Here is a 486,066-nt window from a genome sequence, read left to right on the forward strand (position 1 = left end):
TCCTTCGACTTCTCTTATTCCTCATAAAATGAGGGTTATAGGAGCTGGAGTAAGAAGTCCTCCAACTCGACATTATTTCAAAATAATGGCTTGTAGTGTAGACGTTATTTTGGAATAATGTCAGTGTAGACGTACCCTTTAAAGAGTCTAAGCTGCAGGAGCAGATGAACTTAAGCAAAAGAGGCATTTCCTAGCGGAGAAAATCAAAGATGTAAAATTCAAACCAAGAATACAGCTAGCTAGTGGATTGATTTTTGGAACTAGAGTCAGAAACATCTGCATTTTAATCTCAGCTCTGCTTTCTGTGTGGCCTTGAGCAAAGTCAGTTAGCCACTCTGCCACTGCTTCCCCATCTCTGAAATGGGGGTATTTATCTACCTCACTGAGGCATGGTGAGGTTTGTACATTGCTTTGAAAATTAAAAGCACTACAATTGTGGGGACAAACCCAGAGTGGGGTTCAGAGGTTTCCATTAGTTTCACTAAAAGGATTTATTTAGCAATATTATCAAGGAGGCATTTTAAAAGGAATACAGCTGCTCAGAGAGTGCGCTTCAGTGCACATGATTTTTTTTTATAGCCAAATGGTACAGCACATTCTGCGGCTCTTGAGATGATGATAAATAATATTTCCAATATGCTTCAAGGAATGTAGTGACAAAGTTGTGAATTTTCTGTTCAGATAAAAGCTACATGAATGAGCAAGGAAGTATTTCTAAAGTCATTTTATACAAAAGATGAGATTACAGCCACCAGTGGAATTACACTTTGAGCTCAGTTCTGTAGATTTGGAAGATTTAACTGTCTTTGCCAAGGATTTGTATTCAGAGTTCAAGATGCTGAGTAGCTGAATTGGTATCAGAGGTGAAAACCCTAGGGTGGCATCTAGTTTAGGGAGCCCTGGCCTTTTTAATTCAGGGAGTACTAGCCTTTTTGAGTCAGCAGCTCAAAGGAAGGCAGTACCTATGATTTTCTAACCTCCTACTGAATATTCCCTACAGTTCCTTCTCATGAATCCTTCTGGTTACTGAATATCAAACTGCATGGCTGTCTACACACTGGCATGAATTTCCGGAAATGCTTAAAACGGAATACTATTCCATTTTCAGTTTTTCCGGAAAAGGAGCGTCTACATTAGCAGGCTGCTTTTCCGGAAAAGCCCTTTTTCTGGAAAAGCGTCTGTGGCCAAATGTAGACGCGCTTTTCCAGAAAAGACTACTGGGCTGTCTACACTGGCCCTTTTCCGGAACAGTGTTCCGGAATAAGGACTTATGCCCGAGCGGGAGAAGAATAGTTTTTCCGGAATAGTGGCTGATTTTGTACAGTAGAGCGTCGTTGTTTTTCCGGAAATTCAAGGGCCAGTGTAGACAGCTCGCAGCTTATTCCAGAAAAGTGGCTGATTTTCCGGAATAAGTGGCCTAGTATAGACACAGCCCATGTGTTTTCCCATCAGCACACACAGGGCCAACTTACTGACTGCCTATCCTAATACAAGATATGCAACTACATGTTTACTAAATGTGGACATTTACCTCATCTTGGCTAGTTGTCCTACAATTGTTGCAAGGTGAGTAACTGTGTTCGTACAACAACAAATCAGCTCCAGCTGGAAATCAGATGTTTGTGGCAAGTCACAGCACTGCTAAGCTGCTTCCTGTGGTCCTGCTCGCTATAGACAAGGAAATATAACTGAGTGTTAGGTTTTTCTTGATATTGCTTAAAATGAGCTAAATGACAATAATAAAAAAAATCAGTGTCTATGTTTACATAGCTGTCCCTAATGCACTGCGGTTTCTAATAGTTAATAGTGATTTTTCCAGCCAGTCACAACACATTCTCACCTACTAAACTGTCAGCTCCATAATGCAGGTATTTACTGGATTTTGCTGTAAGTAGGTTTTAAAAAAACCGACAGACTGAATGGGTATTAATAGTTCTCCAAACCTTGTTTCCCCTCCCCTCAGCCCCACCCAATGTATCTAATCCAATGCCTGTCTTGGTTTAAGGACAGCTTCATGTATTAGAATTCCCCAGCTAGTACCTTGGGACAAATTTCATACATACATCAGGAGAAAGTTGTTTTTCTTTCTTGTATCTAATATTCCTGCACCCTTATTTTCTGTGACCACTATGTCCCTCCAGAGAATAGGGGAGATGTTTAGTTCTTGACTTGCGTAGTAATGCTGGCTGGCTGGTGTTTTTATTGCAATCCTCTTTGTTTGTATCAATACTTTCTTGTAACGTCAAAGATTTAATATTTTTGAACCAGATTTATGAAGCAAGGAAGAGCATGTATTGTATTTAATGTACTAGGTTTGACTTGTCTTTTTAAAAAAAATAAAAATAAAGGATGCTTATGTTGTGGCTTTGGCATATACTGTTCAAGTCAAGATTTCCCTGCCCGCAGTCCATTTTGGGGAATGCTCCCCAAACCTATTCCATTTCTGTATTTGCTCATTCACACCCAAACGAATATTCTCAGTATAGACCACACATGCCCAGGCCCAGCAATACCTGTTGTATAGCAGAACCACTGAAAAATGTTATATATAAAAAATTACTGAGTGCCTATTTTACAATGTCATAACTGCCACACTGGTGAATAAGATGGTACACATGAAGGCTACGTCTAGACTGGCATGATTTTCCGCAAATGCTTTTAACGGAAAAGTTTTCCGTTAAAAGCATTTGCAGAAAAGAGCGGCTAGATTGGCATGGACGCTTTTCCGCAAAAGCACTTTTTGCAGAAAAGCATCCGTGCCAATTTAGACGCACTTTTGCGCAAGAAAGCCCCGATCGCCATTTTCGCGATTGGGGCTTTTTTGCACAAAACAAATCTGAGCTGTCTACACTGGCCCTTTTGCGCAAAAGCTTTTGCGCAAAAGGACTTTTGCCCGAACAGGAGCAGCATAGTGTTTCCGCAAAAAGCACTGATTTCTTACATGAGATCGTCAGTGTTCTTGCGGAAATTTAAGCGGCCAGTGTAGACAGCTGGCAAGTTTTTCCGCAAAAGCACGTGCTTTTGCGGAAAAATTTGCCAGTCTAGACACAGCCGAAGTGTCATAATTTAACAAAGTCCTCTTAAAAATATCAGGCTATGTTTACACTGGCAGCTTCTTGCACAAGAACTTTTTTGCAGACGAGTTCTTATGCAAAAAAATCTTCCACAAGAGCGCATCCACACTGCCATGTGCTTTGCACAAGAGATGTGTTTTTACGCAAGAGCATCCATGGCAGTGTGGACGCTCTCTTGCGCAAGAAAGGTCTGATGGCCATTTTAACCATAGAGGCTTCTTATGCAAGAAATTCATGTTGCCTGTCTACACTGGCCTCTTCTGGAAGAGCTCTTGTGCAAGAGGGCTTATTCCTCATGAAGAGAGGTATAACTCTTCTGGAAGAAGCCCTGTTTTCCAACGCTGTACTGTAAATTTACTTCTGGAAGAATGCTTGTGCAGTGTAGACAGCCGGCAAGTTTATGCGGAACAACAACTGTTCTTGCGCAAGAAGCTGCCAGTGTAGATGTAGCCCCAGAGTATAGTTAAATCCCATTGCATTATCACAACTCCATCTGCCAGATCCTCAGCTGGTATAAATCAACATAGCTGCAATCCAGGTAATTGCTCTGTACCCACATACACCTGCTAGGGATCTGGCTCCCAGGCATACAAAACATGGTACTGTGCTTTAAAATGCTTATTAATGTTATGCTATAGCATCAAGGAGCCCCAGTCCTGGACCTCACTGTGCTCGGAGCGGTACAAACACAGAACAAATAGATGATCCCTGCCCCAAAGAAAACAATCTAAAAAAACTACTGCACTCCCTCCCTCTTGACCTGTCAGAGACTATGAGGCTACGGCTACACTGGCATGATCTTGTGCAAGAACCCTTTTGTGGAAGAGTTCTTGTGCAAAAACTCTTCCAGAAGAGAGTGTCTACACTGGCATGTGCTTTTGCGCAACCGCATCCGTGCCAGCATTGATGCTGTCTTGCGCAAGAAAGCTCTGATGGCCATTTTAAACATAGGGCTTTCTTGTGCAAGAAATTCATGTTGCCTGTCTACACTGGCCTCTTGCGCAAGAACAGTTGCGCAAGAGGGCTTATTCCTGAGCAGGAGCATCATAGCTCTTGCGCAAGAAGTACTGATTTCACACATTAGAATATCAGTGTACTTGCGCAAGAACTCGCAGCCAGTGTAGACAGGCAGTGTAGTCATGACTTTCCCAATATCACTTTCTAGGTCAGAAGTAGAATCTTGGTCTCTTGAGTCCAATTCCAGTGCTTTTTCCACTAGGCAGCAGTACCAATGTAGACACAGCTTGAGTGTCTAAGGCAGCCAAAATTAGGTTGATTAGTAAACACAAAAGAGATGCAAGAAATAGATCCTGCCTCCCTATCATAGAGCTAATGCAGTTAGCCGTACTGCTGCCTAGTGGAAATAGCACTGGAATTGGACTCAAGGGACCAAGATTCTACTTCTGACCTAGAAAGTGATATTGGGAAAGTCATTTCCCCTCTCTATGCCTCTGTATCCCCGACTTTATAGCAGGGAAAAAGTTACTAACCTCCTTTGTGAGTATGTTGCAATCTGTGGCTAACAAGCACTATGTCTGAGCAAGGTATTACTATCATTTATATAAAGGCATGGTGTCAAACCAGCCTCTGTCCCTGAATAATTTACAGGCACAGCACCCAGACATGGATTTTACAAGCCTGTTTGCAGAATCAAGCCAAATTGTCAGGAGTGGGACATGATTGCACAGACAGGGCTTGAAAGTTTGTTCCAAAAGATGAAGAGCATGTCTGTGATGCCGTGCAATGACAGGCTTGCAGTGCAGGGGAGTAGCACTCATCACAGTAGTGTCTGAGCAGCTCACACCTGCAAGGAACAACACTGAAGCTCAATATCACGAAAACCAAACTACCATGAAGAGCTCATGGACAGCATACAAGGCCACCGACAGGAGAGACAAAGGAGACAGTTGCCTAGGGCCTGGCAATTTAAAAGGGGCTGCGGTGCTGGGCCCTTCACGTTGCCACCAGAGCCACAGCCTCAATTCACCCAGTAGTGGAGACAAGCCTCAGTTACCCTCCCCACTCTGTAAGATGGCGACAAGTGTTTCTTTCTGAGCGGCCAAGATCATTAACAGGTATGAGCTGCTTGGACACTACAGTGATAAGCTTCAGAGAAACACTGAAAAGTAGTTAGCTATGGCTATTGCAACCGGCAGGCGAGTGCCTAGTTAGATACCAAGGCTTTGTTTAGTGATTAGCAGCTGCTTTTCCGGAATAACTTGCCAGCTGTCTACACTGGCTGCTTGCTTTTCCGGAAAAGCACTGACGATCTACTGTAAAATTGTCATTGTTTTTCCGGAAAAACTATGCTGCTCCCGTTCGGGCAAAAGTCCTTTTCCGGAACAGTTTTTCCAGAAAAGGGCCAGTGTAGACAACACAGTAGTCTTTTCCGCAAAAAAGCCCCGATCGTGAAAATGACGATCGGGACTTTTTTCCGGAAAAGCACGTCTACATTGGCCACGGACGCTTTTCCGGAAAAAGTGCTTTTCCGGAAAAGCATCCTGCCAATGTAGACGTGCTTTTTCTGGAAATACTTATAACGGAAAACTGTTCCGTTTTAAGCATTTCCGGAAAAGGGTGCCAGAGTAGACGTAGCCCCAGTGTCTTCCTGAACAGCAAAAGTGATTTAGCCTACCCTACCCCACCTCGTTTAGCTTGCCCCTTAATATTATAGCTACACTGGTGTCAACTGCTCACAAGAGAGCTACACAGTAAGCACGACAAGCACATGAGGGCTAGCATAACTCAGCCAGGGGTTAGGAGTCTGTAACAGGAGTGGATGGATGACATTCTGTGGCCTGCAATGTGCAGGAGGTCTAGATGATCACGTTGGTCCCTACTGACTGTCCTGTGGCTGAGACTGAGCAGACCTGCTTTGATCTCTCACTCAGACTAGAATCTTGCACACATGCCTGTTTGTTAACACTTATCTCACTACTTTAGGAACAGTCCACTCCCAAACATACAAAGGTTGATTGATTCGCTGCAAACCAGTCAGCAGCAGAAGCAGGCTCTGCACTCAAAAAACCTGTAAAAACACAAAAGCAGTCAATGTAAACAATGGCACACACCAAAGCACAGTCACATGTGCCCAGCTATTTCACTGCCAATCAGTCAATGAAACCACCCATTTTCCCTTTTACAATATTGGCCATTCTCATGAGGACACCCTGCTCGCTGTGCCTCACCGCCCAGTCAAGGAGCTCCAGGGCTTCGTTCCACTATGGCCCCTTTAAAGCACTCATCCCAGTGTTAGGATATCTTGGAGCTTCCTGGCATCAATTCAGCAATGGGCCAAATGGAGTCTCGGCCTCTGCCTTAGAGAGAGGGGTAGGAAGTGCTAGGAAGTGGAGAGTCCATGATCTGCTCTGGACTCACAATTACCCTGTTGCAGTACAGTTGTGCCGGAGCAGCAATCTGAGCCAAAAGCCAAAGCAGCGCACTAGGTCCACAGCAGGGCATGCTATTGAAAGGGGATGTGCCCTTGTGCAGGAAACGCAGACCTTATTGACCAAAGGTGCTGTGCGGGTACCAGGGTGAGCCAGTCTAACCTGACACCTGGCAAAGGCGCACTGTACACTAGGGATGTTACAATGAGGTTACTAATCGAGTAGTCGAGAGAATTTTTACCGACTACTTGATTCGTTGATAGTGGAAGACAGCTGGCTCAGTTCCTGCTGTGGCTATGCAATTTAAAAGGCAGTAAGAGCCAGGCACTCTGACCCCAAAGCTCCTACTGTGTTTTAAATTGCAGAGCTGCAGCAGGGTTTGATCCTGGTCCCGGCAGGAGCAAGAACTGAGCAGGGCTGCCTGCCCAGCTGGCAGCAGCCCATGCATGAGAAGTAGACGCAGCAGCACAGGGGCGGGGGTCCAAGTGGCACTGCAGAGAGAATGCTTTGGGGGAACCTGCTCAGCACCAGCTCCTGCTTACCCACCTGCTCTGATATAGAGGCAGCAGGTGGGGGGGGGGGGGATGCGAGTAGTCAACTCGACTACTTGGTAAGCTTAGGCTTGTCGACTAATCGCCTGCTCTTTTACACCCCTACTGTACAGTAACCAAGACCAGATTGCCTGGCAAGTACAATAAGCAAACAAACTCTACTGTCTCACTCATTGGAGACCAAGAGTGTTTATTCTCAGCATTGCAATAGCCAGGACTATTCTGCTCTCTGCACCCCTGAAAGGACCCTTAATGCTGAGTATATCATCTCACTGTGGCCCAGTGCTTCCCCAGAGCTGCTGTTTTATCCACCTGCTGTCTGTAGTTGTATACTTATATTGAAGGCTTTTTGGGCTGGTCCTCTCTTGGTGATACGTCTGTGCTGCAGCCAGCTCAATGGGCCCAGACCTCCCCGTGCTAGTGTCATACACATTAATCTATAATCGGCTTAGCAGCAGTCATGTATTTCAATCCCTGCCCTCTGAGCCCAAACACTGATAAGGGCAAGTTAAATACAATAACCATGAACACACAAGCAACTGTGATCATTACACTCCAGGAAACCCAAATACGACACTGGTGTGGATTTGGCTCCAAAAAGGCTTTGTTTATAAAAATGCGCCTGCTGTCATTTAACTACACTACTGGAAAACCACTCAAAATCTACTTAATTAAATGATGCAGCTTTCACCTGTCAGATTGTGAGTGATTCTCTATCCCCTTATGAGTAAAGAGCTGATTATAAAAACTCTGTATTAAAACACCTTAAGCCTTTTTAATCTACAGATCCTCTTTGGGGTCCCTAAGCCCCTGGCTTCATAAAAGAGAGCCTGTTGCCCTTTCAGGAAAGTCACCTGCTTTGTCTTTTCAGGTCTATGTTTTACGTTCCCCGGAAGAGAAATGAATGTTTCAAACACTTCTCAGGCTCCCGTGCAACACAGAACTCCCAGCACCTTTGAGGGTCCACAGTGGCCTCATCTGGCTCCCAGAAGCATCTACACATCAGTGGCTGTGCTAATGGGCATAGTGGTGTTTTCTGCCTCATTTGTGAACGGTTTGGTCATTGTGGTTTCTATCAGGTACAAGAAACTCAGATCCCCACTCAACTACATTCTGGTGAATCTGGCTGTGGCTGATCTGCTGGTGACTTTCTTCGGAAGCACCATCAGTTTCTCCAACAACATCAATGGCTTCTTTGTGCTCGGCAAAAGGGTGTGCGGGTTAGAAGGCTTCCTGGTCTCTTTAACAGGTAAGGACATTTACAAAAATCAGCTGGCTAATCTCTGTCTTCTGCTAGTGCGACTGTACTTGATCAAAAGCTGGTCTGCGACTATATGAATAACTATGGCTCATTGGCTGTTGTTGGCCATCAAATGTCTCCTCCCTTGCCTCTTCTCAAACCATAAAACAAAGACTGAGCTTTACTCACATTGCTACATTTGGTATCATTCCATATGCTCACTAGCAAGGAATGGGAGAGCAAGTGCTTGCTGACCTGGGGAGTTCAGAACACATTGGCTGAGCTGATCCTCAGGTTTGGCCTTGGGATGCGCTTAAAACAGGAAGGGAAGAAATGGAAAATTGTTATAGCATATGTAACTTATTGTACTAGGCTATGTCATGTCTGTATCACTTATCACTGTCAAAGCTGAAACAAAAAACAGGACTATGTAGCACTTAAAAGACTAACAAGATGGTTTATTAGGTGATGAGCTTTCGTGGGCCAGACCCACTTCCTCAGATCAAAGCTGTCAAAGCTGTTAGGCTGGCCAGCCCTGGGATGACAAGGCAGAATGGTCAGGCTTTCAGTGACATGCCTACAAAAACAAAGAAACGAGTTCTCATTCATTTTGCTGTGAATGATCAGTGGCCATGTGTGCAAGAGGCAGTGAAGGGGGAGGTCCATGGCATTTGCACTGCTCTCATTCCATTCTGCAGATATTTTATATCAAATTTTAAAAATATTTCTATGAGCATCAAGAATATGATGCACCAAATTCAGTGTCATGGGAGAAACACTCCAGGGGAGTGCCTTTCAGACACTACTGCAGCAGGCAGATCAGAGTCCTATACATACTGATGACTGCTAAGGCAGTCTAGCTCACCTCCATGAGATGCCTGAAAGCTGCCTTAGAACATAGGAATGGTATGTCCTAGGAAATACCATGTACTTGAATTTTAGAGAGCCCCAGATTGATTAATAGATAGTTTATTAAATAGAGAGCAGCAGGCTCTTGGTGCAATTGTAAAATAAATAAGAATAATAACACAGAGAAGGTCCTGGAAGACAAGTCCATCAATGGCTTTTAGCCAAAATGGGCAGGGAGGGTGTCACTAGCCTCTGTTTGCCAGAAGCTGGGAATGGGCAACATAGGATGGATGACTAGCTGATGCCCTGCTCTGTTCATTCCCTCTGAAGGATCTGGTATTGGCTACTGTCGGCAGACAGGATACTGGGCTAGATGGACCTTTGGGCTGACTCACTACGGCCGTTCTCAGGTTTATCAATACAGGATGACGGTGAAACTTTTTTCGTTGCTGGTTTTGCCTGCTTGCTTTCAAGTACCTGCAAGATAGCTGCTTGGAATGTAACTCACTCCATGGAGCTGTCTTCACCAGGACAAAACAGGATAGCTGAAGAAAACCTGGCACTGCAGATCTAGCAGTTAAGCACAGAAAGCTGCTAGATAATTAATAGCAAGCAATTTGAAATCATATGCCACACGTACTAATCACTAGTGATCTGTCTCAGGCACTGTGGGGCTTTGGTCCTTGGCGATCCTGGCCTTCGAAAGGTATATTGTCATCTGCAAGCCTATGGGAGATTTCCGATTTCGACACAAACATGCAGTGATGGGCTGTGTGTTCACCTGGATCTGGTCACTCCTCTGGACAGCCCCACCAATGGTAGGCTGGAGCAGCTATGTGCCAGAAGGTATGTGCCATATTCTTAAAAGAAAGCCTTCAAGTCTGCAGCATTAGTGTGGCTGATTTACGCAGTTTTTTTCTTTAGTCCCAGACAGAGTTTTTTTGGTCTGACATATCTGGGGAGAAACCATTATGATTTGTATTTGATTGTGTGGCTGATTTCTCCAAGTGCAATCTCTCCTTGTTTTCTCATTAATTACAGGGTTTGCTCTCACATGTCACTCTTTAAAAGTTAGCTGCTTATTACAATACACTGAGGAACATCTATTGTCTCATTATGCATACGCTTAACACAAGGTCTGATGGCCAGAGGAGCAGCGGAGAGTTGTCACTGATTACAGTCACTGCATCCAGGGTAGCTCAGCAAAATGGCTAAAGCACAGAACAAGCCTATCAAAAATGTGTTTGTCTGGAAGTTTACTTTAATATTATGATTATCATACATTGTGGTTTGTTTGTAAATTAATAACGATGGCACCACCAGTCAGAAATCATCATAGCTGAGACCAGTGCTAGTCATGTGATTTGGCTGGAATTTGGAGAGTTGCTTTAGGAAAACAGGCTCAACTCAGCAAGAAGAGTAGAGAGTATTTGCTGTTTGTGTCTTTTCTACTGATCATGCTTCAGAATTGTCCTAGCATTGTTAAAAATCTCCCTGTTCCAGGTCTGAGAACCTCATGCGGGCCCAACTGGTACACCGGTGGCAGCAACAACAACAGCTACATAATGACTCTGTTTGTTACTTGTTTCATTATTCCTCTCAGTCTGATCCTCTTCTCCTATACAAATCTGCTGGTGACGCTACGAGCTGTAAGTACATAGACATTTCAGTCTAACCGATCACATGCGCTACTGGCAAACTGCAGACACAGGTTTTCAGTGCAATTTTCCATGGCCATTTGTTGGAAACAGCCCTATCCCTTAGGCCACTCCAGAACCCATTCCACCACTTCAAACAGGCAACTAAACAGGAAGGGAGACGAATGTAGCTAACAAGTGTGCCACACACACCCACTTGTCCAGAAACATTTCCCCAGCCTAGACCATTTTATGAGACGTAATTATTTTCTGTGTAATGGGGTGGGTGACAGATTGTCTGTTTCCCTCATATTGCCTGTAGGTTGCCGCGCAACAAAAAGAATCGGAGACGACTCGGCGAGCTGAGAGGGAGGTGACACGAATGGTGATTGCTATGGTGATGGCCTTTCTTATCTGCTGGCTGCCCTATGCCACCTTTGCCATGGTGGTTGCCACAAATAAAGACATCCCCATCCAGCCAACTCTAGCATCCCTGCCTTCATACTTCTCCAAAACAGCCACTGTTTACAACCCAGTTATTTACATCTTCATGAACAAACAGGTGAGAGAATGAAGATGATCAGACAGCAACTGAAAACAAGCCTTCACAGAGCTAGGGGCTTCTAGGAATGAAGTGGAACAGCAGGAATGGGGGACTCCAATATAGTGTAGCATATCTATCCTATTGTGGTACCTGTCAATGCTAGATCCCACTGACTGTATCTTTACAACAAGCCAGGCTAAAGTGTAAAATGAAGATGGAGCTTGATTTTCAACCTGGCCTTAACCAGAGATCCTTTTGCATACTTGAAATTTTGTAGAGGCAACTGACTTATTTTTGGATCATGAATTGCCTGATTGAGTTTGCACAGCAAGCAGACAGATGTTTACCAATCGTCAGCGTCTGCACAGAGCAGGAAGGCACTAAACTAACCCCAACACTATATTTGCATTCACACTGGGCTAGGTACTGTTCACACAGCCTCTACCTGGGAGGTTTACTACATACAATGTAGTGCATATTATAGAACCACAATTAAAAAAACAGGTGCCACCTAATGAAATGAATAGTCAGAAGATTCAATACAAACAAGTGGAAGTATTTTTTCTCACAATGTACAATTCACTTGTGGATCTTGCTGTCATGGGATGTTGTGATGGACAAAAATACATGTGGGATGAAAAAAGAACGAGATAAATTCAAGGACAGTTTTTCATCCAGGGCCAAGAGACACAACCCCATGCTGAAGGCAACCCTGACTGTCCGAAACCAGAAGGGGAAGATGGTGTGAATCTCTCCAGAAAGGCACTGTTCTGTACACTCCCTCTGAAGCTCTTGTACTGGCCATGGTCGGAGACAGGCTACTGGGCTAAATGAGCCATTAGTCTGAGCCAAAATTATCTAGGCTACATCTCATAGGTTATAGGATCTGAGTAAAGCAAAACCCGATGTAGTAGTTTGGCATAAGGGGACCCAGGAGCAGTGTGTTAGCAGCCTGCTTCCTTCTCTTATCTAGTGAATTTTCCTGTAACACATGTGCTTTCCCCACTTAGTTCCGGGACTGCCTGCTGAAAATGATGTGCTGCAATCACAACCCCTCTGGGATGCAGGAAACATCTCCTGCTATGGCTGCTATGGGCATCATGTCGGCCTTGGATGGATCTGGAAATAAGGTGACCCCATCGTAATCAATGCAGGCGGTTCAGTTCCTGCATGGAGGAATGGTCGCTGCTAGCTCCATACATTCATCTCAGTTTCATTTGGCTCAAGGGAAGCAAAGAGGCTGGCTACTTTCTAACGGCTTAAATATATACCAGAAAGTAATAAAAGATTTATTCTGAGAGCTCCCAGCAATCTCCACTGTACCCTGCTCTATGTCACTGCAAACTTAGACAGAAGGTAAAACACATTCCCCTTCAATGGCAGGAAAGCAACCATCTGAGAGTAAACATCAGTGAGAATGGTCCACACTCCCAATGGGAACAGCCCCATACAACCAGCACCTTAACCCCTGGGGAAAGTGCTAAAGTATGATAAGGAGAGACCTTTTACTAGGCCACAGAGCAACTAAACTACTACACCAGCATTAAAGCCCCCAAAAAGCACTTCTTCGGGAGTAATCTCATTAGGAAAAGCACAAGCTTTATTTTGTTTAAATATATATTTCACTGAAAAAAGCAATGCAATGACTGTATGGACACAGTAGGATTTGTGTTGGCTGATCCTTTTATATAACTTTAAGACCTGCTGTCAATCAAAGAACATTTAACACATGTGGTCAAGTACAGATTGTGCTAATAAATATCCAAACATTTAAACAGAAGTGTTTCCATGTCATGCAAAGTCAATTATCACATCAGCAGTTAGCAAAGGGCCCCAACAGACAGCAGGATGTAACTGCCAGTGACCACAACTTTTCATTTCACATGAAAAATGCCACACTCATTGAGACAAAAGACAAGATCAATATGGCAAAAACAAGGGGCCTGAAGCTCAGCTGAGTTGTGTTTTATTTATAGCTCAGGCAATCAGGAAAGGCCTTAGATGCATTGATTTTGCAATAAAGATTAAACAAAACCTGTAAAACACACTAAAGCCACTGGGGCCATAAAGGCTGAGATGACAAAAGAAAAGAACGGTTACTTACCTGTAACTGTTGTTCTTTGAGATGTGTTGCTCATGTCCATTCGAAGTAGGTGTGCGCGCCGCGTGCACCACGTCTTCCGGAGCGTTTTCCCTAGCGGTACCCGTAGCGCTGGTGGGGCACCCCCTGGAGTGGCGCTGCCATGGCGGGGCATAAGTACCCCTGCCGACGCTGCCCTACCTCAGTTCCCTCTTGCCGGATACTCCGACGAAGGGGAGGTAGGGTGGGAGTCGAATGGACATGAGCAACACATCTCGAAGAACAACAGTTACAGGTAAGTAACCGTTCTTTTCTTCTTCGAGTGGTTGCTCATGTCCATTCGAAGTAGGTGACTACCAAGCTAACCACAAGGAGGAGGGGTCGGAAGAGTCATAGCACCACAGTCACAAAGGAAGGTGAACAATAACAGATTTATTTGAACAAAAAAACAGTGACAAGTCACCAACCAGAACAAGATAACCAGATCTATATATTTACAAATTTACACTACAGATTCAAGGACTGCAGAGCCCACCCTTGCATCCTCCTTGGCCTGTTGAGGTAGCGCATAATGTGTTGTAAATGTGTGGAGGGAAGACCAGGTGGCTGCCCTGCAAATTTCTGTGATCAGTACTTGGGCACCAAAGGCTACCGAGGATGCCTGTGCCCTGGTAGAATGTGCCTTCACCCTGGGTGGGGTTTTACCAGCCAGTTGATAACACTTTGCTATACGTTGCACCACCCATCTTGATAACCTTTGCGTAGAAATAGGTGAACCTTTTCCCTTTCCCCCAAATGTAACAAACAACCGTTGGGATTTACGGAAGGGCTTGGTTCGTTCGATATAAAAGGCTAGCACTCGCTTGGCATCCAGGGAGTGTAGAACACGCTCCTTAGGGGATGCATGAGGTTTAGGGAAGAACACCGGTAAATAAATCTCCTTGGATAGGTGAAAAGGAGAAACTACCTTCGGGAGGAAGGCTGGATGAGGCCGTAGCCTCACGTTATCATGTGAAAAAACAAGGTAGGGCGGCTCTATAGTCAGCGCCCTTAACTCTGATACCCTTCTAGCAGACGTAATGGCTACTATGAAAGCAACCTTCAATGAAAGATGCTTCAGTGAGCAGGTAGCCAAAGGTTCGAAAGGAGGGGACATAAGTCTGTGAAGAACCAGGTTGAGGTTCCATTCCGGGTATGGAGCCCTCACCGAGGGGTACAGTTTCTCCAAACCAGTAAGAAACCTTTTAACCACCTGGTTAGAAAAAAGAGAGGCTCCTGCCGTACCGACATGGAAGGCGGAGAGAGATGCCACATAGACTTTAATAGAAGAAGAGGACAGGCCAGAAGAACGGAGTTGAAAGAGATAGTCGAGAATAGCTGGAACAGGGGCCAAGGACGGATGTACTCTTCTCCGGGATGCCCAAGACGAGAAGCGCCGCCACTTGGCAGCGTATGACCGTCAGGTAGAGGGCTTCCTGCTGCTAAGGAGCACCATCTGTACCTATCGGGAACATTCCATTTCTGGTTGATTCAACCACGGATAAACCAGGCCGTCAGGTGAAGAGACCAGAGATCCGGGTGAACCATTAGCGTGGTCCAGAAGTGCTTTGTTCCACGAGCGTCTGGAGAGCCTCCCTGGCGCGCTCCCTGAGCGGGTCCCGGCTGCCCAGAACTGTATGGGCCACCTGGAGGCTATGAGGATGATCGAGGACCTGAAAGTTCTCGCTCTGGTCAATACCCTGGAAATTAGTGGGAATGGGGGAAAAGCATAGAGGACGCCCTTTGGCCACGTGGCCGTTAGGGCATCTCCCTTGGAAAATTTCCCCACCCCCAGCAGGGAGCAGTAGTTCCTGCATTTCGTATTGCGTGCTGAGGCAAACAGGTCTAGGTAGGGATAGCCCCACCTGCGGAAAACTTGGCTGAGGACAGAGTCCTTGAGCGACCACGCGTGGGCTCCAAAGGATCTGCTCAGTGTGTCTGCAAGAAGGTTCTTGCACCCGGGGAGGTACTCCGCCTGAGGCGTGATGTCGTGTGTGACACATAGATGCCATAGAAGCAGGGCCTCCTTGCATAGGGGTGGTGAACGTGCCCCACCCTGCTTGTTGAGGTAGAAAACCGCTGCAGTGTTGTCCATACGTACCAGGATGGAGCGGTGGGAGAGCCTCGGCAGAAATGCTTCGCAGGCCCTCCTCACCACCTGCAGTTCCCGGACGTTGATGTGCAGGGACCGTTCAGAAGGGGACCAGAGGCCCTGAGTTCTGTGGCACCCGAGGTGTGCACCCCATCCTAGGTCGGACGCATCGGTGACCAGAGTCAGCGAGGGGGGAGGGGCGTTGAAGGGAACCCTGCTGCGCACCACGGATTCCTGGGTCCACCAGAGTAGGGAGTCCAGAATGTCCGGGGGCACTGATACTATGGAGTCCCATAGACCCTTGGACTGGCAGAAGGCCTTCGCCAACCATGCCTGCAGAGGTCTCATCCTCATCCTGGCTTGTCGCACTGTGTAAGTTCAAGCCGCCATATGGCCCAGGAGCCTGGAGCAGTCTCGAGGAGTCGTGATGGGGAACTGGATTAGTTCCGAGATCAGCTCCACTATGGAGAGGAACCTGCTGTGGGGCAGGAACACTCTTGCCACCTTCGCATCGAGGAGGGCTCCCACAAATTCTATGCTCTGGGAGGGGGGTCAGGGATGACTTCTCGACATTTATCAAGAGCCCTAACCTTAAGAAGAGAGCTCTTATGAGTGATACGTGAGCTTCTACCTGCTCGTACGAGCGACCTTGGATTAACCAATCGTCGAGATACGGGAACACATGTACCCCTCGATTGTGCAGAAAGGCGGCCACCACAGCCATACATTTTGTGAATACCCTTGGCGCAGTACATAACCCAAAGGGGAGTACCGTAAACTGAAAATGGTAACGGCCCACCATAAACCGGAGGAACCTCCTGTGACCGGGCCTGATAGCCACATGGAAATAGGCGTCCTTTAGACAGAGAGTCGCGTACCAGTCGCCCAGTTGTAGCACCGGGATGACCGAGGCTAAAGTCACCATTCTGAACTTGTGTTTTACCACCGCCTTGTTTAAGAACCGAAGGTCCAGGAAAGGACGGACCCCCTATCACGGTGCATTGTAACAGGGGCTCCAGTTCCTCATAGGTATTTAGGTCCCTAACTCCCAATGAAGTGAAGCACTCAAGGAAATTAGAATGCTTAAAGAGAGATAGTGTAAAGGAAAATCCTTCTCTCCACAGGAGCAGAATTGGACTAGATAGCCAAAGACCTTCTTGTCAGTGCTGACATACATAACACTAATGCTGTTCATACTGCTCCCTGAAAACAAAGGATCTTCTCAAAAGGACTCCAGGAATTTTTTTCCAGAAGCATTAAACAATCCCAAGGAGTCGAAAGAGTGCAGGGCCAGGCAAATATGGACCTCTTAGAAAGGCTAATTAAAGCTACAGATCATACCATATTGCCAGATTTTTAACTAAAATCTAGCAGATAATTGTAGCACTGGTTAAAACACAACTCACCACTGCAAGAGACTTCATAATTGAAAACCACAGCTTGTGAAAGCCCAACTTCAGCAAGGCTTGCAGTAACTTACCTTGGGTTTGCACCATTCTCTGACAAGACTCTGACCATCTCTGGCAAGGTGGCGCGCACAGCCTGAGAGAGAGAAAATCAACAATACTGTGTAAAGGATAAAGATCAGTCCAAAACCAAAGCAGGAGTCCAAACCTAAAACCTCACAATAGCCTACTTCTCAGCAAGAACCCCAAACAGCAGCTTCAATCCCCCAAAGCAAACAGTGTCCATCACAGCCATTTGTACCTGCTTACAAAGGGACCTACCCACCCATTCACAGACCCAGGTAATAGCCATTTATGTTTGTCTGATTTCAGGCACCCAACGTTCATCCAGTCATGGGCAATGGCCATTTGCAAGAAGCTTGAGGGACCTACCCAAGCAGTACTCCATCTGCTAGGCTGTTTGGATCAAGACAGAGCACAGCATGCTCATGTAACCACCACTGGGCAGATCTGAACCTGGGAACCTCTGGAGCTTAGTGTAGAGCCTTTACTGCTTGAGCTAAAAGCCAGCTAACTCTCAGCTTAGGCTGTAGAGGTCTCTTGTTCTTATTTGTTGCTGTGGTCTGAGTACCACTACACGGGACAGTAAACCTCACTAGGGCTATGTCTACACTGCAGAGTTTTTACGCAAAACTGGCTGTTTTTGCACAGAAACTCACAGAGCGTCCACACTACAAGTGCATATTTGCACAAGAAAAAGTACAGTAGATTGTCAGAAGACAGGGCTTTTGCACAAGAGTTATTCCTCTTTCTACGAGGAATAAGCCTTTTTGCGCAAGACCTCTTGTGCAAAAGGGTGTGTGTGGACGGACAACAGGGGTTTCTTGCACAAGAGTGTCCATGGCAGTGTGGATGTGCTCTTGCACAAGAACTTAAGTGTAGATGTAGCCTAGGTGTGTGGGTTACACTCAGACCAGTAGGTTATCTGCAGAGGGCACCTAGGCACTGAAAAAAAAGGCAACAGGGCTAATGCTGAGGAACTCCAGAAGACACAGTGCATTAGAAGGGCATGTTCTCTTGACAGAGCTCTTCCACATGGAGAGGTTTGGCCATCATCACTGCCATCATTTAGCTGTTTCTCTCCAGTCCTCCATCTGGATAGTATCATTCCTGTACGTTGCACTGAAAAAGAAATTGGTCAGATCACTGAATGGCACCTGGCGGGTACTGTGGACACTTGTTCTTTCAGAAGCAAACAAAGAAGTTACTCATCACAGCAGCTACTTTATAAGGGTTGTGACGGACCTGGCGGGGTCCGCACTAGCCGCGGGGGAGAGGCTTCCCCCCCGACCGGGGAAGCGACGGCTGCGGGCGGCGGCAGGGCCGCCCCTGAGCCGCAGGAACCCAGGCTCCGGGCAGCGCGGACGAGCCGCGCCGAGGGAGGCGGGGGCGGGCTCAAGCCGCAGAGCCGCGTCCGGCCAGGGCACCGCATCTCGCCCAGAGGGGCGGGGCCTTGGGTACGCCTCCAGGGAGGCCCGGGGGGGGGGAAGGTGCCGAGGGGGCGGGGTTAACCCCCCTGACTTTAACTGCAGCAGTCCGAGGACGAGCAAAGGGGGAGCAAGGAAGCGTCCACCCTGGCGTCCCGAGGTGCCAAGCCTCCGGGGCCCTGCACCAACAAGAAGGACAGCGTCAGCAGCTGGAGGGCGGCGTTGGGACGGACCCGACGCCTCCACTGGGGTGAGTGACTGGGAACGCGCTCGGCTGGGGGAGTGGAAGGAGCCCGGGGCGGGGCCATTCTGGCGTCCGTGGGCAGACGAGTTTAGGGCACCGGCCCCGTCTGCCGTGGAGGGCCGCCCTTAGGCGCCGCACTCCACTTAGGGCCCCGGGCTGGGACCCGGAGGAGAGGGTGGGCCCTGGTCCCCCACTCCCCATGCCACCCCAACCCTGAAACAACCCCCCCCAAAAACCCCAAAACCCACGCGACGAGGGCATTGCGAGGACAGGGTCGCAACCCCGCCCTGCGGACGTGTGCCCGGTGAGGGCGAGACTAGGGGCAGGGACCCCAAGGCCTGCGTTCGGGCCGAACCCCACCCAGCCCACTGGGCAAGGGGCGGGACGTGGCCACGGGTTCGCTGATCCCCCCCCCCCCCGCCACCTAGGGCAGGGGGGTGATCGCACCCAGCCTTCACGCCACGTATAGACCCAGCTAGGGACTAACAGGGCAGACTCGAAGCGGAGGGTTTGCGGAGCCCCCCCTGCCCTCTGGGGAAAAGGGGCAGGGGAGCGGTGCTCGCACCCGTCACCCCGCTACAAGGGTCCTTGCTAGAAGAAGAGTGAGAGATATTGTAAACTTTGAAAAAACCTCAGGTCAAAAGAAGAATGGTTCAGCAACCTGCCATTTTCAGAAGAAAACCCTTTTTTGCTTGTTAAAAGAAGTCATTATGCTACAAAATGCCTCTCTGATCAGAATAACCACAGGATTCGCCCCATTAGCCCCCTGCTATCAAGTTCTGGACCATTGCTATAGAAGAATACTGCAGTGTGTTGGGACAGGAAAGCCTGCATATTTTTAACTGCTTTATAGACAAAAGTATTCCTAGTAAGCCAAACAATTATTGAGACTGTAAATGGTTTGGGGCAGATACTGTCTTTTACTATGTGCTCAATCTCAGTAGGACCCTGCAGATGCTACTGTCAGACAAATCATAACTTGGCATATCATCATTTTGTTTTAGGTGGCAGTAGAAACACAAAAGAAGCCGACGATTCCCATTCGAGTCAGTTTGCATGTACACCTGGCTCACCATTACTTGATATTAAGTGACAAGAGAGAGCAAGTAACATTGACAATCCCTTGCAAGACGTAATCAGGTAACAGGAGTTATCTTGAATCAATTAATTATTGTGCAATTCAGCCTTAATTCTATGCAGCTCTAACATTCCAAAATGTCCCCAGTCACTTATTTGTCTCTCACCTGATGTTACCCACTTTTGTTTACAGCTGTTGAACTATAATCAATCAAATTAATTAAATCTGAAATCTCACAATTAGCCATAAACTGAGAATGAAATTGGCAAAAAAGTCGCACAGTTAAACGAGACCCACTGGTTTAACAATTGAGTAAACTTCTGAACAGCACTGCAGGTAAAATGAAAGGTTGGAACTAAAATTAATTTAGGGCTGATCTACACGGAAAAATCCAAACCCCCGGACGACGTCATTAAGCCAATCTAACCTGTGGTGCAGCTGGTGCTAGGTTGGCAGAAGAATTCTTCCATTGACCTAGCAACGGTGTCTTGGGGAGTTGGATTAACTACTATGACAGTAGAACACCTCCCATCACTAAAGCACTGCAGCTGTGCTGCTGTGGCATTTAAGCATAGACATAGCCTCAGAGTTACTCAGCATGCAGTTGTGTAGCTACTGCAACCTCCATGGCAATTTAAGATCAGCTAACTTGGCAGTTCCCAACCACCAGTCCGTGGACAGGCAGTGGGCCACGAACCCCTCCCTGCCGGGCCATGGCACACTGCCAGGCTATGCCCTAAGATGCTAATGAGCCTGCCCACGCAGCAGCAGGGTGTGCTGCGGCTGGAGCCGGGGCCACAGTGAGGCTGTCCCTACTGGGGCAGCCTCACCGTAGCCCTAGTTGCAGCTCTGGTGGCTCCTATGCAGCCCAACTGGTGGGGCCGTGTGATGGGTAGCTGCAGCTTTTGGCTGGGGCCAAGTGCCATGTGGAGCCTGGCTGCCACAGTGCTCAGCTAGGATCAAGTGCTGCATGGAACCCTGCTGCCACAATGCTCAGCAGGGACCCGACACACTGTGGGCTCCACGCAGCCCTCCCGACACAAGGAAACACTCTGTGCTTAGCTGGAGGCTGGGAGGCAGCGGCAGGGCTAGATGAGGGAGGTGGGGCAGACATGGGTGGCTCTGGGGGGGGAGTTGACACTGAGGGGCACTGTGACATCTAGGATGGGGAGCTGGCACTGGGGGACTCTGGGGTTGGGGCTAGTAGTGGGGGGGAAGGGCTGGCACTGGGGACAGGGCAAATATTGGGGACTGGGGGCTGGCATGGTGGGGGACATCGGGGGATTGGGTGCAGTGGGGCTCTGGAAACAGTTGATGCAACTGAGGTGTTTGGGGCAGGGGGTCTGGCACTAGGGGACTCTGAGGGTGTGAGGCTGGCACTGGGGGGGTTGGGTGCAGGGGACTCAAGGGTCAGAGGCTGGCTCTGGAGATAGTGGAGGGGTGAGGGGCTCTAGGGATTAGGACTGGCACTAGGGCCTCTGGGGGTTGGGGCCTTTTATACTGGGGACTGGCAAATCCATTCACAAACTTTTGTCAGACCGGTAACACTTTATTTGCATAATGAATATGAAAATATGCAAATAAAATATTACTGGTCTGCCAAAAGTTTGTGAATGGGTTTGCTGGTTCCTGGTATAAAAAAGGTTGGGAACCACTGAACTAACGTACTGTTCTCAGAGGGGATGGTATAAGCTGCTCTCTATAAAAATGACTGGTTTCAGTAGGCCACCAAGTAGTTAATATGAACTTACATCAGGGATGGGCAATAATTTTTGCCCGGGTGCCACTTCAAAAATTTTTGAAGTAGCCCCAGGTCACCCTGGAAGGGGCAGGTCTTAAATAGGAAGGGGCGGGGCTACCCCACCCTTGGACCATGATTGGTCCGGGGGTGGGGGAGCTTCTTTGCCCCCCCCTTCCCACCAGGCACTCATGCCCTGGAAGAGGCTTGGTACTCTCCCCCACCCCTAGGCCAATCAGGGTCTGGGGGCAGGGGAGCACGGGAAGCCTCCTTCTGCTCTGCAAGGAGCATGTGGCACTTTGAAGTGCCGCAGGTTCCGTGCAGAGCCAGGGCAGGGCAAAGGAAGTTTCACGAAGCTCCCCCACCCCCAGGTCCTGAATGGCTTGGGGGAGCATGCGAAGCCCCCTCCACTCTCCCCTCCGCCTTGTGAGCAGCATGTGGCGCTTCAAGTGCCATGTGTTCCTGGCAGGGCAGGAGGAAGCTTCACGTGCTCCCCCGCCAATTAAGGCCTGTGGATAGGGGGAATGCGCAAAGCCTTCTCTGCTCTGCCCCCACCCTGTTACCAGCGCGCAGCGCTTTGAAGCGCCGTGCGCTGCTTGCAGGGCAGGGGCAGAGCAGGGAAGGCTTTGGGCGCTCCCCCACCCCCAACTGGCCTGGGGGCAGGGGAGAAGCAGGGTGTCTGCAGGCTGCAGCCAGCCCCCAGAAGTCCTTTTGCCCACCCCGACTTAGATCATAAGCTCTTTGGAGCAAGGACTGTCTTTTAGTTCTGTTTTGTACAGCTCCTAGCACAGTGTAGCCCTTCTTCATGACTAGGGCTTATAGTGATTATGATAAAGCAAATCATAAATAATAACTACATTAAACAACCCAGAGCAGCAGAACAAGCAACTCAGATGGGATTTTTAAAGAATTAGGCAAGCTCAAAACATGCAATTCAAATTCATACAGTAATAGCCACCTACCAGTGATGTATTCTCTGGATCTGTTGTATTTTGGCTCTGTGGGGAATAAACCATCCGTTACTGAGACTTACACAGGTAACTCGTGTCACTGGAAGAAAAAGAAGTTACTCACATGGTGCAGCAACAATGGCCCTGCAAGATGTGTCCCACTGCGGGTGCTCAGGTTGATCAGAGGTGTGGGGATGCAGACACACCGATAGAGGAGCACCCACTGGGACTACTAGAAGAATGGACACTTCCCAGTGGGCAATGGAAGCCAGTGATGGATTTATAAATAGATCACAACAGAGAGCTAAGTTGATTCCTGCCAGCACAGTTCCACCCCAAGATTCATCTTCACAATGTATCCTTCTTTCCATAAACTGAAACACCTTGATGCTTCTGAAAAACAAAAGCAGAAATGAAGATGGATGGGGATGGTGTCCCTCGCCTCCATTTGTCAGAGGCTGGAAATGGATGAGAGGAGAAGGATCACGTGAGGATTACCTGTTCTGTTCATTCCCTAAGGGGGATCTGGCATCCTCCACTGTTGGCAGACAGGACACTGGGCTCGATGGCCCTCTGGTCTGATGCAGTATGGCAACTCGTATGGTCCGTTTCCCCTTCACCATGGGCCTAGCATTTCTGTAATTTGGAAAACAAATAGCAAAACACATTCACCACGTTGTCCATATATAAAAAATGTTCTTCCTGCGGGATGACAGAATTACATCATCATGTAACTCTGCATCCCACCTGCCTCCCCCCTCCCTCCTTTCCTCCCCCTCCTCTTTCCCCAGTGCTGTGAAGCTGGGGCTGCTGCACCGCCGACTCCCTTCTTCTTGCTCTTCAGTGCTCGGGGGAGGAAGGGGAGAGCTGGGGCTACCACACCGCGGCCTTGCTCCTTCCAGAGGCCAGAGGGAGAGCATAGAGCCTGGCAGGGCCTTGGCCCCGTCCCCCTCCTCCCTGAAGAGGCTGGGAGCAGAGCGTGGGGCCCAGTGAGGCCTCAGCCCTCCTCCCCCCCCCAGCACCTAGGGGTAGAAAGCCTGGGCGGGGCTAGGCTAACCTCGACCTGGCAGCTGGGGGGTAAGAGGAGGCAGGCCAGGGCTGCCTGCCCCAGCTTGGTCTTTCCTGGTGGCCAAGGGGAGAGCCAGGGCTGCCTACCTCCAGAGAGCGGGGTTGGTGAGCGTAGCAAGCAGGGGGCACGGCCCCCTAGTGTCTACTTAAATGACTAATATGTGGTGTCAGTCTAATGTTTTTTTCCTTTCCCACCCATTCATCATGCAGGCCTCTTTGAGGGTAGGTGCAGAGGATGAATCTGTAGTGTTGTCCAGCCAGTATTCGATCATAGCTTACAGAGATCTCACAAGATCACACCTACATCTAATTTAGGGTTTTTTTAAGATTCTTATCATGCTGTTACCTAGAAAAAGCCTGCAGAGCTCAAATAGCTCTCTTACAAGACTGTTCATTTGAGAGTTATTCATTTCCTTCCTGCTTTTAAATTTACTTTTTCCAAACCTATATAAAATTCAAATTACAAACCAAAGAGCACAAAATTCCCATTAAAACAAAGCACAGCCAAGTACAAAACTGCTGTGTAATAGCCTCTAGCAACTGCTAGACTGGTCAGAATTACAGATTCACTCATGCACAGGACATAATGGATAGAGATTTCAATGTCATCACCACCCTCTCCATGGCTGGGGGCTCCCCCTGGAATATATGTACACTGCTCCAAGTTTTGACCCAGTGGATTGCTGTAGAGAATGCTTGTTACCGCTGCAGCACTTTCGTCTCCTGCTGACTTGGGACCCAATATGATCGGTGGCTGTATAAGGCGCTGATGCTGTTAAAGCAGCCAAGCTAAATATATTACAAGTCTAACTTCACTTGAATAGCAACTTGGAGGTGAGTTTTATTACATCTGTCCTGGGCCCCATAGCTAACACCTTTTTTCAGCAAGAAACTGACTGTATCCCTGTCTTCCTTCTGATGCAGCAACATGCAGTGGTACACGAGAGTAAATGTCACAGCAGTAGCATCAACCCCCTACAAAGCCAACTTCACATTAATCATATTTCCGTAAGTCCCACCATTATGTAATCCACACTCACTCACTCACTCATTCACTCACTGAGCTACTCTGTACCACTCCAGAGAGGGTAGGTCACAGTTTGATGAGCCTGTCACAGCCAAGGTTAACAGTGATGGGTCTTTTAGCTCTGGCAGTGGAAGTTCATGTTTTAAGATTCAGAGAGCCCAAGCTTGATTCCTGCTACCAATGACCCACCAAGGAGCACAGTTACAGCTGTGGTCTCCATCCAAGCCTGTATTCAGCTTCTGACACAAGTGTCCTGGCATTAAAGACCTTGGTTAACTTGCTGCTTACATGGGTGTAAGTGAAAGATTGTGGTGAATGGCAATGGTTCACTATGAAGAAAAAGTCACTGGCAAAGTACCTCACGGTCAATACTGGGAGCACTGCTTTCCAGTTAATGAACTGGAAGATACATTCAGACATGGTACAAGTAGATCCCACTCCACATCAATGTTGGAGTAAACAGACACATGTTGAAATCCTCCACTGAAATTAACAGAATTACATTTACATGAATAAGGGGCCAGATTCTGCCCTGGTTTCTATCCCAATGGAACCCAGCTGACATGAGGAAGGTTGAGTGGGCTGTTAATCAGGGCAGAATCTGTACCAACAATACATCAGAAACCCAAAGGGCAACAACACGGGAAGTATTCTTCAGACCTTCAGTGGCAAAATATTTTCAGAACAATTAAAATCCTAGGGAAAGGCAAGTGGATTTAATGAGAGCAAAATCTTCCAGATTTATCATAGAAACTATGTAAAACATTTCTCCCTGTCTCACATCTGATTTTCAGAGGAATCAATTACACTGGCTCTCGAGTGCAGTCACAGTCACAATTAAACTCCTGGTTGTACTGAGGCTCCATCTGGGGATATAGGACAGTGACAACATGATCCCAATGTTCTCCAGTTCTATCCCTGTTAAATGCCAGCATTATATTTGGCTTCCTTTTGAAGATGCACAATCACAAAGTCAAGGAGATGTTTTCTAGTTGTCTGCAGTGGCTCATAAATGTGCGTGCCAAACTCAGAGCAGACTTCAGAAACTAGAGCACTCACTTCAAATTGGTTGTGTGCTCTGTAATTAGACTTCACAAACCAAATATCAAGAATGAAGTCCTCAAGCGCTGCAATGGTGATAACTGGTGTTATGGACACTCTGTTGGGCACTCCATACTCCATTGAGTAATTAACTGTTATCTTGCCACCCAGACATGCCTGCCTTTGTAGCAATGGTCCTTTACACCAAAAAATGACAACAATATTTAGGTTACTCCCAGCCCCAAAGGGCAAGTCACTTACCTCAGTCAATCGTACCTTAGAGGTCTCATCAAAGACAACGCTTGCACCCATTCCTGTAATAACTAAACATTTATTAATTAGGAAGAAGAAAGGAGTTAGTTATAAAGTTAAAGCAGATGTAAGCAGGGGCTGAACTGCTGCTTGTAATCAGCCAGCTAAAAGGAGGGGTGGGTGCGCTCACTACAAGGCTACGTCTAGACTTGCATGATTTTCCGGAAATGCTTTTAACGGAAAAGTTTTCCGTTAAAAGCATTTTCAGAAAAGAGCTTCTAGATTGGCACGGACGCTTTTCCGCAAACGCACTTTTTGCAGAAAAGCGTCCGTGGCCAATCTAGACACGCTTTTGCGCAAAACAAATCTCAGCTGTCTACAGTGGCCCTTTTGCGCAAAAGTTTTGCACAAAAGGGACTTTTGCCCAAACGGGAGCAGCATAGTATTTCCGCAAGAAGCACTGATTTCTTACAGTAGGAAGTCAGTGCTTTTGTGGAAATTCATGTGGCCAGTGTAGACAGCTGGCAAGTTTTTCCGGAAAAGCGGCTGATTTTTCTTCCTACCGTAAGAAATCAGTGCTTCTTGTGGAAATACTATTCTGCTCCCGTTCGGGAAAAAGTCCCTTGTATTTACACATCAAAAGACACTGAGTCTGAGTGTAAGAAAGAAACATTTAATGAAACAGAGAGAGAAGTCATACGGCATTAACTTGGGGAAAACATCACAAACAGGCTGGCTGCGTCTAGTTGGCATGATTTTCCGCAAATGCTTTTAACGGAAAAGAGTGGAAAAGAGTGTCTAGATTGGTGGCTAAAGAGTTGAAATCACTGAGAGCTGAAATCACTTTTTGTGGAAGAGCGTCCATGGCCAATCTAGACGCGCTTTTCCGCAAAAAAGCCCCGATCGCCATTTTCGCGATCGGGGCTTTTTTGCGCAAAACAAATCTGAGCTGTCTACACTGGCCCTTTTGTGCAAAAGTTTTGCACAAAAGGACTTTTGCCCGAACGGGAGCAGCATAGTATTTCTGCAAGAAGCACTGATTTCAGACAGTAGGAAGTCAGTGTTCTTGCGGAAATTCAAGTGGCTAGTGTAGACAACTGGAAAGTTTTTCCGCAAAACCAGCTGCTTTTGCGAAAAATTTGCCAGTCTAGACACAGCCCTGGAGGACCGGAGTCAACAGGAGAGTTATAGGCAGTCAACTGATTAGGTCTTTATATGCTAAATCAATCACTGGTGGATCAATCACTGGAGCAGGGATCCACCCTGTAATGACAACAAGCCCATATATTCTAACATTTGTCTCACACAACTCCTAACTTCATCTGGCGTGATGCCCACCTGTCCATTGGTAGGATTTGGACCTACATCCATCAATTGACAGAGACAACTCTGTACTGCAGATTTATGGTATATATGCCTCCAAAGCATTTTGATACATTTTAGCATACCATTTAATTATTTAACAAATCAAGGAAATAAGAGTAAGACAACCATACCCTCTGTCTTTCTCAATCTTAGCCAAGCTATGTGAGAGGAAGAAGCTACTGAGCCCCAGAACCTGTAATCTTCCTGTATTTTTTTTCTAGATTGCTTGTTGCCTATTATTATGGCTTTTGTAAAGACTCTACAACGGGATGGGGAACCTTTTTTGGCTTGGGGCCCCCGATGATCCATGGAAAAATCAGTCAGGGGGAGGGGTCACACAGAAGTGAAAAGCAAAAAAAAGAATCCTCATTGATGTGTCCCCGACTGAGAAGGAGAATGACACACCCCACGATCTCTTCGCACACCAGAGCCTAGAGGGGCCCAGGCTAGTAGATTACGTGTGCTCCAGATCTAACAATCCCTTAATGACTTGAATGACCAGTCTTTAAGCAGATTTCAAGTATGAAATCCAGGGGTGTGTCTAGAATACATGGCTCCGTCGACGGAGCCATGTAAATTAGTTTATTCAGCATAGTCAAAGAAGAGGGGATTTAAATAATCCCCGCTTCATTAAAAGAAACATGGCCGCCGCATTGTGCCGATGATCAGCTGATCCGGTGCGGTCGACAAAGGCTTCCTGCTACAGAACACAGGTCATAGAGCATCAATTTCTGCACCAAGACTATAATTTCAGTAGCTTCAGGGGGTAGCTATTGTTATCTGTATAGGATAAACTTAAAAAACAACAAAAGGTCTGGTAGCACTTTATAGACCAACAAAACATGTAGGTGGTATCATGAGCTTTCATGGGCTGTGCCACATAAAAAGTGCTACCACATAATTTCAGTGTGAGCTCGAGCATCACTTTTAAAAAGATATCAAAACAAATCTTAAAGACTGCTAATGCATCTTACATGGTTAAAGAGTTGTGGGTTAATCAATCCTTCCCTCTCTTTAGTAGGGATGTCAGGGTGTGAACGACTACACAATTAGCTGATAAGCTTGAGCTTATCAGTAATTCTGTTGACTACATGCATTTCCCCTGTCCCTTGCTGCTTCTGTATAAGAGTCAGCAAGGGTGGGGAGGCTCCCCATGAGCACCAGATCTGCCTGCTCTCTCCACCTCCATGTTGCTACCTCTGATGGAGAGGTAGCAGTGCAGCAGGTGAGGGGGGCAGGCAGGACCCGTTACACGCTTTTAATCCAGTTCTCCATGTGTGCTACTCCGTGGACCTGCCTGCCCCCCTCTGCTGCCTCCTACAGAGGCAGCAGGGGGCAGGCAGGAGCTACTCCCACTCCCAGCTCTGCTGCCTCTGTAAGAGCTAGCAGAGCAAGGGAAGGGCACTGGAGGCTGGTCTGTGGCAGCAACCCCTGTCCACGGGGGGTCCAAGGTCCCCACAAAGGCTGCTCTGGCATCCCACAGAGCAGCCTCTGTCTGCGGCAAGCCTGGGCCTGGCTCAGACAAAGACTTCTCTGCGGCGGCAGCTCCACTGCGTGGGGGGGTCCAAGCTCCCCACAGACAGGGGCTACTGCTGCTGAGCAGCTTCTGTCTGTGGGGAGCTTGGACCCCCCATGGACAGGGGCTGCTGTCATCCCATGCTGCTGCCTCTGTATCAGAGGCAGCAGCACTGGGTGGCAGGCAGGAACTGGTCTGCGCGAGAAGCTGGTTTTTAAACTGGCTCCCCTCACAGACCAGCTCCCACCTGTCACCCTGTGCTGCAGCCTCTGATACAGAGGCAGCAAAAGGGCTCCTTGGGAGTGGGACCAGGAGCACACTGGCCGTAGGCCTCACCTTCGGGGACTACAGAATAGTTGTGTAACTGCTAAAATTTGATGCGGTTACACAACTATTCAATTACACACTATCTAACATTCCTACTCCCTATTTAACTACACCTCTTGCTTTTTTAATACTGTGAGCAATAACTGAGAGAAGCAATGAAACAAAACAGGAAATGGCAGTCACATAAGTGAGAGCAGATTTTGGCCTAATTCTCTTTGAATTTGCCAATAAAGCTCCTGCCATTAGTCAGAAGCCAGGGGATGGATAAAAACATTTGTGTTGCGTTTCCTTTTAGTCTCTCAGTCAGAGCATTGTCAAGAAGCAAACACATGATGGACACACACAGACCCAATCCCAAATAGCTAAGTTACCAGATATTATTTGCTTTTATTGGGTGAAAACATGGAGAAAATAAGGAAATTCAATACTTCAGGCATTTTATAGGCTGAAATAGAAGCTAGAAGCTATAATACTTGCCCTTCAAAGGTAAGATTATCCTGGATTTACAATACCGTGTCTGATAAGATTGTGTTTATCTCTATAGGGTATGAGCCTACTCTTCAAAAAAGGAATGAAACTTGAATAAAAAGGCTGGGGAGATAGAAAAAAGCAGTCAAACATCAAGTGGTGAGATGCATTTCTCAGCCCCAATAATTCTAGGACCCAGTGGTATACACAGCTAGTTCTGCAAGGTTACTGCTAGATTTTGGAGAGGGTAATGGACATACACTACTAGCTCCAATGTATTAGGGGTCATGTGGATTCCAGCTGCATGCATATCTAATAGCCAGTTCTGGTTCACATTCCTTTTTTCCCCCTTTCCTTTCATAATTTCAATTTAATTCAGTGAGACTTTATTGGCATGACAATTTATACATGGAAAAACTTAAAAAACAACAGTCTAGCAGCACCTTAAAGACTAACAAAACAAAAAGTTACAGACTAACTTGGCTACTCCTCTAAAAATTTATACGTGCTGTCAAAGAGTGACACATATATACTGGTATCTATCAGGAGTGGGTTCAACCCACCAATGACAGCAAGGGTGCCATTTATGGGGGGCTAGGACACAGTAGCCGCCCCCAGAGTTTGAACCCCCGTCGACGGAGCCATGTAAATTAGTTTATTCAGCATAGTCAAAGAAGCGGGGATTTAAATAATCCCCACTTCATTAAAATAAACATGGCCGCCGCACTGTGCCGACGATCAGCTGATCCGGCACAGTGTGGCAGCCTAGATGCAACACAGTCGACAAAGGAAGCCTTTGTCGACCACTCCAGTATGCCTTGTGAAACGAGGTTTACCGGAGCAGTCGACAAAAGAAGCCTTTGTCGACAGCACCATGTCTAGACTGCCACGCTGTGCCGGATCAGCTGATCATCGGCACAATGCGGTGGCCATGTTTATTTTAATGAAGCGGGGATTATTTAAATCCCCTCTTCTTTGACTATGCTGAATAAACTAATTTACATGGCTCCGTCGACGGAGCCATGTATTCTAGACACACCCCTGGATTTCATACTTGAAATCTGCTTAAAGACTGGTCATTCAAGTCATTAAGGGATTGTTAGATCTTCATGAAAACATTGCCAGGTACATTAAAGATGTGGGGAGGGGAAGAGTAGCAATGAGTGTTGTGCTGCTGGGATTTGAATTTGGACCAATACTGTTCAACTTTTAAATGTTCTTGTAAAGGAGGTAAATAGGGAGGTGGTAAAAGTTGCTGATATTACAAAATTACTCAAAATAGTTAAGTCCAAACTTGACTGTAAAGCGTTACAAAGGAATCTCACAAAACTGGATGATTGGGCAACACAAGAGCAGATGGAATTCAGTGTTGATAAATGCAAAGTAATGCACCTGGAAAAATGTAATCCCAACTATACAAACAAAAATGATGGGGTTTAAATCAGCTGTTACCACTCAAGAAAGATCTTGGAATCATTGTGAATAGTTCTCTGAAAACATCTGCTCAATGTGCTGTGGCAGTCTAAAAACTAAATATTGGGAATCATTAGGAAAGTAATAGATAATAAGGCAGAAAATATCATATTGCCTCTATATAAAGTTATGGTATGCCCCACATCTTGAATATTCTATGCAGATCTGGTCGCCCCATCTAAAAAAGATATACTGGATTTGAAAAAGGTACAGAAAGGGCAACAGAAACGATTAGGGGAAGGAACAGCTTCCATATTATGATGCCGTCTACATGCACAAGAAAGTTCAAGTAAGATCTCCACCCCATATGCCCACCAAATGAAACATGAAACAGTGCCAAAAACAAACTTCAGGAAGAAGATTTGAAAACCATGATCTGACTGTTGATATTTTCCTGTATGTATCACTCCTGTGAATGAGGAGCAAAAAACTTCATGGTGTTATCTTCATTTCCAAAAAGGAGTTTGCCAAAAGTACAAAGTCTGGGGTAAGGATTATTTGGTGAGTTGGGTACTTGGAGAGGATTTCGGAGAGCTAGGTGTTTTCCTGCTTCACCACAGACTTCCCGTGTGATACTAGCCAAGTCATTTCATCTCTCTGCCCCTTAGTTCCCCACCTGCTCAATGGGTGTGTTTCTAGACTACATGGCTCCGTCGACTGAGCCATGTAGATTAGGGTTGTAGGCAAAGGCAAATGAAGCAGCGATTTAAATAATCACCATTTCATTTAAATTTAAATGGCTGCCACGCTGTGCCGATCTGCTGTTTGGAGGCACAGCGCTGTAGTCTGCATGCTCCGCGGTCGACATCATTTGTTGACCTCCCCAGTATGCCTCGTGGGATGAGGTTTACCGGGGAGGTCGACAAATGCCTTTGATGTTGACCGTGGAGCGTCCAGACCACAGCGCTGTGCCGCCAAACAGCTGATCGGCACAGCGCGGCAGCCATTTAAATATAAATGAAGTGGCGATTATTTAAATTGCTGCTTCATTCCCTTTGCCCAGTAAACAAATCTACATGGCTCCGTTGACAGAGCCATGTAGTCTAGACATACCCTGTGATAACATCTCTGCCCTGCCTCCCAGGGCGACTGTACAGAGAAAGCCACTAAAAAAAGATCCTAAAGGCTCTGAACTCTACTAATAAAAACTGCTATAAAAGAGGTGCATAACTACTAATTATCTTCAGAAATAGCTCAGAACTGAACAGTTAGCCAAATGTATAGTCTAAAACAGAAATACATTTATACAAGGCAGTAAATGGTAGGAAGAAATACACACTGTAGCATGCTAAACTCAGAAGATTTTTATTATTCTTGTTAACATTAAGATAAGTGAACCCATATAACAGCTACAGGCACGTACAGTATTTCACTGTAATCAGGAGAGGGAGAAAGAAACTCATGATGTGCACAAAAAAAATCATGTGCAGCTAAAAAGCTAACACAAAGTGGCACATTTATGCTGAAGTAACCAGCAGCAGCTCTAACCTTCTCAGGGTTACTGAACCAGAGTAGAGCTGTGGAACAGATATTTGATTCTAAAGCAGTTGTGCACCTTTAGAACCTGGTTGGGTGCCCAATTAAATTCATAGGACTTTTTTTTTTTTTTTGGATGGGCGATGGCTCAGTCACAACAGCCACACTAGAAGATAGCCATATCTGTTCTACTGCCTTCGTAGTACCTGGACAGTACTGATTTTTTTCTCAGCTATTCACTTTTGCACAAAGATAAATCCTCTAAATCATTTCAGTCAGTTCAATTTATAAAACAAGAATTCCACAAAATGAGAAGACAAGAAATTATCTTGTCAAATCTAATGAGCAAACAAAGCAATGCTCACATGAGCTGTAACACCACCTTCCATTCCTTGGCACTGAAAAGTTAAGAAGAGCAAGGGCAGCAGCAGCAATATAAAAAGACTCATTTTTGTCAATAACAAAAAACTGCATAATGCAACAGAGCAAGAAGTGCTTTCATTTACGAAAGCGAATGTGCATGCTAGAGAGAAAACAAAGCTGTAGAAAGCTTAATAGGCACAGTTATATTTAGAAAACAATTCAATTTTGCAACATAATTTAGAGTGCTGCCTCTCATTTATAAGTGATTGCTAGCTAAATAAAAATGAACCAAAACTTAATATACCAGATGTACTTGGAGAGCAAACCATTCAGTCTCTTGTATTGATTATTATAATTAAAGGAAGTCTGAGAACTATAAAATGAGTCATTTGGTGAACAGCATTGCACATCACAGGTACCGTATAAGAGGAAGATACCAAACAATTTATTGAAGGTTTATATGTTATCTACTTTGATCACTTAGATGCGCTGCTCTGATCCAGGACAATTACCCTGAAATAAAAAAAGAGATTAAACAAAAAATATTTTCTTGCATATGCAGTTCATAAGCAGTGATGGGAATGGGATTCTAAATCACCCTCAGGGTACGTCTACACAGCAGGGCTAAAGTCGAATTAAGCTATGCAATTTCACCTGCGTCAATTGCGTAGCTTAAGTTGAAATAGTTTAACAACTTGGCTTTAGGTGCTGCCTACACAGCAGGAAGTCAAAGGAAGAACACTTTCTCCGACTTCCCTTACTCCTCGTGAAATGAGGGTTACAGGAGTCGGAGTAAGACGTCCTCCAGCTCAACATTATTTTGAAATAAAGGTTTGTATTGTAGACACACTCTTTCTTATTTTGGAATAACATCAGTTTTTCCGAAAAGACACTGCTGTGACACTGCTGGAACCAAAGGCACACCAAGCACACACAGTAAAAGGAGAATGCACATGTTCTCCAGCACTGTGGAATGAGATTTATTAAAAAGGAGAATGCACATGTTCTCTTGCTCCCGCCCCAGTGTTTTTACAGGCATATCTTTGGCTCAGATCCTCAGAGGTATTTAGGCACTTAGCTCACAATGGGAGTTGAAATCAACGGAATAGGTACCTAAATACCATTGAGGATCTTGGCTTTGGGCAGATATTAATATAAACCCCAAAACTGGTAGGTTGTGATCCAATTTATTTGGCTCACTTGGCCAAACATGAGGTTGAGAGACTTCTTTGTCTTTCAATTGTACTAGCTAATGTACAGTGTGAATTTGGAGCACATAGCTGTGGTGTCACCAGAACAATGGACTTTCTCACAGACAAATACTAAAAGAGGTTTACCTGAATGGAGAAGGCCAAGGCAGTCGCTGCCATAAGCTGGGTTTCTGATCCTCAGGATTTATAACTAGAAAGGAAATAAACCAGTACAGAAGCAATGAGAACATATGCATCCTACCTTTTCAGTACCTCATGAGGAGAGGTTTGTGGGGCTGGGTCATCAACATGTAATAAAACTGAAGAGATTGCTGCTACAGATCCCATTAAGCTGCAATTGTATTCAGAAACCTGCAGCTATCTGTTACTGTGCTTATAAAGGTAGATTGTACTGTATCTTCTCTGCAGAACCATTTGCTGGGGAAAACATTCCTTGCAGCACTGAACAAGTCAGAGCTTATTCTGCTAAATTAACTCTTGCAGGAGAAGCCCCACTGAAATTGTCCGAGAGTCTGTTAGCACATGTGTAAAGTGAAAACTTAGCCCTTTCACTTCCAGATGTGTGTGTTTACATACATTGCCAAGATTTTCAAAACCTAATTTGGGAAACTTTAATTTTTGGGTGCCTACTTTAAAAGCTCAGTAACCACTCAATAAACAGCTGACTTTAAGTCATTTCATGGTAGGCATTCAGAATCACAAGCCACAAGGACTACAATCTTAAGACTGCAATGGTGTGTTTTTTAGAGAGACCGTAGGATTCTAGCATGTTTGTTTATACAGTAACAAATACAAGTGTACCAATTACTGCCCCCATTTTAAATGAATGTCTCTTAATGAGTAAAAAAAGAGAACAGGAGAGTGTTACTGTTGAATCTGACATTACTCACCAGCTGTAAAATTCCTTCCAGAGCACCTATTTCAACTGTTTCCAATGAAGGTCCAGACTCAGAGAGGATTATACTGAAGTGCAATTGCCTAAGCCAGAGTACAGAGATGCTCTCCTCTCACTACCATCCCTAAACGCTTCTCTTATTTATGCTGTTCCTTGTATCCTGGGGGTCACATAGCCTAATGATTATGTGGTTGCTTCTCAACAACCATACTTTGGCTAAAGAGTATTATTAGACACACAGTTTGACTAAGGGAAGCACCACTGGAGTAAAATGCCAATTGTTTGGGGGAGGTGGTTATTTTCAAATTAGCTCGTTTGAATTTTAGAACCGAATTCATTCTTCCCATAATGCCTGATTGGCAGGCCTGTGGTTACCGGAGAAGGACAACAACAATAGCTGCAGTGTCTCAGCTGTCGTGCTCTTACTACATGGTAAATGGTAGCTGCTTCCTCCTAATCTAAAGAACCTAAGGTGTGGGTGGTACAAACCAGTCGGTAGCAGTGGAGTATCACAAGCTCTACTCAGTGGAAGGCCACTACATCATTAAGAGGCATATAAAGCAGAGGAAGTTCCTTTGATCTGATTCCTTTCCCGATGAAGAAAGTATGTCCTCCTCACCAACTCCTCTCGTCCTCCAGCTAGTAGGAGGAGAGAAAGGGGAAGGCTAGCGGATGGATGGCTTGACTTAAAATATGCCTACACTGTGATAAAAACCCCATGGTGGGCAGGCAGGACTGCTCCAGCCTGCCTGCCCTCATTTAAGCAATTAACTAGTTAAATGTAACATTTAACTGGTTAACTGATTAAACGGGATTTTACATCTCTGCTTATAATATGAAGGCCTTACTATGCCTCAGCAAGGTAAATGGGATATGGACACTATGTGATCACAGTTCCCCCAAACCACATTGATAGCTCAGTGTGGGAAGCTGCACTCTTGTAATCAGTGGGAATCAGTAAGAGAACAGTAGCTAACAGTCTTGCTCAGTGCAAGGTATTTATTGCTAATAAACTCATTGCTGCCAGGATAATAAACAAGTCATTGCCAAACATGGTATATCAGAGCTTTACAGATGAAGAAAGACCTTCAGTATTCCCTGCACAGCTTTCGGTCTTTCTGCTTTCTGCCATGGTGCCACCTTCCTCTATTCCATTTTCCATTTCATCATCTCCTTGATCTTTAACGTTTGTTGCCCTTCAATGACAGAGATTTGTGTACCAAGTCATAATTTTATACTTTATTTGAGATAATTTGAATAGAAACAGACCATTAATATATAAGTCCCTGAAATTACTATGCATCTGCTTTTTGCTCTTGTGCTCTGTTGTGCTGAGCCAGGAGATCAGTTGGCAGTGGTGCATTACATTTACAATTAGACTCCAGTTATCCTCCATCCCCCTCTTTTAGGATCAGGATTTATCAGCTGCGTACAACAGCAGAAGGCAGCAGCAGCTAACCACCATATACTATTTCACTTAGGCTGCTTTCAGCAGATGCCTGAAACATTAAGCATTCTATGGCAGCAATGGCTTTGGATCAAGCCCTCTATCTAACATCATTATACCCATCTAAAGCAACCTGACCTGCAGCCCCACCAATTTCCTTCCTTTCATCAGGATATTTGGGCTGTGTGAGGGAAAAGGCATTTTGATGCCAAACAAATCAACATGTATCCATATGGGACTGTATGCGGCCCTTTGACTCCAAAATGGAGTTGTATTGTATGAGTGATTAGTACACTTGGTAAGGGGGAGGGGAGAATCTTCTGAGACATGCTCACAGCTCTCACAGCACATTCTAGGCTCTAGTGGCTGGTGCTAACAAGGGGGGAAAGATTATCTGAGGCATACACCAAGTCTTTTTTATACAGTGCTTCTATGACATTTGCCAATTTCATAATGATTTCCCAAGTAGTACTGACAAATGATTGCCCTTGTGACGGGGGCACTCGCCCCCGCACTAGAGGCTGGCCACACCAGGCAGGCGTCCGCGGGAGCACAGACGCGGCAGGAATCCCAGAGGATAGCCGTAGCGGCGCCACGCAGGCACGTGAGATCCCGGCACATACCTGGCCGGCATTAGGGCCAGGGAGGGACCCAGCCAGGGACATCTCGGGAGGAGGGAGAAGCAATGGAGGCATGGCGCGTGAGGATGCCGGGAGGGAGAGTCAAAAGGGGAAAGGAAGGGAAGGAGAGAGATCAAACGGCACTGGGGCTGGCGCGGTGTTTCCGATTCCCTTGCAGGCCAAGGCAGGGGAAAGAAGCCCGGAGTAGCCCGCTGTGGGGGCCCACCAGGGACGGACACCAGAGCCGAGGCAGGAGAGGAGCCCAGGGTGGGGAGCCCGGGTATGCCGCCCGATCAGGGAGTCTGGCAGCAGCACACTGGCCCGAGGTGGCAGGGGACCTCGCGAGGCAGGAGGCCCTGGATCTGGAGGAAGTGGACTAGGGAACATGGACCGCAGGGATGGCTGAAGGGCAGGACAGAGGCAAGGGGGGAGCCTTCCGGCAAGGAACGGAGGCCGGCTAGCCGTTCCCGGGCCTGAGGCGCAGGAACCCCTTGCTACAGCCCTAATCAGGACTTCTACTTTCCACCTACCAGAGACTATATTAATAACATGGTCCCTTCACTCTGAATCCAAGAGTAAGAGTCCCAAAGCTTGATGGCTCCTATAATGTTCTCAAGGGCATTGCTGCCACCAGAATGACAGTTTACTTTCTAGAGGATTAAGCATAGGCTTATGCAAAAATAAAAGCATAATATACTTATGAAAGAAATGTCCATTATCCCCTAACCTAACAAGGTGTCCCTGAGGTTCTCCTTGGACTTCGTCATCCTCAGGAATTGGTTGGAGAATTCTTTCTAAGAGATCATCAAGAGTAGAATGAGCCCTGTTGAATGACACATTAGAAAGGAGATTGATATACTGGATATTCTGAACAATTTCTTTATGTGAATTACTCAAGATCACCAAAGATGAAAGAACATTTATTTTAAATAGCTAATTTATGTTTCACCATTTGTGTTATTTACTTGTTGTCTCCCATGTCTGGGGAAATAGGCTTGGCAGCTTTATTATAATTTATAGTCAGTTTCACATGAAGCTTCGTATCCACAAGCACAAAATTGCGGGGTTTGGGCTGTAAAGCGTTTATATCCCTCTTAAGGCCCAATGTAAAGAGCTCTTAATTTACATAAGAATCAGGTTCTGAATGTTCATTATCAAACATTACAATGATAGAGTTATATATGGGACAGGAATTATTAAGTCAGGTGCATCCTACAAGATTAAGCAGGTGGTCCCTAGGAGGACATGGATCCCGGGTCAAGTCCCCTGTCCCAGACTCTGCTCCCACACTGTCCCTTCCCACACTTGCTCTGCCATTGCCACATTCCCACTCCACTCATTCCTCCAAGCCCAGCTCCTGCTCCATCCCCACTCCGCCTCCTCTTGCCTCTGCTCTGCCCCCTCCTGCCAGTGTCCTGTAAGCTGATTGCTTTGTTAGCTACCCAGAAGAGAATTCAAATGCCACCCAAATGATTGGCAGAGTGCCCACAGCCGGCAGCTTGTGTTTCTACTGGTGGTGCAGATCCGCACGTGCCTCGGTGCACATAACACAATATATTCTGTATATAGATGGAAAAAATTAGAGGGAACATTGGTCTTCCCCACTCACAGTGGTGGTGGGAGCGCTGAAAGTGGAGTGATGTACACAGCAGCCTGCACTGTTCTGCCACTCTCTCCCAGCCATGTTGCATAGCTTCACCGCAGCGGTGGGAAGTGCTCCACTCCACTTCCCTAAGCAATGCAGGACTCAGGGGGAGCAGGCTGGAGATAGGGCACTCTATTTCCCACCACAGTTGAGTGCAGGATGGCCAACCTCTGCTGGCACCGTGTACCAGCTCCCACCTCCAGGTAATCCCGGTCCAGCCTGGGCCTATGGGCTCCCAATCAATATGGGGAACCGTCCCATCCGCAGGACTATTGGAGTGGCTGCCATAGGCCCTCCCAAAGTGCAGAGCCCGGGGCAGCTGCCCTGAACCATCCTGTGGACAGGATGGCTCTGGGAGTATGCACTTGTCAGAAGTAATGTTCAACATAATGGAGGACAACTTACAACCTGCACACAATCAACTGTAACATAGTAGCATTCTCTGAAATGCTTTTAATTCCAGATGCAGTGCCAGAAAGACTGGCAGAACTGCTAGATTTCAATGAATATATGAAACAATACTGCTGGGAGGAGGAAACCTTTTGGGAAAGGAGGCACTTACACACGAAGGATGCGTTCCACCTAAACAAAAATGAACCAGATTGTTGGCATGTAAAATGTAAGAGGCTGTAGAGATTTTTAAAACTAAGGGCTGTGGGAAAGTCAACAGGTGTGAAAGAGCACAAAATTTGGGTAAAGACATCCAGTAGGGATGAATTTATTAAAAGGGGCACTTTCTACTCTCAGAAAGAGGAGAGGAAGGAAGTTGGTAAAACACAGTTAGGAACATACAAATGTAAAAGAATCCCATTTAAAGACAACACATGAAGGCACGTAACAGAAGACTGATGGAACCCCATGTTCCAGGTATCCCTGAACCTCAGACTGCCAGAAAATGGGATTAGATGGCAGGATTTGATGAGAGTATTGTTCAGAATTATCCTTTTCTGTTCATTCCTTCTGAAGCATCTGACACTTCTCAATTGTCGGAGATAGGATACTGGGATAGAGGGACCAATCATCTGACCCGGTTATGCTATTCTTACGTAACATAATTGAACAAACTCTACTTTAACTCTTTACCAACCAAGATCTAAATTACTTTGGAAACAGCCTTCTTACTCTTCTTTTTTAGTACCTTTCTGTTTCTTCTGCTAGATTCAATATCTCTTTATTCCATAAGCTGTGATCTACCTCTCCCTTATTCTCAAATTCTTCTTCCTCCTCTTTGTCTTCTGGATTAATCTGAGTGAGAACTATTTGCATAAACAGAGTGACTTTTAATACAAAAGACAGAAGTGGTTAAAGAAATTAAAATGCATTTGTACATCCTACTCTGCTTTTGAAGCTTTCATTTGTCAGTTTCTTTAGCATCCTGCCCCAAATCATCTGATTTTCAATTAAATAAATCCATTGTAGATATATTTTTAGAAAGGGCCAGTAGCAAGACACAGATAAGTAGTGAAATCCACCACCTTTCTATATTCACAGGAGCAAACTTATTGCTTTGTGCTAAAATGGAAAATGCACAAGGAAATAAATCTTTAATCTTTTCCCTTGCCCTTCTACATATGGCAGAAAATCAAAAGGAAACCTGTACATGTTGGCTTTGTTGCCCTATTTAGCAGGGTCCAACAATATTTATTTTCCCTAGACTTATCTTAGTAAATTTTGTTCCCTGCAGCATGTGAATTAATTCACAAGCTGCCTTCTGCTAAGCTATGATAAGCAGGAAGCAGCAGGCTGTCACTAGAATGAAATCTGAAATAGCTATACTTTATGCAAATACAAAACCCCATGCTGAATGAACAGCGAGCAACACAGGATACTGCATTCCTCACCACCTAAGAACAAGATACACCTATGTCTGAATACTCACAGTGGCCTCTTTACCTCAGGAAACTATTTTAAATGGATAAAGATCTCACACAACTTGTAGGGAAACACAAACAAGTGCCAGAATCATCCCCGAGTACCTTGTTTGCTTCTATAGAGAATAACTCATGTTTCTGACTTATTTTATCCCGCTTTTCCCCTTTCCCTTTCTAATAACAAATGTAGAGTCCACTCATTAAGGCTATGCCTACACTGCAGCTCCGTCTACATTGGCATGATCTTGCGCAACGTAAGAATTTTTGCGTTAAAGTATTTGCGCAAGAGAGCGTCTACACTGGCATGTGCTTTTGCGCAAAAGATGTGCTTTTGCACAAAAGCATCCATGCCAGTGTAGATGCTCTCTCGTGCAAGAAAGCTCCGATGGCCATTTTAACCATCGGGCTTTCTTGCGCAAGAAATTCATGTTGCCTGTCTACACTGGCCTCTTGCGCAAGAACACTTGCACAAGAGGGCTTATTCCTGAGCGGGAGCGTCATAGTTCTTGTGCAAGAAGCACTGATTTCACACATTAGAACGTCAGTGTTCTTGCACAAGAACTCCCCGCCAGTGTAGACAGGCAGCATGTTTTTGCGCAAAAGTGGGTGCTTTTGCGCAAAATCATGCCAATGTAGACACTGCCTGCAGGTATTTGTTGGCAGACAGTATGCTAATGAAGCACTCATTAGCATTTGTTGCGCTGTCATTTGCATATTCTCTGCCAATGCTTTTTGCGCAAAAACAAGCAGTGTAGATGGATTTGTTTTGCCCAAAAAAACCCTTTTGCCTCAAAAAAGGAGGTATACGGGATCTTGCGCAAAAGGGTTTATTTGCACAAAACGGACCCATCTACACTGCTTGTTTTTGCGCAAAAACCTCTTGCGCAAAAAGCATCGGCAGAGAATATGCAAATGACAGTGCAACAAATGCTAATAAGTGCTTCATTAGCATATTCTCTGCCAACAAATACCTACAGTGTAGACACAGCCTAAATGTTAAGTTTTCTATTCACCTGGTGGCTTGAGCTTCATGTCTGAAACATGACTCCCATCTATTGCAATTCCGGGTTTCAATGGCATGGGAAATTCAGTATTCTGACCTTTGGTCTCTTAAAACAGAACGCGGAACACATGATACTGGAGCTCTATGTGTTTTGTAATCGTGGCCAAATAGCTGCAACTGTCTTGGAGTATGAGATCAGAGAGGTATAAGAAATGTGAAAGGGTAATCTAAATACAAAATAAACTGTCATATCATTAGGATGAACCCTTAGGAGGAGGCACAGTATGCTCCTTACTGATTTCCTCTCAGACTGACAACTGGAGCTCTCCTTTGCTGCAAAACCTGAGACAGCTGTTCATTATCCCTCCGTTCTGGGTTACAGTGCCTACCTCAGATGAAAACTGTAGTGTCATTATACATGTTAGACAAACCAATAGCTATTATTTGAGACATTTATTTTAGAATAAGAACTGCTCGGCTGCAATGTGAAAGTTATTTGTAATTGCAATCTCAATCTCATTGTTATCTATTATTGGCAACTAACCATTCATTGGCATATTGTGCGTATGGGATTTTTTCTCCTCAAAGTCCTTATAGGTGGCATCATGTTGCTTTAAATTTTCTGTTGAAAAAAAGTAGCACTTGTTTCCTTACTGCTTCAGATATTGTTTCAAAATCTATTCCATGCTATTTGGGGCAGTATGTTACTTTTTCAACCCACATGCAGGCTAAATAATATGCAATCTGAAACTGACACAATTTAATTTTACAATTTGCCATATGATCACAAGCTACCTTTTCAGTATCAACCTCCTATTTCCTTGCTTTAGGATATGAGGAAACAAGTATACAAGGTATGTGTATGTGTATATCCCCAAAAGAGCACTCTTTTGGATTTCTGAAGGAAAAACTAACATGACGTAACTAGTAGTCTCCTTTCTCTAGGAAATTTAGATGGAACACATGACCAGAAGCAACATGTAACTTTGAATTTGTTTGTCACCACTAGGGATCTCAACATGTAGTCGAGTATGCGATTAATCAATAAATCTAGCCTATCAGAGGCAGCAGCGTCGGGCGGGGGGGCAGCGGAGTCTGCTGAATGGCAGCCTGTGTCCAGGGTGGGCCAGGTTCACTGCAGACAGAGGCTGCTTCGTGAGATGCTAGCACAGCCTCTGTCCACTGGAAGCTCAGACCCCCCTCAGATAGGGCCTGATTCAGAGGCAGCAGCGCAGGGTGGCAGGGAGCTCCCCGGAAGTGGGGCCGAGAGCACACTGGCTGCTGGCCCTGCCTCTGGGGACTGTTGAATAATTGTGTAACCACTAAAATTTGATGCGGTTCCATGATTATTCAATTAATCACTATTTAACATCCCTAGTCACCATCAGTATCACATGTAAAAAGCAGTGGCTTTTCCATGGTGCTGCTGAACCATGGTAATAAATTGTAAATTAAGATAAATTAGCAAAACCATTTTTTGCCAACCGCTGTAACAATCTATAGCAAACGCCTTTGAGGATGTATCTGCCATTTGTTTGGGAATACAAAAACATTCACCTGCCCCTAGTGTATGAACCTGTGACGGCTGAAAAATTAAGCAGTTACACGTTTATACAAGTAAGCATTTGCTAACATCCCTAGCTTCCAAGCCATCTCTCATCTAGGCCTCAACTGGAGTACTGTGTCCAGTTGGGCACCACATTTCAAGTAAAATGTGGAGAAATTGGAGAAGGTACAGAGAAGAGCAACAAGAATGATTAAAGGTGTAGAGAACATGACCCATGAAGGAAGTCTGAAAGAATTGGGCTTGTTTAGTTTGGAAAGGAGAAGACTGAGAGGGGACATGATAGCGGTTTCCAAGTATCCAAAAGGGTGTCACAAGGAGGAGAGAGAAAAATTGTTCTCCTTGATCCCTGAGGATAGGACAAGAAGCAATTGGCTTACACTGCGGCAAGGGAGGTTTAGGTTGGACATTAAGAAAAACTTCCTCACTGTCAGGGTGGTTAAACACTGGAATAAATTGCCTAAGGGGCTTGGGAATCTCCATCTCTGGAGTTATTTAAGAGCAGGTTAGATAGACATCTATCAGGGATGGTCTAACTCTAGACGGTACTTGGGTCCTGCCATAAGGGCACGGGACTGGACTCGATGACCTCTCAAGGTACCTTCCAGTTCTAGTGTTCTTTGATCCTCTGATTCAATTCAATTATTTGAATGTAAGAAGTGCAGAAGTAAGATGGGAAAGGGGAAGTAACTAATTTTGTACAACCAAGGGAGTATTTGATGTAATACAGAGGGGAAAGAGTGGAAAATTTTGCACTATATTTTCTGTCTGGAGGTATGTGCAAATAGGAGAAGAAATTTAAATCATCTATGCTGATGGGATTTGGCTCTCCTGCTCCAATTAATTTAATGGCAAATAGGCATCCAAATCCTTTCTGCATCTTTGAAGATTTCAACCTTACTTCACATGTGGAGCTGGTTTAAATGTTACAGTATAACAGTGCTCCGCAACTTGACTGCCATCACCGGGCAGAACTACTGGTCACTGTGATGTCTGTGAAACTGCCGAGTCAGAAGCCCCAAAGCCCAATTCATTATAGGAAAGTTGGTGCCAATTATGTAAGTTGTTGACATTTAATTTATTACTCATCTCATAGCAATCGCTGGCTTGAGATCTCCGTATGGTCACCTGTGCATTTTGTAGTAGTGCACCATGTTGGGGAATTCTGATCATCTATAGAAGGAGAACCATGGAAATAAAATGTAACTGAAAAGCCCCACAACATTTTAGTTTTAAGGCTGCTTACCAATTTCATCCAGTAACTCCTGGGCTGGTGGAGGCAACTCATTAATAAAGTAGTCTGATGCCCGGGATAAAGCTGGGCTCGATTCACCTGGAAAAAAAAGCCTAATCAACTAATATTGATGAATAACTACAAGCTCTGATTATAACAACATCTAACAAACCTTCCCTGAGATGGGGTCACTCACATTCTACCAAATACCCTTAAATAATTTCATAAAGCTAGCCATAGAGCTACACTTGCAGTTATATCCCTCAATTTTTTTGATGTAATTTGAAGTCAACACTTATTTACACCTACAATTTAGGTTTATCAGAGTAAGTGTCCAAATTCATAATCAGGAAACCTGGGATGTGAGTATTCTAATAAATTCACTTGCAAATGAAAAACTGCCCACTGTTCTTTCCCCTAAAAATAGACATCTGGGTAAAGGCCAGGTTGGAAACATGCTCCTTACAATAATGCAGCTCTGATATTTCGTTAATAACCTGCTGTACCTTTCCGTGGGTCACTTTGCTGAGTGACAGGAAATGGGTTACGAGATTCTTTCCTGGCCTTTCTCAAAAGTGAAGAAGCACTGAGTGTAGACAAACCACTCTGTAAAAGACCACATAAATGAAGCATAGGAGTATGAACTTTTTTTCTGTGTTCTTCTCCTCTGCTAAACCCAAGATGAGAGGAGGCAATAATCAACTAGCATAAAATTCATCTGTTCTATTCTTTGGTCTGGCCCATAACCTCACAGGCAGATCGTATACTTAGTGTGCAGCACAGAATACAAACAGGAAGACAAGGAGCTTTTGTACAAATCAGTAGCCACCTTTTAAACACTGTGATGGGTCTTCTTAGGGTTTGTCTAGACTATGGGATAAGATCGAATTAAGATACACAACTTCAGCTATGTTAATTGCATAGCTGAAGTCAAAGTAGCTTAACTCAATTTTTGCTGCTGTCCACACTGCAGGAAGTTGAAGGGTGAACACTCTCCCTTCAACTTCCCTTACTCCTTGGCCACGTCTAGACTGGCATGATTTTCCACAATTGCTTTTGTGGAAAAGAGCGTCTAGATTGGCACGGACGCTTTTCCGCAAAACAACTTTTTGCGGACAAGCATTCGTGCCAATCTAGATGCGGTTTTGCGCAAGAAAGCCCCGATAAAGCATTTGCGCTAGAGGGCTTTTGCCCGAATGGGAGCAGCATAGCATTTCTGCAAGAACACTGACAATCTTACATGAGATCGTCAGTGTTCTTGTGGAAATTCAAGTGGCCAGTGTAGACAGCTGGCAAGTTTTTCCGCAAAAGCAACTGCTTTTGCGGAAAAACTTGCCAGTCTAGATGCAGCCCTTGTGTATGTGAGCACAGGCAAACTCATCTATACTATTATAAAAGGAGAGGCATCCATCATGCTGTCTATCACATAGAACATTTGAGAATGCACTGGAAGACTTGAGAAGTTTCTAGAAAATGCCAGAGTTGAAGGGAACCCCGTCCTGTGGCAGCAGCGGGTGCAGTCACAGGTGGCTTGGCAGGCCAGGTTGGGGGGATGTGGCGGGGGCCCCCCCTTCAGGCTGCCATTGGCAGGGGTTTGGGGCCTCTGCAGCAAGTGGCCAGCAGGTGCAGCAGGGAGCTGGTGGTAAAGTTGGTCCTATGCAGACTTGTGCCCGCTAGGGCAGGCAGTTCATGGGCCAGGGCACTGCACCGCTCCTGTGCTCCAGGGACAGCGGTCCGGCAGGAGGGAACAGCAGGGGCAGCAGAGCATGGAAGGGAGCAGCTCCTTGTGGTCCATCAAGCAGCTGCTGCTGCGGTATGATGACTTCTCTGAGCGGCACATTGGGTCCGGGGACAAAGAGAAGTGGGAGATGCTGCGAACAGGGGGGCTGGTGGTAGGTCTCTGCCCATCGCACTCCACTCATCCATCCCTCAGCCCCCTTGAGCCAGTGCAATCCGGGTCTTCCCACACCCTGCCCTCCCCTACACCTGCCCCCCATGCCACCCGCTCACCCACCCCAACTTATCCTCCCTTCTCTGCTGCCCTTCCGCCCAATGCACCACAGCTGTGAGGTGGGGCTTGGCTAGTAATTATAAAAGCTAGTCAGGACTAGATACAAAAATCCTTCAATAATAAACACAAGAAGAAAAGTCTGTAATCACAAACAAGAATGCATTATCAGAATGGAAATAGGGGCTCCTAAGTAGGGAAATTTTATTCCAAAGGGATTTTTCTGGAGAGTAAGTGACAGCAGTATACATTTCTCAGCAGTGCAAGTCAAGGCAGAATTGTTCTGTTAATATGTTTAATGAACTCCAACCATGTGCCCTGCAAATCTAAAGCAGCAGAACTGACTTGATGACAGTTAACCTGTCTGCCTCTGTTCTGGATGAACAAACTGTAATTCAATCTTTAAAGGGCAACCTCCACAATGAATAACAGTAAGAAAGGGTATGTCTACACTACAGCGCTAGTTCGAACTAACTTAGTTCGAATTAGTTAATTCGAACTAAGCTAGTTCGAACTAACGCATCTAGAACTAAAAACTAGTTCGAACTAGCGTTTTGCTAGTTCGAACTAGTAAGTCCACATTGAGTGGACTCTGAACAGGGCTTAAGGATGGCCGGAAGCAGTGCCGGCAGGGCATAAAAGGAGGACTTAGAGCATGGAGATACTGTCTCAGGCTAGCCGAGGGCTGCGCTTAAAGGGTCCCGACCCCCACCCCGGACACACAGTTCTAAGGGGTGCCCCGCTTGCAAAGAAGTTCTGGCTTGGAGTGCCCTGAGTGCCCACACTGGGCACATCACACCACTCGGCCATCAGCCCGGCTGCACTTGCCGCAGGCTGCCATCTGGGGAGAGGGAGTAATTGGGGGGCTGCAGGAGAGCTTCCACCCCCAGAAGCCCGCAGAGCCAGCCCAGTCCTCCCCATCGGGGGCTCGTACCCCATTCCTCCCTCACCTCCTTCCACTTACCCTTCCCTAGCCCCCCTTCTTATTGATGTACAAAATAAAGATAACGTTTCTTCCAACATTGACTCTGTCTTTATTGAAAAAAACTGGGGGAGACTGGGAAAAGGAGGTGGGAGAGGGGAAGAGAAAGGCTGGGAGAGGGGAGGGCAACTAACATGATCAGGGGTTGGGAACAGGTCCCAGATGAAGAAAGGCTACAGAGACTGGGACTGTTCAGCTTAGAAAAGAGGAGACGGAGGGGGGACAGGATAGAGGTCTCTAAAAGCAGGGGTTGGGTGGAGAGGGTGCATTCAGAAAAGTTCTTCCTGAGTTCCCATAAAGAAGGACTAGAGGACACCAAAGGAAAGGAATGGGTAGCAGGCTTCAAACTAGTAAGAGAAAGTTGTTCTTGACAAAGCAAATAGTTAACCTGTGGAACTCCTTGCTGCAGGAGGCTGTGAAGGCTAGAACTAGAACAGAGTTTAAAGGGAAGTGAGATAAAGTGATGGAGGTTGGGTCCATGGAGTCCTATTAGCCAGAGTGTAGGAGTGGTGTCCCTGCCCAAAGTTTGTGGAAGGCTGGAGAGGGATGGCACGAGACAAATGGCTTGGTCATTGTCTTCGGTCCATCCCCTCCAGGGTCCCTAGGGTTGGCCGCTGTTGGCAGACAGGCTACTGGGCTAGATGGACCTTTGGTCTGACCCAGTACGGCCATTGTAAGCTCAGGGCTCAGTGTCGGGGGTCTCAGTGGACCCCCTTGATTTTCATGCACACCTGGTCCTGGGTGGCCAGGCTGGCAGCTCTCCTGCCCTAGACGGCCACTTTCCTGTGCCTAGTGCGGAGATCGTGGACGAGGTCCACGATGTCCGCAGTAGCCCAGGAAGGTGCCCGCCTCTTGCGGTCCAGGGCAAGCTCCCGGGAGCCGCCAGCCTGGTCCCGGCAAGAGGGGGTGGGCTGGGGGGCATCGGGTGGGTGGCTCTGTGCCGTGCCAGGTGCAGGGTCTGCTAGCTGGGTGCTGGCAGGCTTGCACCTGGCACGGGCACCGTAGCCAGCCCGTGCCCCTTTAAGGGGTCCGGGGCCGGGAGGGGGGCATAGAGTTTCCCTGGTGTTGGCCAGAGTGGCCACCAGGGAAACCTGGGGAGGGCTAGCCTCCCACTAGTTCGAACTAAAGGGCTACACAGCCCTTAGTTCGAACTAGCTAGTTCGAACTAGGCGTTAGTCCTCGTAAAATGAGGTTTACCTAGTTCGAACTAAGCGCTCCGCTAGTTCGATTCAAATTCGAACTAGCGGAGCGCTAGTGTAGCACCTATTAAAGTTAGTTCGAACTAACGTCCGTTAGTTCGAACTAACTTTGTAGTGTAGACATACCCAAAGGTATTAAGGTAACTGTTTATATATAATCCTCTTGAATAACAATCAAATTAATGTTCTCAAACCAGAATATTTTCAGCTCCAAAAACATCAGTGGAAAACTCTAAGCTTTTCTTGGAAATCTGGTATCTCTATACAGTGAATAATCACAATACAGTGCAAATTCTGTGACTGTAGCAAAGTAAAAGGACAAATTAAACCCCTCAATATAATGGTTTTCTGAATTTTGTGAACATGCAAACTACCCTTATGCCTAGAAGGATTCAATTTGTAATTTGTTTCTTGAGAAACCATTCTTCTTTAGCTGTGCAGCCCTCCCCAACCCCATTTTAAAGATTCCCTTTCTGTGTAACTTGTAATTTATAAATCTGAAAACTCAAACCTCTTTCTAAGCAGATGTAAATCTCACCTTCACCAAGACAAAGAGGTTTACAAATCAACTGCAAACTCTGATATCTTCTGAGATACCACCTTCTATATGCACACAAATGTTTTGATTGAGAGTTGGGAGTGATCTTAGTACCAAGAATTTCCTGTTTCATTCTTGATCAAACTGCTCAGTGAACCCCAGATCAAGCAATATAAGAGCTAACTTCTAGGAGAACTCAGATTCAGTGTAAAATTTTACTTTCCTCTTTGCACTATGGGTGAGTTGCACTGAGGAATGAAAAATGTCCTGCCTACCAATAAAGATGCCAAAAATTAAGCCAGATAAAAAAAAAACCTTCCTCAATTTTACCATGTCCTTCATAGAATAACAAGCCTGTTCTGGGTTCACGAATTGTTTGAAGACATTATAATACATAATTATATACACCGAAAATTCTTATTAAAATAGAGTGTGACATCCTGAGTCCAATGAAATTAATATAAGTTTTATCATTGACTCCAACAATGCGGAGATATAACCCAGAATGTATACTAACTTATATGGTTCCTTATAAGCATACCTCTTGCAGTTATATTAAGACATTTGGAAAATATGAGAGAGGAGAAAGAGTTTAGGAATTTGCTAGCATAAAGGAAATACAATTTCCTACACTTACAGGCTCAGTCAATCCAGAGGAGTAGGTTTCAGAAGAAAGGAAGGTGGTTTCTGAGTTCTTTCCCTTTTCATGGGCTGTAATGAAGCTACTGGACATTGTTATGGAAGCTTCCTGAGTAGCCCAACAAGAGGTATCCAGGGGAATTTCATGGCAGTCTCCACATTTCTTGATGACTGATGACACCTTTTTCACTGGGAAAAAAGTAAGAGAAAAGCTTCTTTGCTTTTTATTTTGTTGCAACTAAGCTGACATTGCATTTTAATATACATGGAGTGAGATTTTTAAAGAAGTCAGGTATGTAATTGCATGGGTAATTTACTTATGTGAATACAAACCAAACTCTGAACAATCTTTGCTCACAATAGTTGCTCACTACACAGAAATTCAGTGTACACTTACGGATTGTGACTGACATCTCCAATTCCCCTATGACAAAAAGGATGTCCACTCATGAATCTCTAACTACCCAACTGATAGAGACACTGAGAGCATAAGCAAAGAAAAGCAACATGATATTTTAAAAAAATAATATTTAAGTTCAATGATCACAACGTAGTGAAAATCTTGGTTCCTACCCCCAAAGAGTTGAGTAATTCTCCGATCCTTTCCCCTGAGGAGTTACCTGGGCTGAGTGGAGTGCTGACACTAGTTGGTGCATGATCCATTCTGGGGGTTTTACAAATTATATCCTTACAAAAATTCTCTTGCTCACATGAAATACTGGACAAATCCTGAATATCTGTCAATGATCTAGAGGATTGATAGTGAAAGAGATTCGGATGGTTAGAAGATCTGTTTTTAACTGCTTCCTCCTTACACGGTCTGTGTTATTACATCACCCTACTTTCAAGGCTCTAGAATGTTGCTAAGAATTGTTTGATTTTCCTTAGGGAAGTGAGAGATTCCTTGGGAATGGAGGGGAACCTAAGGCCCAGGGGCTCCGGCTTGCCTGGATCCAGGCTCTAAGGCTTGGGACTTCCCTCAACACCCTCTCGTACACTGAACTCCTCATTTTTGGATCCACCCCAGAGCCTAGGAGGCCCCATAAAATCTACTTGCCTGGGCCCCCCAGGCTCTGGTGTGTGAGGGGAATATGGAGAGTGTCTTTCTCCTTCTCAGTTGGGGGCCAAGTCAGTGAGGGTTTTTTTGGGGGGGGGAGGCCCCCAACTGATTCTTCTGTGGCTCAGAAGCCCCTGATCCAAAAAAGGTTCCGCATCCCTGCCTTAGGATAACTGCATGTGGAGTTCTCAGAAGGCTACAAAATACCTAGTCCAAAGATTCAAAAGAGCTTAGAAAGAGAAAATCTATTTTAGCTACCAACCTAGAATTTTTTTTCAAAACCTCTTCCATGCAGCAATTTTATTCTACAAGATGCTCAGAAGGAGATTACCACTCCACAAGAGAATGCTAACAAAACTGACTCCACGGCTCAGGAAAGGATCTCCTGACTTAAACAAGAGACTTCAGGTAGAAAACAGACAAGTTTGGCGCTCTTGATTCTTGCAGCTTTAGTTGTTCTTCAAGTGAATTACTTGGACTAATTAGACACATATACGCAAAAGAGACTTTGGGTGTCTTCTTAAGGGTTTAAATGCTTGTAGGACATGGGCCAAACTGAGGAACCCAGCATCTCCACTAGCTACACTCTGAAGTCTCTCCCCTTATGACTGTAATCTAATAAGCTTTGTTGATCAGAAGGGAAATTTCAGCTGAACCATTGTCTCAGGAATTTATGTGACCTCCATTTATATGTGACTTTTTTTTAAGTTTGTTTTTCAATTTAAAATCAAAGCCCAGAAGTTCATTCTGCCAAGTGCTCCTGTCCTACCAAAATAATAGCCTCCATTATATTAGTTGTTTGCTGTGAGAGGTTTTTAACTGGAAACTAAGGATTTTCTCTCTCAAAAAAGGAAAGTAATTTTGTTTCTGTCTTCAATTTAACTTGCTCCGAGGGAACAGTGATCCCCTAATATTTTAACATCTAAGCACAACATCCAACATTTTATTTCATTAATTTAATTATTCACGAACATAAAAATAATCTGAACTAAGCTAAAGTCAATTGTAGATGTTTGATTTTTTATACCTATCCTCCCTGCTTATCATGATGAAGTATTATCGCTGTAATTCACATGGCATCCTGTTTTTGAATTTCTGGTCTATCACACTTTTTCGTTTCATATAAAAAGAGAACTCTTAGAATGGCAATGATTGATTTGCTGCAGTTTCACTATGAAACAGTGTGTGTCCTTACATATCTTTCTCTTTGAACTCTTTCAGTGTCTCCTTAGGTATAATTTCTTGTGATGCTTCAGCACTGGAAAGAGAAAAAAATTAAGAGTTCATATTCATCAATTCTCTTGGAAAACCATGAAAATAAACTTATAAAAAGAGCATAAAAGAAACTGAAGACATTTAAAAGACTAGTTCTGTGGGGTTAGCATGAAGCTTATAAAGATCAGAACTTTTTAAAGTCTTGACGCATTAGTATAGAGGGTAAGAGAAAAGATGAAGTACACAGCGGATATGAATCTGTACTGTATCTTACACAATCAATGTATACACTACAAATGACAGGCTTTTCAAACCAAACCATTTGAAAATGAAATCAAAACATGTCAAAGACTTTTCATTACTTTTTTTCCTCCACATTTCCTCTGTCTTTTTATATTCTAAACTATTTAGGACTCTTTCTTATTAGGCATATGTACAATACCTTGTGCAGTGGGATCTTGATCTTGGCTGGTGCCACCGTATATTAATTAATACAAACAAATGAGAATACTGGAAACATAAAAACCTGACCTGACAGTTCATCATGGCTGCATGTCTCCAAACACTGAGCTATTAACACCAGAAGGTGATCATAGACAAGTCTACTTCAAATTCTGCCTCATGTCATCCAAGGCAGGAGAACTGAACCTCCACGGAGTGGGGAGGGAAATCATCCCTGTGACCTCTGTACACCACACACTTGTCCCCCGTTTCCCTTCCACAGCAGCTGTGGTGCCACTGGTTATTACATTCACTAGGTACTCCCCATTCCTCCATAAAGGTGCAGGAGTCAGAAAGATTCTTGAGTCACGCTTGAGTAAGGCCTTTCCTCAGCTTAGAATCATAGAATACTAAAACTGGAAGAGACCTCAAGAGATCATCGAGTCCAGTCCCCTGCCCTCACGGCAGGACCAAGCACCACCTAGATCATCCCTGATACATATGTATTCAACCTGCTCTTAAATATCTCCAATGATGGAGATTCCACAATCTCCCTAGGTAATTTATTCCAGTTTTTAACCACCCTGATAGTTTGGAAGTTTTTCCTAATGGCCAACCTAAACCTCCCTTGTTACTATTTAAGCCCACTGCTTCTTGATCTATCATCAGAGGCCAAGGAGAACAACTGTTCTCCCCCCTCCTTCTAACAACCTTTTAGATACTTGAAAACTGCTATCATGTCCCCTCCCAGGCTATGTCTAAACTACATCCCTTTTCTCGAAAAAATGATGTAAATTAGACACTTCGAAATTGCAAATGAAGCTGGGATTTAAATTTCCCATGCTTCATTTGCATAATGGCAACCATGGTTTATTTTGAAACGGGACTTTTTGAAAGAAAAACGGCTGTTTAGATGGGGATCGATCAAAAATAAAACCCTTTTTCAAAAGACCCTATACACCTGAAAAAATGAGGCATATAGGATCTTTCGAAAAAGGGTTTATTTTCGATTGATGCCCATCTAAACAGCTGCTTTTCTTTCGAAAAGCCCCACCACCATTATGCAAATGAAGCACGGGAAATTTAAATCCTGGCTTCATTTGCAATTTCAAAGTGTCTAACTCACATCCTTTTTTCAAGAAAAGGGATGTAGTTTAGATACAGCCCCAGTCTTCTCTTTTCTAAACTAAACAAGCCCAATTCTTTCAGTCTTCCCTCATAGGCCAGGTTTTCTAGACCACTAATCATTTTTGTTGCTCTTCTTTGGACCTTCTCCAATTTCTATACGTCTTTCTTGAAACATGGTGCCCAGAACTGGACACAATACTCCAACTGAGTCCTAATCAGTGCAGAGAAGAGCAGAAGAATGACTTCTTGTGTTTTGCTCATAACACTCCTGTTAATGCATCCCAGAATCATGTTTGGTTGGTTGTTTTTTTTGAAACAGCATCACACTGTTGACTCATATTTAGCTTGTGGTCCACTATAACCCCTAGATCCCTTTCTGCAGTACTCCTTCCTAGACAGTCACTTCCCATTTTGTAAGTGTGAAACTGATGGTTCTTTCCTAAGTAGAGTACTTTGCATTTCCCTGGAGAGGTGAGCATTGAAAGACACAAGCGGATGGGCTGGCTGGAACAGATGGGTACAGGGTGTCAGCATTTCTAGCCCCCGGGGAGGAAGTGCTAGCTGCTTAGCTTTGTGGGCAGAGCCTGAGAGGTGCTGACTAGGTCACTGGCCACGTTTGGGTCTGGCGCTGTGGCTTAAGACTTAATCTTTGTATTCATGCCCATCAGTATGAAAGAAGATATTTGCATATATATTTGCAAGTATATGGAACCACACTTAAGTTGCGGCCCTCGGCATGTGCTGTATCATTGTAGCCCCTGGGGCTTCCAAAGTTGTGTAGCCCTGCACTATTTATACAACTCCTTTTTTATTTTTAGATCATATAAGATCTCCTGGTTGATACAAGGTGGTCTCCTGCCAAACTTTCTATCTTTCCTACTTAGTGGAATAGTTTGCTTTTGGGCCCTTAATAATGTCCCGTTGAAAAACTGCCAATTGTCTTCAGTTGTTTTTCCTCTTAGTCTTGCTTCCCATGGAATCTTACCTACCAGCTCTGTGAGTTTACTAAAATCTGCCTTCCTAAAATCCATTGTCTTCATTTGCTGTTCTCCCTTCTACGATTCCTTAGAAGCATGAACTCTATGATTTCACGATCGCTTTCACCCAAGCTGTCTTCCACTTTCAAATTTTCAACCAGTTCCTGCCTATTTGTAAAAATCAAATAAAAAACAGCCTCCCCGCAATAGCTTTCTCACCCTTCTGAAATAAAAAATTGTCTCCAATGCAGCCCAAGAAATGTGTTGGATAATCTGTGCCATGATGTGTTAGTTTCCCTGCTTGAGTCACTCCAAGAAATAGCCAGCAGTCAGAAATGGTGCACACAGATGGGATACTGGGTATGGATTTACCTCTCTATTCCCCATTTCAGTATGTGTACTACATCTAACATACACAGAATTATTTTTCTTATTTTAATCTTAACTATCTCATTAAGCAAAGATGGGGATAGATAGTATCACAGTCAAAGGTAAAATCTCATCCACCAGGCTTATGAAAGCCCTTTTTATATTTCCTTGCTAGAAAATACATAAATCACCATTTTAAAAAAATACCATGGACATCTTATTTGAGCATTAAGTATTTCAGTAGGATTAATAAAGAGAGAGCATGTTCTGTATAACCTAATTTTTGTTTGAAGTAGTATAATAAGTCTTTCTACCTGGCTACCGGAGTATGGTTGAGTTGATTCACTCCCACTTCATTACTGCCACGGTTTTTTACTGCTGTGTTGCAGAGAAATATTTTCTCTCCTGAATACAAATAGCAAATGTTCCTTTTTATTAGGTTTTGCAAATAAAAAAGTGAAACATTACTTACTGAACAGGAAATTGCAACTTTATTATATTTTCAGTTCTTGTGACTTCTGTTTTTGTTATTCTAAGAGACAAATGCATTTTTAAAGATGCATTTTCATAAATATATCCCAGATGCCAAGCCATTCTGCCAACTGGGATTATGGAAACATTTACAAATCCTCATTGAATAAGGACTGACAAAAATAAACATACAATGATATTCTACTCATTCCAGATATATTATTTCAGGCCCAAAAGGTCTCACACCCAAGGGAAGTGTGAGAATCAGAATATTAGCATAGATATAAAAACTCTAATTCGATTTCCTTGTCTCTTGCTAGCACATTATGCGAAGCTGCTAACTCAATAATAGGTACAAAAGAAATAGGTCACATCAGATTTCTGGCTGCAGTGTTACAAGTGTATGATCAAAACTTCACAACTCCAAGAATTCATTGATCATGGACCCTCAATTCCCATTGAACGTACTGGGAATGGAGACAACCAGGCCTGTATGAGTCCAATTTCAGCTTCTACTGGGGAAACTGATGACTAAATATTAGCAATGCCGACATTTGGCAGTCCTGTGCCACAAAAGTAAGGACATGGAAATATCCACTGCAAGGAGGAAACACAAATAACAAACACGTATTTAATAGTGTTGTAGCTGTGATGGTCCCAGATATGAGAGAGACAGGGCAGGTGAAGTAGTATATTGGTGAAAGAGACAAGCTTTTGAGTTTCATAGAGCCCTTCCTCAGGTCTGAGGTAGGTAACCAGAATGTCTAAGCTAAGCATTACCTGACTCTGTATCACTAGGCACCGGTTTCTGTACACAGGTTTCTTGGGTTACTTCTAACTCATCTTCAGAACTTGAGATCTGAAGAGACAGAATGCATCAAATTAAATTTCTCACAAGAGAGCTATAAAAGGAGAATCCTTGGCCCTGTGCAATGTGCACCCTAATCAGGGTGAGGAGAGGCAAATCGTTCAAGAGCTTCTCATTTTTAGGTCTAGTATTGTACAGCATGCATTGTATCTGACATCCTTCACAAACAATTTAATCCTCTCTAGGAATTGAATAAAAACTGCCTCCCAACATGCAACAGTAAAATGAAAAGTGCTAGCAGGGGAAGATTTAGTTTAAGAGTGGTCAAAAACTTTTCTTAGCCTAACAGCAGAGTTTTTAATTTTAAGGTTACATAAAAGCCTAAATCTCCTTGTAAAAATGAGCCAAGAGAACATGCTTTAAGGAATAAGGCTAGTTCTTTGAGAGGTACAGATTTATCGGAGGGCTTGAGAAAGCAGTGCTTGCCAATAAATATAATGCAATATAGATCACTCTTTTTACATACCAACATAAACAAACCCACAAGTGGTTTTATTTGCCCTTTAGCTTGAGATACATTTTATTCCTGTGCAGACTTTGCTTTTACCTCTTGTTCTGAGTTTCCCTGAGCTGCTGGAGAAAAAAAATAATCCGGATCAGGAGTGAAAAACTCATCTGATATGTCAGGAGAGGAATTGGAGGAACGAGTTAATTCACTTGAATGCTCCTGCGAAAGGTGGTATAAAATGTCATAAAGTTATGATGCTGTCACAACTATGTCCATATTTATAACATATAAGAGTATAATGTATAAGAGTATAATATACTCTTAGTCAAAAACGATAAATAATAACATGTTTTCTATTCTATTGTAATTTCAGACTGAAAACAATGAGTTTCCTTCACTCAGGTGTATAATTTTTATTTTGCTTACATTTCCACCTTTAGGATAACTACAGGCAGTCCCTGAGTTACGCGGATCCGACTTACGTCGGATCTGCAGTTACGAACAGGGCCCTCCCTCTCCCTGGTCTCCAGCAGACCAGGGAGAGGAAGCAAAGCGGCGGAACACGCGGGCAGCGGACAGCCCAGCGGACGTGTCTGGGCTGTCCGCTGCCCGCGTGTTCCGCCGCTTTGCTCCCCTTCCCCCTGGTCTGCAGCAGAGCAAAGCAGAGCAAAGCCACGGAGCCCGAGGGCAGCAGGACAGCCACGGCACGTCTGGGCTGTCCCGCTGCCCCCGTGCTCCGCGGCTTTGCTCCCGACGCCTATGGTACAGCAGCTGGGGCGCTGCCGGTTGGTCCCGTAGCGCCGCTCTGGGCGCTACTGGACCAACCCGGCAGCACCCCAGCTGCTCTGCCGCAGGCGTCCTGATTCAGCCACTGCTGGTCAGTTTCAGCAGCGGCTGAATCAGGACGCCTGGGGCAGAGCAGCTGGGGTGCTGCTGAGTTGGTCCAGTAGCGCCGAGGAGCGGCGGCGCTACTGGACCAACCCAGCAGCACCCCAGCTGCTCTGCCCCAGGCGTCCCCAAGTCAGCCGCTGCTGAAACTGAGCAGTGGCTGACTACAGGAAGCCCCTGCCCCGGGCTTCCTGGAATCAGCCGCTGATCAGTTTCAGCAGCAGCTGACTTGGGGATGCCTGGGGTTCTTAAGTTGAATCTGTACGTAAGTCAGAACTGGCGTCCAGATTCAGCCGCTGCTGAAACTGATCAGTTTCAGCAGCGGCTGAATCTGGACGCCAGTTCCGACTTACATACAGATTCAACTTAAGAACAAACCTACAGTCCCTATCTTGTACGTGACCCGGGGACTGCCTGTATTGCATTTAAATTATTTCTTGGAATTACCCCTTCAGTTATTACAGGACTACTATGATAGTAGCTGGCGTACCACCTTGTGCAGTAGGCTCATCAGATCCCAGAGAAGAAGCGCTGCAGCTATGCTAGGGGAGTACTCAGAAAGTCCTCCCACCAGGACATTAAGGCCTGGTCTAGAATACAGGATTAGGTCAATGTAAAGTGCCTTGCATTGACCTAACTGTGGAAGGGTATGTCTACACTGCCACCCTAGTTCGAACTAGGGTGGTTAATGTAGGCAACCGAAGTTGCAAATGAAGCCCAGGATTTGAATTTCCCGGGCTTCATTTGCATCTTGCCAGGTGCCGCCATTTTTAAATCCCCGCTAGTTCGGACTCCGTGCCCGCAGCTACACGCGGCACGGAGTAGGTAGTTCGGATTAGGCTTCCTATTCCGAACTACCGTTACTCCTCATGGAACGAGGTGTACCGGTAGTTCGGCTTCCTAATCCGAACTACCTACTCCGTGCCGCGTGTAGCCGCGGGCACGGAGTCCGAACTAGCGGGGATTTAAAAATGGCGGCGCCCGGCAAGATGCAAATGAAGCCCGGGAAATTCAAATCCCGGGTTTCATTTGCAACTTCGGTTGCCTACATTAACCACCCTAGTTCGAACTAGGGTGGTAGTGTAGACATACCCGAAGGGTCTTCACTTAAATCTGGCTCCTGCTGATGTAAGTGCCACTCTACCATGATTTAGAAACACCAGCTCCCTGAATGGTGCAGCGACTTGGTCAATGTAATTAGGTTGACACAATGTCAGTGTATACATTGCTTTGCTTAAGTTGACGGTTGGTTACTGGCTTTCAGGAGCTGTCCCACAGTGCATACATTGGCAATATAATGCAAAGGTGGGGAACCTCAAGCGATTTAGTAACTGCAGTGGGTGAATACTGATGTAAATTAGGTCAACATATTTCTGTAGTGTAGACATGGCCCGAGTACCATGAGAAATGGAACTGTCAAAACAGAATGGTGTCTTCTTCCTCCTGAATCAGTCCTGATGCCTAAAGTAGTGTCAGAGAGTGCTGTGCTGCCAGAGGGACTATTTTTCAGACCTCTTATGGGCATTAAAATAGCCAATAACATTTTTGTTGGAATAAGTGTCAAACTCTGGCAACAAATCATAATTACATACAGTTGGCATTAACTAAATTGCCCTGGAGCTTTTATTCAGTTCCTTCATCCAATTGTTCCAATGTGCTGTTAAACCTCCCAGACATGTTGTAAAACAGATCTTGTTTGTGCTGCAAGGCCCATCTCTTTCCCCAAGCATCTGAGGAGGAGGTAAGATGCCTTTGTCGACCACGCCACATCTAGACTGCCGCGCTGTGCCGTTCAACTGATAGTCAGCACAGCGCGGCAGCCATTTTTATTTTAATGAAGCGGGGATTATTTAAATCCCAGCTTCATTGACTATGTCGAGTAAACTACTTTACATAACTCCGTCGACGGAGCCATGTAGTCTAGACGCACCCCTAGGGAACTCATAGCTAAAAAATCAGCTATGATGGTTGCCTTCATTTTTCAGTAATCAACATGGACAAAACAAGTATATAATCATCCTGTCACAAAACTGGCATACATTATTAATACTAATTACATTTCTTGGATTACTGTACGTACACAACAGGTATCCTCGGCTTTTGTTGGACTGATTGAATTCTTAGGAAGGTTTGCTCCATACTCCGCTTGCTCATCTTTTGCTAGGGACTGCCAACTTCTGCCTAATAAATTGAAGCATATCAGAATGGAACATAATTCTTATGCAAAGGATAATGTGGCTTGAATACTTTGTGCAACTGATGGAATATAAATAAGAATAAATTTATGAATGGCAGTAAAGCTACCTGATCTATTGGGAATGGAAAGGTAATGACACCCATGACTAAATCCAGACATGTGAATCTTCACTAAGAATTGTCCTGAAAACATTCTTCAAAATGGAATCCATGTACATGTCACGAATGAGTCATTTAAAAAAATCTCAATTAGCCACAAATTAGTATTGAAGCTAGCACCTGTGTCAATCACGCGCTCTTTTGAAAGTGAAGGTAAAGTCTAGCCACAGCGGATCCTGTGCTCCTCAAAAAATGAGGAGTTACTTTCACTTTTGAAAGGGTCCGTGATTGGCACAGTGCCTGAACGTGAGTATGCAAATTAATCCCGGGATATTTAAATCCTGGGCTCATTTGCACTTTCAAAGTGCTTGATTTGCATCCCTCTACCGACAGAGGGATGCAGTCTGGAGGTAGCCCTAGTGTGACATGAGGGACATGAGTTTACAGTGAGACATATAGCAGGTGGATCAAGCCATGAACCAGATTTCATAAGATTTCAGGGACAGAGCTTTCAAGTGGGAGTCCATAGTCAATTAGATATTGATTCCTATAATTTGTTTGTAAACTTAGTAGTGGCCAGTGGCGTGCGCACATGTGCACGCATGTGTGTGTGCCTGCTAATGTCCCCACACCACATTTAGCAGTAGCTAAATCCACTTACAAGGTGAGGATATAGCTACGGTCAGTGTTCCCTCTAATTTTTTATGTCCATGTGTGAAATGACTTTTGTGATGTGCACCAATACGGAGGTGATAGATCATATAACCTAGTATGGCAAAGGGTTGGGGTGAGAGCTCTAAATGGGGGCTCCAGGCTGGGGTAGGTGGTTTGGGGACAGGAGGGGGTGAGGGCTCTTGAATAGGGCTGGGGATGAGGAGTTTGAGGGGCAAAAGGGAGTTCAAGGCTAGGGGGTGGGGTTGAGGGATCCGGAATACAAGAGGGGGAAGCAGGTTGAGGCAGGAGGTTGGGGTTCAAAAGGGGGTAAGTGCTCTGGGGTATACCTGGGGATGATGGGTTTGAGATGTAAGAGGAGGCTCCAAGTTTGGGGAGGGGCTCAGGTCTAGGGTTTGGAGTGCAGGCCTTGGACTGGAGTTGTGCACTTTGGGGTGGAAGCAGGAAAGAGGGTTTTGAGTGCAGGAGGTGGTTCCAGATTGGGGGAGACTCAGGAGGAGAGGGAGGAGTTGGGCTCGGGCTTACCTGGGAGGCTCTTGGTCAGTGGCACTAAGGCAGGCTGCTGGATGCCTGCCTGTTCTGTGGCACTGCACTGTTTCCCAGAACTGGACTAAAGGTCCTGCTCCTGGGGAAGAGCATGAGGCTCCACAATTGCTCTCACTCGCAATCACCACCCAGTGCTCAGGATTAAGGCAACATGTAGAGACTTGGGGACCCATGCCAAAAAACCAGACATGCTGCACTGAGCACTTCCCCACTGGTCCCAGCACAGAGCTGTGCTAGCTGGGGCCATTGGAGAGGGGCCCCTCTCTCTGGACAGTCACAACTCCGTTCTAGAGACAGGGGAGGAGCACCTCTCCTCCAGCAGCAGCAGCTTTGGGGCTTGGGAAGAAGCATGTAGCTCCGAGCCCCTGAGCCTCTGTGTGAGGCTTAAGAACCCCCGCACTGGCTTAATGGGAAAGTCAAAATAATCTCCGAAAGTCAAATAAGCTCCAATATCCCTGTGCCACCCCATCTGTGGCCATAACAATCTGGCTGGAAAGGCAGGAAGCCCAATTCCATGAGCATTACCTACAAAAGGTCTCAAAACAGACTCCAAGTCACTCTCCTCCGACTCGTCCATCTTCCTGCTCAGATCCCAGGTTTCAGTTCCATCGCCTGCGTGCCGCCTGCCATCCCTTCTCTGCCAGCCAGCACTTTCCTGGCCCCTGAAGGTTACATGTGGAAAGGCTTCCTTCATGCTTTCTGCCTCGCTCTCTGAAGTGCATTCACTCGGTGGATATGGAGGGAGAAGTCCCAGCTGCCCAGACGCCGCTCTTTTAGCCATTTGTTTCACTTCAGCTAGACGCAAAGTACATACTCAAGGTTCACCTTCTCAGAACACTAGGGTCAATCAGCATTCTCCTACAGAACTCACCCACAATGTGGACAGTCAGCTCCTCCCCTCTGTGGCTTCAGGCTGGCTACAGACTGCAGTGTCACAGCCAAAAGTGTTTACTTTACAATCAGACTGGTCAGAAACCAAATTCTGCTTTAATAAAAGCTTAAATCCTGCAGAAACTGAAGGAGAAACTTCTCTACAGACACATTCACCACGGACTATTTTAATGGGTCAAGCTCTAGTAATAGCAACTTTCTGTTACTCATTTTCTACTGCCTTTTAGCTGTTGCAATAACTCACAAGGGAGTAGCAGGGGGGTAGTGCCTGCCAGTGCAGAAACACTTGTGCCCCCCAGGAGCTGCACCAGGTAAGCGCCCCCATCCCTTGACCTCTCCCTCCCTCCCAGACCCTGCACACCCTCCTCCTGCCTAGACCCTGCACCCGCACTCCCAATCCTCTCTCCAGCAGCCCCCTTCTGCACCCTCTCCCATCCAGACCCTGCATCTCCAGCCCACTCCTGCATACCGCCATCCTGCCCAGACCCCCTTACTCCAGCCTTCAACTGTAGCCCTACACTTTTGTCCAAACCACCCACTCCCAGGTAGCTACTGCCCTCCCCATCCCACCCAAACCCTGCATCCCCACCCCATTCCCTGGCAGCCCATCACACATACTGAATCCCTCATTTTTGACCCAATGCCAGCACCTAGGCAAGGTTCATTAAATATTCTAGGTCCGGTCCTGGGGGAGCCCTGAGCCTTGGCTCCCCCCATGGTCTGGAGTGTGAGGGCTGCCATCCCAAGTGAGGTGAGTGTCTTTTTTTTCTGCTTCTTATTTGCTTGTGGCTGATTTTTCTGTGGGCCTTAGGACCCCAACCCAAAAAAGGTTCCCCATGCCTGTTCTAGCAGTTTGACACACCCCTGTATGATTTATCTCCCACACAGAAAGTAGAATTATTGAAGGGTGTAGAGAGAATTGGAGACCCTGGCATGGAAGAAGGAGCAAAGGGGGACACAGAACCTCAAACAGAGGGAAGAGCAGGGAAAGCTGCAGGGAACCCCTGTAGTAGAGGGTGATAGGAGAGTGGCACACAGGATGTAAGATAGTCTAAATGCAGGACAATATGGGGGAATTCTAGGACCTCCCAACATCAGCATTAAGCTTTTTCACGATGGAAAAAAAAATCACTGGAATGTCTAATGTTTTGCAAACATGTTAGTTCAATCAACATTGCTGTTTACTCACTTGCCCATTCTGACTGCACCATCCTTCGCTCCTCCCATCTCCTTGAGTTATAAATTTCAGAAACTGATTTTGGGAAAAACCTACAGGAAATTGTTACAAGATATAACAAACAAATCTAGATTAATAAATATAGAAATGTATTATGTTAGCAGTTCCCCCAGTTTACAAAATACCAAGAGCTTTGGGATGCACAGTCTATACTTTAAAGTTATATAAACATAGCTATGTAGATTAGAATGTGAAAAAATAATATAGGTTTGTTTACAAAAACTGGAGTAGTTGTTTGTGTTGACATAAATAACTTCATATAAGAAGGTGGTGCTCCTACACTCTCAGAAAGACTTATGCTGGGGTAGGCTGTGTCTACACAAAGGGGCCATACCAGCATAAGCTCCTCTGTGTAGATGTAGCCTAAGGCTCACACCATACCACAGAACTAGCACACTGATTTTCCAATGGCCTAGATTTCAAGTGTATGAGTTAGGCCCATTATGGATTAGCATGACACCACCAATGCTTTAGAACCGATACCACAAGGTGCTGAGCATTTCCACAGACACGCCAAAAAAAACTTTGCATTATACCTTTCTCATATAGAATTATAGAATATTATAATCATATAGATTACAGAATTATAATCATATAGAATTATACTCTGTAGATCAATCAGATGATCAGAGGAGAATTGAAGATACTTGACACCTCCATTTTGGACACAAATGTTCCCATTATCAATTCCTTGGCTACCCAACAATTACCTTGTCTCCATTCTAAAGTGCAGTGACTCACATGACTATGTTGCATGTTTTTAACCCATGCCAAATCTTTCCCATTTATTGTCTGGTCATTTATTCCTTAACAAAGGGATTTGGATCACCTTCATTAACAGGGTCACCTTTACTTACACTTTGATTATTTTTTTCCAAAAAAACTAACAGGTTAGTGTAACATGATTTTTCCTAGCTGGTTTAACCTTATGAAGACATTCTAGGAGAGCACATTCCCAGCTCTGCCATTGACTCATTTTGCCATTGACTCTGATGCCTGGAATACCAGGTGCAGAGAGCTAAGAAGAACAAAGTAGAGCCTACTTCACCAGGTCAAAGGAACTGCATAGACTGGAGTACTGCTGCTACTGAAGGGCTGCACAGGTGCTCTGTGCATTGCCACTGGTTTTAGAGGGAAGATTCTATTTTCCACCACCTACATTACAGGATTGATCCAATATCCATGGAAGTCAACAGAAGTACTTCCTTTAAGATTTGGATCAGAATATGCACAGAGACCAGGATTTGGCCCTTACTAACTATACAAACAAAAATATGCACATTAATAAAAAATATACTTATTTAATTGTATTTTAAAGGGGCCAAAACAAACAAACAAAAACAATAACTTTTACCAATGGTGCTAATGGCACTTCAGAAAAATAGAATGGGACTTTAAACATTTTGCTTATGTTATTTGGAATAAAAAAAACTTCACTAAGCTGTGACATTGAAACTAGCTCCTTAATCAATTTTACAGTTTATAGCTAACTCACTTGGCACTGTCCCTTCCAATATACTGAAGTTTCCATAACACGTTATATTTATAAATAGATATTTGTGTGCAGGTTAAAAAAAAGTAATTTAAAAGCTTTTAAAAACATTTTAAGGTGCTGAGATATCATTTATCCCATCGATTCTTACCTGTTTCACCTCTTGGCTGGTGAGCACAGATCGCAGAGGGACAGATATTCTGCATGACAGATTCAGACTCCTTATGAAACTCTCAGGGTATGTCTAGACTACGCTGTTTTTTTGAAAAAACTGCCCTTTTTTCGAAAAAACTTCACCTGTGTCAACATTGCAATTGCGTTCTTTTGAAATTAAATCAAAAGAACACAGGGAGTTTTTCGACATTGGTAAATCTCAAATTACAAGGAAGAATGCCTTTTTCGAAAGAGCTCTTTTTCGAAAGGCATGTGTGGACACAGAACAGGGACATTTTTCAAAAGAAGAGGCAATTGAAAAAAGCACAGGTGCCCTGGTGGCCATTCTGTGACTGACTAGCAATCAGGGCTTTCTTTCAAGAGAGCATCCATGCTTTTTCGATCCGACTTTGAGGTATTGATGCTCTCTTCGAAGGAGCTTCTTTCGAAAGAAGCTTGCAGTCTAGACCTACCCCCATAGTAGATATCTTGTCAGTTCTGTATCTGACAATGAGTCTGTTTCATGGAAGTCTCTTAATTGGATGGATGGCTTTTTGGTAGCTAAGAAAAACTCAGTCCCAGTTTTAATCCTGGAGGTGTCTCCTTTGACAGAACTTTTAGTGGGCAGAATCTGAAGGAATTTATTTCTTTGTAATTACAATTGAAGTAATAAACAGAACTCACCATGTCTCTTCCTTAATTCCACTTCCTCCAGAATTTGAATCGGTTCCTCTATGGTACTGCAAATTGACATTTTTTTCCCATCTTACAGCTACATGTGGATACAACTGCTGAAAAACCAAGCCAACAAACTATGACTCAGCACCTGAATGGAAGTATGTGCTTATTATTTGCTTAGTTTTCTCTAAATGCATACAAAAGACTGCATATCTCACTATTCACTGAGCTCCATTTCTGTGGCACTACTCAACTGAGTAAGGGTGGTAGGTTCAGATCATGGGTCAGGACAAAGAACACTCAAAATCTCCTAACAGGTTTATATATTTAAGGACCTGATTCTGCAAGTGCCTCCTGGAAATTACTGGTGCTAGACAACTCACAGAAATATACATAAAACACAGAATTATAGAACTGTAGGACTGGAAGGGACTTCATGCGGTTTAGTCTAGTCCCCTATACTCAAGGCAGTATTCAGTATTATCTAGATTAGGGATATACACTAAAACCTGCACTATCTGGAACTTAAGTATCCGGAAAATTGTAGAAACTGGCAAATTTTTGATGCTGGGAAAAGCAAAAAAAAAAAAGAAAACTGGTCCTTTAAGTGCTCCTCAGACACGAAGCCTGTACCTGGGGAAGGGGTGAACAGCAGTCGGAAGCAAGCATCTCGGCTCCCCCCACAGCTCCTGGCACCCCGACAGGCCAGCCTCCCCACGGCACTCGTGCTCCCACTCCCTGGCAGGCCACCCACGCCATCTCCATCTCCCACCCGCCCCTCCTCACCAGGCTGCATCCTGTGCCCCCCTGCAGCTCCTGGAACCCCCCGGCAGGCTCCCCCACCCCCAGCAGGCGACCCCCGCCATCTCTGCCTCCCACTTCCCAGCTTCCACCCCCCTCACCAGGCCGCATCCCCCCCCGCGGCTTGTGGCCCCCACAGCAGACCACATCCCAGCCCCCGCATGGCTCCCGTGCTCCCCCTCCCCTGTAGGCCCCGCATGACTCCCGCCCCCCCACCCTCAGATAACCAGAATTTTTAGGTTACTGGCATGCCCTAATCCCCGGGCATGCCGGATTACACAGGTTTTACTGTAAAAGGTTAACAGGTTAACTGCTTAACCTCACCATTCATGGGTGAGGCTTACTGGTTCTGGTTAACTGGTATGGGCTGGAGCAGCTCCCACAGGACCCGATGGATCAGCCCCATCCAGCAGCAGCCCCTGCCAGTCCTGCTCCCAGGGAAGCAGCTGTGCTGCTACAGTGAAGTCTCCTTCCTAGGAGTGGGGCCAGCTGCAGCCTTTGTCTCTCTGGGGAGGCTTCACTACGGGCTTTGCATATAAAGCTTAGCCCAGAGAGCATGTAACCATGTAACTGCTATGATTTTTAACAGTTACATGGTTATATTTTTAACTGCACTTTAACATCCCTAATCTAGACCACTCTTGACAGGTGTTTATCTAACCTATTCTTAGACATCTCCAATGATGAAGATTCCACAACTTCCCTAAGCAATTTATTCCAGTGCTTAACTACCATGACAGTCAAGAAGTTTTTCCTTACAGCCAGAGGTTAAGGAGAACAATTTTTCTCCCTCCACCATGTAACAACTTTTTATGTACTTGAAAACTGTTATGTCTCCTCTCAATCCATTCTTCTCCAAACTAAACAAACCCAATTTTTTCAATTTTCCCTCACAGGTCACGTTTTCTAAACTTTTAATCATATTTGTTGCTCTTCTCTGGGCTCTTAATTTTGTCCACATCTTCCCTGAAATGTGGCCCCAGAACTGGAGATAATACTCCAGTTGAGGCCTAATTATAGAGAACTTTCTGGGTGTCTGGCTGATGAGTCTTGCCCACATGCTCAGGGTTTAGCTGATCGCCATATTTGGGGTCGGGAAGGAATTTTCCTCCAGGGTAGATTGGCAGAGGCCCTGGAGGTTTTTCGCCTTCCTCTGTAGCATGGGGTACAGATCACAGCTAGAGGATCTCTGCATCTTGGGGTCTTCAAAGTATTTGAAGGCTTCAATATCTGAGATATAGGTGAGAGGATTATTCTAGGAGGGGTGGGTGAGATTTTGTGGCCTGCACTGTGCAGGGGGTCAGACTAGATGATCATAATGGTCCCTTCTGACCTTGGAGTCTATGAGTCTATGAGTCTATAATTGGCACTGAGTAAAACAGAAGAATTACTTTTTGTATCTTGCTTATAACATTCCTGCTAATACATCCCAGAACAATATTTGCTCTTTTGCACTAGTGTCACACTGTTGGCTGATATCCCTTCTTCAAACCCATTTTTTAACTAATAATCCAGAACTTTCATAGTAAACATGTTAAATCATTCTTTCAGCATTCAACAACACCTACAATTTCCCATGACACAACATTTCAGATGTCTGCTATCCAAACAATGCCTCTACCTCTCTGTTTACTCTCACAATATTCCTCCTTCCACCTTATGACAAGATGTTTTCTCTACTGTGTCACTGGATTATCTAAACTAAGCTGCAGGGACCTTGTCTGATCACTGTGGCTATGTCTAGACTGCAGGCTTCTTTCGGAAGAAGCTTTTCCAAAAGAGATCTTCTGGAAAAACTTCTTCCGAAACAGTGTGTCCACACAGCAAAAGCGCATCAAAAAAGCGATCTGCTATTTCGAAAGATAGCGTCCACACTGAACGGATGCTATCTCGCATTTAAGCTGTGATTGCTATGGATGGAGTGGCCACCAGGACACCAGTGCTTTTTCCTCTTTCCTCTTCCCTCTTCCTGCGAAAGAACTCTCTCTTCCCCATCCACACATACCTTTTTCCAAAAGAGCTCTTTCGGAAAAAGGCTTCTTCCTCGTAGAATGAGGATTACCAATGTCAGAAAAACCCCTCTGTTCTTTCGATTTTCTTTTGGAAGAATGTAATTGCAGTGTGGACATAATTGAAGTTTTTTCGGAAAAACCGCCATTTTTCTAAAAAACACTCTGTAGTGTAGACATGCCCAGTGGCTGTGAAGCATCATGCATGCCAGAAGGCTATTTAAACAAAAAAGCAAAATCAATGTTCTCTCTAATCTTTACCATCCATGTGTGGATTTTTTTCATCCATGTGTGGAATACATTTTATGTGCACTAAGGCATGTGCAAATGTGTACCACCAATAGAAACAAAAAAACCCAACAAGCTAAATGTGGACATTCTGCTTATCAGTTAGGCAGCATGGGACTCTCTCCTGAATGGCTGCAAAAGTGCATATCTTACAGGAAATGCTAGTGTAAATATAATTAAAGCCTCCCTATGTATTTACACATGGGCATTTTCAGACATTTTCAAAAACAGCCTTTAAAATGTGTATGTTTTAAAGAGATTTTCCACACACCACTGCAAAAATTATCAGCACAAAATTAGAGACTGTTTTTTAAATGTATGACCCAGATGATCTTCCTGCATGTACTATCAATTATAAGACTCCCAACAATGCAAGTCAGGAGAATGTGGCCATAAAGAAAGATTAAATATACGTAAGTGAAACTACAATTTTAATAAAGAAAAAAATGGAACATTACTGCCCTCAGGACTAGACTGATCATTTTCTATTCAATCCACAACATGCATAGTACACAAACATTCAAATATGATACCCAGTGTCTCTTGAAAGAGCATCCAGACCTGTGCTATGCTCCTGGTACACAACATAGGAACATGATGAACACCCACAGGGCCAGTCACACTCCTCTCTACATTACCTGATAATCTGGCGCTACTTGAGCCTCAGTGCTCATTACCATGCTGGAGCTGAAATCACTCTGGCAGTCATCATCTTTATTCTTACGCTTCTCCTCAAAGCACTCAATCATCTGACTCTGAACTGTCCTGGATTCCTTCACAGCTTCTGAGATAGCCTGGAAATGGTCAAGTTCCCAAGCCCTGCACTCCCCAGGCAGTGGCAGGGGTGGTGGTATGTAGTTCCTTGATGGAGGGCCTACTGCCTTCCACAAAAAAGCATTAGCTCCTGAAAAGGGAATCTTGATATTTTTGAGAATATCATCAATTTTATCTAAGTAACTCTCTATGGACTTCTGCTTAGAAACCTGCTTTTCTTGGATTTTCTTAAGCAGCTTGTGTTGGGTTTGAACGGTCTCTAATTTGTCTAATTTCATTCCTGTTCTGTAAAGGGAATCTGTTGCTTGTTGCAATAAGGTCTGAGAAATCTTGAGATTAAGGACACATTTGCTGATGTGCTGCTCAGTTTTGGATGGGCTACGCACGCTTTCCCTTACATCTGCTCCCAACTGGCGCAGCAGGCATGGCTCTGAGGCCTCACTTAGTCTCTCTCCCTCCTCTAGACTGTACTCTGTACCCATTTCGGAAGAGCTGCCTTCCTCACTATAGTTTGGCTGCTCCACTAACTGTATTTTAGGAGGTGGAGGTAGGATCTGGGAGTGAGCCCTGTCTTCATCTACATTTTGCTGTTTTGTTTCATCTTTCAAAGCACGATCTAATCCATCTAGTTCTTCAGGAATATCTTCATGTAATTCTGGATAACATGCATAGATTTCATTGATTTCAAAACTACACAGGCTGTCATCCATATCGCTAACATTGTCGGTCCTTTGGTATTCAGAAGCTATATCTTGGCTGACATCCAGTGTAACTGGCTGAATGCAAGTTATAGTCTCACGATTTATGATGGTTTCTCTTTCAGCAGGAGAAACTGAACACCTTGGTGCAGTAAAGCTGACAGCTGAAAAATTAAAGTTAGTATTAAGCTACTCTTTTAGGCTTCAATTACATATATTGTTTACATATTTAAAATCCCTTTTTGTTATTCAAGTAGTAGCATTTAACCCCTCTGTGTATAAGCACTCCTATTATCATCGCATACTGTCTTCAAAAGTAGATACTGTTTAATGGGGACTGTGAGGCAGGCGAGTAGACTTATGCCTTATTCATTTCAAAATGTGGCACAAGATCTTTATGCTGACCTCGAAGAGGCACATTTCAATAGTTAATTATCATTTTCTTTCCTATGTGTATGTAAAGGACCTTTATTAGAGCTGGACACAAAATATAAATAATTTCTCACAAAAAAATTTCACATTTTTGAAAATAATTTCCTCACAGGCCAGACCAAAAAGCCAAAGATAGGGTATTTTACACTGGAAAGGACTTCCAAAAAGATTCCATTTCAGGAGACCTAAACGGATTTTTTTCAGCTTGCGACCCATCTGGAACACTCTTGTGAACACTTCTCTTGCCATCTCCCAACTTCTCCATTCCAGCTCAATTGTTAGAAAAAAGCCAGAGAGATACATAGCAATCATTTCGATTTTCCCAATGAAAATATCAAAAAAATTCAGCAAACCTTAAATGTTTCCATGGTAAATTTCAATTTTGTACAAAAAGGACATTTTCTGTCAGAAATCATTCCAACAAAAAATTTGCAACCAGCTCTAGCCTGGACCCTGTGAAACCGCTTCAGAAGCAAAAGGAGTCTATGGTGACATTGCATATAGGTGCATATTCTCTGTAGCCCAGGGAGCTCTGAGAGTTGAGATGGCTCCATAATTAAGAGTCTCCGTAACGAATTATTTTCTGCAGAGAGGGAGTGTGGCAACTGCAGCTCTCCACAACCAGTTTTAGAGGGGAATAAGGAAAGAAGAGAAACATATCTTGCCCCAAACATCTATGGGACTTCCTTCCAGCAGCTGTGCTATTTCCATGATTTGGCTTTAACTCAGTGGAGATAAACCTTCCAAATGATAGGTTACACTTTACTAAATCTTGGACAGGCCTATGGCTACCAACAGCGCTAAATTGTTAGAGCACTGAAGGCCACGTCATCTGGATTGGTCCACCTCCATCCTGGCGGGATAAGAGAAAACATCTATGTGAAGGCTCTTGGCATGCTCCCCATTGAAAGAAACATACCAGTCTTTGCTATCGCCTCTCCTTGCAGCTTTAGCGTTTCCCTCTTGTAATTAGATGTGGACAGCAAACAGATGTTTATATCTGAAAATATGTCATGCTTTTGTGCAGTTGAACTTTCATCAGAGTGACCCATTCGAGTTTCAATCAAGTCCTATAACACAAGGAAAGCTGTGAGGGGAAGTGTATTTTACATTCCAATGTCTTCAGCTTTTATTTTAAACTGATTTGCCCAAATAAATAAAACTCAGAGCCAGACTTAAATAACTTGACCTCTAGGAGACAATTAACTCTGATTAACCAAACACAATTTTAAAAGCATAAAGGCTACAATCCTGGGAGTCACCTTTAAGTCATTCTTCAATATATAGCGAATATCCTGGAGACTCATGGAGCGGTCCTTTTGTTTAGGCTCTAGACCTGTCTTTGCAATGTCATAGTATGGTTTAGGAAGCCTGACATCAGTTTCCAAATGTTGCCCAGAAACTATGAGTTCTTTAATACCTGAGCCTTCAAGTCCATTCCAGGGAAGAGTTTCTATAAGACATATAACAAATATTATCTACAACATGATGGCCCTAACCAAAGGGAAAGAGTCAGAGAAAGATAACTGCCCCTGTAAATCAGACCAGCGTTCCATCTAGTCCAGTATGCTGCCTTTGCCAGGAGCCAACACTGGAAGCAAATTTCTTCCTATTCCCTGTCAGAAGTGGTTGGTTAATTTTTTTTTATCCCATCTGCTCTAACTGTGGATGTTCTCATTATCAATATAAAAGTTTAATCCTTTTTAAAATTTTTCTATACTCTTTGCCTCTATGATACTGTGTAGCAATGAGTTCCGCAAGTTAATTGTGTGCTGTGTAACGAAAGATTCTCTTTTATCTGATGTAATTTGTTATCTGACATTTTCATTGACTGTCCTCTTGATTTAGCATTACGAAGAAAGGTAAATAGGAAAAAGGGCCGCTTTTACGTTCTGTAAATCATTGTTCCCTCATCTCCATTACCTCCTCCTCCAGCATCCTCTTTAAAATAAGCAATCCCACGTGTTTCAGTTTCTTTTAGTCTGAAAATTTTTCCAAGATACTGTCATCTCTCCCTCTCTGATCTCTTTTTATTTCTGCTATGTAATTTTCAGATAAGATTACCAGAACTGAACACAGTATTCCAAGTGCATGCACCACAAATCTGCATATCATATTTTTAGTATAATGTTCTATCCCATTCTTTATGGAACCTAACATTTTGTTTCCTTTTTGGACCAAAACAGTGCATGTCCATTTTTCATTAAGGGTATGTCTAGACTCCATGGCTCCGTCAACGGAGCCATGTAGATGAGTTTAACTAGACATAGCAAAATGAATAATCACTGCTTCATTTACCTCGTTTCACCAGGCATACCGGAGAGGTCGACAAAGGCTTCCCTTGTCGACCACGGAGCGTCTAGACTGCCCGCTGTACCGGATCAGCTGATCGTCGGCACAGCGCGGCAACCATTCTGATGTAAATGAAGCAGCGATTATTTAAATCGCCGCTTCATTTTGCTATGTCTAGTAAACTCATCTACATGGCTCCATCGACGGAGCCATGTAGTCTAGACATACCCTAACTTCCCCACGATAATGCTCATATCTTTTTCCTGAGTTATTATACTACGTTTAGATCCCAGCAGCACATACCTTTAATTTCAATTATTCCTTCATTCACTTGTGATTATCAGTCTGGAATTTTATCTGCCATGTTGTTCCCCATTCACTTAGCTAGGTAACAAATTGAAAATTCCTCTCACTCTTTTCCAATCTATACCATCCTATCTAATTTTGTGTCACCTCCAATTTTGTCATCTTACTCCTCCCTCCCCATCATTGATTAATGTTTATAGGACAACCCCATAATGAAATGTTTATACAATGAAACAAACACTGTTAGGCAAAATACCTATTATTACTCTTCTGCCCCTCTAGAAACTTTGCTGAATCCAATGTGTATTTCACTAGTTAAAAAGGGTGCCCCTAGCTTCTCTCCAACTATCAACAGGTTATACAGAAGGTTAGAGGAGCATGAATCTTGCCAATAAGATATATGATGTCTTCTTTTCTTGGAAACTCTCCTTTCCATAAGTAGAAAACCTTGATCATTAAAGGAGGGAATGAGATCATCTAAGTAAAGCACTAACTCTTGGGCTACGTCTACATTGGCATGATTTTGCGCAAAAGCAGTTGCTTTTGCACAAAAACATGTTGCCTGTCTACACTGGCAGGGAGTTCTTGTGCAAGAACACTGATGTTCTAATGTGTGAAATCAGTGCTTCTTGCGCAAGGACTATGATGCTCCTGCTCAGGAATAAGCCCTCTTGCTCAACTGTTCTTGCTAAAATGGTCATCAGCTTTCTTGTGCACGAGAGCGTCTACACTGGCATGAATGCTCTTGCGCAAAAGCACATCTCTTGTGCAAAGGCACATGCCAGTGTATATGCTCTCTTGCGCAAATACTTTAATGCAAGAACTCTTGCGTTAAAGAGTATTTGCACAAGATCATGCCAATGTAGACGTAGCCTTGGTGTATGCAGGGTACTTTATGATAACTCAGGATGTCTATACTGCAATTAGACACGGGGAGCTAACCTATGCCACCTGACTCCAGCCAGTTTAAATGCTGTGTAGACATTTGGCCTCAGGCTGCAGCCTGAGCTCTAGGACCCTCCCTAGAGCTCTAGCACAGGATCCTAGAGTCCCAGCTCTAACCCAAGTGTAGAAGTCTACACTGTGTTAAACAACCACACAGTCCAAGCTCCATGAGTCTGAGTCATCTGTCACATGCCACCCACAGGTGTGTAACTGCAATATATACATACCCTCAGTGACAGAACTCTGAATCTCTTTAACTATACCTGTTAGGGCTTCCTGCATTACTATACAGAAGCTGTAAATGTCTGATTTGACTGTGGTGGCCTTTTCGAGGATCACTTCAGGAGCACACCACCTATACAGCTGGGCTGGGACAGGAACACGTGTGAGATCACTGTGGTCTCCTCCATCCTTGCTGCCAGGAGAGAACACAAAAGAAGGTCAAATTTGGGAAGCCATAACATGTGATGAGTAGCTGGTCTATCCAATGTGGTCAAAGACAAAAGGATTTGATAAATTATGTTAAGACTAGGAACCAAACCAGCCAATGTCAACTGAGTTGAATGTCTGAGGAATTCTGTCAGGATTTTAAGTTAAAAATAGACCAAACACTGCAATACCTCCTCTGGAAGGTCTGACCGTATGGGACCCAGAAATTAATTTCTTTATTTCCATAAATTAATTTATTTGAAATGATCTATGCTATGCACAAAATATAGGCAACCCCTCCCCTAACCAGCTCAAAAGCAGCTCTTTGAAAAAACATTTATAATATTTTATAGAAATAAGCAGCTTGTATTGGCACATTATAGAAGAGACATCTGTTGGTTAAAATGAGATATAGTGGTCTCTTTCAGAACTTTATCCTCAAATAAAGACAAACAAGAGGTTAAAGATCTCCAAACTGTGGGTATTTTTACAACCGAGTCTTTCACTATGGCTAGCATTCATAGCACAGGTGAAAGACTAGCAAGTTGTGCCATCTAGCGTGTCCATATCCATTTGGCAGTGTAATACCAGTACTTCTATATGACTAAAAGTTAACTTCTCTCTACCTTCCACACAATAATTACACCTCATTCTTCTGCATATTAAACTGAGAATCAATGTTCTTTAAAAATCATTGTCCAGAACAACTTGTTATTTCTGATTCTACAGATGTTCGTTTCCCATTAATTTAATATTTCTTCAGGGAACATGGTCAGATATTTTAGGTAGAGACCACTTAAGCAGTGCCACGGGCTATATTTCATGTATACTCAGGAGAAAGAAGTGACTTAAACCACATTTTGATCAGAAAATGTATCTATCATGAATACAAGTAAAGATTTATGTACAACTGAAATAAGTTAATAGGAGTGAAGTGAAAATTGCTCTATTTCTTTCAGTTTATTTCCAAGGGTATGTCTACACTACCCTCCTAATTCGAACTAGGAGGGTAATGTAGGCATACCGCACTTGCAAATGAAGCCCGGGATTTGAATTTCCCAGGCTTTATTTGCAAGAAGCCGTCCGGCAGTTCGAACCCCATGCAGCTCGGCTACACGCGGCACAGAGTAGCTAGTTCGGATTAGGCTTCCTAATCCGAACTAGCTGTACTCCTCGTGGAATTAGCATTTTGCTAATTCGAACTAGCATGTCCACATTAAGTGGACCCTGAACCGGGCTTAAGGATGGCCGGAAGCAGTGCCGGCAGGGCATCAGAGGAGGACTTAGAGCGTGGAGATGCTGTCTCAGGCTAGCCGAGGGCTGTGCTTAAAGGGACCCAACCCCCACCCCGGACAGACAGTTCTCAGGGGTGCCCCGCTTGCAAAGCAGTCCTGGCTTGGATTGCCCGGAGTACCCACAGTGGGCACATCACAGCACTCGGCCATCAGCCCGGCTGCACTTGCCGCAGGCTGCCATCTGGGGAGAGGGGGCAATTGGGAAGCTGCAGGAGAGCTTCCACCCCCAGAAGCCTGCAGAGCCAGCCCAGTCCTCCCCATCGGGGGCACGTACCCCATTCCTCCCTCACCTCCTTCCACTTACCCTTCCCTAGCCCCTCTTCTTGATGTACAAAATAAAGGACAATTGTGTTCAAAAATGGAATCTCTTTATTGAACAAAACTGGGGGAGACTGGGAAAAGGAGGTGGGAGAAGGGAAGAGAGAGGGTGGGAGAGGGGAGGGCAACTACAATGATCAGGGTTTGGAGTTTAAAGGTATAGCTCAAGAATGCCGGGGGGTTATCAGGAAGGCAAAAACGCAAATGGAATTGCGACTGGCTAAGGATGTGAAGGATAACAAGAAAGGTTTCTACAGGCATGTTAACAAGAAGAAGGTGATCAGAGAGGGTGTGCGGTCCCTAACGGATGAAGGAGGTAACCTAGTGACAGATGATGTGGGGAAAGCTGAAGTACTCAATGCTTTCTTTGCCTCTGTATTCACGGACAAGGTCGGCTCCTGGACTTCTGCGCTAAGTGACGCAAGATGGGATGAAGATGGACAGCCCGTGGTGGGTAAAGAACAGGTTAGGAACTATTTAGAAAAGCTAAACGTACATAAATCCATGGGTCCGGACTTAGTGCATCCGAGAGTACTGAGGGAAATGTCATTGTGGAGCCTTTGGCTATTATCTTTGAAAAGTCGTGGAGATCGGGGGAAATCCCGGATGACTGGAAAAAGGCAAATGTAGTGCCCATCTTCAAAAAAGGGAAGAAGGATGATCCAGGGAACTATAGGCCGGTCAGTCTTACCTCGGTTCCTGGAAAAATCATGGAAGGGATCCTTAAGGAATCCATATTGAGGCACTTGGATGAGAGGAAAGTGATTAGGAATAGTCAGCATGGATTCACAAAGGGCAAGTCGTGCCTGACCAATCTGATTAGCTTCTATGATGAGGTAACTGGCTCGGTGGACATGGGAAAGTCAGTGGATGTTATATACCTTGACTTTAGCAAGGCTTTTGATACGGTCTCCCACAATATTCTTGCCAGCAAGTTAAGGGATTGTGGATTGGATAAATGGACGGTAAGATGGATAGAAAGATGGCTAGAAGGCCGGGCCCAGCGGGTAGTGATCAATGGCTCGATGTCAGGATGGCGGTCGGTTTCTAGCGGAGTGCCCCAAGGTTCGGTTCTAGGACCGGTTTTGTTCAATATCTTTATTAATGATCTGGAGGAGGGGATGGATTGCACCCTCAGCAAGTTTGCGGATGACACTAAGCTGCGGGGAGAGGTAGATACGCTTAATGGCAGAGATACGGTACAGAATGACTTAGACAAATTGGAAGATTGGGCCACAAGAAATCTGATGAGGTTCAACAAGGACAAGTGTAGAGTCCTGCACTTGGGACGGAAGAATCCCAAGCATAGTTACAAGCTGGGGACCAACCGGTTAAGTAGTAGTTCTGCAGAAAAGGACCTGGGGGTTACAGTGGATGAGAAGCTAGATGAGAGTCAACAGTGTGCCCTTGTAGCCAAGAAGGCTAATGGCATATTAGGTTGCATTAAGTGGAGCATTGCCAGCAGATCCAGAGATGTCATCATTCCTCTTTATTCGGCTTTGGTGAGGCCGCATCTGGAGTATTGTGTCCAGTTCTGGGCCCCCCATTACAAAAAGGATGTGGACGCATTGGAGAGGGTCCAACGGAGGGCAACCAAAATGATTAGGGGGCTGGAGCATATGACTTATGAGGGGAGGCTGAGAGACTTGGGTCTGTTTAGTCTGCAGAAGCGAAGAGTGAGGGGGGATTTGATAGCAGCCTTCAAATTCCTGAAGGGAGGTTCCAAAGAGGATGGAGGGAGGCTGTTCTTAGTAGTGACAGATGGCAGAACAAGGAGCAATGGTCTCAAGTTGTGATGGGAGAGGTCCAGGTTGGATATTAGGAAAAACTATTTCACTAGGAGGGTGGTGAAGCACTGGAATGGGTTACCTCGGGAAGTAGTGGAGTCTCCATCCCTAGAGGTGTTTAAGTCTCGGCTTGACAAAGCCCTGGCTGGGTTGATTTAGTTGGAATTAGTCCTGCCTAGAGCAGGGGGCTGGACTTGATGACCTTCTGAGGTCTCTTCCAGTTCTATGATTCTATGACTAGATGCAGGTTCCATTTTCTGTTCTGTGTGTCTATTCCAGTACCTTTACACTAGAGTGGAGTAGAAAGCCTTTTCTATTGTTAGCCTCTATTTTCAGGTAGGGATATTAAAAAGCAGTTAATTAGGTAGTCTTGTAACCACTGACAACCTTAGCGGTTACACAGTTACAAGCTGCAGGCTCTGCAGTATATAGCAGTATAAAGCAGGAGCTCCACTCCCTGGCAGCAGGCTGCACTGCAGGCTCTGCAGTATACTGCAGAGCCATAATGCAGAGTGGCAGCCTTCTCCCTAGGAGGTGGCGCGTGCAGAGAGCCAGCTCCCACCTGCAGCCCTGCTGCCCTGTGCTGCTGCCTCTGACACAGAATCAGGAGTGCAGGGTGGCAGCTAGCTCCGTGGGAGCGGGGCTGAAAGCTGCGTGTAACCATTATTGTAACTGATAAGCTCATGCTTATTATTTAACCATTTAAATGTGTATAATATTACATTCCTATTTTCAGGTATTTATAATGAAGCCATGAAAACTGAGATCACCTGAAACTTGTGATACTGGATGAGCTCTGATCATGTATTTAAGCAATGGAGATGTGGAAAACCCTCTCCTTACAGTCAAATCTGCAATGCTGTCAAAGAAAGATTAGGAAGGATCCCTGAGGCCTTATTCATGCATGCAGCTCCACAAGTAATTAGGAGAGCTGCAGGACCAGCCTGACAACAGAATTTCGTCCTCGGTTTGGCCTCACCCATCTGTCTTTCCAAGAAACAATGTAATAATTCTTTACCTTTCTATCATGTACTCCAAGTTGGTTAACTTTGCCTCACCAGCAGAAACAATCTGTACAGCATAAGAGGTGAGGGAACGGTGGATATATCCACGTGACTGCAAAAACCTCAAAGCATCATTAACCTGAAGCAGTAGATGCACAATTGTCTCCATGTGCAATACTGGAAATTCTGAACGCTGAAAAAAAAGCCAGACAATTCAAGCATTCACATTGCCAAGAACTGGAGATTAATGTAACGCAAAAGCTATTGTTAATGTAACATTATAGGTGGAGAAATAAAAAATGAAGGTTTGCTCATGGAGACTATTATATAAGTTCTGTGAAACCAAACAGTATTATGTTAAAAATAGAAAATAATACATACATGCAACATGCCAAAGATAATATAGCAATAGAAAAACAGCTTTTGGAATTTCTCAACTTTGTGTTTTATTTCTCTACCTCAGTGATAATATTTTACATACTTCCCCCTTTTGCGAGGGAAAGTAGGAAAGCAGTCATGAGAAAGGGAAGGGAAAGACTATCAGCATTGACAACAACAGAATGTAAAATAATTGATAAAACCTATTACTCAGTGTTGTAACTCAACTTTAATCTGCCCTTTGCTACATCTAGAATCACAAAGATATGGGTTAAAAGGGACCTCCCAACCCCCTGAGCTGAGGCAGGACAAGTAAACCTGAATCATCCCTGACAGGTATCTGTCCAACCTATACGTGAAATTTTCCAACCATGGGAATTCCAACCCCTTATCTGGAAGTCTATTCTAGAGTTTAACTGTCTTTATAGTTAGAAAGATTTTTCCTAACATCTAACCCAAATCTCGCTTTCTGCAGATTAACCCCTTTACTTTTTAGCCTACTGTGACACTAAACACTCTTGCAATCACACCCTACACATTACTGAAATAATCTGTGTACAAAATATAACTTAGGAGGTATCATTTGAAACCTAATAACTCATTGATCATTAATATTCTTGTGTAATGTATGTAAACAGTATGTATTCAGAGTTACGGATATATGCTAGAATTATGACTAAGTTGTGTTTAAACTAGGCATATCAGGTGGAATTGTGAACTAAGCCTATCCTAAAGAAAATCATGTGTGATTATCTCATCTTCTTACTATCAGTCCATTTGTTCAAGAACTCCTCCTAAATGGTAAGAGCTAGGATGGTCACATTTTATATGCAGCTTCCTCTTATCCTAATTTAAAGCAAAGTCAGGGTTGTGTTGTGTCAGAATAATGAGATGTGTATGAAATTAGGTTGTTCTTGTAAAATGGAAACAGAGGGGTCAGGTAGGAGGGAATTATACAGCAGACCACAGAGGGGCAGCAAGGGGCCAGAGATGGGAACTGGGAAAGCTATAACCCCACTGGGCTGGCAGGGGTGAAGAAAGGAACAGCTATATACAATATATTTCAGAGTCTGTGTGTCCCCGAGCTGGGAGACATGCACCCCTCCCCCAGGTGTGAGCTTCTCATCTGGCCCCAAGCTGTTGCGGTGAGCGAGGGACGGGGTTATCCTCTCTCTCCAGGGCAACCTGCATACTGAATCCCTGATTGTCAGCCCCAACCCAGAACAATTATTTAAATGATGAAAACCAAAACACTTACTTGAGTTAAGGACCCTGTGATGGGGTATGCATAACCTGCACTGTACCAGGAGGGGCTAAAACCCTGAGACAGAGGAAACCCCGCCCCTCCCCCAAGACTGGGCATGCTCCAAATGCTGGAGCAGTATAAAAGGGAATAGCTCAGCTTACTCTGTGTTGGACATGGGAGGAGAAGGACCTCCAGATACAAACCTGAGAGACTTCCTCGAGCTGCCAGTGCTGGAGGAGCCCCAGGGGGTTGCGGTGGAATCAGAGGACCCAGAGACCACATGGAACATCTCCACACCAACACTGGTAGGAAGTGACCCAGAGAGGGTGCTGGAGTGGTATCTCCCACCTGAATGAGCTTGGAGTGTTGCAGTCAGATTCCTCACTGAGTGATGGAGCACTCTGCCACTCCCAGGGCCCTAGATCAGGGCTTGGTGGAGTATGGTGGGCATGGGTCAGCCCTGACCCAAGCTGGTCAGCTCTGGGAGGGGTGCCTCCCCTTCAGGGTCAGTGGGTGGCCACTCCAACCCACTACACCTGGATCAGTCTCTGGGGGGAATTAACACAACAAATAACCAGTCCAGGGTCCCTGCTCTTACTCAGGGCAGGGTGACAAAAGTACGATAACAAAGGCAGCCTGGGTTTGGGGCAGGCCAGCAAATGCGAGGCAGAGGCCCAGCCCTAGCTTAGGGCGCGGCTGCCAGTAAAGCATCTATAAGCCTAGCCCTTGGTCAGGGCAGGATGGGGCAGCCAGCAAACAGTTTAGAAGGCCCAACAGTTAATTAAGGCCCATCTCTGGTTCAGGGTGGGGCCGCAGGTCAACAGTTTGTAAGGCCCAGCAGTTTATCAAGGCCTAGTAATCAAGGGCGGTCTCCTTGCTCAGGAGGGTTGCAGGAAGTTTGCCAGCAATAGTGGAGAGGGAGAAGCTACCACCCAAATGGTGGGGGGGAGGGGGGCCATAGGCCCGCCCACGCCACTGTGCCCTGGCCCAGGACCCTAGGAGCAGCAGCAGGGAGGGGCGCCTCCCCTTCGGGGTCAGTGGGTGGCCACTCCAACCCACTACAGTTCCCCTACTGGAGCTGTTGTCCTAAACAACTGACTGTCACCATTGGGCTGTGCTGCCCTGAACCAAAGGCTGTCTCAATTGACTCTGGACATTCGGCTGTGCTGTCATGAACCAAGGGCTCCCTCTGTTTACTCTACCCTAGATTGGGGTGGACAATAATTTATGACCGGAGGCCACTTCTGAAAGTTTTGAAGTGGCCCTGGGCTGCCCTGGAAGGGGTGGAGCTTTCTTCACCACAACTCCATGTCATCTTCTCACCCTGAATAAACTTCCCATTGAGGCTTGACCCTCAGAAGAATCTATTTAAAAGATTTACTGATCTATAATGAGAGGAGATTTGAACTTCAAGTAATAAGCAATTAATTGAATCAACTGATGCTATATAATACTACTGTATTATAAAAATGCATAGAGTGAGGCCTTTTCTGAAAGCTAATGGCACACTGGTGATTAATAGCATTGTGAAATGTCAGCATCAACACTATATGAGGAACTAAGGATACTTGATTATAATCTTTTTTACAGTCTGGGCCCAAACAGGTTCCCTCTCAGACAGGAGAAGGCAGTTAACTATCTACCAGTCTCCAATTAAATTAACTATGCAGCCTCAGCAGTAGCCGCCCCCCAAAGCAACCCCAGACCTGAGCCTGGGCCAGCTACCACCATGTGGCCCTGGTCACGGGAGCAGCCATGCCACTCACCTTCCAGGTCGAGTAGGAAGGTGAGGGCTGGTGTGCCGCTCTATGAAGCAGGTGGGTGGGTTTAGGACATCATCTACAGGCCCCCTTGAGAGTCTCCTGCTTCCTGTGCACAGTATGGGAGAGAAGGGGGGCACTGATGTCAGGGTGTCCCTCCTCGCCCCACTTCTGTTCCCTATCTCCACACAGAGAAAAGGGGATGGAGGGAGCTCGGCAATGCAAATCTGTCACTCACACATTGTGTGCCTCTGTCATTCTCACAAACACACAGGCTACGTCTAGACTGGCATGACTTTCCGCAAATGCTTTTAACGGAAAAACTTTTTCAAGCATTTGCGGAAAAGAGCGTCTAGATTGGCACGGATGCTTTTGCACAAAACCACTTTTTGCGGAAAAGCGTCTGTGCCAATCTAGATGCACTTTTGCACAAGAAAGCCCCGATCGCCATTTTTGCCATCAGGGCTTTCTTGCGCAAAACAGTTTTTAGCTGTCTACACTGGCCCTCTTGCGCAAAAGCATTTGCGCAAGAGGGCTTTTTCCCGAGCGGGAGCAGCATAGTATTTGCGCAAGAACTCTGACTATCTTACATTAGATAGTCAGTGCTCTTGCACAAATTCAAGCAGCCAGTGTAGACAGCTGGCAAGTTTTTCCACAAAAGTGACTGATTTTGCGGAAAAACTTGCCAGTCTAGATGCAGCGACATTGTCCTTCACTCTCGTCTCCTGACCCAACACACACATGCATGGCTACGTCTACACTGGCAGCTTCTTGCGCAAGAACTCTTTTGCGGAAGAGTTCTTGTGCAAAAACTCTTCCACAAGAGTGTCTACACTGCCATGTGCTTTGCGCAAGAGCATCCATGTCAGTATAGACGTTCTCTTGCGCAAGAAAGCTCTGATGGCTATTTTAACCATAGGGCTTTCTTGCGCAAGAAATTCATGTTGCTTGTCTACACCAGCCTCTTGCGCAAGAACAGTTGTGCAAAAGGTCTTTTTCCTGAGCGGGAACATCAGAGTTTGGCGCAAGAAGCCCTGATTTTATTCAGTAGAATGTCAGTTTACTTGCGCAAGAACATGCGGCCATTGTAGACAGGCAGCAAGTTTTTGTGCAAGAACAGCCGCTTTTGCGCAAGATCGCAACAGTGTAGACACAGCCAAGGGGGGTTGCTGTTACTTCTGTTAATGGTTGCAAAGTTACGTTTGGTTTTTGACTGGTCTGTGTATTTCATCATTTTCATTTTTCTCTTATGCTTAAATTTAATTCTGTTGTAGTGAGTTCTCAAATGCCTAATCTGTCATGGCTGGAATCATTATCCCTGTGGTAACTGCTGCTCCTTGAGTATCTGGCATGTTCCTGCAGCTCCTGAGAGAGGCAGAGCAGGGGGTCTCCACAGCCTGTCTGGACCTGCAGACACTGCTCCTGCAGCTCCCATTGATCAGTAACGGGAAACCGTGGCCAGTACAAGCTGTAGGCTCAGTGCCTGTAGATGAGGGACAGCACATGGCACCATGAAATCATTGCTGTACATGCCAGCTGCCTTCAGGAGTGGTGCGGGGCCAGGGCAGGAGTAAGCCTGCCTCAACCCCACTGCTCCACCACCCAGAAGCCATCTCCGTTAAGTGGTACCAAGCCAGAGGCTGCTTCCTGAACCCCTGTCCCAGCCCTGACCCCCCTTCTACACTCAAACTCCTGTCCCAAACACAAGTCCCCCTCACCCAAACTCCTTCCCAGAGTTTTCACCCTGAAACAACTCCTGTACCCCAACCTCCCACCCTGGGCTAAACCCAGAGCCCTTCCCACACTGTCGGTAGACAGGATACTGGGCTAGATGGACCTTTGGTCTGACCCAGTACAGCCGTTCTTATGTTCACACTCCAAACTCTTTGGTCCAAAACCAGAGCCTGCACCCAACCCTCTACCCCAGCCTGCTGGAAGTGAGTGAGAATGAGGGAGGAAGGGGAATGGAGTGAGCAGGGTGAGGCCTGGGAGAAGGGGTGGAGCAGAGATGGAGCCTTAAAGAAGGGGCGGGAAGGAAGTGGGGCAAGGGTATTTTGGGTTGAGGTAGATCTTACATTGAAAACGTGATCTTGTGGTTAAAAAGGTTGGAGAGCACTGAACTAAATGCAAGATAGTGGCTGAAATTAAGTGAAAAAATAAATGGGTGTATTTAACTAAAATCTCCAGCAAAGGGCATACTGTTTTGCCTCACCAAGAAAATTACTCTGATAATTTTGCTAAGGTAACACCGCAGGTGGAAATAAGACTGGACTGATACATTACTCGGCGCGCCTCTGCAGATGGCCCTGTGTGGCACAGCTTGTAGTGCACAGGTCAGGTAGGGTCCCACTAGCTCCTGCTGTAGGCTGGCACTGGTGGCCCAGCATGCCATAGTAAGCAGCAGGCAGGCAGGTGTGAAGGAGCCATCTGGGAGCATGCTGCAGGATGCGTGCACACTCCCAGCCAGGCTCCGAGGATGTGCCTATTCTGCTGTTCCTCTCTTGCTGGCCGCTGGGCAATGCATGTGCAAGTCCTGGCATGCACTGCTGCCCACAGCTCCTGGGAAGAAACCAGGGGAAGGGAGCGCCAGACCGGAGTCTCCCATGATACTGCCCATTTGCCTGCAGCAGTGCCCCTGCAGAGCTAGTCCACAGCTCCCTTGGCAGCAAACAGGAGCAATGGGGTAAAGATCGGTCAGGTAAGCTAATGCTGGCTCATGCTCTGCATACACACCAGCCCTCTGCCCTGATCTGACCTATATTCCTAGTCACTTTGGGTGGCCAATGGCATCTGCCTCAACTGTCCTATGGATGGGACCCTAGGAGCCAGGTCAGCCCGGGGATTACCTGGTGGGGGCCTGGCATGGGGCAGCAGCAGGGGTCAACCCCCCCCCGCCTACTCACTATGGAGATGGGTGCTGGAGTGAGCCAACAGTCTGTTCCACTCCACCGCCCATCTCCTAGCCTGCTGTGCTCCAGCTCCCAATAACAGAGTGGTTGGCTGGGGGTAGGGCTCTGGAGGCTGCTGTCCACCATACACGGGTATGGTTCCCGTACCAGTGCTGGGCATGGGCAGCCTATTCCTCCGCTTCTACTCTCCTCCCTCACAGGAGCCCAAACCACTCACAACCCGAGCCCCTGACCTCATCACCAGCTCAGGTGCTCAGATGGATGGGCAGTGTGATTGCTGTGCCCCAACCAAACCAAAGATCCCAGGGCCAGGCCAGCCCTGAGCTCCCCTGACTTCACCCCCAATTCCAGGTAAACTGTTGCTGATGTTTCCAAATACAGAAAACACTCTCCTACACATGCACATATCAAACATCCTTTTTGAACAATAATATAGACCTTGGGATGCTTCTACTGAAAGTCAAGCAAAACCACTGCCCCTCTGTTTTCCAAGGTAATAATTCAGACTCCCAAGTCAATTACCACAACATAGGAATCTGGTAATTGGTGAGCAAAGCCCAAGAGTAAAAGCTAAACTGTTATTATACAGTCATACAAGCTTAATACCAAACTACTAACCCTTGAACTCCTACTAATTCTGACACTTCCCTGCATCTGCAATGGGGGCAAGTCACGGTGAATGTCCAAGAAACAAAACTGGATTCATGCCTATCATATTATTTCTCAAAGAGCAGGCTATACTGCCTGTTATGGGAAGGGAGGGTAGGTGCCTATCCCACTCTACTCTCAAACAGTCCACCCACTATGTAGAGTCAAAATTCAACCCTTCCCAGAGCCTGGGTTTATTAAAAGAATGATGAAGACACTAAACCCAGTCTACACTAAGGTATTATATCAAAATAACCATCCTTACGTCAAATTTATAAGTGGAGCTTCCACACTACCAAACCCATTATTTTGAGATCTCTACTGCTTTCCTTGGAGAATAACACTAATTTTTAAATCGTTATTTTGAAATAGCATTAGTGTGGATGCTCCAGTGCCACAGTTTTAAAGTAACTACTCCCCAGAGTAATTCAAACTAATTACTCCCCAATGCTTCCTGGGGCTCAAAGTCGAGGTAGTACATCCACATTAACGGGACCTGTCTCAGACTAATTTCAAGGCTTCCCCGTAGTGGGGACACACGATTTTGATTTTGTAAGACTGGAAGTTAAGTCAAATTTAGTTACTTTGAAATAATTTCCTAGTGTAGATATGCCCTAATGTAGCCTAAACCTTTTCTCCACAACTAAGCACCAAGAAATCCACTCCTGTATTAAATCTCTCCAGTTGCAGAATGAGGTGTACTGAGGGAGTGGCTACTGCTGTGTGATGAGACAAGTCCTTACAATATGTAAGGAGAGTTAGGATTTCTCACATTTCATTTCTAAGTAAAGAATGAGTCTCTCAATTAGATGAATTTAGCAGGGGATGCTGGTATCCAGTAAAATCTCTTACTTACAGGTAATTTTCAGTTTAAAAATAAATAAAAAAAAATAGTTCCATTTACCCTTTCATGTAGAATGCTATATAGCGAACCAAAGTTAACTCTCTCATATACCAAACGAGTTTTTTCCAGATCATTGGACAGACAAACTGCCATCAACTGCAGCAAATGAGGATGACGAAGTTTACTGCAAAGCAGAAAAATCCTAATATCATCACACAATTAAGACATCGTATTAAAAGAGAAATAAATGTCTAGCCTCTTGGATATTGCTATCCATGTAGAATAAGCAAAACAGGCAGTAGGAAAACTGTTCATACAGACACACTGATGTTTTTACTGGTGACACTGTAAGAACGTGCAATTATATTTTCCAGGAGCTGGGCAGGAAAGTACTTCTAGGGATTGGGGGAGGGGAGGAATCCAGACTACTCCACATTTCACCTCCCACTGCACATTTCAGAAAAGATCAAGAAGGGAAAGAACAGTAGAACTCTAACAGCCAATTCCAGAGAAAGGAGTAACAATGATCTCTTATTTCCTGAGCCAATTATTAGCTAGGCCAACGTGACCTGTACTTTCTTGCAGGTACCAGAGATTCCCAAAGACCTGATATATTGCAAGCATTGTATATTCCTTCTTACCTGCTATATTCCTGTTCTGCTATTAAAAGATCAGCTAAACGTCGCTTACTGCAATTCTGATGTGGCTTAAGGCTGAGCTCCTTCACTGTAACTCTGCTGCTGCCCCACATTAAGCTACAAGAGGAGAGGAGACTCTTGTCACTCCATGTGTCCAATAGGTTCTTTGGTAACAGCATCCCTTACAAACAGTAGCAAAGCTTCCCCAGGTTACAAATCTGTCTCTTGCTGTTAGTAACATGCCAGTGTTTCAATAACCCTGGCAACAGGTTCACAGTTTCCTAGACAAGCAATAAATTCCCAGCTTGCCAAAGACTAGCTGCAGCGAGCCAGAGACATGTTTTGGGGAGAGAGGCAGAGGAGTGCAGCTAGACAAATCACATCCCCACTGTCCTAGGCAAAAACTCATGACACTATGAAGCATTCCTCACAGAGGCAATATTAACCCACTGGGAGACAGATTACATATGCTGGGAAGGAATAGCTCACCAACCCAGCTAACCCTCTGAACGCTCCTTTTCTGGCAGAATTGCTGCTGCAGCAGCAAAGGCAAAAAGGGATCTGCTTTGCACTTGCAACTCTCTAGTCAGCTCACTCAGGGTTTGAACAATTGAGTGTACATTCAGGTACACCCTGGAGCCTCAACTCATCCTAAATACAGTTTATGAGCCCCACCAAGAGGCCAATATTAGCCAATACATTTATTATTTTTAAACATTAATAGGACAAAATACGTACAAGTCTGGTTTAATGATTAATGTGGAAGGGAGGAGTGCTTGATAACCTCTCTACATATATAAAAAAGTTTTTCCTAACAGATGACAGAATGTTCCTGCCAGGTGACACAATGATGTCATCGCATCATCAGCGTCAAGAGGCTCTGTCAGTGAAGCAAAAGTGACCAGGAAGAGGGGGGTAGGCGGGTATAGTGAGCAGATGGTGCAGCCCAAGTAATCAGTAAGTATTAAAAGGAGGCAACAGAGACAAACCTCCAGTGGTAGGGAGATGAAATAAACTTAGGACTTTTCCATCCCCAGGTTCTATGATTACTGGGTATTTACGGGTATGTCTACTATGGATTTAAGAGTTTGACCGTTTAACCGATAAGCATCGATTTATCCGTTTCCATGACGGTTAAACTCCTCTGCAGGCTCTGCAGTATCATAGCCCACAGCATGGGGCATCTCTTCATAATCCTTCCCTCCCTAGTCTCACCAAACCAAACATGGTTAACCATGTAACTGCTAGGATTTTTAACAATTACAGTTTTTTTAAAACCTTTTTTACAACCCTAATGTCTACACTGAACTGTAAACCCAGGTCAATGGGACTCAGGGTTATAAACCTGGTATTTGCAAGCCTATACTTGAGTGTCCAGGCTGGATTTTAAACCTGTGTTTACAATTGCTGGACTTAGGTCTCACAAGTCATGCTAAGTAACATGTCCATATTACCCTATGCAGACCTTCTGACTCAGGTCTGTGGTTCGACCTGTGTCAAAATGACAAGGCTCGGACCTAAGTAACAGCAGGACCTGAACTCTGACCCACACTCCTAGCAGAGTCCTAGAATATGGGTCCTGAGTGCTTACTGACACAAGCAGATTCTATTTGTGTGTGGACAGAAGGGGACCTTGGGCTCAAACCTGAGTCAGAGCTCAGGCTTAGTGTGCTATATAACCATACCCTATGGAAAAAGGAAAAAATCCAGACAAGCCATCTGTTCCAGCAGTTTGCTGATGATGTGTATTAAACAACACATGACAACTGTTGAAGAGTCCACTCACTTTGTCATGATCATGTATGGTCCAGTGTGGAAAGAGAATGTTGGCTCATCATCTGCCTGAAACACTTCTTTATCTCCAATGATAGGTAGAGATGCCAGGTACCCAAGCTGTGTACTGCCTGTTAGATAAAACTGAGACAAAACCATACACTGTATAACACGGAGAAATATTCAGCAATTCGTGGGCTCTAGGCCCAGCTCTGCCACAGACCAACTGTGTGATCTTAGAGTGTTGTGAGAATCAGATAGGGTTTGTGAAAAATGTTTTGAAGCTAAAAAACTGTTTGTCTTAGTGCTATATATACACGCATCCACAAGGAAACATTAGCCAAAAACATAAAAAGTGGGACCATCCCAAACGGCCTTTAATTGGCTTAAAGCTTTTTTGTAAAAGGGATGCAAATTAGATGTATCGCAATTGCTAATGAAGCGGGGATTTAAATCTCCCCCACTTCATTAGCATAAAAATGGCTGCCGCTTTTTTTTGGCACGGAGCTTTGCCAGAAAAAAGCGCCAGACTAGACACAGATCTTTCGGAAAATAAAGCCTTTTCCGAAAGACACCTTATCTCTCTTAAAATAAGGGATAAGGAATCTTTCAGAAAAGGCTTTCATTTTCCAAAAGATCCATGTCTAGATTGGCGCTTTTTTCTGGCAAAGCTCCGTGCCGAAAAAAAGCGGCAGCCATTTTTATGCTAATGAAGCGGGAGAGATTTAAATCCCCGCTTCATCAGCAATTGCGATACGTCTAATTTGCATCCCTTTTACGAAAAAGGGATGCAATCTAGACGTAGCCCAACTGAGACCTAATCAGTGCAGAGTAATGGCTTCGCGTATCTTGCTCACAACACTCCTGTTAATGTATCCCAGAATCACATTTGCTTTTTTTGCAACAGTGTCAAGGACTCATATTTAGCTTGTGGTCCAATATGACCCCTATATTCCTTTCTGCGCTCTCCTTCCTAGATAGTCACTTCCCATTCTGTAAGTGTGAAACTGATTGTTCTTTCCTAAGTAGAGTTCTTTGCATTTGTCCTTATTAAATTTTATCCCATTTACCTCAGACCATGTCTCCAGTTTGTCCAGATCATTTTCAATTATGATCCTATCCTCCGAAGTACTTGCAACCCCTCCCAGATTGATAACATCTGCAAACTTAATAAGTGAACTCTCTATGCCATTACCTATCTAACGACTATAGGCAGAGCCCTGCATGGAAACAAAATTAATATCCGCCTCCACAAAAATGATCCACGGATATCTGCGGCTATAAAGTGGACAGCTGCAAATTTGTAGGGTTCTCAACACAAAATTTATATCCATGTCCACAAAAATGAGCCACAGATATCTGTATCCACAACATCTGCAGATGTGGCTAGCTGAAGATATAAAACGTATATAAAGTGGATATCTGTGGATTTGCAAGGCTCTAACTATAGGGTTGGGATTTCCATAATCATTTAGATCAGTCTCCATTTATTTTCCACCATTTAGTGAACAATAAGAAATATCTAGCAGAGCCTGAAAACAATACATGTGAGGCCATGTTTGGATTTAAATAGAAACAATGTGATTCTAATTGTGTTCAACAAATAAAAAGATATCAAACAGTGTGGAGTCCATGGTCTCTAATGTCTTACCTTCCCAAACCCAAAACTGTAGATGTTTCTTAATGAATTCGCTCCACCTTTTAGAAGTTTAGCCAGAGCACTGTCAGCAGTTCTAAATGTCAAAACATAGAAGCATAGCTACATGTAGATTACTAATGAAGGTCATGGTTGTTTGAAAGGTTACATTCCATAGAAAGAAAGAAAGAAAGAAAGAAAGAAAGAAAGAAAGAAAGAAAGAAAGAAAGAAAGAAAGAAAGAAAGAAAGAAAGAAAGAAAGAAAGAAAGAAAGAAAGAAAGAAAGAAAGAAAGAAAGAAAGAAAGAAACTGCAGCAAATCCATTTCAAATTCTTCACTTGATATTTGATTTGGCCTTGGTCAAAAATAATGAGATTGCTACGACTCCCACATTGACACCACCCTCAGCACCCACTAGCACTGAAAGGAATCTCACAAGCATAGCAATGGCAACCCTATAGCATGCTGAAACATGAAGAATTATTTTTTTTAAGTAGACATATTTTACCAACTTGATTTTGACATGCAACTATTGTCTTGTATATGATTTTGTGTAAAGCTGGTGTATAGAAATGCAAATATGAAGACATCTTGAATTCACCTCAAATCTTTCCATGACAGTATTTAACTTAACAGAAAGATATTTCCCATTAGACACATCAGATTTACCAGTAAAAAATGTAAAACTGTTACAGATACATCCTCTAAAGATTGGCAGTGACTTACAGATAAAGAAAATAGATGGATTTAATTGTATGTAGTACCAGATATCTTAACATTAATAAAATACTGATCTGTATCTGATTTATTCAGTGAAACGTTCCCTTTTAAATTAAGAAAAATGTGTAAGTTACTACAAACCATTTGACCCTACTGTAGAAAGAAAAAATTGGTACTAATGACCACATATAAAGATGAGCAATCCTGATAAGTTAGGATGGCTAAAAAGCAGATTTGGTTTTAAAAAAGATATTGTCAAAAAGAAAGACAACAAAAAGTAAAACACATGATAAAGTTTCAGTATACTTAAGTATAAGATGAAACTTCACTATGAAGTTAAGTTCTTACCCTTGAGAAATGCCACCAAACAGAGATGGGGTGCAGACAAGTACTTTTGATGAACCAACCTTCCTAAGTAAATCAGAAGGGAAATTCTGAATTGCAGCTTGCATGTGTGATGCACAACGCCGTATAAATTCTAACATCTGAAAAACATTAAGCATTCAAAAAATACTAGGTTATAAATGTTCCTATTTTAACTTATTAGAGCAGGATCATGAAGGATCTCTGTTTACTGCCCATAAATGATCGAAAGTTATTATGCAGATGTCAATCAAAATTCAGCACATTTACAAAGAAGCTGCATCCACTGTGTACATATATATTTAAAGAAAAATCAATTGTCTGAATATGTAAATAAAATCAAACCTCAAGCCCTGCAGATGACAGCACCAATGTCAATAAGAATTCCCAAAGTAAAAATGATAAAACTACTGGATTCCAGCACAATTAATAATCTACTATATATTTAAGAGAATTTGTGCATCTGTCTGTCAGTGGCTGTGTCTACATTGGCAAGATCTTGCCGCCTGTCTACACTGGCCGTGAGTATGTGCACAAGAACACTGACTCTGTAATGTACAAAATCAGTGGTTCTTGCGCAAATACTCTGATGCTCCCGCTCAGGGATAAGCCCTCTTGCGCAAGTATTCTTGCGCAAGATGGTCAGTGTAGACAGCAACATTAATTTCTTGCACAAGAAAGCCCGATGGTTAAAATGGCCATCGGAGCTTTCTTGCGCAAGAGAGCATCTACACTGGCACGGATGCTTTTGCGCAAAGGCACATGCCAGTATAGACGCTCTCTTGCACAAATACTTTTAACAGAAAAACTTTTCCGTTAAAAGTATTTGCGCAAAATCATGCCAGTGTAGACGCAGCCCTTGTATCTGTCTCCCACGGTAAGTCCGTTTCTTCAAGAACTATTCCTAAACAGTAAGAGGTAAGAGCACCAAATTTGCTATGCAGCTTCCTCTTATAACTTAAAGCAAGATCAGAGTTTGGCTGTGCCAGGAAAATGGGATGTGCCTGGAATGCGACTGTTTCTCATAAAACGCTAAGGGAGGGGTCTGCTAGAGGGACACTTATACTGCAGAATGACCACAGGGAGGTGGGCACACCTGTAAGATAGTGGCAGGCTGGGGTAGGGGCTCTGGATGTTGCTGCCAATGGCCACACCTAAGGCTCCTATGCTGGTGCTGGGCATGATTGGTCCCCCTTCCTGGCTGACCTACATGCCCCAAACCAGAACCCAAAGCACTCACCCCTGGCCATTAGCCCCATTGCTGGACACGAGGGGAGCCTGGGTGGGCCCACCAGCCAGGCACCATAGATCCGCCACTATGATGGCCCCGGGGAGCCACTGCCGACCAGGCACCACAGCCCCTGCAGCTTCAGGTAGCTCAGGGGAGCTGCCACTAACTGTCCACAGCAGCCCTGGGAAACCATGAACCACCCAGGCACCATGGCCCCCACTGCCACGGGTGGCCTCTCAGAGACCCCCCACAAACCTCCCAGCCCCCTGTCCTTACTCCTGCACCCACTCCATCCTCTGCCCTGAGCTCCTACAAGGACCCAAGCAAGTCCAGGTAAATTCTCTAGTAAAGGAACAATCTTTCTTGAATTACTGAGACTAGGTCTCTCAGTAAAATATGCACAATGAAAGACAAATGATCTCATACCAAGACACAATAATTTTGAATCAACAGCTTTCTTATAACATTTTGTTCCAGTAATAAATAAGTAATATTTATTCCAGAATGTTTATAGTTCTGGAACTTCATCCTGCAAACACTTACACACGTATGCTATCACATACATGAGTAGCTGCAGCTCCAATAGAACTATTCATGGAATATGCAAGGGATTGCAAGATCAGGGCCTATTGCTGCAGTTCTCATCTCTGCACATTTTCACATTATAGCTCTGATCTTATAGCCTGCTTGTAAGTACAGGCAGATTTCTGCCACTATGTAGAGTCCCACTGAAATCACTGAGCTTTCATGATTAAGATCTCAGAATATAATCTCAGCCGGAAAGTAACACAAAGCAATTCATTCAACATTATCTTAAAAAACATGTTTCCTGGGTATGGAATTTTTGTTCCCAGACACAATTTCCAAGATCAAACTATGAAGTGTACATATATGTGTACCTGAGCACTACTTTCCTTGCCAGCTGACATAGCCCAGTACTGTGGATTTCTTCCATTTTTATCATGTACTCGCAGATCACCTCCTGCGTCCAACAACTTACTGAGAATCCATTGATTTCCTGAGAATGCTGCAGCATGTACTGGGGTGCTGCCATCATAACAGCGGCTGAGGAATATTAGAACAGAAGCATTTCAAACTACCTTTCTATGTTAGAACAAAAAAACCCAACTACCCTAATCTTGCCAAAGGGGATTAAATGTATGGAGTGAGAATTGTGTGGCCTTTTATTGTCACCCCAGGCACTGGAAAATTGCAGGCAGGAAAATCGCATCCTTTTCTTAATACGCTTTTCTGCACTTTTCGTCTACGTCTACACTGGCATGATTTTCCGGAAATGCTTTTAACAGAAAAGCGTCCGTGGCCAATATAGACACACTTTTCCGCAAAAAAGCCCTGATCGCCATTTTCGCGATCAGGGCTTTTTTGCGGAAAACACTACTCTGCTGTCTACACTGGCCCTTTTCTGGAACAGTTTTCCGGAAAAAGACTTTTGCCCAAACGGGAGCAGCATAGTTTTTCCGAAAAAGCACTGATGATTTTACATTAGATCGTCAGTGCTTTTCCGGAAATTCAAGCGGCCAGTGTAGACAGCTGGCAAGTTTTTCCGGAAAAGCGGCTGATTTTCCGGAATAACTTGCCAGTGTAGACACAGCCCTCCTGTTTTCTGCAGAAAACAAGCTTTGCCTTTTTACTCTCATTGGGAAGGTGCTTCTGAAGCTATGATTAATGTTTAGCATTTTCAAACTTCCAGTTAGGTTTTATGCTATTCTGCTGATCCAGCCTAGTAAAAAAACTGTCTCTTGAGGGACAAACAAAAACATTAGCAAAAGTTGTGAACAGTATTCCCTTCTGCCATTCACTTCAACCAGGCATTTACCTCAAGACCGAGTTGGAAACAGAGCCCTAGTCTACACTTAAAACAGATTGAACTATGTATGTCCCCAGGTATGTTGGTAGTTACACATACCTAACTCTGATCAAGGAGGTGGAGTACCTTCATCGACATAGTGCAGACAGGGGCGACATGTGGGGAGGGGCACAGTGAGTACATGCCCTCCAAAAGTCATGGGCAGGAGGGGCAAAAAGCCCACCAGCAGTTGGCAGGGCCAGAGTGCCCAGGCATCCAACGGCACTAGCGGAGAGGCCTGGCACCCACAGCAGGAATCAGAGCCCCCGCACTCACTGGCAGCGACAGGGGGAAGCAGCACGGAAGTGGAATGACATGGCCAGGGGAGCAGAATGAGCTGTGGCTACGATGCTCCACTTCCTCTGCCACTGAGTGCGGAAGAGAGCTGGATCTCCACCCCAGCTTGGGGAAGGGGTAAGATGGGGGCAAAGCAAGGGTGGGAAAGGGGAGGGATGGGGACAGAGTAGGTGAGAGGCAGGGCCTGAGGTGGAGGCAGGTTGTCTGGGCCCTTCCCTGGGCTGGGACGGGGTCATGTAAAACCCATGTGTCCCCTGAGTGCAGGTACTTCCTACCATTGATATAGGAAACTTCTCCACTAAGGGACTGCAGTGGCAAACCTGCAGCTGTGCCACTGCAGCATCAAGTTCAACAATTCACAACCTTCCCCGAGGTATTTCCTAGGTGGAGTTCTTTGCCTGTTCTCTAAAACACTTTATTTGCTTTCAGTGGAAGGTACCTGAGCCTAGATTTCTACAGGTATTTAGGCTTTTCTCTGCTAAGCACCGCAATATCCAAATCACTTTGACCGTGTCTACATTGCTGCAATGTCACAGCATAGATCACAGGTTTTCAAACTGTGGTTCGGGATCCCAAAGTGGGTCTTAACCCCATTTTAATGGGGTTGCCAAGGCTGGTGTAGACTTGCTGGGGCCCCAGGTCAAAGCCAATGGCTGCACCGTGGTACCCAAGACCAAAGCCAAAGGCAAAGCCCAGCTACCCTGGGCTATGTCTAGACTGCAAGCCTCTTTCGAAAGAGCCTCTTTCGAAAGAGAGCGTCTAGACTGCACGCGGAATTTCGAAAAAGCAAGCCGCTTTTTCGAAAGAAAGCACCCAGTGAGTCTGGATGCTCTCTTTCTAAAAAGCCTGTTTGCTTTCAAGAACGCCTTCTTTCGAAAGAGCACTTTCGAAAGAAGGCGTTCTTATTCGTGGAATTAGGTTTACCACCGTCGAAAGAAAAGCCGCATTCTTTCGATTTAATTTCGAAAGAACGCGGCTGCAGTCTAGACGCAGGTGAAGTTTTTTCGGAAAAAGGCTACTTTTCCCGAAAAAACCCCTGAGTCTGGACACAGCCCTGGAGGCAGGGCTCAGGTTTTGGCTTCAGCCATAGGTGCTGGGACTCAGGTTATAGGTCTCTGGCACAGGATTGAAGGTCTTGGGCTTTGGCCACTCTCACCCAGGATGGTAGGGATTGGGTGGGGTGAAGTTTCAGTTTCTGCTAATGGTTTGTGTAGTAATTTTTGCTGTCAGAAGGAGGCCACAGTACAATGAAGTTTGAGAACTGCTGCAGATGCTTCCTACAAGGATGTAAGGTGTTTGTCTATTACTGTAGGTAATCCACCTGACAGGCAACTTAGTTGACAGGAGACACACCTACACCACGTGAGGTCACTATTGCTATGGCACTATTTTTCACACATCTGAGCATCATATCTCTATGTCAACCTAATGTTTAAGTATAGACTAGGCCATGAGCCATGCAACACTAAGCAGAGCAAAGACTAAATACTTTATAAAAAAAATCAGGGCCCTGGGTTTTTTTCTTTCCCCATCAGCTCTGTAACAAGTACAGTTGGATGAAGGTTATTTCTCTCTTTCATCTGCTCACTGACCGTTACTAAATAAAATCTTGTGTATGACAATAAGTTGATGTTGTAACAAACTTAAGTTTGTTTCAATTTAAGGATGTAATTCTGCCTCTGATACTTAACTGATTTGGGTCTGATCCATACTCCAAGAGCACATCTACTAATTTACCAAGTCCTAGCAATGCAGCAGTAAACAAAGCGGTCTGGCCCAAGGAATTAGTTGTGTCAACACAAATACCTGCAAAGGATAAATAAATAAGTAATCACGCCTCTTCTGACTATACAATCTCAAACACATCCCCTTTATCACGCTTTAATTTCTTCAGACATAAATATATATATATACAGGGCTCGCCAAGTGGCGGCGAGCCCCACTCACAAGCCGCGCAGTTCCGCACGCTGCGCATGCGCTTACCGCTGTGCCAGCTTGTAGTCTACTGGCCACGGGCGAGTAGATTACACTAATTGTCAAGCCCTGTATATATATATATATATATATATATAAGATTTATGTGTCTGTCTGTGAGTATGTCCATCAGTCTGTCTGCGAGTCTGTTTGTTAAGAACTCCTCCTAAATGGTAAGACTAGGACCACCAAATTTGGTATGTAGCTTCCTCTCGTCAGAATTTAAAGCAACATCTGGGATGTGCCTGGAACTCAATTGGAAAGAGAGGGGACTGATTGGAGGGACAGTTATACTGCAGAGTGACCACAGCGGGAAGCTTCACAAGGAAGACAGTGGCCAGCTGGAGCTTACCATCTTCTGGCCACTGGCCCAGGTAAGTGGCCACCCTATCTCAAACCCCTCTGCCCCCGGCCCTTGGCTGCAGCGCTGGACCAGGGGGAAGAAAGTCCCACCAGCTCCACCGCCACACCTCCCCACTTCCTCGGAGCACCGCCAAGGCCAGGCAGCACAGGCCAACCCAAGAAACCACAACCTCCCACACCCCAGCACCACCGGACTGCCCAGCGTGCCCACCCCCTGGCCAGACTGTACAGCCCCCCCTCCCAACCTGAACCAGGACCTGGGAGCACCATCAGGGCTGGCCTGCACAGCCCTCCCACTCCATTCCCTGAACTGAGCCCAGAGAGCACCAGCCTGTGCCACCCTATCCCCCTCGGTCCCCCAGGAGTGCTGGCCTGAGCAGCCCCCTCTTCAGTACCATGGACCAGGACCAGGAAGTGCCAACAGGGCCAGCCTGTGTGTCCTCCCCCATCCAGGGACTGGAGAGTGCCAGTAAGGCAGGCCTGTGCAGCTCCCCCCGTCCTCACAGCTTGGCCCCCAGGGAGAATCTGGTGGGCAGGGTGTGCAGCCCTCCACCCAACCCAGAGAGAAGCCAGAAGGCAGGGTACACAGTCCCCACCATCCAGAGAGAAGCTGTCAGCCATTCCCATTCCTTGCCCTGAACTCCTCCTCAGCCCGTTACCCTAATTCCTGCACCCCATACAACCCTATCCTCTACCCCTAAACTCCCCACATTCCCAAGGCCCTGCCCTGACTCCTGTATCCCCAAAACTGCCAGTCCCCTGCCCTAAAGGAACTGGCCAACCCAGATAAGCCTTTTATGTCACAGTGAAAGGTGCAAGATAAAGAAAGAATGCAGTTCAGCTGGGAAGAGTAGGTGAGAGGAAACATTTCTCCTGGTTTTCCTACGGTGGGGAAAACTGCAGAAGCAGACCTGATCTTGCTACCATTACTGAGCCTAGAAGTCAAGAGACAGTAATTCTGATATACTGTCTGGACATCACATATTGCCCAATGGCTGTGTCTAGACTGGCAAGTTTTTCCGCAAAAGCACCTGCTTTTGCGGAAAAACTTGACAGCTGTCTACACTGGCCGCTTGAATTTCCGCAAGAGCACTGACGATCTCATGTAAGATTGTCAGTGTTCTTGCGGAAATACTATGCTGAGGGGACAATGTCAGCCCTATGGCTACAGCTAGACTGGCATGATTTTCCGCAAATGCTTTTAATGGAAAAGTTTTTCCATTAAAAGCATTTGTGGAAAAGAGCGTCTAGATTGGCACGGACGCTTTTCCGCAAAAGCACTTTTTGCGGAAAAGCGTCCGTGGCCAATCTAGACGTGCTTTTCCGCAAAAAAGCCCTGATTGACATTTTTACGATCAGGGCTTTTTTGCGGAAAACAAATCTGAGCTGTCTACACTAGCGCTTTTGCGCAAAAGTTTTGCGCAAAAGGACTTTTGCCTGAACGGGAGCAGCATAATATTTCCGCAAGAACACTGACAATCATACATGAGATCGTCAGTGCTTTTACGGAAATTCAAGTGGCCAGTGTAGACAGCTGGCAAGTTGTTTCAGAAGAAAAAATAAGGAACATACCAACCAGAGCAGTCCAAGAAAAACCAGAGGTTTCCGCAAACAAACAAACACTGAAATAAAGAAATTTCACTAGCAAACACAAACTATAAGCAGCTCTCTTTAATACATATCTTTTTTTAAACTTTTGATAAGAGCTAACCACTCAGCCTATGTTTTCTCCCTCCAACTTCCCAAAAGGGAAGAAAGAACAGTCATTAATAACAGACAGCAGCTGCATTAAAGCAACACCGCCTACTCAATTCGTGCTCAGAAGAGAACACTTTCACTCCACCTCATAGATAGCAAGACCAACCACTTTCAACTGCACTGCTCTAGTTACAAACTATAGAAATGATCCCTGAAAGTATAGCCTTCACAACACCAACACCCACCCACACACACCCACCCACACACACACAAACTTTCTTATCATGGCGCTTATTCTCATGCAACACCTCGGAAACTATGGAATAGAAATCCTAACGCAAGTGCCCGTCCCATTCAAGCACAGTCCAGCTTCTTTTAGAACTCTGCATGTTAGAAATATGTTCATGTCGATATTTACAAACACACGCCTCCTGATTAGCATGAGCAGCGCCTGGCAGCCAATCAAACTTTCCTGCTTTTACTTCCTGAAACTGCGGCCCCTCTCACAGGCTCCTTATATCACATGACAGTTGCTGGACGCAGAGGATACTGACAGGTCAGGCTTTTTTAGCAATTTCTGCAGCTTGTTTCTCCCGCTTACTCTCCATCTGCTCTGAAAGCTTTTGCATGATGATGGCGGTTTCATGTTACTGGTAGCACTGCACTAAATAAGTGGCTCTCTACTTTACAGTCATCTGTACCCCTTTCTGTTGTCTGATTTATCTTGTATACCACCAAGTTTCACCTAACTTAAAAACTACTTACTTGCAAAATCAGACATAAAATCGAAGTGTCAAAACTCTGCTAGCTCTTACTGAGAAATTGTTTACTTTTTTCTTTTTTACCACCCCCCTCCCCCAAAATAAATCACTTTAAATATAAACATTGTGCTTACACTTCAATATAGAGCACAAGAACAGAAGAATGGCCATACTGGGTCAGACCAAAGGGCCGTCCAGCCCAGTATCCTGTCTGCTGACAGTGGCCAATGCCAGGTACCCCAGAGGGAGTGAATCGAACAGGTAATGATCAAGCAATCTCTTTTCTGCCATCTATCTCCACCCTCTGACAAACAGAGGCTAGGGACACCATTCTTCACCCATCCTGGCTAATAGCCGTTAATGGACTTAACCTCCATGAATTTATCTAGTTCTCTTTTACACCCTGTTATAGTCTTAGCCTTCACAGCCTCCTCAGGCAAGGAGTTCCACAGGCTGACTGTGCGCTGTGTGAAGAACTTCCTTTTATTTGTTTTAAACCTGCTGCCCATTGATTTCATTTGGTGGCCCCTAGTTCTTATATTATGGGAGCAAGTAAACAACTTTTCCTTATTCACTTTCTCCACACCACTCATCAGGGCTGGCTTTAGGAAGTGTGGGGCTCAATTCAAATCGTTTTGGCGCCCCCCCCCCCCAGGATTTTTTGGTGAGAAAAAACAAACAAACAAACACCACACCCAACAAACCACAACCACACAAAAATATCACATCAGAAGTAGATCTGATCAAAATGTATATCAATATAGTTAAACATTTTAAACAAATGCCATCCTTTTTTATGCACAATTTTACATAAAATTAAATCAGTTGCCTTAAGTGTAGGTCAAATATTTTCAATTGCAAACTATCCAATCTTTTCAATAAAGTTTAAACTTTGATTTTTAAAAAGTTACCAGAGAGCATTTCAGTTTTCTGTTACATTGATTTGCTTTTTAAATAGCAAAAAATGGAGTCTTTGTTAAGAAAGTGTCAGTTCTGTGGTCAAATCCCAGTCCTTAGTAATTTCAACACCAATGATTTCACTAGGTAATATGGTACCGCACCACCACTGCCTCCTTTGCATTGCCCTTCAACACACTGCCTGCATGTTGAGTCCAAGGTCAGTCTACACAAGATTTTATCAATGTTTTTTGCTCAAGCGATCACTGAGACAAGACAAGGACTCTCAATTGATTCTAGTCAGCTCTGCCTTTAAACACTGGGGCTGTGTCTAGACTGGACAATTTTTCCGGAAAATCAGCCACTTTTCCGGAAAAACTTGCCAGCTGTCTACACTGGCCGCTTGAATTTCCGCAAAAGCACTGACAATCTCATGTAAGATTGTCAGTGTTCTTGCGGAAATACTATGCTGCTTCCGCTCGGGAAAAAGTCCTTTTGCGCAAAACTTTTGTGCAAAAGGGCCAGTGTAGACAGCTCAGATTTGTTTTCCGCAAAAAAGCCCCGATCGCGAAAATGGCGATCGGGGCTTTTTTGCGGAAAAGCGCCTCTAGATTGGCACGGACGCTTTTCCGCAAAAAGTGCTTTTGCGGAAAAGTGTCCATGCCAATCTAGGCGCTCTGTTCCGAAAATGCTTTTAACGGAAAACTTTTCCATTAAAAGCATTTCCAGAAAATCATGCCAGTCTAGACGTAGCCTATGGCCACGAGGAGTAACGGTAGTTCGGAATAGGAAGCCTAGTCCGAACTACCTAGTCCGCACAGAGTCCGCACTAGCGGACATTTAAAAATGGCGGCGCCCGGCAATATGCAAATGAAGCCCGGGAAATTCAAATCCCGGGCTTCATTTGCAACTCCGGTTGCCTACATTACCACCCTAGTTCGAACTAGGGTGGTAGTGTAGACATATCCTAAAAGAGTATCATAAGGAAGAGGAAGAAAAATTGTTCTGCTTGGCCTCTGAGGTTAGGATGAGAAGCAATGGGCTTAAATTGCAGCAAGGGAGGTTTAGGTTGGACAGTGGGAAAAACTTCCTGCCTGTCAGGGTGGTTAAACACTGGAATAAATTGCCTAGTGATATTGTGGAATCTCCATCACTGGAGATATTTAAGACCAGGTTAGACAGACACCTGTCAGGAATGAGCTAGGGCAACTCAAATTTGGAAGACCCAGGGGCCACACTGATACTTACAGAACATGCTGAGGGTCTCAACTTAAGTGTGGTTGCACATGCAAGCAAATATATACAAATAGCTTCTCTCACACTGACAGGCACGAATACAAAGATTAAGACAAGACTACCCAACACACAGGCCCCATTTAAGTCAGTTCTGCTGATATTAATAAAATGCAATATTTACCTGATTTCTACCCATGGGACAGCACTTTTCATGAGCAATGACAGTCCAAGAATTTAACTACTAAAACACATATAAACCGAAGAGCTGACTACTTTTTTGTTTTGACTCCCACTTGCCGGCCACGTGTTGATCCCCACTTAAACCCAAACTGCACCGTGGGGCGCAAACAAACTGGCTGTGGGCAGCATACCAAGTTATTAATAAATATTTTATAAACCTTTACCTTTTCTCTCTGCTGCCATGTCTCCTCTCCTTGCTCCATCATCTCCCCTGGTGCATGCTGCCCCCCAACTCCTTACCCTCCTCTGCTGTCCTGACTCCTGCCCTTCTCACTGCCCTCAGCCCTCCTGTGACCTGCCCCCCTCCACCAGCCGTTCTCTCCCCCCTGTGCCCACTCCTCCAGTAGCCCCACTCTGATCATGTGAGCTACTCCTCTTCTAATACCTTTCTCTACACACCTGCCCTGCCTCTCTTCTCTGGTGCTGGTCCCTCCCCTGAATGCATCTGCCCTTCAGCGTCACCCCAGAATCCCCTGGCACCTGCACCTTCCCTTAGCCCTGCACCCTCCTGATGCCTTCCCCTTCTCTTACTGCCCCTGCCCTCTTTTTCCCTGATGCCCACCCCTCACCACTCTCTGCCCCGTTCCCCTCTGTGCCCTCACACATGACTTGCTCCATCCCTACCTTTCTCATGCCCACCCCTTCTTTCAAGCCTTCTCCCAGCTCCTCTCCCTCCAACCCCCAATGCCCTTCATCAACACAACTGAAATTTGGAGATAACTGCATTTTTAAGTTTTACAGCACTTTATTATTTTTGTACTTTCTACACCCAAAAATTTCATCATGCATCCAGCTACGATTAAGTTGTTTAAACAAATGTGATGCAATGGTAGAAAAAAAATGTGTTTCTGAAAACTGTAGGTACTAGGGGTACTTATAATTTTTTTTAAAAGAGTACTTTATAAAAAAAGGTTGAGAAACACCGATACAGAGTACAGGCCCTCCTCGCTATACGTTCCAAAAAACGTGGACTTACAACGAAACAACTTAAAGTAAGGATTTTTTTTTCCCATGGCTGACTTGAATTTGCGCAAACCGAGGCATTCTGAACAGAGGTGTCCTATCCACAAGACAGTTCAGGGTGTGGGGGGGGAAATCCTGCTGCCGGCCCCCGGTACCCCTAGTAATCCCCTGGGTCATTTTGCTTGGGGGAGGAGTCTTGAGGGAAGTAGTGCAATGGGGGCGGAGAAGGGGTGGAGTGAAGCAGGGACAGGAAGGGGCAGGGCAGGATTTGGGAAAAAGAGGAATGGGGGCAGAGCAGGGAGGGAGGGGAATTCTCCCCGGGCCCCCACACTCCAGTAAGGATGGCACTGACTCTGAACCATTGCTAGTATGCAGAAGCAACATAGCTACACTAGGTGGCTGTGTCTAGACTGCATCCCTTTTCCGTAAAAGGGATGCAAATTAGACATATAGCAATTGCAAATGAAGCGGGGATTTAAATCTCCCCCGCTTCATTAGCATAAAAATGGCTACCGCTTTTTTCCGGCTCGGAGCTTTGCCGGAAAAAAGCGCCAGTCTAGACGCGGATCTTTCAGAAAATAAAGCCTTTTCCAAAAGATCCCTTATCCCTTATTTAAAGAGGGACGTAGCCAGAGAGAGGAATAACTCCTGCGCAAGAAGCCCTCTGTTCGGACACTTTACTGTAAATTTATTTGTGCAAGAACTCGAGTACAGTGTAGACACTCTGCAAGTTTTTGCGCAAGAACAGCCATTCTTGCACAAGAAGCCTGCAGTGTAGATGTAGCCTGAGGGAAAAGTCTAAACTAATTATAGTAATTTTAGATGGTAATTACTATAATTAGTTTAGACTTTTCCCTCAGGCTACATCTACACTGCAGGCTTCTTGTGCAAGAATGGCTGTTCATGAGCTTTCGTGGGCATAGCCCACTTCTTGCTGTTTTTTTCTGTAACAGACTCACGCGGCTACCCCCTAAAGCTATAGTAATTTTGTTTTTCCTGTCAGGAAATAAGAGCACTGCTTTGACTTTGTCTTCAGCCAAAGACAGTAGAAAAGAAACTGACGGGCTCACACCATGCATGCACTCGACAAACAGCAGGGGCGCAAGACACTGGGTGCACAGGCGCAGCCCGAGGGGCTCTGCTCACCAAAAAGCTCCCATCAGCGGCACACGGATACACCAAGACCCGAATGGACACCACTCGAAGAATCACAGGCACACCACTCGAAGAATCACTCTTCTTCTCCATACTAGGGAAAGGTCCTCCATTCTGCCCCTCATGTCAGGACTGTGTACATGTTCTCATTCCCCCTGGGTACATCTACACAGCAGGGCTATTTCAGGATACCAGAAGTATCCCAAAATACCTATCCCGTGTCTTTTGAATGTGCCAGCTATTTCGAGAGAGATCTTGAAATAGCGGATGTGCTATTTTGGCATCCCTGTAACCCTCATTACACAAGGGTTAAGGGATGTCTCAAAATATTGTGTTCTTTAGAAATTTGGTACTGTGTAGGCACGCCAAATTTCAAAACACGCTATTTCTAAATTCAATCAAAATAAGATATGCAATTTGCGTAGTGCAAACTGAGTCTCTTATTTCAAGTGTAGAGTATTGTGTAGAGGCACCCCGTTATTATTCTTTCCGCCTGAGATCTAAACCATTCAGGCTTTGTCTACACTGGCATAATTTTCCGGAAATGCTTTTAACGGAAAAGTTTTCTGTTAAAAGCATTTTCGGAAAAGCACATCTAGATTGGCAGGATGCTTTTCCGCAAAAACACTTTTTGAGGAAAAGCGTCCGTGGCCAATCTAGACGCGGTTTTCCGCAAAAAAGCCCCGATCGCTATTTTCGCGATCGGGGCTTTTTTGCAGAAAACAGTACTGTGCTGTCTACACTGGCCCTTTTGCGCCAAAAAGACTTTTGCCCAAACGGGAGCAGCATAGTTTTTCCGGAAAAACACTGACGATCTTACATGAGATCGTCAGTGCTTTTCCAGAAATTCAAGCGGCCAGTGTAGACAGCTGGCAAGTTTTTCCGGAAAAGCAGCTGATTTTCCAGAAAAACTTGCCAGTCTAGACACAGCCATTGGCTGTGTCTACACTGGGCCACTTATTCCGGAAAATCAGCCGCTTTTCCGGAGTAAGCTGCGAGCTGTCTACGCTGGCCCTTGAATTTCCGGAAATGCAACGATGCTCTACAAAATCAGCCGCTATTCCGGAAAAACTATTCTGCTCCCGCTCGGGCATAAATCCTTATTCCGGAACACTGTTCCGGAAAAGGGCCAGTGTAGACAGCCCAGTAGACTTTTCCGGAAAAAAAGCCCCGATTGCTAAAATGGCGATCCGGGCTCTTTTCCGGAAAAGCGCATCTATATTGGCCACAGACGCTTTTCCGGAAAAAGAGCTTTTCCGGAAAAGCAGCCTGCCAATGTAGACGCTCCTTTTCCGGAAAAACTGAAAACGGAATAGTATTCCGTTTTAAGCATTTCCGGAAATTCATGCCAGTGTAGACACAGCCAACTATGTCTACACTGCAGGCTTTTTGCACAAAAACTTGCGTTCTCGCGCAAGTAAATTTAGAGTAAGTGTCAGAACAGAGGGCTTCTTGTGCAAGAGTTATTCCTCTCCCCACGAGGAATAAGCCCTCTTGGGCTACGTCTAGACTGCAAGCCTCTTTCGAAAGAGGCTTTTTCGAAAGATACTTTCGAAAAAGCCTCTGTCGAAAAAGTGCGTATAGACTGCAACCAGTACTTTCGAAAAAGCATGCCGCTTTTTCGAAAGAGAGAACCCACGCAGTCTGGATGCTCTCTTTTGAAAGAGCCCTGTTTGCATTTAAGAACGCCTTTTTTCGAAAGAGCACTTTTGAAAAAAGGCATCCTTCCTCGTGAAATGAGGAGTACCGCCATCGAAAGAAAAGCCGCATTCTTTTGATTTAATTTCAAAAGAAAGCAGCTGTAGTCTAGATGCAAGTGAAGTTTTTTCGAAAAAATGCTACTTTTTTCGAAAAAACCCTGCAGTCTAGACACAGCCTTGCGCAGGAGATCTTGTGCAAGAAGGCAGTGTGGACAGGCAAAAGGGGTTTCTTGCGCAAGAAACCCCTATGGCTAAAATGGCCATCAGAGCTTTCTTGAGCGAGAGAGCATCCACACTGCCATGGACCCATCTGTTGCACAAAAGCACAGGGGCTGTCTGGACGAGCTCTTGCGCAAGACCTTTTGCACAAGAACTCTTGCACAAAACAGTTCTTGCACAAAAAGCCTGCAATGTAGATGCAGTCTTAGGTTTAGGCTAATGATGCTTCAAACTTTCTCTAACACTTTAGATTTGGTATAGGGTTCAAGAGGCACAGCTAATCTTGCTACCATTACAGAGTCAACTAGTAGAAGTCAAAACACAGCAATTTTTATGCCCTCTGTGGATTACCGGACATGCTTGGGACAGAAAAACAAATACCGTATATTCCGGCGTACAAGACGACCTCTGAAGTTAAAAAACATCCCCCAAAAATCGGGGGTCGTCTTGTACGCCGGATGCCCCGCCGCCGGAGCCCCTCCGCGGCTTTGAAAGCCTCGGGGGAAGCCGGCGGCGGGGCATCCCAGGCGCGCATGGGCTGCCCGCCCGCCGGAGCCCCTCCGCGGCTTTCAAAGCCTCGGGGGAAGCCGGCGGCGGGGCATCCCAGGGGCGCATGGGCTGCCCGCCCGCCGGAGCCCCTCCGCGGCTTTCAAAGCCTCAGGGGAAGCCGGCGGCGGGGCAGCCCATGCGCGCCTGGGATGCCCCGCCGCCGACTTCCCCCGAGGCTTTCAAAGCCGCGGAGGGGCTCCGGCGGGGGAGCCCAGGCGCTCCTGGCGGCGCTCCAGCAGAGGCGGGGGAGCCCAGGCGCTCCTGGCGGCGCTCCAGCAGAGGCGGGGGAGCGCTCCAGCAGAGGCGGGGGAGCGCTCCAGCAGAGGCGGGGGAGCCCAGGCGCTCCTGGCGGCGCTCCAGCAGAGGCGGGGGAGCCCAGGCGCTCCTGGCGGCGCTCCAGCAGACCAGGGACACCCGGAGCAAGGGAGCAAAGGAGGCGGAGGGGCGCTGGGATATAAGATGAAACCCTATCTTTTAATTAAAAAGATAGGGGGTCGTCTTATACGCCCAGTCGCCCTATACGCTGGAAAATACGGTAAGTACGAAAATACGGTAAGTACTAAAACGGTACAAGTGAAACAATAAATTAAAAAAAAAATTGGGAAAACTGCAGCAACTACCAATAAAATGATTAAAAACTACAATGCAACAATACAACACCACCTTTATAAACAATCACATATAACCCACAAACAAACAGCTATTTTTAAACTTTTCATAAGAGCTAACCACTCAGTCTGTGTTCTCTCCCTCCAACTTCCCAAAAGGGAAGAAGGAACGGTCATCAATAACAGACAGCAGCTACATTAAAGCAACACTGCCTGCTCACTTCGCGCTCAGAAGAGAACACTTTCACTCCTCCTCGTGGTTAGCGAGACCGACCACTTTCAACTGCACTTCTCTAGTTACAAACTATAGAAATGATCCCTGAAAGTATAGTCTTAACAACACATTTCGCGGACACATACCCAGGAGCACGCGCACAAGCTTTCTTATCATGGCGAGTGTTTTCATACACCACCTGGAAAACTACGGAACAGAAATCCTAACGCAAGTGCCCGTCCCATTCAAGCACAGTCCGACTTCTTTTAGAACTCTGCATGTCAGAAATGTGTTCATGTCGCTATTTACAACCACAGCCTCTTGATTAGCATGAGCAGCGCCCGGCAGCCAATCAAACCTGCCCGCTTTTACTTCCTGAAACTGCGGCCCTCTCACAGGCTCCTCTATATCACGTGACAGTTACCAGGCATAAAAGATGCTAACAGATCAGGCCGTACTAGCAGGCTCTGCTGCTGTTTCTCTCAAATTCATCAGCACTAAAAGCTTTTGCAAGGTTGCCTGTTAATTATTGGTAGCACTGTACTGAATCAATCGCTGTCAGCCTTTACAGCAGGAATGGGGAACCTTTTGTGGGTCGGGACTTCACCACATAGTCCCCAAATGATAAGTAATATAAAAGGGAGGTATCTCACTCTGCTCCAGGCGGTCCAGCTTCACAACACACCAGGGCTTTCCGCAAATGCTTTTAACGGAAAAGTTTTTCCGTTAAAAGCATTTGCGGAAAAGAGCATCTAGATTGGCACGGACACTTTCCCGCAAAAGTACCTTTTGCAGAAAAGCGTCCGTGCCAATCTAGATGCAGTTTTGCGCAAGAAAGCCCTGATCGCCATTTTCGCCATCAGGGCTTTTTTGCGCAAAACAGTCCTGAGCTGTCTACACTGGCCCTCTTGCGCAAATACATTTGCACAAGAGGGCTTTTTCCCCGAATGGGAGCATCACAGTATTTGCTGAAGAACACTGACAATATTACATCAGATCGTCAGTGTTCTTGCAGAAATTCAAGCGGCCAGTGTAGACAGCTGACAAGTTTTAAACTTGCCAGTCTAGACGCAGCCCAGGGGAATATTTTGTGGGGATCCCATAGACTCTCGGGTGGGGCCAAAATTGAGGGGTTCAACGTGTAGGGGGTTAGCTGCCGCAGTGGCTGCCGGTCTGATTTTGGGTTGCAAGGTTTGTGCAGGTGAGAATGCAGGCATGGGGTGGAGGTGTGGAGTTTGGTTGGGAGTTAGGGTGCAAGAGTAGGGCATCTGGGCAGGATGTAAGGTACAGGATAGGGATGTTAAATATTGGTTAATTGAATAGTTGAGTAACCTTAATGAATTCTTATTGGTTGGTCGACTATTCTATAGTCCCGTGGTCCCCAACACGGGCGCGTGGCGCTTGGGGCGGGGGGCGCCGGCCCCGGCCGCTTAGAGGAGGGGGAGGGGCGCCGGCCCCGGGCGCACGGAGCTTGGGGGGGAGAGAGCGCCAGCCCCGGGCGCGCGGTGCTTGGGGGGGGCGCCGGCCCCCGGCGCACGGAGCTTGGGAGGGAGGGGGCGCTGGCCCCGGGCGCGCGGAGCTTGGGGGAAAGGGGGCGCCGGTCCCGGGCACTTGGAGGAGGGGGGGGGCGCCGGCCCCGGGCGCAGCTATGGGGGGGGGGGCGTGCGGCTATGGGGGGGCCCTGCCCCCGTCCCCTGGCGCCCGGCGGGCGAACGGCCACGCCCCCTGGTGCCCGGCCACCACCACAGGTTGGGGACCACTGCTATAGTCCCTGGGGGTAGAGCAGGCATCCAGTATGCTCCAGCCCCACTCCCCACTGCCACTCCACTTCTGCCATGCAAGAGCTGGTCCGCAAGGGAAGCCAGTTTAAAAACCAGCTTTCCTTGCAGAGCGGCTGCCTGTTACCCTGTGTTGCTACCTCTGATAAAGGGGCAGCAACGCAGCGTGGCAACAGCCCTTCTCTGGGGGGGGGGGTCTGAGCTCCTGGACCCAGTGTGAACCGAAACTGAGTCAGGCTGCCTGCCTGCCTGGCTCCTAATACACTTTTAAATGCAGAGCCACAGTAAGGGTAGGTGCCAGACCCATCGCAAGCCAGGACTGAGCCAGGCTGCTAGCCAGCCTGCCAAAAAATTTACTGGCAAGGTGGGGGGAGGGAGGCAAATGTGTGTAGTCTATAGCATTAACCTATAAACTTTTGTTTATCAGTTAATTGGTTAATCGATTACATTATTACATCTCTGGTACAGGAATGAGCCAGGAGTGCAGGCTCTGGGTGGCAGGTAGGGTGCAAGAGCAGGCTGGGATGGGAGGGTTTCTGGGCTAGAGAGGGAGTCCAGGAGGAGGCTTGGGGTACAGGGTCCGGGCAGGAGGTAGAGTACAGAATGGGGGGGTCTGGGATGGAGGGTATGGGGATTGGGGGTCTGGGAGTAGTCAAAGGGAATGACAAGGCTGGGGCCTATAAGAAGCACAAGAACAGAGCCTCCCCGTGCTGCTGTTCCTCCAGCAGTAGGGACAGGAACAGGACAAACGGCAGCACATAGGGCCTCCCACCTTTCAGTAGTCTGACCTGTCTTGCTTAGCCCCAAGTTTCATCTCACTTAAAAACTACTTTCTTACAAAATCAGACATAATACAAAAGTGTCGCAATTCTGCTTGTTGTTACTAATTAATTCTTTGTTTGGGGGAGGGAGGGAGTAAGGACATGGATGTGATCAGATAACTAATTAATCAATTACCTGGTAAGCATCATCCTAACCGAGTGATGCTTCCCGGGACTAGCTCCAGGCAGCAGCCTGCAGTAGGTGGAGGGCTACTCCAGTCTCCTGGGTGTTGGTCTCCCATGCCTGCAGGAGACAGAGAGGGCAGGAGCAGGAGGTAAGGCCCCCTGCCTCCCTCCCCTCCTCATGCATTGGGCTGCTGGTTCTGCTGCCAGCCTTCTTCCATGGGTGGGCCAGGAACAGAAACTTATTCCCCCATGCAGGGGGCTGGCAGTGGCAGCCCAGCACAGAGGGAAAGGGTAAGAATGGGATTCTGCATAATTGGTAAAACCCGAGGGTTAACCAGAATTTTACATTCCTAGTCAGGACAGGATGTGGAGGTACAGAAGTCAGGGCAGGGCTTTGGGATGTAGATGGGGTGAGGGCAGGGGCAGTGTCCGAGTTAGGGCAGGGGATGGCAGGCTCAAGATAAGGGGTTATCTGGTAAGAATTAGGCTTACCAGAACGCTTACTGCATACCTGATTGAACGACCAACTGCAGCAGGCTAGACCAACCCTGGCTGAGCTGGGCCAGCCATTTGGGCCAGCAAGACCCAGCCGCACAGGAGCAGCACACAGGGCCATGCCTGCCTCTGCGCCCAGGTCCAACTGCACTAGAGCAGCCCAGGTCGGTGGGACCCCAACCCCAGCCGAGCTTGAGTGGTGCATGTGGGGAGGCCAGCAAGACCATGCCCTGGTTGGCAGGATCCTGACTCTGGCTGCATTGGGCCAGCATGCGGAACACTAGCCATAAAGACTTGGCCCAGGCGAGCGGATGGAAACATGCCCCTGGCTGCCATTGCCTGGCCTGCCAATGGTTAACCAGTTAATTAATATAATTTTAATAATTTAACCAGTTAATTATTTTAAAGGTTATTTACATTGATAATGCCAACCTGAATTCCCAGCCCTGAAAAAAAAAAAAGAGAGAGTAATAGAAAAGAAAAGAAGTAAGGATGGGAAGAAAATGGAAACTTGGGTGAGGGGGTGTTGACATATATTTATGCTATAAAATTATTATGACCTAATTTACATTGGTGTCCAGCCAATGTAGTTATTAAATCACTAGTGTGCACACTTGACTTTTTGCATTAGCAATTGTGTCAACCTAACCATAAGTGTGGGGCATTGTGGGATGGCTCTGGAAAGCCATTAATAGTCAAGGTAGGCAAAGCAGTGACCTAATTGCATGGCGTATAACTCTAGCTACTAAAGGAAAGTGTGTGTTACTAAATTCATGTAGCAGTAGCTAATTTAAATGAAGATACTTCTGCAGCTAGGGCAATGCAAGGCATCTTATATTAGCCTAACTAATGTAAACCAGGTCAGTCTCACATCCCAGGTGGTGTTTGCAATTCAGCCAAAGCTGGCAGCAATAGTAGTATCAGCTGGCTCTTTCTGGCCCAACCCAATTTGGTCACATCTTTCAGGGTTAGAAAGAATAAAGTCTAGAATACCAGGATGGGGTAATGTTCCCTCTAATCTTTTCTTCCCATGTGTGAAATACAGGCAGTCCCCGAGTTACGAACGGGGCCCTCCCTCTCCCTGGTCTCCAGCAGACCAGGGAGAGGAAGCAAAGCGGCGTAACACGTGGGCAGCGGTCAGGGCTGTCAGCTGCCCGCGTGCTCCGCGGCTTTGCTCCGCTTTGCTCCCCGTTCCCCTGGTCTGCAGACCAGGGGGACGGGGAGCAAAGCAGAGCAAAGCCGCAGAGCCTGGGGTTCTTAAGTTGAATCTGTATGTTAGTCAGAACTGGCGTCCAGATTCAGCCGCTGTTGAAACTGATCAGTTTCAGCAGTGGCTGAATCTGGACGCCAGTTCCGACTTACATACAGATTCAACTTAAGAACAAACCTACAGTCCCTATCTTGTACGTAACCCGGGGACTGCCTGTATATGCATCAACACACATACAAATGTTCACCACCAGTAGAAACAAAAAACATAACTATGGGCACTCTGCTAATCAGGTAGGTAGCATCTGAATCTCTTCTGAGCAGCTGCTCAAGCTCACAGCTTGCAGGGACCACTGATTGGAGGGGGAGAAGGGGAAGGGAAGGGAGGAAAGGGATAGCAGTTCATTTATGAAATTTGCTCCAGCTGATATTTTTTCTCCCCAAAGTCTCTTACCTCAAGTACTCCATAAAGCTTATAATGGGTGGAATAGCCTATTTGCTCCTTATTTTCTCCACCAATTAGGCCTAATTTCTAACACACCAAAATAGGCTGTAGTAAGATGCGGGCCTGAAACAAAAGCACATGTTGCACAGGCCTGCTTTGAAGCCTGAGACCTAGTTAACAATGAACAAAACTTGGCTAATATAAAGCAAAGCTAAGCTGTAAGCAAGAGTTAGACCCCTGCTCACAGAACTTGGTGCAAACAGGGATGAGACTGCAAAACGCTAATGGGTGTGTCTAGACTGGCAAGATTTTGAGGAAAAGTGGCCACTTTTGTGCAAAAACTTGCCACCTGTCTACACTGGCCACTTGAATTTGCGCAAGAGCACTGACCTTCTAATGTAAGAATTCAATGCTTTTTGCGCAAATATTTTGACGCTCCTGCTCAGGGATAAGCCCTCTTGCGAAAGAATACTTGAGCAAGAGGGCCAGTGTAGACAGGCACCTTAATTTTTTGCTCAAGAAAGCCCGATGGCTAAAATGGCCATCTGAGCTTTCCTGCGCAAAAGCGCGTCTATACTGGGCACGGATGCTTTTGTTCAAAAGCACTTTTTGCGCAAAAGCATCCGTGCCAATCTAGACGCTCTTTTGCAGAAATACTTTTAACGGAAAAACTTTGTTGCTTCTACTATGCTGCTCCTGTTTGGGCAAAAGTCCTTTTGCGCAAAAGTTTTGCGCAAAAGCGCCAGTGTAGACAGCTCAGATTTCTTTTCCACAAAAAAGTCCTGATTGCAAAAATGGCGATCGAGGTGTTTTTGCGGCTCAGTCTTCTGGTTTTTTTGCAGCTCAGTTTTCTGCAAAAAAGCCCTGAAAAAAAGTCCTGATTGCAAAAATAGCAATCGGGGTTTTTTGTGGAAAAGCGCATCTAGATTGGCAAATGGCAATCCGCAAAAAGTATCATTCCTGTGCCAATATAGATGCTGTTTCAAAACAGAAAACTTTTCTATTAAAAGCATTTTCCAGAAAATCATGCCAGTCTAGACATAGCCAAGCAATACTAACACAACACTGTTTTTAACCTCATAAGAGCTAACCACTCAGTCTGTGTTCTCTCCCTCCAACTTCCCAAAAGGGAAGAAGGAACGGTCATCAATAACAGACAGCAGCTGCATTAAAGCAACACTGCCTGCTCGCTTCGCGCTCAGAAGAGAACACTTTCACTCCTCCTCGTGGTTAGCGAGACCGACCACTTTCAACTGCACTTCTCTAGTTACAAACTATAGAAATGATCCCTGAAAGTATAGTCTTAACAACACATTTCGCGGACACATACCCAGGAGCACGCGCACAAGCTTTCTTATCATGGCGAGTGTTTTCATACACCACCTGGAAAACTACGGAACAGAAATCCTAACGCAAGTGCCCGTCCCATTCAAGCACAGTCCGACTTCTTTTAGAACTCTGCATGTCAGAAATGTGTTCATGTCGCTATTTACAACCACAGCCTCTTGATTAGCATGAGCAGCGCCCGGCAGCCAATCAAACCTGCCCGCTTTTACTTCCTGAAACTGCGGCCCTCTCACAGGCTCCTCTATATCACATGACAGTTACCAGCCACAAGGGACGCTGACAGATCAGACATTTTTACCAATCTCTGCAGCTTCTTTTTCTCAAGTTCATCTGCACTAAAAGCTTTTGCAAAGCTTCCTGTTAGTTATTGGTAGCACTGTACTAAGTCAATCGCTGTCAGCTTTTACAGCAGGGGCGGGGAATTTTTGGGTAGGGGCCCACTGACACTGACTCTCAGGGAAATCATTTGGGACCCACATCTCACCACCTGGGTACCAAGTGATAAGCAGAACAGAGAGGCTGTGTCTACACTGGCATGAATTTCCGGAAATGATTAAAACAGAATAGTTTTTGTTATAAGTATTTCTGGAAAAAGAGCGTCTACATTGGCAGGCTGCTTTTCCGGAAAAGCCCTTTTTCTGGAAAAGCATCTGTGGCCAATGTAGACGCGCTTTTCCAGAAAAGAGCCCTGATCGTCATTTTCGCGATTGGGGCTTTTTTCTGGAAAAGACTATTGGGCTGTCTACGCTGGCCCTTTTCCGGAACAGTGTTCCGGAAAAAGGAGTTATGCCTGAGCGGGAGCAGAATAGTTTTTCCGGAATAGCGGCTGATTTTCCGGAATAAGTGGCCCAGTGTAGACACAGCCAGAGAGAGAGTGAGAGGCAAGTACCCAGCTCATGCAACTCTGAGCACTCCAGCAGCTTGAGGAGGAGAGCACCAAGGTTCAGGGCACCCCTCTTCCCCCCCCCCTCCCATGGTCAGATTAACTCTTCTGGAGGCCCAGGAATGGAAGATTTTGTGGGGGGTCCCATAGACTCTAGGTTGGGCCAAAAATGAGGGAGTCAGTGTGTAGGAGAATGGATGCTAGGGTGGTTGCCATGTTGGTGCTGGGCAGGCGATAGAGTGAAGGAGTGGGGTGCAAGTGTGGGGTCTAAGCAGGAGATAGCATGCAGGAACAAGGTGGGGGTTTGGATTCTGGGCAGAATGTAAAGTGCTGAAGCACAGTGGGGGTGAGGAATCTGGGTGGGATTCCTGGGTAGGAGGTAGTAATGCAGGAATAGGCTAAGGGTTGCTGTGGGAATTTGGATGGGATGTAGAGTGCAGGATTGGGCTGGGGCTGTGGGGTCTGGGCAGGAGGTAGACTGCAGCTGCTGGGTGGGAGTGTGGAGTCTGGGTTGGTGATATGGTGCAGAAGAGGGGTGGGGTCTCTTGGCTGGAGGTAGCATGCAGGAGCATCCCAGGAGTGCAGGATCTTTGTGGGAGGTAGGATGCATGAGTGGGCTGGGGGTGCAGGGTCTGAGTGGAAGGTACTGCAAGAGCAGGCTGTGGGTGGAGCATGTGGGTTGGAAAGATGGCTCAGGAGGGGGCTGAGGGTATGGGATCAGGGCAGGAGGTAAAGTACAGAATGGAGTTGGGGGGGTCTGGGAGAGAGGAGGAAGTGGAGGTTGAGGGTGAGGCCTGAGAGTAGCTAATGGGAATGACACAGGTAGAGCCTGCAAGCAGTGAAAGGACAGAGCTTCCCTGTGATGCTGTTCCTCCAGTTGTGGGGGCAGGAAGGGGGCAAATGGCAATATGCTTCCCACCACCTGCCAGACTAGGGAGGTAAGCGACTAGTTGAGTCACTACTCGACTACTCGGTCTTTCCACCCCTCTGAGACCTCTGTATCAGAGGCAGCAAAGGGGGGGCGGAGTAGGAGCCAGTGCTGGGGAGAGCTGGCTCAAAAGCAGTTTCCCCCCAGCACCATCTCCGCGTGGAAGAGGGGGCAGCGGAGGCAGAGGTGCAGTGGGGGACTGATGCCATCCAGGACTGAGTAGTCCTGCTTCTTGCTGGATCCCAGACCGCTGTGGCTCTGCTATTTAAATGTTGTAAGAGCCAGGAGGCTCTTACTACATTCAAAAAGCAGAGTTGCAGAGGTCTGGGACCTGGCATGAGCCAGGACTACTCGGTCCTGGATGGCATCAGTCCCCCACTGCAGCTCTGCCTTTTAAATGTAGTAAGAGCCTACTGGCTCTTACTACATTTAAAAGGCAGCACCACAGCAATCCTGGAGCCAGTGCGAGCTGGGACTGCTCAATCCCAGCTTGTGCTACCCCCAGGAGCTAATCCCCTTATCGACTACTCACTTAGCTTATTAACCACTACTTACCATCCCTATGACAGACATGTAAAAGGATGCAGTTGGTAGCTTATGTTGATCTATCCTGAAAGGCTTCAGACTCACACTTCTCTGCAGTGGGACAAGAGCTGGCGCTCCCTCGTCATCCCGCTGCCACTGGGCTGGAGGATCCTCATCTCTGCTTTACAGACAACTGTGCCCCTTTCAGGAGTCTGATCTGTCTTGCATGTCTCCAAATTTCACCTCATTTAAAAACTACTTATTTACAAATTCAGACATAAAACAAGTATCAAAATTCTGCTTGCTATTACTGAAAAATTGTTCTTTCTTTTTTTTACCATAAAAAACATTGTGCTCAAATTTCAATGTATACTATATAGAGTGGTATAAAGAAGTCATTGTCTGTATCCAGTTTCATTTGTTAAAACTTTGCTCATGCTTTCTGTGTAGCCTGTTGTAAAACTAGACACATATCTAGATGAATTTGTGTGCCACCTGGAAGACCACTGCATACCTCCAAGGGTGTGTGTACTGCTGGTTGGGAACCACTGCACTAAATCATCCTTATTTTTATAAGTAATGCCTCTTGAACCAAGGCATTCTGAACTGAGCTGTCCTATACATATGATAGTTCAAGGTGCGAGGCTGGAGAACCCTGCTCCCAGTCACAAATGCCCCTGGTATTTCCCCCAGATTGTGTCGCTTGCAGGTGGCAGCTTGGAGAAAGGAGTGCAATGACGGTGGAGAAAGGGACGAAGTGGAGTGGAGCAAGGGTGGAAAGAGGCAGGGTGGGAAAGGGAAAGTGGGGGGAAGAGAAAGAGTGAAACAGGGGTGGGGCCTGAAAAGGAGGGAGGTTGTTTTCCATTTTCCATTGTGGGCCACATATGCAGCTCTCTCTGGCTACGTCTAGACTGGCGTGATTTTCCGCAAATGCTTTTAACGGAAAAGTTTTCCGTTAAAAGCATTTTCGGAACAGAGCGTCTAGATTGGCACAGACACTTTTCCGCAAAAGCACTTTTTGCGGAAAAGCGTCCATGCCAATCTAGACGCGCTTTTCCACAAAAAAGCCCTGATCGACATTTTCGTGATCGGGGCTTTTTTGCGGAAAACAAATCTGAGTTGTCTACACTGGCCCTTTTGCGCAAAAGTTTTGCACAAAAGGACTTTTGCCCGAACAGGAGCAGCATAGTATTTCCGCAAGAACACTGACAATCTTACACAAGATCGTCAGTGTTCTTGCGGAAATTCAAGCGGCTGGTGTAGACAGCTGGCAAGTTTTTCCGCAAAAGCAGCTGATTTTGCGGAAAAACTGGCCAGTCTAGACACAGCCCCAGTGTATAGTTTTGCAAAGTCCACTGTCACAGGCTTTTTTCCCCATGCCTGCTGTGAAATATAAAATTCATAGCAATATAAATATCAGGGAAATAACCCAAATATATTTACATAAAAGCCAGGTAGTCTTCTTAAAACAATAAAAAAAATACACGACACACAAGGAATGGCGCAAAACTCTCAAATTATTTATATAAACCATCCCCCCATGCAGCATAAGAATTAACCTAGATACTCTACTTAATTTATCTTCTACAAAGCAGATTAAGACAAAAGGTTGAAACTGATCTCCTTCACATGTGTCCACTTGCTGGCGGGAGCAGAGAATTTTGATGCTCAATCCTCTTCAGATTATGAAAGAATCCCAGTAGCCTAATGATTTGCTAAAAGCCTACCCCGTAAAAAGAAAAACTGACTACGCTTCCCCAAAACAAGATTTCAAAAACATTTTTAAAAATCTCCTTCTTTTATTTAATATAAAATATTAATGTTAAAATGCGGGGTTTTTTAAACATATTAGCTGCTGAAATTTTCATAGGCAGCAGCTGGGGGAGGCAGTCAACTCACCTGTTTTTCCCCCTCTCACTGCTGCTCTTGCACAAAAAGCAGTGTGGATGGGCAACAGGGGTTTCTTGTGCAAGAAACCACATGGCTAAAATAGCCATCAGCGCTTTCTTGAGCAAGAGAGCGTCCACACTGCCATGGACACTCTTGCACAAAAGCAAATCTCTTGTGCAAAAGCACATGGCAGTGTGGACGCGCTCTTGTGCACGACCTTCTGCGCAAGAACTCTTGTGCAAAACAGTTCGGCTACGTCTACAATGGCATGATATTCCGAAAATGCTTTTAACAGAAAAGTTTTCCGTTAATAGCATTTTCGGAAACGCACATCTAGATTGGCAGGATGCTTTTCTGCAAAAGAACTTTTTGCGGAAAAGCATCTGTGGCCAATCTAGACGCGGTTTTCTGCAAAAAAGCCCCGATTGCCATTTTTGCGATCGGGGCTTTTTTGCAGAAAACAGTACCGTGCTGTCTACACTGGCCCTTTTGCGCAAAAGTCTTTCGGAAAAAGACTTTTGCCCAAATGGGAGCAGCATAGTATTTCCGGAAAAGCACTGACGATCTTACATGAGATCGTCAGTGCTCTTCCTGAAATTCAAGCGGCCAGTGTAAACAGCTGGCAAGTTTTTCCGCAAAAGCAGATGATTTTGCGGAAAAACTTGCCAGTCTAGACACAGCCATTTTGCACAAGAAGCCTGCAGTGTACACATAGCTATTGTGTCTTTTTCATCAATAGATTTCAATGTTCTTCCCCAAAGTGGGTTGTTAGTATCCCAGATGATAGGCCAGGACCTTGGAGCAGAGAGCACAGAACTAGTCACTGGTTTAGTTGAGAGGGAACTCAGACTTCTTCATTCCTAATATAATGTCCTTTGTACAAGACCTCACTGTATCTACAAAAAGGATAACAGGAAATTGAGCACACAAGACTTATTGGACAGGGCTAGGTTTTGAAATGGGAGCATGGGTTGTCAAGGAGTTCATTATGGCAAAAGAGTAGCCTGTGTGGCAGTGGAAGATGCAAGATAAAGAAAGAATGCAGTTCAGCTGGGAGGAGTAAGTGAGATGAAGCATTTTTCCTGGTTCTCCTATGGTGGAAAGCTGGGGCAGCAGACCTGATCCTGCTATCATTACAAAGCCCCGAAGTCAAGAGACAGTAATTCGGATATGCTGCTTGGAAATCACATATTGCCTGATGTAATAGAAATGTAGCCTGATGTGTTTCAGAGGAAAAAAGTAAGCAATATACCAGCAGCTAACTACCAGAGACGTTCAAGAAAAAATGCGGGTTTTAATTAAAAAAAGAGTGAAATAAAAAGACTTCAACTAGCAAACACCATTCAAATAAAAAATTTCCATAAACACAAAGCTGTTTTTAAACTTTTCATAAGAGCTAACCACTCAGTCTGTGTTCTCTCCCTCCAACTTCCCAAAAGGGAAGAAGGAACGGTCATCAATAACAGACAGCAGCTGCATTAAAGCAACACTGCCTGCTCGCTTCGCGCTCAGAAGAGAACACTTTCACTCCTCCTCGTGGTTAGCGAGACCGACCACTTTCAACTGCACTTCTCTAGTTACAAACTATAGAAATGATCCCTGAAAGTATAGTCTTAACAACGCATTTCGCGGACACATACCCAGGAGCACGCGCACAAGCTTTCTTATCATGGCGAGTGTTTTCATACACCACCTGGAAAACTACGGAACAGAAATCCTAACGCAAGTGCCCCTCCCATTCAAGCACAATCCGACTTCTTTTAGAACTCTGCATGTCAGAAATGTGTTCATGTCGCTATTTACAACCACAGCCTCTTGATTAGCATGAGCAGCGCCCGGCAGCCAATCAAACCTGCCCGCTTTTACTTCCTGAAACTGCGGCCCTCTCACAGGCTCTTCTGATTCGCGTGATGTTTCAGGGGCCATTTCGTTGTCAGGCAGAGACTGACGTGGAAAGAGCGCTCTCTTCCGTGCTCTGCGGCTTATTTTCGAGTTCGTCTGCTTTAGACTATTCGCAAGTGTTCCGCGTTAGAGTTATTAGCCTCAACTGTTTAAACGCAGCAAAGCGGAAGCTGAGCAGCGGGACTTGGTTAAAGTGCTTTTCACAGCACAATTCTCCCACGTGGTGTATCCAAAAACAGCAAATCTAATGTTGCAAGTATATATCACCAACATTTTCTCCCTTTGGACAGCAGCACGCATAATTCATAGCAATAAAAATGTAAATAACCATTAGAAAAGCAAATAAAATATTCTTAATATCTAGTTTTTCTTGAAAAAATAATATCATGTCACTACATAGAGCTAACATTGGAATCAAGTATGTTTGCTTCCCTGGAGAGTATTGTGTAAGAATTAATGTGTATTGGAATTACAAGTATTTAACTGCAGCCTTTTGTCTCCCCAAATATAGAAAAAGACAAAGGCTTGAATCTGTTTTGGGAGATTTTTCTAAAACATCCACATCATCTGGCCAACTGATTTCTACACAAGCTTTCAAAATCCAACACCACAAAAAAGAAGAGTATAAATAACCCCCGCACAACGATGCACATAAATTCAAAATATTATGTAGGGTTAGAAACAAAACCAGCTATTCTAAACTTTCCAAACAAAATTTTTAAAACCAATATTTTAAAGCTCTTTCATTCAGTTTATGCAGACAAATCACCCAGTCTGAGCTCTCCCCCACTTCTGCAATGGGAAGAGGCAACGATAGCAGCTACAGACAACAGTTGCATTCAGGTAACTCCACCTACATGCTGACCACTAAGAACACTGTCCAACTTGTCCTCCTGAAAAGCACTTCCAGTTCTGATAGCACTTTTCTAGCTATGAGCTGCCCCTTTCTTCCTTGTCACTCCTCGTCTACCCTGATTAACCTCTTAATCACTCATTTTTTAAAACAAGTGGCCACGAAAGAAGAAGAATATTACCTTTTGCAAACAGAAACTTTTTGCCAACAGATGACCATATTCTTCACATAAGGGAGGGGGAAGGACACTTTATAGTTCTGTACAAGTCAAGCTTATTGCCCACCCTATGGGCTCCTAGCATCCTTCTGTTCCCCCTTCTCCCAAGCTCCCTATGTGCCCTCTCCCATCTTACTCTTTTTACAGACTCCCTTAAATTCTCCCAATCTCATCTCTTACCAGAGGACCTATGTACATGTATTTCCCCCATACCAAGTTCTCCATGTTTCTTCCCACACCAAAGGCTCTATTCATACCCCCCATTCCTACTGCCCCATGGAGGAGCTCTGTATTTCCTCTATTCCCCTATGCCAGGGGTTTTTGTGTACCCTTCATTCCAGGTTCCTCCAATCTCCAAATGACTACGGCAAATAAACCCTTTTCCGAAAGATCCCTTATTCCTGATTTTAAGAGGAATAAGGGATCTTTCGGAAAAGGCTTTATTTTCCGAAAGATCCCATCTAGACTGGCGCTTTTCTCCGGCAAAGCCCCGAGCTGGAAAAAAGCGGCAGCCATGTTTATACAAATGAAGCGGGGGATATTTAAATCCCCCGCTTCATTTGCAATTCCGACTTGTCTCATCTGCATCCGTCTTCCGGAAGAGGGATGCAGTGTAGACACAGCCTAAGAATTCTGTGTAGGGATGTTGCTCCAGCCCCTACCAGTTAACCATTAACATCCCTAGATCTGTGTACCCTCACTTATCCTCTTGCTCCATTAAGGGCCCCATTCTCTCCCCCACTGTAGAAACTGTGTGTATTCCTATTCACTTCTTCTCCCCCATTCCTCCTTCCTTCCAAGCCAACTCTCTCATAGTCAGTTCCCTTACCTGCAGGGGTTCAGTGGGTCCCACAGTTCTCCTTCCCCACTTCCACATTAGGTCTGTACTAAAGGCTGTTCTTGCACAACAACTTGCAGAGCATCTACACTGCACGCGTATTCTTGTGCAAGTACATTTACAATAAAGCATCAGAAAAGAGGACTTCTTGCACAAGAGTTATTCCTCTCCCCTCTTGTGCAAGAAGACAGTGTGGACGGGCAACAGGGGTTTCTTGCGTAAGAAATCCCTATGGCTAAAATGGCCATCAGAGCTTTCTTGCGGAAGAGAGCATCCACGCTGCCATGGACGCTCTTGTGCAAAAGCACATGGCAGTGTGGACGTGCTCTTGTGCAAGATCTTTTGTGAAAGAATTCTTGCACAATACAGTTCTTGAACAAGAAGCCTGCAGTGTAGACGTAGCCTTAAGCAGCTGTTAAATGAAACTATCAATGTTACCTTGCATTTTCTTCTCTCACACTATTAGAAAAACTATTGAAAAATCAGCTCTCCTAACACTGCAGAAGCAATAATTACTTAAATCACTACATCTCTTTTCTAAATGTATACATTAGAAAAAAATTATACACCAACTTCACAAAAACTTTTAATTAAATTTACTTTATACAGATCAGCCAGTCAATATCTGTTCTCTCCCCCATTCCCCAAAGATAAGGAATGATGATCAATAATGTACAACGGCATTAAAACAGTACTAACTGTTTACTTCAAGCACAGGAAAGAATTCTCCCTAATGGGTAGCAAGACAAACCACTTTCAACTACACTTCTATTTATACATTAGAGAAATGATCCCTTAAACTATAGTATTAAATCAACCTCCTGGCTATACACCCAGGCTAAGATGTCTATATTTAGTCATTATTACAATGTGTAATGTAATACATCAACTATCATTATCATCACAGAGACTGACAAACAGTAAGTACACTGTGTCCATGTCTCACTGTGACACCTAACATATGAAAAGCTTTTTTAAATGTCCTTTTTTTAGCTTATGTTACAAATATGTTTTCCTGAATTTTATCAATCACTTCTCCTAATTAACAGAGGAACACCCCTTCCGCCAATCAGATATTTCTTCTATTGCTAATACTCACAGAGGTGGGACTAACAAACTGGCAAGGCAGGAAGGACGCATGACAACAGTTACGCACAAGAAACACGCACTGCAAGAGCAGAAAGGCTGGAGGCTGAGAGCTGACGTGCTTCAGAAGCTATGTAGGCAATAAGCAATCCGCTCCTAAAGCAATGACGTGTGTTCCTTAGTCTCTCCTCCCATTAGGCACTATTACATTGGTTCATCTGCTTATCCCTCGCACTCCAAAATAATTGGCAATAATGGGTCGTATATTATCAACTTGGTTGTTTGCTTTACAAGCCTCTTTTGACACTTAATTTTACTGTTAAAGCAGATCCTACATGTCGCTCCCACTAGTATTAATACAGTTATGTTTTTCAAGTCCACGGAAGAACCCCTTAAGCCACTAAAACTGGTAATGGGATGAATAAACTCCCTCCTGTTCCCTCCCCTATGAAACTCTCTCCCTATTTCAAAATCTGTACACTGTTTGGATATGATACAACTGTAAACATCCAGTATTAGTAACCTCATTTTTCGGACAGAAAATACAGCAGTCATTTTTTTACAAGAGCAAAATAAAAATGGCAAGTAGTAAATCATTGGCAAAATATTTACATTAATATATAGACTATAATCAGGATGCCAAAAATTACAGAGAAATAAACAAGACAGATGTGTTTTTCAGATGGAACCAATGGGATGTAAATGGATATTATACATTTCCTCCTAAAAAGGGACTTCCGCTATTCTTAAAAAATGCTGCTGCAGCAACAGTTTAATTATTACCTGGTTCTATATTCAACTACATTCCTTCCTATTATACTTACCATTTTTCAGATCATATGTTTGGTGGCTATAATATCTAACTAATGCCATCTGCTAGACAGCCAAATACTCTCTGTACTTCAATGAAAAAAATGGAGTACATTTTTCATAGGGCATCCTGCCTCTAATTTTCTAACACAAAGAAAATATTATCCATTGTCAAAAATACAAGAAAGCATGATATTTGCAAACATTTCTCTAAATACAGCTCCTACCTTTTTTCAAGATTTTTTTCACTTTAACATAGTTTCCTTGTTTAACATATTCATGCAGTTGCGCTTCCAAGGAATCACTTTTGATAGTACCAAGCTGGACTGGACAAGGTATGGGGAGAGGGATAGCATGAGCCATCCTGTTTCAAAAAAACAGATTGATAAGTTATACTGAATCCAAGTACTGTAGCAGCTAAAAATGCAACAGTCCAATTGACTTATTCTACCATTACCAGATTTACATTCACTGCAGTTCATCTGATAATAACAAAAAACCAAGAGAGACGGTGGTCTGCCCAAAACGTTTGAATGTACTCATTAGTGACTTTGGCTTATAGCATCATAATGGAAATGGACTGAGTTGTGTGCAGAGAGGCGGGGTTAACAATGAAAGTGAAAGAGGACTTAAGAGGACCCCACTGAAGCAGTAGTCAGACTAGTCCATCAGGGTATGACCTAAAAATCCTGAAAGGTGCACATATGCACAGGATCACAGGGCAAGAACAGAACAGAGCAAGTGAAACAGGCTCCATTCACTCAGCGCCTTCAGCTCATGGCCAGAGCCCCCAATGCCCAGGCACTCAATACCTTCCCCCTGCACCCAGTGCATCCCATATTCAGCACTGCCTTCCCTTTTTATCTCTTACACACTATGTCTCCATTTAGCACCTCCGCCCTACACACATGGGCTGTGTCTGCACTGGGCCACTTATTCCGGAAAATCAACCGCTTTTCCGGAATAAGCTGCGAGCTGTCTACACTGGCCCTTGAATTTCCGGAAAAGCAACAATTCTCTACTGTACAAAATCAGCCGCTATTCCGGAAAAACTATTCTGCCCCCGCTCGGGCATAAGTCCTTCTTCCGGAACACTGTTCTGGAAAAGGGCCAGTGTAGACAGCCCAGTAGTCTTTTCCGGAAAAGCGCGTCTACATTGGCCACAGACGCTTTTCCGGAAAAAGGGCTTTTCCAGAAAAGTAGCCTGCCAATGTAGACGCTCCTTTTCTGGAAAAACTGAAAACAGAATAGTATTCCGTTTTAAGCAGTTCCGGAAATTCATGCCAGTGTAGACACAGCCAAGGTGGGTGTGTAGGGTGGAGGTAGCACCTCACCCTACAACCCCACTTCCCTGCATGCCCCACACTCAGCACACTCACCTCCCTGCATGTCCCGCACTCAGCACCCTCACCCTACACTCCCACCTCCCTGAGTGCCCCACACTCAGAATCCTCACCCCACACCCCCACCTCCCTGCGTGCCCGCACTCAGCACCCTCACCCCACACCCCCACTTCCCTGCGTGCCCGCACTCAGCACCCTCACCCCACACTCCCACTTCCCTGCGTGTCCCGCACTCAGCACCCTCACCCCACACCCGCACCTCCCTGCGTGTCCCGCACTCAGCACCCTCACCCCACACTCCCACTTCCCTGCGTGTCCCGCACTCAGCACCCTCACCCCACACCCGCACCTCCCTGCGTGTCCTGCACTCAGCACCCTCACCCCACACTCCCACTTCCCTGCGTGTCCCGCACTCAGCACCCTCACCCCACACCCGCACCTCCCTGCGTGTCCCGCACTCAGCACCCTCACCCCACACTCCCACTTCCCTGCGTGTCCCGCACTCAGCACCCTCACCCCACACCCCCACTTCCCTGCGTGTCCCGCACTCAGCACCCTCACCCCACACCCCCACCTCCCTGCATGTCCCGCACTCAGCACCCTCACCCCACACCCCCACCGCCCTGCATGTCCCGCACTCAGCACCCTCCCCCCCCAGCACCACCTCCCTGCGTGTCCCGCCACCCCTCCTCCCCCCACACCCTCGTCTCCAACACGTCCCTCGTCCCCACCTGGCAGTCTGTGGCGCAGGGCCCGGGCCAACCGTCGAGGGAGACAAACAGACGACCGTTAGCCGCGAGGGATGGAGGCCCCCAGAGGACACAATTCCTGCGGGCTCGAAGCTCCACGGGTCGAAACTGCCGGAAGGCGGGGTACTGGGGGAGGTGCGGTGGTTGCCAGGGGCCACAACTCCCTGGCATGGCGTGCGAAGCAGGGGCAGCCTGGGCTTCCCCTGCAGTTTGTCCAGACCACTCATCTGCGGAGACTGGGAGCGGTTGGAGGGAGTAGCCAGGCCCCCAAAACTTCTGCCACGTGCCCCTCATGCCTCCAACACGCTGCCACATGCACCCACTACAGACCCCGTACGACAACACGACAGCACCTGCCCGCTGTGGCTGTGATTAGCCGGTCCGTGCACCACTGGCATTGAATGCTTCGCCAAGGGCACCGCAGGCACTTAACAGGATGCCGGGTGGATTGTAAACATATAACACACGCTGCTCCAGGCACAAAATAGGGGGAGGAGACAAGTGGGGTGGGTGGGGCACAGCAGTACATTTTAGCCACATTTCTCCGGCAGCTTCATGATTTCCAAACCGAATCTTTCATTTTTTTTAAATATTAAGCAGAGCCACAAGAAAATCAGCTTGCAGAATCACAGCCTAAATTCCCCGTCGTCCAGCTTACAAATATCATCAGATAATTACTGCCCCCTCCCCCTACAGCCTGCCTACATCAGAATGCAGAGACACACAAATAACTAAGAAGTATGAGCTATACTCATTAATCTCAGTGGAGCGGTTAACTTTGAAGCCTATGATAATTTACACGTTTACATGGCTGATAATTTCAGCATGAACAATAAGCTCAGTTAAGGCTGTGATCGAGACTGCAATATTATTCTGAGCAGAGGACTCTGGTAACATCACTTTTATTTTCCGTTGTACCTTTGATTCCTGTAGATATGTCACCTCAAGTTCCCACTGTGTTATTGGCTGCTCACAATAGTTATGGCAGGGTCAAACTAACATTTCTGCTTTATCAAAATGGAGTTCCCAGCCCCTGTGGGCATCTATAGCATTATACTCAATTAAACACAACCAAATTAAAGTATCTGCAGGCAAATCCCCCATTCCTGGGTTGTCCTTGTCTCCCTCCTAGAAAATGCTGGACTAGAGTGATAAATAATTCACCTGTAAAATTTTGTATTCTGATCACACTTCCTTGTCCTATGGGCATAGAAATTATAATGCGAGCACTAAAGTCTGCTATACCAGCAAAGATTTGTCTCTCTTTTAGCTATATGTGCCCTGCCTCACAATGGAGTTTGGACTAATATTATAAATGCCAGTCTGTCACTCATAAAATCAGCTACACATTTTGTGGCTGATTGAAACATACACCTTTTAGATGGAGACGGGTGCTGTGCCAACATCTAACACCCTGGTGTCCAACTAGTTCTGAAGCAGTAGCAAACTAGCCACACTCAACCTGCCAAACAGCCACATGTGGCTAGTGTGTTGAACACCTAGGGAACATGTAGGTTTCAGTAGAGTAGGTGATTACAGTAATACTTCCAGTCCCAACTATTGTGACATCATGAGTCCACCCACTATAAGAAAGACCTAAAAATAATTATTAAAACAAAAAACAAGTGTGGATGTCTTTTTGTTTCATCATTACTTATACCAGAGCTGCAGAAGTTAAAATGTAGCTCTTTACCTCACCTCTTCTCTGATGCACATCTAGCTACAAAACCAAAATAAACAAAAAAACCCCAAAAACCTAGGTTGTGGAAAAGGGGTTCTAAAGCATCCATCCTGCATACTCTTGAAACACGGACAGGCAGAAAATAACCTGGTGTCAAGGTGATCAGTTTTGGCTCTTTTGGGTTGAAATTCACTTAAGACTTGGAGCTGGGAGAATGAAATGTTGTTATCCATATTGTAGGATTAAATGGTTAAAGACCTGAACTTAATATGACCTGGTTTAGGGTCTACCATAACTTGAACACTAAGCAGAGGGTAGTGAGTCACATCTAACTGAAAGTCACAGAAGAAGGAAACAGGTTTTATTTCTGGTGTGTAGAGTCTATTTTGGAGTCCTCAATTATATCTGACACTTTACATCCAATGAATTGAGTTCAGTAGAACTACTCACTACTACTCATTTAAACATGTGGGAACTATTTGCAGGATTCAGGCCAAAATGATCTATCTAGGGGGATGATCGTCAACGGAGTTTACCACCACACCCTCCCCCACAGTATCTGAGATTATTTTTTACTATGATTGTTACATGTGAGTATTAAATTGTGCCTCAATGCAATAGCGATGATAGTCTGATAGCATACTAGTCCATGGGGCCAGAGATGACGTAAGGTAGCAGGTGAATATCTTTAGGGTCCCAAAAGCACCCACTGCTGTTCCTCTTTCAAGGGTGCCCAACATTTATGACTCCAAGGCTGGCGCACCTGATCTGCGGCCCTCTAACCGCATCCTGGCTGAAGACGCCACTCCGATATTAAGTTGCAGCGATTAGTAGCCTAAGCGCCACATGGCTCGCACCGAGCACCCTCCTGCGGCAGTACAGGCCCCTGCTGCCCCGCCGGAGTCTCCAGCTAGGGGCCGGGTAGCGGGAGCGGATTTAGGGCCGCAGGACAGGCAGTGTTGCCGGGTTGGTGGGAGGGGACTAGCCGGGGCGGGGGCGGAGCCCAGGCCTAGAGCTCTGTGGAGGCCTTGGGCCCGGCTTAGGGACCATGCAGCGGGACGTGGGCAGCTTCCCCTTGGCTCCGGGCCTCAGGGCCAAGCTCATCGGCGCCGGATTCCAGACGGCCGAGGAGCTGCTGGAGATCGGGCCCTGCGAGCTCAGCAAAGGTACCGGACCGGGACCCAGCGCGGGGGGGTCTGGCTCACCGCCCTTCCCCCCACAAGGGCGCCGACCCCACATCTCCCTCCTGCCCGGCGCCGGTGCACCCCGCTGCTCCTGCTTTTGCCCAGGACTGTACACACACTGACTGCCCCTTCCTCCGCACTCTATACAGCTTCCTCTTACGCCCCCTCCAAACCGGGCGTTTGCTCCCCAAGACCCTTCCTTACCAGGGGCGCTGGGATATTTTTTATAGTGGGGGTTCTGAGGGCCAAATTATTAACCCTGAACATAATGGAGATCACTTCAATCCACTCTACTCTGGCACATTATCGTCCTCCTCCATCACCCTTCTTTACAGACCAGGCATCACCCTGAGCCACCCGCATCCACAAACACCCCTCTAGCCAGGGACCTCCACATTCTCTAGTCTTGGGAGCTTCTGTTGGTGACCATAAGCAGGAAATCTCCTTATTGTTCCATCTCACATCCCTGTCTACACAGGAAATTAGGCTAGTACCTTGCTGGTGAGAATGGGGTTTTAACATGAATTAATTAGTTCATGTGTATAAAGCACTTCACTTGAACAGTGCTCAAATACTGTGTTTAGACTCTGGGTTGTGGTTGGACTCCTTGAGAGGAGGGTCATATCTCATCCAGTCTTCATGCAAGTCCCAAACAGTGAAAGGAACATGTTTTTTCTGCATGTAATTATTTTTACCTAGATCTCAGTGAAAAGGATCTGACTCTTTGACAGAGGATCCTGCTTTTGCTGAGAACTAAATGGAAGTGAGAAACTGAGAACAAGAGCTGTAACAGGTTATCCACACATACACTTCTGGGGTTCTAAACCAAGTAAGCAGATGTCAAATTAGGTACAAAGATAAGGATCACAAGAAATTAAAACAGATCTTCCAATTAGCTAAGATAAATATATGAAATAGCTCAGGTAACATGTTATATTTTCTTATATCTCAGATCAAAGTGAAATAAATATTTCTTTAGTTGGTGGTCAGTGTTTTTATATATGTTAATATTTCTGATTCTTTATATATATCTTGCACTGGTCCATGTTTGTGCAGAATTTCACTTGGATTTGAAATTGGTTTTTGGCCCTTGTAAGTACTTTTGTGTTTTCTATTACTTATGACCACTAGGTGTCACTGTCACTTAGTTAAAAGTACTTCATTACCTGTGATTCTGAAGGCATTAACCAGAATATGTGTTCTTCCAGTGAGTAGTAATTTACTATATTAGTCCCTGATGTGAAATGGTGAATTTGTCCTTCCAGGTCTCAACCACATCTATGACACCACTCATTTTTGGCCTCTCATTTAGAGGTGCCTCGATTGGAAGGTACACTCCCACCTGAATCTTGAACAAACCATGTAATTGCTGTTGGATTCACTTCCTTTTGTGTTTTAGTGTCTGTGGATTTTATTAGTAGTGTCATGTTAGTATGATGAACTTTTAGTTGCATAGAAACTAAGTCTCTTTTCTGGCCATGATGGGGGCTTTTAACTTCTGAAAACAAATCTTGTAATTACCAAACGAGAATGGATATTAAAAAAAGCTAGTGTAAAGTGATTGGAAGAAGAAATTTATGGCCTGATTTTTCTGAGGAGCCGAGTACCAGCACCTTTCATTGACTTCTGTGGGATCTGTGAGTCCTCAGTACTTCTGAAAACCAGGCCACCAGTTTTTATGAGTAATCTGTCTCCAAAAATACTGATACTTTTTGGGTAGGTCTTTTTAACTGGTCTAATTACAGAGCCTACAAATAGAGCAGAAACTGTCTATTTTTACAAACAGTCAGTCCCAGTATAAATAGAAAAAACTGTCCTATGCTTTTGTTTTTCAGAAATTGGAATATCTAAAGAGGAAGCACTAGAAACCTTGCAAATTGTAAGAAGAGAATGTCACAGTAATGCAACAAGGACTACTGGTGAACCTGAGACTGTTAAGAAGTGCACAGCACTGGAACTCCTGGAACAAGAACAGGCACGGGGCTTCATCATAACCTTCTGTTCCGCTCTAGATGATATTTTGGGAGGTGGTGTGCAACTAACAAAAATCACGGAGATCTGTGGCGCACCAGGTGTTGGGAAAACTCAGTTATGGTATTTTAGTTTTAAATTATTTCTGTGCAACTTTAGATTTAATAATGAAATGTAACTAGGACCAAAGTCCTTTATTCTTGTTGTCTTGTTGACATGGCTGCAACCCCATATTGCCATGATGCATTACAGAAATATCTATATACTGGTAATATCTCCTGCTCTGTTTATTCCGCACCAGAACTAATGGTCACTTTAGAGCAGGGGTTGGCAAAAGGGCCTCTGCACGCTGGATCCAGCCTGCCAAGTGGGTTGATCTGGCCTGCATACTCCCTGACGCCCTCCCACCCCCAGGCCAATCAGGGCCTGGGGATGAGGGAGTGCACAAAGTCTCCTTCCCCACCGGGGTGCACAGCACTTAGTCAGCTCTAGCAATTGACTCTAAGTGCTGCGTGCCCCTTGCATGGCGGGGACAAGGAGTGAAAGACTTTGCACGGTCTCCTCGTTCTCAGGACAATCAGGGCCCTGAAGGCGGGAGGAGTGCGCAAAGTCTCCTCTCACCTGCTCCTGCCCTGCAAGGGGCACATGGTGCTTAGGGTCAACCACCAGCTGAGCAGGTTGACTGTAAGCACCGCATGCCCCATGTGCAAAGTCTCCTCCTGCCCTGCAAGGGGCACGCGGTGCTTAGTCAGCTGCCAGCTGTTCAGAACAGCTGGCGGTTCTCTTGGTGGGGAGAGGGTGAAATTTCATGCATTTCCCCTTACCCCCAGGCCAGTCAGGGTCTGTGGGTGGGGAAGCATGAAAGTGTCCTGGCCCCTCCCCTTCTGCGGTGGTCCAGGGCCACTTAAAAAATTTCTGAAGTGGCTCCACAACTAAAATTATCACCCACTCCTACTTTAGAGAGAAGTTGGGAGTGGGGGGTTGTAAATAATTACATATTATTTAATTATCATTCTGTCTTTAACTATTTCTTTTGACAGTATGCAGCTGGCAGTAGATGTGCAAATCCCAGAATGTTTTGGAGGGCTTGCCGGAGAAGCAGTGTTCATTGATACAGAGGGAAGCTTTATAGTAGACAGAGTGGCAGACATTGCAACTGCTTGTGTTCAGCACTGCCAGCTTATTGCTGAAACACATCAGGAAGAAGGTATATGTGTTCTTTTCAGTATTGTACAATAACATTCCTGTACTTGTGTATTTGCAAAATAGTTAAAGTTAATTACAACCTGCCTATATTTAAAAGGTTTATGTACAGATTGCTAGGAGGACAAGTTGTCGAGGTGTCCAGGTCCAGCAGTCTTGACATGGAATATTAGGACCACATTGAACAAAGAACTTGTTGATGTTTAACAGTTCTGAGGGGACACCTATATCACATGAGTTAATTAGTACCCACACGTTAAATATCATCTAGTTAATTTTGACTGGTGTCATTTTGGTCAGCTGTCATGAAAGTTACAATACTGAACAAATTTAAGATATTTTTTTAAACTTAATTTCCATTTTTGCAACGGTTTTCTCCCCTGTATGTTTTAGTACATTTGTGTGCATATCCTGAGACAGCTTCTGATACAATTTCTAGAACATGATTGTGCTGCCCACTTTCAAGCCAGATGGAAAGGAAATTTCCTTCCACTCTTAATTGCTGACTTATGATTGACTTCCTTTTTGTGTTTTCTTTTTTACAAACTTTCAAATTATTTTGTTGTTAGGTGCTAGAGACAGGGGTTGGAGGATGATGAGAGTAATAATGTGTCGAACAAAGATTTTTTTTTTCCCCCCCCACAGACTTCCAAAAATCCCTGGAGACTTTCTCCCTTGAAAGCATTCTTTCTCATATCTATTACTTCCGTTGCCATGACTACACAGAGCTGCTAGCACAGGTCTACCTCCTCCCAGACTTCCTTTCGGAGCATTCAAAGGTACGGTTACTGCAGGCTTAGCTGAAAGATGCCTCATGTACTTGCCGATGTATTGAAGACATTGAGAGCTTATTCACTGGTGTGAGAAAAGGTCAATCCCTCTGAGTTTCCAAGCAGACCGTGAGCCTGGGAACTGAGATTCGGCTGCTGCCAAACCTTGAATATAAAAATATGTGTTGCTGCTTTTCTCTCTCCGCCCCTGCTACCAATTTCCTTTTCCTCATCACAGATGCTATATTTTCTGAGCACAACAAGGTGCTCTTTGAAAATGTATCTCTATGTCAAGTTTGCACTTCATCAACATGATGTAATGATGCCAGGATGACACCGTACCAGTTTTCTCCCCCCGAAGGACAGCATTCATCACCAAAAGTACTTGCCAACATCTTGGACAGCCAAAGATGGACTCTTTTCTCTCTCTCAATACAATTTCTGTTGCTAGGAACAACTTGAGCTTGCAGCTTAATGGCAGCAAGGTCAACTGCTGAAAAGTTGCCTAGGTTCTGAGTGCAATAGTACTGTAATGCAGATTTCTTCCACCTCCGTTCAGGACTTTTAAATTCTTCAGGGCAAATCTCTCTCCAACAAGCTGCTCAGTGACTTTGTGTAACAGAATACAAATGAATATTGTTTAGGAACGTTGTCCAGGATACAGGTTGGGTCTACTGGTTCATTTTCCATTTTTGGATGATCTTTTGGTTTTATTTATGCTCAGCATGTATTGCCTCTGGTATTACCCTGGCAAAGAGAGAGCATTAAAGGTGCCCCATTGTGTTGCCTATCAAAGAGAGTACACAGCCTCGTTAGTCAAGTTGCTATGGGTTGCTACTCTGTTCCATCTGTGTAGATTATTGATGCTTGGCTTTGAATTTGATATTCTGATGATTGGGAACCACAAGACTCTCTGTATCAAAAGAGTAGCCATGTTAGTCTGTATTCACAAAAACAATGAAGTGTTCTATGGCACCTTTAAGACCAACAGTTTTATTTGCGTGTAAGTTTTCATGGCAAAAACCTACTTTGTCATATGCATGGACTAGACACTCTGGTGATTCCTTCTGCAGCCTAATATGTGACCTAACAGACAATGACAGTGCCATTTTGTGTTAAAACTGGCCCTATCCCTCTAAGTAGCCTCTGGGCTAAGAGATATAATAACTCCTGAATTGTTTTGTATTAGAAGATTTACCTGATGTTGCTCGGGTCTTAATTAATTTTAAAAAAATAAAATGAAAATGTACATGCTGCATTTAAATCATTGCTCAGGGGTGGGGCTGGGGATGAGGGGTTCAGTGTACTGTCTGCCCCGTGGAGAGAGGACTATCCAAGGTGACAGCTGCAGGAGGGATACATGTCCCCCAGCTGGGGCAGGTCCAGGTTTGACTGCTCCTGTGCTCCCCAGATAGAGTGATGAATTCAGCAAACTGTGCTTTCCCCTCCCTTCCTGACAAAGGGAACAGCCAGCAATATTCCCATAAAAATTGTGGGGTCTGGGGGTGCTTATCCCTTTCCCACCCTCCCAAAAGGGCATGTGGGGGGTGGGTGGCTCAGGGCTGGGGCAGTGCCAGATGGAGGGGGGATTCCCCCCACCCTAGCCAGCATCTTTCACCTGCCTGGAGAGTCTTCTCCCCCCCACCCCCCATATGGTTTTAGGAGAAGCAGTTCCATTCCAGGCACATCCCATTTTCCTGGAACAACCAAACCTTTACCTTAGTTTAAGTTATGATAAGAGGAAGTTTGTAAACTGAATTTGGTGATGCTAGCTCTTACTGTTTAGGAGGAGTTTCTGAATAGAGAGACAGACAAACTCTCACATAATACAGTAGATTACGAATCATGTGGATCCTTTTTTCAGATACTGTTGCCCATAGGTGCTGTCTACACTACAGAGAAAACTATGATTTGTAGTAATAAAAATAATTTCAGCTTGAATAGATAAGCCATGGGCAGGGCAACTATTATCAAGATTAGGTTATTGTCTATTTTGTGTGCCTTAAACCCACAATTCTGCTAATTTTTGTGAAAAATGCAATGGAAAGAAATCTGGTAAGTTGAAAGTGAGTTTTACCCATGAAAGCTCATGCTCCTGTGTATTTGTGAATCTCTAAATTGCCACAGGACTACTTGTCTTTAATTAGGGTATGTCTACACTACCCTCCTATTTCGAAGTAGGAGGGTAATGTAGGCATACCGCACTTGCAAATGAAGCCCGGGATTTGAATTTCCCGGGCTTCATTTGCATAAGCCGGGCGCCGCCATTTTTAAATCCCGGCTGGTTCGAACCCCGTGCCGCGCGGCTACACGCGGCACGAACTAGGTAGTTCGAAGTAGGGTTCCTAGTTTGAACTACCGTTACTCCTTGTGGAATGAGGAGTAATGGTAGTTCGAACTAAGAAGCCTAGTTCGAACTACCTAGTTCGTGCTGCGTGTAGCTGCGCGGCACGGGGTTCGAACCAGCCGGGATTTAAAAATGGCGGCGCCCGGCTTATGCAAATGAAGCCCGGGAAATTCAAATCCCGGGCTTCATTTGCAAGTGCGGTATGCCTACATTACCCTCCTACTTCGAAATAGGAGGGTAGTGTAGACATACCCTTACAGACTAACCCTGCTACCCCTCTGAGACATCATACCTAAGTATCTGTAGATAGGATGATACAATTTCCTTTTTTTAGTCTTATTATTCTATTGTTAAACTGATTTGCTCATTCTTGTAAAGACCAGAGTAAATCTTATAGCTAAATATGATGCACCAGACAGACACCTACATCCTGTAAAAGAGAATCCTAGAGGGAATGAGAGAGAAAGCAAGGCTGTTTCTCTTTAATTCTGATGATTTCAGCTCCACCTACCATTTCAAATTCTTCTTTCCTGTTGGATTCCCAGTACCATTTCCCAAAGTGACATTTGCTGCAGGCTTGTACATTTCAGCCCTAAAGTTATTTTCCAGTGATGTGTTAAATCAATAGTATAGCAACAAGGTTTTCCCATTGTAATTTTCAAGCTCTTGCATTGTGCGGAAATGCAGGAACTTAGAGAATACCATGATTATGCTGTTTATTAACCACTTGAACAATACTAAAACTACCAGGTCTTCCTCCTATACTTGAAGCAGTTTTGGCCATCATAACAACTATTGCAAATGAAGCGGGAATAAATTAAAATCCTCATCTGCTATGAATGGTGATGAGCCTGTACCAATGTTCATGTTCTAGCTTTAGCTAATGAATGCTCCAAAATAAACTGTTCAGCAAAGCAAACATCTACAGGGGAGACAGACACTGAACTCTATAGTGCAGTGCCATGTATATTTTTAAACTTCAGTTAAAATACATATTTCCAACCTTGATCTCTGCTTACCTTGATGAGTTACCTTGACCATGAAGTTCATTCTGTTCTTTTGTGCAGGTTAAATTAAAATAATAGTTCAAGTTGAGAACTTGAGAAGCAATAACCCATGCTTAACTTTCAGTTTCTAGTCTCAACCATTTATTGTATATGAAGTAGATTCTGGCACATTTGAAGTATTCTGTTGGATATCATCACTAGTTTGTAGGATACAAGCTTAACACCTTTTTTTTCCCCCACCCCTCTGCTTTCTATGTTTAGGTCCAATTGGTTATTGTTGATGGAATTGCCTTTCCTTTTCGCCATGACTTCGAGGACCTCTCACTGCGAACGCGGCTTCTGAATGGCCTAGCACAGCAGTTGATCAGCATAGCAAATGCTCATAAATTAGCTGTGAGTTTGGGTGTGAGTGAGTCAAAGGAGATGATGAAATTTTATTGAAGAAGTCCCATGGTATTTCAGTGCATGTTTCTTTCTCATGTTCTCCACTTATAGTGATGTTTCACTTTGCTACAACTGGTCTGCACTGTGCTTGCAAGTGAGAGAACTATTACAGTCTTTCCAAGGGGATTATTCTCTGCTCTGGCTGAACATGGTAGAAAAGAAGCTGTGTGTCTAACCTCCACAGGTTACTGACAAAGCTGACAGCACCCTTTCCATCTGACAGGAACAAAGTGGTGCATATATCTTAGGGCATGTTTACACAGAAGGACAAAAGTCGAATTAAGCTGCGCAACTTCAGCTACGCCAGTTGTGTAGCTGAAGTCGAAATAGCTTAATTCAGCTTTTGGTACTGTCTACCCAGCAGGAAGCTGAAGGAAGAACACTGTTCCTCCAACTTCCCTTACTCCTTGTGAAATGAGGGTTAGAGAAGATGGAATAAGAAGTCCTCCAGCTCGCCATTATTTCAAAATAATGGCTTGCTGTGTAGACATGCTCTTTTTTTATTTTGGAATAAAGTTAGTTATTCTGAATTAATGCTGCTCTGTAGACATGCCTTTATTGAGATGGAGGGAGTGCAGAAGAGGCTTTCGAACCATCAGCATTGTCAAGAGGGAATATGTTCCCATGGCTGCTGTTTCATGTTACCACTTAATGTGAAATGTTTTCACAGAGATTTAATTCTGTCCAGTTGAACTTATCTTTTGTCACTGGTAGCTTCTCTTATTTAAAACATCTCAAAAAAGGAGAGCTAGACCTCAAGGAAGCCTTCAGCTTTCCTCCATGTGTGCGCATGTTTAAATAAACTGGGAATCCGTAAATTGCCTTAGATTGGCATGCTGGTTTAGAAATAACTACCATCTTCATGAAAAGACCACTCCAAGGAACGAATGCCACTTTCTTTGCTGTGGTTTGGGTCAGTGCTCTGGCATCCATGGAAACCCATGGTTTCCTTCCTGTAGATTGTTTCTGCATCATTTACCTCAGTATGGGCGTCTGCAAATGTGCGGGCAGGTAGCCAGCAGATGGCACTCAGGAGCTACAGCTAAGTATAAGATGTTTTTGAAAGCTTACAGCACAGAGAAGCATTGTTCGGGAATTAAAGCTTCTGCAGTCTCAAAATGGTGCTTGTCCACACAGTTTCCAGGTGACTTGATTCCTTGTCATCCAGAATGCTGTCATGCAATTGGCTCTTGTGTATAATGCTAAAAATAAACCCTCCCCCTGTGTTTCCTTAGATAACCACAGGAAGGGAAAGAGCATAACTGCATTCTGCCAGTGTAACACATTTGTGCCTGGTGATGCAGAAAGCAACACACATGAATTATGAAGGGTTTTCCTTCATGTGTAGGCACCAGGGGATACATGTATTATGTGACTATATTTTGTACAGCTTTGTCTCTATCCAGACCACACATTAGTTAGCTTGTGAACTTGAAAGGGAATAGCTTTCACCAGATAGGTCTCTTTCCTTCCATCCAAATGATACATATATATGTTTGTATTGAACAGAGAAGCAGTACAGCACAAATATCCCTTTCTTAAGAAATGATAAATTAGAGTATATCAAATCATCTAATGAATTAACGGGTCAGGCAATGTTTCACAGCTGTAATAAAATGGAACACTGAAAGACTATGGGTTTGGGATAGGTGCTGAGTTTGTTTTTTCAGTAAATTCAAATGAACATTACAATGAAGAATATCTGCAAAATTACCAAATTTAATGTATCAAGTCAGCTATTACCTCCTTTGCTCCTTTTTTACCTCTTTCCTACCACTACCTCCATTCTACCAGGAATCTAATCTAGACTGTCTGTGAGCCGCCTACAAAGATTCATGCTGTAAAAACACTCCCCCACTCTGTCTGTTCTCTTGCGTATTGCTTTGTATTGTACCTACTTGCGCATTTTTAGACTAGAAGCTGCAGGGAATCTGCTAATTGCTGAGCACATGCACACGTACATCACTGTGTACATTTTTGGCACATTGGATGAAGTCTGTCCCTGTGCCAGAGGGCCTGTGCTTGTGAATAATGGAATTTGTGCTAAATGCTATATGGCTGCCCATATACCATAACAGCTTGTATGGTGTTTGTGCATCTAGGATGAGCAGAAGGTTTAGCTTTGGAGTTACAGTCCTGAGTGAGAGCAATCCCCTTCCCTAGCAGTCTGAAAATATTTTTGCAGTTTCACTAATCTTTTCTGGATAGAGATACCATAAATGTTCCCAGACTTTCTTTACTTGTGCAAAAATCCCATTCCAGTTGGTTGGATGAGTAGTAATGAAAGGTTTAGATTATTAATATTGCTTTTCTTGATGCCTACTTGAAAAATCATTTAAAATTTTTTTTTTACATGACAGTTTCTCTGTATTTTTCTTTTTCCTCCCCAAACTCCTCTTTAGGTGGTTTTGACAAATCAAATGACGACAAGGATTGGACAAAGTCAGTCCATGTTGGTACCTGCTTTAGGTAGGTGTTTAGCCTTCAAGTGGAAAATAACATTATCCTTTGAATCCTTGTTTTTTCTATTGGGCATCATGAACAAAAACCTGAAAATGTTGGTTATTATTTCTGTGGCTGCAGGAAAATGCTGAGCATTGGTAGTCAAATTACCTGAATCTGTAACAATTTAGTGCTGGTGGTAGAGATTAGGGATGTGAAGGGCTAGTTGACTAGTAGACAATCAATAAGCAAATGCAGGATAGTTGACTAGTCACTTCCCCCTACCTTGCTGCCGCTATCAAAAAGAGGCAGCGGTGGGGGGGGGGAGAAAGAGGAGGGGGTTCTTCAAGGCAGCAGCACTGCGTGGAGCCTGGGGCCAGACCCTGGGCTCCACGCGGTGCTACCCCTTTGAAAGGCCATGTGCAACCCAGGGCCAGCTGGGGTTTCCCCAGGCTGCATGTGGCATTTCAAAACAGCAGTGTTGCATGGAGTCCTGGATCAGCGGAGGAGTTGCTAAACTTCACAAGCAGAGGCATCCTGTCAACTAATTGAATTTTGCATCGACTATTCAATTAGTCGATATTTAACATCCATAGTAGAGACACCTGAAATACATCAAGCCATGTCATTATTTTCATTACAGACCTCTGCTGTTGCTAGTAAAACTAATTCTAAGGTCATAAATGACCTCTGAGATCTTAGCTCAAAAAAGGATTTTTTACTTTTACAATTTTATTTTGAAAACTATCTGTAACATAATGTGTTAAGTTGCAGATTGGGAATATTACTAATTTGACTTTTTTTCTCCTCCCTCTCCTTTTTTAATTCCAAGTAACGTTATATACTTAAAACCTGAAAATATACTTGTAAGGGCTCCTTAATTTGACTGAATTGCTTCTTGAAGGAGGATGTATAGACTCGGCCTCTATTAAATGGACACAATAGCTAGTTCCCAGTAGGGATGTTACATATAGGTTAATTGAATACTCTATTAACCTATGAATTCTTATCGGTTACTCAACTATTCTATAGTCCCGGGAGTGGGGCCGGCAGCCAGTGTGCTCTGGCCACACTCCCGAGAAGCCCCCTGCCATTCCACAGAGGCAGCAGTGTGGGGTGCCAGGCAGGAGATGGTCTGCAAGGGGAGCCAGTTTATAAACCAGCTCCCCCCACGGACCAGCTGCCTCTCAGAGGCAGCAGCGTGGGGTGACAGCAATCCACGTCCAGGATGGGAGGAACACCGAGGTCCCAGACATGGCGCAAACTGGAACTGAGTTAGGCTGCCTGCCCGCCTGGTTCCTAATACACTTTAAATGCAGAGCCGCAGCAGGGGTAGGTCCTGAACCCGGCATGAGCCAGGACTGAGCAGGGCTACTGGCCAGCCTGTGAAAAAATTTACAGGAGGGATGTGTGCATGTAGTCTATAGCATTAAGCTTTTGCTCATCTGTTAATCAAATACACTATTACATCCCTAGTTTCCAGAATCTGAAACTGTCTTGCAGCGTGTTCCCAAAAAACTTTGCTTTCATTTTCTTCCCCTACAACTGATAGAGAACTTCCCATCCCCACCCCTATACATATATTCAAACACCGTGGCAAAGTAAACTTCGGAAACTAGTAGTTTCCAAAAGTATTTCAGATTTGGTTGCATGTATTGGAACCATTGGATAATATGTCCTTCACCCTGTATAATCATGAAAAGGTGGGGAGATTCTGTATGACACTTCATTTTGATTATCCTATTAGCAGAGTAAAAATTCCCATACAAATTACTCTGGTCTATCCCATACGCAGGACGATCTGTATGGGACTGTGGAACAGTTTGCCTGAAGGATGGAGATTTGGCTTAATTAAGTTTTAAATTTCCTGTCTTTCTTGGTTTATATTGTAACTTAATATTATACTATTTAATATTGTAATTAGAGTAGAAATATTCTCTGGATACTTCACCTTCTGTTAAACAAGTAATGATTGCCTTGATTATTGAGGGGGAAGAAGGAGGGAAAGATGTTCCCAATGAATATTCAGCCCTTGAACCATTTGACACAGATGTAAGATAAAAGAACAAATATAAGGCATCTCTTGGACAACATGGATTTTGAACTACTGTGTATGCAGATAAAGACCTTGGTTTCAGTATCTGACTCTGTCATCTTTACATTGTGTTCTCAGCTGTATTCATTTTTAAGGGAGCATTTCTGGCTACGAAATGAATTAAAGCTAATAGATTTAACTTTGTTTAATAGCCAGTATTTGGAAAATTGCTCTGATTAGATCATAGGGTATGTCTACACTACCCCGCTAGTTCGAACTAGCGGGGTAATGTATGCATACCGCACTTGCTAATGAAGCCCGGGATTTGAATTTCCCGGGCTTCATTAGCATAAGCAGGGAGGGTCCTAGTTCGAGCCCCGTGTAGCCGCGCTACACGGGGTTCGAAGCAGCGGGGATTTAAAAATGGCGGCTCCCCGCTTATGCTAATGAAGCCCGGGAAATTCAAATCCCGGGCTTCATTAGCAAGTGCGGTATGCATACATTACCCCGCTAGTTCGAACTAGCGGGGTAGTGTAGACATACCCATAGGGACAGTGAAGAATGCGGAAGAATTCCATTTAGGTGATATTCCTAAGGTGTCACATGCTGTCTTGTGCACAGTTTTGAAATTGAGATTCTTTTTGTTGTGACCTACCTTCCCCATTGCAAAAGACCTAAACTGTATGTAATTTTGCCCTAAATGTGTGTGCAGCCATGGAGACTTGTTCAGCTAAACTGGACCTTCTGCTTCAGTGAAGGTTTGCCTCCAGCTGGTGAAATATTTAGGTTGAGAAGTCCTCTGCTCAGCCACACTTCAATTTTAAGCAGCTGCAGCTCAGAGGCTGAGGATTCCAAAGTGGTACAAGACTGAGACCAATGTGCATTTACTCTGGAGATCCACCTATTTTAAGTGTTGCATTACAGATTGAAGAGAGTGATTTGAAGGCACTCTAGATCAGTGATTCTCAGCCTTTTCACACTACTGTACATCTTTCAGTACCCTTAATTTCACCTCACTCAAAAACTGCTTGCTTATAAAATCAGATGTAAAAATACAAAAATGTCACGAATGCTACTGCTTAACAAATTGCTTACTTTCTTATTATTACCATATAATTGTAAAATAACTTGATTGGGATCTAAATATTATACTTTCAGTTTATAGTATATAGAACAATATAAACTTATGACGTTTTAGTTTGTTCTGACTTTGCTGGTGCTTATTATGTAGCCTGTTTTGGATGAATTGATGTACTCCCTGGCAAACATCTGTGTACCTCCAGAGGTACACCCCTTGGTTGAGGATCTTTTAGCACAGTTATATTGCTCCCTTTCCCCCTCTGTGTGCAGTAATGAAGATGTGGTGGGGTGGGGCTGGTGACAGGTCAGATACAGACAAATATACTGACTTGACTCAGAAACTATGGAATATGAATAGGGGATGCTTGCATTACTTAACCAGACAACTGCTTTAACACCCAGTCCACCTTCTGACTATACAATGTGTTCAGGAACTTAAAAAGAAAAACACCTGCTAGTGCTATTTATAAATTGAAACACGTTTCAATTTGTGGTCAGATGCGAACAGAAATAATGGGATTACTTCCCTTGAAATGAGTCAATTGCCTCAATTTCTCAAATTTCTAGCATTCTGCTCCTTGAACAAGTAAGAAGAGGAGTCTCAGAATAGAGGATTTAGCATCCTATCCTGAAGAAATGTCATGATCATAATATTCCTTTCTTCTGATCCAGGATTTTGAGATGGAAAAAGCAAAGTTTATGTAGTTTACAAATAGCTGTCTTGACCTTAGATGCTGCAACATAACCATCATACTCTTTTTCCCAAACTATGGGAAAGCTCCTTTTATTCATACTTTCATGCTGTCGCTAATGTCGGTGCTTTTGCTAAGTATATATAAAACGTCTTTTTGAATGTAAAAGTATTGCTTCGATATTAAAATCCAGAGGAGCAGCTTTTATTCCTTAACTCAGTGGCTACGTCTAGATTGGCATGATTTTCCGGAAATGCCTTTAACGGAAAAGGTTTCCGTTAAAAGCATTTTTGGAACAGAGCGTCTAGATTGGCACGGACGCTTTTCCGCAAAAGCACTTTTTGCAGAAAAGCATCCGTGGCCAATCTAGACACGCTTTTGCGCAAAGCAAATCTCAGCTGTCTACACTGGCCCTTTTGCGCAAAAGTTTTGCACAAAAGGGACTTTTGCCCGAACAGGAGCAGCATAGTATTTCCGCAAAAAGCACTGATTTCTTACAGTAGGAAGTCAGTGATTTTGCAGAAATTCAAGCGGCCAGTGTAGACAGCTGGCTATTTTTTTCCGGAAAAGCAGTTGATTTTCTGGAAAAACTGGCCAGTCTAGACACAGCCAGTAAGATGGTAAAGTAATTCAGAAATAAGAATACAAGAATTTCCTGGGGGTATTGAGTCTGATCACTTTTGCGTGTTTAGTTATCTTTGTGGAAGATTGACTTATTTTATTTGCTTTAAATGTATTGATGCTAATTCATTATAGGAGGTAATGAAGCAGCATGTGGGGCGTGTGTGGTGTTTTTGTTTGGGTTTTTTTTGGTCTCTTCTCTCTCTTAGGGGAAAGCTGGGGACATGCTGCTACCATCCGTTTAATATTCCACTGGGACAACAAACAGAGGTAAGTGAAAGTCTAGGCAATAGATTTACAAAGTGTGCTTACTGCATATATTGTATTTGAGAATCTTTTAGGCTGAATCCAGTGAGCAAGTGAGATCTGAGTTTGATTTCAGGTCTTGGTGTCTTATTCTCTGAGCTGGAAGGGCCCAGGAGTGCTACAACAGTTAGGTCAGCCCTTCAGTAAGGTGAGCACCATTCTGACAGACTCCTCCCTCCCCATGTGATCAGAATGCTGCAGTGTTACACTCTGTGTTTGACAGGATGTCATGTAGCATCCAAATGTCACAATCTGGTGACAGCTCATCAGCCTCACGAGCTATTTGGAGACTGGTGAATAAAAAATACTTGGCATTTATCATTCTCTTCATCCATGGACCTTAAAAAGTTTCTCTCTCAGTGTAGACCTGGCCTTAGTGAAAGTTAACTTAAGATACACAACTCCAACTATGTATGTCTACACAGCAGGCAGTTATTTCAAAATAATATCAAAATACTGTCAAGCTGGAGGGCTTCTTACTCCGACTCCTGTAACTTTCAGTATATAAGGAGTAAGGGAAGTCAGAGGAAGAGTGCTCTATTTTGAAATTAGCTACGCAATTGACACAGCTCAATTTGCATAGCTTATTTCAAGTTAAGCCCTGCTGTGTTGACGCATCCGATGTGAATAGCGTAGCTGTAGTTGACATACCTTAAGCCAAATTTCTGCAGTCCCCAGAGCAGGAGGTCAACAGGAGAAACTCTCCCATTGACTTCCCTTACTCCTCGTGACCCTGTGGAGTACCAGAGTTGATGGGGATGCAGATTGTGGTAGATTTAGTAGGTCTTTACAAGACCTGCTAGTTGAACCCTGGAAGATTGATCTCTGGCTCGTTGATCTTTGAGTTAGTGTAGACAAACCCTAAATAAGGAAATGGGGCAGGAACAGTGTTCCTGCACTTTTGAGCTCTTTTTATACTCACATGTAGTGCATGTGAAGTCACACCACGTAGCAGGTGCCATATTATGTGAATGCACTGTAGGAAGAATGATAGTGTGTGACTCCAGGAGGATGAAATCATGCCAGTAGGGGACCAGTGGGAGTATAGTGCCTGTATTTTTTTAAGAAACAGGACAAACTTGGGAGGGGCAAAAGGGAGGGAAGGGAAACGGACTCACAAAAGAAGTTTTGTGTGACTTTGGCAAATCAGTGTGTTCAGCACTTAGCACAGGGGCTCTGAAACTTTACTGCACGGTGATCCCCTTCTGACAATAAAAATTACTACATGACCCCATGAAGGGGTGTGTGAGGAGGGGGGGACAAAAGTCAGAGTATGGGTGGTAGGAATTGGGCTTTTGCCCACAGCAGTAGGGCTCGGGCTTTGGTCCCAGGCCCCAGCAAATTTAATGCCAGCCCTGGTGACCCCATTAAAATGGGTTTGTGACCAACTTTAGGAAAGAGGATGACTCCTACCACTACCTCAGGGAGCAGTTTGACTTTCATCTTCTGTCTTCTGCAATGTGACTCTGATATGCCCCTCCCCCACACACACATTCTTCTTTTTTCCTTCCTTCCTGTACGGTCCTAGCTCACTTCTGTTATGTGTAAGGATGTTGAATTGCAGTTATCTGGCTAATCATCTAGTCAATACAACTTGTATTGACTACACAATTAGTCGATAAGGAGCCGCTCTGCAGAGCTGCAACGGGGGCCCTAGCTCGCACTGGATACAGGAGCCACCTGCGCTGCGGCTCTGTATTTTAAATGTCGTAAGAGCTGCTGGGCTCTTACTATATTTAAAATGCAGAGGTGCAGTGTCCCAGACCAGTGAGAGCCGGGACTGCTTGGTCCCAGCTCACACTGAGTCCAGCAGCAGCCCGTTCGTGGTGGCCAGGGCTGGCCGCGGCCAGGAGCTGCTGCTATAGCAGCCCCTATGCACAGCCAGCCCCGGCCACCATGAACAGGGGCTGCTTGGTGGTAGCAGCCCATCCCTTCCTGCTGGGACCCCCTCAGACAGGGGCTGCTGCTGGAGCAGCCTCTGTCTGCGGCAAGCCTCTGCCCGCAGCGAGTAGAGGCTGCTCCCCTGCAGCCTCTCCTATCTTCTCCCTCCCACTACCTCTAATAGAGGCAGCAGGGGATGGAGGCTGGTTGGAGCGCAGAGATGGTGCTAGGAGGAACCGGTTTTTAAGCCGGCTTCTCCCAGCACCCGCTCCTGTCCCGTCCCCCCGCTGCCTCTCATATAGAGGCAGCAAGGAGAGGGAAGTGAGTAGCTGAGTACTTCACTCGACTACTCACTAACATGCCTAGTTATATGTTCACTTGACTTTGTCTTGCACATAATATGAGTGTGTAGATACAACAGTGGCAGCTTGAAACCTCCCTTCTCTTTAATCCTCTGCAATCAACAAACTAGACAAGCTGGTTGGGATTTTTTTTTTAATTGTGGAGAAAGAGCTGAGAGGTTTTTCTGTATTTGAGAGAAACATGGAGTGATTACACCAGGCTGTTTGTTTTGGAGTTAACATTCCTGATCAGCCAAAAAGCCCTTAGGAAGAGGGAAGTTGCATCAGAATGTGAACTCCAGATGGAACAAAAGTTTTTAATCATATACTCCCTGAAAATAAACTTTTCAGTGACATTGTGAGGCCTGCCTTCCTTCCTGAACCCACTAGAAAGACTGAGCTATATTTAACAGATTAAACAGAAGAGGTCAATATGCATAGAACAGCATTCTTCTTTGTCTTTATATGTTGCATGCATCGCCTTATGGAAAGTGACCTGCAAATCTATTATAGTTTTGCGTGCTGTGGTGTTTACTATTTTAGATATGCTGCAAACTGCAATAAACAAATTCTGTTGTACCTGTAAATGATCCAGATACTGCTAACAATCCACGTAGCTCTGCTGTCTTTGTTTCTATAGCTGTTATTATGTAGCTCACGTGCCTGTTAGTGTCTTCCTGCCTTGTCCATTATTCTTTATTTAAACATGATACCTGCCTCTCTCTCTCCACGCCACCAGCACTGAGAAACTTCAGAGGTTAATTACAGTGGGGCTTGTTGCTGCGAGAACAGATCCCGTTGACTCGGAGGGAGCCAGTAGAACTCCAATAAGTGCCATAAAAACATGACTTATGCTGCTTGAGATTTAGGCTATTTTGTAAAATACAGCCCACCACTTCTAACTGTTCTAAGGAATTCCCTGTATAGTTAATATGAAGTGGCAATCGTCTCAAGCTTTAATTACATGCTCCCTAATAAAATGGCACCTAAGCAGGGGGAGGCAAAACACTAAAAATAATTAACAGGATCCTTGGCAGGGTATCAGTGTGGAAGGTGACAAATGTTGCAAAGCAGAACTTTTTCCTTATCAGTTTTTCAGTGGAGGGTGTAAGCTTAGGGGAGGTATGCATTGCCAGGGCTCATGGGTCAAAATTTTTTGCTGTTCAGATTTTGGGTTTTTTTGGTATTACAGAAGTATGTGGTGGCCCCAGCCAAGATTGGGACTCCGTTGTGCTGGGTACTATATTGAAATACAAAGAGTGTTACTGCTGCAGAAAGCTTATATCTAAATAGAATGACACAGAGTGGGAGGGCAAACAGGCGCAGACGGAGGAAGTAGGAATGAAAAATGTTGATTAATTAATCGAATAGTCGTTGGGATTTCCATCAACTATTTGATTAGTTAAGAATTTCCACATTTTGCTTTTGAAATGTACCAGAGCCCCAGTGGGGGCTCTTGTGCATTTCAAAGTTAGAATGCCGTGTGGAGCCTGGGGCCAGCTCACCCAGGGCTCCACGCTGAGGGCCAGCTTTGAAATATACAACAGCCCCAGCGAGAACTCTTGTACATTTCAAAGTTGGCCGCTGCTGTGCCTCTGCCACTTCCCATGGAGCTGGGGGGAGCTGGCTCTTAAGCAGGCTCTCTCCAGCATCCTTTCCTCTTCTCTCTCCCCCTCCCCTCCATCTCTTTGTGATAGAGGTAGCAAGAGGAGGGGAGGGGGGGGAAGCGACTAGTCAACTAGAGTGTAGACCATCTGATAAGCTTTTGCTTATCAGATAGTCGATTAGTCACTTCCTAGGAGGAAATAGTATGCCCAAGGTCACACAGGTCAGTGGGAAGGCTAGGACAAAACACAGGTCTCCTGTGTCCTAAGCCAGTGCCCTAGCCACTGCATTATATGTATAAACCTGAGAAACGTCTGGGAAAAGCTCCTTGCTTGTTGGAACATACTAGATACAATTAAAGCTGCCTCTTTCATCTGTTTCTCAAGGGCAAATCTATTGCTCAATGGAAAGAAACAGAATTGTACTACATATTTTTCGAAGTGAAACACTTCCCTTATCTACATAGGGCCAACAACATGTACACATAAGAAAGGAAGCAAGGTCTCTGCCCTCAAGTGTACTCAGTCTAAACAAAGTGCTTTGCACCCAGAATTCCCATTGAGAATAGGGATGTGAATGTTTAACTGGTTAACTTCACCCTTAATGTAGGCAGGGGGTTTTCCAATCTGGCTGGAGCAGCCCCTGTCCATGATGGGTCAGAACTGAGCCCACCACAGGTAGGGTGCTCCAGCCTGGTTTAATCGGTTAACTAACTGAGATTTTACATTTCTAAATGAGAATAGTGCTGCAACTCTTGAAAATGCTGCTCTTTTATTTAGAAACTTAAATTGGAGCTGTTGAATGTGATGCTCTTCTGAAAATATAAAATTATTTTATATTACACTTTGAAATCTTAGGAAACCTATCCTGCTAAAAGATTTAGCAATGCTAACAAAATCTGTTTTGTTTGACCAGATTGGCAACACTGTACAAATCACCGAGCCAGAAGGAGTCGACTGTACCTTTCCACATTACAGTTAGTATTCATTTTGGGGTGGAGATTCAGAGTTGGGAGGAGGGGTTTGTCCAAAAGGGAGCTTGCAAGAGTGTGTATACAGTTTTGAGGGCATAGTTTGGTCCTTTAGGACATTGTGTTTGAGACACAAAGCTGAGTGACAAAATACATATTGTAATATTTTGCCTTTATGAAGTATTATTGTAAGATGTACAGATCCAAAATACTATATAGGTACAAAAGTGTAAGTTCTGGTCAGATGAAATGTTATTTGGATAGCTAAATATAGTAATTGTTTGTTACAGGTGCTCATTTTTTTGCAGATTTTTAATGGTGTCCATAATACATCAAGTTTTCATAGTGAACAGAAATCAAAGTTTCTGTTCACTCCATTTATAAATCTTTAAAGAAAAAGGTCACTTAAATCGTATATTTTAAACCTCTAGTCATATTTCCAGGTGCTTTTTTCCCGTCTGATTTATTTTATAAAATAGATCCGTTCTACTTCTTCCCTCCATGCACATCCACACAATCTGAAAATGCAGCTGTCAAATGCATGGTTATCAAAGATTTAGATTATTAAATTTTAGATTATCCAGGTGATGTCCTTTAGGTCTTGTTGAACTTCTTTAGCATAGAATTCAAAAGAGAAAAAATCTGTATCTGTTTCTTCCATTAGTGGTAGCTAGTCATCCTATGTACCCATTCTTAAATATCATCTTAGTAGCTAGACATTCAATGCTGTAAAAACATGATTGAACATATCTGCACCAAGATACAAAAAGCTGGTCATATAGGCCAATGTTTCCCAACCTTTTTTATAAACTGTCAGGGAGACTGCAAGGATTGGGACTAGTTCACACACTTGTCATTGAGAAACACTTACAGAGACTGCCATGCCTGCAAATGGTCAGACAGAAAGGTGTGGTCTGAGGCTGAGGCTAGTAATTAGCTGTTTCACAGGGGTTTTATGGATTTGTTAATTAATGCTGTAAGTGCTATGAATTTCAGCATGAAATTTCATATAACTTTCCCAGATTTAGTCATTTTGTAGTTTACCAATGGAAGATTTGCTTTTCAGAATTTCAGATTGTGTCAATGAATGTTTAATTTCTGTGAAAACAAGCATTCCAGGACTGATGATGAAGTTCCCATTCCACTGGTTTATAAAGTTAACTATCCTTAGTGATTCTATTGTCTGTGGAATAGGGTCAGATTAAAGAATAGCTCACTGGGATGATGTTATCCCTGTCTAAAAGTACTAATATACTTCATCAAGCAATACAAGAATGGTAGCACTTATCTGATAACTGAAAAGCATGAGGCTGAAAGCCCAAGTACTTTCAACAGACACACAAGGTATCAAAGAATGTCATATAGCCATATCACTGCTTACATAACTAGTGGAATGCTTCATCTAGGAGCCTAGTGTGTTAGACTAAAGGAATTCTTGGATTCAGATCAATCTTTGTGCTGAGGGAAAATGGCAGAGAATAGATGAAAGCATTAGTGAACCACTAAACTTTAAGATTCCCCATTTTACAGTTTTGAAGAACACTTGAGATGCTTAAAATAGCAGCTGGACCATACAAATTCTGCCCTTATGTGATCTTTTTCTTTTTTTTTAATTTTTAAAAATAAAAAAAGACTCAGCAACCTGTGTGTGGTGAGACATTTAGAAATACACAAGAGCTATACAGATTAGAGTTCAGTCAAAACCTTTTTACTGGCTTCGTTTCACGGATTGAATTGGCCTTGCAAAAAGGACCCACTGGCATTTTATAAAAGTCATGCACTTGATAGTAATTCTACCTGATTTTTCACATTGCACCATCCTGAAATGTCAACTTTTCAGAAATGCTCTCAGCTTCTCCTTAAGCATTCAAGATCCTGGCAGCAATTTTTCCTCCTGATTAACCCTTTTACCTTTCTAATACCCTGCATTGTAGTCATCATCCTTCCATCAGAGAACAATTGTGAGTGTCCACACAGACTCTTCACTATCTGGAGAGGATGGTGTGAGAGCGCTTTCTGCATAGCATTGTCTGGAGACAGGAAGCTAGAGGGCCAAATCCAGGGCACCCGCTTCATAGTGTACAATATCTCTTTTCCTGACATGCATGTTTCTGAAATGTTCTTTGATACACATACTTAACAAAATTCATTTTCTAGACCTTTATTATGTGTAAACTTTTTTTAATGTGAGAAACACTGAACCATGAGTTAATCCTAAAGAAAATGCTACTGATGCTACTAAATAAATGAATCCTCACTCTAAGATCTCTTTTACGTTCAATATGTCTGTTTTTGATCACTTCCACATTCAGGCTTTGCAGATGAGATACATCTCAGCATACCTCAACTTATAGTTATTGGCTATGAGCGCTCTTATTCTTGTAGTCATGATCTAAGCAATCTGATAAGACAGATTCAGATATGCTTTTCTGGAACAATTTGGTGTCTTGTTGCAGTTTTCAGATTTTTTTTAAAAAAAAGTTTGTCCTGGGGTTTAAAAGTTCCCATTTTTGAGTGCATGTATGATTCTAGTACTGAATCCTTCAGTGCGTATGTCTCACTTGTGAATCAGTTTTGCTTGAGAAAGAATTGAAGGATTTGGCATTCATTAGGCAGTAGAAGTCAATTTACAGAGTAGCAGTGTTCCATAAGCCATAGTGGTGATTACTGACAAAAGCAAAATTAAACCCTCATTCGAGACAGGAAAATATCTTTGAGCTCCCCTCATTTTACTCTTACTTGGCCAGTACATTGAAGAACTTCCTTATAATTCTGATTTTTAGCCTGAATTAGGAACACCATCACTTATTTTAGAGAAGTGATAGAAATGTGGGTCTGGCCCACGAAAGCTCATCATCTAATAAACCATCTTGTTAGTCTTTAAAGTGCTACATTGTCCTGCATTTTGCTTTATTTTAGAGAAGTTGTTTATTGTCTGACCTGAGTTGCATAAGTATCACTCCATTACATTTGAGTTACTCATTTTCACCATTATGAGATCAGTCTGGTCCATTGTTGTTCTTGTTTTTGTTTGTATCTTACAGCCTAATGGCTTCCGGGATGTGCATCCTCCACCTTCAAGCCAGACCCCAGCAGAAATTGAAATTAACCCTCGAAAACGACCACGGCTAGAAGGGGAAAACCAGTGATACAAAGGCTAAACTTCAATAAATGTATTGCACACGAGAGTATTTACATTATAAACATGGGTCCAACATCCAGAGGTGCCTAAGAGACTCTCTTTGACCAAAACTGCTGTCCCAAATTCATTTAATATTAAATCCAATATATACAACATTGTGCATGGCATTGCCATTAAAATTACAACTTGGCTTTGTTAATAAATGTTTTCTACAACCAGGGGCTTCAGCTTCTTTAATTGAAGAATATTACATCTCCTGTTACTTGTTTGTCTGAGCACAAAAGAGAGATGCACTTCTCCGTGGAACAATGGGATCTGATTCAGTACATCTATATCAAATTATCTTGATCATGAATTTGCAGCTGAACTTCAGTAGGGCTCTATGCACTGGTCTGTCCATAACAAACATGCTGCAGGATAAGTCAGTGGAACTAAAGAACCTGTTTAAAGATAAGAATGTGTTAAAAGTGCTGTGCTAAATCACAGCTTTAGTCCTTAACTACTGAGACATTCCTGTTGGAAACTAATCAAAGCTCTCTAACACCAGAAGAATTTGTTACTGGCTGTGGTCAGAGACCACATACAGCGCACAGACATAGGAATTGCTACACTGGATAAGACCCAATTTTGATGAATGGAAACCATTCTGAGGTTTAATCTACGTGGCTGGATCGTCTTCAGCCTTTGTTTTGCCTTTCTTCTAATAAAGGATTTAGTATGATGATCCTAATCGCCTGGCCATGTTTTGTTTGGATCCTAATATAATTTAGAGAAGAAATATGGGTTTCTTAAAAGCCAGCAAAATACAGTACTAGCACGCAAATCTAAATTGAAGGGAAGAACATAAATTTACCCACTGAAAATGCAGCAAAGATCTGTTCTCTTTCCAGAAAATAAGCTGATTGGATGGCTGCACAGCAATTCAAAATATTAATTATTGCAAGAACATGAGTGCATGTTATAAGGTTTAGATACAAATATTTACATTAAAGGGAGCATGTATATATTGCTTGACACCTTTGTAGCACAGAACTTGCTAACATGATTGCTGGGAAAACCTAACCAGCAGCCTAAATATGAGATTCAAGTTGTGGGAGTCAGTAGCTATAATTTTTAATTTAGTAATTCATCCTAAAATTGACTTTGCTTTGAAACAAAATTCAGTGCTGAATGTGAGTCACATAACCTCCTTTATTTAAAATGCTGAAAAAGAGTGGCAGTGATTTCTGAATCATTATAGTGCTTAGATGTAATTTGCATAATAAAACTCAGGGAAAAAATATTCATGTGCCATCATGAGAATCAGGTATTGTGAAAATTAAATATCCATGAATCCAGGAGAGAGCTGTCAAGCAAGCAAGTTGCAGAGGAAGAAAGACGGCGGGGCTTTGTGACTCAAACATTGGAATGCAGGAGACACAGACAAACAAAAGGATTCTACCGCATCTGATGTCAGCAACCAAATGCTTCATTTGGGAATAATAGCTTCCTATGTCTTGCAATGCTAGAGAAGGGGGTGTCTGGCACAGTGCGCGTGCCTGATTAGCCATGTGGAAAACAGCATTGATTAAGGGTCTTATAGCAACATATTAAAAGGTACTGTGGTTATTTGATGTATATGCTGATGGCTGCTACTCTGTAAGGATATTTATGAAAAAAAATTGTCAAATTAATTTACTTTATTCTAGTTTAAAGAATGCATTTTCTCTATCTCCAAGGGGAATATTTAAAGAGCTCTCATGTAATGCTAAATTCAGCTTCTTTTTATTACAATGATGATTACAGTATCACTTGGAGATTCCACCTGAGACCAGGGCTATGTTAGGTATTGTACATAGTATAGCGTGGCCACCAACCTAAAAGTAGATTTTGGAGCCAGTTGCTTCTTCAGCCGCTGCCATGCTGCTCCTGCCCTCTGCCTTGGAGCTGCCCCCTCTGGGAACCTCCTGCTTGCTGTGCAGGATGAGGGAGGGAGAAAGGGGAGCTGCTGATGTCAGGGGGTCCCTCTTCCCCCCACTGCTGTACTCTCTCCACACAGAGAAGGGGATGGAGGGAGCTCGGCAATGCAAATCTGTCACACACACATTGTGTGCCTCTGTCATTCTCACAGACACATACTGTCCTTCCCTCTCATCTCCCGACTCAACACACACATGGGGGGTGGTTGTTACGTCTGTTAATGGTTGTGAAGTGGGTTATTCTTGTTTGACTGGTCTGTGCATTTCATCATTTTCATTTTTCTCTTATGCTTAAATTTAATTCTTTTGAGTAGTGAGTTCTCAAATGCCTAATCTGTCATGGCTGGAGTCATTATCTGTATGGTAACTGCTGCTCCTGGAAGTGGCTGGCATGTCCCTGCAGCCCCTGAAAGAGGCAAAGCAGGGGGTCTCCACATGCTGTCTATGCCTGCAGACACCACTCCTACAGCTGCTATTGATCAATAATGGGGATCTGGACTATGGCCTGTAGAAGCTGTGGGCTCAGTGCCTGTAGATATGGAGAAGCACATGGCACCATGGAGTCATTGCTGTACATGCCAGTTGCTTTCAGGACTAGTGCAGGGCCAGGGTGGGAGTAAGCCTGCCTTAACCCCACAGCTCTACCACCCGGATGTCTTCTCAGGCTATGTCTAGACTGCAGGCTTCTTTCAGAAGAACCTTTTTTCGGAAGAGCTCTTCCAAAAAAAACTTCTTTTGAGAGCATCCATACACAAAAGTGCAATGAAAAAGCGATTGCTTTTTCGAAAGATAGCGTCCATTCAGTGTGACATTCATTCTCGCATTTAAGCTGTGATTATAATGGACAGAGTGGCCCCCCAGGGCACCTGTGCTTTTTCCTCTTTCTCCTTTCAAAAGAACTCCCTCTTCCCTGTCCACACACTCCTTTTTCCAAAAGAGCTCTTTCGCAAAAAGGCTTCTTCCTTGTAGAAAGAGGATTACCAACACTGGAAAAACCTCTGTTCTTTCAATTTACTTTTGGACAAACGCAATTGCAGTGTGGACATAACTCAGGTTTTGTTGGAAAAATGGCCATTTTTCCGATAAGACTCTGTAGTGTAGACCTACCCTCCGTTAAGTGGTCCCAGACAGATCCTGAATCCCTGTCCCAGTCTTGAACCCTGTCCTGCACTCAGCCTCTCCAGCCCCAGACATGAGTTCCCTGCACTCAAACTCCTTCCTAGAACTTGCACCTTGACCCCCCTCCTGGACCCTAGTTACCTGCCCAGAGCCCCCCCCTCCCACAAGCTGAACCTTTTGGCCCAAGACCAGACCCTGCACCCCTACCTGAGCTTGGTGAAAGTGAATGAAGCTATGTCTAGACTACAGTGTTTTGTCAGAAAAACGGCTGTTTTTCTGACACAAGTTGAGTTACGTGCACATTGCAAGAGTGTTATTTCGACAGTAAACTGAAAAAACAGAGGGCTTTTAGTGCGATCGGTAATCCTTATTCTATAAGGAAGAAGCCTTTTTGCGAAGAGCTCTTTCACAGAAAGGTGTGTAGGGATGAGGCAGAAGGAGTTTTGTTGGGGGGGGGGGCGGTGGGGAGGAAAAAGCACAAGTGCCCTAGTGGCCATGCTGTCCATAGCAATCGCTACTTACATGTGAGATAGCGTCCAGGCAGTCTTTTGAAAAAGTGCACCACTTTTTCAATGTGCTTTTTCAGTGTGGACGCTCTCTCGTGCAAGAAGATCTCTTCCGAAAAAAGCTTATTGTGCAAGAAGCCTGTAGTCTAGACATAGCCTGAGGTTCAGGGAGGAAGGGAGATGGAGTGAGCAGGGTGAGGCCTTGGAAAAGGGGTGGAGTAGGGGTGGGGCTTCAGAGAAGGTGCGGGAAGTAAGTGGGGCAAAGGTATTTGGGTTTGAGGTAGATCTTACGTTGCACTTAAATTGAAAAAATGATCTCTTGGTTTAAAAGGTTGGAGACCACTTTAGTATAGTAAGAGAATTTTTCTAAAGAGTTTACCATCTAAATAGGCAAGGCAGACAACTTGTGCAAGAGGAAACAGAAGCACAGAGAGGTAAAGTGATTTGCACACGGTCACACAGCAGATCAACTGCAGAGTTGGGTACAGAAGGCAGGTCTCCTAATTCCTCATGCAGTACAGTACACACTGGACCACATCATCCATATCATTTTTCATCTAATGATCTCTAAGTTACTTACAAATGCTAATTAAGCCTTACAATTCTTACAAAGAGTATCCCACCTTGTATTTAGGTGTGGCACAGAGTACATTTCCATGACATGGAAAAGAAATCTGTGTAAACTTGTCTCATCAACTGAAGTTAGTCCAAAAAAAGATATTACCTCACCCACCTTGTCTTTCTCTAGGTGAGTCGTGGAAGTAAGTATTGAGAGGAAGAAAGATTAAATTGTCAAAGGTCACACAGTCTATCTAGGGTAGCTGGGAACAGAACTCAAGCCTTCTGACTCCCAATCTGTTCCTCTAAGCATTGGATACACTCTGGCTGTGTCTACACTGGCATGAATTTCCGGAACTGCTTAAAACGGAATACTATTCCGTTTTCAGTTTTTCCGGAAAAGGAGCGTCTACATTGGCAGGCTGCTTTTCCGGAAAAGCCCTTTTTCCGGAAAAGCGTCTGTGGCCAATGTAGACGCGCTTTTCCGGAAAAGACTACTGGACTGTCTACACTGGCCCTTTTCCAGAACAGTGTTCCGGAATAAGGACTTATGCCCGAGCGGGAGCAGAAGAGTTTTTCCGGAATAGTGGCTGATTTTGTACAGCAGAGCGTCGTTGCTTTTCCGGAAATTCAAGGGCCAGTGTAGACAGCTCGCAGCTTATTCCGGAAAAGCAGCTGATTTTCCGGAATAAGTGGCCCAGTGTAGACACAGCCTCTGATTTTACAATAATATGAATTTACATTAATACATATTTTTATATTGTTGCTTAAATATCAAAGGAGATCTGTTAAGAAATATTGACATTACCTTTATGCAAGAAAATATAGCTTCTGGTGTCTAACTTCTCAGTGCATATTACATATGGATATTTGTTTTAATTACTGTCAGAATTTTGCACTGTTTAGTTGTCAGATGTAATAATTCAGCGGTGAACATTTCAAATCTGAACACCCTCAAGACAATGTGGTCTTGTGATCAGCGTCCATTGTTTTGGATTGTTTTTGGTAGGTTTCTGGGATTAAACATAATAGTGTATGACTTCCACTGGGGCAGTTACACTGTTATAGCTGTACCAGTGACAATGTTCCGTTATCGGACAGACTCAGAGAGAAAGATCTAATCGCTAAAATAAAATCAGATTATTCTATAATCATTTGCATCAGAAACTTTGCTGGAGTCAGTGGAGCTACTTCAGATTCATGCTTGTGTGAAAAATGTGTCCATTGTCTCAAACCAACTAACTGTTTATAGAAAGATTTTTTTTTTCCTGTGTGTGGCTGGCTGGAATCCTTTGTATATTACTTAAAAGCAGCAGTGTGCTTAAGGGGCAGGAGAGATAAATTTGATCGCACAATGTAACATACGAACTAGCCAAGTTTACGTTTTATTCAGTGCTGGAAACATCAGCTTATTTGGTTTGTCGTTCGAATGCCAGTTGTCTCTAAATTCAGGAATGGTAAACATCAGGCTGAGCTTACTTTTATTTATTTTGGCACTAACACATTCAACTTGCTGATAGTGAAAGGAGCTACTGTTTTACCACAACAAAATTCCAATCTCTACCACAGAGTCTGGCAATAAGAAAACATGGTGACTGTAACATACCTCAACTAGAAGCAGAATGCTGCTTTGAAATTCTTTATTCCAGAAAGAGAAAATTAATTTATTTCCTCCTGACTCTAAGTGTTCTCTGTTTGAAAACAGCTTTTTTCATTAAGCACTGGGAAACCAATTAGCTTCCCAGAAGAATACATTTAAGATGTGTGGGGGAGGGTGGTGGAATAGCTTTGACTATCAATGTGGCTGTGGAGTCAAGGTTCAGATTATGAGACCAAATGTGCTTCTATTTAAGTCAATGGCAAACTCCATTTGGGGCTCATCCTATCCCTACGGAGCTCAACATTTGGAAGATAGATTCCCCCCTCACCTCCCAGCACTAAAATGTGGAAAACAGCTCACTTATTGGTGAATGTAAAGTATTTCTTCCTTGGCAATGGATACTGTAAGTTGGTTTTAATTGGAAGGCTTTGTAAAAAATTGTTTGTAATATTACCCGGAGGTGGTCAGACGTTGAATGCTCATTCTTCAGCTGAATCATCTCACTCCAAAATGCCCTTTTCTCTTGCTCTCATGATATAAGGTGTTGATGCTGCTGCAAAGTGGGTTCTTTTGTGCTGTCTCACTGAGTCAAGTTTCCTCATATTTTTATGGGGCAATAAGAAAGTAGAAATGATGCTGTAGAAACAGATGGTCTAGAATGAGGGCTGATCAATCGAGATAGATGAACTCAACAGGCAGCCAAGTCTGGGAAGAACTTTTTGTTGACAAAGACATCCCTAATGAGAGATTCAAGGTTTTTTTTTTTTTTTTTTTTTTAAACTCTAAACAGCATATGAACATAGTTTCAGAGCAGACTGAAAGATGCTGAAAAAAAGATCCACGTCAGATGAGAGTAGTCATAATAGCAGTTAGTTGACTAGTTTTTAATTTGTCATTATTAACATTTACAAAATTAATTTGTTTTTAGGACTAGGTTCAGAATGAAATGTTTTACAATCTCATTGGTAAATTGTCCATGGCAAAATTCTTCCCTCTTTTCTTCCCAGTTCATCTTTTTGTTTTATTTGGTATGAAATGTGTAAATGGGAATGGGAAATCACAGAGCCAAAATTTTTAATCAGACTGTTTATAGTGTATTCAAGATCATAATTATGTAAAAAGACATGGTACTGTATTATTCTGAACTAATTTAGAAGATTATATTTGTAACTTATTTTATGAGGTAATGAGGGTTGGTATGATCTGTTTTTCCTAAGACAGTGCGGCTTGAGGAAAAGAAATAAAATGGGTACTCATTATACTGCTCTTATGTTAATATTACAAGAGAGCACACATGGGGAATTTTTTTTTCTCTCAGTTAAGAACTAGTATAAGGTTTAGGCATCATTTAAGTCTCACTTATGCTCTGTTGAAAAATTAAGTGGTACGTAGGTCTGGAAATGGCCATCTACCCAGAGTGAATATTACCCACAAATATCTTCACTATTGAGAACCAAACTACAAACTTGTCTTCTGCATGCAATAAATGTGTTAAATACTAGTCTACATAGTCATGTGGAAGTCTATACAAATAGTGATCATTGCTAAGAGCAAAAAATAAACTACTGTCCAAGAAATAGAAATGTTATCACACTGGAAAGATTACTGTACTTTCAACAGGACAATATATCGTCTTACCTCGGGATTGTTTTCCAAGCAAATATTTTATAGCTGATTCTTACCTACTGTTCATTTTAATAAGGCCTAGTTTCTATGATCAGTGAAGTCAGTGGGAGTTTTGCCATTGTCATGAACGGGAACAGAGTGTCAGATTGCAGAAATAATGTAATTTTGTTTCAACCATTAGAAAGCAAGAACATGTTTAAAATATAAAGTTTAATATAATAGTTCATATGAGATAGGAAACTATGCAGAGATGATAAATTGTCTCTTATTAGATCTTAGCACTTCCCATGCAGCTTCTTTGCAATTATGCTATTGAAATCTATTTTAGAATGGTATCTCACATTGCTTGATTTGATGGTTTAAAATTAATTGCTGTTTTAGTAGCAAAGTACCAAAAACATTTGCTCAGTGATTCTCAAATTTTAAAAAAATAACTTCAAACTTTATTGGATAAAAGAACAATTGATTTTACATGCAAATTGTGCCTCTTCTAAAATACTGCATGTCAATACGAGATAACATGAGTTACATTCTTCTATACCACCATAGGCCTTATTTCACATTTGCCTGGTAAAAGATTAGAACACATTACACAGCAGTTTGTATTAATCTCTCCAACACACACACTTATTTTATACATTTCTGTATTTAAAGATAGACTCCTGCCTACTGAGTTTTTCAAAAGCATCTTGGGACCTCACTCCCACTGAACTCAATCTTGAAAATCCCACCAGGTACCTATCTGAATCTTTAGGTGTGGGTGCCTAAACACCTTTAACCATTTGGCCCTTAGTTTTTACCTTAAGATGAAACTGTCTCCTTTGCAGTGGGGTGAATTTCACTCTTAGGCTACGTCTACACTCGCAGCTTCTTGCGCAAGTAATATGCAAATGAGGCTACGTGTGTAATATCGCCGAGCCTCATTTGCATACCTAATGAGCCACCTTTTTTTTCAGAAGAGGCTCTTGTGCAAGAAGAAGCATCTACACTGCCCCTTCTTGCGCAGGAAAAACCCTCTTGCACAATGCCGTTCTTCCTGTCAAGTAATAGGTGTAACGGCATTGCGCACGAGGGTTTTTCTTGCGCAAGAAGGGGCAGTGTAAACGTTCCTTCCTGCGCAAGAGCCTCTTCTGAAAAAAAAATGGTGGCTCATTAGGTATGCAAATGAGGCTTGGCAATATTCCATGCTTAGCTTCATTTGCATATTACTCCCGCAAGAAGCCGCGAATGTAGACATAGCCTTACTGATTATAATATTACTACTATATCACATTTCCCCCATCAAATGACAGGTGCTATAGAAATGAAAAGTATGAAGACAAGGCCTGGCACAGCAATGCTGTCAGTAAACCTTGTTGTTTGCTGATAGCCCAGAGCTCTTCTCCACACATCTCCATTTAGCAGGGGGGAGAGGAAACTGATACTCTTATTAATGACAGATTAGTGAAGTGGATCAGCCTCAGCTGATACAACAAACTGGAGTATACTGAGAGTATGGTCACAGGCTCTGACAGCATCCAGCACACATAACCATTGTGTGGTCAGAAGACAGAGGAGACAGAAACCGTCCCTTTGGCCCAGTACTTATCTGCAACCGCACTTCAGTCACAGTTGATTTTCTGGTACCACAAATATCTTCGCCTTTGCTTAACAGAAAACAGCACAATTACCCTCTCCTACTATAGAACTCTATTCTGTTTGCAACTGGTTTCCAGGTTAGGCCTCCTGAGGTGTGCTGCTTTTCATTTTCTCATTCAAATCTAACTAGGATTATACTTAAAATGCTACAGTAGCACAACTGCAGCTGCACTGCTAAAGTACCTCAGCGTAGCCACTCACTGGAGCAATGAGATGGGTTCTCCCATTACCCTAGTTAATTCACCTCCCCTAAAGCAGTACCTAGGTTGCCAGAAGGATTCTTCTCTGCTGACCTAGTGCCATCTATACTGAGGTTAGGTCATCTTAACTTTGTTGCTCCTGGGTCTGGATTTTTCACACCCCTAAGCAACACAGCTGAGTCAATTTAACTTTGGAGTGTAAACATAACCTTAGTAACATATGGAAAAAAAAAAACCTTTTTCCCACTTCTGCTGTTCAAACAGTAAGTTGAATGTTGTGAATGCCTCTATAGCACCAAACTGGTGCTATATATCCAGAAATATAATCTATGCTATCATGTGCCGAAAGTGTCCATCTGCTATGTACATTGGACAAACGTCTCAGACACTTCGCCAAAGGATTAATGCCCACAAAAGAGATATCAGACAAGATCACAAAGAAAAAACAGTTTCTTGCCATTTTAACCAGAAAGGACACTCTCTCAATGACTTAACCACCTGCATTCTGCTACAAAGACCTTTTACATCTGCACTTGAAAGGGAATCCTCTGAACTGTCATTCATGTTAAAATTCGACACTCTCCAAAGAGGATTGAACAAACACTTGAACTATCTTACCCATTATCAAGATAGCTTCTCCAATTATCACCTCTAATACCATTAACTCACAAACATCCCACTATTCTCCCCACCTCTAATATCATCAATTCACAGACACTTACCTTCCTTCCTTTCCCCCCTCCCCTGCATCCCTCTCCTGTTCTGAAATGTGATTTGTCCTTTTCATATGTGTTCATTTTTTTTAATTGTATCCTTTGGTATATATGGTTGTGACTATTTTCTTCCACTATTTGATCTGAGGAAGTGGGTCTGGCCCACGAAAGCTCATCATCTAATAAACCATCTTGTTAGTCTTTAAAGTGCTACATTGTCCTGCATTTTTCTATAACATCAGCTATAGTGATGCACCAGCCAGCTCTGAAAGCCCAACATCAAGAGCCCACTATCACAGTGAAGGGACAAAAGCTGCAAGCAGTGGACCAATTTACATACCTTGGTAGCACCCTCTCCCACGCAGTGACAATTGACATCGAGGTCAACTGCAGAATCGCCAAGGCAAGCTCTGCATTCGGCAGACTGCTGACCAAAGTGTGGGACCGCCATGGAATAAGCCTTGCTACAAAGCTTAAAGTCTATCGAGCAGTAGTGTTAACTACCCTGATGTATGCCAGTGAGACTTGGACTGTATACAGGAGGCATGCTAGGCAACTGAACCACTTCCACACGATTTGCCTCCGCAGACTTCTGAGGATCCGGTGGCAGGATAAGGTGCCAGACACAGAAGTCCTTTTTAGAGCAGGCCTGCCGTCAGTTCACACTCTGCTGATGAAAGCCCAGACACGCTGGGCTGGCCATGTTGCAAGGATGCCAGACCATCGCATCCCTAAACAGCTCTTCTATGGTGAGCTGTCTCAAAGAAAGCGATCGCACGGGGGACAAAAGAAGAGATACAAAGACATGCTTAAAGCCTCTCTCAAGTCCCTGGAAATCGACACCACCTCCTGGGAGACCCTGGCACAAGACCGATCGACATGGCACATGCTGATCCACCAAGGCTGTCAAACATCTGAAGCCAGAAAGACAACCATAGCACAAGAGAAGCGAGCACTCCGTAAAGCCAGAGTTGCAAACGCTGCAACAGTGGTGCCTGCACATGTCTGCCCGACACGTGGCAGAACATTTTGTGCCCGCATTGGCCTTATCAGCCATCTGCGGACACACCGTGGACAGCCCACAACTCGTTAGATGTCAAGGTCCTCTTCGAACACGATGGACGAACATCAGCAGTGGTAGGGAACCTGCATCCTTTGGGCCACATGCAGCTCACTGGTGTTCTATGTGACCTACAAGACATTTTGTTTACCATTGCCCATGTACAGAGTTGCAGATTTCACTGGTTTCTCTGCACATAGTTTTTTCCTACCAGTACTTCTCAAGTGACAAAGCAAGAGCACATGAAATGAGGTGCATGTTGATTACACACAATATTGACTGTGGAAAAGATGCATTCTCACTGCATCCAATCAAAGCACTGCTATGTTTCAAATGGCACAACTTGCATATTCTAGATATGCAAGTGCAGTTAGCAAATCTACCCTAACTGAGGAGACAGTCTTGGTTATGACAATCTTGCAACCCAATGAGCTAGAGGGCCGTTTATGCAGTCCGTTCACTAGCTTAGATTACTCCTTGCTGCTTTATAGGGTGACAGAATGGATGGTTGGAAATGCTTTGTTCTGGAGTGCAACTAGGTATCTGAGCATCATCTCTGGACCTGAATCCTTAAGAACAAACTTGGCCTGGGGAAAAAGTACAAAGCTATGGACCCAGATCCTTCGGAATGTGCCAATATAGCACTTACTGTGGTATAAACGACAGATTATTGTGTATTTTAGATCTAGGAAGTTCTGGATTCAGTGTTCAGAGAATTGTTATTTGAAAAAAATTGTAGCTGTTGGTTATCTGAGACTGAATCTAAACATTGGAACTTGATGTAGCTTGTAAACAAAGACCTCCTCACTGTACTAACTCAGTTCACTTTGTTGCTGCACTTGTTGGGATCCAGTTAAAATCAGTTAAATGGAGAAGTGATTGGCTTATTTGAGATACAAGACATACTTACATATTCTGTGTCATTCCTTTGAAACATACCTTTTTTATATCACAGTAGTACGTGTGACAGGTTTGGGCAAAAAAATCCCCTTGAGACTGTTACTCGATGTGCTGAAATACCAGTGAGACTGCCTTCCTGTTTTTTGGGACACTCCACCACCCTACCCTGTTTAGAACGACCCTGTGGTTTGCTCCAGTGTTGGCAAAGAGTTGGGGTTGCAGCCCTCAGCAGAGGCATACAAACAATGAGATCAACTCAGCTCTGGGAAGGTTCAAAGGGACTTGACAACAACACCCAGATGAAGCCACAATGGGATCAAAATCCCAGATAAGTCCATTTTACTCTTTGTATAAAGTGTATACAAAGCAAGCTCATAAAATGTTCACCTCCTTTACCAATTGAAATTAGATATGCACAGCTGTTTGCCCAAGGATGGAGTTTAGAGAGAATGGGGGTGACGGGCAGCAGCTGGGTGCACCGGGATGTGGCTTGAGCAGTCAATCAGGCAGGGTCAGGATTTACTGCCAAGGCGTCCTCACAGATCTCTGGCTTCATGGATGATGATAACCAGAAGACTGATTGCATGTGTGCTCCATGGTGTGTGCTGTCAAACTGTGCACTTAGTCTTCACAGCAGACCCCAAAAGAGCCCCCAAAACCCACAAATCAGATTAGGACCGAAGGTGCTCAGTCAGGTTTATTGTTAAGCAAAGTACAGTAATAGTTGTCAGTAGACTCTACTGAACCATTACACATATGTACTCGTAACAATGGAATGACTCAATCAGTGGGAGGTCCCACAGCCCTCTCCACCCTCCCACCCCCGGTCATCCAAAGACTGTCCTCCCAAGACACCACTTTATATACAGATACAAACAAGTTACACATCACTCCTGACAGGTCAGGTTACCACCCTCAGATCCTACTTAAATCCCACCCATCACCCTGTACCTCATGGTTTGATTAGATCATTTCTATCCATCATGCTGTCATTTTAGACTCTTTCCTGAACCTGGGTCTGTATCTGTGGGGAGTGTGTAGCAGGATCCTTTTTAATGACCTGGTGTTACCATGTGCTTTCAACTTATGCCCATAACCAACTACTGTTCAACACCTGGGCATATTACCAATTAGTGTTTTGCAATCATAGCTCTGTTTGTGCCAAGTTCTGTGAGCCGGTGCCTGCCTCTTGCTCACCGCTTAGCTTTGCTTTTTATATTAGCCAAGTGTTGTCCATTGTTAGCTAGGCCTGTACTACCTGGACTTATGTTTTAGGCCTTCATCTTACTACAGCTTGCTTTTCTTCCTGCTTCCCTGACCATCAGGGAGCAAGGGGAAAGAACTTGGATTCCGTGATTTACACCTCTGCCCCCTCCCTTCACCAGCCAGGAGTGAGAGGCCTGCACAGAATCCAAGTACTTTCCCCTCATTCTCTTATCGTCAGGGGAACAGGAAGAAAAACAAGCTGTGTCCCAGTGTTCACTGCTGCTGCCGCCGCCCTCTCTTCCCTCCCCACTCACCCCCGTTCTCTCGAAACTCCACCCTTGTGCTTGCCCCCTCATATCAGTTATTTACACTGGGTTTATTAATAAAGACGTGTATTAAAAGTAGGATTTAAGTGGTCAAAAGAGATAAGAGAACAATGTAGGTTACTAAACAAAACGAACACACAAACTGAGCTTAATACACTAAGATAATTAGTTACAAATCATAATTTTTCACTCTAACTCTTATTTCAGATGAAGTCCTTCTTGATCCAGAGATGTCTTTTCTGACCTGGATCCATCCTCTCGTTACAATTCTTTTGCTACTTGGTGTTTTCATGTATCCTCTTGGGGTGCACTAGTTGTCTGTAAAGCTAAAGACAATCATTGTTTACTTAGAATTTCCCTAGGGTGAGAAGCCTTGTTAGATTCCCCCACACCTCTGTGAAAGTACAAAATTCAAGATCCAGCATCAGGTGACATGCAGGAAGACAGTTCTTTCCCACTTGAGTCTTGCTAGTGGGCCATTAGCTCTGTGTTTGGCTTCTTTATTATTGTTCCTGATGGTCTGGTAAAAGGCTTTTCCCAACATGAAACACGTTGATGATAGATCTACAGTCAATATTCCAAACTTCAACTGCAGAAATGGTAATGCATGCAAATAGAATATACACAATGAGTAGATTACAAGCTTTCCAATATCTTACAATAATAATTGTGCATAAAGTATTTCCATTTATGCATATTCATAAGCATATTTTCATAAATCACAGGGAAGGCACTGTAATGGTTTTGAGACAGTGTCTTTCATGTCATGCTTCCAAACAATTCAGTACAAGGATGGTAGTTTCTTTCAACAGTAATGTAATGCAATATATTATCATGATACAAATGTGTACACAGTACTGTTGTAAACTTAAGTTGGTCCAAACCAACAGCAATAGTTACTTAAAACTAAGAACATTACATTCTATGTGCAAAAGGTCTGATAAAGCCTACTTTGACCCTAGCTCCCGTTGACCATGGACACACAAGTTAATCTTCCAAAATGCCTTCTTGTTTGTTGCAAAAACCTTTTAAAAGATCATGTAAAAAAGTTTGTTTATAAGCTTTTCAGTGATGACACACTATTGGATCACCTCTAAATACTTCTTGATGCTCCCAAGTACGTGTCAATGTACTAAAGTCTCTTTCATGGTTAAAAAGAAGCATTTCATCATGCTCCTCTACACAGTCCAGGTCACTTCCCCAAGGCTTGCTCAAATCCTGCCACAGTGCTCACTTGTAATTCTTCTTTTTATGCAGGAAATCAATTGGGGATTTGACCATGAGGTTAGATGTGGGTAATACTAAAAAATGTTTCCTATGACATGAAATTACATCATTGGATTCCAGATCTTTCTGCTTTGAACATTTGGCTGCAAATACGTGGATAAATATGCTATACACCTCATTAACTCTTTAAGTAGGAATGGTAAGTATCAGATTGAAAACATCATTTTTATTAAACTCCATTTTCCATGCATGCCATGAAAAAACCTAATGTGTTATGTAAAGAATGCCCTGATGGTTAAATAGCATCTCTGCAGAAAGATAAAGAATTTTTTACTAGATACTTTTTCCTCTTGCAGTTATCTTTAAAATGTATGTGCCATTTATTTATTGCATCTACATATTGAGTAATAAAAGCTTGAAAAGTGGACGGTTGATTTTTTGGGAAGTGAGGATAGGCTGCATGCTTTTCTTTCTGTGTAGCTTTTTATATTTGCATTTTAGATTTTGCCTACTCTGTTTTTCCTGGAAGACACTGAACTCCTGGATTCCTAATAAGATTACATCACATGTACAAAGAGTGAAAACTAAACACTTTAGAGGGGCAAGGGATTTTTAGTCAGACTATTTAAAACTTCTTGGGATAGTTTTTCTGATGAATTCTGGCCCTTCTGTGCTACTCTGGAAGAAGAAGAAGAAGAAGAAAAAAAGCAAATGGATCTGACTTATTGAGCACTGCCCCAGCATAGGGAGCTCTCAGTTGCTGGTCACCTGGCATATTCAGTTTCTGAGTGGTTGATACCCTCTCTACCCAAGCATAAGGGGTAGAAAGCTGTCAGGTCAGAGTGTGTCTGGAGTGCACTGTGTTCTGATGATCCCCTTTTGGAATATAATCCTTTGGGCAATTTGTTGTTAAGTTAGTGAACCAAGGCTGTTCTTACCTACTCTGGTGCTGGCTCAGATCCACCTTGAGAACTAGGGAGCCATAAAAAGCTGTGCTTCTTAGCAGAAACTCAACAAAACAGAAGTTTGTCCTTGTTTTTTTCTTTTTAATTTTGGTAATGTCAATTTAAGACATTAGGAAAATTCTGATGAAAAAGTGATAGAAAGCATTTCTCTGTAAATCTCATTATCCCTCCCTTCTTCACGCATGAGCTGAGAAAACTTCTATTTTGTCCAACAAAACTAGCAAGGAGAACATGATATTTTTATATTTTTCAGGCTAAAATAAAGGAGACAAACACATTTTTGGGAATAAGGCCTTTATATAACCTTTTATATAGCACGATGAATTAACAAAAAAAAATCACACTAGTACCTTTGATTTCCTTTGGAGGTAACCTTTAAAGCTCATCTTCTACTTGACAATATACTGTAACCTAAAGTTTTCAGCCCCAAATTGCCTTGATTTGTGTTTTGGGGCACAGGAACCATTCATAACACTGTTGCTCAGCAGTCTGGAGTTCATTAAAGCACTCTAGAATTTCTCTCACAGGGTTGCCGGAAAAAAACCAAAACAATGTAGGAGCCAATCACACAATCAGATTAGTCCTATGCAAGACAGAAAACTGTATTTGGATTCTCCTTTTGGGACAGAAGCAAGATAACAGTGAAGCTACTTTTTGTGATAATTGCACACCCACAGAGTCTTATCGTGAATCAATGGCAGACTCTTGGCTGCCTAACGTAGCCACACCACCCACGATTACCATATGGTCTGTAAGGTAGGTTAATGAGAATGGTTCTTCATCTTCTCCCCTCCCTCCAGAAACAAATGTCACCCTGGCTTAGATCCATAACCTCTTAATTTAATACTAGAAACAAAATAATGCTAACTTGATCTGTAGTACCAAAACCTAACCAAGTATCCCGAGTAATTTAAATTGAATAGCATATAACTTTGTAGTGTCCTTTTCAATTACACAAATGATGGAAAACACATGGGGACTGCCAAGGTAAATCACAGGCAGCTGGCAACTTTAACATAATATGAAACAGAACTGCTATTCTCAAATATTTTAATATGCTGTTAAAGTAGACTAAGAAATGCATTTTTAGGAGTTAAGACAAAATTAATCAAGAGTTAAAATAAATTTGTTTAAACGTTCCTTGGCAAGTCTGAATTGCAGTTTTGTAAAGCCATGTGAAGATTAGACAGCCTATTGAAATATTAATTGTTTTCCTAACAGTACACTGTATTAGTATAATGGTAATTTTTAGAATTGTGTACATTTAATATGACAAGATACATTAATATTGTCAGGGGCCTAATTCATTGGGACCCCTATTATCCTATGATTTACTAGTGGACTATAACCAGTGATCAGTGGCTCACTTGCATCCCATTTTTAGAGACTTATATTATCTTCAGGTCTTAACTCTTTCGCTGATGTTGCAGTCACACATGGACTTAAAAATATCAACTGCAGCTGTGGACTATTTTTATTTTGCTTTTAAACCTGCCTGATAGACTTATAGAAAAGCACTGTAAATTAGAAAGTATGTAAGTGTAATACTGGAAAAAAACCTGAATGTATTTTCAGTATCAGCTACATATATGTATAATTTGTGTATCACTTTAATGATTTTTGGCTGTGAAAGAAAAAAAAAAACAACTGAAATTTTGCTTCTCACACGTGTGACTTTTTACAAAGTTGCCACGTGATCAAGCAGTAAGATTGCCAGAGAAATTATAAAATTAACTTGGGCACTGGAATAATATTCCTCAAAATTTACTACAGTACTTGAGATTCAATAGTAATTGCTAGGGTACTAGTGCTACTGACCTTATTGTAATTAACTAAAAATTGAGAATATTTTTGAAAAATTAGGCCTGTAATTTGTAATTCTCCAAGGTACAGTTGATGTTAAGAGTATCTGTCCTTTCCTTTGCTAAAAGGGCATTTTTATTCTCAGTGACAATTATACCCACTCATTGTGGATGTTTGTAGACCTGATGGCTCTGGACTGCTTTTAGTAGCAATGAACAAATCAACATGCTGCTTTTTCATAAATAAAGGATATTTATTAGACCAGTAGTTTATCAGTGGCCATTTATATTTCACCAACCAGATATAATTTTGAAGAAATTATATTCTATGGAACATCTTTTGACCACCATGAATTCCATTATCCAGTACATCTAATATGGAAGCATAATTCATATACAACTTTAATCTTGAAAATAATATCAGAACTACAGGTCAAATCATATTTCAGAAGATGGGTATATGATTACCTGAAATCACCCATTCCATTCCTGAAACCTGAAATTTGGTGTCTGTTTCCATAAACTACCAGCTTCCTTTATTCCACAGAAAACTGGATATAAAGCTCAATAAAATTAAGTGATCTCTTTCCATTGACTTCAATGGGTTTTAGATCAGGCCCAGAAACTAAGCCCATAAATCAATCTATTAGACCACTTCTGACTCTGCAGTAGTCCATGGCTCCACATGCATCAGTTGAATAACTCCAGGTGAGTTATTTTCTATTGTAATGCCTTTCCAGTGGCTATTAACTTGATATATTCCCACTATGCTAATTAATTTTGACTTGAAAAACTTTGAGACCATACATAGTAAAAACTACTGTATACTCAGATGGATAATTACACTTTTAATTACTGAAAAGTTCACTCTGGATTAGGGATGTTAAAAATCATGTAATTGAATACTCGTGTAACCACATGAAATCTGAGCAGTTACATGACTAGTCAATATTCCTCAGGGCCAGGGGCAGAGCCGGTAACAGCACAGGGTGGCAGGTGGGAGCTGGTCCGTGAGGGGAGACAAGTTTAAAATTTAAACAGCTCCCTGTGCAGACTGGCTGCCTGCCACCCCACGCCACTGCTTCTGTATAAGAGGCAGCAGCACGGGGTGGTGGCAGCCCCTGTCCGCGGGCAGTCTGAGCTCCCAGAACACAGGTTAGTCCACGCAGCAGCCTCTGTCTGTGGGGAGCTCAGACCCCCGTGGACAGGGGCTGCTGCGTGGAACAGCCTCTGTACACAGGGAGCTCAGACCCCCATGGACAGGCTAGCTGTGCACAGAGGCTGCCTCACAGCAGCCATCCTTGCCCCTCCCTCCCACTGTTGCTCTGATAGAGGTAGCAGCCTAGGGGGGAGAGGCAAGGTGGCACTGTGCTGCTGGTGGGAACCAGCTTTTAATCTGGCTCTCCCCAAGCATTGGCTCCTGCCTGCTCCCTTTGGCAGGCAGGTCCACGGAGCCATCTTCCCATGCATATAGGCTCCAGTCTGCACCCCTCAATCTCCACCTCCATCAGAGTGCAGGGGTGGGGCAGGCAGATGCTGTGCTGGTGGGAAGCCTGCTTAAAGACAGCTCATGGGCAGCAAGGGGGGTGAACTGATAAACCCAGGCTATCCATCAGTTATTCATTTACTCAACTACCCACTAACATCCATACTCTGGATTGCATTTTGCTAGATTTACAACAATGTTGGTTTACTGTCTTGATCACCTAGAAGTGAAAGGCGAGTACAACACCCTCTGATTTCCTGGCATATCCACGTCGATGGCCCTATTAAACTGATCACATACTAGAGATGTGTGGTCTAGTTTCTCGTGAAGTTATAAACACACAAAGCAGTGGGATAAACGTGCTCGTCTCCGGGATGTTCGTAACACACCTACCAGTCAGACCGCTCTGATGGAAGGTTGCAACTGGGACACGCTTCATTCTCAGCACGCTCGCTCACCCCGGCACCCATAACACAGGGAGCGGAAAAAACAGGCTGCTCCCAAGAGCCCTCGGGCACAAGCCCCCCTTCGCCCCTTTGTTTTAAGCTGGTTCTTGTCAGGTGGCCTGCTGCTGGGCCCGCGCTGCGCGCACACAGCCCTGCGGCCAAGGCGAGGGACACCCTCTGAGCACTTACCCGCGTCTGCCTCGCGCCTCTCTGCCTGCAGCATGGGGGCCGGGGCGGGGGGGTGCTCGGGCAGCTTGTGCACGAACGAGCATCCGCCCCTCTCTCTGGTGATCTGTCAGGGAGTGTCCGTCGGTCCATCCCTCCGCCTGCGGCTCCGTCTCCCTCTTTTCGTGGGTGGGTGGGGGAGGGACAGAGCAGCTTCAGCCTCGCGCCAAGTCCGCGCGCTTTCATGCCTCGGCCCCTCCCCCTCCCCTGTGACGCGTAGTCTCTCAGCTCCCTGAGGGCCGGTGGGTTTTTTTTTTTTTTTTTTTTCCCGCGCGGCGCACGAGCCTCCACTCCCCCTCCTCCCCTCGCTCCCTGCGCCGCTCCCCGCTGCCCACCCTGCCCCCGCCGCGTGCGCGCCCCCGCGGGGCCGGCTCGGGAGAGCGCGCGCAGGGAGGGAGGTTGGCCGGCCGGTAGGCGGGTAGGGAGCTCTCTGCGGGCGCAGTGCTGATCCGCCGGCAGGCAAGCCGGGAATGCGAAGCGATGGCCGCCGGCGGCTTGGGCAGCAGCGCTGAGGAGAAGACCTACCGCCGCTTCCTGGAGCTCTTCCTGGGCGAGTTCCGCGGGCCCTTCGGGGCCGAGCCGGCCCCCGCGCCCCCCGCCGTCGGGGCAGAAGGGGAAGGGGCAGCGGCCACCCCCGGGGAGGCGGAGGAGAGCGACGCCGGGGACCCCCAGCCTCCCACCCCTCCGCCACCGCTGCCGCCGCTGCCCCGGCCGCTCTCCGAGCACATCATCGAGGAGGAGGTGGAGGGCGAGTGCCTGGACCTCTGCCTGCAGCAGCTCTACAAGTAGTGAGTGCCGGGCTGGGGGACCTCGGGGGCTCTGGAGGGGCAGGGCAGGGCGGGGCAGGGCTGACCGGGAGGGGGGAGGTAGGGCAGACCGATCTGGGGTGGGGGGCAGGGCAGACCAGGCTGAGGGGGGCACGACGGACCGGGCTGGGGAGCTCTGGGGAGGGGCAGGGCGGACTTGAAGGGGCAGGCGTGTGGGCTCTGGAAGAGGCAGTGGGACCAGGGAATAATGGCCATGGCTTGAAGGGGCAGAGGGAGCACTGAGTGGTTAGGGGCCACAAGGGAAGCGTGGGGGACAGGCCACTTTTGGTGTTGAGATGCCTAGGAGAGGTCAGCAGGGAGAGACCCATGGCCGTCTCTTCCTGTTTTATCCCCCCCCCCCATTCCTTTTGTCTCGTTCCCTCCATCGTGCTGGGACAGGGGAGCTAGTTGAAGCCCTGGGCATCCCTCTCTAGAGCAGCTTGGGTCATGTCTTACGTTCTGGTGCCAGAGCAGGAAGGATTCTGCCATTCTGCGTCTGAAACTGACTGTTCCCAGCAGGAGGTTTGTAAATGTGGAATCAACTGCCAAGAAGTTAGTTTCTAATGCAAGAAAAGAAAAAAAGAGGCAATATGAAGAGGCAACATAAGGAGAAGGCTCCCAGTGATGTTGGGGCTATTTGTCCTGTCAGAGAGAGAGAGAGAGGAAAACCATGTACATCGTGGTTTTTGCTGGGCAGGGGCAATTTCCAGATCTGTGCTTTGTAAAGGACTAGAACATAAAGGGAACACATAAGGGACATATTCCCAGTGTGGAAAGGTCTGCGGACTGGAATCTAAAGATCAGTTATTCGTCCTATGTATTGTGTTTGACTGTGTAGGTTTGAAATAGGCATGGTTGTTAATGGTGAGTCTTTCAAAAAGGACCTTGCAAAACTGATGCTATAGGAGGAGACAGATGAACCTGTGAAAATATGCACAGCAGGCTGGGGAGCTTTCTGACATTGAGCTGTTAATTGTAATGAAAGGTGTTACTCCATTGCGGGCACACACACTCACACAGAAAAGCAAGTTTTACAACTACATGATCTGCTTCTCTTAAATTCTGATCTGACTTCTGCATTTGTGGATGACAGGGACAGCAGAACATGGGCCTTCAAGGACAAAGCTTTTCCATTCACACGCCTTTTTAAATATCTTTTTAAAAGCCAGACTTGTGCATGGAGCAAAAGGAAAATAAATCTCAATAGGATGTGAGAAATGGGAACAGATTTATTTGCCTTTTGGTAGAAGTACATGGAGTATAACAAATTATTGTGGGTCCAATTCTGTAAACCTGCACTACACTTGAATTCTTCATTTAAGTCAGTGCTTGAAGAACTGGGCTCTATGGCACAATTTGTGTCTCTCTCTTTTCAGATTAAGCAGGCAAGAGCATAAAAAAAAAACAGTATGAAGGGATCTCTCTGTCATGGAGTGGTCTTCTGCTGCTTTTTCACCTTTGTGCATATCTATGGGTTTTTGAATTAATTGCTTTATAGATTTGGTTTTGTTCCTGGTGACGGCAACACAAAATCTCCTTATAGCTTCCTGTTTCATGAAGCAGAAGGCAGCATCTGCCTCAAAACCAAGGGAATACAGAGATTATGCTATTACAATAGTCCTCTGTCTGAGGAGGTGTTACGCAGAGTTTTAATTGTTAAGCCTCCCATTTTTGCAAATAGAATTTCTGTATTAGATTATGCAATCATAACCATAGACTTACACAACTAGGTGTTTTATACTCAACTATGTAAGCTAGCATTTAAAATAAAATGCAATTTCTGAAAGTCTTGAATGATTTTCAGATGTAGGTGGTACTTTTTTTAGTATCTTAGCAAAAAACCATAGATTCTTTTCAACAAACGAATGTATATAAAACAACAAATCAAAGTGGAATGATTTCCACTTGCAAGCTAAATGCTCAATTCTGCAGTTGCTTACAGAGTTGAGTAGCTATAGTGATTTTAGTAAAGTTACTTGCACAAATGATTAAACTGAACATGAAAATAAAAATGAAGTGGTATCTTTTACTACTGTCTCACTGGCAAGGAAGTAAATGTTGTCAAAGCATGTTTTCTGTGACTATAACTATATAGTAGTTAAATGACTGGCTTGCATAATGTGCAGTCAAGACCCACTACTGTGCAAAATTCAGCAGCTGTTTTTCAGTTATTTCAAGCATCAGGAAATATTTTGTTCTTTTGTTTTATTTTGAGAGGCTATGGATCAGAAATGAGATCATGCCTCCAGTGATGACAAAGTATAGCAATTTTCCTTATAATGTAGCTCAGCCTCAGAAGAGCTCCTGTTTTTTTTTATTTTCTGCTCTTTTCTACCCATGAAATTTGAAGTGTATGATTTCTTTCTAGCAACACCATATCTTTAGAAAATTAGATTAATGCAATATTGATATCTGTACTGTTCATTTTCTGAAGGACGCACATCAAAGTGAATAGTAAAAGATAAGGTACAAGAGAGAAAGAAGCTAATAGTCACTCTTTTGGAGCATGTATTGGAATGGTGGCTTTGAAGCCTTGATTCATTCTAATATTCTGATTGTAACTGCTTGCTGATTGTGTAAAATGTGTATTTTGAAAAGTTACTAAATAGGAGCAAATAAAAAACATGAAAGTTCCAATCCTCCTTTTATTGAAATCAATGGCAATACTAGAGGTGATTTCAGTGGGAGCAGGATCAGACTGTAAGTTTGACCCTTTCTGGAAGTTTTGACTAGAAAAAGTAGTTAAAATTAGATGTAACAATAAATTGTATTTAAGAAAAAAATAACATTCTCTATATTAACACTATTTATTAAAATATCCAAAACACATTTAATAAAGGCATTTTTGCCAAATCACTTGAAAAGCTGTATAAACCATTAACACAGAAAGTATGTAATATAAATATAAATAAATGAATATTAGCGAAGTGGATAGAGAGATGGGATGAGGAGATGAGAATGAGCAACAACGTATTCTAGGGCCTGAGCCTGTGCCAGTTGAAGCCAATTGCAAAGGTCCCATTGACTTCTGTATTCCAGAATCAGACCTCTAAATTTTCTGAGTCAAACTTTAAATATAAATTACTAGTCTGATTCTTGAAGTAGCAAGCAGTAAGTGAAGGATTTGTTTTCAATGCTATCTGTTTAAAAGTCATATGTTATCTATGGAAAGAAGAAATGTTGCCTTTTCTTATTAAAAGTCAAATAATTTTAAAAATCCAGTTGACTTGTCACTATGTGCTTTTGCATTTCTCTTAGCTTGTACAATAATCTTAGTAATCATTTTCACAACTGTTTATATTCTGTTTCATTTTCAAGTTCTTAATGGTGAAATGCTGTATTTTTAAATGTTTATTGGAATTAAAAATACAGAAATAGTTACCTAGTCTCAATTTCTGTAAAAGCAATTTTTTGCTAGGTCAAATTTTTAGACCCAATTTAACTTGAAAATGACAATGACCAAATAGTTATTTCGAGGAACACAGAACATTCCTTGCAATTTGTAGCTTGTAAAGGACAACATGTAAGAATTATCTGCTTACTTTCCTTTACAGAGGATAAATCATAAATGTGGCCAGTGAACATTAAAGGAACACTGTTGGGACAATTTGGACCAGTGGTGGGTGGGCAAGTTGCAACCTGTGCGCCACATGCAGCTCACCAGAATTTTGTATGTGTCCTGTGAGATGTTTTGTTTTGTGGTCCATGTGCAAAAGTTGCCAGATTCTTCTGGTTTCCATCTATATAGGTGTGTTTTCCTACTGGTATTACTAAAGTGACATGCACTTAAAGCAAGGGCACGTGAAGTGTGGTTTGTGCTGATTGAACACAATACTGACTGTGAGAGCTGTGAACTCCTCCTGCATCCAATCAAAGTGCTGCTATGGTTCAAACCTGACACCCTGTAAATTCTAGGTAGCAAAATTATTGTATCCTGCGAGATCATTTTGGTTACAACAATCTTGCGGCCCACTGAGATGAAGGGGCACTCATGTGGCCTGCTCATCATCGCTGGTATAGTCCCAAGTTTAGGACTGAAACACACAAGGTTTTAGAAACCCTAAGTTTAACAGAAATATTTAATTAAGAAAAGAGTGCAATTTATTTGTCCAAAGGTAAATATTCTTAGGCAATATTTGCAACCAAGACATTGCATCATAAAGTTAGTGCTCTAAGAACCAGAAATTCTGTTTGAATTAGCTGTTTTTAATTATTCAGGTTGGACTGAATGAATGTGAACAGTATACAAACAGCATAAACAGTGACCATTTAATAGACATTTTTTTAAAATTCACTTTTAATGATCTTGGGTCTTACTAAGTACACAGTAAAATACTTTTTATGGTTTAATATCTGTTTACATTCAAAACTGTTTTGAAAAAAATTCAAAGCAGTCATTTTGAAAATATACCCCCATGGAAAGGTATGACCTCCAGCTATCTCTCTTATCTCATAAATAAGGCTTCCTCTCTCTTGCTGTTGAGGGCAGATGTTGATTTCTTTTCTGTCTGCTGTGATATTAACCAATATTTCATTATCCTTATATCTATTGTGGTTGGATAGTTACGCACTTGTAGATATTTCAGCATTACATATTTAGAAGTTTGTGGTACACTGTGTCATTTTTCCTGTTGTATATTCTAGGTTCTATTGATGATCTAAAAAGCCTCCACCCATTTGCATTTAAGTGTTTGAATATAGGTAACGTAGCAGGAAGTACAACTATAGAACTTACCCACTGTGTTCAACGGAGAGATTGACATAGAAGGAATACTTTCCTTTTTCGTGTTTGGATTGTTTAATCCTTTGCCTGGCTTTAGAATAGAAATGTTGATGTTGCATGTGCTGACAGTAAATGGATTATGTGGCTATCAGTTACTTCTGTGTTGAGAATTGTCTAATGATTACAAATGAGAGACTGACCATCAAGACCATTTTTTATTTTATTCTGAACTCTAGCACCAATTTGCTTTGTACTTTTAATTGTTACTTAACTTCCCTCAATTTACTCCACTGTTGGATGAATTCACTGGGGATTCGTGGCTGTAATAACTCTTCATTGAAGCCTCTTTCAGGCATAGGAATTAACTTTTAAGGAGAGTTGGGAAAGAAATTGAAACTTCAGCATTCTCACTAATTGTGCCTGCTTCTCTTTTATGAGAGGTTAATTTTATCTCTCAATAAAACTTTGTTCTTAAGTTTGATGATAAATGTTGGGTTTCCCACAACCTTTTAGAAGTGAGCAGAATTTATTTTGAAAATCATTATCATTTGCAAATAGGTCGTATTTACCATACTGATTTTAATTTTCAAAACAATGCTAATGAAGCATGCGCATGTTTGAAACATTGTAGAAAGTTATGTTTATTTTTTCAAAAAGAGGTTAAGAATATTTCTGCTTAACTTTTATGCAGTATTAGCTCATGCAACCTCAAGAGTTTTGGCACCTGTGTGTCAAATCATTTTACTAGAGGGAGACACTGCACAAAATACCCTTCTATTGGCCACATGACACAGAGGCTACAGCACTGTATTTTTTTGATCTTGAAATGTAGGCTGAGTTTCCTTATTAAAACCCAAACTCTCTGAATTTCTTAAATTTATATGGGGGATAGTATTGCCCAATACCAGGGCTACTCAACTTTGGAAGCCCTAGGGAGCACAGTGATACTCACAGCATATGCCCAGAGCCACAACTTAAGTGTGTTTGCATATACATGCAAATATATGCAAATAGCTTATTTCACACTGACGGGCATGAATACAAAGATTACAGTAAGACTATACAACACAGAGGCCCCATTTAAGTCAGTTCTGCTGGTATTAATAAAATGCAATATTTACCCAATTTCTACGCATATGACAGCACTTTTAATGAGCAATGACAGTCCAGGAATTTAACAATTAAAAACTGTATCAACAGAAGACCATTATATTGACTTCTTTTTTGTTTTGGCTCCCACCCATGGGCCGCAAATGGGTCACGGGCTGTATGTGACCCACGGGCCATGCGTTGAGTAGCCCTACCCTATATAATGAGAAATTTTCTAGGTTGCTACCAAAACATCTCCAGATCAAACCTTCCCTCTTTCCTTTTTTAGAAAAGTGAGATTTTTGTAACAAGACTTGTTTTAATTTAATCAAAATAAGATGTATTTTAACAAAAAGGAACACCTGCTCAACATGAGTTAAACACTGGAAAGATAAGCTTTGGCACTTTATATAAAATCAAAGTGAATTAGGAGTAGAAATCCCATTTATTTGCAATGGGCAATGGGATTTGTGCTGCTAAGTGATTTAGGTGCTTCTGATTAATTCACACGTACAAGACAAACCATAATCACTTAGGCTGTGTCTACACTGGGCCACTTATTCCGGAAAAGCAGAGCTGTCTACACTGGCCCCTTGAATTTCCGGAAAAGCAGTGATGATTTACTGTAAGAAATCAGCTGCTTTTCCGGAAAAACTATGCTGCTCCCGCTTGGGCAAAAGTCCTTTTTCCGGAAAACTGTTCCAGAAAAGGGCCAGTGTAGACAGCACAGTAGTCTTTTCCGCAAAAAAGCCCCGATCGCGAAAATGACGATCGGGGCTTTTTTCCGGAAAAGCGCCTTTACATTTGCCACAGACGCTTTTCTGGAAAAGCATCCTGCCAATGTAGACGTTCTTTTTCCGGAAATACTTATAACAGAAAACTGTTCCGTTTTAATCATTTCCGGAAAAAGGTGCCAGTGTAGACACAGCCTTATTGATTTTAAGCCTCTAGTAAAGGATTCTCATGATATAGCATACCTAAGTGTAAACTTTTTGCATCTTATCATGGAAGAATCTTGATATGAAGTATCTGCTAGGTGTCTAACTTCTGTTATTCCAATTTAAGATAATGGGATTTTGAATGTGTACTGTCAGAATAATGTGTACTGTCAGAATAAGCCTATAGAAAGCAGTATATTCTCCTTTCAAGTCTCAAATGACTATCGTTAACATTAATTGGACATACTAGGTGGTAATGTGTGTGCTTGTATCCTAAAGCTGGGGCCCTACCCAATTCATGGCCATGAAAAACAGGTGACAAACTGGTCTCGCTGGTGAAATTGATCTTTTGTGTGCTTTTACCCTACACTGTACAGATTTTACAAGGGAAATCAGTGTTTCTCAAATTGGGGGTCCTGACTCAAAAGGAGTTGTGGGGTGTGTATGTCACGAGGTCATTATGGGATGGATCACTGTATTACATCCTTACTTCTCTGCTGGCTTCAGACCTGGGTGGCCAGAGAGCAGTGGCTGTTGTCTACATGCCCAGCTCTGAAAGTGGCACCCGACCAGTAGCAGCGCAAAAGCAAGGGTGGCAATACCATGCTGTTCTTCTGCCTTGCTGCTGGCAGTGGCTATGCCTTCAGAGTTGGGCTCCTGTCCAGCAGCCACCGCTCTACATCTGCCCAGCTCTGAAGGCAGCACCACTGCCAGCAGCAGCATAAGTAAGGGCTAGTAATATCACAAACCTCCACACAATAATCTTGTGAGTTCCCCCAACTCCTTTTTGAGTCAGGACCCCTATAATTACAACACTGTGAAATTTCAGATTTAAATAGCTGAAATCATGAGATTTATGATGTTTTAAATCTTATGACTATGAAATTGACCAGCATGGACCATGAATTTCATAGGACCTTACCTATAGTTTTTTATTCACCCTTTGTCATATATAATTATAAACCACCTAAAAATCTTCAGCCAATTGAGTGCTCTGGCTAGGTCAAAAGTAAGACTTTCTTTGGACTCCCATCTTTTGAATGATAGAAGACTGAGCCTCATTCACTGTGATCTTTAAAGATCTCTTAGTAAACTTTTGTAAGGATGATATTTTTAACTCATATGTCCAGGCCAAATCCCAAGTAATTGCATTCCTCCTACCTAAGTTTACTCTGTATTTCACTTAGACATAGTACCCTTCCTGCTACTTTGTAGTGTTTCTCTATACTGTTAAAAATAGATATTTTATATCAAACTCATGGAGGATTAATTGTTTATTTAGGTAGCCTTTTTCTTATGAGGATTAATTTAAAAACTTTGAGCTTCTCAGGTGAAAGAATGTATAAAAGTGCATTGTATTATTATGAAATATTATTACTATTAATTAGAAATAGTTCCTCCAAAGGATCTGTGCTTCCAGCTTTGTGCATAAAAACACTTGTTTGTCCAGAATATTTTTATTTTAAAAGTTTTGATTATATTTTCTCTTCAGTGCTGAAGATGTTTCCCCACATAGACATAGAAGTAATAGATCATTCAGTTGTAATTCTGAGAAGTGATTTTATGTAATATTTTCTTGAATCTGCAGCTAAACCTTCTGAGTGCTTTATAATGTATTATTAGGTATTATAAAGACTGTTCTGTTATTGAAGCATGACTGTCTTCTTACTGTTGTTCTGCCAAACTGTTCACATGATTACACCAAAAGCAAAAGCTACAGTGGCTGTCGTATGTAGAAAAATGGTATTGCCAATGTCTTCCTTTATCATTGCTTTTCTAAGTCACTTGTTCTGAGTTATTCTCTGTGTTTTACTTTGTGTTCTTCTCCTTTGTAATATTGTAACTGGGCAGAAAAAAAGTTAAAAATGGGATGATATGGAATTATCTAAAACATCAGATGCTCTTTGAACCATGTTATGCAATACTATCATGATTATATAATGCGAGTGGTTATAAAAATAACGTGTGTCCCAGGACAGTATACATATGGGTTTACAAATCAGTAATGTGTCATGGATTACTAATATATTCCCGATTGTTGCCTTAAACTATAATGTAGTAATCTGCCTCTGGTTATTGTTTAATTGAAATATTACTATCCAAATATTTTAGTGGCTTTATCATTACAAGATATTCAGTGATCATGTAAAATGAATGCAGACCTCAAGCTAATTGTACAAAAATATTTCAGTTATGCTTTTTATACTTTGTTAGGAAGAAAAAATGACACCAGATTCTAATAAGGCATTTTATAGAGAAGTAAACACAAGAGTCATAAATTAGAAATGGCAAGGAAAATAGCCGCCTTGGGGTACTTCAATAATTAATATTGAAGTTGAAGAAGTTAACTAGATTGCAGTATTAGTTCTGTTCATGTTTATACTGAATGGAAAACAGCTTTAGGCAACTAATGACTGACCATCCCAAGGTTTTCAAGCTCTGGCACGGCTCATCGGTTCTGAACTTTGCATGTGATCAGTTGAAAAGCTTCTAGATATCCAGTGGTCCAGCAGGATTGAAAAGCTGGCTGGTGTGCTTCAGCTGCTGTTATCCCTCTGATCCCAGGAAAAGTTTGCTTGAGTCTAGGCAAGTCTGAACTGGGAAACACTTAGGCTTGTCTTTTTATAGCAGATCTTGTTACAGGAAGGGAAGTGTGCTATAGATGGGATACATTAGCGGTCAGCCCTCCACAAATAAAAATAGGAATATTAAGATCCAGTCCCTGTGTAGAATAATCTTTATGGTATTTTTGTTGGCCTTTTTCCTTTAAGGAGCAATCCAATGCATTCATTACCCCAAGTTTGTTGAAAGTTCAATTTCTCTTGCTGTGTAATTTACAGTAAAGACCTGGGACACCTCATCTCATTTGAAAACAGCAGCTTCTTTAGGCTTTGTATTTCCAGAGTGATGTGTCAACCAAAAAGAAAAGCAACATATCAAAGTAAGAGTTGGAATTTTAATACCCACACAGCGCTAGGGCTCTGCTATCTCCTTAGGATAAGATTTTATTACTGAGATATAAACTAACCCCTTAAAAGAGAGTGGTGGGTGACCCTTTAATTATAGGCTATGAATACTATTACACTATGCTGTATAAGTACTCCGCTCCAGTATGGATTTTCTTCTCCTTCAATCCCAACCTGAAGGGATAAATGACCAGAAAGTGATCTAGTCTGGTATTTAGTTAATAGTTATGCTTCTTCCTTTTTCTCTATTGCTCTACAGAGGCAATATTAGGTGATTATTATTAATCCAACCAAGCACATCATATTGGAATGGAACTTCTTGTTACTTTACTCATTGGTTTGGGATCAAAGATCTTTAGTTCTACTTTCCAGTTTTATAATTGGTTAATAATGGTAATATAATTTATTAAAATTCTTTAATTCTCACTTATTTTTTAGAAAGCATAAATTTAACTTTTGGTTTTTAAAACCTTTTAACTCACCAGAAAATTAGGGAGAAATTAGGAACTGATATTCATTCCATTCAAAATTATTTCAAAATGCAACAAATTTTATACAACCTTTTCCCAATTCCAAAACTGTATTCACTTCTTTCCCTTTGATATCTAGAAATATCATCCTTGTCTGTAGCGGGAGCCCATTGTTTCTCTGTTTTTAAAAAGTACTAGTGCAGGGGTGGCCAACCCGAGGCTCACGAGCTGCATGCAGCTTGCGAAGAAAAAAATTGCAGTTCCTAACGGAACTGGGACGGAACCCAGAACTTCTCAGGTCAGACGCTCTCACGGCCTGTGCCGTTCCGCTCACGGCCCCCAGTGCACTACATCATATCCTATGCACACAGCGTCCCAGCCTGCACTTGCTAGCAGCTGGCTGCTGAGCGCAGGCAGCTGCTTCGGCAGCAGTGACAGCAGCTCCGGGACCTGGGCATAAGATTGGAGGGGGAGATGCCTGGCTCTGGAGAAGAGGATCGGGGCGGGGGGGGGGGGGGGGGGGGGACAGTGGTGCACATGGCGTCCCGGAAGCGGCACAGAGGCTCTGACACCGGGACCCGAGAATAAAGTTGAGGGGGGAAGGGGATTGGGTTACAGCAAGGAGGGGAGGTGTCTGGCTCTGAGGAGAGGAGGGGGATTGGGTTGTACATGGCATTCTGGCCAGCTCATGTTCAAAGCCGGTTGCTCAGCACATGTGCCTCAGTGCCCGAGGGAGACACGCGGCTCTAGTGGCGGCTCTTGGACCTGGGAATTAGGTTAGAGCTGGGGGGAGGGGGATTGGGGCGGGGGGTGTGTGCCTGGCTTTGGGGAAGGGGAGGAGAGGGGGATTAGGTTGGGGGGTGTGTGTGTGTGCACGCGCCTGGCTTCGGGGAAGGGGAGGAGAGGTGGATTGGGTTGGGGTGTGTTTATGTGCCTGGCTTTAGGGAAGGGGAGGAGAGGGGGATTAGGTTGGGGTATGTGTGTATGCCTGGCTTTGGGGAAGGAGAGGGGGGGGTTGGGTTAGAGCAGGCTGCTCTTCCCCTCCCCTAAACAGCTGGCACGCTTCCTGAAATGCCGGGTCTGTCACACCACCAGAGACTTTTCCCCCTGCTGCCTGCCTCCACGGGGCGGGGGGGGGGGCGGAGGGAGTGGAAGGGAGGAAGGAAGGAGTAGGAATCTCGGGACTGCATGCCAGCTCCAACTTCTCAGGAAGCATGCGGCTGTTGTGGGGAGCAGAGGAAGAGTGTGTGCTTTCTGAGAAGTTGGAGCTAGCCTGCAGTCCTAGGACTGCTACACACACACACACACCCTGTGCAGGCAGGCAGATGGGGGGAAGGAAGTCCCCAGTGACATGACAGACTGGGCATTTCAGGAAGCGCACCAGCTGTTTAGGGGAGGGGAAGAGCAGCCCGTGTGCTTCCTGAGACCCGGGATCCCCAGGTACTGGCCTCAGCTCTGTCTGTTCCCTCCTCCTCCATGAGTACCCCGCCCCAGCACCCTGTCCGCTCCCCCCACCAGCACAGTTGGGGCTATATTAGTGAGGCGTGAGTGGTTGTTTTTTTGAATCTCACTTGTGTGGCCCCGACTGACTTTTCTGTGGGTCAGTGACCCCTGACTCAAAACAGGTTCCCAGCCTCTCTCATAAATAAAGACAATGCTGAAACATTTTGTGTTTGACACAAATATTTTATTTAAAAATGAAACCTGGCCAACAAGCCCCCAACTGGGGCCAAGCCTCCATCTGGCCGCAGCATCATAACACTCCTGCATCCCCAGACCTCAAACCTGAACCTGTCATACACTGGAACCCCTTGTCTTGAGCCTCTCACATCCCCAAACTCCTGCACCCCCACATCCTCAGTCTTCTGCCACAACACTCCTGCACCATCCACACACTGCAAATCTGTGTCCTGAGCCCATCATATTCCCAGACTCCCTACCCTGAGCCCCGCATGCACCCCAGCCCAAACTTCTGCACCCTCACAGCCACAAGCCTGTGGCTTGCTCAGCACCCCAACCTTCCACCTGACCCCAACACTCTCCAGCCTGGAGCCCCCTTCCTGAGCCAGCATCCTCTTCTCTACTTCCTCCTGTACCCAAATTCCCTCCCAGAGCTTGCACCTCTCACCCCTTCCCAGTGCTTTTTTTTTGGCCAGGTTCTAGAGGACTAAAGTAAAGATGAGAGACCTACTATTGCATTGTGATCTTTCTTGGGCCAGAAGAGAGAAGGAGCAACCTTGTATTCTTCTGTCTCGCCAAATGATGAACATTGGCACAAAGGAAAACCAGTCATTCTCTAATCTTCCCTTAACTCTTCTTCCTACACCCATCCTTTGGATTGTATGTGCTCCATAAAGATAATTCTGTAACTCTGTACCATCTGCAAAGAAGTTCAGATTTTACTCTGTTATTGAACTCCTATGCAACTTCCTTTGAAGTCTGTGGGAGAAGAAAAGGTGTCATTTAGGAGAAAATTTGCCCCAGTTTATACCACCAGGCTGGTTAATTGAAAAGGACAAGTGATCTTGCATTTATTAATCTGAATCTCTTCCTCTTGTTTTAAGCTTTTCTCATTGGTGTTAACCTTTCTTCAATTTTGCCGATTACAAATGACCCAAATGATCACTTAATTGAATATTAGTTTTGGCTATCAGTATGAGCTGTATAGTCCATCACAAAATGAAGAAATTTCAGATCACATGCACTTAAACTTAAATCCTGTAAAACAGACATCCCACATGGATAGCTGTCCTGACATATGTTGCCATTTTTAGTAAAGGAGTCAAATAGAAAACACAGAGAGCAAACAATAAATTGAGTTCTAAATCTGTCTTCTGGGATTAGAATGAAAACTCTTTGCTCTGGATTAAGTATTGATCTCCAATGGATTATTGAATGTCTTAAAATACTTTCCAATAACAATACCCACTTCTGTATTGTGGGGGAGAGGAAGAGTCCAAAGGAAGAATTAGAAGATGCTTTCTAAACAATGGGATACCAGTATTGTAAAGTAGTATGTGTAGACAGAAATAATTTATGATTTTTTTGCATGTGAATTAAATATAATTGAAAATTTAGCACAGAATTCACTTATTTTAATTATAGTCAGATTTATCTGATAAATGGTTTCTTATTAATATTCAAAATAAGAAGATCCAATATCCTTTAAGTGTTTTTGTAGCCATGTTGGTCCCACGATATGGTAGGTCAGATAATGTCTTTCATTGGAGCAATTTCTGTTGGTGGATGCTACAAGCATTTGAGTTAAACAGCTCATCTTCTGGTCACTTACCACTTTGTCTCTCTCAAACGCTGTATGTAAGTTTTTATACAGAGTTTATTTAAGACCTAGTTTTATATAAAATTCATTTGCAACTAAGCTTTATTTATTATCTTAAAAAAATTGATGAAGCAATATACAGTAGAATCTCAAAGTTACAAGCATGTTGGGAATTGCAGTTGTTTGTAACTCTGAAATGTTTGTAATTCTGAACAAAGTATGGTTGTTCTTTCAAAAGTTTACAACTGAACATTGACTTCATAAAGCCTTGAAACTTTACTATGCAGAAGAAACATGCTGCTTTCCATTTTTTAGTAGTTTGTTTAACAAAATAGTGTATTGTATTTGTTTGGTTAAAATTATTTTTTGTCTGCTGCTGCCCAATTGTGTATTTTGGTTCCTCTTCGAATGATGTCCCTGTAGATGCTCCACTGTTGGTGTTAGGCTTGTCCTAGCACTGCAGATCAGAGATTTTTCCAGCAGTATCTGGTCAGGCTACGCATGCATGGCAGGGAAGAGCGTGGCATTTGCACCTTTGGAGTTCACACGTGTGGCCCAACTCCCCTCAGTTTTCTTCGTACTGCCCTCGGTCGCAGACAAAGTCCAATCCTCTCCTCCTCCTTGCGTACTTATAGATAAGAATTCAGTTCTCAGTTAGTTGTTCCTGTTGTTCTTTACTTCTACTTGTTAAAAAACCACAAATGCCTCATGCAGGTGAAGCAAAAAAAAAAAAAAAAAAAAAAAAAAAAAAAAAAACGACAAACAGTCTAACCAAATGCCTGACTCTACTGGGTTTAAAAATTGTGACAAATGTCGCAACCCTATGACCGCCTCAGATGGCCACAGGTCATGTATTCATTGCTTGGGCGAGGCACAAGTTCCACAGAAATGTGTGCATTGTTGTAGCTTCATGGCCAGGGCCCAAAAAGACAGAGAGCTTAGATTCAGGATGCTGCTGTTTGATAAAGCTCTGGAGCCTCAAACAGTTCAGGAGGGGAGTACTCAGCAGGAGAACCCTTCTACCCCCCGAGGGAAGGAAACGGGCAGGTTCAACTTCATCTAAGCCGCCCATGAAAAAGAAAATATCACCAGCACATTCCCTACCTCCCAGAATCAGCATGGAGGATAAGCCAGGCACCTCCAGTACCGAGCACCCCCATGCCACATCAGTTGCGGAACCCAAATCGCGAACTCCACAGTCCCTAGCACTGACACCAGCGGCACCGAAGATGTCAGACGCCCGGGAACTGGACTAGACATTGGCACCACTCTCACCACAGATTTTAGGCAAAACACCAGCATGGACAAAGACCCAGATGAAATCTACAAGGGTATGTCTACACTACCACCCTAGTTCGAACTAGGGTGGTTAATGTAGTCAATCGAAGTTGCAAATGAAGCCCGGGATTTAAATATCCCGGGCTTCATTTGCATCTTGCCGGGCGCCACCATTTTTAAATCCCCAGTAGTTCGGACTCCGTGCCCGCGGCTACACGCGGCACGGAGTAGGTAGTTCAGATTAGGCTTTCTAATTCGAACTACCGTTACACCTCGGAAAGCCTAATTCAAACTACCTACTCCGTGCCGCGTGTAGCCGAGGGCATGGAGTCCGAACTACCGGGGATTTAAAAATGGCGGCGCCCGGCAAGATGCAAATGAAGCCCAGGATATTTAAATCCCGGGCTTCATTTGCAACTTGGATTGACTACATTAACCACCCTAATTTGAACTAGGGTGGTAGTGTAGACATACCCCCAGACACTTGCCTCGCTCTCGCAGCCCAGAACTGGTGCTCTCTCCTTCGGGAGCATGCTCATTGGCACCACAGGTGCATTTCTCTACTTGCTACCGCTCCGCTGTCAAGCACAGTCATGACTTGCCAGTGTTGATGTTGAGACCATGTTCGAGATCACTGCACGATGTCTCCCACAGACAGTCTTCTTGGTCTTCATCAACTGCCTCGAAGTCTTCCCATTCACCAAGATTACCGGTCTTTTCGCACTAGAGTGAATATGACAACGATTGCAGGAGTGCGTTCTCCTCCCAAATGTCCTCCCCAGTCAAAACAACTGCACCCCATGAGGGGCACTGACCACAGTATTCTCATATCCCTCCCTCTTTCCCCCGTGGTATCCAGACTGGTCTTACTACCCTCATTACCTGTCATCATGGTCTCTATGTAGGCACTGGGCATTGTCCAGAACACCACATCGTAGGAGATGTTACACACCCACCCAGAGGCAGAGAGACTTCTCATACTCCAGACAACAGCAGAGACCCTTTGAACAAACTTGTTCCATGGCAAGAAACCAGCACTGAGGGCCCCCAATAACTGAGCATCCAACCAGCAGTGTTCCAGGCAGCAGGTTTGAGGTCTTGGTTGAGGGTCTGCATGACCGCTCCATTTCACCAGTGCCTCATGATCATGCAACTTTCCATTATCGTCTGCACCTTTTTTACAACCAATGGGCAGCAGTCACTATGGACCACTGGGTCCTAGAGATCATAAAACACAGATATTCCATTCCCCGTATATCAGTTCCCCCAACCTCACCACCCTCCCTGTTTCTCTTCAGGGACCCCTGTCATGAATCACTTATATGTCAAGAGCTGGATCATTTTCTATACATAGGTGCCATAGAGAGGGTGCCTGAACAATATCGGTGCAGGAATTTTACTCAATTTTGTTTCTCACTGAGAAGATAACTGGGGGTTAGAGATCCATCCTCAATCTGCATTGTTTAAACAAGTACCTCCGCAAACAACAGTTCAAGATCATCACGCTCATGTTCATCATTCTGGCACTAGACAAAGGAGATTGGTTTGCAGCCCTCAACCTGCAAGACACTTATTTCCATGTAGCCACACACCCAGATCATAGGCGCTTCCTCTGTTTTATGGTTGCCTCGGAACACTTTCAGTATCAAGTCCTGCCTTTCAGACTTTTTTCTGCCCCCAGAGTCTTCTCAAAGACACTGGCCATTGTGGCAGCACATCTACATTGCAAGGGTATCATGATTTTTCCTTACCTCAATGACTGTCTTGTATGAGGTCCATCTCAACAAGTGACACAGGACATGATCCTTTTTACCAAGAGGCTTTTTGAATCTTTCAGCCTCATCATAAATGAACAAAAGTCCACCCTATATCTCATGCAATCTGTAGAGTTCATAGGAGCATATCTCCCCAGTCAATGCTTATTGACTTCATAGCCTTATTGCAATCATAAAGTCCAGCCCTATTGTGACAGTATTAACTTGTCTTCAATTCACGGGTCATATGGCTGCCACAATATATGTCATTTGTTATGCATGTTTGTACTTTTGCTGCCTCTAGCACTGGCTGTCCTCAGTTTACATCCTGTCCAAGCACCACCTATACAAGCAGGTGACTGTCCCTATGAAGGTTCACACCTCTTTACAGTGGTGGACCAGTCCAAAGAACCGCCTTGCGGGTGTTCCATTCCAACAGATGCAACTCTCTACACAAATCACCACAGATGCTTCCCTCCTCAGGTGGGGTGCACACATTCAGCATCACTGTGGTCAGGGCAGATGGTCAGCTCTCAAATCCCAGTGGCATATTAACCTCCTAGAGCTCCACACGGTGAGCAATGATTGCAGACATTTCTTCCAGCACATTCGCGGCTCATCAACTGTCAAGGTAGTGCCCACTCTCCATCCCTCTGTGCGGAGGCTGTACACCTATGGAATTGGTGTATCCACAACAATATCAATCTTGTTGCATCATATCTCCTGAGGGCCAACAACACAACTGCAGATGCTCTAAGCCATCATTTCACAACAGACCATGAATGGGAAATTCATACATGTGTCCTGCATGCCCTGTTTCATCTCTGGGGATTTCCAGTGGTACATCTTTTTGCAACATACCAGAATGCCAAGTGTCCCCAATATTATTCCAGGATGGGGACAGGGACAGGTTCCCTGGGAGATGCCCTCCTTATCAAATGGGAGGCTTGCCTCTATTACACATTCTCACTGTAGGGTAAACTGAGGCAGCCCTAAATGTGCTAGTAGGCCTCTAAACAGCATAACTCCATTCTAGGATTAAGGCCTGGGAACACCACAGTCAGGATAAGAGCTGCAGACAGTGGAATGACCTTGGGCACTATAGCAACCACATTCTAAGACACTCGGACAGGACTCCAGTTAGTAACCTAACACATTTGGCTTAAGATAACATTCATACATTTGCTTAACTGTCTTGCTTCTTGCTTCACTCCTAGATAATGAGCCTGAGAACCCAGTGCTGCACCAACTCAAGGCCATACCCGCCTGCTATAAGAAACATCATCATCATCAATGCAGACTAAATGTTATTACTGTTTTGCTGACATGTTTAAACAATAACCATCTATATGTATTAATTAATAAGTTGTTACTTTGCAATGGGCGGAGATATTATGTAATCTTTAGTGGTTCTATTGGCTTATGTGCTCATTTCGTCTTGAAGCTAAACCTATCAAATCATTTTTCCTCCGTCCACCTGCTGACTATATAACCTATTGTATAGTGTTAATTAACCAGTGTTCACCAGGGTAACCCCTGCGTGTCACTCGATCAGCTGGTGTAATAAATCCTCCGCTTGTTTTCACCTGCATCCAGAGGGTCCTGGCTTATTTCCAACAAATTGGGGACTCGTCCGGGATCCAGGCTTGTGAGCTGATCGGGAGCTGGAGACTGAAACCCAAGAGAGGTGAGTATATTTAATTTACCACCTCATTAGGTCTAGGGGTTGACGTCTCTGGTTTCCTTCAGAGACATCCTGGTTCCGTTCCCATTTGAGGCATGAGATACCTGGATGAGGGTGAACCAAGTATATGAGGCAGGCCTGAAAGAGGGAGGGACGAGCACAAGAGAGTTGTGTACTGTTAGAATGAAGGGGCTCGTTACGGAGAGACTGGATAAATCACCAGGGAATGATTGAGCCGTACGTTAAGCTCGGGATCGGCCGAGTACGCAAGGCGGCAGGCAGCACGAACTGGTGACCCACTCTCTCATTGCACGTAACATTATAAGACCTGGCGGACGCCCCCCAGCAGGTACTTAACGTACAAACTCTCGCATAGTGCAAATCCCTGCCGGCAATTGTGAAGGTACTAAGAGGTGCTACAAGGAGCAAAGACCGTACGGTATAAGCCACACACGGAATCTCGGAAGTAAAGGCTGATCCCTAAGAGTGCGTCTGAAAGACGTAGCTAAAGAGGGACAGTTAAGCCGTGTGTGGAATCCCCGAGGAGGTACCAGAAAAGCAGGGAAGAAAACCGCGCGCAACCTCCGTAAGCCCCAGCCGGTTCGAGAGCAAAGTGCCCGAGCCCAGAACTGGAGGATAAGCCCCAGCCAGATCGGGAGCCAAATTACTAGAGTTTGGGCTGGTGGAGAAGGAACCCAGCGCCTGTCCGGAGGGACTGGGAAGGTTTGAGAGTGAGCTAGAAAGTGTGATCCGCTGAACTTCTGCGTTCTCCGGACCGCGTGTTTGTATGTCATACCTTAGCATTGGTTGCTAAGGAATAGGATTGCTAGCAACCAATGACTGAGTACACTAATCCGTGGGTTGTTCTAGACAACTACTGGGATTTGGAGCAACCCCAGGGATTGCTCCTCTTCCTGTTAAGGGTAATCCTATTCCTCCTTCTGATAGTGTGTTGGAAACCACGATTCTAATCACTCATTCGAATGAATGTTAATTGATGAATGAGGAGTGAATGCTACTGACTAGGTCTGAGTTAAGCCCCAGCAATCTTTTCTTTCAGTGTAAGTGTGCGTGAACAAACAAAAAAATTCCTTTTATAATCAGAGTCGCCAGGAAGACTATGTCCTAGTCATCCTTATAACCCCTGCCTGGGCCAGCCACACTTGGTTTCCCTATCTTTATCGGGTGTCTCATTGACCTCCTTACCCGCTTCTGAGTGATCAAGACCTCCTCTCTGAATGCGGGCAAGCTTCTTCACGCCCAGCCAGAAATGCTACACCTGATGGAGTGGTTTCTTTCTGGCTCTCAGAGATGGAGAAGAGATGTTCACAACAAGTGAGAAATATCCTGATTCAGAGTAAAAGATAGAGTGTTTGAACACTTCAACATCGGTGTTCAACTAGCTGCCATTCCCCTTCGTAAATTCCTGGATTACATCATGCATCTGTAAGATCAAGGTCTATCACTCTCCTTTCTCAGAGTACATCTTGCACTGGCAGCTTTCCACCCTCCAAATGATGGGTTTTTGCTATTTGCACATCCTATCACTAAGAGGTTTCTTAGAGGGCTCCATAACCGTAACCCTCCACACAGACCTTTAGCCCCCACGTGGGATCTGGACCTTGTGCTCAACATACTAACTAGACCACTGTTTGAGCCCTTGGCCACATACTCACTCTCCCTGTTAGCAGCACTCTCCCTGTTAGCAGCAAAGATGGTGTTTTTAATAATCGCAGTCACATTGGCGAGATGAGTTAGTGAAATTGCTGCTCTCACGGCATCACCACCTTCCACTGTTAAGGTAACAAAATTTGGTAGGGCCATGGTGTCCAACACGCTAGCCGCTAGCCACATGTGACTATTTGGCCAGTTGGGTGTGGCTAGTTGGCTTGAACAATGTGGTTATTTGGCTGGTTGAGTGTGGTTAGTTCGCTATAGCAGTAGCCACGGAGATTATAGTGGCTAACTATAGTCAGCTATAGATCTGGGTGCTGGGAAAGGCTCTTGTAGCCTTTTTATTTATTTGGGGACCTGAAGGCTTGACCTAGCAACCTCTTCATTGCAAAATTCCTCTACGTTTTTTGAAATGTGGTTCTCTTTCAGAATGTAATACACAGTTCAGAACATGCAGGTGACAATTCTCCCCTCCCCCCAGAAACAAACCCATTTTCCCTTGTCAAAGGGGGCAAGTTGGAATATGGGGCATTGGTAGCAACAATTCTCTTAAATTTAAAAAAAAAAATCCCCTTCCTAGAATGGGTAGTTTTTGTAACTAAATATTTACTCCATTGTGCACTTGAAATTACTTCTTGTTTCTCTTATTTTCAGTATCCTATCTAAGTTGAAGTTGGACAAATACATTTGGAAGAAAGTTAGCCACTAGGATTCTCAAATGTTAAGAGGTTTGCTTTGAATGCCAAAATTTTCCATTGGTCAGTTTGTTTGAAAATCAAAGAATTCCTATCAGAGGTAGATGTGACAGAAGAACATCTGTTGAGAATGCACAGAAAGGAAGGTGAATGTGTTAAGGAAGCATTCATAGCATATGGCACCCATAGTGTTCACAAATACAGTGAAACCCCAAAAGTACCAATAAATGGCAGAGGTTCCAAACTCTGAAGAGCCACAGAGCCTCAAAAAGGAGATTGCCTGTTTTTTCCTTTCTCTCCTACCTTAATGGAGTGGATGCCTATTTGACAGTATAATGAACATATGAAATGTGTAGACACTTAAGGAAGCTTACCTTTTCTAATTGTTTCATGGTAGGCTCCTTCCACTCGCTGTAGGCATCAAATGTTGGTTCTGTCCTATTGTGGCTACTATGTCTTTGATCTGTTGCTAGGCTGAGGCAAGATCTCTGGATTTCCAGGTCACCATATTACTTTTCAGTCATATGTAGCTCTGATATTTACCTATCCCCATTATCCCCCTGTTGATGCACTGTCAGGGTGTCATTTCAGTGAGGCATTCACATTGCACTGGAAGCTGCTGGGGAACAGAGAGAAACAGATTACAACCATTCATTTTTCCCATCCTACAAGTGTGTATCTTTTTTCCCCAACAGCATCCACACTGGGAAAAGTTTGTGCCTGCTGCACTGCCTAGGTAACCAAAATCAAGAGTTGTTGAATACTTTCTGGAAGGAATTTCCAATGGATGGATTAAACCAGAAATAAAAAACTTCAGTAGATTATGAAGAACATAATTTAGAACTGTTCATTACGATTATTTTAGAACAGTATCTCTCAGCCTTTCTAGAATACTGTATCCCTTTCAGGAGTTTGATTTGTCTTGCATAGCCCCAACTTTCATCTCACTTAAACTGCTTGCTTACAAAATCAGACATAAATACAAAAGAGTCACAGCACACTATTATTGAAAAATTGCTTATTTTTACTATATAATTAAACTCAATTAGACTAAATATTGTACTTGCATTTTAGTGTATAGTATATAGAGCAGTATAAACAATCATTGTATGAAATTTTAGTTTGTACTGTCTTCACTATTGCTTTCTGTGTAGTCTTTTGTAAAATTAGGCAAACATCTAGGTGAGTTGACATACCCCCTAGAAGACCTCTGCATACCTCCAGGAGTATGCTTTCTGTTAGTTGAGAACCACTGTTTTAGGACCCTTACTGGCCTCAGTCAAAGAATATAGTCCTTATACTTGGAGGAGAACAACAGCTTTGGCAGATTACCCTCTGGCACGGATAACATGAACAGAACGTCCCAAATGCCTTGCCAGCAATAAGAGCAAACACAAGGCTGTCAGTGGTATAAACAGGAGTGCTATTTTGTTATGTCTGTGTCCAGGTAGCACATAGATAAGATCATTGTCCAAAAGAGTTTAAATTAGTTGTTACCTGGATATGCAGATTGAAACCTGTTTTCTAAAAGATTCCTATTAAAATGGGAATACAAACCTGAATTTTATAGGCTGGAGAGCATGGAAACAAGGCTTGTTAAAATTAGGTAATTACCAGCAAGGTCACTTAGGGGAAATAATAATTTGACGTATATATGTGCATGTAAATATATACACCTTATCTACCCAGTAGCACAGATGAAAAAAATGTGTGAGAGTTTTTCTGATGCTTTCATGATACATTGTGTAGTTCAAGGCAGGGTCTTGTAGTATGAGAATTTAAGCATGGAAAGGCCTAGAATTGAGGAATTGATTCCTAAACACAGTAGACACAAAGAAATTGATGAAAACTATTAGAGAAATATTCTTCTTTAGAATTGTAAAATTGTTCTCATTAAGGCAGTCAAGAAGCAGGAAAGGATAGAAAAACAATAAGACAAGTTGTTTTACCAGAAACGGTGTAGTCATTTCAGACTTAGGAAAATACACCTACCTAAACTGACTATTAAAATATGCAGCTGGGCTCTCAAGCGTAACTCACAACTTGAATCAACACTTATTTTTCTTTAAATTTCCCATAGCTCCACTAATGAAAATAATAATGTATGGTGTCTGCTAGTGTTTTAATTACTATATCATGTAATGTGATTTAGAGCTGATATAGGCAATGTGATAAAAAAGTGATTGCAGAGGTCTGTCTAAATTAGCTCTTCCATTATTGATGCCACCAGCATAACTCTGAGTCTTGGTACGTTTAAAAAAATGCAAGTGTAGATAAGGCCACATAGGTTGTATTCTGCATTCTTTGCACACTCAACTAAGTCATGGGTGAGTAAGGAATACAAATTCTAGAAATTTAATATTATACATAAATCTATTACTTGCCAGTCAAGGAATAAACTGCCATGTTCTGTGACGCAAACTTCTGGGCTTCAGCAGTACATTAATTCATTACAATACTTTTGTTTCCATTTTCAATACTAGAGAAAGCAGAATAGCTGGCTTTACTTTTCTGTCCTGTGAATAAGGAAGACTGAGTAAAACAGGGTAGCAGACCTGAGTACATTTAACATCAAATTAAGAATGACTTAAGAAAAAAAGATCCAGAAGACCATCCAGGAATAAAATGCATCAACATGCAGTTTAAACAACTATATAGTTAGAGAAACTTAGCGACGCAGATAATAAATATAGGGCCAGTTACTCCCTGGTATCAAAGACCTCACTAAATTATGAAGAAATGGAGAAAAGTGGTAAAAGATGAGCATGAGCAAGTTAGAAAAAAAGATGGTTTAGAATATCAAGACATGAATGTAATCCTCAGTAAATGGAAAGCTGACTGTTTATGTTGATTTTGAGAGTGAATTTTTTTTGGCTAATGAATAAATTAAGAAACTAGGAACAGTCAAATTCATTTCTGTTTTGTGGGAAGACAGAAATAAGTTTAGTAGATTTTTGTAAAGTCCTTGTTAGGTTTACAGTTGTGCAGAAATAGAATTCAAATTGTAACTCAGATGACTTTTGTTGGCTTGAATAGCCTTTTAATAATTTTACTGCTCAGGTTATGTGAACTTTCAATAACAGATTAAAAAAAGCAAAGTGTAAACAGTGTCTTTATAGTGGCAAAAAGTCTCAGAGAGGAAGCCAAAACAATGAGCAATCCTTTGGCACTTTAGGACTAACAAATCTATTAGTCCATGAGCTTTTGTGGGCAAAACCCAATTCATTAGATGAATTGAAGTAGAAATTACAGAATCTAGGGTTGATGTCGTTGAACTTGTAAATGAACTCCAGTTCATCTGTGATTTCACTCCCCCCCCCCCCCCCCCCCCCATCATCAGGTTGCCTTAGAATTATGCATTTTTAAAAAAATAAAATAAATTTTGTGTTCATCTTCTAGTTTTTTTACCCTGCTGGGTGTACTATGATCAGATTTTCTAGCTTTAATCCTCAAAGATGTGAACTAGAACCTTACTTTCTTTAAATGAAGAGAGAGAATTTAAAGTATTCACTTGTTTCCGGGAAAGGGGCTCTAAGTAAAACATCAGATATAGCTGGAATCATAACAAATAATGAAAGCTGGCAACAGAGTGAAATCTTTGAAGTAGGGTTTCTAGGTAGATTTCTGTTAAGTAAAGCCAGGTGTGACAAGCTTCACTTAAAAGTACAGTAAGCTTCCGATAATCCGGCATATTAGGTCCCAGGGGGTGCCGGATTATCAGAAGGGGGGGCTATGACGGGTCTGGGGTGGGGTGGGGGGATGCTACCCCAGATCCCCTCATAGCCCCCCCTTCCGATAGTCCAGCTCTGCCCCAGGAGTCCCTGATTCAGCTGCTGCTGGTCAGTTTCAGCAGCGGCTGAATCAGGGATGCCTGCAGCAGAGCAGCTGGAGTGCTGCTGGGTTGCGAGACAGCTATAGCCAGGATTACTAGTAGAGACAGAGTGATCTTGGCTGCAACTAGGGAGGGAATACAAAAATATTGGTCAAGCTTCAGTATTTGAAAATGCTGCTCAGCTGCACTTTATGTTGTGAGAGAAACATTCAGAGCACAAACAAATTGGACTCTGAAGCTTAAAAGATGTTACTTTTTTGAACACCCGGATTCATAACACCCATTTTATGTGTGAGACATAATTCCCTCCCACTTAAACTCTTACATAAAGAGCTGAATCAGCTTTAATTATGGCACACGTAAGTTTAAAGTGTTAACTGAAGAACGAAAAGGAAGAGACAACTTATTTTTTCATACTAAAGCAGAAAAAAAAAACCACAAGGAAAAGCTTGCTCCAGGGTTCAATTGATCTCGATTGCCCAAAATGCAACAGGAACCTGATCAAGACTAGTAGGTTCAATCAGCATCCTACTCAGATATTTAAAAGCAGACCATTAGAGATGAAGTTACTAGGTTACAGACTAGAAGAGCAAGTCCTCTAGTAATTCATTTTGTATACTAGTAATTTGTATTTTGTATACTAGTAATCCTGGCTATAGCTGAGCTGTCTTAGTTTCCTGTAGGGTTGCCAGGTGTCCAGTATTGACCTGGACAGTCCAGTATTTTCACCTCCTGTCCAGTAAAAACAAAAAAAAAATCAGAAAATATCAGACACCTAAAATGTCTGGTATTTTCTGATTTTTTTTTTTCCCTGTCAAGAAGCGAAAATACCAGACACCTGCAACACTACCACACTCAGCAACCGGGCCCAGGACCCCTCCTGGACCCTCCCTTAACCCCCACCCCAACCCCCGCTCCTCCTCACTTACTTGATTCTGCAGGGGAGCTCTCTTCTCGCACAAAGTAAGAAAACAAAACGGCCACCAGCCCAAAAAAAAACCCCAAAGGCCTTAACGGGGCCATGCTGTTTTTTTATTTTATTTTATTTTATTTGCTTCATAACTGTTGGGGTCCTTTTTTTTTTTTCTCAACAACTTTGGTCTCCCACCTTTTCTTTTCCTCAACAGTGGTTTTTTTGGGGGTGGGGGAAGTGTTTGGTATTTTTGGTTAAACCATCTGGCAACCCTATTTCCTGGGGTGATCCAAATCACCATATATCTTTTGATGGACTTGAACTCTTCTCTGAGTCCACCAAGGATACATACTTTGAAAAATTCCAGGGCCACTCTCAGGTCTCTCAGCATATATGTGCCTGTGAACAAAAGAAAATTTCAGATCACAAATAGTAGAGAGTGCTTATCCAGTTCAATTCTATACTTACCATAAGCCTTCTGAACCAACAAGAATAATCTGAAATTCCAAAATCTGGGAACACCTACCACAGTTGCTTCCACAACCCTTGCTGTCCTTTTCATTCTGCTATCAATTTTGAAGTTTTGGTTAAGGGTCCAGAACATTCCCACTTCATGAGTCTTCAGCTGTATCATGACACCCCTTCTATCCTATTGAACACTGATCTGCAGAGGAGCATATGATGTCATGTTGGACAAGTGAGTTTTTAAGGTCACAACATCAGGTTATTCTGTTCACTTCACCTCCATCCTCCATGCCTTCTATGTGAGTCTTTTAGGGACTCATCTCTTGATAATTTGCTGCTACAGGAAGGCTTATTTATGCCTAGGGCCATAGAAATGGTTGTATCCAGCGCAATGTTACATCTCAGACTCCTAAACATCTTTGTGTTACATCACAGATGTTCAGTATGGTGACTCTCTGAAGTATAACTCCATCATTAGATTACAGCAGGGGTGGGCAAAAGGGCCTTCATGGGCAGAATCCAGCCCGCCACGTGGATGGATCCGGCCCACGGAGGCCCTTCTGCTTCCTCACCCCCTGGCCAATTAGAGTCTGGGGGCAGGGGAGTGCCTGAAGCCTTCTTCGCTGTGCCCCCATCCTGCAAGCAGCGCACAGCTGCTTAATTGGCCTGGGGGCGGGGGAGCACGCAAAGCCTCTTCCAGGGCATGGGTGCCTAGTGAGAAGGGGGGCAAAGGGGCCCCCCAGACCAATCATAGTCTGCGGGTGGGTAGCCCTGCCCCTTCCTGTTTAGGTCCCATCCCTTCCTGGGTGGCCTGGAGCTACTTCAAAAAATTTTGAAGTGGCCCCCAGCATAAATTATTGCCCATCCCTGGATTACAGGGTTTGTGGCCCTTAACCTTCAGAACACGCATTGTCACATTGCAGTTTATACTGTCACAAGACATTTCCATGTTTTACAGTTGACTAGGACCACTTCTACTATCATATTCTCCTATCTTGACATTTGGCTGTCAAAGGCCAGTCACACTATGAAGTTCTCTCTACTGTACAAATAGTGACTCCACTTAGAAATGTCTACTTTTATCCCAGGACAGTAAGCAGAGTTCATAGAGGCTTCTCTGATTGACATGACAGCCAGAGCTTACTTTGCCGTGGACAAGTTTACAACTCTAACAAATCTAATTTCTAAGGTCCAAATAAGCCCCCAGATTTTGGCAAGAAGTTATCTTCAACTGCTACAACATATGGCAGCTTGAAGTTTCATAATGCAGCAAGCCATGTCACATCTTTGCTGCTTCCAGGGATGGTTCAGAACAGTCTATATTCCAAACAGCCTAGACAAGCTAGTGTCTGTCCCTTTCTGGGGACTGGACTCATTCAGTTGTTAGAAGGACCCTTCCGAAGTAGGGATGTAAAAGGTTAACTGGCGGAGGCTGGAGCAGCTCCCTGCTCACTGTGGACAGGGGTCTGCTCCAGCCCTGGGGGGCCTGTTGCAGACAGGGGCTACTCTGGCCATCCTGAGCTTCCTCTGTCAGTGGCAGGCGTGAGGGGCCACAGTCAGGGAACCACTCCAGCCTGTCTCTGACGGGACTAGGGGGGTTGCTCCAGCCCAACTTAATTGGTTAACCAGTTAAGCTTCACGTTTAGCCAGTTAACCAAATAAACGGGATTTTACATCCTTTTTCCAAAGTCCATGAGGAATCCCATTCACCCAGCCTCCTCTTACCTTCATTGTAACATTGGATGCATTCTTCCTTGGATGGGGAACATGCCTAGGGACATATACTATTTAAGGTAAAATGTTCTGCCCAAGAGTGCCACCTTCACATTAATCTCCTGAAACTGAGAGCAGTCAGGAATGCCTGCATTGATCTCCTTCCATTATCAAGGGCCAATCCAACAAGGTCATGACAAATAACATAGTCCAATAAATTCTACATCAGTCGTCAGGGCACAGCATTCCCTTTGTACTGAAACAATAAAGCTGTGCAATTGGTGTGTAACCAATCAGGTACTAATCTCAGCCTCCTACTTTCCAGGTATACAAAATGAAGGCTGATGATCTCAGAAGACAGTTGAGTTGGACTTGGGGATTCTCAAAGGTATCTTTCTGATCTGGGGGTTTCCAGAATTTAATTACTTTGTCACCATTGTCAACAGGAAACACAAAATATTCTGTATAGGAGAACTGCCTCCTCTTTCTCTAGGAGAGGCATTCCTCAGTTTGCAGACAAAGGGCCTTCTCTGTGTATATCTTCTGATGCCATTGGTCAACACTGAGGATTAAGATCAAACAAGATAGATCCAGAATCATTTTAGTGGTACTGACATGGATGAGATGAATTTGGTACCTATATCTGGTCTCACTTGCTTCTGGCCATTCCCACTCCAAATTGACTCTTTATTCCCACCTGATCATTCTTCCACTCAGAGCATGGTTCCTCATTGATTCTCACAGAAAGAAATTTCATGATTGACAGAAATACAATCGACAGTTTTAAACAGCAGGAGGATATGTACACACAACACACACTTTCAAAAATGAAGAGATTCTGTTACTGGCATGTTTCGTGTCAGTTTCTACTTGTTCACTCTTTCCACTCATCTATTTCTTCATTAACTATCGGAATTAAAAAAGTCAGTTTTTTTCATTAGTTCCATCATGGCCCACTTGGCAGCTGCCACAGCTTTTTCACCTGCAGGGAGATTCTCCTCAGCTTGTGATGACAAGATTCATCAAGAAGTTGGTTAATTTTATCCCATAGATTAAACAGTCCACCTCATGTGAGAGTTAAATCTAGCCCTTAATTGTTTTATGAAGCCTCCCTTTGAATCACTGGCAACCTGTTGTTTCCTTGTCCCTCTTGGTGGCCGTTACCTCTGCTTGTAGAGTCAGAGAAATGGTGGCTTTAATGGCAGATGTTTTAGAAAACAAAAAAAAACCCTTTATAGTATTTTTCAGGAGAAAGTGTTCAGTTTAACCAACCGGTGAATTTCTACCCAACGTATCCTCTGAACTCCATATTAACCAGACTATTCTGCGTTCAGGTTTTTTTTCTTGATGCCTCATCGGGCCAGGGAGAAAGTGACCCTCCATACTCTGGATGTCAGAAGGATGTTAGCCTTCTGTCTGAACATAATGAATACATTTTGAAAGTCTCAGGCAGTTTCATTTGTGGAAAAATCCAAAGGATCCATTGTTTCCACTCAGACTCTTAAGGTGGAGCTGTCTTGTATTATCTCTTGTTACGATGTTGTCTGTATCCAGCCTCCTCCTAGAGCACTCATCCATTCTGCAGGTTCACAGTCAAACCCTATGGTATTATTGCAAAATATTCCATTTACTGAAATTGCACAGCTGCAACTTGGAACTTACTACATATCTTCTCCAAACATTGTGTCTTGGTTCACTCTTCTAGAACAGGTACTGTGGTTGGCAATGCAGTTCTGTTTTTGTTGTTACAATTGACTCCAAAACCCCTTCCTTTTTTGGCAAATACAGCTTCGAAGTAACCTGGAGCAGAGGACTCATAGAAATACTAGAAAACTACTTGTGCAGGATATGGAGTTCTTTGAGATGTATGTTTTCAGATTGTGGGTGCTCCCCTTACTTCTCTGCTTCTTCAGATTTTAATTTTGCATGACTCTGGGGTAGATAAGGAATCTAGGGCAGTTTGCTCATGCAGCTTTATAGATCCTTGGCACTGAGCACATGGATATATGGAATGCATGTGCGGGGTGAACAAGCATTGATATGGAAAATAAAAGGTGCATAAGGCACATGTGCATCTGAAGTGGAGCACTCATAGGGACATACATCTCAAAGAATTCCAGTTACTGCACAAGGTGAGCAATCTCTTCTTTGATTCAAGCCTTATTGATCACTATTAAGTATGAAAATTACAAATTGTCAAGTCAATCTAAAGAGACAGTTGCTGTGGACTGTGCTCATGTTCTGTTAGTGGACCTGATAGCCAGATTAGATCAGGATTCAAAACTGCAACAGAGGGGCTGGCTCCCAAAAGCTTAATGTGACAGCTAATAAGGGAATTATTTTTCAAAGCAGCTGTCTGCAAAGAAGGGAAATTGGAAACAGTGCGGGGGTGGATACAGACAGTCATGACAGGATTGTAGGAATCTGGGATTCCTGACTGCATACATCTTTAGAGACCACCCACTGAGCTTTGGAAGATGGTAATGTAATAAGCTATAATAACATAGAGGCTCTTAATGAAATTTGAGAGCAGTTTTATCTGAGATCTTCATTACAAATAGAACACAAGCAAAAGGATTATTGTATTAACAAATGATATCAGAAGTGGGCAGAAGGGACCTCAAAGATGGGCCTGCTAACTATGTGGTATCCTACTAGTTCAGGCTAAGTAAATGATCAAGTCCTGCTGTGGAATTTGACTTCATGATTTTCTGGCTCAAAGGTAGATAGTAGTCTGAGCCCCTTTCATACTGAATGCGACCTCTCCATTCAACCCTCCCAATAACCACATTATAAAGATCTAAACTCCTTGGCTACGTCTACACTGGCCCCTTTTCCGGAAGGGGCATGTTAATTTCAGAAGCCGTAATAGGGAAATCCGCGGGGGATTTAAATATCCCCCGTGGCATTTAAATAAAAATGTCCACCGCTTTTTTCCGGCTTTTAAAAAAGCCGAAAAAGAGCGTCTACACTGGCCCCGATCCTCCGGAAAAAAAGCCCTTTTCCGGAGGATCTTATTCCTACTCATTCCCATCCTAGGGTCTACACATCCTGTCCTCAACCCAGCAAGGGTATGGCTAGACTGCAGGAGTTTTTCAGGATTCTGGAGATATCCCAGAAAAACTCTTCTGCATCCAGGGATGCATTTGTTCTTCCGCTTTTTTTAGTGGAAGAGTAAACATGATCTTTTGGTCACCCCTATATTCCTCTTTCCACGAGGAATAAGGGGGCTTCCAAAAGAAGGGGTCTTTCTGACATTTGGTCCAGTCTAGACAGGCCAAATATTTGAAAAACCTCTTCCTACAGAAGAATTGGGGAACAAAAAAAAAGCAGCAGTATAAGGATTGGGGATAGCAAGTGATGGAGAGGAGGAGAATGGAGAGGGTGGGGCTTCAAGGAAGAGGCAGGGTGGTAGATCTTGGCTTGGTCTGTCATTTAAAAAGTGATCTTGGGTGTAAAAAGGTTGGAGACCACTGGAGTTGGGAGAGCACCAGAAGGGTGAAAGTCAGGACTGGCAGCTGCTGGAGGAGGAGGGAAAAATAGGGGGAAAGGGTTGGAGAGGAAGGGGCTTGTGCTGAGGGGAGGGGGGCAAGTCAGGAGAAGAAAGGGGAAGGCGACAAGGGACAGGGTGGAGGAGAGAGACAAATGCCAGGGGGCCAAGTAGAGACAATGAGGAAAAGAGCAGGAGGAGAGGGGTCAGTGGGGGGGGGGGGGGGGAGAACACAGGATAATGCTGGGAGAAGAGAGGGGAAGGACTTGGGAGGCTAGAGGGGAGAAGGGGAGGTGCTGGGAGAAGGCTTGAAAGAAGGAGTGGGCATGATTAAGGAGGGGATGGAGCAAGGCATGTGTGAGGGTACAGAGGGGCATGAGAGGAACAGGGGCAGAGGGTGGTGAGGGGGTGGGTGTCAGGTTCACACCCCAGTGCACCTCAGTGCCCCCTGACTGTCTTCATATAGCCCATCTCAGGGCAGAATACAGTCTGTATGGGTTGCTCATCATAAGCATTTGGGCTTATCTCCGCGGCCCCGCTTACCTAAGCCAGGCTGTAACCTGTCTCCAAGCCCGGGCCTTTCCTCCAGCCCCTCACCAGGGTAGCCTTAGCTGGCCTTCTAGCTGGCTAGCCCCAGCGGGTCTCCCTCCTGGGAGCTCCTGCTTCCTCCACAGCCAGCCCCTCACTGGCCTCTCTCCTGAGCAACCTGGGCTTCTCTATATATACATGCCAGCTGTGCTCATACTCGCCCTAATGGGTCCAGCTGGCATCTCCCAGCCACTCGTGCAGTCCTGGATCTTTGCCAGCTGGGCTTTTCCCCGCCCTAATGGGTTCAGCTGGCTTCTACCAGCCACTCCTGCAGTCCTGGGTCTTTGCCAGCTGGGCCCTCTCTAGCCCTAACTAGCTCCCGCTGGTCTCCTTTCTGCTAGCTAATAACTTGGGTGCCACAGTGGCACATCCAAACAAGCCACAAACTCAGTACTGGTGCACAACACAAAATTTATTCTGCTCATGAGAGGAAACTCTTAAGAGGGAACGCTTTCCCTAGCATCTCCGCCCCAGAGTTAATGTCACACACATTGGGGTAATGCAATTGCAGGATAGTTGGATGAGGGGGGGTTTGGTGGAGGCCAAACTAATCCCTATTGGGAGGAGGATGGTGGGAAAAGTCCTTGGGGGGGGGGGGGGGGTCACATGACACCTTTTACTTCTGGTCATGTGTCCATATTGCACCGAGAGTGTTACCTCCAGAGGCGTGGCTAATGGGGTGGAAGAGTACATTAAAAAAAAATTCTTTGGGTGCCTACCCTAATGAAATGTGCTGCGCATGCCTATGAACCAGTGCTTCCAGAGAGTCTATTTTCTGAAACAAACACTAAGCCATCTGCTTAGTAAGCATACATAGGTCTCAAATACTGCTGCTTGAAATAGACAATTGGCTCAATGCAATAGGATGTGTGTTGGGCCACATGTAAAATCCCCACACATAAGACTTCCTAGCTTGTAGTAAGAGCACCTAACTACTTTTTTGCCTTGATGAACGCATTTTATATCTGAGTATTGTAAGATCAGACCAATTCTCAATTTTCTAGTAGCAGCAGTTCCATTTTGTTGCAAGTGTACCCAGGGGCAGATGACCATTTTGCAGGGCCCAGGGCAGCACAATTTTGCGGGGCCCCCCTTTGCCATGGCGCATGCGCGGTGGTGCCACGGCACATGCGTGGGGCTTCTTGAAGCGTGGGACCCGGGGTGGCCACCCCACTCACCCTTCCCTATATCCGCCCCTGGGTGTACCTTAGAGATACATTTGTTTGCAGAGAAATGTTAGGGTATGTCTACACTACCCCCCTAGTTCGAACTAGGGGGGTAATGTAGTCATTCGGAATTGCAAATGAAGCCCGGGATTTGAATTTCCCGGGCTTCATTTGCATGATGCCGGCCGGACTAGCTAGTTTGGATTAGGCTTCCTATTCCGAACTAGCTGTACACCTCGTTCCGAACTAGCTAGTCCGTGCCGCGTGTAGCCACGCGGTATGGGGTCCGAACTAACCGGCATTTAAAAATGGCGCCGGCCGGCATCATGCAAATGAAGCCCGGGAAATTCAAATCCCGGGCTTCATTTGCAACTCCGAATGACTATATTACCCCCCTAGTTCGAACTAGGGGGGTAGTGTAGACATACCCTTAGGGATTAGTGCTTATTTGTAAACCAAGTTAACATGAAAAAAAAAAAACTATTTGCAGTGCACTATATAACCTGATTTCCTTGGCACAAAGCCACAGACAGATTTTCATCTTAATGCTCACCAGATTAAGCATCTAGATCTCAGAATGCTTTTCTAACAACTTCCAATTCCCATTGCCCATAACTTCTTTTGGATCTAGAGTATAATGCATAGTGTGTATATTTCAGCCAGGTGAGTCAGGAAAATATTTTTTTGTCTTTTGCTTTAATTGGGAACATATGGCATATAAGAGGTCCACAGCATATGACTAATACAGGCAGTCCCCGGGTTACGTACAAGACAGGGACTGTAGGTTTGTTCTTAAGTTGAATTTGTATGTAAGTCGGAACTGGTACATATTGTAGGGGAAACTCTAGCCAAACATTTCTCCAGAGCTCAGTTTTATTCTCCCACACCTCACTTCCCTCAGTCCTTTATTCTCAAGCTGAGGTGTTTGCTGAGAAAAGCCACTCCGCATCTCCCTGGTCTGCTGGGGGGGGGGGGGGGGGGTGCTAGCTTCACTTCTCCCTGGTCTGCTGGGGGGAAGCAGCTAGTGCGGGGTTGCCTCACCCCGTTTGTAAGTAGGGATCCGATGTAAGTCGGATCCATGTAACCCGGGGACTGCCTGTAGTTGCATTGTAAAAGAATTCATGTCAGAGACTGTGGCTCTAACAATATTTATCAAAGAGTACATACTACTTATCTTTCTCTAGCACAGGATTCCAGCCACATATAACTGTCAATGTATGCCTTATCTATAATCCTTCAAAGTCTGGAATTCTTGATAGAATGCCATCTCGCTTGGCTTACATATTATCAGAAAGGGACAAGCTTCTAATAGCAGTACCAAAAAAGGCCTGTGTAGTTATTCAACCATCCAGTGTCCTGCTTCTAATAATGATAATTATGTAAGCTGGAGCTGTCTTCATATATTTGGTAATGTGAGATAATAGAAATTGCTATGTGAGCATCTGAACTAACTTCATGTGAAATATGTTACTGCTTTATCAAAGATTTATCTTGAATCATTTTGATGAAAAAATGTTAGTGCTTTATTCATGATTAGAGTTATGTACTGGGTTTTTTTTATTTTTTTTTTAAATTTTGTTGGTAGCTTTTACTACCAGGCTCAGTACAGTAATACTTTACCATGTTCAATCTATTTACCCAATTTCCTCCAAAGTTCTTAAACTGTTTACTAAAAAGCTATTTTTCCTTACAAAATGTCAGTGTAACAGTGTTTGGATTTATAAAATAGGCACATTTATACTTTATTTGAAACAAGCATTATTATTGCATAAGGTTTTGGGTTGTCAGTAACAGGAGCTTAAGATTTATTATGCCTGTGGCTAAATATTAATCTGCACAAAGGTGTTGCTTATTTTCTTATTTCAAAATGTCTTTGAATAATTGCAGATCCTAATAGATGAAAGAATGGTTCTACTAGAGGGATCAGTGGGCCTGATTTATTGAATCAACAAATAAGAACAGTTGGAGTGCATGTACAAGACACACATCTTTCTGATAAGCAGTCAAGCATTGCTCTGCTGTTAGGTTTCAGTAAAAGAATGCATGTTTTTGAAAGGTTGAACAGATCATTTGAATACATTATTTGTCCTTGATCTTTATCATTCAAAGTGTCCACTCAGCTACTTCACCACTTTGTATTTCACTCCTATCCAAGAGTTACAGATGAAAAGGGCATTTAACGTGGCTCATTATATGTAAAGTGTGTCTACTCTAGGTTTCTTTGCTTTCAGTCTTAACTTGCTGATTTAAGAAAATTCATGGCTATGTGATTAAAAAAAAATGTGAACATAGCTCAAATTTAATTTTCCTGAAATTAACAAATCTCACATTGTTCTTGATCTCATGTGTCTTAGAAGGGTCACTCTCAGTTCTGAAGTTTGATATATAGGAGGTTAACAAGAACCCATTCTAAGCTGTGGTACACACTGACAACAGGCCATTGCACCAAGGAGTAGCTGTTGGTAGAGAGGGTTTAGCGGGGAAACAATAGTTTCACAACACTCTCCCAGCAGAAATTCCCCATTGTAATGCTCTATAAAATACACATAAAAAGAGCTGAATGTTAATAAGAACATAAGATCGGCCATTCTGGGTCAGATCAAAGGTCCATCTAGCCAAGTATCCTGTCTTCCGACAGTGGCCAGTGTCAGGTGCCCCAGAGGGAATGAACAGAGCAGGTAAATATCAAGTGTAGCCCATTCCCAGCTTCTGTCAAACAGAGTAGAGACACCATTTCTATCCATCCTGCTTAATAGCCATTGATATCCTCCATGAATGTATCTAGTTCTTTTCTGAACCCTATTAAAGTTCTGCTTTTCTCAAAATCCTCTGCCAAGGAATTCAACAGATTGACTGTGTGGTATGAAGAAATACCTACCCCGTTTTGTTTGTTTTATATCTGCCACCTATTAATTTCATTTAGTGACCCTTAGTTCTTGTGTTATGGGAAGGAGTAAATAATGTTTCCTTATTTACTTTCTCCACAGTGGTCATGATTTTATAGACCTCTATCATATCCCCCCCTTAGTTTCCTCTTAGCTAAGCTGAAAAGTCCCAGTTTTATGAATCTCTCCTCATATGGCAGCCGTTCCAAATCCCTAATAATTTTTTGATGGAAGCTTGCAAGGCCAGGCAGCTACCAGTCAATTGGGAATCAATTTAGAGTGGGGAAATCTACAGTGGGTGCTGGTGTGATCCAAGTAGCTAAGGCAATCCATACCTTTTTGCGATGAGGGGTAGTGACTCTGGGGAAACATGGAGGACATAGTGGAGGGCTTTGTCAAGCTGGGGTTCCCTAACTGTGATGGGTCAATAGATGAAATGCACATCCCCATTTTGGCACTCAACCACATTGTAAAAGAGTACACAAATTGCAAGGCTCAATGGTGTTGCAAGGGCTGGTGAATCACAAGGGAATGGTTAGGAAAGGTGCACGATGTGCACATCTTTAGGAACTCCTGCCTGTTCTGCAAGCTATAAGATGGAACTTTTTGCTCCAACTGGAAAATTAATATCAATGACATTGAAATGCCAAGAGGGATTCTTGGAGATCCAGTCTGACCTTTGCTCCTGTGGCTTATGAAGCTATAAATGGGAAGCCTGGACTACAGCAAGGAACAGTTCAATTACAGGCTGTGCAAGTGAAGAATGGTGGTAGAATATGCTCATGGGTGTTTAAAGGGAAGATTCCACAGTCTGCTAACTAGGTTAGACCTCAACAAAAGCAACATTCCCATTGTGGTAGCACTCTGCTGTGTGCCCCATAATATTTGTTAGAGCAAGAGGGAAATGTATGTGCATGGCCAGTGTTGAGATTTATGCATGTTGCTCTCAACCCTTCATAGTATGCAAAATGTCTCATGGGTCACACATAGATGAACCCCAATGTGGCCCTTAGGATGCAGGTTGCCCACCACTGGCGTACGCTATTAAGATAGCCTCTATCCTAAGGGAAGAGCAATTTACTTTTTAATCCTCTGGTGCAGAGTAAATGTAACCTTGTAAGGCCTCGCCACACTATGGTCTGGCAGGGGTCCGCTATCTAGAATTTTGGAAATCTGTCAGACACAGAGCCATTGGAAGGCCTTCGAAGTCAGGGAGTCCTCATCATGTGAGCTGTTTGATCGCATCTTGAGCCCCATTGCGTCTTACTGTTCAGTAGCACAAAACTGAGACTGAATCTGGATTAAAATAGGTCATTTAGTGCCCCAAATGTCACTTTTTGCTTTTACCTACCAGCGTACATGTCCCAAAATTGTTAATTGAATAAACAAATGTTCTATAGATGCTTTCACTATCAAATGTTACCAGTTTATTTACATGGAAAAAATACATCAATGACAGATTATATTAACATTTAGTTCCACATAATGTACTTTACCATGATGCATATTTTGAATCAATAAATGTTTTGTGATGTATTACAGCCTTTCACTATAATTTATAACAATGCAATGAATAATGTTTTAACTTTATACTCTGTAAAAATTATCATGTTTATTTCAGTAACTTCACTACTTTTTTGATGATTCATCATAGTGTTTTAATAGAAACGTCACTTTTAAATTAATTATTTATTCGTAAGAATGGAAAGACTTGGTGTATTTGACAAGCATTGCAAAGGGCATTGCAGTGAAAAATGTCAGAATAATTTGTTCCTCTCATCATGTACAGAAGTTCTGAAGTCAGAGGTAAATGTTTTGACATTAAATTCTACTGAACCTCTTTAATCACAGTAAATCTTCTTAGATCAGATTAGTGTCTGCTGGGTATCGGTTTGTCTGACTTTAGGCCTCTTTTATAATAATTTGACACTGTTTACATTGCACAATAGAACAAGGAACAATGCTAGTGCAAATGGCAGCCTCCTGATTTGTCAGATATGGCTTTCTTGCTGTTCACCATCCTCCACCTAGTATTTAAATAATCATTCATAATTCTTTCTGTGGGCGATGATTCCTAACCCAGATATGGCACTATCAACTTGGAGCAACTTATAAATTGAAATTGGAGACTGACTAATACAAGTGCATGACAGCAAAATTGGATTAAGGTTTTTTTCAGTTTGGTGCAGATCACCTTTTGGGAATGGGCAAGGGTTAAAATAACTCGTATACATTAAATTTAGTTTTCACCTGTGATGTAGTGGGATATGACTGTATCAAAATGTGATGTCTCATTTGAATATCTGTATTTATGCATATTAAAATAAACAATATTTGATACACTTTGTATAAGCTGCTACTACATTTGAGCAAATTTCTTTTGGAGGTACTTTGTAGGAGTCTGTCATCACTTTGAAACTACTAAACAAAATATATTATTGAAATTTCTTTTTATTTAATTGAGCTCTTCAGATATCTCTGATTACTTATAATCATTCAATTTTCTGAAACCATGTCACAACAGGTTCAGTATTGGACTCAAATTCCTGAACTCTAAACTTGGCCCCAATAGAGTCCTATGATCTTTGTCAGGTAATTTAATTGCTTTGTGATTTGGTTTTCTCATAGGAATAATATTAGCCAACTTCAGAAGAGTATTGTAAGAATTTATTAGTTGGTGCATAAAGTACTGTGGAAGTGGAAAAAGCAATACAAGTTGCTATGTACAAATAGTATTATTTGAGAATATAACTGCAACACAACGCAGTGGGGAGAGTTGCAATCTGCAGTTTAGAGAACTGAAACAGGCACTCCCATACATATAGCCCCATTTGTCAACATGAGCAGTTTAAATTTACAAGTGGGGACAAGGGCCTTTGTTAGAAAAATATTGAAAAATGGTTGAATTTGAGATTTATATTTAGAAAATGCATGAGCATAAAACACCCTGTTTAATTTTGTTTATTTTATTGGTTCACTTGTACAATCTTCATTTCAGTATTAAATGTTTATTACTGAAATCCAGGAAAGGATTTACCAAATCCTAATTAAAAAACATAGGAAAAAACATTTCCCCTCTGTTTTAAATTTTTTTGGATTGATTGATACCTTCCCTTTAAAAAGTTGGATCTGTAGGGGGATAGCTAAACCTCACAGTTGCAGCACCACTGCTTGCGAGGATGAAAATAGCATTTTTCTTTGTGCTAGTATTTTATCTCGTTACTCCTACCACTTTGTCAACAATGTAGGCCTTCATATCATTAAACCATGTATTTTCTCTTAAAAAAAGAAAAGAAAAGAAAAGAAAACATTGAGAATTTTTATTTAATTTTCTTATGAAGACAGTGGGACCACTCCCTTTGCTACTAAGCACGGTGCTTTATTCAACTTTAACAGAAAGTGTGTGTGTGTGTGTGTGTGTGTGTGTGTGTGTGTGTGTGTGTGTGTGTGTGTGTGTGTGTGTGTATACACAGTTGTATTTTAAACTGAAGTGGTGAAAAAACATAATTGTTTTTAAGTATAGAAGAGTGCACATGAATTTTAAATAACTGGCCTGAATTATCCTTCCCACTGTGGCGCTTTCACTTTCACAAAGATAAGCCTGCAGCAGTGTTCTCTTGAACTAAAGATGCCTGTATTCTGTGATCTCTCCATGGAAACGCAGTCATCAGCCATGGAAAACAATTCAATTCAGAAAGATTGAGTTTCCATTCCAACTAGTCCCTAAAAATACCTCTTAGTAGATTTAGTTCAGAATCGCATGTGCTGATGGCTCGTTAACTATGGAAAGACTGCAGGATATCTTGAATAATTTTCAGTAGAAAGTTAGGGACATTGTGAGGCCTTAGGGTCCATGGAAAATTTTGAGATGATTGCCAAAGCAATTATGTAGATGAATTGGCCACTCTCTAAGTGGACAGAAACCATGGGATTGTCTTCCTTGTATCCTGCGAATGCTGTGCAGAAACAAAATGTTTTCCCATTGAAGTACAAACATTTAATCAATACTTCAATATAACACCATCTCAAAGAATGAGTCATTAGTTTGCTACTGCACTTCCAGCTGATTGCCATTTCAGAATTCTGAATAGTGGTTTTCCTGGCCTAACAGTACGGGCACTGAATCCTGCTACTGCTGAACTATTCACATTTTTTTTCTTCCATCCTCTTCCATATCTTGGGCTCAGAAGGTACTATTAAGAGTCACTTCTAGTTAATATTATGGCTTCTCTGTAGCTTTGGAATGGCCAATATTAGTACCCTTATTCTTGCATGCTTTTATGTTCTCTTTGCCCTTCTGCATTTTAAGCCTTTCCTTCACATGGGCATGTCACATGCTTCCTGAAATTGTTTTAATCTTTCTTTCACACTCTGAGTGGACTTGAATCTACCCATATGTTTACATAATATATAATGTAATTTCTGCTCTCAATTTGTGTAAATCTGGAGTAACTTTTTAATTTCAGTGGAATTATGGATTTACTGGAGTAACACAGTAAGGTTATGGCCCTGTGCTGGTCATAGAAGGCTTTCAGATCTCTCTCCTTTGATTTTCAGGATCTCAAAACATTAAGGTATTAGACCAATGATTTTTTTAAGGACCTCTAAATTATTGAGGTACTAAAATAATTGTATGGGTTGAAAATAATCCAGTCCTCTTATCTAACTATTAAATATACTGCTTCTCTGTAAAGTCATAGTTTGAAAGCAAAATTGGGTCGATAAATAGCATTGTTTCCCCAAAATAATATATCAGACTCTAGGTTTGTAAGATCTCCATCTTGAGCAGACAAATGGCCTGCATGGAACACGATACATAAAAATCATAGAGATATAGGATTAGAAGAGACTTCAATAGCTTATATAATCCAGTCCCGAGCACTGAGGGAGAACTAAGTATCTCTACATCCCTGATTAGTGTTTATCTAACAGTTCTTAAAAACCTCCAATGATGGAGATTCTACAGTCTTCCTAAGTAATTTTTTCCAGTTCTTTACTAGTTTTGCAGTTAGAAAGTTTTTCTTAAGTTGCAGCAAAGGAAATGTAGATTAGACATTAAGTCCAATACTTCTTGTCCTGTCTTCAATGGTAAGGACAACAATTTATCACCCAAGGATGTTAAATTTTGTGATTATCTGACTAATTGTGAAGTCAATACAATTTGCATTGACCACATGATTAGTTGATAAGGACCGCTCTGCAGATCTGCAGCAGGGGTAGCTCCCAGAGCCGCTTTGAGCCAGGACTGAGCAGTCCCAGCTTGTCCTGGCTCTGGGACCACCCGTGCTACAGCTCTGCATTTTAAATGTAGCATGAGCCACCAGGCTCTTACTACATTTAAAACGCAGAGGTGCAGCATCCCAGAGCAGCATGAGCTGGGACTGCTTGGTTCCAGCTTGCGCTGAGTCCAGCAGCCCCTGTTAGCAGTGGTACATATAGGTACTAATGACATAGGGAAGGAGAGGAGAGAGGTCCTGGAGGCTAAATGTAAGCTGCTAGGCAAGAGACTTAAATACAGGACCTCAGTGGTAGCGGTCTCTGAAATGCTTCCAGTTCCATGTGCAGTGCCAAGTATACAGGCAAAGCTGCAGAGTCTTATGCCTGGTTGAGATAGTAGTGCAGGCAGGAGAGATTTAGATTTATTAAGAACTGGGGAAAATTGTGGATAAGGGGGAGCCTATACAGGAAGGATGGGCTCCACCTAAACCAAAATGGAATCAGATTGTTGGCACTGAATATTAAAAACTTTGTAGAAGCAGTTTTTAAACTAAGGGCTGGGGGAGAGCCAGTAGGTGCAGAGGAGTACATGGATCAGACAGAGACATCCCTTAGGGAGGGTCTATTAATAGAGATTCTCTATTTCCATGGTGTGCAACCAGTTCTGAATTATAGCCACTATAGTGGCTACTGCTATACACTCAACCAGCCAAATAGCCACATGTGGCTAGTGGCTAGCATCTTGGACATCAAGGCTCTATTTCTGAGTGAAGAGGAGAGGATGGAAGATGAAAAAATATGGGTAAGATCTAATAAGAAACAGTCAAAGAAAGAACTCCATTGAATCACATAATGGAATGGCAGACAGATAAATAGTGACATGTTTTTAAAGTGCTTATATACAAATGCTAGAAGTCTAAATAATAAGATGGAGGAACTGGAGTATCTTGTATTGAATGAGGATATTGATATAATAGATCACAGAAACTTGGTGGAATAAGGATTGTCAGGGCTATTCCCCACTCTGGCATTCCGAATACAGAAGGTGAGGGCCCCCAGGAGAGCTTAAAAACCTTGCCTCTACAGGCACTGGTTACAAAAAACTTTCCCCCAGAATCACAATACACAGATTTTGGGGAATTGCTGCCATCATCAAGTGCTTTTTTATCCCTAAAACCCAGGGATTAACACGTGAAATCACCCTCAGGGGTACCCCAAGCTATTTTGCCCCAAAAGAGCTTGAAAAAAAAAGAGAAAAACAAACTGCAGTCTTTGGTAATCGACCCCTCAGTCAGAGGCATGCAGATACACACAGACTGACAGACCTTCCAGGACACAAGAGTCAAATCATCACCTTAAAGTGATTTTTTATTACAAAACAAAAGATAAACTTGATAAAACATACTTGATTGCTAGATGTTACAGAGCAACTAAGGAAAACAAATTAAAACATGGAGAAAAGTCTCTGGGCAAAATGCAAGGTAGTAAATGGGGAGGGAAGACATAGATTCACACAGAGCAGTTCAAATCAAACCACAAAATAAAGAAAAATTACCCTGAATGCAACTGGATTAACTTTTCCCAACTTCCAATTTTCTCTTTGTTCAGTCCACTTCCATGTCCCAAATTCCTTGGGGTATGTCTACACTGCCACCCTAGTTCGAACTAGGGTGGCTAATGTAGGCATTTGAACTTGCAAATTAAGTTTAAATATCCCGGGCTTCATTTGCATGTTCTCGGGTGCTGCCATTTTTAAATGCCCCGTAGTTCGAACTACCTGCCCACGGCTACACGCGGCATGGACTAGGTAGTTCGAATTAAAGCTCTTAATTCGGACTACTGTTAAACCTCCTTGCAGGAGGAATAATGGTCGTTCGAATTAGGAGCTCTAATTTGAACTACCTAGTCCGTGCCGCATGTCGCCGTGGGCAAGTAGTTTGAACTACAGGGCATTTAAAAATGACGGTGCCCAGGAACATGCAAATGAAGCCCGAGATATTTAAATCCCAGGCTTCATTTGCAAATTCGAATGCCTACATTAGCCACCCTAGTTCGAACTAGGGTGTCAGTGTAGATATACCCGTAGAGACATAGTAGTCCTGCCTGGGTTTAAATCATTCTGTGTCTCAACTCCTGGTTTATCACTCCCACACAAAGAAAGTAGGCAGGGAACCTTTATCCAAATCAAATTTCAACCCTCTAGCTCAACTGGTTCACCCGGCCCCCTGGGCCAACACCTTTGCTAGAATTTAACCCCTTAGTCACCAGGTGCTGATCAGCCCTCCTCCTGTCCATCACAAGGATAATCAATGGAACATTGTAATTCCAGGGTATAAAATACATTGGCAGGACAGAACAGGTTGTGCTGGGGGGGGGGGGGGGGGGCAGTTACACTGTTTATGAAAGAAAACATAAAATCAAATTAAGTAAACATCTTAAAAGAACCAAAATGTTCCATAGACTCTTAGACGAGAGCGGAAGAATCAATTCTTATATCTTGCTTACAGCACTCTTGTTAACGCATGCAAGAGTGATGATTGCATTTTTTTTTTTTTGCAACAGTATCAGATTATTGATTCTGTTTAGCTTATGGTCCACTATGACCCTTAGCTCCATTTCTGCATTACTCCTTCATGGACAGTCACTTCCCATTTTGTATGTGTGAAACTGATAGTTCCTCCCTAAGTGGAGTACTTTGCCTTTGTCCATATTGAATTTCATCCTATTTACCTCAGATCATTTTTCCAGTTTGTCCAAATCATTTTGAATTATAATCCTAACCTCCCTCCCAGTTTGGTATCGTCTGCAAACTTAATAAGCGTACTCCCTATGACATCATCTAAATTGTTGATGAAGATATTGAACAGAACCAATCCTAAAATTGACCCCTGTGGAATCCCACTTGTTATACCCTTCCAGCATGACTGTGAACCATTGATTACTACTCTTTGAGAACGGTTATCCAACCAGCTATGCACCCACCTGATAGTAGCTCTATCTAGGTTATATTTCCCTAGTTTTTCTATAAGAAGATCATGCAAGAGTATATCAAATACTTTACTAAAGTCTAGGTATACCACATATTGTGCTTTCCCATTATCCACAAGGCTTGTTATCCTATCAAAGAAAGCTATCAGGTTAGTTTTACGTGATTTGTTCTTTACAAATCCATGCTGACTATTATTATCACCTTATCTTCCAGATGTTTGCAGATGGATTCTTTATTTGCTTCATTATCATTCCTGGCACAGAGGGTAAGCCAGGAGTGGGCAATAATTTTTAATGGGGGGCCACTCCAAGATTTTGACAAGTGGTCAAGGGCAACACTTCTATGGAAAGAGGTTTGCAGTCTGGGACGCAGGTTGGTGCAGAAGAGAGCTTGGGGTAGAGGACGGGGGTGCAAGAGGTGGTGAGGGGTCTGAGATGAAGTTTGGGTGAAGAAGGGAGATGTGATCTGGGCCAGGGGGTTAGGGTGCATGGTCCAGGAGGGGGTAGGGATGCAGGAGAGGATTCTGGCCTGGGAGAGGGAGTGCATAGGGTTTGGGTCGTGACCTGGGGCAGGGGAATGGGATCCAGAGTCTGGGAGGGAGTTGTGACCTGGGAGAAGGGGGAAAAGGGATATAGAGGGTTTGAGTAGTGGTCTGAAGTAGGTAGTCAGAGGAGAGAAAGAGGTTTGGGTGCCAGAAGCAGGCTCTGGCTGAGAGGCACTTACCTAGGCAGTTCCCAGCCAGCAGCACTGCAGAAACCTGAGGCAGACTGACTGCTGCTGGCTGCTCCGGGCGTGGTGGGGAGAGGGAAGGAGAAGGCTTCCCACACTGCCTCTGCCCCCAGCAAAATTTCTCAGCTCCCATTGGCCAGAAATTGGCTAATGGGAGCTGAGAGATTTTGCTAGGAGGGGCAGGGGCGGCATGTGCAAATTCCTCCCTCTCTCCCTAGCTGTCCAGAGTGGAGAGCAGCTGGCAGCTATGGGCTGGATCCGGTGGCTTAGTGGACCAGATCTGGCCTGCTGGCAGCCTCTTGCAACGGGGTTAAGATGACTACTCTGCAGTTTCCTAGATTGTCCTTATTTCTCTTTTTATAGATGTTTTGGAACAAATGGGTAAACTAAACAATAGTAACTCACCGGGACCAGGTGGCATTCATCTGAAAGAACTCTAATGTGGAATTGCAGAACAACTAACTGTGGTTTGTAATCTATCCTTTAAATCATCTTCTGTACCAAATGACTGGAGGATAGTTAATGTGATGCCAGTTTTTAAAAAGGGCTGCAGAGGTGATCCAGGGAATGATAGGCCTGTAAGCCTGATTTCAGTACCGGGCAAACGGATTGAAGTTATAATAAGGGGAGCTATGCCTCATCAATCTACTACAATTCTTTGAGACGGCCAACAAGCATGTGGACAAGGGATGGCTAAACTATACGTAAATTTCCACAAAACCTTTTACAAGGTCCCTCACCAAAGATTCTCAAACAAAGTAAGATACTATTGGACAATGGATCCTCTAATGGATTGGTAACAAAGGACAGGATACAAAGGGTAGGTATAAATAGTCAGTTTTCAGAATGGAGAGAGATAACTAGTGGTGTCCCCCAGAGGTCCGTATTGGGACCACTCCTGTTCAATGTGTCAGAATTTGCAGATGGTACAATTCTGCTCAAGATTGTGCAAAGTTGGGATGTAAAAGGTTAAACAGTTACCTGATAAGCATTGACCTTATTGGCATACTTACCTGGAAACTAGTTAACTGGAGGGCTGGGCTGGTGGGAGCAGTCCCCTGTCCCACAGTAGCCAGGCCAGCAGTACCTCAGTCCCGGCAGGCCCAGCAGGGCCGGAGAAACCCCCAGGCTGTGGTATGGCAGGGCGGGCTGTGCAGGCGCAATACCCCCACTTGCGGTAGGCTGGCTGACAGGTCCCCAGCCCCTAATGGTTAACCAGTTAAATGATTAAATTATCATTTAATTAGTTCATTTTTTTACTGGGTATTTACATTCCTATTCCCAAGCAGACTGTGAAGGGCTGCATAGGGATCTCATAAAACAAGGTGCCTGGGCAACAGAATGGCAGATGAATTATGTTGATAAATGCAAAGTATTGTATATTGGAAAACAGAATCTCAACTACACATATAAAGTGATGGGGAATAAATTAGCTGTTAGCACACAAAAGAGAGCTCTTGGAGTCATTGTGGATAGTTCTCTGAAAACATCCACTCTATGTGCAGTAGCAGTCAAAAAAGCAAACAGAATGTTAGGAGTCATTATAAAAGGGTTAGAGAATAAGACAGATATATTATAGCAGGGACAGGGAACCTAAGGAGTGGGGGCAGGATGCAACCCTTGGCTTGCCTGGATACAGACCCCAAGGCTCAGGCCATGGGTCTGGAGCACACAAAATCTACTAGCCTTGGGTCCCCTAGGCTCTTGTGTGCGAAGGGACTGTGTAGATTGTCTTTCTGCTACTCAGTCAGGGTCCACATCAATGAGGGTTTGTTTGGGTGTTTTTGCTTCTCACTTGTTTGTGGCTCCCGACTGATTTTTCAGTGGGTCAGCGGCCCCTTACCCAGAAAAGGTTCCCTACCCCGTCTTTTTGCCTTTATATAAATCCATGGTACACCCACGTCTTGAAAACTGCATGCAGATGTGGTTGCCTCATCTCAAAAATGGTATCTTGGCGTTGGAAAAAGTTCAAAAAAGGGTAACAAAAATGACGGGGTATGGAATGACTGCTATAAGAGGAGAGAGTAATAAGACTGGGATTTTCCATCAAAAGAGATGACTAAGGGGATATGATAGAGGCCTATAAGATCATGACTGGTGTGGAAGAAGTCAAGAAAGAAGAGTTATTTACTCTTTTCCATAACACAAGAACTAGGAGTCACCAAATGAAATTAATAGGTAGCAGGGTTTAAAACAAACAAAAGGGAATATTTCTTCTCACAACACAGAGTCAACCTGTGGAACTCCTTGCCAGAGGATGTTATGAAGTTGAAGACTAACAGGGTTCAAAAAAGAGCTGGATAAATTCATTCAGCAATTGAAGTGGGTCTTTGCCCATGAAAGCTTATGCTCCAATACATCTGTTAGTCTATGATGCCACGGGACTCTTTGTCGCTTTTGCAGATCCAAACTAACACGGCTACCCCTCTGATTTTTGGAAGACAGAATACTGAGCTAGATGGATCTTTAAAGTGTGACCCGGTATGGCTGTTCTTATGTACATTACATTTGCAGGTTTAAAACAAACAAAAGGAAGTTTTTCTTCATTCAGCGCACAGTCAACCTGTGAAACTCCTTGCCAGAGGATGTGGTGAAGGCTAGAACTTTAACAGAGTTCAAAAAAGAGCTAGATTGATTTATGGAAGTTAGGTCCATCAATAGCTATTTGCCAGGACGGGTAGGAATGGTGTCCCTAGCCTCTGTTTCTCTAGAAGTGAGTAACAGGGGAGGGATCATGTGAGGATTACCTGTTGAGATCCCTCCCTCTGGGGCATCTGGTATTGGCCACTGTTGGCAGACAGGATACTGGGCTATATGGACCTTTATTCTGACCCAGTATGGACGTTCTTATGTTCTTACACATTCCCTTACACATTCTTATACATTCCAGAATATGTTTTTTAATAATATTACATTGTTGACTCATATTTACTTTGTGATCCACTGTAACTCTCAGATCTTTTTCTGCAGTACTCCTTCCTTGGCAGTAATTTCCCATTTTTTATTTATGCAATTGGTTATTCCTTTAGCAGAGTGCAAAGGGAGTTTTCAGCCACCTTTATATATAATACTTAGCTTCCACTTTTATAGTTTAGCCTCACTGCAAGAATGTGTCTGCATTGGAACTGGAGATTTAATTTCCACGTTGGGTAAACATGTGTGTGCTATTTCTGATCAAGCTAGCATACTACAAATAGAAAGGTGGATGTAGTTACAGGTTGAACCTCTCTAATCTGGCACTCTCTGGTCTGGCAATATTCACGGTCCAGCATAAATTTTAGATGGCTGGATGTCCACTTCTCATGGGTGTGGCAAAGTCTCTCGCAGTCCCATAAAGTTTGTTTACAGCCACCAGTCCTGTTTCTCAGTGTTCTATGCTTTTATTTAGCTCTAATTTACCCCTAAATATCTTCTAAGGGCCCAGTGAGGAGTGGAAGGGTTGGTAATGCTGCTAGACAATGCTGACCTCCCATAATGTGAGAAGTGGGACAGGTTAGTTGCCATGAGAGAGGGTTTCAGATAGGATCAATGTGCACACTCAGATGGCTAGCTCTCTAGCTTTAGTGTGCATATGCCTTAATATCTGTCCCTAGTTTTACATATGAGAGAGACCAAAATACATATTCAGGTTGTCCTGAATATAGAATATAATGTGTCTATCACTAATCTGTTCAAGGACAATGACAATGACAATAACCTTAAATATTTTCACCTACTTTTCTGCATTTTCCTGTAAGGTTTGCAGGTTTTGCAGATTATTGGCAGATTATTTTTAATGGTTTTGCTATAATTTGCCTGAATTTCAAGACCAACAATTACTTTTAACTAGGGATACTAAATATCGATTAATTGAATAGTTGATTAACCTCATGAATTCTTATTGGTTACTCAACTATTCTATAGTCCCTGGAGGTGGGGCTGGGTATCCAGTGCTCTCCAGCCCCACTCCTGAGGAGACCCCTGCCATCTGTGCTGCTGCCTCTCTATCAAAGGCAGCAGGGTAGGGTGCTAGGAGGGAGCTGTTCTGTGAGGGGAGCCAGTTTAAAAACCAGCTCCCCTTGAGGACCGGCTGTCTGCCACCTCATGCTGCTGCCTCTGATACAGAGATAGCAGCACAGGGTGGCAGCAGCCCTCACCCAAGGGTAGAGGGGTCTGAGCTCCCGGAGCCAGAACTGAACTGAGCTGAGCTGTCCACCCGCCTGGCTCCTAATACATTTTAAATGCAGAGCCACAGTGGGAGTAGATCCCAGACCCGGAGCAAGCCGGGACTGAGCCACGCTGCTGGTCAGCTTGCCAAAAAATGTATGGGAGGAAAGGGGTGGGGGGAAGAGTGCATGTAGTCTATAGATAAACTTATACTCTTTTGCTTATTGGTTAATCAACTATACTATTACATCCCTACTTTTAACAGACAGAATCATATTTATGCTTCAAGTTTCTTTGGTGTGAAATATTTACTTATTTCATGACCTTTTCCATTCATTGTAGTTCTTACATAGCAATTTCCCTGGAAATAGATCATAGAAAAGAAAAGAACCTAAGTTGCTATGACAGAGTATACATTACTTGTCCCAGATCTTTTATCAATATGGCATCTTGATCCAAGAGGCCTGAACAAAGTTCCTCCTCTGTACAGTGATTTTAGCTGGTGATTACTACAGTGAACAACTGAGATTCCTTCCTGTCAAACTACAGAATCAGAATTAACAGGATTGGGAACTAGGACAAAGACTTTCCTCAGTGAATGCCAAGTGTTTTGTGACCACTTTCTGAAATGCCTGCGGCATTATTATTAGGTTATATTTAGAGTCCTTAGGGAAACGGTAGATTGCCAGTCGGTTGCTCTAGTCATGTCACCTTTGCTATTTGAATCCCTGCACTGGCTTATGATGTTCTTTGTGGTCAAATTCACTTCCTTGTCCACATTTTCTCCTCTCCTATGCTCTGCCAACTTGCTACAGTTTGACATTCTTCTGTTCCATTCTTGAGCCTGCTCAGCTGCTGCCTCTTCTCTGTGGAACATCCTTTCTGGTCCTATGTGAAGAGCAGCCTTGCTCTTCTTCTTCAATTCCCTCCTTGATTCATTTGTTTCCAGCAGCCTTCTAATCCTGATTCATTCGTGCCATCTCTTGACTGACTTTGCTCCTACAAACTAAATATTAGCCCATGAAAATAATTTCAGTGGTAATAAAAGAAACCAACAAATTTTGCTTGTTCCTTGCTGTGCTATGTCTCTTTAATTTGTAAAGCACAATGCACTCCTATGTAGTTAAAGAGGTTGTAAAATAATTAATAATGAATATGGCAAATGCTGAGTTTTCCTATGCCTTTAGATCTCATTGCACTTAGGATAAGTGGTGCAGCCATTGTTTCTGAACTCTTTCAATAATTATTCTTGGCATTCCTGTAGTGCCATTTATCCAAGCATCTCCAAGCTCTTCTGGTATCAGTCTTATTAACCAACTCTATGAGGTACAAAAGTTTTATTATTTCTGTTTTACTAGTGGGGAAGCTGAGGCTTATATGTTAATTAAGTTGCACAGAGTCAACCAGGAAGCCTGTACTTAGAGCCAGGAACAGAATTTAGATCTCCTAATTCCCATTTCTGGCCCATAACTACAAGACTAGCCTCCTTTTATTGTTTGTGTTTGCTATATTTTAGTATGCTAAATAGAGTTCATATGCTTAGTTCTGCTAATCTAAAAATAATGTTTTTCAGTTGTATTGGAAGTTTTGGAAGCTAAAAAGGAGATGGAGGCATGTGACTAAGTTCCTTGTCTCAAACACCTTCCAGTTTGTATTAGCAGGGCCGCACAGTCTGCGCATGCTTGGCGAGCCCTGGCTATTCAGAAAGGGAGGCCTAGATAAAAGAATTGCCATATGTCTAGGTTGCATGTTTCTGGATCTGGTCCAAAAATCATTACCATCTGATGGCTCATTCTTTTATGGGATAAGAGTTAGCATTTTCAGTTTTGTTGCCACTGTACATGTGTCCATATAATGAAATTACTGTGATGGGTCATGATCCTGCAATTGGATCCATGTTGGGGGTTCCTTTTACACATTTATATAGCTTTTCTCTTCAGTGGAGTTAGAAGGATCTGCTCATAGAGATCCAAACTACCCACTAAGGAATACCAAAAAACCCTGAAAGAATGGCTCATGAAGCTCCCTTATGCTACTCAGGAACACGTTTACACTAACACCCCTCCTAATCCCCAACCAGGAACTTTCTATCTGCTACCCAAAATACACATCTGGAAATCTTGGATGGCCCATCATCTCAAGCATTGGCACACTTACCACAGGGTTATTTGGCTGTATCGACTCCCTCCTCAGACTCTATGCTACCAGAACTCCCAGCTACTTCCACGACACCACTGACTTCCTGAGGAAACTTCAAAACATCAGTAATCTACCTGAAAATACCATCCTGGCCACTATGGATGTAGAAGCCCTTTACACCAACATTTCACATGAAGACAGATTACAAGCCATCAGGAACACCATCCCCAATAACCACTGCACACCTGATTATAGAGCTCTGCGACTTTGTCCTCACCCACAACTACTTCCAATTAAGAGACAATTTCTATCTCCAGGTCAGCGGCACAGCCATGGGCACCTGTATGGCACCACAATATGGCAACATCTTTATGGCTGACCTTGAACAATGTTTCCTCAGCTCTCGCCCCCTAACATCCCTACTTTACTTACACTACATCGATGACATCTTCATCATATGGACGCATGGAAAAGAGACTCTTGAAGAATTTCACAAGGATTTCAACAACTTCCACTCCACCATCAAACTCAGCCTGGACCAGTCCACACGAGAAATCCAGTTCCTGGACACTGCAGTACAATTAAATAATGGACAAATTTCCACCACCCTATCCCAGAAACCCACCGACCGCTGCACTTAACCTTCATGCCTCCAGACACATTTCTCAATCTATTGTATACAGCCAAGCCATAAGATACAACCGGATTGTTCCAATCCTACAGACAGAGACAATCACCTACAGGATCTTTATAGAGCATTCCTAAAAATAAAATACCCACCTGGAGAAGTGAAAAAACAGATTGACACAGCCAAAAAAGTACCCAGACATGAACTACTTCAAGATAGACCCAAAAGGGAGAATAACAGAATTCCACTGGTTATCACCTACAGTCCACAACTCAAACCCCTCCAACGCATTATACACAATCTGCAACCCATCTTGGAAAATGATCCTTTGCTCTGAGGCCTTTGCGGAAAAGCCCATTCTCGCTTACAGACAACCCCCAACCTGAAACAAATTCGTTCTGGTAACCATGCTACACAACCACATCATAAACATCCAGGAACCCAGCCCTGCAATCAGCCATGGTGCCAGCTCTGCCCACATATCTATGCAAGCAAATTCATTACTGGAGCCAACAACATAAGCTACCAAATCAGAGGATCATTCAACTGCACATCCAGCCGTTTGATCTATGCCATCAAATGCCAGCAATGCTCCACTGCTATATATATTGGACAAACTGGATAGTCCTGTCAGGGACTTTAACCCGGACAGCCTCCGTTCGTTGTCTGACCGCAAAGAGACAGGCAACACCAGCAAGATCCAATCACAAGCTCTTTATTGAATAGTGCACACTACAATAGAGAGCAGCCCGTCTCCAAAGTGAACCAGCCACGATTTCATTAACAGGTAGGCTTATATAGACAGTTCCGTCGCGTCATAGACTATTTGCCCAAGCAACCACCCCCCCTTTATCAGTTAGAAACTTTTAATATCCATGCACACCTGGCCAACTATACATCATGGCCTTAAGCAATTCATAATGCATCAGCAATTTCTTATCAGCCCAAAAGACAGGTACTGGGCAACAATGAGACAGTTTGTTATGGCCAAAGGAGAACATAAACAGGGAGTTTGGAACAAACAGGGGGAGAGCAGAAACAGGGAGTCTCCTTATCAGTTCTCAAAACAAACTGTTCCTCATCACAGCAGGTACAAAAATGCAGCTTCTTACTTATCTCATTTTGCAACTTGAGCAAGTGTGTAGGGTGCGTCCCTGCTTGAACCTATCTCCAGTTCTGCCCAGGGACTACCCAGAAACCTTCGTTACATTTGCTTTAGCATAACTGCACTAGGCCTATTTTTCTAGGGCCTAACAGTCCCTACGGCAGTGTTTCTTAAACTGTGTTCTGCGGCACACTGGTGTGCCACGGAGAACAACAGAAATAAAAATGGCCACCCTTAAAGGGGCAGGCAACTTTGTTTTTTTGCTCAATAACTTCTCCCAACCCTTTCTTTCCCTCGATAACTTTCTCTCCGACCCTTCCTTCCCCCCCCCCCCGACCTTTTTTTTTCCATCAACAAAAAATTCTTGGTGTTCCTCATAAAAAAAAATTATTGTTTGGTGTTCCTCAGTCTTAAAAAGTTTCAGAAACACTGCCTACGGGAAAGAATCAATGGACACAAATCAGATATATGTAAAGGGAACATACAGAAACCTGTTGGAGAGCACTTCAATCTACCTAATAACTCTTTAAAAGATCTCCAGGTGGCTGTTTTATCACAAACCAATTCTACAAGTCAAGTACACAGAGAGGTGTTGGAATTACTATTCATCCATAAGTTCAATTCTCATGCTAATGATCTCAATCGAGATAAGGGATGGCTGGTGTCGTACCTCGGTGTTCTCGTACCTCGGTACCTTCGGTGGTCTGGACTGTCAGTGTCAGCGTCGTCTGGTCAGGGTTGTCCTGGTGCGCTCCTGACAGGACCTCTACTCCGTTGTTAAACTTTCGGCTGCGTGCGTAACAATTGGTACTCCCTTTATCTAGAGTGTTAGACCCCGTGCACTTGGGTCAACACAAGAGATCTCTGAGAGGCCCCGGAAACGACAGATGCAGGCAAGGTTTGAAATCAATCGAGCAGGTTTATTGTCAAATGCGAAACTCTACCAGTTGGTAACAGAGATCAGTACAATGTTACACCACTGGGCAATATGGCCCGTGTTGACAAGGTACCAACACCGGGCAGGCCTATTGCCATATATCATATATTAACAGCAGTTAATCAAAGTTAAGCTACTGTGCATTCTGTAAATTTAGGCAATGACACCTGCCGTTCAGGCGCCTAGTGCGCCCCCCCCCCAAGGTCGGCCGGAGAGCACCCTCTGCGGTGTCCTTTTATAGACAGGTACAAACAACTTACATCATTTCTTTATGCACCAGGTTACCACCCTCTGTTGCCTAGTTACCACCCCTCACCTTATGGAAGGGGGGCTTACTTACTATCCTTCATGCTGTCAATTTCGACCTGGTCCTGAACCTAGGTCGGTATGTGCATTAGTTTTTAGGGAGTTTTTGTACCAAGACATTTCTTATTAAGATGTTCCATTACTCCCCTTTGGCTTACAGTCTGTACCCAGTGCCTCCCTGTGTCCTTCCATGCTCGACCTAACTTACACAATCGCACAGTTATCAATAGGGCCTCTTTCTTGGCTCCTGTTACTGAACCAAAGTCTTGCTCACTAGATTGCAGGCCTGTTGCTGTTTTCATGTTACAGGCCTCTATTTAGGCCTGCTGACTCCATGTTACTGACCCTCAACTTACTACAGCAAGTTCTCCCTACTTGTTTTTCCCTTTGATATTTTCATATCCTATTCTCCTTGTTTCCCTCCCCACCTCCTCTTTTGTTCCCCTCCTTCCCCTATCTCCCTTCTCCCCTATTTATTTTGGGTCTGTACATCCTAAACTCAAAACTCCGGTTATCTGAAGAAATGGGCTGTGCCTACGAAAGCTCGTGATACCATCTATATGTTTTGTTAGTCTATAAAGTGCTACCAGACCATTTGTTTTTTTTTAAATTTATTAGTATTAGGACAGTTAGACATTTCTCTTTTTGGTTAGCAGTCGAGAGGCAAAATAGACCATTGAGTCTGAATTCACATCTCATTCCCTTGGATAGGAAGTGTAGAGAAAACTTACACTGTTGTTATTCATGCTGTACCCTTTGAATAAGTTAAATACTTAATTCTCCAGGACTGTCAATCCAAGACCTATCACAAGCACTAAAATTAAGGAAGAAAAATTGAAATATTTTAGAAATGTGAGTGCATACATTCTAATCGGTATAATTACTCTCTGACAATTTGAAATCAGTTTTTAATGTACACTGTTCAGTAAAATAATAATTACCATAGCAACACATGCAACCTCTGAAACAAAGTTCATTATTTCAAAAAGCTAGAAACATAAAGCCTGAACTCTTGGCACAGCTCGGAGCAATTAGTGTTTCTTCACCTTCTTTCAAATCATTATCTTTGTAAGATGCAAACAGAAGTCATAAGGTAAACAGCAATCAAGTGTTGCTCTTGCAGTTCCTGTTTAGTTAGGGTTGGATTAGCAATTTGTATATCTTGTGCTGAATTTTTGGAAGTTATACTGTAGTACTGATATAACCCAATTACAGTTGAGATAGGTGAGTGTTATGGGAATTTCCTTAATTCGCCTTAACTCCTACCCTTATTATTAGTACAGGTTGGACCTCCATGGGCTGGAACCCTTGGGACCTGACTGGTCCCGGATGAGGGATTTTGCCAGACCAAGTGAGGTCATTTCTGGCCACTCTGTCGCTGGTTCCCCTCCCTGCAGCTGGGATGAATGCTGGGCTTCCCAGGTCCCCTGCTCGGAGCCCAGCTGAACTTCATGCCAGGCTTCCTAGCTCTCCACCTCCCCGGCAGCCCAGCTGAGCCATGTGCTGGGCTTCCAGGCTCTCTCCCCTCCTCCCCAGCAGCACAGAAGCTCTCCCCGCTCCCCCAGCAGCTCAGCTCAGTCATGTGCCAGGCTTCCCAGCTCCAGGACCCTCCCAGAAGCCCAGCTGGACTGCGCACTGGACTCCGCCCTCCCCCCGTTCTCCCTCCACAGTGCGCTGTGACTCTCTGATGCTGGAACATCCATGATCTGGACCAGAGTGTCCTGGTTTACAGAGGTACAACCTGTATTAGCATAATGCCTAGGGAGCACTGGTCATGGATCAGGATCCCATTGTATTATGTCCTGCTGCTCTCTGGGGTAATGAGGTAACTCATAATTGCCTTCTCTTCACATAAAGAACTCTTTTCTGTGCCTGCTCTGGATCAGCACCCTGAAACTACCGACCTCTGGCAACACATCACTGCTTTTCATGCCTCAATAGTTTTTGCTTTCTTAGTTCAGGTTATCAAAAGCTGCAAGCCAGCCCTCAAGTCCTCCAAATGTTCCCTGAAATGTGCATCTCTTTATCCCCTGAACACTGACAAAATTACCAGGCCTACTTTTCTCAAATGTGCATTACAGATCAGCTTGTCAGATTCAATTTAGGATCATGACTTTGCTTAACACCACAGCACTTAGATATATTTGGAGTGAAAATAAGAATAAGTTTATTAACAAATAATAGAGATTCAGATGATAGTCTATACGACTATTGGAAACAAAATGGTTACATATGAAACAAAGTCATAGCACTATTTCTAGAGACTAAACTTAAAACTAACAAATTACTCTACTGTTCCCTCCAGAATTTTTTTACCATGTCTGCTCAAGACTATTCTCACTGTCTGGTTATTTCCTATGTAAAGAATGACAGGGTGTCGTCTCTGTTCCCTAAATGTACCAGAACAAACCTTTGTGCTTTTCCAGGTAGGATTCCCTGGGTGTTCATTTCTTCCTGTTACATGTCTCTCTCTGAAACTTTCACAACTTCATTAACATTTGTCTTAGACTGGCCAGAGGAGACCTATTGTGAACTATACAATACATAATTTACATGCTAAGAGCGAGATTGATGTGTTTTTCTTTCAAATGAGAAATGTTTGTTTCTTTGGTAGTGGCCAGTCCCTAGACAGAGATTTTAAGAACATAATTTCAATATATATATATATGTAACTCCTTATACAACATCCATATCTGCATTTTGCAATGATATTGATGACCATTGTGATGGTAGCTTTTGCTTGAAACTTCATATGACACACTTTGAACTAGAATGTGCTTAGCAGACCTGGAGGATCACTGCAGCCCTCTGCATGCTTTGCCAGTAGGCATTAAGAGGTTCTTGCATCTCAGTGTTGTACGAACATGGAACAATAAGACAGTCCCTGCCCTAGAGCCTATAATCTAAGTATAAAACAGAGATAGCAGATGGAGACAGACAGATGGGTATGCAATAAGATAGCATTGATCAACATGACAGGTAGTGGCCTCAACACATCAGTAGTCTAGCCATTGTCAAGGTTTTTTCTAGGTGCCACAGAAAAAGAGTTTTTAAGGAGGTTTTGAAGAAGGATAATGTGTTAATTTTGTGTATGTTTATGGTGATTGAGTATGAGAGACATGCTTGGTAAGAGCACAAAGGTGCTTTTAAAAATTTAATAAGAGTGTGATCGAGGCTGACATCAAGGGCTTATTTGGAGGCAGGAGTCAATATTTCAATAGTAAATGAGAGATAAGTAGTTGGGGATAAAATGGATTGGAGATTTCAGAACGTTATTGGAGGAGAGGAATTGAAATGATTCTCAACAGCCATATTCAGTGAGTTTGGAGATGAAAGGCAAAAGGGAGCAGATGGAGTAGTAATTGGAGAGACATGTGGGGTCAAAGGTGGGAGTCCTCTGTACTCAATATTCTTGTCAAAGGGTTGCTGGCCCTCTTAAGGGGACCCTATGCCCTAATATCTATAATGAGCTAATTTAAGTGTGTGTGGGGGGGAACTCACTTGGATGGTTAAATGAATAACAAGCACCTAGGCCTTATAAAACACCCACAAGAGTCAGTTGTATGAAGGTACTTACAGAGATGGAAGCTCTCTAAGACTGTGTCTAGACTACAAAGTTCTATTGGAAAAAGATATGCAAAGTGCGAACTGCAATTTGCATATCTTTGTCTGCTTTTCTTCCGAAAGAGGCTTTTCCGACAATTGGCCCATCTGGAGTGGGCCAAATGTCGGGGAAAAAAAGCCTCTTTTGGAACATCCCTTCTTCCTCCTAGAACAAGATTTATAGGGGTGCCGAAAAAACGTATCTGCTTTTCCGAATTTTTTTTGCGGAAAAGCAGATGCGTTCCTTGGATGCAGCAGATGTCCCAGAAAAACACTGTAGTCTAGACATACTCTAAGAGAGAGAGGTTCCCAGGGACCACTGATTCCAAGAAGGGCAACATCTCAGTCCAAGGGCAGACACTTGAAATAAATTTTATTTGTACTGAATAAAGTGGAACCCCAGTAAAAGAATTGTCTGAAACTCTTTTGGACTGTGTGGAGTTCTTAAAGGGCCCTGAAAGAAGAGAAACTGAAGCAGGGAGTGCCTGCAATGCCACATTAGATCAACAGAGGACACTGCAGAGCAAATAAACCCTATAGCACCTGTATTACCTTATTTTTATGTTTGTGTGTGATTTATATTTGATACATTGTATCCAACAAGTTTGTAGCTATTTAGAGAGAGTAATTAAAGTTGTATTTGGGTTTTAAATAATATCTGCCTAGACTGCAGAGTTTTCTAGGAAAAAAATACGCAAATTGTGAACAGCAACTTGTGTATCTTTTTCCGCCCTTTTTTTTTTCAGAAGAGGCTTTTCCGAAATTTGGCCTGTCTACACAGGGCCAAATTTCAGAAAAACCTCCTCTTTCAAAACATCCCTTAGTCCTCTCACCGAGAGGAATACAGGGATGCCGAAAGAATGCGCACGCTTTTTTGGAAACTGTTCTGAAAAATTGGACGTGTTCCTTGGATGTGGCAGAGCCGGTATCCTGGAAAAACTCTGCAGTTCTAGACATAGCCTGTGTGAATGGAATGATATTTTCATCTTAATAGCTGTTGGCATAGCATGTGCACAGTGCAAATGCATATGTGATGGGGAGAATAATAAGTCAAAAACAAAATTTTGCCTCGTTTCTTCAATCTGTTGATGCCCTGAATTTCTAAGGGTCTGAAATTATTGCTTCTCTGCCAGAGTGACATAGCCAGTTTTCTAAAGTGTACAACATGTTCTTGATTTTTATGTTTAGGTTATTTTAGCACAGTGAATTTCAAACTTTTTTCCTGGATGTTTTTAGGGGACAATATTTTCAGTGGCTGATGTCAGACCATTAATCGATTACAGGGGCAGCAATGAAATTCTTTTTGGAAAAAGTCCATTGCAGACATACATATGCATACATTACCATGGATAAAAGCAAGTGCATGTTTTCGTTTGCAGCTTAAATGGCTTCTTTATTCATTTTCCTTTTTTCTTTGCCTTTCCTTTGAATGTTTCCATAACAACAGGAAGAACCATTGCAAATTACGTTGGTATTTTTCAGTAAAATATTCTGCTTGGTTCCTCTACGTTTTATATTGGTTTGAAAAGGGTACAAATTGGATCAAATCTGAAGAATGGTGTTCTCTCTTTTCACATAGGAAATGCTGGTAAAATATTGGTATATCAATAATTGTTTCTGACTTCATACAACCAAACCAAATTTTTCTAGAGGTTTATCTATAATCTTCACATTTCTCACACTTTATTTCTCTCTTATTCTGTGCTTGCATATAACACCAACCCAGTCTTCAATAAGAGAACACTGGGCAGAGCCTGACAGCACTGCTTTGGGCTCTGGCCAGAGATAATCAATTGGGAATGACACGATGTACTCAGAGAGGACTTCCTGCACACTAAGCCACATTCTTGAGAATGTGATTGACCAAGCACTAGAAAACATGACATGCTTTAGATGATGCACATGTCTATCAGTGCTTTTTGGTGAAAAGAACGTCGTTTAACTTTTACCAAAGTTGTGTGTGTGCAGATGTAAATTTTATTTTTCCCCTGATTTATCTCTAGAGATAATTGTTAGGAAGAAAAAAATGGAGAAAAAATATCTAAGGAGAAATTTCAGAGGTTCAACTGCTGTTCAGAGCTATTTTCTGTTGCACTTGCTTTTATAATTTAATCCTTAGATATGCAAAAAATAATTTTAGCTAAGAATGGTCAAACTGGGATAGATGACAGGTTCATCTAACCCAGTATTCTGTCACCCATTCTCAGCTTCTGACCAACAGAGCTAGGGGCACCATTCCTGTCCGTCCAAGTTAATAGCCATTGATAGACAAATCCTCCATGAATTTTATCTAGTTCTTTTTTGAACCCTGTTAAAGTCCTGGTCTTCACAGCATCCTTTGGCAAGAAGTTCCACAGGTTGACTGTGCATTGTATGAAAAAATGCCTCCTTTTGTTTGTTTTAAACCTGCTACAATTTTTTTTCACTGGGTGACCTCTTGTTCTTGTATTATGGGAAAGAGTAAATAGCTCTCTTTATTCACTTTTTCCATACCAATCATGATTTTATAGACTTCCATTATATCCTCCCTTAGTCATCTCTTTTCTAAGCTGAAAATTCCCAGTCTTATTAATCTCTCCTCATATGGCAACCATTCCATAGCCTTAATCATCATCATTATTATTATTATTATTATTATCCTTTTCTGTACTTTTTTCAATGCCAATATATCTTTTTTGAGATTAGGTGATCACACCTGCATGCATGATTTTGTATAGAGGCAATAAGATATTCCCTGTCTTATTCTCTATCCCTTTCTTAATGATTCCTAACATCCTGTTTGCTTTTTTGACAGCTGCTGCACAATGAGTGGTTGTTTTCAGAGAACTATCCACAATGACTCCAAGATCTTTCTTTTGAGTGATAACAGCTAATTTAGTCTCCGTTATTTTATATGTATAGTTGGAATTCTGTTTTCCAATATGCATTACTTTGTATTTATTGTCATTAAAATTCATCTGCCATTGTGTTGCCTAGTCACCTAGTTTTGTGTGATCCTTTTGAAGCTCTTCGCAGTCTGCTTTAGACTTTACAATCTTGAGCAGTTTTGTATCATCTGTAAATTTTGCCACCTCACTGTCTGACCCTTTCTCCAGATTATTTATAAGTATAAGGAGGAAGGAGAAAATTTGTTCCTCTTGGTTACTGAGGACAGGACAAGGAGTAATGGGCTTAAAGTGCAGCAGGGGAGGTTTAGATTGGACATTAGGAAAAAATTCCTAACTGTCAGGGTGGTCAAATATTGGAATAAATTGCCAAGGGAGGTGGTGGAATCTCCCTCTCTGGAGATATTTAAGAACAGGTTAGATAGACATCTGTCAGGGATGGTGTAGACGGAGCTTGATCCTGCCTTGAGGGCGGGGGGCTGGACTCGATGACCTCTTGAGGTCCCTTCCAGTCCTATTTTTCTATGATTCTATGATTCTATGAATAGGATTGACCCCAGTATGGAACCCTATGGGAAACAATTAGTTACTTCTCTCCAGTCTGAAAATTGACCATTTATTCCTTCCTACCCTTTGTTTATCTTTCCTACCTTGTGGGAAGCTATTTGTTTGTTTTTAAGAATCATTGAATAATTGACTAACAGGCAATATAATCATGACAATCCCTGAGTTGAGAGTCTTTTTAAGAATAAAAATGGTGATATAAAAGTTAGAAGGATACTCCATAATTAGGTTAATCTGGTCTTTTATGAATCAGTTTTGTTAAATGTGTCTTTTTAAAGGCTCAAGTGGACATTGTCTTATGCATATTTTGAAGTTTGATAACCTTTGAGTGAGCAGGGTAGTATTTGTTATGTTGGAAAAGTCCTTTTCCACAGTATGTGTTTATCATGCTGAGCTTTGAGTTAGGGTCAGAAGGAAATGTGCTGTCTATTCAGTGTTGACATAAATACCATATTTGCAGTCCCAAATCTTTTTATACAGAAACTACAAAAGCAGAAAGCTGACAAATATCTAACTCAGAATATGAAAAAAGATGCTTAAACATTTATATTGGTTTGTCAAAAACAAATCATGTCAAACCAACTTAATTTCCATCTTCTGACCTAGTGGATATGCGGGGGTAGGAGACAGGAGATGTGATATACCTCAATTTTAGTTTGGCTTTTGACAAATTCCACATAACTTTGTTACAAATGAACTAGGGAAATGTGGGCTTGATTAAATTATTATAATATGGATGCACAACTGGTTGAAAGACCCTATCAATGCTTTGCTGTCAAACTAGTAGGGCAAATCCAGTGTGATCCTGCCGAGATCAGCCCTTCTTGAACCAACTATTCAATTTTTTCCTTAAAATCTTGGAAAATGGATTGCTTATAAAATTTGCAGATGACACCAAGCTGTAAGGGGTTTAAGACTGAAAATGACCTTGACAAATTGGATAATTGGTCTCAATTCAAAAGAGGAAATTCAATAAAGACAAATTCAAAGTACTTCACTTAAGAAGGAAAAATCAAATGCACAACTACAAAATGGTGCTAGTACTGCTGAAAAGAATCTGCGGAGTTATAGTGGACTACAAATTGAACAGGACTTGTCAAGGCAGTGCATCTGTAAAAAAGATTGATAGGATTCTGGAGTGTATTAAAAGCAGTATTGTATGAAAAATATAGGAAGAAATTGTCTCCCTCTACTTGGCACTGGCAGGGCCTTAGCTGGGATTCCCATTATATGCACCATAATTTAGGATAGTTGTGGACAATTTGGAAAGAGTTCAAAGGAGAACAAAAATGATAAGGTTTGGAAAACCTAACTTGTGAGAAAAGATTAATAAAACTAGGCATGTTGAGTGTTGGGAGAGGAAACTGAGGGATGACCTGATAAGTCTTTCAGTATGTTAAGTACTGTTATAAAGAGGGTGGTGATCAATTGTTCTCCAAGTCCACTGATGGTAAGATAAGAAATAATAGACTTAATCTGCAGCAAGAGAAATTTAGGTTAGATATTAGGAAAAAACTTTGTAACCATAAGGACACTTAAGATCTGGAATAGACTTCCAAAAGAGGTCTTGAAATCTTCATCAATGTAAGTTTTTAATAAAAACGAGTTGGACAAATAGCTTTCAGGGATGGTGTAAGTTTACTTGCTCCTGCCACAGCAAACTGTCTGGATTTGATGATTTTTTGAGGTTCTTTCCATCCCTACTTTTCTGATTATAGACTCATAGACTTTAAGGTCAGAAGGGACCATTATGATCATCTAGTCTGACCCCCTGCACAATACAGGCTACAGAATCTCACCCACCCCCTCCTAAAATAATCCTCTCACCTATATCTCAGATACTGAAGCCTTCAAATAGTTTGAAGACCCCAAGATGCAGAGAATCCTCCAGCTGTGATCTGTACCCCATGCTACAGAGGAAGGCGAAAAACCTCCAGGGCCTCTGCCAATCTACCCTGGAGGAAAATTCCTTCCCGACCCCAAATATGGCAATCAGCTAAACCCTGAGCATGTGGGCAAGACTCACCAGCCAGACACCCAGAAAGTTCTCTATAGTAACTCCTATCATCCCTCCATTGACCTATTTACCACTGATAATGAATGGTCAATTAGTTACCAAGATCATGTTATCTCATCAAACCATCCCCTTCATAAACCCATCTAGTTTAATCTTGAAGCCAGATAGATCTTTTGCCCCCACTACTTCCCTTGTAAGGCCGTTCCAGAACCTCACTCCTCTAATGGTTAGAAACCTTCGTCTAATCTCAAGTCTAAACTTCCTACTAGCCAGCTTATATCCATTTGTTCTTGTGTCCACATTGGTATTAAGCTTAAATAATTCCTCTCCCTCCCTGGTATTTATACCTCTAATATATTTAAAGAGAGCAATCATGTCCCCCCACAGCCTTCTTTTGGTTAAGGTAAACAAGCCAAGCTCCTTGAGTCTCCTTTCATAAGACAGGTTTTCCATTCCTCTGATCATCCTAGTGGCCCTTCTTTGTACTTGTTCCAGTTTGAATTCATCCTTCTTAAACATGGGAGACCAGAACTGCACACAGTATTCCAAATGGGGTCTCACCAATGCCTTGTATAATGGCACTAACACCTCCTTATCCCTACTGGAAATACCTTGCCTAATACATCCCAAGACCGTATTAGCCTTTTTCATGGCCATGTCACAATGGCGGCTTATAGTCATCCTATAATCAACCAGGACTCCGAGGTCCTTCTCCTCCTCCGTTACTTCCAACTGATGTGTCCCCAGCTTGTAACTAAAATTCTTGTTATTAATCCCTAAATGCATAACCTTACACTTCTCACTATTAAATTTCATCCTATTGCTATCACTCCAATTTTCAAGGTCATCCAGATCTTCCTGTATGATATCCCGATCCTTTTCTGAATTGGCAATACCTCCCAACTTTGTGTCATCCACAAATTTTATCAGGACACTTCCACTTTTGGTCCCAAGGTCAGCAATAAAAAGATTAAATAAAATTGGCCCCAAAACTGATCCCTGAGGAACTCCACTAGTAACCTTCCTCCAACCTGACAGTTCACCTTTCAGTATGACCTGCTGTAGTCTCCCCTTTAACCAGTTGCTTATCCACCTCTCAACTTTCATATTAATCCCTATCTTTTCCAATTTAACCAATAATTCCCCATGTGGTTCTGTATCAAGTGCCTTACTAAAGTCGAGGTAGATTAGATCCACTGCATTTCCTTTATCTAAAAAATCTGTTACTTTCTCAGAAAAGGAGATCAGATTGGTTTGGCACGATCTACCTTTTGTAAAACCATGTTGTAATTTGTCCCAATTGCCATTAGCCTCAATGTCTGTAACTACTTTCTCCTTCAGAATTTTTCCCAAGATCTTGCATACTACAGATGTCAAACTAACAGGCCTATAGTTACCCGGGTCACCCCTCTTCCCCTTCTTAAAAAAAAGGAACCACATTAGCAATTCTCCAATCAAATGGTATAACCCCTGAGTTTAGAGATTTATTAAAAAATTTTGCTAATGAATTTGCAATTTCATGTGCCAATTCCTTTAATATTCTTGGATGAAGATTATCTGGCCCCCCCAATTTACTCCAATTAAGCTGTTCAAGTTTGGCTTTTACCTTGGATATGGTAATATCTACCTCCATGTCCTTAGTCCCATTTGTTATGTTACCATTATCCCTAAGCTCTTCATTAGCCTCATTAAAGACTGAAGCAAAGTATTTATTTAGATATTGAGCCATTCCTAGATTATCCTTAACCTCCACTCCACTCCACTCCATCCTTAGTAATTAGCAGTCCTACTACTTCTTTTTTTGTTTTTTTTTCCTATTTATATGACTATAAAACCTTTTACTATTGGTTTTAATTCCCTTTGCAAGGTCCAACTCTACCTGATTTTTAGCCTCTCTCACTTTGTCCCTACATGCTCTAACCTCAATAAGCTAGCTTTCTTTACTGATCCCTCCCATCTTCCACTCCTTAAATGCTTTCTGCTTTTTCTTAATCACCTCTCTGAGATGCTTGCTCATCCAGCTTGGTCTAACACACCTGCCTATAATTCTCTATCTACCCCATATTGTCTGCAATAAGTGCCACATCTTTTTAAAAAATGTGTAAGTATAGACTAAATTTCAGGTTAAAAAAACAGTTGGAAAGTCTTCCAAAACTAATTGGTACCAAAAGGCAAAAATGATCCTAAGTATTTGTGTATGGACCCTGCTTTCTTATTTTTAAATATATTTCTTTGACTTGAATGAAGTTAATGACATGTAAAAATATTAAAGGATTTGCACCTGCAAAACCTGTTTATCTCAGTGGGTGAACATTCAAATGTTAGAATTGTTCAAGTATATGTACAGATATTTTCACCTGCAAAATGCAGTTGTATGTCTTTGAATGTTGTGCTCATTCAAGTGGAGGCTGGTTGAAAATTTACTCTTGGACAAAATTGTAGACAATTACCACATTAGTCTTTTATCACCTTACTCAAATTTAGTCATTTTGGAAATTTAGCTACATGGATGAGGAGGTGTTTTACAACCTCCATGAAAGTTTGCTCCAAAGTCTCCTTCATGTGCAACCCTCATCCATTGTCTGCTCTGACTCATTTTGCTTGTTGTAGCCATAAACCAGGTTATTGAATTGCAATAACATCAAAGGCTTCTTGTTTACATGTAGTGGTACTTTGCAAAGTATTTCATTAGATGACTTTTGTAATTTAATTTGGTATTGAAATGCTTCCCTTCTTGCACTTCCTACAATGTTGGAGTACAGCTATTGTTTGAATTACCAGATCAGTTTTACTCAGGCTTCCCCAATATACCTTACCACTGATCATTTCTCTTTTCCCCCATTTGATTTGCCACTTTCTCTAGCTTCATTAAGTATGGCTAAAATGAGAATTAAGTACATGAGAAGGAGGTCACACAATTCTTCATGGGCTTGAACATTACTTCTCCTATTATCTCTGAGATCAAGACAGATCTTAGTAAGTAAAGTGATTTCCTTTCCAACCTCTGAGTGTATTAGCTGGTTTAATGTGGAAATCATTCTTAACCTGTTTAATTTGCTTGAAGATTATGTATTTTCCATACCACCCCGACTTTTTTACTTGCCTTACTGTAATTAAATAGGTTTTCCAAATACTGTACTTCACAGTATAAGGCCTGCATTCTTTGGCATCTAATTTGGTTTCCCATAACGTAGCCCTCTATAATCCCTAGTTTTATTGGTAACCTTTCAGTTTTGCCTTCATATAGGTCTCAGACCAGAAATGTTCTACCTTGTCCTGGATGCATTCCATAACAGTTCTAAACTCCAGTGTTTTGATTTACTAATTAATGCCATTAATATAAATTATAGAGCACTTTTAATCTTCCAAAAATGGAGAGGTGCTTAGTAAACAAATAATTTCTCAGTGGGACATCCTGATATTTTTCTGAGGTTTGTGTCAGAACAATGGGTTGTTACAGAGCTAAGATATAAACATCACTGAGACAGCCTCCTGTGCCCTATGAGAATTTGCTTGTGAATATGAATATATATAATTTGAAGATGATTTTAAAAATATCTCATGTAAGCTACCAATTTTAATGTTACAATCTGCTGGATCTGTTTATCCTATTTTTGTGCATGTATCATTCTTGTATATGAAATTAGAAATATGAAATGTGAATCTTTTTATAGTTTTAAATGTGCTAATGAGAGCCATTACTGGTGCCCCCTCTCCTTACCCTTTGAATCCTAATGGGTTGATGATCAGCTCAGAAACCTGTAAACAGCTGATTTGTCCTGTAAGTCTAAATGGATCATATCACTTAGTACTGGAATAATTTTTGAACCTGGTATTTTTCGATGGGAAGAGGTGATACCAAACAAAATATTCCCGCCCAGGGGAAAGTTCATTTAAGCAATGGGAAGCTATCAGTCTTCAGCCTGCCTTTTAAAGTGCTTGACCCACTCCAAGAGGATATTTAAAGAACTCTTAAAGATTGGAGACCCAATTCAGAGTAAAAAACAGCTCTGATTTGAAGATTATAACTGAAATAAGAACAGCTGTTTAGGATAAGAATGTGCATGAAACAAGTTTTGGTGATCCAGAACTAGCTATGCATTTTCTATTCATTATAATTTAATAATTTACTTTGATCTGTCTGTTTTCACTTGCAATAATTTAAATTTTACTTTTTGAACTTAATAAAAACACTTTTTTTATCATCAGGCCCAAAGTAAATAATTGTTAGGGGGGAGGGGGGAGGGAGCAACCTATGTCCATATTTCTCTTTAATTGATAAAGGGAGCTTTACCTTATAAACTTCCCCTATGTAAAAGTGGTCCCTTCTGGGGCTTAGGTTCCTGGGTGCTGTGTCCTAGAACTGCAGCCTCCTAGAGCTGAAGTGGTTCATTGTGTGCATTGCTGTACAGGGGGGCAGTAATCTGAACACTGTGCCTTGCCTGTGGGAGACCAGAGAATCTGGCCCAGCAAGACAGAGTGATGGGGAGCCACAGAGAGCAGGAAGGCAGACATCAGTGATATGATCAGCCCACTGGGGAATAATCCCAAGGGGTCTTTGGTGATCGCACCCTGTCACGATCACTGCAATTTCAAGATATTTTGATTTGATTATTTTGTACCTCTCTGCATCTTCATAGAATACTAGAATGGAAGGGATCTTGAGAGGTCATCAAGTCCAGTCCTTTGCCCTCGTGGAAGGACCAAACACCATCCAGATCGGGGCAGGCAAAAATTTTTGAAGGGCTCATGCTTGTCTTATGGCTCCCAGGCATCATGTTAGTGGGGGATGGGAGCTGCAAACCCTTTCAGTTCCTGCTATTTAAAGGGCTTGCTGCTCCCAGCGTCGCTGCTAGCATGGTGCCTGGGAACTGGGATGCTAGAGCCCTTTCAGCTGCTTCTATTTACCTTTTACCTAACAGCCACAGGGAAGACGCGAGTCCTTTAAATAGAAGCAGTTGAAAGGTTTCACAAGTTCCTTGCTCCCAGGCAACGGACTGGTGTGGGGCCAGGAGCTGCAAGCCCTTTGAATAGAAGCAGTTAAAAGGGCTCATAACTCCCAGCGCCACTAGCGTGTTGGCAGGGAGCTGGGATGTGCGAGCCCATGTAACAGCTTCTATTTAAAAGGCTCATACTTTCCCTGTGGCTGCTAGGCAACATGTTGTCTGACGGGTGTGGGCAAGGCGCAAGCACTTTAAATAGAAGCAGTTAAAAGGGCTTGTGTGTCTCCAGCTCCCAGTTAGTGTGCTAAGAGGTGGAGCCTGGTCTGGAACTGCCACACAGGCTGGAGAGGCTTTTGCCCACCGCTGGTCTAGAGCATCCATGATATCTGTCTAACCTGCTCTTAAATATCTCCAATAATGGAGATTCCACAACTGCCCTAGGCAATTATTCCTGTATTTAACCACCCAGACAGGAAGTTTTTCCTAATGTCCATCCTAAATCTCCCTTGCTACAATTTAAGCCCATTGCTTCTTGTCCTATCATCAGAGGTCAAGGAGAACAATTTTTCTCCCTCCTATTTTTGAGTAATATATTTGGGGTAATCTTGTTTAACTGCTTAAAAATAGACACATTTGCTTTCTTCCAGTCTTCTGTATCTTCCCCTGTGCTCCACAACTCATTGAAAATCAGTATTAACAGTTCAGTGAACTCCTCATCCAGCTTCTTTAAAACTCTGATTTTAAAATATCTGACTTTAGTAGCTTCTCTTTAACCTCCTCCAATGATACTAGTGGAATAAATAAAGTAGTATTACCATGAGGTGAGATGATATAATCAGTTTTGAAAAAGTACTGATCAGAAATATTTCTGCCTTTGTTCTGCATTATTGATAATTCTATCATTTCCATCTAGTAATAAACTAATACTGTATAATCAAGATTTGTTTTGTTCCTAATATTTTTAATTCTTTTATTGTCCTTAACTCCATTGCCCACAGATGTCATCTTGTGTCTCTTGGCTTTCCTTGTAGATTTTTTGCAATTTCTAATATCTGTTTTATACAGGCAGTCCCCGGGTTACGCGGACCTCCCCCCTCCCCCCCTACCGCAGACCAGGCTTTTCTCGTGGACGCCTGTGGTAGAGCAGCTGGGGCGCTGCCAGTTGGTCCCGCAGCACCGCTCCTCAGCGCTACTGGACCAACCCGGCAGCACCCCGGCTGCTCTGCCCCAGACGTCCTGATTCAGCCGCTGCTGGTCAGTTTCAGCAGCGGCTGAATCAGGACGCCTGGGGCAGAGCAGCTGGGGTGCTGCTGGGTTGGTTCAGTAGCGCCGAGGAGTGGCGCTACTGGACCAACCCAGCAGCATCCCAGCTGCTCTGCCCCAGGTGTCCCCAAGTCAGCCGCTACTGAAACCGACCAGCGGCTGACTACAGGAAGCCCGAGGCAGAGTTGCTCTGCCCCGGGCTTCCTGGAATCAGCCGCTGATCAGTTTCAGCAGCAGCTGACTTGGGGACACCTGGGGTAAAGCAGCTGGGGTGCTGCCGGGTTGGTCCCCGCAGCGCCAAGGTGCGGCGCTGCGGGGACCTACTCGGCAGCGCCCCAGCTGCTCTGTCCCAGGCGTCCAGATTCAGCTGCTGTTGAAACTGATCTGCGGCTGATCCAGGAAGCCCGGGTCAGAGAAACTCTGCCTCGGGCTTCCTGTAGTCAGCCGCTGGTCAGTTTCAGCAGCGGCTGAATCTGGACACCAGTTCCGACTTAAGTACAAATTCAACTTAAGAAAAAACCTATAGTCCCTATCTTGTACGTAACCCGGGGACTGCCTGTATTCATTTCTATCAAACTTTTGGAAGCATTTGTTGTTTCCTTCTACAGTGAAATATGCCTGGACATCTTGGGAAACTTGTTCAGACTTACATTGTTGTAATTACTGGATTTTAGATTCTTGAGCTGCAATGTGACCTTTACTTTTAGGGATGATGTCATGTAGGCAGACTATGTGTTGCATACTACTGTGTACTGGACAACCTGAATGCCATTAAAAATTGGGCACAAACAGCAAGATGAAAGGGTTGGCAAGCAACCAGACACCAGACTGTATCACAGAAGCTTATTGATAAAATGTAGGGAGAGGCCTACGGTAGCAGGTGTATAAACATAGATGGTGGGTGGAGCCCCCTTTGGGGAGGCTAGCTTCTATCAATGCCCACTCACAGATGGAGTCCTGAGTGCCCCTAATCCCCTGTGGCTGGAGCCCTGAGAGCCTCCCTGACTTGCCTGGAGGAGTCCTGGGCTAGTCACAGCCATGCTGTGCCTCTCTTTCCCTTCCCAACCTTCCTCAGACCCCAAGTTGCCAGGGAAAAGTTGTGGTGTCTCTTCCTCAAGCAGAGCCTGAGCTTTTGATATACCCCATACAGGCTAAAGGTAAGATATAAAAGAGTAGTTGATTAGTCAACTACCTGATAAGCCTAGGCTTATTGGGTAGTCAAGTTGACTACTTGCATCCCCTCTCCCCTTTGTTGTACCTGTATCAGACGCAGCAAGTGGGAGGAAGCAGGAGCTAGCTTAAAAACTAGTTCCCCCCAGCACTGTCTTCGTGGTGCAGGGTGGGCAGGGGAGGCAGAGGCACAGAGGTGCTGCGACTCTGCCTTTTAAATGCAGTAAGAGCCGGGTGGCCATCCAGCTCTTACTACATTTAAAAGGCAGAGCAGCAGCAGTCTGGACCCAGTGTGAGCCAAGACTGCTTCAGGGCAACCGAGGAGATGGCATGTGCTCCTCAGCTGCCCTAGAACCTGTCTGGGGCACAATTAAGTAAAAACTTCCCCTTGCCAAACTTGCAATCAGGCAGCTGGCAGCAACAGCATCAGGGGATGTGAAACCTTCCTTTGGTCCATTATAACTATTACTCATGTGTAAAAGTCCAATTTAGCACTATGGTACTAATGTTTATAAAGCATTTTTCATGTGGGAAGGGATATAAATACTAAGTATTTATTATTATGGTACTAGCATCATGGCTGAACTCCTTCTGTAAATAATAGTTATTAATAAACCTAGAACTGGATCTACTCTTGCATTCTTATTTGTATATTTTCAGAACTAAATTCTCATATTCATTTGTCATTTTGGAAATTTTGGTGAAAATCAATATTTAGTTTTGTAAACAAAAATTAATTATGGAAACAAGAGAAAAATACATAGCAAATGGACTCTACTTTTATGGAACATCCCACAGTTATCTCTTACATTAATAATCAACAGGTGCAATTTTCTTAGTATCTGAATTCCATTCATTGAGGTTTTTCAATGTATATTACATTTTAACATGTTATGGTACCAGAACCAAATAATTGGGGGAAAAATAATTGACTGATTTTGCCCTTTGTATTGTTAGCTGTAATCTAAAACTGTAGGCGTCTGTGTGACTATGAATTGTCCTATGTTAAAACACTGGCAATTTACCTGTCTCTGCATGACATTAGTAATTATTGATCACCAGACACACAGTGAACGATTTTATGCTCTTTTAGAAGTAGTGTGGGCGTTGGATGCATTTACTGTAATTATGTATTTACCGCTAACACCAGAACCTGGAAAAGAAGACCCTATTCTCAATGTTTTTTCCCCTCTTTGAATGTGAAAGATCACAGATTATCCTCCATGTAGTACAGTGGTTCTCAAACTTATTTTCCATTGTGAGCCCCTAAAAATTTTAAATGGAGGCGTGGACCGCTTTGGAAATGTTAGACATAATCTAAAGGTCCATGAACTACAGGATAAAAACCACTGTTTTATGGTAATGACAACAGTAGCAGCTCTACCTAGAGCTTTAGTTGGTCTCAGAGGTCGCAATCTTTGAAAGTGCCTATTTTATATACAGCTCTTGGAATTAAACCAAAATGTGTTTCTCCCATAATTCTATGTCTGCTATGCAAGGACCTAGGTCTATTCAGATTGTAGCTCTGTTCTTGTTATTGAAAGTGAATTATATCAGTTACAAGGAGTGTGACTAATAGAGGTGTCAGTATCTTGTCATGCAAGCTTTAGCCAGGAAGTAAGACCTGACAGATAGGAGAAGGCAGAGGTGGTCTTTTTCTGACTAATGGAAAAATGAAGACTTGATATTCAAACTTTTCCCCTAGAGAATGCCACTACAAGTTAATCATTAATTGGTTGTGTTGCTTCCCATGCTTCAGCATTCCTATTAGGTGAGACAGATTTTGGCTGTCCATGGACCATTTTGCTGTTGTGAGTTATCACAACGTAACACTGGTCATGTCCTCAAAGCCTTTGCAGATTCATATTTGCTGTTCAATGGGAAACAAATGGAGTTTGGTATTTGGCATATTCAAAAATTTACCTCCTTACTCTTGTTTCACTACTGACAGCATTATCTGCTGGTGTAAGCAAAGTGATGATAGTAGGGAACTCTTGAGTTCTAAGTCATGGCCACTGATGAATGCTTTGGCCTTTTGGTTGAGTCTCTTAAGCTCTCTCTGATTCAGGAGATTTCTTCACAGTGGATGTTGCCTGTCCTGTTTGGAGTAATTTCTTTACCTGCTGCTGTAAATTTGCTATTTAGGCAAAACTAATACAGACCGTGTCACTTTCAGCTGTCATCACCCTCTGCTGCCTTGGATCCATTTCCCCTAATCTCTTTATAAATTAGGCAAATTCAATAATCATTCCCATCTACCTCACAGGGGTTCAGTGAGAATAAATTAGTAAGCACTTGTTAAGTGCCTGGAAAATGAAGTATTTTTCTCTTTGTCTAAACCTGTTCTTAATGTTAATTTGTACAGTGACGATAAAACCAGCCAGATCTTGGTATACATCCCATTTCGGTTGAGTATTATTATGATTGGAGAATTGTGTTATTTTTTATCACCCATGAAAATGCACATTCTTTTTCACTTAAGCACATATAAAACCCCCATGGTATTTTAAGAGGCTTAAATATTTGGGTAATGTCGTGGTCAGTATAGTGATATGTACAATTCAAGCATAGTCATTTTCTTTCTCCTTTTTCTCTTGTATATTTGGTGTTTGCCATTACCATTTAGTGTGGAGTACCAGCTGCTTTGTGCTGACTGAAAACTTTATTTATAGTGAATATGTTGAGCTCCTGGGAATGAGGATATCTCCCCATTATCTTGCCCCAGTCTCAGGACATTGCATATTTCTCATTCTCTTAGGGTACGTCTAGACCACAGGCTTTTGTCGACAGTATCTGTCGACAAAGCCTCTGTCGACAAAGAGCGTCTAGACTACATCCAGTTCTATTGACAAAGCAAGGCGTTTTGTCAACATGAGAGTGTAGATGCAAAGGACAGTGTAGATGCAATAATACCTTCTGACGACAGAACTCTGTTGACAAAAGGCGTTATTCCTCATAGAATGAGGTTTACCACCGTTGGCAAAACTGCCGAGTTCTGTCGACGTTATGTCGACAGAACTCGGCGGTAGTGTAGACGCAGGTATAGTTTTGTCGGCAAAACCCTGTAGTCTAGACACACTCTTATTGAACAGGAAGCAGTATCATTATTCCCATAGCTCTCTCCACAAATATCACACAGTAGTTCAGGACATATTCCTTATTCTTTCAGACACTGAGTCCGAATCCTTCTGTGCATGTTGAGCTGTCATAGCAGTTTCAGGCAGGTGAGGTGGAGGAGATCCCTCATGTTGGGGCTTGCATACAGGGACCTCTGGCTTTTCAGGGGGTGGCAGATTAATTTGAACTGACACTTACTTTCAGGGTGAAAGGTGCCATGGAAATACAAAATATTGTGACTTTTAATATCCATTTTAAAGTATTATAATTTATTGCAAAATCAAATAAACAAAATAACCTTACACTTTTAACTTACAATAGGCACATCTTGTTTAAATTTAAAACTGTTTAAGCCAAATAAATTTCCTGTGGTAAAATAATGTTCAAAAGAGAGATGGTGTGCAAATGTGTGCCATTTAGAGAATGCCAATTATTCTGGGGAAGTCTGATGACCTGTGTTCAGGAGTTCAGACTGTATTATGATGGTTATGCTTTCTGGCCTTAGAATTTATGAATCTACAAAAAAACCCATTGAATTCAGAAATGAATAAAAAACCTTAATATATTACCTGCCATCAGGAAATTCACTGTAGCCTTGACCTGATTGGTCCAGCAATTGCTTACGGTAGGAGACGATCTCATGTACAATCCTGCTAATCAGGTACTAGAAACTGTTGTGCAAATTTCTGTTACTTTTGAGAGTCTAGTATACTGCCAAATAATGGCATGTAAGCTAATTATTTTTGACTGCTGTTGGACCCTGTGGGGAGAGTAAAGTAGTTTTCCAAGTAAAGGAAAATGGAATGAGCTATAAAATTTTAAATTCATTTAGTCTTCTCTGTTGAATTCCAGTGACTTTTTAGCTGCCTGACAGATTTTGCTTTATAGAAATTCTCGGTTGTCTGCTTCATAACATTATTCTATATTAATTTTAAAGCAAGAGGACCTGCAGTTTTTACATTATCTACTCAGATGAAAGATCTCACGATTTAAAAGGCATGTAGTGCCATTGTAGTTTGGTGCAAACTATGGAAAAAGAATGCAAGATTTTCTCATCACTCTCAGATTGCTGCTCTTCATGCCATACTGCAGCATGTTGCATGTTTTCAAACCAGAGATTATGGCACTTTTTAAGTCTAATTGCCTCTGATATTTCTGTCATTATATTAAAAGCTTATTCAGAGGAAATTAAAAATACTTTGTCTCCTTTTATGAGGGAAATTCAGACAGACAAATCCAGCTGTTGCTTTTAAAAATAGCTACAGATGTCCCCAGCAATAAAGGGTTTTCACATGTTGTTATAGCAACTGAAATTCAGTATAATTTTGAGATTAATGATAGTGTATGTTTTTCATTGAGTATGCATTTAAGTACACTATGATATCATAAGGAATATATTTTGATTAGGGAAGTACTTGCAGATATTGTGAAGAACTGATGCGTGGATCATGTAACTCTGACTTTTGTACATCTCTTGGTACGATGCATCTGCTTTTCTACAATTTTTTTTTTAAAACAAACCTTCGTATAGTGTATTTTTAGATTTTGCAGAGAAATGGATGTGAAGATACTGAGCTTGTGGAGGTGTGAAGCGGGAACTAGTAGATGCTGCTTTGTTTCTAATAGCTTGAAGTGTAATTTTAAAGCTGTAGTGTTCCTTCTCCTCCATGTAATTCTTTTATTAATCAAATATGTATTTGATGGCTACAAAGGGAGCACCATCTTTGTTTTGGAGCTGCTTCTGGATTGAGGATGCTCTGTGCTGTGTTCTGTGTATGCACTCTGGACTTTTATCCTCAGTGTGTAGAAACTTGACATATACGAAAAAAAATTTTTGGTATTTTCCTGATTATCAGCTCAGTCATTACTCATTTCTTGCAGGCAAAACTACCACCGAGTTCAAATAGAGTTCTGCGTAACAACACCAAGACTTGACACCAGCTGATTTAGCTCTGCACAAGTGATTTTTGTTTATTGCTAATAAATAAGTTGGAGTTGCTTAGTTTGCCTCTGGCATCCATTTGTTGAATTGTCCTAAAGGGCTGTATCACATCCTCCATAGCAGAGTGAGACCTTTGTACTGCATCAGGTTCAGTGCACTCCTGGAAATAGGGAAGCAGCATTTGTGCTTTTCCTTCCTCTTTCCCTCTTGCAAAGGGATGTGGTGTTTCCTGGTAATTCCTGCTGGTAGGGTTACCAGATACTTTCACAAAAAATACCGAACATGCTGGGAAAAAAATTGGTTGAGGGGAAAAAAAAGGACCAAAGTTGTTGAGCAAAAAAACCAAAAACAACCTCACACACACAAAAAAAGGAGTCACTGCGCCTTTAAATCTCCCCACCCCTCCGCCCCTGCTAGATGCGTCGGGGAAGAATGTCCCAAGAGGTCTTCCATCTGAGAAAAACAGAAAATACCGGACATTTTGTGTGTGGTATTTTCTGGTTTTTTTACCAGACAAAGGCTGCAAATACCGGACTGTCCGGGCCAATTCTGGACAGAGGCCACAAATACTGGACTGTATGGGCCAGTACTGGACATCTGGCAGTCCTACCTGCTGGAGATGACATGTGGTTGTTAAAAACCTTTGGGGAGCCTATTCACATAAGATTTCCCTTCTAGTCCTGCAGTTTAAGAGATTTTAGTAGCTCAGATGTATAAGCAACTTAATATCTGGATGAATATCTAAACCGAATTTCAACTATATAGCAACTTTTATTTAAAGAATAATATGCACAAGTGACTTTTCACAATAGTTTCTCCAGATTAGTAAAGAAGTAGATCCTCCCTCTCTAGAAGACTGAAGGAATTCTTATGTAAAAACTGAGTTTAGTCATTTTGAGAGGAATAAAACCATAATGCAGAATTTTTCTTGCATAGAAAATGGCCACACCTTTAGATTATTAGAATAGTTTTTTTCTTCAGTGGTCATGACAACATTTTTATTTTGGGAAAGTATCTGCAGTATTTTATATGAAATAATATCCAAATCATTTGAATGAACCAAACAGGATATGTTATCAGTTAATTATTTTGAATTATAAATTGTGTGCATGCCTGATTTATATATGTACACATGATTTGGGTTTTTTTTTTGTATTGTGGATCTAATGAGACACTGATAAGTCATCACTCCATCCACTCTATTATTGTTAGATCCCTTTTCCCCAATTTATGTCTATCTTGTCTATTTCCATTGTATGCTGTTGGGGGCAGGGTCCATCTTTTACTCAAGACAGTGTTTTTCAAAATGGGGCACTTGAGCTTCTAAGTGCTATTAGAATATAAATAATGATAATTAAATGCAGGATCCTTTAGTGCATTTCACATAATTTATGCTGAGTCCATCCAAAGGCAGCTAGAGCAAAAGGTATCCTGCAATTGAGTTTTAGGGTCATGTTTGGCAACTCCTGTTTTTTACATTCTGGCAGTTGCACTGTTGTTCCCACCTTCTTCCAAATTGTGCTTTCCCATTGCTGTCTCCTCATCCAGTTTCTGTGTCCAGTTTCTGTGTCGTCAGGATGGTCTTGGCAAGTCATTTCAGTGCTCCATTTCCAATCTGTAAAATAGGAAGGATAACTGCTTTTGTAATGTATTTTGGAATCTACTGATTAAAAATGCTATATAAATTTGCATGTCTCCAAACACACAAAGCATGAAATCTTATATTCAAGAGAAATTAAAGACCCTTACACCTTATGTTTTCTCCCTTAGCATGTGAAATTAACATTTACTAGTGATGAACAGTAAAGTCTGACTTATTTATCTTCAGTGTGTGTATTTGTATGTATATATATGAAAAATATCTTAAGGGAATCAGATTCAAGCTGCAAAATGTGGATCCACAGATTCACGGGTGTTTAACCTTTTCGATTTCAACCTCTTTTTAATATTATTAGTTATTATTTCTGTCAGGACAGTAAAAGTTTGGTATTTCTGAAGAGTTTTATGGTAATTTCTTAATTGGGTTTATGATATTCAGAGAATATACTAATCATAAGAAGCATTAAGATTGTTTTGATTTAGTACAATAGTCTTTAACCAATGTTCCCAGAAAACAGTGCTGGTTGATGTCTCCTTGTTACACGTCCATGAGTTCTTTCAATTATGAAAGCACTAGATGAGGAAGAAGACAATGGAAAAATGGAAAATGAATAATTGATTGTCCAGACCTAAAAATGTCAGCCTGGGAAATGCAGATGATTTAAACAAAGCACTGTCCTTCAAGGGAAGGGGAGAGAATTGGTTTTGCATGCAGAGTCCTTTTAAGTAAGAGTCATTAGGATAACCATTTCTGTCATAGCAGTTTGACTCCTTCCGGGTAACATGAAAAAATAAAGATGCAGTGTCTTTGATTCAAGTCACCAAAAACATTGGCTTGTACAATGATGAAAAATAAAATGCAAGATATAATCTGCCCACTGAAGAAGAAGGATCCAATTTGATTGCCTTGGTGCTGTTTTTCACATATAATAAATGGTTAAAAATAAAGAGCCAATGGCAGAATGAGATATATTGGCATGATTTCTCATTACATGAACAAGTTTCTGTATTATTAAACATTTTTTCATGAAAATTGGGATGGGGACTACATAATTCAAACATAAGTTTAATCAGATTTGGTAGATTACATATAGATATATACATAGATACAGCTATACACCTAGATATATAGATATAAATAAATCATATACTAAGCATAGTAATATTATGAAAATAACAAATAAAAAAGCAAAAGTAGTATAATGAAAACAGCCAAATGAAATTATCTTAGAATCAAATGATATTCTGTATTTATCTTTATGGAATGTCTCAATAATATAGATTAGAGATTGTGAAAGCTTATAGAAGCTCAGTCCATCCTTGCTGCCAATGTAACTATATTTTTTTCATATAGTACATTACCCAGTGTTTTCTCTGGCTTTTAAGATTTTGCATTGAGTCACTTAAACTTTATAAATAGTGTGAATTTTCCTCTTCAAAGTTCCAGAGTTTCCCAAAACGTTTTTTAAAGGAAAAACAGCTAATAATGATTTGCCCCTGCCTACTACTTTTCCATCTGTAGATCTCAAAGTATTCAGTAAAGGCAGGCAAGCATTATTCATTATAACTGGGGGTATGTCTACACTACAAAGTTAATTCGAACTAACAGACGTTAGTTCAAATTAACTTTAATAGGCGCTACACAGGCAAACCGCTAGTTTGAACTTAATTCGAACTAGCAGAGTGCTTAATTCGAACTAAGTACACCTCATTCTACGAGGACTAATGCCTAGTTTGAATTAAGTAGTTCGAATTAAGGGCTGTGTAGCCACTTAATTCGAACTAGTGGGAGGCTAGCCTTCCCCAGCTTGCCCTGGTGGCCACTCTGGGCACCACCAGGGAAACTCTTCTGCCCCCCTCCCGGCCCCGGAGCCCTTAAAGGTGGCTACGGTGCCCGTGCCAGGTGCAAGCCTGCCAGCACCCAGCCAGCAGATCCTGCACCTGGCACGGCACGAGCCAGCCACCCGCTGCCACCCAGCCCTCCGCCTCTTCCCAGGACCAGGCTGGCGGCTCCCAGGAGCCTGCCCGGGGCCTCAAGAGGCAGGCGCCCGCCTGGTCTAGTGCGGAGATCGTGGACCTCATCCACGACCTCCGCACTAGGCACAGGAAAGTGGCCATCAGGGCAGGATAGCTGCCAGCCTGGTCACCCAGGAGTAGGTTTGCATGAAAATCAAGGTGGTCCAGTGAGACCCCTGACCCTGAGCCCTGAGCTAAGAACATAAAAACATAAGAACGGCCGTACTGGGTCAGACCAAAGGCCCATCTAGTTCAGTAGCCTGTCTGCCGACAGCGGCCAACACCAGCTACCCCAGAGGGGATGGACCGAAGACAATGACCAAGCCATTTGTCTCGTGCCATCCATCTCCAGCCTTCCACAAACAGAGGCCACAGACACCATTTCTACCCCCTGGTTAATACCACTCCATGGACCCAACCTCCATGACTTTATCTAACTTCTCTTTAAACTCTGTTATAGTTCTAGCCTTCACAGCCTCCTGCAGCAAGGAGTTCCACAGGTTGACTATTTGCTTTGTGAAGAAGAACTTTCTGTTATTACTTTGAAGCCTGCTACCCATTCATTTCATTTGGTGTCCTCTAGTCCTTCTATTATGGGAACTAATGAAGAACTTTTCTTTATGCACCCTCTCCACACCACTCATGATTTTATAGACCTCTATCATATCCCCCCTCAGTCTCCTCTTTTCTAAGCTGAAAAGTCCCAGTCTCTTTAGCATCTCTTCATATGGGACCTGTTCCAAACCCCTGATCATTTTAGTTGCCCTCCCCTATCCCACCCTCTCACTTCCCCTCTCCGTTCACGAGGAGTAACGGTAGTTCGGACTAGGAAGCCTAGTCCGAACTACCTAGTCTGTGCCGCGTGTAGCTGCGCGGCACGGAGTCCGCACTAGCGGACATTTAAAAATGGCGGCGCCCGGCTTTATGCAAATGAAGCCCGGGAAATTCAAATCCCTGGCTTCATTTGCAACTCCGGTTACCTACATTACCACCCTAGTTCGAACTAGGGTGGTAGTGTAGACATACCCAATGAAAGTGAAAGGTGAATTCAGACATAGTACAGGCAGTCCCTGAGTTACGCGGATCCGACTTATGTCGGATCCGCACTTACGAACAGGGCTTTTCTCGCCCCAGAACTCGCGGGAGGCGGGACCACCCAGGGACGCAGTGGTCCCGCCACCGTGTCCTCCGGGGTGAGAAAAGCTGCTCCGGCTGTCCCTGGTCTGCTGGGGACCCCCCCCCCAGCGGACATGGGACACCCGGAGCAAAGCCTTGGAGGCGCGGGACCCCGCTGCCTCCGCGGCTTTGCTCCGGGTCTCCCTGGTCTGCTGGGGGGGGGGAGCGCAGCTAGTGCGCCCCCCCCCCCCCAGCAGACCAGGCTTTTGTTGTGGATGCCTGGGGTAGAGCAGCTGGGGTGCTGCCGGGTTGGTCCTGGGGGGACCTACCCGGCAGTGCCCCAGCTGTTCTGTCCCAGGCTCCAGATTCAGCCGCTGTTGAAACTGATCAGTGGCTGATTCCAGGAAGCTGAGGGCAGAGCAACTCTGCCTTGGGCTTCCTGTAGTCAGCCGCTGGTCAGTTTCAGCAGCAGCGGCTGAATCTGGAGCCAGTTCCGAGTTACGTACAAATTCAACTTAAGAACAAACCTACAGTCCCTATCTTGTACGTAACCCGGGGACTGCCTGTAGTGTCTTACTTTTACTTTGTGCAGGTGCAAGTGTATTTTTCAGTGCCAGGCAGTAGAGATTTTTGCCCTAATTAGGGATGTTAGATATCGGTTAATTGAATAGTCGAGTAACCGGATTAATTCCTGCTTTGTAGCAGGCTCCTTGACCTTTCCCTCCCCCCACACTGATGCCTCTGATGAGGGACAGCTGGCTTCCCCTAGCATTGGGTCCTGCTTCCCCCCACCTTGTTGCCTCAAGGTGGGGGAAATGTGAGTAGTCAAGATTAATCAATATGCCTTGGCTTATTGGCTAATTGTATACTCAACTACTAGTGTACATCCCTAGCCCAATAGTAATATGCAATGACCATTCAAAAGTCTGTTGTTGTAATGGACACACTGCCTCCAAATGATTCTTCATTAGGGATTTAATGTCAGGCACCTGGTCAGTGGCTCAAGTCCTGTAGCTGGAAGGCTACCTCTTATGTAGACGAGCCACTAGCTGGGTACAATGACACACATCATGTTACTTCCGATTACCTTAGTACAGTTATTAATAAGGGATACGTCCTGAAAATGTGACTTGAAATATCCTTTCTCTTCTGAAGGAGAAGGACTGAGTGCATGGCACTTGTTTCTTTATATAGTTTGCTAATTTTATAATGCGTCTTACAGATTGAAAGATCTGGTTTGTCTTTTGATTACATTAAATAAATATTATATAAAATATTTGCTCTTTTCATCTCTAAATACACGCAGCAAACACAGTAAAGGACATATTAGAAAGGTATAGAGAATTCCTCTGATAAAGTTGGCAAGTATAGTATTTTACAGACCGTAGAGAATTTGTGATTTGAGAAGTATGGCCTATTAGAAAGGACACAGAAGTGGCACTCAGGAAGCCATGACTCTATTTCCTGGCTGTACCACTGGCCTGCTGTGTTACTTTTGGCAAGTAATTTAACTATTCTGTGCCTCAGTTTCTCTATTTGTAAAATTACTTTATTTTATTTAGTTTATTATACCACCTTTTGCAAAGTGTTTTTAAATTTACTGGTGTAAAATGTTATGTAAGAGCTAGATAGTTTTAACTGATGAATGTTTGAGGACACACACACAATCAGCAGGAGAGCTGGGAATAGATCTCTGAAGTTGTGAATTCCAGTCCCATGCTTAACCTTCCTTATAAATGTTAGCTTTTATTTTCCTCTGGAATGGTGTTGGATGGGTTATGCCTCTGACAAACATTCAATATGCTAATTAGTTCAGCAGGCAGGACATTTGTTTTCTTTGTAGCATGTCCTGTATACCAGGTTACTCAAATGCAGGACTGTTTACAAATTCAGTTTCCATTCTGTTTGTTCTAATCTCTTTTTGAAATAAATTATTTTTACAATGTAAAATCATTCCTGTGGATTTTTTCCCTAGCTTTTCCCCCTCGCCCTCTATTGCTCTTGAAGTTGAATTTTATCATGATGAAGCATGCCAGATGGACAGCTCTTGACAGCGATCCTCTGTTTATTCACAGGACAGATATATAATGAACAATAGCCAGGCAAGCTTTCTTTATAGCATCCTCCCAAGGTACCATGACCCAGACTTGCTGGCACCATGGTTGAAAGTTCATTCTAGAGACTCGATCCAATTCTTGGCCTCTTTTATGATAGTAGAGGTTGAACCTCTCTCTTCTGGGACACTCTGATGTGGCAACATCGGATATTGCTGGACCAGAGAGCTGGGTGGCCATTGGGTTGACCGCAGCAGCCATGGGGCAGTGGAGCACCGGCAGCCCCAGTGGCCTCAAGGCAGCAGAGTTCCAGCAACTCTGTGGTAGTGGAGCTGCAGCAGCCCCAGCAGGGGAAGCGGAGTCATGGCTGTCCCAGCGGCCCAGTGGAGTGGGGAGTCCCAGTGGCTCCGGGGCAGCAGAACCATTGCAGACTGTGCACCTCCCGGGACAGCAGAGTTCCCACAGCTCTGGGGTAGTGAGACCACAGCAGCCCCAGCAGCACTGGGGAGTGGAGCCCTAGAAGTCCTGCAGAACAGAGTCATGGCCTCCCCAGCAGCCTTGGAGCTGGGAAGCCCTGGTGGCCCTGGGATCATGGAACCTGGCAGCCCCAGAGCTGTAGCAGCCCCAACAGTGCCTCCGTTGCAAAGCCGCCATGGGCTGGGATAGTGGAATCCTGGTGGTCCTGTGGAAATGGAGCTGCAGCAGCCAGAGCACCCGAGAGCGGAGCCCTGGTGGCACTGGGACAGCGAAGCTGCAGCGTCTGGGACTGGCCAGTAGACTGGGGGCAGGGGAGATCCACTAAGTCTGATGATGGACGCCAGGAGAGCCTGGAGTCCGTCAGCAGAAGGATGGAATTGACCTCCCCTGGTCTGGCTAGATCCTGGGACTGGTTAGATCCTGAGGATGCTGGACCAGGTATGTCCAGCCTGCACTGCTAATACTCTTGTAGATAGAAAATTCCATGACCTTCAAAATACTCTTAATCATGGCACTTTGATCTGCTTCCAGGCTTTCCACATAGCCTGACAGACTGGGGCTCTATAAGATGAAATTGTCATTGCAGCTAATCTAAGATCCATGTATTTTCTGTTTTTATTTGTCACTTGATGCACTAAGACTCTTCCCATCACAGAAGTACCCTTGAATTTCTCTTTGTGTTGGTCAGTGTCAATTCCACAGAGGTACTACAGCAATCTGTGCAAACGCTATCACATTTCTGCTGGGAGGACTTTTGGTTCTGGCATTGTGGAAGGGCTAGGGGTCTGTTTACAGAGCATTTAGGAGCCTTGGGAGGAGGATGGGCTTCAGAGCCCAAGGTCCAGCCTGAACTGCAACTTTAGAGTGCTGTAGCTACAGCCAGGGGCAGATGTAGCCCATTTTGCGGGGCCCAGGGCAGCACAATTTCGCGGGGCCCCCCTTTGCCACGGCGCATGCGCGGGGCTTCTTGAAGTGCGGGGCCCGGGGCGCCCTGCCCTATATCCGCCCCTGCGTACAGCTATTTTTAAAGCACTGACATGAGCCCCACTATCCTGAGTCTGTTAAAACAGGCTGGGAAGCTCACTTCAGCATTCTGTGTAGACATATACTCTAGGGCTATGTCTACACTGCCCCCGTTTTGTGCAAAAAATAGGCAAATGAGGCAAAGCATGGAATATCACAACACCACATTTACATAATTAATGAGGCTCTGGTTTTGCACAAGGTGCTTTTGCGCAAAAAGTAGCCATCAACTTTTTGCGCAAAAACTCCCTCTTGTGCAAAAGCCATTCTTCTGCATTTTTTTTCAGAAAAAACAGCTCTTGTGCAAGAGGGTGTTTTTGCACAAAAACCTCTTGTGCAAAAATGGAGCTCATTAATTATGCAAATGAGGCACAGCAATATTCCACGCTTTGCCTCATTTGCATATTTTTTGCACAAAACGGGGGCAGGGTAGACATAGCCTAGATGTCTAGAAGACCAGTGGAGGCAAGAGAGGGTCCATCTACTGAGGAGAGAAGAAAGGAGCAAATAACTGCTCTAGAAGAAGGCAGTAGCAACAGACCTGGATATGCTTTTCACACCTCTAACTTGAATCCAAGCAGCCCAGCGTGGATCAAACACAGCTCCATTTGAAGGGAAGCCTGATGTTTGTTACTTCGGCAATGCCATATGTTGACATGATTTTTTTTAAAAGGTAGAGATATGCTTCAGTCTGGCAGAAACTGTGTGAGTAGTGTTTGTTCTGACTGCAGAAAGAATGCTGAAACAAGTCGTTATTCCTTGAGGTTGGCTAAAACTAGGTGTGCTGTATGCAGAATGGCTGCAGCTTGAATGTAGTTTTGGTGCATAACAACTGCTGTTACAAGACATTGCATATAGAATAATAAATGACTGCGGGGGTGTATACCATGTTATGTTCACTTGAGGGGCTCTGCTGTCATCATTGGTTCATGAATGGTAGCAGAGGCCCAAGAGGGAACTGAGCTGTGTATTTGCTCTTTGGCCATCTGTTGTTATTTATCATACAGACTTCAGCTGCTTAATATGTTACTCTGACATTTTTCTGTTAAAACTTTAAAACAGTTTTTATACAGGGCCTAAGGCTGTGGTGTCCAACAAGCTAGCCACGTGACTATTTGGCTGGTTGAGTGTGGCTAATTGGCTTGAACAATTGGCTATATGGCCAATTGAGTGTGGCTAGTTCGCTATAGCAGTAGCCATTATAGTGACTACTGCTTCAGAATTGGTTGGACACCATGGGACCAAGGGAAATGTTCTGTCTTGAATGGGACAATATCTTTTGGCGATGAAAAAACAGGCAATGTTGGAGTACCTTCTTCCTAGTCTGCTGTGTCACTTAATGTAGCAGCGCTCATGATATAAGCCAGTGTTTCCCAAAAATTATCGCGCACGATCCTATTCATTTGTGTGATGGGGTAGCAGCATCCAGATCTGGCAGGCGCTAGGACCCAGGGAGAAGGCCGTGCGCGCTGACGCAGAACACCTGGCACCGGCCGATAAAGAGGCTGGGATTGGGTCCAGGAGGGAGGGTGGAACAACCTGCCGGACAGGTAGGGCTAACGACACAATTTATCTGCAAATTCATCATTTGCTTAATGAATTTGCAAATATGCAAATAAATGTAACCAATCTTCCAAAAGCTTGTAAATGGGTTTACTGGTCCCCAGTATCAAAAAGATTGGGAACCATTGATATAAGCATTGTGGTATATGTTTGGACAAGCTTTATAGTGGAGATACCCCTTGTGCTGAATCTCTTTTGAGCATAATATATAAGACCTGCCATATTGAATCAGAATATTGGTCTACCTAGTCCAGTGTCTTGTTTCTGATAATTGCCAGTACTATATGCTTCAGAGGGAATGAACAGAACAGCAATTTCAAGTACATCATCCATTATCGTTGGAGATTTAGGGACACCCGGAGCATGGTATTTTGCCACTGACCATCTTGGCTTACAGCAATTGATGTACCTACCCTATGTGAACTTATCTATTTTTTTAACCCAGTTAGATTATTGGGCTTCACAACATCCCATGGCAATGAGTTCCACAGGTTCTTATATACTTACGTCTTTTATAAAGGAATTCTTCTTCTTCTTCAACTTATTGGTTTATAATGAAAAAAAATCATTTCCTACCCACAGTGTGATAATGAATGCAGTATATCAAGTTAACTCTGGCAGAACTATAAAGTACACTATACATTGCTTTGTTTTTATTTAGGTATATATTGAATTGCCTTAGTGTTGAACACAATTATGACATGTACTCTTGAACGGTCTCTTCATGAGAAGAGGAAAAATATCCTTGGTTACCTCAGCATACTTACAGCTTTGTAGGGTGTACTTTCTATGGATCAGTTTTATCTTTGCCTGAGATCGGATTTAGTGTGATAACTGACATGGCTTCTGTTTGAGGTCTGTATGCCGATCTTTTAGAACGATGAACTCAATCTAATAGGCAATTACAGTCATATTAGTTTGAGATGGAAAAGACGTAGATCTCTGTGGATCCTCCTCCTTACCGAGGGACTAATCTGAAACTGAAATATTAATACATTTATGCAGTAATGATCAAGGAATCTGCATCTTCTTATATTCTTGTTGAAGTAGCCTGCTGTTTTGACTTTTAAAAAAATTACACTCCCATCTGCTATTGCAAATAAAATGTCTATTAAACTATGAAGACGGAATAGAGCAAAATAATGTAACATCTAGGAGTGCCAAAATTTAACACTCTCATTGACTCCATTTCCTTTCCATCTTTCCACCTCCCATGTTTCACCTCTCCCAATCTAAAATCTCTGCATCTTCATATCACAGCAGCTTCTGTTAGAGAAAGACAATTTATCTCGGCAGGGTGTCCTGGGATAATCTTGAAAGAGCCTCTCTTTTAGTAATCAACATCACAGGGTTCTGGAAGCACAGATTTAAAATGCCCTTGGATTAATTAAAATCTGTGGGTGAGTAGGATGATACCAGAGAGAGAATGTTTCTTATTCTTTGCCATGTTGTGGTAACCTTGTCTATAAAAGAAATCCACTATATTTAAGAAATGGGGAGAGGGGAAGTTTTAAGTACACACCTGCATTATGCTGTGAAGAACTTGTGATTTTGACCATTCCTCACTCAAGAAAATAAAAAGACTTAATCTGGTTTAAAACCTCCATGTGTCAACCCCTTGTGGTCCCTTGTAATCCTATGGTTCTATGAATCTATGCTTATGCTCCTTGAAACCATTCTGTGGCCAAAGATTTAAACTTCTTAGTGGAATGGAGTCCCCCTTTCCTTGAGTTCCAGACTATGGCTGTCTTCTGCTGTGATGCAGTTAGCTTAATATTTATAGTATTTGAGTTTTTATTATTAAATATAATTTGAAAAAATTGAGACAACTGCCAAAAATGTAATGGGCTCAGCATCACAAGGAATGTAGAATATTGTTGCCCTTTTGACTTGAGCAACTTATCAAAGATTTGTGGCTCTTTGTTCCAGATGAGTGTAGAAATTGGTGATATTCAAGTATTTCTTTAATGTATTTTTGTTTATTTCCAAAGCATGTACAAAGTTCCATGTCTCTTGAATGTAGATGGAATTAAAAGATAGGAAATAGTTTCTTCTGCTCACAGTGCCAAGAAGAATAGCACTCTTTTCAGCCTGCACTCCTGAACCAGGTTTTTTCCAGGGTCAAATACCTGCTTGCAGCTACTCCTTTGGGGTGTTTTTTCCTTTCAGGCTATGCCTTTACTAGAAGTGCTACAGTAGTGTGGCTGCACTTTTCCATTGACTTAATTACTCCACCTCCAACAAGAGGCAGTAGCTATGGATATGTCTACACTAGTCCCCTAGTTCGAACTAGCGGTTATTCCTCCTGGAATGAGGTTTACCAGCTAATTCGAGTTAAGGGCTTTACTTCGAACTTCCATTTCACTGCCACGTGTAGACGCGGGCAGTTACACCAGGCTAGTCCATTTCCAAAATGGCAATCGCCCGGGAACATGCTAATGAAGCGCAGGATATTTAAATCCCGTGCTTCATTTGCAATTTCAGTAGCCCTCATTAGCCTCCCTAGTTCAAACTAGGGAGCTAGTGTAGACATACCCTATGTCAGTGGTAGATTCTCCCCAACCAACATAGCGCTATCTGCACTGGCATTTATGTCAGTATAATTTGTGGAACTTGGATGTGGATTATTCACCTCTGTATGATGCTAAGTAAATTCTAGTGTAGACAAAGTTTCAGTCTGTTCTTGTCTGATGTCAGTTTCTGTATGATCTCTCTTCCCACATATCTATTCCAATAAATACTCAACCAAAAGCTTCTGGACAGTTTCATACATTCTTTTTGTCTTAGATGGAATTTATGGTTTCAGGTATGTCAGTTGAAAGCTGAGTTCACATTAACCAATCTCAATGAGGCTTTAATTCAACTCATAACAAGAATTTTCCCAGCATATAACAATATGCTCCTCTGAAATTAAGCTTACATTTTTACTAAAATAATGAGTTAATGGTGACTCAAAGCTATATGGCAGAAGATTTGCATAAAGTGAAGTATTGAAATGTATCTGAAATTAATCTAGCTATAAACAAGGGGCTTAGGAAATTTTCCTGGATGAGATTTTTTTCAGAATTCCATGTCATAGCTTGTCCTTTGGGTAAGAAACTGTTCTGTCTTGAATTTTAACAACAGAGGAGGTTGGCAGAGGAAGGGGGGAATTTGTGGTCTTATCAAATGTACATTGTTTTCCATCTCTCTATTCCACTGAGCCTGTGAATCTGTTTCATTGTCATAATAACCTTCCTTCTATTAACACCCAACCCGTATGCAAGTATCTTGAGTAGGTTTCATACCCTGAAGCCCCAGCTTTATCTTTTGTTTAAGGATGAGCACTAATAAACATAACACAAAAATGAGTCATTTAAGGAGAATTCTGACATGTCTTGATTATATAACCTAACCCTGATCAAAAGAAGCAGACTCATCATCAGAAAATGCAAACAGCTTTGCTAAAAGGGTAAGGTTTTATCTTTAGTCTATTATTGTTTTATAACATTCTTAAAATGTTGTACTTTAATTTCTCTGATCTCTGAGGGAATTCACCTTGGTACCTGTGTGTTCCTCCTTATTTGACTCTGCTATTCTTTATTAATCTAATTTAAGTTGCCTTTTTATTCGTTGTTGGTTTTGAAATTGAAAGTCGATAGCTATTGCGTATACATTAAAGATGATAGTGGCACAAATTGTGCCTTGTTACACTGGTGTAAATTTGGAACAATTCCATATACAACAGTGGAACTGCTTTAGATTTACCTTAGTGTAAGTGAAGGAAAAACTGGGTGTAGTGCTGCCAGATTAGTTTCTCTTGCAAGGTTCTGAGCACCTTCAACTCTGTACAGAGTACTTTGCAGGATCAAGCCCATGGTCTTTGACTTTCAGTGCTCTAGATCCTGTTTTACTCTCCCATACCCCTCTGAGTTACCATCTGCTTTCCACGAAACCATCTGGAATAATCTAATGGCTAGTCTACATTAGAAAGTTAGGTTGACCCAGTACATAGCTCAGGTGTGTGGAAAAATTCCAACCCTGGAGAAATGTAGTTACAGTGATGTAAGTCCCAGTGTAGGCTGCACTAGATTGATGAGAGTTCTGTTGACCTAGCTACTGCCTCTCACAAATGGATTTACGACAGCAATAAAGGAACACCTTCTGTTGCTATAAGAAGTGTCTGCACCGAAGCAGTACATTATATCTTTATCTCTCCGTCTGCCAGCATGTTCTACGCAGTCCACACACTAATGGAGCAATTGCATTATTGTCTGTTCCACCTGAGGCTCAGATGTTCCTGGTCCATGACAATAGCTGTCATTTACTGATGAGGTGAAACACAGGAAAATGAGACAGTCCTGAGATACCATGGAGTTCAGGAATTGTGATGTGAAGGAGGAGGTCTGTAATATAAAAAGAAACCTGAACATTAATCTTGTTCAGAAAATTTATTAGGAAAAAAGTAAGAAAAATCATATAACAAAATAAGCAATTTCCAATCTATATTATGTGATCTAATTGTGTTTTTAGACCGAATGTAATACATGATTTATGGCATGTAATGTAGCAATATGATGATTAATTTTTATAAAGAAGGAACTATTCTGTTTTCCATTTTGTATGTTGTTGTATTGGACTACATGTAGGCTGTAGTAAAGAGAAGCTAGGTAATTTCATGGAGGTTAAGTCCATAAAAGGCTATTAGCCAGGGGATAAAATGGTGTCCTTGGCCTCTGTCAGAGGCTGGAGAGGGATGGTAGGAGACAAATCGCTTGATCATTGTCTTCGGTCCACCCTCTCTGGGGCACCTAGTGCTGGCCACTGTCGGTAGACAGGATACTGGGCTAGATGGACCTTTGGTCTAACCCAGTACGGCTGTTCTTATGTTCTTATGTTATGTTCTTATGTTCTGGCATTCTGCATAAGCACCTCCCAGAAAGCCTACCTACATCTGAAACGAAAGTCAGGACTATGCAGCACTTTGAAGACTAACAAGATGGTTTATTAGGTGATGAGCTTCCATGGGCCAGACAAGCTCATCACCTAATAAACCATCTTGTTAGTCTTTAAAGTGCTGCATAATCCTGTCTTTTGTTTCAACAAGACCAGACTAACACGGCTACATCTCTATTGCCTACATTTGGGTAGCTTGAGACTGAAGTCTGATACTGTTCTGTCTCCAGTAACAAAATCTATAGAAAGACTATTCTGTGGACCCTCTACAAGAGGAACTGTGCGGGATTTTTTGCAAAAGTGGATCTCCAGTTTTCTGGAAGTAAATACTACTACTACTACTTACCCCATTCTAGGAATGTTATGAGTATCTGAAAATGCTTTGCAGACGTTAATGAAATAAGCTTCATAACACTTTCAGAACTCTCAGGTATTATCCCTTATTTTAAAGCTAGACTGATTGAGATGCAGTGGTTAAATAACTTTACAAAAGATAACAAATAGAGACTAGTAGCACCTTAAAGAAACACAAAACATGTTGATGGTATCATGAGCTTTTGTGGGTGCAACCCACTTCTTCAGATGACAGCTTGCACCCACGAAAGCTCATGATACCATCTACATATTTTGTTAGTCTTTAAGGTGCTACTAGTTTATATGTTATTTTTTAAGTTTATCCTAGGAAGGTATGTCCAAACTACATCTCTCTGCTGACGGAAAGATGCAGATTAGGCACTTCAAAAGTGCAAATGAGCCCGGGATTTAAATATCCCGGGCTTCATTTGCATACTCACGTTCGGGTGCTGTGCCGATCACATTTTTTTGAGAAATACAGGGATCTGCTAAAAAAGCTCCCTGCTGTCGGTATAGCCGCAGCTAGACTTTATTTCCCCTTTCGAAGGGGCGCATGATCGGCACAGCGCCCGAACGTGAGTATGCAAATGAAGCCCGGGGTATTTAAATCCCGGGCTTATTTGCACTTTCGAAGTGCATGATTTGCATCCTTCTATCGGCAGAGGGATGCAGTCTGGACTCAGCTGCTCCTTTGAAGCTTTTATTACACAAGATGTATAGTAGGTCAGTTGCAGTGCTGGGAACAGGCTTTGATCTCCTATACTGGTTCATTTTTTGGTGGTTATTGCTGCATTAGCATGATTCACATCTTAATTTGTGACAGAAACTGTTGCTGTTGAACTGGAACTAGTCCTAAGTTCTGGGTGTATTTATCTGATCCTTCCATTGGGGTTATAGATCAGGAATGGTGAATTTATTCTGCTTGGAAAAATATAAACAGATCAACACTACCATTTGCAAACTTTACTGATACACCATTCATCGATTACATGCCACACAGGTTAGATATTCTCTGATTTCTTCTTCTTCCTTCAAGAAGCCCCTTATTTAGTGGAACTATATTTAGGGGTTGTTTTGAACAGGAAACATTGGCATGTGGTAATTCTTTATTGGTATTGTTTTCCTTCTAATAAGTGTTCCACCACTTCATACGTTCTCCCTTCTATGTTACGTAAATAATGAGAACATATAGACTACAGACTTTTCAGGGAAGTGGCCATTTCTTACTTGTATTGTGAAGTGCCTAATGCACTCTTGACATTGTATAATCAGTATAATAATGTGAGGCCAGTGTATGTGGAGAAACATGGATTACAGAATTTCTGGATATCAATTTTAATGTTTGGCTTTTTTAATCATAAGAAAATAGTGAGATGCAAAGTCACATGCTTTCAAATAATTGCAGTGAAAAGAGAATGTGAGTTTTAATCAGATAATGAATATTAGGCTATAGATTATTTTTGTTCTTTGATTTAAATTGAAATGAAAAACTTGATTATGCGCTCATAAAAAGAAAATAACATTTATTCCCCAACTCATTTTGTTTTTCCAGAGATTTTTTGTCTCTTTCCTGTGTTGTTAATAGAGCTCCATATATTATCTTTTATTTACTTTCTTTGTTGTGCACTAGCATTGTCTGACTTCTTTATTCTGAAAATAGCCAGAACAGAATTCTCACCTTGGGTAGGTTTTCTTATGGAATAAGTAAAGATTTTTATCAGAATCACTCAAATTTGCATTTAAGTGAAGTAGGCCATATTAGGTAACTGAAGACAGTAATGATAAATTCAACATAGAAACTGGGGTATCAGTAACTGTATTACATTCTGGTTGCCTAATTATGCATTAATAGGAGTGTTGCAAGCAAGACATAGGGTTGCCAGGCATCCAGTTTTGAACTGGACAGTCCAGTATTTGAGCTTTCTGTTGGGGAAATAAATTGAGAAAATGTAAATGAGAAAATATAAGTGTCCTATATTTTCTAAATAAGATGTAATGTAGATTGTGATGTAATATCAAGTGTGTCCGGTATTTTTGTTGAAACCATCTGGCAACCATAGCAAGACACAAGAAGTCATTCTTCTGCTCTACTCTGTGCTGATTAGGCCTCAGCTGGAGTATTGTGTCCAGTTTTGGGCACCACATTTCAAGAAAGATGTGGAGAAATTGGAAAAGATACAGAGAAGAGCAACAAGAATGATTAAAGGTCTAGAGAACATGACCCATGAAGGAAGACTGAAAGAACTGGGCTTGTTTAGTTTGGAAAGGAGAAGACTGAGAGGGGACATGATAACAGTTTTTAGGTATCTAAAAGGGTATCACAAGGAGGAGGGAGAAAAAATGTTCTCCTTGGTCTCTGAGGCTAGGACAAGAAGCAAGAGGCTTAAACTGCAGCAAGGGAGGTTTAGGCTGGACATTACGAAAAACTTCCTAACTGTCAGGATGGTTAAACGTTGGAAAAAACTGCCTAGGGAGGTTGTGGAATCTCCATCTCTGGAGATATTTAAGAGCAGATTAGATAGACATTTATCAGGGATGGTCTAGACAGTACTGGGTCCTGCTGTGAGGCTAGGGGACTGTACTCGATGACCTCTCGAGGTCCCTTCCAGATCTAGTGTTCTATGATTCTATGTGCATTCTCTTCACACTGGCTTACATATTGATATGCACTGTATCAATTAACTTGAAGAATTTACAAGTTCATTAAAGTAAGTTGTCATATATTTTCACCCACACTCTGCCTTAGTATTTCAAGGAGAGGTGCAGATTTGAAAGCTATAGCATTATAATTTCAAGTTGTAAATGTTAGAGTTAAAAATGTTAGTATTGTTTGTTTGTCCTGCTCTCTTCATAAAGATATGCTTTGTACTAAGTATCAGAGGGGTAGACGTGTTAGTCTGAATCTGCAAAAGCAGCGAGGAGTCCTGTGGCACCTTATAGACTAACTGAAGTGTAGGAGCATAAGCTTTCGTGGGCAAAGATCCACTTCGTCAGATGCATGTAGTGAAAATTTCCAGAGGCAGGTATAAATATGCAGGCCAGAGTCAGGCTGGAGATGACGAGGTAGATCCAATCAAGGAGGATGAGGCCCACTTCTAGTAGCTGATCTGGAAGTGTGAATTCCAAGAGAGCAGAAGCTGCTTTTGTAGTTAGCAAGCCATTCACAGTCTTTGTTTAAACCAGAGTTGATTGTGTCAAACTTGAAGATGAACTGTAGCTCAGCAGTTTCTCTTTGAAGTCTGGTCCTGAAGTTTTTTTGCTGCAGGATGGCTACCTTTAGATCTGCAATTGTGTGTCCAGGAAGATTGAAGTGTTCCCCTACAGGTTTTTGTATGTTGCCATTCCTAATATCAGATTTGTGTCCATTGATTCTTTTACGTGGGGACTGTCCAGTTTGGCCGATGTATATAGCAGTGGGGCATTGTTGGCACATGATGGCATATATTATGTTAGTAGATGTGCAGGAGAATGTACCAGTGACAGTATGGCTGATCTGGTTAGGTCCTGTGATGGTGTTGCTGGTGTATATATGTGGGCAGAGTTGGCACCGAGGTTTGTTGCAAGGATTGGTTCCTGAGTTCGAGTTATTATGGTGCGGTGTGTAGTTGCTCGTGAGAATATGCTTCAGGTTGGCTGGTTGTCTGTGGGCAAGGCCTGGCCTACCTCCCAAGGCCTGTGAAAGCGAGGGATCATTGTCCAGGATGGGTTGAAGATCACTAATGATGTGTTGGAGAGGTTTTAGCTGAGGACTGTAGGTGATGGCCAGTGGTGTTCTGTTGGTTTCTTTCTTGGGCTTGTCCGGTAGCAGGAGGCTTTTGGGTACACATCTGGCTCTGTCAATCTGTCTCCTCACTTCCTCGTGTGGGTATCATAGTTTACAGAATGCTTGTTGAAGATCTTCTAGGTGTAGGTCTCTGTCTGAGGGGTTGGAGCATATGCGGTTGTACCTCAGTGCTTGGCTGTAAACAATGGATCGTGTGGTGTGTCCGGGATGGAAGCTGGAGGCATGCAGGTAAGCATAGTGGTCGGTAGGCTTTCGGTATAGGGTGGTATTGATGTGACCGTCACTTATTTGCACCGTGGTGTCCAGGAAATGGACCTCCCGTGTAGACTGGTCCATGCTGAGGTTGATGGTGGGGTGGAAGCTGTTGAAATCATGGTGAAATTCTTCCAGAAGATGTCATCGATGTAGCGTAGGTAGAGAAGGGGTGTAAGTGGACGAGAGCTGAGGAAGCGTTGTTCCAGGTCAGCCATAAAAATGTTGGCGTATCGTGGGGCCATGCGGGTGCCCATAGCAGTGCCACTGGTCTGGAGATATATATTATCACCAAATCTGAAATAGTTGTGTATGAGGATAAATTCACAGAGTTCAGCCACCAGTTGTGCTGTGGCATCATCAGGGATACTGTTCCTGACAGCTTGTACTCCATCTGCGTGAAGGATGTTTGTGTAGAGAGCCTCTACATCCATGGTGGCTAGGATGGTGTTTTCTGGAAGATCACCAATGCGTTGTAGTTTTCTCAGGAAATCCGTAGTGTCACCGAGGTAACTGGGAGTGCTGGTGGCGTAGGGTCTGAGTAGAGTCCACATAGCCAGACAGTCCTTCAGTGAGGGTGCCAATGCCCGAGATCATGGGGCGTCCGGGATTTCCAGGTTTGTGGATCTTGGGTAATAGAACAACCCTGGTCGGGGCTCTAAGGGCGTGTCGATTTGTTCCTGTGCTTGTGTAGGGAGTGTCCTGAGCAGTCCCTACGTAAAAGAATCAATGGACACAAATCTGATATTAGGAATGGCAACATACAAAAACCTGTAGGGGAACACTTCAATCTTCCTGGATACACAATTGCAGATCTAAAAGTAGCCATCCTGCAGCAAAAAAACTTCAGGACCAGACTTCAAAGAAACTGCTGAGCTATAGTTCATCTTCAAGTTTGACACAATCAACTCTGGATTAAACAAAGACTGTGAATGGCTTGCTAACTACAAAAGCAGCTTCTGCTCTCTTGGAATTCACACCTCCAGATCAGCTACTAGAAGTGGGCCTCATCCTCCTTGACTGGATCCACCTCGTCATCTCCAGCCTGACTCTGGCCTGCATATTTATACCTGCCTCTGGAAATTTCCACTACCTGCATCTGACGAAGTGGGTCTTTGCCCACGAAAGCTTATGCTCCTACACTTCAGTTAGTCTATAAGGTGCCACAGGACTCCTTGCCGCTTTTGTTTTGTATTAAAACTGTTGCCAGTAACATCTGTATTTTGACTTGATTTCTTCAGTGTGTGTGTGTGTGTGTGTGTGTGTGTAAATAAAATGTGTTTGCTTGTCTCCATTTGAGGATTTTTTTTTGCACCTGGATTTATATGTGGCCGTGTCCAGACTCAGGGGTTTTTTCGGGAAAAGTAGCCTTTTCCCGAAAAAACTTCCCCTGCGTCCAGACTCAAGCCGCGTTCTTTCGAAATTATTTCGAAAGAACGCGGCTTTTCTTTCGATGGCGGTAAACCTCGTTTCACGAGGAAGAACGCCTTCCTTCGAAAGTTCCTCTTTCGAAAGAAGGCGTTCTTCAATGTAAAGAGGCCGTCTTCGAAAGAGAGCATCCAGACTCGCTGGGTGCTCTCTTTCGAAAAAGCGGATTTCTCTTTCGAAAGATCCGCCTGCAGTCTAGACGCGATCTTTTGAAAGAGGCTCTTTCGAAAGATGCTTTCGAAAGAGCCTCTTTCGAAAGAAGCCTGCAGTCGAGACATAGCCTGTATGTGGTACTGGCGTATGTACTCATCAACCACAGGGACACTTCATTGAAATTATTCATGGCACTTCTTGAGGTGCAGAAATTGAAACATAACAGAGTCTCTTTTCCCATGCTTTTCTGGCAATCTCCTTCTGAAATATGCCCCATTTGTTTTTCTTTTCTGGGTTGAATCTCCTAACTGGGAGAAAAGAATTAGTTATTACGTGTATAACAGGAAATCTGGCATTTCCTCACTTACAGGTGCTTCACTTTTCAAGCTAAATGTTATTTTAACGTAAGCTTTTTGTATATTAAATAGTTGTCATTATTTATAAAGCCTTTTGATTCCTCATGCCACTGATAATAATTCAGAAGGATTTCTCCAGACCCAACAATGGTTCTCTTGAAATTGAAGCTGCTTTTGGCACTTAATACAAAGAAGCTGGTGGGACTCAATAATAGTCTCTTTTGAATAAAATTAGTAATAAGATTTAGTTAATCTTTGTAGACATAAACTGTAAAAGACAGATGTACTAATTAAATGCACCAGTTAGAATTATATGGTTGTAATAAATTGTTAGTGTGGGGACTCAATTTGCATACCTATCAAGAGAATTAGATGTAGAGGCCTCCTGGTGACCATAGCTAATTTAATTGTAATTACTGACTGATAGGAATCCTGCCAATCAATTGTCTAATCAATAAAATCCCAGTATGATGGAATTTCTCAGCTGTGTTCTAGGAATGTAAAAGATTAAACCCCTTAGGGGCTGAAGTACCTCCCTGCCTGCTGCGGGAGTGGGAGCCCTGTGGGTTGGGAGCTGCTCCAGCTCAGCTGGAACGGTCCCCCACCCAAATCTTGCTTAGTCAGTTAACTGGTTAAACTAATAACCTAACTTTTAACCATTTAACTGATTAACCAGGATTATACATCCCTACTTTGTACCCAGTTCTGACTCTGGTACATAATCTTACGGAATGGTGCAAGTGTGGGCACTTGCACTGGTGGTTCCCAATGCTCCAAATCAGTAGATCTTTCTAGAGCAGGTTGGAAATTCATGTAAAGAGGAAAGGCATGTTCTACTGAGTACAGGAAACAGATGTCCAGTGGAAAGTCTATGTGGGATGCCAAATGTCAGAACATACAAGTTATGCAGAAGTGCATTGGGTCAGGATGTGGTATGAGGAATCCTGCAAGGAACATTTTGCTTCAAGCAGGAAATATTAAATGTTGATTTAATAGGTTGTAATGAATAATCACGGCCTCAGCATGGTTACAGAGTATTGCGAAGCTGGAAGTTCTGACCACTTGTGACACAAAAATCATTGGTATTTTGTAGTTAGAGTCAGGGTGCTGGCTTTAGTGTTCTGGCTACATTCTAGGTTGGTATTTGAAATTTAGCTAGAAAATATCACCTGTGTACTCTTCACTTCCAGCCCCATGCCCTGTAATGTTGTTGTCTGTGATTAATCAGTTGTTGCATTTCACCCAGAAGTGGCTACATTTCACTGTTGGTTGAAGTGACCCCTGTTTAAATTCTAAATCATGATGGGGTGTGAAGCACTATAGATATAAAAGATTATCATTATCCCCAAAGCCTCTCTCTTTACCATTTGGATTTTGTGTTCCCTTTGTCTGCATATCAATTACTTCCTGCATTTGCATTACCCATTGTAATTGATAGTGTGATTCCTAAATAATGCTTAGATGCTGATTATAACTGTGACAGAACTTCCTTTGAAAAAGCTTTGAGCTTACTCATCAGAGTGGATGACTCAGCCCCCAGTAGCATATTATATAAAGCCCCTGCTTCAAACAAATTCTGTTGTGCTTGCAAAAGAAGCCTTTTGATTTGAATATGTTGATTGTTCAAACCCAAATTAACCTCCTGATAATATTTTGTTTGTATTTATCCTATATACAAATAAAAAATGTAATTATTACATATACATAATTAGATTCCCTTACCCAGGGAATATTAAACTATAGACCCGGGTCTGCAATGTATGGCTTGTGAGCCAAATATGGCTCACTAGGGAGCCAGTTATGGCTCTTTTGTAGCTCCAGTTCGCCCCCCTCCCCAGCAGGGAGCCAGTGCTGGTGCTCAAGTCTTACTGCTCATACTGCTGTTTTCCTTCCCTCAGCTGGGGGGACAGCTTCACAGGGGCGCACTTCCTGGAGGCTTCTCCTTTGCTCCCACTATCCAAAAATCCAGCAAATGGGAGCAGTAGGAGGGTGTGTAGATGGTTCCTGCGATGCGGTGTGAAAGCAAGTAAGCCCTCCCACACCCCCAGATGCCCAGACCCCTTACCCCCCCACTGAGACCCAGCACCCCCATACCTGTCACCTCCAGTTGAGACCCTACATCACTAGCCCCTCACTCAGCCGCCCGCTGAGACCCAGCACCCCACCCCTCACTCAGCCCCCCCCAACCTCACACTTCTAGCCCGCTCCTGCCTGCCTACCCCCAGCCCACTCCTGCTCCCTCCCATGCTCCTGCCCCATCCTCTTGTCCAGACACCCTACTCCCAGCTTGTTCCTGCGCCCTACTGACCAACCAGACCTCACACCCTTACCCCCTCCTACACCTCACCTCCCACCCAGATCCTGCACTCCCACCCGTATCCCATTCACAGGCACCCCTGTCCGACACACACAACCCCTCATTTTTGCCCCCACCCCGGAGCCTAGGGGGGCCCACAAAATCCAGTAACTCTGTAACCCCAGAAGAGTAAATCTGTCTGGAGGCCTTGGACCTCAGTCCTCCCTGCCCTTCCCTCCACTATGGGGCTGAAGCACCAGGAGGGTGCGGTGTTTCAGTTGGTGGCTACATCAGAGAGGGTTGGGGGTTTTTTGGAAGGGTTTTTTTTGCTTCTCATTTGTGTGGTCCCCAGCTGATTTTTCTGTGGGTCAGTGGCCTCTAACCCAAGAAAGGTTCCCCACTTCTGCCATAAATAAAGACAATGTTGAAACCTTTTGTGTTGGATATAGTATTTTACTTTATTTAAAAAGGAAACCTAGCTAACAAGCCCCTAATTGGGGCCTACCCCCTATCTGGCTGCAGCGTCATAACACTCCTGCACCCCCCCCCCAAACCAGCCCTGAGCCCATCATACACCTGAACACCCTGCCCTCAGCCTCTTACACCTCCACATCCCCAAACTCCACCCCACATCTCCAGCCCCATCATAACACTCCTGCACCCCCACACACCCAGCCTTCAGCCCCTCATACACACTAAGCCAGACTCCTGCACCCCCATATCCTCAGCCCTCTGCCATGAGATTGACAGAAGATAGCCTGAATGCACGCATGAAGCTGGATTTGACCAGTTATGATGTAAACTTCAAAGAAATGTGTGAAAAGATGCAGTAGCAGAAGTCCCATTAGCTAGTCTGCGAGTACGATGTTTCATTTATGCTATTATATCATCATGTCAATTATCAATAATATTAAGTTGTATATTTTCAGTCATGCAAATGGGTATTCTTATACAGCTCTTTGTTTACCACTTGTTCTGATTTTTGATGTAGTTTGGCTCTTTGGTTTGAAAAGGTTGCCAGTCCCTGCATGTAGACTGAATGGACCCATGCTTAAGAAACAAAGGGACAGAAGGAATACAGATGCCTTCAGTGTTATTTCAGTTCTAATTTTTATTGACTTAAAACTTGCTCTCTGATCCCTGGAGTATCAGGTTCAGTAGGTTCCACTGATGGCTATCTGATCCCTTGCGACTTTTTCTAATTAATTTTTTATTATATCTGGATTTTGCCTGTTTGTATGCTGAGATGTCTGTATTAGAAATACCTTGTTTATAATCTTACAGGGTTTATTGTGGAGCAACATTACTAGCTATAAAAGGGTACAGCTCTTCCTGTCAATTGACCTCAGAATAGTCAATGGAGCATATGAGTGTAGATTGGTCTTAAAAATGTGTTCCAAAACATTTACAAGATGTTTCAAAATACTAGGTAATCCACTATAGCTTTCAGCATGGAAGAGAAGCCACAGTGTGTAACGTATACTGCAGACTTGTTTGAAATCCTTAGCTTCTTCAGAATCCATCCATATAAACGTTGTGCATAAAAGAGCTATTTATAGATGCTCACTGCAGGCAAGCTAAATGATGCTGTGGGTTTTGAAGGCTCAGACCATGCTTAACAAACAAAACATCTCTCATATTGCTTTTTTCAAACTTTCTCATTCAGTGGCTGGCTAGCTGGATAAAATTCAGATTATAAGGAATTGAACACAAAGAGGGTATGGGCAATAACTACAGAGTGAGTTGTGTCATTTTAGCTTGCTTGGCAACTGGTCTGTCTATTATTACTTGTTTTTCCCAGTCAAACACCTGATGGTTGGGAATTCCAGACTCCTCACACCTGGATTTAACTATCATAAAGTGTTTTTTAAAATCTGCTTCTTCCCCTTTGCTTTTTAACCTCTTTCTTTTCCTCATCAAAAAATGAAAACATTGCAGCAATTCCTGTTTTAAATATATCATAGGAAATGGAAGGTGAAATATAAAAGGAGAATGTTTAGGTTTATTTTGTGGTAAACCTATCATTCTATTTTGCTTGGCACTCAAGCATGAATGCGTACTAATCATTGTTTGGCATTATTCCCATCACATCATGTTTGACCCAGTGTAGCAAATTTCACATTAATATATTCCCACAAGACAATAGGATGATGATGGGGTCCCACAAGTTTTTGTCTGTGAACAGGTTGACAGAGGCATGCTTGCCCAATACTCAATCAAGTCCCTCATCTCTGGGATGCATCCCTTATAAACAGCATCACCTCAGTACTAAGTCTGCTATACTGCAACAGAATTGTAACTTGCATCATCACACTTTCTCTTTCAATATTACATGAAGAATCCTTTTTAAAGGCATAACACATATGTGTATAGTGTTAGAGAGGGAGTAGAGGGAGTTGGGATTCCTAGGTTCTGTTTCCATCTCTCTCACTGAATGTGACCTGGGATGAGTTGCTAGTGTACATCTACAATTCCTCACAAAGGATATGGGGGAGGGGGAAAGCAAGTGTGTGATGCTTAATTCTGTAAAATACTTTGAGATACTTAGCTAAAAGATGAAATAGACATGCTAAGCAGCAGCATGTGGGGATGGGACAGGCGGCACCACAGAAATGGTGCTGGGGGGAACCAGCTTTTAAGCCAGCTCCCCCCAGCACCAGCTCCTGCTCCCCCCCGCCTTTCTGCCTCTGATACAAAAGCAGCAAGGAAGGGGGAAATGCAAGTAGCTGACTAGATTAACCAATAAGCCAAGGCTTATCCATTAGTCTACTGGTCAACTACTTGCTTACGTCCCTAGTGAAGGTAGTTACATGACATAGTATGGTGCAGTTTCTCTCTCTCTCTGCCTTTAGTAATCAGACTTGTGCTTGCTGCATAACCTTGACATGCAATAAAGACACTCAAATGAATGGTCCTTCTTGGTTAACTTTAGTTGGATAGACCATGTTTGTGTAGTAGATCTTTCTAGATAGAAATATTAAGAGAAAATGTAAAGGAAAGCAGTTTTGACCAGAGGGTACAAAACAAGTTAATCAATGGAATGAGCGTTATTGTCTCACCCTAAAAAATTGCTAGGTAAAAGCTGCCTGCATTAATAAATGCTGCTGCAACATGAACACTTTTAGAAAATATTTCATCAGTAAAATATGGTGAGAAGGGAAATCATCATATTCAGGAAGCCTAAGCTGCTGTTTTTAAACTCTGCCCTGGACATTTTCTGTGTTGGTTGATTTGCGCATGTGTAAATATCTCCAGAACAGAAAGATGGTTTTCTCATCAGATTTAGAAGACATTTCAGTGTCCTGGATGGACAAAATCAATAATTTCTAAAGAAAAACATATACCGCGTAAATAAAATTTGGAGCTAATGTTGGCTCCTATTCAGATTTAAAATTAAATTAGTTTTTTTGATAAGGTAATAGATTGAAGGATAGATTCCTTTATTTGCTAATGGAGCTATTATAAAGATATTGAATCATACTAGCTTTCATATTGACTGAGGACCAAGCAGAGAGAAATCAATAAAACACTCTTTAACTTCCTGAGCTTTAAACTTAGCTTTAAAATAGTTCCCAGTAAAGTAGGGCAACTAGCCATGAGAAGATTGTTGTGGGCATTTGTTTTCCATAGAGAAAGATGGCACTTGGGCAACAGTGCATGCATATACATAGTTTTCATTATCCTTTGGAATGGGGTGATACAAACTAGGTAATGATAATTTTGTATTTGGAATGCTGGTAAGATTTTGTTACAGGACACACAAATCATTCCAAAGTTTAAAAAATTGTGCAGAGATGACAGGGAGTGATAGCTCAGTGGTTTGAGCATTCACCTGCTAAACCCAAAGTTGCAAGAGCAATCCTTGAGAGAGACCAGTTAGGGATCTGGGGCAAATCTGTCAGGGATGGTACTTGGTCTTGCTGTGGAGAGCAGAGGACTGGACTTGTGACCTCTGGTCCCTTCCAGTTTGATGATATGGTATGTCTCCATTTATTATTATTATATAAGACACAAGTTACCAACAGGATAGTGCCTTATGAAAAATTAAAAGGGTCAGAACTTTTGTCCCTATAAAATCAAAAGATAAGGGTGGTTTGGATCCAGATCCTATTTTAACTGAGCTTCCAATATTTGAAATTATGATTCCAGTTTTCACTCTCTCTTCTTAATACATAGCAATTACCCATTCAGCAGTAGGGTAAGCATCACATAACTGCCAATCAGAGAAGTGAGTATTTCTGCATTGTACTTGGGAATTGACTGTTAATTATATTTAAATCGTAGGTTGAGTAAGTAATTACTATATCATACTATGGCCCAGTAAAACCTATATAATCAGAATCTCTTTAAATATTAGAAATGTACATCTGTCTGTCTGTGACAGTTTGTGAGTCTGTTTGTTCAAGAACTTCTCTTAAACAATAAGAACTAGAACCACCAAGTTTGGTTTCCAACTTCCTCCTAACCTAACTTAAAGCACTTTCACACCCCTCCCACCCCAGTCTCTTACCCTGCCCCCCCCCATCCTCCAGGCCCTGCCCCTAACTTCTGCACCTCCCACACTGCCAGCCCTCTGACATGAAGGACCCAGTGTTGTATTTGTTTTCTAATTTGTAACATTTAAGTCTTATTTTACAAAGAGCGAGTTATTACGTCAGAAACCATTCTTTCTTCCCCTCCTCTACTGTCCAGTGAGAGAGGGAACTATGGGCCCAATTTTACAAAAGGGGAGACCAAGTTATAGTGAGTTTGATAACCTCTGTAGCTTGTAGAAAACTGAGACAGATTATTGGAACTGAAAAGTTGTAGATTCCATTCTTGTGATCAAACTACTAGACTTTACCTTTCTCTGTATTGCAGAATTACTTTTGTTTTAATATGAGAATCGGCCATACTGGGTCAGACCAATGGTCCATCCAGCCTGCTATCCTGTCTTGCTGACAGTGACCAATACCAGATATCCCAGAGGGAAGGAATATAACAAGTAATCCTCATGTGATCCCTCCCCTGTCACCCACCTTCAGAGAAATGCAGACTAGGGACACCATTCCTACCATCCTGGCTAATAGCTATTGATGGACCTAACCTCCATGAATTTATCTAGCTCTTTTTTGAACACTGTTAAAGTCCTAGCCTTCACCACATCCTCTGGCAAGGAGTTCCACAGGTTCACTGTGCGCTGAGTGAAGAAAAACTTCCTTTTGTTTGTTTTAAACCTTCTGCCTATTAATTTCATTTGGTGATCCCTAGTTCTTATATTATGGGAATAAGTAAATAACTTTTCCTTATTCACTTTTTCCACACCAGTCATGATTTTATATTTCTCTATTGTATCCCTCCTTGGTCTCCTCTTTTCTAAACTGAAAAGTCCAAGTCTTTCTTCACATGGGACCCTTTCCAAGCCCCTAATAATTTTTGTTGTCCTTTTCTGAACCTTAAACCCTAGATCCAAATAGCTCCTAACTTTTGTAACTTTGGATTCAAATGTAAACTTTACAGATAGGGCTTATTTATTTAATGAAGAAAACTGTCATATTATTGCCTCTAAAGTTCATGCTGGTTCACTCTCAGATCCTCAAAGATGCATTTTGGATTTTGAGGCTTATGTTCTATACGGTGGGCCTATTTTTAGCAGTTTATAAGCATGTATTAATGTAAATGGTGTCATGTTTCGGGATGAGAAGAGATAAATAATTTCATATCTCTAAAATTACCCTACTTGCAGAATGATTTAGGAGGATGAAGTAGAAAGAGGGTTCAGAGAAAAAAAATACAGAAAACATTCTGTTGCATAAAGCAGCTCTGGTGATGCTGTTTTATGTAACTTGTTTTCTTTGTGGTTCACATCCCTTTAACATGAATCATTAATGTCTATAATGGACCACAAATTGTAAAATTGAGATAAATGGTTTGTGATCAGTCGAACAACTTGTTTTCATAAAACACAGAGGCTATGTGTACAGTGGTGGGTTCTTGCGCAAGAGTTCCTGCGCAAGAACTCTTGCACAAGAACATGTCCACATGGCTATGTGCTTTTGCACAAGAGCATCCATGGCAGTGTGGACGCTCTCTTGCGTAAGAAAGCTCTGATGGCCATTTTAGCCATAGGGCTTTCTTGCGCAAGAAACCCCTGACACGCGTCCACACTGCTCTTTTGTGCAAGAGCTCTTGTGCAAGAGGGCTTACACTTTTAGAAAAGAGCATAGCTCTTGAGCAAGAAGCCCTCTCTTCCCACGCTTTACTGTAAATCTTCTTGCACAAGAACAGGCGGGCTGTGTGGATGCTCTGCAGGTTCTTGCGCAAGAACTCGCATGTGTAGACATAGCCAGAGAGTTTAGCAACCTTCTTCACTGCCCTTCATGTCTCCACAACCTTTTTGTGGGCAAAACTACTTTTTCTCCACTCATCTGAGGAAGTGGGTTTTGCCCACGAAAGCTTATGATACTCTTTTATCTATCTTATCTATCTATGTTTGTCTCTAAGGGTGTATCTAGACCACGCTAGACTTTCAAAAGAGATTATGCAAATAAAGGAGCAACATCGCCTCCTAAAAAACCTTCAGCCTCAACATAAAGCAAAGATAGCCATACCACTTGTTGAAGCTATCTTTGAGGCCACTGCAGAAATATGGCAAACTCTGGCTTCTGCTCCACCAACTAGTAAAAGAGCAGACAAAATATTTTGTACCACTTAAGAGGATGGAACTCCTTTTTACCCATCTCCAACCGAACTCTCTGCTGGTGGATGCAGCACATCAGAGATCAAAAACCCCTCAATACAGAAACACTTCTGGCAAGGACACAAAGCGATTGGACTTACTTGGTAGAAAGGTCTATACCTCCGCAATGCTCATGCTCCGCATAGTGAACTACACAGCACACCTTTCCAACCACATTTTTGACAATTTTACAAAACTTATACCCCTACTAGATCATCTGCTGGAAGCGAAGTGGCCCATACTTAAATCCATGGTCCAAGAAGTCTACACATCAGCCTGAACCTCCCTACAGATAGCCATGGATGTTGCGGACACAGCAGCGAGATCTACCGCCACAGCGGTAGTGTTGCGACGAGCAACCTACCTCCAATCTGCCGCAGTCCACAAGGAACTCCAGACCAAAGTCGAGGATTTGCCCTTTGACAGAGATAAGTTGTTTTCCGAAAAAAAATGACAGTATACTACACACCTCCAAAGACTTGCAGACAATGCTACGGACACTGGGGATGTATACCCCTCCTTATTGGCACTGGCGTTACCCTCCATACCAGAGACGTTATGACTATCCTTATGTCTGACAACAATGGCAGAATCAGCAGAGGACCCTAGATCACCAACAGAATAGACAAAGACCATAGAGGCGTTGAAACCAGGGGAATCGCAACCAGCCCCCAATGAATACCAAACAACAGGTTTGACACCTCGGTCGAGGGTACGCAGATGAATGCAGATGCCGGCATAAGTCACCACGGTCACCATTATCATTACCGCCTGAGGCCCTTTTACCATCAGTGGGCCTCAATTACCACAGACAGATGGGTGTTAGAAATAATCCAATCAGGATACTCCATACCCTTTCTCGACATTCCCCTTGCTCCCTCCCCACCCCATCCCTCTTTAGGGACCCATCTCACAAAACCCTGCTATGCACCTAAGTCGATCACCTCCTCTCCACTGGTGCAATAGAACCAGTCCCAACACAGTTCATAGGCAGAGGATTCTACTCCCATTATTTCCTCACTCAGAAGAAGTCGGACGGATGGTGACCGATATTAGACCTATGGAACTTGAACAAGTTCTTGTGGAAACAACGTTTCAAAATGGTGACCCTTGCTTTGATAATACCTGCATTGGACCAACACGACTGGTTTGCAGCTCTCGACCTCCAGGATGCATATTTTCACATCACAATCCACCCTGCGCACAGACGATTTTTACGATTCATAGTCGAAACAAGCCACTTTCAATACAGAGTCCTTCCCCCTTTGGCCTTTCCACCGCCCCCAGGGTATACTAAAAAATCCTGGTGGTCGTAGTGGCACACCTCCGTCGGCAAGGGATTATCATATTCCCCTATTTAGATGATTGCCTCCTAAAAGGTCATTCTCATTCCAATGTTCTTGACATGCTCAAAGTCACCATATGAACCTTTTGCGCCCTCGGACTTCTCATAAACAACCAAAAGTCCATTTTTCAACTGACTGAGCAGTTAGAATTCATCGGCACACATCTAGATACCACCACAGCAAGAGCATACTTACCTGTTCAGAAATTCCAGGCCATCCAGGACCTCATAGCAGTTGTTCGAGGCAGTCCATCTATCCAGATACTTACCACCCTAAAGCTCATGGGCTACATGGCGGCCACAATTTGTCGTCCACTAAGCAAGATTACACCTTCGCAGCCTTCAATATTGGTTAGCAGCCGTATACAATCTCACGAAACACGACCTTCACAGGTCAGTAACGGTTCCACCTTCTGTTATCCAATCACTCCAGTGGTGGACAAACCACGCGGACCTTCTTACTGGTGTGCTTTTTCATGCACAACAACCATCTCGTCACATATCAACAGATGCCTCCCTTCTGGGCTGAGGAGCACAAATGGGTGACATTTCAATCCAAGGCCGCTGGTTATGTTCCGAGACACAGCTCCATATAAATCTCTTGGAGCTTCATGCAATCTTTAATGCATGCAAATCTTTCCTGAATCACATCTGCAACACCACCGTGAGGATCCTCACAGACAATGTCACCTCAATGTATTACGTGAACCGCCAAGGTGGCGCTCGCTCGCACTTCCTCTGCACAGAAGTGATTCACTTTTGAAACGGGTACATTTGCCACAGCATAACACCGGTGGCCTTTTACTGACCTGGAGTCACCAACATCAAAGCAGGCTTCCTCAGCAGAAATTTTGCACCGGAGCACGAGTGGGAACTACACGTCGGAGTGCTTCATATTCTCTTCCAACAGTGGGGCACTCTCCTAATAGACCTTTTCGCTACACATTAGAATACCAAATGTCAGAAGTATTGCTCCAGAGCCAGACTTGGTCCGAGCTCCCTCGGCGACGTGTCCCTCCTCAACTGGAGCGGACCTCTCCTCTGTGCATTCCCACCTACAGTCCTCATTCCCAAAGTCCTTCAGAAAATAAGAATGGATGGCACCACAGTCATATTAATTGCACCAGAATGGGCTCGGCAGCATTGGTTCCCCTTCCTATGGATCATGTCACCTTGCAGACTGTATCAGTTGCCAAACTTCTGAACCTTCTCACACAGAACTGAGGGACACTACAGCATCCACAAATACATACCTTACGACTCATGGCATAGGTCCTACTTGGTTGAATCCTGCCGAATCCCTCTGCTCTACTCAGGTCCAAGACATACTCATCCACAGTAGATGGCAGACAACGAGGAAGACTTACTTCTCAAAATGGCGCAGATTTGCCTCCTGGTGCACCATCCAGCAACTGCTCCCGCATCTTTACATACCTTTACCTTTAAAGTTAGCTACCAGACTTTTATGTATCTTAACCATGAAACTCACCTTTCTCCTTGCAATTACATCAGCATGCAGAGTTAGCGAGCTATCAGCATAAATGGCAACACCACCATACACCATCTTTAACAAAGACGGAGTAGTCCTAAGACCTCACCCAGCATTTATACCAAAAGTTTCTTCGTCCTTCCATATTAAGGAACCCAACATTTTACCATCTTTCTACCCTAAGCCTCACTCTTCACCACGTGAAATGTCTCTCCACACACTGGACATTCGTAGAACTCTTGCCTTTTATATAGACCATACAAAATGTCTTAGGAAGACTGACCGGCTAATCGTCTCTCTAGCCGACAGAACAAAGGGACAACCGTTATCTTCCCAGCGTATTTCTAAACTTATAACCACATGTATAACACAGTCTTTATGCATCAAAGGGGTTGCCACTCCCAACACAACCCCGAGCACATTCCACATGAGCTGTAGTGTCAACAGCCTTTCTTAAAGGCATTCCTCTAAAAGACATTTGCAGAGCAGCCATATGGTCTTCACATGACACCTTTGTTAAACACTACGCTATCCGACAAAAGTGGCTCTCAGACGCTGCGGTAGCATCAGCGGTGCTCCCATCAGCAGACAAACAGGGACTCCATACCCCACCTTCCGACTCATGAGTGCACTGCTGCTTTTTCATCTATGGTGGAGCACCCACGGGGACCCCACTTGAAGAAGAAAGTGAAGTTACTCACCTTGGTGCAGTAACTGTTGTTCTTCAAGATGGTCCCTGTGGGTGCTCCACTACCCGCCCTCTTCCCCACTTCGGAGTCTGTCTTGTTCCTTTTGTCTCCTATTAACAGATTCCGAGGCGGTCGTGAGGAACTGGCGGGGGCCAGATGGTGCGAGCACAGAAAAGAGCGCAAATGCTGCGGTATGCTGCCGTGCATGCATGGACCAGACTAGTATTGCTACGCAAAAGTCTCTGTTCTGCAGCGCTGGGGCAAGCCCAGCACCTACGGTGGAGCATCCATGGGGCCATCTCGAAGAATGACAGTTATTGCACCAAGATGAGTAACTTTGCTTTTCTTAAATCTGCATCTGACAGAGCTGTTAGAGTTGAGATTATTGAGAACCCCTACCAGTCAGTCTAAAGCTAGATGAAGAGGTTTAGTTCAAACACAGGGAGTTTTTTTGGTTGGCTTGAGTGTTTAACCTGGGATGGAGATACGCACTAGAATAGTGAAAACAGTATTTTAGAAGGTTTTGGGGGTGTGCGTGTGTGTGTGAGAATTTCATCTGTATGAGTTTTCAGCTCTTGCTATACTAAGAAGTGAGTCCTAAGTGAGTCTGTGCTGAGGCCCCAAAATTTGCCTGTTGCTAATATCCTTATAGTAGTATTATCCAACAAGTGATTACAGCACCCAGGCCTGTTGACAGCAATTCTGGGCCCCAGGGCAGAACACTCAATGGACTCCCACACAGGCATAAGCCGTGCTCATGAAGACACAATTCTCCCTGACACTTGGACAGTGCTGTACCTGTGCAAGCCAGTGCCCAGGAAGGAGTCAGCTGCTCTGCTGGGAACACTCTTTCAGCATGGTCAGGGCTTCCACATGCCTGCCCAGTAGGGTTGCCAACTGTCTGATCACACTCCCCCAAAGACCCTTGTCCTGCCCCTTCTCTTGCTGTCCTCTACCCTCACTCACTTTCACCAGGCAGTGGCAAGGGGTTGGGGTGTGAGGTACATGCTCTGGAAAGGAATGTGGGCTCTGGGTTGGGGCAGAGGATTGGGGTAGGAGGTTGGATGGACAGCTTCTGAAAGCAACTGGCACACCTCTTTGGCAGCGGCTCCTACACGGCGGAGCAGGGAGCTCTGCATGCTGCTGTCCTGCAGGCACTGCCTCTGCAGCTCCCATTGGCCGCAGCTCCTGACCAATGGAAGCTGCAGAACTGGCACTTGGGGGAGAGACAGTGTGTGGAAATGCACACTCCCTTGGGGCTACAGGGACATGCTATGCCACTGTCTGCTTCTGGGTGTGGCTGCATGGCTGATGGCAATGCAGGTGGCCAGAAGCCCCCTAGGCCATTTAGGGCCTCTGGGCAATTGCCTTCTTTTCACCCACCTATCAGCAGGCCTGACAGTACCTGAACTCTTAACCGAATCAATTGCTGCTTGCCTTGAGTTCTGTGATTATTCTAATGTTTTCCATTTGATTCTTGAACGTGAATTTCTAGATTTTTTTTCTAAATCAGAAGAAAAGCCTTTTTGACTGAACTCATAGCAGATACATTTGAAGAAGTTACTATAGATACCTCAAAACTTACCTCCTATTATATATATAGTAGCCCAGTGTCTGAGAGTCTGTAATGCCGAAATGCTGGCTGTTCCCTCTGGGGGGTGCTGTTGCCTGAAATGCTGGCTGTTCCCTCTGGGTGGCCCGTGTTGCATGGGGAGTGTGGGGCCCAAACAGCTGCTTGCTCCCCCATGGTGGCCTGGCTGAGTGGCGCAGAAGTCAGCTGAGCACCACGGCGGGAGGAGAAGGAGGGCGGGGTGGTGATATGTGGCATGACAGAGGCTCCAGGACCCACCCCCTGGCTGTGAATGTCACCACCCCACCCTCCTTCGCCTCTCGCCACGGCGCTTGGCTGACTTCTGCGCTGTTCAGCCAGACTGCTCAGTGGGAGCAAGTGGCGCAAGCAACCGTTTGGGCTCCACGCTCCCCATGCAGCACGAGGAGTGCGGAGCCCAAAAGGCCATTTGGGCTCCGTGGTCCCCCGAGGGAGAGGCAGGAGGGGGAGGAGAAGAGAAAGAGAGAGAAAAGAGGCAGGAGGCGTAGGAGAGCTGAGAGGGGGGGGGAGGCAGTAGGAGGAGGACAGAAAAAGAGAGAGACCGGAGGCTCAGGAGAGAAGACTGACATGGAGGAGAGACCTGAAAATCCCGTCTTATGACGGGCTAATTGGCTAGTCAATATATAAGAGGAAACTAAGGGGGGATATGATAGAGGTCTATAAAATCATGACTGGTGTGGAAAAAGTGAATAAGGAAAAGTTATTTACATATTCCCGCATTATAAGAACTAGGGGTCACCAAATGAAATTAATAGGCAGTAGGTTTAAAACAAACAGAAGGAAGTTTTTCTTCACTCAGCATACAGGAACTCCTTGCCAGAGGATGTGGTGAAGGTTAGGACTTTAACAGGGTTCAAAAAAGAGCTAGATAGATTCATAGAGGTTAGGTCCATCAATGGCTATTTGCCAGGATGGGTAGGAATGGTGTCCCTAGCCTCCGTTTCTCTAGAGGTGGGTGACCGGAGGGATCACGTGAGGATTACCTGTTGTGTCCCTTCCCTCTGGGGCATCTGGTATTGGCCACTGTCGGCAGACAGGATACTGAGCTGGATGGACCATTGGTCTGACCCACTATGGCTGTTCTTATATATACTTACGTATGTTCTGAAAACGTTAAGTGGAGTTTTCTAAAACTACCGGGATGGAGTGCTTATTTTTAAACTTCTAAATAGCTGTTAGTCTATCTTAGATAAGTTTCCCTCTACTTATCAGATCTATGTTGAATGACTGTCAGGGATGTTGAGACCTTGTATTATTCTTTACCACCACTTCCAAAAAAACTTGTATCCAATAGCAGCTTGCAAAGGGAAAATTTTGTTCCTCTGAAGGCAATTCTGTTCTGAATTGCTACATGTAACTGACTCATTCAAATGTTTTCCTAGATCACAGCCCCTGTAAATGCTTTGTGAAGGGATAGCAAGAGATATCAGTGTTACAAAAGAGACAGGTTTCCTGCAGTGAGCCTGATACACACTCTGGTGCATCTTATTGCAGTTACTTAACATGTTATTATCTTTCGAGAAATTTGGTGGTGCACTTCTGCACTTTTTAGGTTCCCATGGCTCCTCGCAGCATTAAAATTCTCCCACACTACAGACAGCATTTTTTCTACTGCATTTTCATTTGACAACTCAGCATCTTAAATGTTCTAACTAGAGTTTGGTCCAGTTTCCTTTTTTAAACAGAAGAGAAAAACAAGTTATAACAGGATTTCATGCATTTTCACATCTGAAAGAACTCTTCCCTTACTATCTCTAGAATGTGATAGTGTAATCTGAAAGGTTAGGCTATACTGTGTACAGATACCACTGACATGTCTGAACGTACATTATGGGTATTATAAACTAATCAGAAGTGGTGCAGTGTTTTGTGATGGTTGTATATTTTATCACAGTTTCCTATAGCTGCCACTGCAAAGACAGGTTCATCTTGAATTTGATTAGACAACTGCCTGAAAAGCCTACAGATAGTGGCTGTCTCATCTAGTATATTTTCAGCTTTCCCAAACAGATTTATCAATCATCTTTGCTATCTCACACCGTCACTTCAAATGACTTTGCAAGGAGCTTTGATTATGTAGTCTTTTAAAAGATGTGTTTGTTTTGCTTCTTCCTTACCGTGGTAGCTCAAATCTAGCTCAGCATTTCCCAGTATCAGAAAAACATAGTCCATTTCTTCAGGATCCTCCAGCTTAAACTAAGCATCAGAGCTTTCACCTGCTGTGAAAAGCCACAAGCTGGCACAGTTTAGATCAGTGTGCTAACAAGAGGAAGCTACTGCCCTGAGAGTAGAGAGGAGAATCTACAATGACGCGGGTGCTGGGAATTACATTATATTGCTATGCTTGCAGTACACCAGTAATCCTTTCTGGTTCTACAGACTGCTTATCAGGATGCTCCACCTTCTGAATGCTGTCTGAACCATAGAATCTCAAAGAGAAATAGAAAATTCTTGGCTGGTACACTGCACCTACAGATGCCCTTTAAAACACATTGGAGGGATGTGTAATAGCAGGGGATGATCCCATCCCAAAGTATTCCCTCTACTCTGTTATTACTGCCATTTGTGACAGAGGAGTCTGCAATGACACTGCCTTACATACTTCTCCAAAGAGCTCCCAGACTCTGCAGGAGATACTGCCTGGACATTGGAACATTTTGCAAATACGTTTTGAGACCTGTATGAGTTTTGTACTAGTCTTGAAAAATACAGTTCTTGCAAATACTGTGCAACAGGCTACACTAATGCTAGGATTTCACCAAACTGCATCCCTAGTATTACGTTAGTAAGTGCACAGTTAGCTTCATTCCTATAAAACTTTATAGATGCAATACATTTGTATAGTTCTCACAGGAGTGCTCTGTATGTAGTTCATTTCAGTTCCTGTCCTTGGTCTTACATTCCCGTACTTAACAATATGCAACATTTGATAGATCTTACCCTGTGGTTTAATGGGCTCATTCTGTACCGTAGCATACCAAGAGACATTTTCAGGTAATTCATGGGAGAACTAAAGCAAAGATATTTTCTAATATTTCTATTAAACTCTGCAGTGTGTGGTGTGACTCACTTAGCATTGAGATTTCTGAATGCCACAAGAGTACTTTATACCATTTTCTGCATTATTTGCATCAATAATGTCTCAGTCATTTACACTGGTTTATGAGAGTACAAGCACTCTCCTGAGACTGGTGTCACTTAATCTACATAATTTGACTGTTGGAGGGGGGAGAAGGAAGAGGAGGAAACCCTTGTTTTAATGTTCTTTATTTACTTTCACATTTGTTTTGAGAAGCTTGAGCTTTCAAAAAACCTATTTACTTCAAATATGATGGAAGGATGCAATTGGTTATGCTCATATGTTGGCTGTGCACATCAGAAAGACAAAATGTCCCTTCTGTGGCTTGCCAGTTAGTGTTTCTGGCATGATGTTTGAGAGCAGGGAAAATGGAACAAAAATGTGAAAGATCCATAAATCTTGGCTAGATTGAAAATACCTTCCATTAGAATGATACTTTGCCCTTCAGTAGTGTCTTTATCTAGAAATCTCAAAATGCTTTATAAACTTTTAATTAATCCTCCCCCGGTGCCCAGGAGATACACTAAGTATTATCAGCCTTCTTTAGAAATGATAAAATTGAAGGACTGAAAAGTTATGTGATTTGTCCAAGGTCACATACTGAGTTATTGTCATGGCTAGGAATGAATGAACATGGGAATCCTAACTTCCAACCCTTGTTAAACTTCTGAATCATATTCTCCCTGTTTCAATTTATTTGCCGTAATTTGGTAACTGTCTAGAATTTGGCTACATTTTTTAGTCAGTAGAAAATCCCTGAGATGAGGAGAATCTTTTGGCACAGATGTGAGGCACAAAGCAGCTGCACTACCCCCAAGAATTTAATACATAATTTCTATTCCTGTTCTTTGTACAGGGAGAAGCGAGGCTAGAGAAGGAGTATCTATTCTGACAATGTTACAACTAAAATACTAGTCTTTCTGGATGACCATCTTCCTGAGTTAAGTGGCACTGCAAATTCTGTTCATTGTTTCTGATAATGGTACTGAACTTGATTCTGATCTCAGTTACACTGCAGCAAGTCCAGAACAATACCATTTACTTCAGTGGTGTTACTCTGAATTCATCCCGCTGTAATTGGGTTCAAAATCTATTCCAAAGAGGCATTCCCACCTCTTTTTCAGTCTGTTATTCTAGACTTTGTGAGAGAGAAGCAATCCAACTAAGGCCCGGTCGCCAGAAGCAGCAGAAATGAAATGTCTGTTGTAATAATCAAGAATGCGCACACCTCCAACTGGTCACTTCGCTGCTTGCAGTGCATAGTCCTAGAAAGGCTCCTTAAGAAGCTTTGTGATGTTACAAATGTCAAAGTCAATTAATTGTGTGGCAGTCTGCTGTGACTGTTAGAACAGAGAATAACCCGTTTATAAAGGAAAGCTGTTCTCAGATTGCTTTCCTCCATCTTGTCTATCAGAATTGATAAACAAGTCAATCTGAGCTCTGTGATGCCTTTTAGACAGTGTTAAATTTGCCTTATACCTATTTTTAGATGAGGATTTTGTATTTGATTTAGCGCACAATTAACTGAGGGGAAGTGTTTGGAAATTCATCACTTGTATGCTATCGACAAAGAGCAGAGGTGTGTGGTAAGCAAGTATCATTATAGTATGTGGGCTGCGTTAAGCCTACTTCAGACTGTTTCTCTCAAACTAAATTGATGCAGGCCCACATTCAAGCTCACTTATTACCTTAGCAGAGTTATCCCAAGATTGTTGAAATGCAACTGTGGGTGTTGCGCAGACACCCACGCTGCCAAAGAATCAGGAAGGATATACTGAAAAACCTCTAATTTGTCTAATAACATCTTTAGTGGCTTTTGTGTAGGTTTGGCATTGTAATGGAAATGTATGCCTTGTTTAGATAAAGAGCTCCACTTTGAGACTGCAGGCATCACGTATGTATTGTGTGGGGACATGTACTGGCAAGCTGGTTGGGAAAGGCTCTGACTGGCCACTTACCTCTATGCATTCTAATACACCTCACTTATAAGTTGCCACCACAGGGTAAAATAATAAAGCCAGTGATTTATGTGTGAATGCTAATGACAGGGTATTTATTTTTCCTTTAAGCAGAGTCCCCACTGGAACAGAGATTTCTAATGTATTTTTGCCCTATCTTGAGGGTCTTAATTGTAGCTTCCATTTTCATAGCTAAATCCTTAGCTGGATTCTCTATTTGATGTCCATCAGTGCTGCTACTTAACTGTCCAGAGGGATTGTTTGTGAGTCCTTTTCTAAAGCAGAATTGTGCTCTCTCCAGAGCCTCTTCCACACTGGTACTGCAGGGAAGAAGAGATTAGGCTGGGAAACAAACTCATATTTTGTGCACAGTACCGTAGGGCACTCTGTAAAGCAAAGTCTGTCTGAGAGATTTGTTGTGTTTAAAATACAAAGATAGCATAGGCTTTCCTGCTTTTTTGGAGGTTTGTGTAGGTTCTGCCTAGGCAAAATTATGTTTGTACATTTCTGCTTCAGACTGTCTTCAGATGGAGAGTCTGACATTGTTGCTCGTTTTGATTACATCATTGTTTTGCAATTCCTTTAACTCAGGAGTCATATCCTTGTTTCTCTTTTAACGTGAAAACTGCCTAAAATATGACTGGACCTACAATGCTTTTTGGATGCGTAGGGATTAGTAGAAATGACAAAAATCATCACTCGTGAGCTGAAGACAAACAAGGCTATCTGGAAAATCAACTTCTACATACACTGGAAATAAAGGAAGTCCCAGAGTTTTTCCTTCCTGCTGATTACTGTACATTTCCAGAAGATACTGCTGAATAATAAATAGGATCTAAGCTCTTATGCTGGGAAGAGCCAATCCTAAACTAGTTAATGGTCTCATGCAATCATGCTTCACTAGAGTACATATTGCTGAGGTTTGCAGTAGCTGCATGGGTAAAATGCTCAGCTGCTAGTTCAAGGAATGAGTCTTCTTGATGTAGTCACATCATCATAGCTGTGGTTTTCTGAGTTACTTGGAGAAAGAACTTGCTTCATGACAATATATCCTTTAGGAAACATTGGTATTTATTTTAATCCTATGTTTAAGTAATTTAATGTAAATATTAAAGATTATTTATTAAAATAGATGGAAGATTTAACATTGTGCAAATCTCATATATTCTTATTCTAAATCTACTCTTTGTAATGGTGTTTATCAAACATGGTATCTGGAAAGCATTGTGCTAAAGTGACTTTTCAAAGAGACTAAGCAAAATGGGTTTGACTGATACCTGTTGTGGAATTCAGTCCATGTTAATTAAGCTACCATTGGGCCAATTTAAAACAGCATTGGTTTTCTTTGTTTGGCAGCAGTCCAAATGTGAGTACATCTGAGTATTGCCTTATGCTTCTCAGATCTCAAGAGACATGTTTACCAAAATCCATATTTGGTGGGCATAGCACAGAACTGAGGTCTGGCCATCTCATTCCTGAGTCCATCTAATCCAGTATCTTGTCTTTGACTGCGGTCAGTATCAGATCCTTCAGAAGAAGGTGCAAGAAACTCTATAGTGGACAATGAGGGGATAGTTGCCATAAGGGAATTTATCCCGTCTCTGAGCTTAGTTCCTAATTCTCTGCCATTTTATTTAGATCGTTTCAGGCAATATGTAATTATGATTTTGCAAATCTGAATTTTATTTTAGTTGAAATTATGCACATAATTAAACTCATGAGGAATGCCTCAGGCTTGGATTTCTCAGGTCTGGGTTGGGTGACTTTTCTGGATTGACATTGCCCCTCTAATTATTAGTCAGATAATTCCCTCAACCCTTTAACTCAAAACAGACACTTTATAATGAAAAGAAAAATATCTCCTCAGAGGTGTGGGCTCTGTCCACACAGGTCAGGGACATGCATTAAGGAATTGTACTTAAACATGTCCTAAAACAGTTTCTGACACAGTTCAGCCAATCTTTTTGGATGAGACAAGCTGCACTAGAATCAGATTAAATAACTATATTTTAACGTGAACTATGTAGTGAGGAATCTAGACTACAACTCAATTTAAATAAGAAAGGCCTGGGCTATGATGGCTATTCATGATGTGTTTAAAACCAGATTTAGCTAGCTGTGTAAATGTTACTCCTGTTGTTTAACAGGAGCAACTGGATGTTTTCATGTGCGAAGTTTCCTAGTTCTCTGCCCTTTTGAGAATTCAAATCAAGAGCAGAGACTGGACAGGATGGGTTTCAGCTCAGGTTTGTAAACATAAGTAGACAAAATGCATGTGATTTAAATGTGATTCAAAAGCTCTGCATGTGTGCACAAAGCTCCAGTTTTGAAGAGTAAATCAAAGGTGCAAAATAATAGCTATTTGTCCATCTTGGATGAACTTAATATGGGATTTAAAAATGAAATTCAAGCCTACTAGAATCCTCAGAATTCATTTCAAAGGGTTCTCAAGCTGCAGAAGTGGGATGCTACCTATCAAAAAAGAATCTTCTGTGCTCTCACAAATCTTGGATGGCCTTCAGATCCCTTTTTTTGTACAGATGTAGGTGTTCTGCATTACGCCGATTGCCAATTACCTTGTGAAATCAATTTAAAAATATCTTTCCTGTGTTTTTCTTTTTCAGTAATTGCCCTTCATTTTTGGCTGCTGCTTTAGCCAGAGCAACATCAGATGAAGTACTTCAGAGTGATCTTTCAGTGCACTACTTACCAAAGCATGTGGAGAGTACAGAAGGCATCATACGTAAGTGCATATACCAAATTCTATTTTGATATCTTTTACGCAAACTGTCTCTCAGCACACTTTGCAGGGCAAAACGTTACAATCTGAGAGAATTGATAGATTTTTTAAGGCCATAAGGCAGAGATGACCCATACCTGCTGATAGTTGGGGTGGAGGGAGGGCAGGTGTCTTCAAGAGATGTTACTAAGCATGCTCAATACAAACCAAGCAAAAATTGGGGAAGAAAGGAGGGGAATATGTCCTCTGTCAGTAGGCACCATTGTGATCCCCTGCATGACATAGGCCATATGACTTTCGTGAGTTAATTCCTGTTTCAAGTCCAATAACTGTGGTTCAAGTAGAGTATATCTTTTAGAGAAACAACCTGTCTTGTAAAAAAATCCAGCAGTGGAACCACAACTTCTTTCCATGTTATTACAATGGTTAATGCTTAAAAATTTTAATCTTATTTCCAGTCTGAATTTGTGTGGCTTCCAGCCACCAGATGATCTTATACCTTTTTTGTGCTAGATTGAAGAGCCCCATGTAGGTACAATATTTACAGACAGTTAACAAGCTAGTCCTTAACCTTCTCTATGATAAGGAAATAAATTTTGCTCCTTGAGTCCCTTTCTGTAAGGCACATTTTCAGTCCTTCAGTCGTCTCTGGTTCTTCTCTGAATCCTCTCTGATTTTTCAACATCCTTCTTGAAGTGTGGATACCTCAACTGTGTATCAGTAACGGTCACACCAGTGCCAGCCACAGAGGTGATATAACCTTTTTACTCCTACTCAATGTGATCCTATAGCAGAGGGAGAAAAAATTTAGAGGCATGAAAGGAGAAGAGATATGTATTCAGATGAGACTTTTAAGAGATGGAGTCTCTAAGACGGGAGAATTGTCCATGAGACAAGGAGCTGTAGAAGAGAAGTTTCTTCATCAAGTGGTGTCCCTGTGGGTGCTCCACTCGGTGTCCCTGTGGGTGCTCCACTCGGTGTCCCTGTGGGTGCTCCACTGAGGTCTCAGTGTGTCCTCACACTGCTGGATCGGAAGTTTTTGGTGAGCAGTGCACCTCGCGCTGCACCTGTGCATTCCGCATCTCACGCTCCTGCTGCTTGCTGAGTGCGTGCGCAGTGCTAGCCCCCTCAGTTCTTTTTCTACCATCCTCGGCTGAAGACGGAGTCAGAGCAGTGTTCTTCTTTCTGACAGGAAAACAAAGGAATAGTTAGTTTAGAATTTCTTCACAGGTTAGTCAGTTAACGACAGTTTTCAACGTTTTCTTGGGGGGAAAAAAAGCCGTCACTGTGGCTTTTTTCCTTCAACATGCCGAGACGCTGGGTGTGCAGGCACAGCGCGAGGGGCACTGCTCACCAAAAACCTCTGATCAGCAGCACGAGGACACACCGAGACCTGACTGGAACATCCATAGGGACACACATCTCGAAGAACCATCGTTACTGCACAGGTTGAGTAACTTCTTCTCGCACCACCGGAGGTTAGATGATGGGATGGGCCAAAGACGACACACACAGGTGTATGGAGGGAAGTAGAGGAGAAGAGGTATATATTTAGCAGCAGGATGTTCCTCTTTCTGTTTTCATGTTACTATAATCACAGTTCTAAAGGCAAAATGTGAGCAAAAGGTATTAAAAAGTCAATTGCACAGCTTTAAAATACTAATGTGTGATCTTAAAATGTTTATCAGGATCTAATTGCAGACTTCACAATTACAAATACTTTTAAAAGCAACCTCTCTGAAAAATCTACTGCCATCAGAAACAGCTTTTCTCTGTATGATTCCTGGGATAGAGCCCCACAAATCTGCAGATGTCTGCTTCATAACTGCAGGTATCCAGATCAGCGGATACGGCTGCAGATACAAATTTTGTATCCAGATCCCTGCAAATTTGCAGATATTCACTGTATATCTGCAGGTATCCATATCCATAGGTTCATTCTTTCTCCTTAGATTCTTCTTCCAACCTGTCTCCCATCCTCAGCTCCTTCCATTACTCTCTCAGCACTGTGGAGCCAGTGCTGGGAGGGGGCGGGGGGAAACCAGCTTTTAAGCCGGCTTCCCCCAGGACTGGCGCTTGCTTCCCCACTTGCAGCGGGGGGGGGGGAGGCAAGTAATTGACTAGATTAACCAATAAGCCTAGGTTTATCGGTTAATCATCTAATCGACTACCTGTTGACATCCCTACTCCTGCGGTCAGCTTTTCCCCCACCTATAGAGCCCTGCACGGATACAAAATTGGTCTGTGCATCTGCATCCACAAAAATGAGCCACGGATATCCTTATTGGTAAAGACACTGGGAAGGGACAGACAGGATGAAGAGCTCCAAAGGGGCAACTGGGACAAGTTAGGCAAGAAGACTGGGACTTGGATGAGAAGCCTGAATAGCTGACAGTGGACTAACTATGCAAAAAGAATGACAGAGCCACGACTAGTACAAGGAAAGGTTAGAAGGGACAAGCTTGGGGAAGACTGGCAAAGTCTTTGCTCAATAGAGTACAGTCTCCTCAGTGATCTGGAATGGAATCCAAGAATGTCTCCATTCCACTTCTGTCAGAAAGTATCTCTGGCATCCCCCCTAGCGTAGTTCATATAGCAGTATCTAGTTCTTAAATAGTGGTAGAAATGTAGCCGTGTTAGTCTGGTGTAGCTGAAACAAAATACAGGTCTATGTAGCACTTTAAAGACTAACAAGATGGTTTATTAGATGATGAGCTTTTGTGGGCCAGACCCACTTCCTCATTTGACCTGAGGAAGTGGGTCTGGCCCATGAAAGCTCATCATCTAATAAACCATCTTGTTAGTCTTTAAAGTGCTACATAGACCTGTATTTTGTTTTAGTTCTTAAATAGCATTTTTCATCAGTAGGTCTCAACTTGCTTTATAAAGGCGATATCATTATTCCCATTTTACAGATGAAGAGACTGAGGCACAGAGAAGGGCAGTCACTTCCCAAAGTCACCCAGTAGGTACCAGCGGTAAAACTGGTAATAGGGATGTAAACAAGTAGTCAAGTACTCAAGACTTATTGGTTAATCTTCTCTTGGCTATTCTGCTGTATCAGAGGCAGCAGCGTGGGGGGCGGAGGGACAGAGGAGGCTGCTGCGAAGCAGCCCCTGCCCACGGGGGGCCTTGGCTCGCAGTGGGCAAAGGATGCTATGTGGCAGCAGTTCCTGTCTGTGGGGGTTCTGAACTCCCTATGGATAGGGGCTGCAGCAGCCTCTGTTCACGGGGAGCTTGGACCGCCCCCGTGGACAGGGACTGCTGCCACCCTGTGCTGTTGCCTCTGTCTTAGAGGCAGCAGAGTGAGGTGGCAGGCAGTGGTCCACGAGGGGAGCTGGTTTTTAAAGTGCACCCCACGCTGCTGCCTCTGCTACAGAGTTGGGAATGGGTGACAGGGGAGGGATCATTTGATGATTCCCTGTTCTGAGCCGACTCTGGTAGTGGGTATGGTGCAGGAGAGGATTCTGGCCTGGGGGGAAGGGTGTAGCAGGGGGTGCAGGGTTTCAGTGGGAGTTGTGACTTGGGGCAGAAGGGAGGAGGAGGGTGCAGAGGGTTTGGATTGTGACCTGGGGTAGGAGATATGGGTGCAGGAGAGGATTTGGGCTTGGACAAAGATTTAGGATGGGGTGTAGGGAGGGGGTAGGGTGCCAGAGGCAGGCTCTGTCCAGGAGGTGCTTACCTAAGCACCTTCTGGCCAGCAGCACTTTCAGGCAGGCTTCTCCTGCTGCCCTCAGCAGCCCCAGACTGTTGGCTGGCTGGGCACGTGGCGCTCTGCTGTGGGGAGGGAGTAGGAAAGGAGTTTTTTCATGCTACCCTCACCCCAGCAAAATCTCTCAGCTTCTATTGGCTGGGGGGGGGGGGGGGGAGGGGAGCACGCTGAAGCCTTTCCCTCCCTCCCTGCACCTCATAGAGCCACAGGAAGCAGTTAGTGGCACGGGTGCGGGCCAGATCAAAAGGCTCAGTGGGCCATATCCAGCCCACAGGCCTTATCTTGCCCACCCCTGAACTAGATGGACCTTTGGTCTGACACAGTATGGCCGTTCTTATGAATACATACTTAAGATACATAATAGACATTATATTATCTATTGCCATTTCCCAGAAAATTTCACAGGCTGCTCAGATATTAGACTATTACTGTGTTTTCTTCTGAAATTAATCTGGATGAAGATACTTCACACAAAATCCATGTCACTTCTTACGTTTTGCTATGAGAAGCTGTAGTCAAGAGGAAGGAGTTAGACTGAATGTCCAGGCAAATCAGGGGTGTCTATAGCCTCCTGTGTGCTTCATACAAACCCAAATTGCCCAGGGTTGAATTCAGTGGCCTTGAATCTCTTGCCTGTATACATATTAGCAGGGTGAACTCCATCTGCATTAAACCAGCTTTGTGTGGGAAGGAAGGAATTTCACTCTGAATGATTTCCACTGGTAATTATATTTTACAAAAACTTTGTAGTTTCTTGAGTTTCAGTGATTATCATGTACAAAAAAAAATGCTTGGTGTTAAAAACAAAAGGAATTTTCCTTCTCTCTACTTGTACTTACTATATAGCAAGATTTTTCCATCAGTCTGCTCAGGGCCACAAGTTCTAACTCACTCAGGATTCTGCTGACTACATTCCCTTGGAGAGTTCTCAGAGATGGTAATTAATATGGATAACACTGCCCAAAATGAGTTGACAGGAGTCCATTCAGTTTGGAAAATATATACTCAGCAACCCTTTTTATCCCTCCCTTTTACTTTTGATAAAAAGATATAAATAGCACTATGGGAAAATAAAAGCTCTGGCCCTCTTAAGAGGAAGTCTCTTGTTTGAGTCTTAGAGGCCTTCACAAACCCGAGGAAAATATGCAGTTTGCTCTGGGGTTGCTGTTTGTAGGTGTTGCTATGTCTCACCCTAAGCAGGTGAATGGAATAGATTTGTCATTGTTCTGGCTGAGCAGCCCTCATTATTTCCAAATTGAAATCTCGTAGACTCAGATAAATATTTGACAGTCTCCAAGGAAATTTTGACATTTTTCAAACTAAGCCTCCACACAGAATATCGAAGGAAGCTGATGTTTTAAATGAAAACATCTGTAGGTGTCTTTTAAAATGTATTAAAACCTATAATACAGAGAAGCAATCATACATTGTTACATATACCTTGGCATAGCAGTTAGCCAAATGAAACCTGGGCCTCCATGAAGGGCCATATTATTTGTAGATAAGTGAGGTTTAAATACATGTTAAATTATGCAAATTCAAGAATAAAAAATATGAAAAGAGAGAGAGAAATAAAAGCTGATGTCCTGGACCAGAACAAAATGTTGTATGGGTAACTTAACATGAAGCAATTCCATCTCACATAACTCACTAATAATCATGGTTTTGCAAACGCATGACTGCGTCAATAAATGTGAAGGGTTGCTGTGCTGAATAAAAAAAAATAGTTGGAGCAATGCACACAGCTGAAGGAGGTTTCATTACAAAGGGTCAGATAGTAATTTGTGACTAATATTCTCAGTGAGAATCACTTAGAAGTTACTTGGAAGAATTTAATAATTGACTGCTTTTCCGTACCTGGCCCTGACTAATGTCATGTGGGGAGACCATTATACATTGAGAGCAATAGAGGAATCTTTGGAAGATCTATGACAGAGAGTTTGGGGATGGATTCCTGATGTTTTGACTGAAGTTTAAATTATACTTTTGATTTTAAACTGTTCAGATTAGTATAGGATTAACAAACAAGTTGGATTGTAACCTGGTGCTTCTGATGTCCACCTCTGCATGAATCTACACTGAAAAGGCTTTTTTAGGGGCCCACCAAGCTTATTGCTCTATATAATGCAAAAAGTAGGGGGACTTGATATTTGCCCTAATTTGTCTTCTAACCTCAATTTCTCTTTAAGAGGCACAATTGGTTCTGCTGGGTGAAGGAGGAGGATGGAATCTGTGGAGTCTTCTTCTATTCAGATTAGTTAAGAGTTCAAAGGTTTGCATGTGGAAGGCAACCTTTCTGATTGACAGATTCACGCAGGAAAGGTCCTTACCGTAAAAGAAAAAGATATAATTGAAACCACTCATATGAAAGTAAGAGAGTGGAGTTAGTATATTCAGAGTGACTCTGAGGTTTTGAGACCATGAGTTATGAGTTCTAAGTGGAATTGGTCATGAGATTTACTAATCTTTAGTCTGCCTTTAGTTTGATTTTTTTTTTTAAAGAAAGAAGGCTTTAAAGATGATTTAGAGGTTGATTTCTTGTTTGACCAGAGAACCCAAGATTACATAACATGTAACTTACAGTTGTAGCAGTCATGGCTGATATAAAGATCCATAGTGGTTTGAAAGAAAAGACTGACAGAGCATTCAAAATAGCCACTAGATTTCACAGAAAAGATCCCAAAGACCCAGTGCACCATTTTTCCAAAAACAGACATACAGTTACAGTAATTGGCTTTTACCCAATCAGATAAACCATAAAATAAAATTTGTAGATTGAGACATCTAATGGACTGATCACCTGGCTACAAACAAGGAACTTCTGAATTCTAGTTCCAGTTCTATGGTCGCTAAGGGCATAATTTTCCAACATGGTCTTTAATTTGGGTACCTCTTGTTTTAAGTATCCAGCTGCTAGAGACATTTAGAGCCTGGTTTTTAGTGATGTTGAAGACCTACATCTAGTGCTGATAATTTAGAGCCTGTAAGGATCAGGCTCCAGGTGTCCAGAGATGGGCATTACTAACCCCCCCTCCATCCATCCCCTCCCCTCCCCTCTGTTCCAAAATCTGATTTGTCAATTTTATGTGTTCACTTTTTTTGATTGTATCCCTTTGGTATATATGGTCATGTCAGTTTTCTTCCACAATTTGATCTGAGGAAGTGGGTCTGGCCCACGAAAGCTCATCGCCTAATAAACCATCTTGTTAGTCTTTAAAGTGCTGCCTAGTCCTGTCTTTTGTTTCAGCAAGACCAGACTAACATGGCTACATCTCTATTACCCAAATACTGAGGCACTCAAGATCAAAGGCTACACCCAAAAGCTTGGGCCTTACCTCTTTGTGTTTCACTTTCTTCATCTGTAACAGATGATACTTATCTACTTCTCTCTCATGGGTATTTTGATGACTAGGTGATGTTGGTTCAGCACTTTGAAAATGTTGAATATTACATGGTTTGGGCTCTCGTAGCCATGTTGATCACAGGATATTAGAGACTAAGTGGGTGAGATGATATCTTTTATTAGACCTACCTCTGTTGGTGAAAGACACAAGCTTTTGAGCTTAAACAAGCTCTTCTTCAGGTCATCTCTGTGTAACATTAGTCTCTCACCAACAGATGTAAGTACAATAAAAGATATTATCTCCTGTCCTTTATATCTTGTTGATAAAAGTATTGCGTATTAATAAAATCGCTGAACAAAAATAGAGACCTGTCTTAAACTAGCTACTAATAGAAGACCTTTGACACCTGTGGATGAAAAGTAATGTGGAAATATAAATATCACTTCAGAAATTGCACTTTTCTTTCCATACACATTGGTGAAGCACTGTCATTTACACATTTGGCTGACACTAGAAATGATTTGTATGAAATAAATGGGAATCTCGCCACCATCTGCTGCAATGAGTCAGCCCTGTTATTGACAGTGAGTGAGAGACTGGAGAGTTTAGAAACTGGCACAAACTTTGCAAAGATAACCAATCAGCCAACATTAGGGACAAAAATGTCTGCCTGGTGTCTCCCACTAACAGTGGTGCAATTAAGCTTTACTTCCAGCACTGAAGATTCTTGGAGCAGCACTGAGATAGCAGCAGGAGTGAGATGAAATTCCACATGATTCAGCCACAATGACAGCTGACTCAGCTCCAGTTCAGCACTGCGACATTAACGATTGAGTAATTTACAGCTGTGAGGGGGTGGATCAGCAGCCGCAGGCCTCTCCTTTTTTTAATCTCAAGCAGCAATTACTGATGATGCTGACACTGTGCACACTCCTCGCAGGGGAAGGTATTTAACATCTCAGCACAGCTAACGGTTTCTCTCCATTTGTCCTTCGGGAGGATTTTCTGAATTGTAATGAACAGGTGACATTAAAATCAATAGGGTTTCTCTCTTAAATTGTCCATTGGAAAGAGTGGACAGTGGACTCTGTGAATGAAGTTCCCTGATGGAAGATATGATTTGGACAATGCTGGCATTGTGTTCTTGTTTCACATGCTGCCCATCAGTGGTTTTTGCTGACATATTATAAGTATCTGTTTCAGAAGACCAGCTAGGTCCATCTGTATTTGCACCACCTGCTTCCAAGACTTCATGAACTAAAAAGTTCAATCTTCTTCCATTAGTAATAAGGAGGCTATTCCTTCCTCAGCCTTGCTATGGCTTATTGAGCAGAACATGGTAGGACCAAAGACTGGGGGGCATCCAGGGTCTTTCCTATTTCTCTCTGTATCTGTTCCTGCTCATACATACCCAGAATAACAAAAGTCTGAAAGTAATTACACGGAAAAATTGAGGCTCAGAGTTGCAAAGTTTATGAAATTAAAATAAAAAAAACTTATCCACAGTGAAAAATAAACAGAGCGAGAAATTGATCCCGGGAGTCCTGTTGGCTAACCACTAGAAGCCTAACACTACCAATGATGTTAACTAGGCCATCAATAGTAGATGCTTCTTACTGATATTTATGCTGTTCTGTGAAATAGATGTGGAAGGGTTCCCACCTCTCCTTTTTTCCTCTGGATAAAAGGGCTGACTGGAATCACTAGCCACAAAGACTTCTGCCGAAAGTGGACCCTAGAGATCCAGAGCGATGAAAACGTAATATGAAAAGACCCTTAGATGAGTTCAGTTCTCCCATGTTGATGTGCTGCTTTTTTCTTCAGTGAAAGAAGCTAACTAGCCTTTCACAACTGCAGAATGGGTGCCTGACTCGAGACACATTAAGAATGATTGATTACTTTAGGGAGTTACAGCTCACTTTCCCCTTAATTGAAGGCTGCCCTGAACTTTTCACCTGCTACACAGATTTCTTTTGGGATCAACCTACTTTGGCACCTGAAAATAAAATAATATTAAATTTTGGACATGTTTCAGTTAATACACCATTTGAATGAAAACCCATTTATACGCTGAAAAGAAATGTTATAAACCCCCTGCTTTATTCCTTACTGCATAGCTACAGTTCCATACAAGAGTAACTTTATTGACCAGAAACTAGAGCAAAACATTGTGAATCATGCCTCTTGAGTTGCTTTTTAGTTTTGCAACTCATATGCACTGTGAAGTATTTAAATCCAGACATTGTAGGAACCATGCATCCTCTTGTCTGGAACTGCAATGGGTTCTTATCTTAGGTAGCATATAATCTTCTCATTCTTTGCCTCTTGCTGATGGCACAGGAGTAGCTAGGATACAATCAATCAGCTCTTCAGTGGAGAATGCTAATTATGTTGTATGTGGCTTTCTCTTTGGAACCAGAAGGCAGGGTTTCCGAGTTGGATGCGTGTCTTAGTTGCCTGCCCACCGTGATTTTATTTTTTTATAATGTACATGAGTGACAAATTCTCGCTTAATAGCATTCTTAGAAAGCCTTTGATTTCTCTTTGCCTCCTCAGAGATAGAGACTGTGAAGCTAGCCCGCTCGGTTTTCAGCAAACTCCACGAGATCTGCAGCAGCTGGGTGAAAGACTTTCCACTTCAAAGGAAACCCCAGCGCTACTATGAGACATCCATCCATGCCATCAAAAACATGCGCAGGAAGATGGAAGACAAGCATGTCTGCATTCCTGACTTCAACATGCTCTTCAATCTCGAGGTAAAGGGCACTGCTGTAAGTCAGCTAGCCTACTGAATGTGGATTTGGGGAAATTAGTAAGCATTTTACCATGAAAACTAAAGACTTGTATATGATGGACTTAGATAGTTGGGATCCAAGAGACATACACCTTGTCTATGTTAGATCATCGAGTGAGCTACAAATATTTATGGGAGCCATAGAAGGGCCATAGCCTACACGGGGTATAGGATGAAATCGCAGCTTTCATAGATAACGAGCGAAAATGTATCTTACTAAACAATTAATGACTGAATTTGTGCCTCTCCTGTCCTATTGGAGCCATGTGTCCAGTTACTATGTGGCCTCCCCCCACTCCCCACTGGAATCTGCATTTTATGTAAGATTTTAATCTTTCGTTTTGGACTGGTGTTGTCCTGTGGTTTAGATTGCTGGTGGCCTTCTTATAGCCAATAAAGTTGATTTCTGCTGGTAATAAAAGAGAAGAGAGAACAGTCTAGCATGCACTCAACTTCATGGAGGCTGAGAGCAACAGGGTTCTGTGAGGCTCCTAGGCTTTAGTGGTCTGAGAGTCAGCAGTGACATAGCATTCCCACGTGGCAGCCCGGGCAGTGTATTGCTGAGCAGTAAGCAGAGTCAGGATCCTGCTTGATTGAAAATTGACCAGATAGCAGTGAATCATAGAGAAACAGGTGATGGCGTAACTCATAGCTTGTTACTGCTGTCCAGTTTTGCCTGCAGAGCCAGGTCTGTGCTGCTGCACTATCATGTTTCTTGGGAAAAACATCAATAAATCAAAAGCAGGAGGAGATATGGTAAAAATCAGTCCTCCTGGGAGAAGAGATTCACACACAGAAAAAGCCATATATATACCAGCACCAACTTGTTCATAGATCCTGACCCAGGTTTATCTTCAGCCATCTCTTCACATCACTTATCAGTAAAACCCTCATGCAAACTTCTCTTCAGTTGTAAAATCTCAAACATTGTGAAATAGCAAGTGTGTGAAGTAGCACGAATTATGCAAACTGGATCGGTCTGATGAATAAATTGAGCTTTGTCTGTTTAATAACCATTTTGTTACACCCAACCATAGTTGTTGCCTTTAAAATGTATTGTGTTAATGCAAACTGAGGTACGTCTGTTTCCTTTGTCTATCAATTGTCATGTTTATTCACTCATTTGTCTTGGAGCCCATCATTTAAAAATTACAATGTATAAATACTGTAGTACTTTAGATGGCTGCGAAGGTTGAGTGGTTGGTGTGTGTTGTGTATGTACTGGGTGCAGAAACTGGTGTCTCTTGCTACTGGACCATTTGGTCTGTGAGCAGTTTGGACAAGGCAAGAAGCCTCAGTTAAAGATGAGGGATTCTGCCTATTTTGATCACACTTAATTACCTGATGAGACTGAACATATGAATTAGACACCTGAACTGATGCGGATTGAATAAAAACTGGTTTCCTTGTTTAAGGTCTTAGTATTTTACCTCTAAAAACCTGAATTCAGCTGTGGATTTATGCATTTTGCTTGCAGCACATGGTGGTCTCCTGCTGCCTGGCTGATCTGCTCACAAAGCCTTGCTACACTTTTATGTGAATGACAGATTTTATTCAGGAAAAGTGTAGGCATTGACTAACTGAAGGTATCACCAAACAGATGCGAGGTGCATTAGCAGAGCTATGCAGGAGGTGTAGTATCTGTCCATTCTAAGCTAGTGGAAATTGTCAGCTATATAATCTAACTGTGTATGCATAGTCCCACCACATTATGATAAATATAGAATTTGTATAGCCAAGTTCTGCCTCTCTAATTGCATTATACCACTAATGTAAAAGCATGGGGGGAGGGGAAATGCCAGTAATCGCAAATTAAATCTTAGTCCAGTTAACCAGTTGTGCACTGCTTGTCTTCATCAGTTTTTTATTCATGTTTGTCTCTTGGCAGGATCAAGAGGAGCAAGCTTATTTTGCAGTATTTGATGGGCATGGAGGGGTGGATGCTGCCATCTATGCCTCAATCCATCTCCATGTGAACATGGTACACCAAGAAATGTTTCAGCAGGATCCAGCGGAGGCGCTGTGTAGGGCATTCCGGGTGACAGATGAACGCTTTGTACAGAAAGCAGCCAGAGAGGTGAGTTAGAAGAATTTTAGAAAGAAAGGGAGAATTTTGGACTCTGAAGATATAGCTTTTATTTAAAAATTAAAGAAAATAAAGTAACTTTCAAGCTGGGGAAAGGTGGAAAGCAAACGCCCTCCATACCCAAATTCAACAACCCTGTTCCAGATAGGACTTGATAATCATCTGTCCCTTTCGTTCCTGTACAACCACATCTCTTGCTTCCTCTGACCTGGTGTGTTGAGCTATGCAGGTGGTGCAAGTATAATGCCTGCCCATGCTAAGCAGGAACTTCGCTTTTTCTGCAGCCAGTGCTTGACATTGAGCCTCCCTGGCTCGTGTTCATTAGAGCTCATGCATGGCACCTTTGTAATGAACCTGGAAAGCAGGAAACCTACCACTGTCTTTGAACCAGTCTTCAGGGTGATAAATCACCAGGCGGCCTGGGATTACTATGAATCAGTGAGCCCTCACTGGAGGACTGGGAAATGACAGTGTTGGATTTGGAGAGGAGTAATGTGCATTTGTCCTGCCTCTCATGAAGTTGGAGTTAAAGTAGGGAACAAAAGGCCCCTGGGTGTGCAAGGGATGTGCATTATCCTGTGCCCAGCACTCTCTCTCAGGAGTCAAATTGGAATCTTTGTCTTCATGTTGCTTTATTAGTGGATGTTACTGACTTAACATGATGTGAAAGGAAACAACTAATGCTTATAAAAATGTACATTGGATTGAACCTTACTTATTAGTCACCTCGGGCATCTAGAACTGCAGCGAGCATATCGATAGCACCATGCAAAATTCACGGAGTCACTGTCTAAAACCTGCTGGCTCTGAACAAATTGGAAAGACTAAATTTCTGCATCCAGCTGAAGTAGTTTTAGTAGAATTAGTCATTGTAACCAGTTAAGCAGAAGTATTCGTAGCTTTGCACACACAAGCTTTAACCTGGGACAAGCAGCAGCAAAGGATTTGTTAGCATGTAGGTATGTACGTAAGGCATGATGCTGCAGTCTTGGTGCACACACGATACCCACTAACTTTGGGAGTCATGTGCATGTACAGACACCTTTTGAATTCTTAAGCTTGAAGTCAGTAAACTCAAAGACATTGGCTTTGAGGGAGAAAAAGGAATGGTAGAAAATGTAGGGCAAATACAGCCTCTTTTCCCCAACATTAGAACAACCTGCTTGTTTGAATGTCATGTTCTGCTTTGAGTGAAGTGGTAAAAGCTGGTCCCAGGCATTTCACTGCTCAGTTCACCTTCACTTGCTCTTTAAAACATGTGGGTGGTATGTTTTCCAGAGTCTGCGATGTGGCACCACTGGTGTGGTAACGTTCATCCGAGGAAATATGCTGCATGTGGCTTGGCTTGGCGACTCCCAGGTTATGCTTGTGAGACGGGGCCAAGCCGTGGAACTAATGAAACCCCATAAACCGGACAGAGAGGTGAGAATGGCCTGGTTCAGCTGAAGGCGGATAGCTTTCCATTTTTCATATTTATTTTCTGACTTCCAATATTTGTGACTGTTGTCTTAACGCAAAAGAGCTTTTGTACTATTGATCACTGGCTTGTCTCTCTCCTTTGGAATAGCAGAGAGAGCACCTGTCCAGATACTCCAGTTGCTTTGGATAAGACTATTGACTTGTCAGCCTCTTGTTCTGACCTGGGGAGGGGAGCAGGATAGAACTCCAGAAAGTGAAGCAGCAATCTGTGCAGTGTGGGCTCATGTGAAAACACCAATGCACTGATGAAAGTACCCAGAGCCTAATGACAAGAGACCTGATCAGCTCTTACGTTGCCTTGCGGTTTAGGACGAGAAGAAGCGCATCGAGGCCCTTGGAGGCTGCGTGGTCTGGTTTGGGGCCTGGAGAGTGAATGGGAGTTTGTCCGTCTCCAGAGCTATTGGTAGGAAATATACTTTAAAATTCTTGCACCCATTTCTCTTCCCTGATTTAACTATCAATGGGTTTCTGTTGAGCACACTGTTAATACAATAGATAAATGGAACCAGGAATAACTGTGTCAATTTTTCTCAAAAACAGATGCTGGTCTAGCCTGTTATTCCAAGCAACTCCCCTAATTTTGGGAAAGAGTAATTGGTTCCAGGTCTGAGACAATGAATAAAAGGCTTCCAGCAGGGCACCTGTCACTCAGCATGCCTGTCAAAAATCTGAGCTTTAAAATATCTTTGCTTTCAATTTCTCCAGGGGATGCGGAGCACAAGCCATATATCTGTGGAGATGCAGACTCCGCCTCCACCGTACTGGATGGGTCTGAAGACTACCTCATTTTAGCCTGCGATGGCTTCTACGACACAGTAAATCCTGATGAGGCAGTGAAGGTGGTGGCTGACCACCTGAAGGAGAATAATGGGGATAGCAGCATGGTGGCGCACAAATTAGTGGCATCGGCACGAGATGCTGGCTCGAGTGACAACATCACAGTCATTGTGGTATTTCTCAGGGACATGAATACAGCAGTCAATGTGAGTGAGGAATCAGAGTGGATGGAGAACTCTTTTCAAGGAGGACAAGATGATAACGGGGAAGATAAAGAAAACCATGGAGACTGCAAACGGCCGTGGCCTCAACATCAGTGCTCAGCACCTGCAGATCTAGGGTATGATGGGCGAGTGGATTCCTTCACTGATAGAACTAGCTTAAGCATAGGGTCCAACATTAACCTGTTTGAAAACCAAGGCTATTTAGACCTGAGGAAAACAGAAGCAAGCCAATCTCAAAATGTCAAACATTTGATACCAATTCAAGTGTTTAGTCCTGGCCTACCAAAGGGAGTGAGCTTGGTTAATGGCTTAACAGCAAAGAATGAATCTCTAAAAAGCACTGCATCTTCAGTGTCTGGACAGACAGCTCCAAGGGGATATTCTGCTTCTCTGAGTTCCACAGGGCAGCACATTTACAGAATGGATGGTTTATCTCCTCTCTTTTCTGGATTGGAAGAGAAACAGTTCAGATCTTTGGGGAAAAGAGCCTCTGCTTTCTCTAACATCTACTTCTATAATGCTAAGAGGCTACGTGGAGCCAGGCTCAAACCAAAGTTTCACACACATCTCTTTGCTCACAAACCTTCCCCTATGGAAGGATTAGGTCCATCCTTACCTGTCCGAAGTGGCAGTAAAACTAGGATGTCGGTAAGAAGTTCTCTGTGGTGGAGGATGAATAGTTTTAGAGGTCATGGTGAGAATATGCTCTTGAATCTAAGACAGAGTAATTGTGCACCAGATCCACACCTCTATCAGCGATGCAAAATATAACCATCCTCCTTGTACGCCCCCCTTCAGACTAGTTTAGAAATGGCATCAAAAAATCAAAAGGTAAGCATTTCAGAACTATTATGGTTCCCCATCAAACTCAGCTCAGATGTAAATAGTACAAGAAGTTAAAAAAAATTGTCACAATAAAACTGGTTGTGGTGCCACTCTAAGTACATCCACACAAACACATTCATGTAAGTCGCTATACTCTCACTCACTAGACAAGCTGGTTAGTTGGCTCAGGAGAATAGACACAGTTAGAAACAGTTAAAATGCAGCTTAAAATAAAAAGCTGAACCTGCCTGTCGTATGTCTATGGAGCAATATTTTCAGAAAACTATCCTGTTTTAGATTGCTAAATTTTGTAAAGGGTGGGGGGATAGATTCCATAGAAGTCCAGGTGGAGTTTTTTTTTCTTACTTTCCTTTGTTTATTCAGACTAATATTGAGAGAAATCTCTAGGAAAATCATCCACTTTGCAGGTAAAAGACTAAAAGCCATACAGGGTATTAACAGGTAATTTATGAATGGAGAGACTCATTCTGTAAAATCAACTCTGTGATAGGACTCAGATTAGGATTCATAGAATTAATTTAGCTATTATTTCCTATAACATAAAATGTGGAATATGAAAGTGTATTTTTTTAAAAATTATTCCCTCTGGCTAGAGATGCAGTATATGGGGATTTCACAACTTTTTGGTGCTTCTAGTGGTATTTTTATTATTTGTCAGATAGGAGGCTGTTGTCAACTGGCTTTAATCTAACAAGACTATGGTTAATAGCTATGAGCCAACCTCCTATCATCACACCTTCATCTCAGGTGTTGAAAGAAACAGAGTCTGTTGAGATGATGTCCAGGTACAATATGCTGTCACAAACCTGATCAAACCATAGAACTACTTGCTAAGAATAACCACCAGTTTGACCAGGTTAGTTTCTAGACTACAAGGGCATACTTTAAAGTGGAAGTTTTTAGGGATGATAAAATGCTGGAATGAGTGTGACTCTGCTACCGAATTCTTGCTACTGCCAATAGATTCAGAGAATGGATGAGACTGCTGTTGTAACCCTGAGTGACTGGAAATGCTGTGGATGTAGATGAATGAGGGTGGTTGCTTTGTTTAGCTGAGATCATAAAACGCACTGACAATCCAGGGCTCTGCTCCAGTGAATTTAGAAAGATGAAAAATGTGGGTTGCTCATTTGTTTTTTTTATCCCAGTGAGCAAAGCATTATTAAAAAAAAAAAAAAAAAAAAAAAAAAAAAACCCTAACCTGTCCTTGAAGTGATGTTTTACTCTTAAAGGAACAGTTAATTAGAACACAAAAGTAATCCAAAACTGTTCCAGTTGAGTGTGTCACACAAAATATTAGGTATCCTGCCACTGTTATTTGCTACAATAACTAAGTATGAGAATAGTCATTTAGCACTGGTATGAATATAAAATGCATTTCTCCAATGACATTTAATTTTAGCAGCATCACTTTAAAAATCAGCCTTACAGTTAACTAGAACTTGTTAAAATATTTACATGTTAAGCAGTCTAGAGAGTCTCCTAAATTATTTGAAAGCATAAGACTTGAACTTTACTCATCTCAGTTTGCTCTTTGTCAGTCTTTTGAAAATCATTGATAAAATAATGAAAAGCTGTAAGCAAACAGGAGCTGAAATGTGGTTTAGATTCCTTTAATTATTTTGCAGTTTCTTTAAGCTATAAATATAATTAAGGAACTTCTGGATCTTACATCTGTCATCTTATAAAGCCTTAGATGTTAACATTCTCTTCAGATGTGATGTATGTTTTTAATCAGATTTACTAAGGAAATTTTTTTAAAACCACTAAATAGTAAAGTATGCAATTTTGGGCATCTTGCTGTTGCCTTTTAATTATTTAAACTTTTCACATTAATATAGAAAATGTATTGAAAGTCTCTTCTGTTTGATAGTTGTACTTTTACAGGAAGGTGATGTAAGTGCAATTTCTTGTCTCACTAAATATGTCACGATAAAAATGATGGATGATAGAACTTCCCAGTGTGCACAACTGGCTGAAAAGTACTGGACTGAGTGTATGCTCTCTTGTCAAGGGTGTAGTTCTTTAGGTGTGTGTTCATAAATGATCATTTCTGCTTCTCAGACCATTTAGGAGGGAAATTGCCATCATAGTTCCTGTGTGGTCCGGTGCAAATATTGTATAAATATAGCAAGTGTTCATTTCTTCACTATATACATTTAGAGTAGATAGGAACCATTTGTAAGGTAAGTCTTTTAAAATGCTATAATACATATAAAAGTAGTGGTTATTGGTCTGATATATGCTGCTCTTGATTCTACACACTAGACAAAAAAGCAGTGCTTTGTGAAATGCAATGTTTTCTCTTAATGCCACTAGTGAATAGGAAGTAGTTCTCTTCAGTTCAAAATCCTGTGCCCTTATTTGCTGCTTGCTAACGTAAGCAATAAGTTCCCCTCTAATTAATAGTATTTAAATGTTCCGTATCTTGTACTTTGATCGTCTATCTGGTGATAATGTAAAAAGAGAAAGAAATATAAAAGTATCTATATAATGTATTTATTAACTGTTAATTCTAAGATTGTCTGTGATGTGTGTTTTGTAATTTTATTGTGTATCTTAGTGGTGACATTTGTATAACCTTTCCAATAAAGAGCTGAAGTATCCCTTTTTCAAGTTAACACAATCTCATCAGTTTCAGTTTACCTATTAAACATCCTTTGCAGGAAACAAAAGGTAGGTAGTGAATATAAAAAATAATTGTGTTGGTTTTGAGAAATGGACTTCAGGCTTTTTGTCTGAGGCTGTTCAGAACTCACTGGTATGCTATTCACTGTGAGTTTTAAAGGGATTCATGTAATCCCTCCTCTAATAGTTTCCAGTGTACACTTTTTAAATGTGCAACTCTGAGGAATGTCTGCTGTTGCAGAGAGCAGTATAGCACCAGACCAGGGAGCTGTTAACCCATTTCAATTTGCACTAAAGGTGGGTGGAAACATGTAAATAACTTTTATTTACCTAAAAGTGCCATCTATTGTCCTTTGCAAGTTAAAATAAATTCACTATTTAGTTTAGTTTGCAGTACAACATTTAAGGACAATGTCAAAGCAGATTTTAACTTATACCACATTTATAGTGGTATTTTGTGAGAAACTGCTCCATTTTTGGAACACTGTCAGTGAAAAATGCATTGTGTTATGGACAGAGAAACATGAGACACAAGAAATTCAGTGTTTACAGATATGACTGCTGTAGTTCAAATTCACTAAACTATTCTACCTTGCCACCTAGTAATTCCTACTCTAGCGGTGTCCTGCTGTAGCACTGAGAAAGATTGATCTAAATTAGTGGTGGTTTTAGCACCGTGTATTCACTCATTCAACACTAGTCACAAAGAAAAAGCCATTAAAGGGGATACTACAGCTTTGTTCATGCCTATAATTTAGGACAATCTTTCTTTGGATCATAACTCTGCAACAGCAAATAAAATGTTCTACCTTTCCAGCATGCAATAAATAGTGAAACATAAATACAACCTCTAACATAAATGTTCATGTCCTTTTCCAGTCATTGTTAATCAGGCTTAAAGCACTGTAGCTGCCAGCATTAAAACTTAAATCAGAGAAAATTCCCCTACAATGATTGCATCCAAGTATTTACACGATGATTGCATTTTTCTTGTTTTACTTGCATCTTTCTTTGAGGCATTTCTTTCAGTTTCTCCTAATTTGAAGGTAAACAGGAATACGGAAGATGGGCAGAGATTTATCCTGCCTTCTCAAAGTAGTAACTTGGTTTTAGAACTCCAAGGCTATGTCTACACTTGCGGCTTCTTGCGCAAGAATACGCAGAGTGTCTACACTGCCCGCCCGCTCTTGTGCAAGGAAATTTACAGTATAGCGTCATAAGAGAGGGCTTCTTGTGCAAGAGCTACACTCTTTTTTAACTAGCGTAACCCCTCTTGCACAGGAGCTCTTGCGCAAGAGGGCAGTGTGGACGCTCGGCAGGGATTTCTTGCGCAAGAAAGCCCTATGGCTAAAATGGCCGTCGGGGCTTTCTTGCACAAGAGAGCGTCCACACTGCCATGGGAGCTCTTGTGCAAAAGCACAGCGCACACATGGCAGTGTGGACTTTTTCTTGCACAAGAACCCTTGCGTAAGAAGCTGCGAGTGTAGACATAGCCCAAGTGTGTTGTCAGCTCCTACACTGGGTGCTTCTGTTAAATGATACTTGTGTTCTAATGTTCTTTATGAAGTGAGTAAGTTAAACCATTTTTATGCTACAGTGTTGGGATATTTCCATTTCAACCTTGTTCTACAGCTCATGAGGTCAGTTGTAATCTATGTAATAGTCATCCATATTTTATTTGTGTTTACAGATAAGGACTATGTTGAAATTTCATCAATATATTAATAAAACAATTTAAAACATTTTTCAATGGTTTATTTATTTAAAGGCAAATTCAATAGCAAACTCACTTGTGCTAAGATGCTTCTGTACAGTAATCTAGTAGGATTTTACTGTTTAACCCTAAATCGAGGCCATCAATTTGAATCCTAAACTACTTTACCTACCACTAACGCATCTGAGTGCCATACAGACAAGCTAGCAGAGTCACATGACCAGTGTGCTACAATTTAAGCAAAATTAGGAGCAGGTTGTAGCTCCAAGTGGTATCTTCTTACATGTCATGGGGAGCTACAATTGGATGTTCCCTTCTCTGTCATAATGAAGACTGGAATGAGTGTTAGTTTTAACTGTTTGTGCCATTTTCAGCAATAGCCCATTAATAGAAGCATAACAGTTGTCTACTTCAAGCTTGCATTTTTAAACATTGCTGTTAGTGTTACTTAGTCCTTGAAGCAGCAGTATAAAAAATTCTCAGAACTTTGGCTGTTGAGGGACAGTGGGGTGCTTCTGTAATGGCCTCCAGACCTGGCAGCAGTTGCTGAGATTGGTACATTAGCTGTTGGAGGATTTCTTTCCTAAGCTGTCATCACACTTCAACTAATACACACCAGCAGTCCCTCACACTCTATGCTATTGAATTAATTTCAGAATACTATACACTTTGCTCCCCAGGACTCCTTTCTCAAAGATCTTCTAGAATCTAGTCGAAAGGTTGCCCTAAATGCTATATTTTATAATAATCGGCTGCTTCTCATTTCTAAATTATCAAGCAGGAAAAGGGGTTCAGGACTTGGGAGATGTTCACAAGGGCTTCAGCTCTTTGACACATAAGCACAGGAATACAGATCCAATGGTTTGGATCCATAAAAGCAGCAACACAATAGCTGTTAAACTAGGAGAAAACTGACATTAGTAGAACACAGAGAACAAAGTTTATGGGCTTCTGAAATACTGGAATAACTGAAGACCTACCTGAGACACTTTATCACCTCCACTCTCACGTGCCTTAATCCGCTTGGAGCACGCTAGGATGGGAAGCAATTTACAGCAAAACCAGTGAAAGAGATAAATCAAATACACCGTAACATGAATTTAAAAGCACTTACGCTAAGGCAGGGACAGACAAGATATGGCCCATGGGCTGGATCTAAGTTTTTTAATCTGGCCGTGGCTTGCCCTGCCATGATCCTCAGGCATGGAGTAGTTGCACACCCCTCAGAGTGGCTGGCTGCTTCTTGTGGCTTCCTGTACCACGCAGGGTGGGGATGGAGTGGAAGGGAGGAGGCTTTATGTACTGCCTCTATCCCCAGCACAGTCTCTTAGCTCCTATTGGCCAGAAGCCTCCTCCCTCACCCTTTCACTCTTAGCACATGGCAGCAGAGAGCCACATGAAGCAGTCAGCTAATTTGAGTGGTATGGGGCTGCTGGCAGGCAGAGAGCCTGCCTGAGGGTCCCACTGGGCTGCTGGCCAGGAGCCACCTAGGTAATCACCTTCTAGCCACAGCCTGTCCCTGGGACCCCATCTCCTCCTGCACCCCAAATCTCTGTTCCAGGCCACCAAACCCTGCACCTGCTCCTACATCCCTCCCATGAGGCAGAATACTCTCCTGCACCTTCATTCCCTAGCCCAAGTTCCCTTCTGTGCCCAGCCTCCATCCCACAACCCGTGTCTCCTCCATATAAAAATGCAGCCCTTGACCATTTATCAAATTATTGCCCACCTCTGAACTAAGGCTAACATTCAACAGAATGCTTCTCTCCATATCATACAGTCTATTATCTGTGTATTGTATTTAAGCCAGCCTAGAACACGGATACACAACTGATAATACACTAAAGTAAAGCTCAAGAAAATGATTACAGCACAGCCTGAAAAGTGGAATTTAAGGAATGGAGGGTGGGTATTTGATTCATGGCGTGTCTAAGGACTGTTGGTTGTGAAAATCACATGGCATTTTATCTGGAGCATAGCATGGCCTGGACATATTGGTTCAGCACCAGGAGGATGTAGGTTTAAAAAAACCAACCACGCCTGAACACGAACTTAACACAGGCATATTTCTCTTGCACTGGCATCTGCAATTATATCTGCCCCTACAAAATAATCTCACACGGTATTTCAAATGTTCATTTTATTAACAAAAAGTGCAAACAGTTTTAAACTAAATTATGATTTGTATGCACTCAAACACTGGGGAAGATCACATACAAAATGAATGTTTCAGCAAGTAGAGTCAGATGAGACAACATTTATACACTTATTCATGCTTTCACCTGCCAGTTACTCAGCTTTCATTGTAGCTTCACACAACATTTTAGCTGCTCAAATGCAATGCACAGTGGTAAAAAGTTTGGCAACAACCAATCTTCTCAGTTGGTCCAAATTAGAGACTGAAGGAAAATACAAACTAACTCTTGTGCAGGCCACTTACCCTAACTAAATAGCTTATTGCTATACAAAACATCACTTTCATACCATTATTCATAAAAAGGGAAAGATATTCTTCCACCTTCTCTGCTATATCAATCGTATAATGAGACAAATGAGAACAAGGACCTAGCACTTTTGTTCAGAATCTGCATTTGAACCTGCCAAAGCCATGAAGAATACAGTCTTGCTAAGGTTCTTCATAGGGCAACTTGCCCTATTGACAGGTTTTTGAAAGCCATGGAAGAGCCACATAATATTTTATATTCAGCACAATGGAGTGCGTGCACATCCTACCAGAAAAATAGATGGACTAAATCAGCATTATGAAGTGTGCCTCTTCTCAGGGACACAAGCAGGCTAGTGTTAATCCAACTCTTCAAAGTCTTCTGCAGTCAACAAACCTGGCTCTACCTAGTCCAAGAGAGACAGATGCAATCTCAGTCATTAAAAGTTAATAGTGCTACTACTATTATAAATTAAGTGGCTTAGTAGGGATTTCAGGTGCTTAAATCTAACAATTCCCAATATAAGTACATAAATACTAAATTAACAACCAGAAAAGGAGATGGAGAGGGTGCAGTCAGTCCTGCCTTGATGCTATATAACCTCTAGCAATTGCATTAAGGACAAAGTAAATTAGTTACCAGGTCTTGACAATTTAAGTAAATTAAGGAAATGGAGCAGGATCTCATCTACTTTCAGCAGCGATAGGAAAGTGGGACGTATTTACAAGTTTTATTATATTAGTTGTTACATAACACCCTTCCATCTTCATATCCTTCATGTAAATGAGCACTACAGGGAGCAAATTGCATCATATTTGAGTATTTCAGGTGAGGGTGTCAGCACAGAGATCAAATACAGATAATTTTTTGCTGAGTCAAGAAATATTAAACCAGATTACAGTAAGACTTGGGTCAAATTAACTGCTATTAAGTCAATGCTCTTAATTTAGCAATTACCTTGTGTTTTCCTCTCCGTTACCGAAGTTGAGGTCTTCAGGGCCTATATGATCACCTTCAGAAAATACTGAACACAGCTCTAGAACTGAAAAACAATGATACAGTACCCTTAAAGACAAAGCCCCCAAACCTGTTAAATTTATAGATCTAATCTCATTAGAGATTTTTAATCAGCAGTTCTTTGAGAGTTTAAGATTCCATTCTTAACATGTGGAGAGAGAGATACAAAGTTGAAACCTTTGCTCTGAATTAGTCTGCTCCACAATTTTAAAACTATGATGGTTGAGTAAAAATTGGTGGTGGTTTCAATTGTGCTATGACTTAGCATTATAACATTCAATGTTCTGCAGTAAACTACTAATTCAAAATAAGATATTGATCTCATCGTTGGCATTTATTCCAAATCATTACCCAAACGTATTTACATTTAGCAATCATGAAACTGTTTTACAAGTACCCTTGAAGAAATTTTGTACATTTTCACAAAACTGAGCTGAAGTATTCAAAGGCAATTTACCGTCAATTAAGATACAAACTCATTACTAGGGGACACTTTGTTTACCACTAGCTTATTTACTATTACTTTCTACATGAAAATGGAGAATTTACATAACTGGAGACAAATCCTGTCCAAGCAAGTCAGATTTTACATGGAGTGTCCTTCCTACAGCCTACATGCTGGCTGCTACTATACTCTCCAAAGTAGCAACAGGGATGGTGAATCTGAAGCCACAGGCTCCATCCATGCCTCTTCCAACTCCCTCTGGTACTACAGCTCTGCAGTGACCATAGGACCTGCAGTCCTCAGCAGATGCTCTCTGCATGCTACACCATACCCATGATCTCACATTTGTGCTGTGGCTTTCAACCTTAGACGGGGTCAAATTAGAGATGAAAGAAACCTGTTAGGTCATTTAGTCTATCCTTTGGTGCTTAATCAAGCTCACTTTGAAATAATGCAAGCAAGGCGACTTCTACTACTACTGGGGCAGCTCAGAGCTTAGTCCTGTCTGAGGTCTCAGTGTTAGGAAAATGTCACTCCCTCTTTCTTTAGCTCTTTAAAATGAGATTTCAAACAACGACTGATAATATTTGGATGCCTTCACTTGGCACTAACATTTGAACAAGTTTGGCAGTAACTTGGCCCCAAATAATGTCCTTCCTTCACAAGAGCTAAGACCCCTGTTGGAGAAGCATTTGGAAAGGTGCCCTCTGATTGCTCAACGTAACAGTGTTCTACCTTCACTTGAGGGCTGGACATCGAAGGCATGATTAAACACATCTGAGGTGGATATGGCATCCTCCTGCTCTTCATTTTCTGTATCGCATTCAATGTCACTTTCACTGCTCATGCCCGGCAGGAGGTGAAGGACGTGCTTCTGACACAGCCCACCTGCAGAGAGCAAAGAACCACTTACAGCAATAAGATTCCTGTATCCACAAAGTTCTCAGCTTCCTTTCTTTCTTCCCAATGTCAACTTCTCGGGGGTGTCAGGAGAACAAGAGAAACTGAGCAGTGTGTACATTCAGAGCTAAACGTATTTAACCAAAGTCCCGTGGGACCAAGAGCAGAACATATTAGGGGAAGTGTTTTAATTAAGTTCTCATTCTGTTTTCAGTCAATGGAGACTTAATTCAAAGGCACAATCTTATAAAAATTCAGCTAAATAATGTAAGTGTAAGCTTCTATATCTGCCTCTCCTTCCTGTTTCAGCTGCTTTTCCTCAGCTAGCAGCCATCCACTCTTACCAATTCTCCAACAGATTACCATGTAAATGAACCAATGTCAGAATATCTTTTTAATAGTCTTAAGACATATCATGGCCTTTTAAGCAGATTTACAGGCCAACTCCTCCACGCAGCAGCATATTTCCATCAGGCTAACTTTCTTATTCACAGGTCTCTCTCAACATGATTTTCCTAAAAAATATATCCCACTCTACTCTCAAATGAAGCTGCCTCTTTCACCCAAACAGGAGGCATTCACACAGATATTATAGCATCTGGCCTGGTTAATTATCAGCTGATCGACTGAGTAGCTGTCAATGGTTTTGCAGTGCAGCCCCTCAAAGCAAAGATGTTCCCACTCGTTGACCATAAATCAGGTCAAAATAAATGAGGTAGTAAGAATTCCACAACTCTTGATATAAGTTCACCCCCTGCCCAAATCCCTTTATCAAAAGATCTTATCACAACATTTAATGCACATGGTTCTGAGAAAACAGCAATTCCAGGTGCTCTTCCAACCGCCTTACCCAAGGTCTGACAGGGGTATTAAAATGGCATGATAAAGCTTTGATGCTATATTGTGAAATTCTAGGCACTGTCATCTTTGAGCAGAGCTAAGAAAGAAAAATGGAAACATGAATCCTTCAGCCATTCCTTTTCTCTCAAACCATTCTGGAATTACAACAGTATAAATGCACAAGCACCACATGCTGACTTGAGATGAAGTCAGATGGAGAAACTAGGTTTGCTTGTGTGTGTGAAACATGCTCCCAAAGAAAGAGTGAGTTCTCAAAATACTCAGCTAATCAGAGCTCCCTGAAAAAAAAAAGGGGGGGAGGGGTGCTTTGCTACTGCAATATTTCCCTCTCTGAAAGGAAATAAATTGTAATATTTGTTTCCTGGGGTTTTAACAATGAAATATTTGATGTTAAAAAAAGCATTTTCCTATTATTGCTTCCTCCTCTACGAAGAGAGCTGCAGGAACACATCATGATCACGCTGCAGTGACTAAGAGAAGAAATTCAGTCTTATGTCACTGAGAGACCTTCTGTAAATGCCAACACCTACACAATATTGCACACTGCAGATAGAGATGGATGCTGGCACCTTAATATAGGCTTTGAGCTACAATTCATCAGTCATTGAAATTCAAATTAGTGCAGGGGTGGAAGGCAGCAGAGTTTTAGCAAGATATGAAAAACACTTCTGCATAGAATATCAATAAGAAAGTCAACAGTATTTTCTCCAGGATGGAAACAAGGCTGCAACATTTCTCCTGACTTTCCAAGGAAGTAGTCGACCTTGCATATCACAAAACCCAATTTAAACTAGACTTCAGAGGTGTCCAGTGCAGACATGGTCCCAATTACTACCAGACTTACCCTGGCAATAAACCCTATATCTACTGAGGTTTCACTGGATTTTTGTAGGAACATGTGTGAAATCTCATCTTTTAAATTTCTAATTTTTCAAACCTCATCTCTAAAGTTAAGTCTTAAGATGAAAACAGGAAACCAGAAATAAAAAAAATAAACTAGAAATATAAACTTTAAGCAACAGGTCCTTGAAAGTTTCTCTGTGCTCTCTGAATTCCATCATGCCTCTGTCATACACGAGCAGTTATCCTTTTATTTGGGATTCATAATGTTGCTATCAAATATTGCAACACAAGTGCAACCCTCCAAGTAGACAGATTTTTGTACACAGTTTATAGAAAAACTCTTGTTTTAAAGCAGGGGTAAATCAGCAGGCAAACTGCGGGCCAAACCCAGACTGTTAGATGATTTTGAACAGAACCAGAAATCTTTTTTATTGACTTACATTATTTTCTCTGGTATCTGGACCTTGACCAAGAAATCTGGGCCTTGATAACTAACCCTATTTTCAAGTGTCACTACAGTATTTGAGGATTTATTTTCTTTAATCTTGCCTTTACCTTCCTCTTGTCCTGCTGAGGTGCCTTCAGAGAGAATAGCCTGTAGTTCCCCAGTTTCTGAGCTGTTCTCTAGATCAGTTAGTTGTGATCCTTCTGTACGACATCCTTTAGAATTTGACCTTAAAATGGAGCAGGAGGGGGAAAAAACAGCATTGGTACCTAGAGCAGTGGTGGGTGACCTGTGGGCCATATACAGCCCATCAGTGTTCTATGTGTGGTCCATGAAACATTTTATTTACTGTTGCCCATGCACAGGGTGGCCAGAGACTGCTCGTTTCTATCTGCCTAGTTTTTTTCCTACTGATATTATTAAAGTGACACGCACATAAAGCAAGGGCATGTGAAGCAAACTGCATGCTGATTTCATGCAATATTAACTGTGAGATATGTGCATCCCAGAGTGCTGCTACAGTTCAAATGATACTTCTTACCTGTTCTACATACCCAAATGCAGTTAACAAAACTACCCTGTCCAGCGAGACTGTTTTGGCTATGACAATCTTGCAGCCCACTGAGATGAGAGAGGGACATGCATGTGGCCCACTCACTAGTCTAGGCTGCCCATCGCTGATCTAGAACAGTACAGGCAGCCCCCAACTTGCGAAGCTTCTCCAGGAACCGATTGTGTTGCAAGTTAGGGGTGTTGTAAATCGAACCCGCATTTACGACAGGCACTATCGTAAATGCGGGCCAAGGATGTAAGTCGGGGTTTCAGCCCCTTCTGCACTTACAAAAATGGTCGTAAGTGTAAGGGGTCGCAACTCAAGCCATCGTAAGGCCGGGGTTTCCTGTAAGTCCAACCATGGGGCAGCTTCTCCTCCTAGTGCTGCACGCAATATAGCTGCAGGAGAGCTTCTCGTGTGCATCTGAAAATTTCCAACTTTGAACCTCCTTTGCTGCAGTTTAAGCTCATTGCTTCTTGTCCTATCCTCAGAGGCCAAGGAGAACAATTTTTCTCCCTCCTTCTTGTAACACCCTTTTAGGTACTTGAAAACCGCTATCATGTCCCCTCTCAGTCTTCTCTTTCCAAATTAACAAACCCAATTCTTTGTCTTCTCTCCTAGCTCATGTTCTCTAGATCTTTAATCATTCTTGTTGCTCTTCTCCAGACCTTCTCCAATTTCTCCACATCTTTCTTGAAATGCGGTGCCCAAAACTGGACACAATACTCCAACTGAGGCCTAATCGGAGTAGAGCAGAAGAATGGCCTCTCGTGTCTTTTTCATAACACTCCTGTTAATGCATCCAGAATCATGTTGGCTTTTTTTGCAACAGTGTCACACAGCTGACTCATATTTAGCTTGTTGTCCACTAAGACCCCGAGATCCCTTTCTGCAGTACTGCTTCCTAGATAGTCGCTTCCCATTCTGTATGTGTGAAACTGATTGTTCCTTCCTAAGTGGAGTACTTTGCATTTGTCTTTATTGAACTTCAACCTATTTACCTCCGACCATTTCTCTAGCTTGTCCAGATCGTTTTGAATTATGACCCTAGCCGCCAAAGCACTTGCAACCCCCCCTCTCAGCTCAGTATCATCTGCAAACTTTATAAGTGTACTCTCTATGCCATCATCTAAATCACTGATTAAGATATTGAACAGAACCGGTCCCAAAACAGACCGCTCCAGAGCCCCACTTGTTATGCCCTTCCAGCAGGATTGTGAACCGTTAATAACTACTCTCTAACAATGGTTATCCAGTCAGTTACCCACCTTATAGTAGCCCCATCTAGGTTGTATTTCCCTAGTTTATTGATAAGAGGGTAATGCGAGATCTGAGGAAGCGAGAAGTGAGGGAAAAAATTAAGAATCCATCTCTTGTGAAATATCCTATATAAGGAAATAATGTAAAATCCAGTTGGACAGGATATTAAAGTAGGAAAAACTAGGAAAACGGACAGAAGTCTGACTTGCAAATGGGTGAATCTATCTGGGCAGACTATGACCACTGATGTTTCAGTATTAACCTGAGCTTTTATGACCGCCAAAAGTGCTTTAAAATAGAAAAATGAGGACATACAACTCATGTATGGGCCAAAGCTGGAAGCCCAAAGAGAGCAGCAGAAAAATGTGAATGACTTCAAAGTAATTTCCATTCTTTGATACATAAAAGGCTTGATTTGAACAGTTTTAAATGTTCCATTTATAATTTAGCGAGAAAAGTACTTACCCCTGAGAGACAGCTTTTCTTGTCTTCTCCGCAGTAGTTAAGCCATTAACAGCAGAAATGCCCGCATCAGAATCTGAGCCTTCACACTCTCTTTCCTCTGGCTTAGGCAATGCCTCAGGAGCATTAGTGTTAGTCAGGGGTCTGGGAGAGCCATGCCTATTGCCAGACTTAGAGTTTCCGATGCCGCCTAAGAAGAGAAAAGGTGAAGCTAATTGGCAGTTACAAAACATTTCAGATTTTCAAGTCACCATCTGAGAGAGTTTGTCATTAGGATCACTTAATGTGCACTTTACAGAAACGTACATCGTGTCTCACCTACAGCTTCTACTTCTGGTAGCCCAGGTTCAGAAAAGCACTTACAAGATTTTGCAGTATAGATCAATCTTTTGGATTTGTGCGTACTATGAAAATTAGTTTCCCACATATCAGCTATTCCACAGGTGTGCTAACACAGAGAAATAAGAATGTTTTTAGAATTGGGATAGATGTGTTGGTGTCGCTGGACTACACAGAGAAAACACAGAGGTGTTTCTCTATACTAGTGCAGCACCTCGGGGGGAGCAATGGTGAAAGCTGTACATTTTGGGCTAGGGATATACAAGCACACTTGTACTACGAACACCAACTTAGGGTCTTGAACCTATTTAAGAAAGATGGGCACATTACTGTTGGAAAATGGAAGTCTCAGGAACATCAAGCATGGATGCTGGACACAAAGGCTCAATAAGACAATCTAATAGGTTCCCAAAGGTCTGTATTGGTGTAATAATGTTAATCATGTTTAGGGGAAAATAGTACCAGGTTTATGTACAGAGTTTCATCGAAGCCATGAACTTCTCTGAGCAAGGATATGCTTTTAAAAAGCTTTTCCCCCTGATGCAGTCCAAAGCACTTTTAAAGCCATCCCACATTTACCTTCAGAGGAAGTCTGACCATCTCCCTTTGCGCAAAGATTACTGTCCCCGCAGTCCATTGCTCTTCGAAGAGACAAGCTTCCTGCTGCTCCAGAGCGAGTAGCTTTGGGTGAGTTGCTCTTCTTATTTGTGACTGCAGAGGGATTTAAATTGAAAGATGTGTGAACGTACAAATCTCTGCATCATCCACCTTTATGCTGGCCTCAGGTGGAACTAACTGATGCAAAGGTGCTAGATGGTCTCTTGCCCTTTATTTTGGGAGCTGCCAGATTGTCCTCCTCTCTCCAAAGCTCTCAAGCCCCTTTAAGGTTTTCATTACGTATTATTCCTGTTGTGGGAGCGTACCACCTGATTAACCAATAATGCTCCTGAGATTAGATCAGGAACGGTGACTCTGATTCTTTGAGATGGGGTTGTCTGTGTGAACCCCCTGTACACATATGAGATCTGAGTCTTTTCAACAGCAACGTCTGAGGAGTCTTTTCAACAGCAACGACATGCAGCCCAAGTCTCCTACGCTCTCACACCAGAAACAAGAGCAGGCAGAGTAGTCCACAACCCTTCCTCAGTTCCCTCACAATTTAAAGCCCATGTGAGCAGGGACTGGCAATCTGGACTTCCCATCAATGGTGGGAGCAAGAAGCAACAGCTGCATTAGTAAAAAGAAGTACTGCTCCCCCAAACTTGGCACCAGACCGAGCTGTCATGTAAAGGGCATTGTCTTTAATGAAAGCCAGAGGGTTGCTCCACATCACTGCTTTCCAGACTTCATGTTCAAGCACATTTCTGAGGCAGGCTGATGACACAGACAACTGAAGTGAGAGGTTCACTAGTGACGTTGATAACAGGTAGACTTGCAGAGTGGAATCCACTTAAAAGAGCCTTTTGACAAGCCAGCTACAGTCATGAAGAGGAAGAGAGCATCTGAAAGGCTTAGTCTTATCAATGTAACAGAGCAAATGCTCTGGAAAAATCCAAACACATCTTCAGGAGGAAAAATGTCCAGTTAATTGATTTAAGTGAAACTCCCAAATTACGTTACAGATTTACTTAAGGTTTGCTCTCAGAATCAAGGTCTGTATTGGTACCCGCAGGTGCCTCGATATTGGTTACAGACCTGGCTCATCCAGAGGCTCATCTGCTACAGAATCATTGCTGACACGTGTGATCCCTAACCTTGAGTTGGTGCTGGAGGAGTCTCTCTCCGTGCCACAGGCTGCTCCACCACCTCAATCCTCAGAGCTGGGCAGGGGTTCATGGCTTTGTCTCCAGAAACTTTTCATGGTCTAGCCTTAACTGAAAGCTCTGAGGTCTATGTGGAGTGTCTTCTCTACTCTAGAGCGGCCCCTCTTGGTGCTGGACTTCAGTACCAGAGGTATCAGTGTCTCCTGAGTGCCAACCTCTGCAACACTGGTGAAATCTGATTCAGTGCCAGGGCATTTGTACTGATGTCAAGTCTTTTCTTGGTGCCACCTTCTCTGCACTAGTCTTTGGAACTGTCTGTCTGCTAGACGACGTCTGTTTGTTTGCTATCCGGACTTTTGTGCCATCTCCTCCAGATCTGAAGAGGCCTTCATAGATTGCTCCAGGAGATGACGTTTCAATCCCATCCCATGTGACTTACACATTCTTGTCAAAGACAGACACAGAACATCTACTCAGTTTTTGTGATGCTCCTAAATAGAAGAGGCACCTACTATGTCTATCTTTCAAAGGAATTAGTCCTTCACAGAATAGGCAAGCTTGGAGCCCACAGGTTTCAAATCCACTATGTTGAGAATCCTTGTGCAACAAGGGAGCATTATGGGGGTGTCTAAACTACACCCCTCTGTCGGCAGAGGGATGCAAATTAGACACATCGAAAGTGCAAATGAAGCTGGGATTTAAATATCCTGCACTTCATTTGCATAATGGCAGCCGCTGCTTTTTTTCAAAATGGGGCTTTTTGGAAAAAAACAGCAGTTTAGATGGTGCATTTTCGACAGAAATGCCCCATTTCAAAAGATCCTGTACTCCTCATTTTTTGAGGAGTACAGGATTTTCGAAAAGGGGCATTTCTGTCGAAAATGCCCAGTCTAAACGGCTGTTTTTTTCAAAAAGCCCCATTTTGAAAAAAGTGGCAGATGCCATTATGCAAATGAACCATGGGATATTTAAATCCCCGCTTCATTTGTGCTTTCGATAGGTCTAATTTATATCCTTCTGCCGACAGAGGAGTGTAGTTTAGACACACCCACAGAAGTGTCTGGCAGTCAGTACTCAATCCTGATGGGTCCACAGTGTTCACAGAGATCCTATATCAGTACATACAAAGCAGTCTGAAGATTTGTGAAGAATTTTGAGAACTTAACTGGAGCCAAGAACTACCAGATCAGACACTTGTTAGGTTCCATCTTGCTACCCTGGGCAGTAAGAGGGAACTGAGGGAGTGTTGCAGCTGCCCTGGCCTGTAGGACTTTGTATGGGAGCATGAAGAGGCACAGGGGACACGTGTGTGATGCTGCTATTCAAAAGACTCTGATCTCACACAAGTGCCTATAGCGAGATTCATGCTGACCCAAACATGAAGAAAGAGACTCTCGTCATGCTATGAGAAGAAATCACTCACTTTCTGGAGCGCTATGAGATTGCTTGGATTTTTGCAAGGTCAGTCACATTTTAGTATCTTGTACCCTGGAATTCTTTAGCTTTGTTTTATCACATGCACCATAACCTTGAGAAAGGTTAGAGATGATCTGCATTTTGCCACCAAAAATTGTCTTTACAGACGATTAAACTTCATGCTCCCCATAAAGTCAACGTGAAATTGGATAAACATAATCTGCTGCAGGCTTCAAAGATGTAACTACAATGTGCTTGCTGAAAACATTTGAACCAGTTTCTAGAGAAGCCATTTAATTTCCTGCAATAAACATACGAGTTTCATGTTTCTGCTTCTCTCAAAAGATGTTTACTATCAACAAACTCAGCTATAAAATTTAAGCTATAAAAAGGCTGAGTATTTCTATTCCTAGGCACCTAGATACAGTATCTGTCTACACAACTGCTACCTAGAGAAGTGACAGCTTTAAGCCTTCCCCTCCCCCATCCCACACTTACAACTCTTTATGTAACAGCTTGTAATTGATGATTTTGTCAGCAACTCCATTCCTATTTCTTGTAACTTGCTGCAGCTTTCTGTTCCACAGGCAGCCAAAGCCCCTTGGTCACTAGGGAGGAAGCTGGGTTGCCCCTCACAAGAGCCAGCGTTGCTGCCTCTTACTTCTGACAGCTGATTTTTTACATCGGACATTTTGCTTCGAACTTCAGCCATCTGAGTTTTAAGTCTCTTCAGCATCTTTAAGTCAGGTGGCACACGCCACATTGCCTGGTGCCTCCGCTGGTCTCGGTCTTTTAGAGAGTAGGATGATGCTTTACAAGAGAAAGGTTAAACACGAAGGTTAAAAATGTTCTTTTTCTTTAAAAACTCGTTCATTACTAAGACTGGAAGGATTTGTAGAAGATGAGTCAGTTTCACATTCAAGTTCCCATGCACTAGCAAACTGCTGCAAGGATTGGGTTGCAAATGCTACAAGATGTTTGTTAAACTGTTTCCATAAATATCTTATTAAAATCTTGGAATGTTTCTTTTGATATCAGATTTTTAAATGCTTAGTTTTTATCAAATTTGTCCCAAATTTGAACTGACAATCCCTTTAACATAGCAAGACACACAAGGCTGCCTACATGGTAAGAGCAAAGACTCAGTGATAGCACTGTTTCCCTGGAGGGCAAGGAAAAATTCATGTTGCTTTTTATTGCCAGTGCAGATAGGAAAGTAGGACTGTGTTAAGGAACAATTTTAATGTTGATCAAGACTGCCTAAAATTGGGAATAGCACAGTATTTTCCTGTTCCCGCTGAAAATAAAAAGACATCATGCAATAATAATGAACCAGGACCCTCCCCACCCCATACAAGACTGCTATCACCAATCTGTATAGTGCAGACACACTCAAAGAGGTTTCTGACTAGTCGTGTGTCAGTGCCTTTTGTAGTTACTCTGTGTGAAAAAGAAATGAGTGCCCAATGCAGAATGAGCCCAATTCATCTAACAATCTACTCCCAGCCCCTTGGTTGTAGTAATTTAGGGCATCTGCTCTCAGCAGCTCTCTTCACCTCAATGACAGCAGTGGACAGAGGAGACAGGTTCTTTTGTACTAGGTGCTTTTCTTTTCTTTAGTCATGTGTCAATCATAGTGACAGAGAACCTTTCACATCTCTGGACAGGTTTGAGTTCACCTGCTCATCAGTTTGATGGCAAGTACATTTCTTGGCTATAAGAATAATTTTATGAACATTTCACTTTAACTGTCACTTCAGAGGAAGAATCCGAAATAAAGGAATTCCCTTAGGTCCTTGGCTGCCTTTATTTTAATTAGCCAGAATTAGATCAACTTGAAAATCTTCTATTTGTTACTCAAAATTCTGAAAGTGTATCTCACTGACTCATAGCTATAACCCCAATGGCTCTTGGGTCTCTATGAGGCAAAATGCAGCAAGCTCTGGAAATAAAAGTCTTATTCCACCATGGTTATTGAACAAGCTACAGGAACAAAATCAAGTTTTGAGAGATCTCAGCAAAAAGAAAGACCACACCAAATGCAGTTTACTGGCTCAAGGAAGCAGAGACCCTACCCACCACAGTATCATATTGCCAATAAGGCACGTTCATTCCATCTGTTCAACACCTTCATTTGGTCTCTATAGTTTGTCAAAGCAGAGTCTAGAAAAGCACCTGTGGAGTCCTGACAGTATTGTATTACCTACAGGTCATCTCCACTTCAAACTGCTTCTTTTGGCCAATCTGCAGGTTTGTTGTTTGTTTTATTTTTAAAGCTGACTGTACTGCATAGGACTTACTTGCCCCTACATTGCCTTTGTACCCTTTGCAGTTTGGAAGCTAGATCAAGTTCTACATCATTATGAAAACCTTGTTAGCCCAAGAAGAAACACTTTCTGCAAATTTGTTTAATGAAGGAGACAACTCACATCAGAGACCAAAGCCTTTTCTTCGTTTATCTGCAGAACTGGTGTAGTGCAAACGGCATCAGGGGATTTCCCCTACACCAGGGCTACTCAACTTTGGAAGCCCTGGAGGGCACAATGATACCCACAGCACATGCCAAGGGCCACAACTTAAGTGTGGCTGCATATACATGCAAATAAGTGTTGAGTAGCCCTGCCCTACACAGTCTCCTACCAAATATACCTCATCTGCATTTTGAAAGGGCTGGGGAAAGCCAAGTTTAGCTTCTATGGTCAATTCAAATTGGGACTTCTCCACCATGACTATCAATTTGGTCACCTGCCCCCCCAAGAACTAAACAGACCCTCAGCATCACTCCCTACTGAATAGCTCATGTGACTTTTGGAAAGTGTACAAAGTAAGCCTCTTTGGAAGAATGTTTTAGTCTTCCCACTTTTTTGCAATTACAGAACACAAACATGTAGGGAGCAGATCACGTCCCACAGATCTGCAAGTGTGTGGATGCTCCATATACATATCTGTCTGTGCTCATGCACAAGGACAGGGAGAGGAATCTGTCTGGACTCATAGTCCCTTAGCAGGTATGGAAGTTGGTGAGAGCAGGGGCAGAAAGATGCACAGTATTTTCCTACCAACCATAAGGAAATACGGAGGTACATTGTTATAGCTCAGGAGAGAAGGTAGGTAAGATAATATCTTCTGTTGGTGGAAAGTGGTTAAGCTACACAGGTTTGGTAGTGGATTAGAAAGGCTTTACTGCAGAGTCCCCTCTACAATGGAGAGCATCCCTTTAAAGAGAGTCCTTAAGGACAGCCTTTGTCAGGGAAACTCCTGAGAGTATTACTCCCATAGAGTCGTGTTACTGGGGAGGGAGAGGTGAAACCTACTTATATTTTTGCAGGGGCTTGAGCTAACTCTGCGTCATCACTTTAATGGAAGAATCAAAGGAAACTGAGCAGAACCCTCATGCAGTTTTCATGCAAGAGGGATGATCTAACCCTGAACTTCCATTTTATATTTCCAGAGAGACAAACTGAAAGTAGGAAATGCAACAGGAGGTACTGATTGAACAACTCTGTTTGCCAATGCATAAATTTTACTTCAAGACAAAATCTGAAAGTTAACATCAAAACTCAAAGCATTCACCTCCTATCTTTAGGCTGGACAATGAAAATGCCATCCTATCCAAAGTGTATCTCTGTACCAGATGGACTACTATTTCTCTTCTGCTCTATTAAGTCACCAAATGGTTGTTTCAAAGTGACCTGAAATAAGATATTGTGGCTGTGTGCCAATTAGCCCCAGACTAATGGTAACTCTGCTAAATGTATGTATGAGGTTTGATTCAATTTACTTGATCTTCACTAACTAAGGAGAGGAACATCTGACCTTCAACAATAATTAGCTTGACACAATTACACTTACAGCTTGCTATCTTTCCTTTGGTTCACACAAAATTAAAATTAGGGCACAGCAGCCTAACACTAACTCAAATTCCATGAAAATTTAATAAGTATCAACACAGAAACTGACCGCCATTTTCTTCCTTTGTGAGTTTCTGCATCAGCCTCTACTATTTCTCAAGCTTCTTCTTGACACTTTTCAAGCTCTCCATCATGATCACTCCCCTCAGCTTCTCATACCCTTCCTTTCTGGCTTTACAATCCACCTAATCTGCCACTTGTGTCCTGTGCCTCCTTTCTCAAGTGCCATCTTCTGGGCCACCTCAAATGCCTGAAATAGCTTCCCCACTACCATACATAATCTTTCCTGTAGCTCCACTTTCAGTGAACAGATGAAATGGCCATTCCTTACTCTGTATACATTACGTTTTGTTCTGTTTATGTCTACAGCATCGTAATCCTTCCCAGTAGCAATTATTTATCTGGCACTGATCTACTACTGTAGAGGACTAAGAATAAGGAATTACTCTCTTCATAGATCTCAAGTTAGCTACTCAAGATGTGTACACGTTCAGGCTTACTCTTCAGGTTTACATACACAGCCTTATCTTTAAACAGAGACAGACACTGTCTCTGCCCCCATGCAGAAAGATTTGGACTCAATACTCATCTGCAGTTCTAAATCCGAAGGCAGCTATAAAGCCAAAGAGTACTCTGTGGTTTGGTGCACACAGTGACTATTACCAATTATGAAAATACATCAACAACTATTGATAGAATCCAAGGACTTTCCCCAGTCCATCTTTGTGATAGGTAATGCAGACAAAGCTAATGGAAACTTTCGGAGTCATTGTGAATAGTTCCTTGAAAACATCTACTCAATGTGCAATGGTAGTCACAAAAGCTAACAGGACATTGAGAGTCATTAGGAAATAAGACAGAAAATATCATATTGTCTGTATAGAAATCTATAGTACACTCACGTCTGGAATACTGCATGTAGATCTGGTTGCCCTATCTCTAAAAAGATACACTGGAATTTGAAAAGGTACAAATTTATAAGACTGGGGCTTTTCAGCTTGGAAAAGAAAGGGCTGATGGGCATACGATAGAAGTCTATAAAACCATGACTGATGTGGATAAAGTAAATAAGAAAATGTTATTTACTCCTTCTCATAAGACCAGGCCTAAGGACTACCAAATGAAATTAGTAGGCAGCAGGTTTAAAACAAACAAAAGGAAGTATTTCTTTATACAACAATCAACATGTGAAAATTGTTGCCACAGGATACTGTGAAGGTCGAGACTACAAGAGGGTTCAAAAAAGAAAGAACTAAATAAATTCATATAGGACGAGTTCATCAATAGCTTTTAGCCAGGATGGGCAGGAATGCAAAATAATGCTCTGAAGTGTTTGCAGCTTCTGTTTTCTAGAAACTAGGAATGCACCACAGGATGGATCACTTGATAATTCATTTCTTCTGAAGTACCTGACATCGGAAGACAGAATGCTCGACTAGATGAACTTTTGGTCTGAACCAGTATAGTCATCCTTATTCTTGAACAAATTATTCTGATTTTATGTGCATCTAATGGCATGTCAAAGGAACACATGGAAGTGTGGTATTTAAATGCAATATTTACCTCTGTTCTGCAGAAGTGAGGCAGGAGGACGTGGCTGTAGACCCCACAGATTTTCCACCCCATTCCTGTCTTTTAGATCCAGTAAATGGATTAAAATTAAGGGATCTATGTCTAGTAAACTGCTGCTGGCTGCTGAGCCTAAAGTACTTCCACTCCGCCTTGAAGATCTGCCACTTGCATTGGCATAACCATGGCTACTACCTGAAAAACACAATACCATGGGATAAGTACATAGACACCATGTTTGTCTGTGTATGTTAGATGCTAGAATTTCACAACAGAGCAGCTATAAACCCTTGATGTAGTTCAAGGATGGAAATCTTAAAAGCACTCCAAACATACACCACAACACCTCAGGAAAAGCAATTTTGTTACAAAGAAGTACAGCTACTAAAAGTACTGAAGAAAAGCAAAGTACATTGATAAAAAATTAAGTCTGAAAAATGGAAAATCAACAGAATTTGACTTCATTAAATACAAAGAACACGAACTGTTCCTATCCAGTTGTAGGTTTTTTTAAAATAAAAAAAAAATAACAAAAATGAGGATTTTCTTTATCTGATCTAGGGAGCTCTTCAATTAAGCCTTATTTTGAGCTGTGAAATGTTCTTATTTTATAGTGTTTAGCAGTCCCATAAGGGGTCTGAGACCCAGTCACTTTGTCTGAAGTCTAAACTGGGAGATTAGACTAGAGAGCCCAATCAGTTTCCTTCCAAAGCAGGTGACTAAGAACATCATTATCAGTATTCAGAGTGAAAGAGCATTATTAGCAATTAAAAAACAAAGGCTCCCTTTAAAGTGAATGGGTCAATACATTCTTTGCATCAAGATTTATAAATAACTACTAATATGGTATGTGAAGAGAACCTTAGATAATACTGGATTGTGCAGACATTACACCCCCATTTCCACTCTAGTTCTTAACAGATTCATGTCACACTTAAATTAGTCAGGCTCCTCAAATGCCTGACTCAAGGAATATTTTGAAGAGTGGCATAATTTGCCTGTGTTGTGACAGAGACTGGATCTAAAGCACAACAGGTTGATACTGAAAGTGAAGAGAGAGAGAGAGAGAGAGAGAGACAGAAAGAGAGAGAGAGAAAGCGCAAAAAGATTTGAAGATTGGCATTCCTTAAAGATTGTTAATAGGCCTTTGCTGCTTTAGGTGGGTGTGGTCTGTGGGTGATGGCATCATCAATACATTTAAACGTAGACTCAGTCATTTTAGAAATTCTGGTTAAAACATATTAGATTTTGAATTGTAGTCACCTTTATGCTGAAAATGATCCTATGGAGTTCTCTTTAATTATTTATATTTTAATTTCATTCTGGCTCCACGTTTAAAGATTCATACATTTCACGCTCCTCACTTAATTCAAACGTAGCTAATAACAGTGTAGCAAAATCTTAAGGAATGTGTCAGGTGGTCAGAAACCATCATGACAGCAGAAGAGCAGAAGCAGAGACATTCGCTGGTCTACTTTTGGCTGGAATGGAAATATCTTGTAATTCAGGCTCGCAGAGAAACTTCAAACTGAGATTTTTTTTAAAGGATGTCCAGTAGAAGGCCTCTCCACTTCTCTTCTAGCCACTGGGAAGCTGACACTCTACTACAATAATTAGGCTGCGTCTAGACTGGCATGATTTTGTGCAAATACTTTTAACGGAAAAGTCTTCCCGTTAAAAGTATTTGCGCAAGACAGCGTCTATACTGGCATGTGCCTTTGCGCAAAAGCATCCGTGCCAGTGTAGATGCTCTCTTGCGCAAGAAAGCTCCGATGGCCATTTTAGCCATCGGGCTTTCTTGCGCAAGAAATTAAAGTTGCTTTCTACAATGGACCTCTTGCGCAAGAATACTTGCACAAGAGGGCTTATCCCTGAGCGGGAGCGTCAGAGTATTTGCGCAAGAACCACTGATTTTGTACATTACAAAGTCAGTGTTCTTGCGCAAATACTCATGGCCAGTGTAGACAGGCAGCAAGATTTTGCACAAAAGCACTTGCTTTGGTGCAAAATCATGCCAGTCTAGACGCAGCCTTAGTGTACAATACAAGATACAGCATTTCCAGAAATAGAAAAACCCAGAATATGTAGCTGAATATTGTTTGCGATGTGATACTAAAAAAGACAGAGGAGGAAACCTGACAAATCACTGCAAGTTTTATTGTGAATGTTTTCTTCTGTACCTGATGCTCCCCCAGCAGCAGCAGCATCTTCCTGGAGATCTCCTTCTTCTAGCTCCATATTATTATTATTATTATATTCAACATCATTTTCTCCAGACCTTGATGAGAAGAAAAACAAATCAGACTACCAGCTCCAATTAGGCATTATGATGTTTGCCAACTGAACTGAAAGACTAAACATACCACTACTATTTTGAAGCTTCAAAACGGTATGTAGTAGTACTAACAAGTCAAAATACATCATCACTTGATTATAAAACCAAATCCAAAAATTTAACACATTTCCAAGATATGGAATTTTAAAAACTGATTTCACAAGCCTTCCATATTCATTACAAGAATATACATCTTTAATAGTATGGTAAATATGTATATCTGACAGTATCCTTTAGACTGTTTAAATGCTGAAAAATTGAAGTCTAAGTGCTCAAGTTCTGAACAGTAGTTGTACTTGTGCAGTGTATCACCATGGTAAATTATTGTGAATCAGAGTTAACTAATCTCTTGAAAAGAGCCTTATATGACATTGTTGGTCAAAGACAACATGTTTAACTGAATATGTCAACACACTGGAAATAAATCAGTAACTAGACCAGGACAAAAACTGCTTACAGAACTGGCATCCTGCATTTCTACTACATTCTACATGTGTCATTTCCAGGCCTGTAATCTGTCTCACATTTATCTAAGACTCTATCATTGTGATATATATATATTAAGTTGACTCTGTTCGGATGGGAACTGACAACTGGTCAAGAGGATAACTTTTTTCAGTAAGTTTTTGCAGTTACTCACATGGTCTCTTCATCAATATCATTCTCTTCAGTGTTACTAGTGGCTGTTGAACTAGCAGAGGAGCTGCTGCCATCCAGGTGGTTTACCTCATCTTCTCCAGTAAGGTCTACATCCAGATCACCATCCGAGAGCTCATACTAGAGCAACAGAACATAAAATTCCCGTTGTACAGAAATTCTCATCTAAAGTGTTTTTTTAAATCCTTTTACCTAGACTACATTCTGAACAGACAAAGCAAAGCCCGATGTCAGTAATACCACCTAGGAGTTGAAAGTGCAACACAAGTTGATAAAATATCTGCCTGACAGTACCATTTTGGACAGACAGACTCTTAAGTCATTATTCTGTTACCCCCTAAAAGTTTCTATCCCTTCCCAGACTAATTCTGCACTTGTAAAGAATAGTTCATTTAACACACATGCTTCTATAATTTTCTGGTAACAGTACAATGGGTAGAAATAAAAACTGGAGCAGAAGAGAATTCCTACATTAAAATCTTCATGCTGGATTTTCTCCTCTTCCTCATCCTTGGCATCTCTCACTAATGCTGGAGTGGCAACATCCACAAATAATCCTTCAGGATTTGATCCAGATTTTTTTGGTCTTGTTTCTGGGCCATCATCATTCTGGGGGCTAAGATGAGTGTCTGGAGGTGACATGCCTCGTGATTTTTGAGTACGGGAAAGCTCAATTGCCAGTCTCTTAAATACATATTTAAAAATAGAAACATAAGTATATGCCAAAGAAAATTTAAGAATAAAATTACAAGAAGCAACAGCATATCACAGATTAACATGAAAGACATTAAAACTAACTGGAAACAAAATCAAGCACCATCAGTGCTGGGTATCCAAATAAACCTGACAGTGAAACAAACTTAATGGCCGCTGATCAGTATAGTCAAAGATTTAAATCTATGTTTGAATTTGACAAAAAAAAAAACAACCTCCAACACCCTCCCCTTACCTCTTTAAGGTTGTTTATTTGTTGGATGTAACTTGTCTGAGCAACTTCCAACTGAGTAATATACCAGTGCTGGTCCCGACACTTTTGGAAGAAGGTAGGTGAACGCACCTGGAATCTTTAAAATGCCATGAAAGTGAAATGTGTATTAATACTTGTGACGTCCTACCTAAAATGATACAATGCTTAAAACCAGGTGATAAAATTAAGCTGAAGCCTGATAAAAAAAATTTAGTCCTGTACACTTGTCCAGATATACTATAATATAGAATTCTGAAATACCAGAACAGCCAAAACACAAATGATAAAGACCCAACTTGAAGTAGAAGTGCAAGGTAACTATATTTAGCCATAATGCTACAATTTCCAATAAGAAAGTCAGCTTCAATTCCATTAACAACACCCTTCCATTCCTTCAAAGTTCTCCTAATCTCAAGGACAATACTCAAAGGGGAATGGAATGCATTTTTAATTTTCTGTCTATGCATGGCCTATTAGTGTCTGGTGTAGTTTTTGAAGATGACTGCGCTTCATCTCAAGAGAATCTATACACATAAACCTTCCCCCAGTTCCTCTCCTACGTGAACTCTTTCCTTTAAAGCTCATGAGAAATGAAGAAATAATAATAGTACTTTCATAAACCAATGCCACAGAAAACAGGTTTGTGGAAACAACCAATTACCTTTCTTACCTAAGAATTACAGTGTCATTTTGTCTGTTCAAATATCCTTCATTGGCAAGCAAATCTAATCGAAAGAATCTGTTATAACCCCAGCATTCTCCGACTTCAAAGTCAGAGGCAAACTCTCGAATTATATTTTTAGCAGGATCATTGGTGGACTGGTGAACCATCTCCACGCGGTACTCATACCTAAATGTGAACAAAATAAAATTAATTGGAACAACAACAACCACCACCTGATTTTAGTAAAAGAAAAAATGTATATGGTAATGTTTGTTTCAGGTGAAATGAAGTTACTAAGAGAATCACATTTTAAACAGAAACTAGGATGTTCTCCCTCTCCCTCCCCTGCCAAAAAAATGTGAGTCAGCAAGAAAAGACTTCAGATTGGAAAATGAACAACGTGGTGATGGCTTTTTTGGATAATCTACACATTTTAAGAGGTAAAAGATATAAGGCTGATCATACAGGCAAAATGCATGCTATGTTTTTAGGACAGGCTGACAGACTGCTGGGTATTTATAACTTAATACAGTTTAAATACCACAGATCAGGATCTCCCTCAGTACACCAAGCTCTAATGCAGAACTTCAAAGCAGTCTCTCTAATCTGATGGTGTCAGGGCTGATAGAATCAGAAGCCAAAGCTCTGTGCATCCACCAATCTATTCTACATGAGGAATAAGTAGCTGGACTGTAAGATGAAGACAAACTTCTCAAATAGAACTGAAGCAATGAATTAAGAAGGGACACAATTTGAAATGTAATTAATTTAAATAAAAATTAAGTAGCTCCAGGATTCCCTGATAGATCTTAAATCCCCATGTCAATTTTTTAGGTTTTATGATCATTTTACTCTTTCAGATGTGTTCTTATCCCCATGTGCTGTGTGTAAAATAGCACAGAGGAAACAGTCAAACTATACAAAGAAAGTAATCAAACCCATAATCAAACTGAAAACATACACTTTTTCTCTCCTTCACTTTTTCCCATTAGAAGTAGCTTCTGAGTTTGAAATAGGATTTTCAAGTTCACTGTGTCCTTTAAACTTTCATTAAAGATTATTTTGGGGGTCTGCTGAATACACTTCATAATAGTTGAGATGGTTTAAGAGACTATATGTGCACATAATACATTTTTATCAAGTTCTTCCTATCCTTCGCAAGTATGTGAAAATGGCAGAAAGCAGTTGCACTGAGCATTAGAAAATTTCTAAAAATTATGAAAATAGTAGTAAACTCTCATCTAGTAAGGTGCATATAGCCATATAGTCTATGGATAACCTTAATGTGCATCCTTCTTGACCTACCAGCAGAGGTGCCATGACAACACAATACTAAAAATACCACCGTTGAGGCCTGAACTACACCTCAAACTTGGGTTGACCTAGTTGTGTCACTCGGGGGTGTATAAATTCACACCCCAACACATCCAGTTAAACCCACCTAAGTCCCAGTGTAGAAACTATTAGGTTGACAAGTGAATACTTCTGCCATTGTGGGCTATCACCTCTCGAGGGGGTAGATTAACTGAAGTGATGGAAAAGGCCCTTCTGTTACTGCAGTGACTACAGTGCAGCGAAGCAGCTGTGTCACTGTAATGCTTGTAGTACAGCTGACTCTCAGACTGCCTCTGCAACAGGACACAAATGATACAGTGCTAATAAAATACATATATATAAAAAACATGCAGGCTCTTGGCCATCTCACACATGCTAATTGTGAAATGCCCAGAGCACTGCAGATGGCAAGGTACCTCTCGTACTAAGTGTTATCAAGTGGTCTGAATATGAAAAGGAAAGCCTGCCTCCTTCCCCTACCCTCCTCCCCCTCACAATCCATCTTGTTGTTCTGAATGTGTGGAAGACAAGGCATTTTTAAAAGCTTGCATTATCTTTTGCTTATTAAAGTCCACTAACAACAGTCAATTAGGGTTGTAAGAGTTTAGCCACATAACCTGTTAACCAATAAGCTAGACTTTGTTTCCTATTCCTTCCTCTCCTCAACCAAAACATGTCACTCAGCTGTTACTATTTATTTCAGAAGATGGATAAAGCTACTGAGGGAAGGCTGTTTTAGGTTTGATTTTAACAAATAGGGAGGAACCAGTTGAGAATATGAAAGTGGATGGCAGCATGGTTGAAAGTGTTTGTGATTCTAAGGAATGGTAAAAGGGAGAACAGAGAAATAAAGACAATGGATTTCAAGAAAGCAGACTTTAGTAAATTCAGAGAGGTGGTAGATAAGGACTAAGAGGAAAAACAACTGACGACAGTTGCCATTTTTTCTATGGGACATTATTAAGGGTGCAAGAGCACACCATTTCACTGCGTAGAAAAGATGGGAAGTCTGGCAAGAGATCCCCCTGGCTTAAGCAGGAGATCTCGAATGATCTAAAAATCAAAAAGGAGTCCTATAAAAAGTGGAAACTAGGTCAAAGTACAAAGGATGAATATAAACAAACACCACAAGTATCTAGGGGCAAATTAGAAAGGCAAAGGCACAAAACAAGCTCAATCTAGCTAGAGACATAAAGGGCAACAAGAAAACATTCTACAGATATATTAGAAACAAGAGGAAGACCAAGGACCGTGTAAGTCCACTGCTCAACGAAGAGAGATAAACAATAATGGAACATGTGGAAATGGTGGAGGTGCTTAACAACTTCTGTGTGTTCGTTTTCACCGAGAAGGTTGGTGGTGATTGGAAGCCTAACATAGTGAATGCCAGTGAAAATCAGGTAGGTTCAGAAGTTTAAAAAAGAAAAAGAACTTAAAATTACTTAGAAAACTTAGATGTCTTCAAATCACCTGATTAAATGCATCTTGGAATACTCAAGGAGCTGATTGAGGAACTATTTGAGCCATTAGCCATCATCTTTGAAAAATCATGGAAGAGAGGAGAGATTCCAAAAGACTGGAAAAGGGCAAATAGTGCCCATCTATAAAGAGAGAAATAAGAACAACCTAGGGAATTACAGACCCTTCAGCTTAACTTCTGTGCCAGTAAAGACAATGGAGAAAATAATTAAGGGATCCATTTGCAGATACATGGATGATAATAAGGTGATAAGTAACAGTCAGCATGGATTTGTCAAGAATAAATCATGTCAAACCAATCTGATAGCTTTCTTTCATAGGGTAACAAACTGTGTGGATGTGGGGGGTAGATGTGTTATATCTAGACTTTAGTAAAGCATTGATACAGTCTCACGTGTCTTTCTTATCAATAAACTAGGGAAATACAACCTAGATGAGGCTACTAAAAGATGGGTGCATGACTGGCTGGATAACCATTCTCAGAGAATAGTTATCACTGGTTCACAATCATGCTGGAAGGATATAACAAGTGGGACTCTGCAGGGGTCTGTTTTCTGACCAGTTTTGTTCAATATCTTCATCAACAATTTAAATGATGGCATAGAGAGTAAGCTTATAAAGTTTGTAGAGGATACCAAGCTGGGAGGGGTTGCAAGTGCTTTGGAGGACAGGGTCATAATTCAAAATTATCTGGACAAACTGGAGTAATGGTCTGTGATAAACAGGACGAAGTTCAATAATGACAAATGCAAAGTACTCAGGGAGGAACAATCAGTTTCTCACATACAGAATGGGAAGTGACAGTCTAGGAAGCAGTACTGCAGAAAGTGATCTAGGAGTCATAGTGGACCACAAGCTAAATATGAGTCAACTGTTGCAAAAAAGCAAACATGCATTAACAGGAGTGTTATGAAAAAGACATGAGAAGTCATTCTTCCGCTCTACTCTAATTAGGCCTCAATTGGAGTATTGTGTCCAGTTCTGAGCATCGCATTTCAAGAAAGATGTGGAAAAAGTGGATAAGGTCTGGAGAAGAGCAACAAGACTGATTAAAGGTCTTCTAGAGAACATGAGCTACGAGGGAAGACTGAAAGAAATGGGTTTGTTTAGTTTGGAAAAGAGAAGACTGAGAAGGGACATGATAGCTTTCAAGCACCTAAACTGGTGTTACAGGGACAAGGAAAAATATTCTCCTTAACCTCTGATGATAGGAAAAGAAACAATGGGCTTAAATTGCAGCAAAGGACGTTTTGGTTGGACAATAGGAAAAAAAAATTAACTGTCAGGATGGTTAAGCATTGGAATAAATTGTCTAGGGAGGTTGTGGGACCATCAATGGAGATATTTAAGAACAGGTTAGACAAACACTTGTCAGGATTATTTCTAGTCCAGCTTCAAGTTTATCGAGGAAGTGAGTTTATTTATATTTATTCATTTGTTTGTTTGTTTGACTCTAAGGTGTCATAGGACTACATCCCTGACAAGTAAAAAAACGAGATCTAGATGGTGCTTGGTCCTATGGTGAGGGCAGGGGATTGGACCTGACCTCTCGAGGTGCCTTCCAGTTGAAATTGTGATTTCTAAGTCTGGCAAATCAATCTTTCATAGGCAAAGGAATTTTAAGCTGAGATTCAGGACATGTTTCTGGTCCTCCAGCAGCTGATACTGCCTCCATACCTCCAGTCAGCAGTTACATTCTAAATTTTAAACAGGACAGAACCAGAAAATATTCTGAGAAGTTAAATGTTGCAGAAAGTGTCCTATTAAACTGAAGAGTCTTAAGACAGACATATTTTGGAGCCAGGCAAATAAAAAATGTTATTATTTGAAGTAATTATTGACTTTAGAGGGCAAGGTTATAATACTGACAGTTATAACACAGTTTTAATTTATCTGAGGGCTAAAATACTACACACAGGTCATTTTACAGCAGGGATGAGGAATCTTTTTTGGGTCGGGGGCCACTGACCCAGAGGAAAAAAAAAATCAGTTGGGGGCCACACACAAGTGAAAAGCAAACACACACACACCCACACCCACACCCACACCCACACCCACACACACCCCTCGCTGACATGGTCCTCCAGTGCTGGAAGGGGTCCTGAGCCTCGGGGGCTGGATCCAGCTGGTGGGCCTGAGGTTCCCCACCCCTGTTTTATAGCATCCCTCTTGCAGAACTCTTTGCCTTTGAGTCAGAGTGGTATAGCTGACCAAGCATAGACTGGAAGTTGAGACCTGGGTTCTACTGACAGCTGTCTTGCTGACTTGTTTGTCATCTTCTTCAGACCCTCTATACATCACCTTATGAGATGAGGGTCCTGATCCAAAGCCCAGTGAAATCAACAGGAATTTCATCTGCTTCAGTGAGCTTTGGATCAAGTCCTAGGAAAGCCACGAGGCTGAACACGCTTTTGGAAAACTCTTAACTCCTTAGGTGAGAAACATTTCCTTACTTGGACGTTTCTGGCAATCCAGCTGAGAGCTCTAGGAACACAGATAAGTAGTAACCACGCACGACTCCATTTCCATCCTTAAAAAGAAGTTAGGAGGTACAATTACTAAAAGAATCTGTTATTATAGAAAATAAATTCAATTTCCTACAGCCTTAGAACAGCAACATATGAAATCAACACATTTAGAAAGTTTGAATATGACTGCAGTGGTTCTAGGTGCATATGTTTGGGTGCTAGGCTTTACCTCAGAATAAAAAATTTGGAAGTTACAATTTTTGTTGTTGTTGCATTTATGTAGTTCAATCAAGCGTAAACAGGAATAGTTTGACAAGTTCTTCTACATACCATAGAATTGATTTTTCATATTAAACGTGTGTATAAGGAGGGCAATAAAGAAAATGATTGGTATATTTTAAAGCTTCTCAAGTTATCTGAAATTCTAGACAGCAGAATTTCAAAGCCCTTTTATTTTGGGGGCTGAAGCAAAACGAAGTTGTTTTCTCTGATCTGTATATTGAAAAGTAACTAATCACGATTCAAAGAGTTAAGTAGCACTGAGGTTATAAGAAAACCAGTAGTATGGCAAAGCCTTCTCCCTCACAACAGTGTAAGCCAAAGATGACGTGTCAGTCTTATCTTGAATTTCCTGGATTCTGACAAGGTGTCATAATGTACCATTGTATCAGGTTGGACCTCCAAAAACCGGGACTCTCCAGCAGGACCACAGATGTTGCTGGACCAGGGAGTCCTGGCTGGAAGCTCTATGGCAGGAGAGCCAGTGACTGGGAGCCTTGGAGGGGATAGCAGCAGCAGAGTGGGGGAGGGGACCAGGGCCCCACCAGCAAAGCCTCAGTAGCAGGGCCAGGGCAGTAGCAGCCCCTGTAGTGGAGCTCGGGACGGTGCTGGGACCAGGGTAGCAGCAGCTCCAGTAGCAGGGCCAGGGTTGGTGCTGGGGTCAGGGGAACAGCAGGCTTGGTAACAGGGCCAGGGCCAGCTCTGTCCACAGCAAGCCTGGGCGCACCACGGCTGAGGCCTCTTTGCTGCGGGGCGAAGGGAGAGGGAGAGATGGGGGGGGGGGGGGGGGGGGACAGAAGGGCCAGGAGAAGCTGCCACAAAACAGCCTTGGTCCGCAGAGAGCTGGGATCCCCACAGACAGGGGCTGCTGCTGGATCAGCCTCTTTCTGACTAGCCTGAGCCACTGCAGACAGAGGCTGCTTTGTGGCAGCCTCCCCACCTGCTGCAGCAGTCTGTCTGCTCCCTCTCTCCCTCCACCCTACCCACAGGCAGCCAGTCTGTGTGGGGATCTGGTTTTTAAACTGGCTCTCCTCGCTGCTCCCACTGATACAGAGGCAGCAGTGCAGGGTGACAGGGGACTCCCTGGGAGTGGGGCCGGAGTGCACTGGCTGCTGGCCCCGTCCCCAGGGATTATAGAATAGTTGAGTAACCGATAATATTTTGTGTGGTTACTTGACTATTCTATTACCCGCTATCTGACCTCCCTAGCTGGTAACAGAATATAGACTGCCTAGTTCCAGTCCAATGCTCTAGGCCACACTGCCTTCCATAGGGGGTGGCAACTTACTATTGCTATCGCTCCATTTGCTCAAGTAACAGAGGTCAGCTCAGAAATCATATGATGTCATATAGACATCATATGTTGAAATTTGCAATTTTAATATTATTTTTACATAGTTTTATGTGTGTGTAATTTCCTGGTTTAAAAAAAAAAATCAAATAATTACAAGCTAAGAAATGCCTGAATTAAGGTTGCCTGCTTAAATCAGGAGTGGGCAATAATTTTTGATGGGGGCTATACAAAGAATTCGGTAAGTGATCAAGGGACATAATCTTCCATTATATTAATGGGGGAGGTCTGGGGTCTGGAATGGAGGTTAGGTGCAGAAGGGAGCTTGGAGTAAGGGATCTAGGAGGGAGTCTGAGTGAAGGAGGGGCTTGTGACATGGGGCAGAGAACTGGGGTGCAGGGTTTAGGAGGGGATTGTGACTTGGGATAGAGGTGTAAGGGTCTGGATTGTGACCAGGGGCAGAGGACTGTGGTGCAGGATCTGCGAGGGGGTATAGGTGCAGGAGAGGATCGTGGCCTTGGGGAGGGGTGTAGAAGGAGGGAGTGCAGGATCTGAGAAGGTGTATGGGGGCTGAAGTGGGGGTGCAGGAGGTTTGATTGCAGGGGGTAGGGATGCAGGAGGGGGGCAGAGGGTTGAGAGAGGGAAGGGCTGAGGTACCAGAGGCAAGCTCTGGCTGGGAGACACTTTCCTGGACAGGTCCTAGCCAGCAGCTCAGCAGGCTCCTTAGCCAGGGTCCCTGCCTTCCATGCCCCAGTACATGCTCATAGCAGCTGCAGGGGCCATGGCTACTGCTCTGAATTGACCGCTGGGCATCACATACCGTCTGTCCTGTAAGCAGACAGCTGCTATTGGCTGGAAACCAGCCAATGGGAGTTTCTGGGAGTGGGGGAAGTATGAGAAGCCTCTTCGCCCTCCCCTGGGCTCTCGGAATTCAGAGATGCCTACTGGCCCTGCAACCAGCTTTCCTGAGTTCTGAGCAGGGGCGGTGCAGGCAGGGAGCCAGCTGACGCTCCCAGGGCTAGATCCAGGGGCTTGGTGGACTGGATTCAGCCCACAAACCATATTTTGCCCAGCCTTGGTATACATGAACATCCATACGTATGTGCTTAAGAGTTCGCATGACTGGGATCTAAACTAGTGTACTTATGCCCATGGATACATTGTTGTTTGGAAAAATATTTTTAAAAGATCATGCAAACTCACTGGATAAACCTTTAGTCGCCAGCAAAGCCCTGACACTTGAAGAGGTGGACTGTACACAGGATCTGCCCGCTGACGCAAAGTGCTGTTGAAAGAAGGGATGAATATTCAACAGTGGGATGTAGCAAACCCCTATGGTGGGAGGTGACAGAATAAAATAGTGTACTATTTACATTTGCATGTCAGAACTATCCATTTTGTTGCACCAAATGAAATGCAGTAGCATGTTTTGAAGCTATCACAGCAGTTAGAGATGGACTTCCATGACATCCCTTGGTAACTATTCCACTGCCTAATGCATCTCATTATTAACAAAGCTGTTCTGATACTTATCCCAAGTTACTCTCTCTAGATACTATCCCATTATATAGTATTATCACATCATACCACACTGATAATTCCACTCCAAATATATAAAAGAGCATAAGCAGCAAAGATGCAGACTTTTGTTCTTTTCCCACTATTCAGACAATTACTAACCAGGCTACTTGTAAGTTAACTATTAATCTTTTCTTTTAAAAAATCATCTCCTCCCCCACTTTGCTTTGTTTTGGTGATCGTATCTGAACTCATTTGGCAACACTGTCATGATACAATGCTCACAACTGTATCTTTGGTGCAATCACACAGGAGTCATTTAGAGAGAAATTTCCTCACTGCATGTGCAGGCCAAATTGCATGACTATTTTTCCTACCTGCAATGCAGATCCACTATTACCCTTATACCTTTCAGCCAATATTACTTGCCAGCTCTCTCTCCTACCTTTTCCCCAATGAACATTTTAAGTGTGTTCTCTCACACTACATCCCCACGTGTATTATCAGCCATTTTCCTTAAATCTTCTACAAGCCATATTTCCAATCTGTCTAGGTACATTTGTATTATTCCTTTGTTCTCAATGGTTAATTAGCATTAAGCCATAGCAGTCAGCTTACTGAACTGGTAGCTACTTTTTCTGTTCACTCTGGAAACAAAAGTCAAGAGATTGACTCAGTTCTTCACACTTGGCATACAGGTATATTGTGATTTTCAATAGGTCTATTCAATGGTTTAAAACCGAATATAGAACAAATGAGAAACACTCCTTGACATTCATGATAATTTCTTAGGACACATTCCTACCTGAAGTTTTCCAAGACAAAGGTAGTTGAGTCATAGGCTGGTACTAATTCACTGGGGAGAAAACATATTAGCAGAGTTAAAAAAAGTCTCACTGAAATCATGCAAGGTGGGATTTTCACAAGCTCTTAAGTAACTTAGAAGCTCAACACCCATCAGTAGTCAACAGGACTTGCACTCTTACTCACTTAGGCACTTTTGAAAAACCCATTTATCTTTAAAAGGAAGGTTATTAGGCCAATAATTGTATCACAACAGTGGTGACATCTCTAGAAAACAGAGCATAAGTACTACTGTAATTATTATTTTTTTAATTGTAGTTTTTGAAGACAGTAGGAGCCAAACCAATGCATATTAACATTCTATTATACTACACATTCTGGGTAGATATTACATTTTAAGTACATCTTTAACAGCAGCAACAATTTATTTTGAAGGATGTGAAAATGTTTTTATTTAAAATGAATATTAAAATACATGAATGTATTATAGGTAGGTGCCATTAGTAACACCTGAAATTAATAACACCTGACAAATTTTAATAATTTATTTTTCTCTGTTTCAGCTGTACATGGTTTGGATTTACTCCAGCTTGGAAATTAAAACAGATTTCTGCATTTCCAGTCTACTCTAGGGTCTTGTTGTATTATATGACAAATGCATTTTACACAGTGGTAATAAGCCCTAGAAAATGCCAAGGAAATCAGCTACATTATGGGAACCACAAAGGCTCTGGACAAGTTTATAACAAGAATTCAAATTTTAGAACAAGATTACTTTTGGAGGGTATTTTTAGAGCACACAGTACGTCTGTGTGCTTTCAGTGTCAAAACTATCTACCTTTCAGTCCAGTTCCATGCACCTGCCCAATGCCACTGCAAACATACATATCCTTCTTAACCCCAAGGAAATGATACAGGAACAACTTAGCTGTGGTTAGAGAGAAGGTAGGCAAAATTATCAATTATTAACTTTAGAAAATATGACATGATTTACCTTGTGCCAGCAAGGAATAATGATTACTTAACCAAGGGAAATCTAAATCTACAGCAGATGTTTAGTGTTTAAAAAGAAGGAATTGGTTTGTGGCTGGAGAAACAAAACATCCTAAATATATTGTATTTCAATGCAGTCTCATAGCAAAAGAGACCAGCAGTAGCTATCACCTCCTTTAAAATAAATATTTACTTTTACTAGGGGATTGCCCCCCTGCTCACCAACACCGTCGTGTCCCCCCCCCCCCCCCCCCGGTCAACCTCCCTTTCTCTGGAAGCCACATCATTCTGTCATATGGCAGGAAAAACTTTTTATTTATATACACAGAGAGGTATCACGATCGATAATGCATTTAAGTACAGGCAGTCCCCGAGTTACGCGGATCCGACTTATGTCGGATCCGCACTTACGAACGGCGCTTTCTCGCCTCGGAGCTCGCAGGCAGCGGGACCGCCCAGAGCGCAGCGGTCCCGCCACCTCGACCTCCGGGGCGAGAAAAGCTGCTCCGGGTGCCCCTGGTCTGCTGGGGACCGTCTCCAGCAGACCAGGGACACCTGGAGCAAAGCCGGGAAGGCGGAGGGGTCTCGCGCCTCTGAGGCTTTGCTCTGGCAAAGCCTCAGAGGCGCGGCACCCCTCCGCTGCTGCGGCTTTGCTCCCCGTGTCCCTGGTCTGCTGGGGGGGGGAGGGCGCACTAGCTGCGCCCTCCCCTCCCCCCCCCCAGCAGACCAGGCTTTTGTTGTGGTCCCTGGGGCCGCTCTACTGGACCAACCCGGCAGCACCCCATCTGCTCTGCCCCAGGCGTCCTGATTCAGCCGCTGCTGGTCAGTTTCAGCAGCGGCTGAATCAGGACGCCTGGGGCAGAGCAGCTGGGATGCTGCTGGGTTGGTCCAGTAGCGCCGAGGAGTGGCGCTACTGGAGCAACCCAGCAGCACCCCAGCTGCTCTGTCCCAGGTGTCCCCAAGTCAGCCGCTGCTGAAACTGACCAGCGCTGACTACAGGAAGCCCGAGGCAGAGTTGCTCTGCCCCGGGGTTCCTGGAATCAGTCGCTGATCAGTTTCAGCAGCAGCTGACTTGGGGACGCTTGGAGTTCTTAAGTTGAATCTGTATGTAAGTCAGAACTGGCGGTCAGTTTCAGCAGCGGCTGAATCTGGACGCCAGTTCCGACTTACATACAGATTCAACTTAAGAACAAACCTACAGTCCCTATCTTGTACGTAACCCGGGGACTGCCTGTAGTCATTTCACAATCAACACACTTATGGGTATTCTTCTCCAGGCTTTTTTGTAAAAGCCTGCCGATCTGAAGTTTCACTGATATGGTTAGAAATATTTGAGTAATTTTAAAATTATTCAAATGCAAAAGTCTCTCCAAATTTTATAGAAACCCTGCATGTTCATTTTAAATGTAAAGTCCTGCTGTCACCAATCTAAATAATTAATAAGTACACAAATCTCATGAGACCCTTTCCACATTTATTGCAGCAACTGGAGCGTTTGCTAATAAGAGAGCCCTACAATTATATGATGACTGCCCCAATAGCCAGGATAACAAGAGCAATCAGTATACAAATGATCCAAAACCTATTTCTTCACACCAACAGGATCCCACTTCTAAAGCTAGGATATAACATCAGTTACAAGGTAAGTTCTCATGGAGAATAAAAACAAGACTCTGTAGGAGGTGAAGAAAGCTGGGGAAGTGATCTATTATTTTTAGCATGTGGCGATAAATACAGACCCAGCATTTAGCCTGAAAGGTCAGACACTGGAAATAAATTTTCACCCACAGGCTACCACTGCTGTAGCCCCAATAGTTAAAGTAGCTGTTATGAAGGATTTGGGGATCTTGCCAGCAGCAAATCCAATAGCTGCTACCTTTTCCTATCCCTCCAAAGCCGTAGCAGAATTTGTTCTTACAGTGAAGTTTGAGTATTTGAGTTTTGAGTATTTTATACATTAAAAGACTTTTTCTCCACACTAAGCATTCCGCAGTGCTCAAAGCCATTCAGATGTTAGTACAGTTATATTTTTGTTGTGAGGCTTTTTTGTTTTTCAAGACTAAACCAAACTGCTTTAATGCTTTAGCTTTCAAGGTCAAACAAATACAAAGGAAATGCCAGGCTGTACCTTGTGAAGTCTGGAGGGACAGGAGTAGTGACAAAGGATGCCATAGGCTTCCGGTGAACCTGCTGAAACATCATCAGAATCTCCGAGCTTTTAGATATCAGCTCACTCTTACTGCATGACCGCAGCTGCAGAGAGGAAAGCAGATTAATTATATTGTAATTTAAGAAAACCCGCAGATTTTGCCTAAGTTTTTAATTGAAGATGTGTCAATACAAGAGGTAACATCTACTGCAGGGTCACAGAAAAAGATTAAAATACCGCTCTCCATAGTGACAGAGTTATGTTTGTTAGAACTTCCATTGAATGTATCTGTTTTCAAAGCTGGAAAAAGAAATGGTAGTGGCAATGAATTGCCATACTTGTTCCCATAACAGTTTTTACAAGAAATTAAATAAAATTAAGTCAGTATTCTCTCTACTTTCTCCCAGAGAACTCACACGCTTTTCATGGCTCTTGAATCCTTATGTGAGAATTAAAGTGCTGTAGTATTTTAACAATGTTAACAGGTTTTAAAAATGTAATTAGCACTATATGACTATGCACTTATATGACTTTTCAATATAAAGTGTATAAGTATCTGTACTAGATGCAGATATGTTTGTTTTATCATGTTACCACCCCAGCAAAGTACTATAGCAGGTCTTTGGTAAATATTGGGATTATGTTCCTGAAAAGGGCAACAGACACAGCTCCCATAAAAATGGGGGCCCCATAAAAATGTGTGCTGTACACTCTCCCACCCTGCCCAGGGTTTGCCACTCTCTGCTTCCCTGATGGTACTGCCAAGGAGCAGGGCATTGTTCTGGTCCACCTGGCACTCTAGCTGGGAGATTGGGAGGGAGAGGGGGCCCTCACCCCAGTCTACTTGGCACTCCAGCCAGAGGAGTGGGGAAGGAGAGTGGGGCTCACCCTGATTCACCTGGTGCTCTGGCTGGAGAGCACTCCTGCTGGGGTACAGGGGCTTGCCCCACTCTGCCCACAGTGCACTCTAGCTAAGGAACGGTGTTTGAGTACAGTGACTGGCACTCCAGTCAGGGAGTAGGGATCAGGGGTGGAGAAGCTCCACAGCAAGCAGAGTGAAGTAAGCCTCCAACCTTGCTCAGTGACTAGAGCACCAGGTAGGGCTGTGGGGCAAACAGTGGGGCAGCAGCAGAGCATGAACTGACAGGTGGGCCTGGATGTTAAGTAGTTGGGCCATAGTATCTCTGTCACTCATCAGTAGGGGGAACATGTTCTGATTAACGTTAGTCCTGATCCAGATATCCATCAGCTGCAAACAATAGGTATGTGAAACAATAGATAAAGAAGACACTTATACCAGGGACCCCTGTATACCAGATGTGACCATTGATATTATGTAATACGTAGGTGAAACTTTACTAGCCTTTGACATTATTAAGTTTCATATATTTCATAACCCAGCCAGAGAAGTAACTGCGCATTAAGGAAGCGTCTTTTACACTTTCCTTCTTTTAGTTATTCTGTGGCACTCTCATTGTTAAATATAGCCGTATATTCATTTTTCATTCAAATCAAAATGTTTTAAGCCAATATTCAAATCAACTAATCAAAAAGCCCCATTATCTCACAAAAGAATAAATCGGGAGTATAAATGTAACCTTCCTTCTTTCAATCCAGCACACAATGCCAAAAGGGTTTAAATGTGTAATAAATTGTACCTTTTCAACACTAGAAGCCACAAATAATAACAAACACTTCTGAACAAAAGAAGATAGGAAAGAATCTAATTGTGTCTTTTGAACAACTGGTGACAAACATTTTAAATAGGTAAATAGCTGCAAAAATAGCTTCCAACATTTTAACTGTGGGATGGTTTGTGGGATTTTTTTAATCACCTGATGTTCTACTTCCTGCAGCAGGGACTCCAAAAGTTCAGTTTCTTGGGTGAGTGATGTCTTTTGACCTGTTTAAAAGAAATGAGATCCAGAGATCATGTTTTGTGGTGCTGCTGTTTTTAAGAAATGAACCTCCCTTCTGGAGACTGCTCTAAATCTCAGGTAAAGGATTTCTAAATATATCAAGGTTGATGGAGAACACATTTTAAAGAAAGCCTATCTTGTTAATTAGAGCTGCAGTGAATGATTCACTTGAGGTTAAAGACATTAATGAAACATTCTTGGTGTCCCAGAAATGACAGAGGCTTTTGAAAAAAGAGCATATTTAGATTTCATTGAACTTATTCTGATCCAATCTAACTTTCTTTTATAACATCTCAAATCTAATTTAAAAATCACTTTTATAGACCTTACACCTTTTAATGAAAAAATAATTCAAAACTGATATTTAAATATAAAGTTTCTCTATTAAAACTACCATTAAAGCTGTGACAAGACAAAGAAGAAAGAAAAGTCAACTCTGATTTTAAGTCTATCACTGGATTTGCTTTTTCTCAATCACACATTAATTAATTCTTGTAAAGGAATCTGAGGTCCTTGAAGTAAAGGAGCTATATAAGTGCAAAGTATTATTCTGTGTTAACCAAATAAAGAGGAAATTCTTAAATGGTTTAATGACTGACCTTCAATCACTGAACAAATTTGGTGACTGATTACAATACTCAACATGATATGCTTAAGTGCACTCATCGCAGATCCTAACTTAGAAATACAGGTTGAAACTCTCTTAACTGGGATTCTCTGGACCAGCAACATCCATAGTTTGGCACGGATGTTGCAGGACCAGAGAGTCCCGATGGAGGGCCAGCAGCAAGGATCCCTGTGGGGCCAGCAGGGCAGTGGGGCCGCTCAGCGCTTGGCAGCGGGGTTGGGAGTTGTGGAAGCTCAGTGGGGCAGGGAATCGCAGCAAGTGGCTGCCCACCGGGTCTTGGATCTCCCTGGTGGAGCTGGCTGGCAGGTCCCGGAGCCATAGCAGTGATGGCTGCCCAGCAGGATCAGGAGGGCAGCAGGAGGTGGGAAGCCGGCTGGGAGGCCAGCGGCCAGGCTGGGGGGCTGGTGACAAAGGGTCCAGAAATGACCTCCCCTGGTCTGGCAAAATCTCTTGTCTGGGACTGGTCAGGTCCCAAAGGTGCCAGATCAGGGAGGTCCAACCTGTAATTTAATTAGAAGAATGTAAGAGGATATTTTTACTAAAAACTGATTCTGCTAAAAATCTAGATATGATTACATGTCTAATACCTAACAGTCTCTTTATACAATATACAAAATATGGTAGCTTGGGAAAAATGTATTTACATACTTGATATACACTGTATAAGGGTTCTGATCTTCTATTTTCTTCTGAACAAAACAATTTCAAATATTAAGAATAAATATTCAACATAGTTGGTCTTAGAGACAGACAGTCCCTATTTGCCTAAGTTTCCAGTTATAGATTTAGTTTTGCATATTGCAAGACTACATTCCTAAATAATCTGTTCTCATCTCCCTGATATCCAAAGAGACTGATACTCCAGTTTAGGATAATTATATTTAGCTCTTACACAGTGGCTACAATGGAATGCAAGTATGAATGGAGAACTTAAGAGTCAATTGTAGAGATTGTTTTCCATTAGGGACAAAATATTATATTTAAAATACAGGATTTATTAAAAATATTATTTACAGAAAAAAACCAAAGATGCTTTGTAAGATGCTTTGCAAATAAGTGGAGTCTTACGTCCATCTCTTTCATTCTCTCTTTTAAGAAGTGTTATATAGAAGCATCTGTTCCCCTTCCTATACCCTACATGCTTCTCATTTGTAAAAAGGCTAAATAGAAGGAAAGGTTAAGTGGCTGGACCAAAGTCAGTCAAGAACAAAACTTAGAAGTTCTGATTCCTTCCTGATACTCTTGCTCTCAATATTGGACAATTTAGTTATCCATCTGAAATGCTACTCAGCAGAAATATTCCATTGAGAAATAATACTTTTAAAGACTGACAAATTACAGTAATCAGGGAATACTTGAAACTTAAAAGATTTTAAGTGTTGTACAATCATTAAACTCTAGCAAAGTGTTACACATAATCAGAGTTACCTTAAAGTACCTTTTTATGGACACAAAACAGTTACATCTAACGATATAAATTATATCACAATAACCATGCAATTAACTAATGGCACTACTGTACAGGCAGTCCCCGGGTTACGTATAAGATAGGGACTGTAGGTTTGTTCTTAAGTTGAATTTGTATGTAAGTCGGAACTGGCGTCCAGATTCAGCTGCTGCTGAAACTGACCAGCGGCTGACTACAGGAAGCCCCAGGCAGAGTTGCTCTGCCCTGGGCTTCCTGGAATCAGCCGCTGATCAGTTTCAACAGCGGCTGAATTTGGACGCCTGGGACAGAGCAGCTGGGGCGCTGCCGGGTAGGTCCCCGCAGCGCCGCACCTCAGCGCTGCGGGGACCAACCCGGCAGCACCCCAGCTGCTCTACCCCAGGTGTCCCCAAGTCAGCCGCTGCTGAAACTGATCAGCGGCTGGTTCCAGGAAGCCCTGGGCAGAGCAACCCCGTCTCCCTGGTCTGCTGGGGGGAGCGGGCAGCGGGACAGCCCAGACGTGCCATACAGCCCAGACAGGGAGCAAAGCCTCGGAGGACGCCGGCAGCGGGACAGCCGCGGCGCGTCTGGGCTGTCCCGCTGCCCGCGTGCTCCGAGGCTTTGCTCCGCATCTCCCTGGTCTGCTGGGGGGGGGGGCCTCTCCCCCCCAGCAGACCAGGGAGATGCGGAGCAGCTTTTCTCACCCCGGAGGACGCGGGCGGCGGGACTGCGACGCATCTGGGCGTCCCGCCGCTCGCGTCCTCCGGGGCGAGAAAAGCCCCGTTCGTAATTGCGGATCCGACATAAGTCGGATCCGCGTAACTGGGGGACTGCCTGTACTTGATTTAGAAGTCTTCTGTCTTCAACTTGAAGCCAAGAAATTGCTGTTTCCATGGTTTTGTATTTCTAAAAATCTTCTGGCAAGTTTTTTCCAATGTCAGTCTGATACTTCCGCTTATATCAAACAAGGTGAATACCCACCCATTAGTGTTATCAGCTTGTTCTTCAGTTGAGTGTCTAATCGGGCAATCATCATCTCCACTGCATTCCTGATTTCCCGAACTCGTTCATCCTTTGCACTGCGCACTGCCTCTACATTCCTCTCCTGAAAGACAGTTCAGAGGTTTTCTTTTTTGTCCACATCTCAGCCTCTCATCATACCCTGTCCATTTGAATGGAATGCTTTTCCCTTGACAAGGATAAGGAAATACACAGGAAGAAGATATATTTTGTGTATAACAGAAGTTTGTTTTAACATGCTTAGGAAAATGCACCTTTGTGTAAACTTATAAGCAACTTAAAAGTCAGAAAAGGACTTCAACTATTTCCCATAATTCTCTTCCCCCTTATAGTTTTGCTACTATGCAATTAATGAAATACATTTAGAAGTCCTAATTAAAGTGAATATATGCTAAAAGTGTTTTCTCTTTTTGGATAACCTAGAAAAATTGACAATCAAAACTAAGAATGTTGTGCACATCTGTGACGGGGGGTACCGGTCCCACACTGGGAAATTTGAGCCTAACTAGGCTCATCTGGCTAAAGAAGCCCTGACCCCGCAGAGCAGGCTTGGACTGCAGCCCAGGTATAAAAGCCTGGAGAGAGGCTCAGTCTTGGCTGGCTGCTGAGGAGGAAGCAGGTACTACCAGGAAGACCGGACCTGGAAGCCAGGAGACTGGGAGGAAGGACCCGGAGAGAGTCCACCGGAGTATGGTAGGAAGTAGCCCAGGCTGGGAGATTGTTTCCTGAGGAGCTCCGAGTGTTGTGGTGGGATTCCCTGCTGAGCGAGCAGGGGCCCATGCCACTGCTACCAGGGCCCTGGGCTGGGACCAGTGAAGTAGGGAGGGCCCGGGTTCCCCTAGCCTCCATCTGCTCCAATCTGTGGGGCCTCCACCTGATGTACAGTGACTTGGGCTATTAGGCTGCACTGCCCCAGCGAGAAGGGCATTTATTAGTGACTCCAGCTACTAAGCTGCGCTGCCCCAGCGAGAAGGGTATTGAGCACTGACTTCTGGAGTTAGGCCCTACAGGGGTTTAGGCCTAGAGACAAATTGCAGGATGTGCGGTGTTGAGGCATAATTTCAAGAGCCCTAAGGACTCTACTACTCCCCCTTGGTGGGAAGCGAGTGGACGACCCCACGACAACATCCAAAACTGAATTCTTAACCGGGTATATAGTAAGCAATTTTTTTAAATTTTGCAAAAACACACAGCATGACTGATACTAAACTAGAAAAGAATGCAGTTGCCCTCTAGTGGCTGACAAAGTTAAAATAAAAATACAATACACTTTCCTTATCATAGTCAAACATTACAGAATTGCTTTGACAAATTAAACCATCTCTTGGAACCAGTTGTTTTTTTATCTATGCAGGATACGACAAAGAACAAGTACTTCATTGGGTATAGCATCCATAAGCAGAAAAAGAAAAATGAATGCACACACAACAGTTTATATAGTGCCTTTCATTCTTGAATCATCGACCATATACCCATACCACAGAACACCAAAAGTTCAGACGTCTCTGGGATGAATGGTGGCTAACTAACCAGCAAGCACATAGCAGAACAAAGAGTGAAAATTATGACCAAGAGTATTATCCTTCTCTTCCAGCAACGCTATCCTTTTAGCACATGTCCACACAGAACAAATGGAGCCCTATTTTGCTTTGTTTCCAGTCTTTTCAAAAGATTTGCACACACAAAACTGCATAAAAATCAATAAAATCTCCCCAATGAAATATTAGACCTTCAGCTTACATCATTAAGGCCTGGTACGTTTTGTACATGTAAAACTATACCAGTTAAAGGATCGTGTACAATCTTTAGCATGGGCAGAGTTATATTGGTACAAAGGTGCCATATACCGGTATAACTCATTCCAAAGCATTTTTACTTTCATATGATGGCACCCATTCTATGGAAATTGTTCTACTTTAACTCTACTACCTCTTGCTTCTCTTATACTACAAATAATTCAAATATATTAGCATTATAAATTTTATGCATAGTTATGAGGGTGGAAACATTTTCTTACCACTTCTTGCACTAGACTGATCAGCTCCATGAGTCTCCTTCGAAGTTTTGCTACTTCCTCATTCACTTTTGTGACGTGTTGCTCATAAATTTCAGCTAGTGGCTTAAAAGTATGTCCTCCATGCTATTAAAAGAAAATCAACAGAACCCCATATTTTAGCTAAGCTCCATCTCTGTTAAATTAGTTTTCCCCCCTTCTATGATTAGGGATGTAAACGATGTAAAAGCAAAAGCTTATAGGATAGTCGACTATTCCCTCAACTAGTCGCTTCCTCCCCCCTTGCTTCCTATATCAGAGGCAGCAAAGGGGGGGGGGGCAGCAGGATCCGGTGCTGAGGGGAGCCAGCTTAAGATGGTTCCCCCCAGGACCATCTTCACGGGGGGAGCAGGGACCGGGAATGAGCTGATTCCCAGCTCACGCCTAGTCCCAGACATGCCTCTGCTTTTTAAATGTATTAATAGCTGACAGGCTCTTAATACATTTAAAAGGCAGAGACACAGCGGGGTTAGCTCCCAGGCATTGTGGCTCCCCGCTTATCAACAAATTGATGGAAAATCCATCGACTAGTCAATTAGTTGATTAAACTAAAGTTAACATCCCTATCTATGATACCATTTAATTTGGAAAAGATCCAGAACAGATTGTCTGTAGGATGTCTGTGTCTTTCACTTCACTTAGTAACAAATCTTAGATCTGACTTCTGCATCAGAAATGCTTGCTGTAGAGAGCTGTTTAGAGAGACTGAGAACTCATCCAAAATGAGCCTCAACATTTACTGCACAACTTTTAGGCCAGTTAAGTCAGGGGGAGAATGAAATGATTTTACATTCAAAGAGGTATACACATTTTGAGCTAACATTCCAGCAAAAACAAAAAAACGAATTGGGAATGTTAAATTGACGATCACTAAGTATGTGACATCTGTCTCACTTGGGAATATTTAACTGGTATGGTATTAAATACGTGGGGATCTAAGGTGCTTATAAAGCTTGAGTTCAAGCAGAGAATCTCCTCCTTTTGAATATGGAGTAAAGGGCTATCAAGCTTAAAATATTATTTTTATTTCTGACCTAATATTATAAAAATAGTATTAAGAATTTATAGTTTTTCCTATGCTTCTGCTATTCCCCCTTAACATAACCCAAAACAAAACATAGTTAGATCAACTAGAGAAAGCCATTGAGTACAGAACTGGAAACTTTCAATTTTAGGTTCCTGTTGGCTTTCACAGGGATTCAGTGTTTAAGTACATAAAATGTTTAACAGATTATTCATAATCTGAAGCCTTTGTATCTTCTCCCTTTTTCCCAAAACAGACAATTACTTGAAGGATTTTACAAAACAGATACTTTTTCCTACAATAAAATAAGCTGAATTGTAAAAATAGAACATTTGAAAGGGTCATACAAATACCTATTAGGGATGTAAGTGACTAGCTGACTGCCCAATAAGCATATGCTTATCGGGTAGTCAAGTAGTGACTCAATTAGTCACTCCTCCCCCCTGCCCAAGCTGCCTCTGTCGGCGAGAGGCAGCAAAGCGGGGGGAGAACAGGAGCAGGTGCTGGGGGGACCTGGCTTAAAAGCTGGTTCCCCCCAGCGCTGTTTTGACGGTCAGAGAAGGCAGAGGCATAGCAGGGGACCAGGCAGGAGCTGGGAATGAGCTGATTCCTAGCTTGCACCCATCCCAGATACTGTGCTTCTGCTTTTTAATAGTGCCACCAGACTCTTAATACATTTAAAAAGCAGAGGCACAGCTGGGGGTACTGGGAGCAAGCCGGGACAGCTGATTCTCAGCTGGCTCCTGGTCCCTCCCCCTGAGCTGTGCATCTGCTTCTTAAACATATAGTGGCTCTTAATATGTTTAAAAAGCAGAGGCACAGCATCTGAGACCAGGCGGGAGCTCGGAATCACCTGATTCCCAGCTCACACCCAGTCCCCCCCTCCCACCTCTGCCTTTTTAAATGTATTAAGAGTCTAACGGTTCTTAATACATTTAAAAGGCAGATCCACAGCAGAGTTAGCTCCCACGGCTGGAAATTCCATCGACTACTTGATTAGCTGATTACACGCAATTTAACATCCCTAATACCTACTAGTTTTGTGTTAAATAAAGTCTTGTTAAGTTACATTTGGGGCCAAACATGACTGGACAGTGCTTCTTCAGTCATTCAGATTTATTACACTTATCAGTGAAGTCTAAGGTAGTTCTCATTGTTGGTCACACAGTGTAAAAGGTAAATGAGGGAAAGCGTGTTTTAGTTTCCACTCAGCTTAGTGAAGAGTAAGCTGATGTCTACAGATAGTGTTTAAAAAAAGGTTATTTTTTAAACTTGAAACTGTCTTTCAACTACTGAAGATTATTGCTGAATATGTGTAACACAAATGTAATTAGAGTTACATGATTATGTGAGACTTATGCTAGGCATTGTCACTTTCAGTTTATTTACAACAGTCTTAGTTACAAAATTCATACCCAGGACGCTAATTCTAGCACCTTTCCAAAAGAAGCAAGGATACTTCCTGCTTCAGCTTGTAACAGGAAACATTATCTATGTCAAAATTCATAAGACTCATTTGTCCACATGCTGTAACTACAGTATTATAAAGGTAATTTGAAAACAATGCTAATAAATTCATGTCATTGGTACTGCTTCTGTAATACAATTCAAGCACTACAAAGATAATTTCCTACTTTCCACATGATCATAACATGCTACAAGCCTTTTACTCACCATTCCTCCCCAGAGAGCACACTGGTGGCAGATACATTTCTTACATGTCCAGCAGAATACACTGAGTTTTTCATGATGGTTTTCGCACCTTAAAAACAAATTATGGGAAATTACATAGTGGTGCATGAAGTGTGCAAAAGATTCAGCAGCTTGATTTATTTTGTTGATATAATTTTGATACTAAAGCACAAAACTGAGGCATTACCAATGGTTTCCCAATGGCCAAGAGCAAAATTAAATAGATATATTCTTTTTGAATTGTAAAAATGACTGAAGAGTGCCTCCTCAGTCAGTCAAATGTACAACACTTATCAGTGAAGTCTAAGATAGTTCTCGTAGTTTTATTTTGACTCACGTTTAATATCGTTCCAGGAAGCTTCTCCTGGAGGTGAGAGAGTGCATTCTGGAAACAATTTTTAAGCATCATCTTACCTGCACTGTATACCAACAAACCAGGCTTTGAATTCACTGATTCTAGAAGCTAAAAATCTCAAATGATTGAAACTCCAATAATCTAGGAACTCAGAAAGGTTTTGTAAACCTAAAATATTCTGAGATGTTTATCAATGTGTTATCTAAGTGCTCAAGTGGCATCTATGTATCAATATTTTAACTAGAAGAAAGCTAATATGTAAACAGGACCTACTCTCAAAGCAAATGGCAAATTACTAGTTTATTTAAACACAAGATTCTCAGCTCTGCTTAGTAATATGGGTCCAAGAGTGAGGACCTTGATTTCTCAATGTTCCAATTAGACTTGAGCCTCAGAGGCCTTTCTGAACTCCCAAATAACAGTGTGATATCTCTTTCCTATATATGGCCACGTGAATCAGCTTTCTATATTCAGTATCGTAAGAAGTCCCAGTCTTCTACAATAAGGGTGAAGCTAGATATAATACTGTCTCCAGGACTCTGGCAAGATAAATACATTCAAATCAATTCTTTGTTTTTTGTTTTTGTTTTGTTTTTTTAAGTCACGACCTTTATTGGAGGAGTATACAGAAACTACAATGAACAAACACAAAAAGTATTTCAATGTCTTGGTATGAATACATTTGATCATCAGATAATTCTAGGAAATGTAACATTGGAAGTGTTGCTTTATACTAGTCTTTAGTTGTGGCTTCAATTAATGCTATCATTTTCATCACTCAATTTTTTTCTTTTTCCTGTACCTTTGTTCATGAAAATGGCTGATTTTTGAACAATTGGCAATGGGTTTAAAAATAGTTTAATCACTACACCAAAACCTCAGTCTGTGAGCAAGCTAATAAAGCACCATCACAGCAGATCTTTGAACGAGGTCATTGAGAACTTTGCACAAAGATCAAGGCCATACTAGTATCTTTATGCAGTTCAGAACAGTTACTTACCTTATAGTAACTGTGATTTTTAAGACAGTTTCTCAGTGTGGTCTGCACTCAATACAGGCAGTCCCCGGGTTACATGGATCCGACTTACATCGGATCCCTACTTACAAACGGGGTGAGGCAACCCCGCACTAGCTGCTTCCCCCCAGCAGACCAGGGAGACGCAAAGCTAGAGCTTCCCCCCCCCCCCAAGCAGACCAGGGAGACGCGGAGCAGCTTTTCTCAGCAGACACCTCAGCTTGAGAATAAAGGACTGAGGGAAGTGAGGCGTGGGAGAATAAAACTGAGCTCTGGAGAAATGTTTGGCTAGAGTTTCCTCTACAATATGTACCAGTTCTGACTTACATACAAATTCAACTTAAGAATAAACCTACAGTCCCTATCTTGTACGTAACCCGGGGACTGCCTGTATACACGAAGCACCGTGCATCTTGAACAGAATCCACACTGACGAAGACTTGAAGAACTACTTGTAACTTTGTTATAATCATGAATTATCTGATTGACTTATTCACCATTACTCAATGGGAAAGTCATCTCATTTGGGGGAGAGGGGCTAAACTGCTATTCCTGCCCTTTTTTTCCTATCCCCCTTCCCATCTTTGTATGTCCTCCCTTATTTCCTACTGTATTCCCCTCTCCCTCTGCATTCCTTACATTAACTCTCAATACTCTACCAATGAGCTTTACTGATTAGCAATGAAATAAACTGCACAAACCAGTAATAAGAAATACTACAAATTGCATTTATCCAAAGGGTCGCTTTTTTACTGTGATATTAACCCTGAATTCTTTATGCTATCCAAGTATTGGCAGATCTAAGTAATTGATTCTTTCTTTACTATATGAAATCCAAGGAGAAAGGACACTTTCAGTGACAGTTAAATTGTACAGTACATGACAAATCTTTGTTATCCATATCACTGCAAATCCTACATGGACAGATTTTTGGACCATGCATGCCTTAGATCAAATATCATACTGGAAATAAACACATTAAGACATGTCCAGGCTTATGCACTAGCACATTCAGGTGTCCTTTTAGGTTTCTGAATGCATCAGCAGAGAAATCTGTACAATGTTGCCTATGCTTTCATTATCTGGTATAGTAATGGCTCCTCCGAGGGGGAGAAGCCCCTCCCTGAGCTTTGGTGGGCAGCACCTGGCTCTAGCAACCCACCTTACAGGAAGCCAGGAGGTGGGACCAGGAATATAAAAGGCCGACCAGAGAGCCCAGTCTAGCCCCAGTGACTAAGGAAGCCAGAAGCCTCTACCACACTCCCAAGAGAGGAGCTGGACCCTGGGGAAGCTGAGAACTGGCTGGGGCCACCAGGCCCATTATTGGAGAACTGCCGGGGAGTTTGTTTACATGGCCAGAGGACTCTGAACCACTGTGCCCAGATGATCTGCTCTGGACCCAGGTACAGCCCGAGGAGGGCAATGGAAGCAGCCCAGGGATAGCTGCCCTGTTTACCAGAAGGCCAGTGCATTGTGGTACAGATCCCCGCTGACCCAACAGCCAACTGCTCTGCTGCTGCTGCTAGAGCCCTGGGCTGGGATGCAGTAGGGTGGGTGGGCCTGCTTCATCCCTGCCAAGCCACTCTTGAGTGGCAGTTCTCCCTCCTCCGCTCCAGCTATTCCCATGCAGCGGCCTGCATTGACCGGACCCTCGCTTGAGCAAGGGGACCCGGCTGGGGTTGTTGCAAACGGGCCTTGAACTACTGGTGTGTGTTTGCCTCCTGCCCCGTCCTGAACTAGGGCTCGAACTTACAAACCACTTTCCTGCAGCCCTGTCCTGCACCAGAGCTTGGGCATACAAACTGTTTTTCCTGCCTCCCACCCAGAACCAGGGTCTGGGCCTTGTACTAACTGTCTAGGTGCCAGTTGATCCTCCCTGAAGTAGGGCTGGGCCTGAGAACGGTCCTTGGGGTATATTGTTGCTCTGCCCGGAATAAGGGCTGGTATGTAAGGACTTTCTATTATGGATGGTGTGTCAGGGGAGTGGGTCGGAGTGGCTGCCCACTGACCCCAAGGCGGAGGAGCACTGCCCTGAGCCCCACGGGGCTACAGGTATCCATGTAGCAAGCTTGGGCAAAATACGGCCCACAGGCCACACCCAACCCGCCAAGCCACTGGATCCAGCTCACAGATGCAGCAGGAGCCTCAGGCAGGCTATCTGCCTACCCCACCCCAGCACACGATTCAGAAAAGCCAGCTGCGGGGCCCTGTTTGTCTGTGAACAGCTGTGAGCCCAGGACAGAGGCTTTACAGATTACCCCCACCCCCAGCACAACAGTGTAACTCTCATTGGCCAGTTTCTTCCAACAGGCAGCATGTGAAGTACCCCTCCCCTCAGGCTTGCAGCTCTTCACAGACACAAATGGCCTAGCAGAGCTGCTCTGAGTGGTCTGCTGGGGCATGGAACGCAGGGAACCTGCTAGGCTGCTGGCTGAGAGTTGCCCAAATAAGTGTCTTCCTGCTCGAGCCTGTCTGAACCCCCCCTCCCTTCAACCCTCTGCTCCCCCAACATGTAACCCAAACCCTCTGCCCCCACCTCCTGTATCCATCCTCCCTCCCAGACTCTGCACCCCAATCCCATGCCCCAGGAAACAATCCCCTCTTTCACCCAAACTTCCTCCCACACCCCAGTCTCTTACCCCAAGCTCTATTCTGTACCTAGCCTCTATCCTGGACCCTCCACCTCCTCCATTAATATCATGGAAGAGTGCATCCCTTGTCCACTTACCAAATTCTTGGAGCGACCCTCCATCAAAAATATATTGCCACTCCTGCCATATGGTTACTGAGAATTGCTATGAAGAATATGAAAGGCACACTCTTCAACCTTCCCTTAAAGTATATTAAGCCAGTTCTAATCCAAGTCTGACTTTCAAGGTAACAAACAGAAAAGACCTTTAAAGATTTAGCTTTTAGTGCTACTTAGAGAAACTGGTACCATTTCTAGAAATAACAATAATAAAAAGACCAGCTGCCAAGTTCTTACCACCTTTCAGCTGGACAGCATAAAAGGAAGCATACTTACTGACTGCTTCTATTACATGGTAGCACACTTCAGTTTTCAGTACTTAGGAACTACAATCCATTCCCTAATTTTAAAAGAGTGTAATTAAATACTTGCTGCTTTGAGACAAACTACAAAATCCTCAAATTTGAGACGAATCTGTTCTACATACTTGTCTTTTTCATTTTCTTCGTGCTTATTGAGATTGCATAGCTGAAGTGTGTCAAGCTGTTGAGTAACCTCTTCTGCCCAACGACAGTTTACAAGTTCCCGTAGCTGGAGTGGGGCTCTGTCAAAAAAAAGTTGAAGTTAGAGTCCTAGAATCACAGGACTGGAAAGAACATCAAGCAGTCGTCAAGACCAGTCCCTTGCACTCATGGTAAGACCAAGCACCAGCCAGAGCATCCCTGACAGATGTTTGTCTAACATGCTTTCAAAAATCTCCAATGATGAAGATTCCACAACCTCCCTACACAATTTACTCCTGTAATTAACCACCCTGACAGTTAGGACGTTTTTCCTAATATCCGACTTAAATCTCCCTTACTACAATTTAAGCCCATTGCTTCTTGAGAATAATTTCTCTCTCTCCTCCTTGTAACAACCTTTAGATACTTGAAAACTTAATGCCTCTCAGTTTTCTCTTTTCTAAACTAAACTAACCCAGTTCTTCCAATCTTTCCTCATAGGTCATATTTTCTATCACAGACTGTATGTTATGATCTAGCATGACCTCTCGAACATTGCAAGCCACATAATCTTACCCACTCCTGAAATAGACCATAGCCTCTGGCTGAGTTACTGAAGTTCTCAGATCATGGTTTAAAGACTTCATATTACAAACAATTCACCATTTACACTAAAAATAAACCTGGAAGTGACCTTTTTCCCATGCTGCAGAGAAAGGCGAGTAAGCCCCAGATTCAAGAACTCAGTTTCAGGATTTCAAGGCTCTGAAGAACCCCAATAAAACTGATTGGCTTTGTCTATTCCACTCTTCTAACAAAAACATAAGTACAGGTTGGACCTCCCTTACCTGGCACCTTCAGGATCTGATCCATCCTGAATGAGGGAATTTGTCAGATATGGGAAGGTCCCTTGCCACTAGCCTCAGAGGACACTCCCTCTCCAGCCCCATTGCCATTGGGCTCCAGCCTACAGGGCTTGGACTTGGGCTCTGGTCCATTGGGGCTCCCCAGAGACCGAACACCCCAGCCGCTGTAGCCCTGCTTCTCCCCAGGCCAACCAGGAATCCCTGGGGACGGGGCTTGCCAGCTGCCCTGTTGTTGCTGCCGGCTGCTCTGCTGCTGCCTTGCCCGACTGGGGCTCCCCGGGGATGAGGCTCCCAGCTGGTTTACACTACCGAGCTCCGGGGCTCTCTGATCCAGCAACATCCGTGGTCCTGCTGGATAGTGCCAGATCAGAAAGTCCCGGATTTCGGAGGTTCAATCTGTAATATCAGAGGCAATAAAGCTGTCTGTCTACAATGCATAGTCCACATTTTGAAACTTCAAAACTATCAGGCGTAAAACTTTAAGGTTCTTGGTTTGTTTGCTTTTTAATATAAATAGCTTTCATTCCGAAGAAATTGGTTGATCATGCACCTCACAAAGAAGAGTGTCTTACTTGCCTTTGAGAAGTGAATTTTTTCAAACTCTGTACTTATGGGGCACAAACTTTAAGAATGTGCATGCTGCTGCTTCTTTGGGCAATGTCACAACATGTCTATTCCTTGACATGTGTGTCTCATGTATCTATGGAAAGAAGGAAAGTTTGGTCCCTGTGCTGGCCATTTAAGGAGTGACACTGACTAGTTGTGAAAGAGTCCTGTCCACTTCTTGTGAGATGTGGTTATATGCTTTAACTGGATTCAATAACATAAAAGCAATTTCAAAATAGGTGTTATTCCTCATAGAATGAGAGGTTATTATTTTGAAATAAGTCCATTATTTCAAAATAATTTCAAATTAACACCTTGTTCTGAAACAACAAGAGTTATCTTGAAATAACTCTTTAGTGTAGACATGCCCTTAGACTAACAAAACATGTAGATAGTGTTATGAGCTTTTGAAGGCACTACCCACCCACTTCAGATGAATATACTCTGGACCCCTTACTCCATTCATCTGAAGAAGTGGGTTGTGCCCACGAAAGTTCTTGATACCATGTTTTGTTAGTTTCTAAGGTGCTGAAGAACTATTTTTTGTTTTGTAAGATTCCCAGTTTGGGTAAGGCTTCATATCACATTAAGAACCTTCAAAACAGAAGCTTGTAATGCACATGATATGTTTAAAGACAAGCTAACAACACAGAATTATAATCTATTTCTAATTTATTAAAGATCTTACCGACAGTGAGGGCACTGTGCTCTTTGTTCAGTCAGCCAACGCTACAGAAAAGAGATAGGCAAATATCAAGAGACAACCATACAGAATATTCACACATACTGGGTTCACTTCTATTCTGTGCCAATCCAGTGTTTTTTCCCTTATTTTAAATTCATGGGATTTAGCGGATACAAGCACTCTATGTAACATGCAACTGTTTTAACCCCCTCAAGAAACAGAAGGGCTTTTTTGGGGGGGATGAGAGGGAGGTGCAGTGTTGATTTAACAATAGTTCTGTTACAGGGGCTACGTCTACACTGGCATGTTCTCACACAAACTCTTTTGCAGAAGAGTTCTTCTGCAAAAACTCTTCCAGAAGAGAGTGTCTACATTGGCATGTGCTTTTGCACAAGAGCATCCATGCCAGTGTAGACGCTCTCTTGCACAAGAAAGCTCTGATGGCCATTTTAACCATAGGGCTTTCTTGCGCAAAAAATTCATGTTGCCTGTCTACACTGGCCTCTTGCGCAAGAACGGTTGCGCAAAAGGGCTTATTCCTGAGCGGGAGCGTCAGAGTTCTGGCACAAGAAGCCCTGATTTCATACAATAGAACGTCAGTTTACTTGTGCAAGAAATGCGGCCAGTGTAGACAGGCAGCAAGTTTTTGCGCAAGAGCGTCTGCTTTTGCGCAAGATAGCACCAGTGTAGACACAGCCAGGGAGTTTTGAGTTGTTTGGCATACCACTAGAAGCCACAGACTATCGCACAGTCCCAGTGACAGTCTAATAAAAAAGCAAAGATACTACAGGTGTTTCACTCTTACTCTACACACTAGTTTTCAAGGAACCACATACTCTGCTACTGTCATACAGCTTTCCTTCAGGAGATATTACAACCAATTGATTTCTTGACTAGCAATCCAGCAGGCACTGAATGGCAGGGTCAGGAAGATAAACTTAATTAAAAAGGCAAACCTGCAAATTCAAACTTTAGTGATAAAACTATTTAACTTGTTTAAGCCACTAACCTGTCTAACCTCTCAAGATTAAAAACTCTTTGCCAGAGCAAGGGTTTCTCACCCATTGGTTGTAACCCAAAAATTGGGTCTCTAGAGAGTATCAAAGGGTTGTGGGGCTCAGCTCTGGATGTTGTGATGTACTGAACCCACCCTGCCCTCTGTCACGACAACAGGACAACGGATGGGCCAACATGCATCAGGTGACAATGCTCAGAGAACTTGAGCCAAGCCAGGCCCCCAGAACAGGAGCCATGAAGGTGAAGTTGGTGTCAGTCTCCTGTAGATACTGCACCATACATAGCCCCCATCCTGCAGCCACATGACATCCAATTTTCCATACCCCGTGATGTCCTCCATCCATTCCAGAATGGGCATCCCAATGTATTCTCTCCCCACAGCTGAGGGAATTCTTGCAATCATACCAACCGACCCAACCCTTCCCAGTACTCCCAGCCCTTTTTGCCAACCAACTCCTTCCCACAGCCCATCATTTGACCCCTCCCCCCCCCCAAGGATCCCAAATCCTCTTTACTGTCATCCGCCTCCTGTGGGCCATGTGTTTTCTGAGGAGGTATTGGCTTACTCTACCTCCCTTGCCCCCCCCCCACATCTATCTCCCAACTCGTCTTTCATTACAAACCTAAGCTCCTCCCTTTACCCCCACAACCACAAATACCTGCTTTATTCTCTGTGCTCCATGTACCATGTGGGAGGATGTGTTTTTTCAGGTGGTTATTTCAGTTTACCACCCTTCCCCCAAGTTGCCAATGGGGGATGAGTTGCCCAGATGTTCACATCTAGTCAAAGCATCTGGAATCTTAGGTCATGTCTACACTAACAGATAAGGTTGACTTTATTCAGGTCATTTCTTACCACCTGATTTTGTAAAGTCGAAGGTCCATGTCCACCATATGCACAAGAATTCAACATAGTTCGAAACAGCACATCCCAGTAGGGAGACTGCCATCAATTTTGAGAACAATGCACTGTGGGTAGCTATCCCACAGCGCCTGTGCCGCTTTGCATTCTGGGTCATGCTCTAGGTGCACACCAGGACCAAAACTGTGTACTGGGTGGTTCTGGGTTCATGTCATCAGCATTCCATAATGGGCTCATCTACTCCCTTCCCCCTTGCTTGACATTAACAAGAAACAGTTTTTTTCCCATGCCTTTTTAGCCGTGGTTACCTGCATTGATGTCACAGCATCAGAAGCACAGCACTCCTCATGAATCCCATTGTGCATTAAAGTCTACCTTGGTGCGCCTAATGGTGGAGTATGTTGAGAGCATATGCGCAGCACTTCAGGAAGACGACAAGGATAAATGTCAAGATGCCATGGGCACACTGTCCAGACAGGCCCTTGAGTTGAGGGAATTGGAAACGCAGTCGCCAACTGATCCTCTGGAAACAGTGAAACGCTGGTTCTGGTGTTGTCAGATGTGCACAGACTGGTGGGATCGCATAGTGCTGCAGGTATGGGACAATCAGCAATGGCTGCAAAATTTCCAAATGCGCAAGGCTACTTTCATGGAACTGGGAAACATGGGTGCCAAAGTGGAAGGCTTTGCCGTAATGGGGGTTCTCTAACTACGTTGGGGCAATGGACAGAATGCACACCCCCATCTTGGCATCCGACCAACTTTCCAAGGAATACATAAACTGCAAGGGGTACTTCTCCATGGTGCTGCAAGCACTGATTGACCACAAGGGCCATTTCACTGATAACACGGGATGGTCGGAAAAGATCCATGACGCATGTGTCTTTAGGAACTCGCGCCTCTTCAGAAAGTTGCAAGCTGGACCTTTTTTCCCCCCCCCAGACAGAAAATCAGAATCGGAGAGGTGGAAATGCCAATTGTAATCCTTGGTGACCCAGCTTACACCTTGCTCCCATGGCTCATGAAGCCATACGCTGGCAGCCTGGACTGCAGTAAAGAGCAGATTGGTAGTTTAATGTGCTTTTAGGTATTTAAAAGGAAGGTTTAGGAATCTCCTGATTAGGGTAGACCTCAGTGAACTATTGTGGTGGCAGCCTGTTGTGTGTTCCATAATATGTGAGAGCAAGGGAGAAAATTATCTGGCAGGATGGGGGGCTGAGGCAGAGCGCCTAACCAGAGATTTTGAGCAGCCAGACACCAGAGCAATAGGGAGAGCACAGCAGCGGGCAGTGCAAATCAGAAGCTTTGAAAGAAAGTTTTATGAATGGCCAGTTCTGAGACTCATACATATTGCTCTCAACCAGGTGCCTCTGCATTCAGTGTGTTTGCCTGTAATTCCCCACCCCATCCCTGTAATACAAGTAAGAAAGAGACTGTTGCTCAGAAATCATGTATTTTTATTTAGGGAAGAAAGTGGGGACAGAAAAGGAGTCCCTGGTGGGCCTTCAAGGGTGGGGGGGAGGGAGAATCAGAAACACAGGGACAGCCTTTTGCTTTGCGACGCACTAGAGGTTGAGTGTGAGGCTGCCCTTTAGTTCTCCCATCCCTCACGTTCTAGGGTCCCTGGGGGTGGAGGCTACAGAACTAGGTGAGGATAGTTCTGCAATGGGTGGGGTAGAAGCCTCTCAAGGCAAGCCACCATGCACTTATCACAGCCGTCAGGGACAAAAAGACATCACCCTGGTGCTTCACTTGCAGTTTCCTGTATGCCCTCCTCTCCTGCAGTTCTGCTCATATCTACTCCAGTAGCATATTCCTCCATTCCATTTGCTTCTTAAACATGTCATACCTTATCCATTTTTTCTGCGGATTTGTGAGAGCCAGACAACTGATGGAGCAGTAAGCCCCGTGCTCTTCCCGCTGTAACAAAAAGTTAGAAGGGCACACATTACAGGAAATACATTGTGGAGCCTAAAACCTAATCTGTTACCATGTAGTGAAGGTCTCTCTAAAAACAATGAAGATATGTTATTTGCAAGGCCAAAATTATGCTTTAATGACCACAGTACAGCAGGTACAAAAAAGTGTTCTGAAGGGAACATCTGGATTCACCCGGTTTGGAGACAGTCATGGTAAGAGGCCTACCAGGACTTGCAAGGGAGGACAGGGTCAGGTCATGCTATCGGGGCAGGATGGTGGCTCATGCGGCTTCCCTCCTCTGTGACCACCACACACCGCTTCCTGGAAGAGTGCTACTTTCCCATTCCATAGGAGCCTGTAGGCAGGCGGAGGAGGGACAGAGGGAATGCCAGAGGCTGAAACCATACTAGCAGCAGAGAACACAGCTAATAGCTTCCCCTGCTCCTTCATCCAGGTTGCCATGCAAGATATCAGTCTTCTCCAAATCACATAGCAATAGGGAGCTGATACTGACTGAATGTGGCCATAAACCTGGGCCTTATGCGGCACTGTTTTGTGCTACAATGATGCCAGACCACTTACTGATTGCTTGGCACAGGAAAGTATCCTACCACGGAGGACAGAATAAGGCAGGCCTCCCCAGAATCCTTGTGAGAAAGATCAAAAAGTTCCTCTATAAGAGTTTCATGGAGATGTGCAGGGAGGATTCCCACTCCATCTCCAGACAGGTTAACAATAGGGATGTTAGTGTGCAGACCATTACACAATTAACCAATCAACCTGGGCTTATCAGGTAATCATACCAACTACACACAAACGCCCCTACCTTGCTGCCTCTATCAGAGGCGGCGGGGGGCCAGTGGGAGGAGCTGTGTGCCTGTGGGGAGCTAGCTTTTAAGCCAGCTCCCACATATTAGAACCCACAGAGCTGCCTGCTCCCCCCCCTTTCTGCCTCCCACAGAGGCAGCAGTGTGGGGGGAAGAGGGAAGGCAGGAGCCCCCAAGCACTGGCTCCCACCTCCCTGCATGTAAATGTGAAACCACTAGTATCTCCAGTGGTTACTCGTTTACACAAACGATAGTTAACATCACTAGTTAACAAGCTATTACAGGGGCCCCATGCTGTGTAGGCACAGAGTGTGCCACACCAAACTGCCTTACCCTCTTGTAGCAAGAAAAATAAAGTGAACTCACCAGAAGTGCCCTCCCTGGGTATGGTGCCCGACAGACATCCTGGGAGGAGGGGATCGTCTCCAAGGTTATAAAGTTCTTGACACTCACCGGCTGGCCATTCTCTTCCTCCACGCTGCTTCCCTGAGCATCTTGGAAGGATTCCATAGTTTATCTTGGGAAGCTGGTCAGGTCTCACCCCACTACCGTATGCAGCTGGTCATAGAATCAGCATGTTTGTGGTGGTGCACTAGTCTGTCCATTTGCCTCCTTAGGTCTTGTGATCAGACTGCCTCAGCTATTTTATTTTAACATTGCACTGTTGGGCATCATTGAGGTACCTTTTCTTCACTGTGCACTTTGCAATCTTCGCATGAGTGTCTGTGTTTCATTTGCTGATTCAGAGAATGCATTCCTCTCCCCATGCCTTTATGGGGTCCAAAATCATCTTCATACTCCATGCTGGTGCGCTTCTGTGTCCCTGGGAACTGGAGCTCATGAGACTTAAAGTCATGGAACTCATAGCTACATGTGATGTTCAGGTGTGCTGCCTGCTCTGATGTATGCTTACAACACTGGCCATGTGGGAAATGAAATTCAAGCTTTCCCAGGGCTTTTCCTGTTCACCTGGAGAGCAACAGAGTAGCAAGTTCTGGACAGAGTGGTCACAGCAGGGCACTGTGGGATGCTTCCCAGAGCTCAAGAACGTCAATATTCGCAATGCTGGTTCTACACTACCGTAAATTTGACCATGCAAGGTTGTAAAAGCAGAAGTACTGAAACAGACTTCAGCAGCTCTTAAAGCAGATGCAACGGGCTTGGTAATGTGGACTCCTTGTTTAAAAAAAACCCACCTTATGGGGCTAAATTTAACCTAAACTCCCAGTGTAAGCCAGGCCTAAGTTCCTCCTCACATTGCACAGACCACTGGGAGGAAGAGAACTCTCGGGGCATGTCTCAGGGTCATGACAGTCCATCAAGGTTTACAAATGGGTCCTGAGCCTAAAAAAAGTTAACAGCCATTTGAGTGCTATGTCCATCATTCAGCATCCTTAAAGCATGGCTAGAATCCTTAATATCGTGATCTATAATCACATGCACAAGTTACAAGTCAAAGGATGGATTTTCTATTTTCCAGACCCATAAACACTGCTTAAGATTAGGGATGTATAAATGCACTTTAAAATGTAACCATGTAACTGCTAAAAATCATAGTGGTTACCTATGCTGCAGGCTCTGCAGTACAAAGCTTATTTAAGCTTAAAGAAGCTTTATACTGAAGAGCCCACAGTGAATCCCCCCCGAAGAGCGGGGCTGGCAGGGGCCCAGAGCAGTGGCCTTGCTGCAGCTGGCTACCCAGAAGTAAGCATGTCACTTGCGGTAGGGGAGAGGGGCTGCCCCAGCTCCTACTGGTTAACCAATTAATCTTCTACATCCCTACTTATGATCTCAAAATCTTCCACCTCTACAAGTCATAGTTCCTACACTCAATACCATGCTGAAAGTGTTACTGTCAGATATAACAGTGCTCATAATTTTATGGCAGGCAATCACACTGGCCAAAACCATGTACAAGACTACCCATTCAACAGGTTTCTAACATGGTTTCTGAACACAGTTTCATAGAATCAGACCACTAGAACTGGAAGGGACTTTGAGAGGTCATTGAGTCTAATCCCCTGCCCTCATGGCAGGACCAAGTACTGTCTAGACCATCCCTGATAGATGTCTGTCTAACATGCTCTTAAATATCTCCAGTGATGGGAGATTCCACAACTTCCCTAGACAACTTATTCCAGTGTTTAACCACCCTGACAGTTAGGAACTTTTTCCTAATGTCCATCCTAAACCTCCCTTGCTGCAGGTTAAGCCCACTGCTTCTTATCCTATCCTCAGAGGCTAAGGAAAACAATTTTTCTCCCTCCTCGTGACACCCTTTTAGATATCTGAAAACCGCTATCATGTCCGCTCTGTCTTCTTCTTTTCAAACTAAAGAAGCCCAATTCTTTCAGTATTCCTTCATAGGTCATGTTCTCTAGACCTTTAATCATTCTTGTTGCTCTTCTCTAGACCTTCTCCAATTTCTCCACATCTTTCTTGAAATGCGGTGCCCAGAACTGGACACAATACTCCAACTGAGGCCTAACCAGCTCAGAGTAGAGCAGAAGAATGACTTCTCGTGTCTTGCTCACAACACATCTGTTAATGCATCCCAGAATCACGTTTGCTTTTTTGCAACAGCATTACGCTGTTGACTCATATTTAGCTTGTGGCCCACTACGACCCCTGTATCTCTTTCTGCAGTACTCCTTCCTAGACGGTTGCTTCCCACTCTGTATATGTGAGACTGATTGTTCCTTCCTAAGTGGAGTACTTTGCATTTGTCCTTATTAACTTCAGCCTATTTACCTCAGACAAACAGTACAGCAACCATGACTGAAGCCTGTTTTACAACGTGGACAATGCCTCACAAATGACAAAAGGATTATGGCCTGGCAGAACTGTGTGCTACAGATAGGCACCACTATAAATGCCCCTTATGAGATGTTAGAGGAATGGACTGCTGTATGCTTGTTCTCAAAAGTGATTCTTCCAGCTAATCAAGAAACTGCATTAGGTGAGCCAAAAGGGTTGGGCATACTACAAGTTATAACTTTTATGGGGAGAAATAAGGAGCACATAGTAAGGAAAGGAATTTCTCAGTGCTCTGAAGAGGATAAAATTAAGTTTACCCTGTAGCTCAGGAGTGGGCAAAATATGGCCAGCGGGCTGGATCTGGAAATGCATTTCTGCAATTACTGGCATGTGCCTGTGCACCCCTTGGAACAGCAAGTCTCCGTGCACTATTCCCAACCCTCCTCACAGATCCTACTCCCCCGACCCCAGCAACATTCTCACCAGCACCCATTGGCTAGAAACTGGCCAATGGGAACTGAAGGAGCTGTGTTTGCAGGCAGGGGCTGCACAGAGATCTGCTGCTCCCAAGGGGCCACAGACACGTGCCAGTAGCAGCCAGTTGTCTTTGGAAGTGGCATGGAGCCATGGCAGGCACACAGCCTACCTGAGCACCCCACTGTGCTCTCACCGTCTAACCTCCTGTCCCAGGTCAGAACCACTTCTCCCTAACTCCATGCCAAAGCCCACACCCCTCACCATCTGCTGCACTCCACCACTGGACCAGCTTGGAGCTCCCTCCCAGACCACACCTCTCCTGTACCCCAAACTCCTGGAGCTCAGCCCGGAGCTCCCTCCTGCACACAAACTCCCTCCCAGACCTCCTCCATTAATATAGTAGAAATGTGAGGCCAATGACAACTTACCAAAATTTGTGGCATGCTCCCCCTGTGACAGTTTATGCCCATTGCTGCTGTAGCTCTTTAGCTAATCTATGTATACACAGAAAATAGAAAAAGTTAACTTACCCGAATGCAACTGAAACAACACAGCTTGGAGCAATGTGGACACAGACGTGCATCACGCAATTTTTCCATACAAATGAAACATCGGAACACCTCTGCAATGCTCTGCAAAAAGTTAAGATATACACTTGAATCTGTAAGATCTTCAGCAGTCAATGCATCATGTTTACTAACAATAAGTCCTAAAATACAAGGTTATGGATGACATGTTGGATTTGAATCATGATGGTGGCACGTACTAAAACAAACCACCGCGGATTACACTTTCCCATTTTATCCTTTCCATTAACATGCTGCTAGTTCACTTTTTTGTTTTCATCTATATAGTTCTGTAGCCAAAACATGCAATTTCTCACTTGTATGTGCGTGACACAATAACCCAAACGAAAAAGGCTCTGTAATTACAGAATCATAAATTCTAAAGCCAGGAGAGCCAATGTGATCATTTAATCTGACCTCCTGCTAACGCAGGCCATTGGAATTATTGTGGAGTTATATTTCAACTAGAGCACATTTTTTAAAGAAACATCCAATTATCCTAATTAATTAGCTCACTGTTAAAAATGTACACCTCATTTCTTGTCTGAAGTTGTCTAACTACTTGCTGTCATTGGATCTTGGTATAATAGCCTGCTGAACTTAATAGTATTGTCAAATAATTTTTCCCCATGTAGGTACTTACAAACTGATCTCACTCTTTAACCTTCTCTTTTTTAAATTAGAAAGTTCAAGCTCCTTAAGTCTATCACTCACTGTTAGGCATGCTTTCCAATCCTTTAACACTGTTGGGGCTCTTCACAGAACCATCTCCAATGTATCAACATGAAACTGAATATGAATTGCCAATGTGATGCAGCTGCAAACAAGACTAGTATGATTCTGGGGTTTAACAACAGAAGTGTTGTATGTAAAAACATGAAAGTTAATGGTCTCATTCTTCTCACCATTGCTGAGGCCCTAGCTGGAGTACTGTGTCCAATTCTGGACACCACAATTTAAAAAAGATGTGGACAAATTGTTAAAAAAAATCCATGTAAGAACTCAAAAATCACTTAGCGCAGAGTAACTATAGCTGAATAGTTAATCTGCTATAGATATGATGGTCAATTTCCCAATATATATAAACCCTTTTTAACTCCTATCTATATTAAACAGTCTCACTCATCTTGCTCTCTTACATAAATCTTTCCATACTTCAAAATAGAGATGTAAAATCCTGTTTAATTCACTAATGGGTTAGCTGGTTAAAGGGAAGGTGAGCAGGAGGGCCATTTCAGCCCAGCTAGAGTACCCCCACCCCGCTGTCCGCAGCTGGGCTGGAGCAGCCCCTGCCTGCAGGGTGCCCAGGCCCACAGGAGCTGCCCCTACCTGCGACACCCTACAGGGGGTGCTGCTCTAGGCCCCACCAGTTAACCGGTTAACCAGTTAATCATTCGCATCCTGACTTCAAAACCACTTATTTTGTATCTCTGACCTCTTGCTGTTGCTATAATTTTTGAGAAAGAGTGACCATAGCTGAATACAGTATTTCAGATGAGGACAACCTTTTATTTCTTTATAAAAGTGGCATTATACAGGTTGGACCTCCCTGATCTTGCACCGTCAGGAATTTGCCGGATCAGGGAGGCATCCCCTGCCACAGGCCTGAGCCAGCCGCCCCGACACAGGTGGCTGGGGTTGTCTGGCCCATGCTGCTGTATGCGGTCAGATATCCCCAGCCCCACGCTGCTGCAGGTGGCTGGGCTTCTCTGGCCCCCTGATCCTCTGCTGCCTGCCACAGGTTGTTAGGGTTCTTTGGCTCCACTGCTGTGAACAGCCAGGCTCTACAGCTTCTGGCTGTGCTGCTGCAGGCACCTGGGGTTCCCCAGCCCCATCCTGATCCCCACCCCTTCAATCCCTGGCCCCAGCACTGCTGTGGGGCTCCTGCTGCCCCCAGATCCAGCTGGCCCTCTTGACATTATCCTGCTGGGTTCTCTGGTCCAGGAGCATCCGAAGTCCGGCATGTTGCTGGACCAGCGTGTGCCAGTTTTCAGAGGGGCAACCTGTAGCATTTTCTGTATTTCCTACACGACAGAATTGTTTATTTCCTATCACTGCACACTGAGCTTATGTTTTTTCATTAACACCATCCACGATGATGTCTGGACTATTTTCTTGTGTGGTTACAACTATACTGCAGCACAATGTACGATGGGTTCCAATTACTCCTTCCAACGTGCGTTCTACCTTTCCCCTGTAAAAACTGAAGTTCATCAGCCACCACGTTTTCCATTCCTAGCTTCCTTGTATGTCTCTGGAGTTTGAGAAGATTTTTTGAAGAACCCGGACTAATCTAAATACTTGTGTGACCTGCATTTTTGCCTCACCACTGCATACTACTCCCTTTACCAGGCCACATATTAATACATCGAACATCAGTCTCTCTGCACAACCTGGTGGCACCCAGCCATTGATTTGTCTTAGATCAACCTCAGTTCGCCTCCTAGCGGTGTGAAAAATTTGGGCAATTCCCACACCCCCAGCACCACAGCGAGGTCAACTTAGGTTTCTCGTAGAGATCAGGTTCTAGTTTGTTATTCCCACCCCCCGGGCTCTGTCGGAGGCTGACAGCCCAAACACCACCTCCCTTCCCCCATGTGAAGACCCACAGGCCACTCTAGCTGGTGGCCAAGGATGTGCAGCCAGCACAGGTGGCCGCCCGGTTACCCTATCAGCGGAGCGCTTGGGCGGGCCCCCAGGAGAGATTCAGGTGCTGCCCAGAGCTCCCACCGCCGGCAGCGTGCGTTCCGCCGGGTGGTGCACACCCGCGCGTGCCTCCGCGCACACCATAAAATTTATTCCGTCCCGGGGCGGGGGGGAAAAACACTAACGAGAGGGAGCATTGGCGGCCGCCTGCGGTTTGTTTTAGAGACGTGCCTAGCAGCAGAGCGATGCTCCCGCAACGAGCCGGGGCGGAACCCAGGCGTCCTGAGGCAGGCTCCCGCCCGTGAGGGGAGCCGAGCCGGGGCGGAACCCAGGCGTCCTGAGGCAGGCTCCCGCCCGTGAGGGGAGCCGAGCCGGGCCCGCCCCGGCAGGTGGACGCTGCCCCTCCCCGCCCCCTCACCTCCACGCTCTGCTCGTCCATGGCCTCGGCTCGCCCGGCGCCCGCCCTCAGCGGGGCGGCTCCCCAGCGCCCCGGGGAGCAGGTCCCGGACGCGGCCCCTGCGGGAGAGAAGGGGGGGGTGGGGAGAGCGTGAGGAGCCGCGGGCGGGAGAGGCTCCCTCCGCAGCGGCCCGGCTCCCTCCGCAGCGCCCCGGCCCCACTAGCTACCGGCCATGTTCGCCCGGGGAGACAGGGGCGCCGGCGGCTCCGCCCTCCGCTCGCGCTCCCGCCTTGCGGCTGAGGAGAGCCGGCCCGGCCCCGCCCCCTCCGTCACGCGACCCGCCTGGCCGCAGCGCGCAGGCGCCGCCTCGAGGGGGAGCATCTGCAAAGGGTACCGCCCCTCCCCCACCTCCCGCCCTTCTCCAGCATCTGCAGAGGGTGCGACCTCCTGCTGCAAGATGCAGCATCTCCAGAGGCTACAGCGCCTCACCCCCCCCCCCGCACCACTTTCCCCCAGGGCTGCAGAGTCAGCCTAGGGCACGGCCCCCGCTTCATTTGTGCCAGGGCTGGGTCCTGGCCCCGCCAGATTTGCTGCCTCCCTGGTGAGCCTAAAATCATCGCGGGAAACCTGGCCCCGGTAGGGACGCGTGGTAGCACTCGGGGCGCGAGCCGCCTCGCTAGATCCCCGCCAAAAATGTAACTGCTCAGTGGGGTCCCTCCCCCAGTAGCATCAGTTGCCTATGCCTGGCCCCTCCCCGCCCCCACTGCAGCGGGTTGCAGCAGCAGAACGTGCAGCCGCCTCTCCCTGCATTGCTGCAGCGTTAGGTGAAACAGGGTAACCGTGTCCCAGTTTTGCAGGCCGGTTCGTATGCCTGAGCTCCCCTCCCCCATCTTCTGCAGGCAGCAACATGCACCATCTTCCGCCCCAGCCTCTAATCTCACTGGAGCTGGGAAGAGGACACTGGCCTGCTTCCCAAGCAGTAGCATGAGCCCTGGCGTGGCTGATTTAGTCAGCGCAAAAAGGGATTTTAAGACTGTGGAACAGAAAGGCTTGAGTGAGTCCCTACAGCACAAATCAAGGGGGGGGGGGAGAGGGATAGAAAAACCAATGCAAAGTTAGAGATCTTCTTGCAAGTCAGGTCAGACAAGCACCACGGCTAGCTGAGGCAGGCTGCTCACCTTGGGGCTATTGTGTCCTGCCTCGTGGTTCGGGGAAGGATGTCATTGAATGAATTTTGGAACCTGGTTGTGGACCAGCCACACGCCCAGAAGGGGTGGGTCTGGGGCGGAAGGGGTGAGGCTGAAGACTAATCTCTCTGAGTTGACTGGGGTAAAGGAAGAGGTTGATCCAGCTCCTTAACCATAACGGATAAGCATTACTTGCTTATCTTGCTGATTCTGGGCTTCTCACAGTGCTGCCACTTTGAAACGGTAGTGGTGTTTCATAAGAGTGATGCTTACCAGTTAACCATTCACATGCCTACTGTAAACAGATTTTTTTTGTTTAAAGAGCCACCCTAATAAGCAGAAAAGGGTAGCAATAATAGGCTACAATTTTCCTGTGTTTCAATTCTATATGTCTGTGATTAAAATAACCATTTTAAAAACACATCCGGCCCGCAAATCTATTAAACATTACTTTAGCCATCATCTATCCTAAAGAGAATTCCCCCATACAGATTAAAGGGCACCATTTTTTTGAAATATGGAGCACAAACAGTTCTCACTGATTTCTCTGAGTTAAGAGTGCATAGCTCTTTTGAAAAATCCAGCCCATAAAAAACAACCATCTCCGCTCCAACTTAATATTAACAAGCAATTAATTTATTAGTCGAGTAGTCAATAGAATTTCCCTTTACTACCCATAGGCACATCGACGTTCTGCCTTTGAAATGTGCAAGAGCCCCAGTGGGGGCTCGGGTGCATTTCAAAGTTGGAACACCATCTGGAGCCCAGGGCCAGCAGGAGTCCAGCTGACTCCAGGCTCCTTGCAGGTGCTTCCACTTTGAAATGCACAAGAGCCCAGGTGGGGGCTCTTGTGCATTTCAAAGCACCCACATGGAGGACTCAGAGTCCTGCACTGGCCCCAGGCTCCATGCTGCACTTCCTCTTTGAAATGCACAAGAGCCCCCACTGGGGACTCTTGTACATTTCAAAGCTGGCAAGCTGCACAGAGCCCAGGATCAGCTGGGGACTCCGCGTAGTATTTCAAAGCAGCAGCACTGCTTGGAGCCTGGGATTAGCAGGGGGGTCTCCCCAGCTGACCCCTGGCTCCCTGTGACATGCCAGCTTTGAAGTGTACAAGAGTCCTGATCAGGAGCTCTTATGCATTTCAAAGTGGCTTGGAGCCCAGGATCAGCAGGGGACTCCCCAGCTGACTCTGGGCTTCACACAGCGCTGCCACTTTGAAACACTGCAGTGGTGTTTCAAAGGGGCAGCGCGCCCTACTCCAACTAGCTTAAAGTGTCAATATTGCCAAATCTTACAATATTGCTGTTTTTTGTAAAGTCTGAAATTTTGAAATTGTGTGATTAGGCAATAATCAGCTTTTTTTGTTTGATTTTTTAAAATTAAATTTCTAGGCCTTGGGATTCCAAAGAAAAGCTTTAAAAGCTATACATACCCACAGGGGTTAAATAAAAAGAACTTAATGGGTATGTCAGTTTCCTGGGGTTTTTTTTTGGTGGGGGGAAGGGAGACGAAGGCTCAACGTTATTTTAATCAGTCAGATTGGCATTATTAGTAAATACTTGTAAACCACTTGTCACATACCTGCCAGCTACACAGCTCAGTGTTCTCTGTAGCCCCTGCTACAGTTGATGACATCATCAACTCCTAAAGAAGTTTAAATAGTTCCCTATAGCTGTTGCAGATCCACACATCTATTTCTTCAAAGTATAGCTCTGATCTTAGGTCTTAGACCATTACTACCTGTGCTTTATGCCAGCAATCCTGGGCTATGTCTAGACTGGCATGATTTTCCAGAAATGCTTTTAACGGAAAAGTTTTCCGTTAAAAGCATTTTCGGAAAAGAGCATCTAAATCGGCATGGACGCTTTTCCGCAAAAGCACTTTTTGCGGAAAAGCGTCCGTGGCCAATCTAGACGTGCTTTTGCGCAAAAAAGCCCCGATCGCCATTTTCGCGATCGGGGCTTTTTTGCGCAAAACAAATCTCAGCTGTCTACACTGGCCCTTTTGCGCAAAAGTTTTGCACAAAAGGGACTTTTGCCCGAATGGGAGCAGCATAATATTTCCGCAAAAAGCACTGATTTCTTACAGTAGGAAGTCAGTGCTTTTGCGGAAATTCAAGCGGACAGTGTAGACAGCTGGCAAGTTTTTTCGGAAAAGTGGCTGATTTTCCGGAAAAACTGGCCAGTCCTACTGATTTTCTGCAACTGCAGGAAGCAGCTGTTAAACCTTAATCCTTCTAATGCTATGCATTGTATACTTGGTTGTCTTTAGCTTTGCCTAAGTTAGCAAAGTAACCTGTTGCTGACAGTGTATTTCAGCAACAGGGCAAACAAATCCCTACTAAATAATTTAGTTGTAAGGACAACTCAGTTTAACCAATTTCTAGAATGGCCTGGTCGATGGTTTATCTTTGGCAATATTTGCCTTTAAAATCACAGTCAGCACCATTTCAGATGCAGTTGTTGCCCACCTGCACTCGTATCAGTTCACCCAAGTGGCAGAAGCAATTTAATAATTATCAATCCAGAAAAAGGGAAAAGCAAAGCAGCCTGATACTGGAACAGAACCATTATTTTATAATTTTAGAGAGTTAGTGTGCCTGTCAGTGAGTCCGTCCGTGTCTGTTTGTTCAAGAATTCCTCCTAAACAGTAAGAGCTAGGGCCACCAAATTTAGTATGCAGCTCCCTCTTATCTTATAGCAAGGTCAGGGTTTGGTTGTGCCAGGAAAATGAGAGATGCCTGGAATGGGATTGTTTTCCATAACACAGAAATGGAAGGGACAGAGAGCAGGGACAGTTGTACTTTGCAATGATCACTGCAGGCAGCAAGCATGGGGTGCAGTGACCGCAGTGGGGCAGCTGCACCAGGAAGACAGTGGCCAGCTGAAGCCTGGGCTCTCCATGTTGTCATTCACTGGCCCCGAGTAAGTGTCCCCCCACCACCTCAAGCCTCTCATCCCCTCATGTTAGATGGGGGCTCTGCCAGCCAGTAGCCCTCACGCCCAGGTCCCCCCAGGAGCACCACCAGGGCCTGGCAGCCTATCCTTGGCTCCCCACCAAGTAACTGCTGGCTAACCAGCAAGGTCCCCTCCCTGCTCCCAGAGACACTGGCTGGGGCTGCTAGCCAGAGTGACTGACTCCCTCTGTTCCCCCCAGTGTAGACATGGGCCAGGCCTGGCCATAGGTGCCAGAGCAGCACAGTTCTTACTATCATATGCACTCCAATAATTGCCCCCAGACCTGACTCCTTCACCCACATCCGCCTTGTTCCCCCACAAGGACTGGAGAAATGCCAGGTAAATCCTCTAGTGTATATCAAAATAAAAAGCTTTGTGCAAAAGGACTTTTGCCCAAAAGGGAGCAGCACAGTATTTCCTCAGTTCTTGAATTCAGTAATTCAGTGTTCTTGCGGAAATTCAAGCGGCCAGTCTAGACGCAGCCAAGTTGTCCTCGGTCCTCTTTCTTTAAAAATAAAACCTTAAGGAAAAACAAAAAAGTTAATAGAATCTTAAGGAAGTCATTTCCTTGTCCATAGTTATGGAGCCAACACCTACATATCACTGCAAAACAGCAGCTTGAAGTGCTAGAATCAGTAGTTGTTGTCCAAGAGAGATGTAGTTTGCATGACTGAACTGATATTATGTAGAGCTGCAGTCCCATGGAAGCAGCCTTTATCTAGTTCTATCATTTTTTCTTTTTTTAAAAAGATGTTCTGGAATGGTGACTAAGTCAGGCCATTGACTTACAGAAATCAGTTATGGAGAGACTCAGAAGGTATGCTGTGATAGATGGGGCAATTTCTCGCAATATTCTATACTACCTTTATTGAATTAAGTGTCAGCGTTTTAGGAATTCACTGCATTACAAATATATATGTTATTGTGAAATCATATGCAGCACCTTGAGGGAGGAAACCTGATTAAGTGATTAATGTAAACCCTGGAAAGTGCTATCAGCTTCAAAGGGCTATCTAAAACAAAGTGTATATGTAGACAGCCAAGTAGGTTTCTTTGGAGAAAACTGGAAGGAAGAGAATGCAAATTGTCTATCTTCTGACCCATCCTTATAAAGTTACACCTGGAGGAGAAAGCCTTTGTCTTACTGATCACCTATTCACTATCTAAGATCCAAGGGCCAAGCCAAATAAAGAAGAGATTCAGACTCCTCAGTGTGCTTGTTCCTAACCTCTATGGATATGAACTTATAACCAAGTTTGAAGGACTGATCACCTGCTTCAGCCCTTGTTGGCATAGAAGTACGCCCTGGTAAACATATCAGTGTCTGTGTAGGTTCTTTTATTGTATTAATATGTTTTCTCTATAATGCTTTTACCTTAATGTACTTGCTTAGAAAGAGCTGTGTGGTAACTTAACTGTGGGCAATCAATATATAGTCTTTGAAGAGAAGGCAAAGCAACAGTTGGCCTTGCAGGGGAATTTATAGTATAGGCAGGGAATTGTGCAGTCTGGAAATATCTGTGTCAGGAGGAAGTGAGATATTTCTCCACTCAGGATGGGAACAGGTGAGGAACCAGAAGCGTGAAAGGGGGCACCTATACTGGGCCACTGATGGGGAATATATGGCAAGTAGTAAAACTTTTACAGCATACTTGAATTCCTGAGTAAAGCCAAGTAGAAGTTAATGTTTTTGGCTAAATGCATTTAATCGCCACACAGGAAAACAAATGACAAACATTGAGTTAAAAAACATGATTCTGGCCACTATTTCCTACAAATCCTATAAAACAAAGTTTATAAAACTTCTATGCTTTTAATTCATAATTGTGTATGACAAAAAGAATACTAAACCAGATACATTAACACCATTTTCACAGACTGTAAAAGAGAAATATTTGCCTACCAATATGCAAAGAGCTGCACCCAAATTCCTTGTATCAAAATAGGATTAGATCATTTAGGCTTAAATTTACACAATTAACCTTACATTCCCTTGTTTGTCAATTTCTACAATGGAAAGTTCTTTCAAGATTTTTAGGCTGGAATTGGTGGCTTTCATATTCATCTTGTTCATCTGTGCAACACTCAATGGTGCGCTGCAAGACAAAAAAAATCAAACAATTCAGCTGAATATTTCATGAAATCTGGAAAGACAGAACTCCGAGTTCTTATAAATTATTTCTTTAAAAATGTTACTTAAGCTCTTAAGGTCTATACTAGAAACATTTCCCAGTATAGCCATGTCTCTTGGCAGTATATGTTGGGAGTGGGTGGGGGGCAGAAGAGTTTATAATAGTTGTATACTGGCAGAAGTCCTACTGTGGACATTTATAGCAGTGTAGAAGTGTTTTATAGCTATAGCTCATTTAGTTTGACAAATTGGGATACGGTATACTGCAAAAGTATTTTTAAGCAATTTACATTGGAATTACCCATAAGATGTTTTACTGGTATAGCAATAGAGGCAGTCCCCGAGTTACGCGGATCCGACTTATGTCGGATCCGCAGTTACGAATGGGGTTTTTCTCGCCCCGGAGGACGGGAGCGGCAGGACGCCCAGATGCGCCGCGGTCCCGCTGCCCGCATCCTCTGGGGCGAGAAAAGCTGCTCCGCGTCTCCCTGGTCTGCTTGGGGGGGGGAGCCCCCCCAGCAGACCAGGGAGATGCTGAGCAAAGCCGCGGAGCACGAAGGCAGCGGGACAGCCCAGACGCGCCATAGCTGTCCCGCTGCCAACGTCCTTCAAGGCTTTGCTCCCCGTCTCCCTGGTCTGCTGGTCTGGGCTGTCCCGGTGCCCCCGTGCTCTGTGGCTTTGCTCCGCGTCTCCCTGGTCTGCTGGAGACAGCCGCGCTGGGCGCTACTGAACCAACCCGGCAGCACCCCAGCTGCTCTGCCCCAGGCGTCCTGATTCAGCCGCTGCTGAAACTGACCAGCGCTGACTACAGGAAGCCCGAGGCAGAGTTGCTCTGCCCCGGGCTTCCTGGAATCAGCCACTGATCAGTTTCAGTAGCAGCTGACTTGGGGACGCCTGAGGTTCTTAAGTTGAATCTGTATGTAAGAACTGGCGTCCAGATTCAGCCTGTTGAAACTGATCAGCGGCTGATTCCAGGAAGCCCGGGGCAGAGCTCTGCCTCGGGCTTCCTGTAGTCAGCCGCTGGTCAGTTTCAGCAGCGGCTGAATCTGGATGCCAGTTCAGACTTATATACAGATTCAACTTAAGAACAAACCTACAGTCCCTATCTTGTATGTAACCCGGGGACTGCCTGTAGCTGCAAATCTTTTCTAGAATAGATATTTAAGGCAAGGTCTACAACATTAATTTAATTTTAACAACTTTGTTTAAATTTTGCTAAAATATCAGTAAAGATTCATACTTTCATTTAACCCAACCCTACTCAAATAAGGTGTAAGGACAGAGTGAAAGAGGTGTGATGGCTTGTCATCTTGGGACATTTGCCTTAACAGAAGTTGACAACAGAAGCCTAAGTCAATTTTTGAAACCAATTAACTGCTTGCTGCAATATTATGACATCAGCAATTTGGTTTTAGAGAAAGCCTACATTAAGTTATGATTTATCAGACACACCAATGAACTATTTAAAATGAATGGCTTGAAAACAAATCATATACTGCTTCAATTCTTACCTGTTCTTATTTAGAACAAAGTAGTTAAACAGTTCCCTGTAAAAGCTATTCAGGTCCACTAATTTATCAGTGCTTCTGATAGTCCTTGGTACAGCCATAAACATCTCCTTAGTCACTGGTTTGAACTGTGATTCTAGCAAATTTTAAAACACAAATTACTCAAAAATATACACAGACAAAGTTAGGATTGCTCTAATATTTAGTAGTGCTCATGTAATACTGCCTATACATTAAACTGGTGCAACACCGTTTGCTCAGCACAGAAAACAGGTGAAAGATACATCTTCTTCATGGAGCAACTATCACAGGTACATGAATTAGGGTTCTGAATATACTGTTGGAAGCAATCCTTCTTGCTAGAAAGTGACATGTACTTACTGGCATTACTATGGTGCTCAGCACTATGCATGCGCAATGTCAGAATATAACAGGTGGTACTTCACTTTCCATTTGGTTTTAATTTGAGCCACACAATGCTTGCCAGTAATAGCTTCAAGGGTAAGTTCTGGTTAACTATAACTCCGTGGTGTCCAACGAACTAGCCATTAGCTGGTTGAGAGTGGCTAGTTGGCTTGAACAATGTGGCTAGTTCGCTATAGGTATTTAAATATCCCGGGCTTTATTTGCATGTTCCCGGGCGCCGCCATTTTTAAATGCCCCGTAGTTCGAACTACCTGCCCGTGGCTACACGCGGCACGGACTAGGTAGTTCAAATTAAAGCTCCTAATTCGAACTATCATTACTCCTCATTGCAGTAGTACTCAATGAGGGCAGGAGTTCGAACTATGGGGAATTTAAAAATGGCAGCGCCCGGGAACATGCAAATAAAGTAGGATATTTAAATCCAGGGCTTCATTTGCAAGTTCAAATGCCTACATTAGCCACCCTAGTTCGAACTAGGGTGGCAGTGTAGATATACCCAAAGAGATTCCTAAATGTTCTCTCTCTTCCCCAACCCCAGGCTTCTGTAACAACTCCAGACAGCCAAAGCTCCTACTAGCCTAGGAAACGTAATATGGGTCTGTTAATTTGGTATAACAAGAGACTACCATGAGATCACTGGGAAAAAACCCTTATACATAATATCTAGAGGATGCAATGACTACTCCCATATTAAACTTACATGGTCTTTTTAAGCTATTGGACAGTTTCAGATTTAGGATCAGTTTCAGTCCTGGTATAACTCCCAATTAAGTAAATAGGAGATGTACTTGGGGCTGAACTTGAGTCTCAGTTTTACATGTTAGTATATACTCTCCAGCAAACGTAAAAAACTAGTTACTACATATCTGTGTGTTTATTTTTTTTTAACTACAGTAAATAAACTGTTTATTTCAAGCATTAAGTTCTGCAGCCTAATTTTGATCCCCACAAGTGAATGGGAGTTTTGCCAGCAGCAAGAATTGGGCCTTCATTTCTCAGCTCAATTTGCAAGGCCTTACTTTCAGAAGCTGAAGCAGATTTATCTAGTTATTCTTTGGTAATGAGTATTATAATTAAGAAAAAATTCCTAACTGTCAGGGTGGTCAAATATTGGAATAAATTGCCAAGGGAGGTGGTGGAATCTCCTTCTCTGGAGATATTTAAGAACAGGTTAGATAGACATCTGTCAGGGATGGTGTAGACGGAGTTTGGTCCTGCCTTGAGGGCGGGGGGCTGGACTCGATGACCTCTCGAGGTCCCTTCCAGTCCTATTATTCTATGATTCTATGAAAAAAGTTGACTATAGAAGTCAGACTTCATGACATTTCCTGCTACAGCCCTGGAGTGGATGAAGCCAGAGCTGCGACCTATCAGTTTGTTTATTGTCCATGACTTTGACTGAAAATAACTGACAAAATCTTAGTGGTAATAGTAAGATATATATTGAACCTGATATAGTCACATATACCTTAAGAGTGCACCAACGTTGTTTGTGTATTTCATTGGATGTCCCTATATTATGAAACTCAAGGTTAGCATCCAAAACAAAAATCACCTTTTAAAACACAAAATCGAATTGTCCACACACAGTTTCATTGTGTGTGTGTACAGATTAGGGATGTAACAATGTAGTTGATTAACCAATAAGCAAAAGCTTATAGGTTAATGCTATAGACTACATGCATTTCCCCCCCTAGATGGGGGCTGCTGCCACTCTGCGCTGCTGCCTCTATATCTATCAGAGGCAGCAGCACAGAGCAACAAGCAGACAGTCCGCAAGGGGAGCTGTTTTTTAAACTGGCTCCCCTCACAGACTAGCTCCCACCTGGCACCCTGTGCTGCTACGTCTGATACAGAGGCAGCAGCACGGAGTATCAGGGGGCTCCTCGGGAATGAGGCTGGAGCGCACTGGCTGCTGGCCCCACCCCCAGGGACTATAAAATAGTTGACTAACCAATAACAATTCATGAGGTACTCGACTATTCAATTAACCAATATTTAACATCCCTAATATAGGTATTTAAAAAGTTGATTTTTTGGATGCTAACCTTGAATTTCATAATATAGGACCACAATGAAATACATTTAAAATGTCAATATACTCTTAAGATATATATATTGATGTCCTAAATATTCAACTAGATATATTCAAATATCTTACTATTCAGGTTACATGAGTGTGGGGGAGTATATAGCTATCTATCTGTACACATACCACACCCAAAAAAAAAAAAATCTTCACTAAAAGAGCTTCCTTTTCTAAGCATCAAGTAATAGAAGGGATTTGTCAGCACTTACCCCTATCTGGAACAGGAACTGTAGGCAGTGAACAAAGTGGCTAAAAATAAAAAACAGAATGATGTCACATTTCATATGTCCTGTACTACAATTTTGAAGTAGTACTATGGTTTTTACCTAGTTACCAATATAGAAATATGACTGAGGGTATGTCTACACTAGAGTTTTGTTGGAAAAACAGCCATTTTTCTGAGAAAACCTGAGTTATGTCCACACTGCAATCGTGTTCTTCCAAAAGTAAATTGAAAGAACAGAGGGGTTTTTACGTACGAGGAAGAAACCTTTTTCCAAAAGAGCTCTTTTGGAAAAAGGCATGTGTGGACGGGGAAGAGGGAGTTCTTTCGAAAGAAGAAGAGGAAAGAGGAAAAAGCACAGGTCCCCTGGTGGCCACTTCATCCATAGTAATCACAACTTAAATGCGAGATAGCATCCATTCAGTGTGGATGCTATATTTCAAAAAAGATGATCGCTTTTTCGATGCACTTTTGTGTGTGGATGCTCTCTTTTGGGAGAAGTTTTTTGGAAGATCTCTTCCGAAAAAGGTTCTTCCAAAAGAAGCCTGCAGTCTAGACAAAGCCGGAGTGTTACCAACTAATTGCCAAGGAACTCATATGGCAGAATTTCCAGGTATTAAGTATATGTTTCCTAATGAGTTACCACACTAGCTACCAGGCAGCATGCAGAAATCTAGTTACAAAGAAATAAGTTTAGAAATAAAACACCAAAACTGTCAGGTCAGGCCAGGCAGTTCTCTAGTCTGGTGGTGGCTGAAAGCACTACACATGCAAAACAAGGAAAGATGCTTAAAAGCATTATAAAGTGAAGGGGAAATCTCGCTCCCCTGGGGTACAGAGCCCCCAGAAGGGTTCGAGGCTGGAGGTCAAATCAAATCAGTGAGGCAGGAGAGAAACCTAGAAGGGAAAACTTTATGATGCATGCATGCAGGCTGTCACTTCCAAGAGTGAAAGCAGCAGCAATGAGAGACAGATTCAGGTATCCTATATACAGAATGCTTAGACAGTTCAGTTGTTGATTGTTCTTCTTTAACATATCAAAGTCTCAGCAGAAGTACTCTGAGACTTCTGTTCACCCCAGGAGTGCTAGAAGTAAGTTTTTTACAGTACACAAAGCCACATGAGAACTTGAGTGGAGGAGTCTACAAGGCAAACTGTGACAAAGATAAGGGTTTACATGACAAATTATGACAGACTAGGAGTATCCATGAATTTGAGATAGGAGGCATTGTAAGGGTCTTGATTAGAGTTAATTTGATTTCTCTCTGTTACAGGGAGAGAGGCCTGGAAACTTTTTAACCCTTACAGCAGTTTTCTTTCAGAGAGTTTTGATTTCCTGCACAGTCCCCCCTTTAGACACAATTGGAGTTATTGGATTTTCCCCACAAAAGCTACCCTGAGGGCCAACAGTTCTGCTGGGTTCTAGAGCAGGGACCCAAATATGGGTCGCCATTACATTTCAAAAGGGTCGCCAAGTGTCTCCCCAGGTGGCTCCTACCCCCATTTTTATCCCTCCTACCCCCATTTTTAATTGCCTTGGGTCACCAAGTCTTCCTGAATTGTCAAAATGCGTCCCCATCTGGAAAATGTTGGGAACTGCTGTTCTAGAGGAAGCTGCATCCAGCATTCCTTAGTCAGAAGAAAGGATTACCAAAACAGAGCCTTTAAGACAGAGGAAGAGAAATCATCCCCCTTTGAAAAGAACAAAACGCACACAGAATTCATTTAAGGCCTAATCCCAATTCCCCTGACCTTAATGGGAGCAGCCCCTAATTTTGTTTGGGGTCTTTGAATATATTTGAAAAGAAACAGAAAAAGGGAAAAGATGATAAGCTTTACTTAAACTGTAAACTCACTGGGTTTGTTGCATTTGTACACTGTCTAGGTCAATGGGTCCTACAGTATTTCATGATTAGAGCTCCCAGGTACTACAGTAATACAAATGATGGTATAATTATTGTTGATTTAATTTTGATAATTATTATTAATGATGAGATTAGCAAAAATAGGAGTTGAAGCAGAAATATACTAAAAGGCTGTCAAAACAGTGGTGATGAAGGCATAGAAAGTGAAGTGCCATTGACAGAAAAGCAGTGGAAAAAGGAGAGTCAGACAAAGCTAAAATGATAATTAAAACCTAGACTTGAAAATCATTTGTTATATTATAACAAAGACCTTGACTAAATCTATAAAGCAAATATCAGCAAACCATGAAAAGCCTGTGTTAGGAATGGTTTTATGGCAGAAATCCTGAGTTTCATGTTATTCAACATCTTTAGTTTCATATTATATTGCTTCAGCATTGTAATGTGGTGAAGTTAAAACTTAGTAAGTTTTGAAATGTATATTTTATATTTAACAGGAAATTAGAATAACTGTCCATATTTATAGACATTTGACTGAAATAATCATGCTCTTCATCCCCCAACTCCCAAGGGTAGGTAGCTACTCTGCAAATAGCTGAATTATCTGAGGGAGCTCTTGCAATAAGAAACAGATCAACGGGAACAGACTGTGCTTCTGAATTCAAGGTACTGTCCATGTTTGTTTTACATACTAGATGTGATCTAAGCAGCACAATTTAGCCTTCCTCTTGTACTTTAAAGATACATGCTACCATATAAAGATAAAGATAGCACTGTTTAATAAAATGTTCCTTGAACAAAGTCATTCCAGGCCAGGGGAGGAGAGGGGACAAAACAAAATATTTAGTGCAGTAAGCTGAAAAAAGTGAAAAAAGATAACTATTTCATGGCACATGCTTGAAAACCGCTAGTCAACTGAGCAGTTCTAATTCACACAGATAGTTCCACTGAATTCGCAGAGATTCCTCAGGAGTAAGAGGCTTGCAGAATCAAGCCATGTAAAATCAAAATTACCTCTTCCACTGGTGGCTCTGTTCCTTTAACAATTTTACATGCTAACTGTTGTGCTGCAGTCTGTTCTTCTTCAGACAGAGGTGAAAGCTAGGGGAAAAAAGAAACTGCTATTTTCAACACTAAAGGGTGGAATTTTCATAAACACTCTGTTTTCTTAAATCTTCTCATATAAGCCGTAATTTCCCATTAACTTCAATGAGACCAGAGAGTTAGAGGCTGACTGTTTCTGAAAAAAAATCCCATCATTAAACTCATGTTCAAACACCAGAAAAAAACACTCATGTTAATCTATGATTGTAACATTAGAAAAATAGCTGAAAAATATTCCAATAAAAAAATTCTAATCCCTTCTTTGAAATTGTTTCGATCTCTGCTATAGTATAGAGATGGTTACAAATACAGGCAGTCCCCAACTTACGCGGATCCGACTTATGTCGGATCCGCACTTATGAACGGGGCTTTTCTCGCCCCGGAGCTCACGGGCGGCGGGTCGCCACCCGTGTCCTCCAGAGCGAGAAAAGCTTCTCCCAGTCTCCCTGGTCTGCTGGGGGGGTCCAGCAAAGCCGCTGGACCCCCCCAACAGACCAGGGACACCCGAGCAAAACCGCCACCTGGGCGGCTTTGCTCATTTGCCCGGGAGCAAAGCCGCCCAGGCAGCGGGACCCCCGCCGCCTGGGCGGCTTTGCTTCTGTCCCTCTGGTCTGCTGGGGGGGGGGGTCCAGCAAAGCCGCTGGACCCCCCCAGCAGACCAGGGAGACAGGAGCAAAGCCGCACAGGCGGCATCCCGCCACCTGTGCGGCTTTGCTTGGGGGCAAAGGAGCAAAGCCACACGGGCGGCGGGGTCCCTCTGCCTGTGCGGCTTTGCTCGGGTCTCCCTGGTCTGCTGGGAGGGGAGGGGGCGCAGCTAGTGCGCCCCCCCCCCCCCAGCAGACCAGGCTTTTGTTGCGGGACGCCTCGGGTAGAGCAGCTGGGGTGCTGCCGGGTTGGTCCTGTGGGAACCTACCGGGCAGCGCCCCAGCTGTTCTGTCCCAGGCTCCAGATTCAGCAGCTGTTGAAACTGATCAGGCTGATTCCAGGAAGCTGGGGGCAGAGCAACTCTGCCTCCGGCTTCCTGTAGTCAGTCCCTGGTCAGTTTCAGTGGCAGCAGCTGAATCTGGAGCCAGTTCCGAGTTACGTACAAATTCAACTTAAAAACAAACCTATAGTCCCTATCCTGTACGTGACCTGGGGACTGCCTGTACACAAACTACTAGCTGAAAACTTGTTACCTAATCCTACTTGACCCAAGTAAGTGGTTCATGATTTTGCCACTTCACCCAAGAACAAAAACCTATAAAATTATTCTCAACATGCTACCTGTCAGCACAACATTGTCCCAAATGGAGAGGAAAGGTCATTGTATTTTCTTCTCTGATTATAAGGGATAACTGACAGTTTTTAAATAATGAGAAAGCATAAGACAATGTTTGACTAGGGAAACTGTCAGATTAAATACAGTATTTCAAGAGAGGCAGTGTTATCCAGTCAGTATATTGAACACAGGACTGAGATCCAGGATTATCCTAGTTTAATGTTCTCTGTTCCATGTTGGGCTTGTCATGTAGCTTCTGTAGGTCTAACTAGGGATTTTAAATTTCAGTTAATCAGCTAATCGAGTAATCAATGGAATTTTATGTCAAACCAATCTCCTAGTTCTCTTTGATAGGAAATCGAGCCTTGCGGATAAGGGAGAAGTGATGGATGTGGTATACCTAGACTTTAGTAAGGCATTTGATACGGTCTCACATGACCTTCTTAACAATAAACTAGGGAAATACAACCAAGATGGGGCTACTATAAGGTGGGTGCATAACTTGCTGGATAACCCTTCTCAGAGAGTAGTTATTAATGGTTCACAATCCTGCTGGAAGGGCATAACAAGTGCGGTTACACAGGGGTCTGAGTTGGGACCAGTTGTGTTCAATATCTTCCTCAACGATTTAGATGAGGACATAGAGAGTATGATTATTAAGTTGGCAGATGATACCAAGCTGGGAGGGGTTGCAAGTGCTTTGGAGGATAGGGTCAAAATTCAAAATGATCTGGACAAACTGAAGAAATGGTCTGAGGTAAACAGGATAAAGTTTTTAAGGACAAATACAAAGTACTCCACTTAGGAAGAAACAATCAGTTTCACACATACAGAGGGGAAAGTGACTGTCTAAGGAAAGAGTACTGTTGAAAGGAATCTAGGGGTCACAGTGGACCACAAGTTAAATATGAATCAACAGTGTGACACCCATGCAAAAAAAGCAAACAAGATTCTGGAATGCATTAACAGGAGTGCTGCGAGCTAGACACGAGAAGTCATTCTTCCACTCTATTCTGTGCTGATTAGGCCTCAATTGGAGTATCGTGTCCAGTTCTGGGCACCACATTTCAGGAAAGATGTGGCGAAATTGGGGAAGGTCCAGAGAAGAGCAACAAAAACGATTAAAGGTCTAGAAAACACAGCCTATAAGGGAAGACTGAAAGAATTGGGCTTGTTTAGTTTAGAAAAGAGAAGACAGAGGGGACATGATAGCGGTTTTCAAGTATCTAAAACGTGTTACAAGAAGAAGAAGAGAGAAAATTTGTTCTCCTTGCCCTCTGATGATAGGACAAGAAGCATTGGGCTTAAATTGCAGCAAGTGAGATTTAGGTTAGACATTAGGTAAGCTTCCTATCTTTCAGGGTTGTTAAACACTGGAATAAATTGCCTAAGGAGGTTGTGGAATCTCCATCACTGTAGATATTTAAGAGCAGGTTGGATAGACATCAGGGATGTTCCAGACAGTGCTTGGTCCTGCCGAGAGGGCAGGAGACTGGATTTGATGACCTCTCAAGGTCCCTTTCAGTTATAGTATTCTAGGATTCTATAGCCGACACAAACTGTATCAACTATACGATTAGCTCGGTAACTGCAATTTAACATCCTTAGTATAGCCAGAGTGGTAAATCAGACCTGAGAGTTCAGCAATGGACCCAGTCCCAGAAACCTTTATTAATGAGAGTGAATATCCCCACTGACTTCAACAGGGCTGCTCAAATGCAAAAGTGTTTATAAGATTGAACTGTAACCTCAATAATGTGAAATATTTGCTCTCTCAACAGAAAACTTAGGAAGATTTAAAAAAAAAATCTAACCCCTGCTATTTTTTTACGTATATGTTTGTTCTTAACTTCAGAGAAACCCTTCCCACTTACAGGATTGGGGCCCATATTAGTAAACTGAAAACATTACCTCAAGATCAGCATGTTGCTGTAGTGCTTGTACCATCTTCATAGTGTTTTCTAGAGTAGCATGAATACAGCTTATAGATTCTCTTTGCTCTATGGAAATTTCTTTCAGCTGTGCACATAACATTCTATAACGTGACTTCATCACTGAGAGTTCCTTTAATAGAATCACTGGATTTTCCTACATCAAGATGAAAAATATCTTTAAATTAACAAGACATAGGACAGATGATCTATTGGCTACACATAAGACTAAATATAGATTAGATGTTCCCAAAGTATATGGCAACTAGAGCTGTTAAAAGTAATTGAAAGACACTTTATAGTAGAAGTCATTAACTACAGTCTTTTTATGAGTAATGTGGTACTGTTGATGTCTTTCATGTTTTGGAAACTCTTACTCCACCTACCTGTATCACTCTTACTCCACCTGCCTTTTCATAGACAAACAAATTGTAATAAACCACTAACTCTCTGCTTCCACAGAAGATACAGTAGTATGAAGATACTCTGTTTTGGTACTTTATTGCCTTATTAATTTTCCTAAGTTAGAATGTATGAGTCATCTCTTATAAAAATCAATGTTCTTTTTCACTGAATTTGAATATATGGGATAGGCAAGGAAACATTAACAAAAATGCTAGCAATGATAATGTATTATATCCCCTTTACCCTTTTTCTGTCTCCCATAACCCCCTGAATCTAGTCATCATTTATTGGCTGATTCATTGCAAGTGTCATAGCAGAGGACACCTCTTCAGAAGGGTGTTGAAGTTGACAGTGCCACCTAACACTCAAGCTGATTTCTGAAAATACAAGTATGCAGCATTCCATTATACCAAGATATGGTTATTTTGAAATAAATTTACATCAACAGTGCTGGCATGTTGAAAAAAAAATATAATACAAAAGCAAAAACTAAGACCAGACATTTTTATATATATAGCAATTAAATGTTTTGGGATTGAAGAGAATTACCCATTTAATTAAATTAGTTAATTTGTGCAAGACACAGGCCGTTCTTACTCTAAATCCACAATATGGTTCCAAAAAACTTGGACTTATAATGAAACAACTTAAAGTGGGGAATTTTCCCCGTGGCGGATTTCCATTTGCGCAAATTGGGTTGTTGTTTTTTTTGCATGTGCGTGCGACTTAAGAGTGGGGAATAGGAGGACTTCTCATGTATCAGTTCCTACAAGTGTCAATGACTTTAGTGCAGAATAGATGTATACTGGGGTGACTTAGAGTGGGGACTCCCTGTACAACAAAATATAAAATCTTAATCTGATAATAGTACCTCTGCTGATGGATTATCAGGAAGATTTTTCATTATTTCAAATTCCAATTTGTGTTGAATGTAATCCAGATCAGATTCTGCCTTCTGAAACTAAAACATTGAAGATCAACCACAATGTATTAAAGAACAAAAACACAGATTAAAAAAAAGCACACAGACATCTATCACTCTTTCCTGCACTTAAAAACAAAAAGCAAAATAAAACCCAGAATTCAAGATGTTTCAGTCTGAAAGGCTGGATGTACTACAAGCAAGAAGCTGTTCCGTCCTCAACTAAATCCACTTATTAATGTTTGTAGGTTATTGCATAATAACATTCTTGTATAAGGAGAGGACACTTGAAGACTCTTTATAGTCAAAGTAATTAAAGGTACACAGCCTTAAAACAATTAGCTAGATAAGAACTTGGCAGGCAATGAGAAGTAGTGGCCAAGAAGGTACTTAAAAACTTACAAGAGCAGATAATGCAAGGAAATGCTGTTGACTATTTGACAGTAGAGCTCACAGCTTTTCACAGTGAGAGTGTTACATATTATACACACCAAGTCCCTGTTGCAATATATAGTTTAGACAAAAGGAAAATAGTGACCCAGAATTGAGAGGGTAAATTAAAAACTTGTACCTCAGTGAAACCAAGTAAAGTGAAACATTTTAAGGCTTTTTATAAGGACATGCATTTCTTTGTGGTAATATCTCTTTGGGTGCACTCTACAACATGTATAATACACCATGTATCCCATGCTGTACCATACAGAACTAATTGAAAAGCAATTCTCAAAACAGGAGAGCATTTTTTCCCCAAAACATTCTCTAAGGACGTATCAGCTGCAATCAATATTACTTATTTGTAATTTGAGTTTAATGAAAGCCTATTTCTTCCATTGAGCTGCAGGAGTTCTAAAGGACAAACATACTTTAAACATAAAAATAGGTTCCTCACTTGTAGTTTTTACTTCTACAACTAGGACCATCTGCTCTGGCAAATACTTTTGGGAATGGTGAAGGAGGATGAAAAGAGGAGAAAAACAACCACAATTAGCTACATTATCCAGAGAAACCCTCAAAACAGGCAGTCCCAAACAGGCAGGAACAAAGTTTCCTTATTCACCTCTCTAGTCTTTGATTTTATTGTAATGCATGGAATTTAGATCTAACTGAAGTGCTTTGTATGAAAAAAAAAATAAAAAATCATAGGCTACGTCTAGACTGACATGAATTTCCGAAAATGCTTTTAACGGAAAAGTTTTCTGTTAAAAGCATTTTCGGAAAAGCGCGTCTAGATTGGCAGGATGCTTTTCCGCAAAAGCACTTTTTGCGGAAAAGCGTCTGTGGCCAATCTAGACGCGGTTTTCCGCAAAAAAGCCCCGATCGCCATTTTTGCGGAAAACAGTACTATGCTGTCTACACTGGCCCTTTTGGGCAAAAGTCTTTCGGAAAGAGACTTTTGCCCGAATGGGAGCAGCATAGTTTTTCCGGAAAAGCACTGATGATTTTACATGAGATCGTCAGTGCTTTTCCGGAAATTCAAGTGGCCAGTGTAGACAGCTGGCAAGTTTTTCCGGAAAAGCAGATGATTTTCCGGAAAAACTTGCTAGTCTAGACACAGCCTTATAGTATTTGAGGAACAAGAATACAGAGATCATCCGACTGCTTGCAAAGCCAGAGAACAGAATTTCCTTTCAGTTGCCTCTGATTAGGAAAATATGAAATCAGGAAAATATGAAATCAGGAATGGTTAGATTTATGTTTAGTTGTGTTCAAAGTAGTTTCAAGAGTCCTGACAACAGCTGGTCTAGGATGCTGTTATTCCAAACCATTGGAGGATTCTGGAATATCTCAACAAACCAACCAACCAACCAACCAAGAAGGTGGCTTGACAACCACCTTGTCTGGAAAAAACTTCAGGAAAACTCTTTGCCAAAGAGCTACTGTATCAGTAAACCCTCCTAGCTGATACAGTGGCTCATGGGAAAGAGATCGGAGATTAAGGATATGGCAGTTTTTCTACTGCAGGTTTAAAAGCTGTGCCTTTTCCAGAAATACCCCCATTGAGGTTTCATTACATGATCTTGGATTTCTGAAAGGGGACTCCTTCTGAGAAAATGCAAACTGGAAACAAAGTAGGGAGATTCAAAAGAAAAACCAAAGGAGCTGGGAGCACTGTACTTTATGCTAGTGGTTCTAAACCAGGGGTATGTGTACCCTTAGGGTTACTCAGAGATCTTCTTGGGAATGCATCAACTCTTCTAGAGATTTGCCTCATTTTACAACAGGCAGCCAGTATAAACCAAAAATTTATAGACAGTTATTTGTTTATACTGCTCTGTACACTGAAATGTAATTATAATATATTATATGGTAAAAGTGAAAAAATGAGCAATTTTTCAGTTTTAGTGTGCTGCAACTTATTTTTTATGTGTGATTCTGTAAGCACGTAGTTTTTAGGTCAGGTGAAACTTGGGGGTACACAAGACAAAAAAAAAAAAAAGAGACCCAGACTCTTGAAAAGGGTACAGTAGTCTAAAGGTGAAATCCACAGCTTTGTGAGCCAGTTGGGGTGAAATCCTGACACTGCTGACATCAGAGTTTTGCCATTATCATCAAAAGGGGCCAAAATATTACGCTTTCACTTTGCAAAAATTCAGGCTGATTTCATATGAGAATTATTCAGTAGAAAGTCTTTCATAACACACTTCCGGGTGTTCAGCCCACATCCACTAATCGCAGAAGTGGTGACCTGAGTTCCAGATATTGAAACAAAAGTTGTATATCCACAGGTATTCACTCATACAGTAGGCCTACAGTAATTTGTTAACTTTGTTTTTCTGATACAGCAGATTTTGAAGGTTCTAGGGATGATTTCTCTGTGAGAACTTACTTTGTCAGATAACTCCTTTCTTCTTACAGTAGTTATGATAATTTTCCAAACAAACAATGGCAGAGAGAATGGTTTTTCAATTCCAACTAAAAAGTCATAGAAATGAGTGACTGAAGTCAGTGAGATGCTGGTGTTTATTCCAGGAATTTAAAATTTAACATGTAGTAGATGTTCATAGGTTGATAACTTCTCCCACAATAGTACTATTTGTAGAAGCATACTTCCTAGTTTTTTGGATTATTTTGGTGAAGTTAGAGGTTTATATGTTACAATAGATAGCCCTTGTTCTACATTTTTCTAAAAATTTAGATTTAATGAAATATGAAAGTAAGACTTCTATTCCCTATCACTTCCACTGAACATTTCAAAGTTCCAAGAATTTCTTGTACGAGATAACCTATTGCAATTCTCCCATTGATACAAGGAAAATGTTGGAAATTTCAGCTGAAGTTAAAGTATTAACAGCTTCTATTTTATACAGACAAGATGCATTGTAAATGTTTTTGATTCTTTAAAGCACATTTTATGTTATTGTCAGTTCAACAGCCTTTCATTATATGCAGACAGCAATCACAAGGGCTTTTCTGTAACCTTTCTATTCCTTAAAAGAAATATTATGTACAAAGTAATCCATCTTCGATTGACATCTTATTATGCAGAGTTTTCTTTGAATGTATGTTGTGACAATTTAATAAATATTTGAAGTGTATAAAGAATAGATTTTCATAGTGATGTACAGATTTACACACAGCTATCAAAGTATATTAGTAAGACTTTACAGCAGCCAAGTCCCTACAGTTAGCTTTGAAATGATACCCTATCCTATATTATCTACACTTCCAAATGAATCTGAACAAAGTGAAAAAGAAATTGACAATGAAAATATTGTATTAGTAGAAACAGGCAGGTAGGTAACATATCCAATAGCTGCTGCTAGAATAATTGTGCTGTCACAGTGAATAATCACACTAGAAGAGTTTTCTAGTCTATCATCAGATACCCTGAGGTGGTGAAGAAACTCCTTATTCCCCTCTATTGGCTTTGGCTAATCCACTACCCACTTACCTTCCTTTCCTTCCACCTACTCTTATTCATAATGTCTTCTACCATTGGGCCTGCATTGCCAACTGTGTGGAACTATCTCCATTTCTTACTACACCAAACGTGTATTTGCTCCATTCACATCTCTCAAAATTAAGTTCTATTGTGATTACGTGACAACCTAAAGTGGGAAATTATGTAATATCAAAAAAGTAAAGAAAACATCCTTTCTGAAGCTGGACCTTGCCTGATCCATTCATGCATTAGGCATCTGAATTGTACTGTGTTACATGAACTGTAAATCCTTTCTGAGATACAGGTTCTCCTATGCATGGTACACCTTGTTATTTATACTTGGAAATGATATTAAATGTCTACGAGAAAGAAGTGCCAAAACAGAACTGGCACATCCATAAACATCTATACCTAAGGCTTGTGTACACAGATTATGCTACAGCAGCACAGCTGCTTCACTGTGGCATTTAGTGAAGACATCATCTGTGCCAATGGGAGAGTTTCCCCACCTCCTTGAGGGAGGGCAGCTGTGTAGACAGGAGCAACTCTCCTGTTGACGTAGTGTCACCTACATCGGAAGCTAGGTTGATAGAACTACATTGCTCATGGGTAAGATTTTCCACGCCTCTGAGCAATGTAAATTTGTAGAATAGACCAGTGCCTGGTAATATAACTGGATTTAAGAATCAGCCACTGCTGCTTCAATTTTAAATCTGCTATTACACAAGTTTGTTACTAGGATATTAAAGGTGTAATCCAGCTCTTTTATTACACTTTATTTTTAAAGATTATTACTCTAGAAAGTCAATGCTAGTAATATTTCACACAATAACATTGCTTGTTTTATTATTTGCTGAAAGTAAATATTTGGTATCTGACATGCAAATATAAAACTTTACTAATTAAACCAAAATTATTTTTTCTTTCTAATTAAAAGGTGTTAAATCTTCATCAATGTCTACAGGTTTTTCAGCCTGGTCACTGTCCTCTCTCAATGCTAAAATACTCGTTATGAATATGTAAACAGCTGCAATTAGAGACTATCAGTGACAGTTCAGTATCTGATTATATCAAACTATTTTTGATTATACTAAGAATGTGTCCTTGTTTGATCAGAATACTCACAAATTTAATTATCTGTCTGATTTATAAGGAAATAAGGAAACTGATGACATCATTAGCACACAACAATTCTTTTCTTGGGGTAAATGAGCCACAAGGGAACTGGATAATTGCTCTGTGAAGTATATGATATGATTATTGCTTAATTAACTGTAATCTTTCATTTTAATGTCTATTAGGGATTTCTGGTTCACAGAAAGGCAGTGCGCCCAGTTTACAAAACTAACAGTGTGAATTTCTTCATATCATTTGGGATTACAGCTGAGAGAGAGAGATTTCCTTGAAAATAAACTAATTCTATAAATATTTAGGTTATCTGAATGCAGCTCACTGTTTGAATGGCTATCTAACTCTGTAGCAATAATTAGTTTTAAGCTCTCTGAAGTGTCAAAAAAAATAATGTTATGTTGATACAACCTAACTTTCATTGACTTACCTGCAAAATAATTCAACTTTGGATCAGGCCCTTATTTAGATAACTGGACATACTTAACTATCTTAAATTTTGTTAGAAGATTGCTCCACACAGAATAATGGAAATCACATGATCTTTGCCCATTAAGACTTATGTCTATATAGATACAATGTCTTGAAAATTAGAAATCCATTAATACATCTTAAATAGTTTAAAACTAAACAAATCATGATGTGTGACAAAGCTTCTCCCTCTCTCTCAGATGTACGGTACTGCTAGAAGATTTACCTGGCATTGCTGTCCTTAATTTTTGTTTTTTTGGAAAATAAAATGATCAGGCTGGAGATGAAGATTTCATATGCAACCCCTCTCATCGCTGCTGCAGCTCCAGTGGGCACAGATGGAGGAGGGGTGCATGTCCCCCAGCTGAGGCAGGTCCAGGTTAGTCTGCTCTCTGAGCTCCCCACCTAGCATCAGGAATGCAGCAAACTGTGCACTTTTCCCTGGGGCGAACAGCTAACAATGATCCCATACAAATCGGGGTGGGGAGGGGGGAAACTTTGTCTGATTTTATGCATTCTTGTACAAATGTGCGGGGAGCCACTGCAGTGCCCCCCACCCCATGCTCTCCCCAAAAGTCGCCTGATGGGTGAGAGGCTTGGGACTGGGTCAGCACCAGACAGGGGGTGTAGGCGCCTCCCCTCCCAGCCACTCCTTTCACCTGCCTGGTGATTCTGTCTCTTTTCTATCTCATTTCCATCTGATTTAATGAGAAGCAATCCCATTTTCCTGGCACAACCAAACCCTGATCTTACCTTAAGTTATGATAAGAGGAAGCTGTATATCACATTCGGGGGTCCTAGCTCTTACCATTTAGGGAGTCCTTGAACAGACAGATAAACTCTGTCAAATATATACTTGATAACAAGACAATTTAACTTCTTTCTTCTGATTTATATTCATTAGACCAGTTTTGGTGATTGGTGCGAATTTGCAATACAGAATTAACCACAATATGTTATACACAAGGACCACTTCCTTCTTTTGAGGCACTTCCCTTCTCCTGCATCCATTCATAGTATACATGCTTTAGCCAAACATTTCCTGCCATTTAACATTAATCTTTATTTAGTTAATATTACAGAAATAATATATCACATGGAATATCATTCCATATGTTACTATTTTTGCAATATTAAAATATAGTTCAAATGTCAAAGGTATTTCCTTACTGATGTTCTCCTGTGTGTCTAACCAAACTCAAAGTTAACAATGAAATAATGTGAGTTGTTATGTATCAGTATCAGGGTGTATTAAAATAAATGATTTAGAATGTCTAATTTAAATTGAATTTAAGTTTTTCTTAAATAAAACTTCAAAAATTAAACTGAAATAACACTATGAAAAGGCCTAAACTATAATTATTAAAATAATGTATATCAAGTAATTTATATTCAAGTAATACATGTTTTCTGCTAGAATAGTAATAGAGATGTAGCTGTGTTAGTCTGGTCTAGCTGAAACAAAAGACAGGACTATGTAGCACTTTAAAGACTAACAAGACGGTTTATTAGGTGATGAGCTTTCGTGGGCCAGACCCACTTCCTCAGATCAAATAGTGGAAGAATATTGGCATGACCATAAATACCAAAGGGATACAATCAAAAAAGTGAACACATATAAAAAGGACAAATAAAATTTCAGAACAGAGGGGTGATGAGGGGGGATGTTAATGTCTGTGAGCTAATGATATTAGAGGTGATAATTGGGGAAGCTATCTTTGTAATGGGTAAGATAATTAGCTTCTTTGTTGAGACCCACTGATCATTGGCTAAGCACCTGAAACTAGAATTTAAGAACTGAAACAACTTTAGACACTAGTAGCCTCTTCTGCAGATGCAGAGAGAATATTTTCTTCCTCTTAGTTTATTCGGCTAATTCAATTAAATTATAAATGTATTCAAAGCTAAAGAAATTAATTGTTTACCTGGAACAAAAGCTTGTTTTCATTGTCTGTTAACAGAAACATAGTGTGAGGATGAGATGTACTAGTTCTAAAAATCTTGAAACATTTCAATTCACTAACCACAACTACTTCTCTTGTCTGATGTTTTGGCAGTTGGTGGGTAGTGGTGGTCCAGGAATCAGGGCAGGGCCATGGGGATATGGACAGCAGCACAGGATGCTGAGGGTGTGGGGTGCGTGTGTGTGAGTAAGAGTGAGGTTGGGGGCTGAGGAGGGTCTCAGGGCAGAGAAGTCTCATTTGGCAGGAACCTTTTGTCTCTCCCCCCATAATGCTGTAGCCAAGGGTCAAGGGGGTAGAAAGAGTTTGGGGCAGGAGGCTACTTACCTGGTCTGGTGACAGGCAAAATGGTGGAGCCAGAGTCCTGCTGGTCACTTTCAGTATTGCATCCCACCTCTCTGTGCCCCTCCCTTTCCATGTTATGGAAAACAGTCCGATTCCTGGCATCTCCCATTTTCTTGGCACAACAAAACCCTGACCTTGCTTTAAGTTAGAATAAAAGGAAGCTGCATAGCAAATTTGGTGGTTCTAAGCTCTTATTTAGGAGTTCTAGAACAAATAAATTCAGATGGACAGATAATTGCATATTTCTAAAAGATATACAGGCAGTCCCCGGGTTACATGGATCCGACTTACATCGGATCCCTACTTACAAACAGGGTGAGGCAACCCCGCACTAGCTGCTTCCCCCCAGCAGACCAGGGAGACGTGAAGCTAGCGCCCCCCCCCCCCAGCAGACCAGGGAGACACGGAGCGGCTTTTCTCAGCAGACACCTCAGCTTGAGAATAAAGGACTGAGGGAAGTGAGGTGTGGGAGAATAAAACTGAGCTCTGGAGAAATGTTTGGCTAGAGTTTCCCCTACAGTATGTACCAGTTCCGACTTACATACAAATTCAACTTAAGAACAAACCTACAGTCCCTATCTTGTACGTAACCCGGGGACTGCCTGTAGATAGATGTAGTACATCTCATAAGAATATAAGCATATTAAGCAAGGCAGAATTTGAGATTTACAGATGAACAGTGAACTATTAACTGCAGTCTGCTTCTATAATTGAGGACAATTTTAATGTGAGTCTACTAATCTGTCATGTAAGTAATATTTTAAGACATGCCTTTAATGAAAATATTATAATTAAATATATGTAAAAAGTACCAACATACAAGAAATTATGTCAATGATAAATAACTTCTCAGAACTGCTTAGATACATCTGAGATGCACTCTTCCCTTTTTGCTACTTGTTTCTTATTTTATGAAAATGTAAGATGTGCATTTCAGCAAATGAAAGTCTTTTAAACTTTGAGCTATTCGATCTATAATCCCCATTCAAGATTTTTTTTTAAATCTACAAATAGTAAAATACAATTTAATTTAAGTGTTTAACATCTTGCCAGAAATTTTTCACAGTTAATGTTTTACAACAACAAGAAAATGTAAATGTATTAAATGCAGATTTACTCACAGGCTTCGAAGAAACTGTTTGATTCTTGCCCTGCAGTTTCTATCTATGGCTGTGTACTCTGCTTTCAGATGCTTTGACAATACTATTGCACTGCTAGCTGTAAAGTACAGTAGTGCAATAAAGTCAGAGCATTCGTTAGCAGCAAGATGTAAGAAAGGTAAGTGGAAATAATTTTAATTAAAAGAATAACCTATATCAGCTTGAATAAGAATATTGAACAAGAAGAACGTTTTTATGCAGTAGGCGATACCTTTTGAAACAAGGGAAACCAGAATCCTGAACATCTAGGCAACACCATTTATATATACACTTTTAATTAAAAATAAGCTGCAGTTACTTGCAGGTGTCTTGAGGGTTATGGAGATTAGGCTAAGAGTGATGTTAATCAAACCTACTAGAAACAAAGGGATACAGAAATGTTTAACACATTGTGGAATGTCTTGAGTCACTTGACCAAGGGAAAGTGATAAAGACACCAAAAATCAGTTGTGAATCCAGTTAAGAATGTTGTGCTCTTGCCTGACAGTCACATTTCTAACTACATCTCTTTCAGGTGCATTATGCAGCTGAACAAAATGAGATGCCATAGGACAGATTCTCCAACTGGGTTCCATGGACTACTGGTGACCCAGTGAATTTTTATTTCTAGCTGCTAAAATTACTTTAAAACAATTAGTTTCCTAATATTTTCTAGCCAATGCTGTGGCTATTACAGCAATGATACATGATCAAAATGAGAGAGGGAGCAACAGGATTGTGAATTAGGGGAGAGGTGTCCAAAAGGAAGTTTGCTTATTAAAATCTGGTCTACAATATGAAAAACAAAAACTTCAGAACCTCTAGGCCTAGATAATTCAATTGGCCACCTCCACTTCTGTGTCCTAAGATTCTTAACAGCAAGATTAAGACAAATGAAGGAACAGAGTGAAGGTTATTCCTGAGGGAATTCTATACCATTGCACATATTTCATATGTTGTGCATATTTTCTTTTGGAAAGTAGCTATTGCTGAAAAGTTGCTACAGTTCTGCCTTTTGTCCACTAGATGACACTAGAACACAGTATTCACTCTTGGCCAGCCCCAGTTATCATAGATAAAGAGCATGCCTTCTTCGCTGTGCCTGCTGGGCCAGGTCAGGAGAGAAGGGTTATGGAGAGGGTGTCAGACAGAGGCTTAAGGGCTAATGGGGGGGGGGGAACAGACTGAGGCAGGGGCTGAACGGGAGTGGAAGCATGGGGCCAGATAGGGTACATCTGCCCCCCAAGTGAATAACAAGCTAAGGGGTCAGTCAGGGTCTTCATGGGGGCTATTCCCAAACAATCCCTCCCTCAAAAATTTCCCCCCACCTATACCCAAAAAGAATATTTCAAATTTATACCCAAACTCCTTTCCTGCAATTACTTCCCTCTTCCTCAGCCTCAATTTCCCCTGCCTCTCTCAAGCTTTTGCACTGCTTCTGAGAGGTATGAGTAATCTGGTTCTATACCATAGTTTAAATGAATTATTACATGTATTAATAGGCCTTGTAAGAAATCTATTTGTCAAAAACATTTCCTGAATCTTTTTGTTGTCAGTATTGTTACATACATACTTGCTGACAGATATTTTGAAATAAATTACCAAAAATAGTTGAAACTGGTGTAATTGTATTGTTATTTTTACAAATAAAATAACCAGAATTTTTAAAAATAGTGTGCGCAGAATTTAGTTCCTCCAGGAGTAGAAGTTGCATTAAACCCCTATGGCTACACCCTGAGCCAGCTCTATACCTGTGACATCTTTACATTGTTTTCCTAGAGAAACCAGCATGATGATGTTCCTTTGTTTGTATGTGGAACATATTCCTTGTGCCACATGATCATAGTCCTGATGAAGACAGCAAGTGGGAAAAATGAGGAAATGACAATCCTACTTCATGGTTATTGTAAGTCTTCCAGACAGACTAGACATATATACTCTGACCTTTGAACTGTGATTCCATAAAAATATTACTAACGTGGACAGTATCACTGGCCAATGCCCTTTTAACATTGCACTGCTTTTTGTGCATGATCACTAGTAGTACAACATAAAAAGGGCACTCGACAGACACCACTCATCATGAAGTAAAAGGTAGGTAGGTCCAACATACTAAAAATACAATCAAATCAAAGGAACAAGACTGCTCTTAAACAATCATTTTAAATGTATCTAGCAATTCTGCTTTTACAATAAAGTATTGCATATTGAATGCATTTTATTCTTCCTCCAACATTTGAAGATCTGAACCTTAAAATACTTAGTAAAGAAAAACATTTGTTTAATCCATCCATCACCCTATGTTGTATAGTTTTCTCATTATGGCCTGATCCAATGCCCACTGACGTTAACAAAAAGGCTCCCAATTGAGTTCAATGGGCACTGGATACAACTTTGCACTTTTTACATAATGAATTTTACCACATTAAGGATCCTCTAACTCATGCATCAGATGAAGTGGGTCTTTGCCCATGAAAGCTCACTCTTTTCTTATTGTAATTTGGTCATTTTTTCAAATATATGCAAACTAGCTTCTACGCTGGCTACAGTAGTCAGTTTTATCATTCACATTGCTACTAATACAATTAGTTCTTTTTAAGTTTTCCTACAAAACTATAGTCTATATTCTGTTCCTCTAGAAAAACTTTTAGTCTCATTAAGCACATACTGAAACTGAGGAAGTGTAAAGTACTATTTTATCACACTTGTATAGAAAGAGCAGATGACTTCATAGAAAGAACAGGAAGAACAAACAAGCTAAAGGATAAACACACAGAAATGCAACACTCTGTACCAGGATCAGTTAAAGACACAAATTCTCATTAATTTAGTGCTAACAGAGCTAGACACACTCTTTTGAAAACCTGGCTAAACTTGTATGCAAGAAATTAAAAAGTTTTAAGAACCCAAAGTTCTACCATTTTAAGTGTAAAGTGTGGTTTAAAAAACAAACATAAAAAAGCATGGTTCAAAAACTGGAAGTTAAATCCTAGTGAGAAAAATAGAAAGGAGCATAAACTCAGTCAAATGAAGTGTAAAAATATAATTAGGAAGGCTAAAAAGGAATTTGAAAAACAGCTAGCCAAAGCACTCAAAAATAGCAGCACAATTTTTTAAAGTACATCAGAAGCAGGAAGCCTGCTATATAACCAGAGCCACTGGACAATGGAGATGCTAAAGGAGCACTAAAAGACAATAAGGTCATTGCAGAGAAACTAGATGAATTCTTTGCATTAGACTTCACAGCTGAGGATTAGTGTGAGATTTCCAAACCTGAGCCATTCTTTTTTGGTGAAAAATCTGAGGAACTGTCCCATATAGACATGTCATTAGAGGAGGTTTTGGAACAAACTTATAAACTAAACAGTAATAAGTCACCAGGACCAGATGGCATTCACCCAGGAGTTCTGAACAAACGTAAATGTTACATTGCAGAACTACTAACTGTGGTTTGTAATCTATCCTTTAAATCATCTTTTGTACCAAATGACTGGAGGATAGCTAACGCAAAGCCAATTTTTAAAAATGTCTCTAGAGGTATCACAGCAATTATGGGCTGGTAAAATCTAACTTTACCAGACAACGTAGTTGAAACTATAGTAAAGAACAGAATTGTTGTGGGGAAAAGTCAACATGGTTTCTGTAAAGGAAAATCACGTTTCACCAATCTACTGGAATTCTTTGAGAGGGTCAACAAATATGTGGACAAGGGAGATCCAATGGATAGAGTGTACAGTATATATATTTTAAAGGAAGATAATATTAACATATGGCAGGGTTTAAAAAAAAGCAGTAGAAGAGACAGGTACATCTCAAAACAAAACATATGGATATCACATTTAAAATCAATACTGAATGTCAGAGATTTGAGAAGAATTTGAACATGTCATTCAATTCAAACACAGTATAGTACTACCACTACAACCATTATTTGAATATGACATCACTTTAGTAGATACTAGATGACAGGAAACTGTAGAAGTGTAGTTACCATATTCCAGAGCATGACTTGGAATATAAAAGCAAGCTCCTCCCTCCAAAGGCAGCTTAAAATGTATTATTCAAATATGCAGTGAAGTTAAGATTTAGGTAGAATACATATTTAATTCAGCCACCTTTTAACTCTGTAGAATTAGATTCAGGTATTTTCTAATACACGTGATCCTACAGTTTTTTTCCCCCAATGATAATCTGATGTTGTCATAAAACCATTACATGTTACAGTGCTACTCAGAAGAATTTTTGGACTGGAATAAGAAGGTATTGTGGGTCACTCAATAAGATAACAGAGGCACACTAGAAGAACAAGCTTATCCATTTGGCTGAATGCCTTGCCAGTTTATTTTCAGACAACAAATGTTTCATTTGATCACAGCTGTTAATGTGTTAAAGAAACAAATTGAAAGCGGAAGTTAAACATGAATGGATGGGACACTTATGAAACTGAGAGAAGTAATTAAATGAAATAAAAAGGGCTAGTAGTGCTTTACTTTGGCACTTATGAAAGTAAAGGGCTTAAAAGCACTGACCACATTCATAGATATAAACACGAATATTTTCCCACAAAGCCCTGCCATTGTACTTCCTAGTTCTGAGTTTCTCTTGAGAAGCTTTTCACTCTGGCTGTGTCTACACTGGCATGAATGTCCGGAAATGCTTAAAACAGAATAGTTTTCGTTATAAGTATTTCCGGAAAAAGAGCATCTACATTGGCAGGATGCTTTTCCGGAAAAGCCCTTTTTTCCGGAAAAGCATCTGTGGCCAATGTAGACGCGCTTTTCTGGAAAAGAGCCCCGATCATCATTTTCGCGATCGGGGCTTTTTTCCGGAAAAGACTACTGGGCTGTCTACACTGGCCCTTTTCCGGAACAGTGTTCCGGAATAAGGACTTATGCCCGAGCGGGAGCAGAATAGTTTTTCCGGAATAGTGGCTGATTTTGTACAGTAGAGCATCGTTGCTTTTCCGGAAATTCAAGGGCCAGCGAAGACAGCTCGCAGCTTATTCCAGAAAAGCGGCTGATTTTCCGGAATAAGTGGCCCAGTGTAGACAAAGTCTCTGATTTTAAATGTATAAGACCAGGAGAATACAAAACTCATTTTCACTTTCCATCTAAATAAAGTTTCAATCCCATGTTTCCAGATATTAAAAGCCAAACTACTAATCTACTGCAATATCTAGCTCCCTGTATTTGATAACCTAGGTGAGATCTCTGTGGAACTATCAATGATCTGTTAGACAGTATGGCTACCTCTACACTGCAGGCTTTTTGAACAAGAACAATTGTTCTTGCGCAAAAACTTGCAGGGCGTCTACACTGCACATGCGTTCTTGCGCAAGTAAATTTACAGTACAGCGTTCGAAAACAAGGCTTCTTCCAGAAGAGTTATTCCTCTCCCCATGAGGAATAAGCCTTCTTGCACAAGAGCTCTTCCACAAGAAAGCAGTGTAGACAGGCAATATGAATTTCTTGAGCAAGAAACCCCTATGGCTAAAAGGCCATCAGAGCTTTTTTTTGCAAGAGAGCGTCCACACTGCCGTGGACGCCCTTCTGCAAAAGCACATGACAGTGTGGACGTGCTCTTGTGGAAGATCTTTTGCACAAGAACTCTTGTGCAAAACAGTTCTTGGAAACTGTTCCGCAGGAATTTGCATATCCTCTTTCGACACTTTAGTGTAGTCTAGATAAGCCCTAGGGATATGAATGGTTAACCGGTAAGCCTCACCTTTAATGGGCTGCAGCAGAGGGGCCATTCCAGCTCAACCCTTTAACACAGTGTTTCCCAATTTTATTTGGCCACAGAACCCTTCTGAACTCGAAAGAATTTAGTGGGACCTCTGACTGACTGTGCACACAGCACTGAGTAGTGACATCATCGTCCCCACTCTCTGGCTAAAATGGCATTACACAGGGACACTTACTGTGGCAAACACAAATGAAAATTGTTTTCAATAAAATTAATAAAATGAATGAAAATTCCATTCTATTACAATAATTCAGGTTGCAATGGAATTTTCTCACGGAACACTTCTTTTAATTTTGCGGAACCCCGGGATTCCGCAGAACACCATTGGGAAACACAACTTTAACAGGTTAATCAATTAATAGGATTTTACATCACTATTAGACAGGTTACCAAAACATACAAAATTATTAGGACAAATAGGTAATCAGCAAATTATTTGGAAGTTCACTGACAAATAACAGCAAGAAATTATATATAGAGATACTTTGCTGAATCACATTTCACTGTGTGTAATTATCATAAAAAAGCCTATACAATGTATGTTTATGATACAATGTAAAAAAAATAATATCCATAATAAATTAGAATACACAGACCATTCCCAAACATCTCCAGCCAGGTTAACAGAGAAAATTATAAACAAATGTGCCTATAATAACCATCCCAATAGCTATTTATATAAATTAACAAAAACTCTAGAAACAAAAAAATAGCTTAGCCTTTGAGATACCTCTTGTAGGATTCCACAGAAGGGATCTGGTGCTTATGAAGGGGAAGTCCTTTCTACAACCTAACTGCACAGTGAAAGTGACTTGTGTTGAAGCACAGCTATTAAACATGACTGGAGGCAGGAAAAAAGGCAACCATGTTACATAACATGACTTGTCCTGCCTGGGGAGTCTGTATCAAACAATGCCAAAATTAAGTTAAAAGATTTAGGGACTAGAATGACTGAAGTATGTATCATCCTTCCCCTATTAAGGTGAGCATACCATACCAGACTAGGTAAGAAGATTGATTTCTTTGCCAGACTGAAAAGGCCCATGAAAGATCTCCACCAGCATAATCAGTGGAGAATAGGCAACAGGAGCTCTACCCCAAAATAGAATATCCCTAATTTTGACCTCTCATCCTTCAAAGTAAGTGGAAACCAGCCCAAGTGAGTTCTTCGCCCCTCAACCAGAATGGATCAACTTCGGCACAGCTCTGTCCTTTTTCCCCTATACAAGAATGGCCATGTTTGACAGAAGAAGTGGCCTTGATTAAATCTGCTCCAGTTTCCCCCCAGCCTATCTTCAAGATAAAGAGGAAAGTGGATCAGTCTAGTGGCCCTGCTCCATCAGCGAATAGGATGAGAGGCAAAAGGAACACACAGAAAAATTCTGCTCCATGATAGGGATGTAAGAGAGTAATTGTTTAAATTGGTAACCAATAAGCATTAATTTATCGGTTACCGAAATGGTTACATGCCAACACCCGGGTCCATCTCCCGGGGATCCGACTGCCACCCCATACTGCAGCCTTTGTATGAGAGTCTGCAGTGCAGGGCAGTAGCTGAATCTCTGGGAGTGGAGGCCAGCACACACTGGTAGCCAGCCATACTCCAGGGGAGCCAGCATGTAACTGTGTAACCTCTAAAATTTTTAGTGGCTACATGGTTACAAGAATAGCATCCCTTCCCCCTCTCCCCCCCCCCCTGCAAAAAGAAGCAAATATAAAGATTCTCCAGCACACCTGTGCCACGATAATTACTTTTCTGCATATAAAAGCTAGGGCCTGCATTAGGGGGGTAGCAAACAAGGCAATAGCTGAGGCCTCATGCGATGGGGGCCTGCTCAGGCTTCAGCCCCAGTTGGCAGGGGTCAAGGCCCTGGACTTCAGCCCCATGAGATGGGCAGAGATCTCTGTAAGCTGTGTGCTTGGGAGACCACCCAGGAGGGATCCCAATGCCGAACCAGCTGACTGGCAGCGCGCCCCCAGGAGCTGTGCCTGCCGGTGGTGCACGTCCACACACGGTGGACTACAAAACGTATCCTGCGCATGGATGGAAAAATTTAGCGGGAACAGCGGCGATGGGGCTTCAGCTTCCTGCCCTGGGCCGCACCGAGTCTGTTGCTGGCCCTGCCTGGCGAACCCGCCTGAAACCTGTTTGCAGCCTCCTGGGTTGAGAGGCGCCCCAGCCTGCGAGGAAAATGGGCCAGTCCGGGCAGCTTCTGCTTCACCCCACCCACCCCCCCCCCTCACCAGCCCGGGAGAAAAATGGACCGACCCGGGCCAGCGCTCCACAACCCCGCCCCCCACTCCAGTGAATGGAGCGGCCCGCCAAGCACTACCGCGGTCCCTTTCCAGGGTGAAACCAAAGCGCACAGACCCAGGCGGATCTGCCCTCCCCCCTTCTCGAAAGCGAATGGGCCGGCCCAACGGGCGGGAGGAACACCCTTTCGCGTCCCGCTTCGATCCCCATCTGTCCCCCCGAGTCGGGATGGGAACGGCCGCTTACCTCCAGCCGCACCCCAGAGGCAGGCCCCGCCGCCTCAGGCGGGACGGCCCTGCTCCGGGCCTGGTCCCTCCGCCCCCTGGACTCACCATGGTCTCAAGCTTGGTAACCGCCGTCTCCATGTTGAATAGTTGACATTCCTCAGGCGGCGAGCTAGCCGCCCCCTTTTCCACGGGACGGGAAAGCCGGGGGTCGCCATTGGGCAGCTGTCACTCACCGCTTCATTGTGATTGGCTTGCCACTGTCACAGACTCGCGCCCATTGGGCAGAGAAACAGCTAAACGCTGTTAATGACACGGATACTGTGGTTGGTTGGAAGAGAAGTTGAACCCTTTGATTGGTTAGTAAAGGAGAGCTGCGAATTATGACTGGCTGCGAGTGGACTCCAATTGTGATTGGCTGAGATAGGAGGTACAGTAGGTAATAGGATAGAAGGGTTTTCACTGTTTTGTGATTGGTCTGTCTCAGGGGAGGGCGGAGAAAATAGGCCTCTTTTTCGTTTATCTTGTCCAGCGCTCTCTTATTGGCGTCTTCCCCCTCCCAACGTTTAATCTGATTGGTCATTTCTAAACCAGACACTAGCAAACTGATTGGTTGGACCGAAACCTTTCCAACCAATCGCGCGGCTATTGTCTTTCGTTGCGTCGCGGGATGCGCGGATAGCAAATGAGAGCTATGCCGGCATTGGGCCTTTTTCCCCCTCTTCCTCCCTCTCTTGTTCACGTCCGGCGTGGACTGGCTGGGCCTGAATTCCCTGCACCAATCAGGGCCCGGATAGCTCTGGCTGGTGTCGGCGTCAGTGGGAGGCAGAAGAGAGCGAGGCTGCGATTGGATGAGAGTGGTTGGGCTAGCGATTTTGAATTTCAGGGACGTTGCCCGGATGCATGGGCAGGTAAGTAAGCCAAGGAGGGGGGGAGACTTGCAACCACCTCCCCCCCCCCGGGGCACAGGGGGCGGTGTGGCTGGGGCAGCACCACTGGGGGGTGCTGAGCGGGGGGAGGGGCATGGGTGGGTAGAGAAGGGGGTTCAGAAGATCTCTTGGCACTGGAAAAAGTTCAGACAAGGGCAACACAAGCGATGAGGCTGCTCTATGGGGAGAGGTTAAAACGCCTGGGACTTTTCAGCTCAGAAGAGAGGCGGGGGATATGGTAGCAGTCTATAAAATCATGACAGGTATGGAGAGTAAGGCAAAAACACGCACTTGTTCCCATCACTTAAGAGCCGTAGGCCACCAGATTAAAATGAGCAGGTATCAATAGGGTGCCAGGCATCCGGTTTTGAACCGGACAGTCCAGTATTTGAGCTTTCTGCTCAGGAAATAAATTAAGAAAATATAAATGCCCAGTATTTTCTAAATAAGATGTAATGTAGATTGTGATGTCATGTCAATTGTGTCCGGTATTTTTTTTTTTTTTTAACCATCTGGCAACCCTAGGTATAAAGCAAACAAAAGGAAGTTTGTCTTCATGAAGCACATCGTCAACCTGGGAAGTCTTTGCCTGAGGATGTTGTGAAGACCAGGACTTTAAGAGGGTTCAGAAAAGAAGTAGATAAATTTATGGAGGACAGATTCATCGAAGGCTGTAAGCCAGGATGGGTAGGAATGATGTCCCTAGACTCTGTTTGTCAGAGGCTGGGAATGGATGACGGGAGGGCTCACTTAATGATTACCTGTTCTGCTTGCTCTCTGTGGGGCACCTGGCATTGACCACTGTTGGAAGACAGGATACTAGGCTAGATGGACCTTTCGTTTGTCCTAGTATGGTCATATTTATGTTCATGCCCTGCTAGGCTGGTGGGTAACCTGCCACAGGCAGGCAGTACAGTTTGGGAACCTAGTTATCTGTTAAAGAATGAGGCAACCTGCAGAACTCCTTGCCAGAGGAAGACCAGGACTTTAAGAGGGTTCAAAAAAGAAGTAGATAAATTCATGAAGGATAGATCCATCAATGGCACCTTAAACACTAACACATTTATTTGGGCATAAGCTTTTGTGGTCTGGAATCCACTTCATCAGATGCATAGGAGTGGAAATGACAGAGACAGACATGAATATACCAGCTCATGAAAAGAAGAGGCCAGTACTAACTAGGCCTCCCCCCAAAGTGGATGTGACCCACTCCCAATAGTGAATGAAGTGTGAATATCAAAAGGTGGAAAGTTGCTTTTGAAGTGGGCCAGCCATTCCCACTATGTATTCAAATCCAGATGAAGAGTGTACTAGTTCTCAAGTGCTCAAAGGCCCTGCTGTGCTAGGTGCTGCAGATAGGGTTACCAGGTAGCTTCAGAAAAAATACCGGACACACTTGATTGCGGGGGAGAAGGAGGAGAAGGGACCTGCCGGGAGGGGAATGGGGCTGGCTGGAAGGGGGTGGGAGGGGAGACGGGAAGTAGGGCTGGCGGGGAGGGGATCGGGGGCAGTGGGGCTGGCCGGGGGAAACTGGGGGAGGTGGCTGGCAGGAAGCAGGGCTGGGGGCGGGAGCTCGGAGGCAGCGGGTATAGCTAGGGGAGATCGGGGGGGGCAGCCGGCGGAAAGCAGGGCTGGTTGGGGGGGAGTCGGGGGCAGCGGGGCTGGCTGGGGAGAGATTGAGAGGAGGAGAACCGGCCAGCGGGAAGCAGGGCTTTCCGGGAGGAGGTCGGGGGAGTGGGGTAGGCTGGGGGGGGGAGAGAATCAGCTGGCGGGGAGTGGAACTGACATGGGCACATGCAGATCCCAGGGCACTGCCTGTCCCGCACACAGTCCCAGCGATGCACGAGCGAGTCCGGTTACGGCTCCACAACATGCTTGAACAGTGCTCAAGAGCATAGACAGGCCTTCTCTTCCCCAGGCGTCACTCCTACATCAGACACAACCAGAGGCTCCCAGCGCCAATCGCACCCTACCTCCCAGCCACTCCCCTCTCCAGGCCTTTGTTGGGCGCCCAGCTGGAAAACCAGGAAATACCGGACATTGCACATGTCTGGTATTTTCTGAATTTTTTTACCTGACAGAGGCCCCAAAAACTGGACTGTCCGGTTGGATACTGGACACCTGGCAACCCTAGCTGCAGAGTTACATACACCTGCATCATGAACTGACTGGTCAACCATGCACCTCATTTGGAACCTGCATCGCACAATTGGGCAGTGCAGAAACATCCTCTCCTCCAAACAGGACTCTGTTAAACATAAACAACTAGAAAGAAATAAAGAGAAAGCAGCATTTTTCTTTTGCACAGTAAATTTCCAATCCTGTATTAAGTCAACATTCAGCATTAAACTTTTGAAAGAATGACCATAACGTTTTGTTCAGATTTATGAACAATCCCTGTTCCTGAGGTGTTCATAGCTCTGAAGTGCTAGTGTACATAATAAAACATGGAGATTGCCTCTAACTAGGGAAGACACAATGGGAGAAAAAGAAAGATTTTGTTCCCATTTTACAGATGGAAAAATTGAACCCAGTGTGAGTACCAGTCCGGTGTCTTAACCACATGGAAATTCTTCTCTAACTAGAAGCTGAGAGGAAAGTGGCTGACACTTAAACAGTGACACTATAGCCATGTTAGTGTGTGATTTCCTGAAAAGGGTTCCAAATTATGTTGCAGTTCCCCAAGCATATACTAGATGCAGGTCCATTTTATTTTAATGAATGGAATGTAAATTAGTGAATAGCAAAGAAATGAAGAAACCTGTTTTTAAAAATGAGGTAAATGCCTCTCTGACTATTCATTTGAGAATGCATTTACTTTGAACTCTGATACAACCTAAAATAATTATACTGTAGTGCATTATGAAAAAGGAATGGATTCTTTGTTTTGAGGCCTTAGTGCAGCTCTCTGCTCTTAAACTGATCACTGTGCAGAGATGACTGTTTGCATGGGGATTACTAGACATACAAATTACTGTGCTTCCATGCAATGGCAGCTTAGCAGCATACAGCCATGCTACTTAACTCTTCAGACTGGGAGTAAAGCTGAATAGTTGAACTAATTGGAAGTGCAATCTTAACTTCTTTAAGCTCTTATTTTTGTAAAGTAAATTAAAACATTATTTTTAAAATCCTATGTTTAATAGGCTGCAATATCTTGATAGCTCAAGAGTTGTTCAATTAGAACATAAACTGTGCTCAGCTGTCTCATAACCTTTATGTGGGCTGTAGACTTGTCAGTCCCAAATACAGAAGATGGTATTTTAAAAGAAATGACCTCACCCAGCTTCTCTTTCCAAGAATCTTTACAGAAATTCAAACTAAAAGCATTCACTAGCCATGGCTAGCAGAAGTCAGACAATCCTACTACAGAGCTTGTGCCTAAATTCTCTTACTTTAAAATATTTAAACTAAAAGCTTTAACATGAATGTTTGTTGGATGGAGGCAGGTTTTGACTTATAGGTACCAGTTCAAACATGAATACATGGTGGTGGTGATTGGCAGTTCAACACACAACCATCAGGTGGGAATGGCTGTGTATAATGAGTTGATAAGTCTCAGTCTGATTTTCAGTAGAGAGGTATCCATGTTACAAAACCATTACCACAGCTGGCACAATTAAGAACTGCTTCTTGGCATTCTCACTAGAGAAGAGGAAGATTGAACAAGCCAAGGAGAATGTACATCTTTCAAAACATATCTATTCCATGGAGGACAAAGAGAGCATTCTTTTGGCACCCTTAGAGCAAGCAGTGCATTTTACAAAGGTCCTGGCTATATTATTTTTCTGTATCTTGTGCAGAATGATGTGGTGATTTCCTCTTAGCAAATCTATGATTTGCCCTTTCTTCCCAGTATCCCTTGTTAAAAATTCCTGAATGTTCACTGGCATGGTGTGGTTTAAAATGGGAGAGTTCGAAATGTCAATTTCTACATCATTTCATTAGCTACCTTAACCTACCTTAAAGTTTGTACATGTTATCAGTGATCAGAAAAAATCTTCTCGAAGTAATACAAATTTCTTCATGCTTCTAACCATTACTTCTGTTCTAAAAAGATAATTCCAAATATTTTGAAGTGGGACTATTGACATGCATTCCCTCCTCTTTTTCACCCTCTTGTGGCAGTTTGCTCTGTAATAAAAGTAGGATTATAAATTCTTGCTTAGTGATTTAACTGCTCTTGATCTTGGTTCCCTAGAAATAATGGCAAAGTACAAGCAACGCCGGCGGAAGCTGCGGGCCCGGGCAAAACTTCTAGTGAACAAGAAAGGAGATTTCACTAAAGTGCGGTGCTTGAATCCTCTCCCTCAAAGGTAAACTCACATTACATTTAGTTTTCTCATTAATTCAATTCATAGGTCCATTGCTAGTTCCAAACAGTACACTGAGTCACAGACATTGTAGATGGAGACTTGTTGAGTCCCATCTACTTCATGGCCTGTCTGCTGCAGAATTGTTTTCTCTTATATATCTTCCAGTGTCCTTCCTGTCCAATTGTATTTTAAATGCCTCAGGAAATGGGGCTTGAAAGAGAGTTGTCACAAAAACTCAGTAACTAGAGCCTGAAAAAAACTGTTAGGAAAATCTATACCTTTGCCAGGGCAGGAAAGTTTCCCTACACAGTACAATGCAATCTTTCCTACCATTCCCTTTCCCTGCACTGAAGTTTAAGCCAAACTTGCCTGTTATATTGACACTTGTAAATTACCAGCAAATTGATCATAGTTATATATCTGGATGGCTAAATTTCTGTATTTACTTGTAAAGTTGAATTTGAAATTTTCTTATACAGGTTATTGAATGGTCTTCCTCCAGATTCTCCCCACAGCCAAAGTAGCACCTTCTCAGTCTGGCCGTTAGTCCTCCCCAATGTAAAGAATGCAGTAAGGCCCCTGGCAATGACAGCATCGTCTTTGTACTGGTGGTGCCAGAACAGTGTTGCACAGGTATGTTTTCTAAATCTCTGTTTTCTACCTGTGAGAGATCACCATAGAGCTCTGGGCATGTATACTGAACCTAGCTCCAGAATTAAAGTGAAAGTTTAATTCTAGTTATTGGAAAATCTCTGTCTAGTAGGGATGGATGGTGTAAATGTGTGAATGGTTAACTAATGAATCTGGGCTTATCGGTTAACCTGCATGGTTATACCCTTCCCTTTGCTGCCTCTGTATCAGAGAGGGAAGGGGGGCAGTTCTCACAGGGTTATACATTTCAGCGGTTATACATTTACCAAAAAAAAACCATATTTTAACATCCCTATTGTCCAAGGAAAGGCTTGGTAGGAAATTATTAAGGTTCAAGTGGAGGTATCATCTGTTGGGAAAATAGGTTTTGTAAAAGTACCCAAAATTACAGTGACATTGAGATTGCATGTAAAGCTGGAGATTTTCATTGCAATATTTGGAGTATTTGCAATGTCATAGGGCCCAGCTTGCAACTCTTAATGGTCTAGGAGATAATAGTGTATGACCTTGATGGGTCAGACAAAAAATGTACTGTGGGGTTCAGGGTTAAAATTTGAAAACTTATTGAGAATCTTACCAAGGAAACATGGCCCATCCTTCAATTCCTCAGTATCAGTTTGAAGACCCTTGCAACATTCAAACTTAGCAAATTATAAGATGAGATCTTATGAATGTATCAAGTCTGCTTTTCTGGTGTACTCTGACCAAAGGATGAGAGAGGAAAAAAATGAGAGAGTAGATTTGAATTGGCCAATCCATGTTGCTCTTTGCCACTGAATACAATCAGAAGATTTTTCAATGATTTTCAATTAGAGTTGTGCTCCCGAGTCACTTAAAGTGTTTTTGAAATTTCACCTAGTGTGTTTAACTCTGAAAATAATCTTCTGGTTTCTTTGTGATGCTTAGAGTTTTGAAGTAATCAAAGACGCCATATTTCCTTCGAGACTCTACCTGCGGCAACTGAACATGCTGAAGCAACAGGTGGAAAAGCTGGAAACTGAATTTTCCAGATTACAAGGTGTGATCCAGGTCAGTCACATATTATTCCCATTAGCAATGTGATTTTTCTCATGTTTGCCTAAGCTGGTGGCTTTCAACGCAGTCCAGGTCCATGGACTATTTTGAAGCTTTCCAAAGGGGTCCACATCTCCATTCATAACTTTTTAGAGGGCCACAAAAAAGGCACTGTCCTAAGCATTTAAAACGTGTGGTCAGTGATGGAAGCTAAATTTGTTTTTGCTAAGTGTATGCTACTGAAGAGACCTCACTGCCTTGAAATCCAGTACATTAAATATTAAAAGAAATATTAAAATTAAATATTAGAAGAACTTTTGGCCTAAATATTTCCTCCTGCTGACATTTAGTAGAATATAATTGGATCACAGACTACATATAAACAGAAGTAGGGAATGTTCTCTGAGTTTTGATGATCAAATGAATGTAGTTAATGAAACTTGTGCCATCAAGTCACAGAGGTACTTCTGAAAATCCCACCCCTAATATGGAATAGAATTGGAAATTATACAGCCTGTGTAAATAAAAAATACCCTGTATGTCTGAAGCTGAGTGGATCTCAAACCCATTTGATTGCCCCCCACCTTTGTATTTTTAGTCATGTATTCTCTCCCCACCCCCAAGAACATGCAGTGGTTTTTTTTGTGATGGTACTGCCCAGTACGCAGTACTGGCATCTCCAGTCAGAGCTCAACAACTTTTCCCCTGGAGTACCGGCACCTTTTTTTTTTTTTTTTTTTTTTAAACAAAACAAAAAGCACTGCATACAGCCACCTGGCTCTGAAGGCAGGGCAGAAAGCAGTGGCTACTGCCTGGGTACAAAATACATACACATGCAGCCACCCCTCTCTGAAGCACAATAGCAGCAGATTTAGCACCCCATTGCCACCCTTGCTTCTGCACTGCCACTCGGGCTGACATCCGGAGTCCTGCTGCCACTAGGTGAGGATTGGGTAGGGTGGTGTTGCTGCCTCCCTGTGAGATATTAAGGGGGGAAGGAGAGCCCTTGTGCCAGGGCTCCAGCTGTCCCTTTTTCCACGTCTCCCGGTGTGCATGGCCCTTCTGCACACACACCCGTCACCCAGGGCTGACAGCCAGAGCTCTTCAAAAAGAAAAGAAAAAAAACATATTCCCCATGGTTTGAGAACTGCTGTCTTAGCTCCTTTAATTGGAAAACACTTTGTGTTCCCTACGCATGGAAAATTACTGAAATGCAGCCATCATGGGGCTGGAAGGCAGCAGTTAGCCAGCTGGATGATCACTTCAGTAGCAGGCACGTCATGGGCCTGGCATCCTGGATCAATGGAAGTTAGGAACTCCATTCCCTACGCATTGCTATTCTTTAAACAGTTAATGTAATGCTCTTCATTTTGTCGTCTTTTCTTCTCCCTAGATGAATGGGACTGTTGTTAGTTCCTCAGAAAGCTCTCCTTGCCGAAGGTGTGATAAGCCATTACTAGCTGTTCCTGTTAATGCACAGATCGGCGTGGCAGACCCAATATCCCTGCCTTGTGCAGGAGTGCCGCAACCTGCATCGGTCCCCCCTCCTCCACCTCCACCACCTCCTCCTCCTCCTCTACCACCACCACCTGCACCTGTCCTACTCAAAAAGGGCAATGGGACAAAAGCACTTCAGGTAGGGTGTAATAGAATAACTATATTTCTTCAATTGGTATTTGATGGATTTTTGTATGAAGTAAGGAAAACATGAGCCATATAATTTGCTGATTCTACTATTCATTCCAACTTCCCTTTGTTTTCAGGCTACATCAGTAAAAGATGGGCCCATACAAATCACTCTCAAGGATCTCCTGAACGTGAAACTAAAGAAGATACAGAATTACACAAAAACAGGCCAGGTAAACTGAAGGACGTGTAGGGAATTGTGCAACTGGATAGTACTGTTCTGGGGCAAATCCTGCCTGCTGTGAAACCAATGTGTTCCACTGTGTGATGGTGGGAGCCTCATGCAGTAGCTGTAGAACCCATATATGCTGGGAAGCCTTATTCTATAGGGGCTCTGTGGACAGTGGAGATCTGAGTGCAGGATTAATGGTTCTGCAGAGCAGATACACAACCTTTTCTCTCCCCTCCCACCCACGCCAGTCTGAAGTAGTAGCTGTGGAGCAACTCCTTTGCTTGGTTCTGGGGAAAGATTGCAGTCAGTGCATAGTTCATTTGGTTGGGCTGTGCACTATACCCAGGATTTATGTCTTGAAGTTTTGTTCTGACAAAAATAATTCCTGGTTTCCCTGGACTGTGTCAAAAATGACTGCTAAGTTGTTCAGCCTTACAGGGTATAGGCAGGTGTAAGCTGCCTAAATGCCTTTGAGAATATTGGCTGTGGAGACCAGAATCATATTTCTGATCTTTCTTGGCTTCCGCAAAACTTCTTTGTTCTTTTTTTAGAACCATGTATTGAATTTTTCAGACCACGGTTGTAACCAAGGCTAGTGTCTGTTCTCTGGTTAGCTGAAAAATTGCATTTGACAGTTCAACTCTCAACCATTCTCCTAAAAATAAACTTAAGCCCCAACTATTTCTTCTGCCTGAATGAATATTCCCTATTGAAGTGCTAAATGTATGCTATTCCCTTTGATCTTTTCCATCTCGTGTGGGATGTTTATTTTAAAACATTTATGTATTCATGTTCTTAGCTAGCCTATTCTTTTGCTTATGTTGTTCAAGACAATACATTTTGGGATAATGATGAGAAAACTAATTAATAAAGTAGTTCACTGAATACATTATGAGAGATTTGAGATTTCAGTTAATCATAGCTAGCATGCCTATATAAACCTTCAAAGAGCTCTACAAACATTTCATGATATCCATCCTTTATGTACAGTTCATTCAAAAACTTCAATGGGCTCACTCCAAAGATGAATTTGGGCTCATCGACTGACTAATCCCGTGGTATCCAACATGCTAGCCACTAGCTACGTGTGGCTATTTGGCCAGTTGAGTGTGGCTAATTGGCTTGAACAGTGTCGCTATTTGGCCAGTTGAGTGTGGCTAGTTCACTATAGCCTGCTTCAGAACTGGTTGGACACCATGGGACTATTCCAGTCTCCAAATCCATAGTAATATATGTGCGTAAATATTGTTATCCTAATTTTGCAGATGTGGAATTTGAGGCAGAGAGGTTAAGTGACTTCCACCAGGGTCAATGCATGGGAGTGCTCCTTTTTAGTTTAGGAAATAGCATTCAGTATTCATGGAGCTTTATGCATGTGTACATTTTAACCATATATGTACATATATAATGTACAATGCTTTTATGGGAATCTTCTATAAAATGGCTATTTTTTTTCAAAGGTATATTCAATCTTAATGACTCAAAAGAACTGATGAGCCATAATGCACTAAAAACACACATGGTATACATATTAAATAGATTGTATGTTTAGTGGTGTCTTTTAAAATTTATTTTTGGTAACATCTTTCTTTTTAATTTTAGGCAGGCTCACCGGTCAAGCAGCAGAGGGCATTAATTACAGTCTCAGATTTACAAAGCATCAATCTGAGACCTAAATCCAAGCTGCCACCAGCTCCTATTACAAATCTCTTAATGTAAGGATGTTTCTACATTCTTTGCTATCAAACAGAGAAAAGATGCTCTATGTTTAGAATAAGAATTATTACTGATAGTACTGAAAAATACGTTGGTTTTAACATTTTGGGGTTTGTTTTTTTTCCAGTACTCCCAGCAAAAATCAAATAGACCTTAGAAAACATCTTAAGAAAGTCAATATTCAGAGGTAACTTCCTTTTGGTCATCTTCTGTTTTTTAACTAATCAGAAATAAGAGTAATGTCCCTTACAATTTTTATGATTTCCTCAGGAGTCCTGGTGGAACTCCATTGACTAACAAAGAGAACATGGAAACCGGCACAGGATTGACACCAATAATGACACAAGCACTGAGGCGCAAATTTCAGGCAAGGCTTTGTGTTTAAGCCAGTTTCTTGTTGCATAAAGTTTTGGTCAGTTTTAAAAGCCCAATATAAGATATTTTTCCAAAACAGTATTTATCTCATGTACAGTACCATTAAGCTGCATGGCGCTTGGCAGACATAAAAGATGTCAGTGTGAGGTGAAAGCTCTTGATGCTTCACTCATAATAGTGACATTTATCTCTAATAAACTTTTCCTTCGTAGATCTTAGTGTTTTATGTAGGAAGGTCTTTATTCCCATTTTACAGATGGGAAAACAGCTATAGAAAGATGATGTGGCTTGCCCAAGATCAACCAGCAGGTCCTGGACAGAAACTGGAAACAGAAATCTGCTCTCCTGATACCGAGTCCACTGCTTCATGCTACCTACTACTTAGTTAATGTATATGCAGTACTTTGAGAATGAAAAGTGTACTCTGAGAATGAAAAGTGTGCTAGAAGAGTCACATATTGCTAGTGTAAAAAGCAGACTTGATTGCTTAAATGTAATTCAAAACATAACAAAGGGTTCAACATGCACAACTGGCAGCACTGAAGGATTCTTCATCAAAGGGTGTCTCTGCATGCTCCTATGTGTGGGGATTACCCTTGCAAAGTCTCCCCCATGTTCAATTCTCAGAGTTCTTTTTCCATAGGGTTTTACAATTTAGGAGGAGGAACTCAGAAGATTATGTTTGCATGGCACTTCATTCCAAACATTTGGGACTGAGGTGGGGCTCACTTAACATGCTTCTTTCCAGATGTCTCTGAGATTCATTGGTTGCAGGAATACACACTACAAGTGGGAATACGCAGAGGTTCTCAAAGAACTGTGTCTTACATGATGGTAGCATTTTTTTGGGAACCATTATTTAGAAAACAATAACCAATAAACAAGACAGCTTCTGACACTGGAAAGAGACTGAGGTTTTAAAATGTTTTCCATGTTAAGAATTCTCTTAGTTTACATGCTCGTTTACACTTAGGATGAGATGAATAAGAATTACCTGCTTGGAAGTATGTAATTGTTACTGAAAATTAAAATCTAAATATAACTTGTTCTTACTTTAACAGCTGGCTCACCCAAAGACTCCCTCTCCAGCTCGGTTACATAATGCAAACAGCTTTGATGAGCAGAACTAGACCTGTGCTGCAATGTTTTTATATCAATTGAGGGTCAGTAGCTACTTGTCTAACCCCAGTTTTATATCACTAAGAGGTAATGAATTTGCAACTTTAAGTTTAGCACACATAAAGTGCCGTTTTTGTGGTCCTCAAGAAGTAAAGCCTTCCCCCGAGGGTCCTTCTACAGTGCCTCAATTTTGACTCTGGAATACCTCTTTGAAGTCTGAGAAGAGAATAAAGTCTCATTGGTCTTTTGGAATCTTGACTTGTGTTGAAACTTCCATAGAGTGTTGTCTTTTTGTGATATAGATGCATGTGTTCTAGGAAGCAATTTAAATTGAACATTAGACTGACCTTTTAAAAGATGACTTTAGCACTATTTGTAATGTTAGAGAAAACAAAATTCAAAAGAGGGAAGTAATTTAGGACTTCAGTATCTCCAGTAACAGAGAGGTTTGCAATATTTTTTATAAAAGTTATGTGACTCAGTAAGAAAGTATTAACAGTTTTCCAGCATATACCAGTTTGGCTTGTTTTATATTAACAGTAACACACCTAATTTTGGGCAGTCCTGCTTAGTGCTACATTCTCCTAAATTCCTGGCTCTCCTACTGACTTGCTATGTCACCTTGGTCACTAAATGTATCTGTTTCTCCATCTGCAAAATTTGACTTAACATATTGACCTCACAGGAACGTTGGGTTTAGGAACTAAGTAATACTATTATTGAACTGCTTTGAAATAGAAAGCTCAAAGATCCTAATTGGTGTTCTAGGAATGGAAAGATCATGGATCAAGATTCCTAAACAAGACTATAATTACCATTAGCCATCTTGAACTCCCACTGCTGCTATTCAGATTTCTTATACACATTAATGCTGCATATTTTCCACCTTTGATTACTCATTTCCTATTGTATTAACTAAGTACATCTTAATAGTATCCCAGTCTTTTTGAACTGTAATAGGAATGTAGCCATGTTAGTCTGGACTTGCTGAAACGAAAGACAGGACTATGCAGCACTTTAAAGACCAACAAGAACTGTATTTTTCTAAAACACTACTACAATTTTAATTTGAAACTAAATCACTGTAACAGCCCTGTTGACAGATTGAATTTTATTTCCAGTGTATTGAATGTGCAACGTTTTAAGGGGGAATGAGCTGGACTTCTAGTTGCAGTAGCTTGCTCTGTTCTATAACCCAGAGAGGTCACCACATTGCTCCTTAGAAGGCTATCATGCTAGTTACATGTTTGCAGGATGGTTTTGAAAGCTGGGCTGTCACATATTTCCCTGGGGGCGTGGGTGGTTTGAAGAACTGCTGTGTGCAAGTCTCCTGGAAGAATCTCGTCTCCTCTTGGCGCCAGTGTTTCACTGGCAATAACGGATCTGCTCTTCTTCCCCGTTTTCTCCACCTTTCCCTTTTGCCATCTGACTTAGCAACCCACGTGGCTAAGGGAGCCGCTTCTTAGGGCGACGTGAGGGCAGCTCAGCGTCGCCCCGAGTTGTGAGCATGCGCGGTGACCACAACGGCGCCTAGCCCATTACGGCGCATGCGCCGCAGTGGCGCATGCTCTGAGGGACTCTCGTTCCAGCGGGGCGCCGCGCTCGCTGCGATGACTGTGCCCGTGAGCCTGCGGGAGCTGCTGCTGGCCGGCGGCGCCGGCGCGGAGGAGGGGGGCGGCGGGACGGGCGCCGCGGCACCCGGCGAGGAGGAGGTGTGTGTGGTGGGCATCTTCGGCAAGACCGCCCTGCAGCTGAGCTCCGAGAAGGCGGCGCTGGTGAGCACCGTGTGCGACCGGCAGGTCTTCCCCCTCTTCCAGCGGGAGGACGCGGGGCCGGGCGGCGCCGAGCGCGGGGCGGGCGGGGAGCCCGCGGCCGGCGAGGAGGAGGAGGAGGAGCCCGGGGCCCAGGATTACAACCTGCTGCAGGCCTATTACAGCCAGGACAGCAAGGTGCTGTACCTGGTGCTCACCTCCATCTGCGACACCCCGCAGCTGCTGCAGGCCTGCCGGGACCTCAGCGCCGGGGACGCCCGGGTGCCGGGCCTCGGGCACCCCCCTGGCGCTCCGCTGCCGCACGCCGAGGCCCACGAGTTCTGGAAGCACCAGGAGAAGCTGCACTGCCTGAGCCTCCTTTACCTCTTCTCCGTTTGCCACATCCTGCTGCTGGTGCACCCCACCTGCTCCTTCGACATCACCTACGACCGGGTCTTCAGGGCGCTGGATGGGCTGAGGCAGAAGGTGCTGCCCTCCCTCAAGGCTGCCATCAAGGACTGCCCCGTTGGCAAGGAGTGGAAACTCAACTGTAGGCCATGCCCGCCCCGCCTCCTCTTCCTCTTCCAGCTTAATGGGGCCCTGAAGGTGGACCCCCCACCAGGCAGGGGGCAAGATCTCTGTGGCCAGCTGGAGAAGCCCCCACCCAAGAAGCATTCGCCCAAGAGGAGGTTGCAGCATGCTCTGGAGGACCAGATCTACCGCATTTTCCGTAAGAGTCGGGTGCTGACCAACCAGAGCATCAACTGCCTTTTCACTGTGCCTGCTAACCAGGCCTTTGTCTACATCGTGGCTGGTGGGACCCAGGATGGAGAAGACCCGGTGGCCATGCTGCTGGAGCAGCTCAGGAACAACTGCACGATGAAAGAGACAGATTCTTTGCTGGCACCCACCTTGGCAGGACCAAGGAGATACCAGATGATGAGACATGGCAGGCAGCAGCTGTCTTTCCATGTTGAGAGTAGCAGTAGCAGCTCCAGTTCCTCTGGGCAGTTAGTGGACTGCACTTTGAAGGAGTTTCTATGGCAGCATGTGGAGTTGGTGCTCAGCAAGAAAGGCTTTGATGACAGTGTGGGAAGAAACCCTCAGCCCTCTCACTTTGAACTTCCTACATATCAGAAGTGGGTTGCTGCAGCCCAGAAACTATATGATGTGGCCATTGAGGGGAAAGATGATGACCCAGCTTCCCTCACTGGGGAACTGACCTCTAAAATTATGGGCAGCATCAAAGTCTTGGAAGGGTACCTAGATATAGACACCAAATTTTCTGAAAACCGTTGTCAAAAGGCTCTCCCTATGGCCCACAGTGCCTACCAGTCCAACTTGCCCCATAACTATACTATGACAGTTCATAAGAATCAGCTGGCACAAGCCTTGCGTGTGTACAGCCAGCATGCCCGAGGACCAGCCTTTCACAAGTATGCCATGCAGCTTCATGAAGACTGTTACAAGTTCTGGAGCAATGGACATCAGCTGTGTGAGGAGCGAAGTTTAACTGATCAGCACTGTGTGCATAAATTTCACTTACTCCCAAAATCAGGTAACTAAGCACAGTTGTGTTAGGATCCTTTTGTAGTTCACTTTTGCAAATTTTAAGCCATAAAATATTTTATATCTGACTGACCATCAAATTTTAAAACTGGCTTTGTTTTTTAGAAACTGAGAACAATATATAAAGATCTCTTTCTGGAGTCTCTACATGTCTAATGTTAATGTTTGTGAAAAGCACAGGAATGATGGTTTTAGAGATTCCATTTCTCTGTTTATTGAAGGAATAGTTATATCTAGAGCCCTGCAAATCCTAAGGTATCCATGGCTTATTTTTGCTGATACACATTTTATATCTAGAACCTTGCAAGTTTGCAGATATATGTAGTTGTAAAACAGGTATCTGCTTTATAACCACAGGTGTCCAGGAATCCTTTTGGCAGAAGCAGATACGAATTTTATATCCAGGCAGGGCTCTAGTTATAGCAAAGGCTGTATTGTAGCATCCTTAATTCATCCTACTGATGCGCCTAATCCTGATGGGAGTGACTACTCCCAGGAATTGAAAATAAGTGTGTCCATGGTCATTTCAGGCCTTCCTAGCCATGCGGAAACTGAGTTGTGAGATGGTGCATGCAATGTGTACATGAGGGATGCGACCACCAAACTCACTTAATAGAAGACAGAAGACAAAACAATAATTAAAGGGTGGTAACAGGTATCAGAACTAGAGGAGTCAGCAGCCATGACACATGAGCCAATTTAGAGTGACACATGGCAGGAGCTCAGCCTCCCTCTGCTGCTCCCCCGCATACGGAGGGTGTCGGGCAGAAGCTGCTCTGGTAGCGGTGGCCCCAGCCGGGGCCAGGGTGGGGGCTGATCCTGCCAGGCTGGAGCATCCCTGTCTGTGGAGCGCCGGGCCTGCAGAGTTGGAGCAGCCCACTGACCGTAAGTAGTAAGCATCACCCAGTAGGGTGACATTAACTATTCACATCCCTATTTTGAATACGGGCGACTCCCGACTTGCATCGCGATCAGTTCCTGGGGAAGCGGCGCAAGTCGGGGGCGTCATAACTTGAACCTTCATTGACGATAGGCGCTGTGCACGGTCATAAATGCAGGCCAGGGACATAAGTCGGGGGTTTTCTGCCCCTTCTGCACTTTAAAAAATAATTGTAAGTGTGGGGGGTCGCAACTTGGGCGGTTGCAACTCGGGGTGTGTGTGTGTGTGTGTGTGGTTGGTTGGTTGGTTGTTTTTTGTTTTTAAACCACCCAGCTTGTGACCTTTTTTGAGCTTTTAAAAGGTTTTGGGTAAGAAGTATTATTTTTTGTATTTTATAAGAATACCTATAATTTTTTTTTTTTTAATTATTTTAATTTTTATTGTTTTAGTTGCTTTATTATTGACAAAGATTTAGGGTGTGTAGTTTGGGTTTCTCTTTTTATTTTTACTTTATATTTAATATTAATCAGTGATTTTTAAAAAAAAGTGAAACTTTGAAAGCATCACAGGAAAAGCCGCAGCGGAGCCCAGGGTAGGAGACCAAGTGGGGTGTATGGTGAGGAAAGTCCCTCCTGGGAGAGTGGCGCAGGCCAAGGAAGGACGGTTAAATCTTGAATGCCACTTCGGAAAGGTTGCTGACCCCTAATCTAGAGGTTAAAGGCTCCCTACCCTATTCTCAGCCCCTTGTGTCATCACTTCCCCAGAACTCTGATTTTAGAAAAACAATCCCGAAAACTAATTGCTAGTTGGTGGGATTAAGGATTGCAGGATGGGGCTCATTATTAGTTAGTTGGACAGACATCCTTTCTAGCAACAAGCATATTTAAGGGAGGTAAAGTTCTAGAGAGGAGCACGCACTATGTTAAAGGCCAGTATAAGTAGAGCCTGTCTATGCAGTGAATAAGAATCATTTGTCCTTCAAGCAAGAACTCGAAAGTATCCTGGTTCAGGCATAGCTGCACCTTTGAAATTGTCTGACTGCATCCTCTCGTGTTCGTTTTCTTGCCTTTACTTGGTAAAAGGACAACATAGTTTTCCCTCTGTACCACCCATGATTGATCTACAGGCCTCACCGAAGACCTGTGCTGAACCAAATAACCCAAAACAGCATCTTCAAAACAATGTATTGTTTGTTTGTAACAGCAAGACAAGAAAAATGGATTTCAACACAATACACGGTCTGTGTATATTTGCCTTTCCTAAAGCTTCAGTAGTCCTTAATTTATGCCTGACCATTTTGGCTCTAGGGATTCAGGTTCAGTCTATTACCCAGTAGTCTGCTTCACTTTCTCCTGTACTTTAGGGACCTTTTCTTATACATACAAACTTCACTGTTCCTGTTTTCTCTGCTTGGATCCCCCCCAAACCAGATTGTTGAACTCACCTTGGTCAGAGATAAAACTGAAAGTAAATGGTAGTTGAATTGCCTTTTAAGTATTGATAAATGGGGGGGTCTGTCTATCCTCTGCTTGAATTTACCCCTTTCAGTCATGGACCAACCACAATAACAATCAGTCAAATGGATGGAACATGTAATTGTAATTATTACATAGCAGTTCCACATCCTGCAGAATAAGCAATTGGCAAAAAAGGAGGGCCTTTGTAATTGGCTATATAATAAGCACAGGGGAAGGGTAAATTGCATGATAAATTGGCAATGTTGGGAAGTAATTTGGGGGTACATGTGAAGGATCGTTGCAGAAGAAAGTTGAAGATAGCCACATTATACAAGCAGCTCTCCAGATGGTGTGAAGTAAATGTCAATTAATCTTGTTACTTTTTCAGGAGAAAAACCAGAGCCAGATAGAACCCCACCAGTGTTGTATCACAACAGCCGGGCTCGCTCCACTGGTGCCTGTAACTGTGGGAGGAAACAAGCACCCCGGGATGATCCTTTTGATATTAAAGCAGCCAACTATGACTTCTATCAGGTAATCATTAGTTTGCCATTTTTACTTCAAAGGGAAATCTTTTTTTATTAAGCTGTCAAAATACGGCATAGCTTATCCTGAGGAATCCAAAGAGAAATTTATGAGGTGACTTTGGAGAAGGATAGTAAGAGGACAGTTAGCCTCTTTTTTTATTTAAATATTACTTTTTCTTATCCTGCTCCTGTAATACCCAAACAGCTTTATCCCTGTTGCCTTAACTCAGTGATGAGCAACCAAGAATAGAGAATGGGTTGCATGAGTGGCCCTCCTTCATCTTAGTGGGCCACAGCAGTGATTCATGGCACTCTGAATTAGGGATGTTAACATGTATGCGAGTACGCAGTTAACCGATGAGCCGAGGCTTGTATTGGTGTAGTTTTATAAGGGAAGATGTAAGGCACAGTTATACTAATACTAGAGGATTTATCCGGGCTGCGGGGAGGATGGTGCAGCAGTCAGGGCAGAGCGTTGGCCCTTGTAAGGTGGCGGGATTTGTGGAGTTAGGGAAAGGGGGCACAATGGAGGGGGCAGCCAGCATCATTGCTCCCCAGGGCCAACTCAGGGCTGTCGGGGGCTGAGCTGCCCAGCCCAATAGAGGCATTGCCCCATGGGACTGTTGAGGACTGCACTGCCTGGCCTGACAACACCGTTGCTCCCAGGGGAACGCTTGTTGCCTCCCTGTGATCGTTCTAGAGTATAACTGTCCTGGCCTTCGCAGCCCTCCCTTTCTGGTTGATGAGAAACAAATAGCACCCTGTGCATATCCCATTGCCTTGGCACAACCAAACCCTGACTTGGGTTTAAGAGGGAGCTGCATGCCAAATTTAGGAAGAGTTCTTGAACAGACTCACAGACGACCACCGGAGGTCAATATTGTCTAGCAGCATTACCAACACTTCCACTGCTTACTGGGTTCTTAGAAGACATTTAGGGCTAAATAACAGCACAGAACACTGAGAGCCAGGACTGGTGGCTGTAAACAAACTTTATAGGACCATGGGGAACTTAGCTGGATGTCCACTTACCATGGGATGGCCAACTAAAATCACACTGGGTCAGGGATGTTGCAGGACGCGAGAGGTTCAACCTGTACTACTACAAAAATAACGTGTGCACTAGGCCCAAATATAACAGTTACATGCACAGTGTCTGTAGTTCATTCATTCCCACTTCACCAAAACAAAGCCTTTAAATACTTACTTGATGCTAAGTCGCATTGACTTGTTGACACTGCAGCTTATTATATTAAATTACATTCAGTTAATTTTGTGATTCGGGGCTATGTGAACATTGAGACTGCAGATGACACGTTAACTCTGTTTCATCTTTCATAGCTGCTGGAAGAGAAATGTTGCGGGAAGCTGGACCATGTCAACTTCCCAGTATTTCAGCCGAGTACACCTGATCCAGCACCAGCCAAGAATGAGTCCTCACCTGCCCCTCCAGAAGGAGAATCTGAGAAACTTAAAGAAAAAGAGCCTCAAACCCAGGGAGAGAGCACCAGCCTGAGCTTAGCCCTTAGTTTGGGTCAGTCGACAGATAGCCTGGGCACCTACCCAGCTGATCCTCAAGGTGGAGGAGACAATGCAGAAGCTCATGGCCAAGCATCAGAGTCTAAAAGTGAGAAGAGGCCAAGCTTGGTGGATCGTCAGGCATCCACCGTTGAGTATCTTCCTGGCATGCTTCATTCTAATTGCCCTAAGGGCCTTCTTCCCAAATTCTCTAGCTGGTCACTGGTCAAACTTGGCCCTGCTAAAGCTTATAATTTTCATACTGGCTTAGACCAGCAGGGCTTTATCCCGGGAACAAACTACTTAATGCCTTGGGACATAGTCATCAGGACAAGAGCAGAAGATGAGGGAGATCTAGACACTAACTCGTGGCCTGCTCCTAATAAAGCCGTTCCTGGGAAACGAAGTGCAGTTGTAATGGGAAGAGGAAGGAGGAGAGATGACATAGCTCGAGCCTTCGTTGGATTTGAATATGAAGATGCCCGTGGTCGAAGGTTCATGTGTTCAGGGCCTGATAAAGTCATGAAGGTGATGGGAGGCGGTCCAAAAGAATCAGCTATAAAAGCCCTTAATTCTGATATGCCTTTATACATCCTCTCATCGACTCAGGGCCGAGGACTTAAACCATATTATGCTCAGTTCATAAGACTTTTTGTTGTGGTGCCAGATGCTCCACTGCAGATAATACTGACACCTCAGGTAAGAAATTAAAAAATAGAATCTAGCTATCTGTAAGTGACTGTAGGAACAGCACAAAGTAACTCTAAAAGATGTATTAACAATACTTATCGTGTGAGAGGGGTAGCCATATTTGGCTGTAACTTTAAAAAACAAGTAGTCCTGTGGCACTTTAGAGACTAACCAAAATATATAGACTCCTATATAAACCCACTTCATCAGTTGAATTGGAGTGGAAACAACAGAAACCAAGTGATATATATATATATATAACAGCAGAAGTTAGGGATGTAAGCAAGTAGTCGAATAACTGATAATTCTAGGCTTATCGGTTAGTTGAGTCGATTACTCGCATTGCTCCATCCGTTGCTGCCTCTGTATCAGAGGCAGCAAGTGGAGAAAAGCAGGAGCCTCTCCAAGGCAGCAGCGCAGGGGGGTGAGGGCAAACTGCCACGAAGCAACCTCTTGGCCACAGCGGACCCAGGCTCACCATGGGCAAGGGCTGCTCCACATCCCGTGAACCGGGGCTGGCCGCAAACACAGGCTACTCTGGCAGCAACCCCTGTTCATGGGAGGTCTGAGTAAGCCTGGCTCAGTCCCAGCTCACGCCGGGTCCAGGAGCTATTTCTGCTGTCGCTCTTGCCCTCCCAGCTCTTACTACATTTAAACTGCGGAGTCACAGCAGAAGGTAGTTGCTGAATTCTGCATGAGCCAGGACTGAGGCTTCCTCCCTTATCAACTAATCGTATAGTTGATAGAAATATGATTAGCTAATTACGCATTTCCTAACAGACTGCCACCTGTCAATGGTAGGACCCGTGTTAATGAGGCTGTGTGCTGAATGTGTCTCACAGCTTTTTGATGTGGAAATGCAGGTGTTAATGGCAGGAGAAATTGGCTTTGTAATGCACCAACCAGTTAATTTCTTTAAGCCCTGGGTAAGGATGTCAAATCTGATCAACTTCTTGCTTTTAATACTTATTGTGGTACAGAAAGACACATAAAGGAACATAAGATCTTTCTTCGTTGCAAGAGGTGAGAGAATGCAATCTAACCAGTTATTTTCAATCTGAACCAAGATTTAAATAATGTTCATTAGGTCAGTCCAAATTGGTACTAGCCAAAAGTTCTTGGATTGTTGTCAACAAATCCATTCCACATGGGCCAATTTTAGTGATTCTCAGCCTGCAGACAACATATAAACCACCATCTCATAGGAAATGCTCTTTGATATTTTCAGCAAGGACTGAATGGGCCATGAAGACAAGTCCCTTCTCTTTCTTTACAGATTATCCCCACAGATCAGTTTTGAGTACAGTAGTGGTAGGGGAAGTTTGTTGTATATGCTGTTGCTATTGTGTGACTTTAACATTTGTCAACCTAACTTTCTCCATAATACACATTTTATCACAGGTGACATAGTGGGGTTCCCATAGGTTGAAAAAACATTTCAAATAAGTATGCCACAGAAAGTGCACTAAAATAAACTGTCTTTTTAAAAATAATTACTGAGCAATGGGAGCATAAGAAATTAAAATATCTTCCCAGAAAAATGGTGATGCATGGCTAAGATGGATTTTTATCTTCAATTCTTCTCTGAACTCTGGGGACAGGGAGAATCTGTAGGAGTAAAAAAGATATAATTTTAATCTATTTCTAGATGCTGTGAAGAGGAAATTGATATATTCCCACTTACTTTTATTTAAAGCAGTGAACAAGATGTGTTTTCCTCTAGTACTCTGTCATAGAATAATCTTAAAGAAAAATGAATGATGAGGTCAGAAAAATGGCTAAAGCAAGGAGTCTGTAAGTACTTTGTAATCGAAGACCTTGATGGCTAGGGCATGCATTACAAATGGATCATAAAAGACTACCGATTATGGCTGTCTGTTGGAAGCCAGAAAATCCAACAAGAAAGAAGGGTAGACCTAGGATGAATTGAAAGGTCATATGGCAGCTGATGATAAAGCATGGCAAATGTGGGTAGCCCAATGTGCTAAAAGCATGTGAGGTCTAAAGTCTAAGTAATATAGCACTTTGCAAAATATGAAAAACATTTTTCATGTGTTGGTACCTAAAGAATATAATTCAGCACTACTGAAATGCAGCCAGTGCATAGCATATTTATCTCACCTGTGGGGAGAAACAATCTACTCCTCTATTGCCCTGGGATCTTCATATATCCATGTTAGAGAGATTAATTCAAACTGGAACAGAAAATTGCTATTAGAATGATCTGTGGAATGGGGAACCCATCTTATATGAGGAGACTAAAAGGTGTCTTGTTGAGCCTAGCAAAATGAAGACTGGAAGGAAATATGATTATTCTCTATAAATGCAGTGGGAGGAATCAGGGATAGAGAAGGTTGGAAATTTAGACGGTTTCTAATTAGAAAATCTCTAATGAGATTCTAGAATAGTCTTCCAATAGGAGAAGAGAAGTGGGGACAAACAACCTACCTAATTTTAAGATGGAGCTTGATAAATTTAAAAAAACAGAATTGTATGTCTGATTTGCCTCTGAAAGCAAGGGACTGGACTCTCTGTCTCAAGAGGTCCCTTTCAGTGCTATATTCCTACAAAGCAAACAGAGCTTGTTTTAGAGGAAACCTTAAAGTAGATAGGGATGTAATAGTGTAGTCTATTAACCTATAATCAAAAGCTTATAGGTTAATGCAATAGACTACATGCATTCCCCCCCACTGCCCCTTGCCAATAATTTTTTTAGCAGGCTGGCTAGCAGCCTGGCTCATTTCCAGCTACGCGGGGTCTGGGAGCTCAGACACACACCCCCGGACAAAGGCTAATGCCACAGTGCGCTGCTGCCTCTGATAGAAACACAGCAGCGTGGGGTGGCAAGGGGCTCCTCAGGAGTGGGGTGGGAGTGCACTAGCTGCCAGCCCCAGCCACTATAGAATAGTCGACTAACCGATAAGAATTCATGAGGTTAACCGATAAGAATTCATGAGGTTAATCGACTATTCAGTTAACTAATATTTAACATCCCTACCTTAAAGATCCACATACTAAACTGGTTTTTGTTTTTCAAGTTCAAGCAAAAGTAATGGTTAAAGCTACACAGCGGTGAAGTACGAACGATGAGGTCAGAAAAATGGCTAAAGCAAGGCACCAATTATACACACAAAATGCAGTAACTTCATTTAAATGGTTAAGAAACATTTGCAATCTAACCTTCTAGACTTGCATTTAACTTCCATGAGTTTTGCCTGTGTATGAACTGCAAGATGAACCCTTTAAGCAGTGGTTTTAAATACCACCATTTCAGGATGAATGTGGATGAAATAGCAAGGAAAATGCTAAGTCACTTAGAGTATGTCTACACGTCATTCCTCTCTCTCTTGAGAGAAATGCAAATGCAGACATCCGAAATTGCAAACGAAGCGGGGATTTAAATATCCCGCCCTTCATTTGCATAATCGCATTATGGCATTATTTTGAAATAGCACTATTTCGAGAGAAAAAACAGGGTTATTTCGAGATAAAACCCTTCCCTCGAAATAACCCTTACTCGAAGGGTTTTATCTCAAAATAACCCCATTTTTTCTCTCGAAATAGTGCTATTTCAAAATAATGCCATAATGCGATTATGCAAATGAAGCACGGGATATTTAAATCCCTGCTTCATTTACAATTTTGGGTGTCTGCATTTGCATTCCTCTCATGAGGGAGAAGAATGAAGTACAGACAGTCCCCGAGTTACGCAGATCCGACTTATGTCAGATCCGCAGTTACGAACGGGGCCATCTCCCTGGTCTCCAGCAGATCAGGGAGAGGAAGCAAAGCCGCGGAGCACGCGGGCAGCGGACAGCCCAGACGCGTCTGGGCTGCCCGCGTGCTCCGCGGCTTTGCTCCCCGTCTCCCTGGTCTGCAGACCAGGGGGACGGGGAGCAAAGCGGCGGATCACGCGGACAGCCCAGACGCGTCTGGGCTGTCCGCTGCCCGTGTGCTCCGCGGCTTTGCTATGCTTTGCTCCCCGGGCTGTCTGCTGGGCTGCTTTGCTGCTGGGCTGTCTGCTGCCCGCGTGTTCCGCGGCTTTGCTCCCCATCCCCCTGGTCTGCAGACCAGGGAGAGGGGGAGCAAAGCAGAGGAAAGCCACGGAGCCCAAGGGCAGCAGGACAGCCACGGCGCGTCTGGGCTGCCCCTGTGCTCCGCGGCTTTGCTCGGGACGCCTGTGGTACAGCAGCTGGGGCGCTGCCGGTTGGTCCCGTAGCGCTGCTCTGGGCGCTACGGGACCAACCCGGCAGCACCCCAGCTGCTCTGCCCCAGGCGTCCTGATTCAGCAACTGCTGGTCAGTTTCAGCAGCGGCTGAATCAGGACGCCTGGGGCAGAGCAGCTTGGGTGCTGCTGGGTTGGTCCAGTAGCGCCGAGGAGCGGCTGCGCTACTGGACCAACCCAGCAGCACCCCAACTGCTCTGCCCCAGGCGTCCCCAAGTCAGCCGCTGCTGAAACTGACCAGCGGCTGACTACAGGAAGCCCCTGCCCCGGGCTTCCTGGAATCAGCTGCTGATCAGTTTCAGCAGCAGCTGACTTGGGGATGCCTGGGGTTCTTAAGATGAATCTGTATGTAAGTCAGAACTGGCGTCCAGATTCAGCCACTGTTGAAACTGATCAGTTTCAGCAGCGGCTGAATCTGGACGCCAGTTCCGACTTACATACAGATTCAACTTAAGAACAAACCTACAGTCCCTATCTTGTACGTAACCCAGGGACTGCCTGTATAACCATACAGTTAGTGATACTTGTGCCCATAAGTAATATGATTTTTAAGGCCCTTGTCTATCCTGTGAAAATTTAATATGCTGGAGGAAACAATTACAACACATCATTTCTTGACCTGGTTGTGACACCAGCTTAGTGGAGTTGATACCAAACAATATTTGAAATATTCTTGAATTATGCTTCAATCCTGAAAAATCCAAAATATAGAACAATTAGATCTGAAACAGTTTAGTCTTGTCTGCATTGCACAGATGCAACTGGATCCCTTTTTTTAATCCTTAAGTAGATTTTTGTAATGTGAGATGAGGACTTAGCATATTTGGCATTGTATCACTATCTTAAAATCAGCATCTCGATCACACTGAGGTTTGAAACTAATTTTCTTTCTGGCAAGAACAACATTTAAACACTGTCTTTACTAAAATGAGGTTTAAAACCACTTTAGCACATTTCTAAAGACTTAATAGAGTGAATTAGTTATTAGTGAAAGACGAATAAATAGACTGAATTGGTTATTTGAGACGGTTTTATTCAAATAGTTTGTTAATTTTATCTTTTAAAAAAACAGCAAGCAGATGGTCTGGTAGCACTTTATAGACTAACACTTAACATATTTTCTATGTTGTTGTTCTTTTTTAGGTTCAACCAGGGCCTCCACCTTGCCCGATATTTTACCCTGAGAAACAGGAAATAACCCTCCTGCCTGACGGACTGTGGGTGCTGCGATTCCCTTATGCTTATGTGACAGAACGTGGACCCTGTTTTCCTCCAAAAGAAAGCCAGCAGTTAATGAGTTACAAGATTGTTCGAGGAATACTAAAAGCCATTACACAATAAGAATTATTCTGGCAAACTGGTCCTCGTTTAAGGAGACTTGTTTTCTCAATCCAAATAATGGAATTTGATTCCTGACTCTGGGTAAACAGTAATCACTGCTTGGTATAGTGAAACCACTGCATGTAAAGAGTCCAGATTCAGAATAAAGATCTGAATATCAAAGTGGAGAAAGGAACATGGCAATTCTCTCTGTTTACCTAATTAGTATTCATAAGTAGAAAGCAACTCCTTTTACTTCATCTTCATATGTTTTGAGCCTGTTTCCTGACATATTTTGATGCAGCTTCAGGGGGTAGCCGAGTTAGTCTGTACATGATAAACTTAAAAAACAACAAATGGTCTGGTAGCCAGGCTGTGCCCATGAAAGCTCATGATACCAGCTACATGTTTTGTTAGTCTATAAAGTGCTACCAGACCATTTGTTTAAGTACATTTTGATGAATCAGGAGTGCCTCTCTAATTACTTAAGAACTCTGAAATTATATCTGCTTGGAATCAAGCTGTTTGTCAGCTGGAGACAGTGAAAAGAGAACCTTAAAAATATGTACTCTTACTGTTTTGTTAGCAGAAACTTTATATTTGAGCTTGTAAAATGTAATTGCAGATACCTTGTCATTTTTTAAAATTTGTGCTCAATTCCATCAGCATCAGGAATTCAGTTCATTCAGATCAGATATTTAAAAAAATAATTTAAACGTATGTCTATATTTGCGGATTGGACAACCAGATCTTGTTTGAAAATTATGCAGTGCGATAGCTGTGGCCATAAGGCAGGATTAGGTGTGCTTTTAAAAAGACAAAATATTGAAAACTGAAACACGTTATAAATAACATTTAAAAATTAAAACCAACCCCCCCTCCCCCAAAAAAACCCTAGTAGTATATATCAAAGGGTTAGAATTTCTCCCAGATTGCAGTTGTAGCATCATCATTATCAACAACCATGGGCTCAATGCCTGTTGGTGTCCAATGCCTCCTTCACTATTTCCTTCCATCTTTCCCTGTCCAGTGCTGAGTGGCTTAGTTTCTGTAGACTAGTTCCGCACCAATCTACTATATCATCTACCCATTCTCTGTGGGGTTCTGCCTCTCCTATTCAGACCATCCATTATTCCGAATACCAGGTTCTTAACTTTTCGCTCGTTGTTCATTCTGCAGAAATGCCCAAATAGCTGTAACTTCCGTTGTATAACTGCAGTAGGTTCTCTTTCCGCTGTATCTTCCTATATACTTCCTCATTGATGACCTTCTGCATCCATCCTATTCTCAGGATCTTTTTGTCACAGCTCCTCTCAAACACCAATAGCCTTCTCTTCACATCTTTTGTTATCACCCATGTCTCACATTTGTACAACACACGTTTTCAAGACGCTCAGCTTTGTTCCTAAGCTAATCACTTTACTTTTCCAGATCTTCTCCATCGCTTTCAAACTCGCTCTTGCTTTCGCTATCCTAGTTGCTATTTCCTTCTTACAGGCCAGCTCATACATCATGTTGTTCCCCAAATACGTGAGAGAAGTGGGTTATTGTCTCTTCCAGTTATTTGTCATGTCAGTAAATTACTGAAATATCTGCCTCATTTTTCTGAATTGTAAGATGTGAATAATACCTCCCTCCTTCCTTGCGGGCTGCCGTGTGACTTAATGCACAGAAGTGGGTGCTTTGAGATCATGGATTAGAAGACTTAAGAAGGAGCCAACTTACTAAATTCTTCAAACAGCAATTGATAGAGAAACATAATTCCGAGAAGAATTTGCATACATAAACTGAAATTATGTTTAGACTGTTGCTAGAAGAAGAGGAAAATTCAAGGTGGAAAGTAAAACAGCAGGAAACAATGGTATTTATAAAATACCTATTTTACATCAGTTGAACCACCCGCAACTGATTTTACCCTGTGGGGCCCCAACCCCTATTAGGGCTGCACTAAACCCCGTGATGTGCAGATGACTAACATCTTTAATCAAAAAATGCTCTGTTGTCTCTATTTCTGTACAGGTGCTACCTCTTCCATTCCCCAGTAGCATGGGAAGAGCTCAGGGAATGCAAGAACGGCTGCCCTCCACAGAGGCTTAAGGGCTGTGGGGTGAAAAATTATGAAGCTTGACACAAAAGTGTATAGGTTAGGGGGAAGGGTTGATCCCAAGAAATGCTCTGCCTAAACCATTGGAGAAATCAGGAAGGAGTTTGAGGTTCCTTTCAAAGACTGGGGGAGGAAGACTAAAGAAGCAACCCCCCACAATGGAGGCAGACCCCTCACCTATGAGGGATGGGATGGGGAGAGGGAATTCCTTCCATGGTGTCAAGTTCCCTTATGCTGCATGGCAGGGTTTAATCTCAGTCTGGGTAGGGAAAGAAAGGTCTAAGTCAGTGGTCCCTAAGGCCTGCCGGGGCATTTATATACACCTGCCTAGTAACCAAGGCTGGCTGAGCCATTCTTGCACCCCTGGCGGATGCGCGGCCCCTGCCCCCAGGTGCCCGGCAGCCCCGAAAGGTTGGGGACCACTGGTCTAAATCCTCCGCAGAAGGGGAAGTTCATTCTTCCGGCTGGGAGGGAAGTGCCCTCAGGGAAGGGGGTGAACCCCACCTGTGCAATAAAGGGGTGCAAGCTCCAGGGCGAGGATTCATCCACTTCCCGGGGCTGAGGGAGGTGGGGATGGGAGCGAGGTGGGTGGAGCAGGGAAAACTGAGGGGTGAGACCCTGCAGCGGGACTAGCGCGCCCCTTCTTATGGGGGGGGGCTTATTCCGCCTGGGAGTCCCCCCGGGAGCCACAGTTCCCCATAGCGGGCCTGTAGCGCCCATTAGAACTGGGTCAGCTCCGCTGCAGGGAGGCCCCGACAAGCTTCCTGCGCTGCGCTCTTCGTGTCTCCCCCGCTCCCCCCCCCCCCCCCGAGGAAGGGGGCGGGGCCTGGCTGCGGCTGCGCGGGGCGGGCCTAGGCGCGAGCGCGGCTCCCCTCCCGCAGGCCGGCCGGCTCGCTGGCGGCACGATGGCCCTCGCCCTGTGTCTGCTCTCTACGCTGGGCGGCTACCTCCTCACCTCGGCGCTGCTGCTCAAGTGCCCGGGGCTGCTGCACCGGCCCAAGCGGCAGCGCTTCCGTTGCCGCCACATCTCCCACCGCGGCGGTGAGACCCGGGGAAGGGGGCTCCTGAGGAGAGGGGGGGGGGCTGGGAGGATGTTTCCCGCCGCAGCCGTGAGGGGCCGGGGGTCGCCTCCGGTCTCGCGCTTGGAGGGCGCCGTCAAGGGCGCGGAGCCTGAGGCGGGAGGTTGCCCCAGTTCCCGGCTCCGTCCCCTCAGCCCGGTCTCTGCTCTTGTGGGAGCCGATGGAGGAGGAGGGGGGGGGGTCAGTCCCGCTTTCCTTCCCCCGCCGCGCTGCCCTGCAAGGGGCAAGCCGGGCTGCGCCGTGAAGGGCTGGAGGGCCCTGCCCGCTAGCTGCGGTGGGCCGGCTCTGCAGGCGAGCGGCCCCGCTGCGCGCAACCCCGCGGTTCCCGGTCACACTGGGCTCCCTTTCCCTCCCAGCGGCACCCCCGCCTAATGGCCCTTGCTGGCAGCGTGGGGCAGATCTTCCCACCTCCAGCTCAGCCTGGGGGAGCCACCTGCCTTCCCGTGGAAGCTGCCCCACCTTCCACCCCAGACTCAGACCCTGCCCGGGCTCACGCCACGCTGTTCCTAACGGCCCCAGCAGGGAGTCAGGCTTCTGGGTCCTATTGAAATAATGGGAACATTTTCTGAAACCTCGGGGGTTTTTTTTGGGAGGGGGGGGGTTTACACAAAATCTGCATCTCTGGTTAAGTGGTTGGCCTAAGTAACTTTGCCCATGCTGGTGTGTTCTATAGTGTGTCAGTTGCATATAAAATCCAGGCCCTTGTTTTGCCTTCTAGGCAGTGGCACCAATCGGGGACTTTAAAAGATAAGTGTCCTAGTCATATATATCTAGTAGCCCAGTGCCTGAGAGTCTGTAAAGCTGAAATTCTGGCTGTTCCCTCTGGGGGGCGCTGTTGGTGAAATGCTGGCTGTTCCCTCTGGGGGGCGCTGTTGGTGAAATGCTGGCTGTTCCCTCTGGGGGGGCCTGTGCTGCATGGGGAGTGCGGGTCCCAAACGGCCGCTTGCTTCCCTGCGGTGGCCTGGCTGAGCGGTGTGGAAGTCAGCCGAGCGCCACGGCAGGAGGGGAAGAGGGGCGGGGTGGTGACATACATGGCCGGGGGCGGGCCCTGGCCGTGTACATCACCGCCCTGCCCACCTTAGTCTCCCGACGTGGTGCTTGGCTGACTTCGCCACTGCTCGGCCGGGCCGCCATGGGAGAGCCCAAATGGACGCTTGCTCCCGCCGTGGCGGCCCAGCTGAGCTGCTCAGAAGTCAGCCGAGCGCCATGGTGGGAGGCAAAGGGGGGGGCCGAGGTGGTGATGTGTGGCATGACAGCATCTCCAGGCCCTGCCCCCCTGGCTGTGAACTTCACCGCCCCGCCCCCCCCTTCGCCTTCCGCCATGATGCTTGGTTGACTTCTGCGCTGCTCAGCCAGGCTGCTGCGTGAGAGCAAGTGGTGCAAGCGACTGTTTGGGCTCCGTGCCCCCCCATGCAGCACGGGGAGTGTGGAGCCCAAACGGCCATTTGGGCTCTGCAGTCCCCCGAGTGATAGGCAGGAGGGGGAGGAGAAGAGAAAGAGGCACACACACGCACATACCTAGACCTAGACCAGAGACCAGAGGCTCAGGAGAGAAGACCAACGTGGAAGAGAGACCTGAAAATCCCGGCTTATGACGGGCTAGTTGGCTAGTGGATAAGAATGATCTGTTGGGCACTTCTGTGCCAACAACCTTTATCTGAATGAAGGACTGTGTAGTACAACTGGGATTGTAATCCAGATTTCAGGATATTGCAGTAGCTTTTGGTTCGCCTTGTAAGACTGGTACTGTGAGATGTGAGTTGGATGTAGGGGTGTTAAGTAACATTTAATTAGCTAACGGAGTAGTGCGTGGAATTTGATTAGTTGATGGGGGGGGTGTTTGTTACTCCCATTGCGTCTCTGCAGTTTAAATGTAGTAGGAGCCGAGTATGTAGGCAGTCTGGCTCCTACTACATTTAAACTGCAGAGCTACAGTGGGGTTAATTCCCCGGGGGTCGCATGAGCCCAGACTGAGCAGTCATGACTTGTGCTGGCTTAGGGACTGCTGTGCTGCTGCTTTTTAAATGTAGTATGAGATGCCTCACTCTTACTTCATTTAAAAGGCAGAGGTTCAGCAATCGACTGGCGCAAGTCGGGGCTGAAGCCGTTCCAGCTCATGCCTGGTCCCCTGCTGTGCCCCTGCCTTCTCCCTCTCCTGCAGAGATGGTGCTGGGGGAAACCGGGGCTTTTAAGCCGGCTCCCCTCAGCACCGGCTCCTGCCTCTCTTCTCCCTCCTCCCCTGTTGCCTCTGATACAGAGGCAGCGGGGGAGCGAGTAGTTAAGGCATGACTTGGCTAGTTGCTTACATCCCTAGTTGGATGTATAACTTCTTCAGTGTATTGCTTTGGTTATGTTGTCAGGACCTTACTGTGCTACCATTGTGAAATTCAGAAATCAAGCTATCTCTTAGCCTGCCTAATTTTCTATGTACTGAGGTAGCAGATGAAATTAACCCTTCAAAAAAATCTACCACAACTTCAGTTGTAGGTAGAGGAATTTTCTTCTATCCCAGTTTGCAATACCTGCATAGAAATCCTCATCTGTTATTTCTAGATAATCTTCCATTGGTCTAAATTTTGAAATGATCAGTAACTAAATCTGAAAGATCAGTAACTGACCCATCATAATCTATGCTAGAGTCCATGCAAGCAGTGCAGATTGAGTTGCAGCCCCTATTAAAAGCATTACATACCAAACACATTCATTGCAAATAGGCATCCACTTTGTATATTTTTAATTAATGATGAAGTACATTTGCTTGTGGTCATTTGGGGTTTGTACTGAAATTATATGTCAAAAGTCGAGGGAGGGAGAGCCTTCTTATTTCATACATGTTTTTGTAGAGTTCTGTCATCTTGCAACTACCTTCATCCACTAGCTTTGTCATCTGTGGTACTCTTCTGGCCCACATTGATGTTCTCAGAAGTAGAATGTGAAATGAAAATCTCTAGATATGGCCACTTCGACTCTGTGCCAAGTATGCCGGGGAATGAGCATTTGCTTAAACCTCTAGCTATATATTTGACATACTGAGGAAATCAGAAATTTGTCACTAAGGAGAGAGACCTAAACATGTCTGAATACATAATAAACCCAGCCTTTGCACTCCAGAGGAAGATGATTCATTGCAGCAGTTAATTTTCTTGTTTCAGTTCCTCTGTCACAAGTTAATTCATGGAAATTATGTTGCAGAACTAGGACCTTTTTTATTTCAGAGCTCACTTTCACCCAAGCTGCCTTCCACTTTCAAATTCTCAACCAGTTCCTCCTTATTTGTTAAAATCAAAGCCTCATCCACCTCTTCTGCCTGGGTAGGTGGTCTGTAGTAGACCCATAGCATGATATCACCCTTATTTGTAATCCAAGTGTATACATTTTTAATATATAAGGCAACAGCTCCTGCCTGTTTTCCCCACCTATCCTTCCTGAGTAAGATGTATCCTTGTATACCAATATTCCAATCGTGTATATTATCCCACCAGGTTCTGTGATACCAACTATGTCATTGTTGTGTTTGTTTATTAGCACTTCAAGTTCTTCCTGCTCATTAACCATACTCCTTGCATTTGTATATAGGCATCTAAGATTCTGATTTGGTTTTTCCTCCCAGTTCTGCCTTGTCCCTCCTTTTTCTCTACTCTTATAGCCTATGCTCCCTCCCATTTCCGACCCAACTCTCAGGTCCCCATGTTTGTCACTTACCTGTGGGTTTACCTGCCCCCATTAAACCTAGCTTAAAGCCCCCCCTCACTAGGTTAGCTAGTCTGCATCCAAATGAGATGACTTAATCTGAGAGAACACTAAAGGATTTCCTCCTTTCAAAGTCAGAAAGCTTTGGCTTAACCATGAATTTGTAGCCTTTTATATTTCTGAGGTTGGGTGCTTAGCGCAGGAGAAAGTAAGTTTGGAAGGAAGAGAAGGAATTGTTGATCTGATGAGGAACATTAAAACTTACCTGCCATACTTTTAACACATTATGTGGTATTAGCTGTATAATTTACCATTAATCCTTAATTTCTTACATAGTATTGAGAATCAAAATGGTTATGTACCTGAACAATTACTGATGTTACTTAATGATAAACTTAAAAAACAACCAATAGTCTGGTCGCACAGTGTTGGTCATCTGAAAAAGTGGGCTGTGCCCACAAAAGCTCATGATACCATCTGCATGTTTTGTTAGACTTTAAAGTGCTACTAGACTATTGGTTGGGGTTTTTTTTGAAGTGTATCCTGTACAGACTAACTTGGCTACCCCCTGAAGTTTTTGTCACTTAATGAGTGAAATGAATCCTTTAGTTGAAAGACCATAAGGCAAATATTTTTTCAGGGTAAAATTTTAATTGACCCTGGTAAAGGTAACTTTAAAAAAAACAGTGATTTTTGTCAGGGTTAAACTTTTTTCTGAGAATTACTGGTGCAGAGAACCTAGTAACTACATGTGTCCTAAATATCACACAGGGCTTTCTTCTCATTAAACTGTATCTGCCTCCACTAGTAATATGACCTATCAATGTGGTCTTAAATTTCATTTTTACACTCATGAGATGCACACTCTTTTTAATCTTTCTTCTGCTGTCTTAATTCCTGTACTATGTCCTTTACTTCAGCTTTTAAGAACCTTTGTCTTGCTTGTAGAATAGTAATGGAAATGTAGCCATGTTAGTCTGGTGTAGCAGAGGCAAAATACAGGACTATGTAGCACTTTAAAGACTAACAAGATGGTTTATTTTGTGGGCCAGACCCACTTCCTCAGATCAAATAGTGGAAGAAAATAGTCACAACCATATATACCAAAGGATACAATTTAAAAAAAAGGAACACATATGAAAAGGACAAATCAAATTTCAGAACAGAAGGAGGATGGGGGGGGGGGTGAATGTCTGTGGGCTAATAATATTAGAGGTGATAATTGGGGAAGCTATCTTTGTAATGGGTAAGATAACTAAATCCTTTGCTTAGACTCAGATGTAAAGTGTCGAATTTTAGCATGAATGACAGTTCAGAGGATTCCCTTTCAAGTGCAGATTTAAAAGGTCTTTGTAGCAGGATGCAGGTAATTAAGTCCTTGAAACTGTGTCCTTTCTGCTTGAAATGGTCAGAAACTGTTTTTTCTTTGTGATCCTGTCTGATATCTGTTTTGTGGGCATTGATCCTTTAGCGAAGTGTCTGAGATTTGTCCAATGTACATAGCAGACGGACACTTTCGGCACTATTATAAGTCTTGGCATATAAATGTGTCATAAATTAATTAAAACAGGTGATACCAGGAAGATCAAGACAAAAGTTTTAATTTTCTATTTATTTTGACTTTTCTGTGTAGCTTAATCACATGCTTGAAACTTTAGGAGGAATAGTTCCCTCAGCTGACATCTGACTCTTCTCTTGGCTGAGGAAAATCCCTCCTCAATTAAAGTTATTGCTCTCCTGGGGAAATTCTGTGCTCTTATGGGACAGCAGAAAAATGCCTCCCTGCAGAATCCCTTTCCTTTGTTGCAGAAAATGGTTTCTGTGGGAAAGCAAAGAGAAGATACACCAGCGAGTTACTCCCTCACTCCTCCCTGCCAGTCCGCTGGCAGTTTAGACCCATCTGTTGGGGGTGGAGAAAGGGAGGTAAATCATTGAAGGGGGGGATGTGTGGAGAAGGGTGCCTTGGTCAGTGGCCACCAAGGGACATTAGTTCCAGTGTCTGGGGTGGGGATTTGGTGCTGGGGGTGTGGGTCCAGAAGCATGAAGGTTGGGCAGATGGGGAGTAGCTCCCTGTACCATTTGTTGTTGTTTAAGTTTATCCAGTACAGACTAACTACCCCCTGAAGCTCCCTGTACAGTGACACCCCCCACCTGCACACCTGGAACCTCCCCACTGAGTCCCCTCCATATCAGGAGCTCTCCAAATCTCCACCCCACTGAGTCTCACCCTCAGCAATAATAGCATCCAGTGTCTGGATCCCCACCCCATCACCCTCCCCAACCAGTTGCACCCTTTCTCCCCTCCCACCAAGCCTCCTCCTCCTCCCCCACTGAGCCCTAACCACTTTCACCTTCCCTCCCCTCCTTCCAGAGTAAAATTCTCCCTGCACCCAGAATCCCATACTGAACCTCTGCATTGATTTCCCTGCCCCTCCTCCCCTGCACCCAGTCTCCCCACCAGGGTGCCCTTATTCAAATAGCACTACACACAACCCCTGGTACTCTTGAGGTAATTCTCCACTGAACATTTTTAAAAAAATATATTTTTCTGCAAAGCTATGCATTTTAATTATCAAACTAACACACAGCAAGAATATAATCACACTATGTCCATTATTTTGATAATTTATTTCAAAACATTTGTCAGCAAATAATTGAAAATAGTGTGATTATATTGTTATTTTGACAAAATAAGCAGAACTTTGCAGAATTTTGAAATATTGTGCATGGACTATTTTATCTTGTGGTACAGAATATTTCATTTTTAATGCAGAATTCCCTCAGGAGTAAGATATGTTGCCAGGTGTAACTCCTTTTTTCTGATTTTGTTGCTAATGGTTATGTTTCATCCCATTTAGACTTGTAATGTTCTTTTTGCTGACTGTGTAGCCAGATAACTTCAACTGGTACAAACCTTTTCTAGGAATCTGATTGGCAGCAGGCCAGGCACTAAAACTCCAGTTCTCACTCAGCTACCTCCTGTGGCTATTGCATTTTGTGGTCACTCCATTGGCTTTTGAATCTTCAAGCAACTTTGTTTTGGCTGTTCTTTAAATGATTCTTTCTACTCCCCAAAAGCACCATAAGTATGATTGCCTGCTGCCAATCTGTCTCCCCATTATCTGCCATGTGGTTGGCCACAACAGTTATTTAAAGCCTGATTTGTGGACTTCCATGATGCTGTTGAGGATTACCTTGTTTTTTGCCCTTGCTTTCACTTTGCATTTTGGATTTTTGAACTGTTACTACAATGAAGTCAAAGATTAAGATAGTGACAAGGACAGGCAGCTTGAACCTTGTGCGGCTTTGCCTTATCTAAGGCATTGAGTTTTATTGATACAGGTCATGTTTAAATCAAATTAAACATATCCACATGTAAATATCAGAACAAAGTAAGATGTGAAATTTCTGAACAACTAGATCATATTGAAGACTTAGAAAATCTGACCTGTGAGGAAAGGTTAAAAACTTGGCACATTATAGTTCTGGGGAAGGAAGATTGATGGGGAACCTGACAACCATTTTCAGATGTTACAGACTGTTATAAAGGGGACTCATCAATTGTTCTCCCTGTCCACTGAAGATAGGGTAAGTTATAATTGCCTTTATCTTCAGCAAGGGGGATTTAGGTTAGGTATTAGGAGAAACAATCCAACTATAAAGTTAGCTGCACTCTGGAATAGGCTTCCAAGAGTGGTTTTGGAATCCCCATCCCTGGAGGTTTTTAACAGGTGTGGCAAACCTATCATGGATGTCCTAGGCTTATTTGATCCTGCCTCAGTGAAGGAGGCTGGACTTGATGACCTCTTGAGGTCCCTTACAGCTGTACATATCTATGATTATTTGAACTCAGATATGCATTTTATTAAAAGTGATGTAGATGGATAGAGACACGGCCAAGAAATAAAATCAGAAAATAATCAGTTTGGATCATGTCTTTAGTCTCTCATATTCTGTCTAACCATTGTAGTCTTGTTGCCATTAAGGATGCCTCTATAAAGGCAGCGGGGGAGGGGGCCGGAAGGAGCCAGTGCTGCGGGGAGCCATCTTAAAGGCCGGTTCTCTCCCCCCCCCGTCCTTGTCCCCCCCCAGCACTGTCTCTGTGGTGCTGCCTGCCCCCTCTGCTGCCTCTATCATAGGCAACAGGGTGATATAGGAGAGGCTGCTCCAGCTGTATCCCCTGTCTGCAGGGGTGTGTCCCCGTCCCCCCCCGCAGACAGGGGCTGTTGCACCCGGCAGCCCAGGTTGGCCACCAGGAAGAGGGGCTGCTGGACTCAGCGCAAGCCGGAACCAAGCAGTCCGGGCGCGCACTGGTCTGGGACGCTGCGCCTCTGCATTTTAAATTAAGTAAGTGCCCAGCAGCTCTTGCTACATTTAAAATGTAGGGCCGCAGTCCGGGTGGCTCCTGGAGCTCGCACAAGCCAAGACTGCCGAGTCCCAGCTCCTAGAGCTACCACTGCAGAGCGCTCCCTTATCGACTAATCATGTAGTTAATACAAATTGTATCAACTAGACGATTAGCCAGAAAATGGCTATTTAACATTCTGAGTTGCCATTCAACCTGTCAGTCAGAGGTCCCTCAGACAGTAACCTCTGCAGCTAAATTCTGTGAACTAGTGGAAGTGAGTCAGGTCTTATCTAATTCAGAATAAAATCACATCTTTAGATAAACCATTACAACCTTGTGAGGCAGGTCTCATTATGAAATTGTATCATATTCTTTATCAAGTCCCCTCCCCTTCCCCATTTGTTTCAGGTAAGGCGTTGCAGATATTTGCATAAGTGCCTTCTCCAGTAGATATTGCTTCCAGATACTGTAGTTCTTATGTTTCCAAATTTTTTTTTTTTTAGTATTTTATAGCTGTGATCCTTGATTAAAAGTAAGTGTCTGCATGCTTGATCAATTTCAAAATTTTGTTCAGAATTAGGGAAGTGTGATCTTAATCTTGCAAATCTCTTTTTATCTTACTCAGATTCAGAGTAAAATAGATTTATGTATCTATTCCCAGCTGAAATTCGTGTCCTTTTTACTACCCCCATTTCAGGCTTCTCTATCTTAGCAAAAATCCTTTTCAATTCTAATTAAGCTTCTATTTATTTTAGTTCTATTTAATTCAGAAAGTATCCTAAATGTGAAGATAAAGGCTTCTATTGTCTAAAAATTCCAGCTTTGAATCAAATATGAATTTTTGGCAGGTAGAATTCAATTTGTCAATAGACAGTAAAATTACTATGGTAATTCAGGGCGTTTTGTGACTGTTTTCTGTCTATTTAGATCAAAAACTGCATGAGGCAGGAATGTAATCTTCCTGTGTTTTGTACAGTCCAAACATTCTGTCTGCATCTAACAAATAATAGCATGAAAATGGCCAGGCCCTCTTTAAAATTTGTTATATTTTTCTCTTCTACAATGGTTTGTGTGTCAGATGAGATAAGACATAATTTTTAAAATATCTGTGGTCTGTCATATCCGGTAGACAAGCAGTTTTCAAACTTTTTCACGGTATGAACTGCATCTTTAGAGTGCATCACATGGGGCACCTTCCATCCTGTTTACAGTAACATATTACAATGCGGCGACTACAGCAACTAGTTAAATGGAAAAGTAATAAGAATATTTTTGTTTGTTTTTAATTTACCTTTGTTTAGTGTAATGTTCACTTTTTTTAGTGTTCCCCTTATGTCCCAGTCCCTGAAATAGATCTCCAGTGTATTGTTCTGTTATATCATCAAACTCATTCTCATGAATGAAGCTACTCAAGACAAAATTCTCCAGTAGCAGGGTGTTACCCTATTGGCCTGATACTTCTTGGATGATGATGATTGTTCAACTCTTTCTAAAGAGTGCAGTTTGCACCATCCCTGTTTGGAAGCTGAAATTATCTTCTCCAGAGCACATACTCTCCCCCTTTGAAAGGGCCTTATGATAACCTTAAACCCTGCAGCTGGGTCTTGTGTTAGCATATTCAATAAATTTAGCAGTGTTGTATTTTAATCTGCAGAATTTATCAAACAGGCTTCGTTATTCTTAGCTCTAGTAGTGGGAGTCAACCCAAGTCTCTTGATAGATTTCACTCCAAGTGCTCTTGTTTGAAGCAGATTTGTTTTATGGTAGGTGTCTTATTGTAGATAATTGAGTGTCATTTAATTTGTGCTTATTGACATATCACTTTAATGCTATTTGAAAAATAATCTGAAGTGTGTAGCATTCTAAATGCCTTGTTTGTGATTTGTAGATAGAGGATAAAGTGCAGTCTTGGAGGTTCTGCAAAACAGTCTTCAGTTGCTTTTTTTGATAAAAAGTTACAGCTTCAGGGCAGAGCGCCGTGTCTTGGGAGTAGCAGTCTTTGTGAGCCACACTGCTGTATTCTGCACTCTGTATATTAAATACAGTAAAACTCTGATGGTCCGGCATCTGATGGTCCGGCACTCCTGATGGTCCGGCACCATCAGGAACCTGGAAGTGCTCCGGGCAGCCGGACCATTGGAGCTGCTCTTCCCCCAGCTTCCCCGATTCAGCCGTTGCTAAAACTGACCAGCGGCTGAATCAGGGAAGCCCGAGGCAGAGCTGCTCTGCCCCTGGCTTCCTGGAGTCAGCTGCTGGTCAGTTTCAGCAGCAGCTGACTTGGGTACACCTGGGGTAGAGCAGCTGGAGTGCTGCCAGATTGGTCCAGTAGCGCTGCTCCTCGGCGATATGGGACCAACCCGGCAGCCCCCCAGCTGCTCTGCCCCAGGCGTCCCCAAGAGCAGCTGGGGTGCTGCCGGGTTGGTCTCGCCGCGCCAAGGATTGGCGCTACCGGACCAACCTGGCAGCACTCCAGCTGCTCTGCTGCAGGCGTCCCCGATTCAGCCGCTGCTGAAACTGACCAGCAGCGGCTGAATCGGGGATGCCTGGAGCAGAGCCAGACTATCAGAAGGGGGGGCTATGAAGGGTCTGGGGTGGCATCCCTCCCACCCCAGACCCCTCATAGTATCCCCTTCCGATAGCCCGGCATATCTGATAATCCGGCCCCCCCGGGTCCTAAAGGTGCCGGATTATCGGAAGTTTACTGTAGTCTGCCCTGTTTCATGCCAGCTATGTGGGGATTTCAGGAAAGTCTGGGTCTCCGAATTATAAAATACTTATTGCACTTCAGTGTTTTGTGTTCAAGATGCTCATCGAATGCAAAGATTTACAATTCTAGAGATAAGGTTTAGCTCCATTTTACAGACTGGAAAGCTGAAGCATAAACAGATGATGTGACTTGCCTAAGATGATATGAGTCAGTATGAGCTAGGAGTAGAACTCCAGAAACCTGTCTCTAGAGCTGAAGATTCCTGGTTCATTCCTTCAGACCACGTTCTCTCATAATGCTGACATTGTTATCCTGTGTTCATTGGTATATTTTTCTTTAGGGTATAGTAAAAAGCTATTTTATTTTTCTTGATGTTTTCACAGGTGCTGGAGAAAATCTGGAAAACACAATGGCAGCTTTTCAACAGTAAGTGCAAAAGGAGACGATATGCAGAATAGTCATATTTTAATAATTGTATCTGTATTGAGAGGCATTAAAGCAGCAGTTCTCAAACCGCAGCCACCCAAAGATGTGCAATTGATTTAAACATTTTCATGTACTCCCAAGGGTCCCCATTCCACTCTTTCCCCTACAGCCCCACCCCACCTCTTCCTGCCCATTTTCTTTCCCACTCCTCCCCATTCCCTATCAGTTCCCCAGTGTGCAGGAGGGAGGGAGGAAGGGAGAGGAGTTGACCAGTAAGGCTAGCAGCTCGAGATATTCTACTCCTTTCCCCCAACTGACTCTGCTCTTCCCCCTCCCTCCCAGCACCTCATGTGCACGGTCTGTGGAACAGATGTTCCACAGGAAGCATGGGAAGGAATTAATCAGCAAGGCTAGCAGGCTTTGTGGAGTAACATCATGGATCACCAGGAGTCCGAAGACCCCAGTTTGAGAAACGCTGCATTAAATAATTGTATTTGGTACATTTAAGGTTGTGGCACATATGGCTGTTTAAGGTACAATATTCCATTTCTGTAATAATAATTCTTTACATTTATGTAATTAACCTCTGTTGTCCAGTGCACACAGTAAGTATATCCTCAGTTACAGGTGGGGAAACCGAGGCACCAATGTTGTAACTTTTTCCGTGATCATGTTAAGACCATGACAATTGGGAACAGAACCCAGGAGAGCTGATTACTATTTCCCTCTTCAAGCTATGAAAATATACAGGATGTTATTTGTAATACTGCCTTTGGAATCCACATCTTTAGCTGAATAAGATTTGTGTTATGAAGATGATAGTACTGACCTCAGTATATTTGAAAAACAGAGTAGCTTGCTGTCAGTTCTTGGCGCTGCATTTAGGCTGCCATATGGAGATTTATTGTGGTCTTTCAATAGTTTGCAAAGCTTTTTACATAGTTCATATGTTGCTGAGGTCTTTGGGAGAGATTTACAGAAGAGTGCAAAGGGAGGAGACCCAGATGGGTTAAGGGATTCTACTCATGGCATTGTCTGGTGACTTCTGTATTGCAATGGATAGTGTATGGGTGAAAGAGGAAATATCAAACCAGACGGGTTTCTTTTTCCTTGGCTTAAAAAATTAAACACAGCAAATTAGTAAAATTCTGCATCTGTATCTGCGTGGAACTGATAATAGATTTCTTGTTTTAAGGCTTCCATTATTTTCAATAGCTTCTTAAAGCTCTTTTCTCTCTCTCCCTTTTATAACTGCACCTTTTAACTTATTCACCATACTGTATCTTTACACATTTGCTTTCTGTAATTTTTATCATTTGTGTTACTTCTCGGATATAATTTGAAAGACACTAGTATATTGCAAATGACAGTGCACATCCATATGCTAATTAAGACTCAGGACTGCAATTCAGAAGACTGTTTCTTTGTTCAATTCTTTTGTCAAGAAACCTGGAGCACGTTACTTCTTTTGCTATACTTCAGTTTCTTCGTTGTGAAAGGGAAGAATAATCCGTTTTTGCCCAAGTGTCAAGGCTTAAATTGTTAATGTCAGCAAACTGCTTTGAGGTCACTGATGGGAAGGTTCATTAGAAGTGCACGTTATATTTTTTTTTCATATCTGCTGAGTACCTGTCTTGTGTGAAAGTCTCTTACCTTTGGGTTTTTAAATTGAGTTGATATTGGGAAATCTTTTCTAAAGCCCCTCTACCTACAGGCTTTGAAAATGGTGCATTGCAAGAAAGTTTTCAGCAGTATTCCAAAAAGAAACAAATCCAACTTTCCTCACATTCACCTAATAGTTGGGAAGCAAAACGCCTTTTTTACTTGACTTGTATTTAACAGCCTCATCACACTTAGTACATTTTCTTCCAGAATATACTCAGTGCCAGTGTTCCTAACCAAACAACACTATTGAAGAACTCTACAGGACTTCTAATCTCCATGGCAGCTTAGCATAGTGGGTGTTTTTTAATTTAAAAAAAAAAAAACTTTTTTTTTTTCTTCAAGTCTGTCTACATATTTTCCTCAAAGGAAGCTGTTACCATTTTTCAGCTTTCACTTAAAATCTATGTAGCACACTACATAAACAGAATAATCAAAATGACAGATTTAAGACAGTTTTCTTAACTTAAATACAACAAGCTGGGAAAAAATCTTCCATGTTTTCTCATCTGCATTTTAGTATATTTATATATTAGTACTGAGTGTTGCATAATTTTTACCTGGAAAACTTGATTTTATTCCTACAGTGCTCAGAAGTATATAGGGAGATGGTTCCTGCCCTAAGGAGCATAATAAGAGTAAAACCGCACTTTGAGTAGGGCTGTCAAAGTGTAGTCAACTAAACGATTAATCAATAAGCCTGGGTTTATCGGTTAATCCTATTGACTATATACATGCCCTCCCCCGTCCCCCCCATGCATCTGAAACAGAGGCAGTGGGGGGGGAGGTGAGAGCCAGTTTTTAAGCTGGCTCCCCACAAGCACCAGATCTTGCAGAGCTTGCCTGCCCTCCTCCCCCCACTCCCGCATTGCTACCTCTGATAGAGAGGCAACAGTGTGGGGAGGGGAAGGGGGGGGGGAACAGCTCTGTGGTAGTTAATACACACAGGAAACTGGCTTGAAAGCTGGCTTCCCACATGGACCAGCTCCCGCCTGCCCCTTCACCCTTCAAAGTGTGAAGGGTGAGGTGGACAGGCAGGAGCCAGTACACATGGGAAGCCTCAAGCCAGCTGTCTGCATGTGCCAGCTCCCCAGAGCTGCCTGCCCCCCATGTGCACTAGCTCCATGGAGTCGCCTCTCCTCCCCCCTCATCCAGCGGGATGGGGGGGAGGAGAGCAAGGGAGGCTGTTCCATGGAATGCCATCCACAGCCTCTGTCCACAGGGAGCTAAAATAAACGTCTAACTGCTAAAATTTTATACAGTTACACAATTATTCAATTAATCAACATCTAACATCCCTAACTTTGAGATATTGTGTTCATTACTGTCTTTATAGCTTGCCAGATTCATTGTTAATTTCAGTTAGACTGTAAACTCTACAAGCCAAAGACCACATTTTTCTTATATGTAATTGAAAATAGCTAATATACTTGTGGGTGCTATAAAATACACATGAACACAACTGATGTTAGGTTTTAAATTATTTTTAATTGTGGTGTGAAATAAAAAAAATCTTAATTACTTGTAATTGTTTGGGGCTTTTAGAAAACAAACACCCTGTATTTGTGAAGGTATCTGTTAAACCTAAAAAAAATTTAGCATGGTCAGGGTTTTATCATTAGCTTGTGAATGAATATCTTTGACATCTTAAGTACTGAAGTGTCCAACGGTACCAGAATACTGTCCAACTGTACCAGCATACTTTGTATTTTTGACTCAGGGGAATGCCTTGTTTTTTGTAGGGCAGTGTGTGTGAGAAGTTCTGACTGTACTGTAGAGCAGACTGCCATTAGTCACAGGCTGGCAAACACTCCTATCATTAACAATAGGATTTCTTGTTCTCCTGCTTCCATTCAGCAATAGTTCTGTATTTTTAAGCAATAGTATCATTTGATAAGTTAATGGTAGTATATGATGTTGGACTGTCATTCATGAATTTGGCCGCTGTCCTATAATATAGCTAGAAATACTGGTTTTTCCCAGGGACCCAGTTACTTGAAACCAGGCTGAATATCAGAGTATTCTTGATATTGAATTTTCTTCTCCTCTTCTCAGGCTTAAACATTGATACTAAATGTTATCTAATATGACACATTCCTAGTTCTTGATCATCCCAGAAATCATGTTAAGCAGCTATATAGCAATATGCTACAAAGTTTGTTCTATAGTGTTGCACATATGCTATGCTCGAATAATAAAAGGTCTAATTGTAGTCTCCCATTGATTTGAATAAACGTTGGATCTGGCTGAAAATGCTGAAATCCAAAATACACCAGTAAATGTTTAAGATTCATTGTCGAAAAGCTAAGAAAAATATTCTACTGTTTTAACCAAACAGCTTTCAAACTTTTGCTTGTATTTCTTAGCCAACTGTAACTTAATTGATACATGTAGATTTCTTGTTGGAGACTGCAGCCCGTTTGGAGTCTCTTTTTTGCATTTTTATCCAGCAGTTTAAAAAAAAATACTTCTCAGTTTTACCTACGGATGTTAGAATGCATGTAAGTGAGTAACCATATGTCAGGGCTGTTCCCCACTCAGGCATTCTGAATGCAGAAGATGGGGGCCCACAGAAGACCTTCAATACTTTGCCTCTACCGGCTCTGCTTGCAAAAATCTCCCCAGAGTCGCTGATGCTCTGGCTCTGGAAGATAGGCTGCCACCATCAAGTGATTTTAAGGAACCCTGAAAAACCAGGAAAGAACACTTGAATTCCTTCCTCGGGGTACCCCAATCTCTTCTGCCACAAGAGAGCGTGAAAAAAGGAACAAAAGAAAACACCGAAAACAAACCGTGTATTTGATAGCTGACCTCTTAGGCTAGGCTAGGCTAGGCTAGGCTAGGCTAGGCTAGGCTAGGCTAGGCTAGGCTAGGCTAGGCTGACACACACACACACACACACACACACACACACACACACACACACACACACACACACCCCCCCCCCCCCCCGAAGAATCACATCATCACCTTAAAGATGATTTTATTAACAAAAAGATATCCTTAAAGTATATTTGGTTGTTAGATGTCATAGAGACGCTGAGAGAAACAAATTAAAACACAGATAACGTCGTATCTCTGGGTACAGCAGTTACACATGGGCCCCCGGGAGCTGGTGTGTGCTAGGAGCCGGCTTTTAACTCGGCTACCCGGGTGTACCAGCTCTCACCTGCCACCCTACACTGCTGACTTTGATACAGAGGCAGCAGAGAGGGGACACCATCTGGGTCCCCAGAAGTGGAGCAGGAACCTAGCTGTAACCATGAACATTAACCGATAAGCCCAAGCTTATTGGATAACCATTTACATGGTTAAACTTTCACATCCCTAGTTTTATCTGCATTGTATTGAGAGTGCATAGAAGTTTTGATACCAGAATGATCATTTAAGCAGTTGAATGGAAGAGCTGTGGCTAAGTCCTCTGCACTTCTCTGAAAATTTAAACCTGGATTTTTGCCAGTGATTGGTTTAAATTATTTAGTGAGGTGGAGAATGCTCAGGTAGGAGGTTAGAATGGTTACTTAAGAGATGAAAAATGAGGACAATAAAGGGTGTGTGAGAGAAAGAGAGAGAGAAACAACGCAACGCAACTTGCTCAGCAAGAAACAGGTTAGAATCCTTATTGTGTCAATATCCCTAGAAATTTAAAATCCTTGAAGCATTACATAATGTGTGTACTTTTCACTACTTGTTGATGGTGATAAAATGAGGTCATATCTTCTAAGTAAGTGATATTTATAGCTGTAAAAGTCAGTGATTGACTCTTTACAAACTGGCTTCAGAGGTAACTTATAGGAATGCAGAGGAAATTTAATCTCTTGGGATTTGCCTCTCAGTAAAACTATCAAATGTGCCACTCACATGGGCTTCTCAAGTGGTAACAGCTTTTGTTCAGTACAACCTGAGCTACATTTTGGCCAATATCCAAAAGGTGCAAGACTGCATATCCTTTTGCTAAGTCCTTGAGCCATCCAGTCTCTGCTAACTTAAATCACACAAGTTCTTTAAAAAGAAAAGAATCATAGTACTTAAGTGTTTAGTATTTCTGTAGTTGTCTCGTATGTTGTTTGTCATTTAAGAAAAAAACTAACACTTTTTAAAATCTTTAAAAGCAAATCCTTGGCAGTTCAAATGATTTGTCATTAAAATTAAATGTATAATTTTCCTAACAGTAAAAATGCTGAGACTAGAAAATGACAGATGCCAAAGTTATTAAGCTTTGGCCACAGGGAATGAAGTGCCATGTCACCCTTAAAGTTGGTCTTTCTGGCTTGAGAGAGCTTAGCAGGACAGTGTGTTGTAGTGTAAGTACAATGGGGAAAAATATGCATGGAGTCAGGTGCCTCCAAGTTCAAATCCTAGTCTTTTGACATTGGTCTTGTGTAAATTGTTAACTTTTCTGTTCCTCAGTTTCAGATTATATATATATATGCAAATAATTTCAAGTCTCCTGGTTTCACCAGGACCAAGTTCACTGGATAAAAGTTTGTGTATTTATAAATTACTTGCGCATCCCACAAAGTACTTGTGGTTCAAGACTGCTTTCTGGTTTGCTGCAGTGCAGTTAATGTGGGGACCGATATGTTGGAGCTAGACTGTCATCTGACGAAAGATGAACAAGTAGTGGTATCACATGATGAGAACCTGAAGAGAGCAACTGGAGCAGATGTCAGTATATCTGACCTCAAGTACTCGGTAAGTTTTAAGAAAATTTAAAAAAACCCAACCCTAATTATTATTAAAGGCAACAGATACATATTGCTTTAATACATCAAGCTGGGGAAGGAAAAGAAGCAAAGGACACCACACTTGTGTTTTCCAAAATGTGTGTCTTCTTTGTAGAACATCCCTCATAGTAATATCTAAGTACTGACCTCTCTTTAAAAACACATCTCTTGCAGAACTGTCATTTTTCAATAACATTTTACTAGAATTAACGAAGTCTTAGATAATTTCAAAATCATTCTTTGGTTTATGCACTTGCTTACAAAGGCAGCTCTAAGAATAGTCATTCTCTTTGTGCAAACAATGCTCAAAGCCATTTTTAATACCAGCTAAAGAGTCAAGGAGACTTTACAAATATATTATACAAAACGTTAATTATCGTGAAAAAATAACTATTTTTATTTGTCTTGATATGTCTTATGCTCCTCATGTTTCAAGAAAAAACAATTTATTGTTTTTGTGTGTTTGTTAATGTTCAATTTTTCTGTATTTTTTAAAGGATCTCCCACCATATCTCTGCAAATTGGATGTCACATTTCAGAAAGGTAATGTTTGTTTCTTTCTAGGTAAACCTATCATTTTAAATTGTAACAGCATTTACAATATTTTTCCATGCGGTAATGGTGGCATAGTTCTTATTCTGACAAATGGGTTGAAAGATTGTTTTAATCATCTGCCTTGATTTAAAAAAAAAATAAGTTGTTTTAGAGTGTCGGAGGGGGCTCCAGCTTTCGGGTGATCAAGGCTAGGGTTGGGATGTTTACCAGTTAACCTGCCCTTGCTGGTGAACTCTGGCACCTGGCCGGGGCAGCCCCGGTCACAGAGGGACCAGCAGGCCAGGCAGCAGGACCCCATGGCCATGATTAAGCTGGGCAGCAGGCCCCAAGTTAAAACAGTTGATGGATTAAGCACTATTATTCAACCGGTTAACCATTTTAAAATTAGGGCAGGAGGGGCTTACCTTGAGCGGCTTCTGGTCAGTGGTGCAGTGGGGCCACTAAGGCAGCTTTCTCTCCCTCCTGGCACTGCAGACCATGCTGTACCCCAGAAGCAGCCAGCAACAGGTTCCCAGCTAATGGGAATGCAGGGTTGGTGCTTGGGTCAGGGCAGTGTGCAGTGCTCTCTTCCCCCTAAGAGCCAATCCTGTTGCTGGCTGCTTTTGGGGCACAGCGCAATCTGTAGTGCCAGGACAGGCAGGTAGATGCTGTCACACCCTCACTGGTCATCTGATCATCCTGCAGTGATGAAACCCAGTGCCTGACATTCCATGACCCCGTACTGGGTTATGACCCATAGTTTGAAAACCACTGACCTAGATAGCTGCAGTATTTTCTTTCTCAGTGGAATAAGTATTGTGGCTTTTCAGAACTATTTTTCTTGTAGCCTTTTGATCATAAGGTTGAGTGTTCTTTTGTCTGCAAAATACTGAGGCACATCACAATGGTGACACAAGTCCATTTGCTTTTCTAGAATGCCACTGTGAGGGTGAAGACAATCGCATTCCACTGCTGAAGGAGGTGTTTGAAGCATTTCCGACCACGCCAGTCAATATTGACATTAAAGTGAATAATGATGTGCTGATTAAAAAGGTGCATTACACATTATCTTCTGCCTAAAACTATAGTAACTTGAATTTCAATTGAATCAATTTGTGCAAAGGTCATATCTATCTTGTATTTGGATAAGAAACAGGAAATAGAGCTGATGATGCAGTAGAAGATGGGATTACCCTGAGTCAGGATTGAACTTGTGCCTCAGTATGTTCTTTAAAATAAAATGCAAAACACAAAACTCCTGACAGTTATGAATACTGGCACCTAGATTCTGTATAAGGGTGTAAGTGACTAGTCGACTAGGAACTCAACTAGTTGCTCCCTCTGTTTGCTGCCTTTATCAGAGAGAGGCAGCAAAGGGGATGGAGGAGAAGCAAGAGCCAGTGGTGAGGGGAGCCAGCTTACAAGCTGGTTCCCCCCAGTACCGTCTCCGCGAAGGGCAGGGGCAGCAGTGGGGAAACGGCATGAGCAGGGATTGAAACCGATCCGCTTGCGCTGGTCCCGACTGCTGCTCCTGTCCCTTTTGAAATGTCCAAAGGAAGAGGCACAAAGGGGAACCCGCACCAGCAGGAACTGCTTTGGTCCCTGCTGGCACAGGTTCCCTCTGCCTCTCTCCCTTTGAAATGTACAGGAGCCATGGGCGACAGCTCTTATTCATTTCAAAGGGAAAGAAGCAACAGGATGGTGAGCCTCGCCCCCCCCCCCCTTTGTTAAAATTCCGTCAACTACTCGATTAGCTGATTAATTGAAATTTAACATCCCTAGTACTAGTATTCTAGTACTGTATGCTCTTTAGGTAATGATAACATAGTACTGCAAAGAAGAGCGAAACCCCTGAAATGGCTGGCTGGTAAAGCCCTCTTGGTGTTTAAACAGCACACGCTTTACCAGGGTATCTTCACTGTGTCTTTATTACTTTTTGCGTTGTGCTCTAGGTGCAACACAAAGTAGCAGCTAATGAAAGGTGCCTTCCTCCTGTTCCCTGGCTCAGCTTTTTATACTGTGTGCGTTCTCTGAGATATCCAGCTCCTGAGTGAATTACTTCATTAGCTCATCAGATTTCCTACTGTTGCAGGGAATCCTCACTACCCTTCCAGACCCAAGCAGACAACCTAATGCCTTCCTACTGTAACTACACCCCATGTCCCTGTCCTAAGTGACCAGGGTGCGGTTTCCCCAAAGGAGCTCTATTTATAGTCACTAACACCATGCTGCAGTATTCTTTATCTCTTGTCCTGAAATGTTGTCCTGAACAGCTGCTGCATCCCATCCTAGAAGTGACTGTGTTAAAGTGTGGGGGAGAATATGAAGAGCTGGGTTTTTTTCTGAAGGAGCTCTTTGCAGTACATTGAGCTCCACATACATTTATTCTATATCACTTATCTCAGATGGGTGGTTTCATTGACTAACTGTCTGGATTCTGCTTTTATGATGATCGATTGCAGGTTTCAGAATTGGTGAGCCAGTACAAACGAGAACATTTGACAGTGTGGGGCAATGTCAATTATGAGATTGTGAAGAAGTGTCATAAAGAGGTAAGCACCAGGAAATAACTATGCCCTAGTTAAGGATCAGTCTCTCCACTCAGTCTGTCAATGTATGGTGATTAATTTATACAATATTTTTCTGTAAATGCTGAGTATTTAGCTATTTAACCAGGTTTTTCACCTGTACTCAGAACTGTAGTACCAATGTGGTATTAAATCTTCCACACATTAAAATATAAATTTGGCATTTTCTTTTTTGTTCTAACTTTTTAAAATAATTACTTGATAATTTTTGTACATGAGAGTTTTTAATTGATGCTTGAGAACGAGACCCACACATTTGTCCTCCGAATCTTTCTCTGTCCTCTTTCCTGGCTTCTGCAGTCTTTCCCTATCAAGCTCAAAGAGCTGCTTCTTGCTTTGAAGTCTCTCTGCTTCTCTAGCTCTTCCACTTCCCATCCTACTCTGAAGATCCTACTAAAGTTCTCTCTTCACTCTATGCTCTCATGTTACTCTTTAATTTGTGCTGCTGGTCTCACCAATGGCCTTCAGCTCAGGTGTACCAAGGACTCACACCCTTCTTCAGTTTTTGTCGAACACTCACCTGCTCTGTGATAAAACATTTAAGCAATAAGGCCTACCCACAACTGTATCTATTCTGTTCTTGGTCTTATGCCTTTAGACTGTAACCTGTTTGTGGGAGGGACTTTTAGGCCAGGTCCATACTTGGAGGGAAGGTCAGCTTTAGGTACACAATTCCAGCTATGTAAAAAATAGGGATGTTAAAATGCACTTATTTTTGTAAATATGTAACCAGTTACATGTTTACATGTTGGGAAAGGGTAGGCAGGAGCTGGTGCTCACAGGGAGCTAGCTTTTAAGCCAGCTCCCTGCATGTACCGACTCCCGCCTGCCCCCCACCCTCACCCCATGCTGCTGCCTCAGCAGAGGCAGCAGCGCAGTGGGAGAGGCAGCTCTGTGGGAGCAGTAGGGTTGGGGACTGCATTTAACCATGAGGTTAACTGATGAGTCTGGGCTCATCAGTTACATGGGTACATGTGCACATCCCTAGTAAAAACATAGCTAGAGTCAATGTACCTTTAAGCCAAGTCTTGATGCCATACTCTGTCAACTTCCCTTACTCCTCACACCCTCAGCATTCAATTTTAGCCGGTCTTTACTAGACCCTCTAAATCGAATGCCAGAAGATCGACTGCCACAGTGTCAATCTTCCCACAAGTGGTGACCTGGCCTTAGGCTTGATCTACAATGTCTTTGCACCAATTTAACTGCTTTGATTGGGGGGTGTATTTTTTTCTGCTGAAGTAGTTAAATTTGGACAACTACCCTGTTGTGGTGCAGTTAGGGTTTGTCTGTATGCTCAGTACATGGCAAGCTGGGGTGTTGGGCACTAATTATCCATGCAAATCCTGATGATGTGTCCTAATAGTTCTCTAGTGTGCTTAAATCTACTTGCATTTCAATGTGGGTTGGCTCATATTGCACTACAGAACCTCCAGCATGTGTCAGGAGGATCCACAGTGACACTTAGTGTGCAGCAGGCTAAGGAGGGTGTAATTTGAACCCCAGCTTGTCAGCACTAAATTTTCATATAGACAGTCCCTTATACTCATCTAAAGGAGCCTTAAACCGATACAGCATATTCCTCTTCCTGTACAGGAATAAGCTATATCAGTTAAAGCACTTTTAATACTGGTATGGTTTTGTCTGAAAGGTGAGAATTGTACCACTTTATAGTTAAAGCAGTGGAACTTTTGTGTGTAGATGAGCTCTGGCTTGTTTGGTTTTTAGCAAGATATATCCACTGCCAAATAGTATTGCATATATCTATTATACAGGATCAGTAATACTGTAGGAAAACAAAATTAGTGAGGTGAGCAGGGAAATTCAGCCATGGCGTGGATTGTGGGGAAGGAGTAAGGACTAGTACCAACTTTCTCAGGTCTGTCCTCTGAATCCTGCTGTCTCTTGAGTTCCTCAGTCTTTATTTTCTGGTTGTCTTTGTTTCCCAGTCATAGCAGAGCCAGATAGCTAGCATGGCAGCTGGTTTCCCTTATTTGCATTAATTTTTCCCAGACGGGTGGCTACCTTGAATTCAGTCAGAACCACACTCCATTGGGTACCCAGAGATGCCTGGATTTTTCCCTTCTGTTTTTCTGGGACAATGCTCTGCTCATCTGTTCTATGAAACTGGATAGTGCCCTTCTGTGCATGAGTAGTTCAGATGGTAATGGAACTGTGAAAGACCGGAGATACTTAGTGCATGAGCACGATCCTGGTTTTCCTTAAGAATTTTACCAGATTACAGAAATTGGATGCAGACCACAGGCAATGACTGGCTGTCTTGAAACCCTCCCCTTCATCAAGCTTGGTTTAGCAGCAGTAGAGTGCTAGAACTTCTGATTGCTTGGAACTTTAGCTGGGACTGCAAAAATCAAGAGCAGACACAGCCAGCTTAGACAGTTGGCAACTCTGTCAGATGTTTTATGTTTTTAAGCATAAATGTTGCACTTTAGAACACACAGATTCACTGAAGATTGCTGAAGCTTTTGTACTAAAACAATCTGATAAATAACTTGCATTATTTTTCTACTGTCTTTACAGAATGCTGATATTCCTATCCTTTTCTGTTTGCAACGGGTCCTGCTGCTTGTTGGCTTATTTTACACTGGTCTGCTGCCATTCATTCCCATCAGGGAGGAATTCTTAGAAATTCCGATGCCTTCAATCATCCTGAAGTAAGTGATGTACATGCTCATCAGGGTATCCTAACAGTGAGATAACTCCAAGGCAATAAAATGGCTATGCAATCTTGGACACTGATCTAGTTAAATTTCTGAAGCTATATAGGGTCAGTTTGGGACAATACTTTTTCAGAGGAGACTTCCAAGGAAATCTGAATGCTGAAATAAGTAGTATTAGTGAACTAATGTGTGGCATTGTTCCCGTTAGTATTTAATCGGTGTCCCAGCACGTCACAAGAAACCAGCTCTGCTGAAAATCTCTTCAGATTATAGCGGGGAAAATTAGTGTCTTGGCTATTTGTGTTAGAGATCCTGTTTAAATATCTAAAGATTCCATTACACTTCAAGCAAGAGTAGAGGGCTTGGCTTCAGAGTCCAGGCCAGTTTGGGTAATTGATTTCAGATGTTTTCTCCTGATTGTTCAAAATGTTTGTGTGAGTTGCTATGAAGTGTCTGCCTTACAGAGATGAGAGAAATAATTACTGTATTATTGGATAAAATGCTTTTGGTGAAAGGCATCATATAAATGTAAAATTATATCTTTGAGAGAGAGATTAATTAATTCATTCTCTTGTGTATTTTGATTTGGGGGGGGGGCAGTGTGCATTTAAGCAGAAGTCTTGCTAAATTTCTGTTCTTTCATTAAGAAATGTCTGCTTGACGTCCTTGACTGTTTTTAGTGATTAGTGGTGGGATTTGTTTATGTTCAACTATGTGCAACCAGTATATTTCATGTTTATAGCAGGATCCCTAATCTATCCTCCCACAGAGAAAAGTAGTTGTCTTTGCAAATGCCAATTATACCAATGCTAGTTAAAGAGCATTATATAGCTTTTATATAGTGATACATTATAAATAAATTAAATTAATGGAGATTGCCTATCTCCTAGAACTGGAAGGGACCTTGAAAGGTCATTGAGTCCAGTCCCCTGCCTTCACAGCAGGACCAAGTACCATCCCTGACAAATTTTTGCCCCAAATCCCTAAATGGCCTCCGCAAGGATTGAGCTCACAACCCTGGGTTTAGCAGGCCAATGCTCAAACCACTGAGCTATCCCTCCTCCCCATTCTTCAGTGCTGCAAAAATAAATTATTCTGACATCATCTACCTACCTTTTATTAATGTAAAACCTGACATGGGGATAAAGCAAGTCAATGAAAGTCAGAAAGCATGTTATATTTCAGGATCTCTTGAGTTCTCATTCCTTTGCCCAAAGCATTATTTAAAATTGCTTCTATGGGTACGTCTAGCCATGTATGTTAGTGTACTCGAAAAAGGGAAATGAAGCGGCGATTTAAATAATCACGCACAGTGCGGTAGTCTGAACGCTCCGCGGTCGACAAGGGAAGTCCTTGTCGACCGCCCCGTTATGCCTTGTGGAATGAGGTTTACCGAGGCGGTCGACAAAGGCTTCCCTTGTCGACCGCGGAGAGTCCAGACTACCACTGTGCTGCTAAACAGCTGATCTGCATGGTGCGGCAGCCATTTTGATGTAAATGAAGCAGCTATTATTGTAGTCTAGACACACCCTATGTTTCCATCTCTCCTGCCTTTCACCTAAGTAAAATGTTTCTCCTATGTGGTACAATCCAAGTAGCTGGTCTCAAAACCAGAGAAAGACTTTTCTTCCCACACTTTTGTGAATGATAAAGAAACTACTTTTGAAGTCACAAACCTGATCGAGCACAAATGACACTTTTCTGTGCTGAGGTAAACTTAAATTCCTTTTTCTTTTCTTAGGCTGAAAGAACCAGAGAAGATGACAAGAAGCCAGAAATTGGTTATCTGGCTTGCTGATGTGTAAGACTTGAATATTTCCCTGATACACTTCATTTTTTGCATGCATTGCGATTATTGCATCAAGTGACTAGGACAGTTACTGCTGTGAAACTAGCCACATTTTATATATTGTCAAATTTTGGTATCTTGTAGACCCGAGGCAATAGCAGTATGCATCTCCTGTAGCATATGGGGGTATCTTTTGCAGGTTAATATCACACATACATTTATACAGTGAAACCTGTTCAAAGGGGCACAACCATTAGGCAGATTCTTATCGCACATAGACCCATAAAATAATCCTGAATAATTTCATTTACTTTAGTAGAGTTAACTCTCAATTTTCATGGGCTTGAATCAATTCAAAATCTGGCCCCTTTACTTCATGTGGCCATTTCATTGTATCCACAAGATATCCTGCACGGTTTTGTTGGACCTTTACATGATGATGATTAATGTGTGTCCTCTTCAGGAGAGACACTGGATCTAGTAAGTCTTTGTGTCTCATTCCTTCTATAACCTCAAGTAAAGATCTAAAAACCCTTTGGAGGGTCCCTGATCCTGCTTTCCTAATGCGGGAGCCAGGTCTAGCCCTGGGGAAGCCTGTGTTGGCTGTCCAGATGTTCCCCTGGGTAGCCAGGGCTTAAACCCACCACCCTGTGCTCCCCAGGCAAATGCTGTATGGCCTAGTCCACTCAAGAACCTACCCCACCTCTGACCTTGCCTTCAGAGGGACTTTTATCCTGTGTTGACTGTTTGGCTGCTCCCAGGATGGGTGGAGGCAGAGATGGGATTTGAGCCCATCACCCTGCGCTCCCCAGGCAAATTCTCTAAAGGATGGTCACTTAAGAAAAGTATCTTGTTTATCAGCATCAAGGATGAAGTTCCTCTTGAGACTTAAGAGGATTATTCTGTGGGAATAAATCAGATAAGAATCCTGGCTATTGGTGGTGGTGGTCAATTCATATTTCGCTGACATTAAAATAGAGGGGTGGTGCTATAAAATAAGACCCTTTAAAAAAGGATGTCTACCTGGAGTTGAGCTTGATTGTGTAGAAAAGAGTTAATGAATTGTAAAAATACACTGCTAATGCAAATACAGATTGAACCTCTCAAATCTGGCACACTCTGGCCAGCAACATCTGTGGTCCAACATGATTTTAGTTAGCCAGATGTCTCAAGGGTGTGGCCAAGTTTCCCATGGTCCCATAAAGTTTGTTTACAGTCACCAGTCCAGGCTCTCAATGTTCTGTGCTGCTGTTTAGCTCTAATTTACCCCTACATTTTTTCTAAGAGCCCAGTAAGCAGTAGAAGTATTGGTAATGCTGCTAGACAATATTGAGTTTCCACGGTTTGGCAAATTCTCTGGTCCAGCGCCAGTCAGGTCCCAAGGGTGCTGGACTACAGAGGTTCAACTTGTAGTTTGAAAGGCTTTTTCTGTGCTTCCTAGCTTGTAGCTAGATTGGAAGTTTTTATTACTTGGGCTTCTAAACAGAATTCCTCATTGGAGGTCCATGAAACTGTGAGACATGGAGCAATTTCCACAGAACATTCAGATGTTGAGACTTTGCACATCTGGCACATCTGGGCTCTGTAAAACTAATATTTTTTCTCCTGTTGCAGGTTGTTAATGAGGAAGGCATTATTTGATCACCTCACTGCTCGAGGCATTCAGGTACATGTGGTAAAACTAGAAGTCAAGCTGCTTTATAGTCAACATGGCATTTTGTTAATATTCTTAAAAGTTTGCCTCCATCTTCCCACTTTCACTCCCCATGTTCGTAAAATTAGACCTTAGAAGGCAATTAGAACTTAGACCACCCAGATACACCTAAAAAAATACAGCAACAAGTGGTCTGGTAGCACTGTATAGACTAACAAAACGTGTAGATGGTAACATGAACTTTCACAGCCCACTTCTTCAGATGACCGGTCATCTGAAAGCTCATGATACCATCTACATCTACCAGACCATTTGTTGTTGTTGTTTTTTCTGTAACAAACTAACTTGGCTACCCCCTGAAACTTCAGATACTCCTAATTACTAAAGTAGTTTTCTGTGTATAGAGTTTACTGTAGGCATTGTCTTCATTCAAATCCTTATAGTATTTATAAAAACTGCAGTGGATTAAGTGAAACCTTGCATCTGATCACTGATATTTGTAGTTTACTTTTCACTTCCTGTTTGATATTTTAATATGAAAAGGCTTTTAATAGATTTCAAATCAAATGACCTTTCTAATAAGGTTCTATGCAGAGAGTGCAGGAGGGACATAGAAGATCTTTACCCAGCACATGTACTCTAAGGAAATACAGCCGGTCCCCGACTTACGAATGAGTTACGTACCAAATACTAGGTCGTAACTCTATCTGTTCGTAAGTCCGATTACATTCACTTACATACAGCCACGCTGTTCGTAAGTGCGGATTTCATTCGTAACTCGGGTTCCGGCTGTATAGGAGGTTGGTCGTAAATACAAAGGGTTGTAAGTCGATGCGTTTGTAACTCGGGGACTGGCTGTATTTAGATTCTTGGAAATAGCTCTTTTAAGTGAAAACCTTTCTTTATTTTATTAAAATACTTATTTTCATATTAGATTGTTTTAAACCACTACAAAACCTGGTGACTGATTTGTCTCTTATTAACTTTGCATCAGTTAATACTAGTTTTGCTAACTGGGAACATCTGAACAGAGAGAGGCACATTCTTCTGTAGACCATTAGAAGCTGAAGTTTGTGTCATTTGTATTAGAAAACTTCTCCTAGATTTGCAGTCACGTGCTTGTTTTTATGTATGCTGTTGATGTTATATTGATGTGACCACCCTGATATGCCGGGCTTCTCCTTTCACTTATAGGAAACTACTTAGATCATCATTTTCCTCCTTTAATTTTTGTGCACAATTTCTTTAATTTTGGTGATGACTTAGATAATAAGTCCCTTTGCACTTTTGTTTTTAGGTGTATATTTGGGTACTAAATGAAGAACAAGAATATAAGAGAGCATTTGATTTGGGAGCCACTGGAGTGATGACAGACTATCCAACAAAGCTTAAGAAGTTTTTACATACTTATCCAGCATAAAGGGAGGGTGGAATCAAGCAAGACCCTACAAAGTGGACAGAGTGAGCCAAGGATTTCATTCCTTCATCAGAGTTTTTCAGCGCCATATGCATAAATCACTTGCCCAATGGTGAAAGATGTAATCAGCTGGGTTATATTACCTCATTCTTAAATCATTACATGATGTAGAGATTGTATACAGTTTTATTTATTTAAAATTTGAATTGCATAGTTTACATTTGTAAATAGGTTGTTTAGCAATAGTCTGCTATACTAATGGTAATGTATAGAAAGAAAGCTGTTGGTAAGTCTGCTTTTCAATACACAGTATTTTACCTATCACAAGTTCCCATAGCCAGACATCAAGAAATAGCATTTGAAAACTATTCCAATCAAATGTTGTTGGGTAGAGGTTAATAGCTGGCAATACATCATTATATTTACATCTCATTGATAGACTTGGCTGTTGATTTCCAGGTCATCTGCACTGAGGAAAAGAAACTAATGCACAGAAAGTGAGAAGTTGGATCTGTAGATATCTGGACAGATTATCCTGCAAAATTTAGTGAGTAAAGGTGTAGTAACTTACAGTGCTGTATTTTGACCAAAACTAAATTCTTAGACACGTTTACTTAATTACTTTTATTAATGAGAATGGTGGGATTAGTCTCTGGCTGTAAGTGGACCCCTTTTTGGAGTAACAATTTCAAGTTTAGTCAATAAATCATAGTGTTTAATTTTAGAATCTAAACTACGTATGTTGCCCTGCGTTCTGGAATTGTCATATAGTTATATTACTCTTTTTTAAAAAGTTACTGCTGACAAGGGCTGTATTTTTTTGTTTTTTGTTTTTTTTTGGCCTAAATCTGAATTTAGAAACCAATTTTACTATTACAGGTTGAACCTCTCTAGTCCAGCACCCTTGGGACCTGACCACTGCCACACCAGAGAATTTCCCTGGCCACAGGAGGTTAATATTGTCTAGCAACTTTACCAACACTTCCACTGCTTACCAGGATATTAGAAAACATTTAGGGGTGGGTAAATGCTAAATAACAGCACAGAACATTGAGAGCCAGGATTGATGGCGGTAAACTAACTTTATGGGATCACAGGAAACTTGGCCACCCCCATGATAAGTAGATATCCAGCTGACTAAATTCATGCTGGATCATAGATGTTGCTGGACCAGTGTGCACCGATTAGAAAAGTTCACCCTGTATAAAATTGAAAAAGGTAGTTGTTTCCAGATTTGTAATATACAAATATATGCAATTTATATCTTCATTAATTAGTTTAGGCTAAATTTGAAAGGTGCTAATGATGAAAAATGCACAAAAGGATTCATTTCTCAGCTTTCTTTCAGTACAACATTTTTAATCATCTTTTCCACGGAGCACTGTAGTTCTGACTGGAGGAGTACAGTAAGGCTAATCTGCAATGAGTAACAGAGCAGCTCACTTGGTAGATAATGCCCACTGGTCAATTTACCAGAAAAGGAAAGTTTCATTTACCATTAATTTAGAAACAGAATTCAGTTCTGTTTTTAAAATAATCTTTAGTGAGAGAAAACTAATGGTTTTTAATATTTTTCACTCCTGTAGTTCCAAAAAGGTTTGGAGATGGTTTTTTTAAAACTGAACTCTGTCATTCTGTTGATGCATAATGTGAGCCAAGGACCTCTTGGGGAGAAGTGCTTTTAATAGAGAAAGAACTACTTTCACACTCTGCCCTAATTTTGTTGAATATACCCGCATAAAGGTTTAGCAAAGGAGTATTTGACAGAGACGTTAATGCACAATCTCCTTCTCCATTAGGTTGATGGATTGAAAATCATATTTAATGAAAGGGACCAAAAGGTGAAACCTAAGTATGGTCTGGGGACTTGGGAACAATGAAAAAAATAGCCTTTTCATCAAGACAAATTTATATTTATTGTTATGAACCCAGTACCTGCTGTGTAAATGTCCCTTAAACATATTGACTTAATTTTGCTATCTCTTAAAAACAAGAAAAGGAGAAAAACCCACACCACCGTGCAGATACTTACTTTGACAATCAGAGTGACAGTAGTACATATTGGCTCTTGTCATCTTTAAGAGGATCTTTTCCTAGCCAAAAATAGTAAATTCAGTATGCACTAAGTTTAGACCTGTGCACTGATGAAATAATGTTACTAGGAAAATCCAGGAAATCCAGAGTATTGAGTAGAAGAGGAGTCCTTAGAAAAGCACACACTCTCTTCCCATCATCACCGGCAAGACTTGCAAGTGCATGTCAAACAAAGAATGGAACTGATGGTTTCTTTTTGTGTGATTTGGCATACTACTTTAATGTTTTTCATGTATTTTTGGCTAATATTTAGTCTGTTTGATCTAAACGGCTCAGTCACTTCGGGTATGTCTACACACAATTTTTATTTTGGGAGAAGGATGCAAATAGTGCTGTGCATTTGCATACTTCCTCCATTTTTTTTCTGGAAGATGCTCTTCCAGTATTTACACGCTGCTGAATTTCGAAATAAACCCCTATTTCGAAAGACCCCTTATTTCTCCTACAATGAGGTTTACAGAGGTCTTTTGAAATAAGGATTTATTTAGGAAGTCGGCCGCGTGTAGACGTGGGAAAATACCAGAAGAGCGTCTTCCGGAAAAAAAGAGGAAGTATATAAATGCGCAGCGCTATTTGCATCCTTCTCCCAAAATAAAAATTGTGTGTAGACATGCACTTAGTCATGAGACATGACTAGAACTAACTGTTCTCCTGAGTCTTTTGAGAGACTCTTTCAGCTGTGAAAATGTGACCTCATTCAGTAATAAGACCTAGTCAGATATAGGAATAATGTACTTACAAATATTTTTATTAAGGAACAACTTTAAAATAAAATTTTCTCCCTACCGCTTTAAACATCTAAATCTCTTTAACCCTCTTAAACTTAGGGTTTCCTCCTTAGCATCCCTCCCCACATTTTGTGCTCCAAAGCTGCAATCCTGCAGCCCATTAGCTGTTCTAGTGCAGTATTTCTCAACCTTTTTTTATAAAGTACCCCTTTTTCAACAACAAAAAAGTACCAAAACCTAGTTTTCAGAGACACAGCATTTTTTTTCTACCATTGCTACACATTTGTTTAACCAACTTAATCATCGCTAGGCACGTGATGAAATTTTTGGGTGTAAAAAGTACAAAACTAATAAAGCACTGTAAAACTAAAAAGAAAATTCAGTTTTCTCCAAATTTCAGTTGTGCTGATGAACCCCCGAGACTATTCTCGAGTACCCCGAGGGTACTCATACCATTGGTTGAGAGAAACTGATCTGGTGCACATGCGGGCCTGCTTTCTAAAGTGTTAGAATGTTAAGCTTTCTGGGTATGAACACGCACAGGTGCACTATAATCACCCCATGTAACAGTTACTAAATGGCAGTTGTATTCTAAGGAATATTTTCCCTGAGTAGATTATATGGGAGAAATACCTTCTGAAGAAGTTTTAAGTGAACCCATACTTGGGATTTTGGCAAATATCTAGCTAGGTTAAATAGATGTGGATCTAATTTTGTCTTAGTGCAGTCAATCTCATGGCATCTCAGTGAAAGACAACAAAATAGAAGTAATATTCTAACAAACCAGATGAAAAATATGCTTTTTCAGTAACTTGTGACATGCTAAGCTTCTAGATCTTTGTCTAGACCAGTTAACCTTCAACCAGATAATTGCATGTGACCAGTATAGTTTTTGCTTTCTAGTAGAAATGGAGAGCTGAGGAATATTGTTTTTTTTTCCCTATTGGGAAAGGAGCAACCCTCCTGCTTCTGAGCCAATGCACCTGCTGCCAGCTAGAGATTAATTTCTTGGTAAGCCTGTGTTCAATGAATGTTGTCCTGGTCATGGATTTTGCTAGATAAACCCACTCTTTGGATCTAGATACAAGATCCTGAATGATTTGTTTTTCCTTCACTGGATGCATTGCTTCTGTGTTTCTAGTGTGGATGATGTTGTATTTTTAAAAAACCTCCTCTCTTCTGGGAGAATAATCCTGTTTATCATCAAGCATCAGCAGGTAGCTGTTTTAGTATGTACAGGATAAACTTAAAAAACAACAAATGGTCTGGTAGTACTTTATAGACTAACAAAACATGTATAGACTAACAAAACATGTATCATGAGCTTTCATGGGCACAGCCCACTTCTTCAGATGACCGGAGTTATGAATTTAGGATGTTCAGACCCAAAATAAATGAGAGAGAAGGGGGGGGGGGGGAGAAGGAGGAACAGAGGGAATGAAAATATCAAAGGGAAAAACAAGCAGGCAGAACTGGTGCCTATAAGCACCTGAAGATTGGATACTTAATACAAAGCAGATAAGAATCAAAGACAAAAATTGTTTCAAATGGGGAAAAGCTCTAAGCTTTGTAAATGTAGCCATTCATGGCTTTTTTTAGACCTCAGCTATTTTCTTGTACCATGAGACTTCAATTTCAATTTCCCAATTTCAGTTAAAACATCCTAACAGGGATGAACAGTTCTGCTTTATTATTCAATCTTGAGTTTAGAAGTGAAGTAATTAAAATGAAATTTTAGGAAATGTCATTTGTTAACAAAATGTAGGTTCCCATCATTTCAGGTTATCATCTTCAGCACTCTTATGACAATGGTGTTGGAAATGGTTACCTTCTTTTCAGTGGTTCAGCATACACTGTGACCACTAAACTTCCCACATTTAAACACTACTTTTGACTGCAATATTTGTACATAGTCTGTGTTTTGATAATCTCTAAATCTGTTATTGATAGCTGAAGTGTATTGGAGTTGAGGATTAGTGGAGTTCAGATCTGGAAAATATGCTAATTCATTCATTTCCACTTACCTCTGCCAAACTTTGCTTACCCTTAGCACGCAGAGGACACCAGAAGACGTTGGCTAAATGAAATTTGAACTGCTGTTGCACAGTACTAGTAACATATCTTGTTTATGGCTATAACAAAGCATTTACTGATCTTGGTAAATATTCAGGAATAGACATATTTGTCCTATTAAGCCATTTGAATACTCTGGAAATCAGTGTAGAGGTTTAAATACCAGATTCTTGTACAGTAGAGCATACAAGTCAAACCCTGCATTGTTGTTCAGGCGAATGTGCTGTGTGTTAGTCCCTCTGTCGGGGAATATATCCAGGTACTTCTCATTATAAAAATGTGTCTGTTCAGTGCATTCTCTTTCTTATGACAGAGGTATCTTGTGTCTGAGGGATGCAACGAAATAGTCCATGAACTTTCAATTTACAGAAATTGTCACAGCCTCTCCTACTGCTGGTGCAGAACTATTAAGTGATGTCTTTTGTTCTTTTTAAAGACTGATTAAGACTTATGAAGAATGATGCATTAAAACATGTTTGCTCAAAAAGATGTAATCTGAATAATCATTCAAATTTCCTTGCCTTTAAATAAAGACTGATTTCTGGGATCATGACACCATACTCTTGAAATGCAATGAACATTAATGATCAAGTGCTGCTCCTTGTCTGTGGGAGGGTTGTTAAATTGGGAGATTACTCCTGTTGTGAACTTTGTAGAAATCCTTGGGGAAACTACATCAGTTCTCGTATATAGCGGTGTCAAGGTCCAGCAATGCATGGTGTACTCCTGACTGAAGCACCTGGATTTGAATGCATTTGCCAAAGTGGCAGCTGCTCGCTTATATTCAGAGAGATAAAGGTACAGTATAGTAGGTACACTGTTGCTAATCAAACTGGGGAAAGACCGGCGGCATATATTGACCATGGCTGAGGAATGAGGTTTAACTCCCTAAGCACTGCCTTACGTGCTCATCTCTCTACCTGTGTTTGTTCTTTTGGGACTGAGTTTGACAGTGGCTTCATAACTCTGCTTCAGAATTCAGTAAGTAATGTTGGTTCATGAATGTTTAAAGAAGGCTTTTCTGCAGAAGAGGCAGCAGATGCTCCTAAAATGCCAGACTGATTTGAATCTTGGTTATTTAAAATTCTTCAGACACACATTGGCGAAAGGAGAGAGAGAGAGATGCAATCTGCAAATCATCATAAATTCTTAGTGTTACCACAGCTATTAAACTGTGAATGATAGTGTTAAGGCAAAGGAAGCCAAGTGTAAAGATTACCTAGCATCTAACCAGTAGTAGCAGACATTCTGAAACTTAAGAGTGCAAATTTGGCCCAGTTTTCATACTTTTTTAATCATTATTTTTCCATGTTGGAGGAACTATTTGCGTGTGAATGCACACTCCCTTACTCTAGGATAGTCTGCTACAGTGAAGGATGCTGGCCTAGTGTGTGAAGCCATTTGATCAGAGTTTGAATCTTGATCATAAACTCATTCAGAAGTTGTAACTTCACAGAACTGGCAGATGATTGGCAAGCAGAGGGAACAAGCCATGTAACTGGGAATATGATGTGTTGAAGGTACTGGAGGAAACATTACACAAGAGAAGTAGTGTGAAAACTTCATCAGTTTTTTAAGGTGATCAGAATCTGGGAACATCAGCTTTGATAAAACACTGCTTAATGTGCACACCTCAGCAGTCAAGCTAGATGTAATAAATAAATTGTCAGGTCTGTGACAGTTCCCATCCCACCACTCTAAGCACTGATTTTGCTTTTGAGAATATATCTAACATCAGATGGAAGTTGGGATGACATGAATGCGTCTATGGCTACATATATTCTGAAATAGTCCTAGTCTATCCATCCAAATTAGCTAAGTATAGCTTCAAGTATATATGGAAGCAAAACAAATAGTGCAGGACGTGTTGGAGAGAAACATAAGAATATCCATATTGGCTCAGACCTGCAGTCACCTATTGCAGTATTCTGTTTCCAACATCAGCCATGTGAAATTGATTTAGGAATCAAGAGGCACTGGCATTTCCATTTCCTAAACTTAGACTGTGTCCTTTCATACAGAAGACTTCCACCCACATGCTAACTCAAACTAGTCTCACGTGTGCAAGCATTGCACTGTTTAAGGTAGGTAAAACTTTGGAATGTCGCTGGGCAACAGGAATAAGAGTGATTGTCTGAGACGATCACTGCTCCTAGAGAAGAATCTATTTTGTTAACCCAATGGAATGTGCCAGGCAAGGGACTGCTTACCCAAGAAACTGAAATAGCATCTACTATTAACTATGAATTACGCATTTTAAAGTTAACCAGGGTGGTGGTGCATATTAACTGGGCTTAGTAAATGGCTACCTCTGAACATACTAGACCTGAATCTGAAACACAATATAATAGCCATTTTCTAGCTCTTAGTAAATACACTGTTGTAGAAATTAGGGGGTTTAGATGTTTTAAACCAGTACCACATCAGTTTACCCCACTAGTGGCCATAAGAAATATTTATTGATACCTTTGTATAAAAACCTGTCATACTATTGCTAGCGATTAATCTGGAGCTATTATTGATAGGTTTATCAGAATTAGGCCATAATTTGTAGAGACCTACATTAATATAGTTAAGCTTTTAAAACAAAGCAAGAAGATGGTCTTGTATCATGGCCATTTGAACATCTTTTCTGACCTATCTATCTATATATATTAATTAGGCTCATCCATCTCTAAATCATAGGATTGAGTAGTTTTGCAAATGTGGAGGATTTTGTATGTAACCTTCTGGGGAAGGGGAATGAAATGTTCCCATCCTCTGTGCACATTAACTACTGAGAGGATTTGGGTCCAACAGGCTGAAAACTACAGCAGCTATTTGTAAAAGTGACCGTGACTGCCTTTAAAAAAAATCTGGTTTTATCTTAATTTCTTCATGTAACATTTTCTATTTGACCTGCACTTAAATGTGAAGTTGCAGGTAACCTGATAGTTTGAAATATGATCTCACAATGTAGCATCTGTAACTGCTTTTAATGTATCCTCTGCAGAGATGCCTTTTTGTAACCATTTTAGGATTACTTGGTCAATTGCAGCAGATTTCCCTACCAGTGACAAATGCTTCATGCTTTAATTAAGAACTGTCCCAATATTAAGATAAATGTACCAATACTTTCAAAGATCTGCTCCTAAAGTATGAACCAACCAAGTAATAAGTTGAAATGACACTCCTTATGACAGCTAACCCATTTGCAGGCACAGTTTCAATAGAGATTTGATACCATTTCAGCATAGCTATAAATTTGACTATAGTCTTCATTGGAGAATGCTAACAACCTGCATTTGTTCCGACCTGCTGCCCCAGGTGGGTAGTTCTATAAGCCTAGGTCTATGGTGTCCAACCAGTTCTGAAGCACTAGTCAAATATCCATTAGTGGCTAGCATGTTGGAGACCACCAGCCTAGAGCATTACAATTCCACGTGTTCAGCAGAGTGAAATCCTTAGAATAACCTTGACCGGTGTATTTTAAGTTTTAAATCTTCCACTTCAAATGTAATTTTAAGGTTCCAGGCCATTATCTTAGGGCAGTAGAGATAGCTATTTGGATCAAAGCATTCAGTAGTTTTTATGTGGCAAGATGATAGGAAGGCTCTTTACCCACTAGCTTTGGAGCAGCACGTTGTATCAGGTGGGGTTTTTTTTTTCATTTTATTTCTGAAAAATATAAATGTGAAATTGCAGGGATAGAAGAGACTGACACATTCCACCTGCACTTCAGATATGTGGCATGTCATCTTCCCAATATGGAAATTCTGAGGTTGAATTTACCATTTCAGAAAGGGGTAACAAATCCTAGATTTGTAACACAAGCCTGCTGTTGAAAAGGCTAAAAATATTCTAAGTAGTTAAGGCTATAGTACATGCTGCTTTTGTGTAATGCAATACAGCTTGGTCTGCAGATATTTTTGTGCATCACCATGCTGTGCTACCATCCCCTCTGTCAGCACCACTGTTGATTACAACCTATATTGAATACTGGAAAATATTTTTACAAATGTGTATTTCCCTGCTTCAAGGTAACTTTTACTAAGAGATATTATGCTACAATTATATCTGCTTATTTTCACCTAATGTCATGAGAGAGTTTTTAAAAAGTGGTGATTAATATGGTAGGCCAATAAAGGCCATTTTAAAGCTGTTTGCGGGGGTGTTTTTTATTGTTTTTTTCTATGAGAATTTAAACAATCTCTGGCTAACAGAAAAAGCTGGCTGACACTTTAATTTGGTAAAGTATAATTTCTTCTAAGAAGCTGGTTTTGAGGGATAGAAAGGTCAATAGAAAACTAAGCCATTTACTGTTGTTTACCTGTATATTAAATTTTAGAAGCTATAGCTTTAGTGGCCCTGTATTTAAAATACTCGCTCTGTTTTATTTTCCTGTTGAAGTTCTTGAACTTCCAGGAAAAAGTCTTACTAAAATATTAATAAATCTTTTGTTTACATACTGAGTTGTGATGGTTTCCATTCCCAAGAACACCTACTTGTCGGTCTACTACAATGTTTGGGATAAAAATTACTTTTAATTCCCAAGTATAAAGCTAGCAAAGCTTCTAATTTATTGCTTACTTTGCTTCTGTATCAGTCAAATGTTCAGGGACACCAGACACACACTGCTGGAGTGACCTGTTGTAAATAACTTGCAATAGAGTCAATAGTTCAAGGCTACTTCAGATAAGTTAAAGCAATAAAGTGGTTGCAAGTAGCATTTTGTAATGAGAAACTTAAATAACTTGGTTACTTTTTACTACAACTACTATTAATATTATTTTACAGTTCCCAAAGGTGTACTGGACAACTGGCAATAGAAAGGAAACTGATTCTTGACCCAAAGAACTTGCAGGTTAGTTCTGGGCAAAATAGAATAAAAAGGCATTTAAAATAAAAAGATACAGTGGAGGCGAGGGAGGACGGACAGAGCTGCATCCACGATAAATGTTGAAAAGAGTCTAGTGCTGTAGTGGGTAAAGTGACCATATAACAATGGAACTTTTTTAGGGTATGTCTGTTGTACCAATAAAAGCAAGCAGGATCTTATGAGGGGGATAAGGCAAAAAGCCACATTTATTGTAAAGATAATAATAAAAAATAAAGAAAAGATAGAAGCAAACAACATTGTTTAACTACTTAACCCATATACATATAAACATTCATTCATCCATTCATTCAGGTTCTGTGTATTTGTTATAGTTACCAGCCTGGAAGTTGCTTGTGACAGAACACTGGCCAGATATTCTGTACACAAGTGATGGTAGTGGGTAGCGAAGTCCTGATCAGATGCGCATCTGAAGCTCCTGGTAGGCTGGCAGCAGAACCTTGGACTCTGATTCCATAGTTTTTTAGTCCAGTTCTTATAGGAATTTCTTCCTATGCCAGACTATGGAAATTGCTGCATCATGCTGATGTCTCCAGGGTGGCTGCCAGGTGCTGTCAGTGATCTCATTGGGTGGACCTCCAGTACTTGGTTTTCTCCACTTGACACCTTTTGGTTGCAGTGCCACCTGATGCCTTCTTCAGCCCTTTGTTGCTGTATTCTCAGGCTGGCACCTCTCAGAACCATTCACTCATCATCCAAGCACTCTCTCTCTTACATACATTCCTTAATTAATGTTTCCCATACAATATTTTTGTATAATAATAACTTTACATATATCAGAGTTGTAGTTACAAAAAGTTTCTGGGTGGTATTGCTTAAAACATTCTCTGAGTGCTGAGTAAAGTTACAATGTTTTAAAGAGAACAGCCGTCAATTATGTGACAATGCATTGTTACAATGTATCTCTGCAATGTCAATTTCAAGCAGCCCCTTGCACAAGCTTGAGCATGCCCTGGGGCACAGAGGGGGGGGCTGTTTCTGGCTACATAGGATTATATTCTTAACAGTTCTAAGTTACATGACCTAATACATTATATTCTAAAGGGGCAATAATAATAATAAATCTAAACATTTAACAATCTTAACAAATAATAATAAGAAGAATTATTAATAATAAATCTAAATACTTTAAGTTGTGGGGAACAAATTATGGGGAGTCACTTCCATTTGGGGGAATCATTTTCAATACATTAATATGTTATCCCTACATGTCTATAGTTTTAAATGTGGGAATGTAATTCCAGCTAGAGGAGACATATTTGTGCTAGCTCTGAACAACTTAACATGCTAAAAATAGTGTAGGCCAAAGGAACATGAGGAACATCAGGGGCTAGCTGCTCCAAGTATGTAGTTGTCCGAGACACTAAGCCCATACATGATTGTGTAGTGTTATGCAGCATTACTGTATTGATTTTGCCCACTACAGTCTTGTATATGTAACAACATTGTACCAGTTTAATTAAATGGTTTTAATTAAACCAATTTAGTTAAAATAGCCCAACCCCTGTATGATGGGATAAGATCCCCCTGCACTAGGCCCGAAGGGGTTAACTCCACTCTGAGGGCCAGAGAAGCCATACAAGGTTCAAACCCCTTGATTTATACAGTCAAAAGAAAGCCAAGTTAACAGGATCAAAAGAGGGGCAAAACTTCACATTATTGGTGTGAGACTGGTTAAGTATCTTCATTTCAATATCAAGCACACAGCAATCTCCTGTCCATATCTCCCTGGTTATCTCAAATTGCTTTCTGCCTAACACCTAATGTTCCTTTTCCTGTTAACTCAGGCCCACCTGGCTAGCACGTTGATTTGCATACCTACAATCAACATTAACATACTTTTCTTCTTCCTCTTAAAAGACAAACAGAATTCCTTCAACTTATTCAATTATTACAGCACAATTCATCTTTCTCTTACAGTATAATTCTTTCTACTTTCACAGTAGTCTAATAGAGGCTGTACAGTGTGGGGAACAATGAGGGGTGCTCCGGGCACCCTGTGACACCCTAGTATACTCAAACTCAATGAATATAATGCACTTCCAATAAAATAAGTGGGTTGACACAACAGGGTTGCGTTAATTGAACTGCAGTGGTTTCTAAACTGATGTAGTTAAATTTGACACTAGTCTTGTGGACAAGGAAGCCTCACAACCCTCCTTTGAGAGATGCTCTCTTTTTGCAAATAGTAAAACAGATAAAGGTGAAGCAACTGCATAAAACTGCACAGCAAATTTGTCAGAGCCAGAATGTAGTCCTTGTGGGTTTCTGGCTTCCTAACAATGATCAGTCCACTGCATCACATTATTTAATATTTCTGTGGAAGGAAAAGTGAACTTGTTTGTATTCTACAGAATGGAAAAGGTAGCAGGACAAAGTCTTCCAGCAGCCTGCCCTCCTAAAAAAGTCAACAAACACTCTGTTCTTGCAAAATCAGCCTGTTTACAAATCTTTACTCCAATGAAAGTCAAACTCTTCCACTGATCTTTAAGGAACTGGTTTTCAGAACCAGTTTAGGACATCCCCACACTCAGTGCTGATATGATGAATGGTATACAAGCCTCTCTATCGCATCCTCTCCAGCAGGGTTTGGGCATATTTCTGCACTATGACTGTTGTCCACTTTAGAAGCTGTAAACTACTGCTGTGTGTGTTTGGATATGGAATAGGACATTGCATTTTGCTAACATCCCAAAGGTCATGGAATTCTAGATAAGTTGAGAATGAATGTGTACATAAGCCATATTTTAATGTTAACCATGGGGTACAAGATGCTTGATGATATTAAAACAACTTACCAAGATAGGGGAAAGGGGAAGAACATAGCTCCTTAAATTGCCAGCAGCATTCAAATTAAAAAAATAAACTGATAGATGGAAAAAATCTTGTAATTTTTTTAAAGCTGTGAAGAGAGACAAACATGTCAAGAAGGGATAGTTAGCTATTATAGGGCTTCTCACAATAAAGTAGGAAATTGCCTTTTGCCTACCAGCCTCAGAGATGACAGTGGCGTGCGAAAAGGTGGTTGATGCGTGAGCATAGATGATGCTTGATGAACAGACACCTCTAATATAACAGGGGCCTACATTCATGAGGGCTTTAAAAACAAGCAGCAGCAGTGTAACATCAATCCACTGCATCATTGGTAGAAAAGAGCAAAAGACAGGTATGTAATCTATTTCTAAAACCCATTTGCAAATGTGCTGCAGTCCAAACACAGTTGAGAGTGGTTGAGACATACTGTGAAGAAGGAATTTCATTGACCCTGCTTTGTGCCCCCAAGGGGATATTTTACTGTTAACAGGTCACCAAAGGATCACTAAAGGAACAGTTTGTGGGAATTGTGCACTTACAAATAAATGAACCTCCAACACAGAGACTTTTTACCTCGTACAGATTCTATATTGATAAGCAGGCATCTTTTTATTGGAAACTCCAAGCTAGGTGGACTTTAGCTAATATGCACATTAGTGAATAGGATGAGATAAAATAATATTCTTTTGATTCGACACACATAGGTTCCTTTTTAAAGAGGATGTATGTTTTATTTGTAGTCACATAAGCACAAGATTTGGGTTACTTTTCTGTACATGCATTGGCAGCAAACTGCAAATGGAAAATATGTGTGGTACAGGCTGCGTTAAGTGTTGCCCTGCCTGACCATTTTACAGATGAGAGCTTTGCCCAGTGTGTTACAGTGAGTCAGTAGCACTGGTGAACTTACCTGCAGTATTTTATAGCAAAGCTATATTAAAACTATAATCCCAAATCATGGAGTAGTGCACATGTAATATTTAGGATTTTTAACCATTACTGTAGCATTATTTTTAAGGTAAAAGCCAGGAGTCCTGACTGCCAGCTCTAACCATTGAACCCAGCCTTCTAGTTGATCCTATAAGAGGGGTGTGTACCATCAGACACATTAAATTAATGTAGACACATTTATCTCCAATATACAAATGTATGTATCTCAGGATAATTTATTTTACATTTTAAAAAGCTATTACACTGGCCCTTTTCATCATTATGTGATCAATTATGTGAATAATTTCTCTGGACTGGTTTGTAGATCAGCCATAAAAAAGTTTTTCACACCACTATAGGTTTTGTTTCATTAAGATAACCAAAACAGATCTAAAGCTATGCTGATGGATGTTCATAATGTAGATGTACCTAAACTTTTGGTAATTTACTGAGTTAATCCTAAATATTACATGTGCAAACTCTTACTAAATGTAAGTACCTTTACATTAAGGTGTAACTAAACTGTATTTAAACAGATTTAAGTGCAAGATGCATGTTTTCTAATTTAGATAACCCTTACTACTACTTCAAGTGATTGTTCATGCCCATCCCATGTAGGTGTGTGCGCGCTGCATGCACGTGTGTCCAAAGTTTTTTCTCTTAGCAGTACCCGTTGGGCTAGCAGGGGAGCCCCCTGGAGTGGCACCACTATATCAGCTAATATATCTCCCTGCTGGCCCTCCACCCCCTCAGTTACTTCTTACCACTCATGATGGTGCCTTTGTTCTTGCTCTGCATGCACCTCTTTGCAGTTCTTCTGGTTGTTATAGTAGTTAGTTTAAAAGTTTACAGTTAATGGTTCTTATCTAGCTTTTTGGCAGCTTTTAAGTAGTGTACTTAGTGTTAAGCACCCAGGCACAGGCCTTGCTTGGAGTCCCTGGTGTGTCCAGCCAGGCATGCCCAGGACCCAGGGCTTCAAGCCCTGTGGGGACCCTCATGCTTCCTGCCTTAGGTGCCTTTGAGAGGCCCACTTGTCCCAGACCTGTAAGATCTGCAAGGCCTTTAAGTCACGCACCATGCAGGAAAAGGGAGTCTTCCTTGAAGATTATCCTGATGGAGGTGGCCTTCTGCCTGGCACCAGCATCTCAGAGCGCACCGGCTTTGGAGCAGGAGGCACCCAGCCACTCGCACACCTCCCCGGTGCCCCAGAAGAAGAGACTTAGCAGGGGCAGGTCTCTCTCAAGGCATGTGCCCTCCATGAACCCTCAAATGGGGCATGGCACCCAGATCATCGCGGTTAGATTGGCACCGCTCTATGCCATGCCAAGACACCAGCCCAGAGGTCTTCCTGGAGCCCTCCATTCCAGATACCTTTGAGGCAGTGAGAGATTTGATCAAGCTGACCTCTTCCCCAGCTTGCCACTGGACCAGGCCAAGAAATGAGGATCCAGACGACGACGCTTCACAGCCTCAGCACCTGGCACCCTGGCCCTGGAAGTGAGAGGGCTCCACTGCCCTGCCCCAGTGCTGGGTGCAGCACCATCTCCAGCCTTGGCACTGGCTGCAGCCCCCACCGTTTCCCACACACCAGCATTGATGCAGACACCAGCACCGGAGACAGCACCAGCCCTTGGACGGCACCGACTATGGCGCTAGGTCCAGCGACGACCGGCCCTTCTCCATGGGGTACATTGGCACAGCCACCAGCCATGCCCACACCTCCTTCTTGGTACCGGAGAAAACCAGAGTCGATGGCCCACTACAGTCCATCCAGAAGATTGCTGGCCGCTACTGCCACCGCACCACCCTGGTCAACCTCCAAGTATTCGACAGACTCCAAGGCGGAATCAGTCTGGTCATCCCAGGGCTCCAGTTCTTGATGCAGGCACAGGTCCTATTCGTGCCATTGTTTGTGGCACCACAGCACCTCGGTGGACCAGTAGCAGCAGTGGCCTTAGCCTACCCCAGTGCCAGCATTACAGCAGCCCTGGCCACCAAAAGTGCAGGCCCCAACTCAGTGGCCTTTCTGGACCCCTGGGCCTACTGCCAGAGTCAGGGTGTGGGCCCATCTAGACCTTTCTTTTAGGTTGTCAGATTATGTCCCCACTCTGCCTTCCTTCCAAGGTGATGGCTCACTTTCATATGTCTTAAGGTATTTTTCTCCCAATTTTTTACTCCTCGCCCCATTCCTAGGGAAAAGAACGTGCTCTAGACATTAGGAAAGCTTTAGCCTTTTATTTGGAAAGAACATAGCCCATAAGATCTCACTGCTCTTTGTAGCAATTGCCGATAGGCCGAAGGGGCAGCCAGTCTCTGTGCAGAGGATCTCCTCGTGGATTACGTCCTGTATCAGGGAGTGCTATGAGCTGGCCAAGGTGCCCTTCCCTCATGGCCCACTGCATTAGGGCCCAGGCCTCCTTTATGGCATTCCTGGCCCAAGTCCCTACTTTGGACATCTGCAGGGCTGCCATAGTCTTTGGTCCACACTTTTGCCAATCATTATGTACTAGGCCATCAAGCTCGGGAGGATGCAGCCCTGGGTAGGGCTGTCTTCTGCTCAGTTAAAGGTTAGAACTCTGACCCCACCTCCTAGGGTTTCTGCTTTGAAGTCACCTACGTGGAATGGATATGAGCAATCACTTGAAGAAGAAGAAGAAAAAATGATTACTTACCTCGGTAACTTGTTCGAAATGTGTTGCTCATGTCCACTACAAATCCTGCCTGCCTCCTCGTTTTCAGAGTAATTTGGTAAGAAGGAACTGAGGGGCCAGCTGGGAGATATATTAGCCGATATACTGGCGCCACTCCAGGGGGCTCCCCTGTTGGCCCAACTTGTACTGCTAAAGCAAAAACTTCTGGCGACAAGTGCACGTAGCACGGGCACACCTACATGGAATGGACATGAGGGCATATCTCGACAAACAACAGTTACGAAGGTAAGTAACCATTTTTTCTGTATATGGGCTATCCATTTGTAATCCTGAACTAACTAGGAGTTGCCACCCTGTACTATCTAGTAGTAAGAGGAAAAACGTACTACCAAAACAGCTGCAGACCTCCCAGGCTTTATGCTCGTCTTATTAGGATGAAAAAGCTTGAGATCCATTGAAGGAATGGATGATCTTTAGACTACAACATGTTCCATGAAGGAATATATGAAAGGCATTTTGATAAGATTATAGCTCAATAACAAGCTTTGGTAGTTACTGCATTATACAAGTTGAACCTCTCTAGTCGGGCACTCTCTGGTCTGGCAACACTGTGGTCCAACATGAGTTTAGTTAACCGGATGTCCACTTCTCATGGGCGTGGCCAAGATTTCCACGATGCCATAAAGTTTGTTTACAATGTTCTGTGCTGCTATTTAGCTTTAATTTATCCCTGAATGTCTTCTAAGGGCCCAATGAGCAATGGAAGTGCTGGTAATGTTGTTAGACCATCTTGACCTCCTGTGGTTTGGAAAATTCTTTAGTTTGGGACTGGTCAGGTCCCAAAGATTCCAGAGTAGAGGGGTTCAACCTGTACCAGAAATGCATTTTATGCTCCTAAGTGGAGCTTGAGTTTGTATCTACTTGTGTTTGGCCAGCTTACCACAAGAGGTCACCAGAGTCCTCTCATTTTTCATGCATCTTTTAAGTATAGCTCCAGGCTTCCAGAGCATATGAGCTGATTGTGGTGAGGCGATGCAGAAACTGCAATGCAGGGATAGATGTTCCTCCAGGTTTCAGATCCCGAGCGCTATGCTTTGCCAAAGTTCTGGGGCCACTTAAGCAGGACGATGGTTTTAATGTGATTGACTGCAGTTGTAGTTCCTATTAGTAAGAGGCAGAATGCTGCACACAAAATAAGACGCAAGATACCAAAGGGAAAACAATTGAGCTTCTTAATATCAAAATCAGATAATTTAAAACTTTTAGAAGATTGTGAAATTATGTGGTAGAACTAAAAATGGGGGGGGGGAGACTTGCAATCATCCTTTCTGACTTATAAAGCACCTTTCACTTGATCATATGAAAACGGTTTTAAAAGGGTTGTGCTTGACACTGCCTCTGAGAGAGATGGTTTTAGACACACTTTTATGAGGAAACTGTGGCAGAGACTGGTTAAATGGCTTGCCTCTATGGTCACATTACAAATACAATCCAGGAATTCTGAGAAACTGGGATGTTAAGCAGTTCTCTAGGCAGTCTTCCAGAATTTAAATCTGCTTTTCTTTCCAATGTATCATTAAGAAATTCAGAAACAATAAGATCGCCTGCAATAGTTTCCTTTTCCCTTCTGTCTCTTCAGCAAGGAGAGATTATCCCAAGATCGCTCTTAAGCTCATGATTCTATATATTGTGGTTACTCTCTAAGGTGCCACAGGGCCTCTTGTTTTTATAGTTACAAACTAACCCAGCTACTCCTCTGAGATTTTTTTTTTTTGCTGACGTCAGTAAGTGATGCTTTGTCAACAATGAAAGCTTTTTAGTCTACGTTGAAATTGACATTAGACACTGGCTACATCAATTTCAGATCCAATTAGAACAGAGAGGAAAGGAAAACTGGTGTTTGCCATATTTTTAGTCTCCTAACAGAGTATTTAAAAAAATGGGATGTAAACAAAGTATTGTTAAGCCATCTTAAACTGAAAGACACACTTATGGATAGGTCAGAACCAAAATTCTGGTTTACTTAAAAAAAAAAAATTCCCACAACTTAATATCAGTAGAAATATATTCATGACATTTAAAAATAATTAGTAAAAATATTATTTTCCATGTTTGCAAACCCAGACTTTGTAGCACAGACCTAAATTCTGAAAGTGACTAAAACCAAATGAACCTGACTTGTCAATTTTCGTTGTCCAAGATGGGTGAAATGTCAAAAGTAAATCAGTATGAATGATAAAGTATTAAATGGCATTTTACAAATTTTCATTTTTAATAATCACAGTTGGTGGCAGGTCACCCAGAGAAGCAATTTTGTGTTTTGAATATATAGGATCCACCTCTTCCTCAACTTTAACCCCTGTGCATTAAACCCATTGATTTTAATGGCATTATTCGGGACTCACCAATTTAATTCATATTAACCATTGTCCAGCCCCAACTTTGTTACAACAGTGATTTTTCTCAAGATGCACCTTCCTTATTCTTTTATGAATTTTCATAAATTCTGAGGTGCAACTTGCTGACTGGTTAAAAAAAAATCTAACCTAAGGTCTTCAGTTACACATCAGCTTTTCTTGATAACGTGTCTATTTAAATTCTCTTTGGCAATTTTAACTCTGGATGTTTTATAGTTACTCATTTAGGAGATGCTGGTGATTTAAAATTCAGACAAACGCTCTTACCACTTCCTGCATGTTAACACTGGCTAGCTCTGCTGTCACTTGTAGTGCACTTAACACTAATCTTTTTACAGTAAATTGCACTAAAAGATCTTTGGTTTTTTAATATTTTGCTGCTGAGTTTCAAGATGTCAAATTATTTTTAAGTCCGCTTTTCCCCAAAAAGAGTCACACTCATGGCAGATCAGCTACAGGCCTGCCTTAGGACCTAACATGACAATGTCCCTTTTATTTTGCAATATATGGTTTTGTCACAAGTGTGTCAGGGTAAGTCACTGCAAACTAGTCTAAGATTTGCATGATTTATTAATTTTGTTTAACAAACAGAATATTTAAATCATACTTTGTAGCTGTAGCCACAGCCTAGAGAAATGTCTTCCTGAGAGACTTGTTACAGAATCACTATGCTATCTTGCACAATAATCTTCTTTCACAGTGGTGTTATCGGGGGAGGAGGGGAGGTGTTATATTTCCCTGTTCTGAAATGAGACTGAGAGCAACCAAAGGTAACTTTCATAATTCTAAGCAATAGGAGTACGGTATGCAAACTAGCTTAGTTATTTCCTTTATAGTTTCTATTATTTAACCTATATTATCCTCTGCGTAGCTAATGTAGGGAATAAAATATAATATACTAGAAATTATCCCATCATAAGACGGGATCTTCAGGTCTCTCCTCCATGTCGGTCTTTTCTCCCGAGTGTCTTTCTCTTTCTCTCCTCCTCCTACTGCCTCCCCCTCTCTCTCTCTCAGCTCTCCTCTGCCTTCTGCTTATATCTCCGTCTCTCTCTTTCTCTTCTCCCCCTCCTGCCTCTCACTCTCTCTCCACTCTCCTTTGTCTGTCAGGGATGCACGCTTGTCCAGGCCCTGCCCCCCTGGCTGTGTACGTCACCGCCCCATCCCCCTTCACCTCCCACCGTGGCGCTCGGCTGACTTCTGTGCCGCTCAGCCAGGCTTTTACAGGGGAGCAAGCAGAGTAAACGTCCGTTTCGGCTCCCCCGCAGTGGCCCAGCTGGGCGGCGCAGAAGTCAGTCGAGCGCCAAGGTGGGAGGCGAAGAACATGACTCAGGCAACAGCGCCGCCCAGAGGAAACGGGAACTGCGGAGCCCAAATGGCCGTTTGGGCTCCGGACTCCCTATACTGCATGGGGAGCGCAGAGCCCAAACGGCTGCTTGCGCCACTTGCTCCCCTGGGGCGGCCCGGCTGAGTGGCGCAGAAGTCAGCCGTGCGCCACGGCAGGAGGCGAAGGGGGGCGAGGCAGTGACGTACGTGGCCAGGTCCCACCCCCTGGACATGTATGTCACCGCCCCGCGCCCTTTCCCCTTCCGCCATGGCACTCGGCTGACTTCTGTGCCGCTCAGCCGGGCCACTGTGGGGGAGCAAGCGGCGCAAGCAGTCATTTGGGCCCCATGCTCCCCATGCAGCACGGGCCGCCCAGAGGGAACAGCCAGCATTTCAGGCAACAGCACCGCCCAGAGGGAACAGCCAGCATTTCAGGCAACAGCACCGCCCAGAGGGAACAGCCAGCATTTCAGGCAACAGCACCGCCCAGAGGGAACAGCCAGAATTTCAGCGTTAGACTCTCAGACACTGGGCTACTATATATATATATATATATATGATT

General features: G+C 43.1%; 9 protein-coding genes, 5 long non-coding RNA genes, 4 other non-coding genes and 1 pseudogene across 37 annotated transcripts; 8 read left to right on the forward strand and 11 right to left on the reverse strand.

Annotated features, from left to right (window-relative positions):
• Positions 1–7,506: 7,506 nt before the first annotated feature.
• On the forward strand, positions 7,507–12,429 carry LOC102456021 (pinopsin-like). Its single transcript, XM_006138728.4, has 5 exons — positions 7,507–8,263; positions 9,767–9,949; positions 10,607–10,752; positions 11,063–11,302; positions 12,295–12,429. Exons 1-5 carry the CDS (start codon positions 7,915–7,917, stop codon positions 12,427–12,429), a joined length of 1,053 nt encoding a protein of 350 aa, XP_006138790.2. The 5' UTR covers positions 7,507–7,914.
• Positions 12,430–17,842: 5,413 nt separating this feature from the next.
• On the reverse strand, positions 17,843–26,175 carry LOC112543965 (uncharacterized). The gene is made up of 4 exons (XR_012897038.1): positions 22,897–26,175; positions 22,523–22,791; positions 22,411–22,446; positions 17,843–18,083 (listed from the first exon to the last, which is right to left on the reverse strand). It is a non-coding gene; the product is annotated as an uncharacterized LOC112543965 (long non-coding RNA).
• A 6,322-nt stretch (positions 26,176–32,497) lies between these two features.
• Positions 32,498–126,373, reverse strand: TEX14 (testis expressed 14, intercellular bridge forming factor). Of its 6 annotated transcripts, none has more exons than XM_075904674.1 (32): positions 125,949–126,371; positions 124,102–124,238; positions 96,836–96,950; positions 93,880–94,045; positions 91,735–91,871; positions 90,682–90,763; positions 89,044–89,174; positions 87,261–87,374; positions 86,680–86,803; positions 78,849–79,027; positions 74,265–74,416; positions 71,721–71,911; positions 71,378–71,528; positions 69,193–70,190; positions 65,463–65,566; positions 63,086–63,165; positions 61,531–61,800; positions 59,573–59,673; positions 56,704–56,823; positions 56,069–56,147; positions 55,132–55,222; positions 51,883–51,945; positions 50,251–50,378; positions 49,629–49,819; positions 44,771–44,870; positions 44,277–44,363; positions 42,011–42,088; positions 39,731–39,848; positions 37,675–37,770; positions 35,967–36,076; positions 34,112–34,175; positions 32,498–33,287 (listed from the first exon to the last, which is right to left on the reverse strand). In XM_075904674.1, exons 1-32 carry the CDS (start codon positions 126,191–126,193, stop codon positions 33,251–33,253), a joined length of 4,839 nt encoding a protein of 1,612 aa, XP_075760789.1. In that variant the 5' UTR covers positions 126,194–126,371; the 3' UTR covers positions 32,498–33,250. The 6 variants fall into 6 exon arrangements, 4 of the variants coding, with proteins under 4 accessions (XP_075760789.1, XP_075760788.1, XP_075760790.1 ...); XM_075904673.1 differs by having other exon boundaries at positions 65,463–65,569; positions 125,949–126,370; XR_012897039.1 differs by lacking the exon at positions 35,967–36,076 and having other exon boundaries at positions 65,463–65,569.
• On the reverse strand, positions 99,191–99,406 carry LOC112543979 (small nucleolar RNA U3). The gene has a single exon (XR_003087274.2). It is a non-coding gene; the product is annotated as a small nucleolar RNA U3 (small nucleolar RNA).
• On the reverse strand, positions 107,627–107,842 carry LOC112543976 (small nucleolar RNA U3). Its single transcript, XR_003087271.2, has one exon. It is a non-coding gene; the product is annotated as a small nucleolar RNA U3 (small nucleolar RNA).
• Positions 113,685–113,900, reverse strand: LOC112543977 (small nucleolar RNA U3). Its single transcript, XR_003087272.2, has one exon. It is a non-coding gene; the product is annotated as a small nucleolar RNA U3 (small nucleolar RNA).
• LOC112543978 (small nucleolar RNA U3) lies at positions 119,568–119,783 on the reverse strand. The gene has a single exon (XR_003087273.2). It is a non-coding gene; the product is annotated as a small nucleolar RNA U3 (small nucleolar RNA).
• Positions 122,592–122,788, reverse strand: LOC112543973 (small nucleolar RNA U3; annotated as a pseudogene).
• A 2,260-nt stretch (positions 126,374–128,633) lies between the features above and the next one.
• RAD51C (RAD51 paralog C) lies at positions 128,634–151,903 on the forward strand. 3 transcript variants are annotated; one of them, XR_012897041.1, is made up of 9 exons: positions 128,634–128,813; positions 130,667–130,925; positions 131,843–132,009; positions 132,651–132,784; positions 136,391–136,522; positions 138,976–139,042; positions 142,698–143,713; positions 148,492–148,552; positions 151,591–151,618. XR_012897041.1 is itself a non-coding variant. In XM_006138668.4 (9 exons), exons 1-9 carry the CDS (start codon positions 128,696–128,698, stop codon positions 151,693–151,695), a joined length of 1,104 nt encoding a protein of 367 aa, XP_006138730.2. In that variant the 5' UTR covers positions 128,635–128,695; the 3' UTR covers positions 151,696–151,903. The 3 variants fall into 3 exon arrangements, 2 of the variants coding, with proteins under 2 accessions (XP_075760797.1, XP_006138730.2); XM_006138668.4 differs by having other exon boundaries at positions 128,635–128,813; positions 143,653–143,713; positions 151,591–151,903; XM_075904682.1 differs by lacking the exons at positions 142,698–143,713; positions 148,492–148,552; positions 151,591–151,618 and adding an exon at positions 141,005–141,322.
• Positions 151,904–164,245: 12,342 nt separating this feature from the next.
• On the reverse strand, positions 164,246–171,391 carry LOC142819241 (uncharacterized). Its single transcript, XR_012897042.1, has 2 exons — positions 167,641–171,391; positions 164,246–165,687 (listed from the first exon to the last, which is right to left on the reverse strand). It is a non-coding gene; the product is annotated as an uncharacterized LOC142819241 (long non-coding RNA).
• A 155-nt stretch (positions 171,392–171,546) lies between these two features.
• PPM1E (protein phosphatase, Mg2+/Mn2+ dependent 1E) lies at positions 171,547–306,847 on the forward strand. The gene is made up of 7 exons (XM_075904681.1): positions 171,547–172,037; positions 290,276–290,394; positions 300,004–300,203; positions 302,130–302,318; positions 303,606–303,749; positions 304,116–304,209; positions 304,512–306,847. Exons 1-7 carry the CDS (start codon positions 171,730–171,732, stop codon positions 305,576–305,578), a joined length of 2,121 nt encoding a protein of 706 aa, XP_075760796.1. The 5' UTR covers positions 171,547–171,729; the 3' UTR covers positions 305,579–306,847.
• Positions 187,233–189,965, forward strand: LOC142819244 (uncharacterized). The gene is made up of 2 exons (XR_012897046.1): positions 187,233–189,127; positions 189,771–189,965. It is a non-coding gene; the product is annotated as an uncharacterized LOC142819244 (long non-coding RNA).
• LOC142819242 (uncharacterized) lies at positions 194,991–203,640 on the reverse strand. Of its 2 annotated transcripts, XR_012897044.1 has the most exons (4): positions 203,563–203,640; positions 197,878–198,015; positions 197,704–197,750; positions 194,991–195,122 (listed from the first exon to the last, which is right to left on the reverse strand). It is a non-coding gene; the product is annotated as an uncharacterized LOC142819242 (long non-coding RNA). The 2 variants fall into 2 exon arrangements; XR_012897043.1 differs by lacking the exon at positions 197,878–198,015.
• Positions 215,272–248,196, forward strand: LOC142819243 (uncharacterized). The gene is made up of 3 exons (XR_012897045.1): positions 215,272–216,129; positions 216,957–217,060; positions 247,298–248,196. It is a non-coding gene; the product is annotated as an uncharacterized LOC142819243 (long non-coding RNA).
• Positions 306,848–312,120: 5,273 nt separating the features above from the next.
• On the reverse strand, positions 312,121–373,509 carry TRIM37 (tripartite motif containing 37). Of its 4 annotated transcripts, XM_075904677.1 has the most exons (26): positions 373,340–373,506; positions 373,134–373,231; positions 370,034–370,135; positions 361,647–361,687; positions 359,471–359,587; positions 354,907–354,994; positions 352,173–352,295; positions 350,117–350,240; positions 346,998–347,065; positions 345,142–345,266; positions 342,022–342,072; positions 340,902–340,983; positions 338,114–338,190; positions 332,853–333,032; positions 332,165–332,279; positions 331,687–331,899; positions 331,199–331,335; positions 330,404–330,501; positions 328,218–328,418; positions 323,242–323,553; positions 320,144–320,275; positions 319,229–319,415; positions 317,061–317,179; positions 314,637–314,789; positions 313,397–313,481; positions 312,121–312,845 (listed from the first exon to the last, which is right to left on the reverse strand). In XM_075904677.1, the coding sequence occupies exons 1-26, from the start codon at positions 373,491–373,493 to the stop codon at positions 312,842–312,844; spliced, it is 3,186 nt and encodes a 1,061-aa protein (XP_075760792.1). In that variant the 5' UTR covers positions 373,494–373,506; the 3' UTR covers positions 312,121–312,841. The 4 variants fall into 4 exon arrangements, with proteins under 4 accessions (XP_075760792.1, XP_075760795.1, XP_075760793.1 ...); XM_075904680.1 differs by lacking the exon at positions 323,242–323,553 and having other exon boundaries at positions 373,340–373,509; XM_075904678.1 differs by having other exon boundaries at positions 373,134–373,506.
• A 4,602-nt stretch (positions 373,510–378,111) lies between these two features.
• On the reverse strand, positions 378,112–408,531 carry SKA2 (spindle and kinetochore associated complex subunit 2). Of its 3 annotated transcripts, XM_025179313.2 has the most exons (8): positions 398,895–399,252; positions 398,532–398,557; positions 391,074–391,163; positions 389,778–389,954; positions 386,516–386,602; positions 383,623–383,662; positions 380,902–381,034; positions 378,112–379,355 (listed from the first exon to the last, which is right to left on the reverse strand). In XM_025179313.2, the coding sequence occupies exons 1-8, from the start codon at positions 399,019–399,021 to the stop codon at positions 379,229–379,231; spliced, it is 807 nt and encodes a 268-aa protein (XP_025035098.2). In that variant the 5' UTR covers positions 399,022–399,252; the 3' UTR covers positions 378,112–379,228. The 3 variants fall into 3 exon arrangements, with proteins under 3 accessions (XP_025035098.2, XP_014436862.2, XP_075760801.1); XM_014581376.3 differs by lacking the exons at positions 398,532–398,557; positions 398,895–399,252 and adding an exon at positions 408,383–408,531; XM_075904686.1 differs by having other exon boundaries at positions 398,532–399,002.
• A 150-nt stretch (positions 408,532–408,681) lies between these two features.
• On the forward strand, positions 408,682–421,014 carry PRR11 (proline rich 11). Of its 6 annotated transcripts, none has more exons than XM_006138661.4 (11): positions 408,816–409,185; positions 409,729–409,890; positions 413,405–413,519; positions 413,999–414,152; positions 415,077–415,199; positions 416,578–416,820; positions 416,948–417,043; positions 418,645–418,757; positions 418,886–418,945; positions 419,029–419,125; positions 420,195–421,014. In XM_006138661.4, exons 2-11 carry the CDS (start codon positions 409,887–409,889, stop codon positions 420,261–420,263), a joined length of 1,074 nt encoding a protein of 357 aa, XP_006138723.2. In that variant the 5' UTR covers positions 408,816–409,185; positions 409,729–409,886; the 3' UTR covers positions 420,264–421,014. The 6 variants fall into 6 exon arrangements, with proteins under 6 accessions (XP_025035097.2, XP_006138724.2, XP_006138723.2 ...); XM_014581374.3 differs by having other exon boundaries at positions 409,729–409,876; XM_025179312.2 differs by lacking the exons at positions 408,816–409,185; positions 409,729–409,890 and adding an exon at positions 408,682–408,704.
• A 734-nt stretch (positions 421,015–421,748) lies between these two features.
• Positions 421,749–435,789, forward strand: SMG8 (SMG8 nonsense mediated mRNA decay factor). Its single transcript, XM_006138660.4, has 4 exons — positions 421,749–423,561; positions 426,298–426,443; positions 427,778–428,653; positions 434,013–435,789. The coding sequence occupies exons 1-4, from the start codon at positions 421,800–421,802 to the stop codon at positions 434,208–434,210; spliced, it is 2,982 nt and encodes a 993-aa protein (XP_006138722.4). The 5' UTR covers positions 421,749–421,799; the 3' UTR covers positions 434,211–435,789.
• Positions 435,790–437,121: 1,332 nt separating this feature from the next.
• GDPD1 (glycerophosphodiester phosphodiesterase domain containing 1) lies at positions 437,122–471,043 on the forward strand. 2 transcript variants are annotated; one of them, XM_075904693.1, is made up of 11 exons: positions 437,122–437,334; positions 448,501–448,543; positions 454,765–454,900; positions 455,430–455,475; positions 456,401–456,519; positions 457,929–458,018; positions 460,596–460,729; positions 462,477–462,536; positions 464,139–464,190; positions 465,476–465,639; positions 466,055–471,043. In XM_075904693.1, the coding sequence occupies exons 1-10, from the start codon at positions 437,199–437,201 to the stop codon at positions 465,596–465,598; spliced, it is 939 nt and encodes a 312-aa protein (XP_075760808.1). In that variant the 5' UTR covers positions 437,122–437,198; the 3' UTR covers positions 465,599–465,639; positions 466,055–471,043. The 2 variants fall into 2 exon arrangements, with proteins under 2 accessions (XP_075760808.1, XP_075760806.1); XM_075904691.1 differs by having other exon boundaries at positions 437,123–437,334; positions 465,476–471,043.
• Positions 471,044–486,066: the final 15,023 nt, after the last annotated feature.

Source organism: Pelodiscus sinensis, chromosome 21 (assembly GCF_049634645.1).
Source record: "Pelodiscus sinensis isolate JC-2024 chromosome 21, ASM4963464v1, whole genome shotgun sequence".
In the NCBI taxonomy this organism is placed as follows: domain Eukaryota; kingdom Metazoa; phylum Chordata; order Testudines; family Trionychidae; genus Pelodiscus; species Pelodiscus sinensis.

Coding starts and splice junctions, on each gene's coding strand:
- LOC102456021 (XM_006138728.4), top strand. CDS start 7,915: ATGAATGTTTCAAACACTTCTCAGGCTCCCGTGCAACACAGAACTCCC. Junction 8,264..9,766: donor CTTCCTGGTCTCTTTAACAG/GTAAGGACATTT, acceptor GATCTGTCTCAG/GCACTGTGGGGCTTTGGTCC. Junction 9,950..10,606: donor GAGCAGCTATGTGCCAGAAG/GTATGTGCCATA, acceptor TCCCTGTTCCAG/GTCTGAGAACCTCATGCGGG.
- TEX14 (XM_075904673.1), bottom strand. CDS start 126,193: ATGAGTGGTCTGGACAAACTGCAGGGGAAGCCCAGGCTGCCCCTGCTT. Junction 63,166..65,462: donor GGAATTAAGGAAGAGACATG/GTGAGTTCTGTT, acceptor AATTTCCTGTAG/GTTTTTCCCAAAATCAGTTT. Junction 59,674..61,530: donor TGTTTTGAGACCTTTTGTAG/GTAATGCTCATG, acceptor TCAATTTATTAG/GCAGAAGTTGGCAGTCCCTA.
- RAD51C (XM_006138668.4), top strand. CDS start 128,696: ATGCAGCGGGACGTGGGCAGCTTCCCCTTGGCTCCGGGCCTCAGGGCC. Junction 139,043..143,652: donor CATGTTGGTACCTGCTTTAG/GTAGGTGTTTAG, acceptor TCTCTCTCTTAG/GGGAAAGCTGGGGACATGCT. Junction 143,714..148,491: donor CACTGGGACAACAAACAGAG/GTAAGTGAAAGT, acceptor TTGTTTGACCAG/ATTGGCAACACTGTACAAAT.
- PPM1E (XM_075904681.1), top strand. CDS start 171,730: ATGGCCGCCGGCGGCTTGGGCAGCAGCGCTGAGGAGAAGACCTACCGC. Junction 172,038..290,275: donor CTGCAGCAGCTCTACAAGTA/GTGAGTGCCGGG, acceptor TTTCTTTTTCAG/TAATTGCCCTTCATTTTTGG. Junction 303,750..304,115: donor CCCATAAACCGGACAGAGAG/GTGAGAATGGCC, acceptor CTTGCGGTTTAG/GACGAGAAGAAGCGCATCGA.
- TRIM37 (XM_075904677.1), bottom strand. CDS start 373,493: ATGCTCCCCCTCGAGGCGGCGCCTGCGCGCTGCGGCCAGGCGGGTCGC. Junction 370,136..373,133: donor TGGACGAGCAGAGCGTGGAG/GTGAGGGGGCGG, acceptor AACTTTTTGCAG/AGCATTGCAGAGGTGTTCCG. Junction 340,984..342,021: donor TTTGTCTTGGAAAACTTCAG/GTAGGAATGTGT, acceptor TTCTTTCAACAG/CACTTTGCGTCAGCGGGCAG.
- SKA2 (XM_075904686.1), bottom strand. CDS start 398,837: ATGGGGGGAGAGACAAAAGGTTCCTGCCAAATGAGACTTCTCTGCCCT. Junction 389,955..391,073: donor CTGATAATCCATCAGCAGAG/GTACTATTATCA, acceptor ATCTTGATGTAG/GAAAATCCAGTGATTCTATT. Junction 386,603..389,777: donor AGCAACATGCTGATCTTGAG/GTAATGTTTTCA, acceptor TTTTTCCCCTAG/CTTTCACCTCTGTCTGAAGA.
- PRR11 (XM_006138662.4), top strand. CDS start 408,960: ATGAGAGCTATGCCGGCATTGGGCCTTTTTCCCCCTCTTCCTCCCTCT. Junction 415,200..416,577: donor GATTACAAGGTGTGATCCAG/GTCAGTCACATA, acceptor TCTTCTCCCTAG/ATGAATGGGACTGTTGTTAG. Junction 418,946..419,028: donor AAGAAAGTCAATATTCAGAG/GTAACTTCCTTT, acceptor TGATTTCCTCAG/GAGTCCTGGTGGAACTCCAT.
- SMG8 (XM_006138660.4), top strand. CDS start 421,800: ATGCGCCGCAGTGGCGCATGCTCTGAGGGACTCTCGTTCCAGCGGGGC. Junction 426,444..427,777: donor CCAACTATGACTTCTATCAG/GTAATCATTAGT, acceptor CATCTTTCATAG/CTGCTGGAAGAGAAATGTTG. Junction 428,654..434,012: donor AGATAATACTGACACCTCAG/GTAAGAAATTAA, acceptor GTTCTTTTTTAG/GTTCAACCAGGGCCTCCACC.
- GDPD1 (XM_075904693.1), top strand. CDS start 437,199: ATGGCCCTCGCCCTGTGTCTGCTCTCTACGCTGGGCGGCTACCTCCTC. Junction 448,544..454,764: donor ACAATGGCAGCTTTTCAACA/GTAAGTGCAAAA, acceptor GGTTTGCTGCAG/TGCAGTTAATGTGGGGACCG. Junction 462,537..464,138: donor GTTATCTGGCTTGCTGATGT/GTAAGACTTGAA, acceptor CTCCTGTTGCAG/GTTGTTAATGAGGAAGGCAT.